At 45.5% G+C, this 473,522-nt stretch overlaps 28 protein-coding genes and 2 long non-coding RNA genes across 73 annotated transcripts; 12 read left to right on the top strand and 18 right to left on the bottom strand.

Moving 5' to 3' along the window:
* Nucleotides 1-16,226: 16,226 nt before the first annotated feature.
* Nucleotides 16,227-60,229, bottom strand: LOC134556234 (uncharacterized). The gene is made up of 4 exons (XR_010081620.1): nt 59,244-60,229; nt 42,312-42,411; nt 34,912-35,065; nt 16,227-18,413 (listed from the first exon to the last, which is right to left on the bottom strand). It is a non-coding gene; the product is annotated as an uncharacterized LOC134556234 (long non-coding RNA).
* On the top strand, nt 34,290-49,025 carry GYG1 (glycogenin 1). 2 transcript variants are annotated; one of them, XM_063408590.1, is made up of 7 exons: nt 34,290-34,466; nt 37,613-37,748; nt 39,657-39,831; nt 40,157-40,319; nt 43,838-43,964; nt 47,062-47,281; nt 48,228-49,025. In XM_063408590.1, exons 1-7 carry the CDS (start codon nt 34,460-34,462, stop codon nt 48,387-48,389), a joined length of 990 nt encoding a protein of 329 aa, XP_063264660.1. In that variant the 5' UTR covers nt 34,290-34,459; the 3' UTR covers nt 48,390-49,025. The 2 variants fall into 2 exon arrangements, with proteins under 2 accessions (XP_063264660.1, XP_063264661.1); XM_063408591.1 differs by lacking the exons at nt 34,290-34,466; nt 37,613-37,748 and adding an exon at nt 38,206-38,384.
* Nucleotides 50,679-68,597, top strand: LOC134556232 (tubulin alpha-3 chain-like). 5 transcript variants are annotated; one of them, XM_063408588.1, is made up of 5 exons: nt 50,679-57,138; nt 65,986-66,208; nt 66,735-66,883; nt 67,218-67,898; nt 68,129-68,565. In XM_063408588.1, the coding sequence occupies exons 2-5, from the start codon at nt 66,106-66,108 to the stop codon at nt 68,423-68,425; spliced, it is 1,230 nt and encodes a 409-aa protein (XP_063264658.1). In that variant the 5' UTR covers nt 50,679-57,138; nt 65,986-66,105; the 3' UTR covers nt 68,426-68,565. The 5 variants fall into 5 exon arrangements, with proteins under 5 accessions (XP_063264658.1, XP_063264655.1, XP_063264657.1 ...); XM_063408585.1 differs by lacking the exon at nt 50,679-57,138 and adding an exon at nt 63,275-64,471 and having other exon boundaries at nt 68,129-68,597; XM_063408587.1 differs by lacking the exon at nt 50,679-57,138 and adding an exon at nt 65,018-65,077 and having other exon boundaries at nt 68,129-68,564.
* Nucleotides 68,598-69,099: 502 nt separating this feature from the next.
* Nucleotides 69,100-90,762, top strand: HPS3 (HPS3 biogenesis of lysosomal organelles complex 2 subunit 1). 3 transcript variants are annotated; one of them, XM_063408578.1, is made up of 17 exons: nt 69,100-69,690; nt 70,573-71,064; nt 72,305-72,491; nt 73,451-73,536; nt 75,251-75,443; nt 75,717-75,798; nt 77,611-77,765; nt 79,135-79,243; nt 79,454-79,635; nt 80,003-80,180; nt 80,829-81,059; nt 82,717-82,902; nt 84,099-84,287; nt 84,832-84,939; nt 85,299-85,505; nt 86,810-86,900; nt 88,030-90,762. In XM_063408578.1, the coding sequence occupies exons 1-17, from the start codon at nt 69,243-69,245 to the stop codon at nt 88,149-88,151; spliced, it is 3,246 nt and encodes a 1,081-aa protein (XP_063264648.1). In that variant the 5' UTR covers nt 69,100-69,242; the 3' UTR covers nt 88,152-90,762. The 3 variants fall into 3 exon arrangements, with proteins under 3 accessions (XP_063264648.1, XP_063264647.1, XP_063264649.1); XM_063408577.1 differs by having other exon boundaries at nt 70,570-71,064; XM_063408579.1 differs by lacking the exons at nt 70,573-71,064; nt 72,305-72,491; nt 73,451-73,536.
* On the bottom strand, nt 89,175-109,620 carry CP (ceruloplasmin). Of its 5 annotated transcripts, XM_063408581.1 has the most exons (21): nt 109,510-109,576; nt 108,294-108,353; nt 107,234-107,403; nt 105,390-105,634; nt 104,247-104,459; nt 103,565-103,738; nt 102,738-102,992; nt 101,367-101,532; nt 100,188-100,327; nt 99,511-99,651; nt 99,178-99,389; nt 98,521-98,671; nt 96,680-96,892; nt 96,168-96,375; nt 94,884-95,023; nt 94,272-94,400; nt 93,716-93,822; nt 92,793-93,009; nt 91,940-92,079; nt 91,369-91,531; nt 89,175-90,290 (listed from the first exon to the last, which is right to left on the bottom strand). In XM_063408581.1, exons 3-21 carry the CDS (start codon nt 107,386-107,388, stop codon nt 90,229-90,231), a joined length of 3,231 nt encoding a protein of 1,076 aa, XP_063264651.1. In that variant the 5' UTR covers nt 107,389-107,403; nt 108,294-108,353; nt 109,510-109,576; the 3' UTR covers nt 89,175-90,228. The 5 variants fall into 5 exon arrangements, with proteins under 5 accessions (XP_063264651.1, XP_063264650.1, XP_063264653.1 ...); XM_063408580.1 differs by lacking the exon at nt 108,294-108,353 and having other exon boundaries at nt 109,510-109,620; XM_063408583.1 differs by lacking the exon at nt 108,294-108,353 and having other exon boundaries at nt 100,188-100,300; nt 109,510-109,620.
* Nucleotides 109,621-112,336: 2,716 nt separating this feature from the next.
* TM4SF18 (transmembrane 4 L six family member 18) lies at nt 112,337-116,216 on the bottom strand. The gene is made up of 5 exons (XM_063408632.1): nt 115,795-116,216; nt 114,144-114,233; nt 113,356-113,498; nt 113,079-113,259; nt 112,337-112,675 (listed from the first exon to the last, which is right to left on the bottom strand). Exons 1-5 carry the CDS (start codon nt 115,969-115,971, stop codon nt 112,661-112,663), a joined length of 606 nt encoding a protein of 201 aa, XP_063264702.1. The 5' UTR covers nt 115,972-116,216; the 3' UTR covers nt 112,337-112,660.
* Nucleotides 116,217-119,596: 3,380 nt separating this feature from the next.
* On the bottom strand, nt 119,597-130,103 carry TM4SF1 (transmembrane 4 L six family member 1). 2 transcript variants are annotated; one of them, XM_063408641.1, is made up of 6 exons: nt 128,451-130,103; nt 124,645-128,353; nt 122,819-122,908; nt 122,581-122,729; nt 121,051-121,231; nt 119,597-120,124 (listed from the first exon to the last, which is right to left on the bottom strand). In XM_063408641.1, the coding sequence occupies exons 2-6, from the start codon at nt 124,819-124,821 to the stop codon at nt 120,110-120,112; spliced, it is 612 nt and encodes a 203-aa protein (XP_063264711.1). In that variant the 5' UTR covers nt 124,822-128,353; nt 128,451-130,103; the 3' UTR covers nt 119,597-120,109. The 2 variants fall into 2 exon arrangements, with proteins under 2 accessions (XP_063264711.1, XP_063264710.1); XM_063408640.1 differs by having other exon boundaries at nt 124,645-130,103.
* A 13,391-nt stretch (nt 130,104-143,494) lies between these two features.
* On the top strand, nt 143,495-149,472 carry TM4SF4 (transmembrane 4 L six family member 4). The gene is made up of 5 exons (XM_063408571.1): nt 143,495-143,764; nt 144,008-144,097; nt 146,215-146,348; nt 148,873-149,062; nt 149,287-149,472. Exons 1-5 carry the CDS (start codon nt 143,591-143,593, stop codon nt 149,302-149,304), a joined length of 606 nt encoding a protein of 201 aa, XP_063264641.1. The 5' UTR covers nt 143,495-143,590; the 3' UTR covers nt 149,305-149,472.
* Nucleotides 149,473-152,022: 2,550 nt separating this feature from the next.
* WWTR1 (WW domain containing transcription regulator 1) lies at nt 152,023-194,041 on the bottom strand. Its single transcript, XM_063408570.1, has 6 exons — nt 193,514-194,041; nt 171,505-171,641; nt 162,209-162,393; nt 157,462-157,595; nt 156,797-156,909; nt 152,023-155,752 (listed from the first exon to the last, which is right to left on the bottom strand). The coding sequence occupies exons 1-6, from the start codon at nt 193,906-193,908 to the stop codon at nt 155,568-155,570; spliced, it is 1,149 nt and encodes a 382-aa protein (XP_063264640.1). The 5' UTR covers nt 193,909-194,041; the 3' UTR covers nt 152,023-155,567.
* Nucleotides 194,042-196,354: 2,313 nt separating this feature from the next.
* Nucleotides 196,355-199,702, bottom strand: COMMD2 (COMM domain containing 2). Its single transcript, XM_063408572.1, has 5 exons — nt 199,555-199,702; nt 199,382-199,459; nt 198,704-198,786; nt 197,298-197,471; nt 196,355-196,809 (listed from the first exon to the last, which is right to left on the bottom strand). The coding sequence occupies exons 1-5, from the start codon at nt 199,619-199,621 to the stop codon at nt 196,612-196,614; spliced, it is 600 nt and encodes a 199-aa protein (XP_063264642.1). The 5' UTR covers nt 199,622-199,702; the 3' UTR covers nt 196,355-196,611.
* Nucleotides 199,703-201,609: 1,907 nt separating this feature from the next.
* On the top strand, nt 201,610-222,551 carry RNF13 (ring finger protein 13). Of its 3 annotated transcripts, none has more exons than XM_063408566.1 (10): nt 201,610-201,745; nt 205,002-205,129; nt 207,922-208,002; nt 212,164-212,289; nt 214,767-214,854; nt 216,573-216,663; nt 217,161-217,266; nt 219,310-219,403; nt 219,752-219,832; nt 221,086-222,551. In XM_063408566.1, exons 2-10 carry the CDS (start codon nt 205,016-205,018, stop codon nt 221,448-221,450), a joined length of 1,146 nt encoding a protein of 381 aa, XP_063264636.1. In that variant the 5' UTR covers nt 201,610-201,745; nt 205,002-205,015; the 3' UTR covers nt 221,451-222,551. The 3 variants fall into 3 exon arrangements, with proteins under 3 accessions (XP_063264636.1, XP_063264635.1, XP_063264637.1); XM_063408565.1 differs by having other exon boundaries at nt 201,621-201,776; XM_063408567.1 differs by lacking the exon at nt 201,610-201,745 and adding an exon at nt 201,815-202,042.
* A 1,977-nt stretch (nt 222,552-224,528) lies between these two features.
* Nucleotides 224,529-229,835, bottom strand: PFN2 (profilin 2). 2 transcript variants are annotated; one of them, XM_063408569.1, is made up of 3 exons: nt 229,560-229,835; nt 228,392-228,584; nt 224,529-226,254 (listed from the first exon to the last, which is right to left on the bottom strand). In XM_063408569.1, the coding sequence occupies exons 1-3, from the start codon at nt 229,689-229,691 to the stop codon at nt 226,157-226,159; spliced, it is 423 nt and encodes a 140-aa protein (XP_063264639.1). In that variant the 5' UTR covers nt 229,692-229,835; the 3' UTR covers nt 224,529-226,156. The 2 variants fall into 2 exon arrangements, with proteins under 2 accessions (XP_063264639.1, XP_063264638.1); XM_063408568.1 differs by having other exon boundaries at nt 224,529-226,567; nt 229,560-229,828.
* Nucleotides 229,836-229,876: 41 nt separating this feature from the next.
* Nucleotides 229,877-309,120, top strand: TSC22D2 (TSC22 domain family member 2). Of its 18 annotated transcripts, none has more exons than XR_010081606.1 (5): nt 229,877-230,328; nt 248,804-248,887; nt 262,883-262,981; nt 306,724-306,775; nt 307,514-307,599. XR_010081606.1 is itself a non-coding variant. In XM_063408551.1 (4 exons), exons 1-4 carry the CDS (start codon nt 282,861-282,863, stop codon nt 307,727-307,729), a joined length of 2,292 nt encoding a protein of 763 aa, XP_063264621.1. In that variant the 5' UTR covers nt 282,857-282,860; the 3' UTR covers nt 307,730-309,120. The 18 variants fall into 18 exon arrangements, 3 of the variants coding, with proteins under 3 accessions (XP_063264621.1, XP_063264623.1, XP_063264622.1); XR_010081612.1 differs by lacking the exons at nt 306,724-306,775; nt 307,514-307,599 and adding exons at nt 251,002-251,101; nt 264,030-267,717; XR_010081605.1 differs by lacking the exons at nt 306,724-306,775; nt 307,514-307,599 and adding exons at nt 263,120-263,174; nt 264,030-267,709.
* A 3,108-nt stretch (nt 309,121-312,228) lies between these two features.
* On the bottom strand, nt 312,229-314,195 carry SERP1 (stress associated endoplasmic reticulum protein 1). Of its 3 annotated transcripts, none has more exons than XM_063408564.1 (3): nt 314,014-314,195; nt 313,804-313,925; nt 312,229-313,703 (listed from the first exon to the last, which is right to left on the bottom strand). In XM_063408564.1, the coding sequence occupies exons 1-3, from the start codon at nt 314,095-314,097 to the stop codon at nt 313,412-313,414; spliced, it is 498 nt and encodes a 165-aa protein (XP_063264634.1). In that variant the 5' UTR covers nt 314,098-314,195; the 3' UTR covers nt 312,229-313,411. The 3 variants fall into 3 exon arrangements, with proteins under 3 accessions (XP_063264634.1, XP_063264632.1, XP_063264633.1); XM_063408562.1 differs by having other exon boundaries at nt 312,229-313,723; nt 314,014-314,192; XM_063408563.1 differs by having other exon boundaries at nt 312,229-313,619; nt 313,850-313,925; nt 314,014-314,183.
* Nucleotides 314,196-314,248: 53 nt separating this feature from the next.
* Nucleotides 314,249-326,811, top strand: EIF2A (eukaryotic translation initiation factor 2A). Of its 5 annotated transcripts, none has more exons than XM_063408556.1 (14): nt 314,249-314,334; nt 315,327-315,396; nt 315,670-315,744; nt 316,418-316,536; nt 317,568-317,667; nt 318,039-318,121; nt 319,321-319,394; nt 319,530-319,674; nt 320,681-320,797; nt 322,934-323,505; nt 324,256-324,372; nt 325,228-325,356; nt 326,228-326,293; nt 326,377-326,811. In XM_063408556.1, exons 1-14 carry the CDS (start codon nt 314,307-314,309, stop codon nt 326,440-326,442), a joined length of 1,761 nt encoding a protein of 586 aa, XP_063264626.1. In that variant the 5' UTR covers nt 314,249-314,306; the 3' UTR covers nt 326,443-326,811. The 5 variants fall into 5 exon arrangements, with proteins under 5 accessions (XP_063264626.1, XP_063264629.1, XP_063264628.1 ...); XM_063408559.1 differs by lacking the exon at nt 314,249-314,334 and adding an exon at nt 314,339-314,392; XM_063408558.1 differs by lacking the exon at nt 314,249-314,334 and adding an exon at nt 314,344-314,452.
* A 70-nt stretch (nt 326,812-326,881) lies between these two features.
* Nucleotides 326,882-333,153, top strand: SELENOT (selenoprotein T). The gene is made up of 6 exons (XM_063408561.1): nt 326,882-327,104; nt 328,289-328,399; nt 329,460-329,586; nt 330,806-330,893; nt 331,612-331,763; nt 332,433-333,153. Exons 1-5 carry the CDS (start codon nt 326,944-326,946, stop codon nt 331,734-331,736), a joined length of 612 nt encoding a protein of 203 aa, XP_063264631.1. The 5' UTR covers nt 326,882-326,943; the 3' UTR covers nt 331,737-331,763; nt 332,433-333,153.
* Nucleotides 332,791-338,722, bottom strand: ERICH6 (glutamate rich 6). Its single transcript, XM_063408555.1, has 8 exons — nt 338,311-338,722; nt 337,722-337,802; nt 337,498-337,640; nt 335,899-336,538; nt 335,677-335,762; nt 335,198-335,350; nt 334,702-334,927; nt 332,791-334,303 (listed from the first exon to the last, which is right to left on the bottom strand). The coding sequence occupies exons 1-8, from the start codon at nt 338,599-338,601 to the stop codon at nt 334,037-334,039; spliced, it is 1,887 nt and encodes a 628-aa protein (XP_063264625.1). The 5' UTR covers nt 338,602-338,722; the 3' UTR covers nt 332,791-334,036.
* A 126-nt stretch (nt 338,723-338,848) lies between these two features.
* Nucleotides 338,849-343,031, top strand: LOC134556215 (uncharacterized). Its single transcript, XM_063408550.1, has 3 exons — nt 338,849-339,032; nt 339,160-339,525; nt 342,895-343,031. Exons 1-3 carry the CDS (start codon nt 339,003-339,005, stop codon nt 342,934-342,936), a joined length of 438 nt encoding a protein of 145 aa, XP_063264620.1. The 5' UTR covers nt 338,849-339,002; the 3' UTR covers nt 342,937-343,031.
* SIAH2 (siah E3 ubiquitin protein ligase 2) lies at nt 341,188-344,713 on the bottom strand. Its single transcript, XM_063408547.1, has 2 exons — nt 344,229-344,713; nt 341,188-343,581 (listed from the first exon to the last, which is right to left on the bottom strand). The coding sequence occupies exons 1-2, from the start codon at nt 344,589-344,591 to the stop codon at nt 343,024-343,026; spliced, it is 921 nt and encodes a 306-aa protein (XP_063264617.1). The 5' UTR covers nt 344,592-344,713; the 3' UTR covers nt 341,188-343,023.
* A 1,116-nt stretch (nt 344,714-345,829) lies between these two features.
* Nucleotides 345,830-352,008, bottom strand: MINDY4B (MINDY family member 4B). Its single transcript, XM_063407941.1, has 8 exons — nt 351,441-352,008; nt 350,042-350,133; nt 349,630-349,795; nt 349,193-349,258; nt 347,936-348,052; nt 347,398-347,865; nt 345,945-346,142; nt 345,830-345,844 (listed from the first exon to the last, which is right to left on the bottom strand). Exons 1-8 carry the CDS (start codon nt 351,594-351,596, stop codon nt 345,830-345,832), a joined length of 1,278 nt encoding a protein of 425 aa, XP_063264011.1. The 5' UTR covers nt 351,597-352,008.
* A 4,055-nt stretch (nt 352,009-356,063) lies between these two features.
* Nucleotides 356,064-363,178, bottom strand: CLRN1 (clarin 1). 2 transcript variants are annotated; one of them, XM_063408548.1, is made up of 4 exons: nt 361,319-363,178; nt 357,651-357,830; nt 357,199-357,217; nt 356,064-356,349 (listed from the first exon to the last, which is right to left on the bottom strand). In XM_063408548.1, exons 1-4 carry the CDS (start codon nt 361,569-361,571, stop codon nt 356,064-356,066), a joined length of 738 nt encoding a protein of 245 aa, XP_063264618.1. In that variant the 5' UTR covers nt 361,572-363,178. The 2 variants fall into 2 exon arrangements, with proteins under 2 accessions (XP_063264618.1, XP_063264619.1); XM_063408549.1 differs by lacking the exon at nt 357,199-357,217 and having other exon boundaries at nt 356,064-356,329.
* Nucleotides 363,179-369,684: 6,506 nt separating this feature from the next.
* GPR171 (G protein-coupled receptor 171) lies at nt 369,685-373,885 on the bottom strand. The gene is made up of 2 exons (XM_063408544.1): nt 373,676-373,885; nt 369,685-371,781 (listed from the first exon to the last, which is right to left on the bottom strand). Exon 2 carries the CDS (start codon nt 371,641-371,643, stop codon nt 370,636-370,638), a length of 1,008 nt encoding a protein of 335 aa, XP_063264614.1. The 5' UTR covers nt 371,644-371,781; nt 373,676-373,885; the 3' UTR covers nt 369,685-370,635.
* Nucleotides 373,886-374,242: 357 nt separating this feature from the next.
* Nucleotides 374,243-380,450, bottom strand: P2RY14 (purinergic receptor P2Y14). The gene is made up of 2 exons (XM_063408543.1): nt 380,010-380,450; nt 374,243-376,687 (listed from the first exon to the last, which is right to left on the bottom strand). Exon 2 carries the CDS (start codon nt 376,667-376,669, stop codon nt 375,656-375,658), a length of 1,014 nt encoding a protein of 337 aa, XP_063264613.1. The 5' UTR covers nt 376,670-376,687; nt 380,010-380,450; the 3' UTR covers nt 374,243-375,655.
* A 6,200-nt stretch (nt 380,451-386,650) lies between these two features.
* GPR87 (G protein-coupled receptor 87) lies at nt 386,651-388,520 on the bottom strand. Its single transcript, XM_063408539.1, has 2 exons — nt 388,487-388,520; nt 386,651-387,681 (listed from the first exon to the last, which is right to left on the bottom strand). Exons 1-2 carry the CDS (start codon nt 388,518-388,520, stop codon nt 386,651-386,653), a joined length of 1,065 nt encoding a protein of 354 aa, XP_063264609.1.
* A 14,629-nt stretch (nt 388,521-403,149) lies between these two features.
* P2RY13 (purinergic receptor P2Y13) lies at nt 403,150-404,926 on the bottom strand. 2 transcript variants are annotated; one of them, XM_063408538.1, is made up of 2 exons: nt 404,833-404,926; nt 403,150-404,307 (listed from the first exon to the last, which is right to left on the bottom strand). In XM_063408538.1, the coding sequence occupies exon 2, from the start codon at nt 404,296-404,298 to the stop codon at nt 403,267-403,269; it is 1,032 nt and encodes a 343-aa protein (XP_063264608.1). In that variant the 5' UTR covers nt 404,299-404,307; nt 404,833-404,926; the 3' UTR covers nt 403,150-403,266. The 2 variants fall into 2 exon arrangements, with proteins under 2 accessions (XP_063264608.1, XP_063264607.1); XM_063408537.1 differs by having other exon boundaries at nt 404,843-404,907.
* Nucleotides 404,927-406,633: 1,707 nt separating this feature from the next.
* P2RY12 (purinergic receptor P2Y12) lies at nt 406,634-413,978 on the bottom strand. Of its 3 annotated transcripts, XM_063408542.1 has the most exons (4): nt 413,877-413,978; nt 408,997-409,225; nt 408,435-408,594; nt 406,634-408,326 (listed from the first exon to the last, which is right to left on the bottom strand). In XM_063408542.1, the coding sequence occupies exons 3-4, from the start codon at nt 408,575-408,577 to the stop codon at nt 407,552-407,554; spliced, it is 918 nt and encodes a 305-aa protein (XP_063264612.1). In that variant the 5' UTR covers nt 408,578-408,594; nt 408,997-409,225; nt 413,877-413,978; the 3' UTR covers nt 406,634-407,551. The 3 variants fall into 3 exon arrangements, with proteins under 3 accessions (XP_063264612.1, XP_063264611.1, XP_063264610.1); XM_063408541.1 differs by having other exon boundaries at nt 406,635-408,594; nt 409,056-409,225; XM_063408540.1 differs by having other exon boundaries at nt 406,636-408,594.
* A 3,108-nt stretch (nt 413,979-417,086) lies between these two features.
* LOC134556216 (uncharacterized) lies at nt 417,087-418,611 on the top strand. Its single transcript, XR_010081601.1, has 3 exons — nt 417,087-417,154; nt 418,205-418,398; nt 418,527-418,611. It is a non-coding gene; the product is annotated as an uncharacterized LOC134556216 (long non-coding RNA).
* Nucleotides 418,612-422,798: 4,187 nt separating this feature from the next.
* On the bottom strand, nt 422,799-434,050 carry IGSF10 (immunoglobulin superfamily member 10). 2 transcript variants are annotated; one of them, XM_063408516.1, is made up of 7 exons: nt 433,832-434,050; nt 433,496-433,741; nt 432,330-432,459; nt 431,319-431,709; nt 426,924-430,784; nt 425,346-426,243; nt 422,799-424,701 (listed from the first exon to the last, which is right to left on the bottom strand). In XM_063408516.1, exons 2-7 carry the CDS (start codon nt 433,687-433,689, stop codon nt 422,799-422,801), a joined length of 7,377 nt encoding a protein of 2,458 aa, XP_063264586.1. In that variant the 5' UTR covers nt 433,690-433,741; nt 433,832-434,050. The 2 variants fall into 2 exon arrangements, with proteins under 2 accessions (XP_063264586.1, XP_063264589.1); XM_063408519.1 differs by having other exon boundaries at nt 433,938-434,042.
* Nucleotides 434,051-452,562: 18,512 nt separating this feature from the next.
* On the top strand, nt 452,563-460,234 carry AADAC (arylacetamide deacetylase). Its single transcript, XM_063408520.1, has 5 exons — nt 452,563-452,788; nt 456,127-456,349; nt 456,870-456,939; nt 457,272-457,443; nt 458,498-460,234. The coding sequence occupies exons 1-5, from the start codon at nt 452,651-452,653 to the stop codon at nt 459,104-459,106; spliced, it is 1,212 nt and encodes a 403-aa protein (XP_063264590.1). The 5' UTR covers nt 452,563-452,650; the 3' UTR covers nt 459,107-460,234.
* Nucleotides 460,235-460,338: 104 nt separating this feature from the next.
* Nucleotides 460,339-466,392, top strand: SUCNR1 (succinate receptor 1). Its single transcript, XM_063408546.1, has 2 exons — nt 460,339-463,249; nt 464,535-466,392. Exons 1-2 carry the CDS (start codon nt 463,247-463,249, stop codon nt 465,483-465,485), a joined length of 954 nt encoding a protein of 317 aa, XP_063264616.1. The 5' UTR covers nt 460,339-463,246; the 3' UTR covers nt 465,486-466,392.
* Nucleotides 466,393-473,522: the final 7,130 nt, after the last annotated feature.

The following is a 473,522-nucleotide window of genomic DNA, read 5'->3' as shown; positions in this document are numbered from 1 at the left end:
GACACCCGGCCACCGCTTAAAAGAGAATCCCTGCCACCAAGCAAATTCAAACCAAAAAACCCCCTCTGTTTTAAGCTCTATTCCATTATTTCTTTACATTTATTATTTTAATATTGATCATTACCATGTCTTTTTTCTAGTCATATCTATGGATATAATATATAAACTACTGTATATAATATAAGTAATGAGAAATATTATAGATTGTATTTACTTACGATATTATTTTTCATATTTATATTTCTGTTTTTATTATATATATTCATATTTTTGTACTTAGTTTTTAAAATTCGTGTCTATTGCTGTATGTTTTAAACTCTATTAATTCAGTAACCTAAACACGACAGCACCCCAATTAAGCAGAATTACATTAGCCTGGTTTTCTAAGGGGGAAAGTGGTTTTAAATTAAAATAATATTGGTATAATTTCTCTTTCTCTGTTCTTTTGTGGGGTTGGTGGATTTTTTTTTTTTTTTAATGTTGTTTGTTTTGGATTTCTTTGTTACTAAACAATGAGAGTTACAAGATCAAGTCTACTTTGTTTTCTCGCTACCTGTGAAATACACCTCGACTTCAAGGTAATGTTCCTGATCCTGTAAATGGCTACAATGAGAATTGTTTGGGGGAAAAAGGAAAAAGAAAAAAGAAGGCCCCTTGGTCTTTAGAGCTTTCTCTGTTCAGGATTTCTAATTTAGCAGAAAATACAGAGATTTCTCTAGCTGCACTCTCAATTCTATCCGGACGTGGAGTGGACATGGATTTCATTTGTCACCTCCTCTGTTCCCACCAGCCAAACTTCCACATACTTGGGCTATAAAAAAGTAGATAAAAGAGTAGAGAGAGAGGAAAAAAAACAAAACAAAACAAAACAAAACAAAACAAAACACACCAACACAAAGAAAACATGAAGAAAAAAAAAAGTTTTCAAATAAAATTTCAAGTAAAACACAGAAAAAAATAAAATTAAAAAGTTAAAAAGGAAAAATTAGAAAGAAAGAAAATAAAAAGCAAAAATTAAAAGGAAAAAAATAAAAAGGAAAAAATTAAAAAGGAAAAAATTAAAAAGAAAAAAATTTAAAAGGAAAAAATTTAAAAGGAAAAAATTTAAAAGGAAAAAATTAAAAAGGAAAAAAATAAAAAGGAAAAAATAAAAAGGAAAAAGTTAAAGAGAGAAAAAAAAGAGGAAAAAATAAAAAGGAAAAAAATAAAAAGGAAAAAATAAAAAGAAAAAAATAAAAAGGAAAAAAATAAAAAGGAAAAAAATAAAATAGGAAAATTACAAAGGAAAAATTACAAAGGAAAAATTACAAAGGAAAAATTAAAATAGAAAATTTTTGAAAGAAAAAATTTAAAAATACAAAAAGACCTCACTTATTAAAAAAACCTCCTACATAAAAAATTCAAAGTAATTACAAATAAAGAAAAAAGTATAATCAACTTTACAAAGAGATTCATTATGGCAATTCAACACTTAGCAAGTTTCCCTGGGAATTTACAGACTTGTGGGCATATGGTGCTGAACAATGCCTGATTTACCAACATGAAATTGGTACATTTCCTTGGCAATGTGCCCTGAGCAGTACAAAAATTCCAATCAGCATGGAAAATATGAAAAAAAAAAAATCCTTTACTAAAATGAGAGAGAGGAAAACCAGCAAATCCAAGAAACAAAGAACATCTAAATCCCAGCTTGCCTGGAAAACAAGCTCAGGAATTTCTAACAAGGAAAACTTTTGCAGCTTTGGAGGAATTTGGTGCAAGTTCATGGAATGATGATTTCAAATCTGCTTCCCCTGCTCTGATTTTAAAGGGAAGCGGCATTAAACACGTCAAGTTACTCCTGTCCAAGAAGGATCCCTATTTTGTGTGAGTAACAATCCCAAGAAACTCCAGTCTTACTTGTATTTGACATCTCAAAGTCTCAGCAGTGTTGGGAAGTTTCAATGAAACAAAAGAGCCACAATGCCTGGAACAACAAAATTCTACTTGGCTAAAATCAGGACATTTATTTACAAATCCAGGGAGGAGGAGGAGGAGGATGACACCAGGAACACACTCCAGCTGAAAGTCACCATTTATTGGAAAAGGCAGGAAATGAAATGGACACTCTCTGGTTCTGCTCCAGCAATTCCCCGGGAGTCGGAGAGAAAAGTGGGAACCTCAGACCGGGACAGGGCATTCCAGGGGCTCTGTCTCGCAGGGGCTCTCTCCTCTTTTGCCAGCTGCCTGCAAGAGGAAAAACAACGGGAGTCAAGTGTCAAACCTGGGCAGAATGTCCTTGGTTCAGGCAGATGGAACAGGCCCCCCCACAGAGCGAGTCCAGGCCGGGCGCCGGGGAGCTCCGGCAATCGGGGACTGCCTGTGGCACCAAAGGGCTGGAAAAGCAGCCCCGGCTGCCCGGGTTTGGTGCCGGCACACGGCAAGGTCTGGCCACAGGGGCAGCACTCAGAGCTGGGACCGCAGGAGAACGGCCCAAAGCCGGGTCCAACATCCAGCAGTGCAGGCAGCACACCCCGGGAGAAACTCAGGGGGGAGAAGCCCCCCGGATGCTCCCTGCACACTCCACGTTCCCGGCCTTCGGCAGCTGTGCCAGGGCCTCCCTCAGAACACCGACCTCACCGTGCAGCTCCTGCTAAATAGGAGAACCTGGGGAAACCACACAGAAATCCAGGCATTTCCAGTTCTTGAGAGCCAAAGCGGCAGCAAAATGCGTGCAAACTTCGTGCTGCTGCACGAAGGGAAAACAAACCCAGTGCCTCCCACAAATTCAGGTTTATTAAAATAATCCCGGTATATTTTCTCTTTCTTTGTTCTTTTAGGCAATGGGTTTTGGGGCTTTTTAGTGGTTTTTTTGGTTGTTTTGTTTTGTTTTGTTTTCAGACCCTGAGTCTGAAGGTACTGGTTCTGCTCAGAACAGTTCATTTCCAAAAAGCAGTGAAACTAGGAAAGGTGCTTCCAAGAAAAACGTGACCTAGGAGACACATGCAGCTGGGTTCCACAGTCCCAGTCCCCCTCCCAAAGGCTCAAGACATTTCTGTACTTGCAGCACAGGACTAGGAATCAGGGTGAACGCAAACTGGTTTGCTGGCTTTTCTTCTGCCAGAGACACAGAGCGGAGTTTTCCTGTTCCTCGGTTTCTTTTGTGTGGTAGCAGGGGTAATTGCAAGTGCTAAGAAAGTGATCAAAAATATCCATAAGCCTTCTTATAGTGACTAAAAATATCCATAAGCCTTACCATAAGGTTAACTCAAGACAATTGCTGCTGCCTCTATTTATCTGTCTTTTGAGTTGCTCACAAGGTGATCCTTCGCAAATGCTGGCGCTGACAAATCCAGCAGATACATACAGCAGCCCCAGAAGTATGTGTGGGCATTTGTGAGGATTGATGTGGGCACTTGCCTCCCAGATTCTAATCTGCATGGGAAATAGATGGTTTGACAGGAACAGATCCTGTCTCAGCTTGGCCAGTCCCAGCTGTCTCTTACTAAAGAGTCACAGAGACCAGGAATGCTCAGGCAAGAGGTAATTCCTCAGATTTGCTGGATGTAAATTTGGAGAAACACGGTAACTCACAGCTTGTACTGCTGGAACTCCCTCAAGATCCAAACCACATGCTCTGTTCTCCTGTGTGCTGCTACCAGTGGGGCAGAGTGGGGAAATTCATTCTGAGTTTTTGGAGAAAACTTCAAATCTCACAGTAAGTAAGTAAGTAAGTGCTAGGTAGTGTTAGGTAACAAAAAAACCACTAACAAATCCCAAACCCAAAGAAAGGGCTCAAACCTGATCTCAGCAGTTCTTTCCATTCGATTCTCTCCTCGCTCCTTTCATCCTGTGAAAGCTCACCCGGCTCTAACATTCTCTGTCCACACAGTAACTCTTTCCAGCCTTGGTCAGTGTCAGAGCCACACACTCAGCTTTGCCTGGACAACCTTCAGCTTCCACAGTCCACTTCCTCAGACTGTTCGCTCCCAACTCTTCCTACCTGCAGTCACAAGATTTTAGTAGAGCAAAACATCAACCTGATTTACCATGATTCATTTATGATTAATATTTCAAGATAAAGTTACAGCAAAAGCATTAAGTCCATTTCCACAGGAGGCAGAAGAAACATGGCTAAAAGTTAAATGAAGATCTGGAGAAGTGAATCAGAATGATCTAGAAACAACTGATCCAATTTCTGAGACAGCAATAGGAACTTAATGCTGTGCTTGATAAACAGAAAATGCTAATTACCATGAAAATTGAAGGAAAAGTTGCTAAAAGTCTTGCAGAGCACAAGACAGCAATTACAGGAAGCAGTCCAGTACGTGTTACAATGCACTGAATTGCTCTGGGTGGAATAAGCTGTTCTGCAGAAACCATTGAAGCATATTAAGATTTCTCAGAGGTGATTTCAACAAAGAATGATGTAAGGTTAAAACTCACCCTGTGCGGCACCTCTTGCAAGACAGCTGGACTTTCAAGAGGAAGCGGCTCCTCATGAATGAGAGCTTGCTTTTCCAGGGTTCCTGGCCTATAGCTGAGATGCCACAGGTTACATCATGCAATTCCCACTCTGAAGCCAAAAATCCAAACACAGCACTCCTTCAGAACCCTGAGAGACAGCCGTGGATTCTGGGGATACGGGATACAGTGAAAAATGGCACCAAGACACCGAGAACAGTGCAGTGCTGGCTGGCAGAAGCAGCATCCCTTTGCCAGAAAATGCCATTCTGCAGCCAAGTTAGTGCTTTAGAGAATTTTACTGCCATGCAATAAAAAAAGTACTCTAGCGGTGGAATGAAGAAAAAAATCTCCAAACCCTGTCCAGAGTACCAGGGGGAATATCCACAGCAATACAGCAAAATAAATGGGAACTTCAGAAAAAAACAGAGACATTAATACCAGCCCAGATGAACAACCACTGTCTATTAGGACAATGCCTGCACAAAAGGACTCTGGTGCGGAGCCTTAATTGAGGATACAGTTTTTAATAACCACTTTGAAGTGCTATAAACCGACTAAACCCAAGCACACTTTCATTTTCTAGACAGATTTTAAGACAGCTGAGTGAGAGTCTCAAGCACGTACTCAGTTGTCAGAGTTGCCTTTGCCCATCTTAGCAAGGACAGAGCAGATGTGGCCAGCACAGGTCAGAGCCACCCCAAGTCCTGCCCGAGCCCCTCTGGCCACACTCCCTGCTGATAATGCTGACCCCTAACAGGCTCCAGCCAGGCCTCTTTGGTGCTTGGTTTGTGAACTCTTCTGATCAAATGGGAAGGAACCCTCCAGTGCCCTGGACCTGGTGATATTTTCTGGGCTGGAATGCAACTTCCCACACAAAAGGCAGGCCAGGTTGTTTTGTTTTGGTTCTTTTTCTAGGCTGTGCCTTACACAGGTGATAGGTGATATTCCCTACAACTGAGCACTGGGATGCCAACAGCAGCAATACAGACAAGCACCGTGGGACAGAGCAGCAGAAGAAGCTCCCTCCAGCCTTGCCAGAGATGTAACAGGAGCACCCTCAGTGCCATGCCTGGTGAGTGCAGTGGAGCTGGCAGGCTGACCCATAAACAGTCTGCACTTACCTTTCAACAGAGTCAGTACGGACACAGAACAAATCCCTCTTGCAGTCGAGATGCCTTGAGGTGTGCCTGTATCTGCTGCCAAGGGTCCTGGAGCAGCCAGAGCAGAGTAGGGTTTCTACCACGCTGCAAGTAAGGGATAACATTTATTCAGAAGAAAATAAAAGGAAGCACCTCTCCCCATCCCTTTTCTTAAAAAAAAAAATTAAAAAATCATGCAGTAGATTTTTTTTAACCTTTCATTCATGCTTTACACAGTATAAATGATGAGCACTCATCTTTTAGCCTGAATTTGCATCAGCTCCTCAGGCTGGCTAACCTCAGCAAGACCAAGACCATCAGAATCGCTGAATTGTGGAAGGGGCCTTCAAGCTCACCCCATTCCACCCCTGGCCCTGGGCAGGGACAGCTTCCACTATCCCAGGGTGTTCCAAGCCCCGTCCAACCTGGCCTTGGGCACTTCCAGGGACACAGAGGCAGCCACAGCTTCTCTGGGGAACCTGTGCCACGGCCTCACCACCCTCGCAGGGAAAAATTTCTTCCTGACATTTAATCTAAAGCTGCCTCCCTTGTCCATCACTACATGTCCTTGTGAGAAATCCCTCTCCCTTAGGCCATACGCGGCTTGTACAGCCCATCCCAGATAAGTGCTCCAGGGGCTCTCGGGCCACACGAGCGCTCCGGGCCCTTTGCCGGGCTTGTCCCCAGCACCGGCAACCCCCGACTCCCCCGGGACTGTGTCCAGCCAGGCCCGGCCCTCACCATCCGCACTCTCCGGGGAGCTCGGAGCCCTTCCGCCCCGGGTCCGTGGCGACGCTGGCGGCCGCAGCTGCGGCGGGAGGCAGGGAAGGAGGCATGGCGGCAGTGACCGCGGCGGCGCGGGGGTGGCAGCGCTGGTACTCACTGCGCAGCAGGATGGGACCGCTGTCCTCGACACTGAACCCCAGGTGCAGGTGTTGCCCACGGGGCGCCCGCAGCCGGCGCACATGAACACCATGGGCGTGGGGGCCGCGTCCGCCCGCCGCTCCTGCTGCTGCTGGGGCCGGCCGGCGCCCGGCTGCAGCAGCGACAGCGAGCGCTCCAGCTCCGGGCACAGCACCATCGCGTCCCGGCTGCCCGCCCGCCGACGGGCCGGCAGCGAGCCCGACAGCGCCTTGGAATCGCCCGCCGAGAAGGCGGCAGTGACGGCGGACACCGCCCCGGGACCGCCCCGGAACTGCTCCTGTTTTTTCTTCTTCTTTTTATTTTTTTCCTCTTCCTTCTGTCAAAGAGGAAAGATGTCTCAAATACACCTGCAGCAGAGCCTTGGTTCAGCCACAGTCATAGGGTCATAACCAGGCGACCTCGGCGTGGTTCGGCAGAGCTTGTTCGGTTCGATCCCATTACAGTCGGCTAAACGCAGCTGGGTTCGGCTGTTATCGGCTGCACTCGGCCATTTTCGGCCGTTCGGCTAAACTCGGCTGTTATCGGCAATACTCTGCTATTATCGGCTGTTCGGAAATCCTCGGGTGTTTTCGGCTCTTCGGCTACACTCGGATCTAATCGGCACAGCTCGGCTATTACTGGATGCAGTCGCTTAGATTCCACTCTTCGGGCCAGCTCGGCACAGTCGAACCGCACTCGGTGCCGCTCCCCGCGCTCCCGGAGCTCCGCTCGGCTCCCTGAGGGCGGCGCCGGCCGGGCCGAGGCGCCGCAAGGGCAAGCGGGCCGGCTCCCGTTAAACACGCAGTGCTCGGTGTTTTCCTGCTGCCGAGTCCCGCGGGCGGCCCGGCCATCGCGCGGACACGGCCGGGAGCGCGGAATCGAACAGGAGCTCCCGGGCAGTGACCGCACTCGGGCACTAAGACCCCGCTCCCAGCCCGGGGCTCCTCGGGGCCGGGCAGGGGGCAGAGCTGCAGCACCGCGCTGTGTCCACAGGGCGGCAGCACTGGGGACCTAAAATGTAAAAATAAATTTAAAAAATTATTTTTAAAATAAAAACAAATCCCACTGCACTCTTTTCGCTAACAACTCCTCTCCTAAAAATGAAACAAAAATTAAAAACAACCATAGAGAACCCCACATAACCAATCATAAAAATAGTAAAAAACATGAACCAACTTACTAAACTCAAAACTCTACAACTGACCCTAAACGTGACTAAAAAACCCCTCTATCCCTACACTTACTGAAAAAATAATAACCAATACTCTATAAAATTAGCCAAACTAATGAACAACATGAAAAAATCTAGACTACTAAAAAAGAAGCATCACTGCCCCCCAAAAAATACCTAAAAATCCATCAATACCCACCTTCCCAAAAATAAAAGTAATATAAACCACCAAAACAACAAACAAATCAAACTACAAAAATAGAAAGATCAGAAATAAACCTAAAATAACAACACAAAAAAACCCCAACATAACAACAACAACCACCCAAAAAAACCCAACAAACAAACAAACAAACAAACAAAACCCAAAACAAAACAAACCCACCAAAAACAAAACAAAAAAACCCACCAAACTCAATCAAAAAAAAAACCCACAAAAAAACCCAAAACCCATCTCAATAACCCCATAATGCCTCAAACCATCCAAACAAAAATGCCACCTCTTATTACACACAAAACAAAAAGATCAGTGGAACCATAAACAATACCTCCCACATTAGCTGCAACTATAGAACATACTGCAATCAAACAAGCCAAAGAAATAAAGCCCTAATAATACAAGAAATCAAAATCCAATTCAAATATTAATATACCCTAACAAATGAACTACATCTGACTACCTGAGACCCACCAAAACCAGCACTACCTACTCACCATAATAAAAGCCACAAGCACCACGAAATCAATAAAAACCTGCCCTATACCTCAGGCTACAGCCCATGACACCAATGTAAATCTTAGAAAACATTTCTTTGAAATACAGAACAGCCCACCAAAAAAAAAAAATCAACAAAACTCCAATCAAACACAACCTGATCAACACCTCCATTAAGAAGCATAACATGAAATCAATAGACCACATCCCTTGTCAAATCTCATGTCCAGAGTAAAAACTACAAAATAAATTATTAAAAACCAGCTTAAAATCACTAAACAGAAAAAACTTTTTGAAATGAAAAACGGCATTTAACAAAACACCCTAAGCTCCACCAGGCAAGCTGGCCTTACCAATATGAACCCTTACATACAATAAACAAAAACAAAACCCCAATAATACGTTTCAGAGGTTTATTTTAAAAAGCTATTTAAATTAATTCTACCTCAAATACAAACACATCCATCCATTAAGTTATCTTCACTCCAAACCCAAATGACACAAAATAAATACCAAGAAATAAATCAAGACCCCATATAGCACCAAAGAATGTAATATTGTATAAAACCCACATACACAACGCGACATTCCCGTTCCAGCTGGGCAATTCCAGGGAATGAATGTGCTGGGAGCGCTCCCCGCGAGGCGTTCGGGGCCGGGGCAGAGGCGCCTCAAACACAGCAGCACAGCCCGATTTAAACCCTTCAAATGCTGCCAAAGCTGAGCTTTCCTTCAGTTTAAGCCCTAAAACTGAGGCAACAGCGAGTGCTCACCTCACCCTAAACCAATACCACGGCCAATAAATGTATTATCCTCCTCAATTTAATCCCCGACAAGAACAGAAAAGGAGCTTGTTTCCTCACATTAAATCTCTCCAGTGATGGGAAAAGGGAGATTTTTGCCTCAATTCAAACCCTTTAAAAAGAGCAACAACGGGGCTTCGCAGCCACTTTAAACCTTAACATGATAAAAACGGGGTGTGTGTGTGTGTGTGTGTGTGTGTTTACCCTCAGTTCAAACCCCGAATACAGCAACAATAGTTTTTCGCTTCTATTTAAAATAGGACACAGGGATTCCCTGTCAACTGATACCCTTAACACCCTGGATAAGCCAAGTTTTCCTTCAATCAATACCCTTAAGATTCCAGGTGAGTGAGGTTGCCCCCCAGTTTAAACACATAATACCAGAAGAGGAGTTTCTTCTCTCCATTTAAACTCCTTTGGTTCTCATAAGTCCCCATTTTTTTCTGGGGACACCAGAAAGGGATTGGCAACATGAAATTGAAAATGAGAAGATCCCCCTCTCATCGCAAACCCACTCTGGCTCAGCTGCTGCTGCCCCGTCTAGCACAAAGGTTTGCCCCCAGCACCTCCTTCAAGCAATGCCCCACACCCAAGTGCAATCAGCTGCTCCCCCAGACCCAATGAGAGGCTCTCACCATCACTCCATGAGACACTCCCGGGAGCCCACCATAAGCCTCTCTCTTCCAGCAGCTCCATGCCAAACTAAGCTGAGGGAAACCCCTCTTAAAGCAGCTTCAGCAGGAGCCGCCCCCTCATCACCATCACTGTTGGGGCTGCTCTGAGCCTTCATCATCCTCACAGCTCTCACTGGGGCTGCTGCCACTCTGAGTGTGAGGGCGGGGGGGACTTGCTGCTCCTTCCCTGGACAGTTCACTGTCAGCACTTGACACACTGGGGCACCAGACTTTCCTTGTTATGGATAAGGATCCCTCTTCTCTTGCAGGTGCCCAGGGCTGAAATTGGGATTCTACCTCCAAAACTCTGTGTGTGAGGTTCATCATTCCTAAGGAAGTTCCTAAGGAAATTCCCCAGCAATCATTAGCCTTCATTTACAATTTTTCCTTCGGAATCATTACTAGCTTGTCTTTCTGTGGAAGTGTTTCATTGAGAGTTCAGGAGCTGGGTTGGTTTGTTTATGATCTAGCTGACAAGCCCAGGCAAAATCCAAACACCCAGAATGACTGGGAAATATGGAGATGGTTTAAATATTCCCCTCCCCTGCAACTTTGTTCTTCATTGCACATCCCCAGAGCAGATTTACTCCATCCTTTCTTCCCAACAGCGCCTCTCCATCACAAATCCCACTTCTCAGACACAAACCAAACAGAAATCTACTACAGGTGTTGGCCTGGAAAGTGAAATTCTTGGTACACCAGGCTACATGATTAAAACACACCCATGCATTGACGGTCATTGAGGGAAAGCTTTTCAGTGGAGAAAATTGTCTTTTTGGTAGCCCACTTTCATAGACCTTCAGAAAAAGCAGAATTAGCACCAACTCCTAAAGCCCCTGCTGAGGAATCCAGCCCTCCTTGGGACACCCAATACAGCAGGCATCAAAAAAGGAGGGGAAAAGTCAAGCTTGGAGTTGAAAAAGACAATGTAAATACACCAGTGTGTAAAAACACTTCAAATTGCAATAGTGGGAACCAATCATATTTATTCTTTCCTTGATTTTGTGATAACACAAATATGAAGTAAAACACATTAAACACATTAAACCCATTAAACACAAGGCAGAGCTAGGATTTTACAGGTCTTCATTTTGGCAATCTGGATGACAAATGTCTCTTCCAGGGCTGCGATGCGCTTTGGTGGCAGGCAGAGAACAGAGGCAAAAGTTGCCAGAGAGCCTTTCTATTCCCTTCAGCCCCATCATCTGTTCTTATGGTTCCAGGCACGTGATTGTTTCACCCCTAGATAAAAACGTTATGGCATTACTGTCAAAACTACTGCCTGCCTCTGGTCAGCTCTTCTTACATTCTGGTATCCAATAGAGTGGATAGAGAGAGGGTTTCTTTCCAAATCATTTTAGAGATTAATTCTATTCCTATTCTTTGGCAATACCTATAAAAAGAAAAAACTTGACAAGTTTTAGTATTCTACATCCACTCCTCCCTGTGAATTTTCTGGCAGCTTCGGGATGCTCTGGGGGAAGGGATCCAGCATGACCCCTCATTCCCCCCTCACCTGCTCCTCCAGGACAGCATGGCTCCCTCTCCTAGAGAGCCCCAAATGGTGACCAAATGACATCAGAGCCCCCGAGTCTCCAACCCCTCCCCCTCAGCCTTTTTTCCTCACCCCCAAAGAAGGCACAGAACGAGTCCAACTGCCCTGGACAGCAGCACGGCACTTTATTCCAGCCCTTTCCAAGTGTAGATCCCCCCAAAAAGGGACTCTGCTGCAATAAGAAAGGGGGAAGCCCCCAGAAGGGTTATAGTTCCTCCACAGCCCTGCTGTCACAGGGGCAGAAAGAGGTAGTGACAGCAGAGAAGACACAAGAAGAAGAGGAAGAACAGGATGCAGGATGAAATAGAAAAGAAGAAAAAGAAAAACAAGCAAACAAACAAACAAAAAACAAACAAACAAAAAACCAACTAAAACTTGGGATAGGCAGCATGACAGAGAGGAATTTAAAAAGAACAGGGACAGCAAACAGGACACAAGGATCCTATGAGAAACAATGCCACATCAGCGCACCACAGAGCCACAGAGAGTAAAAAAGGAACACGAGTGGGCATGGAGAAGGATGGAGAAAAAGAGTGCCAAACACATGGAAAGGACAAATGGATACAGTACCAAAGAGGGAAACAAGGAACCAGAGAGGAAACAACCACAGCACCTGCCTGTGAGGGGAAGACGGGCGAGGTGCTGCACAGGCTGGAAGGACGGAGGCTCACCGAGAGAAGGGTACGATAAGTGCGAAGGACTGGGTGGCGACTGCAGACAGGTACGGACAAAAGGATGATGAGAGGGACAAAGAAATAGAGTCACAGTGCAGCACAAAGGGAAGAAAAGAGGAAGGAAGAAGGAAAGATAAAGGTATGGGCAGGGAGGGAGGGAGCCAAAAAGCAGGACAGACCAGGGAGAACGACTGAGCAACATTTATTAAATAAATATTGAGAGTTTATTCCTTAAAAGAAAAAGAAGAATGAGAGAGTAAAGTAGTGAAAGGGAATGGGAGGGGGAGCACACAGGACAAGAAAGGAACACAAGATGCACCTATATATGCCAGTCTGGCTTGACCTTTGCATGCGTTGCTATCATTGCCTAAGAGGTGATGAATAGGCATTTTTTTTATAACATCCAGGGATTACATCCACTTTCTGAAAGCATCCAGACACAAATACTAATCTCTGAGTATGACTCCCACAGCAGAGAAGCCTGATTATAAAAGCCTATTATATTTGACGAGGATACTCAACCCATTTCCTTGACAGTCAAACACCAGTAAGCAAGGCCTTCTGTACCTAAAAGGAGCCTACATGAAAGATTAGGAGGGACTGTAAGGGCCTGGAGAGACAGTGACCCACAAAGACTGTGCTGTACCTAGGCCCATCTATGTTCCTGGCACTTTTCCTGCATTTAGATTTTCTGTTCAGAAGTTACCATGTGGCCAAATCTCTGAGTCTGGCAAAACAGTGTTTAGTGCTGAACTGATGTGACAGTCACTCAGAATCGCCCAGAGCATGAGCCAGCTTACAACCCTGGTGAAACTCAAGTGACACCAGCTGATGCATATGCTCCAGCTAACACACTGTGGCTGGGCTGTAGGTTTGCCTAGGTCAGGAGCAAATAGTCAGAGCTTATCTTCTCCTGGTTTGAGGCCTGGTTTGGCAATACCACAACCCTCTGGTAAAGGGTCAGTGCCCCAGGGAAGATTGTCCTGAGCCCCAGCTTCTGTGTTAGCAGCGGTGGGCAGGTGGAACTCACCTATTTCCGGATTCCAATCCCTTTGTTTGTCATTCCTGCTTGTTTCTAGGCACTGAAAGTTCATTTCAGCTATTCTGAGAGAGCACTAATTGGTCCATGGATTTAAGGAAGCAGCCAGTCTTTGGGAGTGTGTGTTGCCATTCGAGCCTTGTCCAGCACGGGGGCACAGGGGGAGAGGAGTAGGACAGGGAGTTTTTACCAGGCCTGTGCTCATGGGCTGCAGTGGACACCTGAGCTGGTGGAAATGGAAATGGGATAGTGTGAAATACAAAGTTATGTTTCGTGTCAGGGAAGTGAAGAAAATCTGGGTAGTTGTAGTTGTGGAACACGGCCATGGGACAGTTATAAACATGAGTTCTAACAAACAACCAAGGAAAGCATGGAAGGAGTTTTTGAATAAATCTTTTGCTTGCAATTACCTATTATAAATCTCAAGCTATTCTGTAATAAGTGTCTTTTAATTAAAACTTTAGAAGCTTGCTTTATATTAAAGAATTTTAAACTGTAGTTTTAGAATGTAAAAAGGCTTTTTAGACAAAAGAAGGAAGTAAGAATGGTCTCTGGCCTTCTCACAGAAGGCTGGAAAACATTCTGGATACGAAAGAAGGATTTCAGCTTGCTGATTTATGGTTCTTCAAAAGGGAAACTGGACATCACTATCGAAGGTTGACAGACCTGGAAAATAGAAACTGGACCCCACATCTGGAAGCTGGACCCCACCACCTGGGATGCATATCCTGGATGTATATCCTGGAATATTGAAATCTGAAATAGATCACAACAGAGTATAGAATTTGAACAGGAACCAAACATTACCACCATAGATTTATGATTGTTAGGAACTGAATAGTGACGTTAAAAATTAGAAATGGAAACTGCTAAGAAAAGCTCATGAATCTGTATGAATACAGCCAATAAAATACCAGCAAGTCCAGCAAATCAGTGTGCAGTGGGAAGAGAAAACCCCTACCACTGTACCCAGTGCTGCATTTGCTCATACTTTACCGTGCTAATTATTCATTTATTAAATTGAATTGCTGCTTGACATATTGGCCTTGTCAAGCATTTCATTTCTAACAATTGAGGGAAAAACAACTTGATGGGACACAGCTCTGGCACCACATCTCCTCTTGCTCCTGCAGTCATGGAAAGCCACAGGTAGAAGTACCTCAGACCGTGCATCCCTGAACACCGGGACAGCTGGAGTTTTACCCAGATCACAGCGTCCTGCCCAACTGCTCAGACACAAGCACAAGCCAATCACTTTGCCCAGCACTATCCCTCATTTTCCTCCCATTGCTCCCAAATCCTCCCAAACCCCACCCATGTCTGTGCTGGGGCCAGTGCCTGCCCCAGGGCCAGTGCCTGCCCCAAGCCCAGTCAGAGTCTGTCACCCAGCCCTGCACCAGCTGCCACCCCCGAGAGAGCTGGAATACACTGAGGGCTCAGCTCCCCAGGCTCTCGAACTCCCAAACCAGTCCTTAGATGCACAAATAACACCCAACCTCCCCGTCACAGCAAACAGCAGCACTTCATCATCCCCAAGGAACTCCAGCATTCACCTCTTCACCTTTTCCAGCAGACACGGGTAGGACTGGGCTGTCAGAAATGGCATTCCCATGGCAGTTAATCCCAGCAGAAAGGAAAAAAGAAACCCTGCATCCCTCTCACCCCACACAGTGGGTAGGACCAGGGGCTCTCCAGTGCAGAACCCCAGGGCCAGAGCCTCTTGGCTTTGGCTGCTCATACACCAAAGCTTCTGGCATCACTGGGCCCACTTAAATGTTTTTTTCTGTCCTGGAGAAGGAAAAAAAAAAAAAAAAAGAAAAAAGAAAAGAAAAGGAAAAAAAAAAAAAGTAACCCACTGTGGAAGTCAAAGGATCCCAGCTTTCACACCTCCCTTTTGACTGCTAACTACAGTTTCTGGTATAGAAACCACTTAACTGCACATCCCTGAGCTGCAACCCGAAGCTGCTCACAAGCAGGCTAAGGCAAGCAGTGCACACAGCACCAAGAAGCAGCACTGGGCTTTGGGGAACACAACTTTATCAAGTTCTGAAGGGGATGTCATTTGGGAACAATCCTTGCTGACTGGAGGCAATTCAGGCCGCAGGAGCAATAGGAGACCACGAATGCCTGGAGGCAGCAGCGCCACAACTGCGTGATTTGCGCTTTGGCCACCGTGGCCCCACAAGGGCAGGACAAGCCTGAGGCGGTGGCGCCCGGGGAGCGGTGAGGTCCTGGCCGCGGACCGGGACCTTTCAGCCGGAGGCGGTGCCACCCACCCCTCCCGAGGCACTGCGCGTGCGCAGCTGCGGCCGCTCCCTGAGCAGCGCAGCTTTTCCGGAATAACGTCATCCGGGCACTGCGCACGTGCAGCCTCGCGCCGGGCGCTGCAGCCCCGCCTGTCCGCCAGCAGGGGGAGGCAGCGAGCAGCCCCACAAGCAGCTTTCCCCCTTGCTGCGCACGCGCAGCTTCCCACCGTACTGCGCGTGTGCCGCTCTCCAAGTCGTTGCGTAGTGCTTTGCTTTTTTGAGTCCTGTCGCTTATGTGCACGCATTTTTGCTGGGTTTATGTTTGAGGAGCTTTGTTGCTTTTTAATGGCGTATGCACGGCGCTGCAGAGTTGTGTGCACGGGTGGTATCCTTATTTGCAGTGCTAACTAGCAGAAGAGCCCAGCCCATGCTTGGGTTTGGGAGGAGTGCAGCAATGCACAAGATGGAGATTCTAAACAAGGCAGGTCGATGCTGTGCCACCTGGCAGATGAGTGTGGCACAGAACAAAAGACTACTACACACACAGTAGCAGAAGTCAGAATTGTGACGGGAAAAAATCCTCTCCTCCTCACCTCCCACACAGCAGCCCGGGATGGACACTTGGAGCACATCCAGCAGAGCACTAAGACCTCTGCAGGAGCCATAGCCCTAAAGACTCACGATGGAACTGAACACCGTTGCATCTTTGTCAGCCTCACAGCTCTTAACTGGCCCCAGGACAGGATGAGGCACTCAGTTCTGCAGCTTGTTCCCATTCACACCTGCATCTGTCATCAGTGGCCTCATTAAGGAGATCTGGGCCCACCACTGACGATCAGGTATGCCTGAACTGCTAGAACAAGCCAGAGTTACTCCTTATGTCTTGAAGCCCAGTGAACAAACAGGGCGCATGCATGTGTGGAGAAGACAAAAAGCATATTTGCACAGCTACCTGCATAGATACACATGCCGTGTGCTGAGAAAAATCCACTTGGATGTACCCACAAGAGCTTGCACAGATAGGTGACAGAGATCTCACAGCACAGCTACACAGAGGACAACTAATCTGGCTGGTCCCAGGCTCTACCCGTCTATAGCTGTAGGGCATCAGGGTTGCAAGACAGCTCTCCTCTGAGAAGGCAGCTTGGTGGGTTTGGTGGCAGCTTTCTTCCCAACTGGTGCATTCAGACACTCTACTCCTCACCAGTTCCACTGTGGTATTCCCCCACATCATTCTTCCATTTGCACTGAAGCTCAACAAGGCTGTAGGACACCAAACGTGCGTATCATTTCAACCACATTTGTACATGGAGCTCCTTACCTTGCTTACCTTCGTGGAATGGTGTTTGTTACAAAGACTGAAGAAAAAAATTTTAAAATGTCCTTCAAGTCATCAATTTATTGGGGTATCAGAACCCATGCTTGTAACCCTAAATGTACTGAGTGCATATGAAATACTGACTGCTTCACTGTATGACATTTTATTAAGCTGTACCATCTAACTCAGCAAGGATTGAACATTTATTATAAATTTCAATTCACCTTCTTCAGAAATGAGTTAGAAACATCTTCACATATGCCTGAACTTTCACTTTTCAGATGAATGTCCCAGAGGTGTATTTCAATTAATTACTGAATAATACTTGTAAGTGTTGGCACCAAATGCCTAAAGTTACCAGAATAGGCATAGAAATACGCCATTTCCTTAGCATTTCATTTTCTCTCAAGTCTTACAGATGACAGGCCAACTCATGTCATGCTAGCAAAGTTAACTCTAAAAATCACTGAGTTCATTTCAGCTGGTAAGGCACATCCTTTCATCTGCACAAGTTAGTTTTACATACCATAACAATAAACTAAACTCAAGGCATTTCAACATGTTGCACTCTTTGCAGATACATTGTTACCATGGTAATTACAAAAGTAACACATATCTGTAGGAAATACAATTCTAGGACATGTATAAGAATTTATTGTACCACCAGTTATAGAAAGCATTTCAATCCAAAATGGTCAGAACAATCTTAAATATCTGGGTAAGAATTTATAAACATTAGTAACAATATACCACAGAATACAGCTTTCTATGTTTTCAAGTGTAAGTTCTGGTAGATATCCACATTTAAATAAAATGGACCAGTGAAGATGCATACCTCTTTTGTCTTTATTTATAAAGAAGTGACAGCACTAGAAAACACAAAGCAACCAGTGCTTTGAACAGTGAAAGTGGGATCTAAAAAAAGTCTGATTAAACTAAACAACCTTAGGTCTTTGTCAAGTTGCATATCTGCTAGGAATGCTGAAATGCAAGAGTTTACACCTGCAATATTCCATAATGGAACAGCCACACGATATCAAATATAATCTCAGATTTCCAAACTGGTACATAAAAAAGCCATCACCAAGTATTAAAAGACCACTAAAAGTTCTTATTGCTTTTTCAGTTAAATAATCTTCAAATGAGCCAAAACCCAAACAATCTCTACAGTATCTTGGTTATCTTCCCGTTCATTCATTAACAATGGAAGCCATCAGTTATATGATGCAGCAAAAGAGGCATTTAAGAACACCCAAACAAAATCTATTTAAGTACAGGGGCCTCCCCCACCCTCCCCCTGAAACCCACTATAACCACTTAGTGCCAGTACAGGAGCAAAACTCAGTAAGACAAAACCCGAAGTCTGACTATAGTAAGAAGAAAACACAAAGGGAGATAGAGCTTCCTTAAATATTCAGAATCTGATCTCTTCCAAAACAAAACACAACATCCTCATAATTTAAAAAGGGAGGTTGCTTTCTGTGTATCTAATCCTCACACATGCTGAGTAGTTCTCAAGTCCACTGAGCTCTGCTGTGCAGCAGTTGATTTTGAATTCAACAATGCTTCAAAAACTACAGTAATATTCAATGCACATTTTACTAAGGAGAGAAATAAAATAAATGCATGTTGATGTTGTTCTTGCCAGTTCAGCATTTCTGCAGCAATTCGTTTCTTGCAGTATGAAAGTTCTACCAGCATCAGTCTTCATTCAGAATCACCTTCAGAAGCTGTTGGAACAACACAGTGTATTCAGAAGCCTTGACAAAAATGTGTGAAATTATAGCACTTTAGGATGAGTAGAAGAAATAAAGGTGACTTTATATTATTAAATAGCGACTGTAATACCGAGCCAAACCTTATGTAATCACATAGCTTAATTCTTAAATGCATCTCATGTCGAAAAATACAGCATTTTCAAATCAAAACTCAACAGAACATACAAAATGCAGTGTCCCCCTACTCTTCGTCCTCAAAATAAGAGGAAGAAAACTTAATTACACCAGAGATTCAACTTTTATGTAGTGCTTAGAGTGGCTAATTCCAGCAGTAGTTAGATGAGGACATACTCAATATATGACAGCAGCACCCAACATAAGGGAAAGAAATTACTCACTCAGTTAACAATCTGGATCCTAAAATACCTTGAAAGATTCACCAGTCTAACCAAAGTCTTAAATTTATATCTGTATCTGTATCTGTATCTGTATCTGTATCTGTATCTGTATCTGTATCTATCTGTAATATCTCTATCTCTATCTCTATCTCTATCTCTATCTATCTATCTCTATCTCTATCTCTATCTCTATCTCTATCTCTATCTCTATCTCTATCTCTATCTCTATCTCTATCTCTATCTATCTCTATCTCTATCTCTATCTCTATCTCTATCTCTATCTCTATCGCTACGGCTATCGCTATCGTTATCTCTATCTCGTCTGTCTCTGTCTCTGTCTCTGTCTCTGTCGTCTCTGTCTCTATCTGTATCTGTTGCTTAATGCAACCTGGGCCTACTTGGAAGCAAACCCTCTTTCCATTCCTGTCCTTTCAGCATATGCAAGATGAACACAAAGCCCACAGTATGCACAGGATTTTGTCATTGCAAGGTGAGTTAAAAGACAAATACACACTTGTGAACTATGATAGAAAAGTCAGTACACACATCTACATTACGTTTGTAAAATGTTAGCTTGTCTGTAACAGGAATTTAGTGTGTCCTCTTAAGCGAGGTCTGCAGGCAAGGAAGTACTTATACTGGAGTAACTTGTTCCATCTCTGAACACAGAAAGAAGAAAAGTCTGACTCCTTACTTCTTCAGCTCTTAAAACAGAAATGTAACTGAAGCGCATCAATAATAAACCTAGAACTCCGTATTCCTCACCTGCAAGTTAAAGGTTAAATCAAATACAGATTGAATTAAGGAATAAAATGACATTCATTCATTTTTCCTCTAGTAAGGATGCACATAATTTAGGAATGAATTCAGAACTCGGGTCCATCTTTGTCTGCTCTGATTGCAGAAATAATCACCTTGAACCAGAACTCCCTCTTACACACATACACACATACACACACACACACACACACACACACACACACATATACATACACACAAACACTCCCATTCTTTATAGTATTCCAAATGCATCCTGTGTACTGAAAACCCATATACAGTTGACAGACACTCACGTGCACACTAGGAAAAAAAAGGTAGACCAGCTAGCCTTCTACTGCCTATTCAGCATGCCCAGAAATAGATCTAGGGTATATTTACCAGAATATATTTAGATGTGTCAGCATATAGTTTTGCATTTAAACACACTAAAAAGAGCCATTAGATGAAAAGTAGGCTACTTCTTTGCCAAAATTGGCAATCTTTAGCCTTCGTTTATGAGGTCTGATAGGTCTGGTCAAGGAACCCACACAACCAAATTGCATGTGAATGGAAAAAACAAAGGGGAACAGAGGGCAAGAAAAAGAAAGGGAAGAAAAATGGCAATACAAGTGTCTAATTTAAATGCAGTGAAATTCAGTTCTCAATGTTTCTTTTCTACTAAGACTCTTGTAAAAGGCAACAACCTGAAGGTCACCACTTATTCTGTAATTATGAATTACCAGAACTACAATAACCAAACTGTAACTAGTAAGGAATTTTGTTATCAATTGCAGATAACACTTCTGTGGTCTAAACAACTCTGTGTTTTTGGGGAATTAATCATGGAGAATTAAAATCGGATCTCCCTCAGAATAATTCTACTGATGATGAAAAAAGCACTGCTGAGTAAGGTTTTCAGTAATTATGTTCAGTATTATAAATCTTGGCAAGGAGGATTGTACTCATTAGCGTTGAGTTGATCTAATGGGAGGGGAGAAAAAGGGGAAGCACCTACTTTCAATATCTCCTGTATGAGTCTGAAAAGTTCCTGCAAGGTTAATAAACTAGAAACAAGGCAGAGAGAAAGTTGTTTAAAAGTTGCAAAGTTACCTGCAGAAATTTGCAACAAGTTAGCAAAGTGTTCTTCAACTTTAACATCCCAAAACCTCATGACAGATCTTCATTATCCTAACCCATTTTCCCAACTTACAAAAACCAATGCAAAATTTAATATAAATCCCCATACATTAGACTTCAAATTGCTATGGCGCAGTTATTTCAGCTGTCAAATGTTTTTGGTAGCAGCTTGTGACATCATGTTCTACAATCTGTAAAACACATCAATTTTGAAAGCAGCAAACATAAACAAGTGTCAGGTTAATGAAAACCATTCTTAAAAACGGTAATGCAGAAAACATAATCATGGTAAGGACTTGCATTAGTTAAATCCATCCATTTAATTCACAACTAATATGACAAAACAGAGCCCTCTGACTGAATGTGGTTCACGAAAAATGCGTAAATACACCTAAAGTTTTTGTTTACAATTAAAATCTTAAGACCAGGATTACTATTAGGCTATGGTGGTGGTTTAATGTCAGAAGCTTGTGGTATCAAAACCCAAAGCCAAAACTCTAGGAGTAAAAAGTCTCAACCAAGTGGTTTTCTTTTGTTGCTGCCAGTCTGCATCACTGCTCCAGTTAAAAGTCCAGATCTTGAGACACAGCAGATAAAATGAGTTTCCACAGCTTACTCATATGTGTGGTACCAAACACCAGCATTGGTGCTCTCACTGGTTCATCACTGTGATGCTCTCACAGCATCACAACACAAAGGTATGTAATGCCTGCTCTGATGGGAAACCAGCAAAAACATCTTCAATACACTCAAGCTAATAACCTGTGCTGGATGCTGGCTATGACTAGATCATGTGTCTTTTATATGTCTACACTTGTAGCACAGAGACTGGACCGTGGAATATAAGCCCTACATTAGATGTGTACAGAAAAGAGGAGTACTGTTCTAATACATTAACAGATCAGATAGACCGCAGTCCTGTCTCTTCCCCAAAGACCTAGTACCTAGCATTCAACCATTCCCATACGCATTGAATAAGCTTAATACTATCACTTCTTTGTGTGTAAGCTAAAAACCTAAAAATAATCAGCTTTTCAGGAGCTCAGTTGACTAAGAGCACTGATTAATTACCTAGTATCAAATAAGCATGCAGAATACTGGATTTATGAGTGAATCACTATGCAGAAAGAACTCTGTATGCTGACCTCTTACTGGTTAAAGGTGTACTTACTACATTTCTAAGCCAGTCCTTTCAAATGACAAGAAAGGAGTCAAATGCAACTAATAAGAGTTTAGACTTATGCCTGAGAAATCATACTACAGCTATAGGCTGTAGCAGAATGTTAATATTCAAGTACACGTTTAGGTGTGCTCCGGCAGACAAGCACTGCAAGTTCTAGACCTTTGCAATATAGACTTGCATAATGAGAAAAATTAAACAAATCAGGTAGTCACACATTCCTAACTGCATGTTTACACAGAGAGATGTTAACCTTCCAGTTTTGCACAAACACGCGCTGACATCCTGCTCCAGAGACTGCCTTCTGCTGCACACCTCCTGGCCATCCATGTCCACAGGGCGAACTGCACAGCCTGGCTGGGCTGCTCCTGGGAGGAACCAGGACCCTAAAGTCAGGACAAGGGGTGGGAAAGTCAGGTCTCAAGAGACTCCGCTCTGCACACCCCTGCAGTGAGCGGGCTACGTCAAGACCCTGCCCAGAGCCCACACCTCCACCTCAGGCAGCCACAGCCATAGCAAGCAGGAGTGACTTTGCTTGCCTGATTAGTGTCCCTGACCCTTATCTGTCCCTTCATAGGGAAAGGGGCCCTGCACTCTGCCATGCTTCTCTCAGGCACTGCACATGCACTTGGCACTGTCACAACCCATCAGCAGGGGACATGATGTTTATTATAAATTCTCATCAGGCTGAACAAAGACAGAAGACACGTCAAGGAATCCTTATGCTTTTATTGTACAGTAACCAAAACACTGCCAACCAGTTCACTGCTTAGACTCAAAAGATGTAGCTAACAAACTCTTGAATTTGTGCAATTTACTTCAACTCCCACAACAAACTCCACAAAGATGCTGGCTCAAAAGCCACACCACTAATACCCAAAGGTGCTGACTAACAAGCCACAACACACCATTAAGCAAAGGTACGGTCTCACAAACCAAACACGCTTGCACAAGCTCCCCACTTGAACAGAGTTCAGTACAGCATAGAATATGATAGCTGTGCTTTGCTCAAGCAAAGCATGGGAACAAAACAAAGAATTTCATCAGTCCTTAGATCCTATGGTGCTCCTGCTGTGTGAATAGAAGCTGGGATTGCAAGATGAAGGAAGTGAAAGCGAAAGAGAAAAGAAAGAGACAAGAGGAGCAAGCAGGCCTGAAACACTCCCTTTTATAGTTAACATGGTGCACGCCTCTTAGGCAAACTAGATTTTTCATGTGATTCTCACATGCCCAGCCAGCCCTTTGAGCCCTCCAGGGAGTGAGTTGGGTGGAGGGACGGGACTGACCATGAGTCTCAAGTGGGAGCAGGAAGTTGGCTTAAAACACACTGCCCCACCTCTGCAGGACCTTCTCCTCTGATAACCTTTACTGCAGCAATACTCAGAATGTTTGAAACAAAATATGCTTATGTCTGGTCCTCTACAGCCATAAATCAAGGAGGACAGTATGGTTCCCTCCTTGAAATCAAGTTCCTGGGCATGGTGAGGCAAATTGAGACCTGAGTCCTCTTTTTTTTCCCTCTATCATACAAGATTTCTTTAGGATTAAGGCAGCCTCCTCTGTCTTCTACTTGTCAGTCTGAATACAGCACATGCAACTTAATTGCATAAACCATGAAGTTTAAGAAATGCATTACTATGAATTGAGTTACATTTTTTCCCCAAATCTTAATAGTATGCACAGAAAGCCAAGAACTGAAAATACAGAACAGCATATGGTTTAAGCACAGTTCCTCTTCTGTGCAATATTTTAACCAAATCTAGCATTTTTAAGTTGTATCAAATACTTTAACCATATCTTGCACAATAAGCAAATGACAGTGGTCAGTATTTAAAAGAAAAGCAAGAACAGTTGCATGCTTTTCAAGGCAAAAGGAGAATCTTTTCCCGACAAAAAAATCACACAACAACATAGCAAGAAGGATTACAAAGATAATTCATCTCCATTAACAGTGCTTTCTCCATCCATTCTTAAACATAGTTGCACTCAAATCTTTGGTGATTGAAATGAGATTTATGAGGATAGATTGACAGCCCAGCATGAAAATCTTGCATGGACTTCAACACAAATGAAGCTTTGACAACCCATGGTCATCTGAACCCAGCCAATGGAATCTGTCAACATTTCACACCAAATCCAATACACAAGGAATAAAGTTGAAGAAAAGAGTCAAATTCCAAATTTCTCAAAGCACACGTTTCAATTCTTACAAGGTGCGATGGCTGGGGAAGTTCTGGAGTGGTCAAATGTGCTGTCCAGTTTTGGATCACCTCCTTTGCCTCCACACGAATGGACAGAAGTTACTCCTCTGTATGGATTACATTTTATATTGTGTATGTAACTACAAAGTGGCTTGAAAACCCTTTTTTCCACAATTCTTACAGGTCTGCAGGCAGAACAGTTATTGATACAGGTAAAGACTCAGTCCTCAGTAAAAGTACGATTTAAAAAGTGACTATGTCTCTGCACGTCAGTTTTCAGATCTATAGCTTGACTGAGCAAATGAACACTTAGGAAAATCAAAGAAGAATTTTCAGACGTTTAAAAATTTATTTAGAGATGGGTAAGAGGCATACTTATTTCTTGTTATTTCAGCCATTAGCACAAGAAAGATAATGTTATCTAAGTACTGAGGGTTTTTAGAATCATCCTAAAAGCAAGTGCAATGTAAGACGTGCTGCATATAGACCCACCAATAATTGTTTCAGCTAATTCCATTCCTTTACTGGAAAATGAGAAGTACCTCTATTAAGGAAACAAGGAACAGAAAAATCTAATTGAAGCAAAGTGGGATGTAAAGTATTGTGCAGCATTAGTAGCTGTATGCCAGTCCAAGTGAAACTACTGATTGTAACTCCCTCTTACATATTGCATTTCAACGGGCTCCTAGCGAGGTCTTGCTATAAAGACGCTCAGCTAGTGCCCTTCTTATTTTCCACAAGTCTTTCAGGGCAGGTTTCAAAAAATACTACCAAATATCCATACCTAAGGAAGCACTCTAACATGTCTTCAGACTTCTCTCTCAAATAATTCTTTTGCTTTCTTATTCTCCTAGTCTCAAGCACTGAAGCCTTTTAAAAATTTATCTCACTGTCTCTGATTTTCAGCCAAATCATCTGTACAAATATTGAGAGCCTGCCTGGTCAAACGGGATAAAGGTTTGTTGTTTTACAGGAGGTTTACTCCTATAAATAGGGTAATTGAATAAACAGTACTTAGCTTTAGAGAACCTGGGATGGTCAGTAACCTTGTTGCTACAAAGGAGAGAAACAAAGCTGTAGAAATTGGACTAATTACTCCTCTTATATCCCAGTACACTTCAGAACACTGCATGATGGAAGGCAAAAAATACAAGTTTCTGTCCCACTAAGTTCACCAGCATACAGCCAAAGGTCTAAGTATCAATGAATATGCGTAGAGAGACAACAAAAGGGTGAGAAACGCACTTGCATCAGAAAGTGATACCAAGACCTGTTGCAAAAGCTACATGGCTCTGGAAATGTTTCTGCCTCTACAATGTGCAGAGTAAGACATTCCCATATTAGGGGTTATGAAGATCAGCATTTCTGGCCTGCTTCCTTATATGGCAAGGAATTGTAAGGCTTTGAAGATAAATGTAAAATATAATAGCTCTTAAATCAGTAAAACTTATGTCATTGGTCTTTTCAGTGTTGTGGATGCAGTATGCATTCCAGTTTTTCTCATTCATGTTCTCATCTCTCAAAAATTAATCATTAGATTTGTGGATAATCATAGAATGGCTTGAGTAGAAGGGATCTGAAAGATCATCTGGTTTCAACCCCTGCCTCATTCCACCATGGGGAGATATGTCAACCATTAGAACAGGTTCCTTAGGGGCCCATCCAGCCTGGCCTGGATCTTTTACGGGGCTGGGGCAAGAGGTATTATGCTGCATCAAAACAGTAGCTGGGAAAAAAAAAAAAAAAAAAAAAAAAAAAAAAAAAAAAAAAAAAAAAAAAAAAAAGGACAAGCTTTTAAAAACATTTACAGATTTTCACTGGGTCCAAAAATGATGTGACAGACCTAAATAAAATTAGCTGACCTATATACAACTTGAAGGCAATTGCTCAGAGTTTAGCTAGGTATATATCAGCTAGATCATCTCTGAAAGAAAAGAGTGTGAACAGTTTTGAAGTAAAAGAGAAGTTAGTAAGGGGATGATCCTGGAGACAGTGTTAAGGAAGAGAAAGAGGTAGTTTGCCTCATTAACAGAAAAGATAAGGAGAAGGTTTATTGTGATATGCCATAAAATGAGTAAGGCTACTACTCAGTCCTCAGTTTTATTTGAGACTAAAGAATGGCTCATGTCCAAAAGCTTGTCTACCTTCTACTAAATCAGCTGATCTAGTAAAGACCTGTGATTTCTGTTTCTTATGTCCTGATGTATTGTCCACGGTCACATTTCAATGTCACAGACATCATATTGAAGTAAGGGGAATTCCACAGCTTGCTTCCCTGTACACTGTAACTAAAACTCTCTTTGTACCAGCCATGATTAACTGTGAAGATACACTTGGACAAGGATGTAACGAGCAGTTACAAAACAAGAATTATAGAGATTTCCCTATCAGAGTTGTATAATATAAGCAGCTCATAAAAGACTAGATTAAAAATTGGAAGACTCCTACTTCAATATATAGTTTATGTTCCTGTCCATCTCTGTTTATCATCTTTATAGTTTAATGGCCACATTCTCCAGCATGACTCTGCAGTGCATAAGAGCAGTCTTACTGATTTTCTGACATCTCCCAATCCTTTCACCTTTCACCTATCAATATCAAATTGCTACTTCTGCTGCTGCTGCATTTCTTGTTCTTGTTTTACTAATAAATAGTAATTATCAGGAAAATGTAGTGCTCTTCCCTTCATTTCTATTACTTCAGAACAAAACAACAAAACTCTGTCATCTCTAATACTAGTAATCACAAAAGGGTGTCATTACAAGTTTCCATATAATACTTGAAGACTACCAGTGGCTCTACATATACCTAAGATGCTAGAAAGAAGAAAGACATTATTTTAAGTGAAGTTATAGACATTAAATGTGCCAGGGATGAAGAAGACAATGGAACCAAAACATTTTCTACTATGCTATTTGTAATTGTTACTAGCTACATAAAGAGAAGTTTACTCTTGCTGTATCTTTTTCTCAATTAAAACACATTTCCTCAACATATATTGACATAAATGATTCTGTGCTTTATCCAAATGGGCTTCTTGAACATAACCTTTATTGATGTTAATAACTTAATAACTACAAGCTGAATGCACTGGTCTCTCAGCTGGACCATTATACCCATTAAACCTTTAAATAAAACAATTTGGAACTTATGTACAAAGTGGGATGTTTGTAGTCTTTTTTTTTTTTTTTCTAAAGCAAGAATCACGCCACAAATAATTCTGTACTATAGCTTTTTTTAAAAGCTAAAAAAAAATTTAAAAGACAAATACTGGCTGAGAATTTCTACCTACAAAATTTTTATTTCTTTTATAATAGAGAATACAGGAATATAATCCAGAAACTTCATAGCAGTCACCCTTATGGGATCTAAAATATTCAGAACATCCCTTGATAATGGTTATTAGAATTAGAATTAGAATTAGAATTAGAATTAGAATTAGAATTAGAATTAGAATTAGAATTAGAATTAGAATTAGAATTAGAATATATGGGATCCCTTAAATAACAACAACAAAAAAGAAGCCTTAAACATTTCCTGAAACACTAAAACTTTCACTTTATGCAGGGCTTCTCCAGAAGATACTGGGGAATACAGAATGAGAAAGCTCTGTAGCCTTGATTTAGTGCTGACAAAATGTTAAAGTTAACTAGTGAGGTTCACTTCATACCTAAGATGTTATAGTCAGAAGCATTGCAGGGCTTCTAAAAATTTAAATAATCATGGAAAATATAAATTCAGACACAAAAATAGTACTGTAAAATTCTAAGGTTCAAAATGCACTCAAATCCACCTGCTTCATATCTTAAGTGTCACCCACAAGGGCTATATTGGTGTAAACTGCTATACCAAACTGATTTTCATAGGCATTAGGCTGCATCAAAATATAAACAGTCACTAGCAAAGTGTCAGAAAAAAGCAAACAGAGCTTAGGCCTTCTTACTGTGTCAGTTGCAGATTTTAAAACAATCAATGAAGTGTCCTTCCATCCCCAGTTAGTACTAGCTATTAAATTTATCTTCCTATGAGCAACTAATGTAAAGAATGCAGAGCATGGGTAATGTGATTGCTGTTGCCCAGCCCAGCGAACAGAACTGCTGCATCTGCATTGTGAACAATCTGGAACCTGTGGGGAAACATTGATGAAAATCTGATAAAAGACAATGAAAAAATAACCAGGCTGTACAGTGAGAAAAGCATGAGTGTTGTTTCAACATTTGCACAGGATAAATACTGCTATGGCCTGTATGAACTATGCAGCTGGAAAATCATCATTGACTCAAACCTGATACACATGGACCAATTAATAAGAGAAGGCATTGTCAAGCTACTTACCTCCAGCTTCCTAATATAGTCCCAAAATATTTTTAAGAAACCCATTTCATACAGCATATACTGCAAGGCAGCTATTTGACAGCTATTGTAACTATGAGAGAGTGTAAAATTAAGGATTAACCTTTTAACATGTGGACATTTTCTTGGATGAAATATGTGAGATAGCAAACGTACCCAGCACAGACAACATGACAGAGAAAGAAGTTTTCTTCAGACTTTCAACAGAAAAACAATTCTTTATCTCTTAAGTGAAATTTACAGCCTCAGCAACCAGTGTGATTGAGGCACTCATAAGACTGACTCAGCACTACTTTAACAGTTTACCAGACACATTTTTAATGCCCAGTCCAAGTATTTTTTAGTCCTGTGACAAGACCTCTGTCTTCAGCACTTTTGACATCAGATTTAGCAGAGAAATGGGGTTTCATGCTTACAGACCATTTTGTGCTATGATGGTTCTGACAACAAGGACTTCTGATCATCCTCTTATAACCTGGTTTAATGGCCTTTTACTAATGCAAACCTGCATATCCTAAGATTAAACTCTACTTAAAGAAGACCTTACTGATTAGCCCTTGAGCACACTGGCACACTTCTGTCAAGAACCCAGGAATGTGTACCTCTAGGTTCACATCATTCAGCCCTGAGGTCAGGTGTGGAACTTGTCACACCACAGATCTATACTGCTGATGTTCTGTGGAGTCCTGAGGAAATAGTGCAAGAAAGACCAGTGTGGCCCAAACTGATGGGGTCATGCTGAAACAACTTTTTTGAGGTCAATTAAAATGACGTCCAAGCAGTGCTGCTGTTGCTTCATGACAGCAGAAACTGCAAACTATCTGCCCATTTAATCTAAATGAGTCCTATGGTCACTTCAGTAAAAAATGAATGTAGTATGGGTTAAATGCTCAGAGATGGGGAATTAATGCTTATGTAGATTTTTGACAACTATAATTGATGAGCATTATTGCTAGTGCATCATCTCTATAGTAATAGTCTAGTCCTACACAAAAACTCTAGTTTTGTCTAGTTCTAAGAGGAAGCTGAGGGGCAACCTCATTGCTCCCTGCAGGTTCCTGAGGAGGAGGTGTGGAGGGGAAGGTGCTGGGCTTTTCTCCCTGGGAGCCAGGGACAGAATGCCTGAAAATGGCTCAAAGTTCTTCCAGGGGAGATTCAGACTAGACATTATTAGGAAGCATTTCTTTACCAAGAGAATGGTGAAACACTGGAACCAGCTTCCTAAAAGATGGTTGATGCCCCAGGTATGTTGGTGTTCAGAGGCATTTGGATTCTGTCCCTAATAATATGCTTTAACAATGTTTCAGCCCTGAAGTGGTCAGGCAACTGAACTAGATGATCAGTGTTGATCCTTTCCAAATTAACTATTCTATTCTATTCTATTCTATTCTATTCTATTCTATTCTATTCTATTCTATTCTATTCTATTCTATTCTATTCCATTCCATTCCATTCCATTCCATTCCATTCCATTCCATTCCATTCCATTCCATTCCATTCCATTCCATTCCTGATGCTATTACACTTCTTTAGCTAGGGAAGAGGTTAAAGCATCTCAACTTGGTCATAGTAAGGCTCTTCCAAATGGAGTAATTGTATTCACTTAATCATAAATCATAAATGCCATTCCAAGTATATCACTCTGATTTTTTTTTTAATGTGACTAACCCTAAAGTTAATTACTTGGCCTAGCCTCGAGGAAGTACTAAATTCAACAACTAAATTCAACTAAATTCAACTGAAGCTTGAAATTCAACAAAAATCTAGCATGGAACAGAAGCATTGCTGTAAGTCCAAGTAGCTTGGTGGAAGTATTGCCACTGCTTCTTCTCAAATCCCTCCTAATATTTCTCGAGAACTTTGCATCTCCAGGAATTTTATCATCTGCTAGTTTTTCAAGCATTAAGAATTTTAGCACTTCCTGTAGTAAGGAAGAACATGCATGTTCAGGTGAGATACTACAATTTTTCTGTTTTAAAAGAAAGTTTAAAACGCTGGTCTATGGAGGTAAGAAATTATAAGAGTTATTGTTATTGTTACCTACTGAGTTAGAATACAACTAGAATTTGGATATGTGACTGGGGCTCCCCTGTACAAATAAAGACCAAGAGAGTGTTTTACTGTTTCAAGTCAGGTAGTGAAGAGAGGAAAAATTCAAGAGAAATACATCGCTGTCCTGCCTGTACTTATCACCATAACAAATGATGAGTGGAACTGGTAACAAACCCCTGCTTTCTACTCTCAGCCACATGTCCTGATCAATAGGTCTTGTGGCCTCCCATCCCAAAAGAATCACTAGAAAAGGGGAGCAGGCAAAGATGAAGCAGAGGGCAAGTTAGGAAAAAAATCACACACACATCCTGCCTTGTTTAGCCTATTTGCCAAAGGAAAGGAGGCTTATAAATCAGTTGTATGTGGTTCTGTGTTCTTCAGTGATAATTAAACCTTTTCATTAAGTGTAAGAAAGTGGCAGGAGGTCTCAGCATTAGAACTTTTTAAGAGTCTTGTAAAGACTGGTGAGAGAGGTAACTACTTCTCCAATGAGAAATAAAAGTTCACCACCAATTTTCTTCTTAATAGATGCCAAGTTAATCATGCAACCATGCTTCTGCTGTAGATTGCTTGCATTGCAGATCACTGAAATCAACCCAAAAGACAATACAAGAGAAACTGAGACCTACTCACTGCCCTGCTTATAGGAATGTTTATCATGCTAGCTAGAAGAAATTATAAGAATTCCTCAATCCACTAAACATCTGCTCAGTGCAATGTGTTAAGTAACATGAACCAAGCCAATTATAGAGCCTAGCTTTTTCAAAGACTATCACATTTATGTAGCAGATGGATTTTTTTTTTTAAGAAAACAAGGCCAGAACTATAATTGGCTCTGGGATGGACAAAGAGAGTATCCATTAGGAAAGGAGAATGTGAAATGCTGAAATAAGTTGGAGTGACAACATATTATTTTGATTATTCAAATAGAAACATGAAAGCCTTTTCAGTCCTATTGGAGTAAGTTACATTACACTGAAATCCTAGCACTAAGAAAAATTTGTGCCAAATTTTTAAATTCCATGCAGGCTACTCTAAGTATTCAATAACTGTTCAGTCTAGGTTCACAGTAAGGTCAAGGTGAGAAGGGCTTCAAAAAGTGGAGGGGATGACTCAGAACAGTTTTTGTCATCAGGGAAGTTTGTGACAACTTCAGGGCAGGACAGAGATGGCTGGACAAAAATGAAATCAAATCTCTCAATACAGTCTTGAATTGGGCTACATTCTTTTCATCCATCTATGCACTTCACAGCATAGAAGCCTCTTTCCTAACCAGACAGATTACCATTTTGGTGTTGTAAAACCTGAATTCCAGTACTTTACTGGATACATCAAATTGACTCTTCTGGGTTGCTTTTTAAAATCTTTTTCCCCTGGATTTTGCAGAGGCAGAAATAATATTTAATTCTGAAACCTTCTGTACAATGTTTTATTAACTTAATGGTTGGACTCACTGTGCACATTTATAAAATTATTAAGTGTAATTAATTTAAGTGTCTAATTATGTACTTTAGAAATTTACTCTAAACAGTCGTGTTACAGGAATGGCAGTTTCTGTTACTGCTATGAAAATCCTAACTATATTTCAAAGCTACTCCTTAGTACTTGGTGTTTTGAAATGCCTTTTTAATTACATTATAAACAAGTTCCTACTAAAATAACAGTATTAGTCATTAAAAATAGGACATTCTATAAAGTACAAGGGTAATTGGACTTCTGTGACATGCATGGTGATGGAATTTTTTTCAATTGCATGATGACAGATAATTTTCCACAGGACTTGCACCTTTTTCAGTGTGCCAGTATTCACCTAATGAGCTGCTATGTGGCACTTTGTCCATTCTTTCTGAATGCTGTCTCTTTATTCAGCAAAATCTATTCCTTCTCCCTCCTCATTAGGTTTTTATCAAGTCTTATTGTGTGCTGACAAGTAACAGTTTCCCTGGTTAGTTCCCATCCTCATATCTTACTTATCTTTTACCTAGTCTTAAATTTATTCCCTTCCATAAAAACTGAGGCCTAGCTCGTTTTTTTTTTTGCTCAGCCTATCCTAGGCTTAGATGCTTTCCTATCCTAGTCCTCATTTCACGAGAGCTTTTCCTGATCATTCAAGAGTTTTTCCTGAGCATTAGTCTCTTTTCTGTGGGCTTTTTTCCTTCTGTCCTCATGTCATGTCTTTTCTTCCATTTGTACTGGAAGCCAATGGGATACCTGTTTCTCAGGTTCTTCCTGTGACTTTTCCCTTCAGGTTATGGAGAAAGACATGTAAACAGTCAGCACAAAGGCACAGATGTACATGCAATTGAGTCACACAAGGGAACCATAAAATTTACAGGCTGTTCAACCACAAGTGTTAGCATAGGGTTGGATGCGGCAGTTCTCTGTCACTTTCAAGCTGAATACTGGCAATCGTAGGGTGTTTTTTTTCCTGACTGTTTAATGTGGAAACCAGAAGGAATTACCCTCTTTTGCTCCACTCTAACATAACACAAAGGAAGCAAGGGAAGGGGGGAGGGCAGTCACCAACAGCAGCTATTCTATTGTTTTCTCTCAAAAACTTGGCAAAGCAACAAGCTAGACACAGCTGAAATGTGCTGGCTAAAAATTTCTCAAAACTTTCATCTGAGACAGACACAAACCATGCCTAATACCATCACAGAGAAAGTTTGTCAAAGCCACAGATACCTGAAAAAACGGTTGCATACCAAAAAATATTAGTAATCCCTATATATGTACAACATTACTAGCATTGCCTACAATTCTGATTCACATACTTTTATGCATATGATTCATGAATTATAAATTAATGATATGCTCTAAATGCATAGTTTGGTTTGGGGTTATTTTGTAGTTAGTCAAGGAACACTTCCTTGATTTTGGTATTTTTAGAAGTAATTAATTTGATTTCAAAGCAGATCTACAAAAATTGTCTCAGGTCAAACATGATCTCCCATACTGGGGAAATTAGGAGTCGGAGTGTTCTTTGTTCATGAGTTTGCCTTTGAGATTTTATTTTTTAAAGCCTTTCATGGCTCATTTGACATTTCCACTCAGAAAGAAATCCCCTTCCTAACAGACTTCTCTCAGTTTATTGTGATCAAAAGGCAGTTATATTGCATTGTGTTAAGGAAGGCAACGGAGCACAGGAAAGGATCTGGGCATCCTGGGAGACACAAAATTGAACACGAGCCAAAAACGTGCCCTTGCTGAAAAGGTGAATACTATCCTGGGTTGCACGAGGCAGATCGAGGGAGGGGAGATCCCTACCCTCTGCTCAGCACTGCTGAGGTCTCATCTGCAGAGCTGTGCTGAGTTCTGGGCTCCCCAGCAGTACGGAAGACATGAAGACACTGGAGAGAGGGCAACAAAGGGCCACAAGGATGATGAAGGGACAAGAAAGCATCTCTCCACGGAGGAAAGGCTGAGAGAGCTGGGACCGTTCAGCCTTGGAGAATAGGCATCTCGGCGGATCTCATCCACCTGTACTAACACCTGCAGGGACAGTGCCAAGAGGACGTAGCCAGGCTCTTCCCAATGGTTTTAGTCCTTCTTCCCGCAGGGCTTAGAGGCCACAGGAGCAACGCTCTTCATATGTACCACCGCCACTCCCAGCCTAAGCGACAGCACCCTGACACAGTCCTACCCTCTATTCGCGCAGCAGAGTATTTTGAACCTTTTTCATCTCCGCTTTACCCGGGAGACACAGGAATGGGTGGGCGGGCGGGGTTGAGGCCTCTCGGAGAGGGCGCGGTGCCGGCCCCGGAAGGAGCGGGGGGGGGGGGGGGGGTGACGTGCCGCCGCCGCACGAGGCCATGGCGGGGGCTCCGCCCGCGGCGCCGCGGGGATTCCTCGGGGAGGGGCCTCCTCCCGCTGCCGCCGACGTGCAACTTCTGGCCCCGCCCCTATATAAGGGGCGGCCTCAGCGCGGTCCTGACCGCGGCCGTCGCGTCTCCCGCAGCCGACCTGCGTTCGGACACCATGGCAGGTCAGTGTGCGTCCGCCTGGCTCGCGCCGCCTGGCTCACCCTTCGCGGGGCCGCGCTCGCGGAGTCCCTACGCGCTCCCGGCCTCGGGATCGCGGCGGCCGCGACTGCGCCCATTTTTAGGCAGCCGTCCCGGCGGCGAGCGGGCTCCGGCTGGTGAGGGCAGGGGCTGCCCGCGGTGGGGTCGGAGCCGTCCCGCGGGGCACCGCGGTTCGGTTTGAGAGGACGCGCACAGTGCCGGCTCTCTCCGCGCCTACCTCGATGCTCTGCCCCAGGCTCCGTCCCCTAACGGGAGGAATGTAGCTGGCGTGGTGGGGAGCAGGATGGGCCGGAGAGGCCACTGCAGGGCTACAGCGGCTCACAGGGGAAAACCCAGCCCTCTCCTCTGACGCCGGAGAGGGTTTGTGATTTCTATGATTTTGATACTTTGCAGTGAGTAGGTCCTTACCGGCGTATGTTTCGCTTCTTTCTTCCCCCAACTTTTTCCCCTCCGATTGTCACCTGAAGTTGTCAGCAGAGTCAGTTTCATTTTCAGGTGTGGAAGCCTGCAGGAAGTCTGCCCCAGGATGCATGTCTTGATAGGATGCTCTAGGAATCCCGTACTTAAAACAAACAAACAAACAAAAAAACCCAGATATACTAGCACCTCAGAGAATAGGAGGAAAGGCAAGCACCTGTAAACTCTGGCTATGCCTACAAAACATCTTCCAGGGGAATTTTTAAATGATCTGGGGCAAGCACTCCAGTAACCTCCTGTTTGCTATCAAATGAAAGATTGCTTGTAGATCAGAGTTCCAGGATGCTTGTGGCTGTGTAAAGGCTGGCATAAAAACTCTTGCAAAGAGATATTATACCCTGTGAACTTGGGCAGCCAAAGAGGTCTCTGAAGTAGCATGGGTTTGTCTGGGTAAGTCAAGTAGGAAGCTGTGCAGCTGCCTCTCATTCTGTGTGGTTTTGAAGATATACAGTCACACATACTGTGATTTCATTGTGTTTCAGGCCATAGTGGCTGCTATGTAAACATAAGATTCCGTGGAGAAAGTGTTTACAGAGGAGGGGAAAAGGATGAGAGGGGAGACCCACACGGCTGAAAAAATACCTGTTGTTTAGGTAGACTGGACTAGTCTTTTGCAGCTATAACTTCCATAATAAGCATCCAGTGGTGTTGCCCAAATTATAGCATGGGCTCATGTACTTAGGATATAGAATAGAACATAGTTTATTCAAAACCTTGGAAAGTTATGCCGACTTAGATGGTCTCCAAGTTGGCAGTATTCACCTCCTGTCAAGCAGTTGTAAAGTTTCCTCCTAGAGTTGGGATGCAGTAGGGGGCTTCTTAGCTTTTATTCCATCATTAATTTGACTTTATTACTCTAAAGACCTTTGTGAGTGAATATTCAGTTTCAAGAAGAACTGATGGGGTAGAACTATACCTGCCTAACAGGTCAATGAAGAAAAGACCTGTCTTTCAGTGGCAAGGTCACTTTAAGAATTAGCCTTACACTGCTAGGGGAAAAAAAAGGCAACATTCAGATGAATGTTGGGCACAATCCCACTTTGTCTGCACTGGATTTTTAGCGAGCTGTCTGAGAGCATAGTGTCAGACTTCCATGTATTGAACAGTAACATGCAGATTACCTAGTGAAAAACCCTGTCCTGTTAGGAGGATGTTTATACAACCTAAAATGTTACACACTTGCCCTTTCAAAGAAACATAAAGTTGTTCTGCAGACTTCCTGAATATGAACTGGTACAAATAAGCAGCTAAAAGTGAATTGAAACAAAATATCTTTATTCCTGGCATTATAGAAGCTTTTTTGATCTTTGTGATTGACCACTATAATCTAAATCCCTTGGGACTAGTTGGTTTTGCTGCTAAGCAAAATAGAAAGTTTTGTAGCTGGTCTATAGATCTTGCAGACCAGGTTTGCAGAGCTTATAGGCAATTATGGTGCATGATTGTCTGTCATCAGCTGTTAAGAGGGTAATAAGTTAAAAAGATATGGATGACGACTGCCTCATGAACTTAGAAGTTGTGCCAAACTACAATTTTTCTGAAAGGAGTTAGTATTTTAATCTTACTACTAGGCTTGATAGTAAGCCTTTAAGAGCCCAGAACTCTCACTCTGATCTATCCTTGTTAACACCTTCTGTAAAGAAAAGAAATCAAAGTTGCTAAAATAAATTTGACTCTTGAAATTCTTTGGAAGAAACTGTTTGGCTGATAGAGTGATAGAGTGAAAAATGGATTGGTAGAAAAGAGCATGCTTTATAAAGTGATATAACTTTGAAAGAAGGTCTACATGAAAATAGTTAACATTGAACTGAAGAACTTTTATAAGTTACTTGTTTGCTTTTCTTAGTCTAACTCTGGCAGTTTAAAACAGTATGAAAGAGTGCAAAGCTTTATAATATGGCTTCAATAAGTACTATATGGCAAAACAATCTGCCTTAAGGTATATTTAAGATACAGCTGGAGCAGAAGATTATAGTACCTCTTTTCGCTCAAAGAGTAAAAATTCTTCCTGCAAGTTTTAAATTGCTTTTTGTACTACTAGTTACTTCCCTTTTAAATCTTGCACTCTTGTGACAGAGCTGCAAGCATGGGTTGCAGAACAACTCATCTGCAAAATCCTGAGCTAGCAAAACTTAAAACTGTTGTCTAAGATATAATTCAATGCTTACTTTCATTTAAAAATTAAATGGAAGTTTTACACTTTAGCTTCAGGGCTGAGAGCTGAACATAAAGAAAATCTACAAAACTCTACTAACTTTAGGCCATAAGCAAGCCCACAGGCTTCAAAAACTTTTTGCATCATAGCATATAAGTGGCCAAAGTAGGGCTCTTTAGAATTTTGGATTGTCTCTACATTTGGCATGACTTATTTAACCCATGGGCAAACTTGAACTGTTGTTCTCTTGCAACAGTCTTGATTTTGTGGGTCATTTTACTGCATTTTGCCGTGTGTCAAGTTACCAATAGCAAGTAATCTGCTTCATTGAGTCACGTAGGAAGGCCCTACACACAGAATTAATGGGCACATTTAGAGGTCTCACAGCACAATTACCTAACAATACTAGGTTTCTAATGTATCTGTCTCAGAATAAAGTAGTGGATAATGTAACTTGACCAAGTTCATTTCTTCCAGACCAGTCTTTTGTGACTCTAGCCACAAATGACTCCTATGTGAAAGGAGCACTGGTACTTGGTTCATCCTTGCAACAGTACAGAACAACAAGGAAGCTGACTGTACTTATAACTCCTCAGGTCTCAGATCTTATGAGGTAAGGTCACTTACATACTTCAGACTGCAACAGTTCCTGATGATGTGCAGGTTGAAAAATGGAAGTTAAATTCCTTAATAGTAACCTTTCAAAACTCTGGAAGCTAAACAGCTAATTTCAGCAGAACTCATCTGTACTATCTGGAGTTCTGTAAGTTCTTCAAACATGAAACTCTTTATGTTTTGGTGTGTTTTTTTTTTCTTCCTGACAATGAATTAAACAAGTAGTCTGCATTTAGAGCTCTAAACCATGACTTGATACTGATATTTCTGCTGGATCTTTGCTCTTTTGTAGTCATACTTAGAACTGTCCAACAATGTGATATTGCCTGTGCATTTGTTAGTGCTGTGTGTATGCATGTGAAGGTGGGAGCGGGGAATTGGTATTTATTTGTTTTGCAGAAGTATTCCTGATCGAGATAATATACCACAAGTTCTCTTGAAACCTAGCAGACACTTCAAATTTTATCATGAGAGAAGAAAGCGGGCAGAACTAAAGTAGCACCTGAATCAGCAGCTGAAGAGAGGCATCTAACAAGGTCACCACAGTACATCAAATGAAATTAATAGGCAACTGCTTCCTACAGCCTCCTTAGAATAGTCTCACTATGAAGCGGATTGGATTCTCTTTCCACATGTAAGAGGGTAAAAAAAAAAAAGACAAACAGTGCAACAGTTAATAACTATGTGAACTGTAGATGATAGGTCAAGATTCTCTGCATAGGGAAGTAATTCTGAAAAGAGTTATCGATATGTAGACACAATAGAGAGGTGACTCAATAAAAAGATGCAGTGACTCTCCCTGGAGTCTCCTGGCAGCTGAACGATCATATCAATATTAAGATGTTGCATATAGGAATATCCATTCCAGCCTACTAGGTGAGCGTGCTCTTCTAAGATGAACCCTATGCATCTAATGCATCTATGTGCAAGCCAGCTAGTACTATGCCCTTAGACCAGTAGTGATACCTATGTACCTAGTGGTGTAATTGGAACTTGCATTTCTCACCCTGTCTCTGATAACAAAATATGCCTGAAGTCCAGAAGTACTGCCCACACCAAACTGTCAGTATAAAGACTGCCTTGCAAGGATGAGTTCCAAAACTCATTTACAAGCTCTGTGGCTCAAATTGTACTGGTAACTGCTGAGCATTCAAGATATGCTGTAGAACAGTAAGACTTTACTGATGTTTCCTGTTTTAAGCAGCATGAACACCTTAATCTCTTGAACTAATGGTAATGCTCTATTGATGGTAAAGCAAAGGTTGGATATCTGCCACAAAATTTCACTACACTGCCTGAAAGTTTGTCACTCTTTAGCGACTGTGATACTGGCTCAAAGCATTTCTGTACCCACAGCCATGACTAAGTCAGTCTTGAAAAGACTTTATGGGATAAAGAAAGTTTTAGCAACTGCATCTAGTCAGATGTCTCAAAAGTCCCAGATGTCACAAATCCAGAACAGTGTAAGTATTGCATAAAATTGTGTCTCAGCTGTTTGGGATTCAGCTACTGTCCTGCTCAAGCTAGTCTAACAGCTTCTCATTTCTTAACTGCCTGCGCAGAGTAGACTGTTATGTTGCCAGAAATCAGAGTCTGGACTAAAAAAAAGCTTTGTGTAAAGTTTGTACTATGTAGCTATGACTTACTGGACTTGATAGCAATGCCAACTAAAACTCTGTGGGAAGAAAAAAAAAACCCTTCTCTGTTCCCCAAGATGTGCACATTACAAACTTTGTGGCAGACAGGTGTACTTGTGCGTTCCAACATACATAGTCAACTCTTACTCCTTTTCAACAAGGAATGTTGCTAGGTTCCCTGTCATTCCACTTCTCTTTACAGAATCTGTCACGTGGTCTGTTGTTGGAGTAACACTAGAACTAAATCTTGCCAATTGACTCTTCCCCAGGAGAGTGCTGGAAAAAGTCTTTGATGAAGTCATACTGGTAAATGTCTTGGATAGTGGGGATTCAGCACACTTGGCACTAATGAAAAGACCTGAGCTGGGCGTCACACTAACAAAGCTTCATTGCTGGGAACTGACACAGTTTTCAAAATGTGTTTTCATGGATGCAGACACAATGGTAAGTGGCTGTGTCTCATGGTACCTCTTGAAGACTTAGTATCAGGTTGTTGGATTTTTTTCTGGGGTTTTTTTTTTTTTTTAAGGGTAGGGGTAATAGAAGCCTTTTACTAGATGGATTAGTAACAGTAAGAATGTGTGCCTTTTAAACTAAATTAACTGTAATGAAGTCTGTGGGGACTATTTCTGCAAAGTATTGTCTTCCATAAGATGAACACTGATACAACAACTGTCTTTCATGTCCTAATGTTGATGCCAAAATCCATTAAAACATGATACCACAATACCTAACCTAAAAGCATTTTTTTAAACTCCTTTACAATTAGGTTTTGTCAAATATAGATGAGCTTTTTGAGAGAGAAGAGCTGTCCGCAGCACCAGATCCAGGGTGGCCTGACTGTTTTAATTCAGGAGTTTTTGTTTACCGACCTTCCATTGAAACATACAATCAGCTGTTACAGTTTGCGACAGAGACAGGCAGCTTTGATGGTATGTATTAATTTGTATTTCAGTGTAAGTCAGACCAAAATGGTGACAGTAGTTGGGATGGCTCAGTAACTACATGCATCTCATGGGGACTCTGTATGATAGAATTCTCAACCTAACTATGCAAAAATTGTATCCTTCTCAGAAACAGAGGCTATCCTTATAACATGTAGTAAAACTACTTTTTTTAGACTTCATGAAATAAAAACTGAGTTTGGCCTCTAAACTAACAAGTGCTGAATCATATAACAAGAAATGAAACTCCATTACTATGCTTCAGACATTCCTAACACTCAAGGCTTGAATGTTCTATACTAACTCAAGCCACTGTAGAAAAAATACAGTACTGGCCAACTTGAGCACAGCTTAAGAGAATCAAACATTTGAAGATACAGCTCTCTCTTCATGTGCTATGGGGATGGCTTCCTGTCATAGAGTGGTGACTGTCTCTTTCCCAGTATCAAGTGCATGTAGAAGCCTTGGCTGCTTCCCACTTGGGATTGGCCACTGTACCAGGTTTAAGCTTGAGAAGCCAAGTTCTGCTATTCTGTAAGTCTACTAAATCTGTTACTATTGCAGTAAAAGTGTGTGTCGCTTGGAGATGGCTATAGTTAAAGGCTTCTGAGTATCACTGTCTCCTGTCACTTAATTTAATTATGTAACTACTGTGGTACAAAAAAAAGTTTAACTTACAAAACTACTGAAAACTATGTAAATAAGACCATAAAATGGAACTCTCAGATAGAAGGTAATGAGCTAGCCTGTTGACTTACTTCTCAGTGCTTTGTGAATAGTAAAATACCCAGATATCACTCAAAATCTGCAGAATCATCCTTGTTACTGTTGGGACTCTTGTGTGTGGCCTTCTAAAGAACATTAGTCACAGCTGCATGCTCAGCACTACCCAATGAAGATTAGTATTGCCATGTAATAAAGGCCTGTACTTTGCTGTGCAAATTGATCACCAGCTATGGCAAAATCTATAGCATAATTCTGAATTGTTGCATTAAAACAAACAACGCCCCCCCCCCCAAACCAACCAACCAAAGGAACAAAATAACCCCATCCTACCGCCCACAAAGAAACCCCCTACCCCCACAAAAGGCAAGCAAGGAAAAAAAAAAAAAAACCAAATGAATAGACCTGCTTTTACAATATGCTTTCTGACTTGAAAGCTAAAGCCAGGCAATGGTGAAACTTCCTCTCTCCTAAACGCAAAACAATTGTTGCAGCACTTAATTATTGCAGCAAAAATAGTGGGTTGTTTAGGTATCAAATTTCTAGAACTGTAATTTGTACTTCAGCTTCAAAATTTACTTAGTTCTTATTAAATGGTAGCATGATCTGAGTAATGAGACCGTGGAGACCTAGACCATCTGTAAAAGCTACTGCTGAGCTCAGGAACTCGGTAGGCATAAAAGGAATTGAAAATTAAATTGACCTAGAGAGTAATAAAAGGGTCCAGGAAAGTTAATAAGAGAAACCTGTGAAGGGTCACTGCTTTATAGGACACAGGGATGCAAACTTAACAACCTGCCAAACTATGTGTAGTTGAAGTCAAGCTTCAAGTACGTTGTCCGCAGTAGGAGTAACTAGGGAATGGAAGACCATCCAGAGTATTTCTTGCATGTAACAGCAGGCAGGTGTCTCCTATGTAGTGCTGTTGTCCAGAAATGGCAGAATGATAGCTAATTATGTAGACATCTACTCTGTCTCTGTCTGAACTTCAGAACTTATGAAATAACTTTCTAGGTAATAAAGAACACATCATGCAACTACTCTAGATACCATCTAAAAGTAGTGGATGGGAAAGAAAAGTTTGGTTTTAGAAGAAATCTGGTAGTACTGCTACCTTAAGAATGTTGCTATTGCTTAGACAATCCTCTGGCTCTTTAGCCTGGGATTCAAAGTAGTTGCTTTTACAGTCTTGCTGTATTGTACCTTCATATGTATCTGTAAATATGTAGTTAATTTAAGTACTACCTGGTTTTTTACCTTATGTCGAGATCCTGTTTATACAACACTCCTGCTGAAGTCTGAATTAGGACAGCTAGATGCCACTTTCATTGTCTTCTTTGGCACAAATGCATGCAATCTGAAAAAAAGCCCAGTACATAAAACATTCTGAGGAAAAAAAAGTCCTGTAGAGTAAGTTAAATACACTGTTGCTGCCCGTTCAGTTCTCTTATGATGGATACAAGTTCTTCAAAAGTGCTTTCTTCCTTTATGGATTGAGAGGCAAGTCAGAGGTTTGAAATTACTGGACTCAGTCTCCAGGCTGTTTCTCACTCTGCAATCTGCATGTATGCTGACAGCTGTAACAGGATACCTAGAATTTATATTTGTCAGTGTACTGTCTGTACATCTAAGTTTATGCCCAGTGTCTAGATACTTCAGCTGCAAAAAGCAAATCCTGCTCAAACAGCACTGATGGTATAAACCTTAATACTGCCCTAAATAAAATCATAGGCCAATAAAAGCCTTTTCCTGAGTCAGCAGAGACTGCATGCTTGAGAAAACAAAAGATTAAAATGAAACATTGTCTACTAACTAAGCTATCCATTTACCTACTCTTTAGTAATGCTCCTTGTGAATGCAGTGATAGGTGAAAGAATACAGCAAGTGAAAGTTGGAGGACTCCCTTCAGTCTCCTCAACAAGAGGAATTATTACCATTTAAAGACTAATCATATTCATTGTGGTAAAGAATGAATAGATCTAGGTAAATAGTTTTCTGCTTCTCAGTCACTGCTTATAAGCTAGTCTGCTCTGGCCTGAAGGCTATATTTATTTATTTTTTTAGCTAATTTACTACTGAGATACCAAACAACTTCAGACTCACTTAACCTTGTAACAACCTCTACTTGCAAACTAAGAGGTGACCTCTCTAAACACAGATTATTATCCTCATTTAGTGGTTAGTCAGGAGCTTTTTAGTACAGAACTAGGAACACCTATTGTCTGCTGAGGAATTTGATGGAGTTTTACTGGAGCTGTCACCAAGATTACATGTGCTTTTCTTATCAGATCAGTGTGGACGTAGATGCATCTGGAACTGCAGGTCTAACAAGCCACTGATACCCTAACTCTGTCAGTGAGATGATGTTGGTCATGCATCTGTAAACATAAGTAATAAAACTAATTGTTGCTTTTTGATCTTCTGAGCTACAGTTTTCCTGAAGCTGAACAGTGCTCAGTTGTACTGTCTTATTGTGGGTTTTTATTGCTGCCTTATACAGATTGAACTTTAGGTGTAAAAGAAGCTGAATGTCAGAGTTTGTTACCAGCTTCCTATCTTCTAACAAAAGTAACCCCATACATACTATTTCATTCTCTGCATTTTTGGAATATTCAAAGGCTGCAAAGTTTACAGGGTTGTTCACAAATAGAACTGTAGTGCTCTGTGCCAGACTTCTACAAGACATGATAACTGCATTACCAAGTGTTACTTAGTAAGGTGACCAAAAAAGATCCTTGAACAGCTGTCTGATGCTCGTAGCCTATTAATGCTTTCTCTTTTAGGTGCAGATCAGGGGCTATTAAACACCTTCTTCAGCAGCTGGGCAACAACAGACATAAGCAAACATCTACCGTTTATTTATAATTTGAGCAGCACTTCTGTATATTCCTACCTTCCAGCATTTAAAGCGTAAGTTGAAAACTTCAAGACGACTTTCAGAGCTTACATATTCTTAATTTCTTGTAACAGAATGAGCAAGCATGATGGGAACTTACACAGGTTTTCTAGAAGGAGACTGTTCCTGTCACTCAAAATATCATAATTTCTTCTCTTACAAAAAAAAAGGTTGAATTGATGAAAGTCAAATTAATCATGTCAAGATAAATGCAGAGAGATAGCTGTATCTGTAGTTTAAACCACTCATCGCTGGTGATAACACTGAAATTGATTTAGAGTAAGCACATTTGACAGGTCACTTGCAAAAGGAAAAACCACTCCTCCAGTTTAGGATAGTCTAGTAGAGTTCTAACCAATGGCAGAAGGCTCTTGAATCAACTTGAGCTGAACTTCATCATGCCACTGGTAGTATCCTTCCCACTTAGATAACCTGCCCTTTCGTCACTCCAATTATTTAGGGTATTTAACAACCAGTAGTTACAGTTTCATCTAATCAACCCAATTCAAATAAGTGTGGTGAACAAAAATTTGTATCAAACTAGAATTCTCTCCTAACAGTCTTTCTAGACCTCTGTCAGTTCCTTAAGTAACAGCAAGATGGAACAAAGAATACAGCCAACCACATATCCTTGCATGTTTCCTCTGTGACAAAACCTGTATCCTCCCTAGCTTAACAGCATTAGTTTGGCATGTGAGTAAACTGCATGTCAGAGGCAGGGTTGCTCAAAGTGTTATAACAATCCAGGAGAAAGGGGGCGGGGGGGAAAGAAGGGAAACTGAAGTGTTACACAGAAACTCTTTTTCTAATATGAGCTACAGAAGTTGGAGGCAAGGGAGAGGGAAAGTGCCAAGTGCATAAAAACAGTCTGATCTCTGAATGACATCAGGTTACTAGCGTCTAAAACAGCAGCTGGCGTAAGCAGGGCTTGCTGGCTCAAGATCAAACTATGTCTTGTGATCAGAATACTATTTGGGATCTTGTCATGCTAAATATGGAACACTTATTTAAAGAAATATATACAGGCCTCAGAATGACTAAGTAGCTGGATAGCATTTGGTAAACCAACATCTGTTGTAAAGTATGGCTGGCTGTTAGTCACATGGCCTTAATTTTACAAATTACCTTGTTGCCACAGAAGACTAATTGGATCTGGGAGCTCCTGACAAAAATTCTCTTTAACCAAATTAGTTGCTTAACTGAATTCATCAGACCTTCAAAAATAGAATGCTGGAAGTGCAGCCCTTGTAAGTAACATCCCCTGCTCAATAGGTGGAATAAGTTCCGTTGGTTAGATCAGCAGCTACACTCCTGATAATCAGCAGTTGGAATATAGTGAAATTTAAAACTACTGACAGCAATAGCTAAGTTTTTGCAGCTTTGTAGAGCGAGACTAGATTTCACAGCAGTCTCAGTAATCCTTTTTCCAAAGGAAAATGCCAATTCATGACAAACGCTCTCTAACTTCAAAACATTGATGAAGGACTTTTCTGGGAGATGTGGAAAGACAGATTAGTTGCTGAGGCCAGTGTGGACATAAAGCTTCTGAACAGTTGAGTTTAAATGTCAAAATAAAGTATTGGAGGTCCAGAAAGTATCTAGAAAGCAGATACTGAAAACATTATAGAAGTTTGGCATCTGTTGCTCTGACTGTAAGTGGACAGGATACTGAGAGTGCACTTCTCCATTTGCAACAACAAATGTCACTTATGCATTCTCTTCTCTAGCTTAACTTCCCTTGATTTTTGAACAATAAGTTTCTTCAGAACACCAGCAGCCTAAGATGAAGAAAACTCAGGTTGTTTAGTTACTGTAACAGCTAATAAAACCAAGGTAGTCCCCTTATGGTAAATCTTGACTTTTGGGATTTAAAGGTAAAGCCCAGTAACTGACCCCTTGAAGACACCTTTTTTCATGCAGCTAATGCTAATACTCGGCCTTTCACGCACACATAAGTCTTCATTCTGCAATAAGATCAGTTGTATTCAAAACATTGAACGTGAACATTGAAATATAGTCAAAGACCTTAAAATAGTATGAAACCCACAACCCCATCCAAATTCTTGAATATTCTATGGCTTTTGAAACACACCTACATAAAACTCTTTAATGTCTGAGTCCCGGTCAAAATGACCAGCATCTGCTTAATAAAATGTTAGACAAGCTACTTGATGTTACTCTCCATTACAGTCATATTATGTTGACAAGAAAGCCTAATGTGATACAAATTCAACTAGGTGAGATAGTCACTGTTAGCAGAGAGACTAGTATTGCTTGTTCACAAAACTGAATCAAGCTGAAACCTAGTTCTGGAACTGTAGGAGAATGACATTAACGTTGCCTCTTTCAGCATTAAGTTCTTTACTTGAGAAGAGGTGCATCTCTTCTACACTTTTAATACAGAAGAACATACTGATAACAAGTGGGACAAAGCTAGAAGTCCGTATTGAAAACGGAGTTTTAATGGTTTCAAAAGGAAACAAAAACAACCCGCCACCAAACCCATGCATGACTGCCCTAAGGTTATTTAGGAAGTAAGGATTGTCTAGCAAGACCTTGCTGCACCGAGATCAGGAGTCTTCTGAAATGCCTTGGTTATACAAAGTTATTATTTGCAAGGACATGGTCTGCTTGAAGCAGAGCCAACCAATGATCCATTTCTAAAGAGCTATAAATGGAAAGGGTAACTCTTAACACTGACCCTTCTCCACATAATACTTGTAATGCTTAACTCTCTGGCTTGCTGACTTTGGAGTAGAATTTTTTCACTTTTAAAACCAGTTCTGATTGCAACGGCTGCTTGAGACTGCTCTGTCCTGAGCTATGGATATCACCCTAAAGATTTGAGGTATCTGTAAGTATTTAAATAGCACAGACCACTAGGTTTTGGCTGTATTCTGACTAGTGTAATGTAGAATTCAGTTTGCATTGCAGTGCTTTCAGTCCCAATAGGCATTGGCAGTTTGATAGTTTAGCATTTAGCCTCCTAAATATATTCATATTTCTGGACAAATATAGAAATAGCAGGTTAAAAAAGGTTATGTTTGCCAGTCAAAACTCATTTTCTAGACACATGTACAAACTGACTTGTAAATTTTTTTTGCCCAACAGGTTTGGTGCAAATACTAAGGTGGTGCATTTCCTGGGAAGCACAAAGCCGTGGAACTATACATATGACTCCAGAACAAAAAGCATAAAGGGCAACATGGATGACCCTAAAATAGTTCACCCAGAATTCCTCAACATGTGGTGGGATACTTACATAGCTGATATTTTACCATTACTAGAACAGCATGGAATTGTTGAAGAAATTACTACAGGGGTAAATATGGTACGTGCTCTAATAATCTTGGATATCCATACCTAAGTATGGATGACAGGTTATTTACCATTGCAACAATTTCCCTTCCTTCCATCCATCTCAAAGCATGGATGTGGTTTAGTTTGTGGGATACAGGGTATTTTTGTTTTGTCCTTTTAAGCTTGGAATAAATAATACTACAAAAGAGAAGCATGCTAGACAGGTCTTGGACATAGCTGTATGCTTGCCTAAAACAAACTATGTATGTAGTTAATATTGCACCAGGTTTTATATTGTAATAACTTCTTTGATGTAGTAACTTCTTTAATGTACACAGAGAAGGGCCTAACTCTTAATGTGTTGCAGCTAATAAGGTTCTCAAGCAGAAGAACCCCAGTTCAGCATGCAAATATGTACGTACAGATCTTGCATGGTGAATCACATTTAGGTAAGCCTAGGACACCTTGAGAATCAATACTTACATCAACAGGCAGTGATGAATGCCAATACTGATTAAAACCAAAGTAATGCTCTAGTTCTCATTCACGAAGTTTAGTAGTCTGCATCTGACTGCAGACTTCTTAATCTCAGCTTAGTACATGGACCAGTTTAAGTTCTCAGCCTTTCTAAGACCAAAGTAACTGATCTCTTAAGATGTGCTTCTCTTGGTAATCTTGCATCTTTCTAACAAACTATTTGCAGCTATCGGGCTTGGTCTATTCTCTGGCTTTCTCTTGTGGCTTCTGTAGAGAGGTATGAAGAACTTAAACTTTACTTTTTTTCTTTTTTTTTTTTCCCTTGCTAAATTCTATAACTTTGCTTTGCTATTTTGCTAGGAAAGCTGCACAGTCCCTACCCACTGGCAGTGCTTGCTACTGCGCATAATAACATCTACACTGTTGTCCCAGTCTATGGCCTGTTGTTTGCTTTAGCTGTACAAAGTATTTCTATATTTTTACTCTGCCTTTCCTTTTAGGCAGAAGTTACAGAGGCAATGTCCCATGTATCAGTATCACCACTATTACCAACTGAATCTTCAGAAGAACGCAAGGAACGGTGGGAACAGGGCCAAGCTGACTATATGGGAGTGGATTCCTTTGACAACATCAAGAAGAAACTTGATACTTACCTTCAGTAGAAGTGCCTGTCTCAAACAGTGGTGATGCAAGGACTTGTTCCAGAACTAACAGCTAGAAAGGTATAGATGGTGGTCAGTTACACTTGCTAGTAGCTTGAGGAAAAACAACTTGGCTGAAGGCCTCTGCAGTGCTACAGATGAAGACTGAGCAAAAGCTTGGAAGCAGAATCCTTGAGCCACCTATTACTGCCCAATTTCCAAGTCTCCCTACTAGATAAAACCAGGTATTTTCAGCCTAAAATTTCTTCTGTTTTGATCAATTGGCTCAACATATTCTTTAAACTGGGTTTGTTACCTCACCTCATTAAGGTGATTAGCATTGATTCCTTTGCTTGCTATTTTAGATGTAAAATCTAATTCAAGGGATTGCTCATACACTGGAGTGGTAGCCATTCTGCTTTACCATATGTACCAAATGTATTAATGACACTGGGATACATACAGTTGTAACAGTAATAGCACTGCTTTGCTCTTCCAGTCACAATTGCACTGAATTTTTGACCAGGTTCTTACGCACAGTGCCTGCAGCATGGCAGAATGCATTTTTCAGTTCTGTATACTATGGGACTAGTAAACTGAGTTTTATCTGTTCCTTGCAATGTTGCACTTGATACAAAAATAAAAAGTTGTCATGCATTTCTGTCTTCCCATAACTCTTGGGCAATAAAAAAAAAAGGAGCTCCAAAGCAGTCTGACTTAAAATATTCAACAGGTATAAATACCCCTTAAGCTTTGCTGATGCTACTCAAGATCTCATTAGCAAATGTCCAGCTTTTAGTTCGTAATTATTTAGAAGTATAGGGAGCTGTTTAGGGCCAATCTCTGTATTAGCTTGCTATAAATGTAGGACAGGGCTGCTGAAGCTGCTTACATTAGGAACTTGAAGTTTGGGAAGAAGGCACCTTTCTTTCAAGTGACTAAAGAAACATCATCCCTGTATGCTGAATTTAGTCTTAAACACAACCGTGATACTACTTTGGCAATAAAGATTACATAGTACTTAAGTAACTGTACTGGTAAGACCCTGGTAAGGAAAACTACTCTTTCCATGTGTAAAGACAGTAAAAGAAAGGACTTTTTTTGATACACTCAGGCTAACACATACTCCAAGACACATGGAAAAGCAGTAAAAGCAAAGCATGCTGATGACAGAGAGAGATTAGCTGTCACCTGTACTAAGGTTTAGATCTATTCTTTAACCAAAAGTCTAAACAGAACAAAATTAGTATTCTTTGACAGCTGTACCTTGTACTAATCCAGAAACACTAAGAAAATATTACTTCATTATTTCCTAGTCAAGGAGGATTTTGGCTGGAATCTAACGATGGTGCTAAACCTTTAGCCGAGAGATAAAATAAACAACAAGCTCTCGCTGTTCGCTGGTAAAGCAGAAGACATAATGCAAGTAAAAGGGTTGGTCTATTTTAATATGTTTTCACTACTTAATTGCTCTATGATTTGGTTACCATTTAGGAAAAGTGCTAAAAGATAAGGTCCAAACCAAAGTAGCTTGTAGCTACTTAAAAGAACATAGTATCTGAACTCCCAGTTGTAACTAGCCCTTTCCTGTAGGGATTTTTCTTTTGTTGTTTGTTTGGGGGGTTCGTTTGTTTGTTGTTTGTTTGTTTGGTTGGTTTTGTTTTATTATTTTTTTAACAGATAAATCTGAAGTTGTGTGAAAGCAGGAGGGATTACTAGTTACAGTCTGTAACGATGAAGGTATGCTTTATCAAACAAATATTGGAGAGTTCTGCATACTCAGAGTATTCTATGGGAAGTGGTGAAATACTCTTTTTACGCTAAACAGTCTAAATTTTCCTCCCCTTGTCTTTATTCATACTTGAGAATAGGCATATTATTTCTTTTTAAGCTTAGTTGGAGAGAGCCAAAAAAGTATAAAAGTATGATACTTATTAACTGCCTGAAGATTTGGTTTAGCATGTAAGTCTTGTTACGTTAGTACAGTAAGATAAAGAGAGATGCTGAATAAGATGAAAACCACCATGTTTTGGGTTAACAAATATGGTTAGTGACGAAAGTAATTCTGCTGTAGCCTCTGTAATTTTATGATACTATGATCAAGTGTTTACCTCAGGAAAGGTATGACAGCTATACTAAATTCTATGCAGCTTATTTTCAATAAAATTACCTGTATGTCATTATTTGCCACTATTTCCTTCACAATTGCTGCAGGCAGCTTTTGCAGAAAAGCAGAGATCCCTTTTTATCCCTTGCAATAGTATCACTTGATACATCAAGCAGTTTTCTGCTCTACTCTGAAGGTACTCAAAACAGCACTATACTCTAAACATCATTATTTTGAAGAATCACAGCGCTGCTTAGATTGCAACACAAATATTAGAACTTCATTTGCCATTATGAAGCCTATCATCTAAGATGTTCCTTAAATGGTGACAACTCAGAGCAACTCTTAAAAGCTTAAGAAGCATTTTTCCCATATACATCTTTATGTATAGAGAAAAAAAAAAAAGAACCAAACACGCAAACAAAACCCAACTAAGACCAGAATGATAGCATACTAACTCAGTCTTTGGAATTAAAATTAATTCCAAAAGCTCACTTCTAAAACATACTGTTCAAACTTCACAAAAGGGAATGCCAAAAGCCAAAGACTACTTACATATCATGAAAAGCAGAAAAAAAAAGCCCAAACAGCCCCAACACCAAGGTTTTTAACCACATGCTTACTGAACAGCTCTATCAAATCAGACAGGACTTTTCTGTGCTCAGGTTTTACCTCTTTTATCTCAGATACATTAGTGGCTTTCTTGGGAGAGACTATAAAGCTCAGTACTACTTTCAGTAAGTTACTTTGGCTTTGGAACATGGAAATCATAATCTAATAGACAAAAAAATTGCTAGTAATTGTTATCAGTTGTTTTCATAATCATACTAAGCCATTTTGCAAAATGTCAACATATTTTCACATAAGTAATAATGTAGCTTGACTGGCCATAGAAATGGTTCTCTTGCCTGTGAAATTTTTAATTGAACATAACAAAAAAAAGGCCAAACCCCCCCTTCATAATTGCAAATTATTTTTCCAGCTTATCTCTAAATATCAAAATCTGAACCAGAAAAACCCAAAGAAAGTTTAACTTACATAAGCTTTATTATCCGCACCCCCCAAAAAACCGAAACCACGAAAAAGAAAACAAAACAAAAAAGCCCCAGTCAAAACCCAACTTCAATCATATTTAGTTCTGTTTTCTTGTTCTTTTTCAGCTTTCCAGTGACAGTCAGATACTGGGTTTCATGCTGTCTTCCATTGTTTGTGTCCTTGTAATTCTTTCTCTAACAGACTTAAAGTATGCCTCTTTCCATAGCTAAGGTGCTGGCTCTCAAAAAACTGCATCACTTGGTTAGTTTGCTTGTTTTTAATTCCTTTCTCAGTCCTTTCATTAGCTCACTTGCTCTAAATAGTAGACATTTTCCCTTAATTTCTCAGTCCTTTTCCATTTCCTATGTTTGCAATTCATCTTATAATCAGCAGGCTGATATTCTCAGACATGGGAGGTGAAAGGCTTTACAAGCTTTACAAACTCCATTTCTCTGCTGCCTAATACACTTCCCGAATCTAAACAGGACCTAGATATAGCAACCTCTGCCTCCAGTTCAAATTCTGTGCATAACAGTGAAGAGAGCAGAATGTTAGGTAAACACATATCAGAAGATGAGAATGAAATGGAAAGAAAGGAACAGACATAAATATTCAACTAATACTCAACGGAGATTCTTCAGTGCTATTTTTTACTCTGTGGTATATAAATAGGTGTTTACCAAATTCTTCCTGTACAAGTCAAGGGGTATGGAAATCAGCATTCTATTAAGACATATGTACAGAAGTGAAAAACATCATTTTTCCAGTACAGGAAGAAAAGCAGTACAGGAAAACTGTTAGAAAGTTGGCAGCTGTAAAATAATTAGTTTGTTTTAATTTATTTTGCAAGGACTAACTCATTCACTGACAGATGAGTGGATTAGATTCTACTTTGTATATTATATGTATACAAAGTATTATTTGTATATACTTTGTATATGTATATCTACATGGTCCTATTGTTCAAAGTGTCTATTGAAATTACTAGATAGCATGCTGTCAATACATGCCTATGATTCTTTTCATAGTTTCAAAGAAACTTTGCTTTTACAAAAATCAGTAGAGTTCTGTTAAGTAAAATATTAAAAGAAAGTGTTTTACAAATTTAAGCACTTCCTTTTTACTAACTTCTGGGAAGTAATCAGCAGAGGAACTCCCTCCTTCACCTGTGTATTATTCAGAACTAGTAAAAAATACTTCAAAATTTTGAATTAAATACCATCTTTGGACATAGCCTGCAAAAGTAAGAATTCCTTACCAAGTGTCACTGACCACCTTTCTCAGGGTTGAGATTCTCCTCAGGGTTGCTGTTCTCTGAGGTATATAGGGCTTTCGAGCTTCTCGTGCCCGAAAGGTCCCATGCCAGAGGCAGAGAAGACGAGCTGAGTCCGCCAGTGCATGTTTCCAAGGTTGTTTATTCTTTCATTATGTCTTAGTTCTTTCCCAGCTCTGCAGGGCGTCCCCAGCAGAGCAGGACACGCAGCAGACTGAGGGCGGATCAGAGGGTCCCGGACTTTATGTACGATCTCCCTGACCCAACCATCGTCCACAACGAACTTTTTATTTACAAAATTTTGCCAGTACTTGCTATCTATGTTAACATGTCATTTCTACTCTAAACCAATCCTTGAAATCAAACTCAGCAAAAGATGGGGGATGAGAACAAGAACAAGGAGGGCAGGGCCACTCCCCAATTCCTCCATCTTGTCTCTTCAAACCCATATGCTAAAAATCCTAGATTCTACATTTACACTCTGTGATTAACTACTTACTACTTATTTCAAATTCTTTCAGCTTGTGATTCTTCATACAATGTGGGTATTCACTCCCATGGCCAGGGATCAAGAGCAATGTCCCCCTGGGCTCTGTGTGAGGCTGGCTGAGCCCCTTGTACAGATCCCAGACCCCCTGTCCGGTCTCCAAACCCTTCAGGGCAGCCAGAGGGATGTCCTGGACTCCGAGACACCTTTTCTGAAACAATCGATCCAGATGATCTGTTTGTTTATCAGGCAATACTAATACAGAAACATAAAACAAATTCATTTATAGATGGTTTTTATCTGAAGGAGAAGACATTATTTACCTTTTATTACCTTTTCACCTCTAAAATGAGATGAAACGCTTGCAGGTTAGAATGCTTGAATACGCATTTTGGCTTTGAGTGGTTTTTTTTGCTCTTAACCACTGTACTAACAAGCGACTTTTTGAAGAAATGAACACTGGAAAAATTTCAGGCATTTGTGTGCTTCTAAATTAATATTTGGGAGCAAATTATTTTTTATAATTTATCTGAACCATTTATATTTTAAGCACAAAGATAGCAAAAGTGATAATTAGCATGGGACATGTAACTTGAAGAGAAGTATTATCCAAAATATTAAATATGTTATTTATGCAAAACACCACAGGACCAAGCTATAAATCAATCAGAGCCTTAATTTAGTTCAGTATTTTTTGTTTCACTTGCTGAAGGTTTTTTGGTAGCAAAGGCTCCTGCTGCAAGTTCCCTCTTCTTGTTCTGAATTTTCAGGATATTTTCTTCTACTGAATCCTTCACATTGAACCAAAATACAAAGAAAGAAAGAAAGAAAGAAAGAAAACAAAACAAAAACAAACAAAAAACCAAAACAAAAAACCCAACCAAAAACCCCACCCAAAACTCTGAAATGAAGATGTTATTTTTCTCTAAATAAAAGTTTAGGATGAGAAGTTTAGGTATTCTGGAAGAAAATGCTAGGGAGCTGATCATCCGAAGTACAGTTACATTATTAGTGTTTACTGTGTAAACACACAGAAAAGAGCTGTAAAGCAGTTGGAGGAAAAGGTGAGGTATTTTAATTTTTTTTGTGCTTTTTTTGTTTTAAACATTTATTGGAAGGATATCTATCTCTTCTTTGCTACTTTTATTAGAAGAGAACCTGGCTTCAATTTTCCAAGGAATATTTTTGTGATGGAATATTAACGAGGCAGGCTAGCTGCTCTTCCACAGCTAAACAAGCTGCTATGAAAATGACAAAAGCTTTCTACATACCTTCAAGATAATGAACTATAATAGCCAGGCTAACCAACAGCTATACTATCCCATTTGAGTCACTCCATATAGCTCAACAGAGACATTGAATTTCTAATATTAAAATCTTACAATCCAAAGCACATTTCAAGAGTCACTCCACAATTTAGTTTTACTTGTGAGACTGTGATAGCACAATTATTTTTAAAATACCGTAAAGCTTCTTGGAAAATAATTACTTATTCATAACCAGAAAACTGTTGGGATCATCTTTCAACTCACCTTAGTAATAACAGCATTACACTTCTGACCCAGCATGTGACACCTGTCACAACACTGGTCTTCTGCAGTGGGATTCCAAGCTATTAGTAGCAGCAAGTTAAATAACCTCCCTTCAAAACACAGTGTATGCACATGGCATCACAAAGTAGATACTGTGCCATCACCTCTTGAACAAATATTGCCTGCAGATGAATTAGTCCCTGCCTGATGTCTTACTCTTTAAGTATCCTTCTACAAAGAAAGCTTTGAGAACTTCTGGTTATATGTTCATATCAAGCAGGAACTTCAGTAAATGCTTTAAAAACAGAGTTTGTCAGGAGTCTAGGAGACATCAAAACAATCCTGTTATTTTAATTCTGAAACAAACACTGCATGAACTAACTGACTCCGTACCTGATGGCAAAATCTAAATCAGCTGGACACAGGCAGTTAACAGTAAGCTAGACTGTTAAGAAAGCCCATGGATGCTTTTATTAGTATATACAATAATCACCATGTTAGGTAAATAAGAAATGTTGCTGGACACAAAACAATAGTGTAGCTGTTACTGCTTATACTTTGGATGTAACATTAAATGTAAGGATCTGTGAAAGGCCAAGTCTGTGCTCTGCATTTTCCCAGCATGATTTATCTATCTAGAGGTACTAGTTCTACTAGTTCTCATAAAATAGATTCTTAAATCTACATTAACTGTAATAATGTTCTGTCTCTGGTAAGCAAGTCTTGTGCAATGAGCTCGCCCTTGTCATGTCATCCATATTCTGCAAGTTGTCTAAGAATTGTTCTTAATGACTGGTTTTAGATTTTAAAAACCTCTGATGCCTACACACACTCAGAGACATCAAGCTGCAAGATAAAAGCCAAACAAGTCTTGTTTCTCCAATCTATGGTAGTAAGCAAAAGAGCAACAAATTATGTATTTGTCACTGCAAGATGAACATTCCTGGCAAGCTACATATGGCAAACTGTTCCATTATTAATCTCACTGTATAAGAACAACATGATGTCTGGAGGAAAGACCTAGCTCAAACATGCAGATGTTTCATTCTATTTTTGCTGTAGTCAAGAAAGACTGAAGTACACTACTTTCACTCTTCTCTCATCAGTCCAGCACAGGAAAAGTGAATTGCAGTACTTCTATACCTTTCTGCAGTATCTCCTACAAAGGATACTGTGTTTACATTGGAAAATATTTTAAAATCTGAGCCTTAGAGAAACATCTGTATACTTGTGATACTCTCATATTAAAAGTTTGTATTTCTTCCTAAAGGTGAGAATTCTGCATCTATGATTGTATTTAAACAAACAAACAATCTTAAAGGTGAGGGGGTGGTGGGGAGGGAGAAAGTAATCTATGGTTGGATGAATATTCCTCCCTTGCACTGTGGTAGTACACCTCTCAGAGAAGGAATGCAGATCTCCAAGCTACATTTCTACAGTAAGTCCAGAGAACTTGAAAAACTGGTTACTCCACTGTTATTTCTGCTTCCTAAATTCTATTATTGCTGCTAGTGCACTTCAAGGAATGCTAATGCATGAATGAATCTCATTTGGCACTGATTATTCAAAAATGAGATCATAAAGGATCATGTGAGCCCACTGCTCCTCCATCAAACACAAGCAGTCAACCACTGCCACTTGGGATGGTTACTATCATGGGACAGTTATCAGCAGTATGAGAAGCTGCTGTTCAGTGGTGTGTAAAGGCAGCAATTATATTTGGCCCTGGGTTGTTAGGTATACCTACAGACTGTAGATGACTCAGTGTTAGCAATGCTTAACTTATTTTCTTACAACTGCTTGCCACAATACGATGAATTCATTATACCTCATTCGTTGTCTTCACAGAAGATTAAAATTCTCTTGCGGTTTCCACAAGTATTCAGAGAATTGTTGAAAAAAAAAAGCAGCAGACTTGATGGCATTATGGTAGTGTAGGTCCCTTCCAACTGAACGTATCACTGCAGTCCATACACAGATAATATTTGTGAAGATGCATTGCGATTCATGAAAAAATTCTTTCATGGCAACTTCTCCATACTCATACTATTTTCTTTCATTTATTAAATAAATAGCTTTTGTCTTCATACTGTTACTGTCACTGACCTCATGTCCAAGCTAGTAATTTTTCTTTACTATTGGCAGTGACAGATGCCCAAGCCCAAAGCTAAACTATTGTTTTAATTTACTCTGTTTCTTTCAAGTGCAGATTTTGTTTCAGTTTCCAACTGCCAAAAAACTTGGGAATAACAGCAGAGGAGTGAACAGGGGGAAGGCAGGAAGTGAATAGAAAACCCTTAATCTGGTACAATGACACAACACACGAACCAATTTTGGTAAGAATACCATTTTGCTGTCAATAAAGGTAATTTACATTTCTATTCCTTACAAATAATTTTGCATTTCTGGGTGCTTTAATGAATGGGAAAAAAACTTCCTAAATGTGGCTATTACCAGTATCCCATGACCACAAAAGGTAACTGCAGACTGATGTCCTAATATATAAGTAAATTCTCAGTAATAACAGAAGAGACTAGAGCAGAGAAGCACTACATTAAATATATACTGTTCCTCAAATTCCACTTTATGGGTTTTGAAGTTCCTAAACAACAAATAGTAAAACTCATTCAAAAGTATCAGAGAGAAAGAGAGATACGAAGAACAAACAGATAACATATGCTACACTGTAACGTCACACCGCTCTGTTAGTAGTACTACTGGCATTCTTTCTACTTACAGTAAATAAATGGACAGCACAAAAATACAGTGTTAAAACAAGAAGATGCTAGGGTAACAAATGAAGAAAAGTCCTATTTGTTTTTTAAGCAGATACTCATCAGTCATTCTTTCTCAGACAGGCTTTTCTTCTGCCTCTTAGGAAAACACCAAAGAAGCTTCACCTAGATTAGGCCATATCATTATGAACAAGGATCCATTAAAAACACTAGGAAAGCTGCTGTCACATTTAATCCAACTCCACCCACTTTCAGAGACAAAAGCATTATAGTTCAGGACCCTGCTCGGTTGCTTTGGAAACAACAAATTGCTTCAGTTCTTTTATTCTGTGCCACTGACCCATCCAAATGAGTAAAGGCAAACCCTGGTTCTCTAAAGAGAAAGTAAAAATGTTCAATTTAACAATCCATTTTCAGTGACAACAGAAAATAAATTCACAAAATCCTGACCTCTGCTTTGAAATTCATATTTAAAATTCTGTTTTCTTTGAAAGATCTTTCAAAAACATCATAAAAGCACATGTTTATTAAAAAAAGTTCATCAGTTCTACTGACTTCAGACGGTTTTCTATCAGTGACAACAAAGTTGTGAACTGAGAAACAACCAGACATTTAGCAGTGGGACTTATCCCTCCGTACTTCTACTAAAGTATGCATAAGAGCATTTATCTGAAATCAAATAAATTATTTATCTGAAATGAAAGGAACTTGCTCTGACTTGGCTAGAGTCCATTCCTACAGATGGCTTTGATAAAGTTCACATCAGTTGAGAGAAATCACTGTTCAGTAATACCTTTTAAATGAACTACTCTTGAATTCTATGGGTAGGCTTTCTTCTAATTTCCATAGGAAACTAAGCATTCAGCATTTTTAATAGTCACAAACTACAGGGTGATTGAGAGTGCTTTGGGAAGGAGGATTCACAACCCATTTTTCAGACACACTTCACATTGTCAAAAGTCTGCAAGTCCCCTATATCCAGGGTATATGGAAAATCGGAATGAAGCAGTGGAACATCAGAGAATGAGGCTTAAGCAAGGGACAGCCCCAAGGCAAGTGATCTACCATAGCAAGACTCAAGAAGTGAGAAAGGCTTCCCTCAGAAATGCCGAGGCAAATAAGGTATGCAAGACCCTTGGCTAGGTATGAATGGGATAAGGAGGCATCAGAAGCTCTCTTGGAACCAACATGAGAACAAAAGGAACAGGGAATTGGATTTGAGGCAGAACACTGCTAGTTTTCTCAGTAAGGTTTAGCTGTTATAAAGAACCACTAACCAGAGAATGAAAGTAACTGCTCCAGCTAAAAAAAAAAAAGAGTAAAAATCTTGATTTATTCCAGAGCATAATGTGTGAAATTAGTTCTTAGGTCTCCACAAGAAAAGATTTTTAGGGAATACAGTTGTAACCAGCATTTGAAAGAACAATTCCTTCATTAAAATTTAAAAACTTAATGTTTCAGAAAAGCAATCTCAATATGAAAAGGTCAAAGTACCAGCAGAAAGATACAAATTCTGGCAGCAAATGAGAGTGGGGCAAAGAAAAATGACGTGGCAGACCTTGAGAAACAAGTCTACAAAGTAAAATAACAATATTGGAATGCTTTTTCTGACAAGTGTTGCATTGAACATATGTCCATTAAGTTTTCCCCTCTACCACAGAATACATATTGCTTAAATAAGATTTAAGAAAGAAGGATTTACTTACATTTTGTTTCCAAAAGTAAATGAAAATTTGAGTAAGTTTCAGTAGTTACAAAACTGCTCTATCCTCCGAAACGGAAACAAAAGGCAAAGCTATTTACCAGAAGTTTTATTCAATTAATGCACATCTATGTACCAAACAATGACCAGCATCAAATTACAACTGATGTTCCTTTTGTTTTGTTTCCCTGCTGTGAAATTTGTTTGTGGTGTGATTTTAGTATGCATTTTCTTCTGTGCTGGCTAAACATGCTGGACAGACTTTAAATAATAACTTGAAATATGTTATCCATATGTATAATATGTTCAGTATATTTACATAATTATAAAGTATGCTCTTTATAATTATGCTCTTATGACAAAAGCATAATGAAAGCTAAATAAAACACAATACAATGTACCTTTGAGCTAGATATCCACTCCTGATCAGGCTTCTTTCCATTACTGGAGTCTATTTCTTCTTCTAGGGGACCATTCCACGAAGTTGTCTACTTGAAGCTTATTCCTACAGCGAGGGCATTTGGCTGTGCAAAAGCCCAAACAACATTAAAAGAAATGTATTAAATCTAGTTATTTATAGTGACTGTATTTTTACAATGCACCTTTTATGCACTTATTAATGTTCATGTTAAAAAATCCTCAAGGATTCATTCTTGTAACACACTTTGTCATTTCTGACGTGACAGTCAAAATATTTTATTTGCAAGAACATTAACATGCAAGAACATAAACACTGCACATTTTATAAATACTCAGCCTTTCTTAAAAGTAAAGCGTTTTCTTTCTGAGCATATTTATATTGAAATAAGTAGCTCAAGGTTTTAAAGCAAGGATATATCTGGGCTATGAGAATAAGATTATTTAAAATATGAGAAAAATAAACCATCTTTCAAAGGCAATATCTTTCTTAGTTACAAACAAAAGAATGACCTTTTACCCTTTTTCTTCAAAGCTTGCACAGAAATAATAGCAGTCTGATGAAATACGCTTTGTCAGGACCAGACACGGGGTATCTTCTCTTTTTCCCCAACAGAGACATGAAATGAGACATAATTTAACACCAAAAGCCTTTTTCTCTGAAGTGCATTCAAAAATACATGTTTTACAAAACACATGTGCACAGTGTGTTATCACAGGAAGAGTCAGTGACTCCCAGCAAAATTTATACAATCGCACTTTCATAGGACTACTCAGAAAATTTAATAATAGACTGTGTGCACTGTACAGATGGACAACTTTGTGAAGCAAAAATGACAGACACGAAAAGCTTCTGCCTAATGGAGCAACACTTTAAAATTAGCTAACTCTGTTTATATAGAAATCTGGCCACAGAACCAAGGCATCTTTAGAGAGGCTACAAAGCGAACCTCACAAAGTACATGAATACTGGGGGTTACTAATCTGGAATGAATTGCTAGCCAATTAAAGAGACTGGCAGTCATAGTCTGATACATTAATTTATTGCAGCAATAAACATATCCTTTCAAGAGACAGACTCTTTAACACAAACAATTTTGAAATAACAATTTTTCAAACATAGTGAATGAATGAGCCATTCCTGATTTGGGAGCAAACCAAAATCCTCCAGTGACAAGAAAAAATAAATGAGTTCTATTAAATCTGAAAAAAAGGTTTATGGAAAAAAAAATCCTACTAACAGTGCTCATAAAGACTTTTTTTTTTTTTTTTAATAAAAAGCTCACATCTTTCTGCATTCCTTCTCCACTTCAGTACTGTAATTATAAACAAAAGTCAGCTGAACATTGCCAACACAGTTATTGAAGACTTATGGTAAAAGCATATGCAAATGACAAAAAACCCCAAGTCTCACAATGAACAGCTAGAAGAAGAAAAAGTGTTATAAGAATGATACAGTTGATACACCATTACATTCAATTACTATAGAGATATTAAAGCCTTATTGTGGCTTCTGCATAGGATCTTTACTTACTTGCACAACTCTAAATTTAGTCTCAACAGAAGACTGAAATGAAGGTAGTATTAACTCTCAAGCTGTTAACTACCAAGAAGTTTTTCCAATTTCAGAAAAGCTTTTGGGTTAACATTAGAAAGATAAAACTATTTCCAAGTTTGTAATACCATAACAGACCAAACTTTTCACTCAGCAGTTTTGTGTTTGCAGCTTCACATCTCATTTCTCACTGATATTTTAATGCTGTCATTTGTATTACTAATGGAAACCATTACTTTGCCTGGAAGAATCCTGCTTGAACCCAAGCTGCGCTGGGGAGAGGGTATGCAGTTTGTTGGTTTCCTTTGTTTTCAAGGTGATATCTAAAGTGCTTTCCCATGTTATTTACTATGAGAGAATTGCATTGTAACCATTCAGGCACAGAAACTACCCAGCTCAGATGCAGTACTAGTACAAATATAACATGGAAACAGTGAATTCCCTACCTTGGGATTCAGATGCATATCAGAGTTTTGGCTAAAAGCTGCAAAAACTTCCTCAGCAATTGATTGAAATCAGGAATCACTTTGAAGGTAAAAAAGCTTATTCACTCACTGAAAGGTGAGTGAAAAAGCTTATTCATTCACAACTGTTGTAAGTTTTACAAACTTACGACAGTTCAAAAGAGCATATCCCACACCCACCCCTATGAACGCAATGCAGTTTATTGCTCTGCATGTTAAAAGCACCGGAAGGTTCAGAAGCAGCACTGACTGCTACAGATACTTTAAGAACCTCTGCACTGGGAAAAGGCCTCTGCAAGTGCTCTTTCCTTCACTAGTTTCCCTCAAATTTCTCAGAAACTCTATAGAATAGGATAGCTGCATCAGAATTTTGTGTATCTGGCAAATGAACAATGTCAGTCCAGAGGCCAGACAGACCACACTTCCCACCTCTGTCTTCTTAGGCTGACTGACTGTGCACAAGCAGGGACTAACCTGTCCCTGCTTGATCCTAATAAAGAACACTACCCAGGTTTGTGCTAACATTTGCAGCTCTATTCTGGCTGAGGGGGAGTCAGAACAACTCTGCAGCACTGGATACAGATGGAGAGACTACCATGCCATTACATTGCCCTAAAAAGAAAAGGGCAAACAAAAAGGAAAAGTATTTCTTAGAAACACACAAGAAAAATGAATACTATGTTTTCATAATATAAAAGAGCAATCCAAGTATACTCATCCACAATCTTTTTCTGGCTAGGGCTCAAAGATGGGACATAAAGATGGCCCTTTAGCAAGACAGCTATTTCACTGTCAAAGTTTATCAGCTTGGAAAAAGGAGTGTAGACATGATTTTAATTCAACAGTCAACTTCCAGTAGACAGCTTTGGTCACTTTTAAGCACAATAATATATACGTGCATCACACACAAGCAGTGAAGAGGCACCCAGCCATATGGAGGCATGCAGTGCTGCACACTTTTACTCCAGGGAAAAAGTAAGGTAAGAACTACAGAGCAAGCTTTTAAAAATACTGAAGGACCTTACCACTGTTCAGCTTGACAGCTACTCTGCATAGATTGACTTCAGGCCAAAAGCTTTTACAAGCCAGACAACTAGGTTTACACTCTTCACAGTTTAAACGAACAATAGCTAGACAGCCTTCTGGTGATAGCAGTTAATTGCTTTTGAATAGCTATCACAATTACTTTTAACTTTAGAACAACCAACCCGTTCATTTCTGAGGACTTCAAAAATACATGTTTTACAAAACACATGTGCATAGTGTGTTATCACAGGAAGAGTCAGTGATTCCCTGTGTCAGTGATTCAAACTGTGCATTCGTGCTCTGAACCAGAGTTCAGAACCAACTTAATTTTACTCAGTAATGTCTAACGCAATTGTTCAGGAGTTCTATCATTTGCAAATATAGAAACATACTTAAACCCAGAGATTTCCATACAGGAAACATTCTGATCTCTCATGCTTCAAAATGGCTCCATAGATCAAAATGCAATCAGAAGACTTGATACACAATGAGGATATACCCTACAGTACATAAAAACAAGAGCTGCCCCATACTACAGAAAATTCTGGCCTACCATTTCAAAATATATTAAGATAATCCTACTTGCAAAAATGGTCATTAGAACTTCAAGTACCTCAACTGTATGGTCAGTGATTAGTTAAGTATGAAACACAATGCCTAATGGGAATATGCAATTTTCATGTGGCAGCTGTTCAAGTAGCAACAATACTATGGATGTGACACTATTTTTAGTTAAGATTGCTTTATATTTTAAGTAAAGAAATTCAAGGCATACTTAGTTGATAATTAAGCTCTAAATAATTACTGAACAATATTCAAATAATTTTTCCATGCTGTTTTCTTCAGGAAAACAAACAACAACATTCTAAAAAAGCTTCTGACCATATCTCATTGGTCTTCCAGTATCCTGAAAAATCAACAAGGGTGTCCTCCTTGTTGTCTTACAAAAACTGTAAATAACACTAATGTTCAAAACAGTGAAGATGTTACATTTTCACCTATTTCCTTGGAATACCCTAGTATTCTTATATTTCAAGAGCAATACATTTCTTTATTTGGCACTTTATTTGACATTCTCAGTAATATTTCATTCTGAGCATGAAAGCAAGAAGGCACCTGTCTCTTCCCCCTCCCTCGGCTAGTTTGAAGAGTCAAGCACACCATTTCCAGAAGTGCCAAAGTGAATCTGCCGAGTCAAAAGCAGGGAATGGAAAGTATGCTCACTACTCATAGAGTAGCACTGTAATTACAGTACCACTCCAGTTTTGTATTTCTACCAAATAAATCTCCCTGGGGAAAGCAGATCTGTATCCTTTTACTATCAGAAGAGACTACAGGAAGTAGTACTTCTGTATCACCATACCCAGTATAGATCACACTGACATATGAAGACAGCTTAGCACTACGGCACCACTCCACTTTTACTGCAGGCCTCGGCAGCGAACCCCCCCTAGGCCCGGGGCCGTTTCCCGCCTGGAGCGGACAGCACGCGCACGCGCACGCCCCGCCCCGCCCCGCCCCGGACCACTCAAGCCCCGCCTCCGGACACACCCTTGCCTTTTGACAGTTCCCCTTCGCCGGGAGAAGAGCGCCCTCGGCCAATCAGAGGCCTTCCCTTGCGCCCAGTCCGCGCGGATAATGGCCAATGGGGAGCCAGCACCTGAGGCGAGGGGTTCGAGACGGTTAACGGTCGGCAGTTAGTGCTGGTCGGTCGCGGTGGCGGACATATTGTAGCGCAGTCGGAGTTCGTCACCTTAGCGAGGCACCATGGTGGGAGACGCGATCCTTGCAGAGGGGGGAGAGAGGGCGTTTGGGAGATGGGATCGCTGTGGCTGTGGGGGGGGGAAAGAGCGTTTGGGACCTCTTCTGTTGCGGCACTTCAGGGAAGTTCATGACTGCACATCCTGCGGCAGGACTGGCAGGCAGTCTCTGCTTGAAGTCCCCGTAGCAGCTCTAAGGCAGAAGGGTTGGGGAGAAGGAGAGAAATTAGTGTGAAAGCTTATTAACTTTAAGAGAGGAGAGGCATAGAAACCGGCCGATAGCTAGCAAGACGAGATATGTGAAAGGGAAGTCAGTTCGGAGCAGGCACTTCCCGTGCGAAGAGGCGAGGGCCTAACTGAAACCTCAGTCCAGGCGGCGGGGAGGTAGTGGGACAGAGCGTGGTAGCCGCCGGCCAGATCTATATGCCAGTTTTGGGCCGCCTTGGCGCGTGAAGCTGTGAGGGCGCAGCGCGTGCTCGAAGGACGGCGGCGGCCAGGGACGGGGCGGCCGGCGCGCGCCGTAAGCCGCTCCCTGGGTGTAGCCAATCAGGGGAGGGGGTGTGGCAGGCGGCGGTGAGGGTCGGGGCGGGCGGTGCTTGCCGTGGGTCGCTTGCTGGTGAGAGCCAATCAGAGGAGGGGGTGCGGCCAGCGGCGGTGAGGGGCCCGGCGGGCGGCGCGAGACTCGTGGCGGGTCTGCGGGGGTGAAGTGCGGAGACTGAGGAATTTGATGAAGCTACCAAGGAAACGGGAAAGAGCAGCCCATACACCTTGCTTTTTCTTTTCCAGCTCTGCTTTTTTCTAGACTCACTCTAACAGTAAAATAGAATAGCAGATTATTTCCACCTCAGGTGTAAGGCAGTTGAGGTATTGGGAGATTAAACATACATGGCACAGTTACTTAGAATCGAAGGATCTAGCGTAAAGGAGGCAGATTACATTTGATTGGGACTCTTAAGGCGATGTCACATAGGAATATGTATGGTAATGTAATATATATGGTATGTAATGTAATGTAATATGATAGGAATATGTATGAAAAGAATATGTACAAATTGCTAGGACCTAAATACTGGTATGTTTAGTGTAAAGAAAAATGTACTGAATGGTCCTGTGCAGCAAAGATTCTTGCAACAGTTATCCAGTATGTCGTCTGGTAACAAGTCAAGGAAATTGGTGGGATATTATATAAAGAGGTCTTCCAAAAACTAAAAGAAGGTGAAAAAGAGACTGGAAAAAAGGCTGAATATTAAAGATGGAATGCATATGCTGCATTGTAAGGGATAACAAATTTGTATTCACCCATATGTTCATACAGACTATGTTGTCTTTAGGATCTTGCAATATTCACAAAGTCAGTACAGGTCAGCAAAGGTGAATAGTGTCTTGCCAGCAGCAGACAACTTGTTCTCTTAAATTGTCACTTAAGAGCAACCAGGGAGTACTGCAACAGAGAAAGATCATGGAAAGTACAACCCACGGGCAGATAGCTCCATGTCTCATTATCATTCTCTTTTTACTTTGCAGCGTGAATGCATATCCATCCACGTTGGCCAGGCTGGTGTTCAGATTGGCAATGCATGTTGGGAATTGTATTGTCTTGAACACGGGATCCAGCCTGATGGTCAAGTGCCTAGTGATAATACTATGGGACGTGGAGATGATTCATTTAACACTTTCTTCAGTGAGACGGGAGCTGGTAAACATGTTCCGAGAGCAGTGTTTGTAGACCTAGAGCCAACCGTAGTTGGTATGTACCCAACATTAAAGGTCTTAAGTGAAAAAGTGAGGATCCTTTGTGGATTCCCTACTGTCTTTTTTTGTTTATTTAGAACACTGTAGGTTTTAAAATGTATGTCTGGATGCTGTTTTGACATTTGCAGTTATTGTTATCTGAAAAAAATTAAATAATGATCTACAGGTAACAATCTCTGGAAAGCAAGAGAACTTTTTACTGTCTGGATCATCTTTCCAGACTGCTGCACTCCATACAGAATTTTGTTTGAATGCTGTCCAATATTCATGTCTGTACCTGTAGTTTTCTGAACAATCTGTGTTCCTTGAGTACAAATACTGCTTTGTGTGTGCTTGATGTTTACCATGAAACAAAGGAGCAGAAGTTGTGCCAACTTTTTAGACCAGTCAGGCAAGCTGCATGTAGTCAGAGATGCTGTCTACACTCTTTTGACACGTATGCTTCGTGTGTAGTCACTAGGCAGCACACACAGAACTGAACAGATCAAATTTATGATGTGGTATTTTGGGGTTTTTTGTAGATGAAGTACGTACAGGCACATATAGGCAGTTATTCCATCCTGAGCAGCTCATTACTGGGAAAGAAGATGCGGCCAATAATTACGCCAGAGGCCATTATACCATTGGAAAAGAGATTGTTGATCTGGTGCTAGACCGCATTCGCAAACTGGTAAGGATTCATGCTGCAAGTTAGTATTTAAAATAATTGATAACAGCTCTATCGCTAGCTAAATTGATGGTTTGCTGTTTTTTCATTAAGAATTTTGTGCATAGTTAATTGTTCAAAACTAAATAAACCTTTTATTTCCTGGCCTGGTCCATCCCCCCTTTAAATAAAAATTCAATCAGGTAAACCAAGACCTTTCAAGAACGCTTTTTTAAAATAATAACAATGTAAAACTAGCAAACTTATGACAGAAATGCTTTTGAATGATTATTTTAATACTTATTTCTCCAAAACCGTCCATAACTTTTTTCTCCCGTTTTTTTCCACCTTGTTATAGGCTGATCTGTGCACAGGGCTGCAAGGCTTCCTCATCTTTCATAGTTTTGGAGGAGGCACTGGTTCAGGGTTTGCATCACTGCTTATGGAAAGGCTGTCTGTTGATTATGGCAAGAAATCTAAACTGGAGTTTGCAATTTATCCAGCACCACAAGTTTCCACTGCTGTAGTGGAACCCTACAACTCAATTCTAACTACCCACACAACATTAGAGCATTCAGACTGTGCCTTTATGGTAGATAATGAAGCCATTTATGATATATGTCGTCGTAACCTGGACATTGGCCGTCCTACTTACACCAATTTAAACAGATTAATTGGGCAAATTGTTTCATCCATCACAGCCTCACTGCGTTTTGATGGAGCCCTCAATGTAGATCTGACAGAATTTCAAACTAACCTGGTTCCATACCCACGAATTCATTTTCCCTTGGTAACATATGCCCCTATCATCTCTGCTGAAAAAGCGTATCATGAGCAGTTATCTGTGGCTGAAATTACACATGCTTGCTTTGAACCAGCCAACCAGATGGTCAAATGCGACCCTCGCCATGGCAAGTACATGGCCTGCTGCATGTTATATAGAGGTGATGTTGTGCCCAAAGATGTCAATGCAGCCATTGCCACTATCAAGACTAAACGAACCATTCAGTTTGTGGATTGGTGTCCAACTGGATTCAAGGTATGTAGCCTTTTAAGTGCTCAGTATCTAAATGATTAGGAATTGTGTAGTCTTCAGAGGCGACAGATATACTACTATGTTGTAATGTCCCTTTTAAATATTTTGATAAAGGGCAAAATAACTCTAAGCTATTTTATTTATTTCTAATAATAGTGATTTTTGATTGTTAACAGAAATTAGAGTTTTAGCCTTAGCATTCCTAAGGAAAGTTCTCATTTGTTTTCTTTAAGGTGGGCATTAACTACCAGCCTCCAACTGTGGTGCCAGGTGCTGATCTTGCCAAGGTGCAGCGGGCTGTGTGTATGCTGAGTAACACAACTGCTATTGCAGAAGCATGGGCTCGGCTTGACCACAAATTTGATCTCATGTATACTAAGCGTGCCTTTGTGCATTGGTATGTTGGGGAGGGGATGGAGGAAGGAGAATTTTCTGAAGCCCGGGAAGACCTGGCTGCCCTTGAGAAAGATTATGAAGAAGTTGGCCTAGACTCAGTAGAAGCAGAGGCTGAAGAAGGAGATGAATACTGAGAAAACAAAAGCCTGGAAAAATGTATTTACCAAAAAAAAAAAACCAAAACAAACCAACCTGCAGAACCGTGTTTGTTTTCAAATGTGCTTCCAAATAAAGTTCCAAAGATTATACTGCTGCTTTTTTTTCTTCTTCTTCACTATTAGTGTGTGCATTCATGAAGGAAGAACAATCTGAGATTGCAGGTGTTGGTAGGAGATCTGTTACCTGCTTTAAAAGTGCACAGTAATTTCTACCTTCCTACAATAGCATAGTAAAAACCAAAAAAATCTAATCTCCTTTAGTGGTACGATCACATGAATAGAGCTTTACAGACAAATGGAATCAGCTCTGTCATAGGGCACTTGGCTTGTGTAAAAAAGTGCTGACCCCGCTGGTTAGAGCATGGTACTAAAAACACCAAGGTTGTGGTTTCAATCCCCATATAGGCCATTCAGCTCAGAGTTGGACTCAAGTGATCTTTGTGGGGCCCTTCCAACTGGGAATATTTGTGAAATAACTAGGCTTTTGTTTGGGGGGTTTGTTGGTTTGGGTGTGATTTTTTTTTTTTTTTTTTGGTGGTTATTAAGAAAGAATAGCTGTATTTAAATACAAAAAAGTCTCAGTTTTTGACGCTGGGAGACTGGAAGAACCCAGGTTTCAGTAGCCTAATTCATCAGGCATGCTTCTGCCGGCGGCAGCGGCTCCAAGCCGTGCCCAAGTGGAAGCTGCTCCGCACACGAGCCACCGTTCCCAGTCCGTCTCACACTCCCCAAGGATTACTTCCAGTTTCTCTTCCCATTCGAGAGCTCCACCAGTGTACGACGCTGCTCTGCCATGACGGAGGATTCCAGGGGGTGCTCACCCAGCAAAGGAGTGACGCCAAGGCCACACGGAACCTCGTACGAAGGTACTCGTCCCGGGGCAGCCGCACACTGCCGGCCAAGCTCACCCCCGCACAGCGCCGCGCGGAGGCGGCTCTGCCCACCGCGGAAGTGCAGGGCGCCGCCCCGGGAGGCTCCGTGTGCTCTATCCGCTGCTGCAGCGGAACTTTTCGCGACCATGGTGCAGCTTTACAACCTGCATCCGTTCGGGTCGCAGCGAGTAGTGCCCTGCAAGCAAGAACCGGCGCACTTCTGCTGCGGCCAAGACGTGCTGTTCGTGGCCGGCACGGCGGCCAGCTGCAGGGTGGAGGTGTTCGCCGTGCGCGAACAGGGCCGCTGCGAGGCCCTGGGCTCCTTCGCCACGCTGGGTGCGGTGCTGCGCATGGCGCACAGCTCGGCAGGTCAGTGCCGGCGATCGCTGGGTCCGTGAGTGCTCGGCTGGGGAGGCCGGGACGAGCGTCAGGCTCGAGTGCGTAGAGCGGCCCTGGGGCTCCGCCAGACGGGAACGGAGGGCCGGCCGGCCCGGGGGCGGGGGAGCCGAACAAAGCCGCTCGGGTTCCGCCGTGGGAGGGTCTGGCCGTCCCACCCGACTCTCCTTCAGCTTCTTTCTCGGGCTACTTCGGAGCCGGAGGTGGGGCGCCCCTGCTGGAGCGGGCTGGCCAGCGGGCCGGGCAGGGGGCCGCGGGCCGGTCCCAGGGCCGGCAGCGCTGGGGCCTGCAGGGAGGGTCTGAGCCGCATCTCCCTTCATCGTCTATCTCCGCTTCGGTTGCAGTCTGCGCTCCCGCCTCTGCATTTTTGTTGTTGTTTGTTTGGCTTGGGAGGTTTTTGTTTGTGTGTTTGTTTTTAGAGCACAGAGTGGGTGGTCTTTCCAGCCCATTCCACAGCTCTTCATTACTCTATTGGTCTGTTGCTTTCCATGGACTGTAGAGAACAAAACATTTCCTCATTAATGGATATGAGAAGGCGGGTGGTTGGTGAACCTTATATGCAATCACAACTTATAAAGAGGAGTTTACACTCCTGAGTTTACTCACATAGGAGTTACTCTGGACCTACATCTGTAAGTCCTTGCTTTTAATAGTGTGTGAAGTGTGTGCCACCCAGCAAAGAAACCTGCACTTTGTATTTAATTAGAGAAAAATTGGTGAAAACTGTTTTTGGAATTTTTTGTATGAGTTGATACTTGAAGTTGTTCTTTGTAGTGTACTACAGCAGGTAAAGAGCTCAGAAACTGTCATCTGTTTTAAAATGATGTATCAGTATGACTGCTTTCTTTTAAGGAGATTATCTGGTGACAATCGAAGAAAAAAGCAAAGCAACTTTCCTAAGAGCATATATGAACTGGAGATGCATGTCCACAGGGAGTTCTCGTGTGTGTGTTCGGATGGTGGGTCACAAGATGGAAGAGTCATACAGTGAAACCTTAAAAGAACAGATGTCGGTTGTTGAAATGCCACTTTCAGATCCTCCACTGTGCATTTCATGTTGTCCTGTGAATGGAGATCTTCTTGTGGGCTGCAAGAATAAACTAGTCATGTTCTGTTTGAAATACCGGGTCATAAACCAGAATTTGACTGTGTTAGATTTTGAACGCTCCTTAATTTTGCACATTGATAACCTCATTCCTGCCGAAGTTGCATTTTGTGCCAGACATATAGCCATAACAACGGAGCTGGATGTTCTGATCCTGAAACTGGAACTGGTCCAGCAAAGTGCAGACAGGACAGAGCAATGTACTCAGGGAGTCAGTGCACCAGAAAAGGCTGTGGATAGAGGTAGGTGCTGAAATAATTTGTTTTTTTTAATCTCCAAGAATCTGGTAATTGATTCCCATTGTTCTGAGAGTAGCCTCAAGCAAGGTCTTTGCCCTTCAGAAAATATTTCCAGATTGTCCTATCACTGACTGTCATTTGAATGTTCTAGAGCATGAAAAGTTGTACCAACCTGCAGTTGGAGGTAACATTTCAAGCAATTATGCCATCATGCTGCACACTTAGAGGATAGTACAGCCTCTGCAAACACAGAAATAGGTCCCTGTTTAAGGGTGCCACAATGGGCCAAGTTAAAGTGGTAGTAGTTCAGTGTGCTGCGTTCCGAAAAATTATTCTGTCAGTGTCACTGCTTAAGTAAGTGGCTTACACAATGAAGAATGTTCCTGTTTTGTTGCCTGTGTACTTCTGTACCTGCTAGGCTCAGAATCTGCCATAATCAAGCAAAGTCTCCTTTTTCAGTCCTTTATCTTATGCAGGGGCTTGCCTTAGAATTTTAGAAATCCCAGAAATAGATGTACTCAGGAGGTTTCATTCCTGTGTATTGCAAGATATCAATCTATATGTAATCAGTTATGAATTCCCACTTTTCCAAACGTGTATGTATCATATCAACACCAACAAACCTTAGGAAGATCCTTTCTTTATAATAGAAGAAACTTAAAAGGATGGTTGTTTAGAAATGGAAACTGTACCTAGAAAAAATTAAAAGGTAAATAAGACTTTTCAGAAGGGACAATATAAATGCAATGCTCTTCACTGAGTGAAGATGGGCCTTTTCTCAGATAATGGCGTCCTGCCCCTAGGTTTTTTATTACTGAAAACTGCATGGAAAAGTTCCAGTTATTTTCTCAGTGTTATTAGGATTTCCTTTCCAGGACTTAAGTGAGTTAAAGATAACACAACTTCCTGTGATAGCTGCCTTTACCTTCTCTAAACCTTTTCAGCCAAAAGTCAACATTTTTTGAGGACCAGCCATTTGCAACACCGGTTGCCTTTGACTCACCTTCTAATGAACAGTTTACCTGTTTGGGGTGTTTTTTCCAGAAATCTTGACTCTCGAGTATTCACACTGTGGAGGCTGAGACAGGAATTGTTCCCATCTTCTAGTATGGGCTGTTTTCAAAATCTTGTGGTTTGAGGAAGCCAGTACTAGCAAGATAGCAGTAATTGGAGTATTTAATTGATATTGTCATACCATACGTGGAATGGTTTGAACAATTAAGATAGCATTTTCATTGCTCAGGTGTGAAAGATGAAAGTCCTTCAACACATCCTTTACAACTTGAATTAGATGAGTTCATCATATGTCAGAAGCCAGTGGAACTGCTTGGGGAAGAAAGTAAGCTATGTGAGATACCCGTCACACTGGAATCCACAGAGTTACCTACAGAAGACACAAAGCACTTCCAAGTGCAGTATTTGCTTTTCAGGTATTACAGAAGTGTTTTCCCTTTTATGGGTTAATTTATTATGAGAAACAAACTAAGTTGTGTGTTTTGTCTTTTTGAAAGGAAACTCCTGATACTTTTACTTCTGGGGTTTTTTTAAGGTTTATTGTTTCTTTTGAACTGAGGAAATTATGGGATACCAAAGAAAACCCATTTTTTAGTATCTTGGAATAGTTCACTTGGAAGGGATCTGCAGCAATCATCTAATGGAACTGCCTGACGACTTCTGGGAAGAGCCACTGTTAAAGCGTATTAAGGGCACAGTCCACACGCCTCTTAAACAGTGACAGGTCTAGGGCATCAACCACCTCTCTAGGAAACCTGTTCAGTTTTCACCATTCTTGGTAAGAAAATGCTTCCTCACGTCAAGTCTGAACCTCCCTGGCACAGCTTTGAGCCTTTCTCAAGTGTCTCGTCCCAGGATCCCAGGGAGAAAAGTTCAGCACCTGCCTCTCCAGGTCCTCACCTCAGGAAGCTGATTTAAATTCATCAAAATTTCTGTCAAAAGCTGAGGAAGAATGGATGTCGGGGTCCAACAGTGAGTTCCAAAGCAAAGCAGGGAAAAGGATGACGCATAATAGGAAAAAAATAGTATTGGAGATGGCATGATGTTCCATATAGCTCAGTGGACTAAAAGCAAAGAAAAAAAAAAAGGTCAAAATCAATAGCGAGATTTCTTCAGTGATATCAAACTTTGACATGCATTTTGCAGACAAGCAAAGGGAAAGGATTTTGGTTACAGGAACACGTTAGAGGTCTATCTAGCTGTGCCATGTGCTTCTTGGCATTGATGTGCTAATAGCACTGATAGTAGGAGTGTGCATTGTTGTTGAGTGTTAGAACATGAGCTGTGCCTCTTGTAGCCAGTGCTGTTTACTTGTCCTAACTATATCATCATAATTTCTCACTGCAGTCCCATGTTGTTTTGGACTTTTTCATAGACGTTTTGCACCTGACCAGTCACCTTTTGGGTTTTGTGAAGAGACAAAGTTGCACTCTGTTCAACTGCTTCCTGTATACCAAACAGGTATATGGATATACATGAACGCACAATGGACTGTGTCATAGAAGACTTGTGAAAGGAAAGAGCTTCTTTGAGTGTCCTGTTTCGTACACTGTGTGATTTCTATATGGTTTGTTTTTAAATTGAGATCTTCTCCCTTTTCAATGACTTAAACTGAGCTTCTGTTAACAAAAGTAATTTAATTTCTTCGAGTTCTACATAAACCTTGAACTAAAATACCAATTCAACACACCAGAAGTGTGACTAGATCAGCTTTTAATCAGTTCTTTACCCATAAATTTTGTGTTGCAAAACAGTCACTCTTTACATTACGTTAATAAAATTCTCCGTAGTATTACAAGATACCGCCACTCAGCCAGCCAAGGAAATCAGAGTAGTAAACCTTGATCATCACTTAGATACTGGTTGCCTTTCTGAAGGGCCTTAATTAAAACTGGAAGGAATTAATGCAGATTTTAAGGGTTCACTAGCTCAAACCCCAAAAGACCCATGGGAGAATTTAAGGCTGTATGTTAGCAATCACATTTCATAGAATCGTAGAATGTCCTGAGTTGGAAGGGACTTACAAGGATCGTTGAATCCAGCTCCTGGCCCTGTGCAGGAGAACCCCAAGATTCCCACCAAGTGCCTGAGAACATTTTCCGAATGCTCCTTGAGCTCTGGCAGGCTTAGGCCATGACTACTGCCCTGGGCAGCCTGTTCCAGTGCCCAGCTACCCTCTGGGGGAAGAACCTTTTCCTAATACCCAGCCTAAACCTCCCCTGACATAGCTTCATGCCATTCCCTCAGGAACTACATGCAGAATGCTCTCGGTTCTCTCCTTAGTATCCTCCCGGCTGAACAAACCAAGTGCCCTCAGCCACTCCTCCTATGGCCTCCCCTCCAGACTATTCACCGTCTTTGTAGCCCTCCCTTAGTCTCTTCTCTAATAGCTTTATATCCTTCTTGTATTGTGGTGCCCCAGACTGCCCCCAGGACTCAAGATAATGCTGTCCCAGTGCAGAGCAGGGTGGGACAATCCAATCCCTGCCCCCTCAACAGTGCTGTGCCTGATGCATCCCAGAATATGATTGGCCCTTGACGTTTACTGACTGCATACTCAGATTGAGATGGTTTACTGTCTGCTAAGTAGCAATGCCTCATTTAACTTGCAGCTGACTGAAAAGAATAAGCTACTTGCCATTTAACTCCAGCTGTCTTATGCTCTTGTGTGATTTACAGACTTTGACAAGAGGGTCTGTAGAATATGAACACAGCTGTTACCTGCTAAAGTGGCATCCTAAAAAATTCTGCCATTTCCAGCTTTTCCTCCCCTTAAGTAATTAAGTATTAAGTAATGACCTATTTTTTTGTGAGCTGCACCTCTGGATGAGCATTCATTCCAGCTTAAAAGTAATTTTCTAAGATCAGGCTTTCAATCCATGGATGTATAGTTGTGGTGAATTTAGGACTCTATAATGCTGTTACATCTATAGAATTTCTTCACTAGGTGTTACGTGCATATTTTTGTGAAAATGCCTCCAAATGAGATAACATGTCAGAAGTTTTTGACATGTGCACTGAGCTTCATATAAAACTTCTTTTTACTAGCTACTAAGAAAACTAATCTGCAACTTGGGACGGTTTGATTGTATCTTTTAGGCATCAGGCTTGGAATGGAATTGCCAGGTTTTTATTTATGAAGTACATAAAATGCCATTCTCATTGTCACATCTAGGAATTTCTGCAGCAGCCTATGAGGAAACTGAGAACAAGAGAAAACTGCTGAGTCTCTTCTGCTTTTTTTCTTTACCTCATATTGGATATCTCTACTCTCTTGGGAAGTTAGTAGAACTAATTTCTACTTACCAATATTCTGAGAAGTCAGAGCAGGCAGTCCTCACTCCACAGTTCTTACATGTCATTACAAGGTACTGTGTTTATGGTTTTACTGATAGTATTACTATATTTCTCTATGCTGCTGTCCTTTTTTTTTTTTTTTTTTTTTCCCTCCAATATGTCCTTTATAGTCTTCTGGAAATCACTGGGCAGGTTTATGTGCTAGTTTAGCATACCCTCTTGCTTGGGCTATTAAGCCCATTTCTTCAAAGGAAAAAGAGCTGATTCGCTGTAGTCTTGGCTACTTGATTTTTGCAAATGCTAATTTCTTTCCTTCATTGCTGTGTTTTCTTCTTTTCCTCTAGTCAGAACCTGCAGTGCTTCACAGTGCGATGCAGTGCAGCAGCGGCTCGTGGTGAGGATCCGTATATTGACACGACCGTGAAGGTACACTTCTCATTATCTCACTAATAGAATGGGGGTCGTGGTGTGGCACTTAGTTGACTTATGTTTTGAAATCTTGTTAGTTTCTGGTGGCTGAACCAATATAATAACATCCAAAATGAATGGTATGTTGTATTTTGGTGGTCTACAGATATCTCAATGAAACAATCTGTTGTTGCCATATAAAATTCTAGACCAGTAGCAGAATGTTTTCAAAAACATGAAAAGCAATAAAATCACTTTTTGAAACTAAATTCGATGCTTTTCTGTATAAAACTGCACAAAGGGTGCAGAGTTTTCTTTTATTGTATGATGTTTCTCTCTCTTAAGTGTCCTTGAAAACCCAGTTTTTCTAAGAGGCATGTAGGCAATTGAACAAGTCTGCTACCAGATACGTAGGACATGTTTTTTTGGAGGAGGGCTTTTCATCCTTGGAGGTCTAAACTTTTCCCTTCCTTAAATTGCTTATCAGAAAAAAAAATCTATTGAATGTAAAGATTGTGATACACGTTAATAAAAGTAGTAGGAAACATAGATGGAGGTGTATTTTAAGATAACATTTAAGGATTTCTTCTAACTATGTAGACAGCAGATATAAAGAAACCGTAGGAGTTTTATAAAACTTTTAAGAGCCAAATGTGTATTCTCTGCTCTGGATAGCTAATACCAGGATGTTACACAATCTCTCCTGTCCATTCTCCAGTCTTGGCTTTCTGTGTTTTCACTGTGGGTTACATTGAAATCCATCACAGTTCCTCCAGTCAGTCAACAGTCTGCCTCCCGTGTCTGTAGGAGTTTTAGAGAGATGTGAAGGCTGCAGTTCTACACAGATTTCCATGCTGCAGCTTGCCATCAACAGTGTGCCCACCCACTCTGGCATGGATCCCTTCATGGGCTACAGTCCCTCAGGGCCCTCCCTGCACTGCTGTGAGTCCTTCATGGGCCAGTTCCTTCATGGGCCAGTTCCTTCATGGGCCAGTTCCTTCATGGGTGACCCTGCCCCAATATGGAGTCTGAAGTGTTACGGTGGTTATTTTTATTACTTGCTGTTACTCTTTTTTCTGCTGTTTTTTTAAACCAGTTTTAGAGCTGCCTCATTCTGGGTCTCATTAGCCCAGGGCAGTCTAGAGCCTCCAGATCACCACTGTAGGTCTGCAGCTCTTTCAAGAAATATTGAGGTGTCTTCAAAATTATTACACGTATAATGCTGTGTTGTCTTGTTTCACTGTGTGTGTTAATTTGTAAGTATAGTATTTTATCTTTTTAAAGCTGTAAATTTAGAATATTTCTATACAAATGAAGTTGCATTTTTCAATTTTTAGTCCAGTATAGATAATAGCATATGTTTTACATGAAAAGTGCACATAGAACAAGTCGGGGAAATAATACTGGCTATGTAAGGTTACAGTATGCAAGCAAATGTAATACTTCCATCTGTAATTGCTTTTTATAAGCAACTGAAATCAAAGCTTTTATAACCTGGCAGTCTTTTAAAACTTGGCCAAATTCAAACTATTTGGAATAAAGCTTTCCCCATTAGGCATCTAGCTCAGGTTCAATTACTTTAAGAAACCTAGCTGAAACTGTGCAGTTGCTTTGAAGAGTGAAATAATTTTTTTCCACTCATTAAATAATTCTTATTAGGCATTTATGAGTATTTTTATTCTTGCTTAAATGAAGCACTCAAAGTTAGGAAAGCCAGTGAATGTTTTTAATGTCAGATCATTGTACAAAGGTTATTTTTTTTTTCTGATTTATTTAAAAACTCAATGTATATACCAAGTGAAATTACAAAACAGTCTCTTTCCTTTATAGGCTTGCCCACCTGTCACACTGGATGTCTGTACATTAAGAATGCAGCTTTTTATAGGACCAAGAGCTATCTGTCATTTCAAAAACCATATAATTCTTTTGACTAAGGCAGACACAGAAGATATTACCGAAAGAAGAAAGCCTACAAGAAGGATTCTGTAAGGATTTGTGTCTTTTAGGGAGATGGTACCTATAGCTTAGTGTACATTGCTAAACTTGTGGATATTGCAATTTAAGAGTGGTTCCTCTGTTGAAAATCTCTTTAGAAATAATTGCAATCAAGCTTTTTTTTTTTCCCAATTCTTGTATTTACTGGCGTAGAATAAATGAGCATAAAGTCACAAATGCCAAAGCTACAGGTTACAAGATATGTTGCAGCACAAAATTAAATGTCTTACCTTTGACTAAGGATTCTTTCCAAGAAAGCTGTGAACATCACTGTAGTTAATCCATGACAGAATTTGGATTGGACTTTGCCCCAAGTTACTGTTGTAGCATGTATGTAGCCAGAGGCATATGTGACTTTTTACAAGTCTCCATGGAAACTGCTATTCTCTTTCCATTTCCGAAGGCTTTCCATAAAACAGTTAAGCAGCTATTCTAAACAGCTATTCAGAAACCACATTTAAAGTCAGTTTAAGTTAATTAACAAGAGTGGGACAGCTTTAGTTGATTGAGGAGTTATTTGAACCAGTATTTCTTAAAGTCTAGAGCAGACATTATTCAGAAAAAGTTAAGGAGAAGGCTGTCAGGAGCAATGACTGTTCAAAATACTGTAGTTTTCTTGTATAAAGCACATTTTCTGCCAGCTGTGTTGTTTCAAATATTCTAATTGGCAGTTGAAGAAGATATACTTTTGGCTTCTGTAAAGAAAGTAAGTTGGACAATACTAAGCTACGTAGCAGCATAATTTGAAAATAAAGAAGTAAACATCTTTACATCTGTATAGTTAAAATAAAATTAAAAACCAGAACAAAACTGTTTTCCTACAGTATTTTTAACCTAGGGCTTTATTGGCTGAGCCAACATTTTAGAATGAAAGCATTCTGATACCTCTTTATGCATGTATTGGCAAACACTGATAGAACTGCACGGGCAAACATGCACTAAGTCCTTACAGGAAATTAAACAGCTAATTTAAATTACTTAACTGTTCAAGGTCTGGTTGGATAAGGCCCTGGGTAGTCTGACCTGCTCAGTGGGTGGCATCCCATGCCTATGACAGGGGGGTTAGAACTGGATGATCTTTAAGGTCCAAGCCACGTCATTTGATGATGCTATGATTCCTGATACTACCTGGTGTTAAGCACAGGAGAAGATGTAGTGGACAGTTCTGATGATGACTCTTATGTATGAACATGCCTATCCCTGTTCTGTTATTAGCCAGTATGACTTAAATTCACTGCTTACCTCTCCAGCACTTACTGGTCTGCAAACATACCTATTTCTGCATTTGAATTACAAAATGAGTGGAGGTTTTTTTGGTTGCATGGTGTTTATTTCAACACTGACACCTGTCTTCTCTAGTTCCAGAAAGGCTGACAGCATCAAATCCAGACCAAATTCTGAGTCAGAGCCTGGTTGGAATTTATATATTATAAACACTGTTTCAACAATTCAGCTCTACAGAGAAATGGTATTGCCCAACTCCTGCTTTTGTTGTTTGCTAACTAAAAATAAGTACTGTTAATTAATTTCTGATGCATGTCACTGCTGAATATAGTGTAATGTATTTCTTGTGAATAGCCCATAATCCCGTTTCAAATGGCTGCTGTCCTCATTAGAACTTTTTCTGTACATTCTTAATTTTTGTCAGCAGCCTAAGTATATCCTGTGTCTGTTCTAGGTAGAATATAGTAGAACTTATGAAAATGTTAAAACTGAGAGCTGCATCCATCTTCTAAGTGAGGCTCACTTATTGGTCAGAGGAGCTATAATGGACCCTTATTTCCTTAAATCAGATGAGAAGGAAGATCTTCTAAAAGCATTCAGAGAAAGTTGTGCCTTCTTAGGGGACTGCTACAGCAGGTATGTTTTAGATGTCAAAGTGGCATAGGTGAGCTGTGTTTCCAGCAGTGTAACTTTAAAATGAAAATCCATAATTCTTTGCTGTTTTACATTGGTATTGCATATGTAATACAAACTTTTCTGTTTTACAAAACCAGCTTAATCTAGTCCTGCCTTCAGTATCTGGTTGTCTTTATTGTCATTGAACAGAATTCAGTTATTCAGAATTATGTTGAATTCAACAGGAGTATGCTGAATATGAACAATATATGCAGATGACTGATGTGCCTGCAACTTTGTTTGATGTAGTTTTAGTTCTTACAGTGATGGCAAAAGCATTGCCCTTAGTTGTTTTGTTATATTTTTCCTTCCTCTCTATTTCCTTCAGGTTTGACACAAAGGATTACCACCTTGCTTTGCCATACTACAGAATGTCAGGTTTATCCATGACCGAAGTTTTGAAGAGACTAGTTTCAGAAGGTGATGAAATACAGACATACGAGAGAGGATTTATATTTTACTTAACTCATTCTCTTAATGAAGACTCAAATGAAGAATTAAGTAAGGTAGAAATAAGTTTGTTTATTGCTAATCTGCTAATTTAGTTCTGATTTTCAGAATTGTGTATCAAATATTCATCACTTTCCCTTTGAAAATGCAGAGCTGCTTTTTTAGTTTTGCAGTTATTCTTTTTCTCATTATTTTTATTTTCCCATTATTTTTATTTTCCCATTTTTGTTGACCAGCAAACAGCACCTGTGATACTTTGGACTGCCTTTGATCTTACAGGTTTGGCTGTCATGATGCACGTTGCTACAATCTGGTTCCCACTTGCACAGAGACACTTCTTTTTAGGAAAGCTCTGCCTCAAATTTCTGTCACCTCTCATTTCTGTAGTAAAACAAACTTGTTTCTTTGATTATTGCTGAATTGTACAGATTGCTAAAAACAATTCATTTTGGTGGTAGATGTTCTCCTAGCATGCCAGAATGTGGGTTGAATCACTACCAGAAATCCTTTACTTTTATGAGTAGGAAGAAGAGAGGCAGGAAAGGCGCTGTGATTTGATAGCTAAGCTGAACTTGTCTGTTTTAAAAAAATGCAAACAAACCAGCCACATAAAACAAAACAACAGAACTGCACTACTTTCATTTGCCATAGAAGAATGTATATCTGAAAAGGTCTAAATTGTCAAATGGCTTTTGCTTCAATAGGAATCAGGAAATAAGGTTCTCCAGATATTCTATCTCATGGACCCTGTGCAGCTGCCTCATATCCTTTGTAGTCCCAGCATGAGAAACATATGTCCTTTGACAGCTGTGAAGTATCTTCAGAAAGTAGAAAAGATGATGCCATCAGTGGTCCTGACACTCACTAAGGCTTTCTTGGCTTTGAAAATGGGAGACCTGACAATGTATGAACATGAAATGGACTCCTATAAAGAGGTAAAGTATGCCAAGAGCATTAGCTGTTCATACTTTACATGTCCAAATCAGTAGTTTGACTTGTAGTTGCACTTTACAGTAAAAGAAACTTCCAATCACTCCTCTTGCCCCTGATATGCTGTGTAGGCTACACGGAATGTCTGCAGTAACAGTAGAATGGAGGATTGACATTCAGTGGGACTGTACAGTTTACCCTGCAGGTAGGGTAGTCTTGTCTTGGCGAAGACTTAAAAAATAAGCAAGTTTTGAAGCTCGTAATTCTTGATCAATTAGATGTTATTTTACTGGGATGTAACCAATCCTGCCAGTGCTCTTCAGCTGCACAAGAGGATTGTATAGTAGCATTTCTACACCTCTCCACCTGAAATTAATACGTGATATGCCCATCAAAACAACATCTGTATGCAATCAGCTATTATGAAATTGCTCTTGAACAGAATATTTGTCCATTGTGCTCACAAACTGAAGTTTCTGTATACAATTTCACGTCTTATGTGGAATTAAGCACTTAACTCTTATTAAGAACAGATCAGAACCTACTTCAGAGCTATCAAAGTAAGAATTCCTCATCATTGAGGGCAAAAATGTTAGTGGAGCTGTCTCTGCCACAGATGTTCACAGATGTGTGAGACCAGTCTGTAAATTCTCGTTGAGTTTGACCAAGATTGTGGAATATTCAAAGCTGATAGAGTTTGAAACAGAGGCTTTTTCTTATAGTGGGATATTGGGAGTCTAAACACTTCTGAAATAAATGAATAGCTATTTCAAGGTTAGATAGCATGCTTTGGTGGAAGAAGTCCTGCAGAGTTTTTAAAGTTATCTGGTTTTGAGTTGCAAGATGGGAACTGTGGGGAGCTGTTTCAAAAATTGTATTCAGCACCACCTGCTCTTGCAGCACAATCAAGTGAAATTGCCATGTTGTCAGCAAACATACACTGCACGGATGTTATTTTGAGAATAAGGTGGCTTAGACTTGAGTGGTTTTGGTTGGATTTTCTTCCTTTCTAATCTAACATTAAATATGTTCTATTGCACTTCACCTTTAAAAAAGCATTTTATTTCAAAGTAGGAAAAAAACACTTTTAGAAAGCTAATCAGAATTTTTCTTCTAGGTCTGCCTTGTATTTCTTGTGTAGGTCATTTAATTTACTTAGGCATAATTTTTCCACTGTCTTTAAAATGGCAATAATTTGTTGTTATACTTACCTTCAAAAGCACTCACATTACTCAAAGTAGCTTCTTGTGCAGCACATTTTTATCATTGTTTCAGGGGTATTTTCAAAATAAAAATCACACTTTAGCAAAGTAGTCTACTGAAATTTAGCAAAGTCAGCCAGTGATTTTTCAAACCACCCTGTATATCAAATGTCTTGGATTTCTTAGTGAAAAATCCATTTTATGTGTGGAGTAACTCCATCTTTCAACAGCATATTGCTTTCAGTGTTTAGGCACAAGGCCTGTTTTTCAGGGGTCACTGCTCCCGAATACAGTTTGGATCTCTCTCTGGAGAGCTACACTCTGAATTGCAGAAAGGATTTACTTTCTTCCCTGACTACTTCCATCTAGATTTCACTGTCTGAGGAAATACTGAGTTTACTGAGTAGAATCCTCTATATATTTAATTCTTTACCTGATTTATGTCTGATTATGTTTGTAGACAACACTGGCTTGTGGCTTCATTGGGCAACCACGACTCCTGCAGCAGCGTAAAGAAGGAATCGTTATGCCAACTGAGTTTGCTGTTCACCTGAAGGAGATGCAGCCTGGTTTACTGGTGGCTGCCACTGTGGCTTTACATGAGAATAGTAAAATTGAACTAGAAGAAGCAGAAAACTTTTTCAAGGTTGGCCTGTGATGATATTTTTGCTTCTATTTTTTTCATAGTGACATTGTTGTGGGAAAGAAAAGCAGCCTCAGTTGCTCCTTCACTCACATTTCAGCATGTCTTCAGAAAGAGTGAGATGAGGGTTGGAGATATTCTAGTCATGATAGATGGTTACAGAGTCAGAAACTGGACTGTCTGGAATGAAATACTGGCTAAATAAAGAAAAAAACAAAACATCCATTAAGTTCTTTGCTTTTACCCTATAATTTGAATGGAAAATACCCTGATCTCAGAGCCCTTTCAGTGGCTTCAGTCGCCAGTGACTGAACTTCCTAAGGCCACCGAAATGTAACAGAATTTAGGTAAATTAATTCCATAGGCTCCTTTTAAAGAAATCTTTAGAATTAAAACATACTTCTAAAAAATAGAAATATGAAATATTAAAGGTGAAGGTATAAATACCTTAAATATGAAGGTATGTAATGTTCTGATGATTTGTATAAATTGGTGAAAGAAAAAAAACTGTGTCTGCAGTTTATATGAAGAAATGCTAACAGTTTTTCTAGTGGCCCTAAAGTTTTCTTTCTTTCAGCTGGGAATAGACAAACCTTTTTTTTTTTTTATCTGCAATGAATAGCAACACTTGGGTTAAAACATGTTTGCCAATGTATGTGTGTACTGTATCTGTTACTGTGAAAGACCTGTATCAAAAAGAGCAAGTCATGAAGTTCCAATTAGAACAAGTGTTGTTCAAAACCATTTGGAAACCAAGTAAAAATACTTTTTGCTGGCACAGGAGATCTTAAAACATCTTCCTTGCGGGTCCTATCATGATACCCAGCTGAGCTACACAGCAGGTATTATCATGGATTATGGAGACTTCTTTTGAAGACACCTACTTGTCTATTGGCGTATGTAAAAATCCTCCTCATTAGCAGTCTGTAAATACTTGCTGACAGTTGTACTGGTATTTCTGGCAGTGGAGTAAATCTTAAAGAAGAAATCAAATCTCTTAGTCAGAATTGATTACCTTAAAATCATTTAATGAACTTTTTACTTTACATAGCAGTGTATTACATGGAATCGCAGGACAAAAAAGGAATCAAAATTCTGCTTCTAGTAAAAGTGAAAAACCGTTGCTCCTGTCTTTTCTAACTTTGCTGCTTATAATCACCATAGTCTAACTTGCTGTTGTCTTTCATGTTTGTTCTTAGCTGTTGTGTAATAGCAGTGAAAATGCTATTCCCCAGCTCCTGGTGGACTTCTGGGAAGCTCTTCTTTTAGTGTCCTCTCAGGAAGAAATACTTCAGGAGGTCCTATTGAGGGTTACTTCTCAGTATGTGTGGAGAATATCAAGCAAGCAACTTCCTGAGACTAAGCCATTGAAAACAACAGAGGATCTAGTAAGTTGTAAACCACACAGAGGAAGTTTTAAGACTGCAGTGTTCTTCCAAAATCTATCCAAGTACCACTCTTAATATTCTAATTCTAGACAGTTTATTTCTTAAAAGAAGCAAGACTGAAATCAAATAACATGGTGTGGCATTAAAAATTAGTGTTTCTGTCTTTGACCAGTCCTGCTCCTTGGGGACATTTGCAAATATGCTTCCAACAGGAATCTCAGCCCTGGATAGAAATAAGGGTTAAAATGAAACAATGAGAATTTTTCAGATGGAATATTAACAATTTTACAAAGCTAAGTGAATAAGAAAATCGTGTGAATGATGAATTCTAAAGAATTATGAACAGGAAAGCTGAAATACAGAATTAAATAGAAGTTTCCAGTTTATTTGTTATTAAATTGCATGGACTAGGAAAGGAAGGGTAGGTGCTCCCCTAAATTATGCTATTTGAGATCAAAATTTTCTTTACTCGCAGTTAGTTTCATATGGAAATGTCACTAACAGAAATGTTTCTTTTATTGCAACTTGATTCTGTCTTGTATAGATAAACTCCTGTAGTCATTTTGGGTTGATTGTCCCATGGGTAACTTCCATAATGTCTGTGGGATGCTCGTCTGACAAAGATTACCATGAAGACATCTCACGACTACAGGTATGAAACAGGTATTACATCTTAGTGCTTTATATCTTAGATCCATTCTGCAAATGTTTATGTTTGTATGAACAACTTTCTCCAGCAGACTCTCCTCCTTCTTTCCCCCTAAGTTATCTAAGTCAAAAGAAAAGGTTGGCTGAAGTGATGGAAGAAAAAAATACTGAACCGTTCTGTTGATAACAATATTTACATTTGCATTTATTCTTAAACTTGCCTTCTCAGTTTTCAACAATATTTAATAAAGGAAGTATTATTTCAGGATTATTCCAGCAAGTAAGGGCTTCTGTTCTAAGGTTATGGTTAGCATTTTTTGCAAAATTTGTCTTAATCCAAACAATACTTTTTCTGGTCTTCAGTCTCTTTTATGTAGTCAGTCAATCAATATAGCTTCAGCTCTGCCTGTTTTGGAGCCTCTGACAGAGACTGACAATGTCGGCCTCACCATCCGTGTTCTCTGCAATACCCGTCTGGGCAAGTATGAGGAAGCCATTGACCAACTTCTCAGAAAGTGTCCTGATGCAGCTGTGTTCTATGCTCAGCATGAGCTGAAAGGTGACAATCAGGTGGGCTGCTTTCAATACAGGTTTTCACTATCATTTGGGATTTTTTTCCCCTAACTGAAATGCTCTATGTACAGATGGATTCTGGATGGATCACATAGCCTAGCTTTCAGACAAAGTAAGTTGCTTAGCTTGTGTTCAGCCTCTTTCCTGGCATTTTAATTCCTTAACTCAGTCCCCAGTAATTGTAATGGAATATTTTTTCCTCCATTTTGTTTTGTCACTTACTCTATTCATTATAGTAAACTTAAAACATAGTATTTTCAGATGGCAGAGTGCCTCAGAAAAGTGAGTGATATGTTCTTTTTCTACTGTAAATAGAAAGCTAACTAGTTTCTCACTAACTATGTTCTAAATTGTTTGTCAGTGTTTATAATGTGAAATCTTAGTAATAAGCTAACTGATAAGAGGACACGGTCCTTCGAATAAAATTGCATTTAAATATGTTCTTCCTGTGTTCTAGTGACATCTTCTAACCTTCCAGCAATCAGAATGGTACCAGTACACTAGTGGAAAAATTATGTCCTTGTGTCCCATTTTCCCATTAGGCCTCTATACAGTTTTAGTGCTGGAATTGATTTTATTTTAGTGTTCCAGGAATACAGGAGTTTATTTCCATTTCCCAGCACAGCGACTCAATTAATTGTATGCAGCTTTGCTGACCAGAGTCAGCAAAGGTGATCTCTACCAGATGGATATACTAGAACTCTATTCAGAACCAGATTTGAGCTTTTTATTCAGCTCTGAAAATGGTTTCTGTGATTGTTTCCATGTTAGAGTAGAATGTGAGGTTGCAGTACTAAACCTGAACACAAGGGAAAGAAAATAGTTGCCAGGTTTTAAAAGAGGAAAGAAATCTCTTTCATTCTCTCCATTCTTATCTACAAAATTGTGCACAAAACCTAATGTACTTCTACAGCTGTTGGAATGAGGCAGATCAGGTCAGGAGACAGAGCAATGCTATTCACCACTTTCCAGGGAGCTATTTTAAGAGAAAAAAATTCTCTGACTGCATTGGTATTGCTAATTATGTGACTTTTTTTGTCTTCTAAACTTTTTTCTATAGAGGTATGAGGGACACTGTGTAAAGATTTTTGAGCAGAAAAAAGTTGCACTGAAGACTGAAAACCGCAACATATGCAAAATCACTGCATTTCAAAGCATTATATAAACTAATTATTGAGTTCATAATAACTGATGTGTATTTGTACACATGTGAGCTTAGTTCAGGGTATTTTTAGCAGGTCTTTCATACTCTTAATTGCACTTACTGATTTACACTTTTGCTGTGGGGTTTTGTGGATTAGGCTCTGTGGTGGAACAAGCTGCTTCCTGAACTTTGCAAGAGAACTAGACTTACTGGAAATGACGTCCCTGTTCTTATTTCATCTCTCAAAGGTAAATCAATTGGCTGTAAGTCAACTCCAGAAGGCTTTGTACATCAGCTAATAATCTTAATAACTGTTCAGACTAAGGACTACTAATAGGATAATTTGGAAAAAAGGGGAGTCTTTTTCTTCAGTTAAAGCTAATGCAGTTTAGCAGCCTTTCTGATCATTAGCACAGAATTCTGCAACGTAGGCAGTATAGCCTCGTAAAAATCACGGCATTCATTTTGTATTGAAAACAGGTAAATTGTTGTAATCATATTCTTTATAGGTCAGGAATAGACGCCATTGGAAAACCTACTAAACAACTAATTGTGACTGGGTTTTTTCTAGGCTCAATGACTATATGGTTCTTAGGTAATAGGCTGCTATTGATAACACAGGGGTGGCTTAAGTGTGTATTGATGTTTAGGTCATAGACTGAAAAAGCAGTCTGTAATACTAAAGTCAAGAAATCCACTCTAGTAGTTCTGTAGTCCTATCGTTACATGTTCTTAAGAAGTTAATAATACTGTGTGTAGCTGAGGGGCCAGTGTGACTGCTCTGACAAATTACAAATATTAAATAAATCACATATATTGTTAAGAGTATGCCATTGGAATGCCTGAGGAAAACATTATGGGGTTGCATTGTGCAGCACAGGTTGCCATGCTCTATCATAAAGTTGTAGTTTCTGGTGCCAGCAGTTTTTCTTTGGATTTATTTTCATGCAGTAACTGTGCTGTAATTGCTTAAGAACATAACATTACACAGCTTGGTCTGAGAAGCTTCTTGCAAAGCATCCAGTTTTACAGTTAGTGTTGAGTTAGGGTGCTGAGAAGATTTCTGGGGTTTGCTTTACATTGCATATAAAACATGTGGAATATTAGATCAGGTTTGATTAGTGTTAGTGCTATGTGTAGACCCGATGAGTCAAGATAGACGTATGGCTTTGATGGAAGTCATAATTTCAGTTTACTTTTTAGATTTCCCATAGTTGTGTTGCGCCCAAATGGCTATGTCTCAAATTTCCTTCCAGCTGCAATATTTAAATAATCTGATTACTTTAATTAATAATTACATTATTAATGCTTTGAGGTTTTTTTCTTTATTCTAAACTCAAAATACCTAAACAATATTTTCTCCCCTGCTCTAAGCAGAAACTTTATCAATTGTTGCAATGGAACTGGAGCTAAGGGATTTCCTCAGTCTTCTACCAGAGGATGGAACTGCAGCATTCTTTCTGCCATTTCTTCTTCAGTGCTGCCAGAAGAAGTGCTGACCAAAAACAATGACCTGTGGACCTGCTATCCACTCAGCTACAAAGAATGTGCTGTAATAAAAAAGTAAATGAAACAAGCAGTAGAACTCATAAGGTACTGTGGGACTCCCTTCACATACATCTTATGTCAACTACTGAAGGACAGCTGTTTCCTGAGGCAAAATGTCTGTTTTGAAGCTAATTCTGGTGCCAAAGAGCTAGGAAATACAGACTCTACAGTACAACTGAACATACAGTGTTCACTGAAAATAAAGTAGAAAGTCAGTCTTAAATCTTTGTTAGTTGGATCACTGACCTACGGAGGAATTCACGCTCAGGCATGTGTCTACCTGTACAAGTAAAAGTGAGTGCCTTACTTGTCGAAGTGGAATTGGGCCCAACTGACTTGCTACTGCAACACAGACATTTCCTTGAATTCTAGCTGGCAAAATCAGGCTGCTGCTCTGTCATCTTAGTTACATACCCAGGCAAGTGTTATACTGAAAATGTTTTAATTTAGCAATTCGCAAGAAAAGGCCATTAATCAAAGAGAAAAAGAAGTGGAAGATACAGACTGTGGTTGGCTTGCTGGTCTTTGTTTTCTTTCTTCTGTTGTGCTCAGTGAGTGGACAGTATTTGAACTATCACTAGTCCATAAATCCAGCCAAAGACGCATACCTCTTTTAGGGTTTTTGGTAAGCATCTCACCTGCTTGTGCATGTGTATACTGATGTTTGTCTGTCTTGTAAGCACAAAGCATCTTTCTGTTCCTTTGGAGCTGGAATTCAGTCATAATAAGCTGTTACAATGTTTATAACTTTCTTATGAATGTACTTTGGGGTTTTTGACAATTACCAAAAATACAATGATTCCCATGATCCCATAACCATCTAAACCATCTAAAGGCCTAATTAGCTGACAATGACTCTATAAAAATGTTTTCACTGGAGCTGCAATGTTATTTAAACCTGTATAAGTCAGCCAGAAGAGATATCATATATATTTCAGTTAAAACACATTAACAACAACAAAAAAAATAAATCAAAAGTAGTTTAACTAACTCACGTAGCATTCCTGATACCAGTAAAATGAATTATCTAATTTACTGGTAGGTGTTATGCTGGTTTCAGTATAATCTTTAAAAAAGACCAAAGCAATTTCGGCTTATAACAGAGAAGCAATTTCATTTTTACCGGTATGAAGCCCAGATATTGTGCTTTCCCTGCTTGTCTCATACATCTTTCCTTCTCATTTGGCACAGATCTAACGTGAGGAGTTACTGAAACTTCTGTTTCATAACAAAAATGTGGTTATTGAAACACAACCATATCGCTCCTACTGTTTTAATTTTTGACTAGCTTTAGCTATGCTCTAATACTGCTGCTTCCATCATGCAGGAAACACTTCCCTTTGCCAAGGGCTGCAACAGCAAAATTATTTCACTTAAGAGTTGTCAGAGCAAAGCTCTTCAGTACCATAGTCACCAAACTTTGGCCTTCACTATCTGCACTTCATCAGGCTTATTTCAGCCTAATTTTGCCTTGGAATTATTTTCATAACAGAAAGCCAAATATTTTAAATGCACATTCTTGAAAGATGCTACTGAATAAAATTGTAAGGTAATTCAACAGAAATAGCAGAATTATTTTGTTAACTGCTCAATTATACATTATTATATATCTTTTCAGTGTGAACCTATGGATAAAGTGATAACCAAATTCCTGTTTTCTAAGCAGTTACTACAGACATACCTATCTAGTAAAATGTGACAGTATGATGACAGATACCCCAAGTTTTGCTGTTGCAAATTTTAAAAAAAAGTACATTTGATTAGCTCTTCCATGTTCCTCAACTGCTAAATAACATGCACTGGCCATCACCTAGAATATGTTTCACTTGCAAGACACTATTTTCATTTATAGAAACATATATTTATAAGCTGTTAGTTCCATTCAGCTGTCTTAGTCTGTGGTTCTTTTCTTAGCCATGGCCACTATGTGAAATCTTCTAAAATATGTAGAGATGAGTGGTCCAGAAGAGAGAGTTTTCCAAGAAATGAAGGTAGACCTTTGAGGATCACTGTGTTAAAATGCTTTCATCATTCTTGAGTGCCTGGTTTGGCTTTACACTTGACTGAATAATCTTGGGAACAGAGACTGTCTAGAAAGGGAAAAATAGCTTTTTGTTACATTTCATCAAAAGAATAGTCTGTGCATGCAGCCAACAGAGTCCAAAATCAGCACAGGGGATCCAAGTACCTTCTGGACATTAAGAATTAGATTTAAAAACAACTTTAAGATGCACTGAAGGGTACATTTTAAAGCTGTCTAGATGGCTAATAATAAGAAATCCCACATACTGCCAATCCAAGTTGAAAGTGTGTTTTTACTTGTTTTTCTGTGTACTCTTAAATTAGCCTTGTTATTGTTTGGAGGTCTGGCATAACATATTCTGTAAATCAGTTTTAGTGTTTATAAAATAGAATTAGGTTGTTTCACATTCCAGTGGTTTATCAAATGGAATTGGATTTTCTGATTAAGATTGCATTCTGTATTTTTACTATAGCTATAAATGTAAATCATGTGGATGTATATATATCTGTACATACATCACATATTTTGAATTATTTCTACTGGTCTCTTTCTGTCAATACCTGTTATGCTTTGTCTTTTGAGTACTGGAAAATGTTGGTTTTAAAATGGTATTAACTTTTTAGAAACAAGAACTTTCAAATTTCTTCAAAATTCAAGATTTTTCACTGGTATTATTGCTAGAGCAAGGTAATAGTGTCTGTAAAGCTACAACATGCCCTTGAGAAAGTAAACACTATTTTAGTTTTTCAGTACTTCAGCTGTATGGAGATGATGAATTCAGCTGTATTTATCAGCTGTGCTTGTTTTGAACAAAGATCGAGATGAAGTCTGACACTGCTGGCACTTCTTAGGTACAGAAATACTCTGTCTTATAAAGAATTCTTTTTAAATTAAAAAAAAAATCTGTCACTTAGATTTCATGGATGGTAAGTTGAAGTAATAGTCACTTACCATGCAGTCCTTTAGCTATTTCATTTTCCTCAGCAGCATTGAGGGAAGTCTGACCAGGTGGCCTGGGACATCTTGGCTTCTAGACATGGAATATTGCTGGGTGCCAGAACTGGTTCTAAGGATGCTGGCCTGTCTGTGAGCCCCATTGTGCATCTTAAAACATAACAAACATTACTAAGATAGATGGCTCTTACCTTCCTTTGGGAGCACAGTGTAGGTCGCTTCCATGCCTGCATGGATGTGGTCAGTAACATGACAGTGTAACAGCCAGGTTCCAGGGTTCTGTGGGGTCATTTCCACAGTTTGAGATGTCCCAGGGAACAGATCAAAGACATCTGCCCGGTAAACCCCTGTTTGCTTCAAGACAAAAAGAAGCATCAGTTAAACTGTGTTAAACACACTTTCTGCATGTCATTTCTACTGAAGCATCACTGTACATCCACCTCATGCTCCAAAGCTTAATAAACTAGCAACTAAGTGGAAATGAAGGAAAACCATAGCTTTTGTCTTACCACAGCCATGAAAAATTCACAGCTATCTTGTTGAAGTAACTTTTGAGGTTACCAGTGAGCAAATGCTACGGGCAAATATTCTCTGGCTCTTCTATGTTGATCAAATACAGGTTTGAGGCATAAAGCCTTATGGTCAAAGCACAAGCCCTGCTTAATATTATAATATGACTTTTCACCATAGATAACAGTCCGTGGTATTTGACTTACCTCTCATTCTTGACACAGCAAGAAATAAGTGAAAAAGACCTGATACCTTGAAGTTAAAGCTGTGGCCATGGAAGTGTACTGTGTGAATGTCTATTTCATTGCCCATTCCCATCAGATACCAGCTGACATTATCTCCAACGTGCATAGTCAGGCCGTGCAAATTTCCAAACACCTTTCCATTAATGGCTAAAAAGAAGGAAAGTAAGACAGAGAAAAAAAGTAAGATTTTGTTTATTGTGTACTGTGTATTGTTGATCTCTAATGTAATACAGATTGAAAGATTTGGAAGCCAATGCCAGACAAAAGTAATGGCTTTGGATAGCACGTTATGAATGGTTGTGTTTATTTTCCACATTAAACTAGAAAGAAAGATATAATAAAGAAAATTTCTTTGCTATACGCCATTGCTAATATTGCAGTTTTTAAAGAGCTGTGGGACTTGCAGATCTTTAAAAAAAGATCTGCAATTCCTATAGATCTTTTTAAAGGAGCTTTACAAAGACGCTTTCAGGATGCATATAGTCTTTCCAACATATCTGGAGCAGTTGTTTATGGACATCAAATCAGAACTTCAAATTTAATTTTTATACTTTCTCTACTCAAAACTTCATATACGAGAATATATATATTATATATTATATATTAGAATATATATTGAGAATATACGGGGCGGGGGGGTTGTGGCTGTTGTTGTTTCATTGTTTTGTTTTCTTAACTTATGAAAAAAATAATTCACTGGCATTAGCAGAGTTTTTAAACAGTTTGAGTAAAAACTTCAGGCCTTCTGTCCTGGAGTTGGAAATTCAGGGGTCTGAGGAGTTTGAATTTATATGCAGTACTTTCAAATACATAATTTTACAGAATTTGCAGAACTAAATGAATTAAATTGGGAAACATACCATGCATTTTATTACTTTCAAGGAATTCCTCATCCTCTTTGTCGACAAGGCGTGTGTTGGTAGAATAGGTTTTAATGTTTTCATCCAGGTACCATGACTCATTTTCATCAAAAACCAAAAAGAGAAGAGCAAATTGAACTTTCTTTTTAGTATAAAATGATGGCAAGTAATGTCTATGACACACAACAAGTGTGCCAATTAATCCGCTGTAAGTGTCCTGAAATGAGAAATGAAAACCCACATAATTGCAAGATGTAACTAAGCAGAAGTACTTTTAATGACTTGTATGAATCCTTTTACTATCTTCACAGCTGTCAGTATCTGGGAATAATGGCAGCCAGTGTCAGATGAAGTTTGTGCTACCCAGGAATCAATTTCAGTAAAGACTAACTAATTTTCATCTCTTGCTATAAATAAATATTTATTCCATATTAATTTGTTGTTACTTTTTCAAACTATTTGTATAATTCTGAGCTTGATTTTCATTCAAAATATACTTCTTGACACTTCATTTGTATTTGTGGAGACAAAGGCAAGAATGCATTCATTTCCATTAAAAATACTATGTTAAGCTAATTCATGCTTGGTAAAAAATGGCAGAGTTGTGTTTCACAGTTGCATCTTAGTTTTCCCATAAATGGTTGATTAGATACTGAGCAAGCTATAAAGTGTTAGTTTTAAGAAGGGAATGTGAGATGATCTATACCAACAGCAGAACAACCAGGAAGCTAAGCCATGAATGTCTGTAGCATTGAATTTCTGCCCTGACTTTCTTGCAATTTGCCTTCAAGAAACATTTAAATTCAAAGGAATGATAATAGGGGAAATAACCTGGCAGAGAAAACAGAATTTTCAAACTCCTTCAATCTCCTTTGGCTATATCTGTGTTGGAGACATGAACAAAACTGGTACTAATAATATACCTTAACAATGTCCACTGTTGAATAGTATGCCCATGCAATACAAGGTGAATCTCCTCTTTCAGGACCAGATCTCTCTGGGATTTTCCAGACATATATTTTTGTTTCACCTGAATTAAATAAGTATCAATTAATTTTTGAAGTTTTCAGATCCCTGATTCTTCTTGACAATGGTTTTGTGTATGTGTGTGTGAGCGTGTCTACATGTGTCCAGTTCACCATACTTAATAGAGTCAAGTGTATCTTTTGTGAAGATCACAGGGGAACTCCAGAAGTAATAGCATAAACTATGCTTTCCCTATGGAGCCAAATCTGTTTGCTTTCATGAAAGGTGCAGCCACATTGTGTCAAAAAATTAGTGATCAGTCAAGGACTAGGATACATAGCAATAGTTAGCAAGGGCATTTGAACTGTAGAAGTATTTGTCATAATCAGCATACAAAATTTAAGAACTTGAGGCAAGAGAAACAAAAATTATGTCTTTCCGGCTATCTGGAAGCTTGCTAAGACCAGAAGTCTTGATGTTACCTGCTCTAAACAAAAAAGGGTGGCTTGATACCTGGGTTAGTTACAGCAACAACAGAACTGTCTGTTTTCACTCCATGGGCATGGATAGAATAAGGTCTTGATGCTAAGTTCTTAAAAACTATTATAATTTTATCCCCAGTATTTGACACAAGCAGCGGTCCTGTTGGATTGAAAAGAAAGATTACTTGGTTTTACAGAATATCAGAGCAGACAGCCAGCTTGTTGTGTTCAAATTCAAAACACTGGCTTATAATTCAGCTGAAAACTGTATAATGTTCACTATGACATGCCTTGAGATGTTAAACAACTTGAGATGTTAAAGATACGCCTCTGAGTCTCAAGTTCTGAGGACCTACTGTGTACCTGAAGTCAGTTTGGATGTTGCTGCCCAGTTATATGCTGACTTAGGAAAAACTGACCTCTGATAAGGCAGCAAACCAAAAGGGTTTTTTTTCTTTGTAGAGCAAGCAATGTTATCTTGCAGAGAAAGCACCACAATAAAAGTAGCAATTCCAAGTAGGTTTTCCATTTAGACTGCAGCAATTTTTGTGGGTAGAACTGTAGTCAATATTATTGAAATAGTATCTTTTGATTTGTGTCACGGCATTGTTTGCATTTTCAAAACTGAACATGATGACTTTACCTTGAATTTCCAGGTGCTGCTGCTCCTTTGTTCTGTTTTTGAGAGTACTGAATGTCTGATCAGTGTACTCGCGATATACTACCTTTTTGTACTTTGAGCCAATGAATTTGTCATCTTTATTTAAAAATGGATTGCCAGGGCTGCCAAAAGAAGAAAGAAATGCATTCCTTTATGTATTTTAAAACATCTTTTGCAGGTATGTCAATTAACTGTCAGGCAAGAATCTGGCTCAATGAAGGAGTAATCTCACAAACTGCTGGTGTCTTCAACATGAAAACATTCTTGTTCAGCTGGGAAGTTCCTCTTTAGAAGATTAAAATCCCCACTATAAATAGATGAAGTCTCTGTAGTACTTGAAACAATGCTAAGTGCTTGGCCTGGCAATGGCTTCAAATTGCAAGAAGACACACAGCAACTTGCATACTGAAAACTAGAACCTTCAGTGACTTGTGTACATCTGATATGACGCCTAGAACTCGTAAAGCTTGAATGCCTTGCTGACATTTGAATGGAAGGGATTCTCTGCTGAGATCATGGGGGCTGGACATAATACAGGGGGGAAAAGTCTGGTAACAGCATAGTCCATATTACTTGTGCTTGGATTTATGTCAGAGTCCACTGGTATACAGGGCAAGGAAATGTACAATCAAACTGAGGAAAAAGAAGAAAATACAATTAATAAAAAAATACAGTTATAATCTGCTACTCAAGTTATTGAGGTGGAACACAAATTCATCATTCTTGTTTAGCCTTTTCTGCTAATTGGCATGAATTATTTGATCCAATCAGTTCTCTCTCATTGAGATTCAAATACTGTAAATAAAACAGCAAGACAACAGGCTTCATGGTGCGTGGATTCAGTCATGGGTCTATCTTGTGTAAGTTCATGAAACCTGAGAGGGGTCAAAAAGAACCTTACTCAGACTACAAATAAACATGAGACCAAGACCTTATTTATCACGACATAGTCATCATAGATAAGATGACGATGAACATTTTAAGCTTTCTCTGGCAAGGACTACCAACATCAGTAAGTAATAAATGCACATGCCTTATACACAGAAGGTCTGTGCTGGACTGTTTCTCAAACATTGTGCTGTCTGGCTCAGTTATGTGACAAGACTGCTGGGGAAGGACAAATTCAAGTGAGCCCAAAAAATATATGTGAAAAGAAAGTGTGTCTAGAAATGTCTGGAAGAGGAAAAGGTTCAGAGGAGAAGGGAGTTGCTCGTTTGCTTTTTTTTTTTTTTTGCATTTTTTTCCCCTGTATATATTCTAAAGTACCTTTCCTCGTGGTATTGGTGCCGCTCAAATTCCCATGTCCTGTTAGGAGAGTAGTCCCATTCAACTTCCACTGCAGCAATGTAGTAAATCTTTTCATGCAAATACATAGATGAATCTACATTCCACCAGTGACATTTTTTCACTTTGTACTTCTGTTTCATGCCCCCAGTGTAGTGGTCTGTTGTCAGGCAGGACACTTCAAAAACTCCTAGAGGTCATATAAGAAACAAAGTCTTGAGGAGGCTGAGACACAGGTTATTGTTCATATAAGGTCCAAAATCATTGTACAATGTGGCTACTTGTAGTAATAAAATTCAGCATGCAGAGGAACTAGAAAAATCAAGGCTTTGGCATTAAGAACATATGTCCTTATAGTTTGCCCTTCAAACACAGCTGTACAGTTTTAGCACCAGGCTCAACATACCAGCTACTTAAGTCTTGTCTCTATGCACAAAATATTCATAGGTAACAGCTTCTGCATTAGTAACAGGATTTTTAATTAAGATATTTACCTTCAGAATCAGGCTTCATAATAGCTGTAAGAACTGTATGTGGAAACAGATTTGCTGTGTCCCTTCTTGTTCCTTTAGTTACAAATGTGTTTTCTGAGAAGTATATCCCATGGACATCAACTTCTGAACCCAAGCCCATCAAATGCCAGGAAACAACACTTCCTTTACACATCTCAAGACCAGGCTGATTTCCATACATATAACCATTAATAGCTATAGAAGATTTGAGAAAGCAAATGCCACCTTGATTAATATATTACTTAATTCTGTAATAGAGATTAATTAATAAACACTTCAGATGTAATGTCATGCCTTAGACTGACAGAAATATCAGTAATGATCAGTTTGTCACATCAACAGAACTAAAGAATCAATTCAAGCAAAACAACTTTTAAATCCCAGTGTTTAAAAATAATTTCTAACTGTTTCCCTTTTCAATGTCTGCAGCACATATTGCTGCCTGGGCCAACTGGAAATTTCCCTGCTTTCTACTCGTCAGATGTACAGGATGCATAAAGGATCCCATTTTATACCCTGCAACACCCTCCAGCCATTCAGTGGAGGCAATCAGAAGGGTCTTTTAGTTTGAGTTACTAACCCTTTCTAGATAGTCCTTTGCAAAACCTTCAAATCCTGGACTTCTCAAGTACCACTGAATGCTCAGCACCAGCAGTCTGTAAACAGGAATGGCCCTGAGGGGAAAACTTTTCAAAATGCACTAACAAATAGGCTTAAAGGTTAGGACTTACTGGCAGGGCTAGGGTCTGAGGGTAAAATCGTCTTTTTCACGTGAAACTTGAAAAACATTTCTGCAATACTAAATCACAATCAGTGTGAAGCTCAGTTCTGCCTTATTAAAGAAGCAAAGAGCCATTCTGAGATGAAGTCCAGCTGGCAGGTCAAGGGAGGGGGATCCCTGCCCTCTGCTCAGCACAGCTGAGGTCACACCTGTAGAGCTGTGCTGAGTTTCTGGGCTCCCCAGTATGGGTGACATGAACACACCGGAGAGAGGGCAACAAAGGGCCACAAGGATGATAGAGGGACAAGAAAGCATCTCTCCACAGAGGAAAGGCTGACGGAGCTGTGATGACCCTACAGCCTGAAGAAGAGGCAGCCTGGGGAATCTCACCCACCTGTGCTAACACCTTTAGGGAGAGTCCCAAGAGGATGGAGCCAGGCTCTTCCCAGTGGTACCCAGCAATAGGGACAGAAGCCCAACTGGCACTTACAGACACCAACTGACACAGGAGAATCCCACCAAACATCAGGAAACACTGTTACTGTGAGGCTGATCAAGCACTGGCAGAGGCTGCCCAGAGAGATGGTGGAGTTTTGATCCTTGAAGGCTTTCAGAAGGCTTTCAGAAGTCATCAGGACATGGTCTTGGACAAGTGGCTCTGGGTGGCCCTGCCTGAGCAGGGGATTGGACCAGGTGATCTCCAGAGGTCCCATCCAACCTCAACTTCTCTGTAACTCTGTGAAAAACCTCCTTTCAGCTACATCATCTGCAAAGCAGATGTCAGTTTTGTCTTGCTGCCTGGTTGCACTCGTAGTGGTTGCACACAGGCTGAAGATCCTATTCCTCCTCCTATCTGCTCAAAGTGGTACATAACCATGCAAAGTTCTCAACTGCCATGAGAGACACTGAATAGCTGGTGTTATACTTTGAACTACCACATTTAGTTGAAACTGAATTGCACTGAAATGTTTTAGGTTTTTTTTCCACTGGAAAGGAATGAAAGGTCTCTGCACTATACAGCTTTCCTGCCTCAAACATAAAACCATAAAAATAAAAACCTTGTTGTAGAAATTAATATTTGGCTAACTAATAATTTTCTTACAGTGCATTTTGTTAGACTCTTGGAAGTCTTCATCATCTTTGTCAATTTTATCAGGACTTAGTGTAAACATCAAAATATTATCATCCAAATACCAGCTCAGATTCTCATCAAATACTGTGGCAAGTAGAAAAAACTCCATGTTCACATTTTTCTGTTGAGAATAAAATAGAAGAAAGGAAAATAGAAATGAGTGAACAGAAAACGTCAGGGGGAAAATTCTATATTCATAATAATTTATGGCTATGAGTTACAAAATAGAGTAAATGCATACATTGATACTTCATTCTGATAATCTCAAAGCTCTGTAATTGCTGTATCTGGTAACTAAGTATCTACTGTTAATGCTCTTTCTACCAGCAGGGATCACCTCTGGAAGTGAGTTTGTATTTGGTCTTTAAAATCTCTACTTTTTCCTAGAGATTCTCATCATAGCTGAGACTTGAATGCCAGCAGCTGCTCATGACAAGGATGTTTTCACATTGCAGTGACTGTTTGTCTGGAGCCAGACTGAAAACCAACCCCACTTTCTTCTTGTTGTTTATTCCCCTTAGGACATGGGTGAAACTGTGATGAGGAGAGCAGGTGTTGCAGTCGGGGAGGAGAAAGCAGATTCAGCTATGACGATGGAAATGTTTCCATTTTTCTTCTTTGACTAACCTGTTTCCCAGAAGAAAGTAGAGCTCCTTTCCTACACACTAGGAGAGGACCCACAAGGCCAGAACTGGTGTCTCTGACTGCATCCACTGATGAGTAATAAAGCCAGGTTAAACAGTCTGGGTCTTGCTCTGTGGGACCCACATCTTCCGGCACATCCCATTCATATGTAAATGTGGTGTCGGGACTCACATGAGAGGCTGGATATTCGGTACCTATTATGGAAATCAGCATTGCGAATTATGGCAAGTGCACATTCTTTCTTCTCTCACCTTTAACACACGGGCAGGTAAGACGGTGGGTGCTGAGGTGCTGCAGCACCCGTCCGTGGCTCACCCCCGGGGGCGGCGCCGTAGCGCGCCCCCGCCTCGCTGCGGCGGTAGCGCACGCCGTGGGGCTGGATGCTGAACGGGCGCCTGGCGTTGTTCCGGAAGGTCACCCTGATGCGCTCACCCACTTCGGCCCTGATCACAGGTCCTGGAAAAATGTACACGAACTAATTACAGGATCTTTCTATCAAATGGTGTACTTACGGCATTCAGTGGCTGGCTGCTTTTCCCCTTGCACCAGGAATGCCCCTGGGCCTCTGTGGCCACAGACACATGGCCTGAATCACACAACAGCCCAGCAGCAACCAATCCCAGTTCCTGTGGAGGCCCAGTGACTTTCAATACAGCTTCTCCCTTTGGAATGGGATTTACAGACATTAGCACCAACTCCTGCCAGGAGCAGCAAGGTTATCAATAGGACTAGATCTGCCTAGCCCAGCCTTGTAATTAAGAGCCCGACCTTTGGAAACCACGGGATGCTCCTAGAGGGCAGCTGGGTACTCTGACAGTGTTGCTCTCAAGAGCTCCTTTACATCTTGGGGAAAAACACAGGCACTAGCGACTGCTGGAGGCAGAGAGAGCCAAGGGTTTCTCCTTGGAGGTGGGGGCACTGCTCACTAACTAGTGGAAGTGAGTGTTTACTCTCATAAATCTTTGACATGAAAAAATTTTAGATTCTCTTACCTAGGAGTCCAAGATGCGCTTCCTCTGCAAGCCGCTTTTTATGTTCAGTGAAAGAACCATCTGTGTATTCTCTGTAAATTGCTTTTTTGTAGGAACCACCAATTCTTGTCTCACTTTGCTCAAAAAAGATGTGAGATTCACTGTGTGAAAGAAGTTGCAATAGATGCAAATACTTCAAGTCAAAATGCTCAGATGTATAAAGGCGGTAGAACCTCAACCCTGTTTTCTGAGGTATGACAAGGTGAGTGTGTCTTTTGGGTTTCTTTTCAGTGGTATGGTCACACACTTATATGCAGTCCCATAGAAGATGTGCAGGAATCCATTATCTTTCACTAATTTCTCATTAAGAAAAAGCCACTGTGCTGTGCTGCCCTTACAAAGCCAATACGCTTAGGGGCTCATCAACAAAATTTTCTAGTCAACATTTCATAACCTTGAGTTTACTCTTCTTTTAATTAGAAGTTACAAAAATTCAACAGGAGCAGACACGAACCCCAAGAATATGTAACATCTCTATACAAAATAAGAAGATTCCGTCTATACTTCTACTCTTTAAGAAAGGACCTTTCAGTGTTTTCCAAGCACTATTCAAACAATGAACTGTGCCTTGTTGCTTGTGGAAAAGGTAAGTATGCTTTAAGTCACAGACAAAAAACTTGAGGAATCAATGTATTCAGTGAATTGATCCAGGTCTTAAATATGTAAACACAGTGCAAAGGGCAAAGCTATCTCATGCAAGCTGTTTCCTAGATGGGCCTAGATGAGATACTGTTAGCTTGAGTTCATCAATGATCATGAACTCCTACTTTGTTCCCTAACTCAGAATAATCAACCATCTGGAATAATCAGAAGTAATGACCTATGTTGCTTTTTTTTATTTTCTGCCAGAGTCCGGAACAACAAAGGTTCCAACAAGCCTATATGTTATAATAATTAATTTTAATTCCAGTGAAATGACTAACATAGCAGCAAAATTTAAGGTAAGATTTAAGGTAAGATTATAAGGAAACAAATTACCTAATTTGGTCAAGTATTTATTCTAGCATTAATATTTAAGCACAGATGAGGACAATAAGCAATTCTGCTTGAAAGTCAGTTCTACCATATGGCTTACCTTATTTAGCATGCTTAAATCAATTCTGCTTGGAAAATAAAAATTCTTTAATTAGAGGCATTTACCTGTCAATGATTAATTCTTGTCCTGTAAAATGGTTCACTGCAGATGGGCCATAATTCCAGATGATCTCTTCAGCAGCAATGAAGTACTGTCTTATCTTTGTACTCTCATTGTGACCTGGTGTGGATTTCTTACAGTCTTCTACTTTAAAAAGGGCCTGCATACCACCTGGGAAAAAAAGAGGTAGAGAAACCTAGGGAGAAGGAACTGCATTTTGTTTTCTCTTTCCCTGCATCCAACAGCTCTTCTGTTCCCTGGACAATTCCCACACCATTGATGGATATACAAATTGCAAAGTGAAAGAGGAATGGTGTAAAAGAAGGCATGGCAGCTGAGCTAGGATACAGAAACACAGCCGCAGTTATCTCCAGCAGGCAGACAGGTGTGGTAAAGGGCGTTCTGCTTGTAAAGCTACCACTGGCATGGCAGAGAAGATCAAGGTAGAGTGGACACACTGCTGTCAGTGAGCAATTCAGCCAAGGTCAGATGATACCAGAGTGACCGTCCTCTATCTAAATATAATCAACAGCTTACTAGTGGAACTCCCAAGTCTGCATCCTAAGGGAAGCAGTTAGCAAATCTGCTTGCTGGAGATAAAAATAATGTAGTGAAGAGAGCCCTTTTACAGCTTAAATCAGGCCAATTTGAAGGATTTGAGTCTTGGCCAGGATGTCTCAGCCATATCAGGATCTTGCTTGATCTGATAAAGCTTGGAACCTCTGTTTAGTTGAATCTATAGATTACATACTTCTTTTTATTTTGGAGATTTCAATTCTTGGAGAATTATTTTCAGTTCTGTGTTCTTTCCCACTTCTGTGACAAATTACTTCTCTCACTTACAGGAATATGGATCATTCAAATGCATAGAATTAGCTTCTAAGTATTTCATACAGCTATTGAAACTGAAAGTACAGGATAATACAGGGAAGAGAAAGTAACATCTCTGCTTATTCATGAATGCATTTTCCAGAACACATATTTGTCTGGACAAATTAGCCTGCCTGTCCTGTGCCCTTGTCAAACGTGGAATGAGCCCCAACTTTTTTGTTGGCAAACAGAAAATTGTGGTTAGTTATCTCCAGCAGGAGGAAAGTATCATGCTGTTTTTTTGCCCAAAGGTGAGGTTTGCAAAAATGCAGCTGTGCTAATTGCTGCCAGCTGATGATGATGTCCATTAGAGAAAATAATTCCTTGATTCCCATGGCTACAGGCTCAAACCCATCTAATGCTTTTGTAGGCATTTCAAATAGAGTTTTGTTACCTAGAGGAGAATATTGCCTGGCATATCACCAGCTCAAGAGCCCTGCAAAAGTGACTCAGTAAACTCTTAGCTCAAGCTAAAAAAATTCTAATCACTGAAACTTGTACTGTACCTTCAATATGGTCATTCACTTGGCAGCTGAGCAGCCATTCCCCAGAGCTCCTTGGTACCATGACAGCATCAATGAATGTGGCTGGGAAGAGGCTGATGGTGTCAACTCGATGATGCCTTTCTATTAAGGTCTGTCCATGAAAGTAGGCTGAATGGATATCAGCTTCATTACCCATGCCAAACAGGTGCCATTTTATCTTATCTTCCACACACATTGTGAGATTTGGGAGGTATCCATACATGTACCCATTGATTGCTAAAACAAATGTCATTTCTTACTGTTAACTTCACAGACCTTACGATTTTTTCTTCAAATGCAGGTATCATCCAACCATTGCTCTATTCTTTAAAATAGAAAGAGCTTCAAAAGAAAGCTCCACACCTTTGAAAATCACTGCCAGTATCAGACACCTGCTTCCTCCATATAGCTATCATTCTGGAATACATGCCAGAGCCAGAGGTATCTTATTTGTTTACACGAACAGTAAAAACTGTTTTTCTAAACTGTGAGATTATAGTACAGAGCTCAGGACTAAGAAACAGAACAAAGTAACACAACACTGTCTAGAGTGCCTGGGAAAATGACACTGGCAAAGAGCTTCTTGGTCCCTAAGAATTTTATATCACAACTCCAAAGGTTTGATTGTACAATACTTGCCATCACTTTTAAATTTTTTTTATTTTTATTTAAAATAATCTGTCTTAATCCTCTAAGAAAAATCCCTGATTTTAAAAAAACTCTACAATTCATCTTTGAAAGAGACAAGACAGAAAAATATTACTTTACGCTATCAGTGACCAGCAACATTCAATGTAATGTTCTCTCACAGTGCATTTTATTGCTTTCCTGGAAGTCTTCATCATCTTTGTCCACTTTGGAAGGCTCAAAACAGTATGTTCTGATATTGTCCTCTAGATACCAACTGAGATTTTCATCCATCACAGAAAACATAAGGATAAATTCAGCATCAAAGTGTTGATCACTGTCCCTATTCATTGTATCTGAAAAATAAAGCGGTATATTCAAAATCTTTGGTAACTGACCTCTTTTTGGTAAGTTTTAACTGTAGTTTCAGTAGGGACAGACTCTGTTTACTTCATGTTTTGCGCATGACTGTATACATAAACTTACACACACTTAGGAAACAAAGACACACTTAGGGATCAAAAATTCCTTTTGACAGGTTCTGTAAAATTACTGAGAATAAATATTGCATGTTAATCTCTTTCTTATATTAGTATTTACAATTCCTTGCACATTGCCAGCATAGCACATCTCACTCATATGGATTTGTGAACAAAGTATTCTGCAAATTATATTCACTCATACACAGAATCAAACTACTTCCTACACTACTGAAGGCAGCTGATTGAGAAGACCAAAAGCAGTTATTTCAAAATCAATTGTAATCTTCTCTTCCAGGAAGTTATTTCACTGATATTTATCAATGATAATTATCAATCACCTTGCATATGCATTCATTTACTCACTTCTTTATTTATGGTTTACCTTTCTTGCAAATTATTAAAGGCCCAACAAGCCCCGAGGCAACATCTCTTGGAGCATCTATGTGCGAGTGATAAGCCCTGGTTATGCAGTCTGCATCTGCTTTAGCTGGACCTTGATCTTCTGTCACATCCCATGTGTAAGTGTACTGGCCTCCAGGCTCGACAGCATCATCTTGCTTTTGCAAATCTTTGGTGTTGTCAGGATAAAAAGCACCTGAAGGATTCCACAGAGCTACCATTAGCACAACACATTCACAACAGGGTGTCAGGATAGCACCTGCCATGCTGGAACTCAACTACATGCTACAGTAAAAGGGGGTGAACATCTGAATACAGGTTAAAAGTCCACAACTTTTAAATCAGATGAATAGATGTTTTCTTTCTCTTTAGGAATCTTTTCATTTGCCTTTGAAGTCCACAGGAGTACTTTGATTATTGGCCCATTAAAGTCAGTCCTTAATTTATTCAGAGGGGACTATGTACTTCTTGTAAAAAGATAACAATTCAAATATTTGTAAAACATTTGTTAAATATTAATCTTGGAAACTGTTCTAAAAAATTGCATATGCCCTGAAAGAATATAGGTGTTGCTGGAATGATAGCAACAGAAAAACACTCTGAAAAGTGTACATACTACTACACAAGGCACTGTTTTGATCCCAGAGTGTGTCTCTATCAAGGCATACACTACTCGTAATGAAAAGAAATTACTAAGTAGTATCTGTTTCTCCATTTTAAGAAACTGTTGTATATCTTATATACCATAAACACAAATTTAGTGTTCAGAATTTGGAACAGTACATTATTACTGTTAACAATGCCTTCCTCATAGCATCAAATTTTTATGTATCCTCCATACCTGAATCTCTTATATACCTTTATACCCTTATTTTGGTTGAAAAACAAATACTCTTATTTCAGGTAAAATGTAGATCTAAAATTGCCTTCTTCACAAATTCCACTTTTGGCTTTGTATTTCACTCTTGAAAAATTATCAAACTTGGCTCCTATTTTAAATTGATCATGTCCTAATTTAAATTTCTTTTTACTTGACCAGTCTTCTCTCTGATGGAAGAATACCACTTACACTCGGAGGGATGATTAAATTTTGATAAATTCTAGCACAGAATAGAATCAAGCTTACCTTCATTTTCTTTTGTGTATCTTACACCATGTGGATGCAGCGTGTAGTTTCTGGAAGCAAAGTTTTTCAAGTGAATAGTAATGGAATCTCCAACCTCCCCCTTAATTATAGGGCCTAAAAAACCCAGCCAGGAAGGTTTGTCAACCATCACATCATACAAATGATTGGTATACTGAATGTAGATAGCCTTCTTATAAGTGCTTCCTATCCTGTGTGGTCCTCTCTTGAGAAAGACTTCAGCCTGCCTGTAAAGAAAATAGACAAATGCATCTGTAGTGTGGTTTTTAATTAACAGTCTCAAATAAAGACCAGGCCTCTGCAGTGCTGTGCACAACTACATGCAAGCCTTGTAGTGAAATGAGTTAATACTGCCCAAAAATGCAAAGCATTTTCTACAAGGTGGAGTATTGTTTGAGTACATGGGGAAGGAATTGTAGGTACCTTGGCAAGTACAGGTCTGAAGTGTAATTAAAACGCCAGTCCAGAGATCCCCTTGGGGAGCAAAGGCTCACTTACTATAATTCTGAGTACATGAGGCTTTTGAGCTGCAACCTAAATGAAATATATATAGTATGGCTCTTCTTGGACCATTTAAGCAGCTACCATTTAGTTGTAGAGTATTCCTTCTGCACTGTGCTTTTCTCTGCCCCTATAAACATCAATCTCTGCACGAGCACAGCCTCATAAAGCATCCAGGAGGAGTAGGTGAATCAGAAAAGCTGAAACTGAAAAGTACAATACAAGGGACTGGCTCCATTTCAGGCATACAACCACTGAAAACCTGAAATTAATGTAGCCTGCTGCAGGTCACCATAGACTAGAGAAAGGCAGTGGAAGAGCAGTGAACAGCAGTGGTTTGTTTTATAACAACACAGCTCTGGAATTCTCAGACAAGATGCCCTGTTTCCACCCCCAATCAGAATTACTAGTCTGCTGAATCCCTGGCAGTGTCTTACACCTCATAAAGTTTGTGAGTGGAAAAAATAAAAAAAGCTGACTGCTTCATCTCACACTTGATTGAGTGGCACGTTATGGCTGAAGCTCTCACTACAGAAAACAAGCCAAGGAAATCCTGTAATCTGTCATCCACAGACTAAACGTGAACTGCATTTTTGAGATTTTTCTAATTTATGATTTCTCTCATGATTGTTTTTGCTTTGATATAGTCCTATTTGATTTTATAGGCACTGAAAAAAGAGAAGAAAGGACCAGTTTTCCTCTCACAAATATTTTTCTGATGCCTTGTATATCTGGGGGTTTTTATTGATTATTCAGACCTCCAGGTGCTTTCCTCCTCCTCACCCTACAGATCTTCAGCCTACTTGCTGCTCTCACTCTGCATAGGACCTTCTTTGCCTTGTTACAAGCAATGCGGCTCCTCCACTGTAGGTGGAAGTACCTAGCTGTGCTTCTGCACTAGTGAAAACCATCCCTGCCAATAATGAATAACTAGAAAAGAAACCTGTGCTCAGTAGGAAAGTTTTAAATTTGTCAAAGTTCTGCCTTTAAAAACAAAAATCATCTCTTCAGCACTAGCACCTTAGACATTTAAAATTAAACATCAATGGACACCTAGGGTCTTTTTTCTAGTCTCTACCTAGTAAATATTTCATTACAACAAATTCACATTCTACTGCATATTCCAATGCTCTGAATTAGCAGAACATTGGCATGCCATTCTCAAGCAAGCCAGGGAAAAAAAAAATCCCTTATATGTCTGACAGAAAATCCACTGACACCTACACGTCTCATTTCACTGCCTTCACCAGGTTTTCAGTACAGCCCTGGTCTAAACCAGATGAAGTTGTAAAATAAAATTCAACCAGTGACACTGCTTTACTTACTCTTCCTCTGCAAAAAGCTGCCCAGAGATGGCACTGGCATTGCCCGGTGCATAGTTCCAGGCAGTCTCGACAATGCCAATATAATACTCCCGGTTCACCGCCCCGACTGGGCAACAGCAAGAAACCAGCAAGCAGCTTAGGAGGAGTAGCTTCATGTTGCATTCATGGACCTTATGGAAAACATGAAATAAAAACACAGGACGGGCATGTGCAATTTCCTTTTATATGTTCCTGTCTCTCCTACTCCCCACATCCTTACCTCCCCCTCCCTGCTCCTGTTTACTTTTGTGAACACAATAAAAGCAATTGCATAATGTCTCTGTGTGTCAAGAGCAAACAAAAGATTCTGGTAACCTTGTCAGCTCAGAAAGTCAAAGAAATTTTTCCTATTTCTGTCACCCTACAGTCACACAAATTAGCATTCAGATTGTCTTAAAATGTAAATCTTGCCACTGAATTGAAAACAGATTTAAATGGATTTACAGACAAACTTCATTACACTCTTCACTGTCTTCATCACTCTCTCTACAGTTTGTATACTACTGAGAAAATAATCCTATGATATGTGGCACAAGAACACAATTTCTCAAGCACACTGGGAAAAGTTCTAAGTGGCACTTTTTCCCTGTGTGTCTGCTCTGCATTGACACAAGGAGCTGAAGCTGTGCCTGCTCCTGCCTGCTCCTACCACCAAACTGATGTGGCACAAACGGAAACGGGAGGATTGAGATTAGTGGGACTAGTGTGCCCACCAGGGCATGCCTGGGTTAGCTCTGCTACCCACCACAGTTTCCTTAGAAATGTAATTTTAGCACAAAGTGTGACACATATTGCTAGAGATGGAAAGTATCAGCTATTCGTGAATGGAGGTGGGGAAGTTTGCATCCCCTTTCCAAGCAGTTTTAGAATTGCAGAAATGAGGCTCGGAAATTCCACAAAATGACCCTGTTATGTTAGCTTCCTCCTAGTCTGCTGCCAAACAGGATAAGCTACATTCTTCAATGATTAAAAACATAAGATCCAGATAATCTTAACTGTTAACATTATCTAAATGCACTACCCAGTGCTGAAGGCTTCTTTTTCTTTATTCAAGTTCTGTAAAGATTTTGTATCAGTTTCACTGAAAAATAAGAAAAAAATTGGACCTTAAAAATGGAACACTTAAACACCACCAAGCTAAAGTTTGACATTACACTTTTGTTGAGTATATATCCATTACAATGTGGCTGTGTCTGAAACTTTAGGCATACAAATCCACCTGCAAACTTTTATTTAAAAAATCTGTGTTTTCAGTCACTTGGGAATTCTTTAAAAATGTCATCTGTGCTCTAAGCACTGAAACAATTACACTAATTCTAAATTACAATTATAATTTACCATTGTATGGCAACTTAAAATTATCTGTAATAAGCAAGATGTCCTTTACAACTATTTTAATACTGATCAGAAAAATTATGATTATTTTGGACAGAAGACTAAGGTTCAAAAATAACTAAAGTATAGCAGTTTTCCTTTAATGACATAAAAATCTAAGTCTTATTCACCAGGACTATGTATAAGATAATTCACCAATTTTAATCACTATTCCTAGCAGGCACTGCCAGAATATTTAATTTCTTCACATTTCTAAACATCTGGATTAAATGGAGGACTCTACTTCTCTCTAAATGACAAAGCCAAAGCTGAGATTTTTAAATCTGCCTGAATCTATGATGAAATTCTGGAGTTTGAAAGGTTGATATCACATGTTCAAAATTATTTCTGTAGGGATTTCTTTTCCTTTGCCATGGATGAAGATAGGTAGTGCAGTGGAAAGATCGGCTTATCTGGGTTGTCTATGCCCTATTTGTAAATTAAGTGAGGTAAAAATGAGAAAAATTTACCTCCTGTTAAAATACTTAAATTCAAAGTCATTCCTTAATATATTTCTTAATAAATAAGTTGTTCATACATATTTAGGGTTTTGATTTATTTTTGTTCAGATTTCCATTTGTTTGAGGAAGAGAAAAAACCATACAGGCAATACCCTTGAAATCTCCACATTTATTTGAGGGTAAAAATATAAGCTTTACTTTGTGTTACACCCCTGAATACTCTAAATTACTCTTCCGTGAATTGCAAAAGAACTGAATGTTTTTCTTACGAAAAATACAACAAAAACTTCTGACAGGCAATATTTTCCACTCCCACTTTTAATCACCACCCCCTCAAACTTTCAGATTATCTGTATGCCTAGGCACACTCCTGTCTTTTTCTTAAGGACGTCAAAAACTCACCAAAGTACCTCAGCTTCTCAAGTCTGTATTATCTTCAGAGAGTGTCTGAAAAGCAGGAACTTCTCTCAGGACCTAAATAAAAAGACCCTATTTAATTGGGTAAATCATGAGTCTGCAGTTTGGTGTCATGAATATCCCTTTATTATTTTAAACCACAGTAACTCATTTCTCATATCGAGGATGCTGAAATACTGTTTTTAAAATCCCCAAAATTACATTGAAAATATAAAGTCAATATTTTATTTCAAAAATTTTCCTTGGAAGGAAAGAAGGAACAACCCCCCAAATGGTATATTCTGATGGAAGGTCTCAACAAGATCACACAGGGAGGCTGAATTGAACCCCCACCATTTCACAATTCCCCCGTTTGAATTATGTGTGTCTATTGCTTGCTGCCCATGCTGCGGCTCTGGCTGCCTGCAAACCTCTGCAGTTAAACACCCTTTAAAGAGCTGGCACAGCTTCATCTGTCCTCTGCCTCCATATGTGGAAAACCCCTCGACCCATAATGGGAACAACCAGGAAATTATCGTTTAGCAAGGGTCACTTTTACCTACACAAGTATTAATATACCAAAAAATGCAAAGGTGTAGATGGGGCTCCACAGTATTTTACTGCAAAACTGAATGTCTACAGTGATTTCCAGCTGCAGTCTTTTAAATGAATGGCATTACTGTTCCAGACAGAGAGTGCTGGAACTCTGGCAAAACTCACTGGCTGTGGGGGACAAATAATGCTGAAACTCTTACTGCAGATTCAGCACTAACTCCTCCCTGCCAGGAGTTTCGAAACTCAAATCGGCAGCTTTTTTCCTCTTGTGCCCGGAACGTTTTATGTGGGGATTTCAGCAGACAAGACATGCATTTCATGTCCAGGAACTCTTGCGCAAAGAAGGGTGTCTCACATTCCAACACGGCGCAAGCCTTGTCCTCCCCCGAGGGCCACCTCTCCCTGCTGTTGCTGGGTGAGGTCTGTGTTCTGCAGCTGGATGGTCACATTGCCTCAAACACCACCATCAGGATCATTAGATGTCTAGATTTCTACCCAGTTAATTAAAATTCCTTACAAGAAACTTGGTTCTGCTACCAGGCACAGCTCGTAGCACCTCTTTTTAAAGACAAAATACTTTGTATTGAATCAGGACTTAAATTGATTAGATCAAGGTTAACTTTGCCTTCCATCCAAAAGCCCTGCATGAAACTGGCTGTTAAATTTGGAAATACAACCCACTGTTAGTTTTTAGTATTCTAAACAACAATTTCAAGTTAATAAGCTGCCCCTTTAAAAGCTGAATCACCAGGTTGCAGTTGAACCTGGCTCTGGCAATGGATATGGCAGATTCTGGATTATGGGTAAAAAAGGTTGCAGGATCAGGAATTTCAATAAGAACTAAATTACATGTCTCTTTATGTAGTTTAAGCCCCAAAATTAAGAGGCGTCTGTGACAGAGTGGAACTGTAAATTCACCAGACACAATCAAACAAAAAATGATAAATTAAATATAGATCCAGAGTGTACAGATAAGAAATCAGCAAAATTCTCACAGATATTGGGTAGGAGTACAGGTTGATTTTTAAGTTTTCTTTCTTTTCCTTCTGTCCACAAACAACATCCACAAATCCATAAAAAAAATGCAGGACAATCATTTAAGATAAATGATATGTCACATATTTAAATCTAGAGAAAAACAAGTGTGCAATGACATACTCCTGATTTTATCGTTATGTTTTTGTATCATGCACCTCTGACAATCCATGTCACCCTGAGCCATCTCCCAAAAGACTAGCCCCATTATTAAATATCATTAATTACTTTATTACTTCTTACAACTTAAAAGGAACCAAGCAATTGAAATTTTAGATGCATTCTTGAAATCCTACAGGAAGAAATCAGTTCTTCAAAACAATCTGATAAAATAATATGGAGGCAAAATCTCAATATTGTCTTGAAACAGAATTAAATGACTGATGTATTCTATTTTTTTCTAAATAATTTAGCCAAAGCTGACACTTATTGTATGGTTTGCATTTCTAACAGTGTTTTAGTACTAGGCAACAGTGTACCTGAATCCCACTAGTTCTGATATAATAGGGATACGTGCATTACTGCTCATCTGAAGTACATATTTCTCTTTCCTCTGGGGGTTCATTATCTAAAAACTGGAGTGCTAAATACAGCCAAATGCTGCCCATGCAACTGCAAATGAGCCAGATGTCTACATCATTGTGAACTCCTGAATTTTCACTGCAATGACAAAATAATTCTCTGGGAAAGTAAAAATACCTTCTAGCTGCAAATTTAAAACTGATTATTCTTTTTAATCTGATCATTATTATTCATTATTGTCAAGAATGCCAGCCTTCCATTGTAGCAAGGTCAGGATACTTGGAAAAATATTAATAACCTAGTATTGGGTGCTCGCAAAGTTCCCTCACGTGTTCTCTCAAGTCACATCATACTTGACTAAAAGAAAAAAGTTTGCCTCTAATTCTAACATGAAAAGAAACCTAGTACAGCTATTAACATGTGCCAATTAGCACAGTTGAGTTCAGACCTGTGTATCTAATATGTCAATCAGGCCCAGATGCCTTTTTTACTATAGGAAGACTTGATGGACTTTTTTTTGCAGTTAAGAACAACTAAGATGGAAGGAGCAGGGTAGGCTCTGTCCTCCATCGCCATCATGGTCGGTCTGTTAGGAGAATTCATTCATTTAGAAATCATGGCTTCACTCAGTGCACTAACAACACCCCACTGGGCTTTCAATTAGGCCCTTTCAAACAACAAATAGTCATATGGTCTAAGCAATGAAAAGGGAGTACAAAAGTGGTTCTACAACAGTTTATTTTTTTTTAAAGGTTATTTGAATACAAAAGCAGTTCCATTGTATTCAAGCATCCCTATCGTTACAACAAGTTGCAGGATAAAAAAGAAAGAAGTGTCCCTGCCAGGCAGAACAGGACAGGAGAAGAAAAACGTAGATGTCAGACAGTTCAAACTTCTCTATCCAAAATAGAGAAGTTTGACAGATTCAAGACAAGGCTTTCATTTTTCTCTGTAGCACTGAAATCTACTGGTATGGGTTAAGGAGAGGCCGTTTCTCTCTTTTTCTGGAAGTGAGGGAGAAGCAGCAATAGTTTCCTTGCCATTTTCAGAGAATCCCAGCCTGCAAGTAAAAAACAAAGTGCTAATCTTTCTCATCATTGCTGTGAAAGCCACACATTAGTAAGAATGTCTGTAAATTGAGTGTTAGAACAAAGCTGTTCAGCAACCTCTGCTGACATAAAAGTAATAGACTTGGCATCAGTGGTAATTTCCTAACCACTTTTTTTCCTTCTCAGTCCTAGTCCTAAAGGTCAGAGTGAGCAGCCACCAACCTCTGTATACCACAACAAATTAGTGGATTAATCAAAACAAACAAATGTGTTATCAGTACTTATCCTCTGGAAAAAGTATGCTCTAGCATAGAGAGTGCATAGACCAAAAGGGTAGGTCTCCAACTGAGAGAAATTGCTGGAGCTACAATGACAAGGAGATGCTGAAGGAATTAACCTCAGATGTTTTGTTACCTGCACAAAAACAGAGTAGGTCCCACAGAGTGTTCGCTTCAACTCAGCGGCTACTTTGAGAATGCAGATGATCAACTGCAATCCACTGAGAGCTATTAAAATCGAGAGTAAAATGATGTTCCACTCCACTATGTTAGCAGGTTCTGTGCACTTAGACCAGGCAGGGTAATCTGTGAGGTACCTGTTAGAGAAACACCAGACTGAAATAAGAAGAATGTTTCTGACTACTGATTTGATAAACAATTTCTTCCAGAAGAGTTACACCAATGTTTCTTACCCCCCAGCAGTGTCTTTGAAAATATAATTCCATCCACTTGATGAATTGCAGAAAGGGCCTTGAATCAAATGCAGGGAAAAAATGATGCAACTGTATCCTGAGAAAGCAATTCCAAGCAGGGCTAGCACAATAGAGATAAAACTCTGAAGTAAAGAGAGAGAGAAGTATTACCTTGTGGGGATAGTGTCAACAGCAAATATGATCATTCAGTCTGTCTAGCTACTTCATAGGGGCTAAATTCACCTTTGATTTTCCCAGTCTTCAAAATTCAGAAAGAAAATAGCAGATAAAGAATAGTAAGGATACACATACAAAATAAAGATTAATGCAGAGTTTAAGACAGTTCTACAACTGTAAGCTATATATTATTTGTGTGGGGTTTTTAAACTTGCATTTTTGTAAAATTGTTTCTCAAAACACCAGAGGGACAAAACCAGGTATTAAATATGTCTGTATCCCAGATTGTGTGTATTGATGAATTTCTGAAAAAACCCTCTTCCAAATAATACAGGCAAAGGGATGAAGCTATTTAGCTGGTGTGCTTCATTCTATGTTCTTATTTTATTTTACAAGGATTTGGGGGAAGTGTGTGTCTAATTTTCTTTCACCTTGCTTATGCTTCAGAAGAAACTACACTTTCTGTGACCTTGCAATCCAATTTAGAATCCCGTGTGAAAGGAAGTGAAAACAGCAGTGGAGAGGGCAGCAGGATGTACTGGAAGCAGAGGAGCATGAAGGCATTTGAAACAAAAGCCAAAGAGATGCACAGAAATGAAACACAGACTCACCCTGTAGGTTTTGTTACAGCTCTCACTCTGGCAGCACCGATAGAACACACTACATTCCAGTGTTAGTAGAATTGCTGCCAAAAGAAGGATCTGTAAGAGGACATCCTAAGGTCAGTGAGATAACTGCAGATACTAAGCCAAAGTCTCCTTCACCTTTGGAAGGCAGGGACTGCATCTCTTCTGCTGTCTTGGTATTTTAAAGCTGATCCACAGGACAGCACAATTACTCAAGGCACACATGGAACTGGAGTGGTTTTAGTAGGCTGCTGCTGTACTTGTGTCTTGTACTTGAAAGACAAGAGTACAGCATCTCCCATCACAGTAAAGTGCTATGAGCCTGGGCACGGCTACATCAGTGAAGCTGAGACAACAAAACCAAGTTCACAAGCAAAAGAATCCATACCAGTGAGAAGAAGGGTATTTTATTGATACAAGCACATCAGTTCAACACCTTGCTGACACAGGCAAACAAATCAGGCAATTGCCTTCCGTACCATCACGCTTATGCTAGAAAAAGTCAGTAATGCAAACTTTTGATTAAATTCACCTGGACTTTTGTTTGCTTGTCAAGTATCCATACTGTTTTTTTCAGACTATTGGATTATTTAAGCCTGATCCTAGAATAATTTTGATAAATGGGATCTGGGCTCCAGAATCACAAACTGCCATTTAGAGAGGCACAAGTTTGAAAAGGGAAGTGTGAGAAGAGAATAGTCCTGAATCACAACATTATCCTCTCACATGCTGGATTTGTAACAGAATGATACATGCGTTTTTAATAAATTAGTAATAATCTTAAAGCTAAAAATGCTTCAAAATATCAGTATCACTCTTGCAGTTAACTTTTTCAAACATTTGCAACTGTTTTTCCATTTGAATCCTCTGTCTTGTAGTTTTTTTCTTCTGCTAGAACAGAAGGTTTTTCTTTTGCTTTAAAGAGAATACACAATTTCAAAAGAATGTCTAATGTTTTAATAACAGTTCAGCACCTTCATTAAAAACCTCACTTATGCAGATAAACCCTTTTTAAGCACTGTATACAATGCATTTTGATCACATAACCGCTTTCTGTTCACCAACTCTTTATGAACATGGTGAATCACATGAACAGTGGGCCACTCCATGGTAGTTTATTACTGAAGATGAGCATATCACAAATGTAACAGGCAAAATACTACTATGCTAATCACAGTGACACAATTCTCTGTATTTAGTCAACAGTACTACCTGATGTATTGTGAACTCCGTTCAGTCTTCTTAAATAGTGGATTGCATACAGCTCTGAAAAACATCTGAACCATCATGACAAACTTTTTTTTTTCATTTGGGTAAAAGAGCTCTAATTCAACCTCCACAGGGGATTAAATCAACATAGTGTTTTCCTCCATAATACAAGCATAAATTGCATGTAAGCAAAAAGACAGCAGGAAAAAACCCTCCAACACACCCTGCAAAGTTATTTGCACTTAATAACATACATAACTTGTCATTCAGTATACTAACTTTTTTCCAGTTTGAGTTTTTCTGCCTGCAGGGATTTTTGTTGAAGTAATCCATATGCTCTTTTTTTTTAAAGCAATTGCTGAAGAGTTATTCAATATTCTTTGCAGTAGAATGCAATTCATTAAAAATCCATAGACTGCACACTTACCATCACACCTGAGAAACAGATTCCTTCGAAATACCACTCATGGTTGGGAAGCTGGTAACTGGCAGCATGCAGAGCTTTCCCGTTAGGAAAGTACAGGAGGATATTCACAACAATACTCCAAAGTGCAAGAGGTACCAGCAGACAACTCAAACAGCTTCCACATGTCTCCAAAGCCATCTCTCAAGAACTCTGGAAGTTTTGTTCTTCTAAGCTAACAAAAGTTTACAAGACTTTCAATATAAGAAGCGTTTTGACCTCCGCAACTTGATTCAGTCATTTCATATTCACAGGAACCAGTGACTGGAGTGATTCCAAGGACAGAAGTGCTTAACAGTTAGAACAGATGGCTATCACTGTGTAAACTCACTGTCCTGTGTTAAGCACGTCTTTAAGTAGCCATTTCCCTTCTAAAAGATCCTCCTTTGTGATCTTCCAAATAAAATATGTCTAGGAGTCAGACTCAGGAAGGAACTTCAAAGCTCTCATTTCCTAGTGACTGCTCAAAAATGTCCTCTCTACACATGATCTGCAACACAGTTTGTGACAGAAGCAAGGTTTTTCAACCTTATTGCAGCATAGGGAAGGGAGCTGTAAGAAGATAAATATGCCAGTCTCTGTACAGAAGGCGACATTTTGCCTAATACTACAGAGATTTATTAAGAGAACACCTTAAGGGGGAACCAGTGTATTACTGACTTGCAACAGCAGGCTGATCCTGGGCCATCTTGCAGAGAGAAGAGAGAAGCCCAAGAAACACTGGTTAGAAAACTGCAAGGTAGACTTATATTCATACTTTTAATTATTTACTCTTTCCCACAGCATTATGTGGCTCCAGTGCTTTGCAAATTAAATCCTATTATTTCTTCAGTTGTTTCATTCTGTGCTTACAGCTGAGCTTGCACAGCTATAGACCTGACCTATGTACACGTGACTTCTTGTGCAGGACAAAAGGTCTGGCTGTTGTTTTGAAATGCCTGCTGTTTGCACTGTGCAAAGCCAAAGTCAGACAGCTTTCCTATTGTCACATGTCATCATTCCCCAACCCCTGAGCACCTAAACACTATCCCTGTAACCCAGAGCCAGGGCAGTTTGAACACTTGCAGCACAACCCAAACCTTGAGTCTATGCCCCTGTGAGTCATCAGAAAAGTAACTCAAGAATGACCTTCAGTTTTACTAAATAGGAAAATTGTAGTCAGAGGGAGAAAAAAAAAAAAAAAAAAGGAGGTCTATCAAAAGCAGGAAGACAGGAAGACTGATTTTAGAAGCAGTGACATCACAACATTTTTTCCTTGTGTTTCCTCATGAGCTGTTTCAGGCTCTTCACACAGGAGGCTTCTCTCATCCTCTCATAAAAGCTGTTTGGATTGCATGTTGTAACTAATTTCATACTATCACTTAACATGAGATCACACAAGGAAACAGTCATGGTGGTACTCACACGATTACACCCTTTTTGTACCTGTTCTCTGCTGTGACTCTCCTCTTTTCCTAGGAGGTTTCATTTTGAAGTCCTCATTCTAGATCTTCCCATATTTTCTGTTTTACTCTCTCATCACTATGGACACCTTTTTTCAGGTCTCTCTCCAATCAGAATTAGTTGCGAACCTGCCTTTGCAGACTCATAGGCAGAGACAAAACTCATGTCATCAACACTACGCCACAGAGAGCAGAGAAAACAGCTGCATTAAAACCACGCACATCCAATCTCCGTGACTGATTTTTTAGTACAAAACTCAAAGATCATATAATTGGCTGAAATATTTTCTTAAAAGCAAAGGCCAAAATTAATAGCAAGTATTTTATAATCAAATTTGATGCTATTTCCATTATAACCTGTTCTGATTAGAAGAAGCTAATTTGGGAAATGATGACTGAAGCAGCGTTTGTTCTGCAGTACAGCAGTCTGCTTCATGACTTTGTTTTTAAATTGAGCTCTGCAAATACCAACTCACAGCACGGTTATTTTTCTGGCACACAATGCCACTAGAACAGCAAACAACTATTTTATACTAAGAATAAAGCAAACTTGTAAGCCAGTTTCTCAAAAATCTTGCCAAGTGTTGCAAGCACTGCTTTTCCATTGCTGTCATTATTCATGAGCTGATTCCAAGCTTGTTACCGAAAAGTCATGTTTACTCTGTGAGTGACTTCTCTGCCAGCTGAAATGAATACAACCTAAACCAATCACTTCTTCACAATGTAACGGATAAATTTCTCAAAACATCGTCTTATGTACCAGGCAACAAAATAATCCAGCTGGCCATTTTTACACGACAATATAAATAGTGAGGAGTAATGCTGTGCATTGGGACTACAGGAATCTATTGGTGCTGCATGCATTTGTGCTGAGGTTTCAAGTCTGAACCCTAGCCTAATCACTCTGTGTATTGGAATTCATAAAATTGTTTCAGTTCTTTAATTAATTGTGTACCAGAAAAACAACCATTATGCAAGAATAAAGGCAAAAATCTTTAAGTTGCATGGTAATATACATTATTCCATTAAGGACTCTCTTTTCTACTCTCTCCTTCCACACCCCATTGAAACTTGTTTTTTCAAACACTGTATTATCACACACAAAGACACTGTACCACACAGGTGCAAGGAGTTTTGTGTGTATACATATGTGTATGCACATATTCTCCTTCTGCCCTCTCATAGCAGGGCAGGACAGGGATAGACACTACAAAGAAATGGCATTAAAGTCTCTCAACTACTTCTGTGTATGTAGTTATAAATAAATACTCTTGCGAAATTCAAGTATCCTGAGATTCTAGACACAAACTCTTTTCATCTGAGAATTCTTTTGCTGGTGTAGATATAAGTGGACAAATTTGTTTTCACAATTCACATTTTTCAGGTATATATTTGTGCAGGGCAGACTTAACAGCAGACAGCCTGAGATACACCTGAAGTTTCTGGCTATTTTTAAAGGCCACCCTCCTGGTTAGAAACAGCCTAAGGATGCACTGATACCCATGGAAACTTCTTTTTCTCCCGTGAATAGAAATTAATTTGTTTGTTTTCAAAGACAATGTGAAAAACTAAATTCCAAAACTGAGCCTCATTCCTTTGAAATAAAGAGCATGTCACATTTTGGTTTTCACTTGAAAAATGCCATTGCCAGCAGCAATGCTGCCATGCTGGCTTTGCCAGCAATGCTCTTGGCAGCACATTATTCAGATGTATTTGTGATGAAACGTTCACTCTAAATGCAACAAGCTACACTTCAGAGGGTCTTACCCAGGACCTTACAGTAATGCCTTCAGGCTGGTAACAGGGGAAGTCAGGTATTTCAGATTAATCTGTCTTTGCTGACCTGAATTTGGACTGTATTCCTGGAATGCTGTGAGGCCTGAGGGTCTGCTGAGCAAGATAAAAACCCAGAGTCATGCCCAGATCTTGTTTTATCTCAGAGCCTGTAATGGAGCAAGTCTGAGATGATTCCCCTTGGCAGGGGCAGGAGGGGCTCAGAAAGGCTCAGCTGCGCAGGGACACCCTCGGCTCCCTGGTGGGGAACTGCCAGCCCTGACCCAGGACTGAGACTCCACGGGTGCTGTTGTATCTGTCCCAGAGCTGCTGTTGAAGCCTTATTGATGAACAAACACCTGTTTCAGTTAAATGAGCCAAACCAAGCAAAGAAGCAGTTCCCACTCTGGCAGACCCTGCTGGAGAGGAAAAACAGGTAATAACCTGACTTCATTAAATCCACATTCTTATGCCACCACTGCCCTTTACTCCAAAACCATGCAAGCAGTGTTTCAGCATGGGCAAGGAAGGAATCACTGACACCTCCTGGGTATTTTTAATACAAATCTTTATTTGTGAAATACAGGGGAAGTTCAGAAAAATCCTGACAAGCCCTCAATCATCCACATTTTACTGTTGCTTTGGTTTTGGTCCAGCTGATCAAAACCATTTATCCAAGCCAGGCTGGATTTGGTTTGTGCTCATTCCAAGATCAGAATGGAAGAGCAACTTTATTGGGAAAACAGGACAAAGTACAGAGCTTTTGTTCCAGTAGAAAGAGATAAAAAATAAATAAACCCACTTTAGTGATATGTTAAGGCAGTTGCCTGTACCAAGGTGAAATGAACCAAAGATATTCAGGATACATTTTGCCTTTCAGTTCAGGCAGGTTAGTGAAAACCTGCATATGATTCCATCAACAAAGGCCCCAAGTCAGTTAAACTCATGGCAACAGCACAGTTTGACAACAACGTGTATTTCAGTATCCATGGAATGTTTAAAAAAATCCATAGTATACTCATTACAGCACACACATGCACCGATGTCAATGCATTGTCAGGTTTCTAGCAAACGTATGTCTGGGGGGAGGAACAAAAAGAAAGAAACATATTAATGGAAAGAATGCTAATATTGTGTCCAATTAAAAATGTAAAAATTAACCTGACCACATTTAGAAAACCATAGCATAGCTCTTCTATACTGCAGTTAGAGCAAGGAAGACAGAGGAAGAAGGAAGAAAAGAGTAATAGTTTTGAAAGAGTCCCAACACTCAACTACGTCAATTAAAAATGTGAAACGCATGCTTATCTATAGTGTGTGATATAAATTAGATCTGGTTCATACTTTAAGTCATGATGATTCCAATACTAGCGCTCTAACACTGATTTTGGAATATGTCAAAACTATTTAACAAGGCTTTAAAGAAATTTGGAGAAAATTTCCTTTCCTCAGTCAAAAAAAGAATCTACCTTCAAAAACCCCCCAGATATGTCTGCAGATTTTGTTAGCTATGTGCAAATATTTCTGTTATCTTGCTTCCACTAAGCAAGGCCAGGATGCTGCAGTTTTCATTATAGGCAGCATAATGTCAGTAGCTTATGAGCTGCTGTGGACAAAATGCAAGGCTAACACAATATAGTTAGAACAAGCACCACACTATGCAACAATGGTTTAGGCAAAGACCAAAACCACCGGGGGATCTGTATCTCAGTTATGTCACCTATACAGTGCTGATGATCACATGTGTCATTGGACAGACAAAAACCCTCTAGCGCCTAGCTCTCAGGAAGATTAAAGTCACTGTGACAGTTGAGGAATCAGCTGAAAGCATCTGATCAAACACTAAATGAAAATTCTAATCACAACAGGGCTATAGAGACAGTTGTACAGCGAATTGTTGCTTAAGAATACCTATAAAATAACTGCTGAGTAAAACTTCATAGTAGTGTAAGTAACTGGTTTCATATTCATCTGAGAAGCATGGGTATATCTGCAAGTTTCTTACCTCCTCATGACTGCAGCACAACCCACACAGTCCTCCAAGAATGCCATTGATTATCTGTATGAAGCACAGAATGAATTCTATTCCTCCCAATATAAGGAGGATGGAAAAGAGGGTGACATTCCACTGCACGATGTTTTGAGGTTCCTGACATTCAGACCACTTGTTATACTCAAACAAGTACCTGTACACAGCAATTAAAATCATATTAACACTGTGTCAGAGTGGGATACTTACTATATATTAGAATCAAATTATGTCTAGTCTGTAACTGCATTGAGGATATTCACTCTATAGCGTCCTAATAGGCTAGATTCCCTTAGGACTAGATTCCTAAAGGAATAGAAAAAGCAGTGGTTTACTCCATGCAAGGTTGGTTTGGCTAAGGAACATGTTGAAATATCAACCACACATTTTTGCTAAGCCTTAATTTCTTTTAAAAAATTATCTAATCTATAAAGGCAGAATTTCCTATTGCTGATTAAAGTGAGGCACAAACTCAAGAAAGCTGAAAGAGCAAAGTTTTTTCTCAAAACAGTCACAAAGCTTTGCAGGACTGGGCCTTTTTTCTAAAGATAGCAGTCACTGAGGCAAATGTATCCCTTCTCTCCTGTGTTGCAGTCTTTGGGCCCTCACATGCTTACTTGGATGAGCCAAACAGAACAAATTTGGTGGGATTCTGCAGTATTTCAGCTGTCACTGCTCACTCACATCTTGAGAACATTAGCACTTGCCTTCAGCAAGGACTTGACCTAGTTCTTCTACATTCAGTCATGGTCAGGAGGATGGAGAAGGAGGAATGACTCCTCTTGTGAGAGATACAAGTGAAATATAAAACTTGAACTCTATTGCAAAGAGCTTTATGTGGCCTCAGTACTCGAACTGCCTCTAGTCTAGTATCAGCCATAAGCTGTTGCTAGATACAGCCTTGAGGTTGCCAGCCATACAGACACTTTAAAAGTATGCCATGATATGAATCACAACAGGATTTATGTGCATTAATGGAAAATAGTACACTGAGACTTCTTTTGCAGGAGAATCTTAATTAGGGATAATTAGGAGCTTCTTGCCTCTCTGTCCTGCAGTGGGCAAAGATTCTTATAAACCTTCTCAAGTTTCATTTATGAGACTCTATACCATTGTCACTAATGTGGGCATTGTGCCACTTTATGCTGTGGCAAAGCAGCTTCAGAAGGAAGCCAGACAAAACATACACAAATGATAAGACAAATATCTTAACCACTATTCCTAGTCTGCAAATCCTTCAAAGTCCTAAAACTTTATACTTTGTTAGAGAAGTTCATGGACATGAACAGGCTATGATGTATAGATTTAATCACATATATATTTCTGTGGCTTTAGTTTTACACTGTAGCAGCGAGGGTAACTGATTCCATTTGTTCTTACCAAGTGGGAAGGACAAAGCTACGAATAGATCTTGGTATATGGTTACTGGACAATACTGAAAGGTACTGGAATAAAGCCTGTGTGTACATTGGGAAGAGATAACAACCTCATGAACAGACAACTTACCCTCCAGAAGAGTCAGTGAAAGGATAGATCCAGTTTCTCTCTGGACGGGTAAAACAATACGGTCCTTGAGACAACCCCAGTGCTGAAATGGTTATACAGTATCCAGAGCCAAGGATCCCAACAAAGGCTGCCAGAACTGAGGCCAGCATCTGCACAGCAGACATAAACATGAACTTTCATCACAGCCATCGCCTTGTCTTTGGCATTACCTGGGACTGGGATATACAGGCTCACTTACCACACAGCTCTTTCCACAGCTCTCATGGCCAAAGCACCCACAGCAGTTGTCATTATGAAGCCCAATGAACACTGCAGCTGGAATGAGTACCTGGGTTTGGAGCAAACAAACCACACTGTTCCTTTTGGCTGCACAGAGAGGGCAAATAAAACACAGTCTTCAAATGTCATTCATTTATGTTGCTTCTTGGCAGTCAGCCCTACAGGTGATTCAGCTTTACTCCTGTTTAACACAGTAGGCATCTCTCTACTGACATCACTAACTCCGGGACAGATATATTTCTATTGCCACTTTGTGGCAATATTGCACTTAGGCACAGAAAGAGACTGTTGGGGTATTGCTACATCTGAAGTATTGCAGCTTTAAAAGTTTCTGTCCACATTAAAGGCTGTATTTGCAAATAAAATGCTTTGTAAAAAACAAAAGGGCATTAACTTTATTCCAATGAGGACTACAAAATAAAGATTTTTGAAAAACATTTACTGCCAGTACACTTGTTACTTAAGAGCAATCATCATTGCCTGTGTAACAAACCAGTCTGACTAGAGTAGAAAATCTAGTAAAATTTTGCACAATTCAGACAAACATCTCATTACAGACATCTACTTTTTTCCAAGATTTCACAACCAGTTTCCACTGACAGAAATACAAAGTAACAAAGCAGAAGCTATCCATGTGAAACAGAAACCATCCATACTCCAGAGTTTTTAGCATAAAATCAAGGATGAATGGAGCTGATTAAACAGAGGATCCTCCCACCAGCAATAATAGCATTTAACATTGTCCACTTATAAAGACTCTACACCCAAGAGTATTCTGGAAAACCATAAAGAAAGGGTAGAGAGTTGTTTGCAAGCTGCGGACTTACTTAATGTGAAACTAAAATAAGAACTATCCTGTTGAATAGACACATACTTGTCAGTCCTTACTCAAACCCGTTGCTGAGCCCCAATGCTTCAAGTCCAGAAGAGGTTCTACTCTTCTGTGTGCTGTAGAAGTTCCACTGATTTCACTTGTATTATTCTGTGTGTAAAGCCCAGTCTTTGCAAATCCCACTCTAGATCCCAATGGGACTGTAACACAGCTGTAAAACACCTCTCACATCACAAAGCACCTTAGCATGCAATTGTTTTCAACCTGTGATTTGCAGACACCTTGAGATCATAGAATTATAGAGTGTTAAGAATTGGAAGGGACCTATAACCTATTTCTAAGAGGACTTCTAAAAGCAGACGAAAAAGGAAGCCTGGAGTTAAGGGTCTTAAATATGCTGCAGTGTGGCCCACAAAACTGAAAATGTAGAAAATAAAAGCTTTGGATTAGTGACATCCTATAAAGAACACACTCAGTCCTTGCATCCTGTTATTCAAATGCAAAGCTTTGACAACTACTATTCAATGCCTCTGAATAAACAACTAAAGCAGAGCATCGGTCAGCATGTCAGATAATAGAAATTAAGGAATTGTATCTAAATGTTCATTAGTCAGAGACATTTAAAAGGAGACTGGTTCAATAATATAATAAAAATTTAAGTTTTAACCCTTTATGCAAACTGTGATTTGCTGAGAGGCTTGGTTTCACTTTTGCATTTGGATTCTATGCCCTAGATCCTGATTTTTTCAGCTTTAAAGTGACATAATGTTGTAGATAAGATAATCAATAGTAACTAATAATAGCTATGGGATAGTATAGCTTTTTTCTAATACAACTCCAGAGACACATGTTGACAAGTTATTTGATGAATAAACTCAGGTAGCAAGTAGAGAAAGAGCAGTACCAAGTACCTCCAAAAAAAACTTGAAAGAAGACACTAGGTTGTTACTTACCAGAAAGCCTCCACCCAGAATGCCGTGAAGGCACTCCACGTACTTGCTGAGGTGATGCTCTGAAGCAAATCTTGTTTCGCCATTGGGAAAATAAAGTAGAGTGTTGGCCACAATGCAGAGGAGGGCAAGGATGAGCAACTTATAACCAACACATCTAGCACACCTTCCAAAACACATATTCTCAGCTTTAAAAATCTCCCTTCAGCTTGTCTAATTCAAACTATCTCACACCTGTCCACAGCTAAAAGAAGATCAGTGTTTATTCCCATGTCCTTAAATACCAGGGGTTACCTAATTACCTGGATGACGTTTACAACCCTTCCTAACCACCATTCCCAATTGCAGAGTGAGAGAGCAGGGATGGCAGAATGCCACCACCCTTTTTAAATGCAATAATTGTAGATGCACCAAATGCAATGAAGGGAATATTGAATACTAGGTGATTTCATACTAATGTATGATGCTTGGAATAATCACTGGTGAACATGATTAGATGTGAACAACAGGCTTAAACCACAACACAAGTTCTGTTAGGAACTGAAGGAAAATGTTTTGTTTTCTTTGTTAGAAGCAGCTTTGAAATTTAGGTTTATAGACTGATTCAGAACAACCTGAAGCCGGGGAAAGACTTGGCTGACTTCAAGAGCACTGAGTCAGAGTTCTGGATATAAACAGAATAAGGTCTACAGGAATGGCAAATATGTAGAGCAACTTCTCTCTTTACTATCCTGTTGATGGAACAACAGAAAACCTCACCATGAGGTTGGAAAACAAGTAAAATGAACAGGTAGGCTTCTTAGGAGTGTCCTTGTTCTTTCTATAATAAGATGAGCTGAATTTAGATTAACAGTCAATTAGTAAATGGTTTGGTAACAGCTAAACCAAGCAAACACTTGTGAAAAATATTGCTTGAAAAAAAGCAGGATTATAAAAGAGTCCTTGCACTAAAATATCATGTATAGAAACACACACAAAAAGAAAAATGCCAAGAAAGAAACAGATTGTATCCAAGGTTTCCTAATGGTGTTTCATATACCACTAACAATAATTTCCACAGTAAATGGAGACACAAAGTGAGCTATAAAAATTAAGATCTAGCCTTTTCTCTTTTCCCTCATGCAATTTTTTTTTAAATAGCCCAAAGCCTTTTCCTTCACATACAGTTCAACATAGAGGTGTGAGCTGCGATGCCCACTGCCATCACATGACAGGAGGTAACTAAAATGCACAAGCCCAGACTAGATCCAGGTGATGCTGCTGCTGCCATCATCACAGTACAATGTAATTCTCATTGCAATACCAGAAACTTGACAAATGGAGTTTGGGAATGTACAGGATATTAGAAGACTATAATGAAACTTAAAAAAAAAAAGTTTCTTTTTTTGAAGGTGAGGTGAGGTGTGTTTAATAGCTAAATAACAGAGTAGACACAAGCCCAAGTCAAAACCATGGTATTCTTGCAAGAGATGTGAGCAACATTTATGCTGAGAAAGAGTGTGCAAAACTAAAAGGTGGGGGGTGAAGCAGGGGAAGAGAGCAGGCTGGTGCAGCTGTGGCTTTGTGATGCAACTTCTCCGGGTATTGTAGCTGCTGACCTTGGAGACTTCCTTCATTATGAGAAATATCCTTCAATTGTACAAACATAGGCTGGCCATTATTGTGTGCTTCACCTCTAATGACTAAAACAACCCTAAATATTATCCTGCAAGTTTCCTCTGCAGAAGACGGACTGAAAACTTCCTTTATTTTGTTGGGCTAAAAATCCCAAACCACTCCTTCCCCAAAACCCACCACCCAATACTCTTCCGCCCAGCTGAACAACCACACCAACATATTGCCTGTGCTAAATGGATTTAAAACCCTAGCCTTAACCATTTATTTGGAAACTATTCTATTTACAACTTAAATAAATGTTTTTCTAAATGCTTCATTGAAAAAAAAATTACATCATCAAGAACTACCTATATTTAAAATCAACTCTGTGTTCAAAATGTCTTCCAATTACCTTGAAAACAGTGTGAAGAAAGAATGAAAGAAACAAAACAAACATTGTATTTGATGCAAATACTATTTTTTTACATTAAAAGACATGGTCAGGTGTGAATCAAGGGGGCTTCACTAATGCCACTGCCATTTGGATACCCTATGGTACATCTTCTACCAGAAAGACTCAATATAACTTTTCTTTGCAGAATTTCTGGTGGTCCCACCCACCATCCTAAAAAGGCTAATGGAGGAAAGTGCCTCAGCTGGAAGCACTGGCCAGATGTGGTGACTCTATGACACACCATAGGAAATAATGGCATGGGCTTCACTGATTCGTTTGGAAGGACTGGGCATCACAGCATATGTATTTACACAGGTTATTAATTCCCACTTGCATTCATTTGTAAGATGTTCTCATTTAGTCTTTTATTTTTTACTAGGTTGCTGCTCATGGAGGCCAGCGCTAGCTCAGAAAATTGTTGGGAATATTGTGGGAATGTGTGGTCACCTGTTGGCTAAACTAAGGGCAGGCTCTTGGCCAGCTGTGCAGACAGGGCTCCTGGTGACCTTAGGAGAGCTCCAACTCCCTTTGACCCATCCATGCTGCCATCCATTTCTCAATGTCCAAATGATGCATTACCCATGGTTTCCAGTAATCCACAAAAGCACTGTGATACATCTGTAACTGCCCTCACCACCTCTCAAGTGCACATTGGTTGACAAACTTGACCTGGACAGTCACAAGAGAAAGCTGCTCATCATGAAGCCCTTGGTGCCTATGGTCTCCTGGCCACAGACAGAACAAATTCTCCAGATTACTTTTATTAATTAGATCACAGCTCCTCAGATGAACCAATGAGCTACTTATGAGCACAAGAAACTATCTGCTGTCATGAGAGCAATTGCTCCTGACACAGGTGTAACACACATGCATGTGCTTGCTTGCTATCTCTGCTACCACTTTGAGACAGTAAACTGATCTGAACCATAGAAGTCAGCTTGGAATGAGAGCTCACACTTCTACATAACAACACCCACACATACAGAGAACATTTCATTAGTAATAATGCTGACCTAAGAAGGAGTCAGTAACAATGCAACAAAAGGAGTTTTGCCATTTGACCAACCAGTTTGGAGGCTGAAAATCTTACAATCACGGCAGAGCTACCACTAAATGAGTGTAGAGAAATCCCTCTCTTTAAAGAAGAACCCATAAACCTTACTTAAGAACAACTATTACTGACCCTGGACTTGCAATCCCCCAATCAAATAAACCACTTCAAACACAGTTTTCTGGTGACATGCAAAAACCATGCTGTAGCCTGCATTCATTAATTCTTCCAACAATGTTATTAAGATAAAAGTAGGACATAGGACAAACAAATCCTTTTTCTATTTCTGCAACAGCCTGTAGGTGAAACCTCGGCCTTGCAAAATGGTCAGCAAATATTTGTTTCCCTTGGACTGTACTATTTACACATTTGCATTTGTTTGCATTTTAGATTTCTAGTCTATCCCTAAAAGTGTGACATTCTTGCAAAAGTTAAACAAGCATAAGGCATTACCATCACTGTACTATGAGCATCCTCTCCTCTACACTGTGTTTGTAATGGCTGTATGGATCAGAAAGCTGCCATCAGCTTAGCGTACAAAGTCTGCATCGCACAGCACCAGGAACAGATGGTCTTCTGGCTTGTGGTGTGTCACTGATGTCTCCCCTCCCCTGCAGCAACCACAGAAAACAGACATTGAAAATGTGGGAAAAAATTACCAGTGTTGTGGCTTTGGGTCTTGTGGTGCAAAAGTCACACATTAATTACCTTTGTATTTTTCATAAAGTGATACTGTTGGTAGTGAATTTCTAATCCAGAAAAAAAAAATGAAACCCAAACAACAGGACTATCATAGTGTGTACTTTAGGTCTCTAAGCTAAAAACAAAACAAAACAAAACAAAACAAACAAACCACAAAAAACCACAAAAAAACCCAAAAACAAACAAAAAAACCCCCACCCCACAACCAACCAACAACAACAACAACAACAACAACCACCACCACCAAAAAAACCGAAAAAACCCCCCAAAACCCACAAAAAACCAAAACAAACAACTGAAGCACCAAATCCTTTGGCTGTTCTTTTTCCTTAGCATATGCTTCATACATTGCTCATGCAATCTTGCCTCTGGAATTGGCCATTAGTAAACTCAATTAAATGTTTCAATTATACTTGCTGAACAATCCCACAACTGTTGCATGGCTGGGAGGAGCCTACATATTGATTCCATAGCAGCAGGGTGGGAAATGAATGTTTAAATTTAACATTTCTTTCACATTAGCATGACTGACACTGCAGCATATTGTCTTTACTTGCATGTCTTTCAGCACCGGTAGCAATTGAATCAGATATCACAATCAGAAAAGCAAATCAGACATGACCACAAGACTCTTAAAATATGATTTCCTAAACTGCAACTGCACCCTTCCATCAATCTTTGCTATCATCATTTAAATTGGAATTCTGAAATCCATTTAACAATATACATTCAGTGCACAGAATCTTTGCTACAAGATGTTCCTTAAAATGGCTGTCAAAGATAAACCCAACTATTTCACTGTCATGTTCCTCCCAGGGGTACCTCAAGACCTCAAATATACAGGTAGAACATATTTTTAGTAGGATGGAATTTTTAGGAAAACTAAACATTATTTTAAAAAGTATTTAAAAAAAACAATTAAAGAGAACCAATTAAAAACCATGATTAAAGAATAAGTTAGTCTACAGAGGATCCTTTTTCATCTAAGCAACATTTAACAAAGAGAAGCAGAAGAAAATAACATTTCATGCTGATTATGATTTAATTAATTCTTAGTCTTTTTTTAAGGTAACATACTGGAACAACACAACTGAGACTGTATTCTCTGTAAATCTACAAAACATGTCTACCGTGTGGTACTAGATACAGCCCTCTACTGCAGCTGCTCTTTTCACAAGGTTTTTAAAACTTGCAGATATGGTGCCATTCTAATGAACTGTAGTTGGTTTGGAGGATGGGGAAATACTGATTTCCTGAATTAGGACTTTTCGATTCCTTTGTACTATAATTAAAGCTAAAAATAGCTGTAAAAGATCTGACTACCAGGGGTCAGGTCCTGCCCATGGGACCTTCTGCAGTGCTCAGAAGGTGGAGTACCCCACGAATTCCTCCAGCTCCCTCTAGTGATAATCATGCTGTGACCAAACAGGTTGTGCCGGGCCCATTTATGGGTCTCTGCCTCCAGTGACCCATAGCTCTCAAGTCTTCCACAATAGCACCTGAAATACCATCTTCAGGTAAGAGGCATCTGCCTTTGTGGAAGACAACAATGCTCAGTAACAGCTCCTTGTGGCACAGGAGCCAGGAACAAGGCACTCTTACAGGAAGAGGAACTAAACTAAGGCATCATGCCCCCTAAGTCAGACCTTGAGGCTTAGACAGGACAGGTGGGATTTGGTTCAGATGCTAGTTCCAAAATAGAGTTCTTCCAAGAACAGATTTATAAATGCTAAGTTAAAAAAGAAAATAAACCAAATTTCTTCTTTTACAGAAAAATTGTCCTGTTCTCTGCTCTCCATAAGCACAAAGACAAAGGAAATAAAGCAAACTGGAAGTTTCCTCTAAAGGTGAGGAGAAAAAACCCTCAAAAAATCAAAATATCAGAGTCCTTCCCTAGCATCTGCACTGAATCAGATGGAATTTCTCTCCAAATAGGCAGACACTGACTTTGAGGAAACTGCAGGCATGTCAACAATAGTACTTGCCTGTGAGGCAAAACATCAGGGGCTTTTATGTGTTACACTCCACTGACCCTCAGGATTTTGATAAATTATACTCTGCTCTAAGATGAAGACATAGGGCTTACTAAAGGAGCACTACTTAGAGGCATACAAAGGGTTCAAAGAAAATTAAGGAATTGTGTCCTGTAAAACCATTACAATTACAAAGCCATTACAGCATTCTTCATACGCAGACTTTTAAAGTAGGTTGCTGATTAATCCAGCCTATGAATAATGTGCAATGAATAAAAATATTGTCACAACAGAAATTAGTTTCCAGTCAATTTTCATTACCATTTATTATTATTATTTTAATTATTAAACTTTTCTTCTCTCAATCCATCAGTTTTCTCTCTATTAACCCTCCAACTGTCTCCCCACCCCATCAAGGGCAGAGTCAGCAAGCAGCTCTGTGGGGCTGAGCTGCTGGCTGAGTTAAACCATAACAAGTGTCTAAACAGTGTGTTGCTAAGTAACATTAACAACAAGGTTCTGTTGAAGTTTACTGCTAGTAACTCAGTCCTAATAACGCTAGGCGAATGAATGAATGAATGAATGAATGAATGAATGTTGCCAAGACAGAATCTGGATTGTGTTTTTAATTATTTAAGATTATAAAACAGTGATCTGAAAAAGAGAAGACATTTCTACTTTTCTGTCAAAATAAAATGAAGACCTAAAATTGACAAGCTCATCTTGCAAAGAACTCAAAGATCATCCTTATCATTGTAAATTATACTTACAAAGAGCAAAAAGAAAAGTAATCACCATTGGTTAGAGGCTACGGAGTTGTCAGGGCTATATAACTTTGCACTGCTAATGGAGTCACTTTATTTTAATGATAAGGAGTCTCAGTACCTTAGAAGTCATGAGAGACACTTCTTTCCTTGCCTTAAAGAAAAAAGGCTCAGCTATGGCCACAGCACAAGAGTAACTTCATCAACACTGTATTTGCATAGTTCTGCATGGAACTATGGCACGAGGCTGAACTTAGACAGTGAACTATAGACAAAAGGCTGACCTGCTGAGGCAATGAAGGTGTGCAACACCCTCAGCTCCTGAACCTGGCCAACACACATCTGACAGTCTATCCTCTCCTGGAATCTCACATCTGCTCTGCAGAACAAGAAAGCAGGCAGAAGAGGCTGGAACTCCACTCCTGTTTCTCCCTTTGCATTAAGAAGGCTTTGTGTGAAACAAAAATGTGTTACTTTAGTCAGGCAGAGCTTAACATATACAGAAAATACATATTTTTAAAAATCTGAAAATTAACTATCCTCTTGTGTAACAGCAGTATAGTTTGGGCTCTGATCATCTTCTCAAATAGTCTTCACAGACACTAGAATATGTTTTATTCTTAAGTACTTTCTCACTTGTCTAAGTCCTTAGCTATCTGGTACCAGTGCTGTTCCAAAGACCGCAGTTGCATTTGAGTAGAGAGCAGGCCTCAAGGCATTAGCTCAAGGATCCACCACAGTAAAGTAATTCATCTCAGTTCTAATGGCAATACCTTTTCAAAGCTAGATTTCCTACTGCTTGAAAGGCAGAAAATAAAACTTAGCACCCGTAAAAGTTCTGTCTCAGTTAAAAATTAACTACCATATACCTATAAGACAAAACTTACCCTTGCATTGTGAACTGTCCTGCTGGAACCAGAGGATATATTCATACAGGCAAATGACAAAAATAGGATCCTAATCCATACTCACTTTCTTAAAGCAAAGGACTGTATTAAGCTAGATGCCTCATACTAGCACTGGAGAAATTTAAGGAGAGCAATTCCGAATTGGCAGTGTAAGTCTTAAGAAAGCAGCCTCAAGTTGCGGCAAAGGAGGTTTAGAGGAGATATTTGGGGAAAATTCTTAACCAAAAGGTTTGTCCAGCCCTATGGTGGAGGCCCCATCCCCAGAGGGATTTAAAAGCTGTGTAGATGTGGCACTTGGGTACAAGGGTTATGGTGGCCTTGGCAGTGCTGGGAGATTCATTGGACTCAAGGTTCCTGGGGGGCTTTAATAAACTGATTCCATACTTCTATGATAATCTGAAACAATTGAGACACACCAAGGTTTAGATAGACACTTGGAAATTATAGGTGTTATCATACGAAAGACAAAATACTACATGAAGCCAAGGTCCTCTAACAGCTATATGGAGCCAAAGTCCTCTAATAGCTGTATAATGCCTATACCCTTAAGATAGTTCAACTTTATAACTAATAATTAGTTAGGTTCAAACAAAATCCTGTCAATAAATTAAAATAAACACATCTATCTAAAGTACACAAACCCAGACTAACAGCCTGGTACTTACACACGTGGGAATTTCTACCTCTGCATAAGTAATCACTGTGCTGCTGCTCTGCTGTACTGGCTGCCTCTCAAAATCTTTTGCTACTTGAGATGGCACATAAGGAGGCAGCACAGCCAGCATGACCTGCCTACTGATAAGGTGTAGTTTAGTAAGTCCTCAGGCTGAGGAAGGCCTGTGTCTTTCCTGATGTTGAGGAGGCATGTTAATGATCTGTTGTCAAGAACTGGGCACCCCCACTTTTTCTGCGTAAAAAGCATTGTATTCCAAAAGCAGTGATGTTTGCTCCACTTTTAAAATGTGCCTCTGCACACACTGATTTCCCTCAGCCTCCAAAATCTCTTTTCTTTGATAGGATCAAGTCATGACCCACTCCTCCTGGCCAACAACATACTCAAGCAACCACCTAAATCCATCCCAATAGAAGGAATTCCCTCTCCCTGTCCCAAGTCTCTGGCACAGGTATCCCCACACCTTCTGGAAATTAGTGTCAGTTGTGTCAGTTCCAAGGTGCCTTTGCAAGTGTCACTATAAACCATGTCAAGACAGATTAAGCACTTTCATCCCTCTTCCATCTTACTTGATCCTGACCTCAAGCTAACCCAAATTATCTTGCTAAGTCTACAAAAATCCTGTGAGGTTTTATGTCTACTTTCAAAGATGTTATGTACCCGGATGTTTTGGGTTTAGTACTGCTCAGCACATGAATGTTCCCTCTTTGAAAATAGTCAATTTGCTTGCCCAACAGGTAGCCCATTATGTTTACGAGTCTGTCCTCTATTGCTCAACTTGGACACAACTCCCATGGATGTAATTAAAAAGCTCCCTCAAATAAAGGCTACAAGCATGGGTGTGGATGTAGCCAGGTATTTCAAAATAGTCTCTGTGACTATTGCTTGCCACTATGCTGTGGACCTCTGCTTCTTTCTAAAAGTACCACTTAATAGGCAATGGGTGTGCCACTGAACTAATGACTAAGAACTTTTTCCTTCAAGCCCTGGATTAGATGGAATGCTCGCCTTTGGTGTTACAAGGTACTGCATCTAAGAGGTGGGTGTCAGAGTATGCTGACCTGCCTGCTGGGAAATGCAACTCGTAACTTCTAATAAAAGCCTTCCTTTTTCCTACACATTTTACAACCCAACTATCATCATACAGCCTCACTATAAAACAGAACTGCACAGGTTTTCAGAAATATAAGGAATATTAGGAAGTATAAGTAGGCAAAACTGAAATATCGAATCAGAAATAAATGTCTAATAAAAAACTAAAAATGGAAATCTGCTTCTCTAAGCGTAGTACTTATGGGGCATATCTAGACATTGAATCGTATCCACACCTTTTGGGTAGAAGCATTCAAACTGAAAAATAACTTGGGAACAAACCCTCTGTGTATTAAATGACCTAGAATATTATGTAGAACTAAACATATTGGTCTTTATTTTTTGTGGGCTTATTTCTGATATTCTTACTACATTTTAACTCTTGCTATGCCTTTAGCAGAAACATGTGTTATCAGGGATAATGATTGGAACAGTCAAGAAAGCAGAGATCACTTTTTAAAATGCCTTTGTCTTAAAACTCCCATATTTCTTACTCTTTAAAGACTATCAGAAGTTCTGAAAACACCTGTTTCCACATCATTACAGATATGACCTAAACACAGCACTGCTAAGGAAGTATTATTTCTACAGTCTATCAGCACTATTTAGAATATCTCTTGTTTTAAGTGGAACAGGAGGAAGATAACCACTCAGTAGAGACCATCAAGTCCAGCAGCAGATTTCTCATCATTTAAATCTAAAAAGCACAGTGCATTCTTAGTGACTGCTTCCAGCATAACATGGCTGAACAGGCATGGGGATTCTTCAGTGATTTCCACAGGCTCCACAAGGGAGAAGGCAGAGCAGATACATCTGCCATCTGTCAAGTCAGAACTTTAGACAGAAAGTCACCACCTGAGCTTCTCCCAAAGAGCATCAGGCAAAAAGGGCATTGTTTCCAGAGAGGAAACAGAATGCTCCTGTGTGAGAAGCACAGCACAGGAACTGCACGGAAGCAGTGAAGGAACACAGAGCCAGGCTAAGCACCAAGAAGTTACAGGCCAGCTTCAAAAGGCTCAGCATATTTTTCACAACGAGATACAGACAACTAACTAGAATGATCTCTGTTTTTTAAAAAAAATCAGATTTGTTTCTGATTTTTTGCTAATCATTGTAAGACCAGAATTAGGCTCTTGGAATCTGAATGTTTGCACTGTTAGGATCCATGGCAGCCCTTACATAAAGATAAACGCAGCAGAAACACTGCACCTTTGAGATCATACAGCAGACTTCACCCCAGATCCCTGGTATAAATGCAGGAGATGCGTTATCTGTCAAAACAGATGGGAGTGTTCTGAAAGGAACAGGGTACAGACTAGTACCGTACCATTAAATATTAACAAAAGTGATAACTAATCTACTCAAGGTGAGTCAACACTGACCACAGTTTTAACCATTTACCAAAAAAAAAAGTTTAATAGATCAAGACTAAGCACATAAATTGTTGTAAAATATGCTACTTTACAGGTCTGTGAGAAAACATATATGTGAAAAAGATCCAAATTTTATTTTGCTGTTTGAAAAAAATGAAAAGAAAAAAATGTATAACCAACCCTTAGCTTGCAGTTCTAACAGTTTCACAAAATCCAGTGTTTTGCATTCAAACTGGATTACTTCCATGTCTTTAGAAAACAAAATAAGCCACTAACCTGTACATGATATATCTCCAAAATAAACTGCATTCTGGTATATGTCTCTGGGTTTTCCAACTGCATGGTAGCCAATATTAAATTTGAAGTAGAAACAGAAGCAAGAGGATTTTTTTCAGAGTAGATTAATAGTTACCTGGCTCTACCACACTCCTAAACACAATAAAAATTCAAGACAGGACAAAAGAAAGAATGAAAGAACGAACGAAAGACCATTGCATTATGTTTCCTGCAGCTGAGATCCTGTATGAGGTTTTAGCCTGGATGAACCTGCATTATCAACAGGCTCACTCTTAATTACCTGTTTATTTTTGCTGACATTTGGTTCTCAGCAACCTGTAACATTACATTCCCTACACAACAATCTGTTCATGATATGGAAATTTATTGTAGTTGCCCACTTACAACTGCAGAGAAATGCCTATCTTCCACTCAGTTCAGCCTTACTGACACAAAGTTGTCTGTGAAGCAGAAGGAGCTGCCATGGAAACAAAACCAATTCAACAGAGACTGCTGAAAGGTCCCCATGATTTAACCTATTATGGTAAAGCAATTTTTTCTCTCAGTAAGTGTAGTTGGTATTATTTCAGTGATGAAACAAAAAAAAAACAAATAAATAAATAAATAAACCTCCTCTTCTGTAGATTTCCTGCTTTAAGAAGAAAGGCATCAGTACTTTAAACTGTAGTTTAAACAAAAGTCTTGCACTTTTTTATAGTTTATGGTGGAGTTTAAACTGAAGTGATGAAAAGGAATTCATGATTTGTGTCAACTTTGAGAACCCAAGTGAAGGTCCAGCTATAAAACCAAATATAATTTGTTCCTGACAATAAAGGGTTTTTACTTGTTTTGAAAATGATCTGATTTAAAATACAGGTTTAAAGTTTGTTTTCGCTTCTGAAATCAAGACTGTCAAATTCTTTTGGAAACACATATCATGCCTGTCTTCACTATGTTGACAAAATAAAATGGTCCATGTCAATCTCAGAAAATAAAAAAAAAAATAGAGTATAATAAAAGACATTTGTGAAACAGTTAACACATTCCAACTCTGTGTATGACATACTACACCTAAAAGCCTTATGGGTTTTCAATGAGGGAGTAACAGCTAATTTGGATTCAAGATGGGACAAACTTTGAAAAAAAAATAGGAAGGTGTAATTAAATGAAGGGAGAGCTAGAATGTCATTTTGTTTAATAATAACTCAGCAACAGAACCCTGTCTAAAAAGATACTCCATAGTGACAATGACAAGAATTATGGTGTAAGAGGGGACAGGGCATACCCAGAGGCAACATTTCCACTGCTAAGGTTCATTTGAAGCTTAATGTGGATACTGTAACCAGCAGTGTAATTCTACGCCTAGCCTAGTAAATTTAATAGCAACTAATCCATAATCACCAGGCACAAACAGTTGCCTTAGACCATCTGGATGTCTATTTACAGAGCAATCACTTTGTTGCTGTACCTAATGTAGATTTCATGATTGCAAAGCGATGTAGTGGAGGGTGAGAGTGCATGGAAAATGCACCCCTCTGCTGTGGATTCTCCAGACAAGGAGCAAGGCAAGCTTCTCAAAGCTGCAGCAGCACAGAAAGAACTGAAGGGGCAAAGAGGCTGGGAGAAGGTGTAGAAGTTGTCCTCTTGCCTCCGAAACACTAAGAAATTCAAGTTAAAAAAAGGCACTAATGGTCTGATAACAGGAATAGCATGGCATGTCCTTTCTCCACGGGCTTTTCTTTGGATAGTGGGGCTGTCAGTAAACAGCACACAATTCACAAAACCCCAAAGATTTCACACATTTTCAACAGGTTTATAAAAAGAAAACAAACTTTCACTAAATTTGTTGGAAATAAGACTTAATGTTGCATGATCTCAGTTTTTAAATTTATTTGTTGACTGAGAAATCAATGAACTACTGCAACAGTGCAAAAGTGAATGCTCAGCCTCAGATCTCCGCTACCACGATGAACAGTGAATAAATCCACTGCAGGCAAGGCCACAAACGTGTAGTCTCACATTGCCCTCCACGAGCCTGTGGAGTCTGTTGCTCATAATAGGAATACAGGAACTCCAAGGTCAAGCCACCAGCAATTTGAGCATATTGGGCAAAACAATAGCATGTAAATTGTGGATGAAGAAGAATTTGGGTGGAAAATTCCTAATTTCTTCTACAACAAAGTTTCCCACAGTAGTTTGCGGGAGCAGTGGGTACAGCCAAGGTATGCAACTAGATTCATAATGTATTAAATAAAAATTAAATGTTTTATTTATTTTGGAAAAATAAAGTCACAGCTGTGAGTTCTAGGCATTCCACAGCTAAAACCCCAGCCAGTTTCTTCCTTTAGAATTTCTTGATTCTTGCTATCAGAGGAGATCAGCATAGAGAAAAATATTATTCAGTCTCTAAAATCTCTTTCTGTAGTAGAATTACAGCATGGGGATAATAAAGAAAACAACTGAAGAGGAAATAAATTGTAAACATGGACTCTGATCGCACTCTTAACAAATGTCCGGCTGAAATCAGCACAGGAGGTGGACTAGCCAGCTGGAGGCCTGTTTGTAGCTATGAAGATAAATATGCATTATTTATCCCAGGCATTATGCATCCCAGTCTCTCACCACATGGATTAAAGAGAATGGTGTATATAATATTCTTACTATCAGTCAAAAGCTGTACAGAACTGCAGCTAAATACATGAGACAGCTTGGAATGACCCACTGCAACCCTTAAATACGAACACATTCGAAACTGTAATAGTCTTTCAGATTTGACCCCAAATGGAAACAGTTCTACTTCCACAGAGAAGACAGCCTGCCTTACTTCCTTCTGTTCTTCGTTCTGCCTCCCTACACAAGCCTTAAGGCAGACATATCTCTTACAGAATTCTGGAGATGCAAGAGAAGCAAAAGAGCCAATCGGCCACAATCATGTCATTTCCATGGAGCATATGAACAACTCAGCTGAACAACACAAGTGGAGAATATGAAGCAAAGCAGCAGGGATGAAACGGGACAGAGGGACTGGGTTTGACAGATGTACAGCTTGCATCTTCTCATTACCACAGGAACCGGCATATGGGGAAAGCTGTTTATCTGCAACACAAACGAGCTGCAGAAAGAAAGAGATGGTTCTCTTCCACTCCCATTTCCTCCAAGTCTAGAAAGAAAGATGAGAGGTAAGTATTTTCTTCCAGGGTTAAAGCAAAGCAACTCCATGTAAGTTTGGAGCACTATTCCTGTTTTACATTCAGGGCCACATAAGGTTCCTAGCTATGGTGAGTTAATGAATTCACAAAAGGATTTTCATCTCAGTTACACTGGTATCTAGCAAGGGGTAAGAATGCACAGGCTTTGTCTCTGGCACCTACCTTCCCTTAAGTCTATGTGTGCACTTGATGTTTGCACCTCAGTAAAGACAGAAGCAATCTCCACCTGCACCAGCACTGATAGTTTGGAGACAGGGAAGGCAGCAAGCAAAACCACAGTAGCCACAGCAGCACTCCTGCATTATATCAGGTATTTGCACCAGAAAGGCTGGTAAAACCCTGGGCTGCCTGTAAGACCCCTTGAAAGGAGAGTGGGAGAGAAAAACCAGCTGAATTGCCCTGTCACATACTGAATGCTGAGAATCTGAGTGCATATAAAAGCAAAGAAGGAAATTCCAGGTCCAGGCATGGGATGTAAAAACTTAAAAATGTTTGTTGTTGCAAAAGACACAGAGACAGGATAATTTCAAAATACAGACATAAAAAGCCTGTCAAAACCAACAATATAAGGATTAAAATCTGCCCTCACTGAACATGATGGGAACTTGTATCCAAGATTTCACTCAAGCAACAGTAATTTCAATTTCTCATATTTTCAAAGATTTAGAGTCCTTGTATAAATATTACTTACAATTGAAATTTTCTTGTGAAACATCAAGTATAATGACTGCTAGAAAATGAAATTAGAAGCAGACCAAAGCATGAAAAGCACTGGGTTTTCATGAGGATAATACACATGGTGACACACTGTATATTGCTGCACTCTTCAGAAACGCACTGAATCAGGATGAACATTGGGCTCTGAAGACATATAAGTCAGTGACAAATGGTCACTGAGAAAGAAGTTACAGAAAACCAAGCCCAGTGATAGCATCCTGTGACACTTGTCTGCAAAGCATCTGGTAAAAATAGGAAGAAGATGACTCTGTTTCTAAAATGTGAAACAACTGGCATAGTTTCCTAGGAATCTCCTGCTTGTTTGCCTGCTTTTGTAAAGTCAAGAGGAAGAAGAAAAATTAAATTTTATCAGCAAGAGGATGATTGCACCCGATGGACAGTTGTGCATTTCAGCATGCAGAGTGACAGGAAGGATATGTAACTTCAAATGCTGTATAACCACTGAAAATAATGATTTGTGTGACTTGGCAAAAACTCATTAAAAGATAATAAAGAGCACACATCCCCAAAGAGAAATAAATAACAGGTAACCCTAAACAAAACAATTTCTTTGTTCTCTCATATTAAAAAAATATCTTAGGTAGAATTTTTGTCCTCATTATTAAAAGTACTTCAGTGGTGCTTAGATGGTCCAAAGCAGTTCTGAAGTTCCCTTATTTTCTCCTACAGACATTGTGGATTATAAAAAAGGCAATTTCATTAATACATAACAACATACCTTTCATATAAATAAACAAAACCAAATATTGCAAGACTCAAGAAATGTAACAGTAGGAAAAAAGAAGTGTTACATACACATGGTCATGTAATTTTTGCTTACTTAAAAGTCATATAAATTAGAGAAGCATCAGAGATTGCTTAGAGCCCACATGCCCATTTGCTACTGGTTGACAGCTACTCATATTCAGAGTATGCCTTGAGGAGAATGAAGGAATGGAACTTTACTAAAACTCTTATAGAAGATGTTCCGTGTCAAAAAGGGATTTTGTGGGAAAGCTGGTGAACAGGCAGTGGAGGCATGTAAAACATAGACATGTAAAACAGCACACGACTACAGAAGAGTAGAACAGCAAAGAAGTACAAAGTTAAGTTACAGTACAGTTGAATACAGTAGGTCTAATGTGCCTTCCAGCCTACTTCTACTAGACACTTGTCATCAGCATACCTGGATTTTTTGTATTCATGGTGATGTGATGTCCATGTGTCACTGAGGACACCACCCAGTCCAAGCTACATTTGCCATAAGCCCTTATCTGAGCTTTGACAAAGGTCAAAAAGATACGAGGGAAATGCCATGTACATCAGCAGTCTCTCCTCATAGCTTGGGAGAGCCCAGCAGCTGGGGCTGGGACAGGAAAGCTGTCATGAGGAAGCCCATGACACCTAGCTTTTCCTTAGGCACCTTCCCCTCTCTGCTCTCAGGTGCCTCACACACAGCCAGCCCCCAGGTCTGACAGAGGAGTCTGGGAATAGGAACGGAAATTGATTTGTCCCATCCAAAGTTGTATATAGGGTGCAATGATGGCTTTTACTTTTGTGCAATTTCAGCTCCATTCTTTCAGCTTTCACTGACATGCATTCCATATCCATGCATTTCACAGGGAGTGGCTGAATCTCTGGCAAGAGGAACAGGATCTGTCCCCTCAGTACATCCCACTGGATGTACCCCTTTACTACAACAGCTGTCAGAGCTGGAGGGCTTTTTGGAGTTATCCAAAGAACAGCTTGTGCTAATGTAATCCCTCACTGCAGTGAAAATTTGGGTCACATGAAGGGAGACATTTTTCAGCTCATTCTCCTTTGTACTCTCTTCAAAGAAAGGAACTTGGTGCACAGTCTACCAGCCTCTCTCCAGCCCTCAATGGAACCGCACAACACCAAGTGACTACCACACTGTGTTACGTGTGTCACATCAATGTGTCACCTTATATATTTTATAAATTTTTATACATATATAAATATAAAAAACACATACACACAAGTTTACTAGTACCAGCAGAGGCTTGAACAGATCTGTTCTCTACTAGGCTACTGTAAATCCCATCCTACCTTTAAATCTGTACCATCCCTGTCCCTCCTGGCTCAGTTTAAGGGAGGGTCAGTACTTGCCACTTGTCACAAGCTCATCAAGCTCCAGATATCCCAACTACCTTTAGAATATGGAAGCAGTTACAAAAATCACAAGAGCAAGAACTCATGACCTCAGGTCATAACTGTCTAATGAGTTCAGTAATTGACACAAAAAACTGATCAAGACAAACCTATCTACAATTCCAATTTACTAGATACATCAAAATACAAAATTTGAAAGGTATCAGCACTGCTTACATCCTCCTGAAACTACCAAAACTGAGTGGCCTGATATTTATATAACTTTCCACAGTAAATATGTCATTTCACCTTTCTGCACAGCATGGACTTTGTATGGCTCAGGAGATGAGGAGTGAAGGAAACATATTCACACCAGAAAAGAATGCCTTCCATTATGATAGCACAGTTCCTAGAAACATGCTGATCAAAAGGACAGGATGACATGCCACTCAAAGACTGGCTCCACCCCAGTTATCAGCCCTTAGAGTCTCCAAGATGAAGCATTTATTCCAGGACAAGAATTGTGCCTAATGTTTGACAATGGGTCACTCCTCCCAGATAGATGGCCAGAGCTGGCAAACATGAGCAGGAAAGGAAGAGCCGCTTTCAGAGCGGCCAAGTGTGCAAGCCACTCAGTTTTTCCCTGGGGAAAATACTTGACTCAATCCAAGTGCTGCTTTCCAGCTCAGCTTGGATGCTACTTCCCTGCTGAGAACAATGTGTAGCTTAAGCCCTCATATCAAACCTGACAATTGTTCAAAAACTCCATGCATATATGAGTATAGTCAAAAGAGGGGTCTGGCCAGACTTCAGTGGCACTGGCAATGTTAGTGAGTGGAGGAAGGGAAAGTGCAGGAGTGAGCACCTGGCAACGACCCGGTGGAAGCATCTGCCTTTGAACCACTTGCTGTGAATTAGGATGGCAGAGTGCTGGATGTAACAGAACTTAAAACTTTTCCTCTTTACTGCAAGCCAGGATTCACAACTGCAAAAAAAGCCACACTCTAGTCAGATAAAAAAGGGGAAGAAAGTCACTATATTCTGGCTACAGCAAACATTTTCCCTGTGCCAGTAAGTGGGAGCCAAATTACAAATCCTCTCTACCAACTGGGAATGTAGTGAAAGTCTATTTAATGTATCAGGTGATGTATGAAGAGTTTTCAGGTTCTGAATCTTTGCCACAGAATCAATAACTGGCTATTCAAAGCCATGGAAACAGCTTACACTGGCCCAAATGACATCCTACTGAATATACCACAGATATATTAGAGCATTTCTAACTTGGCCTTTCCTGCAAACACTCTTCCATCACGTAGAGCATGAGATCACAAAATAAATATAAAACCAACTTTTTAATCCCAAAAATGGAGAAGAAAGAAATGTCCTGAGGCATAGTTCAACTGCCTAACATCAATAAATAAGCGTTTCTCATCCTGCTGCAACCCAAGAACTTTCTTGGGTTTGTGGATGTGTATCTTTATTGGTCTGTGATGGCTCATCTTTGTATTATCAAGTTTCTCTATTTCAATTACAGAACTGTCTCATTACATGTAAAACTTGGACTAAGAATATATTATTCATATCAGCTGACTCATTACGCATTTTTTTGTCAGTCCTTGCAAAAGAAGCGTTTTCTAATATGAAGAAAGATCTTGTGTTGTAAAAATGATGATCCAGAGCTAAGAGAGATATCTACCCATGACCTGAGCCCAGATTATGAGGTGTGTCAGCCACCATAGTAAAATATTAACAGAGCTTGTGGGTTGTCATAGTAAAATGAGAGGCGGCCCTGAACGTAATTTCATTTACGGACATTCAGAAAATTGACATCACGGCTGCAAGGACATATAAAAAACCAGCACAGTGCATTTTGGATTGACTGCAGGAACACTGACAGAAGCATTCCACAGACTCAGCTCCTCTAACAGCACAACAGAAACCTGAATTTTGCAAAGTACACCGAGAAGCTTCTTTTTATAAATCAGTTCTGAGAACATCTGAGAGATTTTATTTTGTCTTCAATTGTGTTTGCAATTCCTTTAAAGAAGCATGTGCACAGGAGGCTGTGCCAAATGCCTGGGAAGCACTCTTATCCCCCTGGCCGTGCTCTGCACCCTTGCTAACATTTTGTTGTTTTTCCCTGGAGGAAAAGTGGTTGATGACAGTGCACACATTACAAATGAAGTTTGGTACTTTGGAGGGATCTTGGGATCGGGTGTATTGGTAAGTACCTAAATTCAGGCATTCCTACCTTCCCCCTACCCACAGCCATGACTTACATTGTTGAATTTTCTCCCAACTGCAAATTCCTCTTTGATAAACAAATAAGTTTTAAGCCATCCAAAGGCTTGGCAATAAGTAACTTAACCTAATTGTAAGGAAAAAAAACCCCATGGAATTATTATATTTAAAAGAAAATGTAACTTGAATTCATCCCAATTCAAACCGTATTTCTATTATTTGTAGATGATTTTCCCTTCCCTGGTGTTTTTGGGCCTTCAGAATAATGATTGCTGTGGATGCTGTGGTAATCGGAGCTGTGGAAAGAGGTTTGCGGTAAGTGAAAGGAAACGTGGCAAAAAAAGTAAAAGCCAGATTGTTACTGATATATGAATTTTCCTCTCACAGTCATTGTGAGTCTAGACAGAGGCTGTCTTGAGTGTAGGGCACACAGCACTGCCATTTGTTTGAGTGCTGAGAAGAGGAAAGAGCAGGATGTAAAAATTGTATTATACCTCTGATACTTTACCACAGGTACCACAATAGTATGGCCTTATTGGATTTCGGCAGCACAAGATACTTATAATTACTCTCACAATTAAAATTTGTAGCTGAAAGATCTGCACTTTGTTTTGCAGATTACAACAGTTCTCTCCTTAGCCATTTTTTGTTGGCAGCTTTTAAAATTACCCTGGCAGTCAGACACTACATTCCCAATTCATTGCAGGCCCACAAAATGAGTCTGTATCTCATTAGATTCACAGGAAATTTCAGGAAGAAACAGACCTCGGGAGGTCACCTAATCCAACCTCCTATTTTAAGTAGTGTGGATGAGGCTCTACTTTGAATTTATAGCTTCCTTTCACACTAGAAAAGTTTCCAAAAGATACTTTCAGACACTAATAAGTATCTCAAGCATTTTAGTTAAAAAATTAAATAGAAAAAAAATATTTCTAGTAGGAAAATATGTCCTTTCAAAATAGATTCTTTGGATCAAATAGATCATTACAGTTTTTGAATAAAGGAACAGATTTTCAAGTGAAAAAAAAAAAGAGAGATAAAAACAAATAGGGAAAGATTCATGCCTACAAGGTTGACCAAAGAGCTTTCCCTAAATTCTGTCTTTGATGCTGTCTTCATGCAATACCAACAAAACGGGTTCAACTTTGAGAAGGAGGAAATTGAGCCATCTGTTTCTCTTTACAACACTGCATGATCCATTTTCTGCAAGCAGTGCAGAGAAACTAGTTGAGTTTTAGAGAGCACATACCACTCCACAAGTACCCAAGTGCCGTAGTTTTGCTGCTGCTCAGCCAGGTGGTGACCAGGGGCATGGTCACACACAGTGACCACAGCGAGCCCTGAGGAGGGGGAGCCAACCTGCACGTGTGTGGTGCTGCCTGCAAAGCAGCCTTTGCTGGCAGGCATGTTAGAGTGCAGCTGACAGGGAGTATTAATACAGTCAAGAGTACCAAGTACACTGTACTACAAGAGTCAAACAAGCCTTATTAACATCAGCATGACTGAGAACCAAATTTGGTCTTGTATGTTAGCTGAAATACATTATTATGATGTTTGCTGCAAAAGCATAATTTTTGAGTTTGCCCTGTGAAATACATCAACATATAAATCCATGCCAGAACTCAAGACAAGAGTCTTGTGATGAGGTCTGAACAAAACTCACATTGGACTTGATGGTATTAGAGGTTGTTTCCAACTTAAATGATTCTATGACTTGAAAGTAATGGGGGGTTTTTTCTTCACCTGTATCACTTTATTCCAGTAACGGACACTACCTCTACCTACAAACTGTTATGGCTACAAGTATTTCAGAATTCAAGCAGGGCATTAGTTCTTGCATGATTTACTTGCATATTAGTATATATGGAAAATTCTGTAATAATTAAAAAAAAGTGTACTTTCCCATCCAGTCCAATTTCACTACTAGAGTTTACATTAATAAGCACCTATGAGGAGATAAAATATATCAATATGAAACCTAAAGGGAGATTTGGGAAGGAGAACTACAATTATTTGGTCCAAATATAACCAAGATACCAACGATAACCTGTAAAGGATATTGTAGATTTTTTTAAAAAATGCCTTAAGTGGTCCAAGACTTCAGTCTTGCTTGCAGTCTCCTGAGAAAACCATCTGGCTGGAGGGGAACAAGAGCCCGGAACAGGAGGCCCCAGAGGGGAGCAGTGCCATCTGCTGTCAGCCTCTGCCTTCCCCTCTTCAGGCACATGGGGCCCATGCTCGTAAAGCTTTAAAATACCAGTACAGGTATGCATCACACGTTTACTATTGCAATGAAAACTAATAAACTCCAGCTATTTAGGTGCTGATTATTTGACTATTAACAGCTGAATTTAGGGAACGTTAACTGACATTAAAGGTGCATTTAATTGTTTGAATGAGAACCAAAATAACCTTATTTTTCTCTTCATCAGATGTTCTCTTCTATAATATTTGCTGCCATTGGAGTTCTGGGAGCTGGATACTGTTTTATTTTGTCAGCAGTAGCCATAAACAAAGGCCCTAAATGTAACAATGGCGAAAACTGGACCTACCCTTTCCAGGATGGGTAAGACAAGGCACTCAGAAAAAAAGATAGACATGTTTTAAATTTGTGAGATGATTCAAATTCTGAATCCATTGTATGAAAATGGGAATGATACCATTTGTCTAAATTATAGAAGTGCCTACAGCACACAGCAGTAATTCATAAGGTCCAGAGCAGGGATATAAAGAATAGCAAGTACAATCAAAACTACTGAGTTTTGGAGGGGCCAATAAAGAGAAATGCACAGCCTCTTCCTAGGTTATTCTTGGGATGATAAGTAACATATGGGGATAAATTCAATTTAGATGAATAGCAATGACACATTGAGACACTTCTCAGAGTCCTGAAGGAACTGGCTGATGTAATTGCCAAGCCACTCTCCGTATTTGAAAAGTCCTGGCAGCCAGGTGGAGCCCCAGGTGGCTGGAAAAGATGAAACAATAGACCCATCTTTAAAAAGGGTAGAAAGGAGGACCCTGGGAACCATCAACCTGTCAGTCTCACCTCTGTGCCTGAAAAGATCATGGAACAGTTCCTCCTAGAAGGTCTGATGATGCACACTGAGGACAGGGAAGTGATTTGGCAAACCCTGCCTGACCAACTCAGTGGCCTTCTATGATGGGGTGATTCCATCAGTGGATAATGGAAGGACTACAGAAGTCATTTATCTGGACACAATCCCACACAGTGTCCTGCTCTCTAAATTGGAGAGAGATAGGTTTAATGGGTGAACTGTTAGATGGAGAAGAAAGTGGTTTGATGGTGGCATCCAGAGCGTGGTGGTCAGTGGCTCAGGATCCTTATGGACATCAGTGACAAGAGGTGTCCCTAAGGGATCCCTGCTGGGACTGGTGTTATTTCATAGCTTCATTAATGACATAGATGGAGGAAGTTACCAAGATGATCAGAGGGATGAAACACTTCTTCTATAAGGAAAAGCTGTGAGAACTGAGATTGTTCAGCCTGAAGAAGAGCAGCTTCAGGATGACCAGATTGTGGCTTTCCAGTACCTGATGGGAGCCTACAAGAAATATGGAGAGGGACTTTTTATAAGAGCATGTAGTGATAGGACAAGATAATGGCTTTCAGTGAAGAGTAGGTTTAGATCAAATATTAGGGAAAAAATCTTCCTTGTGAGGGTGGTGAGGCACTGGCACAGGCTGCCCAAAGAAGCTGTGGATGGCCCATCCCTGGAAGTGTCCAAGGCCAGGTTGGACAGGGTGTGAAGCAACCTGGGACAGTGGAAGGGCTCCCTGACCATGGCAGGGGCACTGGAAAGAGATGATCTTTCAGGCTCCTTCCTACCCAAACCATTCTGTGATTCGATGATTATATTAAAATTTAACGGTATTCAAATAATTATTACTACTATAATATATATAATATAATATTAATAAATATGATCTATGTATAATTTTATTTTGGCCGTGGCATTTGGAAGCTCCTTGTTCCTCATGCTCTGCAACTCAAACATGTTTGCTGCATGTATATTTATCACTTAACCCCAGCAACCCCACTGCTCTGGCTGAAGTCAAGACAAGTTCAACAAACAACAGGGCACAATGTGCTACTGAGGAGAGCAGGTGTGATCAGAACAGAATGGCAAGGGCTACAGTATACTCCTCATTACCTCAGAACTTTTAATGCAGCCTACCTCAGTCAAGAGTGACCTGGCAGCATTTCTTACATAATATACAGAAAAAAATTATACTTCAGGTTCAAAATAAAAAAAAAAAAGAAAACAAGAAGTATACAGGTAGAGGATTATTTGTTCATGGGTCAGTGAGGGCCAGAAACCAACTGCCTTGGTCTCATTCTGAGCGTCTTTGGAAATGCTGTTTCAAACAGTTTTGGTTGCAGTCCAGAAATCACTTGACAAGAACACAAACAAGTCAGCACTAAGAATATGCAGATGAAGTATAGCCAGTGGTTAAGCAGTTTACAATTTAACTAAAATGTGAAGGCAAAAATTATGGAATTTATTACCTTTACTTTAGATGAGGCATTTAGAACAACAAAAGGTGTTATTTTCAGCTCAGTGGGCAAGAAGTGACTTGCATAATTTCATTATTTGTTTTGATTACAATGTATTTCCTTGTTCCCAACTGTACTTTGGAATACTGGAATACATGCCCTGATCACAGCTGTCGTCGTGTCCTGTCCGCCCCCCCAAATACTGTAATCAAGTAAAAGCAGCAAAAATGCCCCTGACAAAACACTGAAACAGATAAAACTCATTTCGCACATGCTTGGCTAAGATCTTTTCTTTCCAAAACACTAAAAATAGTTCAGTTGTATCACACTTGTCTCCCATTGCTCCCTTCTGATGTCTTTTTTTTTTTTTTCAAATCACTTGCTACAACTTACCTAGAAACTAAACTGAAGCCTGTTTCTAGATGAGTAGCACCAGTGTGACAATGGAAATTTTTACCCAAGTGAGAACATAACCTCGGCCATATCACAGCAGTAACAACCTCTCAGTGGTGAGAGACCTCCTTTTGTGAGCTGATAGGGTTTTCTTCTTAACGATTTTGTTTTCTTGTAGTGATTACCTTGCTGACCATGCATTGTGGGACCTGTGTAATTCACCTGAGAATATTGTGCCGTGGCACCTGACCCTCTTCTCCTTGCTGCTGGTCATGAGCGGGATCCAGGGAGTGCTCTGTGGCATTCAGATGGTGAATGGCCTGTTTGGAACCCTCTGTGGGGACTGCAAAGGCTGCGGATGTTGTGGGGTGAGCAACTGATGACTCTGCTTTGTTACTTTGTGTACTGATGAGTTACATGCACACCTCTAGCTGACAGCTGGAGAAACTAAACTGGCCTTCCTTCAGCTCCATGATCATGTTTTTAACATACCGCCAAAACCTTACACTATTGCCATTAGGAAATAATACAGACCTTTGAAAATCACAGCAACCATAGCCAGGAAATTACCTCCATGTTCTTATTCCTCCAGGGAGATGGAACTGTCTAATGAACAGGAATATTGCAGACAACTCTCCTCACCCTGGGAGGATCCCCTCTGCAGCCACTCCACAAAGCAGCCCTCAGATGCACTGGCTCTGGCTAAGAAGGTGAGAATGAAGGGCTTTTCCTCCCACCAGTGTTATAAAGCCCTGACTCCCTTTCCAGCCTTCCTGAAATCCCTCATCATGGAATAAAATAAGTGAAATACAATTCTCAAGTTCATATTTATTTTTGTAGAACAGCTTCCATTTAAAAAAAAGGATATTCTCAAGCAAAACATAAATTGGGGTTACAATTTTTATTCAGGTCAATTAGGTAGCTTCGAACTCCTCAAAGCTTCTAATCTATACATGAGTGCAAATGCTGTTTATTAATCTTTTTGCAGAAGTTCAATTTAGCTGTATTTAGCACAGTGCTATGAAAGAGATAGGGAAGACAATAGAGAGGTAGCTCAAAGGCAAAAATACCTTTTAGAATGAACTTTCAAAACTTTAAAAGAAAAATCTACTTTCCAAAGGAATCAAGGAGAAAATAAGAGGGGTTGGAGACATTTGAGGGATTCAAATCAACCAATATGCTTCTTTTAAAAAACTGTGAAACAAATTTTCACAAACTAGCTTGCCAGGTTGGATGTCTCAACACTTCTTAATATTGGCCATATCTGTTCCTTAAAATTTTCCTCCTGAGATAATATTTCTGTGGTCTGTGCTTTCAGAAAATGTATTTCATGTACTGTGTATTTACACTAGGAGATACCTGAAGAATCTAGACATACTTAAAAGCACTGAAAGCTCTTAAGCAACATGCAGAAATGTTAAACAGTTTGATACAGGTACTGAGAATCATGTTGTACAAGATGATAAATGGAAAAAAAAACCTCTTCAGAAACAGCTGTCTGTCCCACCTGTTCTACTGGATTGCCCAGGAATTTGAGAGTACCCTTTATTTCTACACACACTGTGCACTGTCTCACATCTATCCTTTCATCTGTGGTGAGCAGCTGTCCTGCACCTCATCTTGCATTTTTCTTGTTTGATTTATATGAAGCCTTTGGGAACAAGGAATGTTTCTCATCAGTGGCCAGCAAAGGGATGGGTAACTGTATAGCATACAGCTTTGATATATCAATAAACAGAGTACATTAATCTTTGGGGGAGATGGGATAAGAAATAACAGGCAGCGAGCTGTGATAACTAAAGCCAAAATCAATGACCTACTGCTTCTAACAGACACCCAGCTACATGATGGCTTTCTAACATGAGCTAATAAATAGCAGATACTGACACAAGGTGCACACATTTCATCTTGTGATCCAGGCTGCATTCACACCTTGGCCTTCAGCTGTACTGAAAATGGGTAAAAGAGCCAGAACCAGTAGCCCAGCTGAACTCACACTTTGAAGTGCCAACAATGGTGTTCCCAAATCTATTCAGTTAAAGCTCACATCTGAGGCTCTCCCCTAGCATTTAATTTCAAGCTAATCACACACCTGTAGTGTCAATTCTGCAGTAACTGGAGATTGTTCTGTGTTTTTACTCAGTAAGGGACTAATCGTAGATCCTTGTAACAGAGAACGATGTAAAAAGCCAGTGTTAATTCTGGAAAAGAAGGCACAGATAAAGAGAGTGCAGGGCTAGGAAGGGATGGAAAGATGACGGTAAGAAAGAAGACACAAACAGAGATAACTGAAAATGTTGACAGACCTCAGGAACCCTGACCAAGTGAAAGACCACACTGTGTTAGAGTGTGTAGAAATATCATCATACACGAATACAGATGCAAAAATAATAGTAGCCAAAAGAAAGAATATTAGTATTTGTAACTAAGTATTGTAAGTATTTGTAACTCAGAAATACCCATGCTGGCTGAAGCTTCATTATTCACCCATAAATATTGGCTGCTGGGTAACCAGAGTACTGAGAGCACAGCAACTTTGACATTGCATGGCACTGTTTTAGCTGAGAGCCATGATAAAAGGATATACATTGGTTATTTAACAGCTCAGATTACAATATGTGGAGTGTGCACATGTGATTTTGAGCCCATGCACTCCAGTGGGACAAAACTGGTTCAGCCCCTGCACAGCTGAACTATATACAGTTAGTTCTCTTTTTTGACTGTCTTCAATAAATAGACTGCAGAAAAAGCTATGTTAGCCACAGAACAGTGTCATCTTTCAGGGAACTATGCATTAACTGGAGACTCTTTGCAAAAGGTTCATCTCTAAAGGAAGGAAGTAACATATACAATGTTGAAAAAAAATTTGCTCGGCCCAGAACAAGGGATGTTTTCTCACATCATTCCAGACTTGAATGTTCATCACCTGTCTCCAGTTCAACTTTAGCTTCCCTCTTCATGGATTGTACATTACTCATAGTGTAACCAGCTACAAGGAAAACGTCAAACTCTGGAGCCATTCCAGCTGTCAGAGGGTGGGAAGGCTGACTTCTTCCATTACACTGATACGGGTAGGGTCTTTGCCCCATATTTTAATTCAAACGAATATTGAATTGAATATACATGTTGAATATGTAAATACATATATGAATAATTGTATATATAAATTAAATATAAAACTGAGTATTTTAATTCAAAATGTATGCCTTTTTCACGGAATAGTGTGTCCACACCTTTCTTCTAAGCAGTTTTACAGTTCCTGGGAAGCCCATGCTAAAACCCTCAAACCCACTCCCTCCCCTAAAGAAATTATTTTAAACAACCAATATGCATCCAAGAGCTTTCAAGTTCATTTATATTCTTCATGTAAAAGATCAAAGAAATAATTTTTAAAAAAACCAAAACAGAATCAAACTCAGGATACAACAGTTTGATCTCATTGCCTCTAATACAATCTATTGCAAGGTACTAAAAATTAAAAACAAATGCTCAGACAAGCCATATAAAAAATTTTAAAAAGTAAATAAAATCATTAAAGAACTAGCATGTACATGGAAGTGTGTATTAGGAAACAAGTTTATTTGGACAACCACCCACATTTTTCTGTAATTAAAATATAGATTTAAATCCTTCCCTTCCCCCAAACAGCATTTGTTGACAAAACGTCAAACCCAATCCCTTCCCAAGTTACATTCTAACGGTATTACCAGAATACAAACTGTAATTAATCACATCCCATTACTTCTGGATCACCAAGGCTTACATATGCCCCCTCAGGGATGGTCACAGCAAAATTGTCCCCCTTGCACATTGGTTATACTTATACTGCAAGTAGGTAGTGTACAATTTAGTACATAAATGCTAAAAACCTGAAATGGTACAGTGAAATATTGTCAACAATAAATTTATTTTCATATTACATATGCTTTGAATGCTGAAAAGTTCTGCCATAAGTCTTTAAAGCCAGAAACTTTTTTAAAAAGTTAACTTTGAAAAACAGATTTTATTGTCATCGCACTTCATCAGACACATCATCTCCGTTACAAAAATTAAAAGATGATGGTGTAAAGAATCACTTTTAATTCAACTGAGATTTGTTTCATGACTAAGTAAAGATCTAACCCAAGATTCTGGCAGCTATTTCAACCTGAAGTACTGCTCCACACAGCACCCTCCTGTTTCAGATCTGCTGCTGGTTTACTACAGAAGTAACACAGAAACACAGTTTTTGATTGCTTTACCCTTTTAAGCTTTGCACCAAGACACTCAACCATCAGAAACACAAATAAAAAAGGAATCAAACTTGCAGCTTCACAATTCTGATAAATACCTGATGTGATGTCACTAGAAAGTTGCATTAGTTTTCCTTGTACAAAGAACCAGCCTTGGCTGACAACAATGCACGTAGCTGGGCAGGAATCAGCACCAGCCAACTCAGAGCTGCTGTGAGCCCGACCTGCTCAGAATATCTTCTGTTATGACAAACTTAGATGTTCAATGGTGCAGAGTTACTAGCAAAGAAACAAACTGCATTCTCTAAACACAACCTGTTGATGGGCACTATCACCTGGATCACACCAGCAGTCAGGTCCACAGCTGCTGTGGGTCATTCCAGCTCCAATGGCTGTTGGCTCCTTATGCCAGCTGAGCAGTGCTGGTGATATGGCCTTGAAGGTCGGCCAGAAATCAGTCATGGCACTAAAGAACAAAGCCTTAGGACCATCTGTTTTTCATTTAGGCTGACAAGCAGAAGAAATCCTTAAAAGAGAGAGATTAAAACTAATTACAGTAATATTGGTCAGCCTGCACGGTCCCCTGTTCATTGAAAAGAAATTTATGCTATCTCAACAGTTAGCAAAACTAGCAAAAATAAAAAAACCCAACTAATAATCCCTCAAAAGAATAAAAGAAATACAATGCCCATTCAGCGATTAAATTCTGTGCAGACACAACTCTGCTGTTACATTTCTTTTTCCATTAAAAAAACTCCCAAATTTAAAAAAGCTACTTTTTACTATGTAATAAAACTTCACAATTGTAGGTCTTTGCCTGACATCTCTTTTTCCAAAATTTCAGTGTGTGTGCTTTTTATTTGCCATCCTGTGACACCATGTACACTTAGCAGTTCATCATGGACACGGTCATTTACTGTATTGAGTGCTTCTGTTATGTTTTTCACTGAACACTGGAGATTCATTTGCTCTGTATCCCTGTCTGCAGCCATCCTTCCCAGCAAGGATCTACATTTATTACCTCATCATTTGTCTTCCAAATCTACTTTGTATTCCCACCACTTCATCACTGACCTTTTCACCTACCTTCACCCAACCAGATGGAAAAAAGTCTTTAGGGGTCAATATTCCATCGCATCAGTAAGATCTTGTTAAGTGTTATCAGACCTGGCAAACACACATTTACACTTAATGCTACATCTCTTCTTCTCTTTACATAGACTGGATTAAGCTTAAAGGAAAGTTGTACCCCGTTCATAAAATTACCTACTTTTCAATACAAAATGCTTAAATCCATTAATTATAAATAAGATAATTTCAAAACATTTAAGAATATTCAGAACTTCATTTGCATTTCAGGGGAACTGCAGGCTTAATGTTCTTGACGTCTTTACAGAGGTTCCCAAACCTCTGATAAGGAAGTTTTATAGGATATGTGACAGGTAAAAACACACAGCACATGCCTTGTATCCTGTGCACCAGTTATGGTAAGTGAAAGACATAAAAACTAAGCAGCTTTACCAGGTGAGTCCCAATGCTGCTTTGGCAGTGCCCTAATAAAGTTCCTGGGTTTTTTTCATGTATACAACTACATGTATTTTAACATTGTCAGTTAAAAACATCACTGAAAACAGTATGAGGAAGGTTCCACTCCCCCTATGTATGACATTAACATATTGTGCCACGTTTTCCAGAACTGATTTTAAAATAATATTTTTGCACTTAAGATACTTGCCACAGATTTTATATATATAAAAAATTGCTTGTTCGTTTGTTAAGTTACAAAACTGTAGTGCTTAATATAATAAACTAAAAAAATCTAAAATTTTTTAAAAAATGCTTGTTTATAACACGTCTTTGTTTTTAAAAGGCAACAGTCAGTACCAGCCTGGTTTATTTTGTAACAGTATTGTAGTTGAAAAATGTTGCTAAACAATTCTGGTACTTTGAGGTTGGAAGTAATTATTTTCTGAAAACTATACAGTAATTTACTGAAAAAACCTGATATAGTATTGTTTGTGCCTTCACAAATATATAATGGGAATTATTATGCTTGATATGGATCAGATTTGAACTTATTCCATACAGAACAGTTAGTTACTAAGAACTAAAAAAGATTTTTAAGGCTTAAGTAAGTTGATTTTAAAAAAGCTTCTGATACTATTGTCATAAACATAATAATAAAACTGCTCTCATGTGCTTTGCACTTTTTCTGAACCAAGTGACCTAGGAGTTAGCTTTTCTGATTCACAAAGGGTCTGTGATGTCAATCAGTACCCAGGAGATCAGTCAGGGATATGCACAAGCATCAGCCACTTTCTGTCCTAAAAGTGAAGCATTTCTGCCTGGTTTGAAAAGATAAAAAAGTACACAGATGTGTAAAGTGGTGTGTTTTTTTTTTTTTTTAAGAAATATATATCAATGTATGTATTATATATGTATATATACTTAAAATATGTATTTTATACTTAAATTTGTATCAATAATGTCCAGGCAGATATTAAACTGACCATAAAGATGATGTAACAAAAGTCAATAAGGCAGTATGTTGTGTCTCTTGAGGATATTCAGATATTCTATGCCTACCTCAAGAGGAAAAATAAATCTGAATTGCACTGTAGGCCCAATAAGCATTGCTTGATTACAGCCAGGTAAGGAAGGGCTCATTTTTGTTAAGCACTGACTCCACGTCGTTGAGAATAGGGATCAAGTCTTCTGACTCGAGTGTCCCAAGATCAACGTTTGTCCCTGGAAGACAGTCGAGGAAGTCAGGGAAACGTGTTTGTTGTGGATTTATGTTCATTGTTGTCTGTGCTACAGTTTCTCCTAGAAAAAGTAAAGAAGAACTTTTGAAGTACCAAATTCTTATTGTGGGTAATTTAAAACTACAGAACAGACATAAAAATTGATCCCCCCTTTCCCACAAGCACTTGTGAGCACTCCTATTCAACACAGATGTTATTTCAAAACTGAATTTAGGTGCAGAGTACCTTTTCTTCTAAGAATACATTTCACATCCTTGCTTTGATCTCAAAAGCATGAAAGGTCCTTTCTAGCAGTGCTCAAAGCATCCAGCTTTGGCCTTCCACTTGGGAAGCAGGACAGTTTCGAGTTTGTTTCCTGGTCTGGTGTACCTCATGTACACCTCCATCCTGATCACTGCATCAGAGGCAATGTTCTCCATAGGAAATAACTGAAAAGAGTGCTTTACAGCAATTTACTTCTGTAATATTACTCTCTTTTTTCATAAATTAATAAGAACAAGCATGAAAACCTTTAACTGATAAATCTCTCATTTTCTGCATAACACTGAATTTCTGATGACTTCAAAAGGAAGTGCTGAGAATTTCATTCTCTGAAAAAAACCTCAATTTCCTAGTAAATTATTTCAGTATTTTAAACACCATGAGGACACTAACATAAAATGAATACATACCAAAATGTAAGCTAGCTAAATACATTCTGTTTGAAGGCAAATCTAACTTTGCCAATATAAGAGACTTAGAAGCAAGACTGATTTCCCAGAGTTATAAAATGTATTGATTTATACATGTAATGCAAAACAAGCTTTTTACTCCCCCTACTGTGGAAAATGGTATGAAAACAGAAATTAAGGCTGGCATTTTCCAGGTTTTATTTATTCTGTTTAATATCAGACTGAAGTAAAAGGGCAGAATCTGAATCTAAGTTAAAGCTCAGAACCTTCTGGGCACTAAGCATCTTCTAAGTATTTTCTCCCACAATCTCATTCTGCTCTCTTGGATAGGAAAGGCAGAGATTATCATTCAGTCATGCAATTATAAAACATTATTAGTCATAATACAAAGTTATTAATTGGACTATACTTTAAATGAAATCCCAGTATTCTACCTGTATCCATCTCATCTACGTTGCTGAGGAAATCTTCAGGTGTTGTTGGTATACTGTAGCATCCTAATCCCAAGCCACTGTCTGTACTCTGTTCCCTGGAGTGGTATGGCCCGCTGCAAATTGAAACATGAAAAAGACTCAGTAAAGTGCTCTGATAGACACACGCTCCTGAGCACAGTGTTGGAAGAGATCACAGTAGGTTACATATTAGAAATAGATACTGAGTCATTAAGCCTCATCTTCAACTAATGGCCACTGATTAGCCAAAATCATATTTGGGGTCACACCAGCCCAAATAACAAAGTAATTGAAGTGAGGCCACTCTTAAATTTTGAAACACACACATGTATATATAACTCCATAGCTGAAATCAGTTCTGTCAGCCTAAAAAGTTGTGTGTACTTATACTTAGGTAATGTACCTGTTCTACCTAGTCTTCTACATACACTAACAACAGAATTAAAACCACCTGTTACAATTTATTGCTTTTTCTAAGATTCCTTTTTGAAGCATAAACGGAAAGATTTCAGATCAGATGCTCAGCCACACCCTGTTTACAGTAAGTAAACAAAAGAAGACAATATAGAGACTCTTTTAGAGAGACAGCTGTAACAGTCTGGCAAAAGCAACAGAAGCAATTGCCTAATGAAGAAGAATGAACTTGCCTGTTCAAGAAAGGATCAGATCCATTATTTGCAATAGGCCTCATGTCCTGTGTCATGGCAGGGGTGCTCACAGCTGTCTGAACTGCGACCATGTTTTCTGAGTCCATAGGAAGTTGTCTGCAAAGAGCAGCTTCCTGAAAAGACAAATAAATACATGGGAAGGGTTATTCCAACAGCTCTGAAATACTATAGTCTTGTAACAAGTGAACACGTAACATATACACAGAAGGAAAGTAATTCTGAGTGATGTCACTGATGAGTATTAGTTTACACTGATATGAAGAAAATCTTGATGTAGACAGACAGTGTCTCTCATACCCACCTGTGCTGGCTTAAAGCACCACAGAATCTAGCTGTCAGTTCTACCATGTCTGGAAGCCAGGCCTGTAATTCAGCAACTATGAAGTACTTAACATGTTACAAGAAAACCACGGGAACCAAGACTGTGATCCAATAATCTTTAGAATGAATACTCTGCCTAATAATAAGCATTTGCCTAATGACCTGTCTCATGTCTGCTATCTGCAGGATGACAAACAAGCAATCAGAGCCAAAGGGACTTATTTTGCAACTCTTCCTGAAGGATAAATTCTTCCAGCATTATTTCTGTGAAACACCCATGACATCTAGTGGTACAGAGTTCTATATAGAGGTTGTCTGATTCCATTGGGATGTTCTCAACAAAAATCCTAAGACTTAAAAATAATATAGCTGTATCTGTTTTTACCATAATTTACTCAATTTATTTTTTTTAATGAAACAAAGTAAATATTTCATTTAAACCAGTAGTTTAGAAAGTAGAAAACTAGTAGAAAACTTCTAGTAGAAAACTTCTCTCCTCTGAATCAATCATTCAGTCTTCCAAGTACAGAAAGGATTAACAAGTTTTCAAGGGTAGAATATGATGTTTTACTATGTTTTCGATTATTTTTTTCATTGAGGAAGAGTGGTCTGGGCTCTTTCTGAATAATGTAACACATATTGGTGCCCATTAATACGATGTTTCCTTCATAACAAAACTATCAATATATTATTGATAAATTATGATTTAGATGATGTTGGTATTTAGCAAGTGTTAAGAACATTCTTATGATTCTTAATAGCTTATGTATGATAGGTTATGTTTATGATTAAATTTGTCAAGTGACAATTTTAACGGTGACATTTCTATTAGAGTTTAATCAGCTGGAGTCTGTGAAAATGTACAAACCTCAGAGAAGGCGAAGTTGTCTTTTTTAGCTGTCTACATGCAGATATTTTCAGTACTTTTTTAAAATATAAGAATGACATTTATAGCCACACGAGATTTAGACAGGCCTTCCAAAACAAATCATTTCTAAGCTGAAAAGCCTGCAGCACCCTAAAGAAAAACTCCGCCTATCAGTTACATAATCTAACTTCCTGTCTCTTCTTCGTTACAAGAAACACCATATTTATTAAAGAGTTACTTGATCTACTCTCCCTTAGGGAATGGCTCACCTCCCCATGTCTTTATTTCAACATACTGCATGTTGCTTGTAATATTAACTCCATGTGTACTTCTAAAATGTGGAACAGTAGACTCTTGCATACTGGAGTCAGATTTGGCTGGGGAAGCAGACAGAGCACTGGCTCTGCCATACATGACATATTCTGCTGAAGGTCATTTGTTCAGAAGTCACATTGCAATTTTAGTACTGCTACAGATGTCAGATTCCTTTGCTCCTTTGACATTATTACAGCTATGGTCAGTAGTAATGGATCAACTACACAATGTCCAAAGTTGTATGGTATTGTCCTGTTCTTATTGTCCTGTTCTCTATTCTAAGCATGACTAAAAGGTTTTTAAGAAGAATATTTGTAAATCTCCTACCCTAGGATAAAAGTCTGGCAAAAATTAGCAGAGATGTCCCACAGCCCTGTAAGCAGCAATATTAGAGTCTCAGCCATGGCAGGGAGCTCTCAGTCTTTGAATGCAGGAGGGTCCTTCCACTCTGGCCAGCAGAGACCATTTCTGGCATTCAGCTAAGAAAGGACCAAATGCCCTTAATGATCTGCTTGGCATGATGACATATATAAACCCAAAGAAGACTTTCAAAATAAGTAACAAAATAAAATAAACCAAAAAAACCCCACAGTATTCTGATATTACAAAGTCATGTCAAAAACTTCACGAGTGGTTACCTTCAAAACACTTTAAAAGCTTCACAGAATTACAGTGAGTTGAATGATTCACTGCCTCAGAACACAGTTCTAATGTAAACCGTTTTTTAGCTGCATGCCAGACAAGCCCAGAAATTTCTTGTCACGTTTCCTAGAACTCTCCTTGGCAGAACTGACCTGAGTTCCATCCTTAGTTGCCAAACCCTCATTTCCAGCTGCGGGAGATGAGTGAGAGCATTTTTATAGTGGGTTTACATTGCTGGTAGATGCAATTCCTCTTCTGCCAGTCCTCATACTTAGGGTGCAAAGCAAGAGATGTAGCCATTGCCTGTGCCACCAGTAAATCACACCCTTGTCAGGTCTGTGCAGTGGAAGGAGCACAGCAGCAAATTTTTCTCTTCAGGTTGTAGCAAGGCCTACTCCATGAGGACAAGACAGTGATAGATGTGCCTCTGCATATTCCTCCACTGCTTCTTCAGCCTCTTCCAAGCCCCTATAACCTTCTGTGGAGAATTCATGCAATAGGAGCCCCTGGACCAGAAAGAAACCTCAAAGAAGTGTTGCCTTTTGGGGACTATTTGTACCTTTCCACATACAGTGCATAATGGCCCCGGTGCACACAAAGAAGTGCTGGGGCACCTTCTCAGCAGGACCTTTCAGAGATTTCTGACTGACATTACCTCTATGGACTTCCATTTCCAAGAAGCTCTTAAGCAGCAAGCAGATTCTCTCTTTTCCTTTGGGAAGCTGGCAAAACCAAATTAGTATGAAAGAAAATTAACTCCTTATAGAATGACAAAACCGAGTAAGGAAACCTTTAAATAGATGCTATCATACTGGTTTTCTGAAATGCTGCCCGTCTTGCATGTACCCAATCTAGGGTTCTAGCAACTATATGAAGAGGAGGACAAAGAAGGAAAGAAATTCCCCAAGCCAAGAGCTTCCAGAGCTATGACCTCTTCCCAGCTGGGCATGCTGCTCCACCCCAGCAGCTGCTGCCAGGAATGGCTGTGGGGAGCCAGCAGCTGCTACTGGGCTGAAAGGTTTGTGACCCTCCAAAGAATCTTTACCCTCTCACTCAGACACTCTGCACCTCCTCACAGCTGCTAGCAGCAGCATACACACTCAGCATTTTCCCCTTAGACAGATTACGCTAGAAAAGCAAAAACAGCAAGGGAGGGTCAGGTCAGGAGTAACTGTACTTGAGCACTGATGACCCGAGGGGTTCATTGTGCCCTCAGCTGCCAGGGTTCAGCATACTGAGGTTCCTGGAAGGAAGTGCACAACATTCTGTTAGGAAGAAGAGATTTTGCATCTTGCTTTCCTCCCTAAGAGTTACACCAGTTGCAAAAACTTTAGTAATGCAAAGGGATGCTGTACTGCTTCATGCAATGTGGAGCTTCAGCAAACCCCACAGGGGCAGGGTGATCCTGGGCACAGTAAAAGGGAGTCTTGACTGAGTATGGCACAGCTGCAGAGTGCTGTGAATGTATCGGTTTCAAAGTCAGCAAAGCAGCAAAACTCCCTTGTGTTAATGGCACAACTGTTTTGAAGCCTAATTTGCTCGTCTTGAATCAAAAATAGGGCCAAAGAGAGTAAAAATAGCTAAACTTGTTGTTAGCTCGATGACAATCATGACTAAGGTCGTACCAGATATCCTCACTCTCTTCTCACATCCATCTCTATCATGAGCTCTTGATGGGAAAGGAGAAGCTAAACAAAAGACTTGAGACCCCTGCCCATGTCAGAGACCACCACCTTAATCATGTGAAAGCTGTCATTTTTAAAGGTACTTAGAACTGTTAAGTGCAGCATTTGCAAGGCAACAAATAATGATATTTTTTTGATAAAGTGTACTTCTTTCATGCTGTTTCTAAGAGAAACAGGTCATTTTTTATCCACTAAGGAATCTGATTAATATGCCATGCAAACACAACACCAGTAGTGGACTTGTCTGTAACAGATGAAACACAATTCTTAAAACTTTATTTTCTCAAGGCACTATAAAGAAAGTTACATATCTATTTTGTATAATATGACATTGTACATTCATTACATAGAGCTGAAATTTAAGACATAGAACAATAAGCAAATCATCCACAAATAACCAACTCGGAAAGTCTTCAGATCAGAAGTATTCATGTAAGATGTGAATGTGATTTTATTTTAACTAAATGGCAAAGGGTGTAGATTAAGAGAATAGGTACTGGTGTCAAGAACAATTCCATATGATCTTCTTTTACCTTCAGTGAAGTATGAACACAGTCTCCTATGCAAACCAAGTTAAACTGCACATGAATCAGTGTTGCTCTTGATGCTTACGGACAGACAGAGAACAGAATTTGGCCCTTACATGACTATTAAAAAAAGGTGGTAAGAAAGACACCAGGTCTGTAACTTCTGACTGATGGCCATTCCATGTTCTGTTCAGTGCTACTTTTGAGAAAAAAAAAATGCAATGATCTGCCTATATTAGCTTTTTGGTTACCCTACTGTAAAACCATAGCTAGTCTTGACAGTAACAGAGCTACTAACTGAGCTTGTTAAAAATTTAGATGCACTGAACTAAAGCTCTTGAAGAAAGTAAGAGTATCTTTGGTGTTACCTGTCGCAGTAACTCCTCCTGACGCATCCGAATTCGCTCTCTCTCCATCTGGATTCTCTGGAGCCTCAGCTTCTGCTGCTGCTGCTGCGTGCTGAGCGCGCCAGGCAGGGCCAGCAGCGGCTGCGGGGGGCGGCTCTGCTGCGCCAGGGCTGCGCTGGGCGGCAGCTGGGGCTGGGCGTTCATCACTGTGGAAAGACAAGACCTCATGGCACCCGGGGAACAACTGTATTTTCAGGTAACACAGGGCCCAGGAAGCGTGCTGCTTACAGGAATGCATTATTAGAATTTCTACACTTCAAGTGACTGAGAGAACTACTCCATCTGGCAAGATCTGCACTAACAATGGCTTAATAAATGCTTTTTAATGTTCTGAGCGTATCAAACAAGAACACTTACAATAAAACAAGTATTTATCCTGGCATGTTCAAATATTTACCTAATAAACTAGTAAATAACATGAAAGGTTTTCTTAATGGAAAATTCCTAAAAATGTGTGCCTGTAATAGGCAGTAAGCTAGTAGAAATATTTCATCTAAACATTTTCTTTATTGACGGATTTAAATCAATTATTGTTTTGGCCACTACTACAAAAAAGTTAAAATACTCTTAACCTTTTAAAACCCTAAACCCATAAATAGCTCAACAAATTATTGTTATTACCAGAAGTACTTGCCAATTAACAACTGAAATCTTTACTGTTAGGACATGGCTCATCAATCCCTCGCCTTTGGTAGGATATCCACAAAGTCGACAGGGGAAGAACATCATGGATGGCAGGGTTAGAAGCAGGACCTTTAGTAAGCCAACCTGAGTTATACCCAGCTAAATCCCTTCACTTGCTGACAGAAGGAAGTTGCTGAGCTAGTTAATGCCACTTAGATTGTTAATGTTTCTCAAATCAGCATCATCTTTTCTGATCAAATTCAGAAAATACAAATCAGAGCCGAATTCTCTGTGAGATGGACATTTTTAGTCATAGAACTGCTATGAAAGAAATTGCAAGTCTGTGTAGTTCTCTGTATGTCACTGGTGCCAACATGTCACAAAGCTAATAGAATGCTCTGTCACCTCAGATAGCAGGTATCACTCCTGACTTACCAAGACACCTTTTTTCCTGTCTATGGTGCTTAGAATAGCATCCAGCACTGACATCCTCCAGACAAGCCAGGAGTGAAACATGGTGAATTTTCAACATTTTAACTCTGTGGTTTGTTCAGGACCCAGGTTAGATTTACCACTCGTGCAGATCAGGCCTAGCTCCATGGACCAGGTGTGAACTAGCCCTGGGCCATCTCCAGGGTCAGTCTGGATCTAAGGGCGGCTTTATCACCTGTAGGTGGTGCAAAGCCCACACTAATAAATCCTTCTGGGCTGTGGAAAGCATGCAGGCACATCCAAACTGTCTTTGCAACTCGTTTCCAGAACCAGGTGTTCTGGAGAGTACTGCACAGATTGATGCCAGTGTGTCATCCCACCGGGAGGTTTAGATTGGAGATTAGGAAAAATTTCTTTGCCAAAAGGTTTGTCCAGCTCTGGCACAGGCTGCTCAGGACAGTGGTAGGGTCCCATCCCTTGAGGGATTTAAAGCTGTATGGTTGTAGCACTTGAGGACATGGGTCAGTGGTGGCCTTGGCAGTGCTGGGTTAATGGTTAGACTCAATTATCTTTGAGGGCTTTTCCAACCTAAATGGTTTGATGATTCTGATTCTATCAGACCTGTGCTAGATCTTCATACAATTTCATATGCAACACTATAGGTAATGTCAGGCAGGCTTTGTCCTGCAACCCCACCTACTTGGGCAAACCCCAGCACCCAGGCAGAACACCAGTCTCTTCAAAAGAGGTGTGGCCAAGTGTGATACAATTGTTTCAGGGCTAAGACTTCTTACTGATTTACTAATTTTCACTGTGTCCGTTTTTCAAACAACAAGGAAAAAAAACCAGAATAAACGAAGTTGCTTGTCTTAAGGGAAGAGTTACAATGCATAAGAAAACAGAAAAATATTGTATCTGGAACACTTTTATGCATGCTTGATAGATCTGATATTGTCTAGGCTTCAAATTAATAGTGAATCTTTAAATACACCGGTAGAATAAAAAGAATCCCAACAATGGACAAATTACCCTTGTGGTATATACTTGAGCTTAGTTTGTGAAAAATATTTTACCTAAGTGCTTTTCCTGGAACTGCTCAACTGAACCAGAACTGAACACAGGCAGTAAAAGTGAGTTGGTATCAGCTGATAACTCTTTGTCACTAATAGTCCAAACAAGCCTAGTGAAAGGAAAGTCTCCTGTCAGACCCAGTGAGCAACTTAACAAATAATGACATTCTACAAATCTCTGTTCCTTGTGATATAATCATATGGCACATCTGTTGTGCTATTTATGATGTTTTAGTAATGCCTGCTTTAATTTATATTTCAGTTCTGAATTTGTATTTGAATGGTATGAGTAACATAATGGAGTTTGGATTTAAAAAAGAAAAACCCACAGTTCACATTCCAGCTAGACTGCCCAACACAGACCCCACTCCCAGTACACTGACACCATCAGACACACCAGGGGCCCTTGACAGCTCCTCTCAGCCAGAGCTCTGCGGAGCCTTGGGACCATCACGCTGCTTTTGAGAGGTCAAAAAGTTACTGAAGACAAACAAATGGTCTTCAGTAAGCTTCAATTCACTAGGCAGGGTCTGGGACTCCAGTGCAACATTTCTAAAGTTGGGCAAAGAAAAGAAATATTCGAAAGTTCAAATCTACCACCCTGCAGTAAAGGAGACTGGGTCTAACATAAGAGAGGAAAAGTATTCATCATTACAGCAGACAGACTCAGGGAGGTCTTGAATTCAGTTCTCTTGAGGAAAACCAAATTTATTTTGCAAAATGAAGTAAGTCTTTTAATAAGCAGCCATTAGACAAATATCCAGCCCAAATGAAAGCAAGAAAAAATATGGAGCTAAGTTCCAAACCTGAACTATGCAACCACAGTTTTCATTGCAGTCCACTGAATTACAACTATTTGGTTTACATCAAATTAGACCTATGTAGTTTTCTTTTTCCAGTTAGATGAAAAATGAAAATAATCTTTTATTGCTTTTGTTTGCTTTTAAATTAATATTTATATCCTAGTGAATTAGGTTTTCTGACATTGTAGGAGACCTTTCTGTTGATGACTTTGCTGGATATATACTAGGCAAGGATTATTTTGTGGACAAGAGACGCTTCTAGTTGCAGAAGCCAAAACATGCAAGTGTCAATAATTTTTGACATTTGCATTGAACTGATTGCACCAACTTTTATTATGTAAGTGTCAGAAGTGTCTGGATGCAACTGTGGATCTTTTTGCTCTGTTTATTGGCAGCCCAGACCCAAACTCAGATGAATTAGCCAGTGCCAGGTCTCATACAACACAGTCTGATGAAAAGCAAATGTCTACACAGGTTAAAAAAAAAAATTAACCCAGCCATACTACAGTTCTGACTTAGTCATGACACTGTAAAGAAAAAAAGACCGGGCTCCCCTCCTTTTCTCACTCCACTTCAGTCAACAAAGAGCTGTTTGTTTCATTTATTTCCCAGAAAGAAGCATTAGCCTTCTAACAAGGTCAGCAAAAAATGCTGCTTTTCAGTTCTGGTGCATTTTGTTCCAAAAATCTGTGAAGTATTAAAGCAAAAAGTTGCACTATCCCAGTGCACAGAGACTCCTTTATTCAGATTTCTGAGCTGAAAATAGCTATATAGAGATTTCTCAACAGTTTCAACTGTTAAGGTCTGGGATATTCACATTTAACTAATCTTTCCTGTCTTCAATGATTTAAGATTAAAATAAACAATACAAACAACCTGCAGGTGCAACATCAAAGCTATGATTTAGCAGGAAGTTATTTAAAAGATTAGAGATTTACTCTGCAAGCACTTTTAACAATAAATCAGTAACCAAAAGTGATGATGGGGGCTGCTTGAGTGGAGAGACAGCTTTAATGCTAATAATTAATTACTGATGACTGTTAGATTTAAAATATTTAATAAATTATTTTTACTCTTGCTTCATGCAATCTTCAGCTTTTACATTTCATTCACTTTCAAACTATGGAAACGACCCTCCACTCTTGCACTGGCACATGTTTGGATTACTACCCTTGAGGGGAAATGCTTACACCAACAGGAACTTCTTTGTGTCAAAATTAAAAATTACTAGAATCTGAAAAAATGCCAACATCTCTCTTGAACACATCAACCTTTAACACGTCAAATTTACTAGATGGCCAGTTGTTGGTTTAAAGGTGTGTGTCTTTTGATTTAATTTACATGATACTGAAGTAGATTCCTATTACATTCTGGACCTATTAACCATTATCCTTAAACATAAATAAATTACTCCATTTGAAATCTGCCTGATAAATCACTTGTTAGAGGTTTTTATTGCAAATAACCAAAACTCCCTCATTCTTTTGAGAGCTGCAACACAAAACTCTCATTCCCACAGAACGTGCAAATCCTCTATAATGCTTTCAGCTCTCCTGTAAGTAATCATCAGAAGTAGGTGCCAAGATTATTCACACTGACCACAAATGAATTGTGTTTGCTTCTTTCAGGATATCCAGTAATTAAAAATGACCTGGAACAGGAAGCCTTTCCACCATGCAGGTGGTATGAGGGTATGGACTACAGAGAGGCAAAAAGAAGTTCCTCTCAGTTTCACACATTTCTAGCCAAATTTCCAGCCAATGCAAACCAAGACTTGAAAAATCCTGGACATTAGTGAACACTAAAATACGTATCATCTATTTTTGAACACTTTGGGAGTTTCTGTGTTCTCCAGAGACTAGCTTTGACATAGTTACCAAAACTGCCTTTTATCATCCTTAAACAATAGTAGCTAACACCTCTTTTATCATGGCAGGATACGGAAACTTTGGTTCATAAGTTTATTGTTCCTAGATAGGATTTTGGCATTGTTTTATTGATTGGATTTCCTGGCTGGTTAAAAAAAATGAAAGCAGAGGTAAAGTGCTATAACTCCAGTTGTCCAGACCCCTTTGAAAAACCGCTAGTAATACAGCTGAAAGCTAAACTTCTTAGATTCATGGATGATTTTGTATTAAACAACAACCACCAGAGGCTCTTCACAATAAAAAATTCTAATCTCTAATACCCAATGTCCTTCATCTTAGAGAACCAGTGAAGTAATAGTGAAAGCCATCCTGCTTGTACCACTTGGGTCATGCTTGCTTGTGGCTCTTGACAGAGCACCTTCTGAGGTAAGGTTCTCTTCTTCAGAAGGAAAAACAAAAACAGAACAACCAAATAGTTCTTCACCTGGAGTTTGATACAAGAAGTAAATGTGGTTGAACTCCTAGGATCAGTGCATACACTGACCCAAATGAAGTAACATCAGGTTTTCCATTGTTTTCTGCCTGAACTGGTTGATTCATAAAATGGAGACAAATATTACCAGCTTCCACCAGAGATGAGCCATTTTTTTTTTTATAGTCAGTATTTACATGTAATCTGATCAGGTGAAAGTGGACATGTCAAGAGCAAACTAAAGTACATGTGGCACTACAAAACGAGTAGCATTTAATTTAAAAAATCTTACAAAAGGAACTCCTGTAAAGACCCAATTTTTCCTCCAAGTCTTGCTACACATAGCTCAAAATCATCCTCCACAATCTTTTTACATCAGGGAATGCCATGAAGGCAGAAGGGCATGTGTAGCTCAGATTCAGGCAGCAGAGTGACCCTTGGCTTGGTGCACTGCAACTGCTCTTGCCTTCCTCTCAGGCACAGGGGATCCCTGGGGGTTGGGCTCCTTGTTCAGGGACCTAGGCCTGACAACTGAAACAAAGATTTAGAGTTATCCCTCCTTCCACAAATGACCCTCGATTCTACTGCAATAATTGATTGGCAAGAGATAGTTAATACCTTATCAATCAAGCTGGAAAAGACTCTGTTTTAGAATGGGCAGAAAAATAGGATCTCTGCAGAATCACATCACAGTAAATGAAGTTTCTGATGTCCTTATGAAGATGCAAGAAGTACACTATTTCTTCTTGTCTTCAGTCTGAGGCTGATCACTTTCCCTTTTGCTTCCAACAACAAAATATACACTGAAAACATTCCTATTAATGCAGTGCTTTCCTTAGTATATACATCTACAAATCATAGAAGAATAACAATTGTAAAATGTTAAGAAAAAACAAATTGAACAAGTGTGAATATAGGCTAACCTGCAAGAACATGCTTTCAATCTATGTGATGAATCTTCCTTTTCATTCATGAAACGTCATTGCATTTAGTGGTGGTGTGTAAATGAGCACAGAAACTTGCCTAGCACATAAAACTTTTCTGTAAATTTAACAAGATACAGCAAAGGAAAAAACACCTAATGCGTTCATTCTATAACATTTAAAAGGCAGTACTTCAAATATTAGTGTGAAAACTAACACTAATGAAGTGTTCACTTATAGCTCATAAATAGGCAACATAAAACCATAGTAAGAGAAAAAGCAGAAAAATACAGCAGATTTTTAAAAGTATGACTACTAACTTCAACCAACTCTCACTATATGGTTTTGTTTGCCTCCAACACAGGCATACTATGATTTGGTATCGCTTAGTCACACTCTGTGCTTTGATACAATGTTTGTAACTGCCTTTGTACAATTCCCAGCAAATATTGCTGAAAGGAGTTTATAAACCAAAGCATCAAGCTGTACAAAACAAACCATATTTTCCTCCTTTTCATAAGAAGTACAAGGAAAACTCATATGTTAGTAATTGGAAATGCAGACAAGTGTGCAGACCTGAAATACTTAATCCTTTTAAATGGCACATCTTCAGAAGAAAAACTTTTTGTAGTTCCTACAGGACAAAAAAAACCCAACAAAAAACCAACCAAACAAAACCCCAAGACAACAAACAAACAAAACAAAACACCACAAAGCTAAGGCAAAAGACAGATGGACAGACTTCATTTGCTGCAAAGTCACAAAATTAGGGCCAGAAGAGTGGTATTGCTGGGTATCCAGCTCCCACTGCTCCTCTCATGCTTGTGAGATGTTGGCACAATCCCTGCTGGCCCTGGGGTCTGGCGGCCAGGCCAGCACTGGCCGCTGCAGGGGGGAGCAGACCCAGGAACGCTGAGCAGTTACACTGCTGCCAGCACAGAGGAAAGAAAGGCCCTTCCTTTTGGCTACAGCAATTTAAAAATAGAGACATTCTACTTCAGCACTGGAAACGACAGTCACATGTATTTTAAACTGCCACGTGAAGTATTCAGAGGCTGCAGTGTTCTGTGCAGATAACTTCAACCTTTCTATGCAATTTCTCTATGCGTATACATATGCATATACACACAGTTTCTAGATTAAATCTTATAAGATACACTTTTAAATAAAACAGTGTCACATTTAATGTGCCTTTGAAAGCCATCACAATGAGAAAAAGTTCACCAATACATATTGATGGAATGTTTTCTGGATTAAATAAATATGGACACTGTGTAGAGCTTGATATTATTTCTAGTGGGAAATTCAATCAGAGGTCTGAATGACTATGCCAAGAACTGCATATGTACCTACACAAAAAGTAGACACTCATCATACATACATATATATATATTTATATATGAAGGGTACTGAATGACAGACTGCATTTAAGGGGACAGATTTTGAAGTCTGTGGAAATACCTTTATTGGGCATCTGAAATACCTTCAAGAACAGACTTTTCATTTGGTATAGACTTTTATTTCTAATCCTTTGAATCTCAAGCAAGATCCTCCCCTAAAATTCAGTATACATGTGTTTTAGTCCAGATTTGGCTTTCATTCACTTCCACTAATAAACTGAGGGCAGAAATGTTCTGTACACTGTCCTGATTTATGGCACTGCTGAATTTAACTAGGGACAATGTAACAGATGTTAACATAAGCGGAGGAGTTGGTATGAACAAAACCCCTGCTGTCCTATTCTTACCTCTTGGCCATTTCAGCAGTGCTATAAACAGACTGACCCACATGCAGCTGTGGTTTGAAGCCACAGCAGAGCAATTGTTAGTTGTATCATGTGCTCTGACACTCCGCAGATAACCCAACCTTTCAGATTTTATTCAGGTTTCTTCTGCAGATATCCATTCTCACACTATGGTTCGCAACTGCCCACTAAACCTTGTAACATAACCAACAATCTTACTGCATATATGCAAGCAAGGCAGTTGATGCAACAAAGGTAGGAAAAAAGAACTGAAGATTATTACCTCAGAGGTCAGATTAGGTGTTTCTTATAAATTTAAGACAAAAGTAAATATTGCACTACTTCTATTGGTTATCATTAGCAGACAAATGTTCAGCATTTTCTTGGCATGTGAAGAGACAGCATTCATGAACCAACTGCAAGTGGACAATCAAAAAATCATGAGATCAACTTATCAAAAATTAACCAGAACAAGAATCTGCCATGTGTTTTTAAGTCTGCCTTTTTGACATAGTTTTGTGATCTTGAGCATGTAAGCTCACCTGTTCTCATCTTCTTGAGCAGTAGAAAAGTTTAAGCTTCAGAAGTTAAATGTTAGGGACTATTTGTAATTCTCAATTATACGTGAAAATGTTTTCTTCCATTTTCAGATTTTCCTTAAAATTTTAGAGTTTTCATGGCTTTATTTTCACTAAGGCTTAAATCTGGCAATATCAGACTGATGTAAGTTGATAATTAAATTTACACTTGAAGTGTTAAACAGAAACAGCAAGGGAACCATACCATTTATAAGAATTTTAAAATTCATATTGCAAAGCCAACTTTTAGTAGTTTGCAAGTTGCTTCCAGTGCAGAACCTCACTATGCAAAAGCTCCACCACCATAAACTAACACACAAACAAGCTACACTTTCTGACCTGAAGAAACACAGTGGACAGGTTACTGTTACTGAAGAAACTGTGGACAGGTTACTCAACAGCTTGGACATAATATGGGAGGCTTGTGGGGGTTTTTATACCACCTCAGAACAGAAAAGCACAGACAGAACTTATTTTTCTATGTGTAACACTACATCAAAAAGCCAGGGAGGCTCTCAAACAGAACATGAGATGTTAGAACTTCACCCAAACAGTACAAACTCACTTGCTGCCAAATCAACAGAGCGGAATATTAAGTAAATGAAGGGGAGAACATACTGTTAGGTCTGATAGCAGAATCAGAGCTGCCTTCTTGAACCAAAAATTACTTTGACAAACAAATCAGGAGGCGTCTCTCCTACGTCTTTTGTGTTTTCACCAGAGAGATGCCATCCAGTACTCACTGAGATTTGGCTGGGACATTGCCATGGACCTCTGTGGCGCCGGTGTGGACGTGGCTGCAGGATGGTGGCTAACATGATTCAGTGGCTGGTTCATAGGTTTTCGAGGATCTTGCCATGTTGTAATTTTTTCTATGTGACTGAGAAAGAAAAGATACAAGCTTAACATAAAATACCTGGTATATTATATAAACAGTTAAGCAAAATGAAAGTCCTACTTGGTTTTCTTATTCCACGTCTGCCCTTGTCATCTCACCATCACCCAAGGGAAATTATCTATCATCGGGTTGTTTACTTTTTCTTCTTATCTTCTGCCCCTGCTGTTCTAATTCCTTTTGCTCTACTGTTGAATAATTACTTTTACTTGAACAATCGGTAAATTCTGTTGTCATACTGCAAATATGTAATACACACTCACCTTCAGATTATTTAATTGTCCAAAAGTTGTTTACACTTGTCCTACCAGTCTTTTTCTATATACTCAGTCTCACCTGTGATGCAGAAACAGAAGCAGAAGCTAAAATGGACATCTCTCCTGTTCTGTTTGTTTATGAATTAAGACCTTGTTGAGAAATGGCCTGCTCTGATATTAGGACAGAGAACATACTGCCATAACTGCTTCTCCAACCTGCTCAGATCATGGAATTCCCACCCATAAGGTCCTGCAGTGCTCCAATTCAGCAAGCGGCAAATTATATCCCAACAGGGGACCCTAATTAAAGAAAAATTAAACCAAAGCTGAGTTTGGTTTGAGTTTTCAGATCTAAACAGCTGAGTATTTTACTTGGATTTCAGGATTCTGTTCCACCTGTTGCACCTTAGGCTTTTGTTAAATGCCTCCTGTTTGGTGTCAGCTTCTTGCTTTGAAATGTCACCATTCCTCTGAATTTGTGCTGCTGCTTTGTCCTGTATTTTGTAACTGCAAAGCTCTAATCCCTGACTTCCACTGCAGCCACGCCGAGACATCCCAATGAGTTTAAATCAGCAAGCAGCAGCATGAGGGATGCCAGTTCTCTTTCTGCTTGTATTCACCCCAACAGCCAATGCATCTCAGTGGGTTCTATTTTCAGACTTTTTTTTTTCTTTTTTTTGGGGGAGGAGGGGAGGAGTATTAGGAAATTCTGAGCAACTCTTCTAAAAAGGTTGTAGGAGAACTGAGAAAGACAAACTGATTATTCTGTAAGTGCGCTATCACCTGAAATAACACAAACACAGAGTTTGACTAACAGCGTAAAGCTTTTTGGGGATACTTTTATCCAGGCTTGAACACAGAGACTGAGTGTGGGTTTTTTGACTGAGCCACATCAAAGTGAAGCTGCTGCTGAGTGGGAAGCTGGTGACTCAGCACACGCACAGCCTTCACCTCTGACTCATAAGCCCCGCCGAGGGAGCCACACTCACACTGCCTTGGAGCACCTCCAGCCAGCCAAAGCCAAACATTGGGAAATCTGTTTACATGTCCTGGAGCAGAGCCAAAGCATTGCCCAACCTTCTCTCTGTCCCTCTGTTCCCTGTAAACAAAAACAGCACAAAAAGTGTATTGGAAGTCAGAGGCCATTCACACTGCTCTGACATTGTGTGATGTGGCAGATACGCCTTTATACAGATGGGAAGATTTTTAAATTTAAGAAAATTACCTCAGGGACACAAGAGTTGAGTCTATTGTCTGAGCTTGCTCAGGGTACTGCACTGCAATTTCTGGCAAAACTACAGCCAGAGCCAAGCCCCACACTATTCCAGTAACCACCACCAAGCAGGATGCAGCAGCAAAAGGCTAACTGTGTACAAACTGACAGAGTATTGGGCATCTGTAAAAGTCTAGTATCATCTACTTCTTAAAAACCTCAGCTCTAGTATTCCTTTTTATGTGATCTTTATGTCTTACAACCACAGATGAGGAAAATGCAAGATATGAATGGGAGTGATTTTTAGCTTTAGAAACAATTGCCCTATGTGCACAATTCTCCAATTCTCACAGAAACTAATGGAATTGGTGTGTATATATGACACTGCACTATCAAACTGGGCTACGTGCTTACCAATAGTAGTTACATTTATAGGGACATTTAGAGTCCTCCAAACCCACTGCTCACCAAGGGAACACCACCTCCTCCCTAAAGATGGCAGCAGCAGTGGTACCACTGTCATAGCTCCATGAGTGCTTTGCCTTTAGGTGGTGAGTTTGGCCAAGGGTAGGGCCAGGAATCTCTGAAGGGCATCAAGAGGATCAAGAAAATGCTATAATTAGGTGGTACTCCACAGCAGCTTATGGCAGCTGTTGGAACTGGTGGGAGGACTAGCTGGGGGTGCCACAAAAACGAGCAACTGTTGCCAGACCAAATGCAGCCTGTCCCCCTCAGCACTGCCCCCACGCCTGTCCCACCAAGGTCACCTTGTGCCAACACCTGCTGGCTCTGCAGACCTGGGGATGCACTCCTGTTACTGTCAACCTTCTAATCCAAAAGCAGGAAGAATTTATTGTTCACTAGAAAACAGTAGGTGAGAAACATTTTAGATTACCTCTCATAAAAAACCCCTGTACATACGCTATTGGTTTTACTGGATATTGAAAGAGAAGCTGTGAATGCTTCTTGCTGGGAAAGGCAGGACATGGTCCAACAACTGCATGAGGATACAGTGTTCTGTCCTTAGATGCAGTTGGATGTCTTTTTTTGCCATGCTGCTTTTCCCCTTTTCTCATCATAGACTGGGAAATTTCAAGAGCCAAGTTCTGCTCTCATCATAACGTGAAAAGACTTTACAGCAAGTACAGCACCATGTCCTAATGCCATTCATTCACCTGTGCATTTGATAACTGTAACTCTTTAAGTAGACTGCAGCAGTCCTCATGATGTAGGAACTACCTTCAAAGTTGTGAGACAGTCACTTCCCTTACAAGTGCTTGAAAGTCCTGCAATTTCAGTAGGACAGCCCCATTTTTATGGCTTGTCACTCGTTTACAGCTCTGTTAAATTCAAACTTAAGTGGAAATGAGACTGAGTTAAATTATGATCTGAATCATATCCTGCTAAACACAATGAGTTTCATGCCGGCACGAACCCACACAGAAAATGTTTGCAAAAAATTCTTCATTGGCATCAACAGTTTACATGCCAGACTGTGCAGACAGCAAAGCATCAATGTCATTAGGCCAGCAGTTGCCTCAAGACTGTTTTTCAGTTTATGTTCACATTACCCAAAAAAAAAAAGGAATGTGGGAAGTTTAACACAATGAACACAGATAACTCAGTGCTAGCTTCTCTTCACTCCCTTGTGGTCACACACTGTGATACCACAGTTAATTATCTAAGAACACCTGTCTTACCCACAAAGTGCATTTCACTGTTCAAAGGCACTGTTTCTGATGTGCTATGAAGTATTTTCTTTAACTAACATGCAGCTTTATCTCATACCTACTGCAAAATTTTCAAAATCTGTTCTACTAAAAAGTGTAATAAACTATCTTTAAAAGATAACGAGAAAACCGTCACAGTGCAACTTCAGACATCTCCATTTGGTTTTGCAAGGCTATTGTACAGACCAGGGATACAAGATATGTAGCAATATTCAGTGTTTTCAGGGAGAATTTTGAAACATCTAGCCCCAGCATCTACAAAATATGTATTGCTTTTGTGTTCAAAACACAGCATCTTGTGATTTCAGCTACTACTGAAAGTATTTGCATATTATGAGTCACAGAGAGGCATGGGGGGGGGTGTTAGTATAGACTGGAGGGGGTTTCTTACTTTCAAATACATCCTTTCAAGCAATTATATGGAGATAAAAAATCTACTTTTTTTTTCCAGCAAGCACTAAAACAGATGAAAAGAAGATGAAGGACTAGGGCCTTTCTTTAAGCTACCTTGCGAAGATAAAACTTGACAAGTGGGTAAGATGCTCCTTTCATGGGACAATACTTTGAAATAGAAAAATCAGATAGCTACAGCATATTTTCTGCTATTTAGCACAGGTGCCTCAACATGCTGAGGTTTCTTGATGTTTCCAAAGGTCTGGGGCAGACCAAAGGGCACTTGGGCTGTTACAAATAAAATCAGGTTTGAAGTCTCTTCCATTTTTCTGCATTCTAAATGACAAATGATGCATGAGGTAGCTGAAGGTCGCAGCTGGATCCTGCTGGAGGAACCACAGCCCACGAGCAGGCAGCCTGCTCGTGGCTCCACGGCAGTGCCACAGGGCAGCTGCTCCTGCCAGCAGCCTGTGCTGCCAAGATGATAAGGATGGACACTTGAACTTGCTGAACTTGCAAAAACAAAACTAGCTGCTTGTTTCATCTAGATTAACAGACTGATCTGCCTGAGCCTGCAGCCCCATGTGAAGAAAATGGAGAAAAAGATTGGGAAAGAGGAGGACAGAGCCAGGCCATTGCTCCCAACAGTGCCCTGCGGCCAGGACAGCATCAGCTGTGAAATGGCTGGGACGGTGTTAAACAGTTGGAAAGAATGAGACTATATCATTCCTTACATCACTAAAAGCACACAAATATAAAATCCAGTATTTCTCAACCACTTTTCTTTAGAGTGCAGAAATTAATAACATTCGGCCACTTTTTGGTGTGGGAGTTCAAGTGATGCTCTGCAGTACTCCAGCTCACAAGTTTTAGCTCATCAAGTTCATGGCACTTGCTTTTTCAGATGCCGATAATGTTTCATGAAAATTACATGAAGCTTTAGCAAGCGGCCACAATGTAATTATTAAACTGATTGAACCATGGACTTTGTTCTCCTGCTGCATGTTCATCATCATCTCTGATCTTGAAGCTGGAACATTACATCTATATTTGAATATTTATTACTCAGTGCTAAGTAACTCCTTCAGTGAAGAGAATTGCTCTTTTCCTAAATAAGTTTTAGCATAATTTGCTGTGAAGAGAACTTTGAGAATGTCCTGCTAAGCTCCCCTGTAACTGACTGATTCTATTGTTGGTGTACATGGAGGTCTTAAAAAACGTTAAACTAGTTATACAGAAGGATACAAAACACCCTTTGAGTTCTATTGACAATTTAACCTTTAGAATTTGGATGGAATCCCAATTCTTGAGAGAAAGAAAAAAAGGTACTGAATGAAGCTATTATATAGAGCATTCTTAGGGTTTTTTAACATATACAATATATAATAGCATTAATGCATTTGTTTACTTGATGAGTGCCTGTAGCATTCATATTTAAAGCGACATTAATGTTTTTATTAAAACCATGTTTATTTTATTTAGGGGAAAATGTACCAATTTGAAGACAATGCATTCTTTTGTGAGAGATGCGTGACATTTTCTGATGCGTGCAGTTTCTGAAATTGTTGAACAGGTAATAGAATGAAAGGTAACTGTCCTCTACTTGAGCTAGAGGGCTATCACCAGGTCTTGTTGTGAATGCCTCACTTTACCAACACAAAAGTCATGTCAAAAGGGACCATATTTAGGAACAATCACGGCTTGCATACATAAAATGTAAATTGGTGCTGTCTTGTAACAATGGGAGAACTGGCCCAACCTCATGAACACTCTTTGACTACCAAGGTGGCATTTCTAGACAAGCTGTTATTACTTTAACATATTCTGCATTCTGGTAGAAATTAATACATAACAAGAACTCCCCCTTAACTATAAAGAGTTCCCTTATACGGACACATTGAACAGATGCTAGGACAGAAAAACAACCCAGAGCAAAGCAGGATACAAAATACTTTTGAACTTATAGAAAAAACACCTAACATTATATTTTACTGCACTGGCTGGAGGCAGAGAAATGTATGACTCCACAGAATTTAGTCCCCAAATTCTCCTCTGTAATCTAGATTTTTATTTCATGTTTTGCTTTCTGAGTCTGTCAGAAAATCACCTTTAATGTTTCCAGGGCATCGTGCATTTTGGCTTGTTCATAACAAAAAACAAAAAAGGGAATTTTTTTTCTACTACTGGTGCCTTTTTAATCAGAGAATTTAGAGGATTGAATCAATTCTTATAATACCAATAAGAGATTATTTTACTATTTAACTAACAATTATGCACTGTTTTTGCTTTGTAATTTGAAGAATAACTTGTCAAGAGCTCAGATCATTACAATATATTCAAGTACATTTCTGTAAAAGGTTTTTGTTGAGGAAATAAAAACTATTTTCTACTCTGTAAGTAGGCCCATCTGCAATCCTGCCTGCCTTCTGATTTTGAAATCACACAGAGAACAGCATTTCTTCAAAAGACAACAAAATATTGTTACCACAATCTCTAGAATTTCTTTCCACAAATGCAGAGCATTTGTTTTAACTTTTTTCTGTGACAAGCTTTTGAACTGCTTGGTCAGGTTTTCCAAACAATAACACAGATTGGTTTGAGGAATAGCTTTCCCAAACAGACAATCCTCCTCCATCAGAAACTGAACACTGGCTCAAAATACACACATTTGTACAAAGCAGTTCCTGGTACTGCAGCTCGCAGTCAGAGTTCATTCTCACAACCTCAGCTTTCAGGTCAGTACATTTATTAAGCTCCAAAAAGGTCAAAGTAACTTCTGTTCTCTGAACTTCTCAGACAGCAATATTTACATTTTATTATGTATGCCAGTAGCTACAGCACAATAGACATGCAGAGCCATACTAGATACTAATTTTTTTTCCCTCCATGACCCAAATTCCTAACCAAGATTTACATCTTGTAAGACTTTAGTCTGCCAAAGAGCAAATGCAAAAGCATTTTCTCCTATGATTTAGTTACAACATAACCAACTAAAAATAATGTTTAGGCAACAAATTTCATGAAATATATCACAGACATAACTATTTAGATAAATAAAATTACTTCGGGTCTATATTTATGTACCTCAATAGTGGTTATGAGGTAGATAGAATTATTTAAAATATCAAGCCACTCAAATCTCTCAGTATTTTAGAAAATAATTTGTTATTGAGATATCATCAGGAACAACTTTGTGACTGGTACCTGTAAACACTGAAGTTTTATTCACTTGCCCATGATTCAGTGCATCACACTCCTATTTTTATCCAACCACAAATTCTAGGTTTTGGTCCCTGCTATCTGTCCAAGAGCTATATGATGCAGATTAATTACAGAATGATAAGAACCATTGTTTCAGACTTATGTGTTTAAAGTTAAATAAACACTACAAATTTCTTTTATCATGTGCAGTATGTACATAAGGACATGAACACATGATTACTTGATGAAGTTGTACTGCCCAAGCATTTCTGCAAGGTCTAAAAAACCTCCCACACGTCTCTATTGACCCACCTGCAAGTCAGTGGCACTGGTGACACTCTTGCAGACACCAGAGGGGTTGAGAATCCTATCTAAAGAATAACCAACAAAGCTGCTTGTCGTTCCCCTCCAGCCCCAACCCTACAAATCCAAAACTTGCAGATCTCATTCATATAGCACAAAAAAGACTCCAGACACCACCGGCGGAGAAAGAAGCTATCAGGGTGTCTTTGGCATTTCCTCTGTAAAATAAATTCAATAGGAGAAAATCTGCTTCATTTAAATGAATGCTGAGACAACCATGACCTTGAATGCATCAGGACTTATCTTACTTCCTCCATTTGGACCATTTAATTACTACTGAGAATACGGTAAGGAAAACAGACAATTCAGGAGATACATAATTCTTAAACAGACAAAAAGTGGAACAGAATGTTGCCCTCTTTGTAAGTCCTCAGAAGGTGAGGAAAAGGAAAGTAATCAACCAAACTCAACTGCTGGAGCTAAGGGATGTGGAACATGACTCTTTCCTCTTTCCTATAAGATTAAGAAATCTATTAGGACTTCTGATACTCAAACACATCCCTCACTTTCAGGGCCTGAAGAAATATCTGATGGATTCTATGCAAATAATGACAAAACCCTGTCTTTCACCAACATCAGCATCTTCTCTACCATTCTCTACTACTGATTTAGAGGATTCCTTCACAACATGGAAAAATTTTCATGGCTTTAATCTCTTACACGGCATATGCATGTGAGAAAAATCCCATCACTTCTTCCAGTGGAGTCACGAGAAACAAATTAAAATTGGCCAAATTTCTATAAACATCTGGTTTACCTGTTTCTATTACCCTCTTAATTTTGAAGGTCATCTTAGAATACCAAAAAGAAGGTCTAAAATAAATGGTTCTTTTCACAGTCAGCACTACTTATCCACTGCCCTCTGTTCACACAACTTCAACTTATGAGTTATGTGCTGCAAGGGCCTCAGTACCTCACTCTAATAGACAAGAATGGGATCAGGTTATGAATAACTTTTTCAGAAGCTTCTTACAAAACTGTGACTCAAAACATATTGTTTCCAGCTGTTCAGAACATTTTAGTACACAAAGGTCAGGAGATGTCCTACTTGGATTATTTTTTTCTTTATGATTCATGGTGGAGGTGATTAGCTAGCAGATGAATTTTTCTTGGATGCTATTTCTACCTTCCATATGAGCTGATTAGTTCCCATGGAAGAAAAGGCAGGACAAATAACCACACTAATCGCTAGAGTTCAGAAAGTTGACCTTTTACAATCTCAAAACTAATGTGTATCCAGGAAATCCTGCCAGACAGTCACTGTTTGCAAATGGTTGGGAAATGTGATCATTTGCCATGAAAAACAGATGAAAAGCAGGAGCTCGCTAAAAGACGAAGTCTTTTCTCAAACAAAACATTTCTAAAATTAAGAAATGATATCTCAAAGCTGACAGTTGACCTGAGCTTACAAAGGGTGACAGTTCTGCACTGGTGCTGTCTGTACATGAGAATTTTAAAATGAGACCAGAATTTCCAGTAAGATCTAGCTGAACATAAGGAATTTCTGTCATTTCTGATGCTGCAGTAATATATCCAATCAAACACAGTCTATTTGAAATCTTTTTAAGATTGAAGTACAAATGCAGACCAGCAAGGCTTCCCTTAAGCTCAGAATAATGTATAAAAATACCATGATGTTTAGCAATGTAGGTGCATCTTACTGATTTCTAATGGGGTGCAAGGAACACGTGTCTGAGGATGACTGGTATGAGAAGATGGGTACATATCACAGAAATACACTGTGCCATATTCAAAAGGAATAATGCTGTAAAATCGAGGCAGCACAAATTACACATATTATTAGCAAGTCAGATGCAGTCCCTAAATCTGTTTATTTAGTAATGCAAGAGAGTGACTGATCAGGCAATGTTTAGCCTAGACATTTAACCTGGCTAACAAATACAGTTTTGACTGGGGAGTGGTGTGGGGGATGTGTGTGTGTATAAGGAGGGGATGGAGAAAGACATTAGCTACCCTCAGAAAAGGTGTGACTTCTTTTAATACTAAAATGTTGTATCATAGCTACAAAAAATGCTGACACTCACTGAAAAATATCATTTAAAAGCCAGCATCCTAAGTACCGTAAAATTTTCTAATAAAACATTTTAAGTCTGGTACCTAAAATCTGTTGGTTTTTTTAAAATCTAGTAAGAATGAAATATTTCTTATTAAATCAATGCAGAGTTATTTAACATATAATATCCTGAGCTGGAAGGGACCCATGAAGATTATCCAGTCCAACTCCTAACTCCACACAGGGCAACCTAAAAGTTAAACCAGCTATCTGAGAGTCATCCAAACGCTTTTTGCCAACAATGGGCTTGGGGCCACTTCCCTGGGGAGCTTGTTTTAGTGTCTGACCGTCCTCTCAGTGAAGAGCTTTAGCCTGATGTCCAGTTTGAGCTTCCCCAACACAGCCAGGGGATGGGGAGAAGCGCCCAGCACCTCTGCCTGCTCCCCTATGAAGAACTCACAGACAGCACAAGGTCACCCCTCAGTCTCCTCCTCTCCAAGCTGCACAAATGCAGTATGTCTGCCCTCCTTTACAATTTCACATCATAAATATTTTGCTGGACTGTATTTTAGTATTATTCAAAGCTTTAAAATAATTTATGGTTTTTCAAGACACGCCAAAGACTTTGTAACACCCTAAGTCAAACAGGAAGTGAAAATGAACCTCTTGCCAAAAATAAACCACTAGGAGGCAAAAGAAACTCCGTGAGAATGCAAATTAAGATATGACCTGCAAGGTGTTCTCTCATTTTAATGAGTATCTGTGATGTTTTATTTGTATACTGAGTTCAGGAGAGAGTAATAAAGCAGTCCTATTAAAAAATTTAGCTTGTAAAATTTAACGATATGTTGACAGTTGCATAATTCACAATAATGAAAGTAATTGGATTATTACCTGAGTAGTAAGAGCAATCATCCTCTATTTTCATTTTCAGTTCAGCTTACATCAGCCAAAACAAAATCAGTCTTTATTTTTGAATACAACTGAATTGGAACTCAAGCTACACATCAGATTGGTGCCCTAAAGCCACAACTCCCGCCCAGATGAAGTCAGAGGGTGCTGGCGTTGCTGCTGTGACAGAGCTTTGTGCAGCCCTCTTTGTTCTCACACACTGAAGCCAGGACAGAGACCCGGGTGGAGCTGCTTCCCTGTCTCACTGACAGGGCCAGAGGACACTTTCCAGCCCCTTCTCCCCACCACTGGCACCAGGAGCAGGAACGGAGACCAGGCAGGAGAGCAGCTCTGCTCCTGCGAGTGAGAGCCAGACCATCAGGAACCTGAGTGCAGCCTGCGGGCCCTGCAAGTCAACCCAAAGAGGAGGGGGGAAATTACCTTCTACATTTCCCTTAAAATCTACTCTCATCTTACTCATCCACTGGGTTCAACCACTGTATCCGGGTTGGTTTTATTTATTCCCAATGTCACAGTATTTTCCAGTATCTAATATATTGTTTACCTGTTATTTTCATGGAAGGCTCTGTCTGTCAGTGCTTACACTAAGTCCTGTCAAAATAAAAACAGGTCAAAATAAAGGTTGCATAGGGAACTAAAAACTGGACCAAATCAAGCAGCAGGAGGTATGTCATTTATCAGCCCCAGATTTAAAATTGTAGCCCTTTTCATGGCACCATTAACCCTGATATCTGAGGTTTGGCCTCATACAGAGAAGAAAGGCCAAACCTGCTGCATGAACTGAAGAACAACTATGTATGCCTCATCTATGTTTAAAGTGATCATCCTCTTGCTTTAGATAACTTTAAATAATAATCATGAAGCGAAAATTACAATTATCTTAATAAGAGACTAAATGACTAAGACACAATCTAGTCATTCCACCAATTACAAATGTCATGTCAACAAAAAAAGCTACTATTTTGATCATTGTGACATGTGATACAAAGGAATGGATCTGTTAAAGGTGACTCCCAGAAATACAAAGGAAAAATAATGGCTTATATCCACCAATTTCAGTAACAGTTCTATAAAGGTCCTATAAGTCTCTTATAATGATAAATAATACTCCACTCACTTAGTACCTCCCAGTTAGATACCTCTGGGACCCAGCCAGATTCAATCAGCTCCAGATCACAGTTAGTATTAAAAGTTCCTGACTTACCAAGAGCAAAAATTAAGCATGTTGTACTCCATCATCACACAAAGGACTGGAATGCAATGCTGATCAGCTGCCTACAGTTCTATTGAACCACTGGAAATCAATATGCTAAAATATAGACCAAATATTTTTGCATTGGACTAACAATCCATTACAAAATATATTAAAAACCTGTGTTGTCATCAACTGCTTATACTTCTTTAAAATGTTTACTATTGATCTTCATTACAGCCCACTTTTCAAAAAATACATTCCAAACATATGTATTAAACACAAAACTCTTCATATCCAAGTGTGAAAAATTGCCTATTTTGTGCATGCAGACTGCATTAAAACACGGAGGCACTTTTTTCATAACTTTTTTGCAAAAGAACTTCAAGCATGTGATCTTCCTTTCAAATCAAATCACCATATAATTTAACAGTTCTACATTTGGTTTGCACTGTACATTTACTCTTTAATATTCATGAAAGGAAAAAACTTTTCCCTGTAAAATCCAAAATGCCTTAGAATTAAAAATTACAAATCAGTAAACTTTGTATCTGGATTTTGAAATACTTGTACTTAAATGCTTTACAATAAGGTAAATGCTTTACAATTAGGATTTTAAATTGAAATAAAAATTTTTTAAGTAAGAATTCAGTAAAGAATTCAGCAAAGGGAAGAATTTGTAAGATTTATTTAGGCCTAGCAGAGATGATCTGGCAGGTCAAGATTCTTGCATATGCCATCTGGAATTACACTATCAAAGAATAGTTATTCAAATGTCTCAAAGAAATAATTCGATTGTAAATTGCAAACTCTCAGGAGCTAACATTAAATACTTTTTTAAAAAGCTGTGGTTTATGTAAAATGTCACATATAAATCAAATTTTAAAAACTGACATAGCTTTGTCTCAAAGACCCTATGGTGAAACACCTTTGCAACTTTTCTTTTTGATAAAATGCTGGAAACTGAACAATTTCCCTTCTGCCAGTATGTAAAACACAAGCTGCAACAGGCACCTGCACAACACAGTCAGGAAAAATTTGGGTCCATATCAGGTGGAATTCTTGCAGTGATATGTTCTTCCCATATGGCCCCAAGAGGAAATTTAGTTCAGGCTTTTATTCTTCTCTGCTGTTCCCAGTACAGTCATCAAGAAAAAAACACCAAATAAGACAGGGGCATTGCTCATGGTTCTGCACTTTGCAGGTGCTTTATAAATACAGTCAAGACAATCTTTCCACACAGTATTTTACTTATCTGCAGAAGCCAAAACTGAACTTCACATATTTTCAACAGAGCTATTTCATTACAGTTCTGAGCAAGTTCATCTCTTACCTGTCAGTGTACAGAAGTGCAAGAATAACAGAAGTCTTTTAGCTTGACTTTTCCTTAGGATGCATCCCTCTTTCAAGGATATTAAAACATGAAGGATGAATCTTTAAGTTTTCACAATGCTTATGCTAAGGGAATAATTTTTCAATAATTTCTAATTTTTGTATTTTCTGCAACAATAAAAACTACAGCCCCCAGGGAGAAAAGAACAGTAACAAAGGTACTGGCATGCAGAACCAGATTATTCACAGCAAGGTCAAGACTAGCACCAGTGATACAGCACAGCATCAACACCTCGCCACTGAGTTATTACTTGGGATTCCATGTACTTAGAATCATAATCCTACTGCAGTGATTACTGTGGTATGGGATTTTAATGCTCCACTTCCCTTTCAACATGTGGTCATTCTGCTTTTTACAGGTGCAATATGTCTGTGGATGCTTCCAGCACCCAAGAAGGTCATAATAACAGATCTGCATGCAAAACTGAGAATAATCTACCTCTAGGATCAATAATTTCTATAGAGAAAAAACCCCACAAACCGTGCTTAGTGACCTGATTATGAATACGCAGGGCTTTTCAGTTTATTAAAATTACCTGGAACATTTTATCCATTAATCATGTCATTCCATTTTAAAAAACACCTCAACCTCCTACATGCCAGAAAGGATTGCCAACTTCAATCTCCCCATTTGGCCTTTTCTTTTGTTTTGAATAGTACTTAGTTGTGGTCAAAATCTGTATCAGACCCAGTGCAGCAATACTGAACATCACTCACAAAGATGCAGAGGCTGCATGCTTTCAAGATACCTGCTGCTGTGCTGAAGCTGCTTTCATCTGAAGTTTTCAAATAAGTAAGTGTTTTTTGGTTTTTTTAAACAAGATTGTCCTAAACTGTTCTTCACATGAGGTTCAGATAATAGGAGAAAAACAGTAAAACTGTAATATCCCCTAAGAATCTAACAAAGAGTTACTTCCAGTTTGCTTTATATCTTTAGAAATTACATTTTAAGTAACAGTATGCATTTCTTTTCCAGTCTGTCTACTTCACAGCTTCCTGTTTTTCTAGAAAAATGAATCACACATTTGTTTCTCCAAGATAAAAAAAGACCACTGAAAATATTGTTCTAGTAGAAGCCATCCTGACAGAAAAAGGAAATGTTCATGAGACAATATCCTCAGTAGAAGGCATGCTTTTAGTAAAGCAAACCAGGCAGTACCACAAAATGGCCCAAATAAATGCAAACATATGTCTGTATATGCAGGAAAAGTAGCACAAAATGGAAACTGACAGTGCTCCTGTGTCTTAACTGCATCCCAGTTTGTTTTATCTGCAAACTTATGCTTCTCTTTCACCCCTTATTGTCCAACTCTTTGTTACAAGATCTGTCATAATTGCTAAAAAAAGACCCCAAAATGTGAAAAACCTCAAAAATTAATGAATGTTTTGAGCAGTATTTGACCATAAAGATACAGCAGGAACACCAGGATCATTCCAATGCCTAAGTTTTGGCAATTATTTGACAAGAGCATCAACAGAGGAGTTGCTTTCTGGAATATACAGCACCTGAAACCACTTCTGTTGCCACAGATTGCTCACTCATTTCCATGCTGCAACACAAACCAGGGACCTGCCATGGCAGCACGACACTTCATCCAGATGTTTGGCAATGGAACATCATGGCAAATTTGCCAAACAATTCCCAAGATATATAACTACACAGAGTTTGTGGAATCAAAGTTAGATCTTCCCTCTGTCCTCAAAGAAAGGCTATCACAGAAGGAAAATAAACGTAATAATGTGAATTATCCAGTCAGTGTAGATGACTGCTTAAAATAATATTTCTTCATATATTTGGATGAGCATTAGCATGGTTAATACCAAGAGCTATTTTTTCATTTGCGACCTATAGACTAAAATTGCTAAGGTTTTTATTAAGTTACAAATCTCAAACCAGGATCTCTACTAGCTTTGAAAAAGTATGTCTTACAACATACATACCTTTACTGACTAGTCTCACTGCTGAATGTTTAACAAAACCTTAATTTCTTTTAGGTATCAGTGATTTACTGTTGTGCCATCAGTAAGTTGTAAATAGTCTCACTAGAAATCTCATTTACTCCAGTTATTAAGTTTTGCTTTGTTTCATCTCTTGCAATAGCACAATTTCATTGATTCTCCATTTCCATAAAGTCTTCCAGTGACAGACAAAAATCAAAATGCCAACTATAAAACATGAATAAAGAAGTAGAGCCTTCCACCACCTCTAATAAAAATTAAGCTTTATCTAATATTATAACCTACTATTGGTAATGTCAGGGCTAAGAGACAGTGATGGTAGCATCTGTGAAAATACCATCCCATGACATGTGGTCCACAATTTTCACATTAACTTCACTCACATCAAACCTTCCGTTTTGACATGTGCTGATACAATTCAGCTGGTTTTACACCTTTAGAAATTACATTTTAAGTAACAGTAGGCATTTCTTTTTTTCATCTTTTCTTCATCATTCATTTTGCTTCATCTGCAAAAAATATTTTTCCCAATCTCTGAAGAAAAAGCACTTACATTTCTGTTTAAACATATACCATAGAATGAAAAAAACATGAAATTGAAACGCAGTATCAAAACCAAATGTAAAATGAAAAAGCCTTTTGTGAAGAATTCCCACACTAAATTCTGCCTGTCAGCTCCAAAAGGCTGACCTTTTCTACATTCCCCACAGAGCTGCACGATGATGCCCACACAGCACAGGCTGCACTGATTTACTGATGCAAAGCCTGCTTGTTTGAGTCCAGAGACACCTAACGTAGGTGAGGGCACTGGCAGGAGGCTGCAAACTTGGGCATCCACTCGACAGAACTGCCTGTGTGCTCCAAGATAAACCATATGGAGCACACGTCAAAACTAGAAAACAGCTTTTGCCCAAAATAGTCTGACTAAGCAGACAATCTAAAGCCTTTTTTTTTCAAATTGCAATCATTTTTATTCCTGAAGCATTTGAAAATACAGGATTTTAAGAAACTTCTGAAAGCAACTTTGGCATTTCTACCTTAAGATTACAAAAGGCTACTTAGGCAAACAAACAACACCCAGAAGTTCCGTTTTGTTCTTTTTTTCTTTCATTCTTTTTGAAAAAAGGCAACTTACAACGCACATAGGCCAGACGATTTTATCAGGTGAAGAGACCTTTGGAAATATGGTCTGAAAATCTAACAGACTCCACCTGGGTAAGGTGTCTTCCTTGTTTATTCCTCTGTGTGTTCTGTCTCCAAAAGTGTTTGGGGAGTTGCTGCAGCTTGTACAAATTGTAGCTAGCTCTTGTAAAACCACAGCAGAAGTATATTGAAAGAGCAATCTGTATTCTTTTCAGGGATTTTGAACTCCTGTTGCTGTCAGCAATCAATCAGGAATCACCAGCAACTGCCTATGATATTTTGGTGATTAAAGTCTGAGCTGATCCATGGGATCACAAAAGGGTGTAAGCTTGCATTGTAAGAAACAAGTTCCATGAAGCAATATTTAAGGTTTATTACTGTCCTCTGCCTGTTTCAATACACAGAAGGTTCTTCATGGACAAGAACAGATGCTGAAATGAAGCCCAGAAAAGAAGGCACAGAGAAATTACGTGATTTCCGAAGGGACACACTCGGCAGCACAACAGGAACCACGCTGCTGCTTCCTGCAGCCTAGGTCAGCTTCCCAAAGATTCGTGCTTCCTTCTGTTCAGATGCTGCTGTACTCAGGGAAAACCGCAGGTCAGTGCAGCGTTCCCAAGTTTTCTGTTCTTAAAGAGTTCTCTAGGTCTGGACTTTGAGTTAATCAAAGAAAAGAAAAAGATCCACAAACAAACAAACCAACCCCAAATACCTCCACCCTACATCATGCTGACCCTCTCTCTCTCTCTCTCTCTCTCTCTCTCTCTCCCTAAATGAAGAGGGAAAATGCCACAAGTCTGTATGTTGAAATTCAGCCCACATGACATTTCCTTTGGATTTAATTGCTTTGATACAATTTGTATCTGCCAGTCAAGCAAAGCCCCTGAGCACCAAACACTCTGTTACAAAGAAGCTCTTGTCCTGTAATAGGCCCCGACATCAAAAAGACAGGATTTTCAACTTCAGCCAAAGCATCCAAAAGGAAACAAGCCAAAGCCCAACCACTGACTCTTCCAACATTATTTGAAAGAGTGAACAGCAAAAAGGTGGACACTAAGACTTTGCAGATTCTATATTGTCAAGTCTGTTCAAAATTGAGCACATTCATAACCTTCAGAAGCAGACAGCTCTCCACACTGCCATTTACTAACTATGGAGTAAAGATGGTCAAGCAGACCAGCTTTTAGATGTTTGCTATAGCACCTCACAAACATGATAAAAATAAACCTACTATTATTTTCTTTCTTTGTGCAATCCAAACCATAAGTAAAGACAAAACCCTTTCAGATGGTTTCAGAAAAAATGCCTAGTTTTCATGGTAGAATTCTTAATTAATACCTGTATCAATTCTATAGATGTCTCTCTAAGAATATGCTAATTGATACTATTTCCTAATCATTAATGCAGAAAGCAATTGTATTTTCAGCTCATCTAATGAGATGAATGTATGACAGTCATCATCCATTAATGCACAAATACTCCAGGACTTTGGGTTTAACACTATGACTAAAGGACTAACTTAAGATAAATTTCATTAAACCAATAATTCCACCTGCATGTTATTAATTTGTTATCTTAAAAGTATACATAAGTCCAATATATCAAATTTGACATCAACACAGTAGTTTTTACAGGACAGTTACCACTGATTTCTTAAATAATTTAGAAATGCATACACTAAAATTCAAATTCTGCTTCTAGACAGCCCTTTACCAAAAGTTTCTTAAATATTTCCTCAGAGGAAACCCTTCTTGTAAACACTTTCAGGGTCACTACAGTCTTGCTTGAAGCTTTCTTCGCTGGTGCTTTATGGTCCAATCTAAAATGTAGCTTGTATCCTAACTCAGAAAACTCAATAGGAGAGGGAACTGGATCACATCCTGCAAATCGAATGTGTCCCTGAAGCAATTTTATTCCATATTTGCTTCTGTCCTCAGATTTTATTAAGCTCCACATTAACCACCAAATTCTCTTAAGCAGCACTGATGATAGGATTTTTAGATTCTGAAAAACACCAGTCTGTTTATCATGGAAAGACACCATCTTGAACCAGAAAATGAACAAATATCAGCCTTCATCAGAAACTCTGTAGCTTTTTCTACTGCTGAATTCTGAGAAGAAAGAGTAGCTCATGGATCCTTGGTAGGTTTTTAAGTGAAACTCCAACACCATCATCATTAAATCAGCTTTTGAGGAGAAATCAGACAGACCCCTAATGCTGTCAATTACAGCTTGAAAATTTAGTTTTGATGTGTGCATTCCAATCAGAACCTCCTAAGTATCTCTAAAATGAGTTGTAAATGTGAGCTATAGTTGAATTTCTGGCAATCACACTTCAGTGGTGTATCACAGCTTTCCTGCCTTTTAAGAACTCTTTAATGCACCCAACAATTTCAGATAGAAGCCACTGGCAGTAATACATCTTGGAACTGTCTAGCACATTATAATTTATTTTTAATAAAGTGATGCTGGCAAGGGGAACAGTTCAGGCTCCAAGTCCCACAGGAATAACCACTGGAAACAAGGAACAAAAAAAATCCCTTAAGGTGTGGACTCAAGGCTCCAAAAGCCACACGAATCTGTGAAATGTCTCTCTCTACTGCCCGACACTAAAGCCAGCAGGGATGCACGGCCTCTTGCCTTGCACCACTCTCTACAAGCACCAAGGAAAGCCAAAGCCATAAGAGCCCCCACTGCAGGACATCCATCGCAGCCACGTGTGACTGTGGCCATACCTGTGGGACAGCAGTGCAGACAGGTAGTGCTAAGCTGTTAGTGCCTTCCACATTCTTACCAGAACTCAACTGAGTTACCTCCTCAAGCACTGTCCATCTCCTCCCCCCCTTCCAGCTGGAAGATGGAAAAAGATGGAACATTCATCACAGGGAAACTTTTCCCAAGATGGAAAAGTTTCCCTGTGATGAATGCTGTACAGCACCAAGCAAAACACCAATGTAAAATAACAACAGTCTCTACAGAATTAACAGAAATGCTTTTCAAGGGAAGACCATATTAGAAAATCACTTCAACAGTTCAGCTGTCTTTGTGCTATTTGTTTCGTCATTCTCAGGAAAAAAGTTTTTCATTGTATTTGTATTACTTGTATAGTATTTATATTATTTATATTACTCATCTGCTGTCCTGATGAACACAGTTATATAAAACTGATCATGTGTTAAATCAAGCTCTATTCCAATAGAAACCAGTAAGAAAAAAATCTGAACATTTTGACTAAATGAAATATTGTAAGTAATTAGCCTCCTTATCCCCGACCAGAACTTACTAGCAAATATGTCCTGGTATGGCAAATGATTACTGTAACATTTTAAAAATAACAGTAATAAAGATAACAGTGGCAAAAGTTTCACAGATCTGTTTATAAGAGTTTGAGCAAGAAGCTCTCTAGACACACTGAGAAAATATGAAACCCTCAGTCTTCATTTGAAATATGAGGCTGGACCACCTAAACCCAAACTGGTATAAAGTAATACTTGAAACATTCCTTTTACAGAATATGTATACACAGCCCACCGTGTAGATCAATATGCAACTGACATTCCCCACTCACAGGCATAAGAGCAGGCAGGCAGACTGTCTCTACAGAAATGCTTTTTATCAGAAATAAATCACACTTACATTTTTTTCCACACATGCTCACACAGAAAAATGCTTTAGATAACATTGCTGCAAGTGTGTGTTCATTAGCCTGTTTTCCAGCCCCCACTTGTGCAGTTTGGTATTTAATTACAGGGTGGAGTGGTCCCCAGGCTACTTATGTTTCTTCCAGTCACAGCCAGAAAATTTCTGCAGGAACTGACATGCAGGAGTTCAACTGCTTCAAGTTGTAGCTGTTTCCCTGTCAGCAAGGTTAGCTCACTGTTCATTGAAACTCATACTAGTGCTTCTGTTCAATAATTATTGAAAATGTGCTTTAATACAACAAATTGCATTCTAAACTTTAACAGATAATAAAGGCTTTAATAGGACCTAATTTGTTATTTACTTGTAATTGGTTTCTCAACTTTTTTTTGCTAATGCCAGGAAACGAATGTTTATTGTTATGTTGTTATGCTGGAAAGCACTAGCTTTTTTTTTTCCCCTTAAATATAGGAAAATATAACCTTGTATACCTAGTTTGATCAAATATGATTTTTAGCGCATCACCTGACTCAAATCCTCTGGTATTTTGTAGCACACAGCTTTAAACTCTGCTTTCCAGAATCAAGCCTAAATTGTATTTTCACCTGAAGAATATTACACTATTTGTAAAATACCGTAAGTCATATGTGAGAATTTTATAGTTAAATATTACTCCCAAAAGCGTTGGGGTATAACAAAATACATTAAAGGTATAAAGAAATGCATTATTCTAATTAATTTTTATATAAATGAGAGAAGTTCTATTGGACAGATAAAACTAGGGAAACAAAACAAATACTAATTTAGGTAACAAATTACATGCACAATGAATATTTTATATTAAAAAGGATGCTGTTAATCAGAGTATTACTGCTGACAGGATTTGGAAAAAAAATTAAAGCCACTTTGAGTTTTTACCTATGCTTTTTATTTACTAAAGGCCTTGTATTTTTGGCCTAAGCAACAAGAATCCATCGACTTGGAAAACTCTGTCTCTAGGTCAGAAATGCATGACAGGAAGGTGAAACCACATGAGTTCATTTTGGTACTAGTCAAAAAATACAGACCAGACAAAGATTCTATTATGCAATTTTTAGCCAGAGGTATCTGAAAACACTCCCTGACCAAACCCTAGCAAGAATTTATATTGAATAATTATTTATCAATGGTCTGTTACAGTGCCCCTGTCAGTCAGCTACTTCTCTGCAGCTTGTTCTATTGAGAAAAATACATGCTAAGTGCAGAGACACAAGATCTTCTCATTTAGGTGATAAACCAGATAAATAACAAACTTCTACGTTTGGACCCTGGGACATATGCACACAGTATCACAAACAATATATAGTGACATACAGAAAGGTATTTACATGCTCTGCTGGTAGCTCAAGGCGTGACAAAAGACACACACACAAAAAAAAATCTAAACTTTGCAGAGCCATTTGGAGACTGGGCTCTTGAATAATCCATTAGAGATTCCAAACCTACAAGGCAAAGAAATCAATACACGAAAAAGTAAATTATTACTTTTTTCACTTTTCTAAACAGTTTTTTCTCTTTTTCTCCCTCACACATTGTCTATATGACATTTATGATGGCTGAATACCCACACATACCTTAATGCGAACTGAAGATTTTACTCTTCTGACCAGTAATGAGCAAGTAAATGACATCCAGGAGCACACTGGCAGTTTAACTCCCTCAATATCTTCAGCTAGATGCTTCATCAGTAAATGTCTTATTAGCAAGCATTTTATCGTATTTACCAAGTTAATGCAGTACGACTTAGTTTGCAGCGAATCCGTGGCTGACTTACAGACTACCAAAATAAGGCACTATTGCCTTAGCACTTATTGCAGCTATTACGTATTTTCAGGCCTATTAAACGGCTTCCAATCGAATGCGAATTGTCATAAATAAAACACTCTGGCTAAAATGAGTGGCCAGAAGGGATATCGGCAGTTGTGGTACCCCGCTTCTCAAAATCTGCCACTAGAACAAGGCGGCCTCCCGCCGTCTCCATCCCCGCAGACGGGGATGCTCCAGACACCCGCGGCCGGAGCCGGGCCGGGCAGCTCCCGCCCATCCACAGTCCCTTCTACCGCCGACAGGTCACGGACATGCAGAGCTCGGCTCCCACGTTCCAGAAACTCCCTGGAATAACTGTTACTGAACTTATTTTCAAAAAAAATAAGTTTCAGAATCTTGGACGTGTGGCCAAGCAGAAAAGAAATGCATTATCAACAAGTACGGCAGGACTTTCCGCCGGCTCCGGGAGCGCCCCAGGCTCTTCCTCGTCTCTCTCTCCCCACCGGGAAGAGATTTCCCCCCCACAAATGTCGCATACACCCCGGACCCGGAGGCCACCCCGCCGCCTCGAGGGGCAGCTCCCACCCGGCGAACGCCCCGCGAACCCTTGCGGGGCCCCGGCCGGTTCCCCCGCAGCACTCACTTGAGGAAGTAGCGCTGCCCGGTCTGCGTGAGCGCCATCTCCCAGCCCGGCGGCAGCGGCCGCTCGTCCGTGACATCGCAGGAGCGCTGCCGGAGGTGGCCGTGCTGCGGCGCCGCGCCCGCGCCCGCGCCGGGCAGCGAGGCGGGCGAGGAGTGCGAGCGGACGTGCACGGGCGCCAGGCGCGGCGGGGGCCCGCCCGAGTCCGTGCTCGACTGCCGCGAGTGCGAGCCCGAGTCGGGCTCCCTGAAGAAAGACTCGGGCAGGATCTTCTTCCGCCAGGAGCTGGGCCTGGGGTTCATCACCGCGTTGAAGAGCGCCTCCAACTCCGTGTCCAGGTCCTGCGCGACGTGGATTACCTGCTGCCCCGGCGGCGGGGCCGCGGCCGCGGGGTTCATTGTCCGCCCCTCTGGCCCGACGGCGGGCGCAGCTGTCCCGGGGCGGGCGGTGGCCGGGGCCGGCCCCGCTGCTGGGCCACCTCCGAGGACGTGCCCTCTGGAGCGAGCGGGCTCTCCGGGAGCAGAGCAGGCGAGGCGGGCGGACGGTGCCTCTGCGCCCCCGCCAGCCGCGCCGGTGTCCCGGGCGGGCGGGGCGGCCCCGGGCAGCGCGGCGCCCTCCCCGCGGCCGGGCAGCGGCGGGACGGGGGCAGCGGCGGGACGGGGGCAGTGCCGGCGACTCCAGGCCGGCCCCGGCAGCTGCAGCCCGGCCCCCGCGCCGCCCCGCCCGCAGTTATGCAACTGCCGCGGAAACTTTGGGCCCGGGACGGCCCTGGAGGCCGGGGCCGGGCGGCCGGCGGGGCCCGCCCCGCCCTCGCCCCCTCTCGCGTCGCCCTCGCTGTGCCGCCCTCAGCCGGGGACAGCGGCTGGTCTCTGCGCCGCCGGGACCCCGCGCGGAGCCGCTGCCCCCGTCCAGCCTCAGCTCGTGGTGCCCGGGGAACCTGCGGAGCGCTTTGTCTCTGCCAAGCTAATGAGCTTTGCTCTAAAACAGTTGTTCAGAAAGTTAATGGGTGATACTAATTTCTGGAAGCAAAATGATGCTCAAATTAGTTCACGTACAAGTTTAATTAGATGATTTAGTGATGCTATGGCGATGGGCAGGAATGAAGCATTTGTAGTGACATAGACAGCAACCACTTCGCTGTGGTTTGGATAAGGTTTGGCCCTTTGCTGAAAAGTACGAGTCCTGTGCCGAGCTGTATCATGAGTCCTTCCTGCTCACTGTCCATAGGGGTAGTTTCAAATGCAGGCACGATGCTTTGTGAATCTCTGCTGATTGCCCGTTCAGTCACTTATCTTCGGTTTAGCCTATACTAAAAACCAGAGTTGTCATCAAAATGCGTTCGAGGTTTTCTACAATTAATAAATACAATTGCTGTTTTAATCTTGTCTCATTTTTGGTGCACTTGGAATAACTTTTGAATGGCAACGTGACCAAAAGTTGTTTAAATTCAGTAGCTGTGTCAATAAAGAATAATACTGTTCACTTTCCAACTTAAGTGTTGGGTTTTATGGAGAGAAGCATCCAGTGTTTTAATGACTACACACATAGAGATATCACATATTGGCTAAACAAATACAATGTTATTTTAGAAACGCATTTTGTTATTTTCTGGGTTTTGGACAGACTCCAGGCTATGTTGATTGGTAAGAATACACCCTCCTCAGTAATCAGTGTACACTAGAAAAGTCTTAAGTAAGTAATTTTTTTCTGAACTGTATTCCTTATGTCTTTAAAAGTAGCGTGAATTTCTCAAAATTGCATTTGGCTTTTCTAGTGGAGAATGTGGGCCTGACTGAGCCATCTTTGTCCCTCAAATCACTGTTACATATAACGTTGGTTATGCAGATTGATCTCAGAGTTGCAGTTTCAGCCTGTACACAAACTACAGCTAGCTCTGTGAAACACATCCTGTGCACTTCCTGATGGCTTTGCTTCAACAAATATTCCTTGTCAGTTACGTTTAATCACATTTCCTGTTCATAGTTCCATTGGCTTGGCAGATCTCCTCCCTGAGGTTTGTTTGGTTGTTCTTTATTTTTGTGAGGGTTTGGAGGTTTTGTTGTTATTGTTTTGAGGGGGTTTGGGTTTTCTTTAATTTTTATTTTTCCTGACATCTGATGTATTTCTGTTCAGGAAACCCAGTACTCATGAGACTTGTTTATGTTTCCCTTTCCAAAGAATCTTCATACCAGTCTTTTGCTGCTTCGTACTGGGTACCTAGCTGCAACAAGCTCAAAGAGCAGTGCTAATCACAGCACCTGCTCCAGGGCTATGCAGACATTACATATCTTTTTTTTCTTTCCTGCAATATCCTTATTTAAATCCTTTGCATATGAAATTCTGAGTGTGTGTGCATGTGGTTATTGCACAATGACCTGATCATGAGTGATTTTCCATACAGCCTTTAAAAGGGCTTTTTTTGTTTTCAGGGCTCTGTCTCTTTGAGAAAAGACAAACCACACACTCTCTTACCTGTTCCTTTCCAGGTGACATGTCCACTCTAGGAAAGGCTCTGACAGTCTCATGCATGGGGCCATCTCATCTATGTTAATTAGACCACTTTCATAAGCATGGGATCTTATGGGTGAGTATGTACACATCTGTGCTAAACCTAAGCCACATTTATTACAATTAGAACTGTCTTCTCCAATGAGATGTATTTCAGCTGCACTTTTTACTGAGTAATACAAAAAGTTTCTAGGATTTGTATCTAAAACTCCTGTTCTGCTGCCCTGAGTTGCAGAATATGGCTGTAGTGAGGAGAGCTGGAATGAGGGAAACCACTCACCTACGTATTGGCTAATCTTGTGTTTCACCTGAAACAGATATCAATTACACAAAAAATACTAATCAAAAATCCCAAGTAGTTATATTTAATCACATTTAATTACCATGTACTATATATGAAGATGATTCTTTGAAAAAGGTCACCAAATATAGATGTGCAAAGCTGGCAGCCAAGGACATTTGGCCAGTAAATATTGGCTCAAGATCCTGGCACAGGAAAGCAGTTCATCTGATCCAGATGTTTATTTTTCCTCAAAATCTATTTGTGAGCAGTGTTTTGAGCTGTTTAGTAAGAGAGCAGAGAGGAATTAAGGTTATTTCATGTTGCGCACAATTCTTCTGCAGTGGTTCATCTTCATCTCCCCCAACGCCTGCTCCAGTTGCTGGATAAGGTGGAGAAGGGTAGAAGGGTCAGTTTGTAACACCTGGGCAGTTTGATCTTCATTTTGGTTAAGATGCAGCTTCATAGTCACAACAGGCTTGATCTGTTGTCTCAAACTTCTGCTTGCAAGCTGTAGGAGGGGTTCAGTGGGACAAGAACAGGAAAACAATTGATGGTTATCAATGTTTGTTCTGAGCAGTTCTCATCAGGTTTGTAGAACCTGCCTGGATGACTGTTCAGAAACCCTTTTCATCCATATTAAAGATACACACAAGCTACTACTGTGTTTTATGATTAAGGAATACTAACCCACTTTAATCAATGCTTTCATAATATTTCTGAAAATAATAATCAACACCAAATATGATTAGTATATGTTAATATTTTAAAAACACCAATAGAGCCATGAATTCAATTTTCATAAGGCAAGTACTTTGCATCACTGCATATCCTGTTTGTCTCATAACTGGCTGGCTGTGGGACACTAACAATGTCATGTCAGTTTTAAATACATGAAGTATTGCTGCCTCAATTATTTTTACATTGCTTACCAGGTTTTTATTATATTAAAAAAATGTGAAGGAAAGGATGGAATGCTAAAAACATCAGGGAAGTCACCTGCACATCCAACCTCCACTCCAGACTGTGGTAGCTGGGAAGCTTTGGTGCCAGCTCTCCAAGAATGCTCCTGATCTCTTTCCTGTTGTCAAGGTACAGCTGGAGCAAGGATTTGTTCAATTCATCTGAGAATCCCAAAACGTGAATGGAATCTTGGAAATCAACCTCAGAAATCTAGAAATAACAATTTTGGCCAGGTAATTATCATTATTTCTTGAAAACTAAGTAAAACTGTAACTAAATATCACATATGCTATGGTGCAGTTATTTTCCTGCAGGAATGACCAGGTATAATTCTACACCTCAGACAAAACAAATATCCAAGATATTTGTTTTAAAGGATCTACAGATGTTGATGTATTACTGCAGATTTGTATGAGATTCAGGAACAGTTTTTTTAAAGAACATTTGAACCCCTCACATGTGAGCCTTCACATCAAAGACCAAAACACAGCATGAGGGAGCGCCTCAGTTGTGTCACAAGGCACGGCATGCTGTGTGAATCCATTTGTCAGGGTGCTGCTGTGCCACTGATAACCAGACTACAAACACTGAGCAGCGACCTGCACATGAGCAGCACAAGGCACAATGCTCAGGCTCCTGTCCCAAGGGCAGGAGAAGCTTCACAGGCCTTTGTGTTTACTGCAGCACTGGGGAAGCTGTTACTGACTCTGCAGAAAATGCCATTGTACCTCTCCAGTGCACCACCCCAACACAGTCCGTAACCAACCACATTCTACCACAGTGCACCGTAACCTGCCAGTCAAGACCCCTTCTTTCAAGGAAAGGCTCTGCACCATTTCCATCCCCTCCTATTCTTGGGACCAACACTTGCCTGCGTTTAAGCTGGCATTCCTTGTCTCTGTGTCCCTTCTCCATGTGGTCATTGCTCAAATATTCTACTATATCAATAATTATCAGTCTTACCGATGGAAACAGTAATTGTCCAACTACTAATCTTTTAGTATCTGCTTATACCCACTCAAACTTTTGATGTCAAGAGCTGAAAAAGCTCTCAAACCCACCACATTGGATAAAGACAAGGATGCTGAACAGGGGGCTAGTCTAGCCCACATCCTGTACAGTAGCTGAACAACAAACTCTTCACTTAAGTTTTATTATTTAAAGCTTAATCCTGAATTAAGCTTCTCTATATGTAATAACTTACACTATTAAAACATTGTCAAGTTTTAGCTTCAGACACTGAATACAATTTCCAGTCATACACACAGACACAGTGTTTCAGTAAGACAACAGCATGAGACACCTTTTTCTGAAACTAAAACAATATGTCATTAAAATTTTGAGCTGTGTTTTCCCCATTCACAAATATTTATAGAGGTCCAAGTGTGCAGAAGACATCTCTCGAGTGTATGCCCAAATTTCTTATGAAAAAGTATACTTGCCATAAGCTTGGAACTCTCAGTAAGAAGATACATCAGTCCTTCTACCCCGTGCTGAATGGTGTCAATGCCAATGTTCAGCTTTCCTTTAAAGAACACATAAAGTGCTTTTTACTTGCTGACTGCCACAGCAGTGAGATTTAAAGCTGCAAATTTATGCAATGCTTAACATGCAAAATATGCTTAGAAAGAAAAAGAAAAAGAGAGGATTTCACATCCTTTAAATAAAAATGTACAGCATATCAGAGACCCCCTTAAACCAAACCAAACCATCAAAAGCAAAAAACTAAGAAAAACACAAGCCAATTTCTTATGGCATGGTACAGAGAAGGGTTTCTGTCGGAACAGAGATGTCTGTAGCCCTCCCCACACTGAGCACGAAGCACCGACCCCGCGGTGCTGGAGCTCCGTGCCGCCAGCCCGTCCCCTCGGCCCCGCACCGCGGCGCACCGGGAACTCGGGGCTCCTTGGGGCGGGCGCAGAGCGCACCGCGTTCCCGCCCTCCTGCCGCGAAATCACCACGGCCCGGCCCGGCCCGGTTCCCCCGCTCCCCGGCCCGGCTCCCCCGCTCCCCGCGGCCCGGCCCGGTTCCCCCGCGGCCCGGCCCGGTTCCCCCGCGGCCCGGCCCGGTTCCCCCGCGGCCCGGCCCGGTTCCCCCGCTCCCTGCGGCCCGGCTCTCACTGGCGGCGGTCTCGCAGGCCCGCGGGGCCGCTCCTCGCCGCAGCTGCTCCAGCGCCAGGCGCCCCAGCTCGCCAACGGCTGCAAGGACAGAGAGAGAAGAGACCCCGCTGCAGCCCCGGCCCGGCTCGGCCCGGCTCGGTTCCCCCCACCCGCGGACCCGTCGCGGGCCCGACCTGCGCCGCCGGCGCGCGGCAAACAGCCCAGATGCGCCCTGTGCTCCGCCGACAGCACCAGCAGCATCGCCGCGGCTCCGCCACCACCGCCCGGGAAGGGGCGGCGCCCCGCAGGCGCCTGCGCGGGGCCGGGGCCGCGGGAACACCGCGGGACAGCCGGGACAGCGGGGACAGCGGGGGACAGCGGGGACACCCGGGACAGCGGGGGACAGTCGGGACAGCGGGGGACACCGCGGGACAGCGGGGGACAGCCGGGACACCGCGGGACACCCGGGACACCCGGGACACCGTAGGGGCAGCAGCTCCGAACCGTGTCCCGGGACAGCGAGGTGGGACCTGCTCGCGCAGCTACCGGGAGGCGCCCCAGGGGCTGCTCGGGGGACGGACGCAGTGACGGGTCTCCTCAAATCCAGGCCGCTGCAACGAAAGCGTCTTCTGTCTTACAGTCCTGTGCGGAAAGTGAGGCAACAGATTATTCTGTGTTTCCTTTCCGTCTTGATTATTCTGTTATTCCACCTTGAAGCAGCAGTTCAAGCCCGCTTCCATGTACAGTCCCAGCAACGTGGAGATCTCGCTGTGCTGTGTCACCCAGACGCTGATGCCACTACCCTGGTGTGTTGAAAGCATAGAAAAATGCGTGTTCCTTGTTAAATAAAGTCAGCAACAACAACCAACCGAACAAAACTCCCCAGGCTTCTGAGTTATTAAAATTAAAACCTCATTAAAAGTATAGCAACTTCTCATAACTGTTTTTCCTTTAAGAGATAGATCCTTTTGTCAAACACAAAGGCTGGACAACTTTTGAAGTTTTTATTTTAATAACAGAATGTCTGGAAACTGTGAGTGGAAAAAATGCTACTGCATTTTGTCACCACCTGGAAGCACTAGCTTTTGCTGAGACTATGCTGCACTTTTCTGCAAGACTGGCAGTCACAGACATCCCTGTGACAGAAGAAAGCTTCTTTATATGGAGTAAATTACACGGTTAAAACATTGTCAAGTTTAAGCTTCAGACTCTGAATACAAGTTCCAGAATCATACATGCAGATGCAGTGTTTCAATGAGACTTCTGAGTGAAATGCTTTGCATTTCAGCATCTTTTTTTTTTTCAGTTTACAAACTTATAAATTGCCATAGATTTATTTAAATGGAAATATTTGCAATCTTATGGCTGGCAAATACACACAAGTTCCTGTGAAGCCGGTGGGAGTCCTTACCCACAGGTTGTCTTCTCTCCTGACCAAGAGTTTGGCTTTGCTGTTTAGGATGAGACATCCTCCAGCCATAGGAATTCCACATACACATCCATACGTCAGTGAAATTACAGACACGCACTGCCTCCTGCCCTCGCAGGACCTGTGGCCCAGCCGTGCCCCAGATGTGCCCGAGCCGTGCCCCAGCCGTGCTCCAGATGTGCCCCAGCCGTGCCCCAGCCGTGCCCCAGATGTGCCCCAGATGTGCCCCAGCCATGCCCCAGATGTGGCCCAGCCGTGCCCCAGCCGTGCCCCAGATGTGGCCCAGCCGTGCCCCAGCCGTGCCCCAGATGTGGCCCAGCCGTGCCCCAGCCGTGCCCCAGATGTGGCCCAGCCGTGCCCCAGCCGTGCCCCAGATGTGCCCCAGCCGTGCCCCAGATGTGCCCCAGATGTGCCCCAGCCGTGCCCCAGATGTGGCCCCAGCCGTGCCCCAGCCGTGCCCCAGCCGTGCCCCAGATGTGCCCCAGATGTGCCCCAGCCATGCCCCAGATGTGCCCCAGCCGTGCCCCAGCCGTGCCCCAGATGTGGCCCAGCCGTGCCCCAGATGTGCCCCAGATGTGGCCCAGCCGTGCCCCAGATGTGGCCCAGCCGTACCCCAGATGTGCCCCAGCCGTGCCCCAGATGTGCCCCAGATGTGGCCCAGCCGTGCCCCAGCCGTGCCCCAGCCACGCGAGGCGCTCTCGGGGGCTCCTCTTTGGCCGCTGGGGCGCCGCGCGCCCCCTGGCGGAGGGGCGGGGGCCACTGCCGAGCCACGCCCCCGGCGGAGTCGGGCCCGCCCCGCCGAGCTGAGTGACAGCCCGTGTGTCCAATGGACTGTCCCGGGCCACCGCCCGCCACCGCGCGGCGGCAGGCGGGACTTCCGGCGCGGGCGCCGATCGCAGGCAACTCGCCATGGCGTCGGCCTAGGCCGCCCGGGGACCGCGGGGCCGCGGCCGCAGGTGAGCGCGGGGCAGGTCCCCCGGGCCGCAGGTGAGCATTGGGGGGCGGCCGCTAGGCTCTCCGGGCGCTCCGGCCGTGCGGCGGCTGAGTACTTACGGGCCTGGCGCTCCATTGCGCAGTACTTATTCGCCTCCACCCTTGGAGTAGCGAGGCGGGGCCCGGTTCCGTGGGCGGCTTAGGCCCAGCCAAGGCTGAGCCCGGCTGGAGCGGCCGGGTAGTCCCGGGACCGCGGGAGGGAGATGAGCAAAGCGGAGCAGAGGCCTCTGGAGCCCTCCCCGAGCATCGCTGTTGGCCCGGTGAGAGCTCTACCCCGAGTCGCGCTTTTCGTCTGTGCTGGGTGGATGGTTCTTGAGCTGTGCTCCGAAGTGCTGGTTGAACTTGCAGCATAATGAGTAGCGTGGAGTCTCACTGGCTGAAAGTAAAGTTCTTAGTAAAAACGTTGAAATTAATTGAGAGGAAGTGTTCTTTCAATGTTAATAGGTGTGAATGCTGATCTTACTTCGCGTGCGGCAGTGTCCAGGACGTTTTGTGATAGGTCTGAGATGGAGATTTGTGTCAGTAATGATACGATGGTATCAAAATGCAAGAATTCAGATATGAGGGGATAAGAGGATGTGAATGAGAATTGTTATTAGCAGTCTAGTTTTTATTCATCCTCTGCTTATGACATTTTGGAAGGTACAGCCCAATCTGCCAAAATATTTGGAATTTGTTACAGTTTCTGTATGTTCTTTTTTTGTGTGTGTGATTGCTGTAAGATTTATAATTTCATTTGGCTTTAAAATAGTAGAATTTAAAATTGTTTCGTACAGATGTACAAGGGGTTTTTTTCAGCAGTGGCAGGGAAAAGCTGTTTTATTGAGTGTAAACATAACCACGTGAACATGGAATTGCTTTGTGTTGTATTATGCTCTGGAACACATTTTGAGTTGATTGAGATACAAATATCTGAAAATTTCGTATTTAGGTGTAGTTTATGAAGCCTGATCTGTGAATATTTGCCAAAAGCTGTGGAAGTTCTCGTCTGTGTCTCGAGCTGTGTAACGCCTTTGTGACCTCTATCTCAAATGTGCATAGTGTGTTTGCTCCAGGGGTGTCTCACTGCTCAAAGCTAGGCTGGTCCAGCACACCCCACATTTTCCCCTCCTCACTTCTGTCCTGTTCAGTCCCATGACAGAGGGATGCAGCACCTCAGGCACAGTTCAGTTTGTGAGTTCTAGCATGGAGAGGGGGAAGAAATACTCAAAGTTATTTACAGACAACTTTGTCTGTACACGCTGGTAAATCAGGTGGAAAGTGCAGAAGGTTACTGCAGAGTCAGGTTTAACTTGTTTTGTTTGGTTTATAGTATAGCCCATTTGCGCACACCTACATTTGTGTGTGCTCTGAGCTGCCTCTCTCAGCTGAGAGGGGCTTGCTTTCCAAAGAGCCACGAAATTTCAGAAATTGTAAGGCTTTTTGGCTTGCATTTGAGGCATCAGACCCTGAGCACAGAAGAATTTGGGAGTTTGTATCTTTGACAGGGAAGAGTGCACTGTGTATGTATTTTGTTTGCAAGGACTACTTTAATTCTTGTTTTCTAACCTTGCTTAGTGCTCTTTTAGTGCTTTTCTGTGTGCTGAATTTACTGTGTTGGTTAAAGTGCTGTGATAGCTTCAAGTGTATTGTTGTTTCTGTCATACTAAAAATGGCTGTGTTTTTGAAACAATGGTTCTTTTATCCTTCCAGTTGCACTGATGTCCTCTTTTTTAGGACAAGCTGATGAGAGAAGGTGATAAATCTTAATTTAGTAAGAAAAGTTCATTAGTTTTGTAACTCACTACCATTTCTTTCCTGTGAATATAACTTCATTTCTGTGAACCAGTTGAAAGTTTCACAAAGCATTATATGTCTGATTCTGACCAAGTTAGAATCATGAGAACTATTTTTGAAAGTATCGGCTGTTTCCTTCAAATAGTAATAATAAATTCTAATTATCTTCATGTTACCTTAAATCAAGTCTATCTCTCTGGCATTTGCTTTAAAAAACATTGAGAACCTCACATCATGGAACAATGCCTTTTGTGTGAGAAACATATGAAGGGTAGGTCAGAAGGACGGGAGTTCTTGGGTGTTTGCTGGTTCTGAAAAAGAAAGTAGTACCATTGGCTGTGATTTCTTACTTAAGTCAACAGACAGTTTTCAGAAGAAATATCTACAGTCAAATGAAAACAAATTCTTATGAAACCATTTATATCAGCCACAGTTTGAAGGCTTTTGACAAACAATTGTTTCAATAAACATTTTGGATGTTCTAATTGAGTTTTTTAATGGAGTTACTTCTAATTACTCCAGTAAAAGAAGCTAGAGGAGATCCAGATGTTCAGATAATTATATTATTAAGTGCATACTGTCCATTTTTAAAACTTACCTTTAATTATTTAATTCTTATAGCTATGTTGGACCCAGAAATGGACCCATTTCTATTGTTTTATGTTGTGCCTATTTTATGTAATTTCCAGTAATTTCTAACTTTGAGACTGGAAGAATCTCTAGAGAGACTTAGACATCTGTGGACCATACAATTCTCTTACATTTAGGAGTGAAAGTGGTTAGATTTCCTGTTGAACGTAGTACTTCACTGGTGCTTGTTTTTATGTACTCGATCCCATATATTTAAATTCTGAGTGTTGGGGTTTCTAATTTGATCATGTTTAGGTGTGAACTTTTATAAAGTAAATATGATACTTTATGCTTTCTGTGTTTTTAAGAGGTTTCCTGCCCACACTCATGTTGTAGGTAAGCCTGAGAGAAATCTGAAGTTCCTCCAAGTTGGTATCACATTGCTCTTGCAAGTGTATTTTTGGAGTACATACTTTTAGTGGAATTATTTGAGGTACATCAAGTATTTTTCTGATTTGGATTTATGATAGAAGGGAAGTTTAAAATGAAGTGTCTGAGGATGATTAATGTAATATGAATGATCATCCCTTGGTACCCCTTTCATTGCTTTGTGGTGCCTAAAGCTTTTTGGAGTCTTGCTCTTACAATTTTTGTAATTTATGCGTGCTGTTGCTCCCATGGAGGGACATACTTCTAGCAAAGGGAACCTCTCAAATAATCATGTAACTTTAAGATTAGTTGTTTTTCAAAGGTAAACATTGAAAAATATTTTGCATGCTTCCTTAGCAGGAAAGCTTTAAGTGACTAAGATTCCTGTAAAATGACACAGGAAAGTATTTGCTGTGTGCCTTGACTCTGATTCTTTTCTCGCAGGTATTGAATAAAATATGCTGTTGTCAATAGGAATGCTGATGTTGTCTGCCACTCAGATATACACTATTGTGACTGTGCAGTTATTTGCTTTCCTGAATCTTTTACCTGTGGAGGCAGATATTTTAGCAGTAAGTATACTAATATTTTTCTACATGGATAAAATACCTATAAAATTGAATAATCTCTTCAACCGTTTTATTAATGGATCGGTTAATACACTAAATGCTATAGCAGATTTCTTGGAATGGAACTGTCCTAACAGTTTACTTCAATAAACAATAAATTGTACATTTTCAAATGAGTTTGCTGGTGGTATGTGCTCAGTACCATGGCAGTGAAAGCACCTGATTCCCTTAGTCATTTACAAAGTTCAGTCTGTCCAGATGTCCTGTAGCATGTTATAACCCTTTTAATTCCATTCTTTGGTTTGGACAGCAGTTGAAGTTGTGGTGATGGGTGCCATTTTGTAGGGTCACTGGTTTTAAATAATCTTCTGTGGCTAGAATTGTATGGGCTGGAGGCTTTGTCAGTAATGGGTTTTGTGTATCTTACACCTAGATACAATTTTTAAAATAGCTGAAAATATCTGTTATCTTTAAAGAAAATAAGAAACAGTATAATGAACATAGATCAGTGGTAAAAGCTGATGCTGTGCTGTTTATTACCAATTCAATGTATTGTGGCAATTTAAGGAGGAAGTTATGAATGTCTTTGTAGGATCGAGCTTAAGCTACTGAAATAATTAAACCTAATTACTGTAGTCTCCTGCTTGTTCCAGTGATATGCAGAAGAATTGTTAATGTCATATCAGTTTTGGAGAACAGAGTGACAAACTCTCGGAGACAAATTTTAAAATGAAAATACGTAAGAGTTTGTGGTAGTGGGGTTGATGAATCCTAATGTATTTGGATTTTCAGCTTGCTACTGTTCTATAAATACTTTTTGTAGAAAAAAATGTAAAGAAACAATGCATATACATAATGCTTCATTATGGCACTGACATCAGCATTTTATTGTGAAATTTTAAACTTTTTACAGTAAACATGATTTCCCTCTCCCTCCTTTTCTTTGTCACCAAGCCTGTGCTTCCTCTTTTCATAAAAACCTAACTCATTCTTGCTTCTTCCTCTTGTAGAAAAGTTACTTAAAACAAAACAAAACAAAAAAAAACCAAACTCAAAAAAGAAAAATAGGGCACTTTGGAAGTTTAGTTGGATTTTTTTCTATTTAAGCTTTGTGTGTAGTATTCTAAAATAATTCCATATAAAAATGAAACATCTTTCATTCTTGGATATTTGGAAGTTGCAGATTTATTCTGAGACTATCTAGAAGTAAGAAATGAAGTGATGAACTAGATACTAAACAGCTATGCAAAGAAGCCAGTAGAATGCTTAAAAGATGCTCAGAAGAGGGAATGTTTGTGTCACAGGGAATTGCTGGTGTATAGGTCACTTACAGTCTTGAGAGATTTCACCATTTAGTGATTACCCACTCGTTAGCAAAACTCTGGCCAAAGTTTTGGGTTTACCGGGGAAAGAAGTTTTTTTCCCTTGTAATTTAGGAGTGGTTTTATGCTTCTGTGTTCTCATATAGTTGCAGCCTCAAAGGATCATGTCTGTGTAAAGTGCTGTTATGTGCACGTGAGACAGGATTGGGTTTTCTTTTTAAAAGAAGTAAAAAGAAATAGGTTTGTGTTGAACTCCTGGCTTAAGCTGGGGCTTGTCAAGGGATTCAAGGGCAAACTGACAGTAGCCCAAGCTCAGGATGTTTTGAAGAAGGTGGTGCACTGGGGCTCTCTGTGGTGGAAGGTCAGGAGGAGAGACTGTGTGGGGCACATTGGTTACACAGAACAAAGACGCTCCCGTGAAATTTGGCTCCATTCCTACCTCTTTCCCCTCAAAGTCTGTGGGAAGAAAGATCCTTCCAAACATTGCCCCTTTAGAAGGCTTCAGATAAATCATGGCAGTGTTTTTCTCTGAACTATAGTTTGGACTCCCCTATCTAAGCCTGGCAGGTAGGAAACATCCCTCTGAAGCAATCCTTACTTGGCTGTTCTGTGTGACAGTTGGATTATATGATGAATAGACAAACATTTCTGACTCACTAAACCATTTAATAAAACAACCGATGCACGTTCAAGTCCGTTAACTGTAGAGTTCATAACTTCTGCAGGAAACACTTTATTTTTAAATGAAAAAAATACGCCATATGTACACAGCACTTTTTCTGTATGAATTAGTGTTGGTCAGGCATATTATACAGCCAGAGATGAACAGAGAAAGGGGAAACAAAGCTTGCACAGATTTAGGGTCTTTTCTAGTATTCCTCTGTTTTAAAATGAAAGCTCATAGTCATTTTAAAACAAAGCTGTGGAGATATTTTTCAGGTACTCATCTGAATGTAGGGAATTGGGCAGGCAATTGGGAAGGGATGGCATATGGAGGCTATTCTTTGTCTACGGTAAAGCACTCCTAAAAGCTATTTTTCCCTGTACACAAATGGACTCAGGGCAAATCACCCACCACTGCCATCCAATGAAAACTCCACATCCAAGTGTCCCACCTCCTCAGATTTTTGCTTGCTCGGTTTGTTCATAACTTCTGTTCTGCATGTATAATGGTATTTGCATTTTAGACAGTAGAAAGAAAATTTACCATATAAATAGTTCCACAAAATATCTATTACTTACTTTCTTCTTTTGACAACTAGATAAGAAAAGTGTAGAGTAGAAGAAAAATGTGAGTAGAAGACAGGTGGAATAAGCAATTTTGTGATTTCATTGACATGGTCATGAGATATCCTGTGTCTGATAAATATTTTAATCTAAAAAAATACACAGTGATGTTTGGTTTTGTTTATATTTGTTAACTATTTCTGGTTTTTTGCAAAATTAATTTTTTAAAAAATGTATTTCTCTTAGTATAACCTTGAAAATGGAACCCGGACTTTTGATGATCTACCTGCTAGATTTGGCTACAGACTGCCAGCAGAAGGCTTGAAGGTAAAAAAAATATATATGTTTTATGCTGGTTTAAGCTGGACTAGAGTTTATTTTCTTCCCATTGTGTGGTATAGAGCTCTGTTTTGAATTTGTGTTAAACACAGGGTTGATTATATAGAGGGGATTTTGTTATTGCTGGGCAGTGCCAGCATAGCCAAGGCCTTTTCCTCCTGCTGCCACGCTGGTGAGGAGGTTGGGAGTGTCCAGCAGGCTGGGAGAAGACACAGCCAGGACAGCGACCCAAAATGATCAAAGGGATATTCCAGACCGTATGACATCATGCTCAGTGTATAAAGCAGGGGAAGGAAGAGAAAGGGAGGGGGACTTTTGAGTGTGGTGTTTGTCTTCCCAAGTCACTGCTGTGTGTGATGGGGCCCTGCTCTCCTGGAGGTGGCTGAACACCTGCCTGCCTATGGAGGAAGTGAATGAATTCTTTGTTTTCCTTGGTTTGTGTGTGTGGCTTTTGCTTTTCTTATGAACCTGTCTTTATCTCAATCCACAAGTTCTTTAGCTTCTGCCCTTCCAGCTCCCTCCCTGGTCCTACTGGTGGGGAGTGAGTGAGTGGCTGGATGGCATAGAACCCCCACAGTCATTTTTGGCACTCAGTATGGGGCACAAAGTGTTCAAGATAACGACATACTTGATTGGGAAGTCCTAGGTTGAATTTGAATGTTGAATATCGTTAAAGAGAACTGTATCTGCTGAACATTTCCTCTGTAAGCTAAAAAAGATGAAAATTAAAGGAATGTAGTACCTGGGGAGAATAAAGACAGAAATTATTTATCAACTGCTCAAACAAAACAAATGTGCAAAGGATCTGATATTGCCTGTGAATAGGCAGATTCTTCTCTTAAGAAGAGAATTTTGGGAATCTTTGTCTACTTAAGGAGAATTTGCTGAATTTTGTAACAAATAAATTAAAAATAGGTAAATAATGGAAATCTTGGAGAAGTTTGGTAGGCCACTGTTTTCTGTATTTTGAAGGCAGTGCTGATACATGATGTCAGTTACCTTGCACTGGAATCAGCAGATGCCAGACAATTTTGTGCTGATAATTTTTTTTTGAAAAATGTATTTGGAAGATTCATTGTCTCCTTACAGTCCTACACTGGGAAGCCCTTTCAACACTGTGCAGGGTGGCCTGGCCAGAGAGGTTATTTCCTTGCCTGTGGCCCAGGTTAAGTATGCTGTGTAAAGCAACTGTAGCTCAGTTTTTTGGGAAGTTAGGGCTGGTGTCTGTTTGCTACTCTTGTTGCACTGCTCAAGCAGCCCAATGGAGAAGCTCAGGATTGCAGCTCTGCTGTGATGCCTGAGTGCTGTGCCCCGTGCTGGGGTCAAGGGCAGGAGTTGTAATTGATCGTGCACCCTTTCCTTACATGGTTTCATTTCAATTGCAATCCACAGCCCACGTTCTCCCTTAAAGCGTGAGTTGAACTCCTGCTCTTTTATTTTACTCTGTATTAATAAGTGGGGAAGAAGCAGATGCACATAAACATTTTTGTTACTTATCTGTTAGAGTGTTTTTACTTCTTGAAATAGCATCATGTTGGGGTAGGGATGCTAGGCCGTGACTTGAAAACTGGTCATCATAATATCAAGAGAGGGCACTAGGAAGGGCTGATCTATTGAATTAGCAGAAAATATGTGTGTGGCTTTTAATTTTTTTTTTATTTTCTTAATCCCATTTTCATTGACATGAAAAATCATATAAATATACCATATGAAATCGTAAAATTCACCTAGTATTAGAGAAGACAGAAGTAAGATGTAAAGGTTTGCAAATGTTAATGGAACTGGAAAGGGATAAACTGTATTGATGTCATGCAAAATGATTAATATGCAAAAACTGTCCAAGATGGATATGGCCATGGGACTACAGGTTAGGGTTTATCACTATTTTGTGGTGTATTATAAATTCTGAAGACCTGATGTCTTCTGAAATACAGCAGCAAGAATGTTTTGTACAACAGGACAATTGCTTTTCATATCTTTAGTGTAGTAGTTAGTACGCTCACTTGAACCACAGAAAGATGTGTAGGTGGGCTGAGTGAAATTAACTGAAGAGAGATTAAGTTGAAAGTAAAACAGGAAGGAACTGTGAGAGGTTAAGTAAATGCATCTTCCTTAGACAGCAGTGATAAAGCACATTCTGCTCTTTTTGGCTTCTGCTGAGGTAGTAGCTGCCCAGACATACTGGTGGCAGTAGTAACTGGTGTGAAGGCTTTTATTCCTTTTATCTTTGTAATATAAGATAGAAGAGGTAAAAACTAAATTATTTTAAAATAAATTACATATGGTGATGTTAATGTTGTGAACTGGTGTCATAGTCCTGTTGCTTAGAAAAGTACTTAAAAGCCAGATGAATATCCAGTTCAGTTCTAGTCTTCACATTCTCTGAGGTAGTTTGTTGCTGAGATTATGCAGCTGATGTCTATTGGTGTGCTGTGCTGAGTTTAGCACCAAGGGCACGCTCCCTCTTTCTGGCTGCCTGACCCGAGGTGCTCTGCAGTGACAGGAACTATTTGTTTCCTTGAGTCACCTTCCTACAAGTCAGTGTCAGTAAGTTTGTTCATTTTGGATAAAATGTATTTTCTGTTCCGCTCCAGCAATTGAAGCACTTGTCCATGAGAAAGGAGTTCATGTCTGGCCATCCAGGCAATTTAGGGCTTGTGGGAAGTTCAGGCTTCCTTTTTTTTGACTGTGGAAGTGGCTGCATGGAATCAGTCATGTGGCAGTGATTTGTCTTGCTGTCCCCTTTGAATAGTGTGTGAGGGTTTATGACTGAGATGTGTATGCTTTTTCAGCTTAGAATTCTTATACAAAAATTTAGGCAGCCCAGCTTACAAATTCTGGAGAAGGGGAGTTTGTGTCACCCCACAGGGACCATGAATAGCCCATGTGAGCGGGGAGTTGTTTTTGTGTTACTTCTGTATGTAAGCCTGTGTGGCCCCAAAACCTGGCTCTGCAGTATTGCTAATGTTGCAGTGTTGAGAGTAACCACTACACAAAAAAAGAAGCTGGTGGTAAGGTAAAAGGGTGGATTACTCTTTAATTCCATGTTGCCCTTTTAATCCCAAAGGGTAATAAAGTACTGCAAGAATTCCTGTAACTCTCTGTAATTTCTTTGCAATTCCCCTCAAACAGGCTTCATTTCCATGCCCAGTGGGTGTTATCATGGGGAGAAGGTGTGTTAAAGCTGTGTAGTTGTTTATTGACTATATTGAGAATCAGAGGGTGCTTAAGTGATTTACTCAAGTAGTGAGCCAATTTAGTACACCAGAAATAGCTATAAAGAGCTTTGCTTCTGACCTTTTTAACTGTTAGACAGCTCTGTGTCTTAATTAAGGTGATGTCATCATGGGTAGAAATGATGGAGTTTTATACCTGAATATTATACTAAAGCTTTTTCTTTGCATTAAGATTCTAATTACTTTTTAAAAATGCTATGGTGTTTATTACAATAGGATGAAAATGGTATAATCTTTCAGTGCTTGTGATTAAGATTTGTTAGTATGCATGTTGTAAAACATAATCTGTTAGATTCTATAGTAAGTGGCTACAGACTGCTGGCAGAAGGCCACCCATCTCAGTGACCTAAAAACAACTCAATGATTGCTTCAAAGTTAATATTGCCAGAGTTTCCTACTTGTTGAAGCTTTCAGCTGTAGCGTATCGAGTGATCTTTGCTTACCATAGAAAACCATTTCGTGTGCTAGTTCAGTGCTGGGGTCATACATGGAACTTTGCTTGTGTTCTGTTGTGAATTGGTGAGTGCTGAGTTTGTGTTGGTGCTTCTTAGGCCATTGTATTTCTGGTTTCTTGATTAGTCTCCATATGTCTTAGAATAATAGTTACACTATATTAATGTAGTATATTCAATCTTTTTTTTTCCTGAATTACACTGCAGAGTCTGAGTATGATGGGATTAGAAAAACTATTTTTTAAAAAAACTTTCTATTTCTTAACAGACATAAAAATTCTGATAAATCAAAATATGTAGGCAGGGAAGCAGCAGAAAGCTTACTATGATACAGGAGTGAGCCGATAATAAGAATTTGTTTAGCCATTGTATGAAAATGTGCAGTTTTCTTTCCATATACTTGACTACCAACCCTTTTGTTAAAGAGAAATGAAGCTTCTTTTTCTGCTTCTGTTTTCTAGGGATTTCTGATAAATTCCAAGCCCGAGAATGCATGTGAGCCTATAGCTCCACCTCCACTGAGAGACAACTCCTCTGGTGCTTTTATTGTGTTAATCCGAAGGCTGGAGTGCAACTTTGATGTCAAGGTAAGATTTAATTTCCCCCCACCATCTGTTTCAAAGAGTTTACTGGTGCTTCAGAAAAATTTCTATAGCTAACAGTGGAATAGATACTGATGTGAAGGGGAGGAAGAATTTTATTGTCTCCAGACAGATAAAGCAGAGCTCACCAAGTCCAACCAATGACCTACCAATGACTAAACACCATTATGTCAAGTACACTAGGGCACTAAGTGCCGTGTCCAGTCTTTTGTTAAACACCTCCAGGGATGGAGACTCTACCACCTCCAGAGTTTTATCACCCTTTCTGTGAAGAAATTCTTCCTGATGTCCAACCTGAACTTCCCTGGCACAACTTAAGACCATGTCCCCTTGCCTTACTGATGGTTGCCTGGGACAAGAGCCCTACCCGTACCTGGCTGCACCCTCCTGTCAGAGTTGTAGAGAGTAAGAAGGTCACTCATGAACCTCCTTTTCTCCAGGCTGAGCCTCCAAGCTCCCTCAGCCAGTCCTTGTGCTTCAGACCCTTCCCCAGCTTCATTCCCTTCTCTGGACATGCTCCAGCCACTTGATCTTTAAGGTCCCTCCCAACCCTTAATGTTCCGTGATTTTAAAAATGCAAAATTAGAATGATTTGTGTTTGACTATGGTTTTCTTGAAAATTAACCTGATAAAATGGGGCAGCTAAGGGTGTCTTAAGGAAAACAGGGCACTTCAGTTTGTTGTTAAGTTTTGTGAACTAAAAGGAGATTCAATTGTATTTGCTTTTGCTGTTGTGTGGTAGGTTCAGTTATGTGGTAATTGAAACGGAAATTCTGCCTGGACTGGAGATTCCACCTGCAGAGGCAGGTTCACTGAGTGTAATCTGCCTTCACATCAGACTCAGGAACAGCACATAGTCTGTCCTGGGAATCCTGCCACCATGTGTGCATGTGGTTCAGTGGGAAAAGAAAGGGGGGCAAATGGACTGGCCTTTAATTCATGTCCACTTTGTCTGTCTAATTGTCATCCATACACTAATAGGACAGAATTGCTTCTGGAGACATGGTTTAAGGAATGGGTCTGAATTTGAGAGATTTCTACATTGCTGTTGAGGGACTTCCATAGTCAGTCCTTTAAGGATTATGTCACATTAACTCTGTATGTAAGAATTTTTGGTTGCATTTTATGTTTCGCGTAATATTGATAGAAAGAAGGGTTCCCACTCATTTCTTGTTAGACAAAGAGCAAGGTAGCAGGTGGATCAGCATTTCCAAGGTGAGCAGGGGTATCTGCATACTCTGTGCCCAGTGAATCCAAGTCTTTAGTATGTTGTTAATACTCTTGCAATATTGTGTTATATAATTGCATGCGTAGTATAGCATTTTGCCTTAAAGTTTCTGCCAGAAAGTGGCATGTGTGCTGAGATGTGAGCAAAATACCCATCAGCTGCTTGACTGACAGAATGCATATTTTAACAAAAGTTGAAAATCCTCTCTTTCCTTCTGTTTTATGTTGAAAATTACAAGTGCAGGTACACAGCTAGCACTATGGATATTTTCTGTGGTGATGCAAAATTGGCCAAACTCCCAACCATGCATGTGTAGTAACATCCCTAAGTGGATTTACCTTTTTTTTTTTTTTTAATATTGGGATTTCTCAAGGTGTCTGCATTCTGCATCTTCCAATGTCATTGTTCTGCTGTTTGACATATAGTCATTAGCAATATGGGAAGAGGATCGGTGTTGTTGAGATGAAATCCAAAAGTTTCTCAAGGTGCTCTAAGTGATTTTTGCAGCTTGGGCAGAGTTTTTTATACTGTACTAGATGCAGTAAAAGCAATATACTTAATTAACTTAAGTTAATTAATTAACTTAATTAAGTTTATGTTGGTAATAGTTGCTGCAGTAAATGCCATTTACATGGACCTTGGATTTTCCTTGTGTTAACAGAAAGTGAGAAATGTAACTGGTATGTTACACATATACTGTAATGTATATTAGAAATGTAACTGCCACACAGGATGTTAATAGTTTTGTAATTTTGCACTTTTCCATGAGAAAGCTTCTTATACCTGGGTGAGATAGCCCACATCTCTAAAAGAGATACTACTAAAAGACTCTACTACTACTACAATACTACTACTACATCTCTAAAAGAAAAGATACTACTCATCTGACTTGATGAACTATCAAGTGGTAATTTTTAGATTACCAAAGTGAGTTAGTACCTTTATTTTCAATTACAATCAAATATTTTTAACTACTTGTAGAAAATTTTAAATTCTATTTTTAATATGTATAAATAGTCTGTCTGCAGACAACATTAAAATGGCTTTCTAAAAAAATACATGACTGTAAGAATAATTATATGATTTTGCTTTGAAATGTGTCAGATGGTTTATAAGTGCAAATTACGTCCATCTTAATCACTTTGTGAAAGTGCACCTTATCTCAGAAAGCACAGACAGGCTACTGTACTTGGAAGCAATAGTCTTTTCAGTAAGTATTTTGTGTGGCTTACAGGTCTTAAATGCCCAGAGAGCTGGATACAAGGCAGCTATAGTTCACAATGTTGACTCTGATGACCTCATAAGCATGGGATCCAACGACAGTAAGTACAGGTATCACTTCTCTCCTGTTTGAATATCATTTCACCCACTGGAAACAGCAGCACCTCCAAAAACCCCTCATAACCTAAACAACAAACCACCACCACAAATGAACAAAAACCAAAACCAAACTAAACAAAAAACCCAGATAACTCCTCCTGATTTTAAGATTTAATAACAGGAGATATTTGCATAAGAACAAATATATTGATTTGTGCCTTCTCTGAACGTTTCTTTTGGGTTTCCTTCAAATTTTAATTTGAATTTTCTGGGCTAGATTTATATTACTGATGTGTAAAATAGCTGATGTGTTGTTAAGTAGAAATACGCAAAAAGTAGAAAACGTGCATTTGGAAACGAAACTTCACAATATTTTAGTTTTTACGATAATAGAACCATTTAGGTTGGAAAAGATTTTAGATCATGAAGTTCATATGTGATAGTTATTCCAGTTTGTTGTTGCACTGTTGGGTGCATCTTCCTGTTCCTCTGGACAAATGGATTCTAGCATATCACGTGCACTTATTTTCAGTTGGAAAAAGAGTATTTAGAAACCAGTGCATCATTTACAATTTGTTTCTTGTGTTAGCTGTTCCAATTTTAACCTGCATGGAGTGAATATGTTCAGAACATCTTGAAATCTAGTCAGAATGTTGGTTTTGTTCTGTGATATGTGCTTTGTGTTTTTAGTGCTGTTACTGCTTTCTTTATGGCATTTCTTTATTTTGTCCAGTTTTCAACCTGTACAATATGGAACAAGAAAATAAATAAGAGGAAAATGAATTCTTTTCCAGTGGAAGTGCCATTGAGTAAACTAGGAGTGAACTTTGACAAAACTAAATGAGATCGGAGCAGTCCAGGCAGTTATATGAAAGTGGGTTTAATGAATTCTCAACCCTTATGATTCTTATTTTCAGATTTCACTGAGTAACAAAAACATAGAACAAGTCCACAACAAACGTAGACCTCATAGTGTGAGCTGACATTCAGCCACATGTGCTTTTGCCTTGGGGAAGCTGACTGCTTTGAGGTGGACTAAACTCAGGTTACTTTGAGCCTTAAATGTGAAGTATTAGGGGGAAGATCAATATACAGTAAAGCTGAGAAGGTTTTCTAGAATATGGGATTTATCTTTTGATAAGTTTTCATTTATTTCTGCCTTCACTGGTAAACATAGAAGACCACAGTTCATCCAGTTTCTTGAGACTGAAATAAAGCTGTGGGACTTGCTAATTTTCTTCTTTCCTCTTTTTGACCTTATCTAGCCACAGTTGTTTCCAGTATGTTTATATATGTTTTGGGTGAAAAGGAGGGAAAACAGGTTAATTAAAACTTATAGAACCAGTTCACAAAATCATGTAAGTTGACAGAAATTCTGGAAATCAATGGAACTACGTGACTTTCTTGAATCTGTGAGTGAAGAATGGTGTTCTGGTTGAAATTATGATCCTCTTTTATCAACTTGTATTGACATTAGGCTCCCTTTATTCCATTAGGAATTTTGATTTTTCTACCTGCAATAAATTCCCTAGAAATTGTGTAAGAAAAATAGTAGTACTTATATGAACGAAAGCTGTAATGTGCATGTGCATTGGTCGGGATGTCACTATGTTAAAATGTCTTCCTGTTGTGATAGTCTCATAATGTTCAGGTCTTGTGTCTTGAGTACCCATAGATTGTCCGTGTAATAATAGTTTTATTTTCCTACTTTTTTATACAGTTGAGATTTTAAAGAAGATTGACATTCCTTCTGTCTTTATTGGTGAGAAGTCAGCTAATTCTCTTAAAGAGGAGTTTACTTACGAAAAAGGGTAGGTTAACTCAAATGCAGCTGTGTTACTCCTTGCATTAGATCATTTGCTCTTTTGAATATTTATGGCTTTAAAATAGGATGTTGTGATGACAGAGGTTATAGGTGTTTCAGGTGAAATCTTGTGCCTGAGAGCAACCTGTAATGCTTTAGTAAATAAGAATGATCACTGTATCTTTTGATAGTCATATTATATTTTTTTCATTCTGCTGTCAAAGCAGCTATGAGGTGGTTTTCTGGTTTCTGTAGGTTTGATTGAGATCAGTAAATAGTTTTAACTCAAAAAATGTTCTAAGAAACAGTGTTTTATCCTTTCATTTAATTAGCTTTACATTGTGTGAGTATGGACTGAATTTTCTATTTTGTTGTGCACAGATAGGGTTTCTGTAGTGTGTCTTGTGTGACAATCTTTTGTTTTATTTTTTTATTGTATTTGTTCTTCAACTTGTTCATGAAGTTCTCATTAATTTAGAAAGTGTTCTCTCTTCCTCCCGACAGTGGCCATGTTGTGTTAATCCCAGAGTTCAGTCTTCCTTTGGAGTACTACTTAATCCCTTTCCTAATAATAGTAGGGATCTGTCTTATTCTCATCGTGATATTTATGGTAAGTTTCTTCTTTTAATAATACATTTTTCTTTCAAATAATCTGGGAACTGTCACACACTGAAGTTAAGGGAAGGTTTACTGAAAGAAAGGAGGAGTGACACTGTGTGTACTGTACATACCTGTACCATGCTTACCTGTAATCATTCAGTTTCTCAATGAAACAAAGAGGTGCGGGATTTTGTCAGAGGGACATCAGGAGCCTTTTGGATCTTCTCCCTAGCGTGTAACTCTTATAGGAATTGTCCTCACTGCCACTCTTGCACTCCACAAGTGCTTGCTTTTTGACCCCATACAGAGTGACCTGTCCTTGTGCTCTTGTACACCGAAAGCGTATCCTGCCTTACAAAACTTGATAGTCATTACTCCCACCAGGTGGGAGATGATAAATAATAATCATTACTCCTAGGGTGCAGGGCTCACTGTTTTGTACTGCACTTAGGTGTAGTTAGGAGTGTGCGAGCACAGAGCATTGATCTCAGCACGTGCATTGCCTGTAGGAGTTCTCAGCTGGGACACCTTTCCTTGAAATGGTAAGGTAGCATAGCTACATATTTCAGGATTCTTAGCATCTCATTTTTCGTAATCTGTGCCAAATTTATTATTTTACCTTTTAATAAAAAGCAACTAATGCATCAACCGTTGTATAAACACTTACTTCAAATATTTTTCTGTATTAGTATTTTTTGCAGTGCGAGTTGGGTATTTCATTGACAATCCTGGGTGTGTTTGGCGCAATTGCAGCAGCTCTCTGAAAACAAAGCAGAATGATCATCTAAAGATGAAATTTTTTTAGCAGAGTTTTTGCTACTGTCTTTTACAGTGTCCTTCTGGACAAAACCACCCTGTTAAAGTTAATTGCGTACACAGGACGACTGTTGGAAGGGTCAGGCTCAGGGAGTTGCAGGGAAGGGGTAGCACCTGGCTGGAGGCTGGGCATCAGTGGTGCTCATCAGGGTTCAGCTTTACGGCCACTTCTCTGTGCTGCTGCTGTCAGCAACCCGGACAGAGGACTTGAGCTCATGCTGAGTGAATTTGCCAGGAATACAAAACTAGGAGATGCTGATTCCCTTGCATATAGAGAGGCCTTCACAGAGACAGCATAACAGACTAGAGCACTGGGCAATTAACTGGTGCAGTGAAAATGATCCCAGGGAACTTCCAGGTTAGATTTGGTCCTCATTAATTTCTGATTCTATCCCTGCTTCTTTGAAACAGTCTTATTTTTAACTAGGAGATTCATGTGAGACTCTGGTTGTCACTAAGGATCTGGATTGCAGCAGAAAAAGTGCAGTTTGAGCATACAGCTTATTGTTTAGCTGTGGTGAAAGAGCCTGAATGAACAGTTTAGACTCAAATATCCTTTGTTCATTTCTTTGCTTGTCATCGTATTTGAAAAAGAATGTCATATCACAGGTGCTAGATTTAGAAATTGAACAGAATTAGCATTACAGACTACTAAGAAAATGGAAATAGAATCTTTGTTATAGCTATTTAGAGAGCTTTGTATTACTAGTTATTAAGGGTTATTTTTTTTACTGAGTTATCTTAGTATGGCATAGTATAACATGTAACAATGACTCAAAGTAAACCCTTTACTGTACTCCCCAAACTACTATTGTAGATAATATGGAAACAGTTCTGATGAATGTGGGAATAATCCTCTAAAACAGCTCTAATAATCTAAATCTGTAAGGAAAAGTGTTCAAACTTACTGAATTGTGTTTTGCTCTGCAGTATGCTTCCTCAGGCCTCAGTACAGGATTGCAGCAATTGCCATGATTTTATTTAGTATACATACCTTTGTGTTTCTCTGTTCTCTCAAAAAAACTCTTGTGTATTATCAGTTCCAAATGCTGTGTTCATGGAGAACATCCCTTAGGCTTGTTTGGCTTCATCCTTGTGTTCAGGCAAGGGAAGAGCTTATTCTGTGTTAGCTGGTGTTCCCTTTTGACCAACTTACTGCAAAGCTTCATAAATCAAAACTATTTATTGTTCTTTTATTGGTGTAACTTCCTGTTCATGTTATCTTGTCTGTTTCCAGATAACAAAATTTGTTCAGGACAGACACAGAGCAAGAAGGAATCGGCTTAGGAAGGATCAGCTTAAGAAACTTCCCGTACATAAGTTTAAGAAAGGCAAGTGGATCATTCCTTGTCTAACTCATTGGACCTTATTGTTTTTGACACCAAAAACCTTGTAAATCAAAGGGGTATTAAGTTTCAGAGGTAATTTTGAGTACACTTGAAATAGAAGAGTTTTGAGTGAAAGCATTCGAAACGATTGGCTTGACCCTGTTCTTCCTGAAATGGAGGAGTTCTAACACTTATTTGATGGGAGCAGAGCAGACTGTGGCTGAGCATTAAATCATTGCTTAAAAAAAATCAGTACAGAAATTGCATGAAAGTTTCCAAGCCCATGTGCGTGTCAGGAGGGTCTGCTGCAAGTCCTTTAAAGTCAAACTAATTCTCAATCATATGCTGTAGGAGATGAATACGATGTGTGCGCCATCTGTCTGGATGAATATGAGGATGGAGACAAGCTCAGGATCCTTCCATGCTCTCACGGTAAGCAGCTGTATTTTAGGTTTGAATTTAGATTAGAGCAGCTTTCCAAAACACTGTCCAAAACCTACTGCACATATGTTTAGTAAGTGATTTATAAAATTCCTTTTTGCTAATATGCAAGATTGAATGTACAAAGTGGGAAAAGTGAAAGCTTGTTTTCTCTTTTTAAAAGCTAAAAAGCGAGCATTCCCACTTTGCATTTTTCCTTGGATGTAAACATGAAAGAAAATCTGGGCTTGATGCTGTCCCTCTGAAGGCCTATTGGAAAAATAGGCCTTCACTTTCCCCAAGACAAATAAACCACAAAACTTAATTGAGCTCCTGGTGACTTAGAGGTACAGCTGAAGGGATCGCTCTGTCCTGGAGTCTGCAGCCATGCACACCACTGCCTGACTGCACTTGCAAGTCAGTTAGTGAAATATTTTCCCTGTGACAGTCTTTCTCAAGTGCAGCCCACTGCAGAGGTGTTACAGCCTTCCATACACAGCCAGCACAGCAGGTGACAGGCTGAGTTTTTTAGAACCTCAGTCATAAAACCAATTTCAAGCTAGGCTGACAAACAAGGAGTTCTCAGAAGAGAAGGAACAGGTCCATAGCATCTCTCCCAGTGTGGAACTGCACAGGTAACTTAACTTGAACACCACCAACGCCCACCATCAGTTTGTGTGGAGAACATATTTCCAGTGTGCTTGACCAGGTACTAAACATGGCATTGCTGGCCTGTGTAAATACAAGCTCTTTGCCAAGTAGAAGTCTCTCTTACTAAGAAGAGCTGAATTTTTAATACTGTAAGACAAATACTTTTTTTTAAACACGGCCAGTCTAGCTGCAGTGCCAGTTGCAGACCTAATTTAAGATCCACAAAATCATGTGGCAATGTCATGTAATAATGAGGTGCTTTGATACGTGTTGGTGTGGAGGTGAGAGGCAATGTGAAGATGGTGATGGTAGGCATGCCTGCTGCAAGATGGATGGAATTGTTCAAAAAGCTTTAAAATTTGTCATCAGATGTGGCCTGTTGTCCTACTGCTCTCATTCACTCAGTAGAGAACACAGGTATTCATTGCATATACCTACATGACTGAGATCCTAAGCCTTCAGGTGTTCTGTACAGGCTGTGTGCCCACAAATTTGGAACTAAAATTCTCTGTGTGAGTTAACGTGCTAAAATTCTCCTGTGTCACTAAACAGAAACATGTTTCTCCGTCCTTTTCACTGTTATAATGATGTCCTTGTATTTTGTTTTCTAACAGCATATCACTGCAAGTGTGTGGACCCATGGCTAACAAAAACAAAAAAAACCTGTCCTGTGTGTAAGCAAAAAGTGGTCCCTTCCCAGGGGGACTCTGACTCGGAGACAGACAGCAGCCAAGAGGAGAACGAAGTGTCTGAGAACACCCCTCTGCTCAGACCTTTGGCCTCGGTCAGCACCCAGTCCTTCGGGGCTCTGTCAGAGTCGCACTCCCAGCAGAACATGACCGAGTCCTCGGAGTACGAGGAGGATGACAACGACAACGTTGACAGCAGCGATGCGGAAAACGGGATGAATGAAGAAAGTGTGGTGGTTCAGCTGCAGCCCGGCGAGGACAGGGAGTACAGAGTGGCAAACACTGTCTGAGACTACTAATGACCCATAGGTGTATGAACAAAGAGTTCTTAAGGCTATTTACAAATCTTTGCATAGGGAATCTCTTTTAATCTGTAATCCGTTTGGTTTCTTTGATAGGAGCAGCAGTTCATGTAGTAGTACTCTGGTTAAATCATTACAGGTAGATTTATTTTTGATTCAGGTATTCAGTCACACATTGTCTTCTCAAAACCAACAGTTAAACTGGACTTCACAATGCTAATGAATAATGTTAATAGTTTATATCAATAGAAATATCGCAGAGACTCTAAATGTCTCTTGTTGAAGCGGGATTTCTCTGGAAGTTCTTTTATTTCCATTTTGTAGCTACAACTGGGTCATCCTGAGAGCAATATTTATTACATGTAGATATGTGTTACCCCTTAGGCCCAACAAAAACTGTATTTGCATGTTTGTATAGTTTTCCTAAAAACTTTCACCACTGCTAAAAGGAAAATGTAGAGCAGATCAATATTCTATGTGCTGGTATGTCAAAACAAAGCAGAAGAAATTCCACTTTTATCTCAAAGCAGTGACTACAAATAATCCTTGGAGTTTGCCATGGTAGCAGAGTTTAAGCAGTTCCATTGAGCAATTCCCAGGATGAGGAAACTTAGAATATATGTTTAGTTTTGAGCAATTCACAAGGTCAGGTCCACCATAAGCACATAATTAATCCCTCCTTGCTACTACTTCATTGTCTGGTTTCCAGTGAGGAAGTGGGAGTTGGGAGACAACCGAGACAGAGGTTTTGTTCCACATAGAAAAAGAAGTTTAGGGTAAGTATTATACTGATCCTTGGCTCATATACCTCTTACTAAGAGCATTTTATGCTGCATTAGTCTGCTAAACTGTATATAAAAAAACGTTCTTTTCAAATATCCGATTGGAAAACAAGTACTTACACCTGTCTCACAGAACTCAGTACTTACCAGTGTATCACAAAAACGGTAGATACTATATAATACCTCTGTAACAATGTAGAAAGTAAAACCATGCGTATACTCAAATGGAGATTTTTTTTATATGGCCTTGACTAAGGAAAGCTTGAAAGAATGTTAATAAACATGTTTTCCACTTTAAATATCAAAAGGAGTTTATTGAACTTTTGCCTTGAGACTTTGAGTACTTGCCTCCATTACTGAGAGTGAAGTGCTTTTGAAGATGCAGAAGATGGAACTGTGGGATCCTGAGCAGATGTTTCCTGCATCATACTGTGAATCACAGTACAAGGAGTTGCACTGACCAGTGCTACTTGCAGAGATCTGAGTTATGCAGAAAACCATTTCTGTTCACCTCTGGAGTCTGTAGTTTGCCTGAGGCAGTGGGAAGGAGGACCAGGGTGCTCTGAACAATTCCTACCCAGCTGGCTGCCAGAACCCTGGGCAGGCGATGGCAGGTGAGGTGGTCCCAGATTTGATTTCTGACCTAACACCATGCAGCCACACACCCTGCAGTGCAGATCTGTTTTCTGGGCCTGGCTGAGGGCAGGGAATGTTTATTTTGCACAGTAAAAGGATAATAACGAAAGGATGATTCATCTCCAAACCACTGCTGCCAGCAGCTATGGGGTAATGACAGTCAGTGTAGCGGTAGTTTCACCAGGCAAAATTCCCCTTCAGCATGCATATGTCTAGGTGAGTCCAAATGGGAAGATGGTTTCTGAAAACGTAATTACTAAGCTGAAAGATGTTTCTTAAAATAGATCCCTGCTGTTGCTGTGAGTGCATGTGTTTATTCATTATTGTATTGTATTCCAGGCTCCCCAAAATCTGAAGAGTTCCAGAACCATGAACTGACCTAAACTTTGTAATATGCTCTTATGTAATTCTAGTGCTTGCAATCAGTTGCAGACATAGTTGTGCTAGGAAAATTCACCAACAAATGCATTTGAAAAAGTAATTTGAACAACACCTAATTCTTAACCAAACAGAAGTATACAGGTGACCTACATCTCAAGAGAGGGGAATTGGTCAGAAAGGAACGGTATCACACTAAGGAATGTGACAACAAGTACCTGGTGTGTGCTGTCAGCAGCTGCTCTGCCTCTGAGGTGCTGCTACCATCAATTCCATCCACTCTGGCCTTACCAGAGAAGCAGCTTTGGGAATATAATTCCCTCATCATCCTAACCAGGGAGAAACAAAGTTCTGCAGTCAGAAGGTGAGTGCAACTTTGCGTTCAGGCACTGAACACAGCTTCACGTGTTTTGTGGGGGAAGCAGATTTACATCCTGTATACCAGTTACTACTGAACAGGAATCTGCTCTGTGCTCTGGATGTGTTGGTCTGCTCTGACTTTGGCACGGGGAGATCCAGTTCAGACACAGAGACAGTTGCCAGTGGGAGAACATGAACACTATGTATGGGAAGGTTTTCGTAAAACGCAGGTCTAGTGCCAGCAGAGGAGCAGGTGCAGCTGACACCAATGATAAAGGCATGAGGGAAGGAGGGAGAACAGAAGTGTTTGCAGGTCCTGTCCAGAAGCACCTGACAAGTTTAAGGGCCCAGGAATGCAGAGCCTTTCTACAGATTCACCTCCCGTGATCTGGGCTTGGCTGTCGTCCCATCCCACAGGCTCCAGAGTTTACCATCACAGCCCCTTGGGTGTGTGTTTTTAGGAGGTCTTAGCAGGTGATGGAGACCTTAAATCTGCCCCTTCTCTGGGTGAGCAGAGCACACTCCCACCCTTTGTACTGGCCTGGGCAGGCCCCCACACACTCCTTTTGCAAGATGCAAAGCCAAGTTGCCTTCAGCTTGTTTCAGGAATGGTATATTGGACATTCAAGAGGGCAGGGGAACCCCACACCAGAGAGCTGGATAAATGTGGAATGAAGAGATGAGAAATCATCTCCTAATTTAGTATCTACCCCAAAGAGTGCCTGGGTTTTGACTGAAGTCACATTACCACACTACTTTTCATACTATCATATCATACTACTTATCATGCCACTGCTGTCCTGCAAAACTTAAAACTGCACTTAGACCTCCTGTTAGTGTGGCCATCCATGCGCTGAAGAGCCTTGGAGGATTTCCTGGGTGTGAGGTGGAAAAATTACCAACAGTCTGGTTTTGTTTGGTTGGAATAAATTTATTTCATCTGTCTGTAAACAAGGTGTTTTTAATAGTTATGGCATTTTTTGAAATGCATATTAAATCAGATGAGTTAGACTGTATCCCAGATGTAACAAAGTGCAGGGAAAGAAATGGACAAATCAGCAACAAGAATTTGTTTAAATCTGTACATTATCCACAAGGCCCAACAATAGAAGCAAATACTACAATGTCCCTAAGGTAGTGCCAGTCAAAAGAAACCCTCGGAGTCAGTTAAAATCCATCTCACAATAGCAACAGTTCATTTTTTTTTTTTTAACAATAGTATGGCACAGAATACATATTAAAAAATTCATCACAAGACAGCCAAGTCAGTTATTCCAACCACTACCATCTCCCATTTATTCTTTAGTATACAGAGTTCTGCAGTTCTTGCAATGGACATACAGGTCAGAACCGTGCCTGAACTGAGTTTGGTTACAGACATTTCAGATGACTCGTGCACAAGGCAGCTCACTCCATCATTTCTGCAGCAAGGGTGTGACAGGCCAGATGAAGATTTTTAAATTTGAAATGGTATTTTGACAGTTTAGCTTACAAACTACCGACCTTCATCCAAACAGTGGCTTCAGAGCAGCCAAACTCTGCACCACTGAGTGGTCTGGCAGAAAGACTGAAGCCAGTCAGAGCTCCCAGGGTGTAGCTGAAGGTGGCAGTTCTCCACAATGACATCGCAGTTTCTTATTTAAAAAAAAACCAAAACACCCCCCACCCCCCGACCCCCAAGCTGCAAATCAAAATTGGTCCTATGAGAAACTGAAACCAGACACACTCCAGCTGGTTATACCAGGCTCGCTAATGGCCACAGTGGCAGCCTTGCACAAGTCAACTACAGAACAGGAGCTGGCAAAAAAAAAAAAAAAAAAAGTGCCTGAGCTATTGTAATGATGGAATGTCTGGGGAGTCCCTAGGATGGTGGTTTAAGGTCACAGGAGGAAGTACATCTGTACCCTTTCATAGTTTTGTGATTGCACTTGTTAAGCAGTACAACCTTCAGACAACATCAAGAGAAAGTAAGAGACTTAAGCCTACAGTGAAGTGCAATGACAAAACTAATGTGACATTAATAGCTTTTGAGTGGCAAATTGGTTAAACAAACCAGGCACTATAAAAATGAGTGTAAGCAAACACATGGGTTTAAAAAACAGAAACAAAGAGAGGGACAGAAGTGAAGATATGCACGCACTTTTTTCCTCCCAACCGTGCTCTGTGAAAGGAAGACTAGTGAGCTGTGACTTGCTCAAAGTGCTGAAGAGGCATTGATCAAATTAGATTGTACAATCGGCACCTTGTTTAGTATCTCAGTTGGTTTAGTTGTCAATATCACACTAATTGCTAAGATGAAGCAGAGCCTACACTTGGCATGTTCCCCTCCCAAGTTTCAAGTTATCATGCATATCAGCATCATGGTGGTGCCAGACGGGCTCGGTTACCTACAGTGGTTACAGAGATGAACAAGGGGGAACTGGAGTTATGACAGTAGGAAATGGGTAAATAAAAAACCACAAACTACCCTCTACGGTCTGGTAGCACTGAGCACAAGCAAGTGGTGGTGCAGCTGCTAGGTGGATGGGGAGAGGCTGCTCAGACCTCAGACCTCCTCAGGTATAAAGCCAGTTCATACGCTTTCTTGTTGAGTGTCCCTCCATGGACACCTTCCTTTCCCATGACTATAACCAATGCTGGAGTACACAAGGAAACAGAACAGAAATAAAAAGAATTAAAGGAAAAAAAAAATAACACCTTTCCCCACCAACAAAGGGATACAAAGGAGACACAGGTTCATACCCCATCACCCTGCATTGCTAGTAAAGTTTCCAGAATGTAAGGTTTAAAGCTCACCGCCAGGAAAGTTTAATAGCAATCTTCCCCTAATACTTAACAGTCTGCCTAACAACTAGAACCCAGAGTCTCTCAAGTATTTTGCCATTGAGTATGCCTTCTTATTCAATCCGCCTCCATGGACCCCTTCTTTGCCCATTACAAAGACCAAGACTGAAAGAGAAAAGAAAAAAAGTTTTAAAAATAGTGTGTTAGACATGGAAATAATGCAAGTTTTCGGCAGTGCAATAAACAACATTCAAGCTTTAGTGTTTGGGTATTAAGCTAGTTTAACAATTTTATTAAAACACAGATGTAGCTAGGCCTGGGAGAAGGTACAAGCTATTCTCAGGGATTTTATTAAACTGTGGAAATTGTAAGAGTTCACTGCTAAGAAAAATGCCACCAGCTATCATAAAAGCATTACAGTGCCTCTCGCCATCAGTCATCACCCAGCAAGGAAATCCTGGCGGCAGTTTGAACACCTGTGGGGGCAGGGGTGCAGTGCGTGTGCAAGTGTGACTGGAGAGAGCAAAAGAAAATTCCCATGATCTGTGCTGCAGCAGTCACTGCAGGAATAGGAAGCAGAGGACCTGCCCTGATGCTGGTAAAAAACCCCGAAAGGCGAGTTGGGCTGAGACTTTCCATGCAATAACACAACTATAAACCACACTTTTTACATACGACAAAACACAGGGACAATTGTCATGCTGCTGTACTCCCCACTCCCCCAATTCCAGCAAAGTGTCCCTGATTGTCTGGTGAAAGAACACTGGAGGGTCACCAGTAACAGCCACTGTGAGCTGCCATCAGATGTCCTCCAGCAGGGAGGGGGCCACAATGAGCACTGGGCTGTCCCAGGCCAGGGACTGTTCGCCAAGCTGGGAATGCTGCAGCCACCTGCGTGGACACCTGCACGCGATCATACATCGGGGCATGGAAGGTTTAGGTTGTATATCAGGACAGCTTCTTCACCAAAAGGGCTGTCCAGCCCTGGCACAGCTGCCCTGGGCAGTGGTTGAGTCCCCATCCCCAGAGGGATTTAAAAGCTGTGAGGTTGTGGCACTTGAGGGCATGGGTCAGTGGTGGCCTTGGCAGCACTGGGAGAAGGATGATCTATGATCTTGGAGGGCTTTTCCAACCTTTATGACTCTATGATTCTATCTCCATTGGAATTTGCTCATAAAACCTTAAGACAGTTCTCACAAGTCAGAACACTGCTTGCTGCACTTCAGTGCTGCCAACCCTCCTCCTGCATGCCTGCCCTGGTCTTCAGCTGACAGAGAACTGCTCTGCCTTTGGTTTTACACCTATAAGGGAGAGTCCTGTCACTCATGAACCTGGCTCCACAGCGAGCTCCAAAGTGCTAGCCCAGGTGTTCCCAACATAAGGCACACCACTCCCAGACAGTATTTCATATCCCAGATGAGTGGCTGCCTCATAATAGGTTTTACTAGAAGCTAACTGAAGAGCACAAGGAGCGGGTGTGTGAGCATGAAGCACATTTCTCAGTGGTACCAAACTGGACTGGCTTTTTCTGCCCGGACAGACTTTAGAAGGCTCAGTAGGGAGTGCAAGAAGAGTTAGTGTAGAACTTTTTTAAGTAGGAGCAGTTCATAACGAGATTCACATCTTTGCAGAATAAACTTTCCATCAAGCAATTTACAACAAGAAAGCGGCAGTCACTGCCTGTCATTAAAAGACCCCTCCTGAGCTTCAGGTATCAAACGATGGAATACCAGCTAAGTCTGCTTGTAGCGGCAGCCTGCATTTTCCTGCTCGTTGGAGACCCGTTAACTATTGCACAGGCTGGTGCTGGGCTGGGATGCAGGTGGGAATGGGGGAAGGACTCAGCTAGAGCACTGCCATCCCACCCCTTCTACTGCTTCCCAAAATTAGCCATTAAATACAGGATTTTGGTTTTTGTAACAGCTGGAGCCTATGCTTAGCGTCACATTCCTAATTTAGCAATCTGAAGGTAGACAAAAGGGTGCTTACCTCGTCCAGCTCTGCCTACAGCAACATTATATGTTGGCTCACCACCTTGACTCTTTGTCCTGATGTCCATTGTGCAGTCGCCATCGACATACAGGCTATCTCTGATCACAGAGCACTTCTTCGCACCAAGGGTCAGACCATTGGTGAAGAAACCCTCTCGGTCTTTTCCTACAATCAGATCTATTTCTCCTGGCTGTCAAAGGAAAGAGTTCAGAGTTAGCACGGCAGGGTATATTGCTGTAATTTCCATTAGAACCGGTCCCGTCTCGTGCGGAGAGGCCGAGGCCGTGATTTCCCCTCGCTCCCCGCAGGAAGTGCTCCAGAACACAGGGCTTTGTTAGGCGCAGTCTGCGCTGCTCCGCGGCCGCTGCGCGCGGGGGAGCCTCTGTCTCGGCGGTTCCGGGCCCGAGCCCGTTACCCGGCGCAGGGCGTTTGGCGGAGATCGACCCCGGGCTGGCGCGGACTCTGCCCGCACCTGTCCCGGGAGATCAGCCCGGGGCCTGCCCGCACCCGCGGCATCAGCCCGGCTCCGGCCCGCCCGCGGGGCCCAGGCTGCTCCCGCCGCCGCGGCCCCTCCGCCTCCCGCTCGGGCAGGGCCCCGGGCCCGGAGGTTGGGGGGTGCGGCGCGGGCCCGGCCGCACCGCGGCGGCCGCAAAGTGCAGCGTCACGGCGGGCCCGGCCCCCCGACCGCGGCCCAGGCGGCCCCGCTCCGCCTCGGCCGGGACCGGGCCCGCCGCGCCCGGGGCGGGGCCGCGTGGGGCCGGGGGAGCCGCGCCGGCGGCCCCGCACGGCCCTTCTCTTCGGGCGGCGGGGCCGCGGAGCCGGGCGGGCCGGGGGCGCGGGCGGGCAGGGCGGGGGAGCATCAATGGCAGAGCGCCATCTTGGCGGAGAAAACATGGAGCCGGCGGCGCGGCAGCGCTCGAGCCGCCTTCCTCCGCCGCCCGCCCGACCCGCACCGGGCCCGCCGCCCGCGCCCCCCGCCCGGGGCCGGCCGCCGCCCCCGCCCGCGGGACCGGCCCCGCGCCGCTCCCGACGCGCACAAAAAGGCGGCGCGGGCGGCCGGGCCCGCGCCCCCCGCCCGCAAGGTGCCCCCGTCCCCCGGCCGCGGCCCGGCGCCCCCGCTCCCGGCCGCGCTCCCGCCGGCCGGGCTCCCGCCGGCCCCGCTCACCGTGATGCTCTGGAAGATGCCGCCGGCCGTGGCTGCCCAGACGTACTTGGCGTCGCAGTAGCCCACAATGGCGGCCTCCTGGCAGCAGCCATCGCACATCAGGTTGTCCACGTAGCTCTGCCAGCCGGCCATGATCGCGGGGCGGCGGGCGAGGGCGAGCGGGCAGCGGGCGGGCCGGGGGCGCGGGGCGGGCGGCGGTCCCGGCGGTGCGGCGGCAGAGCGGACCGAGCGCTGCGGCGGCGGCGGCGCGGCCCAGCCCAGCCCTGCGCTGCCGCGCCGGGGGCGGGGGGAGGAGGGGCGCGGCCGGCACCGCCCCCGCGGCCGGGGGGAGCGGGGCCGGGGCGGGGCCCGGCCCGGGGCCCGGTGCTCGATGCCCGGGGCCCGGTGCTCGATGCCCGGGGCCCGGTGCTCGATGCCCGGGGCCCGGTGCTCGATGCCCGGGGCCCGGTGCTCGATGCCCGGGGCCCGGTGCTCGATGCCCGGGGCCCGGTGCTCGATGCCCGGGGCCCGGTGCTCGATGCCCGGGGCCCGGTGCTCGATGCCCGGGGCCCGGTGCTCGATGCCCGGGGCCGCCCGGCCGTTGCGGGTCGGTGCGAGCAGTCCCAGGACTGCTGCAAAGGGCCGGCCCAGCCCGGCGGAATTGCGGAGCGGGCGGTGCGGGACCCTTCCCGCGCCCGGCTCGGACCGCACGGGGCAGAGGCGCGGCGGGGCCGGACATCCCTGCGGGCGCCCCGATGGCCCCGCCGGAGGCCGGGATCTGCCGGGATCGGTGAGTACCGGCGGTGGCGCCTTGCGGGCCGGCCCGAGCCGCGCTGGCCGGACGCGGCTCCCGGGGCTCAGGGAGCGGCGCCGCGCTGCCTTCCCGGCGGGCGGTCCCCGGGAAACGCGGCGGGTCCCGCGCCCCGTCCTTGCCGTGCCCCGCTCCGCCGTGCCCGTGCGGCCCCTGTGCAGCGGCTGCATTTGTGGTGTTTCTGTAATCCCACGTCTGCCTTCGCGCCCCTCAGAGACTGGCTGACCCCCTGCCTGCCCCGTGCCCTTCATCCTCCCGGACCTCACGGATGCGTCCCTGTCTCAGACACGAGCATCTGCTAAATTTTATTTCTACAAGGGGTTGTAACTGGCTGTTTTGGGGTTTATTGTTCCAGGTTCCACCAAGTCTCTGTTGCAATAATTTAGTTCCACGTTCCTTTACAATACCCGAGGCTGGTGCCATTGGTTTGCTGCACTGACACTGGGCCCTGACAGGATGGCTTGGCTGCTCCGAGGCTGTCCTAGGTCGCAGGAGTGTTCTCCAGCACCCTAAGGGCGTGTTTTGAGGCAATGGCTCTGTTTTCCGGAACACTGAAATTGATGGGAGGATCACCTTGCTTTTGACTCGGGTGGGTTTGCTGTACTGGATGACTGCTGTGATTCTTGGGGCAGTGGAGACTGCTGGGATGTGGCGTGGCTGTCTGTGTCAACAGCTTTGTGGCTGTAATTCAAGAAGTTAGATCTCATACCTGGATATGCCAAGACATAGTATACAATAAATGAATCTACCTTTTCATGACTTTACCTTTACCTTTACCTTTACCCTTCTTTTCATTTAAGTACCCAGTGTTTATAATGGATGCCCCTACAGCACAGGGTTTCATAGTTCTGTTGTCATGGGATAGAGTGTTGTTTAGTACTAATTGTTTTGATTACTAGGTACTTGGAAAAGCGATCATTTGCATCTTTTACCTTAATTCCATAGGGTTTTTTTTTTATTATTTTGTTTTCATAGTGCCCTTACCCCTCTGAATTTGGACAGCATCGTCCATGTATCCCAGAAATATTCTCATGTCACTGTATCTACCAATGAGTTACAATCTTTAAAGTTGCTTTCAGCTTTTAAAATTGCTAAAGCTTTTTATGAAGTTTGGTTTGCCTTCATCATTCTGCCTCCAGAGACTCCTTCCATGGGAAGGAGAAAAGGTTCTCTTCTGTCTGAAGGTGCCATTGAGGGTCACTTCTCTCTTTATTCCTGGCCTGTAGGAGGACCCAGTTAAACATTCTTACTGGCACAAAATGGAATGCATACATCTGAAATGAATGAGAGGCTGACGGGCCTGTCACAGTTCAACCAAAATGTGTTTGATCTTTTGTTGATTGTCTTCAAGTTGCAATAAGGATTCCAAATTGTGTTACCTTAATAAGGGGAGTTAATGGATATAGAGGCAGACATCTCGTGACCCAGGGGCAGGCCTTGAGGATTTTGGAACTGCTTATTTGCTATGCTAGCATCATTATCCTTTGATTATTAAGAATTGGGCTTCTCTTAGATAGCAGGCTGCTTGGTACAAGCACCCAGGTATCTCACACAAGAACCTGTGGGTTTCCAGGACTTTAGCCAAAGGCTATGCCCCCCTTGCCTGAAGGGATCCCACCCTCCAGCACATTTGTCCATCCCGTCTGCCCAATGCCATCTGTGCCCTCCTGAACCCTTGCAGCCCAGCATCTAGTCCTGTTTCACAGGAGGCAGAGCCCCCATGGTCACTGCCAGCCCAGGGCTGGGCCAGGGTGTGGGCAGAAGCTGCTGCTTCCCAGAATCTGGAGCCACGGTCGGTTGGTGTGTGGTGGTTCGGTGCTTTGCCTCTTTGACAAGTGTTTCACCTGTGTGTCTGAGTGCAGAGCAGGCCAGGTGATGTTGCTGCTGCCTCTTGGGGAATATTACCTTTTGTAATAGCTGCACAGAGCAGGTGATCAGTGGTGTGAGGGCTGTTTTGGTGTGCAGGCTGTGTTAGCAACAGGGAATACAGGCATCTGCTTTAAGTGATTTAAATTGGAAATAACTGCATGGAAGTCTGGGTTAAATGGTTGGATCAGAGTAGAGGATTTCACGCCTGCTTGGTAGCTCAGCTTCTAGTCATGTCATTTGTGAACTAACTCTAGTAATATATTTAGAAAGTGAAGTCTAAATTGGGTTGCTAATATTTAATGTTTCAAAGCTACCAGGTAGCTTGTATAATTTGCAGATTATACAGTCAGCAGTGGTGTTTCTGAAAATCACGATTCTTTAATTTTACTTTCACTCTTAGGTGCCTCATTTGGTTGTGTGCTATGTTATACAATCGTTACAATACTGTTTGTGTGGGCACTACTGCAGCAGCACCTGTGAGACTGCTGGACTTAAGAAAATGAGGGTGTACTCTGTATGTTAAAGATTGTAAGAGGGGAGACCTCCAGGGTTGTTGGGGTGTTTTTGCTATGAGAGTTAACTGGAATTTGAGACATTTCTGAAGCTAAATATTTATATATGTATAAAAATATCCTTGGTAAAATTGGTAGAGGTAGTAGGTCAATTTAACATCAGTGCCCAGACTCATAGATGAAATGGACTGCTTGTAAGCTATAGCCATATGGTAAGTAGTTGTGAAATCATTATTTCTTGCATTTTAGTCTCTTCTTACATTTCACCTGGTACTTGTCCTTTTCTGGTGTATCTTGCATTGTTTGGAACAATGGTTTAATTCCATGTTAACTCTTCATGATGAGAGTTTTGTCTCCTTAGAGGATTTTGGCCCAGTATGGTTTTACAAATATGATAGCTCGGCAAAACCTTTGTCTTCCTATGTAAGACAGCTATGTCAGCAGTGGTGTGTAATTCTCCATCCTCACCTGTCTGTATTGCTGACATCCTTGTGCATCAGTGGCACTTGCACCGCATCATCACTTGGTACCGGAGTGCCTGCAGCCGCCCACACGTGCGGTTTGGTCCCGGATGTTTGGAGTGGTGGAGTTCCCAGTACATGCTCAGGTTATGTGAAGACAAATGTGGGACAGATGCATCTAATACAGTTTGTCTGTACTCTGTGTCCAAGTTGGCAGAGTGCTTTTTAAAGCTTTATGACTCAGATGGGTTACATTTGACTAGGACACTGAAAGGATTCCTCCCATTTCAGTTTTCTTTGAAACTCAAATCTAAAATTCACAATGAAGACTACTTTTCTTAAATGAGGAAGCATGACTTCCACATGTAAAAAACCTTCCAACATTACTGCTTTGACTGAATCATCTGAACAGCTGTCCCCTGCTACACAAACCTCCTTGTTTTGGGTTAGAATAGTGTGTGCTTACAGGAGTTGGGACATGCAGCATGGCTTTGTTACAGAGCTAGAAACAGATGCAGTTCTAGCACTTGCCATGGAAGAAAAAAACACAGAAAAAGAGAGGGAGGGAACATTAGCACCAGCTAGATTATTTTGTGTGTTGGTGATAGACACCCATTTTCTGTGCTTCCATTAGTAAGTGTTAGTGCAGGAGACAGTGGTAACTTGCTAGCAGGTGCTCAAGCCGTGTATTAAACAGCAAGGGCATTTCAGAACCATTGATGGCATGGTTTTGGATAGAGTTTAGCAGGGTGAATTGGGGTGCACCAGCAGCATCCCAGTTCCCTGGATCCAAAGAGAGGAGCGGTGCAGAACGTGTTGGTGATGAGCAGGGTGGGGAGCGAGGTGCCAGCTGTGTGCAGGGACCCCTCTCGCCGTGCTGGGCTCACGTTTGGGGTGCTGTGCCGTGGTCTCTGCTTGGCCCAAGGTATTGCAGCTTTTAAATGAAGCCTTTATACACTGTGAGAGCAATTCCACAGTGCTCTCACCAGGTGCGACAGCTCTGGGATGCCAGGCTGGCTACTGCTCCTCCGTAGTTTTCAGAGAATGTTTGCTAGTTTTGGAGTGAAAATCTTCCAGTAACTTCCCGGCCCCTGGCACTAGATGGAGCTTCAATCTACTTGCACTTGGAAGTTTGTTAAATTCAACAAGATAAAAATAGAGAAGCATAAATGAAGATGTGCGTGCCTGCTGCTATGCTTACAGCACCTCTTTCCCTGTTTTTTAGCTAAGTGGTGTAAATCATAAGTTAAATTTAATCTAAATGAAAAGTAAAATATTGCTGCAGAATCTGCTTGATCTAGTATGTGTATTGTAATCATTAGTGCCCTTTAATGTACTCTCAGGTTCACGGTGGAAGTTGCTGTAAGTTAAGTATACTGGAAATGTGCTGCAGAAATAAGCTAATGCTTTACCTGTGCTAAATAAAGTTAATGCCATTTCTGAACAAAGCAGCTGGTTATATTTCAGGATCTGGTGGGGATGACCACCCTTTCTGTTTGCTGTGCTCATGCAAGAATACATTTGTATTTTCACTTTGTGCTACCAAAGCTAACATTTCAAAACCATCTGTTATACGTCACTTCATTTTTCCTCCATGTGTTACCCTTGAAAATATTGAACAAATGAAAATGAGCTTTGAAGATGTAGTGTTCATGCTTTTCATTTAGCAAGCACCATGTCTCACAGGCCACATACATATATCAGAAATTTAAGAGTACCTTTTCCTTCCACAGAAGTAAGTGGAAGTAGATTTAGTTTTGTTCTTGAGTACCCATCAGCAAGAGACTGGTTTAGTCAAAACTCTTGTCCAAGCACTGAAGTTGTCATAAAAGAAACTGGAGTTGGGAACCAAAGTGGTGATGCTCAGAACAGATTTTGTCATTAAAGCAGTGAATATTGTTTTGTTGCTTCACTACAAAATCTGACTTTGAATTTCAGTCCTCTTCAGAGGCTTTGTGCTGACCAGCAGGAGGGATAGGGACAAGTGGGGTGCCCAGAAGGCCTCAGCAGGGCAGTGAGTATTTGTGGGGTGCCCTGAGACATGTGCTGCAGAGATTGCACAGAAATGCTCATTGTATTCTCTTAAAGAAAGCTTTGCTTGTTTGTTTTTTGATAGTGGTTTTTTGTTTGTTTGTTTGTTTTTTAATAAGTCTGTTATTTGCCCCAGGAATGCCTGTTATGCTCTGTCTGGGACATTAGAGGAAGGTCTTTTGAAATCTCACAACTAAACTTTAGAGAGCTATTCTGTCATTTGCCATTGCACTACATCTGTCACTCTGCAGCTGTCCAGAGAAGTGGAATTTACAGAATGTTCAACCATTTTGGCTCATTTTGATTTCTTTTCAGTGAACAACGGGGAGTGTGAGCCAAAATCTTTCATCTGTATCACAGCTGAATATTAATAGGTGAGCAGGCAGTCATTTTGTCCTGTTGTGCCCCTCTGGCAGGGACAAAACCACTCCTTGAATGAGAGAGGCTTAAGCAGGACATGGGCACTGGACTGCCCTGCAGCAACAGGACAGATGTGTTTCCCAGGGTGTTCAGAAGATCTTTTTCTGGACCTCTGGAGACTGTAGTTGCAGAAACATGGGCACTTGGGAGTTCAGGCAGCTGGTAAACAGGAATACTGAAGCTCCAAATGCCTGAAGTGACCAGACCCTTCTGAAGGCAGTTGTGAGGAAGAGGACAATTGCCAGAGCAGGAGCTGGACTCAAGTGAGTCTGGTCCTGCATCCTCTGATGACTATTCTCTTTGTCTTCCCAGGTCATAAAACACTTGTGCTTGAGCTCGTTCCAGAATGACTGGCACGAGAAAACCTGCCAGGAGCATGGAAAGCCAGTGCTGTGGGTAACTTCTGACCCAGTGTTCTGCAGGGAGCTGCCCTAGGAGCTGCTTGTTGAGACCCTGGCGTGGCTGCTAGACAGGAGATCAGTGAGGGAGTGCAGCAGGTCTGCTCCACGCCCAGGAGCATGTGTTCCCCTGGGAGCAAGTGCTGGGCCTGGGTGTGAGCCATGCTTTGGGTAGAGGCTGGAGCCAGAAGTCTGATTCTGGGCACTGCTGCTTCCTGTTCCTAGCCCAGCAGAGCGTGGGTGAGTGACCCTGAGGAGACAGACACCATGCAGGAGCGGGACAGGGCCATGCCCTGTGTGTCCCTCCCATGCCCTGCAGCCACTGTCCTTCCTCTCCTCTTGGAGAGGCTCTGTGGTGGTGCTCCCGCCTGGTGAGCACACATGACAGAGCCATGGCAGCAGCAGCAGCAGCTGTGAGGTGCTGTGGCAGTGTCCTTGGAGTGCAGCAGCTCTCTCAGAATGGCAGGAACAGCCACCGTTCCATGAATAGCAAACCAAGTGACCTAATTCAGCTCTCACGGGCGGCCCGCGGCTGCTCCAGGCCGCCACGCTGGAGCTGACTCATCACTTCCAGAGTGGCAGAGATTGGAGCTTTCAGGCCCTGAGGATTTTGCTGCTTTGTTATTAATTTTAAATTGATTAAAACGAGGTTTGAAAATACCAGGAGACACTTGCCTAAAGAAATGGTTATTAAAAAAAAATAAGGAAATAGTTGGTCTGTGGGAGTTAACTGTGTGTTTAACAACCACTGGCTCCTGCAGCTGAGGACACCCGTTGCAGCTTGGAGGAGTCTTATGTCAGCTGCTCTGTCCTGCCAGATTAGCAAGAACAGGATTAATCCATCATTATTACAAAAAACTGAGAACTAGATACTGTCCTTGCTTATACCCAGCACAACCCCCTGATGTCCTTGTCCACAGCAGAGTGGTATTACAATCTCAGCTACACAGTTTTGTCCAGAACTCAAGATCTCCTGGGGAAGTGAATCCCTGCAGGAGCATCCCATTCTCTCCAGCATCTTCCAGTGCCTGACAAAGCTCCTCACATGGTCCCAAGGCTCCCTGGGGTGGCCTGTGGGCCATCTGTCCTAGGAACAGGCTGTGTGTCCCCTGCTCAGCCTCCCAGTGAGGGTGCCATAGCCAGGGTAGGCAGGACAGATGGGTGGAGAATCCTTTTTACCACTGTCAGAGGGCATTTCTAAATAAGCTTCTCCCCTGGGATGTTCTCAGCGGTGTGCCTGCCCCCGCTGTGCCAGGGGGAACTGCCTTACCCTGTGAGCAGGGAAATTGTTGTCCCCAAAGATTTCCATCTGCTGCAGTGTTACTGCACAAGTCAGGCTTATGCAGAGAGATGAAGCTTCTTCTCTTCTGCCTCTCCCCTTTCCCACTGGTGGGGCAATGGGTGCAGCCCACCAGCCAGCCAGCAGCCCAGGGTTGCCCATGGACCTGCCCAAGCACTGCCACTAAGGATCCTTCTGTGCCGTGCTGGGCTCCAGAGATGGAGGAACCCCCTTCCTGTAGGCTACAGAAACAAGGTCAGAGCTCAGACTCCATAGGGATTTCTCCCTGAGAGTTCATCCTGGGGCCACCAGCCCTCAGCATTCTTCCCAGTGCTCTGGAGGGGTATGGGGCTCTATGGTCACAACACCATGCAAGGTCTGGCCCTGGTGTGTTGGTAGGGATGGTGCTCTGTTCCAGTGAAAGTCAGGGCGAGCTCAGGCAGCATAAACAGATTAATTGATGTCATTTTTGTCCAGTAAATAAATACCAACAAATTGAAAATGAAAAAAAAATAGGCATGTGGAAGGTTCCATGGTACTTCAGAGAAGATAGAGCAGGAAGGTGAGAGGAGTGAAGGAGCAGAATATGGAATCCACCTGGAAAAAACAAAGCAGCAGATGTTGTCTGTCAGCCTCTTTTATGTCTGTCTAAAAAAAGAGATCTGTTATTGCAGTGAAATCAAATAATGAAAATTAAAAAGCAAAACAATACAGAACAATAGAAGACTTCTACAAAAACAATTTAACACTTCCTATTGATTGAAGCAATGGAGCAGCATGTTCTACCAACTTCCATAAAAGCACCTTTGGTCTGCTTTAAAAATCCCTGTAAAAGACACAGTAATGTCACTCCTGTGCTGTTCACCTGTCTATTCTCACCTCTAGATGTCAAGAGCTGAAGAGCTCTAACTTCATGTGCCAAAGCAGAACCTGTGTCTCCTGCCTCTGCCCTGCACTCAGTCGTCCTTGCCCATGGTGCTGTAGAGCAGGTCTTGCTGTGGCAGAGCCTGGCTCATGCAGGACAGAGAGGTGCTGCTCACTCACGGTGTGTCAGCTGGGTGATGGAGATGGAGAAGCCCATCTCTCCTGCATCCTCTGAGACCAGGTAGGATGAGTTCCTTCTTAGGGCTTGATGTCCCACCATTGGCAGCGGAGTTTTGTCCTGGGTGGTTCACACTTGATTTGATGTGCTTCCTTTGGCTTCACCTTGGGACCTGGGAATGATGACAAAAGAGCAGTTTATGTTGTGTGGCATGTAGACAGATATTCTAGCATAGAGTGGCTTATATGGAGGTTTTAACATGTTTCAATTTCTTTCCAACCAAGATGCTTTGCAAATTAGTAAATTATATGAGCAAATTCTTTTTTGTGCTCAGACAGAATCAGATTTAGTGTTTTACTCAAATTAGAAAATTATGAAGTCGAGTAGGAAGAACATTGGGTTACAAAATGTTCTTGCTTCATTCATTTTTCCAGTTATAATTTTAGTTTTAATTATTTATGACACTCCATAATGTACTAGTTAATTTACAGTAGCATATTTTTGCACAGTATTAAAATTAGTGACAGGAGAGTTACTGCAACAGTTGCTGTTTACCATTTGCTGAGTAATATACACATTAATTATGCATATATTAGAAGTGCTTTAAGGTATGTGTAGCCTCAACTGGAGGTTAAGGTGTTTTAGACGTGTGTTCTTCATATAGTTAAAAAGAGTGTCCTTTAAGATCTGATCCAAAAGTAATGAAATCAGTGCCTATTCATGGAAGGAAGGTTCTGGCAATGTGAAATTCAGTCTTTGTAGGGCCATCAAGCAGACATTAAAGAGCATTTCAGTGTTTTAAGGGCAATAGTCTTATATAAAGTTATTTTATTCCTATTTCTTTTTAGATGAAAGTGTCCAACAAGCATGCCTTCTCTGTCCTGCACAAGATGGTGCAGAATCTGTTTAAGCACTGCTACTGTTTATGAGAACACAGGTGTAGGGGATGGAAAAGTGCAGTCCTTGGGCACATGAAACATGACTTTGAGAAAACAAAATACTCTCAGGTTCACAAGGAAAACAGATTTGAAAATAAAGCAAATATTTTTTCACACTTAAGTTTTATCACTCAGCTGTGCTATTTCTAGTAGTTATAGACATAACATTTTGCAGAAAGAAAATTTCTGCAAAAGATCTATTCAGCTGGCAGTACTAAGTTTCCCTGTACTGATACCACATCTTGCCAACAATCCTATCCTGTGGTGGGAATTGTGTTCAAGACAAGACAACTGGCTGCCTTTATTATGCATTTCCATTTTTTTGAGCCAGAGATAAGACATACCCAACTAGACCAGGAATTAAAACAACCCAACGTGTCCATTCTTGTTGGGTGAAAATGTGGCTCATGTTCTTAGAGCAAAGCAATTATGTTCTCTGTATTGTCACAGGTTCTGCTGTTTAGTGGTAATAGCTGTCGAGCATCAAAAAACCCACAACAAACAAACCAAACCAAACCCAACGAGGATACTCTGCCTAGCAAGTGTCCTACCTTATTGCATATTTCACTTCTTTTAGCCCCAGGCCAAGGGTACTGCTTCTGAAACAAGAGTGATTCACCCCCTGGAGCTCTACCCACAGCCAAACTGAGGGTTTCGTTTTCCTGCTCACCCATAATTTGTGCCTCCTTTCTGTCCCTGGAACAGAACCTGAGGCCCTCTGCCCTCAGAATCAAGCCCCTTACCTCTGAAAGCCCAGTGCCCATCATGGGCATGGTGCTTCCCCAAGAAAACCTGAGAGAGACACAAAATGCATTTGCTTAAGTTTCCACGGAATCCATGTCCAGGGTAACATTTGGCCCATGGTTTTGTATGACACCAACTTGCAAATAATTTTGCTTCTAAGCAGAAAGGCTTGGGGAAATCAAAAATGTTCCTGTTAAGAAGAAATCTGCAACACTTACTTGAGCAAAACCTTCAACATAAACTTAGGCAGGACTTGGTCAGTCTGAGTTGGGAGATGCAGAGTCCTTCAGTGCCTGTTATTTTCTGCATTTCTTTAAGAATTTTGTGTGTGTATATATTGCAGAAAGGCAGAAAAATCACTGAAAGAATTACTCTTTTTTTTTTCTTTAATTTGCTCTTAAGGAAATTGAAAGTAAGGAGAACTCACCAGGTGGAACACCCACATGCAGGTACCAAATGTCTGCATGCACCTATATTCAATTGATACAAAGAAGCTGAATTTAAAATGTGCTACAGAACAAAGTAGGGCCAGCTGGAGGATTTCCTGCTGGAGAAAGGAAAAGCCTGCGGAGGCAGTGGGTCGGAATGCTGAGCAGTGACACATTCTTGATGGCTGTAAATAGTGTATCTGGGAGGAAGGGAATGGGAATATCTTGATTTGGTTATTTGAATTAGTGAACTCTTCCAGTTAATGATTTTTTTTCTTTTAGCATTCAAAACTTTTGTGGGGTTTATATTTTTTTATGTCTATTAAAAGTATATGTATATACATATACATATGCGTATACATGTACATGTACATACACATACATACATACACATACACATACACATACACATACACATACACATACACATGCACATACACATACACATACACATATACATATACATATACATATACATATACATATACATGTATTTGGGGTGAGGTTCAGTAATTATTCATTATAAGAGGCTCCAGAACTACCTTGTGTCTGTCTCTTGAGCACAACAAAGCAACAGAAGATACAGACAGCGGTGCCAGGGTGGCTCTGAGCCAGGTGCCCCATGGCTGTGCGAGCAGTGTCAGTGTTTGACCCAAGCAAGGCTTTGGTTGTTGAGCACCACAGCTGCTGCTGCAGGGCTGGGAGATGGGGCTGTGGCTGCCCACAGCCTCTCCTCACTGAGCTGGGAGTGGGTGCTGGGAGAGCAAGGGAGCCTTGGGGAAACCACCATGACCATTCCAGTGAACAGGCTGGAGGGGGCGAAGCGGCTGCACAGGCTTTGGGCAGGAGCCCCGTGTGTGGCACGGTGCTGCCACTCCTCTTTTTATCCCGGCCTTGCCTTGTCCTCCCATGCCAGCACTGGAGGCAGGGCACGAGTGACCCATGGCATCTGCCCCGAGCAGCTCCCACGCTCTGTCACTGCTGGCTTTCCTAAGTGGTGATGATGGCAGGGGGCATTTGCTGCATGGAACACCTTGTGGATTTGACTGTTTCACAGACTTTTAAAGTTGCTAGTATTTCATTTACCAGGGACTAATGAAAAAAGCTTGTTGGAGTCAAGTAAAAACACATTTAATTCAATACTTCTCTTGCAGTCTCAATCTCACCATAGCTCTAATTTTAACTGTAGGCTGAATCATTTTCATCCTACTGCTTTAAAAACAGGCTTGTTCTGCTATGTTTGGGAAGTACAATGCTTTTTCCTTCTCTTAGTCAGATCTGTCCTGCCAAGCTTCTATCATTCGGTGCTTTTGGATGTAAAAATAACACACAGCCAAGGATGATTTGCAGAGTTAGTTTTATTACTGTAAGCAAAACTGAAGCATAAAGGATGCCAGCATACAATATGCAGATTGATTTATAAAAATAAATTAAATGGGAAGTATTAGTCCCAGTGAAATATTTAACCTTGTTCTGACATAATTCCTCAGGGCAGAGTTTGCACTGTGTGTGCAGTACAGTCGTTCCACAGTACTTCTCTCTGGGTTTTTTCCTCTGTGGCTTGCTGGTTCCTCATCTGCCAAACCTTCTGCTGAAGCAGCAGTGGTTAATGTGTGTCTATGTTTGTCTAATTAAAGTACTATCTTATTCCCTCTTCTTAAAACTACCTGATTTGTTTTTCACAAGTCCAGATACTTCCATTTGAGATAGACTCTTGACATGACAACTACAGGTGGAATATCTGTAGCCTGTCAGTGCTATAAACCATGGAGACAGCTGTGAGGTGAAGCCCTGAAGCAGGCAGGGCTATTCCAACCACTGCATCTGCGACACCCTTGTACGTGTGGGGAGAGAGCAAAACCACAAGGGAAACAGCACGGTATGCGTGTGATTGTAGCACATCAGAAACATTGCTCCCCTGGGTCCATGGCTTAGGATGAGCATGGCAAGACTAGGAAAACACTGCAAGTGGCATGAATCCAAGATTGAGCGAACTTGGTCTGTTTATGTACAAGATCTGGTTGTGAATCTGGGTTGATCTAATTTTGAATTAGAGTTTGGCTTCTTCACATGAATTTGAATTGTAAAGCAGTGACTGATATTTATTTTTACTTGGAGTTAACTTGAATCTGCATCTCAGCAACAACTTGGAGCACAGGAGACACTGTGCACTTCTGTAGCAGAAGTGTATAGAAATGCATTACGCCAACTGATGGAGACTTGTTTCACCTCTCAGTATGGACAAAGTCCCAGTGTTGCCATTCCACCTGGAAGCAGAGCCATCCTGCCCTGCCATGGGGGCCATGCTGACAGAGAGGGCGTTGGAAGCAGTGAGAGGAGCTTCTGGAGAGGAACTCCACTGTTCCTTCCAGGCTGGCACATGTTCTACTTGCTAATGTTACATGTGGTCCATAATATCTTTCTTTGTGAAGCTTTGCTTTATTTTCATTATCAAAAAGACAGAACAGATCTCTGCTCACTCTCAAGTGTGAATCAGTTTGCACAACCCCAAACCTCCAGCTTGCCAGGCTAGTTCTGGAGAGCCTCGGCAATAGTCTCTGCTTATGGAGACAGGCCAGCTGTTGTCACCCATGGGACTGGCAACAACTGATGTTTTACATAAGAAAGGATAACCTGGTTTTAGTTAGCTTTGTCTATTTTCTACCTTTGGGTACTTTCAACTCCAGTTTACCAGTCTGCTAGGTCAAAGTAACGCACCTTTCAGTCAGCTGTTTGCCCTGATCAGCCTGACATCAGCAGGACCAACTGCGGTGATCTGTGGTGATTATGTGTGCATCCAGAGGCTGTGGGATGTCCCCAAAGATCAGCCCTGTGGGACAGAGCATGGGACAAACGCAAAACAGGCATGTGGGCAACAGGAGGTGTCTGTGCATGGGTGGTTTGTTCACTGACTGAGTGCAAGGCTGCGCTGATCAGACTTGTCCTGCAGCAGCTGCATCATTTGGTTGTGCCTTTCAGTCATCAACAAGCAGGTGTTGGCCACAGGAACCGGCTGTGCTTCATTGCCAGCTCCCTAAAAGCTGCCACCTGAAAAGCTAGGTTTGTAGCCATAGACTTATCTGCCGTTTAAAACAAAAAAGTGTACAAATGTACCGCCACCCAGCTAGGCGGACACAAGTGTCCGTGTTCATTTGTCTGCTGCCCTAGTGACTGCTGCCCTGTTGCATCCCATATTGTCCACGGAGCATTTCCAAATGCTCTTGCAAATGGAGCATAGTGCAGCGTCGACTAATGTCACTTGTCAGGTGCTTCTGAAGGACAAGGTGGGCTCAGTGTTTGGAATACACTTAAAAGGATATCTTCACCTGAATTCCTCTGTGGCTTCAGCACAACAGTAGAAACAGTCTTAGCAGAAGCACTTCTTCCTATATTGAAGATAAATTTATTATGAAAAATATTGACTAAAATGAAGGAACGCTTCAAAATATTAAAAAGCAAAGAAAAATGGATTCAGTGAATAGTGTATGTCAGAGCAGGGCTTCAAATAGGTGGTCCCTTTGTGCACCACCTCAGTGTGGGTGAGCTACACAGTTTGTTCAAATTGAGTTAATCGTGTAACTGATTTGTCAGAGAGGTTGTCCAGTAACAAGGTGTTTGGTGGCTGGTCAAGGGGTGAGATGAGAAGATCTGTGGCTGTTCAGGGGCAGAAGGGAGAGTGAGTCACTGACACGTGCTCCAGTGGGAGAGCAAACACAAGTGATTATTGGTGTTCAAAAGCAGCTAATCTGTTCACTTGGAAAGTGCCAGTTCACATCCTTACCTCCTGAACGGGTTTATTCTCCTGTCTGTAAAATGGTAATGACAGTCCCTGCTCAGCAGCCTTGCTATGCCTTGTGTTAGCAGTCATGGCTACTGTCACTGTTTGAAGTCACTTGTCACTGTTGCATTCCTTGGAATTGCAGTATTTCTGCTCAGCAAAAGTACAGCTAACCTAGAAGTAAAGGAGTGAAAACAGCAAGTGCGAGATTATGTGGTGCACAGAAGAGGAGGTAGCTCATTCCAATAAAGCATGCAGTGGCATGTTGAGGTGGAGCAGTGAATCCAGGCTGCAGGCTGCAATCTAGGATCTGCCTGGGCTTTGAAACTGTGTGGCAATCGGACAGCAGTCGTATTCTCTGCTGGCAGTATTTGGAAAAACAGCTGTGACACAGACATACCTAACTGATGACAATGGGCTTGTGAATGTAGATACAAAACAACCAATCTCAACCCCAGAAGACAGCAGGTGGTGACTGGCTTCTCCTCCGTGGAAACTCCCATTTATTGCAGTGGAGGCTGAGGCCTGTGTTCCAGGCAGAGCAGTCTTACAGACCCATGGAATTGTTTTGGTTGGAAAAAATCTCTAGGATTAAATAGGCAGTTTTCAGGTGTGATCTGTGGTGTGTTCTGATCTTGAGGTAAGGACATGGGGATAAGATGTGCAAATTGGAGCCTTCTGTTACAGAGGAATGAAATCCTGCTGTGGTGCAGCAGCAGAGCTAATGGCTTCCTGAAGTCACCCAGAGCTGGATCTTGGCTTTGGGCAGCAGCTGAAGCAATCTTGTGCAACTGGACAGAAACTGAGAGTGAGTGTGGCTGCAGGTGCCTGTAGTTAGACTGGGAGGGAGCGGGACTGGCCGCTGCAGCAGCCCAGCAGAGCCGGGGAGCCCTCGGCCACGGTTACCCTCTGGACACGGCACGGCCCGAGGACCTGTCGGCCTCCAGCACGCAGGGGCTGCTCCTGGCCGGGGCTGCTGCGCGCCCGCGGCACAGGGGACTGCGGGCGGTGCGGGGCGTGCCGGGCGCTGTCTGGCTCGGCTGCGGTGGTTTCAGTGAAACTCCCGGTGACTCGGCAGCAGCTGAGGTCCCGCCGTGCCTCTGGCTGGAGGGCCCGTGGGTAGGGATTGCAGCCCCGCAGGGCTCCCGAGGCGCTGCCCAGGTGAGCTCCCGCAGTTGTGAGCGGGGATTTCTCTGGCACTGGTGGGCTGTATCCTGTGCTGTTACCAGGCGGAGCTGCAGTAACACAGCGCTGGTGCACATCACACGTACTGCGACAGGGGCTGTCTTTGACTGTGGGAGTGTTCTTCTGTGCGCCAGCTCCAGACCAGACAGGGCTCAGCCTCCTCCTCCTCCCCTCATGCACGGGTGCGGGGAGGGTGAATCTCATAAGGTATAGCACCATCCGGACATCTCACAGGCGTTCGACTGCAGTAATATCTGCCTCGTTCAATGCTCAGAGGGATGCTGCTCCTTGTCTTAACACTATTTCTCTTTTATTACATGGGTTAGAGCCTTTGTTCCAAACACAGTCCAAGCTGCCTTTGAAATCAGCAATGTGACTGCATCCTCATGCACTGCATCGTCTCCTTTCATTTTCATACAGTCCCCTTCTGTTTGTCCCTTCCCAAAGCGAGCGCCCCGGGGCGCTGGCGGCGCCGCGCTGTGCCGCGGGCTGGGAGCGGATCCGTGCGGAGGCTCGGTCACTCTCACAAGGGCAAGCCAAGAATAGCACCCCGAGCCTCTCGGCTCTCTGAAGCCCACCCTCAACACTCCAGCCTCCTTTCCTTGGTGAGCATGATCTGATTCATAATGCAGCAGCTCTGCTGTGAGGCTGGCTACCTCTGTGATCCTGCTGCGGCTGCGGAGGAAAGCAGCCAGGCTCAGGCAGGGACAGAGATTGCACATGCCTGCAGCAAAAACTCTAAACCCCAGAAATGGTATTTAGCAGCTTATCTTATCTACATATAAGCTCATAAAATGTACTGACTGGTTAAAAATAGGTTTTAAAGTTCTTGGCAAACATCTCGGCTTTTTTATTCTCTGGGTTTTTGCTGCAGCACAAAAATACCGTTTCAATTATTCTTATTCTTATTGGCTTTTTCTGGCCCTTTTGGAAAAGGACCAAATTATTGGTGGGTGTTTTCAGCTTTTAATTGCGCCTCGAGTGCTAAACTTATTCCTGCTATTTGTTTGTAATATGTTTAGGCTATGTTTAGGCAAATGCAAGTGGTTATTCAGTGCCTTTGGCACTCTGAACAGAATGTACTGAACTCCTGGGGCTTGGTACAAAGGCTCAGCCTCCAGCACTAACAAAGCCTGTGCAGGCAACAGCTAAAATAGGAGAACTACCTAGGCTTGGCAGAGGGGGTTCAGAAGATCTGGGAAGACCATGAATCATGTGCCTAGCTTTTGTCCTATGGACTGGGTAAACTAAATAAGGGCATTTTTGCCCATGTCCTGTTAGCTGAGGGTGCTCTGGAGGTCTGGGCATGCTCAGCCTGTGGTGCTGGGGCCTGTGGAGCCTTTCCAATGTACAGTTCACCAGCAAGGCTCCTTTGGATGTACTGACAGTCAGTGTGTTCTGAAGCATAATGGAGGCTTTCCTTGGACAAACGCCACCGTGCTGGAAGGGAAGCGGCGCGGTGCTGCTGCCTGCTGTGTGGTCATTGGCAGCAGCTTGGGATTTTTACAGTTGTTTGCCTGTTACCCAATCTATTTCAAGCTGTGAAGGAATAAGGATGGCATTTGATCACAGTACTGTGCACAACTGCTTGGCTTTTATAACCCATGTTTTAAATGGGAGGTTTTTCTATGTGTGCTTTTGTCTTCAAATAACTTCAGACTCATAGGTTTAGGCTTGGTGCTCTCTGCTGGCCTCTGCTGTGGCCTGACGAGAGAACTCATGACTCTCCAGAAGGTGCTGGGTTACTGAGGTGAGAAGCCCTTGCAGAACAAAAGGGTAGTGATGACTGTGGGATAGATAGAACAGAGCCTCTGTCCTGGGTCTACGTCTCGTGGAGGAAATTAAGAATGTCTTTGTAACTCTGTCTTTTTATTGGGCTTTATTTATCATCTCTACAGGTGTGTCTATGTCTGCTGATCTTGGGTTTACTGGGCAGGTGGCATACTCTGTAAAGACTTTAATATCTGCTGCTACAGGATAAATCTCTCCCGTCATGGCAATGATCAGCTACTAATGCTGGGTCTAACACTGTTTTTCTGTGTTCACATGCTTCTAACAGTGGAATGAGTGGCCTCCATCTACCACATAACATACACCTGAAACTGGTGCTCCGTTTTACCCCAAGTTTGAGACCTCTGCAAGCAGCCTTTCATGCAAGGTTGGCCCCACACTTTTCAGTGGATTAGGTACATTTTTGGTTATAGTGAAGTTTAGGCTCCTGTCACTTGTTTCAGGGCTGTGGGGAGTGAGGCAGCGGGCTTGCTGCTTCCTGCAAGTGAGTGCAGCCCGGAGATGGATGTTTGCCATCTGGGAGGAAAACCAGGACTGGCATAGCAGATAGTCAGTCATGAGAAAAGGTAAAAAAAGCACTTAGTGGAGAGAGGAATGAAGTACAGAGAGGCAGAGAGGCAGGGTTCAGTCTTAAATGTCTTTTGTCTCCTTACATCATAACCTGAGAAACTCTGGAAAGCAAATGACCAAAGCTGCCACTTCAGGCTGTCTTTGGGTGAAAAGGAAAACCCTGGGACATTCCCCTTTTATTCTGAGTGTTTTTCAAGGCTTATGTAGAAAACTGATAGCCATGAAAAAACATGCATTGGTTGTCATTTGAAATTAGATTTCTGCCTATATATTCGTTTTCTTTCATGTTTTGATGGCCAAGTTTCTATACAAAACTTTTGATTTTATATTTCCAAGCTGCACATACAAATACCAGATTTGGGACAACTGTGTACCTCATTCATGTACATAAATTTCTGATATCTGTGACACCCCAGCACTGGAGCCCTCTCTCTGCCTTGCAAGGCAGAGCTCAGAGGCTGCTGAGCCGTTGTGCAGGCTGGTGCTGCATGTGGGAGACAATCACCTTCTGCATGAAATTACAGCTGATGAAACCTCCACCTGTGTATAACGTAGGCTAGAAGGAAATCTGGAATGGCTGGTATGTTAGACTGAACTGCAGTTTGTGCTGTTGGGGTCCCAGGGATGGCTCGTTACTGCAACCAGTATTTCCCCAGAAAACCTTCACTTGAAGTAAGGAGGTGAATTGTGGCAATTTGGCCCAATGCAAGTACACAATGCCTCAAAATCTAACTGTGCAGTCACTAAAGAGAAGGCTGTTTGAGTCAGCTTTTAGTGAGAAGTATGCGAAGAATTTGATCCTTAAAAAATCTAGCTAATTCATTGTCTAATTTTAGAGTACAGCTCCACTACTACAGATACTGTCTGAGGGACAGCTCAGAACCATTGAAGCCAAGGCTAACATCCTATCTTATCCTGGTTTTAATAAATCAGATTTAGGGCCAATAAGACCCAATGGGTCTTATTCTTATATGTACTTAATTGCTGTGTCCTTTCTGTTGATTTCAGGGTTATGAACCTTTCTGCAGCAGGATTTGAATTAGCCAGATTCCAGCTCAGATCAAAGTCTCTAGGATTCACTTGTGATTTCCGGTAAGGCTTCTTTATGGTATTCCTGATTAACATTTTGAAGTAATAAGGCTTTATTGTGTTTAAAATGCCGTAGAATTTTCTGCTGACCTTTCAAAAACTTGTTACAGTTCAGTGCCTTTTGCTTGTGATTTCCAAAACAACTTGTGTCCTGTAAAAGCAATTCCTCGCAAAGCTTTGGATGTGTTTTCCAGCAGTTCCTGGGGGTGTCCCTGATCCAAGCTCTGCTTTGGTGTGAATGCATGAGAAGCTGAGAGACTGATTGCTTTCTGCAGCTCACCTCCATTTTTTCTCTTGTGTTAAGGGCCATAAAGCAGAAAAGTAATTGAAAAATGGGAGCTGAAGACAGTGCTGTGTATGTACTTGTTGGCCTTCTTCTTCTTTGCATCTTTACTGAGTTGTTATGCATTTGGATTAAAAATGAGGGATTTTTGTCTGGCTGAGGCAGGCCAGGTGAGAGCTGGTGGCCACCACTGGCCCTAGGGCTCCTGTCCCTGGACTTGTCCTGTGGTTCTTGCAGCAGCTGGCTCTGGATGACCAGCCTGCTTTACTTAGAAGGCTGATACATCCACAGGCTGTGACATGAAAAACTGAGCAGCTGAATGCTTTGAAGCCTGCAAAGCACAACAGAGGGTGGAGTTTTGTTGCATTTTGAGCCTGTGGAAGGCAAAAGTAACACTCTGACATTCTTTATTCATGTGGTCCCAACATGGAGTAAGGTGAGTTGCACAGCGTGATGGGAGCAGACAATGTTTGTGGTGATAACAGAGGCCGAAATGTTTCCTGTCATGGAAAAGATGAACAAGCCAGTTCTACATCAGCTTTCTTTTCTGAGACTTGTGAGTACTGTCAGTGTTGCTGCTATTTCAATTCATGAGCTGCTGCCCTATGTGGTATTAACACCATGGCTATGCATGGTTCAATGTCACCTTCCCAGAAATGGATGAAGGGAGTAAGAGTGCATGAGCCTCCCAGTGCTCCCTCCTCCTGTCTCCTGCCTTTCACAATTTACTGTCTTGTGAACTGCTTGAGATATAGCAGGGGTAGGACACAAAGGTGGCAGCAGAAGAGGAGAGCATAAAGGGAACAAAGAGAGAGGAAATTGCTGAGAAAACCAATAGGTGCAGGGCCATCCCTCTGACCAGGAAGCACTGAAACATTAAATAGAAGAACCTGCAGGTTCTTTTTGAGATTTTATTTTCTTGCTACAATTGCAGGCAAAAAGGACTAGGTTTTTCTGGAACATACACCTACAGTGGAGAGCCCTGTGCACATCTGCCGTTGCTATGAGCAATCAGTCTCAGGGGTGACTGAACAGCAGCTTTTGTGGATGCACCAGGTGTATTTTTTGCACCAACTTGGAGAACAAGATATTGATTGATCCTAAGACTTTTTTTCACAGGTGTTCTGAAAGGGGCAGTTGGGGGTGAAATCTACTTTGGTGAATCTGAGACACCAGGATCTCTTTTATTGTCAAAGAGGGAAGATGGTCTAATTAACCATGCTGTAGTCGTTGTCAACACTGATGATACATCTCTTGAACCATGAAATACCCCTTGCAGTGGATGTCATGGGTACAGAACCATACTGCCAAGAAACTTCTTGGAACTTCCTTTCCTTTTGCTTCCTTGGGAGCAGGATCCTCTCCCAGCCACCCTTAGCCAGCATGAACTGCTGTTCTACAGAGTGGTGGATCCTTAAGAGGCATGGTTGCTCTGTTTCCACTTGGTTTGCCCTGTGCTATCCAGCTTGCTCAGCAGTGATACAGCTTTCTACAGCTTGGTACTTTGAAAGTCTTTTCAAGTACGAGGCAGGTACTTCAGGAAGAGAAGCAGTGGTTCAGTGCTAAAGCTGCCCATTCTTTATACTCAAGCTTGTTCCTGTGTGTGTTTGGACACTCATGCATATCTCCTCTCCAGCATTTTATGTCCCTCTTCTCTTTAGTGCTTTATCTCCCTTCTGCTCTTTAGCACTTGCTATCTCTTGTCAGCTCTCTGTGTTACAGAGGGGAGGACACAGTTTGAGGGGAGTGCTGTGAATCAGCCTCATCTGGCATGTCCAGGAGCGCTGTGCATGTGGTGATGGATGTTCATGTGAGTGTGCTTCTCCTCCCACAGCTGTGTCATACATCTGTGTTCTTGCTGCTGGCTCCTGTAGCACTTTCCATGCATCGGTCTTCCCACCCCTGCCTGGGCTCTCTTCTGCAGGCAGCTGCTGGTGAGTAGCCTGTTTGCTGTCTGGCTGCACCCACTGTCCTGGTTTTGTTTTCTCTGTCATTCATTAATGGGTGAATACCCTGTGCAAGCTCCATACCCACCTGTCTGGAAATTGTTCTCCGTCTCTGGTTGTGAGTGATATCTGCATGTTTCATTCATCCTCCAGTCTTTGGCTCTCATTCTCCTCCCATTCCTAAGCAGTGTGGCAGCAGTGAGGTTCTCTTGTGTGTGCACACAAGAAAATTGTGCCAGGGCCAGGCTGGGGTGAGCCAGGAACGGTCACCCCCAGTGCTTTACACTCCTACCTGGAGGAGCCAGTGAAAGTGGCTGGTGTCCTGAATGTGCCAATGCAGGTGTGTGACTAATGGACCAGGTGCCCATACTTTGTGAAGTGAATAAAGCAGGTGTATGCAGAGGGGCAGGGTTCTACCCAGGGACCCTCCTTTGTGCATGCAGCTGTTCCAGTTTGTTCCCAGTGCCATGTTACTGCTTGTGGGCCTCTGCCCTTGGCCTGTGGTGAGAGAAGATGAGCAGCTGGCAGGAAGGTAGCAAGAATGTGCTACTTAAACATAGGTTGCTAATGGCTGTGTTTCCAGTCTCCAGATGTGTGGCTGCTCTGGGATGCTGGGACCTCCCTCTCTGCTGTGGTAGACAATTCCATTATTAGCTTAGTGGCAGCTTTCCATATGCCAACACTTGTGACTGCAGGACTGTTTAATTTTCAATACTCTGAAGTATTTTATTTGTCAGCTGTTAGCTTCTGCTTTGTAAAGATCAAATGCCAAAGTCCTTACCTAGATTTTTACTCTGTTAAGGCTGGGGCTTGATCCTGTATGAGCAGACCATTATACCTAGTCGGGATCAGAGCATAAGGTCTTGAGTTCAGAAAGTCAGTCACTTCTCAGCTAATCAGTTTCCTTGTCTTCAGGGATGGGTGTCTAATCTCCCTTCTTCTGTTAATTTCTATTTAGAGAAATGAAAAATCAGTACAGCTAAAAACATTGCCCACTCACATTTTGCAGCTGGAGTGTGCAGATGAGGCCTGTGGTTGTGAGTGCCCGACTGAAAGTTGTGGCCCCTCTCTAGTCTGGAGAGTGTGTGAGCAAATCATCCTGCAATTCACTGCTGGGGGCCTCTCTTTAATTATTGAGTGCCAGAATAGATGTATATTGAGTTACCTTGCTGGCAAATATAATCTCCAGCTTCTCATGTAACTCTGCAATATTCTCAGTTTTCCTACCTGCCCAACATGGTCTTCTTCAAAGAATCTAAAACAAGACAAAATGTGGCTTTATATATTGTTTGTCTAGCAGTACATGTTTCCAGAGAACAACAGGTTGTACTCCAGCTTTGAGGACAGCCTTCCCTGGCAGCATGGATTGCTCTTATTTACAGTCAAGCCTGCACTTGGATGTGCCGCAGAATGAAGCAGGATGTGCATGGTGCATTTTTAAACCAAAAAACCAAAACAAAAAAACCAACCTCCAAAAAATTCAGAAAAAAGAGAGAGTGGTCTCATTCAGCACAGATTTAGAAGAGGAAAGTCCTGCTTATGAAACCTGATTTCCTTTTATGACAAAGTGACCCACCTAGCTGATCAAGGGGAGCCACTTGATGTAATCTTTTGAGATTTCAGTAAAGCTTTCAATACTGTCTCTCATAATATTGTTCTGGACAAACTGTCCATCTCACAGCTGGATAAACATGTCCTGGGATGGGTGAGCAGCTGGTCACGAGTCAGGTGCAAAGGGTGACATGAGACTGGCACCCGTCCCTTAGTGGGGTTTTGCAGGGCTCCACCCTTGGCCCTGTGCTCTTCAACACCTTTATAAATGACTGGGACGCAGGACTGGATGGGAAACTATCAAGTTTGCAGATGATACAAAACTGAGAGGAGCTGTTGACTCCCTTGAAGGCAGGGAGGCCCTGCAGAGAGACCTCAGCAAGTCAGAGGACTGGGCAATCACCAAACCTATGCAATTCAACAAGGGCAAGTGCCAGATTCTGCACCTGGGATGGGGCAACCCTGGATCTACAGACGGACTGGGGAATGAGATGCTGGAAAGCAGAGCCATGGAAAGGGTCCTGGATCCTTGTGGAAAGTTGAATGTGAGTCAGCAGTGCCCTGGCAGCCAGGAGGGCCAAATCCGGGGGGCATCAGGCACAGCATTGCCAGCTGGGCAAGGGAGGGGATTGTCCTGCTCTGCTCTGCACTGGGGTGGCCTTACCTCGAGTCCCAGGAACAGTCTTGGCCACCACAATATAAGAAAGGCATTAAGCTCTTAGAGAGTGTCAAAAGGAGGGCAACGAAGATCGTGAAGGGCCTTGGGGAAGCCAGATGAGGATTGCCTGGGGGTTCAGCCTGGAGGAGACTGAAGGGAGAGCTCATCACAGACTACGGCTTTCTCATGAGGAGAGGAGGAGGAGCAGGCAGTGAGCCCTCCTCTGTGGTGACCAGTGGCGGGACCTGAAGGAATGGCCTGAAGTTGTCAGAGGAGGTTTAGGTTAGATATTAAAAGAAGTGTGTGGTTCAGCACTGGAACAGGCTTTCCAGAGAAGTGGTCACAGCATCAAGCCTGACAGAGTTTAAGGAGCATTTGGACAATACCTTCAGGAACATTTGGACAATACCTTCAGGAATATTGTGTGACTCTACAAGACCAGGAATTGGACTTGATGATCCTTGTGGGTCCCTTCCAACTCAGCATAAACTGTGATTCTGTGGATTTTGCTCTCGCTGCACTGAAAAATTCCATTTGTCAGCTGTTGCTGTAGAAGACCTGGCTGGCATGTCTTGATGGAACTGCAGTAGTAATTCTGGCCAAGTGGTGCAGGACTCCAGAAGCTGCCTGCATCCGTGCAGGCTGTACTGGTGTCACTTGCAAGAGCACTTGGAGGTGTAGGTGGGGAAAGAAAATCAACATACACATCTATAATTTTTCCCAGCTTGCAGGGATGCAAATGGCCACCAATGTTCCCTCATCCCTTCTCTGTCACACACAGGCTGCAGGCATCAGAGCTGTGAGCAGTGCTTGAGAAATTAGCCATGGATCCCTTGACCTTTAGTTCCTGTAAAATCCTCTGGATAATGTAATCTCCAGTGCTCACAGCCACGATACACTATTACATATATTCTTTCTAGGTATGGCAAGCAAACCTTGTCATTCCTTATTTTGCAACAGAAATAAAACCGGTGAATTCCATGTAATCCTGATGACAGTTTAAATAAGAGAGAAACATTGCCCAATGCCTAAATGGAAGAAAAGGCAATACTGTGGTTAGTTGAATACTTTTGTTAGTCACAGGTTTCAGCAGATTTCAGAGTCAGGCAGGAGCTGTGAGGCCGCGGTCCCTCCTGTGTGACTCTCGAGGTCTGTCCCCTGCAGCGGTGCCGGCAGGTCCTGACAGGGTAACTGCAGCTGATCTCTGCTCCTGCTGCATCCCCGCGCTGGCGAGAGCAGGGGAGCAGGGCTCCATCTACCGCTGTGTGCGCAGAAGGCAAGAATAACCAGGAGTGCATTCCTGCGCACGGGAAACCTACTGGATACAGAGAACTACATGTGCTACTTTTTTTTTGTCTTTTTTGCCTTTTTTCTTTTTTTTTGTCTTTTTTTTTTTCCCTTTACCCTGTGGCTTCCAGACCTCTTCACTTCCAGTCCAGTTCCCTGACTGGGACTCTGTGCAGGACTGTAGCTGAGGACAGTCCCCACTTGTACATCATGTCATGTGAGTCTGGGGAAAACAGCAGGGAAACAAAGTGGCTTGTACACACACACAGAGAATTGGAAGCAGAATCTCAAACGAACCCTGATTTCCAGTCTCTTTCTCTGACAGTTTGGGGTTCATGCTCCAAAACATGTTGAATGCAGAGAGTTCTTGGAGGGCTGCAGGAGCAGGAATGGGGCCAGGATAGTGCACAGTTCTGTAGCTGCTTGCTTGATCTGCCAGTGCTCTGTTCCTGATACCTGTGCACAGGCATTTATATCAGAATGGAGCTCTGCATGAGCCATAGGTCGTCTTCTACCAAGCCTGGGGATGCAATGAGGGCTGTGAGCCCTGAACCCAGGCCTGTATGTAAGTTCTGCAAGCAAACTCTGTTCTCAATACTCTCAGCTAAAATCCTATTCTTTGCCTTGCAGACTGTAGCTGAATAGTGGACCAGGTTGTCCAGGTTGGCTGTGGCTGCCCATCCCTGGAAGTGTTCAAAGCCAGGTTGGATAGGGCTTGGGGCAACCTGGTCTAGTGGCAGGTGACCCTGCTGATGGTGGGGTTGGTGGACAAGATGGTTTTTAAAGGTCTCTTCCAACACAAACCAGTCTGTGTTCTATATTGAAAAATGAATATTTTCCCCTGTCCCTGATCATTGCAATCACCTGAGTTAATCCTGCTGTGCTGGGTGAGATACTGTTTTGTATAGCTGGTACTGCTCAGTTTGAATAACTCCTGAAGGATAATGTGTACAGTACTGTTCTAAAAAATCCCCAGATTTTAGGATTTGGAATACTAGGAAAAGGTGCTGATTTTTCTTTGCAAGTGATTTGCTGGTAGTGAGAACCCATCGTTATTCAGTGCTTGCAGGGAACATGAGAAGTGTCTGGGTTCTTAGGCTTCCACAAAAAGCTTAACTGATAGTTCTGCACTGATGGCAGGAAGAGTTTGAGCTTACATTATTTGTCTTGGAGAGCTTGTCTCAAATTATGTGAACAGATGTTTCAGATTTGAGTTCAGCCTGGCAGAAAAGGGAGATCACTCTAGTCCCCTGCATTTCCCATCTTTTGCTTGTGGAAAAAAAAATCAGAAGTGAGTTTCTTTTTTTCCTTTTAACTGGATTTTTCTTCACCATGAAACCGAAATACAAACTCCTGGAAAGGAGGACAGATTCACTTTTATCCAACCCAGTACTTTAAGCTTTTCACCTGTTTGCTCAGCTGCCTTTTATTTGTCAGCATTTTCATGTGAGGAGCTGAAATTATCTCTGAAAAACATCACAAACACTTAGACTCCCAGAACCTCCCTCTCAGAAGACATGGTCTGCTTTCCACGTTTTGGCGCATTACACAGCCAGGCAGTCCTTTGTGTAGCAGCTCGTGTGCTGCAGCAAGAGCAACGTAAAAAAATACTCCTGACACAGCTGAACAGCTGTCAACAATTAAACTGTGGGAGGCTTTGCTCACAGAGGTTATGGAGAAGCCCAGGGAAATCTGAAAAAGCTTTCAAGAGAAAGCACTGAAAATACATGCCAGAAATCAAGGAATAGATTGCAGATGACAAACACACATCTCCACGGACTATCAGGGAAGAATTTGGTTTGACAGTGGCTGTGGAGCCATGGAGCTGTGCTGGATCAGGCTGAATGTGGCGGCGAATGGAAATAATTAAACCAGATAAGCATGCCCAATATTGACTTTTATGGGAGAATTCACCCATATATTCGATGGGCACATCCCACAGACAGTTGGAAGGTGGAGGGCCCTCCACTCCTGCTGATACTGCTGTGCAGTTTTTATACCATGCCTGGTGTCTGTAAACCCTGAGGACCTGTTCTAAGGCAGAAGATGTCCCCCAGTCAGGGGCAGGACAGCAAAACGATCTGTTGGGGTTGGAGAGCAGCAGGTGGTGACAGTGGAATGACATGCTGTAACGTGTCAGTCCTTGGCATATCCCTGTAGGGGATCAGGTCATGGACAGCAGATATAGAGATCAAAAAGTGAGAGGAGCACTTGCACACATCAGCCTGGGAGCACACCGGGAGGCCATGCTGCCAGGTATGGTGGGCACAGGCTGTCCCACCTCATCCCTTGGGCAGAACCAACGCCCGTGTTTGGATTTAGCCTGTGACCCTGGTGGTGGAGCTGCTGGCTAAACGTGGCCTCGACAGCATCTCAGAGGGCACAAAATCTTTGGGACTGGAGGAAGCATAGCTGAACACCTGTATGCTCTCCTTGGAGCTACCACAGCCAGTGCAGCAGAGCTGTCCCCACACTCAGGACAGCCTGGCCTCGGGTGGGAGCTCTCCTGGCAGCATGGGGGCACAGGAGCTGGTTGATTGTAGTGCCTTGTTTGTGTGGCAGCAGAGTCAGGCTGTAGGCACGGTGCAGACCCTGGAAGTTTGCTGCTGCAGCAGCAGTGTTTGCAGCTTAGGCCCTCAGCTTCCTGGGGATTTCAGTGCTGTGTGATGTGGGAAGTAGCTCGTCCTTTCCTTGGTCATCCTTTTTTCCCACAAAGTGTCGGCTGGATTCTGCCAAATTAGTAATTTATTCAGCTCTCTCACATGGCAGCCCGTGGTGATGCATCCCATTAACAGCAGCAGGTTTGAGTAAGGCTGGGGGTTCCCTGGGTCCCAAGAGAAAACTGGAATTGTCCTGGTTGCCTGGGGAGAGCGTGAGGGTGGTGGGAGATGGGGATCTGGAGGGTACAGTGAGCGGTCTGAAGTTGCATCTAAAGAGCTGAACCGTGACATTTTCTCTTGACAGAAGTGGTGAAAGGCCACAGACGCTTCCTTTCTGTGACTCAGAAACTTGCAGATCTGCTTTGATTCACACCTTATAAGTAAAATTAGCCTGTGCCTCACTGCTGCCAAACTCTTTCAAAGCAAAAATACTTGTACAAAGGAATTCAGCAACAGAAATACAATTCACTTGTGGATCAGATTACTGTTATTTCTGACTGGAAGCAGCACCAGAAATGCTTGCAGGGATTTCCACTTTGCCTTTAAAAAGATGTGCATATTGTTGGTAGAAAATTTGGGAGGATAATTCACATCAGGGGACAGGGAGGGGAATGAGCCCCATGAGGCTGCTGCAGTGATGAGTACCAGAGTTCAGCTTTGGCTATACTGTTCAGTTATTTTGAAACATTATCAGCTGTTGTTATCGGGAATGTTGTGACATGAGCTGCAATTACTGCTGCTCAGGAGGACATTTCCAGCCCCAGGTCTGAGTTTTCACCCAGCACATGGGTCTTTATGCTGCTTGTACCTTGGCATGCCAGAGAGCCGTTGGACATATTCCTGCATGTGGGGATTCTTCAGGTGAGACTTAATGAAGGGAAAGACTTTGTTGATTCTTAAGGCAGCAATTGTGTGTGACACCGATGAATGTGATGTTACCTTGAAATACGAACTTACCATCAGCTGGGAGCATCAATCAAGAAAAGATCTGGCACTTAAAATCCATGCTGTTCACAGTCTATATTTTGCAGCCAGCTGTAAGTGAAGCCTCGGTTCCCGTGACGATGCTCCTGGGGACAGAGCCCGATGGCATCCTCAGAGTGGGGCGTGAGGCCCATGGCCCCAGGGCCACAGAGAGGGGCTCCAGCCCCTGCACCCCTGGGCCCACGGAACATCACAGACCCTCAGGGGCCAGCCTGGAGCACACGTCTCCAACAGGGTTAACTGCCTGGGACAGCCAAGGACAGCCGTGAGCTGTGGACTCCTAACGCAGAAACTCGTTCGCTCGTAATCTGTGGGGGTGAGCTCTAGAATAAAGCCAAGAGTGCTCTGACTGTAGCCTGAAACACTGATATAAATGGTGGAAGGACTGGATGTCTGTAGTATAATGCAGATGTTTATAATATCTGTAGTATAATATGTATAATACACATGCAGACATTTTTCTTCCTGGCATACCAAAAGCTTTAAAAGTGATTTACTTAAGAAAAAGTTAGGCACATTACACGGAAAATAGAACTGCTTATATTACTTTACCTGAAAATAATACACTTGATATCTTTGGTGTCAAGTGAAGCCTTTCTAAACAATGACACGTTTTTGTGGCCATCTTGGCCATGTTTGATCTTTCTACCTGATGAATTGTGCACAGAGAAGTGGATCTCCAAGGAGTGAATTTTTTGCCCTTTGGAAATATGTGTGAAAGGGACAGCAGCATATGGAATTGGCATGCCCCAGGCATGGCTGTGGGAGCCTGGGAACATTTTGTGTCTGCAGCAAGTGTAGGAAGAAGGGAGGAGAAGAGTGCAGCGACTGCAATGAGCTGTGTGGTGATGGCAGCGAGTCTGCAAGCAGCAGCAGCAGGGGGGCCCAGCCATGACCTAGTCTTCATCACAGCTGAGGTGAGGTACAGGCCTTGTGCCATGCCCCTTCCTTCCCTCATGGGTCACTGCAGAACCGGGAAATTCTCATGAAGAGCCACAGGCAACATCTGGACCAGAGAGTGCAGATAAAATTGCCAGCCACAGCAAAATCAAGCCAGGTGCTGAAGGAAGGGACAGAAGAAGGGCTGGCTTTGGAAGCTCAGACCAGTCAGCAGTCAGAGGCTTCACCTGTGTGTGGAGGCAGAAGCATGCCATGGCTTTTCCAAATGTACCACTATAAGATGCTTTTATATCAATAACTCCAAACATTGTACAGAACAACGAACTAAAAACGAGACCATAAAACTCTTGCACAAATTGCAGGTGAACGCAGGGCAGGTGAGCGTACCACAGCCAGATGGGCACACACAGCACACATGCACAGAAAGCCTGAAAGAGGCTGCAGGTGGCCATGTCCTGCACAGCAAGTCTACAGCACACTGTCTGAGGCAGGGGCAGAGCAATTGCTGCTTGCAGCTGTAATGGCAGTGCATTTGATCTCTCATTACAGATCTTGGAGAACAACCCACTCAACTTGAAAATAACATGTGCAGTTAAATAGAGTGTGGTTTTCTGTGCCCCAAATGTGTGGTGCACCCCAGGGAGGTCCAGGGAAAGGTTCATGTGCCTTTTGGTAGGTGTTATTGCCCTTCTTATGAGGGCAATCTCCTCCAGAAGATGTTCTGATTCACTTACAAGAAGTACTGATGGAGGCTGTGCCTGTGTCCCACTCTGACACTCTGAGCAGATGGTTTTAGTCCCTCACTTTTTAATGTTGGTACCTCCCTCTTTTGCTTGCAGCAGCAGCACTGGCCTGGCATCACTGCCACGCCTGCACGGAGGGTGACACCGCCGCTGCCTCTCACGGCTTCTGACAATGGCATCTTGTGTGATCACACACTGCTGATGGTTCCCATGCCCTGGCACTGAACATCACATCCCCTTTCTGTGAAATGATGCTGATGTGCAGATACACAATCTCTTCCCAGAACTATGCCTGCCCCAGTAACTGCTGGGAACCCCACAAGCCCTGGCAGAGGTGCCAGAGCTCCCCTGTGTGCAAAGTGTGCCAGGCTGCTGCAGTGCTTGCTCATGGAGCAGGGAGAAGCATGAATGGGAGCAGATTTTAGGTTTATTTTAGTCAAGAAAATTCAGAGATGTTAATTGCTGAGCTGTCATCAATTTCAGTGACTGCAAAACCCAATTAGCCTCTAATTTTAGCTTCATGCTAGTGCTATTGTCAGCTCTTTCTGTACCACAGGTGAGGCAGTTTTAGATGTGTCTCCACAGCTGCTTTGTGTAGGTGGTGGCTTCCCAGAACCCAGCAGGGAAATTGGGGCAGCATTTGGAAATGCTTTGAAAGGCCCTGGGGTTTTTATACAATTTTTTTTATTGTCTCACTGGTGCCACATACACATGGCTCACGTGGGCACCAGCCCTCGTGAAGCACAATTTTCCCTTGGCTGACACCCCACCTGGCAAAAGATAAGGCTCGACACAGTCCTGTTGGGGCTCACTCACTCACAGATCTGAAGGGAGGAGGCTGCTAATTGCAGGGTGCCATAGACATGCACCCCGTATCTGTAAGCAGCAGGGAAGGACTGGAGTGTTCCTTAGGCAGTTCCACCTGCAGCTTTCTGGAAGACACTAGGAAGGATGGTCAGCCCTGTCCACTTCTGCTGGCGTGGTCTGAGTGCAGCCATGTGCTCTCCTGGACAGGAGTGCTGTGCTCCATGCACCCCTGCAGCAGCACTGAGGTCAGCCTGCCCAGGATTCGTCAGCACTGCCAGGGGTGGGAATTGCAGCTGTGGCTGCACCTTGTGGCGTTCTTCTGCTTGCAGGTATTTCTGCACAGCTCTGGTCTCCCCTGTTACTCCTCGTGGATCTTGAGCTGGGGTCACAGGGGTGTCTGACGGAGCAGCCTGGGCTGTCTGGGAGCGCCTGGGCACGGTTGGTTTGAAGCGCAGCAGGGAGGTTGGTTCTTTCCTGGTAAATACCAAACACATAGACGGGAACAAATGGGAGATGAGTGCCAACATCTGCACCAGGAGCTCAGCACTTTTATCCAGTGGATCCATGGCAAGAGAAGAATGTCCATAGGATGTAGAAGTTTATTTAAACATGTATTTAATGTTAATGAGTGGGCCCACAGCACAGGCTTTCTGACTTGGAAGCCAGTTGCTGACATAGAGCAGCTGAGCTTTATTTGCAGAGAATTGTTGGTCTCCAGTGGATTTGCAGGTGCAACACAGTGACATGTTAACTGTTTAGGCTTCCCTGTTGTGCTCTCAGCTATCCTGGAGGAGGCACAAAGGCTGGAGAATGGCTGGAATGCCGTAACAAATTTTCCACAAAGAAACTCAGTGAAGCTTCAGAAATCTCCACTGGCTCATGCTGGTTCTGAGACATATCCAAGCTGATGGTCACATATGAGTCCTTACAGCTCCTTTTGAAGGTTTGAAGGCTTTGTTTTCCGGAAGAAGAGCTTTTCTGGGCATTATTTGTTCTGGACTGATCTTCAAATAAAATTGTTACTAAGACCTGACAACAGAATAGGTATGACAGCCCTGTCAAGGAATGGATAATCTCTGTCTTCAAATACACTTTCTATTTATGCTGGCAGTGTACAGACTTCTCAGGATTTTACCTCCTATCCCAGACTAACATTTCAAAAGTGCCACCAAGGAAACTTCTCTGCATATCTCTTTCTATTTCAGAACTTTGTAACTGAATAATGTGCATTGGCAGATACATCACTGCCTGTTGAAGCTCACAGCTGAAGAATGTTCAAAAGGAAAAGAAAATATTTGGAAAGTATTTTTTTTACTATCAAACAGACCTGGAAATTGTATCAACTGAGGGGATATACCAAGCGTTCCTTGCAGCTTAGTTTTTCGTGGTTAGTTTATTTTTCATGTTTATCAGAATGTTTCAGTTCATACCTCAGACACCTCAATCTCTGCAAGTGTCAGGGTCCCCTGGAGGGGCCAGCAGCTCTGTGTGCCCCCAGATCAGCTGGCAGACATCTGCCTTGTGTTAGGAGAAACATGATCTTCCCACTGGCTTGGACCTGTGGAAGAGGGTGGGAACACTCTGAAACTGCTGCTTAAACCAACACACAAACCAGCATTTCTGAACAAATAAGTGACATATACAATGAAATAAACTGCCTGTGTTTTCTCAGAAAAAAAGATGCACATTTTCAGGAAAAAATTTTGCTTTTCCACACCCTTTTGTAGAAGCTGCTGTGGATGCCAGGCTGGTTGTTACCCATGGGATTGGCTGCTGGGGACTGGGCCACAGAGGATGGTGGAGGCTGCCTTGGTTGTACCATCTGACTCCAGATCTGGCTTCTGGCCTTCTCTGACACTGCCAGTGCAATCAGCAGGCTTGGCTGGAGTTAATTGAATTAAATGGGACACTTGCCAGGGACACCAGTTATCTCCTGCAGTCATTAGCACAAGAAGGGTGTAAGGATTAGCTCTTGTTTGCTGTCTCAGGTGTTAGTGGTGATACCAGCTAACATGTTAAGGTCTTGTCAGCAACAGCATGTTCTGGAAGAGACAGCAGCCTCTTTATCTGATAATACCCATAAAATTTCTTTAAAATGCAGGTATTTCTCACTGGAGCAATTTTATTTTAGTCCTTGCTTTGAATAGTTTAATGAGTTTCATTTCATGTCTCATTTCAGGGGGTCAGCAAATGTATAAGACAGGTACACTCACCCTTCTGACTGACAACACTCCCAGAGAGTCACTCTCCAGCCCCGGGAGCACGGCTGTGGTGTGGGGTGAGTGATGCAGAGGAGTCACTGGTTCTGGGTGTTGCTGGTATCACATGAACTCTGCCGTGGGGGAGGAAGGACCTGGGCTTTTGATTTCTGAAAGATATTGCTCTGATAAATAAAGAAAAAATTTAACTATTGCAGGAAAGTGTGGGGATTTGCTCTTTGGCATTCTGGATGAGAACTTCTGGTACTGAAGGTCTGTACAGTTACTGAGGAAGCAATGGGCACATGCCCATGACCCATCTGCAGCTGTGCCCATGTTCCACAGGGCCATGTCCCACCCACAGTGGTGTGTGAGCTTGGTGGCTCACCTGGAAGTGAAGTGCTGCTGCTTCCTGGGGCTGGGGAGCACTAATTAATTAACCACAAAACTGGTGATGAAGTGCTTCAAGACCTGCTGAGCTCAACAGCTCTCCCATCCACAGTGTATGGGGGTGGGATTGCAGCCCCTGTACAGGGGCTCTGGGGGTGCCTGGGCAGCAGTGCAGCCATCCCTGCTCCAGTCCTGCTGGATGTTGCCACGTGAAGCCTCTGGGTGAGTCTTGCCCTGCGTGTGGCTGGTGGAGAGGTTCTGCCAGAGCCACAGGAGCTGTGGCTGATCCATGCTGGGCTGGGCCCTCGGTGGGTGAGAACAGCCAGCACAGCAAACCTCGACCTTGGCTTATTCATGGATTCATCCTCCCATGACCCCCTTGTCACAGGCAGCTCCGTGATGACACAGCCAGCCCGTGCTCCACACAGCCAGCCCGTGCTCCACACAGCCCCTCTGCACACTCTGGCTGCTGGGAAAGGCCCCTCGCTTTGGGGAGTCATTTTAAACTCTCTTTGAGGGGTGTTAAAAACTGCTGAACTTTCAAAATAAGTTCTTATGATGGAATATTTATTATTGAACTCAGCATGAAATATAAAACAAAGCCTAAAATCAGGGATGCTTTTGATTTTAGTGTAAATGCTGACAGGATTTTTAATTTATACAGTATTTTAGTAGTGAATGCTTGAAATTATTCTGGTGTTTTGTGTCCTCAGCTGTTTTTCTCTCTACTGTGGTTAGCCCTAGAGTCTGCGTTGGAATGAGTAACATGCGGAGATCTGACACTTACGACAAACTCAGCCTGGAGTGGTTTAAGACGTGTTCGTGTAGGGATTTTCTGGCAGTGCCGTGGGGTCAGAGCTGTGTTATTGTGCCCTGTTACACGTCACAAGAACGGCCAATGCCTTCCTTCATGCTCACAAGACTTAATGGGGTCAACTTTCACCTGGTTGGAGCCTGTCAAGGTCACCAAATGGAGTCCATTCTGCCATTGGAAAATTGTTCATTTTCGTGGATAGGTCAGAGTTAATGTTGTGTGGCAGTGAGAGTGTGGTTCAGTGCGGGGTCAGTGAGGTGCTGACGGGCACTCCGGGGCTGCTGGCCATGACCTTGGCACAGACTGCCTGGTGCCAAAGCACAGCTCTAATATCTCCTATACTCTGCAGCAGTATCAAGAAATACAAATATACAGGACTTGGGCAAATCCAAAAATCCACAAAATGCTTTTTGCTCTCTTTAACAGAGTCACATCAATGTTTCTTTAATGTAAAATTTCCATAGGGCTTTGCTGGTTCCACAGTGAAGTGCATTCCAAGCAGTAACTGCAATAACAAGTAAATAGAATTAGAAGGCATGGGGGCAGAGCTGGGCTCCTGCTCTCCTGCAGTAAAGGCACTGCTGGCTGTGGCTCTGGAGATTGGCACTGATGCACTTGCACTGCACAACCATCACTTTCTCAAATAGATATGTCACTTATGTTTTCCTTAATTAAAATTTCAGCTATTCCTGCCTCTTCACATGTCTCTCTGCACATAGTCTGACCGTGGTTGCTGCCATGTTTGGAGCTGTGTGGTGGCTTTTGTCAGAACCCAGGAATGCAGCCTCAGGAACAGAACCCTGCAGAGGCAAACTTGGCAGAACCTGGGCAGTGTCTGGAGCAGCAGTTAGGAATCTGGGACTGGGAGCTGACCACACTGTTATTGACTGGTCTTGCATTCCCAGGAGGGCAAATCAGGGCTTTGATTGCCAGGTTTGCAGTTTAAAAAAAGCCTTTGCTTTAATGAATGTACAGCCTAAGTGTCATTGTTCTCTTCTCCATTCTGGGTTGTTTTCCAGAAAACAAGACCAGTTTAGGAAATTTAAATCTGTCCTAAAAAAGAAATTTTATCTAGAGAAGTCCCTCTGTGCTTCCATTCTTAGAATAAACCAAATTTATTTACTTCTGTAGTTGAAATTGTATTACTAAAGAACATGAATTTTCTTTAATGTTGTTTGATGGTTTTTGTCTGGTTTTGAATGGAAGTTGAGACTATGTGACCACCTTGTAGCTGTAACACTTGTTAGTTCATTTAAATTAATATTTTAGTTCCTTATTTATTATCCCGAAGTTTATTGGTTTGTTAGGAATAATACCCAAATGTGTGATGCTGAGAAGGGTAAAGCTGCAGCGTGGAATCCTTGTCACAGGAGAAACGCACCAGGGGCAGCCACGGACGGGCAGGTTCCCCAGCACTCCAGTGGTCTGTCTGTGTGTCTATTTGTGTGTCTCATGATTTTCAGGTTATTTTTCATATCCTGATGCAACTGAAAAGCCAGCCTTTTTTTTGAAAAGTGTAGAATCTAATGAGCAGTGTGTTTGAAAACCTCAGCCCTTCCCAGGACTCAGGTGAGTGATACAAACATGGCACAAGCAGGTGACACGTGGAGATGGGCGTCTTGGAAAGAAAACATCAAAGGAATCACACAGTGATCAGGGGTGGGCAATTCACAGGGCCAGCGAGCTGGAGACTTGTGCAAAGCCACCCTGTTCTTCATTTGGTGCCAGAGAGCTTCAGTTCATGAAGAAAGTAGCTGGAAAATTTACCCAGAAATAGATGACCTTTCAAAAGGCCTCTAATATACAATTACCTGATGTTCACTGAAGTGTTTCACATGCTTCCCACCCTAAATGATTTTCTAGGTTCACCCATGTGTGAAAAGGGGTCTGATTTTATGGAGGAGGGCAATGGAGGAAAGAAACTCCAGAAAGGAGAGAAATACGCCAGGGAATTTTACTGGTTGTTTGCTTCAAGGGAAGGAAAGGGCAAATAGATGCAGCCACCTCAAAGTCACCTTTTGACTTTGAACTTTAAAAGAAAGGAACATGGAAGAATTCTGAGATATTGACAGCACTTGACAGAAGCTATTCTATGAAGATAGGTAGGAAATTTAGGATCCAGTGGAATTTGCTTTCTTAGCCAGATGACAAGTTCTTTTTTCTTTTTTGCAGTACAACAAAATTATTACAACCCCTATTTTCCTTACTGCCTTTTCTTTCCTTCTGCCCTGGGTCATCTGGTACAAGAGATCTTTTGCCTGCGTGGCCACCAGTGCTCAGACCAGGGGCTGGCCATGTTCCCTCTGCAGAGTTTCAGCTCTGATCCTGGACCAAAGGAAGCGAGTTATCTGGGGCTGCAGTCTGGTGGGCTTTAGGCAAAATACTTTCCTAAGAAAATGATTTCTATGGCTGGCACAAAAGTGCTTCTCCTGTGCACCTTTCCAGTGGCAGCTGTGCCCAGGTGCACACAGCAGCCTTCAATAGTTCAGTGTTCTCTTCACTGCCCCTGCTCTGAGCCACACGGGGAGAAGAGGGGCAGAGACCACCCCCACGTGGGAAAGCAGCAGCATTCAAAAACCCAGAGACTTTTTGAAACCAGGGAATGGGATTTCCATATATGATGAGAGAGCACTCTGGGCAATAGAAACTGTATTTGTATGGAAGAAAATTATTTTAAATAAACTTGAAATGTAAAGATTTTCATGAACAAAAGCAAGGTGACAGTCCCCTCCCCCATCTGCATTATCTGACAAAACAAAGTCCTTGAGACAGGTCAGACAGCCAAGACCATCAATGTGGCAGTTGTAGCACTGAAATACTTTTCATTTGGTCAAGTATCTAAGTATCTTTGTGGGGAAAAAACACCAAAGTTTACCTTTGGATCCAAAACATTAGACTTGTGATTCCACAGAATTTTGTGACTTTGGAAATGTTCTATTGTTTTTCAGTATGAGCTCATGAACCTCGAATAAAATTGTCCTTTGGGGACAAAAGAAAATAGAGGAAAAATAAATGCTCATGTCAGGTCTGGAGACCAAGGGGTTCCTGAGCCATGGTCTTTATTATGTTTCTTTTCCATCAAGTTCAGGAGTGACTTTGAGCGGATTTGCTGCAGTTGAGGGAGACAGAAAAAAATCGTATTAAAAATAAAAAAAAAACTGAATACGACTTTTCAAAAATCCATTTATTTTCCTGTATAAGACATACAGATCCAAAAGTGAATGGTGAGTCAGGAGTGCACATGGTTCCAGCAGCAGCTTTCAGGCTCTTCTGACTGTGGCTCTGCTGGATGGCGGGTCAGCTTGAGCTCTCAGCAGCAGAAATGTGGGATGATGCAGAGCTCCTCAGGCTCCTGCCTCCTCCTTTTGGAGGCCACACAGCATGCACATGTTGTGTTCCTGAATTCATGCCTCTTCTGGCAATTTGTTTGCCTGAGCCTTTAAGCTTCTGTGTTCACCCCCAGGGCCCAGAGCTCTGCCAAGCTGCCAGCAGCATGCTGAGACCATGGGCAGGTGCCTCAGCTTCCCACAGGGACTGCGCCCACGCCCTGCCGGCTGATCCCAAAGGAGCTGAGGAGCTGCCACGAGGGTGCCAGGAGTGCAGCCACACACAACTGCACTCCCCGTGTTCTAAGGGCAGCGTGCTGACAAACTAACCATGGCAGAAAGACTGAAAGATGTGAGAATTTCTCCTGGAGCCTGCTTTTAGCTCTGCATGGCCCTGTTTGGGAACGGGCTGTAGTCACTACATGTCTTTAGCTTGAACTTGCACTTCATCAGTCTGGGAGGAAGAATGGAAGAAATGTTCTGAGAGGAAATTCCATTTATGTCTTCTGCCACCTGCTAATGGCATATGTGAGCTGCTGCGTGCCAATAGCCGATGGCAAAGATAACATCAGTGTGGAGAAAATTGTGCAGTGCTGAAAATGAGACTCATGTTCCAGATAACCCGAAAGTTCAGTGCCTGCTGGGGCCAGGTGTGGGGCCAAGCTCTGCTCACCAACACTCACACAGACACACTTAGTATGATGGCCTTGTTGGAATCCCAGAAATCAAATTTTTTAGAGCAGGCAAAAGGACAAAAGCTGAAAAGCTTCTATTTCCATCCAGCCCAAATCAGGCTTTGCTGCATATACCTCCAGCCTAATTACTATGAGCCAGGGCAGGGGAGGCTGACAGGTGGGAACTGCTGTCCAAGTGCCCGGTAAAGCTGCTGGTCTGAAAACTGACATAATGGCAGAGTTGACATAGTGGGCAGCTCTTCAGAAGTAAACATCCATTTACAGTAGGATCATAAAAATATCTGAGGCACTCAACAGCAAAATCCTTGTTGCTTTTCACCCTCGTGCCACCTGGAGTTTTTGCTCAGTGAGGGAATTCATGGTGTTTTGTGTGAACCGAAGGTAATTGTGAGCAACTACTTAAATAGCCCTAATTATGTTTAGAGAAGGCTGGTCCCTGAAAGCAGCTAGGATCTGTGAATAAACATATTGACACTGGTGACCACCTGATCTATGCATATGGATCCAAAAAAAAGGCCCTTTGCTAAGTTTAAATACCTCAAAGTAAAGCCAAGCAGACACCAGACGCCAGCACTGGGCCTGCCCAAAGCAGCATGGCCCGGGGCTCGGCGGGGGGAGTGTGGCCACAGCACGTCCTGCCAGCCTGAGGTGTCCTCCCCAGGGGACCAGGGCCTTTAAATACCAGCCTTTAAATACCCCGTGGACAGAAGGGTAAAGGGACTGGGGCCCCTGAATGGGGGATGGACAAGCTCAGAGGCTTACCTTGCTTAATCCTTGGGCAAACACACTCAGTGTCTGCTGAGTCCTGCAGCTGATCCCACCTGCACCAGCACCGACCCCACCTGTGCCAGCACTGCCTGCACAGCTGGCCCGGGGCTCCCGGGGGACAGAGGGCACCTGCTCCTGGTCCGGAGCTGCCCAGGGATGGAGAGAGCCCGCTGTGGCCCTTAGCAGTCAGAATTTTTGGAAGTCAGTGAAAGAGAGGACAAATGTGAAGCTGTTGAACATGTTCAGCCCTTCAGCACAGGGGTTGAAGAGTTCACAGTGACAGCTGAGATAAGGCCAAGCCTGGTGATGGGCCCCAAGCTGCCCCTGCCCCACCAGCCTCCTCCTCCTGCAGTGAGCACCCAGCTGCCTCATGCCACCATGCCTAGCTTCAGCACAACTTAACAGCACAACATTATAATGTCCTATGGCATGGAAATGGGTCAGAAACAAACCCAGTATCTTTCTTTATTACTCAGGTGCCACTCCTGGCTTGGAGGGCTTCACAGCCCTGAGATCTCGCTGCTTATGACTTGAAGCAACTAGCGTCACCTCAGGCTATAGGGAGAAAAATTTCATTGAACCACATTGCCTCTCTGCTAGACAAACCACAGAAAGATAAGTCACCCCAGAATGTCAGGGTTTTCTGGACACCTTCCAAACACAATCACTGCATTTCATGCATGAATGCCTATCAGTGAATTTCCAGTACAAAATGCAAACAGAGACAACTAGAAATCAACGTCTGGTGCTTCCTTTGCACCTCCCCAGAGGGGAGGGCTGTTGGCATCATGTGTTCAGTCCCTCAGCACCAGCAGACACAGGCTGGTGACAAGACAGGTGAAAGAATAAGGCCTGAGGTAAGTAGATGCCCAGTAGAGCCACTGAAGCTCCCTGCTTCCAGGAGCTGAGGCTGCTGCTCTAAAGGAAACAAGACCTCTGCCTGGTAGTAAACATCAGTTACCACACAGAAAAATCTAAAAAGCCAAACAATCACCTTGCCAAGTGTGGAAAGATATCAAAAATCAAGGTGAGATGGACATGGCATGTTTCCTGCCTGGAATTCCTGGGAATGTTTGTTGGTGGCATGGCTGGTCACGTAGTGCTGGTTGGACACAGGGCCAGGACCGTGCAGTTCGCTCAGCAGCCTGATCCCATCCTTCCTTTGGCTGAAGGAGATGCATGTGAAGGCTGGATGGGACAACTGCCAGGTGTTAGGAAAGATCACTTATGCCTACAGGTCACTTCCCCAGCAAGGCATACCTTGTTTCAGGGGTGTTACAGCCCTCCCCAGTGGCGTGGGACCTCAAGGGGGTTGAGAAAGCCCATGGAGTAAATAAGGCGAATGGCACCAAACTTTCTGGGTGAATCAGTTTTGGTGAATGTTGCCCAACCATAATTCAGGGCCACTCTTTGCAGCAAGGCAGAGCAGTGTTCATTGGGAATGGGCTGTAGTCACTACATGTCTTTAGCTTGAACTTGCACTTCATCAGTCTGGGAGGAAGAATGGAAGAAATGTTCTGAGAGGAACAGGAGAGGTCAGGAGGGTGCAGGTCCCTTTGCTGTGCTACAGCTGAAGCCCATAACATGGAGAAAGAGAACCTCAGTTGCAGGGCTGAGCAGGCAGGTCAGATCCTGCCACAGTTTTGACTCACAACTAGACGGACTCCATACTTTTCAAGTTTCAGAATTTAAGCTTTTCGCATTTCACCTTTACAAATGCTAGTCAGTGGTTTTGCCACTTTTCATCTATTAAACTTCTTGGGTTTATCCATGCTCCATCCAGAGTTCCATCCATTAAACTATAATTTTTCTGCCTTTCCTCACTTGTGAGTGGAGGAGGTCACCCTCAGAGAGGCTGGTTCAGAGGACAGTGGTAGTAGCCATGGAGTGCCCTATCCAGTGAAGTCTCAAATGAAAGATAGGATGACTCTGAAAAGCATGATAAATTCTTTGAAAATGAAGATAATACCAGTGCAGGCCCGTACCTGCTGCTAGTGTGTGAGATTCAGAAGTGCTGCTATTGAACAGCATTTCCATGCCAGGAACCTGCAACAGCTGCTATGGATGCAGATCCATCCTTCAGCTGATCCTACAGCATGAGTTCTGAACACCTCCAGTTCTTGGACTTCTTCACCTCTGCATCACCAGGATTTCTTCAGCATGGTCATTAACAGCTCACACATACCTGCCACACCTTCCAGCACACGCCTCTGCATTCCTCCCCCTGCTCCAAGACATGCTTTGTTCATGCACTCAGCCCTCGCAGCTCTCACTCACCGTGTGATTCACACGGGATCAAGTTATGTGTAGTGCTGGCAAGTTGTGGTCATGATGAATTTCACCCTATCCTTGAAAGAAAAGATCCTGTCACCTAAGCAGTACTTTTGGGAAGTATTTTACGATTTGTATAAAGAAAAAAGGTACTGGAAATACCTTATCTGTAGTGACAATCTCTGGACCTCAGTACACACAGAAATCCTGCAATGTCCATTGTTTGACATGCTTTTGTCTGTTCTATAACCTGTGACCAGAGTTGACAAGCTTTCTCCCAGCCTGTGCTCAGCCTGTGAAGCTTTTCCTGCCCTCTATGTCATTTGCCAAGTCTCCAGTCCCTGAGTGCTCCCAGTATTTACAGCTCTCAGAGCTGTTGGGACAGTCAGCTCTGTGGCAGGGATGCAGTACCTGGGAGCTCTGCTGGAACAAGCTGAGGGCCACAGCACCTGACCTCCAGGGTGCCTGGACTTTGCTGGCACAGGCCAGATGGAAAATGATCCCATCTCCCCCTTTCTCATGGTTGTTCTTACACAGCACAGCAAATCAAAACCTCAGACCAGCACAACTCCTATTGTTGCTTGCTCTGCAGTCCAGGAAAAAAAAATAAAAAGAAACCCATCTCCTCTTTTCCACATAAGTGGAAACCAGTAGTGGCTGGCAAATTTCTAGACTGACCAAGGGAAAGATCTGAGTCATTGCTTAATATTAGAAACTTGGCTTAGGCTGATTTCATTGTCCATGTTTTTATTCTACTCTCAAATTTTATGTCCTTATTTTTTTTAATCCTTTATTTTGAAGGTTTACATCGCATTGACTGCTTCTCAAATAGCTCTGTCCTTTAACTAGACTTATGAGCTGCACTTTTAAAGTGTGATTATGACAAAAATCCCTTCTTTTGGTATTTTTGCTAGCATCAGTCCCCAAAACATGGGCCTTAACAAAGGGAACATATTCCCTACTGATGTGCCAGACAAAAGTTCATGGCTTTGTCTTGCTGAAAATGAAGTCTTGATTATTCATGCCGTTCCCAATTAGTCATTCCACACCCTTGAATTATTTCTGACAGATGTGAAATGCCTTCTGCTGAATTCCTACTCCAAGGAACCTTTTGCATGACTGGTTTATCAATGAATGCGAGCAGACTCATGATTTACAGTGCTTCATCATCATGGCATGTGAAACACTGAACACGATGACTAGGGAAACCAGACCCACCTATTTTTGATCATAGGTTCAGAGCCTCCAAAATCTGCCAGCAGCTGCACAAGAAGTGCTCGCACAGGGCCAGTGTGTGCACAGGGAAATGCAGTTTACCCCGAGGATCTCACGAATGGATCTGCTGAGGGCATACGAATTCACTCTCAGGGGTGATATGGAGACAAGTGCTAACCTGAAGGCCTATTTCTGTCACTTTTCACTTTCTTACTCTCTCCTTGCTGCCAGGAGTGCTTTTCCCATTGGCTATGTACTCAGCTGTGGTGCAAGTCAGGCGTGGTTCCTGTCCCTGAGCAAGCCGTGGAGCCCTCCCCAGCAGGGAGGGAATGCCCAGCTTGGGGCCTCAGCCCACTGCTGGAAGTGCTCTCTGCTGTGTTTCCCTGCAGGGCTGTTAGTGCACATCTCTCCCTGTATCGTCAGAGGCACACATAAACTCTCATCCACAGTCTGCAGAACATGGGGGAAGGCTGTTTCCAAAGACTCTAAGGCTTCTAAAATGAGGAGTCCCCAGGCTGGCCTGAATACATTTATTTTCTCCTACAAAGAAAAGATCTTTCAGAGAAGCTTCTCTGAACAAGAACCTCCTCCAAAGCAAGAAGGCAGCTGCAGTGAGGATGCCGTGGGGGTACAGAGAGGTCAGAGCTGCTGCTCTCAGGTGCCCCCACTGCACCACGGAGAGGAACACATCCAGGGCAGCTCACCTGGTACCTCTGGCACAGCCGTGCCCCGCGGGGCTTAGCCTGGTCAGCCAGAATCACTGCCCTGTACGTGCCATGCATGTACCTCACCTCCCTTCCTTACCAAAGGGAGCGCTGAGCTCCCCCTTGGAGAGCCCCAGCAGTGATCCCTGTTGGCACCTGCAGTGAAAGGTGCTCTTGCTCTCGCTGCTACATTTCGGCAGCATTCCCGAGCAGCTGGCCAGGCCTGGTGCCTTTAATATGAGATTAAAGACATTACCTCTGCAATGGGAGATCTTAGGCTGGGATTCCACATTTTTCTCCTGCAGAAGTCTCTGTCACTGTAAAACAAAACACTAGCACCCAAAGCCATGTTAAGTCATTGCAGTGATTCCAAAATCCATTATTCTTGTGGCTGATTAAAAAAGCTCCAAGCTCACTCTAGGTCTTACAGCTGTGAATTTTGTATTTGCAGTGGTGAAACTTTTCTCTTCTTTTTATCCACAGATGGTCATGATGATAATTTTTTGTTCAATAATTAATCATTTTTGTGTCATATTTGACTTGGTTTAGGGATTTAAATTGCATGCTTTACTGAAGGGAATCTGTAATTGAGATACAAGTCTGAGCACCTGTGAAAGACTTCAAGTTTTGTGCACATGCCTAAGTGTAAGTTTTTAAATGTATATTTTACTGCTTTAAAGGCATCTACACAGGATGTCATCATTCTGTCTTGTCAGCAGACCCACTGGGTTCTGACAGCTGAATAGAGGCCGTTAATTAAAACTGCCAGGTTTTGTCAGACCCTTGTCATGCTCCCTAGATAATTCAGTCTTATGCATTTCAAGCATTTGCAGCAGGAACAAGACTAAATCTTTCGTTTCCCTGCTCCATTCTATGCCTCTCTTTCTAAGAAAGAGGATTTATTCCTGCAGCAATAACCCTTTGCATTTTGAAGTGGCGGTGTTGGTGTAACTTGGTTCTGCATTGAGAAATGCCAGGGTTTGTGATGACTCCTCAGAGGGAAGCAGTGCAAAGGTTCTGGCAGTGGCTCCCCACCCTCAGGAAGGTTACAGGGGATAATGCCACAAGTTTTGCAGGAATAAAGAGCTTTTTCTTACTTTTCTAAGAAGGTTCTTTGCTAGAATAAGCAAATAAAAATTGGCCCTGACTTCAGGTCCCTCTGCTCCCACAGCTGTCCTCACTGGAGTTGGTAACTGCTTCTGGGAAGATATGGCTCTCAGCCAGTCATCCTTAAAGGAGAAGTGTTAGTTTTGCATGTAACTATGACCTATATTTAAAATTTTGCTATATATACAAATTTACTCTTTATAGCACTTCTATGGGCTCTCTGGAATGCATATGATGCAGAGCCAGTGGTCAACCCTTAGATTCATGTTTAGAAACCACCACCTTTGTTTGTTTTACATGTTTATAATTGCCTCTGGCTGTATTATAGTTTGTGAATTTCCACAGTGGCTTTCAAAGTAATGTTGTTTTTTCTGGACAGTAGCATTGCTAAAAAGCACTTAAAATGTCAAATGCAGTAACAGTTATTTGCTTCTTCTTGCTACTACTACCTACCACAGATGTGAATCATGAACCATATTGCTACAGCTTCTGAAATCAAAGGACATTTGATAAGGAGGATATATGATAAGAGGTTAGTGCCAACTTCTCAATTCCTTGACGGTTTTGTATGGGACAATCTGTATGCAGTTTTGTATGGGACAATCTGTTCCCTCCACGCATTGCTCAGAGGTGAATCTTATTCAGAAAACTCTTCTCTGCCTCAGTGGAACAGAGGGTTATGTCACCTTCATGTGGAACCGTGTTCAACTGGAATGTCACAGATTTGCCTCTGGGGTCAACCTGAGCTGCAACAGAACATGGAGAAGACAGGTTTCAGGTAAGACAGCACATGGGTTTGTACACCTGTGAGGTTTGCTGACAGCAGACTTCCATGTGGAAGTCACACCAGTAATGAACATGTTCCAAAGGGAATTAATGAGGCACTTTCCATGTGGGCTCCCACGCCTGCAGGGAGACAGCTGTGGAAGTGTCCGGAGCCTCAGGTGTTCAAGAGGATTTCCCCACAGCTCACCTGGACTCAGCTGCTGGGCTTGGAGGCTCTGCTGTCCATCACACTGTAGCCTCTGAGGCATTGTCTGCAGAAACAAACACAGCAGCCAGGTCCCTTCCCATGGGCCTGCCCAGGGAATGAGGGGCTCTGGGCCACCTTGGGGCCATGTCCCACCTCAGTCAGCCTACCTGAGGAATTTGCTTTTCTGCTCAATGGAATGGTGGCATCTCCTAAGACCACGTGTTGTTAGCTTGTGCACAGCACTGTGCAGTGTGAGGAGCAAGCATAATGCTGAGCTACAAGGTGGTGTGAGTAAGAGCATCTGCCAACGTCAGCAGATATATGAGGTCAGGAAGTTTACATTCCTTCAGGTCAGAGAACAGAACAAGCACGATCTTATCCCCGTGCCAGTTCCTCCACATTGCAAAGTCACCGCAGGCATGACGACACCGTTCCTGCTCTGGGAGGAGGGCATGGAGGGCTTGCTGCACTGCCTGTGAGAACAAACTGGAAGGAACAAACAGCCACCAGCAACCTCCAGGTAAGAATGCAGAGGAGAACAAGCACACTGGTTTTCCCACAGCATGAAACAGCCAGGCTCACAGTATGTACCGCCAAAAACATATAAATGTTCCCTAGGGAAAACAGACTGTGTTTATGAGGGACTGCAAGATCTCAGTGCCCGTGCTCATTTGGTGTCTGCTCACCTGGGGAGCAGAAGAGGTGTTCTGTGTAAAGTAATGGATCCAATCTGGTGTCCAACCCTGCTGGGCCACGAGGGAGAGCACAGCGTAACAGAGGAATTGCATTTTCCTTCTCCTCACTTGTTATTCTGTGTGGTCATGTATTAATTCCTAAACTAAACTATTTTAATTATTTTTATAACCCTTACTAATGTCACTTGAATATTACTGTTATCTTTATAAACATACAACCCCCTTTCTCTAGAAATTTTAGCCATCCAGCTAACATGTCCTTTGACTTTGAAATCAGTACAGAAAATTTATCAACAGAATTGAAAATAAAACTAAATTTAGGATGAAAGCCATACCTTACACCTTCAAGGCTTATAAACTTAGTCTTGTCCAAAGTATAAGTGCATGTCACCAAAATTAATATAATCCTTAAAAATTTCTTATGTGTATCAGACAGAACCAGACAATTTTAGAGGCATACATATGTGTGCAATTCAAAGTTATAGTGACAAAGGCACATCCTGGATTACAGAAAACAAATATCATATCATACAGAAACTTCCATAAAGGTGGGAATTGCTCAAGATTGTCATGGGTCAAGCATAACTTTAAATGCTATTCCTTGGGCAATATCCAAAGGATCAGACTCCATCTTGAACACCCTTGCTCACTGTAAACTACATAGGACCTGGATAAGTGCTGAATACATAATAGCCAGATTTTTATATTGATGGCCAAACCCAAACACCTACAAGTGGCTGCAGCTATTGGGTATCAAACAGAGAAGTCAATTTCTGAACATCTACTTGGTTAACACAATTATCCTTTTCCATGCATAAAGCTTGAATAGGGCTCTGGGAATTAGCAACATAAAAATAATGTCGGTGATGAATTTAAAATGTTCCCCAAACAAGGAATTATAAGGAAGTCTTGGGAGAGGTCTTGCGGTGAACTTGGATCTTCCCACAGTTTTTAATTCTGAGTATTAGATTTTTCATAATCTCTGGTGGTTTCTTGGCACTGCTGTGGGCTATTGGATAACCCATCTGGGCAGCACACAGCTCCTGCCACAGGCCAGGATCCCAAAACTGCATGTGGGGCATCTGTCATCCTGACTCTGCCTGTGCTGCTCCTGTTTAATAACTGCAGATCTCAAACAATGAACAATGCTTGATAGTCATCAACCTCATTTCAAAAATGGAGTAACTGTGATGTAATGAGATGAAGAAACTCACTCGATACCATTGAATCAACTGATGTCCATACAAGGATTAGACACATTTCCTCATTCTTGGTGCCATTTGTAACTCACCACAAAAGAACACTAAACCCACTTCTTATGGCCATTCTCTGTGCTTCAACAGACCATGGCATCAAGTGACTAGGCAATAAATCTTCACTTTTCACAGTTTCCATGTGGAGAAGGGAATCCATCAGTCCACTGTCTGCTACAAACCCCACATTTGTGCTTTTGTAGAAAAGCTAGAGCTAATCCAGACTGTAAGTTTTCTGAAGCATGTTTATGCAAAAAAGGCCAGGGAATCAGTTTTGGCTGATTGCTGTCTCAAGTCCTACATGATGTGGTAGCAATAGATCTGTCAAAAATTGCTCAGAACTTAAATATGTGCAAGTTTCCCCACACCTTTATTTATCCAGCTCTGATCTCTGCTTTTGAATTCCTGCTTCACAGTAAAAGGGGAAGAAAGGACATTGCACTTCTGGAGGTGAAATGTGAGGGGTGCAGGTACACATTGCCCTTTGAACCTGAGGAAATCAGGACTTCCTGGGAAGTCTGTTTAAAGAGGTCATCTAAATATTATTATGGAGTTGCAATGGCCTAATGTCTACTCTATAACTGCTCTCTCATCTTAAAAGACCATCTGACCATCTTTCTTCTCCACACTTCCTCTTAGTCTTCTGCCCCAAGTATTACATAAGTCCTTTAGGAACTCAGTCCTGAAAATGGATCTATAACTACAGATCAAGTTGTGCCACATAGTACTTATTTAAAGCATCTGACAAGCTCTCTGAAGTTTGTGTATGCTCCCTTTTTTGTTTAGAAAACATATTAAAAACAAATGCCCTGCCATTATTCATGCTTTTAACACTGAGAGGTAATTGATAAAGCTGGTGAAAAGTCTGAAGAATGGTTTATACACAAAGCAAAGTGATTAATTACTGTTCAAAGAAGAGGTTTCCAAGAAAATGAGCACCCTAGATTCTAGGAAATCCAGCAATGCATTATTGAAATGTCCATTAAAATAAAACTATTCCAAACAGAAAGATTTCAGACACACCAAGTTTATCAAAGAGATGTGGATTTTCTCCAATATAGATATCACACTTTACTCAATATGAGTTTGAAATATATGAGAGAATATGCTGCTGGATGCCACATGAGCTATCTGAAACCGTTCACATTTCTCTCTTTACTAGGTTAAATGAAACCTGATCTGGATTCCACTTGATCATAAGACTGGAATGCTGAAAATGCCATAATCTATTTATACATCAAATTGAAGAAACATTGCACGTCTTTAAATTTCACTGCATTCCAGTGTATTAGCTAAATAGCAACAGTTTACAAACTGTTTCACATTCAAACTGAGAAAGAAAAGACAGACCAGCTGTCTCATTTATCCTAAAACCAGGATTGATTACCTGGCTTTAAAACTATGGCCCAAACCCAGGTTTGCTCTGTGCCTTCCCTAAAAGCCTTGTTCTTGCAGCAGTAATTCATCACTAGTGACAAAACATGGTAGTTGCCTTATGATGACTTCCAAATCCACAGTTCTTTTTCAGCATCAAGAATATACTACAAACCCAAACTAGATTTGCAGCTCAGATTTTGTTCATACTTCTCTTCCCTCTGCCTCTAAACCACAAATGGCTCAAAATGCAGCAGACAGCAAGGCTGAGAACAACTGTGTAATAAAAACAGCCAAATCACACAGATGAAAACCATACAGGGGCTCATACAACCCAGAAGGTATTGGCAGTAACTCATCTACCAAGAGACCACCTCAGACCCCCCTGAAACAGCAGTCTCCCGTTCCCTCAGTTATTCACAGAAGCCTTCAGGTGTGCACAGTGGTGTTTGACACATTACTCTGTCTGGAGGAGCTGCTCCTATTCAAACATCACAACTGGGTGCAGCACAAGGCCTGCAGAAAAAGCGAAGGGGCCTGATGTGCTAAAGGCCTGTCCGCTGATCTGTACAAATGTACATCCTAGATTTTAACATCTCTTAGTAAAGTAAAACACAGCTGCCATTGACATTTGATGGGTTTTGCTATTGACCTGAAAGGGGTCAGGATCAGGCTAACAACATCTCATAACATTTATTCATTTTTACCTGCACAATCAATGTGTTTTAATGTGAAACAGTGTCCATTTTTCTCACTTGTCATTCCTATGTTTTTTTTCATTAGTTGTTGGATTTAGTGCCTATTATTCCCCATGTAGAAGACTACAAACACTACAAAGACAAAATGAGCAGTTTTTTTAGAGTTGGGGGAGGAAAATTCTGTGCTCTTTGTCACATAAAACTTTAAGAAGAGCCTGAAGCTAAATACTGCAGCTACTATTCATGGTCCTCTGGATAGTTAGTGGCCTTTATAAATGCAAAAAACCTGCTTAGATATTCAAATAACTGATTTGCCATTTTCTGTGCCCTTCTTCCCTCCAGCAGTCTATAACCTGGTATTTGTCTTCTAGGTCTTGTGTCTTACAGCCTGAAATTCAAAAGAACTTGAAATTCAAATTACAATTGCATCTCAGTCGGGTTTGAGACCATTTGGGATAATTTAGAGGAGTTTAAAAAACAAGAATAATTTGAGTAAATGTCTTACTGTCTAGAACCATGAGTTTCATAAAAAGGAAAATGTAGTTTACAGTAAAAGAAAGGAATTTCTGATGCTACTGCTTAGTTTAAAATTTATAATGTTAATGCAGGATTTGATATAAGAGTCATCAGAAACAGTGCACTCTTAGAATACCCAGGTTTTAGTAACTCCTAAATTTCTCTTCAAATTTGAAAACACCCTAGGGATAAATAAACGCCTTATCACTTGTTCATTAGTGTGCCAGTATGTTACTATAGCTAAGACAGTATCACATGGCCTGACCAGAATTTAGGTCTCGGTACTCATCACACAAAAGAATAGAAAGTAGAGCCCTCAACAGTTCTCTGTATCTGCAGATAAGGCAGATGATAGATGGGAGAGAAAAAAATGAGGATCAAAGAATGAAAAATAACTTGTACAAGGCTGTACTGCAGATCAATACCAACTGAGGAGTGAGACTGAAGCGAAGGCAAAAAAACAATCCCCTGAACTTTTCCTACTGCCTTCCCCTCAGTCTCAATCTGGACTCCTGACACTCAGGTAGATGCCCTACTTGTTAGATCAATGGCATCCCCAGGCTAGATTTTAGTCTCCAACAGTAATCACCTAATGTCATTAAAGGCTAATATATCTGAACCCATGCACTCTAGACACTAATAAACAGACTCCCCTTAATATTCCTACATTTTTCTTTTGAAAAACATTGCAATTTTAAAGTTTACATCAGGGCTTTTCAAAAGCTTAAATGTACACATACACCTATTAATATACATCTTTATCCAGCCATGCATTCATTTCTGGGTGTGAGCACGTGTGTGACTGTGTGCACTCCATAAGCATTTAGGTGTTTAGTGCAGGCTTATGACACACAGATTTCAGCCACCATCAGTAGGAACCACCACCTTTTGACCATTTAAAATTATAGAAACAAACAAACAGAACATTGTAGTGCCATTTTCACTGGATATCTACAACTATCAGACTCCAGAAGAGCTCCTTTTTCAGTCTTCTGTTACTTTGTGGGAGCATTTCTGCCCTCAGTCCGGAGGCTGAGGAATTGTGTGAGAGATACTTCTGTCACATGACTGGTGCATGATCTTTAAATGGCAAAATATGTAAAATATGTAAAGTCACCTGCAGTGAGAACCACACGGAAAACCACTAAGGGTCTCACTGCCTCTGGAAGCTCTGTGGGGATCCTCCTGGTGAAGTGTGCAATGGTGAAGCTGACAGAGAGTGGGGGAGAATTACCCACCTCTGTCAGGCACCACAGAGCTCTGAGAAGGAGCCTGCTGCCCTTCCACTGCCTGCTCCGTCTGTCCTGTCCAGGTCCTAAAGCCCAGACACACGGACACCAGGAGGGTCCCACAGCGCTGGTGCTCGCACACACAAACAGAAGGGACATGGGAATTCCTTTAATTAACTGTGGCAAATGTTTTTCTTGAAAGAAAAAAAGGAATATGTACATGCTTGACACAATATCAGTGTGTTTGTGCCCAACATACTGGAATATTGTTCAGCACTAATTCAATGTTGCAAAAATATTATCAGTGTAAAGCTGACAAGGCCATTGTGTGGTTTACTGTGTGGATCTTGGCTAACCTGGCCGTGGACTGGAGCAATTTTCATACCTGACTTTTCAGAAACCTTTCTGGTTTGTTAGTGAATCAGTTCACCTTATTCATTCTAGTTCCTTACCCTTTAACTATTTTACCTTTTATTGAGTTCCCTTTCTTCCTCGCTAGACCACGCTAATGTCACAAAGCCCCGTTCCTCACGACGCTCACTGCAGGGGTGGTGCCAGAGGAGCGACACCCCGGCGGTACCGGGGCTCTCCCGGTGCCGGGCACTGCTGAGGCACCTCCGCTGCTGCGTGGAGCTCCGGCCCCCGCCTCCGGAAGGACCTGGAGGGGCTGGAGCGTGTCCAGGAAAGGGAAAGGAGCTGGGAAGGGGCTGGAGCACCAGGAGAGGCTGAGGGAGCTGGGAAGGGGCTGAGGCTGGAGAAAAGGAGGCTCAGGGGGACCTTGTGGCTCTGCACAGCTCCTGACAGGAGGGGACAGCCGGGGGGTCGGGCTGTGCTCCAGGGACAGGGACAGGAGGAGAGGGAACGGCCTCAGGGCAGGCTCAGGTTGGACACCAGCAGCAATCTCCCCATGGAAAGGGAGCTCAGGCCTTGGCAGGGGCTGCCCAGGGAGGTTTGGAGTGCCCATCCCTGCAGGTGTCCAAGGAACGCCTGGAGGTGGCACTCAGTGCTCTGGGCTGGTGACAAGGTGGGGCACAGAGTGGTCTCCGAGGTGGGCTCCAGCCGAAATGCCGCCGGCCCGGCCCCAGCGTTCCTTCAACCGCAGCCCGGCGCTGCCCGGCCCCGCCCGAGGAGGGCGCTCTCTCGCGTTCGCCCGCGCTCCGCCGCGGCCGCGCACTCGCCTCCGGCCGGGGCTGCGTGCGGACGGGCGCAACCAACCTCCGGGAGGGAGGGGGGGGAGACTCGGCGTGCGCCGCCATATCCCAACTGTCCACCGCAGGCCGTGCTCCCCCGCCACCCCTGCGCCGCGCTGTTTTGCGCTGGGCCGTGACGTCATCCGCCGGGGGCGTGGTCACGTCGCTCCCAGGGTGCAGCGCACAAGTTGAGCCCCATCTTGGGCGAAAGGAGCCGCGGCCCTACCGCGCTCCGGGAGCTCCGGGGCCGGCGCAGCGCAGCGGGTCCGCCCGCCCGCGGCCGCTGAGCGCCGCTCCCCGGGCCGCCGCGGCGCCGGCACCCCGCCCGCGGCGGGGGTTTGCCCGTGGGGCGAGCCCGCGGGCTGGTTGCGAGCAGGATGCGCCTGGCGCTGGTCTCCAGGTAGAGCGCGGAGACAGCGGGGGGGGGACACGGGGCCGCCTGGGCCTCGCCCGGCCAGCGCGGGGCCCCTCGCGCGGGGCGGGCCGCGGGCCCGCTGCTGCGGCCCGCAGGAAGCCGCGGGGCGCTCGGAGCGGCGGCAGGGAGGAGAAGGAGGCCCGGCCGCGGGAAGAGGGCTGCGGATAGGGAGGAAGAGGAGGAGCCCCGCCGCCCCCCGCCCGCCGCAGGAAGCCGCCGGAGGATGTACGGTAGCGCCGGGGGCCCGGCCGGCACGCCGTGACAGCCCGCCCCAGCTCTCCGCTCGCCTCGCCACGGCCGGCCGAACCCCTTCCTGCGGAGGAAACATGTCCAAGATGCCGGCCAAGAAGAAGAGCTGCTTCCAGATCACCAGCGTGACCACGGCGCAGGTGGCCAGTAGCATCACGGAGGACACCGAGAGCCTGGATGACCCGGATGAGTCCCGCACCGAGGACGTGTCTTCTGAAATATTTGACGTTTCCCGAGCCACCGACTACGGCCCCGAGGACGTCTGCGAGCGGAGCTCCTCCGAAGAGACTCTCAACAACGTGGGCGAGGCCGAAACTCCCAGCAGCGTCTCTCCCAATCTCCTTTTGGACGGGCAGCTAGCTGTGGCTGCTGCTGGGGTGGCTGCAGGCCCCAACGGGGGGGCTGTGCCCAAAAGTTCGGCCGTGCCTCTGCCAGCTGGCGCTGCTGTGGGGGGAGGTGGCAGTGCTCAGGCTGCCCTGCCCTCCACAGGGCCTTCTGCCCCCGGGGCCATGTCTCAGACGGCGGCTGCCGCGTGCAGCTCACGCTTCAGGGTGATCAAGCTGGACCACGGTACTGGGGAGCCCTACAGGCGAGGCCGATGGACGTGTATGGAGTACTATGACCGGGACTCAGACGGTGGTGGTGTTCTGGGCAGGACTGGAGATTGCATTAGGCACAGCAGCACCTTCGAACAGGCTGCTCAAGAGAGGGACAGTGGCCTCGGTGCCACAGGAGGTTCTGTTGTGATCTCGGCTGTGCCAGCATCAGCCCATGGCCCCGATTCTATAGCTGACAGCTCCCTGGCTGCTGTGTCACAGCTGCTTCAGACAGAGAAAATGAACCAGCCCTCTCTACAGCAACCTAATTTTGTCATTGGGCAACAGCAGCAGCCGCAACAGCCCGTAGGTGGGGCCGTGCCTCAGAGTACTGCTCAGCCTGTGTTTTCTGGGGCTTCGGGAGCAAGTCAGCAAATGATAGTGCCACAGCAGCCACAGGTAAATCCACAGGGTGTTTCACAGGCTGGACCCAACGGGAAAGGCATGGCACCTCCAAATGTGACAGTAGGGCAGTCAAGCATTCCTGTGGCCCAGCAGCAGGTGCAGCAGGCAAACATACCAGTGACTCAGCCTCAACAATTTGCTTATTCTCAGTCCCAGATTCCACCAGTGCATCTACTGCCGACGCAGCCTCCTGGGCAGGCTGAATACATGCAGCACATGACAATTATGCAGTCTCAAGGGGCTATTCAGCAGGCTACTACAAGCTCTGCTCCAAGTACTGTGGCCTCCAGCCTTGGTGTGGGGCAGGTGACGGGCCAGAACCCCTCACCTGTGGGAGCGCCAGCGATGGGGGTGTCAGCGCAGCCCAGCGAAGCAGTCGGACAGGGGTCGGGGTTGTTGCAGAGTGGCCAGGCACAAGCCAGCCAGCCTGCCATCCCGCAGCCGGGAGCTGTGGTGCAGCCAGGCCTTGGACATACGGGGGTTGTGCAGCAGAAATCTGTGACCCAGCACCCAATGGGGGGAAGCAGTCAAGTGTCGGGAGTGCCCGGCGCTCCCCATGCGGTGGTCCCTGGAGTTCAGAGCGTGCCTGCGGTTGTGCCCGGTACAAGTGTGCCTAGTGTGACCACCACAGCTTCTGTTACTATGCCAAACGTCCCTGTTACGCTGGTCCAGTCCCAGCTGACGAGCCACCCTTCTGTCAGCAGAAGCACTGGGGTCCAGTCCCAGCACGTCGGACACTCGATGATGCAAGGTGCGCCTGCCGCACCCGCCAGTCTGCCTCAGGCAAACCTCGGACAGTTTCAGACCCAGGCCCAGTCCTTAGCAGGACAGATTGACGATACTAGAAGAAAATCGGAACCCCTACCTCAGCCACCACTTTCTCTTATAGCTGAAAATAAACCTCTTGTGAAGCCTCCCATTCCAGACACTCTAGCAAATCCTCTTCAGTTACCTGCAAGTACTCCAATGAACAGTCTTGCTAGCTCTGTTTTTGGCATATCCATTCCTGTTGATGGTGATGAAGAGAGGTATGAATTATTTCATAATGCCATAAAAAAGATCTGTATTTTTAGGGGGGAAAAGGTGCAAGTTATTGCCAAGTGTTTTTTGTAAATTCATGGTTTCAGAAGGTCATGCTGAGGTTCATCTGGACTATATTTTAAGAGGGCAAACCATGGCAAAGTATGTCGGTCAGTAGTGAATTGTACTTGTTTTTGCAGGGTGAGTGTGATTACTTTCCTCACAAAATGGGGTACAGAGTATCCTGAAAGCTTCTTAATGCACAAATAATATGACCTCTTCAAAGTCAAAGACGGAAAGCTGTCTTTCTGTAACCAGTGTCTCAGGATGTGAGGAGGGCTGTTCTCTCCTTTTCCTGAATGCATTATAAAACACTTCAATGACAGCTGGGTTAAAATGATACTGTATTGCAGTGTTAAATCTGTGTGGTGTTATCTCAGGGCTTTTAACACAGATTCTCGATTTTTATCCTGATGTGGAGTTAACACTTTACAGTGTCAGTAAGGAAAGCGCCTGTACTTGGATGTGGATTTGTGTGCAAATCCATATGCAGGAAAAGCTCTGCAGAGAATGGTCCTTTGTATTGTGAAAACAGACACTGCTCGGGCAAAATGTGGACACGGTGGGAGGTACAGCCTTACAGTGAGTTTTTTTAATTGGAAAGTAATTTGGAACTGTGAGTTGTAACAGAGGGGTGTGGTGTGAGCAGACTCCTAAGAGGGCCTGAGAGGGAGTGGGTGTGTGGCTGCTGTTCCTACAGACACGTCAGACTGCTCTGAAGGCCAAAACCACTTGATCGACTTCTTTGAGGGAGAGGAATCAAGCGGTGTTTGAGCACTGAATTTAAGTCCCAACATTTACTGTCAGTATTGCTGCAGTTTGGAGGAAGGGAATACATTTGTTTTTAAAACAGGTGTTAGGTCTTGTGGTGAATTTCTCTGTAAGTCTTCCCTCACCTTGGGATAGCACCAGACATTCAGATCATGTAGTCGATGTTGCTTTGAGCATGCTTTAGTGAAGCAGCTGTGTCTGTGGGTTGGGTGCAGTGGATGCAGAGAGCACCTCAAAGGGGATGCTTGGAGAATTCAGGCGGCAGGTTTAGTGCAGGCCTGTGCTCGCTGAGCATTGACTGACGCTGTGTCTGAGAAGGTAACTGCTGGGCTTTTCTGCAAGGAAAAGCCATGGTTTGGAAACCCGTGCTGGTTCTGATTAAAGTGGTAAAGTACTGACAAGGAAAAGTTTAAAAGCTTAAAATCTATTCGCAGTTTGCCTACCTTAAGAGGATTGCTAACCTGGCTGACAAACTGCCTTGTGCAAGTAAGGTTAGATTTCAAGCTGGTGGGTTTTTTTCATAGCTCAGTGTTTTTTGAGAAGATGATTTGTCTGGTGTTTAAGCATTCAGTTGATTCAGGAATCAAAAAGAAAGGAATGCATTTCACATTTGTTTTCCATAGCTTCTAATACTTAATATAAATTGTGGTAATGAAGATGATTATCTGTGACAAGCTAATCACTTCTGTGTAAAGATAGAGAAAAACTTGTCCTGCTTATTCAAATTAGGGGCATCTAACTTTGTGTGGCACTCCAGTGAGTCAGTTCTTGGTGCTGTTACCAGAACACTGATTTTTAAAGTTAATTTTCCATTTTTGTCCTTGAACTTGCCACCTTGCAGTGATGCTTTACATGGTGTTCAGGTCCAGAGAGACTCTTTCAGACACTTTGCCGTGAGAACTGAATGCAGTGTGCTCTTTTTGACCAGCCACGCTGTGGTGTTCAGTAGAGAAACTAATGTCTGGTTATCAGCGAAGGAGTGCCTATGTGTCATTTGTCAGCTTCTGCACTGGGTGATAAAACTGCTGTGTGCTGGGTTGCCAGAAAGCCAGGAGCACACGTATGGTGTGGGAGTCTTTCCCAGCAGGGAAGGTGATCCTGGTAAGCCATGAAAGCTCACCTTAAACGGACCTAGACCTCATACATAGCATAGGAGATAGATACAGAGACAGTAAATCAACGTTTATTCTTTGCTCCCCTCAAGCAGTAGCCTGACTTCCACTGGCTTCAGACAGAGAAAGGTGAGAATGAAAACTGAGCAGCTTGTTAAGGCTGTTTTACCTCTTGGTTTTTATTTGCTTTACACTCTGAGAAGGCTTTATTGTAAAATTGTCTCCACCTTGTCTGCTCTTCTATTCTTGCACTTGCCTTTTTCCTCTTTCCAGCTATTCAAATTGTGCCACTACTCCCATGGGCTTTGCCCAGCTGCCTTATCTACTAGAATCAGTGGTGAAATAGTTAATGAAGACCTTCAAGTGTCATTAATAGGATGGGGGTTGGCACTGATAAAGCTATTAAGGCACAAAGGGAGCTGATAAATCATGAGTCATGGTTTGTGCTGGCTGGTCCAGGAAGTTAGCGCACAGCTCAGTTCAGAGAGGTTACTTGGTGGTCATTGAAGCTATAAATCTGTGGAAAGCATTTTTCTCTTTGTCTTTCTTACTTTTAATGTGTAACATTCCCTGAAAGGGGGCTCAGTGCGTAGGCTGGTATCTGGGTTTTTTCTGGCACCTTCAGTTGTACTTCAATATTTGCACGTATTTGAAGCTTCACAGATTTGTGTAGATGATTTTCCTGTAGTCGTCTTCTAAATTTGTGACTCATCAAGGAGTAGGGTATAGCTCTCAATGTCCTGGATTTATCTGCAAAGTCACTCACCGCTCTGAATATGAAGAGGAACTGTTTTAAAGGTAAAATAGTTAAGATGGAAATTCTTTGAAAGCAGCATGTCAGCAATAAAGTAAACACAATGGAAAAAGTTGGTCAGTTAATGTATTTCTGAAAAAAAGGGGTTTTGTAATACTCCTATCTTATAGTCTGCTGTTTTAAACCAAACAACATCTAAGGTTACTAGGGGTGGAGGTGATCTAGCCTGATATATAAAGAGAACTGTTTATAGATTACTTTCTTCCAAGCTATTGCCCAAAGAATTCTAATTTCCTGTTCCCATAGCCCAGTACACTTTGACAGTAGTCTATAAAAAAGTGTGTTTTCTTGCATTGACCTGATGAATAGTGATTTTCCAGTCAATTATTGGAATATCTTGTCAGGGACGGATGGATAGTCCAGAAGAATGAAAAACAAAAAAGCCTTTGGTTTGTCACACCTTCCTTGAAAAGCAAAGCCAGTATTGTAGTTGATGTGTCTAAATTGCTAAACTCTTAAAAGGAAAAAAATAGTTGTGTGAAAGTTATAAAATATTTACATCATAACACAGTATTATTTTCTTTTTCTCTTTAAATGTGGCTGCAAATAAAATAAATTGCAGCAGTATTAAAGGATGGAGGAAATAGTACTGATACTGAGGCAAGTGTGGGTATTACTGCCTCAAATAGGGAGCCTGAAAAATACTAATTGTGTAAAAACACAATTAGGACTAGGTCTCAAAATTGCTCTGACTCTTCTTTTGTTGGACTTCAGTACTAGTACTAATTATTTTGTAGGGAGAGCAGTTAGAGCACCTGAGAGGATTTTGGTATCAGTGTCTGTCAGGTTCTCTGCTTACGCTTATGCCCATGTATACACAAATTTGTTACTGACAAGCAGAATATTTCATCTGGTTTAATAACATTATTTTGGCTCTTGGGGGGGAAAAGAAATATGTTGCTTCTGTTAAAAGAATGTTACTGAGAAAGCTTGTTCAAACCTCCTACATGTTTGGCAGACTTCTGGGGCAAAATATTACTAGGGCTGTTGGAAAAGGAGCAGAGTATAGATCATTTTCCAGAGATAACTGACCGGCTTGAACTGTTCCGGCTGTATTCCAGGAACACTAATGAATGGCTGCAATTGTGGGCTGTCAGCTATGGCGCTGAGCTGTTGAGAACCCGATTGTGCAGGGCTCTCCGCAGCGTCTCCCCGCTCAGCTGAATCACATATTTGTGTGGAGCGCTAACTGCTGGGAGAGCTGTGCTCTGGAGACCATGGTCATCATATCAGGACAAAACTGGGCATGGGATCACTTAAGTGTTGCCCTAGACACATGCTTTATTGTGCTCCTGAAGAAAATAGTATTCTGCAAATGCATACCAGTACATGATACTTAAATTGCTTTAGTACTCCGTGTTACCCCATTCTTCACCTTGCTCATAAATTTTGTAGAGGTTTGAGCTCTCCTACAGCTGCAGTCTTGTTCTCAGCTCTCCTCCTGAAGGCCTGTGTTTGTGACAGAGTGTGTGTAAGCAGGTGAGAACGAAGCCTGGACAGACACACTCCAGAGCCTGGAGAGCCTTTGGTTTGACAGTTCAAAAACGGAGCTGTGACTTGTGGGGTGACCTCTGTAGCTCATAGCAGCAAACGATGGTTAGTGCAAAGAAACTCCAGTTGGTTGCGTTCACTGCTTGCTATACTTTCTGCAACAAAAATTACCAAGGCTAACTGCGGCACTGCATGAGTTTCTGGGTGGTAGAAAGCCTGTTGGTGCTGTGCAGTTAGGTTTGGAGTGGTGGAAGATAGCTAAACAAAACCGTGGTTACTTGCTTGACAGTACTGTCTCCCAGTTTAAACATGTGAATGCCTTTGTTAAGGAGGAGTCGATACATTCTTAAAATTAATGAGGTACAAGTGTTTCAGGTGAGAAAGTTATTAAAAGGAGGAAATGGGGAAAATAGTTGAAAGAAATTCAGTGATACTGCTCAGTTTGTTTTAAAGACTGTAGTGACCATCTGTGACAGGAGAGATTCCCTGTATCTCAGACGACTCCTGAGTGTTCTGCTCAGCTGCTGAGGGTTAGTTTTTTCCTCATCTCCTATAGAGGAGTGCAAATGTTCCATAGCTGATTTCTGAATGCTGTCTGTATGGCAGAAATAACAGCATATGTTTTATGGAAGCTGTTTTAAACTTCTTGTTAAAAGCTGAATACTGAAGTATTTGTATGCTTTGAGAAGGCAGGACTATGAAACTGCTCTCAGACTCCAGAAGGGCTGAAAGTTCTCCGAGGCTGCACTTTTATGGGAGGTGCTGATAATTTTTATGACTTTAGGTGACACTATAGTAAAGAGGAGTTGCTCCCTGTTAGTGTAGTGGATATTTGAGTTATCAGCCTGTTGCATGTTGGGGCTGTATATTAATTTTCCTGCTTTAAAGCTGGCAATTAGCAGTTTCTGTTGCTCAGGAGACGTGCAAACCTTGTTTGTGTTTTATGTGTCAGCAATGATTCCTTAAGAAACTTCTATGAGATTCCTCCTGCTAAAGTACATCTGGATGGTTCTGTTCAATAAATCTAGATTGTCAGGCACAGGTGTCTGTTTTTATTCCTATATTTGACAAAGTATAAAGATAGAAGTATTTTTAGTAACTGCTGAAGCCACTGTCTTCTGAGAAGATTCTGCAGATGTAAGAGGTCACTTGAAGTGCAGAGTAAGATTGTACTTTCATTCCTCTTGCAAATTGTTCTATCTTTAAACTTCACACTTCATAAATACAAATGTGTACTAAGTGCCAGGAAATCTTTGCCTTATGGGATAATCTATTTTTAGTCAGGCAGGGCAGGTGAATTACTTGGCCACATGAAGGACGGCTGGATGCTTGTCTTAATTTTCTTTGTCAAGCAAGACAAAATTAGTCCAAGAATGTGTGTATCTGTTCTCCCTTTGAAGCTATGAAGGATTCATTTGGATTGTGACAACTTGCTTGGGTGCTTTTGTCAGTGCAGAGAGAAGGTAGAAATATTAATTAGTGCCCTGGAGAGATGTCAGCTGCCTGTCGCGCTGACAGCTGGCAGGTTTGTCTGGTACACACTGGAGGTTACAAACTGGAATGGGGATGTGGGCACAGCCCTGCAGGTGTGGTCTCAGCAGTGCTGAGGGGAGGGGAGGGGAGGGATCCCCTCCCTCCGCCTGCTGGACTTTGCCTTGTGCAGCCCAGGATACCATTCACCCCTCTGCAAGGAGGGCAGAGTCCTGACCTCTTTGGGAGGGATGAGTGTGGCAGGGTGTGAGCTTGCAGGGGAGACGTGTAGATTGGATAGGAGATGAGATACTGCTTGCAGTGAAGTGTCTGAAGCTTTTGCATCCATCTCAAGCAGATTTAATATCCAGTAGAGGATAGGGGGTCTGAAATGAGGGTTAAAAACCCCTGCTTGCTTCTCCATCAAGTTACTTTGGCTATTTTTGTAGGGGTTATAGATGAGAACTCCTGGGAATGTCTCCTATGTGGAATACTCTTTGGTGGGTGCAAGGCCTGTAAATACCTTGACCAACCCTACAAATGCATTTTTAATACTACTTTTTCTGTAAACCAAGAGGTGAGCACTCACTGACAGCATAGGCTGGCCTGAAACTTGAGTGGTAGAGACTTTGTAAATGGTGGGAAGGCAGACAGATTTATAGTACACTGTGTAAATAACCATGCCATACGTGGCCTGGGATCTAATATCTTTTTTAAAGCTGAGTGTGTAATTTGAAACGTTTGCTCACAGATGCATTCCTGACCATTATCACATGAGTAGGACAGGTGGGATTTGTCTGAGTCTTCATGAAGCTGTTTTATCTGCTCAATTTTTTCCCCCAGAGATACTGAAATACTCTGTTGTCAAAAAAACAGAATTCATTTGTGTTATTTATAGAAGACTGAAATAGCTGAAAGGGTTGTCACTGCAACCTAGTGGGAGAAAAAGGATCTTATTTTAGTGCAGTTTTATTTGAGGATGAATATTTAAGTCCTGTTCCACTATGCAGGGCCACTTTCACCAGAAGTCACGGACAGCTTTCCCTTCATCGCTGTGTTTGAGAAAATAAAGTTTTGTAGGCATCACAGGCATCAGGAGCCTGTTCATCTTCAGTAATATGTTCATACATACAAATACATGCCTTTTCTTTACCAGCCATGTTGTATAAAAGCCAGTACTTTTGAGGGGTTTTGCAGATTTATAGATCTGTAATGCAATACTAGCAAATGTGGATCTTTTTATTTCAGAAATACTGAATTTATTATTTTGCTCCCTCCTTTCTACCATCCTAACAGGATCTGCTGGGTAGGAGCACTCAGAGCTTGCTCTCTTGAATGGGATCGTGTGCAGAAGGGTATCATGGCATAGTGATTTTCTTGGGCAATACCAGTAGATGCTGAAGGTCTCCATCCCATGCGAAGGGGAGTCCAAGGTGTTTGTTGAGACCATGGGCATTATTTTCAATAAGGCTTTGTTTGCTTTTGGTTTTGTTTTTCTTTTTTTTTTTTTTTAGCTTACCTCAGTTCATTCAAACGTGGATAATATTGGTGAGTTTTTCTGTGGCTTTTCTTGAAAGCTACTTGATAGAAGCAAGAATTCCTGACTAGATCAGGCAGAGCTTCTGCATTGCTGTTATCAGCTTGTAATCTCTAAGTTTCTCTCTGAAAAATGTGATCTGCTGCAGATTTTTTTTTGCCTGGAAGCCAAGCTGTGCATCGTGTGAACTACTTTGTTCTGTATCCTCCCTCCAAGAACTGAAGGTTGACTACATCCAGTGAGAAGACAAATCATTAGTACAAGAAACCTTACATTTGTTACACATTTTGATTTAAGAACAGAAGCTTTCAGATTAGTCCTCAGACAGATTGTAAGATGATATAATTAAAGTTCAGCCTGACTGACAGCCCTGACAGCCTTCACAGAACAGCCGTGCTTCATTAGCAGGTGGTGTATTAATTAATGTGTCTGTGGCAGTGCTGTCTGGGACAGGAGGAGCATGAGAGCCTTGGGTACCTGGCTGGGACAGGAGTGCACTGAGCCTGGCTTTGGAAAGTGGGAGGACAGCATGTTGAGGGTGGAAAGGATCCTCAGTGAATCCTGGAAACCATAAAGCTGTTATGATTACAGTTGTGTGCACACTCCTGAGGCTTGGGGACCAATCTGTGGGACCCCAGAGAACTGGACTCCAGAGTTTTGAGCTGCAGCTGTCGAAATAAGGAATGAGAAGATAGTTAGAACGTTGTTGTATTCCTTCTATTATTAGTATTAAATAATCATACTGGAATTCACTATTTGAACTCGTCAGCAAAGCTCCTTCAGAAACAGAGTATGGTTATTACCCAGTACAGGTAATGAAACATTTTTATGATTTTTTTATTATTTATTAAAATCACATAGTTGCATAAAGCAAGTATTAGCATTGGTAGGGATTGAAAAATATTCCTGGTGTTGTTTTTAAATACTCAAGCTCACCGAGAGCAGGGGAAGGATGAGGCCAGTGTTTCAACAGAGCAGGCAAGTGATCAGTGAAATGCCTCTGCCACATCTCATACTCTGTGTATTTGAGACAGTTGTGTGTGTTTCCTTCTTAGAGACTTTTAGTCACTGTTGGAAATTATTTTCCAAAATCTTCTTTTGAGAGCAAGGTGAAGAAGTAAGGGCTACTGCTTTTGGGTTTTCCAGTGAAGATCAATTCTCTGCAGTGTGCTTACTCTGTGCTGTTGTAGTATTTTTATTTTGTAGTAGTCTGTGAAATCCCTTTAAATCCATTGTGGTGTTTGAGAGCCACTGTCCCTAAAACTGTCATGTGGGTTGGTCATTGAGTCAGCCTTTCCTCTTATCTGTGGCTGGAATGCACCTAAAACTGAGTGTTAAAGCTTGGAATTCTTGCTGGTCTTTTAGAGTATGTATAGCAAGTATAATGGCTTTAAGGAACTACATGAGCAGATTATGCAATTAAACACATCACTTCAGAGCTTGAGATGTTACTTTCCTTAATTTTGCATTGACTCCCCCACATTTGGTTTCTGTCAGTTTTCTCCTGCAAAGGTTTGTGCTCCAGTTACTGCTCTGTAGATTGAGTCTTATGAAAGAAAGCTCAAAGTTGCAGCTGCTTTAAATAGTAGGTGCTATAAATAAAGTGAAATATCTTTTAAAAGGAGAAGGATGGAGAAGGAATTCTGTTACTAATGTAAACATCATCTCAAAATGCCATAAACTGTGCTGCGAGTTCTCTGATAAGCTGTGATCAAATGACCATCAAATCCCTGGTCCCACATGGACCCTGCCAAGTGCTGTCATTTTGAGGGCAGCTGTAATCAGTGCCCCTTGCAGGTCACAGTCAGTACCCCAGTAAACAGCCCTTCTTGGGGGAGCACTGAGACACACAACTGGAATCTGCACAACTGGAATCTGCCTTGGGCTTGAAATACTTCTGGATGTAAGTACATCCAATCTTTTATAAACTTCAGATACCAAGGAGGGATTCATTTGCTGTCCTTCAGTGCACAAACACACCTGTGAATGGTGACAGTTCTCTTGAGCTCAGACTGCACGCTTACCTTACTGTTGGGTCTCTTACCTATTCAGTAGTAATTCTGATGTTAAAAAAGGCCGAATTTGTTAGTTTGCTGATTCCCTCTTCAGGATGTCTTTGAATCACTTACTTCTCCAAGTGTTTGATTCAGTTCTGGCTCTCTGTAGCAGCAACAGAGATGCACAAAGTTCCACTAGTGTGCTTCCTTTGATAAATGTGACCAAAGAACACTTTTTTGGGGCAAAATGCTCAGCTCCTATATCTCTGTGCACAGGATGGGAACTGGAAGATTGCTGTTGACTTCCCCATCCTACTGATCCATTAATGCATGATTAATGACCTTACTTCTAGGATCAGGGTTAGGAGAACAGGTAGGCATACATCCTTCTGGGGAGCTGGTATCCAAATATGGCCATGACATTGAAGCTAAGGGCTCAGGCTGAATAAAGCAAGATTTCAGTTACTCTCTGTGCATCCTGTGTAGAGGTTTGACATCCTTGCAATGCTTTTATTTTTAAAATTATGTTTAGATTGTTTTCTGTGGAATTGCAATCAGCTACTCATGTTTTATATTTTGCAGCTGATTATTGCTACCAGAGCTTACTGCTTCGCCCTTATCCTTATTAAATTGCACCCTTTTTATTTCAGACCATTGCTCCAATTGGGCAAGATCTTCCTGAATTCTATTCCTGCTGTCCAGAGTGCTTGCAGATCATCTGCAGGTATAGAGGTAGTCGTACTGCACTGCCCATGTAGTGGATTAAAGTACCCCATAACACACTTGGAGGAGACCCTGGCAGAGCACTGGTGAATGACCCTGGAGAGCCACATGCACAGAGTAGTTGCCAATGGTGGACTGGCTTTGTACGAGCTGAGCTCTTACCAACAAAAATGCCATGCAGGGTGGCAGTAAAAGCTCAGCTCATTTCATGACATGGTCACATGTCCTGTGGCTTTCTGTATGAGACCTGTTAATTGTTCTCAGAAATAATTTTGGCTGAAGTGAGCTTCTGTAAAGGTCACCTATGTGTGCTTGCTGCTGTCTGGGTAATAAATATATGCTTCTGTTCTTCTTTGGTTTTCCTTAGAGGTATTGAGCATGGATTGTCTGACCTGTTGTTTTCATGTTCCTCAAAGAAGACTTAGGTGTTTCGAATGTTTTGCATCATTCCTGTTCCCAAACCTAAAGAAAATAACTCGGGTTGAGAGAGAACTGTCTGAGGTGGTATGAATTTTTTATTTGGGGAAAAAGTGCTATTTTTCTGGTGTTCTTGTTGTTGCCCTCAGTTGCTGAGGTTGGTCAGTAGTTTGAAGATTGAAACTTGCTCATGAACAATGATGTTACTATTTTTTTCAAAGGAAGTAGCTGGTAAAAAGGCATCTGTGCAGCAGCCACCGTATGTTGGGCTGTTGGGCAGTCCAAAGCCAGTATCATTACTTGGACCCAAAGGCATTTGTCTGTATACTTGATGATTTAGCAGCTTTCACAGGCATGGTTTCTAGTGAGCAGAGCTCTCAGGGGTGAGGTTTGTATTTGGCATATTGTCCTGATGAATGGCAGTGGGAGGATACACTTCCAGCTGTCATGTGAGGTGTGGGGTGACGGCTAGGCTTCCCTTTTAAAGGGACAGCTTGATGTGCTGGGCGTTCAGAGAACTGAGTAAGTTCTCCTTCTTTAAACTTGGATCAAATTTTCTGTTGCATGAAAACTGTTCTTAGAAACCAGAGCATGGGAGTAAGTTGTGAATATTGGCATTCATGAGCTTTTAAAGGACATAAATGCAGTATGTATAGCAGGACTTGAGACACAGGTACAGAGGCATTTTTGGCCACTTGAGATACACTTTGAATGTTCAAGTATACTAAGCTAGTTGTCTGTCAGTCTGGGAATGAAATTCAGCCTGTGTACCCTTGGGGATACCTCGTCTCTCTGACCAGAGATGGGGGAAGAGAAGTCCTGGAGTATCTTCTGTGGAAGGGTAGGTGATTGCTTTTTCTCTGGGTCAACATCTGGGACATTCCTGTCCTGTCTGGCTCTAGGTTCCACAGTGTCAATCTGACAAGGACTGGGACTGAGTCTTGACCTCAGACCTGGCAGTCTGCCAGGGAGGAGACGGGCAATCTGCTTTTCTGGTCCAGGCTGTCCCTGCATTCCCTTAGTGCAGTGTCAGGAGCACTTGTCAGGGGCTCCAGCTGTGGCACAACAGCAGCAGGCTGGGTTTTACTGCTCCTGTAAGCTGTTTCCTCAGTTGTTTCTGCAAACAGAAAAGCATTTTAAGGCATGTTCTAACCTTTCACTGTTTCTTATGGTTCAACTAGATGCCTCAGCAGTCTGAAACTCAGTCACACTAGTTCAGATCTGTGTGTGAGGCATCATTCATGCTGCCTCTGTGGATTTGCTTTTCCTATTTAGGTACACACATCCCCATTAATTATTTTTAAAATGTGTAGCTATGGAGTAGAAAAGGTTCTCTTACTAGTCTGAAGTAATGCAAGAGCAGTTTCAACAGTAGTGGTTGCAAATGAGAATCTAATAAGGAAAGTTTTTCCGTATATTTTTGATGCTTGCTTAAGAATAGTACAAAAATATAGAGCATAGAGGGTATCAGTATAAAAATAGACTATATGGAACGCATGCTGTGTGATTATAAACCACTTTTTATACCTAACAGTAGCAACATGGCTTTATATGCTACAAGTAAATTTGTCTTGGAAGTTAAATGACTTTCTATTTACAGCCTCATTCTGAGGAAGGGACTGTACATGCTCCTGACAGCTGCATTAGAAGGAAGAGCCTGGGCCTTCCTTTGAGCAAAGGAGTGCTCTCTTGATCTGCACATGCCAATTGTTTTCCACATGTGAACTCCTATTACACAAGTGTCCTTTAGCTATTGTGTTGCTCTTCCTGTAATTACTTGTTGAGTTCTGTGCAGTGCTTCTTAGGAGAATGTGGATGTTACCAACATACAGGCATGGTGTTTATCAGTTTCGATCCAGCAGCTTCTGTAACAGGTTTTAAGCTAAATTCCAGACTCGCATGAATTTTTCTTTTTTAAAGAGTACAGTGCTGAAGGTGGGAAAATGAGTGACAGACACTTTAAACTCAGGAACTTCCTGATCATTGCTGATACACAAATACCACTATCCTTTGCAAGATTTTTGGTATACACCTGCCATGAGAATCAAATTACTTCTGATACTGTTTTGTTATGGTGCTGCTTCTGTGATGTTTTTGGGTTTTTTAATGTGATATTTACTATGCAGTAATTGTACTTCGATTGAAATAATTAAGTAACTTGAAGACAGTTGTTTTTAGAAATATTCATGCCATAAACTTAGAAAAGGGATCGATAGCTGTACTTCAATGTTGATATAAACTTCTTGTTTTAAAACTGGTTCTAGAAGGAATTTGAACTCATGCTTGCATTTCTGAAGATTTTTCAGCAAGGTTATTGCAGCTGTCTCTAAAGCTGGCGTAGCTCTGCCTACATGAGGATGAGCAGCTTGAGGAAGGGAGTTTCTAAGCTTCAGTGTGACACTGCTGCAGCCACTGGCAGCAGAGAGCTGTGTGTGTCATCCTGTATCTAGTTCACAACAAAGCTTCAGAGGAGATTTTGGAGAAGTGAGATTTTCTGACTTACACTATCAGTATAGCTGCCATCGTGGGGCTGGGGCTGGAGGGTCAGGCTGCCTCAGGGCTTTGGCACTGGTGTTAGAATGTGGCCACAGTGTAGGGTTTTCAGCAGGGTTACTGTGCTCTGGACATGTGGTTGTGAGAGCCCGCTGGTGAGTGCACAGCCAAGGCCTCCATCAGCCCTTGCCCTGCTGCACCTCGGGAAGGGGAAGTGGGAAGGTGATTGGGAAGTGCTTACACAGGGAGTTGACATTCTGTTTTTCATTTCTAGCTGGGTCTGGTTTTCAGTTGTAACAATCTGTTGTAGTTTGAATGTGGCATATTGAGCCCCAACTTCCAGGTCCCGTTGGAGGAATAATCTGTTTCCAGTATAAAGCAGGGATTAAGTAGGATGGAAACACAGGGTACTGTGCGCAGAGGTAGTTTGGGACATACCAAAAATGGGAAAGGTGTCTCTTGGGTTTAGGTGTGTTTGGCATTAGGGTAGTGGTCAGCTAAACCTATACAGCGTTGCTAGCAGGATGGGAGAGGCTCATTGTTGGCCTTACAGTCTCATCTTTGTACAGGAGCAGCTTGATACAGCCTGAAAATCCATAGGGCTGGAGAATTACTATTTTGGTTTGGATCCTTGTGTCCTTAATGCAGAGCAATAGATACAGTAGGGCCTTGAAGACATTAGTTTAACCTGTCTGGACAGCTAATTGACTTTGTAATGCTGGTTGAATTAAGAGAGTTGGTATTTTATCACGTACCCATTTTCAATATGTCTGTCTGATTCTTGGATCTCATAGGAATCCGTCAACTGCATTCTACCAAGCGTTCCATTTCAACAAGTTACACGAGTCAAAGACCACCGGGGATAGGTATGGATGCTTGAGTATGGAATGCATACATGCTGAGGTATGCATGAGCTGCTTTGCTCTGTGCGAGTTTGTGTGTGTTTGCACACATTGTTTGTGTTTGCACAGAACTGCTGTCTGTGTTCAGAACTCCATATTGGGCTTCTGCAGTTTGAAGAGGTGAAAGTGAAGTATTTGTTCTGAAACATGGAACTAAACTCTAAAATATGACGTGACTTTTTTTTTTCCTTCCTCCTTCCATTATGCATATGTCATACATGATGTGTAAGCTCTGAGTTTAATGCTAGTCAGCTCCTAGCTGACCTTTGCCAAAATATAAATATTTCCTTTTTGCAAAAGAGGAAACTTTTTGGCATTGAGTTCTGTATCAGAAAACACACCTTGAAAATACTACATTTAAACACAATTTTGACAAAGTTAAGGTATTTCTATCTTTAAACCAGGAAAATAAGCTTTCTGGCTTATTTTCATTCTGGTCAAGTATTGCTGGATGGGGAACATAGGTGAACTGCGACAAGGGCAAAGTAAATCTCCAAAGTTAGCATTGAACTCATGGTGAGAAACTGCAGTGAAGTGCAACAGTCTTATCTGGCATGGATAGGACTTGAGAGAGGTGCATTACTAATTCATCAGTAGCTGCAAACTGTTTCTTTCCTGTGCTTTAATGATTTTGAGGTGTGTGGTTTTTTTTGTCAGCATTAAGTCAAAGTCCTAGTGATGTGATTTAATGCTTTGTGCTGCTCTGGCTTGTCAAAACTTCCGCTTAACAAGCTGTGTAGAATGTAAATTTTGTTTGGCTGTTGAAGTATTGATAACCATTTCATCACTGTCCTGGCTGTATTTGACTTGAAAGGCTTCTCAACTTGCACAGCTCAACTGAACCTTTTAAAGTCTGCTTGGCAACAGTTTGTATACTGCACAATGATGGAGGTTATAAGTAATGCTAAGTGTCCTGCTCTTTTTAAAAAATTATTTTGTATTGCTGGGCTGCTGACATTAAGCTCAGTTTCAAAGCATATCTTCCTTTTTCAGCAGAAAGTTGGACAAATTTATCTTCTTGCTTTAAGCTCTGGATGATGCTACTTCTCTGTATTTATGGAACAGCGTTGGTATTTAGGTTTCAAGGACTTTGTTATTTCACTGGAACAAACTTCAGGGCTTAGAATACACGTTTGGTTTGTAGACCAAAAGGTCACTTTGTGTTCTAGCCTTTAGCTGTTTCCCTACTTTCGTGCCTCAAAATAAGTCTTAAGATGAGGAAACTAATTCAAAAAACCCTAAAATAATGAACTATTAAGATGGAGGCTTCACAAATCTGAGGTTTATGTACAATGTCTGAAGCAAATGCTGGAAATGTGGAATATAGAAGAACATTAAATTCAGGTAGAAGAATGTAAATGGTTGCCTTTAAAATAACCTTGCATCTTTGCTGGTGAACTCTTTGTGGTAAAAACAAGCATTTGTGAGAACACAGAGTGAAATTCATCAGGATTGATGCATGTTTTAAACAAAATCATTCTCATTCTAAAGCCTTTGACAGGATTTTGCAGGTTTTGCATTTGTACTGCAGTTATTGGATTTTAAGATCACATTAGGCAGCTTTCCTTTGCTGGATGACTGAAACTGAGAAGCTTTCATCTATAGACTTCCAGTAGAAGCTAGTGGGGGGAATGCCAGGGGCAGCAGTGAGCAGTGCAGCTGGTCGTGGGAGCCCTCGCAGGATGGAGCTGGGCACGACACAGCAGGGGCTGGAACAACAGCGTGGTGTGGGGCTTCCTTTTGTCCTCTCTGGTTTGGGAAAGAAAAATCACTGCTGTAAAAGCAATAAGCCCGTGTGACTTCCTCAGAATCCCTTTGTTTGCCCATCACAAAATGGGGGGGTTGACACACTGCAGAGCACCAGGACTGTGAGTCTGCTGGCAGTGAACTCTTAATTACATTTTGCAGCTCTTTCAGAAGTACTTTGTAAACTGAGGGGCTTAACGTAAGATACCTTGGTGTGAACAGAAAATCTTTTGGTGTAATTCTAGTATTTTTTCTAACAAATATGGATTATTCCCCTATCAGTAGCTGTCTCTGGGGACCTGCTGAAGTCAGCAGAGTTAGCTGCATGATACTTCAATAGAGAACAAGAGATTGCTGAATTGCTCCAGAGAATAGAAACTGTTTTATTTTTCACCAACACACTGTGGCAGGAAGAGTGCTGGTGACACTCAAACCAGTAAGTGTTAGGGAGGTGCTGGTTCTTACTGACACATTAGCAGAGATGCTTGCACAGGTCTTGCTGAAGGCACAAGTCTCGTGTTGGTCTTTTCAACTGATGTGGTTTAAGAAAGGGAATAGTGGCTTCTTGGAATATTCATGTGAGTCTGGGTGATTGCTCTTCTGGGCCTGGGCTGTCTTTGCACAGTAAAGGTGCCATACTAGACATTATTGGTAAACTTAAATTGAAAGTAGTAGGATTTATATTTCCACTGCATTTATGTGTGAAGCATTAAACCTTCACAGTACAAATTAACTCATAAAATGTGTGTGGGAACTCCTGAGATGGTGAATTCGCTGCCTCTGGTTATCACACATTCTCATATGGCTTTGACATAGAAAAATAATGAAAGTCTGCAGTACTCACACAGGTCCTCTTTCTGGGCTGGATAGGTGATTGGATTGGGATGCTATCATTATAAAATCTCTTTATGATGGAGGCTAATTAAATAGGCATTAACTCTTCCAGTAACAGAAAAGATTTCTCTGGGTAGACTGAATAGCTCAATCAGTGGTAAGACAGTAGCTAATAAATGAGTAAACAGTGTGGGGAAAGAATAAATTACCACTTTAGCTCACTTGTAAGCAAAACAAGTGGGAACACTCCAGGATATCTTAGTGGTGTTTACAGAAAGGTTGTTTCATAATTTGGTTTGAAGAAGTAACAGCAGAAGGAAGTGAGGTGATCACTTGACTTGGGGATGTCTGTCAGACTGTTGGTAACACCTTTCCCACTTAAAGTGACTTAAAAGGCTGCACATGTGGTGCTTTCCAGGGGGATTTGTCTTGCAGGGCCTGTTGGACAGAGCATTGGTGTCCTATGTGCTCTGCCATGTAGCATCACCTGTGAGATGTGATAGATTCTATGTATCTAAAAAGCAAGAAAACTCCTGCATTATGACAGTCTTGTGGGGGATAAGTTGGTGTGAAGAAATTCCTTAGGATAGTAGTATACAGATAATCATTAATACAGCTGAACACAGAACGTTTTTTGTTACTGACTGAAAAGCTTCAGAATTAGCTAACATAATCCAGTCAGTAGAATTTCGGTCTCATTTAGGTGTGAAACACTATGACTGTGCCAAAGTGGGCTCTGTACAACTCACTCCTAATGTATCCAGCATTGGCATAAAATACGCGTATGACTGAAGTCCGTGAAATATTTAAAAATTAACTGCAGTGCTTTTTTAAAGCATACAGGATGAATTAGGCGGCAAATACCTTTGAAGTTTGATTCTTAGTCTTTTTTACCTAGATTTTGAAGTGAATTTTGAAGTTCAGAGCATGTGTCTTGGAAGGATGATAGTTGTATGGGTGAAAACACCACACTGAGTGCAGTAGCACTTGTTGGATTAATAGTTGAAATGGATCTTATTACCCATGAATATGAGGTGATGTTGAAGGTTAAATTTTCCTGTGGCCATTAACAAGTTAACATTAAGACATTAACCTTTTTTGTATGAGAAGCAGAAAAGGCCTTGGTGTTGTGCAAGCAAGTGCTTCTCAGCAATAACAAGTGCCATTTTCTGTGCAAATCCGAAGCACAACCCCTTACCTCCTACAATGGAGAAATAACTCTACCCCAGCCCACAGCAGCACATTATATGCCCTTTATTCCACACTGTTTACCTCATGCTCAGGTCACACACTATCCAACACAGCCTCCTTAACCACCACCACCCCTTCCCATCCTTTGCCCTGATACATAGGTGTCATTCCTGTAGTCTGTGCACCAGGCCTGGAAATTGTCCACAGATGTCCACTGAGATGGTTTAGTCTGTGATTTTGGGCTCCATCTCTCATGGTGGTCACTCAGGACAGGAGAGGTATGTGTGGTGCATGGAGCTATTGGAGACCAAAGCTGAGTCAGGTTGGGTCCTGCAGCCTTCCTCGCTGTGGTCTTCACCACACACTGCAGGGCAGTCACACACTGTGCCCTGCTCTAGCATAAGCACCCACAGAGAGAGTCCTGATTGAACTTCTCCAGTCTGGGTCCTTCCCACAGGGTAAATCTTTCAGGAGCAGCTCCTTCAGATCCTTCCAGCACACCTGCTCCAGTGTGGACTCCTCCTTCCATCGGGCCACAGGCTGTGCCAGGAGCCTGTTGCAGTGCAGATGTCCCAGGACAGCACGGCCTCCTCCAGGGACCCTCCTGCTCCCCTGCTGGGGTTCCCATGGACTGTGGCTCGGTCTCTGCTGCCCCTGGACTCATCCACAGGTCACAATCCTTCTGCAGCTCCAGCCTGCCCGGTGTGGCAGCGCTGCCCTGGGCACCTGCCAGCCCAGGCACATGGTAGTGGCTGTTATCAGGTGTTCCAGGCACAGCAGTGAGGTGATAAGAGCAATGTGGCAGCAGTGAGAGCAAAATGTGGCCACTAACCAGCACTGGGCTCTAACAGACTCAGGCCAGCAAGCCCATGGCCGGCACAGGAGCTTCCAGGCAGTAGCTGCACAGGACGAGCAGCTATCCATTCAATCTAGAACATTCAGTCAAGTCTGTCCTTATCTCAAACCCTTCCAGCCCCATGTTGGGTGCCAAAAAGGGCTGTCTTGGTTTCATCCTGCCGGCTCTAAGCTCATGCAGCTGCTCATTCAGCTCCCCCTCCTTCCAAAAGAGGAAAAGTGAGACAACTTGTCAGTTGAGGTAAAGACAATTGAATAGGTAAAGCAAAAGCCACTGAGATTTTTTTTTTAAGCTTTTGGATTAAGGATTTCTCTGACAAAATGGAGTTTTGTCTACCTGGTGTTTAAGGTAGGAAAACGCTGGGTGTACCATCCATCTCTGGGAATGACAAACTGTGCTTGGGGGGGTCTTTGATGTTTTTTCTGACAGTAAATCTTGCTGTGTACCTTGTGAGCTTCAGTGTGATCTTGGTGTACCAATACAACATCTTTTTGGGTACAGCCTTCATTGACATGAACCTTAACTGGGAAGTCCAAGTCAAAATGAAGTGTGCCCTCTTCAGTCTGTCTGTTTGATACTTGGTGGGCTGCAGAGGCTCAGTGTGGGCTGGGGGTTTTACTGTTAAAAACAAATATTACATGCCTAATGCACCCCTTCATCTGCCCTATGGTACTTGTTGTGGATTTTTTTTCAGTTTTGACAATAATTGTAGACTTCTGTAGCTCTTGGAGCAATCAGTAATCAGTCTTTTTTTACAAGAGCTAAATGGTGTATTTCCTCTTCTGATTCCAGGATTTGCAATTTGAGGCATTGGCTCTACAGTGGATGGTGCGCTCACAGAATGTGTCAGACTCTCTCTCCATTCAGTCATCCAAAAAGGCTTATTTAAGAGACTTTTTTGGTTTCTTCCCGGCCTTTTCATAAGGACTTGCTTGTATTTATAAATGTCATTCTGCAGCCATGGGATAAAATATTCTTATGCAAACTGGAAATTGATGTCAAGCGTTTAGGATTTGAGAAAAGTACAAAATTTTAAGATCTAACAGCACATTTGGAGTTTCCCATGAGAGTAGCTGTCACTGGAGGGCTCTGCTCATGAATGTCCCACAGGAGCTGCTTAGTGTTTGGGAGCACTGTCAGATGAATAAAAACAAAATCATATGGGAATTGTGCTACCATAACATCTAATTTTCATCTGCTTTTAGAAAGTGACGTGAAGTGTAGTCAGCTTTAAGGTTTTATCGTGATGGGGAGCTGAGGCACCCTCTGTTGGTGTGGAGCTTCTCCTGGGTGTGTGTGGTCCCAGCCTCTGCCTGCTGAAGTTGGGATGGTGCTGGGATGTGTGCAGGGAGCACAGCTCGAATCCAGGCTCAGCATTTCAGTCTTGGATGAGGGCAGCAAGAACATTACAGAATAGTGTATAAGCTACTTAGAGCTTCCAGCGCTGTCCCGTGTGGGGTGTGGATGGTAAAGCAGTGGTTTCTCGAGCTCATTCCATCACACTGCAAGGAGGGACAATTCCTGCACCCACCCAGCAGGGAGAGGGGAGCTCAGAGCACAAAGTACACACGGGAAGGATGCCTCTGCAGCACGCCGTGCAGGTGCAGCTCTTTGGGAGGCTGAGGGAGGGCTGCCTGTCTTTCTCATGGAACTGCTTGAATGCCTTTACTTGGAGTGATGTAGTGGAGTTTATTTTTTTAAATAATCACACTACAGAATAGCTGAAACAGGGATGGAAGAACAAAGTCCCAATCTCAAGTTTGACTAGATGGGTATTGACAAAAATTGTGATTGTGCGGCAAAGAGGGGAAGTAGGTCCCACTGCCAAGTGTGGTGTTTGCTTTAATTGTCCTCCTCTTGTTGTTACCTCTTAGAGCCACCTCATCTGACTTGTAGAGTGGTGTCCATGAAGGACTGTGAGAGGACATGGAGTCTTGGGGTTTTGTGGTTCACGAACATGGATACTTCTGGCCATGCCAGATGAGTCTGATGCATGTTAATTCACCATGGAAAGGAATACTTCCCTTGGCATGAGTTAAAAATAGCTTATATCCTGAGGAGGTTTAGGGTTTGAGAGAGACTTAGAAGACATAAAGCAACTGGAACAGTTTTCGTCTTAAGTGGATGTTCAGCACTTTTGGTTTGGGTTTCAAGATTGGCTCCCTAGAAAGAGAGGCTGTTACTCACTCAGTCTGCAAACTTGATGCCCTCTGCTTGTGAAAGCCCAGTGCTGGCACTGACGGTTCTGTGGGAGGCCTTAAAATTAACTTCTCTGACCAGTGTCACTCTTCAGGAGCTGAGCCGTGTTTCACATCTGTGACTGGTACTGCTGAGCACATCGCCATACTCTTTGTAAAAAGCCTTGAGTGTTTTTTCCTTAAAACTTGGTTTTGGTGAGTTGCACAATTCCAGTGAGGCGAGTTTCCAGCATGACTGCAACCCTTGCATTTTCCCCATGTTAACTCTGCTAAACGTGGCTGCACACTGCTGATAGCCATGCCCGTGGCTGGCTGCGTTATCAGCAGCGCTCACTGCTGGGGCTGTCACAGCCCAGGAGCCGCGGTCTGCGCCAGGCCGGAGCTGGGTGGGAAACGGGACCCCTGAGAGCCGGCTGGGAGGGGACAGGGCTGCCCTGGGCAGAGCTGCAGCTCCTCTGGATGGAGAAACCAGTCTGTGGGAGAGCAGGGACAGCCCGGCCTGCCGGAATCCCGGCTCCAGAGCTGAAGGGAGGGACTGGCTTGTGTGCCTGTGGCATCACTTGGAAACAGACCCTAGTTGTTAAGGGCTGGATTCTGTCACACAGGATTCACAGATGCAGTTTGGGATCTTGTTGGCACAGTAAATACACATCCTTGCAGTGTACTGAGGTGTGCTGGTGGACGTTCCACACCAGTGTGGAACACGCCTGGCCCCAGCTGTGACCCACGGCCGTGTTTGTCAGCTGTCAGACAGGAGCCAGGGAGTGGCCACGGGGCTCAGGGCTCTGGTCCTGTCTTGCCCTCCTGCTGGTTGCTGCCACAGGCTGCAGGGGCAGTGCTGAGCCAGGAGTGCCTTACCTGGAAGGTGGACTTGTGTGAATCCAGAGAAAAAGTATTATAACAGGATTTTTTTCTTCATTGCTTTACAAAAACAGTTTAGAAGAAGTAAAGCTCGTGGTAGGAATCCCATGAATTCTTTTTTTCCTCAGTGAAGAAAGCTGGAAGATGAGGCCAGGAATCAAAGCAGTTGGTTTAGTGTTTATTCTAATGCATTTTTATGGTTCTGGGTGTTATAAGCTCAGTATGAGAAGGTATAAACTGAAGGAGCAGTATTTCTTGTGAGTCACAACTGTACTGGGCAGCTGGGTAGGGTGAGGGGTGGGAGGGACACGGGACACCCTCTGTGAGTGCGTACTGAATTCTTGACTCTAGGCTTCAGCCTTCCAGTGACAGAATGATCCAGGAGTCCTGTTGGTGCATATTTTTACCTGAGTGATACAATAACACTTTTCTCATTGTATTTACAGTGCGTCTGGTGCAAGCGTTGTTGCCATTGACAACAAAATAGAACAGGCAATGGTAAGTAAAATATAAGTTGTTATTTCTAGTAGGATTGATGTGGCTCATCACTGAGCATAAGTTTCCTTGTGCTGTATTGTGTTCCTGTGAGACTGTGATATCCCTCCAGGTGGGTTAGACTGAGAACATCAACTGAAAAATTTTCTTTATCAACTATGAATGACCACAAACCATTATTGCTTTTACTGTTGGCCCAGAAATGTTTTTCAGTTAATTTTCTTACAAATGACTGTGAACAAGGTCATTGAACTTGAAGGAATGCTGAAAACATAGTGCATATTTCAGTCTGTTACTCTAGCCAGGTTCATTTCTAGTTTTTCTGAAGGGTCAGGTATGCCATCCTTAACATGCTGCTCAGCTTCAGTTAGAGCAGTTGGATTTTTGCTTTTGATGATGTAAAAGCTTTCTTATTGATTTGGTTCTCACACACCTCAGTGACTGGGCCTGTGTACCAAAGATCCATAGCCCAGGTCACAGCATCAGAGCTGCTGCTTTCCTTCTGAGGAGCTGGGCTGTCATTCTCATCCTTGGCTTCCACATAACTGAGGTGCCTGGAGTCCTGGGGACAAAGCTTCACAAAAGGGCTGGGTTGTTTGTGCCCAGAGGCTGATTTATTAATAGATTTTGGTGATGAATGCTTTGTTTTTCCAGGCTTACTGCAGTGCAAGCAGTTAGTCCTGGGCTGGGGTGAGGGAAACCGTTCTTTCCCTGGTGTAACTGTCCACTTGTTGCTTGCAGGATCTAGTGAAAAGCCATTTGATGTATGCAGTGAGAGAAGAAGTGGAAGTCCTGAAGGAACAAATAAAAGAATTAGTTGAAAGAAACTCTTTACTTGAACGGGAAAATGCACTGTTGAAATCCCTTTCCAACAACGATCAGTTATCGCAGCTGTCCAGCCAGCAGGCCCCCGGCGGCGGCTCGCAGCCGCCGCAGCCCAACGTGTCCTCGGCGTGAGCCCCGTCCCGCCGCGCTCCCGCCGCCCGCAGCGCTTCTGTGTGTTTGGCCTTCTCAGTATTAGACAATCGTCCTCCCGCAGCTGCCCCGCCGCCCCGGGAGGGTCCCCACGTCCTCGCTGCACACGGGAGGTGGCGGAGGAGGCCCTGGAGCCTGGGATCCTGACTGGGCTCCAGGGGGAGCTCTGTTAGAGCTTGGGTGGCTCTCTGAGGTTCCCATTGCTCCGGGGTTGCTTTGAGCCTTGGTGTCTGGTAAGGAGCAACAATTCCTCTTCAGAGCCACTGTTCTTTTCATATAAGTAACATTTGCCTATGTTAGTTTCATTTATTTGTTTTATTTATTACAGGGCTGCTATTTTCATAATGTACGTGAACAATGTCACAGAACTTTTGAATTTTTTTTTAATAAATGTCTGTATGGGTAAAATGATAGATGGGATTGCGTTAATAGATACGATGTCTAGGCAATAATTGAACAAAGAATCCTGGCATATTTCTAACACTAATGGCAATTGACCTTTGGTATTTATTTACGGTAGTAAAGATCCAGCTTGAATGTAAATTTTGTATAGAGTGTAAGTATGAAGACCATAGTGCATCTGTACAGGTAGTCACCAGTCCTTGTGATATAATAAATAAGTGATGGGCTATTTTGATGAAGAAAACTTTGCTCATTTCTGTTTCTACTTTCTAATAGAGAGAAAGGGGCCATGATTCCTCTGCTTTTTGACATTTCGTTTTTGGTTTGGTTTTTTAGGTGGGAATAAAAAGCTGTGAAATTGTTCAACCTACTTTGTAACCAAAGAAGCAAAGCTGTGTAATTGAGTTGGTTGTTGGTTTTTTGTTTTGGTTTGGTTTTTCTTTTTTTTTTTTTTATTTTATAATGCACATTCTTTATGTATTTTTTATTTAGTGTTTTCCTCATTCACAACTTTCTTTGCTGTCTCGCATGATTGCATGACCTGTAATCTTTGAACCACTTCCGTACCTCATGTTTTTATCCAGCACTCTTAGTGTAATATGTACTAGTCTGTGAACAATGTCAATAAAGAGAAAGAACAGCTGGTGTTGGTGGAGCTAAGCTAGTGTGTTAGGCACTAGTTGTTAAAACAAATGAATGAAGTGAGCCATCTTTTGTTCATTTAAAATGGTGTTTTGAATTTCGTATGCAGAAAACGTTTTGTTACATTGCAGATTTAATGTATTTAATAAATGCAACATGCAGATTAAATGCAGTGTATACTGAGTATTTAAATTAAAAATGTACATTTCATAAATACAGTTTCAAGAAAGACCATCATTTGTGTAAACTAATGCAGTGTGTCAAATTGATGTACAAATATATATATATATTTTAACACATTTTCTGAAATTAAACCAGTTTTGTTGACATTTTTGGCTGTAGATGTTGTTGCAGTATAATTAAATTCAGAAGCTCTTTTCTGAACAAAGTGAAGAAATACAGTGTCAGTGAGGCAGTAACAGACCAGTGCAGGGTTACCACTTCTCATGCAACAGACTTGTTTCTTCTCTTGGGAGGAGAAGCAGCTTCTGATGCTGTCAGTGGCAGCCTTAGGGGTTTGGGTTTGCACTGACAGCTCTAAATAAACATCTGTGCCTGCTGAGTCACTGCTGTGAATGTGCTTCAGTACCTTAGCACATCTAACTTGAGCCCTTCGCAGTCTAACTCTGCCCAGCTTTATGTCTAAGGTAAACCAGAAGAAACACTGGGGACTGCCAAGTTTTGGTGTGTTCAGATCTCAAAGAAGTGTCCATGGCCTGGAAACTGAGAAGCATCTCCTCCTCCTGGTAAGCATCAGTTCAGCACAGTTCAAACAAACCACGAGTTGTGTGCTTATTAAAAAGTTCTTGCTGAAATAACACCAAAATAATCTTTCCATTAGGTGTGGATTGGTGTTTTCTGCCTGCTGCACCCCTGTGCTGTGAGCACAGCTGTGAGAGTTTAATGCACACAGATTAGAAAGCAAAATATTCCAGTAGCTATGTGTGTTTCCTCTCCAGTGTGATCAGTGGGGGCTCCAGCTGTACAGTGAGGATGATGCTAGTAAAGTAAGAAAAAAGCGACAAACCAGGTCTTCTGGGAACAAGAGTCCCTCAGGTGAGTAGTTGATTAAAACATCTATGGAAGTTCACTTTTGAGTGAAACAGAACAGAGCCATCTGCCCTTGACTCGGGTGGTCACTGTTTTCCTGCTGGGAGCAGAGGAGCACTGAGCTCTGCTGCCCTCGGAGTGCCTGCTCCGCTGTGAGTGAGGGGTGAGACAGGGACGGGCACATCCTTCACACCGCGGCGCTGCACAGACGCTTTCTCCAAAAAGCATTTAGTAAATCGGAAAAAGGGGTGAAACAAAGATTGAACTGATCCTGTTAGCCTTTGCTTTGCTCTGCTCCTGTCAGGTTTGCTTTTGGGGTGTTTGTGTTTAGTTTTCTCCTAGAGATAAGTTGTATTCGGCTCTGGACAGCAGCTCGGCTTGTGAGAGCACTGTGAACTGGCAGGAAGGGTCTGGGAGTGCTGCGGGTACTTCTCGAGAGGCAGCCTGAGGAAAGGAACAGCAGTTCTCTCAGTGAGACCGCCGTGGTGCTAGTAGCTGTGTGCCAGCAGGTGGCAGAGAGCCTCGGTGGCGAGCGGCTGCTGCTGCCCCGGTGCTGCCCCGGTGCTGCCCCGGTGCTGCCCCGGTGCTGCCCCGCGTGTGCCGCTCCCGCCGCTGCTCCCGGCACACGCGGCTGCCGCGGGAGCGCCGCGCTCGGGGCTGCCTGGGTGGGGCGGCCGGCGCTGGGAGCCGGCGCTCCAGACCAGCTGCGGGTGCTCTAACACGTGTCTGCCGTGTTATTCCATAGCTTTGGTATAAAGGGAAAGGATTCAGCTGCTGCACGGGCTTTAGCACGGGTTGGGAGCGGGCTGCAGTCGTGGTGTCAGGGAACGGTCTGGATGCAGTGAAGTTGCGCAGAGGTGGCTCTGAGTTAGGCCCGGCGTCTCGGAGACGAGGGGACAGAAGATGCGGGGAAAGGCTGCGGAAACAGTAGAGGATGCGGAGGAAATGCTTACTGAGGAGAGCTTCAAGGTCACGGCCCTGGCTCGGAGGGGAGCGTGTGCAGGAGGCTGGCACAGAAATGAGGCGGCTGCGGGGCAGGTGCCAGGTGAGGTGGGCACAGAGCGGCCCTTCCCCGGCTGCGGGGGGGCTGTGCCTGGAGCTGAGGCGCTTCCCCAGCCGCTCCCCCCGCTGCAGCAGCGCCCCTTGCCCAGCCCCTTCCCCGGCTGCGGCCGGCGGGTCCGGCGGGACCGGCGGTGGCGCAGCGGGACCCGTGGCGGCCGCGGGGCGGCGCTGTGGGGCGGGGCGGGGCCGCTCCCGGAGCCGCTCCCGGGCCGTCCCCGCAGCCCCGGAGCCGCCGCCGCTGCCTCGGTTCCCCGTGGCCCTGCCTGCCAGCGACGCTGCCGCCACCTGTGCCGTGCTCCCGCCTCGGCCGAGGGGGTTCTTGGAGAACGCGTGCTCCTGCCGCTGCCGGCTCCCCTCGGGAGCTGCGTGCGCGCAAATGGGCGGGACGCGGACGCAGCGCCGGGGACGTGGCTGCAGCGCTTTGTGCGGTTGCAGCAGCTGTGAAGGGCCTGGCAGGAGAGCAGGGACCTCTCGCCTTGGGAAGCAAACCCTGCGACCCTCGGGACGCGTTCCTGAAGCGCAGCCCTGCAGCCAGCCTTGGGAAGGCTTCACAGAAGAAAAGAAGAACAAACAAGTGTGTTGCAGGTGTTAATGACGTCACTCAGCGAGCTGGAGAACGCCACCGTCCGCAGCGGTGGCACGGGCACGGCCGGCGTCAGAACGGGGCAGCTGCCAGTGCCTGGAAATGAGAGGCTGCATCGCACAAGGGGAAATAAACTTGGGTGTTGCTGTTAGGTTTCAGAGAGAAACAAATGTGTGTTTTGCAGCTTTTGTACTTGGATATGTGGAGCCAGAGCCCAGCTGGGGCCAGAAGGCCCCTCCAGAGATGCCCCCACACAGCCCCAGCTCCGGCACTGCAGGGCACGGCACTGCACAGCCCTCTGTGGCCAGCTTGCACCAAAGCAAGAATGTACTGACCCCTGAAGAACCAACTCGTACACAGCACCCTGAGCGTTCCCGCAGCCCCAGAACGGCCGCTGTGTTGGCGCAGCCAATGACTCCTGCAGCAGCAGCAGCGGCGGGGCAGACCCCTGGGCCGCCTGTGGCATCCCCAGCAGGCAGAGACAAGAGGTGAGGAGAAGGCACCTGCAGAACCTATGGGGGGATGGCCGGTCCCCAGGGGGAAAGGGAGCAGTAGCTGAGGGTATCCAGAGCAGCCCCAGCTCAGGTCCTGTAGCCCCGTAGCCAGACAGCTGAGCATGGGGGTGCCCCGTGGCACAGTGGCTCCTCTCAGGGAAAAGCCAATTAATCTGTGCTTGGTGTTAACAGCCGAGTTTCAACACCCCGCAGAGCCCTGCTTTGCCCAGGTCAGAGTGAACACAACCTGCGTTTGGAAAGAACTTTATTTAAAATCAGCGATTATACAGACTTCCCCCGCCACAGCACACAAGTGTCCCAACAGAGGTCCCCGTGCCCTGGGGCGGCCCCGCGCCGGCTCACACCAGCCCCGATGATTCCATATGCAAATACAACGCATACAAAAGATCTGCTCCTTCGCAACTAACAAGCATTTCATTAACCTCAAACCATTTAGTTTTCTATTATCTCTAGTATAACCAGACTTAAAATTTGTCTTCTACTAAGAAACCTGGAAAAAAAATCTTCCTTTAGCAACTGCGTGCACCAGCAGAGCAATTCCCACCACCGTTGTCACCACGCAGAGAGCAGAGCCAGCAGGAGTCAGGGCCATCAGCAGGGAAATATGATCAATAGCAGCATTTTCCATGTGATCTCAAGTTACAGTCGTCTACAGAAGAAGGAACTGTGATCACCAGTAGGGAAGCAGTTAAGTACTGGATCCATTGTTAAAAGAAATCGAGTCGAAGGCAGGTTTTACCTTAAATAGGATTAAATATATATTGCAAGACACACCACACTCTGCAGGGGCTGCACATACAGAAGCAGAACTGTGGGCAGGGGGGCAGCATGTCCCCCCCCGCACCCAATATTCCCACATAACATCATCAAATTTAAAACTATCACCACTTGTTGAAAGTTGTCCAAGAAGTATTTACAGCACAGGCACGGCCAGGAGAGGCTTGGTGAGCCGCAGGTCTGGCCACGGTGCTCCTGCAGTCCGCGAAGCTCCCGCACCGGGTCCTGCCAGGAGCCGCTGCCGCCCGGCCGTGCCGGTTCCTCTCCACCCCACTACCCCTACACAGACAAGCATTTCGCGTGGATTAGGACAAAGCTACAGGCGGTGCCGCGGCGTGAGGACGGGCGCCAGCACTGCCACATGCTGCAGTGGGCCTGCCCTCCGCACGCACGGAGGATGCACGGCGGGGCCGCGGGGGCTCCTCGGGAACATGCTGCGCAGTCGGCTCCAGCCTCCGCAGGAATCCCGGCTCCGGCGTCAGAGAAACCATTTCCAGCTATACAGCGAGGGCGACACTGATCGGGGACCGCTGTTTACAACAGATGTCAGTTCCCATGGACCACGTATTACAGAGACCAGGCTGGATCTTCAGCGAATAAGTAGGTCCACGATTGTAGATCAACAATAGACTTTTATTGCTTTATACATGTGGTGCTGTTCAAGGCACTGTGGCACGGGCTAGAAAACTCGGAATGACTCGTGAAGGGACCTGGAATGCGACACGGCCGGTGCCGCGCGCCGCTCCTCGGCAGCTGCCGCGGCGGCCGGGGCCGGCGGGCCACGGCCCGGGACCGGCCCCTCACATGCCCATCCGGATGCTCTGGATGATCTGGAAGATGGCTGCAAGAGAGGAGAGGGGAGCGCTCGCCGGGCAGCGCCAGCAGCGAGCTCCGGAGCCCCGAGCGCCGCCGGGGCAGCGCCGGGCCCGGAGGGGCAGCGCCGGGCCCGGAGGGGCAGCGCCGGGCCCGGAGGGGCAGCGCCGGGCCCGGAGGGGCAGCGCCGGGCCCGGAGGGGCAGCGCCGGGGCCCGCAGCCGCCGCCGGACCCGGCCGCCCGCGCGCGGCCGCTCACCTGATCCGCAGACCACGAAGATGAAGAGAGCCAACAGCCAAGGCCCGACCGACGCCTTCTCCTCCGGGGCCGTTCTCTGCGGGCACAGCACCGCTGTCAGCGCAGCGCGGCCCGGCCCCGCCACCCCCGCCCGCGCCCGCCCGGCTCGGCCCGGCCCCGCGCACCGAGGTCTTGGCGACGTTCCCTCGCTGGGTGATGTTCTTGCTGTGCTTCTCGTTGGCCATGCGGATGCGCTGCTTGGCCACCATGTCCGCGCTCGGCCCGGTCCGGCCCGGCCGCCGCTGCCGCGTCAGCACCGCGCGCGCCGCACGCCGGGAGCGCGCCGGGGGCGGGGCCCGCGCGCGCCAACCCGCGCACGCGCCCCGGGCCCCGCCCCGCCCGGTAACGTGGCGCGCGCTGCGGCCGCCGCGCCGCCGCCGACCCGGAACCGGAAACGCCGCTCCGCTCGCGCCCCAAGATGGCGCCGCCCACGCCGCTGCTCGCAGGTGCGTGGGGCCCGGGCGGCGTCGAGGTCGGGGCTGGTGCGGGGGAGGCGAGTGCGAGGTTGGGCTGGAGTGGCCCGGCGCCCCTCCGGTGCCTGCCCTGTGCCCCTCGGCGTCCGCCGTGCGTCCCTTCCCCAGCGTGCGCTGCCCCGGTCGTGGAGTTGTTGAGGGTGCCGCTCCCGGCACTGGTCAGGGCTCGCCGGGCGCTGTGCTCGCTCCTCTGGGGTGCCGCTGCTCGCCCCGGCCCTTCGCCCGAGCCGCGGCCCGCGGGAGCTCCCGAGGCCCCTGTCCGGGATTCGTTCTTCACCGCGGGTGGTTTCTCGCGGGGCACCCGGGGGGCGTTCGCGGGGCCGGGGTCGGTGCGTGGGGAGCGCCGCAGGGCGCGGCGGCAGCTCCCGGCAGCTCCCGGCAGCTCCCGGCAGCTCCCGGCAGCTCCCGGCAGCTCGGAGCCCGCGGGGCATTGTGAGGGTCTTCCCGAAAGTCGCGTTCCTTTCCGGTATCTCACTGCTTAAACTGTCCGTAACGCACGGGATGTGTATTTTCCTTTTCTGTCTTTGCAAGCTGTAAACACCAGCCTGTTCCCCTCACCCGGCTCTGTGGGGCCGCAGTTGCTGAGGGCAGGTTTTGGGCCGTGTGCTGTGAGTTCGGGTCTCGGTGGGGATGTGTCGGAGGAGCCGCAGAGCTCCGGGCAGTTCGCGGGTCGCACTGAAGGAGTGTGAAAAGGCTCCCCGAGGCTCCTTGGGGAGTTGCATTTGGGCGTGAGCAGAACCATTCTACTGTGAGACGGGCGCGGGCTGGGCTGCAGGTCTCACCCCGCGGTTCCCGCAGAGGGGGTTGCTGAAGGCGGGGCGGGAGCGCCAGGGCAGTCTCGGTTATGCCGTGGAATTTCCCAACAGCAGGTGTGGGGAGGAATGCCTCAGGGTTCACAAATTAGAAAAACACCTGCTCTGGAGAATTTGCTGCGTTTGAAATTAGTTGTTTGTTTCCCTTTGCAGTGAGAGGGTCCGAAGGGCTGTACATGGTGAATGGGCCCCCCAGTTTCACCGAGAGCACGGCATTCCAAAGGTACTCAAGAAGTTGTTCTCTGAAAGGTATAGGTATGCTCTGGAATTGAAAAATGTGTGAATACAGGTGGTTTCAGAAAATTGATGGTTTGGAAGGCTTTGCGTTTGCCTGAGCTCTCTCTGCCAGGTGTCAGTCCCTGAGCAGGGGTGGCAGGGCCTGCACTGTGACAGGGCTCCTCAGGAGCACAGCAGGAAAGCTGCTGTGTTCGTTTTTGTCAGGAAAACCTTAACTGTGGCACTGTTGGATGTTCATGTGTATTTCTTATTTCTTTAGGGTTTCTGGAAAAAATTGCAAAGCTGTTGCTTTTAGCAAGGATGGCTCCCTCTTTGCGTGGTGCAATGGAGAAAAGTGGGTGCATTTCATTATCTTAATTTTTAGCTTGTACGAAATAAATGGAATCAGTTATGCCTCATTTACTCTTGTCTGTGTAAAGATGATTGCTGTTAATGCAGGTGTTTGCATGTACTCTTTAAATGGAGTTTATTGTTTCATCAGTGGCTTTGTTTGTTGACTCTCAGATGAAATATTTGCTGTTCTTCTCCTATTTGTAATACTCCCATGTGCAGTCTGGATATGCTTTCTTTCTTTGGTTGGTTTTTTTATTCAGTACCTGGTCTCTGGGATTAATCTATTAGTAGAGTCCACAGAAAATAATGAGTCTGTACACCTTGTGAATGTTACAAGGTTCCTTTTTACAGATCAGGTGCATTATAGAGTTTCCTCTGCTTTAAAGCTCGTGTGTTGCAGATGAAAGTATGTGTTATATTTTGACCAGTGGTCACCTGTCTTGATTTCTGTCATGCTTCGGTTTCTGGTTTTAAAATGTGCTCGTGGAAAAATTTAGTAAAAACAAGAGAGGGGCAAAAACAGCTCTTCTGATTTTTGGTCAATTTGGTCATTTATTTTTTTAAACTGACCAAATTTGGAGCATATCTAGAATAGTCAAATACTTGAACAATTCTCTCAGCTATTAATTAACTACTGTAAGCATGTTTTATTGAAATACCGTTTCTGATTCCAGAGTCAACGTTGTTAATGTCACCAGAGCTGAGTTACTGCATTCCTTTGATCTCCCAAAGACAGTTTGCCTTGAATTCTCACCAAAGAATAATGTTCTGGCAACGTGGCAGGCCTATGCAAGTGAGTATTGTTCCAGCTGTGGAAGCACAGGGTTTGTGCATGTCTTAATCCATGTCGGAGGCAGTAGCTGGCTGCCCCCTGCAGTGCATTTATTGGCTAAATGAGCAGTACAGAACGTGTGCAGAGAGTCCTGTGGGCAGTCAGGAGCACAGTGGAGGAGGGAGGGATGCCCTTGTCCAGGAGAGCTGGCCTTGGCCGTGCTTGCCCACGCTCTGTCAGAGTTACTGTGAGTCAGTCGTGTTTTCTGAGCTTTGGGAGGTGCTCTGCTGCACTGTGCTGTGCAGGCAGTGTGTGTTCTTGGGCAGGCAGGGCAGCTGGGACCCTGCCTTGGAGCAGTTGTGTCCTGCCCTGGGGCCCGTGGCTGGAGGGTTCTCCATGTCCAGAGCTTTGTTCCCTCCTCTGCCTCCCTGGGGGGGTTGGAGTTCCTGATCTGAGAGCTGCAGTCCTGTGAGGCACAGACAGTGTAAAGGCTGCCTTGGGAGGGAAGAGCTGGGCAAGGCTGGGCCTGGGGAGCCTGGGAGCTGGGACAGGCTGTTGGACAAGAGACTGTGAGTGAGCTGTTCTGGGTCTGCCGCAGAGCACTGACAGCAGCAGGCAGGCTGGGGTCAGGAGGAGAGTACAGACAGTTTAAAAGCAGCAGAACCATTTTGCATGGCTTGCAGAGAGAGCTGTGACTGTGGTGGAATGGACAAAATCATCTCATTCCTGTGAGAGCAAAACATTGGAGTGGAGAACATGCCTCCATTGTTTGCCGTGAGGATGGTTTTTGGTTTGGATTAAAAAGCTGTGCAGCTGTTGGTGGTTGCAGCCGTGCAGGGGGAGTAGAAACCCTGTACCTCCCAATGTGAGTTTTCTGCAGACAGACTGAGGTTAATAGGTGCAGCAGTCAACATTCATGGGTTTGGTCCCTCAGGGGCAGAAGTTCCATGCTTGCAAGAAGTTCATGCGTGTTTGGGCGCTAGCAGAACCATGAGGTGGGATGTTGGGGTGAAGCAGATTTAAGCCTCAAAAACCACTGTGCTTTTTTGCAGCTGCTAAGGATGGCACAGCAGGGGTGCCCAACCTGCAGCTCCATGATCTGAGAACTGGAAAATGCTTAAAGTCTTTTATACAGAAAAAGATGCAGAACTGGTAAATAAGCCTTCCAGATGCTAATTGTTTACAAAGAAATGTGGTTTTCAAAATCTGATCCCGGTAAATGGAGCTGTTAGTGTGGTGTTGGCTTTCAAAGCAGTGCTTGCTGCTAACTGAAAGCCAGAATCTGTGGTTGTGAGTGTCTGTGTGTGGTTCATTGTAAATTCACTCTCACCTTGCACCACAGAGGAAAGCTGGGCAGACAATAACCAAGTCCACTTGTTGACTTCTTGCTATGCAGATGTCATTTATTCACATTAAATGTATCACGTTTGAAATTACTGGATTCACAACAGAGGGGAAAAACAATCCTGGGGTGCTAATGGTGAGCATCATATCGTGTTTCTGACTTTTCCCTTAATGTGCAGGTGTCCTTGCTGGGCAGATGATGAAAGCATTTGTGCCAGGAATGTGAACAATGAAGTGCAGTTCTTTGAAAACAACAACTTCAGTATGCGAGTATATTTGTCTACATTTCATTCCTTCTGTAAATGCTGCTTCTTTTGAGAGGTGGTTTTTGTTTTCCGATTTTTGTTTCTTCCTTTGCTTGCCTTTTATTCTAAATACTGCCTACAGTCTATTTCAGTTTGGAATTCAGAATCATTATGCTTTAATGATATGTATTTTCACTTTCTTATTTATCTTTTCACTGACTGATATCTTTTCACTGATATGAAGTGCATCAGATTCTCAATTAAAGAAGCCTGATTCTATATTGTTCTCATTTAATGAGATCCAGGAAATTGTCATTTAAAAATGTGAGCTGCGATTGCTTCCTTGGGTTATGCATATTCTGTCAATAGACTGTTAAAAGTGGCTCATTAAAAATGATGGCAAAAATGAAATAGGGAAGCCTGAAGATTTTTACCAAGGAGATTTACTGTTGGTGGTAAAATATCTGGAGTCAGTAGATGTTGAAAAGGGGGAAGGAGGAAGAAAAAAGCCGAGAGATAAAACATTAGAACAAAAATGTAAAGGAATTAAAGAAAACTGAGGGGATAACAGCAGTGTGTGGTTTTGGTTTTGCATTTTTTGTTTTGTTTTAAATATAAAGTTTTTACAAGAGTTAGGGCTGTGAGAGATTCAGTTTCCTGAAACGGAAAATTAGCCCTGCTGCTGTTAAGCAAACTGTGGGAAGCATGGAATGTCAGCCTCAGCAGGCTGTCTGCTGGCAGTGCACATTCCTGGCTGCAGAGGAGCTGTGGGGTGATGCTGTTGCCATCAGTTGTTTGTGGGAAGGAGCAGTGCTGAGCCCAGGGCAGGGCTTTTGGGAGGAGATCCCGTGGAGGTGTGAGAGGAGAGCCCCTGCCTCTGTGTGATGGCACCTGAATGTGACTGAACCCAGCACAGATCAGGTGAAGAATATCTGCTTCAAACACAAGCTGTGTTCACCTTGGGTTCTCAGGCTTCCTTTGCTTTTTGATCTTCCAAGTACTAAGTGCTGGGTTTCAGACCTAGGCTTGATTTAAGTTGGTTTTGTAGGTAAAATGGGAAAATAATGATTGTTTGCCTAGAAAAAGAGATCCCTTTGTGATTGTCTTTTCTGGTTTGTGTTATCCAGGAGACAGTCCCATAGAATGTTGTGGTTAGGACATCCAGGTAACATGATTTGTCAGTAACATCACACATCTGTGGCCTTTTTCTTGGCAGATACCATTGCAAATAAGCTGCATTTGCAGAAGGTCAGTGATTTTGTGTTGTCTCCAGGAGCACAGCCAACCAAGGTACTTGTGATCCAGCTTCCAATCTTTTTCATGGTTTTCTTAAAGAAAAAAACCCACTGTGATTTTCATGCTGGTAGTAACTGTGCTCTGTGCTGCCAAGGCTTTAACCTGCAGTGAAATCTGTGGCTGTTTCAGGTTGCTGTTTATGTCCCAGGCAGCAAAGGTGCCCCGTCCTTTGTCAGGCTCTACCAGTACCCCAACTTCGGGGGCCCTCAGTCAGCACTAGCCAACAAGAGCTTCTTCAAAGCTGACAAGGTGACAATGCTGTGGAACAAAAAAGGTATAGCAGCTGTGTACTGAAACTTCTATACTGTGCTCATTTTGGATTGACTTACTTTGTTTACTGTGTGGGGTTGGTGTTTCATTTGCATAAGTGCTGATAAATCCTGAGGGCAGCCATTAGCACCTTGCTGAGGTGTATTTCTGCACACCCTGGAGTGCTCAGCACTTTCCTGTGGCTTTCATCATTTTGTATGTTGTAATTCAGAATATTCTATACATGCTGGTAAATTTTGCAGTTGAATGACAAATTCCTGTATAATTTTTTTTCTGTGTCGATCATATAATTGGATTGCAAACATAAGAACAGTTCATGCTATGATATAATCCAAATCTGTAGAATTATCTGTATGCATACCTGTGTCATAACTGGGGTGAGCTGAGAGGCCCCTGTGCTTTGCTGTTGGTTAGCAGTGAGCTGTTTCAGAATGATTTTCTGTGAATCATTTACTTTAATCCACATAGTTTGGAATGCAAGGAAGGTTTTAGACACATGTAGAAACCATGCATGAGGACTGTGAGAAACAGGAAATATTGATATCTCAAGACATTTTGGGGTGCATGTGTCTGGGCGAAGGAGCAGGTTGGCCCTTGCCCTGGTGAGACAGTGCCCTGCTCTGCACCCCCCCCCCCACAAGGACACAGCTTTGGATAACAGATACAGAATATACAGAATATGTTGAGGAAATGTTTTGTTCAAGGATTGATCAGGATGTTTGGTTTCTGCCATAAATTAATATATTTTTTATAGCTGCAAAGGATGCTTCCTTGCTTGTGGTCTAACACTGAGTGAATGGGCTGACACTTCCCATCTGAGAAAGGAAGGATTCAGTCCTTTTGTATTAGCAATTAGGAAAAACTCAATTCAGAAGAGAATGATACCAGCACTATTAGACAAGCAACCAGTGAGAGCTCCTGGGGAGCCGATGTCACTTTGTCTGTGGTGTTCTGTGCAGTGGCTGCTGTGGTTCTCAGCACTGTGCTGCCCTGTCTGTGTGTGTTTGCAGCCACGGCAGTGCTGGTGGTGGCCAGCACCGAGGTGGACAAGAGCGGCGCCTCGTACTACGGCGAGCAGACGCTGCACTACGTGGGGGCCAGTGGGGAGAGCGCCGTGGTGCAGCTGCGTGAGTACCCCGTGCTGCCCGCCAGCTTCTGCTCCAGCAGCTTCTGCTGAGCTGATCTTTAAAACAAAATCCTCTTGACAAAAGATCCCTCACCTTTTTGGGGTTTTTTTTTCACCTCTGCAGGATGATGTTACTTTTTTCTGGGTTGGTTTGGGGTTTTTTTCAGTAGCTGAATTTTCTTACCTTGGATAGACTTATCATCTTAATGTCAGTGGCAGAGAGCAAACACTTCCACTTAATACATACTGATAGTTTGCTTGGGAAGGTGTTGAAATGCACAGGGAGAGAGCTATGCTCGTTTGCTAAGGAATGGAGCCAGGTTGGTGTCTCAGAATTCATAATGGGCAGGAGTGTGTGTCACCAAACAGAACAATCCTACCTGCACTTTTACACATGCAAGATACTGTTACTCAATGAGTCAGCGCAGAGGGAGAGCCATTTTTTGAAGTCTGTTGGAAAATAGAAGTTCTTTATTTTGTATTGTAAAATTGAAAGTGTTTTAAGACATAAAAGTGATATATTGGGGAGCAGCAGATGAATGTGCTGAATTCCAGTGTCTAGCTTGAACTGGAAGTCCTTGTCTTAACTCCCCCTGTGGGGGCCTTTTTTCCTTCTCTCAAGCCCTTGCTATTGTGTGTGAACATCTGGCCTATTTGGGATTGTAGAGGCCAGTTTGTTGGGAATGCTTGGGTTAGGGTTGAACTATCTTTGCATAATTAGTGTAATTCCATAACAGTGCTGACTGGGAACATTTCCAGTTTGCCTTCTGCTGCAAAACTTGTGGAAGAGTGCTGTGCCACATTTCCCCTTGATGGTAACTCCACCGGGGAGAGAGCATTGGGGTTATGACTCAGTGTACAGAATCTCTTGGGGAGCAGTTTCCCAGCTTGAGAACAGTACTTGGTTAACTACGTACTTCCTAAAACATTCTTTATTTCTACTGCATCTGTATTTAACAGGAAGTTTATCATTACTTTTCATTTAATTTAGCTGTTCCTTTTCAAGGAAAAGCCAAAACTGCTAAAAGCAAGTGGTGGGCATTTGGAGTGAGAGGTGCCTCATTCCCTGTGGAGTTGGATCTGTTCTTAAGTGCAGTTTTGAAGCTTTTTTCCACACTGACATTTGCAGAGGTCTTTTCATTTTTGACAAAGATGTGGTGCTGCTGCAGGCTCTGGCAGAGCTCTGAAGCCTGCATGGAGCTGCCCTCATCTCTCCAGCTGCTGCTGTCACCAAGTGTCATTTTCTGTCACCTCTGTATCTGTGCCACATTGGGTCAATGGCACTGAAAAGGTTTCAAAGGGGAGCACATGGTGTGATTATACATCCTCGTTTCTAAGGATAATGAGACTTCAGAGTGACAACAGACATGAACCATTTAACTCAGTTTGAACATTTTGGGTCAACTCTGGATTTAAGGATTCAGTAATGCACTTGGCATTTATCTGAACTATGGGTAAATATACCCGGATAATGAAAAGTTACAATGGCCTGTGGTTTGTATTTACCTCTGGATATATTACCTGAGTTTTCATCACTGATTCGTCCTCCAGTATCTCCTAGTATCCCAACCCCCAGAAAAGCTTCTAACTGTACCAAGTTTTGCTCATTATGAGTAGAGCCATTTTTGTGTGCTCAGATTAAAATCCGAATTATAAAATACTGTGCATAGACATGGTCCAAAGATAACTCACTGTTATCATTGTTGCTTACCTCTACAAAGCTGAACTACACGATATTTCTTAGATTGAAAGAAGAGAAACTATTATCCAGCTGGTGTAAAACTCCTGTTTTCGCAGGTTTCCAGTGGGACAGTTTGAGAAGGTCCTGAGGTCATACTTGAGGAAAAAAGAAAGCAGATTTTTTTTTTACTTGTCAAGCTATGCTTACTGTTAAAGTGTTGGTGCTGACCCTACAGAGATAATTTGGAATGACTGCAGTTATTGTTGCAACCTGTAACTAAAGTTACCAAGATACCAGGTTGTTTTTCCCTCTGTTGTTAGTGGAATTAATTTTCACTGTCAATAATTAGAGTACAGCATTTTAGCAAAGCATGAAGAATTGCTATGGATTTTATTTTGGCTTGCTCTGAAAAAACTGCAATCTCCTGACAGCTGCGTGTTTTTCCTTTTCCTTTAGCAAAAAACGGTCCTATTTACGATGTTGCCTGGAGCCCCAATTCTGTCGAGTTCTGTGCTGTGTATGGTTTCATGCCTGCCAAAGCCACAGTTTTTAACCTGAAATGCGACCCCGTGTTTGATTTTGGCACGGGGCCTCGCAATGCTGCCTACTATAGCCCCCACGGACACATCCTGGTGCTGGCAGGGTTTGGGAACCTGAGGGGACAGATGGAGGTGTGGGACGTTAAGAACTACAGACTCATCTCCAAGCCGGTGGCCTCGGACTCCACGTACTTTGCGTGGTGTCCCGACGGGGAGCACATCGTGACGGCCACGTGCGCGCCGCGCCTGCGCGTCGGCAACGGCTACAAGGTGTGGCACTACACGGGCTCGGTGCTGCACTGCCGGGAGGTGCCGCCCGACCAGGAGATGTGGCAGGTGTCCTGGCAGCCCTTCCCGGACGGCGTGTTCCCGGAGAGAGCCGTGAGGTACCAGGCGGTTCCCAGCGAGCTGCCCGGGGCCGAGCCCAGGCCTGCGCAGGCGTACAGACCGCCTGCCCTGCGGAACAAGCCCGTGACAAGCTCCAAGCTGGTGAGTAGCCGTGTCCTGTGGGCACGGCCCGGTGTCTCACGTCTGTCTGGAGCTTGGCCTCCTATACGTGGGAGGAACTGGGTAACTGGATTGGCAGCACTGGGGGGGTTTGGATTGGAGGGGTTTTGGCTACCTTCTTTGGCAGTTTGCAAGAATATATGCTGAGAAGCTCTCATCTCTTTGGCATAAATACTGTCCTTTCACAAAGCATTTGCAAACTTGTAATACTCTTTTGCAACATGCACTGAAACGCTAAACTCCAAGTGTGGGCTGTGGTGAATTTGACTGCTCTAGTTAGGACAAAAGCCTCTGATCTGGGTGACTTGACTTGCCAGTTCTGAACCCAGCCAGCCTGGGGCTTGACTGGCCTCCCAACAGCCATTCTTTCTTGGGGTTTTTTTTTGTAGTTTTCTTTTCTTCCAGGCTTCAGTCATTTTGTGCTAGATTATTCCTCTTGGATTTTATTTCCTTCCTGAGACAGAAAACATAATGATTTTGTTATTTTATCAGAAATCTATGAAGTCATTAGGGCACACAGGGTAGTCGCATGCAAATTCAAGTGGGTGAGTTTGAAACAACCCTTTTCACCCTTCTTTGCCTGTTCCAAGGAGTGCATACTTTTTCCCTCACTTGCTTTCTTTCTTTATTCTTGTTTCTTTCTGGTTCATCTTTGCATACGTCTGAGGTAGATTTGGGGGTTTCTGTGCCAACATGGAATATGAGGTTTTAACCATTTCACATATCCTGCAGCATGAGGATGAACCACCCCAGAACATGAAACCCCAGCTGGGAGGCACTGATAAGCTACTGTCTAAAACAGCTCTCAAAAATCAGAGGAAACATGAAGCAAAGAAAGCTGCTAAGCAGGTACTGCAAAAGTCATCCTGACAAGAGTAATGTTTGTTAGTTTCCCCAAAGGGCAGAATCAGGCTCAGGGCAGTGACTTGTCCACTCAGAGCCCTCCACACGTGTTGTGGCGGGGTGGGAAGGGCTGCAGAGTTTAACCAGGGTAAAGCAGGTACAAAAGGGTGATTCAAAAGTAACAGCTCTGCTGAGTTGCTGCAGACATTAGCTAAAATCATTGTGGAGACAAAGTGATTGTGACTTTACACATTCTGCAGAGTGTGTTTTGGTTTTAGCTAGGATGTCAGAACAGGCTGGGTGCTCTGTGTTCCCAGTAGGTGCAGGCTGAGGTGTGTTTTTAGGGCAGAGCAGAGACCTCCTGTCTGTCACTTCTGAACTTATTATTCTTTGACTAGGTAGATAAAAATCAGCGTCTGGTATTAGCCTTCTAATTTCTACAAACCTCTGAAGCAGTAATTTCTTTAAATGCTATTTTTAAAAATTTCTAGCACTGGTTTCGAGCACTTTCTTTTGCTTCAGAGACAATGACCAGGTCTGCTTTGGGAAATATTTGTGTATGTGTTTGTCATATCACCCTTAATCTGATGTTTCCCTGTGCTGTGTGTGGTTGGGAGCTTGAGGAAGCAGATAGAAATTAAACAAGAAACAGCATGTGAGCTCTTCCAGATAAGCCTTTCTCCATGGAAAGCAGGCCAATAGATACTGCAGTACCTCAGAGCAAGTCATGGCCAAATTTTGGAATACACCAGCAGACTGGGGAAAGAAGAAATATTAAATGGATCCTCTTAAAGTAATTAAAGACATTTTTCATTCTCTCTGCAATCAAAGGCATTTTCTAGATTGTGTTTGTGTCTACAGGAGGCCAAAGCTGATGCACACCAAGGCCCTGCCCAGGTCAAAACCCCACAGAATGCCCTGCAGAACACTGTGCCTGCCGTGACCACGGGAGATCCTGAAGTGGACAAGAAGATAAAGAATTTGAAAAAGGTGTGAAGAGATTATTTTTCTAACAGACAGTATTTCTGCAAGGGCTGGTCTGTCAGACCCGGTGTGAGTGTAAGGTGAGCTGAGTTTAGGAGGATGCGTGTACCTTCACAGTAATGAAGTAAATTCATTACTGTACCTTCACAGTAATGTCCCAAATTCGTACCCACCTCTCTTTGCCCTCCCACCCTGTGCAGCTGTGGGGTATTCGTGTGCCAGGCTTCCTGAAGGTCCCATCAGAGGCAGCAGTACAGGAGGAGTTCTGAAACCAACCCTGAGGCTCTGGCCAGGACTCCTGTGGAGGTGCAGCCAGTCCCCAGTTGAGGTCGGGGTGCACTGGCAGTTGTTGGTGCTCAGACAGGGCTCTCTGCACTCTGTGGCTGTTGGGACCTGCACTGGAACAGAGCCTCGGGGTTTGACTCGTGGCATGAGCACAAAGTCTACTGCCAGTCTTGAGAATTCTTAAATAATTCCAGAATAGAAATTGTTACGTTCTGGCTAGAGAATCTTTCCATTTCTCTAGGCTGCCTCTTGCTGCTCATAGTCTCTGGATTCATATTCCAGGCTTTCTGAGGAAAATGTGTGGTGAAGAGGGATGGTGATGGAGCCCTTCAATGCGACAGTGCCTGGTGTTTGTTTCAGAGATGAAGAAGTACTGCTGTTTTCTAGATTCTGTCCTTGAAAGAAATGTCTGTTATGGGTGGGAAATTCTGGATGGAGCATCTGGAGATGCTTAAGGAGTTGTGCCTTCCACAGAGACCAGTCTCCAGATGCATCAGGCAATTGCAAGTGCAGCAACTTCTAAGATGTTTTTTCTATTCTTGTTTCACCAATATTTTTGTGTTGGAGTGGCTTTTTCTATTTTTTTTTTCAGAAACTAAAGGCAATTGAGCAGCTGAAAGAACAGGCAGCTGCTGGAAAACAGCTGGAGAAGAATCAGGTATTGCTGAGATCTGTACAGTTTATTCCAGGTTCATTTTATAATAAGCTATATCTATGACATTTTATGCTTTTCTGCTCTAGGTGGAGAAGATTCAGAAAGAGGCTGCTCTCCTTAAGGAACTGGAAGACCTAGAACTGGGTGTTTAAATCTTCCTTGAGCTCCAGTGTGGTGCTAACAGAAAGTTCATGCAAAATGTAGTTTGTTAAACATTTCGGGAAATGACCAAGGGTCCGAGACTCCACAGATTTGCTGCTCATTTGCCTTTAAAAAGTTTTCCTAAAGATTCGTGCACATTAAGCAAGTGATGAGTATCCATCAGCCGGTTCTGCTGCTGTTCCAACCAGAAATGCGCTCCTTTTCTGAGAAAACACTGCCTAAACCAGATTGTTTATCCTTATTTGGGTGGGAGAAGGGAAGGCGGTCGAGACATTTGATAGCTTTATTCTATTTAAAAAGAGATGCGATCTTTATGCGATTACGGGATGTAGATAAAAATAAAGAGCATTTAATACGGGCGAGCTGTCCGAGCCGTGTGTGGCCGCCAGGGGGCGCGGGGGGCGGGGCTCGGCCGTGGCCCCGCCCCCGCCGCGCGCGTGACCTTGGCGAGGCGGCGCGCGCGGTGCCTCGGCGGCGGCGGCGGCGGCGAGATGCGAGCGGCGGGGCTGCGGCGGCTGCTGCCGCTGCTGCTGCTGGCGCTGGCGGCGGCACCGGGCGGCGGCGGCGCTGCGGCGGCGGAGCAGGGCGGGCTGCCGGCGAAGAAGCTGCGCATGGCCTACGCCACCGGGCCGCTGCTCAAGTTCCAGATCTGGTGAGGGCGCCCGCCAAGATGGCGGCGGCCAAAATGGCGGCGTCCGCCGGGCCGTCGCCTCTGCCTCCCTCGTTCGTTTTTTTTTCCGTTCCTTTCCCTCAGCGCTTCGACGCTCTCGCTCGCTCTTGTCGTCCGTGGAGGGGCCACCCCCAGGGCCGGGCCGGGCCGCCCCGGGCGACCTGTCGGGACGCCCGGCCCTGTTGTAGCGTAGGAGGTGGGACGGGGCCGCGGGCGGCGGCTCTTTCAGTGGGTCCCACTCTACGGCCACCCGCCGTAGAACCGCGCTTTTCGGGCCCTTTAATGCCACGTATGGCGTTGTGCTAGTGCGGGACTAACGTTTGAGAGGAGTCGATGTCTTAGCAATGGCTGTAATTTTGTGTTTGTTTTGATTCAGTGCCCGTATTGCAGTCGGTGCGCTCGGGCACCATTGCACCATTCCGGGGGTGTTGCCGATGGTGCCAGCAGCTCCGAGCAGGGTTGAGGCGAGCCCGGCCCACGGAGCCTGTGTGCGGGAGGAAAATGCTCAACAGGCCCGGAGCACTCGTCACCCCGGTCCGGCCCTCGGCGTGGGCAGGGCCGGGGGCGGCCGGAACGGCCTGAGCCGGGCCCTGCGGCTCCACGAGGCACCGCAGAAGCACTCGGGGGAAAGTGCTGGGTTTGGGGTCTTCGACGGTTTTCCCCAGTTTTATAGAGGCGGCTGCTGAATGGCGAGGCAGAGGACAGCTCGGGAATATTTAACGCCTGCCGTTCCTGTGTCATGCAGACGTAGGGGTGGCAGGGAGCTACACTGCTGTCTGGGCAATCCCAGAGAGGGCTTCAGGCGCCTCTGTGTGAAGATTTTTTTTTAATTTTTTTTTTGGTACAGAGCAAGGGATTGCTTACATTGACTTCCTAAATTAATCCCAGTTTAACAGATTTTTCCAGGGAAAGTGAGGGATTTGATGCCCAGTGGGTGTTTCCATAGCTCTGTGTCTGCTGGGACGTGGAGCAAACTAGTGTCACACCCAGGGCTTACCTGTTGGGATTTGTGATGTGTAATTCACTGCAGATCAGGTTTTCTCTGTGCCATAAAAAATGTTAGTTCTGTATTAACTTGAGAGGGGTTATGAAGAAGGTGAGTGCTGCTCAGCAGCGGCTGTGCTGTGCAGCCCTCGAGCTGTGGTGACAATGCTGTGTGTGTTCAGTGTCTCCTGAGGCTACAGGCGGGTGTTTGAGGAGTACATGCGGGTCATCAGCCAGCGGTACCCAGACATCCGAATCGAAGGGGAGAACTACCTTCCTCAACCTATCTATAGGTGAGCGTGTCACCTCCTGCTGTGTTCTGTCTGTCTGCTTTCTGTTGGTTAAATGCATTTACACTGAAATAATACTGAAAATGTAAACTTAAGGGGATTTTCTGTTGCGATTCCATGCAGGCGTGGTGATTTTCTCCCTTCCAGGTAGCTGCCTTAGTTTTGCATACAGGTATCACTATCTGGATATCTGTATGATGAGGCCTGTCATATCCAACCTAAAATAAATTACGTAGCTGTTTTTTGAAACAGTGAATTTTCCCAGCATTTCTTCATGCTGTAACTTCAATTTGTTGCTCAGGCTTGTGCACTTAGTGACAAATCCCTGTAGCGGGCTATGGACACAGAGGAAGGGAAAGTTGAATTTTAATATCTGAATCAGGGAGAGCTCCCCTCAAGGAGGAGGCTGCCAGAGTGGCCTTTGCTGCAGCTGTAGGGGGAAAGCCCAAAGAAATTCAGAAAAAGACAAAATGGTGTTATTCCTGTTAGCTGAAGCAGCGTGCCCACGCTGGGGAGCGGTGCCATAGTTACCGGGTGGCTCCTGGAACACTCGCTGGCCCCGTTCCTGCAGGGTGGTGGTGGTGGGAGGCTGCGGGGCGCAGTGCCTCAGCGTGGGCTGGCTGTGGGGAGTTCTGCACCACGGGAAGTGCTCCACAAGGAGTGGTGCCCGTCACTTAAACATGTCTGTAATACGGAGCAGCTTCTTTAGAAACTGAATCTTTTATCCAGTTCAGGCATATGTAAGTTAGAAGCAAAGTCCCATTTGAGGTCTACTGAGGAACAAAAGAATCTGTCTATGGTTTACAGGAAGGTATTTTTCTGGGGTGCTGTGCAAAAGCAGGGCCTTATTGGGGGTGTTGCTAATGTGTGTTGCTTTTTTGTTGTGTTGGTTTGATTTGGTTTGGGGTTTTTTTACAGTGAGATAAACCTTCTTGGAAAGTTTTGTACTTCCCCTGAAACATTTGATTGTACACTGTCAGGATTCTCCTAGTGAGGTGAATTACAGTTGTGTATGGTGAAGTAGGAATGGAACTTCTCAGTGTGTGTGTGTTGTCTCCAACAGGCACATAGCATCCTTCCTGTCTGTCTTCAAACTAGTATTAATTGGCTTAATCATCGTTGGCAAGGACCCATTTGCTTTCTTTGGCATGCAAGCTCCAAGCATCTGGCAGTGGGGCCAGGAAAACAAGGTAAAGCACATGCTTCTCTTAGTCTGAAAAAGCAGCTTCAGAGTTACTTCATGAGGGTGCTCTGTGCGTCCCTCCATTCTGACTGATTTACCTTTCATATGCTACAGCCTTACAGATGAATAATTCTGACCAATTGTGCTTTATGCTTTTGACAAACCCAGGTGTGCTTCTATGATCTCTTTCCAAGCTGCTGTGGTTAACGTGCTGACAAAGATGATAAAAGCTTTTTATTTTTTAAGGCTCAAGACTAGCATTTCAGGCCAGTATTGTTGATGTTAAAATTACAGCTTCTCTTCTTTGTTGTCTCATAACTGTTTTGCAGTTGATGCTTCCATCAGACTCCTGATAGATTAGGAGCAGTTAGAAGGGCATTAGAAAAATGAAGTTGAAATTGTTGTGGGTGTTTTTGGAGAGCAGACTGGCAAGACACTGTGGGAGAATATCCCCATGAGTCAGTACTGATGATGCCAGCAGGTTGAGGGTATTGTAGTCTGATTTAGAGTAACCTTATTCCAGATTTATTCCACTAAACTAAAATATACAGACCTTCAGGCTGGGCTGCCCAGTGCCCTGGGTCTTTCTCTGCCAGTTTGCATGCCCAGAAGCTGCAATATTTGCAGCTGAATTAAACGGGCCGGCTGCGGGGCGGAGCTGCTGTCCCTGCGCCAGGTTCTGCGGTGCTGCAGTGTCACACTCGGTGTGAGTGTGCCCGTGAACAGGAAAAGGAAATTAGAGAGGCGCTGGCAGTGAGGGAGGAGCTGCACTGCTGAAGATGCTATCCTCTCCTCCTTAGTCACCCACACGCAGAGAAAATTCCAGATGAAGAGCTTGGAGGCGTGCAGGAGAGTCAGTGGTTCCTATGCACATGTGACTTGCCTTGCTCTGCTGTTTGTGGCTGGGCCCTTGGCTCTGTGATCTGGAGATTGCTGTGACAGTGACAGGCTGTGTCTGGGAACGTGTGTTCCCATGTCACACTGCCAGCCCCCCTGCAGCTGCTGTGCTGCGTCCAGAGGTGTGCAGAGGGCTGCAAGTCGAGTGGGTTTGGAGCTGGTCCGGTGCTTTTCTGGGGAGGGCATGGTCTGTGTAAAAGGAGGAAGGGGTGGGGTCTGTAGGTGGGAATGTTCCTTGACTAATCACAGAGGGAGTTCAGAGGCACCCGTGAACAACAGCGGGTGTGGCTGACACGGTGAGGTGTGTGTGGATCTTTGTCCCCTTCCAGGTGTACGCCTGCATGATGGTCTTCTTCCTGAGCAACATGATTGAGAACCAGTGTATGTCCACTGGGGCTTTTGAAATCACTTTGAATGGTAAGCTGAGACTTTGTTTGAGGGCTCTCACATATACACATGTGAGAGCTGTGGGATGAGGAAAATGAGGGATTGTGTCAGGAAATTTATGTCCCAAATGTGATGTGTGGAAGTTGCCATCCATTTGGATCTTCAGATGTTGTCTATCACAATAAATGACGAAAATCATAGAAGTCTTATAAAGCAATTTTTACAGATGTCAGATATTCTAGAATAGCTCTGTAAAAACTTACTCAGGAGGATATTTGGTCCCTTGGAATAACTGTGTTGTATTCTTTCTTTGTGTGAGATGTGCATTAAATAAGAAACCATCAGCTAGGGGCATGTACTTTCCAGTTAGATGCTTTCCCTGTCTGTTCTGCAGTGTACTTCAGCCTTGGAATCCTAAAGAATCTGTTTCTATTGTGGGACTATCAGTTCTGGTTGACAACAGTACTGATTTTTCAGGTTGGAAGAAACTGTCAGTGGATATTTTGCACCTCTCCATGAGTATGATACACTTCCAAATGGAACCATTAGACACTGCTCTCCTAGTTGGGCTGGGATTCAGCATAGCCAGAGGTTGAAAGCATTGGTGATTCAGATGTTTTCTTCAGCATAGATCAGTACCAACTCACAGCTTCCCAGAGTTTCTTAATTCCATGTCTGCACTAGCTCTGCCTGTTGCTGATGCTCCCGATGTAATGGTGCTTTTTCTCCCGTGTGTGTTCTGTGCTAGATGTCCCAGTGTGGTCTAAGCTGGAGTCTGGCCACCTCCCTTCCATGCAGCAGCTTGTACAGATCCTTGATAACGAGATGAAGCTCAATGTGCACATGGAGTCAATGCCCCATCATCGATCATAGCCCCATGGATCAGCACTGAAACTTCTCGTAAGTCTCCTCCAGTCACCAGTGCGTGCCCAGGTGGGATGGGCACACTGGAGACTGGAGTTTAGGATTGTGTGTTTGTTCAGTTAAATGTTTTTCTGGAGAATCGGCTCCCACAATGTTAAACTTCCACGTGTGGTGTCACTGAGGTTGTTTGGGTGGGAGGATTTGGGATGTGGCTCATTCTGCCTGTCTCAGAGCAGGAAGCTGGCATTCCATGAGGCAGAACGTGCTACTGCAGGCAGAAGGCCTAATATCAATGAAGTGTGTGGTGCAGAGATCAGAAACACTGTTAGGTGCCTTGGAACAGCTTCTGTGCAGGGGATTAAGGTCTCCCTGGCTTTTAACCCAGTTGAATTCCACAACCTTGGGGAAACAGGATGCTGTCCTGTTCCTTGCTTAACCCTGCAGAGCAGGACCTTGTCATGCTCCAGTTGCTGTACTGCCCTGCCCTCTGCAAAAGCTCCACAGCTTTTGGTAGCACAGGTTCCCATCCTGTAGGTGTTTCATGACAAACCACTTCCACGTTCGTGTGTCACGTGTGACTCTGAAAATGCACAGCCTACGATTCCGCGTCCTGGGGCTGGCGCGGGGCGGGCGTGGGCCGGGCTCCCTGCGGGCGCTGCTGTGGCCCAGGGCTGCTCCCGCTGTAACCCGGGTGTCTCTCCACAGGCGTTGGGTGGTGGTTCCCAGGCCGCGTGCTGCAGACCCATGAAGGCCTGCACTGAAGACAGCTGCTGTTGGTGCAGGCTGGATGCCTCTCCTGCAGCCACGTTGTGCCTCCTGGACAAACACTCAATGAGCCCTGTTTCAGTGCTGGCCGGTCCACACTGCACAGCCACGAGTGCAATAATACTGTATAGTTTTTTTAAGACTTCATTCGACCAGTTCATAGATCAGCAATGCAGGCATTACTAATGGTAACTTATTTTATATTCATGTTTCACACAATGGCAGATTGAGTTGATACCTAATTTTTCCTTGGAAAAAGAGAAGTTTGTTTAATCTGTTGTATTTTATATGAATTTATGTTCTTTTTGTAGTTTAAAATGAAGTTATAGGAGTGTCTGATAATTGTCCTAAACTGTTGAGTAATTGATAGCTGTCTATCAAATCTCTTTAATGTGGTTAAAACAGGTTTGTATATTTTTCAAAATCTATGGCAGAGTCGAACAGTGCATTATATACTGAATTATATAAGCAAAATTATATGCTGAATAGTTACATCATTTGGTGACTTTGGTGAAAATTAAGATCAGCTACTCTTTAATCATGTGGGCCAGCCTCAGCAGTTCTTCCTTGGCCATTTGAGCGATGAGCTGGGCCTTCCTGCTGTCCTAAATAGAACCCAAGAACATTAATTGAAATAAAGAGTTCCCATTTCCTGTGTGAAGTACCTTGTTTGTCACTGATGGACATTCTTGGAACTGCAATTGAAAAACTGCATAAAAAGCCAACTTTCCAAAGTTACTGACCTTGTATTTGTTGTGTATAAGCCCCTGAGAACCTCCAGTTCGGGAGGGGCACATAGGGTGTGGCCTTTTCGTTCAGGCACCTGCCACAGTTCAGGTGTGGCCTCCCTGGTGGAAGCTGCCCAGTGAACCCCCAGTTTCATTAGCAGCTCTGAAAGGCTGGGAGGTTCCTCACTGCTGCCTGCAGCACCACTGACAGCTCTGTTTGCAGTGCTTGAACCAGAACCCATCCCAGGCTGCAGCTGGTGCTCTCTGGAGTCAAGCATAGGTGATTGCTTTGGGCATGCTGAGGGCATTTGTTGCTCTGCACAAGGAATGACCTTGCCTTGTACTGCAGCCGGCTGAGCTGCCGTGGGCATGGGCACTAGGAACACTTGGGGCATTCCTCTGGTGCCACGTTCTTGTCAGGAGTGGCAGAGCAGTACCTGTGTGGGTGACCCTAGCAAACACCTGCCTGTGTACCTGTCCCAAGGCCTGGCTTGGCTGTGCTCTATCTTGTGCCTTACCCAAGGGCTGAAGTGACTACTCAGCCAGGGCTGGATGCAGAAGGGAGGCTGCTGAGGAGCAGTGCACTGCTGTGGAGCACAGCACTGCTCTCCCCAAGCAAAGCCCTCTTGTGCCTCCATGACCAAGGTGTCGTCAGTGCGGGCTGCTACAGCCTGCCCTGAGCAAAACTCACTTGGGGCTGTGTGGATCAGCCCTGGACTGCCCTTAGGAGGAGAATCCTTGCTGAGCAGACGCAGGTGCCACAGCATCGGGGACTGTCTCTGCCTCATTCTGCCTTACACTACACACACACACTGATCAGAGCTGCTGTGCATTTACTATTGTCTTGATGGAGCTGCGCAGCTCCTCACTTATGTCAGCAGCCATGCAGAGCTCCAGGATCTTCACAGCCTGGGTCACGAGGTACATGGGCGGCTGCATTTTGTTCCACTGCTCAGTGTTGGGGAAGTTGAGGCATCCACGCATCCTGTCGAAGAGCTGCAGGATCCTCACCCGGAAGGCGAGCAGCAGGAGCTCATCCTCGCCCAGCTGGGCTGGAGGAGGCAGCTGGCCGGCGGCGCTGACCTGCACAACAGAGCACACAACAGAGCACACGTGTGTCAGCACAGCCACCCGAGCCCACAGACCTGCCCCGGGACAGGAGCCTGTGGAGGACAGGAGCTGCCGTGCTCCCTGCCCACAGGGATCATAGCCCTTCTCCCTGCGGCAGAGCCAGGGTCACCCTTGGGGATGTAGCCAGGGACCTGCCTGGCGGTGGAGTTCCGCACTGTGGCCCCTCGCAGAGAGCTGGGGCTGGCAAGTGCCCCATGCCCATAGGAGTGGTAGGGATATGTGCACCTCCACGGCTTGCTTTTTGGGGAAGGAGCATGGGACAGCATATCCACCACGGGATAAGGCAGATGGGAGCTTCCCTGGCTGCCCCGCTCCTGCTGTGGGGAGTGGCTCAGCACAGGAACAGTTACCTGCACTTGGGTTCCCATGTTGAATTTTGCTTGTTGCCCCATGGCGAGGAAGGAGACGAAGATCTTGTCCTGGGCCAGGATCCTGACTCCCACGTGGCAGTTCAGGGAGATGAAAATGGGGCTCAGTGGGACGTGCGGTTCTGGTGACAAGTTCGGCCACATCCACCTTCTTACCCTGTTGCCTGCTTGGTCCAAATACTGCCCCCCCTGGATACTCATACTGATCCTAAAGAAAGGGAAATGGAAGCTCTGAACCCTGTAAGCTCCTGTGGCAGAAGGTCTTTCATTTCCCTGAGGGATGGGACAGAGGCACAGCAGGGGCAGAGTCTGTCCCCCACCTCTCAAAGCACAGCTGGGTTGCCTTGCTGCTCTGGGGGCATCTGAAGCAAGGCCCATGAGCTGCTGAATTTGTCTCTTTTTGGATGCTATTAAAAATACCCTTTCTGGCCTCTGAAATGTCGATACACAGAGGAGACGGCAAAGCTGCTGAACGCACCACTCATCTCCGTTCCGGTAATAGCATGTGCTCCTGCCATCAGACTGAAACAGTGCTCGGATTTTGGCTGTCTTCAGCTCATCTTCCTGTACTATGAGACTGTGCTGGTCTCTCTCCCGTGTAATGATGATGGCCAGGTTTCCAGATGGATAGCTGCTGCCAGGTAAGGTGTTTGTAACCCTCTGCTTTACTTGGTTGGTCTGTTGCAACACGCTAAATACTCCTGGGTATGGGGTGTAAAGCCTGATATATTACCCAGAGCACTGTGTTAAAGGTGTGCTGGGTCTTGGAAGCTAGTGCTCACTGGAGCTTCTAGCTGCTCTGAAACCTGTACCCAGGAGCTGTGTCAGGTTTCACTGCTGCTGCTCCTCAGAGTGAGTGGGAGTGATGAGCTGGGTTGTAATAAAGTGGACTGGGACACACTTAGAATTAGTAACAGCCCTGGACTAATGCAGGCAAGTGAGCCCCGTAAAGGATACAATAACTGCGAGGTTCCATCTGGGAGCATGGTAAGGAATTTCTTTCCATTTTTGTAGTACTTCTGCACCAATTTAGCTTTCCCCACCTAAGATTGGAAGGATAAAATGGATGAGAGCAGTCTGGCACAGCTGCCCTTTGAAAATGGGCACTGCCAGGCTCCAGCTGCTCGGAGCCCTGACACATCCAAGGTGCTCCCGTCACTGTTGGCTGCAGGTACTTGCCTTTTTCCCCAGAAGACTGAAATCGTAGCTGAGGACGCTGCAGGACATGGGCTTCGTGTCGTGATCGGGCTCTTGCTCGGGCTCCTCTTCGGGCTGGGACTTGGGCTTGGGTCTGGGCTCCTTCTTGGGCCTGGGCTTGGGCTCAGGCCCGGGCTCCTTCTTGAGCCTGGGCTTTGGCTCAGGCCCAGGCTCCTTCTTGGGCCTGGGCTTGGGCTCAGGCCCAGTCTCCTTCTTGGGCCTGAGCTCTGGCTCAGGCTCATCCTTGGGCCAGAGCTCCGGCTTCTCCTTGGGCCAGGGCTCTGGCTCAGGCTCCTCAAGCTGGGGCTCTGGCTCGGGCTCCTCCTCGAGCAGGGACTCTGGCTTGGGCTCCTCCTGGAGCAGAGGCTCCGGCTCGGGCTCCTCCTCGAGCAGGGGCTCCGGCTCGGGCTCCTCCTCGAGCAGGGGCTCCGGCTCGGGCTCCTCCTCGAGCAGGGGCTCTGGCTCGGGCTCCTCCAGCTCAGGCTCCTCCGGCTCAGGCTCCTCCTCGAGCCGGGGCTCCGGCTTGGGATCGGCTGCTCTCACAACAGGCACTGGTGTCCCGCCTCCACTCAGCTTTAAAGACTGGTCAGCCAACTCTGTGACCAGGTGTCTGTTCTGCTGCCTGGAAAATAAAAGTGTTGTTGACACTTCATGTATCATGTTTGGAATGCTGCAAGTAGTTGATATCCCTGCTTTAGGAACACAGTTTCTGAATCTGTTTTTCTCTCTGCTCACAGTTCCAGTTAACAGGCAGCAGAGTGTCACCAAAACACTCATACCGCAGCAGAAAGGAATTGTACCTACACACAGATTCCATTGAACAGACTGCCACTGCAGTGGCATCAGCTCTGCTGGCCGGAGAGCTGAATATTATAATAGGGTTTGGATCAGGATTTTATGTGAACGAGAAGGGCAGATGCCCACAAGATCAACAAAACAGCTCATCTCCAAAAATATTTTCACTATTCTTGTGTAGCTTGCTATGAATCTGACAGTGGGACAGTGGTTTATTGTGTGCTCTCTACATAGGAGGCACTTGCACCCTCGGACTGTGAAGGACTCTCAAGGAGACCAAACGTTTACTTCCAGGTGTACTGATTCAGTTTTCCCTGTGGCTTAGACTTTCCCTGTAGGCTTAAACTCTTGCACAAGCTTTGGGTCTCCTGCTAAATGGCTTGAGAACTTGGAGAGTTCTTGTGTGTGACTCTGGAAACTGTAATCCAAACCTAGTTTATGAAGCGAAACAGAAATACAGACTCCAGCTTAGTTTCAGTGCCAGAGGTAGAAGCTACACCCAAATACTGTCCCTTCCTACAGCTGTGGGGGGTTTTGGCACTACCTGTCTCTAGATAGTTTGTCTGTCAGCGCTGGAATTAATATTTCACTTAGCACTTGCCTTGCCACCTCCTTGTGCAGCCTGGCAATAGAGGAGCCAGGAGGGACCAGAGGTAATCTGAACTTCCGGTGCCTAAAGCAAAGGGTTTTCTTCTTTCATCCCTCTCCCTGCAGTTTCTTAACTCTCCTTTTGCCCTCAGAGCTCCCTGTTCATTACTCAGACCTGATCCCCAGTTCTCCCAGTACCTCCAGTTCTCTTGCTCCTTTGACAGCAGCAGGTTGGCTTCAGAGCCGTCGGATTCACAGGAGCTGTCAGCTCTGGGAAGGCTGCTGGCATCCTCGAGCCTCTTCCTCTCGCAGAGCTCTCGGCTGTGCCCGCAGCAGAATCTCTGGAAGGCAGGAGAGCGGAGCCGTGAGCAAGGGCCGCTCCCCAGCACACCCCTCCCTGCGCGTCCTTCCCGCCCGCTTACGCCTCCCTGGTCCTCGGGGAGCGGGAACGGCCTCTGCAGGTTGCCACAGTACTCCCGTGTCGGCTCAGAATTCTCCTCTGCCTGCAGCGATGGCGGGGAGAGTGGGAAAGAAGGACGCGGGGTACCAGCCCCCAGATCAGCACAGCGAAAGAGAGCTCTGCTCAAAATGCGACAAATGGGGCAAAGCACCTAAGGGCACTCAGGACAGATCCGTCTCTGGGATATCTTGGGACAACTTAACTCAAAACATTAGGTTCCCAAAACCACCAAAAAGAAAAGCAAACGTGTTGTAAATAAATCAATAAATGCCCCAAAAGAAAGGGAATGACTGTGGTATTTATGAGCTCTGCTCCTTCCCAGGGAAGCTGAGAGCACAGAATACTGTAGCTGATGATTTGAATGCATTACAGAGAGAAAAAGTGATATCTGCAGTTGTGGGAGTTTCTGAGGAAGCACTAGCAGAATTTGTGATACAGAACTGGTCTGTCACGAAGGGGGTCCTTTGCGGGCTCGGCAAAGGGCGTTGGTTCCATGTTTTCTACATGGATCCGTGTGAACGAAGCAGCGGGAGCGCCCAGCCCCAACTGACCTCGTGGTGAACGTTTGCCTGTGGGGACTCGAGTCTGCAGGCCAGGAGGGTGAGCAGGCCCGCGGGGTTCGGCTGCGGGCCGGCCGGAGGTGTCTCGCACCGCGGCTCTGTGGGGCGGCCTGTGTCCTCGGCGGGCTGGGGCAGGCTCGCCGCACCGCCGGCCCCATCGTCCGCCCCTCCGCTGGGCTCCGCGGCGCGGCCCGGCCCGTCCGTCCCTCCGCTGGGCTCCGCGGCGCGGCCCGGCCCGTCCGTCCCTCCGCTGGGCTCCGCGGCGCGGCCCGGCCCGTCCATGCCCGCCGGCTGCGGCGCCGTCTCCAGGGCGACGCTCCGGGCGCGGGGGACGCCGGGACCGCGCGGGCGGCTCCGCCCCCGGATCGGGCCGCCCGGTACCCGCCCCGGTACCCGCCTGGTACCCGCCCGGTACCCGCCCCGGTACCCCCTCGGTACCCGCCCGGTACCCGCCCCGGTACCCGCCCCGGTACCCGCCCCGGTACCCGCCCGGTACCCGCCCGATACCCGCCCTGGTACCCGCCCCGGCCCTGCCGCGGCTGCCCCGCGGCTCTTGCGGGCCGCAGCTCCTGTGCCCCGTTCCCGTGCCCGCCTCGGGGGGCTGCGGGCGCTGTGCTGGCCGCACTCCCCGGACCTTGGCGCTGCCGAACCTCTCCAAGGAACCTGCACATACAGCTCGCAGAATGAGAGAAAACTGTCCTGCGCAAACCCAGGCAGGTTTGGGTTCCCCTCGGGAGAGCAGGCGTGTGCTGCTTTACGTGTGCTGTCCGTGAGAACTCGCAGTGTCTCACTAGCCCGTGAGTCCCACAGCAGAGTAAGTCAGCTACGCTGATTTTTCAGACGGAAAGAGCGTGTTGGGGCGCAGCCAGCGGAGTCGGTGGCTCACCTGGTGCCGAGAACTCTCCACAGCACTGCGAGATCGCTCCATGGTTCCTGGGATCGCACAGCCCTTGGGTCTGGCTGCGGCACAACGGAGCCGAGAGCCCGTCCCGACAGAGCCGAGAGCCCGTCCCGACAGAGCCGAGGGCCCGTCCCGACAGAGCCGAGAGCCCGTCCCGACAGAGCCGAGGGCCCGTCCCGACAGAGCCGAGGGCCCGTCCCGACAGAGCCGAGGGCCCGTCCCGACAGAGCCGAGGGCCCGTCCCGACAGAGCCGAGGGCCCGTCCCGACAGAGCCGAGGGCCCGTCCCGACGGAGGGCTGGCCAGGTACGGCCGCGGGCAGAGCCCCCTCGAGTTGTGCTGTGTTCGCTCTAAACTCATCAATTCCTGGACACTTGCAGTTTAATTTGTGTTTGAAGTGGAAATAGTTTTTAGGGAGAACTTCAGTGACAGAAAAGTTGCTTCCCAGGCGTAGCTTTTGTTCCCTGGGTATCACCTTCCACAGCAGATGCTCCTGGTGGGCCGGAGAGCAGCCAAGGGGCTGCAGGGCTCCTGCCAGGTGCTGTAGGCTGCCTGCTGGTCTGCCCGGCATGCAGGTCTGCCTGCTGTGAGCTCTGTCTGGACATGCTTCACCATCCCTTTCAAGGCCGGGGGCTTGAGAGGGGTCAGTTCTGTTCCGAGAAACAGGCAGGCCTCAATAACCTCTTCTGAATGTCTTGAGAAACTGCCACACTTTAACTTGGGAAGTCATACCAGCTGCCTTGGGAAGAAAACCTGAAACCTGAGGGAATCCTGAAATTAATGTCACCTGTCTACTCGCTGACCTGAATTGGAAACACCTCCCTTCTTGGCAGTGTCAGCTGAGGTATTCCTTACCCTAAACTCAGTTTCAGTCAGAAAAGACACAAGGTGATGGGTTCGTTCTGTTTGGGGTTTTTGGAGGTGAAATCTAACAAGAGTTTGCCACTCTTTTAGAACTGTGTGGTGTGGACAGACCTAATGATAACGTGTCTTAACTTACCTAATGTGGGTTAGGTAACACTGGAGTAATTAATTATTCCTGCCATATTCAAAGACACACTTTGTAGTTGTGCTTTATGCAAAAATCTTCTTACGTCCCAATTTTCAGTAAGAAAATTACCTTCCACTGTAAGTTTTTCTGAATTACAGGAAAATTATCCAAATCATTAGAAATTCTTGCTTAAATCCTGATGAAAGCACAGGTGGTAACAGCTGTTGGAACCATGGCTTGACTTTGATCCTGCTTATGCTGGAGGCAATTAGTTCACCAGGCTGATGCTGCTGGAGTTCTGCCAGCACAGTGTAAGTGAGACCAGATGTAGAATCTTTAATTGTTGGTATTCAGTGCCTAGAGAGTAATTCCTTGGGAGGTTTTTTCCATGGTCACTTCCAAGTTCTTGCTGCCAGACTGAGCTTCCCTTCACTGAAGCCAAACTTGTTCTTGTGCAGTTTTCTGAGGGCTGCTGCCAGGTGCTGCTGCCAGCTGCTGAGGGCTCGGACATAACTCCAGAGCTCACCAGGAGGAACTGTCAGGCCTGGTTTTCCTCCTTCTGCATTGTATTTATTCAGACCACGCCTCACCTGTCCCTTTACCTGCCCTTCTCCCCTGCTGTGAGGCCTGTCCCGGCAGTGTCACCTCGTGGCTCGCTGCCTCCTCCAAAGGGTGCAGGGACGAGGTGTGGCACAGCCCCATGGGGAGCTGGCCCTGGCTGTCAGCGGTTCCAGCAGAGCGCTCCCAGGGCAGAGGGGGAGCTCCAGCAGAGGCTGTTCAGTCGCACAGGTCAGGCTGTCACCGTTGTCCCTGGGACTCACATCCCCACCCAGCTCCTCTGCTCCGGCAGCAGGGCTGGGGGGTGGCAGGGGCAAGGAGCCCTCCAGGGAGAGCCGGGCCCTGGCAGGGGATCCCAGCTGGCCCAGCACGGCCGAGCACACAGCGCAACACTCGTGTGTTAGCACAGCTCCTCAGTGTAGGTTTTACAAAATATTTATTGCAAAATAAAAGAAATATGGCAACAAAACTTAAATAGCAAATGACAAGACACTGGCCATAAAGCTTTTGCTAAATTATGAATCTTTTACAGTACTCAACAGTAGAGTGTGTCGCAGGGCAGCTGCTCGTGGACAGCCCCGTGTCACTGGCTCCAGCCACCTGCAGTCTGTGAGACTTTTGCCTCCCGCTTGCACCTGTACCTGGCCTGATCCCCCTAAAGCAGACAGGAGCCAGCAATTCCACACGCTGTGAAATGTGCCATGCCATACCCCAGCCCCTTCTCTCCTTTTTCCTGTTAAGGCCACCAGTGCCCTTCTCTTCCACAAGGTAGCAGGGAATGGGAGACATGGCTGAAGTACCTACTGCTCCCCTCACAGCTTCTCCTGTGAGAGGTTGCTTGGATTTCTTTCCTTTCTCACCTACTAGGAAAGGACAGGCAGCCAGGGAGGCGTACAGAGAGATTGTGAGCAGCCAGGGATCAGGCTAGGAATGCTAAAGCCTGAAAGAATTAAATCTGGCTAGGGGCATCAAGGGCAACAAGCAAAGCAACCTCTACAGGTACACCGGTGATAAAAGGAAGACTTGGGAGAATGGGACCCTCTGTGAAGGAAATGGGAAACCCAGTTCCCTGGGACGTGGAGAAGGCTGAGGTACTCAGCCCTCATGGCTGGCTGCTCCAGCCACACTGCCCAAGGGGCAGGAGGCAAAGCGAGAGTGGGAGAACAAAGAACTGCCTGCAGTAGGAGAGGATTGGGGTCCAGAAGGTCTAAGGGAGCTGAAGGTGCACAAGTCCATGGGACCTGACAAGATGCACCCGCAGGTTCAGAGGGACTGGTGGAGGGAGTGGCTTGGCCACGATCCATCATGTTTGAGAAGTTGTGGCAGTCCGGAGAAGCTCCCACTGACTCCAAAAGGAGAAACATAACCTTCCTTTTTTAGAAAGAGGAATAAGGAAGATCCAGAGAAGTACAGGTGGTCAGGTCTCACCTCAGTGCCTGGACAGAGCTTGGAGCAGATCCTCCTGGAAAATATGCTAAGGCACATGGAAAATAAGGAGGTGATTGACAATAGCCAACGTGGCTTCACTAAGGGCAAGTCATGAGAACTTAGAGCCCCTTCCAGTGCCTAAAGGTGCTGCAAAAGAGCTTGAAAGGGACGTGGGACAAGGGATGGAGGGACAGGACAAGGGGGACTGGCTTCCCACTGCCAGCGGACAGAGTCAGACAGGATACTGGGGAGGAATTGTTCCCTGTGAGGCTGGGGAGGCCCTGCACAGCTTGCCCAGAGGAGCTGTGGCTGCCCCTGGATCCCTGGAAGTGCCCAAGCCAGGCTGGACAGGGCTTGGAGCACCCTGGGATAGTGGAAGGTGTCCCTGCCCATGGCAGGAGGATTGGAACAGACGACAGTCTCTTCCAAACCAAACCCTCTTGTGATAGTAAAGCCTTTTATTAAAGCTCCCCAGTGACAAAGGGAGTCTGTACTGCTGCTGGAAGGGCTTTTAGGTGCGCTCCAAACAGGAGCCTCTTAAGCCACATATCTAATGGAAGCACTCTTCACATAAAATATAATTAAATCATAAAAGGTAACTCTGTGTGTGTAATCTTCCTAAGGCACCCAAGAATTTTAGAAGACCTTGTCCCGCTCATGTTACTTACAGCACACTCTTGTTCCTCTTCTGCCCAAAGTTACAACCGTTGGCTAGTCAGAAACCTCAGCACACAAGATGACACAGCTGAAGAGCGTCAAAAACGGGAACCGAAACCAAACCCCGGTGAAGCACCGCATCCAGAGAGCTGAGCCCCGCCAGCAGCGTGTCACGGGCAGCACATGGAAATGGTCACGTTGATGCCCAGGTTCCCGTTGTCAGCAAAAAGGTGTGCGGTGGCTGTGTCAAAAACGAGGCAGTTGCTGTTGCGGATGGCCACGGTCACGCCGTCGTGGATGGAGCACGGAGACGCCTCCCAGGTCAGCCGGTGGCAGCTGCTGTGCAGCTCCAGTCTGTACTGAAAGCTCTCTGCCTGCTTACGGGTGCCAATGAGCAGCACGGTGGCAAAAAACTGCTGGTGACCTTCACACTTCTCCTGTTTCTTCAGCACCAGCATGAAGTGGTGGCCAAAGCACGACTGCATCATCACCCAGTCCACTGCCCCCGGCAGGTTAATGTCTGTGGCAAGGAAAATGATGTCTTCTCCCTGAAGGGTGGTAATGCTTTTGTGGGCATGCATGAGGTGGGACATCACGGCTTCCAAGGATCCCTCCCAGTCACAGGAGGTACCGGGGCACGGGCACGAGTAGGGACGGTACTCACAGATGGCTTCATGTTTTGGCTTTTCTGTGTGGTGGAGTGTCAGGGAGCAGCCTGTTGTGGCGTACTGGAAAGAGACCAAACACAAGCTGTCAGGAAGGGCACCAGCGCTAGGATCCGCTGCTCCCACCCGTCAACTGGAAACACAGGTGATCAACCAGAGCTCTCGTGCTCACTGCAAATTTTGCATTACGTGTATGTAGCCCTGGATTCAAGCTGAGCTTAGTTTTTGTTTCCAGTTAAAATGGATTCTTCTTGTCTTTTGTGGTTGTTTTTTCCTAACGCAAGCACTCAGATAAAATGGGCTGTATGGCTGAGTTGTAGCTAGATCTGCTGTTGCAGTTAGATCTGATCCGTCCAGATCAGCTGGAGAGGTCCTGGCTTGGATTTTCCTTTTCTTTAAAAAGAACAGAGGATTGCAGTTTCAACAGCTGGGGTGGTGGGTGGGCATCCTTTGCAGGGGCATCTGGGGGGGTGGTCTCGGACAGGGATGTGGGGGTGATGGGTGGGGGGTTTCCGCAGGGGGACAGGGATGTGGGGGTGATGGGTGGGGGGTTTCCGCAGGGGGACAGGGATGTGGGGGTGATGGGTGGGGGGTTTCCGCAGGGGGACAGGGATGGGGGGGTGATGGGTGGGGGGTTTCGGCAGGGGGACAGGGATGTGGGGGTGGTCCGGGCGGCCCGCCCGCCCCCCTCCCCAGCCCCGCATCCTTACCTTGCACGGGAAGAGGACAGCCGAGGCCACCTTCTCCATGGCCAGGTTCCTGATGTTGGGGGTGAGGGAGCCCCGGCAGGTGGGGCAGAGGCTCAGCTGCTGCCGGCATTGCTTGCACACCAGGTGCCCGGCCTGGCACTGCAGGATGGGCGGCAGGACATAGTCGAAGCAGATGGGGCACTCGAAGAGCGAGGTCAGCTCCTGCTGCTGCTGCTGCTGGGGGGGAGGAAGAGGAGGAGGAGGGGGAGGCGGCGGAGAAGCCCCGCCGGTCCCCGGCAGGACGGCGGCGGGGGACGGGGCGTGCTGCTGCTGCTTTCCGCAAGGCTTGCTAGGGCCGGGGCCGGCGGAGGACGGGCGGCTCATCGCGCCTCGCCGCCGCCAGCACCATCGGGCCGCGCCGGGGAGCGGGCACAGGACGAGGAGGAGGAGGAGGAGGAGGAGGATGGAGATGGACGGGGCGGTGCCGGGCGAGCGGCGGCTGCGCGCGGCCCCCGCCCCGCTCCCGGCGTGCCGCGCGCGGCTCCGCCCGGGACCGTGTGCGGGCACCGGGACCGTGTGCGGGCACCGGGACCGTGTGCGGGCACCGGGACCGTGTGCGGGCACCGGGACCGTGTGCGGGCACCGGGACCGTGTGCGGGCACCGGGACCGTGTGCGGGCACCGGGACCGTGTGCGGGCACCGGGACCGTGTGCGGGCACCGGGACCGTGTGCGGGCACCGGGACCGTGTGCGGGCACCGGGACCGTGTCCCCTCAGCAGGACCGTGCCCCGTTCCCGGCACCGTACCGTGGCAGCCGGCCTGCCGCCCTCAGCGGGCCGTGCATCCGCCGCAGCCCGGGCCGTGTCGCGGTGTCCCCGGTGTCACCGGCGCTGGGGGTGCGGCGGGCCCAGCCTGGGCTGAGCCCCAGCTCCGCAGCCGGGACCCCCCGGGCCCGGGGCTGCCCTGACCGGAGCAGAGACGGGAGATGGGCAGCGCTGTCGGCAGCATCTCCTCATCCCGGCCAGCATAACCTCCGGCTGGACGTCACGGCTTCTTTTTATTTTAGTAAAAGTCAGTAAATTTGAACCAAGTTCCTGGATCACTTGCAGAAGGTTTACTGTTCTCAGCTGCCATTAGCAGCACACTAAGGGTGTGACTTAGGGGTCGTTTTGGAGTAATGACAATGCAGAAGGAAGCGGACAGTGGTTTCTGTGAGCCAGGAGCCCTGCCCGTGCTTGACAGGTTAACGCAGGGTGCCAGGATTTGGCAATGGCAGTAAAATCACTGAATCACAGAACCCCACAACAGTTTGGGTTGGAAAAGCCCTCTAAGACCCAACAAATCCAACCATTACCCCAGCACTGCCAAGGCCACCACTAAACCACGTTCCCAAATCCCACATGTGCACAGCTTTTAAATCCCTCCAGGGATGGAGACTCCACCACTGCCATGGACACCTGTGCCAGGGCATGACTCTCTCCTTTTCCTGCCAGCTGTTGTGGGAAGCGGGAGAACCTGCATCCTACCACCTGGAAGGTGTGCAGTGGGACAGGTTGCAGGTCGCTGTTCCTCCAGTGCACGCTTTTGCAGTGGGTGTGATGCCTTGTGGACAGGGTGTCCCTTCAATGCACCAAAGGCTGTTTGGGGAGAGAGTTTTTGTCCTCCAGACTGCAGTGACGGGTGGAGTTGGCAGTGTGTGGTAGATGCCAGTCCCCTCAGGAGCAGGGTGCATCCTGCTCGCTCCTCAGAAGAAGGGGTCGGTCCCGTTCCAGCTGACGGTCGCACCGGCCCACTTGGTCCTGATTGCCATCTCCAGGGCTGGGCGCCTCCTCCCTGGGCTGCAGGGCCCTTCTCTCTGAGCCTCTTCCCAGTGATGTGAATGAGTGTCTGAAAAGGAAATGAAAAAGAAATGTCTAAAAAAATCTTAAAAACCCAACCCCATGCACAAAGGCGTCAGTGAAGGTTGAAAGCAGAAGCTTTGCAGCCGTATTGGTGTAGATGTGCTGCCCCAGGGAGCTGGGGGAGGGCAGGCAGGGCCTCCCTGGCTGGGGACTGTCCCTGCACCATGGCCCCCTCGGGGAATTCTGCCCTAAGTGCAGCTCTGGGCTCCTTGCATGGCGTGTTTGCATATTGCTTTTCTGAGCAGATGCTCAGATAGTATCTGTGGCCACACCAGGTATCATGAGGGTTGATCTCAAATCACTCTGCTTCCCTGCAGATTTACCCTTTAGTTTCAAGGTTCTGACTTTGCTTTAAATGCTGCAGTGAAAGGAGAGGCAGGAGGCACCCAGTGAGGAGGGTAAGTGATGCACAGCGACAGATAAACAAGAACCGTGCACCCCAAACACAAAACCTGGTTCACAACAAGCGTTGCTACAGGAGCAGTTTCTCCCCCCTGGGGGGATATGAAACTTGGTGGGGAACACGAGAGCACGGTGGCACCTGGTGCTGAGCAGGAAGACAGATTCAGCCTCAGCCAGGCAGGCGGCCCCTGCTGCACCCCAGCCTTGCTGCGTTGCAGTTTTATCTGGGGTAGAATTCATTGCCTTCCCATTGTGTGGTATAGAGCTCTGTTTTGAATTTGTGCTAAACACAGGGTTGATTTTATAGAGGGGATTTTGTTATTGCTGGGCAGTGCCAGCATAGCCAAGGCCTTTTCCTCCTGCTGCCACGCTGGTGAGGAGGTTGGGAGTGCCCAGCAGGCTGGGAGAAGACACAGCCAGGACAGCGACCCAAAATGATCAAAGGGATATTCCAGACCATATGACATCATGCTCAGTGTATAAAGCAGGGGAAGGAAGAGAAAGGGAGGGGGACTTTTGAGTGTGGTGTTTGTCTTCCCAAGTCACTGCTGTGTGTGATGGGGCCCTGCTCTCCTGGAGGTGGCTGAACACCTGCCTGCCTCTGGAGGAAGTGAATGAATTCTTTGTTTTCCTTGGCTTGTGTGTGCGGCTTTTGCTTTTCTTATGAACCTGTCTGTATCTCAACTCACAAGTTCTTTAGCTTCTGCCCTTCCAGCTCCCTCCCTGGTCCTACTGGTGGGGAGTGAGTGGCTGGATGGGGCTTGAGGGCTGGATGGGGTAAAACCACGGCAGTTGGAGAGAAGGTTATTATAAATTTTGAATTAATCATGAAACAGTCCTGCTTCCTGGTGTGTTTAAACTTTGTATTGAGTATTTAACACAGGAACGTCAGTTGTCTGTGATGCCCATACCTCAGTCCCTGGCAAGCCTGGGTCCGTACCTATTGTCAGGTGGGCAGTTCGGGTCTGCTCCTGCTGCCCGCTGTGGAAGTACAGGTGGAAAATTCTCTCGGATTTCCAGTCGGAGAGCAGCCGGCTGTCGGTGCCGAAGAGCACGCTGTGCCTGCCCGAGAGGCTGCACAGCCACACGGGCAGCCGGGGCGTCCGCAGCGCGGGGCTCACCTGCGCAGGGGGACGTGTGCCAGGAACCCCGGGCCGTGCCAGGAACCCCGGGCAGTGCCAGGAACCCCGGACCGTGCCAGGAACCCCAGGCAGTGCCAGGAACCCCGGGCCGTGCCAGGAACCCCGGGCCGTGCCAGGAACCCCGGGCCGTGCCAGGAACCCCGGGCCGTGCCGGGACCCCGGGCCGTGCCAGGAACCCCGGACCGTGCCGGGACCCCGGGCAGTGCCAGGCTCCTGTGGCCCCGGGCTGGCCCTGCCTCACCTGCCGCTCCAGCGGCGCCCGCTCCCAGCGCAGGAAGCCCACGGGGCCCCGCTGGCCCCGGGGCTCGCCGTGCCCATCGCCAGCGCCGCGCTCCGGGTCCCCGGTGCCGCCGAGCGCCCGCGGGCGCGCCCGCCCCGTGAGGAGCAGGCTGAGCACGGCCTGCGGGAGGCAGCCCCGTCACACGCCGGGGACACGCAGCAAACGCCCCTGGCAGGGCGTCCTGCTGCCAGCTCTGTCACGCCTGTCACAAGCAGGGGAACGCCAGGCTGCCAGTGGCTTTTTAAAAATTGTTGTCACTATCAACATCATCATCATCATCATCATCTGTTTTTTAAGTGCACGGTCATGATTAGAATTGCAAAATATTTTTAATGAACTTATGCTTCTTTTCTCTTTGGATTAATTAAAAAGTGATATTTTTTTCCTAACTCAGACGTGGGAATTATAAAACCAGAATGCTTGAGACGTGTGGCTGATCCTACCTCTGTACAGGTGACATTTCCAGAACTGACGTTCAGCAGAGGAGCAGTGTCACCCAAATCCTCTTGGACCCTGTGTGGCCAAGCACAGATCATCACACCGGGCCTGTGCCAGAGGCAACACCTCCCTGCCTGACCAACAGAAATGGGAGGAAAGGAAAAGACTTTTCAGAAGACGAAACCAAACTACAGGGAAAGGTTTAAAAAGTGAAATATACCTTTCAAGTGTCCTAGAGAAAAGTAAACTGTATAAATATAGGATCACTCCATGGCTTCCTTTGCCTTTGAACTGGAAAAAGAAATAAGGGATTACGGGGGAGGAATTATGGCCAGTAAATCATATTTAACTAAAACAATTCCTCTGCTTCAATACAACCTTAGGTGAATGCATTGAGTTAGACAAGGAAGGTGTTATTCCAGGAAGATTTTGTAATTAATTTTGTTGAATGGGATCAGGTAGAAAAAGAAAGAAGAAGCTTCCAGTTATTGGCTAAATAACTGGTTTTTGTACAGTTTTTCTCATATTTTTGTTAAGGCTGCAAGGAATCACATCTTTGAATGATGTGGAAAATACTACCCTGTTTACCTAGTGTTTGTGGGCTGAGAACTGGAATAATGGGTAAAGTCACAGGGATTTACATGGGAGCAGGATCCCTCCCCATAGGAAAGGCTGGAAATGATCCATGAATTAATTGTACAATCACTGCGTGAAGGTTCTGATGACGATGACAATGCTGTGTCCAAAATGCTCACTTTGAATGGGAAGCAAGATGTAATTTAGCAAGAAAATAACTGGAATAAAGCAGTTATCCCCACTTACACAGTTTATGTGATCAGAGATGAACCCCTGAGCAGCAGCTTTCTCCGAGAACTCAAACAGCCGGATCTGTTGGGCATGAGCACCATGAGGGTGGCGTAAAGGAGACATGAATTATACCAAAAAGCCGGGCTTTTGAATCCTATGGTTCTGTTAATTAGGTGAAAGAACGGTGCAAGGGTTTGCTCTGCCTCTTCCCCAGCCATGGGCTGTGGGATTCAGGGGAGCAGCTTTGTGTTGACAGGATTCTCCTTTTTGCAGAAGGAGGATGGGCTTGGTGAAGGGGAGGTGGATGTATCACGGGCTGCACCAAGACCTGGCTCTGGGGTGATCCCTGTTTGCAGTGCAACGTAAGTGAGGGAGCAGCTGTGGGAGCTTCTGTGTTTCAGGCCAAAGGTATCTTTAAGGAAAATCCCATTGGCAGAGGATTCCATACTCACTCTCTCTGTGAAGCTGTTGGCTCTGCAGCCTTCACGTGGCGTCACGGTGACAGGGGCGGTGACGAGGCACACGACGGCTCTGCCCCCTCCTCCTGCTGCCCACAGGGTCTCTGCCAGGGCCGTGGCCAGTGCCTGCCCCTGCTCCCCCCGCCCGACCTGGCACAGCCTGGAACCAGGGGATGTGGCTGTGGCACCACCGAGGCGAGGGGCACACGCCACTGTCCCCAGATCAGAGGATTTGGTGGGAAGAAGCCTTGCCTGTTGGTCAGCCAAGGCTTCTCTCCCAGTTCATATCCCCACCTGTATCTGCACTCCTGAACCTGGATCTGGTTTGCCTGAACCCAGAGGCTGGCACTGACCAAGAAATGCATGGAAATAATTTTCATGTGTCCCGTGAGGCCCAGCAGCTTACCTTTCCAGGTGAGTAGATTCTGTCTCTCTTGTGAAGAGCAGGTATGTGATGATGTGTGCTTGTACAGCTGCCACAATGGCTCCCGTTCCTCCCTAGGGACAGAAAAACAACCCCTGCCATCTGAGGAGCCTGAAGGAGCACATGTCATTGCCAGCAGACCCTGGCCAGGGGGACAAGAAGAAGCCCTTACAGAGAAGAAGCTGCAGGGTAACCCTGGCCATGGGGGCAGCAGGGATCCTGTGGCTGGGTGTCCTTCCTCCCTCCATGCCAGGGAATAGCACCCAGCTCCAGGTACCATGTGTGCTTGGAAGCCCCAGGGTTTGTTTTTTGTCCCCTCCAGCCTCGCAGTAAAGGGATAAAAGTACTGAGGCAGCCAGGGGTGATGTGAGGCCATGCACAGGAGGGCTGTGCCCGCTCCCCACTGTCTGACACATGTCAGGGCTGGGGTCCCCCTGGGAGCACGGAGCTTTGGAATGCAGGGAGTGGCACCCGTGGTTGTACCCAGCATTTCAGCCTCCAGACAAGTTTAGGGCATTTACAATTTGAGTGTGTATCTTGGCCTTCTGCTTTTCAGGGTGCAGTGTTGTGATGGTAAATAAGGAAGCAGAAAACCTCCATCTGAAAAAATAATAATCTAGGTGACTTCACTTATAGAATATCTAGGTGGAGCAGGAAGAATTAGGTAAATCTAATTCTCAGAAAAGAAACAGGGTTTTTGCAACCTGCTGTGTCTCTCCTGGCCCTTCCCAGGAGCGTCTCACACCCGGGTATCACAGCCCTGCCTGCAGCCAGCTGCTGGCTCCAGGCCATGCGTCCACTGCAGCTTTGGGCCAGCAGCTCCCCTGCAGGGACAGCAGGGGAGGGGCTGCAGCTGGAGCCCTGCAGCCTGCCCGGGGCACGGGGGAAAGCTCAGCCTGCAGGTGGGCAGAGTGTGGGGTACAGGTGTGTGGGGTACAGGTGTGTGGGGTACAGGTGTGCAGTGTGCAAGAGTGTCAGTACAGGTGTGCAGAGGGCAGGTGTGTGGGTACAGGTGTGGGGTACAGGTGTGCAGTGTGCAGGTGTGTGGGTACAGGTGTGGGGTACAGGTGTGTGGGGTACAGGAGTGTCAGTACAGGTGTGCAGTGTGCGGGTGTGTGGGTACAGGTGGGGTACAGGTGTGTGGGGTACAGGTGTGTGGGGTACAGGTGTGCAGTGTGCAAGAGTGTCAGTACAGGTGTGCAGAGGGCAGGTGTGTGGGTACAGGTGTGGGGTACAGGTGTGTGGGTACAGGTGTGCAGTGTGCAAGAGTGTCAGTACAGGTGTGCAGAGGGCAGGTGTGTGGCTGCTGAGGCCCCCTGTGCTGGCTGCCACACGTGTCAGTGACAGCAGCAGCAGTACCAGCCGCTGTGGACACTTTTACCTGTCCTGCCTCCAGCGCGTAGGCCAGGTCGGAGTGTGCCTGGTGGAAGCTGAAGCGTGCTGCTGCCCACTGGCTGCTGAACAGGGGGGTGCTGTTCCTGAAGAGCAGCTTCTGCAGCCTCTGTGGAGAAGGAGGGGCCAGGGTCAGACCTCTCATCCCGGCATGAAGGGCCTGTGACACCAGGGGGGCTCGGGTGCAGGTGCCACAGGTGTGCCCTCAGAGCAGGTCACCCTGTGTGCCTAGAGCCAGGCCTCACAGCTTCAGAGCAAAGGTGATGCTTTGAGCTCAGTGCACGACTTCACTCAGCACGCAGGTGAAGCTTGGTTGTGGTGTATAATAACTTACATTTGGGTACAGTGCACATTTTGGGGAAGATTGCACTGGGGCCCATCCTGCCATTGCCGGCAGACCTGCAGAGCTGCTGGACAACTGCACCTGGCAGCAGCGCTTCTGGGGCCAGGCACTCAACAGGAGCTGAAATCCCTCACTGATGGTGTTAAAGGCAGCAATGCTTCTGGGGCCAGGCACTCAACAGGAGCTGAAATCCCTCACTGATGGTGTTAAAGGCAGCAATGCTTCTGGGGCCAGGCACTCAACAGGAGCTGAAATCCCTCACTGATGGTGTTAAGGGCGGCAATGCTTCTGGGGCCAGGCACTCAACAGGAGCTGAAATCCCTCACTGATGGTGTTAAGGGCGGCAATGCTTCTGGGGCCAGGCACTCAACACGAGCTGAAATCCCTCACTGATGGTGTTAAAGGCAGCAGCGCTTCTGGGGCCAGGTGCTCAACAGGAGCTGAAATCCCTCACTGATGGTGTTAAAGGCCCTTTCCAAGCTAAATAATTCTAAGATTCTGTTATCCTGCCTCCTGTCCCAAGGCTGTTTGTCAGGCCAGCCCCGAAGCACAGGGGCACGTTTCCTGTTGTCATTTGACTGGTTCTCTCCTGAGAATTACTGCATGTCAGCTTTAAAGGTTGCATTCCAGCTATGTTTGTTAAGGGTCTCTAAATGATCCACCCTAAATAATCCATCCCCTTCCCACACCCTGTTCAGCTGCCAGCAGGCTGAAGCCTGCAGTCAGAACACCAGGAAAGGTCCCCGGTGTCTTTCCCTTCAGGAGATTCAATTGCAGCTCATGCTTAATTCAGCAGGCAGCTCACCATTGCCGTGTCCAGGGAGATGGGGTGGCCGCCCACGCCCTGGGGCAGCAGGAGGGGCCGCGGGACGGTGGAGGGGGGCCCTGGGGACTGCCCAGCTGCGGGTGGTCCTTGGCCAGCGCTGCTCTGTCTTTGCTGCAGGGAGAGGAGCAGACCGTGCATCACCCCGGGGTGCTCCCCCGGCACTCCAGGGTGGGCACAGGCAGGCGGGGGCTGCCCTGGGACGGGGGGGCCCTGGCTCCCAGCTGCTTTCAGACATTCCCAGCACATCCCTACGAGCTGACGACTGGAGCAGGTAATAGCAGGTGTTTGTCTGAATTACAGACACCCTTCAGGGGCTCCCAACCTAAGGACACAGCAGCTTTTCCAAATACTTACATTTTGGAGATCTTAGTTTGTTTTCTAAAACTCACTGTGAAAATCGTTAGTTTTTGATGGAAACGTTAATCAAGTGTTGGACTGCTCTGTCCCTTTGATTTCAAAATATCTGAAGAAAACATCTGTTGCTCAAAGAAGCAGCATGAGAAATGAATCTCCACAGATACCTGGGCTGCAGGTATGAATGTGTGACCTCAGTGTGCCAACCAAGGACAGCCCAAAACTCACCGGACAAACAGAAAATATTGCCTTTGGTGAAGGAGTTACCTGATGAGTCGTGCTGTTGATTTCGAAACTGAAAATGTAAAATAAAGTACAAATTAAAACACCCAACAGAGGTATTGCTAGCATGTGGAGAAACCGGAGCCCAGCCAGAAGAGAACCCAGAACAAAGGACGAGCAAGAGCTGTAGAATTTATTTTACTGAGTACACAAGGACCTTTTGTCATTGTCACATAAGTTTTGTAATAAAACGTAACTTTAAAAATTACATTAAATAACCACCTGGAATTAAAACTCCGTTAAAGAAGCAGAATAAAAATCTTACCCATGGAAACTAAAGATTTCTCTCCACTTGCTCAGATCAGAGATTCTGCTGGTGATCTCCTCCAGCCCGGTGGGCGCAGCGCGCTCGGGGCCGCGCTCCCCCATGGCAGCTCCCGCGGGCGCGGTGCGGGCGCGGTGCGGGCGCGGTGCGGGGGCGGTGCGGGGGCGGTGCGGGATCTGCTCCGGGATCTGCCCCGGGCGCTGCCCTGGGCGCTGCTCCGGGATCTGCTCCGGGCTCTGCTCCGGGCGCTGCTCCGGGATCTGCTCCGGGATCTGCCCCGGGCGCTGCCCTGGGCGCTGCTCCGGGATCTGCTCCGGGCTCTGCTCCGGGCGCTGCTCCGGGATCTGCTCCGGGATCTGCCCCGCGCCGCTCTCCCCCGTTGCTGCTGAGGGCCGCCGGCCGCCCCGCCCGCACACGGCGATGGAGCTGCCGGGAGCGCCGGGCCAGCCCCGCTCCGCTGCCCGTGTCATTAGGCATTAATCAATGTTTAATGCCGCGGGAGCGGGGCGGCGGTGGCTGCCTGGGGCTGGCTGCGGATGGCAGGAGCGCGGGGCAGGAGCGGGGACACTTTCATGGATGCAAGGAGGTCCAGGGTCTGTGCTGGGGCTGCCCCGGGGTCATTTCTGGGGCTCCCTCAGGGTTTGCACTGGGCAGGCCATACCTGCTCTTTCAGCCGGTCAAACACACAAACATTGTCTTTATTTTATTTTGCTGGTAAGAAGTTGTTGTTTGCCATAGGAATAGCTGGGCTGGTGCTCAGGGAGGGGTGTGGGGGTGGGCCAGGCTCTGGGCACGGTGACCCTTGTGAGGACACCCAGACCCCAGGCTGGGGCTGCTCTTGTCTGCATGGTAAAGGAATGTTTGGGTTTGCTGTGTAGTAAACAATACCATGAGATGCAATACAAATTATGCTTTAAGAACATACATTAACGCTAGGAGGAGTATGCATATAGATTAAGAAGAAAATGATGAAAAAAGCTGGGAGTTGTGCTGACTTGCAGAAGCCCTTCCATATTGAAAAAACCCAGGGAGATGCAGAGGCAGAGCTACCTTGGGTAAGGATACAGCTGACAAACCTTTACAATAAGCAGTGCTTTGCCTTTCACAGTAAAAGTACAAAAAATGACATCCAAGTCAGTAAGGCCTCGTGGGCGGGTGGGTCCTGAAGCACAGAGGGCTCTGATACCTGACTCTGAGCAGTACCTGGGCCCCGGGTGGGCGCTGCCTGGGACTGCTCCTCACCTCCAGCTGGCAGGGTTCTCCTCAGCCACAGCTGGGCCCAGCCCCTGCAGACAAATGGGGCAGGGGCTCCCCACCCCTCTTTGCTGTGGAGGCTGCTTCTGTGTCCTGTGAGGAGCACCTCATCTCCAAGGCACCCAGGTAAGCCCACAGAGGCAGTGTTTGCTGGTGTGATGCTCTGCCTGGGGAAGCAGCTCTCGCTTTAGCTGACTTGGGGATGCTCAGGAGGCGAGGGCTGATGTGTCTGTCTCTTCTGGCTTCCCACGCCAAACCCTCCTGTGGTCATTCCCACTCCCTGCTGAGCTGCAGCCTGCACAGGAGCCTGTCTCCTGTGTTACTGCTGTCCTTTGCCAGAGCTCCTCACTCGGTTTGTTGGTATTGCTTGATAAGAACTCGCAGGGCCGTTCTCTGCAGGGGCAGCGGGAGGTGGAGGCCCCCAGGCTCAGCCCTGCTGCTGTGCCCTGGGAAATGCCCTCTGCCTGGTGAGCTCAGCCCTGCTGCTGTGCCCTGGGAAATGCCCTCTGCCTAGTGAGCTGCAGAGGTTTGTCCAGCACTGCCAAGCCCGGCTGCCTCCCCCAGGCAAGCAGCAGCACCTGGCACTTCCCCTGCCTCTGGTGTGCTGTGTCAGCTCTGTCACCAAGCTGCAGCAGCTGCTGGGGAAACGGGGGCTCCCAGGACTTTGGGTTTGGAGCACAGCTTGGCTTGTTAAAAGGAAAAAACCCAGAGTTTCATGGAGAGGAATGATGCTGTTAGCATGCACCTGAAGCCAGATCAAGGTGCAGGTGTTTGGGCTGTGTCCTCTGAGCACTGCACACGTGAGCTGGAGCCTGAGGGGTGTTGGGGCAGAGCCTGGGCGTTGTTCTGTCCCTTGCTGCGTGTCTGCAAGTCAGCTGGCTGTCCCTGGGCCCTGCTGCTCTGGCGTGGTCACGGCTGCATCCTTGCTCTCAGCAGGGCTGAAGGGCAGAGCTGCTGCTGGTGAGTGTGTGCTTCTACTGTAACCCATGGATTGGACTTTCCAGATCCAGTGCGACGCTACTGAAATTCCTATTTTTTCTTCATACTGGCCAGTTTTTAAACAGTTTACAGGAAAAAATGTCTTAATAAGATCTTACCCCAAGAAAGAGGGCTTTCCCATCCAGACATTACTATGCAGCACATCTTCTTTTGTTCTGCTTACACCATATTGACACTTATTTGAAGCTTCCTTTTTTTATCTTCTCCAGAGCTAATCATTCACAACTGGTGGTTGTTGATGTTATAGTGACAAATTTCTTTACTTGAAACATTCTTAAATCCCATAATTTTAATACATCAGGTCAACTGCTCCTGTGATTGTCCCTGAATCTTTTGGCTTTGAAAAGGGAAACTCAAATCCAGCAAATCGGATTAGCAGGGCATTGAGGAAGTGCACCAGGGAGCAAACCAGGATGGTCCAGAAGGAATTTGCAAACTGTTCACTGTGAGTCTTGAATGTAAAAGTTCCCTCCTTGAAATTAGCAATTTTCTCTGAAAGGTGGTGGATCTTCACCTCTGAGGAGAAGAGGATCATGATGAGGCAGCCACAGGAACCTGAAAGGGAGGGAGAGATGCTCATCACCTCAGCAATCCCTCAGCCACACTGTATGATGTGAGCTGCAGCCAAATACCACATGGAGAATGTTTGTATGGCCCTTGGCTTTAATGGGGATTCTTTTTGGAATCCAAGCCAATGGCTACAGAAATGGGTAAGCTTTCCTAAGTGAATGTGGCTCAGGACCAGGAGTATTTAGCACGGCTGCTTTAGTGCCCTGAGGTGGTGAAATGTCTGTGCTCCTGGTCAGCTTTAAGTTGCTCATTGTCCCACTGAGCATAAGGGAGCCCTCTGGGTGCCTGAACAGAAGCACATACTGAACTCCTTCGTTAACTGATGATTGTAAGGTGTAATGCCCTCTAAAGTCAGGGTAGCTCTGCCTGTCAGCCAAGCCAGCAGCCCGGGGAGCGGGTGTGTGGCAGAGGGATGGGACCCCTGTTATCCCTGCATGGCTGTGGCTCTCCTCAGAGCCCACGAGCTGCTGCCAGCCTCGGGGTCTCCCTCTCTCTGGCTGCTCAGCTCTTCTGTCCTTGGGAAGGCTGTGCTGCTCCAAGTGGTGACCTCACTCACACTGTCTGGAACCCTCCTGTTGTGGAAGCAGCTGCATCACTGGCACATTTGGGATGGTTTGCCCCCCTTTTTCTACTCTGGTGGGGTTCCCATGTCGGACTGTGTGTGGTGATGCCACTCCAGCCCTGGGTTCTGGGGCCCTTCTGCCAGGGCTTCCTGCAGCTGCTCGCCCCTTCCCATCCTGCCACCCACCCTCAGGAGGGATTTCCCCAGTTTGTGTCTCAGATTCAACTTGGAAAATGCAGGTTTTGATAAGGCAGCCGCCCTCCTGCCTGCCCTGCTTTTGCTGGTTTGGAGCCTGTGCAGCCACAGCTGAGCTCTCTCTGGGCTGGGCAGTGGGTGCTGGGCAGTGCTGGTGGGCAGTGGGTGCTGGACAGTGGTGCTGGGCAGTGGGTGCTGGGCAGTGGGTGCTGGTGGGCAGTGGTGCTGGGCAGTGGGTGCTGGTGGGCAGTGGGTGCTGGACAGTGGGTGCTGGTGGGCAGTGGGTGCTGGTGGGCAGTGGGTGCTGGACAGTGGTGCTGGGCAGTGGGTGCTGGGCAGTGGGTGCTGCTGGGCAGTGGGTGCTGGACAGTGGGTGCTGGACAGTGGGTGCTGGACAGTGGGTGCTGGTGGGCAGTGGGTGCTGGGCAGTGGGTGCTGTACAGTGGGTGCTGGTGGGCAGTGGGTGCTGGTGGGCAGTGGGTGCTGGGCAGTGGTGCTGGGCAGTGGGTGCTGGGCAGTGCCAGCCTGGGCGCAGCCCAGGACACTCACAGCAGATGAAGCTCCAGAGGTAGAGCCCCACGGGGCCCTGCAGTGTCTCGTAGGGGCTGCCAAAGGCGTTGAGCATGAAGAACCCTGCTCCCACCAGGGCAAAAACAATCAGCACTGTGCAGAAGAGAAGGACACTGACGTGGATACTCGCAGGGATAATTCTGAGCAAATCCGGAAAAACTGAAAACAAAACAAACACAACATCATTATACACATTAGGCAAAGTTGTCTCTGATCTCAGGCCGGGGGTTCCTGCTTGTTTGTGAGAATTGTTTTAATCCTGCTCTTCTAAATGCAACCAGACTAAATTATTAAGTAGAAATGGTTTTTATGGATGTTTGGAGGCAGAAAAATTCTGTGAAACTCAGAATCATAGACTGGCCAGGAGAGAGAGAGCAACCAGCTCCAGGGAAAGCTTCCCCTCCCCTTCCTGAGGGTGGTATTTGGTCCTTAATGTGAGAAACATCTTCTGGGGAAAAGCCAGGAAGCTGCATGTGAGGGGGCAGGGTGTCACCGAGGCCTTCCTCAGTGCTGGTGTTATGGGTCTGACCTCCCTGGCCTAAAGGCTTGGCCATCCACTCTTCTCTGGGAGTGGGACAACAAATCTTTCTTTAGACCTTGTTTTCATTTATGTTCATGAGGTTCCACAAAGGGCTGTGATGTGGGAAAGGAAATTATGCTGTGATTGTGGATGCACAAATTCAGGAATAATTTATTCTAAATATTTTTATGCAGCTTTTAGCCTACTGTTTCAAATTGTGGTCCTGTTTGTCTAGGACTCAGGGATAGTCATTCAGACACCAGGAGAAAATGATTTTTAAAAATTCCTGTTTGTTTGGCAAACCAGGTGTTTTGGAAGGAACTGTGAAGTACATTTCACTGCTCCTGATGCATGGGGGTGTGACTGAGGTGAGGTAAAAATGCCTGGTGCTGCTTTGCTGGGCTGAAATGTGTGGAGAGTAAAGCAGCCTCACATCAATTACTCCTCCTTGTGAAGTCTGTACCAGCAAACTGCTCTGCAGCTCCACAGGAACACAGAGCAGCAGGTAATGGGGTATCAAGTCCATTTATCTCCCTGACTAAATGAAAGGGAGTGAATGAAACAAATGTCTGCAAAACTCATGCAGTTCAAGGAGGCCAAGTGCACGGGTCAGGGCAGAGCCGGCAGAAGCCCAGGCTGGGTGGGAACGTGCTGGGGGCTGCCTGAGGAGAAGGATGGGGGGCTGAGGATGAGAGCTCCCCGTGCTCTGCACCCACAGCCTCCCTGCCCCGGGCTGGTCCAGCACTGGGAGCAGCAGGGGAGGGGGTTCTGCACCCCTGCCCTGCCCAGGGGGGCTCCAATGCAGAGCTGCCTCCAGCTCAGGGCCCAGCACCAAACACCACAGAGCTGCTGGGGGAGTCCAGAGGAGGCCACAGGCCAGGCTGGGAGAGCTGGGGGTGTTCAGCCTGGGGAAGGGCAGGCTCTGGGGAGATCTCAGAGCCCCTTCCAGTGCTTCCCTGTGCAGAATTCCTACAAGGAATAGCACTAGCTCCTGTGACACTATCTGATGTTTTGGGAAAACATGTAAAGCTCTGTATTTAATAATAAAATTTTGTACAGTTTGTTTTAAGAAAATAAATTACAGCATGGTATTGAATCCTCCCCTGGGCACCTGCATCTATAGCTGGTTCTGTTGTTAACATTTTATATATGATGTATTAGGAAAAATTAATTCCAGAAGCAATGTTGTCTTGAAAGGAAAACATTCCTCCATGGTCCTGAATGAGCCCATGTGTGCTATGCATGGCAGAGACCTTTAGAAAATGAACCACTGACCTAGAAACTGATGGGAATGAGTGGGAACAAATGGAGCAGAAGTTTTCCCCAGCTGAACTGGGTTTGCTGGCTGAGCAAATTCATGTTACAATTACAAGAGGTACAGTGGTCAGAGGGGAGCATTTAATGGGAACAAGCGTAGAACTAAATCATTTAGCCTGTTTTCCATGTCTGTTCTCAGACACGCTCAAGTGCAGTGAGTGCATGAAGCTATGGCTGTGTTTTATAAGTTTGTTCTGCTTTCGAAATGCTCCTGCTGAGCTTCCAAGGTCCCGAGGTGATGGGAGGGGGCTGCTGCAGCCCCAGGGAGCAGGATCAGTACCTTGTTCTCAGTGCTCTCTAGCTGGATGCCCCTGACCCCTCACAGCTGTCACTGACTGGACCTGAGTGTCAGTGCCAGAGCTGCTGGACCAGCCCTGCTCATGTCTCCCCTACAGCCCTAAACCAAACCCTTGGGACTGCATAGACCCCTCTGAAAATTCACCCAGGGTGCAATAACTGCACACTGGGGTGGCACACAAAGCAATCAAGAGGGAACTTCAGCATTATAAACAGACTAATGATGGACTTTAGAGAGAGCACATACTAATACCATATTAAATTAGCTTGATTTACCATTTTGGGAAAGTGATATATAGTAATTAATTTCTGGCACCTAGTCTGGCAACCTTCCCTTGCACTAAATCATGGGTGTGAGCAACTTGCATGTGCTGCTGCAGCAGAATGATTGTAGCCTGTGCTGTAGTAACTTCAGGAGAGGTGTTGTACACACAGCAAAGGGCTTTTACTGCCTGTTCCGCGTGCTGCTGGATACAAATGTGTCTCATTTCATAATTTTTTAATTGGTATCCTTTTCCTTGAAGATTAATAGGTTATGAATGTAAAGTGAAGCCATTACTAACACTTGGACGTTCTGTGTGTCAGGTACCAAGCCTGCCATCATTCCCCAGACAGCCTCCCCCAGTCCTTCCTCCAATTAGTGCCACAGATTGCAAACTTTTGGGCTGCTTTCTTTCTCAATAGCAGCCAGTGCCCCAGTTCTTCCCTGAGGCTCCTGCTGGTTTAGTTCATTCTTCCTGACAGCACAGAGGAAGATGGCAGGGATTAATTAAACCTCCCAAATATTCTTTTTAAAGTAATAGTAGAAATTTTTTGGAATGTGGCTATCTGTGTAACCGCATCATAGATTCTCAGAGACATTGGCCAGGCTCTATTAGTATCACAAAGTGATTGACCCCGCAGAGCAGAGCAGGGGCAGGGCAGCGCTGCTTTGGCGGATCCCGCGCTGCGGGGCCCGTCCGGCCCCGCCGGTGTCCGTGCGGGCATTCCCGCTCCCGCCGGTGTCCGTGCGGGGCATTCCCGGCCCCGCCGGTGTCCGTGCGGGCATTCCCGCTCCCGCCGGTGTCCGTGCGGGCATTCCCGCTCCCGCCGGTGTCCGTGCGGGGCATTCCCGGTCCCGCCGGTGTCGGTGCGGGCATTCCCGCTCCCGCCGGTGTCCGTGCGGGGCATTCCCGGTCCCGCCGGTGTCCGTGCGGGACATTCCCGGCCCCGCCGGTGTCCGTGCGGGCATTCCCGCTCCCGCCGGTGTCCGTGCGGGCATTCCCGGCCCCGCCGGTGTCCGTGCGGGCATTCCCGGCCCCGCCGGTGTCCGTGCGGGCATTCCCGGCCCCGCCGGTGTCCGTGCGGGCATTCCCGCTCCCGCCGGTGTCCGTGCGGGCATTCCCGGCCCCGCCGGTGTCGGTGCGGGACATTCCCGGCCCCGCCGGTGTCGGTGCGGGACATTCCCGCTCCCGCCGGTGTCCGTGCGGGCGTTCCCGGCCCCGGTGGCCGCTGCGAACACCTCGGTACTCACATGAGAAGTGCAGGGGCCGCCCGCCGAGCCCGCACTGCCGCACCCGCTGCCCGGAGAAGAGCCCGTACTGGATGTCGCCGATGAACTTGTGCAGCTCCGCGCCGCTGGCATTGACGAGCAGCGCTCCGGTGGTGCAGAGGACGGAGCCCCTCACCCAGAGCTGCGAGCCCACGGCCGCCGCCGTGCCCAGCGCGCAGGCCAAGCTCAGCACCCCGGCCGTGCAGAAGAGCAGCTTCTTCTGCTGCGCCGGCATGCTGGCACGGGGGCCGCGGCTGCCGGCGGGGAGGCGGTGCCCGGGGCCTGGGCGGCAGCAGCCCGGATGCTGGAGAGCCACAGAGCCCTGCCAGCCCTGTCCCGAGAGCCCCAGAGACCACCCAGCCCTGTCCCGAGAGCCCCAGAGCCCGGCCAGCCCTGTCCTGAGAGCCCCAGTGCCCGGCCAGCCCTGTCCCGAGAGCCCCAGAGCCCGGCCAGCCCTGTCCTGAGAGCCCCAGTGCCCGGCCAGCCCTGTCCTGAGAGCCCCAGTGCCCGGCCAGCCCTGTCCTGAGAGCCCCAGAGCCCGGCCAGCCCTGTCCTGAGAGCCCCAGAGCCCGGCCAGCCCTGGCTGGAGGATGCTGTAAATGCTCTTCCTCCCTGTGCCCTTCTGTACAGCTTCGCAGATGTTTCAGTGCATCTTCTGTCACTTGATAGCGAGGGTTTAAGGTGACAGATCTCTGTAATTTGAGGAGTGCTCTGCTCGCCCCAGCCCCCGGGGAGTGGATGACTTGGGGGTTCAGATCAGGAGCTTGGCTGCTCTATCTGATTGTCTGCTCTCCATAAAGGAAGATTTCAGAGGGTTTATTTTTGGAGGTTTTCTTCTAAAGCTAGCAATGCTGAGCCTGCTGTCTTGTGGTTTTTTGGTTGTTGTTTTCTTTTCTTGGTTTTGGGCTTTGGGTTTTTTTTTTCCCCATCTGGGTGTATTTCTTTTTTCCTGTTTTTTAAGATAATGCCCGGGTACCACACAGCACCCTGCCAAACCAGGAGGTCTCTCTTCAGTATCCAGTTGCCCTTGGGCACTTGCTGGCAGTTGCTTTCCCTGTCAGGGTGTTCCTGGCAGGGGCAGTGTGTCTGTTGTGTACAGTGTGTGTTTGGGCTGCAGCTTGCAGGATGGTCAGGCAAACATTTAAACATAGGCTCATTTGTAGAGTGCTGCTGTTAATATATTTAGGCTTGTTTGCAACCCCGTGTCTAGTCTTGCTTTTCCAAAGTGCCTCATGGTTGTAGTGTCCAGAGATGCAGCACAGGGAGAGCACGTGGCACAAATAATGGGTAGAAAGGGGAAAAGTTTTCATGCTTGCATTCTGTAACTCTGGTGGAGTTACAGCACCTGAGGAGAGGACAGCTCTGCTGGGTGAGGGGAGGGTGCTCTGCGGAGCAGGACAGGGGCCACAGGCTGTGATGGGCTGCTGCCCTGTCAGTAAGGTGGGCAGCTGTGGGATATTCCCTGGTGGAGGAAAAGGGAGCCCTGGAGATTTCCTCCTGGAGAAGCTCGTGGTGTCTGTCTGTCTTCTGCACCTCTGCTGGGGGAAGGAGTGGCTGTGCTGCCTGGGATGGCCAGGCCTTCCCTCTGGGATAGGGGATTTGCTCCCTGCATCTGCTCCTGCTCTGGACCCCCGTGAGCCTGCTGAGTGTGCCTGGGCAGTGCCAGCCCCGCTCTGACCTCTGCCAGCTCTGGCCTGCCAGAGCTCCTTGGCTCTTTCCAGCCTGTCACTGCTGCTTGGGCCACTGCAGGACACTTTGTGTTGGTTTTGTCACATTTATGAGCGGTTTATATTGCCTTACTAACTTCTACAGTTTTCAAGACTGTAAAACAGAAGAGTCTGCTTGCTTGTGTTTGTTGCTTGGCAATCACAGGAATATCAAGAGAGTAATTATTTTCTGAGGAATGATGAGCTGTGTTTGTTTGCCTTCCCGAGCCCTGATCTGGTGAGGCTTGCCCAAAGCCTCCTGCTGTTGTTTGCTCAGTGTTTCTCCCCGGGGCTGCACAGCAATGTCCTGCTGCAGGACTCTGCTGATGCTCGTGGGACCACAGCATCATGGAACAGGTCAGGGACCTCTGCAGATGATGTGATCTGTGCCCTCCCCAGGGAAGGTCACCAAAGCAGGTTCCCCAGGACTGTGAGGCGGGGTTTAACACTGCCCCAGAGCTCGGGGCAGTGTTTCACAGAGCTCTCCTGGTGGCAGCTCCCTCTCTGAGGGCTGCAGCTTTCCTGGCTGTGGCAGTGTGGGAAGTCCAGAGCCCAGGGCAGGCAGGGCTGTTCCCAGGGAGGGTGTGTTGGTGCTCTCTGAGGAAGGGAAGTGGGGGAGTATCCTCGTCCTCTCTGCTGAGGGGCCTGAGCCTGCAGGTCAGATTCCCTCTGGTTCTCAGTGTGCTGTGGCTTTTTTTCTTTTGACCATGGATTTGTTCTGGGAATGCTGGGTTTGTCTCTGTCCTGGGGGGCTGGGCTGTGCTGTGACCTCTGGCAGTGTTGCAGTGGCTCTCTACTGGTGACACAGCTGGTTCTCCTCCTGCTCAGCCTGTGCTGTTTGGGTCTGTGTGTGATGTTCTGCGCTTTTCTGTCCCATTTCCCTCGTGCTGCCACGCGGGTCTGCAGCTCAGCCTGGTTCAGACATGCTCCCCATCTTTCCAGAGGAATTTCTCTGGGCAGTGTTTGCCAAGGTGCTGCATTTAATCCAGACCTGGACTGGGGGAGCTTCCCAAGGAGCAATGCAGCAGTCTCAAAAATAAACACCTTTAGGATGAGCCAGCTTGCTCCATTTCAGGTGATGCTGAAGGTCTGACCCCAAAGAGCAGAACATTCTTCTCTGGCTCTGCTGGCTGCCAAATGCTGCGGGGTGGTGGCACCTGGGACAGGCCATGGTAACAGGAATATTTGGAAGCCTGTCAATGCAAAATGTTTCTTCTGAAGTAAATGTTAAGTTCACGGTGCATATAAATTACTCCTTTTTGCTTTAAAGTCTTGACAGAGGAGTTGATTTTAATTGATGTCTTAAATTTTCAAATTTTCATTTTTCACATGTAGGTTCTTTCTCTAAGCTGAACAACAATTTTTTTTTCTTTCTTTTTTTTTTTTTTTCTTTCTTTTTTTTATTTGTTTTGTTTTGTTTTGTTAAGCCTTTTACCATTTTGCCATGGTCAGGGAACCCACACATCCACCTTACCCGTGCAGGTTCGGGTGTCACCTGCTGGGCAGGCCGTGGTGAGCACCTGGCAGCCCTGCGGAGCCCCGGGCAGGGTGCACAGCCCCGAGCAGGGTGGCACAGTCCCGGGCAGGGTGGCACAGTCCCGGGCAGGGTCTCACGGCCCCGGGCAGGGTCTCATGGCCCCGGGCAGGGTCTCATGGCCCCGGGCAGGGTCTCACGGCCCCGGGCAGGGCGGCACAGCCCCGGGCAGGGTGGCACAGTCCCGGCCAGGGTGCACAGCCCCGGGCAGAGTCTCACGGCCCCGGGCAGGGTCTCACGGCCCTGGGCAGGGTGGCACAGCCCCGGGCAGGGTGCACAGCCCCGGGCAGGGTCTCATAGCCCCGGGCAGGGCGGCACAGCCCCGGGCAGGGTCTCACGGCCCCGGGCAGGGCGGCACAGCCCCGGGCAGGGTGCACAGCCCCGGGCAGGGTCTCACGGCCCCGGGGAGCTGCCCGGGCTGCCGAGCCGCCCCACGGCCGCTGGATGTCGGCCGCTCCCCGCTCCCGGCGCTCCGGCGCTGCAGCGGTGCCACCGCCAGCTGTGCTGTTCGTCTCCTTTTCGTCTCTTGTTTCCTTCCCCCGATAAACTTCTGCTTTTCCCTGGCAGAAGAGCCCGTAAGTCACGAGGTTGTGTACACTCTTTCCAGCCGGCAGCTCAAGTCAGCCTGTAAGGATTTTAGTTTGTACGTAGGATGTCCACAGCTAGGACATCTGCCCACTGACATTGTTATTGTTGGTAAAAATGTTCTTTGAAGGACAGCTGTCTGCTGCCTGTGTTTTGATGTGAGCCCAAGTGAAGCATGTTTGGAAGCTATTTCCTGTCAGTTTTTCCAGTTTTAGTATCTTGGTTTGAGCCTTTATTACGGATCACAAGTGTTTTAGTGGTGGGCTTGGCAGTGCTGTCCTAATGTTTGACTTGATGATCTTAAAAGCCTTTTCCAGCCTGAATGATTCTGTGATTGTCTCCCAGCTGGCTCCTGTGAGGCAGATTTCCATCCAGGCAAGGGGCTCCCCTCAGCCCAAACCCCAGCACTCAGTGTGCCTGACACAGGCTCAGCTCTTTGCTCATGAAGTTTCAAATAATAAAAGCAGTTGTTGAATGGTTTTGATGGGGGGGTCTGACGGCCCATAAAGAGGAAACAGCACAATGAATACAGAGACAGGGTTGCTGCCTGGTGAGTGTGGCCATGTGCCCTGAGCAATGAAAGGACCTCTCATTTCTGGTTCTCTTTGACTTGTGTGGGTTCCTCAGGAGATTTTCCTGAGTAGGAGGACTCAAAATCTGGAAATCTCTTCTGTGTCATAAAGCAGGACATTCACTTTCTTTTCAGATGGGATTGCAGAGAAAACTACTGACCTTATTTCTGGCCACAAGTATTTTCCATGTGACATTTCCTTGACCCAAATCACCTCTTGTGCCCAGCTCCGGAATGGTTTTCACACTGGTGATTACTGTGAAGGTGTAAATCCAGCAAACAGTCTGTACTGCTGCTGCACAGCACCAGTCCTGTCTTGGAGCATCTGTGACTCGTCTGCAGCCCCAGTCAGCCATGGAGTCCCTGTGAGGAGTTGATTTGGGCAGAAACAGAGCCCTCAGAAGGGTGAGCTGGAGAATGCAAGAGTGACTTTCTTATGTCTGTAACCACTCCTCTGTGAGTTCACCTGTCATTTTCCCAGGGCTTAAACCCACTCAAATTTCACCTAACATTTGAACTGCATGTATTTTATTATCTGCCATAGTCTGTCACAGGTGCCACCATTGAAGGGAACTGAGAAAGAGTGGCTTTTACACCTCTTAATCCTTTTAAAGAGGTTTAGAGGTTTAGAATGGTGAGGGTGAGACTCTTGAAATTGTCAGTCTCCTGTGCAGCAAAATACAGCTTGGTTAAGTAGAGCTTGAACTGGAGCTCAGCAGTGGGGGGATAGCTGGTCCATGCAGCCTGGGAGCAGGATTTTCTAGCCAGTGTGCAGCACTGAATGGAGGGCAGAAGAGAGTGATTGATTTTTAAGAACTGATGTTGAATTTCTTGAAATCACCACGTAGAATCCTGAAACTCCACGGGTTGTAGGAGTTTATTTATGCACATAGGGCCCCGCTTTTAAAGCTTAGAGCTCTGTCCTTGTATTTAGTCTTATTTAGTTATTTCTGATGTTGTCTTTGAAGTCTATCTGAATTCTTATGATGCCAAGGGATGTTTTTCACTTAAGAGTGAAAAAGTCCTGTTTTGAATTGGTTCTCACGAATGGGGCTTGTGACAAATGCAGAGAGTTGGTATTTGTCTTTCTGAGATCACTTTTCTGGAAATGAAACAGACAAACAAAACTCCCCACCCCACTGTGGGAAAGGAGCTCTGATGGGTCTTGGAGCCATGGAGCTTCAATTTAACATTTTTAACTACGTGAGAGACCCAAATCTGATTATGTTGGGCTGCTTGACAGGAAAGAGAGACAAGATGAGCAAAATAGTATCTGCAGAATCAGTTTGTTTCCCCAAGCCCTGGGAAAATAGAGCATGTTCTGAGCAGTCTTGTAATGGTTTGAATAATGCAGTTAGCATTGCTTTGGTTGCTCAAATTGCTTAGTTACCTGTGTGGGTGTTTTCATCCTTAACTATTTTAGAAAATCCAACAGCAGGTCCCTGCTCATCTAAAGGAGGTAAAGTACAAAATCTCTCTGGAATGAAAAAAAATATTCTGTGACTTTGATAACTTAAGGGGAACACACAGCTTCAAAGTAATTTTTCTTGTGACCTTAATGCTGCTCTTTGAGCAGTTTGAGCCCCCCTGAAGCGTGGTCTGCACTTGTCCAGGCTGGACCAGCTGCAGGTGCAAGACCCCAGATAAGACAAATCAGAGCCTGAATATTCTGAGAGGTTGATGCATTCGGGGTGAACGTGGTGCTGCAGGGAGGAAGCCCTGAGGTGCAGCCTTTGTGAGACAGGAAGCCCTGTGGCTCCGCATTTATTTCCAGTCAAAAGCAAAATAATGTGTTTGATGGTCAGACCCCTCAGCCTCGCTTGTCTCAGTGCTGCCAGGGCCCTGTGTTCCAAGAACCCAGTGTGTGGGAATGGCTCTGCTGGTGCCAACTTGCCCAACAAAAGCCTGCATCAGTGGAGACAGAGTCTCTTGGGTGTTCTGCACTGTCATCAGAAATCTATAGCATCTCTGGTGCTGTCAGCAGCTGACTGCATCTCACCGCAGCAGTGGTGATGTCACCACGTTGCTTTATTTGGGTAAGAGAAGCATTTCCCCTGCACCCTCCCTGCCCCGGCTGTGTGGGCACACAGCAGCCTTGTTCAGCACAAGCTTGTGTCCTGTTTTCCTGAGGAGGGAAGCTGGGGCAGCTGTGGAGCAGGAACTTTCCTGGTCTCGGGTCTGTAATTCCCAATCACTCTGAGGGAAGCGTTCACTTGCTGAGGGTGCCGTGCTTGGCTCCAGCCCTTGTGATGGTCCCTGCTCTGTGCAGCTCCCACTGATCTTGGGGAAGGAGGGGAAATCACATCTCTCAAATTTGCAGGTTGGTATTTTGAAGTCTTCAGAGATGGTGGCCAGCTTGGGAGGGATGAGTGAGATGAGCAGAGCCAGCTCAGGAGCACACAAGGAACTGGATATAAGCACATCACACCCCATTGCTGCTCTGCAAGTGCAGGGTTCTAAAGACACACGGTGTCTCTTAAAAATATCAGAAAAAAATGCAGCTTTTGGAGAGTTTTTCAACCTTGGCTATCTGACATATAATGCCCTTAGAGGTTGGGGGGTGTTTTGTTTTTTATTGTAATGTGTCAGAGTGAGGCAAGTCAGTCTGGAAAGAGGTGGAGGAGGTCTGGAAGAATGAGCGTGTAAATCTCTGGTGCTGAGTGGGCTGGGAGGCTCTGTGGGTACACTGTTCCTGCCCCTCTTGCTCACACAGCACATCACCCTTCACTGGTGTTGTGAAGCAACTTTGCCATAAAGAAAAATTTTGATCTGAGTATCAGCAAATCAGGCTCTCAGCCACCAGTGAGAAGTCAGCCTAGAGGGACGGGCTGAGAGAACAGATTTTCCTATCCAGTCATGACCTCCTGGGCACCTGCAGTGTGCCACACACTTCCCCATACCCCAGGTGGGTGACCAGTGCCACACCTTTCCCTGCTCTCTGAGTGACCAGTGCCCCTCCGCCCAAGGGGCCAGCACAGCAGGGCAGTGACCACTGGGACCAGGCACTGCAGGAACCCCCCGTGACCCAGGCACTGACAAAAGCTTGCTAAGTAGAACTTTTTGTACCTGAGCTGGGGGGGTGGATGAACACCAAAATATGAGACAGGAATGCCTCTGAATGGACGGGACAGGTTGGGGTCTCTTCCTCCTCCTGCCCACCCCACGCTGCTTCCAGCCTGGATTTCTGGCTGCTGCCAGCCTGGATTTCTGGCTGCTGCCCTGCTGGTCTCCAGCTGACGGGGACGGCAGCAGTGACATTCCAGACCCCACCACGGTGCACGGGGGGGCTCAGGCTTTCCACTGTGCTGGAAAAAGGCCCCAGATACTGAACTGGCCTCAAACTGGAATGTGCCTGCTTAGGAATTATTATTTTTTTAAAACAGCAATGGTAACTTTTTAACAACATCCTTTTATTCTTTTAAATCCTTTCTGTCCAGGGAGTGTCAGGTGAAAATATGGTGTAATATATACAGTTTTCTTTTCTTTAAATTTCTTACATCACAAAGTTTGGGTTTTGATTTGTTGCATGAGAATTGTTATGAAAATACTGAATGAGCTGTTTTGAATGCTTGCTTAACATATGATTCATATTTTGTCCATTTTGCAAGCACAAAGAAGAAAGTTAATTGATTTGGCTTTGTTTCTGAAATAATTTTCTTTTGCAGGTGGAGACAACCTAAGCATCTGGATTTTGCCAATGCAAATTGATTTTTAAGTTTCAGATATTGATTATTCTACATATGCATGAGTTTTGGAAGTAATTGTAAATGGGAATATTAACAAACTTAGTTGTTGTTTTATAAATTTATATGCAAATTGATCAAACAAAGAGAGCATGATGGATGCTTACACTTTTTATCTTCCTTTTACAATTCACTTGAATTTTCTGCAATAACATGCTGTTAGCTTTTCTCATATTCATTGAGGCAGCAGCAAGGTGAGACAATGGAACTTGGCAAGCAGAAGAAATTTATTTATGAAGACTGCAGGTGTGGTGTAAGCAGATACAGCAATTTTTAATCAGGGCAGTTTAAAATCCCTTTGTGGAGTAAATAATGCCCTCTAAAATGCTTTTTGGTTAATCTAGTCAGATCAGCTTTGCAGCTGAAGAACTGCCGTGTAATAATTTCTTCACTTGACAGCACCAGGTCCTTTAATATAGTAAATGGACAATACCTAACTTAGTAAAGGCAGGTTCAGGTGTCTGCCATAAATAGTTCTAAGGTATATTTGGGTCTGAATGTGCATTCTCGGGCGTTGCTGGTGCCTGGTGGTCACCATGGCCCTCTGAGCCGTTTGTGACGGCAGCCCCGGGGCTGTGTGGGCCCAGGGGTGCCGTGGGGGTGTCACACACGACGGGTGCAGTGGGGGTGTCACACACGACGGGTGCTCTGTGGGGGTGTCACACACGACGGGTGCAGTGGGGGTGTCACACACGACGGGTGCTCCGTGGGGGCATTTTCCTCCTGCCTGGGCTGGCAGCTGCTCAGGAGTGCTGGGGCTGCTGAGGGGTGGGGGCGACCCCAGTGATCCCAGTCCGGGTCTGGCTGTGGGGCTGCCCGTGGCCGATAAATGAGATGGGTATGGTGGAGAGCTCAGAGATGGATTTAATGCATCTGACCACAGGCAGCACCCAAAGGCGAGCAGCGTGGTTAGCCTGGCATTTTGTAGGGGTTTACCTAGGGGCAGGTGTCCAAGCTTGGTTACAGGGCTGGGCCTTGACCTTGTAAGTCTAAGGTCTTGAACCAACGGGCCTTACTCTGTTGGCATCTTCCTAGTGTGCCACCTCCCCGATCTCAGGTTTATTCCCTCGGTGTAGGGATCCCGGGCTAAGCTTTGATCTGTCCCTGGCAGTTTCCAGGCTCCCACAGCTGCAGGTGCTCCGGTGGGCACGCTCTGTGTTCTACGGGCTGGGCTCTGCCGCCGGCTGCGGCGCCTCCGCCTCCCCGGGAGCCGCAGACGCCCCCGCCAGTTTCACCCGGAAGGATCTGGAGAGGCGGTAGCAGAGAACGGGGTCGAGGCAGAGGTTGGAGATGGCCAAGAGCAGGGTGGCCTCCTTGGCCTTGAAGAGGGCGCGGCGCAGGGGGCAGGCGGCGGCGGCGCTGCCCTGGCTCAGCGTGTAGGGGATGCGCACGGCGTGGTAGGGCACGAAGCAGAGCAGGTAGGCGGCCGTCAGCAGCAGCACGTGGCGCCGCGCCCGCCGCACGCTGCCGCGCTGCTCGCCGCGCCCGTGCCGCCGCAGCTGCCGCGCCGCCAGCGCGTTGGACACCAGCATCACGGCCGAGAAGTTCAGGAATATCGCCGTGCAGATGAAGTTGGTGAACACGTGCCAGTCCCTCCCGAACTTTGTTTTGAAGTCGATGCACGACACGCCAGGCCTTTCTTCGATGTGCTGGATGGGAATGGCCATGTTGGGGACGGTGATGAGGAGGAGCATGACCCACACCACCGCGCACAGGGTCTTGGCAAAGCCGGGCTCCTGGATGCGGTACACCTTGGAGCTGTGCATCAGCTGCAGGCAGCGGTCCACGCTCACGAACCCCAAAAATACGATCGATAAATACATGTTCAGGTAGATGAAGCAGGCGGTGACTTGGCAGTGGAATATCCTCAGATTCCAGGACGCAATTCCTAGGTCAACAATAATCTTCACTGGCAGTGTCAAAGTCAGCAAGAAGTCTGCGGTGAGGAGGTTGATTAAGTAGATGTTGACACACTTCTCTTTCTGGTCCTTCTGTGTGAATGCCCACAGCGCAAAACAGCTTCCAATAATTCCCATAAGAAAAATCAAGTAGTAAAAATAGGTAAAAGGTTCCATTTCTTCGTAGAGATGACATTCAGAAATGTTGCTTGACATTGTAAACTCCTTGTGTGAGTTGGCTGTGCTGACAGAAGAGGACAGCAATGACATCAGCCTTTCCTGAGCAACAGTAATTATTCTCTTAGAATTTTGTTTGATTAATTCTAAAAAAAGAATACAGTTAGGAAGAAATATTTTTCTCTTGCTTCATGCTTCTTCCCAAATACTCAGGAGGGCTTTGTTCTCATGCTGAAAGAATTAGAAATGTATTAGGATTTGTTTCTGAAAGCACAGAGCATTCTGAGCAGCATTTCCACTACTGGAGCTTTTCTGACACTGTTTGGTTCAACACCTGGCTCCAGCCAAAATGCTAGAGAAAAAGGTTTGAATCTATTTAAACAGCTGGTAAATGATGATCATACTAAAACATGATAACCTTTGAAGGATTGAAGCTATGTCTGAAAAAAAGGTAGTATTTGTAGCATCCCTGTTCTGTAAAACTGTGTTGGGAGTTCTGAGGGCATGCACTGTCCAAGCAATATACAGACATGTCAGATGGGTGAGCAAATGGTCCTCATCAGTCCTAAGGTTTGCAAACTGCTCTTCATTACCACTTGAACAGAGAGTGAATTAACTGTGTTTCTATCAAGCCTTTAGGAAAAGCGCATTTTAAAGAAGCAGATAAAAAATAATTTTTCTCACTTTCTTTGTAGGCTTTGGTAGAAAAGGGAAGTAGAAAATTTTGGTCCTAATTTAATTAAATACCCCTTGAAGACTGAGGGGGTTTTGTTTGTTTGCTGCACTGTCAGTCTGCTACAAAGAATGGCTGTGGGAAAGGCTGCTCCTTTGAATTTCTTGGAACCAACACATTTATGTCCTGAGCAGCATCAGACTGCAACACCTCTATTTTTTCTATATTGTACAGAATATTCCATACAATATTCTGTACCATGCAGTAGTAAGAGAACTACTGCACATATTATTTAATCTGTTAAATTGTACCCAGATTTGCATCGTTCATAAGGCAAAAGAGTTGCAGGGACTCCAGTGGTTTAAAACGTTGGAGAAGGCAGTTTGTTCCTTGCAGCTGGCTCTGTGCAGGGGTCTCTTGCCCTGACAACAGGAGCTGGGCTGCAGGGGCTCTGGGAGGGCAGGGGGTTGCAGGGGGTTGCAGGGGGTTGCAGGGGCTGCAGGGGGCTGCAGGGGTGGCAGGGGTTGCAGGAGGTTGCAGGGGGCTGCAGGGGGTTGCAGGGGTTGCAGGGGGTTGCAGGGGTTGCAGGGGTGGCAGGGGTTGCAGGGGCTCAGGGAGGGCAGTGGCTCTAGGGTTGCAGGGGGTTGCAGGGGTGGCAGGGGGCTGCAGGGGGTTGCAGGTGTGGCAGGGGGCTGCAGGGGGTTGCAGGGGGTTGCAGGGGTGGCAGGGGTTGCAGGAGGCTGCAGGGGTTGCAGGAGGCTGCAGGGGGCTGCAGGGGCTCTGGGAGGGCAGTGGCTCTAGGGTTGCAGGGGGTTGCAGGGGTTGCAGGGGTGGCAGGGGTTGCAGGAGGCTGCAGGGGGTTGCAGGAGGCTGCAGGGGGTTGCAGGGGGTTGCAGGGGTGTCAGGGGGTTGCAGGGGTGTCAGGGGGTTGCAGGGGTCGCAGGGGGCTGCAGGGGGCTGCAGGGGGTTGCAGGGGTTGCAGGGGTTGCAGGGGTTGCAGGGGTTGCAGGGGTTGCAGGGGTCGCAGGGGGCTGCAGGGGGCTGCAGGGGCTCAGGGAGGGCAGTGGCTCTAGGGTTGCAGGGGGTTGCAGGGGTGGCAGGGGGCTGCAGGGGGTTGCAGGGGCTGCAGGGGGTTGCAGGGGTTGCAGGAGGCTGCAGGGGGTTGCAGGGGCTCAGGGAGGGCAGGCAGTGCTGCTGCCTGGGCTCCCTGGCTGAGGTGCTGGAGTTTCCTGCTCCGTGACAGGGACAGCCCAGCTTGTCCCCATCCCCTGTGGGCAGGGGTACCTGGCACACCCAGCCCCCAGGGGCTGTGACCTGTGGCACTGGCTACTGCCACAGCCAGGGTGGCTCGCCAAAAGCTGAGCCCAACCTCTGGAGCATTTGGCAGTTGGGTTTTGGGCTGTACATTCATGGAGATCTAACCAGACTTTAACAGAGACTGAAGCCACCTACCTGTGCTGGTGGCCTGGGGTCTTCTGAGCATTGTCTGCAAAGGTCTGATGTCCCTCAGCCACTGCTGTCCCAACCTGCTGTGTGTGACCTCCTGCCCAGGCTGCCTCTGCCAGGTCTGAAAGGGTGGCTGTGGTTTCCAGATGAGCTGATTGACGCAGTCAAGCTCAGCGTTCAAGCAGCTGGATCACGTGGAAGTTACCCAAAAAGCAGTGACAGAGAGAAATGAGTGCTCATGGAACTGCCCAGAGCCCTCTCTTTCCTGTTCCTGTGGGCTGTAACCGTGTGACATCAGGGGCTCTTCTTGGCTTTTGTTTTCCGAAGTCTGAAACTCTGTTTCCCCCTTTCCCCACGTATATCTCACATTTAAAATCCATCTAAAATCAGGATTTTGCAATGTAGCTGGTCCTCATTCATTTTAATACTCCTGCATGAAATTCTAGGTTCTGGGAATCTCATGGTGTTTGTTTGAGTGTTACACTTATTTGGCAGATTTGAAGATTCTAAATCTTTGGATATTTTCCAAGCACCATTAAACATAAAAATGACACATTAGGGAAGTCAGGGAAATCTTTATTTTTTCTTTGGTTGGCTTAGGAAACCATGAGAAAAGATCTGACACCATGCTGGGGGTGAGGTACTGAGAGCAATACTGAAACTCCAGCTGGTGGCCCTTGGTTGGAGCTGAGAATCCACAGGAATTTACAAACCCTGCACCAGAGCTTTGTGGAGGAACAGATGAAGAATGTCTGGTTTTAGGTTTAGACATAAACTGAAAGTTCAGACCATATTTGTCAAAATGTTTGCAAAGCTTCATAATCTGGAATGATCCAGTGTCCAGCTGTGAGCAAACATCGACTCATTTTATAGTGTTCTCCTCCTGCAAAGCTCATCTTCCTACACTTGCAGGGTTTTTTACACCCACACTGCAGCAGTGGCAGTTGTTTCTGTCTGTGTGTCACTGTCAGTCAGTTCCCCCTTTGCTGCAGAAAAAAAAAAAGCTCAGGGAACTTTTCCAGGTCTAAAAGGACCAAGTGATGGTTCAATAAACTTTTACTGCATAATGGTCTGCCCTTCCTGCAGAAGTGCTATGGGAAGAGAGCAGATATTGGAATGTGAGTTTCCTGAGTGTGTGAGGAGCTAGCTTGGAGTATCCGAGGACCAAATGTTTAAAAATTTTTCACCCTTAGATCTGTTTGGACTAAAATAAAATGCAGTGGTAGAAAGGGGAAGGACTTGTTATTTCTATTCCTATAGTTTCTTTGTTAAGTAGAATGAAGACATTCAGCTTCAGAGCCACTGTCTGAAAGCTTTAGTGGATATTTTAGGCCTTGGTATGTTTTCCCTTTACAATAATAAAATAAAATTTTAAAAGAGCTGCTATGAAAAATAAAGTTACAAACCAGATTATATTTGTATAGAGCAAGTTGGTGGCTTTCAGCTGTTACCTTGGTCCAGACAGAAATGCTTTACTGCTGTGTAAAAATTACAGGAAAACCAGCAAACCATTTTTTATATTCTCTCTGGATTTAAATGTACCAGAGTTTTTAGACAGCTGTTCTTGTGTGTTCCCAGATGGCTCCGTGATGTTCCTGCCTCCGTCTGCACCAGCACCGAGGGAGGTGCTGCAGTCTGGTGTGGACATATTTCTGTTCATGGGAGCCCAGAGGGGCAGACTGGGCTGGCTTTGGGTCTGCTGGACGGTTCTTTCAGAGAGCCACGGCCTGCAGCTCCAGCACGTTCCAGGTATCCTCTCCCTGTTTCTGGGATCCAGAGGGGTCGTGTCACACCCCAGTGCAACCAGGGCAGCAGCTGAGAAGCGCGGGGTGAAGGTTGGCACAGGCAGTGTCAGACAGAGGAGCAGCGCCTGCTGTTATCTGAACCCTCTCCTGTTTGCTGCTGGTTGTTGTGTGCTCTGTTTCTTTGGGACGTTTGTGTTCATGAATAGCTTCCTGAAATGTGCATTATTGCAGAGACACAAATCTACACTATGTTTATGCTTTCCCGAAGCGTATTTGATCTTCTGGATTTAGAAATTTCAACCTCATTTGAAGCTTTCAGCTTGAGATGCAGTTTTTGATACAGCTTTTCTCTAAAGGGGAGGCAGAGGAAAAAATAAATAATGGGGTCGAGGCAGACGTTTGCAGCAGAAAGCACCAGAGTGAACTCCTTGGCGTAGTACAGGGATTTTTGGGACTGGCAGGTGAACTGGGAGCTGGTCTGGCTCAAGGTGTACGGGGTCCTGCAGAGGTGGTAGGGCACAAAGCAAATGACAAACACAAACATGATGGTGAATATGTTCCGGCTGGTTTTTCTCTTGGCCATGTCTGAGCTCCTCCGGAACTTTTTGTAAGAGCTGTATATTTTTTTGGATATAGAAGTGTAAAATATGATTAGCAGAAAAAAAACAATCCAGAAAATCCCTGTGCAAATATAAGTTGTTGCTTTGTGCCACTGTCTGCCTAGCTCACTTTTAAGCCCTATACATTTTCTGGAGTAATTGTCTTTAGTGATTTCATTAGTTAAAATCATATTTGGAAATGACATAATCATTAATAACAGCCATATGATTACGGAGACCACCTTGCTGTAGTTAACTGTGTGAACAAAGGAGGTGAACAAAGGCTTCACGATTTTGTAGTACCTGTCAAACCCTATGAGGCCAAAGAAGGTGATCCCGATGTACATGTTCATGTAGAACACCACTGCAGAGTACCTGCACACAAACAGGCTGAGCTCTGCAGGTGCAATCTCTGAATCAGCAAGGATCTTGAAAGGAAACGTCAGGCTCATGAGGAGATCGGCCACAGCGATGTTCTTGAGATAGACAATAAAACTCTTTGTGCTGGAAACGTAGAGGAAGACCCAGGCTGCCCCGGCGTTGAGCGCGAGCCCTGCGAGGAAGATGAGGCAGTAGAGCAGGGGGATGATGGTCGTGGTCACCACCGTGCTGTGGCTGCAGGTGTTTCCCGAGGAGTTGGTGCTGGAGTTGAACATCTTGCAGAATCTTCATTCCTGGAAGCAGAGAAGGGAATATCTCGGTAGGACAGGGTGGTGCTGGGCTTTCTGCTACTTACTCTAAGTTTTCTACCCTCACTTCCAAACACACTCGGTGTGCCTCTCAGAAATGACCACATTCCCACACCTCAGCATTCCCAGCAGGACATGCAGAGGATTTTCTGAGTGGTGCCCTCTCACTTTCTGGCGATGTTCCAGGGCATGTTGTTGCTTTGAACACGACTTCTGTGACATGGCTGTCAAGTTTCAGAGTTCACCCTGCCTTACTGCACATAAGAATAATATTTATAAGCTGTTTTATTTATTTACCCTGAATTTACCAGAGGTTGTGTAGCTGCAAGTACACATTTTAGCTATTTATGGAAACTAATGCAGCTGTTTAATAAATATGTAATACAGTTACTGGGTCAGGAACTGGTGACAGGGGTCACTGTCTCCAGAAATCTCCTTTGAACTGCAAAATGGAGTTGATCGGGGGGGTGATCAGGCTGGATGGTACCTCTGATGTTAGGGGGAAGCTGCAGAAGGAGGAAGCACAACGCTCACCACAGCCACTGCAAGTTGTGCTGAGTGTGCTAAAAGAAGAATCTTATTTGAGATTTTCTCTCTAATGTGGCAGGGATGTGGTACTGGTGGAACCTGCGGCGCTGTCCGTGCTGGTGCAGCCTGAGGGAGAGCGGCTGTGGGTGTCCCCGGGGCAGAGGGTCTGGGGCTGTGCTGGCACTGTGGGGTGCAGACCCCAGGCTGGGGGGTGGCTGAGGGAGGCCTCCTCCCCCAAACACTGGGGCTCTTCTTGGCCTGAGCGTGGTCAGGGCTGCTCTGTCCCTTCCCTGTGTCCCCAGGGAGGAGCCCAGCCTGGCAGCCTGTGGGGTGCATGCCAGGGGAGACACTCCAGGCCCCCGGCTGGAATTGCTGCTCTCTGGAAGGCACTGCTTGCACTGGCTCTGGAGATATGTGGGTGCATTTGACTTGCTGCAAGTTTGCCAAGAAACTAAAATTTTGTTATTTACTGTTCTTATTATGACATTTGTCATAGGGCAATGTCTGGGTTTTAATACTTAAGAGATTAAAAGTATGTAAAATATACTAATGGGCTATTTTAGCCTCTGGAAGTGGCTTGTTGGCTGGTAGTTGTTCTTGTTTGTCATAGAAAATGGTGGAGGAAAATGGGATGAATGCTGGAATTAGGACGACAGAAGAAAAAAGTCACGTTCCCATTGCAGGAGGCAGTAAGGGAGGATCTGTGTGGTGAAAATGGGATGAATTAGGATGAGTAGATCACACTCCCATTGCAGTAGGGGGGTTCTGTGTGGTGAAAACGGGATGAATTAGGATGACAGAAGGAGTAGGTCACATTCCCATTGCAGTAGGGGGTTCTGCAGTGGTGAAAATGGGATGAATTAGGATGAGTAGGTCACACTCCCATTGCAGTAGGGGGTTCTGCAGTGGCACTGGCGTGGCCGTGCCCGGGGCCCCCCTCGTCCAGCAGGGCTCCAGGAAGGGGTTGGTCAGGGCAGCAGTAACCACCAGAGTGTCTCAGCCTTGCCTTCCAGCTCCTGCTTTCCAGCCCCTCAGGTGTGCTGTGCAAGGACAGAGGACACAGAAAGCCGTGTCTCTGCCCAGCTGCTCCTTGGGCTGCCTGTGAGAGAGGCTGAGAAGGGACGTGTGTCCTGTGGCTGTCACTGCAGCCCTGTGAGCGGCAGTGGCCCCCTGAGCCTGGTGACACCGGGGCAGTGCTCTGTCTGCAGCTGCAGTTAGCAGGGGGAAGGACAGGTGGGTGACTGACTCTGTCCACACTCACAGGACATCCCTCTTCTGATCCCAAAAGGCAAATCTGGGACATTGTGGTGAGGAGGTGGCAGTGGGTGACTCTGTTACATCAGAGACATCATACAGGACATTCTCCTGGCACCACCAGTGAGCTTCTGCTGCTCTGAAGGACAGAGAGGAGAGCCAACAGGCACACAGAGCAGAGGAGATAAGGCTGTGTATTTCCCATTAAAGCCAGGGGCTCCTTTGCCCGCAGTGTCAGGACACCTCAAGGGCAGAGTTGTATTTCTGTCTTGCAAAAACCACCAGTAACTGTTTCATTTCTTCTTCCTGTCCAGTAGTCTCTGTGTGCTTTTGAACCTGAAATTTGACAGCTTTGTCTTCCTGATAAGCTAAATTTTTCATTCTGTTTTTATTTCTGCTTTTTAGACAAGAGTATGCATTATTCTGAGCAACCTTTTAGCCTTAAAAGATTGTTGTCTGTGAAGTATCTGTGCAAACCCTGATACTCAGATGGAAACTTGGACAATGCTTTGAGCTCTTTGCACATAGCATAATTTTCAGATCTAACTCAAATACTCAGTTTTTAAATTAAGTCTCAGAATTCTGCCCCTGAGATCCTTCCTATCTCACATCATTATGTTGGAATTGGGGAGTAGTGGATGTGAGAGGAAATGTTAACTCAGGTAAGAGTAGTTTAAGAAGTTAATAATAATAGTAGTAATAATAATAATAACAACACCAATAATATTGCAATGAAGGAAAATAACAAGGAGAGTGATAAACCCCAAGGAAAACAAGTGGGTCAGCTTTGCTGGTGTGCCCCTCTGCCCTGGCAGGGCATGAGAAGCTGGGAAGTCCTTGACTTGGTGCAAGCCCTGCTCATCAACAGCTAAACAATCATGGTGTAATCAGCATCATTCTTATCCCAAACCCAAACACATTTCTGTACCAGACACTGGGAGAAAATTAACTCTATCCCAGCTAAACCCAGAGCCCTGGGTCAATAAAACATTTAAATGATTATTAGTCTCATCGTCCTAAAACTGGGTTTTTAAAAGTAGTAAAATGTGGCTCAAGGAAGTTTTCCCCTTTAATATTATATTTTAATAGTAGTATTTTTCGTTCAAATATTTTATTTTAAATTCTATTTTTGGATGATTTAAACTATGAGTTTAATATAGTTACATTTTCTCAGTTATAAATGATATCAAAAATAGTTGCTTAAGGAAAATATCTTTTTTAAGGCAGACGAGAAGAATAATTGCCTGTGGGTCCTCCTTCTGCTGGCACAGCTGGAGCCCGCCCCACGGCTGAAACAGTGGTTTCTCCAGCGGCTCTTAGCAGAAACGAAGTCGTTACCTGGTTAGTTAAAGCTGCTCGGTTGTGCTATTAGTTATTAGTGGTTTGCACAACGCGTGGACCCTCAGCTTATTTGCCAGTTTAAAAACTAAAATTGCGCTGGCAGTTACTCCAAAATACCCGAGGATGTTCGGGAGCGCTTGCAGGGGGCAGAGCGGGTGCGGGGAGGCGGCGGGCGGAGTCTCACCTGGCCACAGGTGTGGGCTGGGGGCGCGGTGCCTCCTCCGCGGGGCCGCGCCCGGAGCCCGGGCACGGCCGGGATGGAACCGATCCGGGATGGAACCGATCCGGGATTAAACCGATCCGGGATTGAACCGATCCGGGATGGAACAACAGCCGGGAGAGCCGATCCCGGGAGCCACTCCCGGTCCTGTCCCTGGAGAGCCGATCCCGAGGATGGTCCTGCCCCTGGAGAGCCGATCCCGGGGATGGTCCTGTCCCTGGAGAGCCGATCCCGAGGATGGTCCTGCCCCTGGAGAGCCGATCCCGGGGATGGTCCTGCCCCTGGAGAGCCGATCCCGGGGATGGTCCTGCCCCTGGAGAGCCGATCCCGGGGATGGTCCTGCCCCGGGAGCCGCTCCCGGTCCTGCCCGCCGTGCCCGAGCCCCGCCGCTGCTCCCGGCGCAGCCCTGCGGGGATTTCGGAGCAGAAAGGGGAAAGGGGAAGGGCGAGCCGGGCCGTGCCCCTGCCCAGCTGTGGCCGGGTCTCCGCCTGCAGCTGGCCCTGCAGCTCCTTGGAGACCAGGGCTGAGCAGCTTTCGGGAGAGACACAAGTGCAGCTGGCACACAGCGAGCGGTGTGAGCTGCTGGGCTGGAGTTTGCTTTTCCTAAACTGTTCCCAGGGCTGGCCGCGACCTTTGCTGTGACGCATCCTGCCCCGAGCTCTGTGCATGGGAGGGTCTGAACTGCAGCCACGGGCCTGCGTGCCCTTGCTCCCTGCTCAGGCTGGGAGATGGAGTCTGGGGATGCGTGGTGGCTCTTTGGTGTTTGGCTGTTTCCTTTCTCTTCTTTTTTGTCCCGTTCTTTTCTTTTAACCTTGAACACCTGCTTGGCTTCCTCCCTTCCTGTTCCTCCCAAAAGTTTTCTGGGAGACTCTGAAATCAAGCACAGAATTAGTGGAAATGCATGGTAATAGAAGAGCTAATATGTTCTCTGTGGGTGTAGGAAAGGAGTATATTCTGAGAGAGAGCTGAGATTCGGGGAGATAAATTGAGGTTTATGTGTTTATTTAAAAATAGTTAAATATGTACATTGTGTACCTTAGAATAAGTGAACAGTTAGTGCAGGACTTGAGCTCTGCTTGACAGTGTGTCACCTAAACTTTACAGAAAATACACAATTCCTCATGGACTTTGCTTCTGTGGGGGTTTATCTGTGTAGAAGAAGGGCCCAAAGGCACAGGGAAACACATGTGCCTTCTCCCTGTGTGGTGCTGCATCCTTCACTTGTGGCCATTGTGAGTTACCCTGAACCTCTGTCCTTTCCTTCCCCTGAATTTCATTGAATATCTCTCAGGGCAATAAGGGGGTATCTTGAGAGGCAGAATTGTCAGCACATTCTTGTCAGTACTCTTGTCCCTCTCTGGATCCTGAGACAGCCCAAAGCCGTAGTGGTCAGTCCATGGCTTTGGGGTGATGGTTTGGTGTTGGTTTCATTGGCTATTTCATTCTTCCCCTGTGGATCAGGCAGAGCCAGCAGTGCAGAGGTGTCTCAGGTGCTCCCCAGAAGACACCAGCCAGCCAAGCTTTCCTCTCTTTCTGTGCACCCTGTGGTCATTTCTTGAAGCAGGGAGGAGAGGAGTGAGTCAGACAAGGCTTTGGTTTAAAAGCCGTGGGCTCTCTGAGATAGATAGAGCATGGGAAGCCCCAAAGAAGAGGCAGTGCAGTGTTTGCCAGTGTAAGATGCCAGTCTGTGATGGATTAAATGTTGCAGCACAGATAATTTTTTGCAGTGAGAAGTAAGCAGTTGTCCAGGGCAGAGGATTAAGGGCTTAAAGAGCGGGTGGGGTGGCTGAGCAATGTGTACAGCTTCACCCCGTTGGAATTACTTTGGCCAGCAGGGCAAACCAAGGGTTGCTCTGTTATACAAACATGGGTATTTTTCCAAAATGCCAGCCAAACACAATGTTTAAGGATCTCAAGATACAGCTGCTGTTTGAAAGTAGGCACTGAGCATGGTCACTAGAAGGCCCTGCACTTTACCACGCATTTTAGGTGGCTTAAGAACAAACTGATAATATATTTTACCTTTAGACATGTATGTCTGCTCCTTCCCTCAAAATCCCAAATTCCCTGCTGCTGGTTGTTTTATTAAGAGAAGCTGTTAACGCTTGGTGTGAGCTCAGGGCCTAAGGAGGGAATCCTTTTGCAGGATCCTGCTGATGGCCTGTCCCAGACCAGACAGAGGAGAACCCTGCTGGCGTGTCCCAGCACGTCTGGGGACAGAGACTGGGGTGATCTGGTTCTCCTGTGGATGGGGACAGCCCTGCAGGGTGGGGTGGCAGCTCTGCAGCCTTTGCTGGCAGAAATGGGGCCGATGGGTCCTGGCTTGAGTTCTGACTGCAGGGTCCTGCAGCACCAAGCCACTGCCACGTGGAAGGGCTGTTTGTCACTGGGGCTCCTCCCTGTGCCCTTTGCAGACCTCTGGCACAGCTGCCAGGGCTTCCAGCCCTCCTGAACATGAAGTGATGCAGATCCAAAGCTATCAGTGCCAGCTCTGGGAATTGCTAAAAGCAGGGTGGACAAGACAAATATTTTACTAGGATAATCCCACTAGAAGGCCAGCTAATTACTGAAGTATTGCAGGACTTGTAGTTGGGTTTTTACCCTGTCCAATCTGCCAGCAAATGTTTTCTGCTCAGTTTTGTTTGGGTGAAGGGTGGATGTCTGTGCATCCTCGTTGAGCAGCCTTCTGAGGCCTTACAAGGGTTTGTCTGGAGCTCACTCCTCACGCCCATGCCCTGTCCAGGTGGCACCACTGCTGCTCCCAGGCAGAGGTTTTGCCTTACGGGGTGGCAGGAGAGGGATGCTGAGGGAGGGGACTGTGCTGCAACTTAGAAAATGCTTCATGTGGGGTTTGATTAAGTAGTTTTCCTTACTTAGTCAAAGGAGGCTTTCCTGCAGATGGTTCTCTTGTCTTCCAGCCACAGACAGCAGTTTTTCTAATTGCACATTTGTACTCAAAGATGGTCAACATAATTTTTGCAATTTCTCCTCTGTCTCTTTCTCAAAAGACAATTGTGTTTAAAGTACCTCATTTTGTGACTTCAGAATCACACATTATATATCTGTAACCTTTTCAGGAAATAGGGAGCTTCTGATTTCCTTTTGCATGCAAGATAAACTCTCCTTAAAAACTGCACAAATAACTCCATTATCTTTTCCACTTTTTTCTTTTCTTTCTCTCTCTCTCTTTTTTTTTTTTTTTTTTTTTTAACCTTTTTTCCTACTGCCTTTTTCTCATCCTTCCACTGTTTCTGGTCACAAGTCTCTTGACCACAAGCCTAATATCTGTGTCAACACTCAGCAGAGACAGGGACAAAAAAGTTACCATGTTTCTTCTGGGAGGGTGAGGAGGACAAACCCGTCTATCTGTCTCTGCAATTTGTGCTGAATCCTCATCCCCCAGCTAGATGCAAAATTGGGGTACCTTTTATGCCTTAGTAAGAAGCACTGAGTGCAAAGTTCTGTGAGTGGGGCTGTGGTCAAACCTTCCTTTGTGGGTGCATTTTACAGGACGTGTATAGGTAGGGCGCGGACGTGGTTTACAGAGCATTTCTGGTTAACACAGACCACATCACCTCCATCCATTTGGTGTCTGCACCAGGGGCTCCATCGAGGACTGAGTTTTGCATTTTCTTCACTGTTTCGTGCTTCCAGCCCTGACACAGAGCTGGGTGAGCCTGTCAGGGCCACTCTGCTGATCAGTGCTTTCCCACTGCTTAATCCATCTCGAGTGGCTGGTGGGTGCCAATGCAAAGGCAGGTTTATGGAAATTTGAGTGGGTTTTGTTTCCTTTTTTAGGATTCCTGTGAAGCTGCACTGGTGGAAAGCCACAGGAAAGGTCATTACTAGAGAAACCACAGAAGCAGAGCACAAAATAAATGTAATGACAAAAGCCTGTACCAGTAGTGATCTGGAGTTGGCTCTGAGTACAGGTTCAAATCACATTTCTCCCAAATAACGCCCTGGCATGGAGAGCTCTGCTTTGGCTATTCAATCAGTGAGACACGTTTGAGTTACAAACACTGTAATGCAAATTTTCCCGAATGTAAAAAATCCCAAATGTTAATGAATTGTTTAATTGTTCAGGAATTGCTCCTTGCATTCTTGGGTCAGATCTGCTGTTGTACTTCCATCCAGAGAACTGTGTGTCCTCTTAAAAATCCCCCCTGTGTCCCCTCTGGGACTGAAGAGCCACAGTTTATATCCGTGTCTGCCCTGAGGTGTTTCTCTGGAAGGGCAGCAATAGGTCAGGGTCTGAGACTTTCTGTGCAACTTCCTTGTAGCTTTTTCTTTCAAGATGAACTTTTAGAGACCAAAATTCCATGTCAAATCTGGATAAATTAAATATAGTTGTCTGGTATTTGGGGATTGGAAATTGTTGTATAATTCATTTTTAGCCCTGGGAAAATACTTCACAAACAGCATCTTCAAAGAGCTGTCATGTGTGTGAGTGTGTACAAGCCAGGGACCAGGATTATCACAGATACACCCTGTCAAGTAAAGTAAACTGCTCTGTGGTGACTGTACAGGGAAGTGTTGTGTGCATCCAGGGGTCAGGCTGCAGTGCAGGGCTGGTCCTGGCTGGCCTGCGTGCTGGGGGTGCATGGCTGTGTCCTCCCTTCCCAGATTTCATGTGAATGTCCCACTTCTGGGACAATTCTCAGAAACTACTGATTGCTTTATCCCTTTGGCCCCTGGACAGGGGACACAGTTCTGCAGGCTGTGCTTTCAAGGGCATCATCCCATCCCCTGAGCGTGGCAGCTTTGGGTAACAGATTGTTGGCTGGAAAGCTCTTACGAGGGATCAGCAGTAGCACCTGTCCTAGGAGGAAACACCATGAAAACCCGTCCATTTATTGAAAATACGTGGGCAGTGAGAAGGGTGGTCTGTGGGTGTCACTGAGGGAGGCAGGTGCCCACCTGGCTGTGTCTGCAGCTGCCCTGCCCTGCCCCAGCAGCTGCACCCTGTGCCAGGGCCAGCCCCAGGCCCTGGCTGCTGTCTCCTCACCTGGCTGCGGTGTCCTCTGGCTGGGACCAGCAGGGACACTGCCCCTGCAGTGGCTCTTTGGGCTTTGCTGGGCTCGTGTGGGAAATCCACTGTCCAAGGCCACTGTGAATTTAACACAGAAACTCTCAGGCACAATTTAACAGGCCATAAACCCTTGGTGATTTACTCTTGTAAAAGGGAGACCAGGAGCACTCAGTCTTGATTTGCTTTAATCGTGTAAGACCCAAGAGGACGGTCTTTGGTTAGGAATGTCTGCACACAGAACTGATCTTCCAGTCCTAAATACAATCATTCCATTTAATCTGGTGCTTGTGAGAATTCAAGCTATGCAGCCCAGACCCCAAAATGGTTCTCTTAATATGGCTTTGTATGTGCATGGATTGCTCAGGGTGCAAGATGGCAGATTTGGTCCCAGAACTGGTCTGGTGTGTGTGAACAGTTTTCTACAGAGTTGCTTGGGAAACAGGGTTTATCTGTGGTATTTTAGCCATTTAAAGTATTTTTATTTAAAGTAGGATAAATACCCAAAGTATTTTGTCTTCCTTTCCCTGATCATGTAAGTGGTTTCATAATACTTGCATTAATCCACATATTATCATACTTACATTTCAACTTCTTAATTATTCATAAACCAAAATCTAAACCTTAACTAACAGTGTTTAAAAAAAATGGGAGAAAGAGACTCATCTTTCAGTGGAAAATTTATGAAAGATCTTCTCATTCAGAATTTAATCTTGTTATTTGAGTGCTGCATTTTCAGGATTTTCTTGTCAACCTCCTTTTTTTTTGTGTGTATATTAAAAGGAAAGTCCTTCTGTGTGTGAGGCACTGGCCGACGGGCTGTTGCCACCTCCTGCCCGTGAGCTGCACTGCATCCCGGGCTGGCTGTGAGCACAGACTGCTCCGGGCCCTGCTAGCTCCTGCAGCCTGCCTTTATTAGCTGGGGTAGTTTGTGTCCAAGTGATTTTTGCTCTAAACAAATCTGATTTAATCCCCAGTGAGTGCAGGTCAAACTGATCCCCGTCAACATCACAGGGTGGAGAGGACTCAGAGCAAGCACTGGGTGAGATGTGCTGCTGGCACCAGAGCACCGTGAGGGACACGGGGTGCCCGGGCTGGTGGCACAGAGCCTGTGGCACAGAGCCCTGTGGCACAGAGCCCTGCACTGCCCCGGGCACACCGAGGGTCCCCACGGGGCCTGGGCCACCTCCTGCCCTGCCCTTCAGCTGCAGCCATCCTCCAGACCCGGGGGAGCAGGTTCCTCACGCGGATGCTGCTGCAGGGCAGAGGGTCCATCCTGGCTGCAGCCTCCTGAGCTCAGGGCTGTTTTCTGAGCTGAGGCAGCCTTGTGTTGGTTTCTAAACCCACCAGCCCAGCAGCCAACCTGCCTACCTACCAAAAGAGCCCCCAAGCCCATGGAGTGAGCCTGATCCCTGCGGGGATGGACTTTGAGGTGGATGTTGGTGGGCTGACACAGAAGAGCTGACCGTGTCTGCACATCCCTTAATGAGCTTCCATGGTCAGGTACTGAAAGAGACATTTTATTTACATGATATACAAGCCCCCTCACAAGCCAGCAAAGTCTCTGCGGGGGCCTTCAGACGTCGGTGTACTCGTGGTAGATGCGCACCTCTGATCTCCTGACGCTCTGGAGGGACCTGATGCTCTCGCTCCTGGTTCTCATGTTGGATTTCCTGAACAGCCTTCGTGAGAACGACCGACACATGAAAAAGTAAATGATGGGATCCAGACAGACATTGCACGCGGACAGGAACAGCGTCATTTCCTTACAGTAATACAAGATTTTGTGTGCAGAGTCATCTAAAATTTTGTCCAGGTGACTAAAAGTAAAGGGTATTCGGCACAAATGGTAGGGCAAAAAGCAGGTGAAGAACACAGCCACGACAACCCTTATGCTCTGGTTGTGCTTCCGCTTTCGGCTGGACGAGCTGATGAACTGTTTGCTGGATTTGTAGATGTACCTGGAAATGGCAATGTAGCACCCTATGAGCACTATCAGCACCACCACGAACATGCAGGTGTTGATGTAGATGACAGCCGAGTGCCACTTGACTCCCAGCGGAGACTTCAGCTTCAGGCAGTCATCGACGTTCCTCCGGGTGGGGTAGCCGTTGGTGAGGATCAGGTTTGGCAGCGCCAGGAACGCCATCACCACCCACACGCAGGCTGACAGGATCTTGGTGAAGGTGATGCTGTACATCCTGGAGTCTCCGAAGGGCTTCACCACCTTGAGGTAGCGGTCGATGCTGATGAGCCCCAGGAAGACGATGGTGGTGTACATGTTGGCGTAGAACAGCACCGTGGAGTAGCGGCACAGGAAGGAGTTGAAGTGCCACGGCCCCAGCTGCGAGTCCTGGATGATCTTGAAGGGGAACGTCAGCGTCATCAGCAGGTCTGCAACCACGATGTTCTTGAGGTAAAAGATGAAGCTGGTTTTGTTCCTGATGTGGAAGAAGATCCACACGGCCAGGCCGTTGAGCAGGAGGCTGGCCAGGAAGATGAGGAGGTAGAGCACGGGCAGGACGATGGTGGTGAACTCCCCGTGCGCGGGGGGCCCGCGGGCGCTGGCGTTGGGAGAGCTGCCATTGTCAGGGCTGAGGCGATTGTCTGGGGAGGGAGGGAGCACAACGGGTTAAACTCTCTGCTGTTCTACCCGGGGACAACTCAGAGCTGTCCCCTCTGGGCAGTCTGGGGACAGCTCAGAGCTGTCCTCTCCAGGCAGTCTGGGGACAACTCAGAGCTGTCCTCTCGGGGCAGTCTGGGGGCAACTCAGAGCTGTCCCCTCTGGGCAGTCTGGGGACAACTCAGAGCTGTCCTCTCCAGGCAGTCTGGGGGTGACCAGCTCAGAGCTGTCCTCTCGGGGCAGTCTGGGGACAACTCAGAGCTGTCCTCTCGGGGCAGTCTGGGGACAACTCAGAGCTGTCCTCTCAGGGCAGTCTGGGGACAACTCAGAGCTGTCCTCTCAGGGCAGTCTGGGGCTGTTCTGGTGAACCATAAATCAGAGCTGCAGGTTGTCAGCTCTTGGCTTTCTTGACAGAGTGCGACTTGTGAGCTGAGATGTTTGTCATGAGACAGGGCTCTGGAGAGACTCCCCAGGCCTATCAAAACACTCATTTAAACTTGGTTTACTTAAATGTATTTAAAAATCACAGTCTCTGGGGGGTTTTAAGATTTCATATGTAAATGTTTGTGAAAAACCTCTAAGCTCTGCCATGAAATGACAGCACACTTTGTTTCATGTTGTTTGTGCTCTGACCTTGGCTGGTGAGGCAAACCAGGCTGGTGTGGGGCAGCGCTGGGCAGTGCTCACACAGCCCGTGCTGGAATGACTTATTTCTTTCAAATGTTGGTAGGAACTGACAGTAACAAAACAAACACTTATCAATCACTTATATTTCCACTGTTATTTTACCTGGCAGTTTTCCATAGGACAAATTGTACCCCATCCTTTGCGCTGCTGTAGGTTTTCAGCTGAAAAGCTCTTCAGGAGTCCCACTGGCAGCTGTGGGTCTGGGCTGCAGCAGGGCCTGTGCCAGGATGATGTTCTGGGGGAAAAAAAATCCAACTTTAAACCAAAGCAAAATAGAAGAGCCCGCCTTCTTGTCCCCTGCATGGAGAGGAGCTTTGTGAAAGGATCTTCCTCTGGAATTCCCAGTGAAGGCCTGGCTGAGGTGGCTGAGGGCACAGTGGTTCTGTTGTCAGGTCTTTATTGCCCTCTTCTTGCTCATTTCGGTGATGGATGACCATGAGTAGATTTTTTTTTTTAAATCATCACTCACTTCTTGAAGGAAAATGTTTCATCAGTAAATATGAGCTATGTGTGTATAACTTCATAGTGTATCCCCCAAATTGGGGTGGAAGTGTTGGAAATTACAAGTTCCTGTTCCTTTTTCATAGAAAATGGCACACAAGGAACACTGAAACCTGCAGAAACTCATTTATGCCATGATGGCATCATGATATTTGACATTATTCAAAGGGATTTTGCCAATACTAGTTTGTAAGGCTGTACTCCAAATTGTTCTTTCCTCTATCAGTATACAAATGCAGAAACTTTTCTGGCATTCATTTTTTGGTTTTTTGCTTTGTTTTGATAGGAAAACTGGCAAAATAGTTCAGATCTCACCAGTTCCACTAGACCTGACTGCTCTCACGGGAATGAAGAGAGGATGGAATTCCTGCAGCCCTTTTGGAGATCAGAACCTGTTTTAGGTGCCATCCCCATAAAGGAACCATGTGGAGTGGCACTAGATGGCACCAAAGCAAGTAATGGTGTATGAAAGCATCAGTAAAATCTTTAATTTGGATATTTTAACCTTTTTAGCAGTCTGGCTTCTTGGCTGTTTGCTCTGGCAGTAACAAGACTGTCAAGGGTGTTGTAGGTATTTTGTTTTCTGTGGGTCTGAGCAGCAGTAGTCCCTCATGTTTTGTTGTTGTTGAGGATTTGCAGCTCTCTTTTCTGCCCAGGAGGCACAGAGATCAAAAGAGTATGATTTTATGAAAAGATGCATATGTAACTCCTTATGTAAATAAGATACTTATTTCCCTGCTTTTCTGAGTTTAAGTCTGCATAATTCCTGGCCCCTGGAAAATTCCTCATTCTCAGGCTCTTCAGGCAAGTGCTGTGCTAAGCCCCGAGTCCCGAGCAGTCAGTGAGGCGCTGGAAGTGCAGCCTGGGGTCCAGGCAGAGCAGGGGTGGCTCTGTGCAGAGGGCACTGCACAGTGCTGGAGTTCCCCTGCACAGCCCTGCACAGGTGATCCCACACAGCCCTGCTGGCTCTGCCCGGGGCACGGCCAGGTGAGGCCCTGCCACCTGTGCCCCTGGCAGGGAGGGTGTCACTGCCCTGGCATCGCCAGGGACACCCAGAGCCATCCTGGAAGCTGTGTGCTCTTGTGCAGGCCAGCCAGCACCCAGCCTGGGCATGGATATCTCTGTGTCTCCTTGTTCCTGATGGGTTTAATACTAAAATGTGTTCCAAAATGATCCCAACAAACTGTGGCTGGAAAGGGAAAGCAGCAAATTCTTCAGCAGTGGAACCTGTGGCAGCTGAGCTGGGGGCTCTGTGCCCTGCCAGCACACCTGAGCTCAGCAGAGGCTCTGGTGTCTGCAGGGTGGAGGAGAGAGGCAACACCTGCGACTGCTGGCCCTCCTTACACACCAAGGGCTCTCCCTGGTGCTTCTGCAGCTCAAAGCTATAAAGGCTTCACCAAACAGGTCTGTGCAGAGCTGCAGGGCAGTGCTGGTGTGATGGTCCTGCTGCACAGAGCTGGTGTGATGGAAGGTGGATGCACAGGGAGGGTCCTGCTGCACAGAGCTGGTGTTACAGAAGGTGGATGCACAGGGAGGGTCCTGCTGCACAGAGCTGGTGTTACAGAAGGTGGATGCACAGGGAGGGTCCTGCTGCACAGAGCTGGTGTTACAGAAGGTGGATGCACAAGGAGGGTCCTGCTGCACAGAGCTGGTGTTACAGAAGGCGGATGCACAGGGAGGGTCCTGCTGCACAGAGCTGGTGTTACAGAAGGTGGAAGCACAGGGATGGTCCTGCTGCACAGAGCTGGTGTTACAGAAGGTGGATGCACAGGGAGGGTCCTGCTGCACAGAGCTGGTGTGATGGAAGGTGGATGCACAGGGATGGTCCTGCTGCACAGAGCTGGTGTTACAGAAGGCGGATGCACAGGGAGGGTCCTGCTGCACAGAGCTGGTGTGATGGAAGGTGGATGCACAGGGAGGGTCCTGCTGCACAGAGCTGGTGTGATGGAAGGTGGGATGCACAGGGAGGGTCCTGCTCACACTCAGCAGTCCAAAGGGGTTTCCAGAGTTTCCTACCAAAGTCTGCCAGGCTGAGGGTGCTGTGGTGGGCAGAGCTCTGAGAGTAGTGTGGCACGTGCTGGGGTAGGTGATCAAGAGCTGGGTATCTGTACTCAGTAGCTTCATTCTTTCTGACAAAGCTCGCTGTATTGCAGACTCCAGGAGTAGGAACAAATTTCTTATATGGAGAATTCACTCTTTTTCATGTTTTTTATTGCAACAGGAGATGATGACTGTTTTATCTTTAAAGAGTAGTTTAGGGTATTTTGTAAATGCTCACTGACTGTGTCCTCTGGTTGTGGATTTTTTACTTGTCTGAATATAACATTTTTGTGCTCAGTAGGGCTGGCTTTCCTCTCCTGGTCCAGTTTTCTGGACACTTCCCTCACCAATTTCATCCTAAGCAGCTGTCTCAGTCTGCTATACAAATACATTCTGCTTGGAGGGCTTTGAGGATGCACTAGAAGCTGCTCCTTAATCCAGGCAGCTTTGTAAACCTGAATACATTTTACTTCTTGTAGCTTCTGTACTTTGTCCGTGGTTGATGAGATAATATCTTGCTGCTGATGTGGACAGACTGGTTTATGTGCATGACTGATGTAACCTCAGAGAAGAAATGAAATAACAGGCTGCATGGCAGCCTGCAGTGTCAGGTGGATAGGGAATGACTGCAGAGTTTTTCTAGTGACTAAGGCTTTAAGTTGCCTTCCTGTTTAAAGAAATTGTATATCCTCAAATCTAATCTTTTTTCATTTTATTTGAAACTTTTTAGAATTAGAAAACTCTCTTTGTGACCTAGACCAGCTATTCCAGGTCATGGGACTGCATGTGTCTTAAGTAATGGTTTTTATTTGAGCCCATAACCTGATATCTGCCTTCTTGCCAGTCCCTCTGCATTCATCACCATAAGGCTGGGTAAATGACATGGTTAATGCAGCAACAGACATGTCAGGCAGATATTAAACCTGCTGTAGGCTGGCTGCAATGCTGCTCTTTTCTGTTGCCCATCAGAACCAAATCACAGAGTTGTTTGTGAAGATTTAGGGGGAAAAAGCATTGGTGCAGGGTAAGGTCGTGTGTGTGTGGAGCTGCTGCAGGCTGACATGGAGCTGTGTCACTGCTCTGTGTCACCCCACGCCAACCCCGTGTCCCCTGGCCTGCTCCCTGAGCAAGCCCCGGTGTTCTGGCTTTCCCTGCCTGCATCTCTTCACTTGTCTCAGGGTTTTCTCTTGTTCTCTGCAAGCCCAGCCCCAGCAGCCAGGGCGCTGCCACCTTTCCCTTCCTTGGAGGCTTCTGTCAAAAATGGTGCATCTCCCTTTGGTGAAGGAATATGTTAATGTGCTGGTAATGCACAGTGGAATAACCTGAAATTCCTGTTCGAATTGCTGCCTCCATCAGTGATTTGCCCTTCTTGCTGTGCCTTGCACACTGCAGTGGTTCTGGTGTGTTTGCAGCAGTCCCGGTGCTGGCCCTGCCTGGGCTGGGAGCTCCAGGGTCACCCCGTGCTCTGAGCAGCGCTGCAGCCCCCACACCCCGTGCTCTGAGCACAGGGAGCCAGAGCCAGCCCCGGGTCCCCTCTGCAGCAGAGAGGGGACAGAGCCCTGTGCCCGCTGCTGTGGGGCCTGAGCCCAGCATGGGCTGGCTCCGGGGCAGGAACGCAGCCCTGCTCAAGAGAGCCTGAAAGGAGGGGCTGGGGCAAAACTGTCTCCAGCTGTGGATTATGGTGCCTGTCTTCTTAGTCCTGGCCAGAAATAGGAACCTGCATCTGCTCAGAAAGCTGCTCATCTGCCCCAGCATCTGGCACAAAACCTCCTCTGCATTTTCAGGTTCCTCCTTGAACTTCCCCTCATTTCCAGCCTAGCTGTCCTCTCACATGTCTCGGAGCCCCATCCTGCCCGGGGAAGCTGCCGTGCAGCTGGCCTCCCTCTCCTGGGGCTGCTGTCTCCAGGGTCCCGTCGCTGTCCTGTCCGTTTGTCCTCAGGACAGACAGGAGGGGGTCAGGGCTCACCCTGGGCTGGCACCCACGTCGGGGTGCCCACAGGAGCTCCCCTCCCTTGACTCTGTGCTGGGACACGCTGCCGGCAGCCCCCGGCGCCCTGCCCTGGCTGTGCCCCCAGGAAAAGCCCCCTGTGCCCGCAGAGCCCCCGCGGGCACTGCCGGGTCCGTGCTCCTCGGAGCCAGCCGGGAGTGCCTGGCTGTGCCGGGGACAGCCCCTGAGTGTGCTCATCCCTACCTGTGCTGCACTGAAGCTCACAGCCTGTGCACCTGTCACCTGTTGGACAGTGGCACTGGGGGCAGCAAAACCCTGGAGCAGGCATTCAATAAATACCACCTAGCATGCAAAATTCTCATTTTGGGGGAATGTGCCCTTAGGATTACAGGATTTCCACACTTTAAAAAGAAATAGTAAAAGTACTTGGACAAATCTAACTTTCTCAAAGCCACTTTTGGAATATTTTGTCCAAATGTAGCCATTAATTTTTTTTCTCATTTCAAGTGAATTATTATGAACTTTAATGGTCCCCTGTGTGAGATAGCTGACAGGAGATGTTGCCCAAGCTATCAAGTTCCTTCTTTCTTCTGTCTTTTGGGCTGCTCCTTGCTAAAAGTTCATGGATTATATTAACTTTGAATTGGATTTTCTGTGCAGAGTGTGCAAGATCTAGTAACTGTTGTTAATTCTTACAGTAAGACTGTTTTTAAGGTTATTTGCAGAAAAGAGCTGCATGAATTCTCCTTGCATAGGCACCGTGGTTCCCAGGTGATGCTGCTGGAGCTGCCCTGCTCTCTGCTGCATTAAAGACCACGCACTGTCCATGGCCAAAGGCAGGAGGGACCTGCCGTGGGCACCGTGGGCCTGCCCAGGTGTGCTCCTGTGGGGGGCTCGGGGGGGCCCAGCACCTCCCTGCCACCCCTGGAGAGGTGGGGCTGGAAAAAGGCACCTGCACAGCTCCTGTGCACTGCAGTGGTGTTTGCAGGAGAGGCTGAGAGCTCTGCCAGCACAACTGCACTGGGCAGCCCCTGGGCAGCTGCTCCTGCTGTGAGAGAAGCTGGGTAGCAACTGCTGGCTGCTGCTTTTGCGGGGATAAAAAAAGAGAGCTCAACACAGTGGTTGGCAGAGCCGGGATAACAAATGTTTCCTCAGTAAGGCAGCCTCTAATTAGCAAGGAAGAAAGGAACTCTGGAATGTTGCCTTTGCTTCTTTCTAGAAGATGCTGCTGGCTGGTTGTGGCTGCAGGAACCTGCTGGCAGTGGGAGCTGTCTGCAGCCCTGCAGAGGGGCTTTCCCTGGCCCCACCAAGGACACACCGCCCCGGGGCAGCTGAGCAGGGGGTCCTTGGTGCTGTGCAGAGCGTGGTGCCACCTGCCTGTGCCATGTCACTGGTGCCACCTGCCTGTGCCATGTCACTGGTGCCATGGCTGCCACGCTCTGCAGCCCACCAGCAGAGCCACGGCTGGGATGGCCAGGCTTGAGTCAGAGGTTCTCACTGAAAAGATCAGCTTTTAGGTTTGATTATTTGTACTGTGCAGTGAAAAACATTAAGTAAAACATTTCAAAATGACACTTTAAAAGGAATCAAGTTGTCTGGGGCATAAACACAGGAATGCAGCTGTGTAATTGGTAGCATTGCACCTTCATCTGTTGGACTTGTGTCTGTTGTGCCTCTACCACATCCCTCAGGGCCACTGGGAGAAAATATATTGGGAAATCAAAATAATTATTGGTATGTGCATGTAGCCAATGCCATTTAAGTCTTTCAGTAATTCCAGTCTAACTTTCAGGTATTTTTCTTTGTGCTGAAGCAATTTCTATTGATTTTTTTGCATGCAATCCTAATTCACATCACAGAAGCACCAAGAAACAGTCGAGTGCCTGTGTCAGCTGGTTTCTCTGTGCTCCAGTGCATCCTGCTGCCACACAGTGCTCTCTTTGCTACTTGCAACAGCATCACTGCTTGAAAGAGGAAGGAAAAGGACCCGGGGATTTTAGGGAGAAGTCCAGCCTGGTGCAACGCTGTTTTTTCATGCACAGCCCGCAGAGTTCCCTGCCGGCTCTCAGGATGGGCAGGCTGCTGGCCCTGGGCAGGGCATCAGGCACTGGCTGTGAGAGCTGCTGCTCCCTGAGCCCCCTAGCCCTGCTGCTGCTCCCCCAGCTCTGCTGCTCCCCCAGCCCTGCTGCTGCTCCCCCAGCCCTGCTGCTGCTCCCCCAGCTCTGCTCCCGCTGCCCCCAGCTCTGCTGCTCCCTGAGCCCCCCAGCTCTGCTCCCGCTGCCCCCAGCCCTGCTGCTCTGGGCTCCCTCCACAGTGGCAGTGCCTGCTGCTGCACTGAGGGGGATAGAGGCCAACCAGAGCCCAGTTTATCCTGCTCAGCCTCACTTGTCCCTTTGGTTTGCCACTGACATTTTCTTGAGGAAGAGCCAGAGGCAGTCGTTGCTGCAGGACCTCGTGTGAGGTTCATTGCTGGTCAGAAGGGGAAACCCAACTTCTGATAATGGACAGTGCAGTGTTTTAATTTATTTAAGATGTTGTGGTAATTTTTGATGTTGGAAAGGATGAAGACTGCTGAAATGTAGGAATGAATCTTGCCTCCCTCCCCTAGAGTTTTCCTGGCAGCCCTGGGGTTGGTGTCTGCTGCAGCAGCTGTGCAGAGGGTCTGCAGCTCACGGCGTGTCAGGAGTGCTTCCACCCTGCTCCAAACTGCTGATAAACACTGCACAGTCCGAGTTCGGTGCTACAGTCAGACCACAGGGGGTTTGCCCGGCTGCTTCTGGTGCTCACTGGACCAAAGGGGAGGCTCTTTCTGAGCTTTGCTTTGTGGAGGCCAGCAAGGACTGGTGATAAAATGAGATGGAGCATTCCCTGTCACTGGCTGCTGGCCTGTCCGTCCCAGGGTTCTGTGCCGAGGGGGGTGGGCAGGAGCCTGTGGCCCCTCAAGTGCTGCTCTGGAGCAGGGTGGGTGCTGCCCAGCTGAGCCCTGCCGGTGCCAGCACAGGGTGGGCCGGGGGCTGCAGGCGCTGCTCTCTGTCCCTCAGGGCGGGCCGGGGGCTGCAGGCGCTGCTCTCTGTCCCCCAAGATGAGCCGGGGGCTGCAGGCACTGCTCTCTCTCTGTCCCCCAGGGCGGGCCGGGGGCTGCAGGCGCTGCTCTGTCCCCTCAGGGTGGGCCGGGGGCTGCAGGCGCTGCTCTCTCTCTGTCCCCCAGGGCGGGCCGGGGGCTGCAGGCGCCGCTGTCCCCGCAGGGCTCCCCCAGCCCGAGGGGACCCAGGCTGGGCACGGGCCGGGCCGGGCCCGCAGCCCCGTGCAGCAGGGCGGGCAGGAGGAGGATGCTGCTGGAAATTCGCTGGGTTTCTCTCCCCCACCGATGCAGACTCGAGGTTTCTGTGAGCGAGGCCCCCTCACACCCTTCAGGATCTCTGCTCTGCCGCTGCTGCCAGCACTGCCCCTCCTGCAGCTCCTCTGTGCGGGTTTATCCCGGTGCTGCCCCATCTCCTCCCCGGGGTGGGGAGGCAGCGGAGGCTCTGTCCGCTGCCCCCGGGCTGCCGGCCCACCCGCAGGAGAGGGGGAGGCTTCTCCAGCCAGGAAAGCGCTGCTGGCTTCCCTGCTCAGGGCCAGTGCCTGCCAGTCAATCAGCTACATCAGCCAAAGTTGCCTGAGTTTCCTGGTTTCCCTTTCTAAAGAGGGTTGCAGAATTCTTTAAAAAGATGGAAAGAAGTGTGAAATGCTGCCAGTTTGCAGACGGAGCTCACAGGAGAGCGGCTGCAGGCCCTATAGTGCACAAAGAAGTGATTTTTTAACAAACCCTCTGCTGGTCCCAGTGCTCCTCAACCCAAGAACAACTTTTCAATATGAGATCTCCCTAAAAGACAGAGCTTTGCAAGCACTTCAGATGTTTCCCAAGCTGTGAGACTCATCAGATCTATGCGGTTTTTCCAGTGAACCCGACAAGTTTTAACATGACTTGAATGAAGCATGAAGGAAGAGAACATTTATTCTCTTCATATAGAGAAGAGAGCTCAAGTTTTCTTTCCTGTACTGAAAGAGGTGAAAGGGAATATAGTACAAACCCTTTTAAAGCAAATTCAGATCTTGTAGCTACTGAATCTTACTTTATATGAGTTAAGCTCTTTCAGGAAGGGAGTTACGGGAACAATGGACCCACCTGCACTTTGAGTCGTATCTTAGAAGGATGGATTAGTAGAAACTGATTTTTTTTTTTGCCACCACGAATACCAGGTATGAGTGAATCAAAGCATGGTAAAGGCATGCTATTTTGAGAACTTTTCACGCTTTGAATTGACCAGAAATTCAGTTTATGGTTCCAAGTCTGGTTTTCAGCAACTCTATGTTAATGCCTATTTTTCCACCCAAGGGTGAGAAGGTTCCAGCAGATTCACTGAACAGCCTCTCGAACGCTTTTCTGAGGTCAGAGTCACTTACCTGTCACCATGGTCGCCTCCCGCTTGTCCCGGAGCTGCATCCCGAGCGTGCCTCGGACTCCTCCAAACGCACCTTGGAACTACAGGAGGCAGGAGAGCATTTCCTGGGAGACGGCGGCTGAACCAGCCATGGTTGGCAGTAAGACTTTGGGGCTTCCGATGGCTTTTTTGGGGGGATACCCGATCAGAGAGCCAAAATTCCCCTGGCCAGGAGCAACTGGAGCAACTGGCTTTGTCATTCCCGGGAATGACTCACCTGCCGGGGCAGGTGAGCGCCCCGCGCACTTCCTGGCTGCGGAGCAGCCCGGGACGCAGACGGTGATTCACCGGGAGGCGCTGGGCGCTGGGGCAGCCTCTGCGCCGGGAGACGCTGCGGAGCCTGCAGCGCTTGGGGCTGCCCTGCCCCTGCCTCCCGGGGCTCCCCTGGATCTAACCACAGCCTCAAAAATCTGGGGCTGGATAGATGGAAATATCTGCTAATCGAGGTTATCTTGCCAATTGTTAATTTGATTATATTTAGGTTATTTTTAATGTTGTGCTTTGAACAGGTCCTCCCTTCTAAATAACGTGTAGGATGAATGGAGAACACCAAGTCTGTCCCTCGGGGTTCCAGCTAACAGCCTGAGGGTCTGTGTCCTGCCGTGGTGCTCCCTAGGACTGACTGAGCCCGCAGCCTCCCACAGCCCTGCCCCCCGTGGCCCTGGCTGTACCCACGTTTACAGTCAGACTATTTAGTGCTTTTAGAGCACTGAAATAATCATGGGATAAAATTGGCACATATTATATTGGGACAAAGTTCTGCTTATGCCAGTGGAGGATGAAGTGGGTGGTTTTCCATATCTGCTGCCTTCTTTAAGAGAAAGGAAATTCCCTTCTCTCTTGTACAAAATTCAGGAGAAAAGAAAAAGTAATCCCAATGCTCTGAGAGCAGTGGCTGCCAAGGCCATTTTCTGTCTGTTCTGCCTGGACATTTCCACAGACATTTTAAAATTTTGTTCTCAGCTGTCTGAGGGGCTGAACTCCCAGTGCCCCTCTGCTGAGACTGGACACTCCCTGCACAGGAGCCCTGTCAGCTGCAAGGGGCCAAGCCAGAGCAGGACCCACCCGCTGCCCCCGCAGTGCTGAGCAGCTTCTGCTGGCCTCTGGCAGGGACCCGTGTGCTAAATCCCACATTTCTGCTTGTGGGCAGGCTGTAAAGTTTCCTCTTGCCTCGGGACCTCTCCCTTGGATCAGGCACAGGCCCTGATCACAGGAGGCTGCTGGCACAGCCCAGCTTTTGCAAGGCAAAGCAAACCCATGCAGATGAAGCTGCAGGAACAGGGGCTCACTCTGTTGTGCTTTCAGCTTTGTTATCCCTGGCTGCCAAACTTATCCCAGCAGCTGGGTAAGGATGTCAGTAGGGGATGGTCCCTGCTGCAGGAGCATGGCACCCCTGAGGATGGAGAAGGCTTTCCCTGCAGGTAGGGAGAGGAGCCTTGATGGAGCCTTTGCCTTGCACGTGTAGGATGGTGTGTGCCAGCCTCCACTTCACCTTCTTGTGGCTGTCCTTGTGCTCCTGGGTTTGGCAGCTGCCTGTTGGAGACAGGGGAACAAAACTCAGAGGGTGTGTAGGGTTTGTACACTCCTGGAACAATCCCCTGCATCAGGCAGGGAGCTCCAGAGCCCGTGCTGTGAGGAGCACAACCCCTGCCCCTGCCCAAGGGCACAGCTGGGCTCAGGGAATGCTCTCCTGCAGCTCTCAGGCCTGCAGTCCAGGCAGGCACTACAGCACGTGTTCCCTGCCTTTGTGCTGCTGCTTTTCAGCACTGCCAGTGCAGGTGGTCTCCCAGGCTGGGGTCTGAGAACCACTGCAGCAGGATGTGCCGAGGGAAAAGAGAGAAGTTGTTGAAAATGAAAACTGAAATGTTTAAAAATGTAATTTAATTGCTTTCAGTGTTTAGGGGTTGGCACTCTGGGAGTGGTGTTTGCACACCAAAACTTGTGTGTTAGTAATTGCCAAATAATAACTAAAATCTGCACCAGAATGGTGCAGATTAGTTTGTTTAGATTTTGAATAGGGTGCAAAGGCACATGAACTTTTCTTTCAAATCTCTGTGTTTTGGTGTGCCAGTAGGACACGGTGGGTCCGAAGCCCCGAGCAGGCTCCAAGGAGGTGCTGGCTGCTCCCAGGCTGCAGCAGGTCAGGACGAGCTGACACACGAAACCCTGAAATGGGGGAGCTCCTCGTGAAAACAGCACCGAGGAAATGTGAGGGTCTGACGTGAAGAAAAGCTAAAGGTAACCTGTAACTTCATTATTGTTCACCTTATTTACAGGCTGGATGTCCCTTTTTGTGTGTTGATGATTAGAGAGCAGCTCTCAGATTTCATAAGAGCCCAAACAACGTTATTACAACAATTACTGTGTTGCCTCATTCTAAAACGTCTTCACTGCCATATTTAGCAATGTGAACTGCAAGGTTATGTTGAAGCAGATTCATCACCTGGGCAATGCACAGGCCTGGCTGTTTCTGTTTCTTAAGCAGAAAAGTGTCAGCGAGATCAGAGCGTGCAGCATGGGGAGGATTCTGCAGAGTTACAGCTGTGGAAGGTGGAGGTGCTTTTGTCAGGGGAAGAGCCTTGGAAGAGCTGACATTTCCCCTTTCCTGACATGGATCCCTCCATCACTGTGTGATGCCTGTCGCTAACAGGGAAGGAGAGAGGAAAGTATCTAATTAAGAACTGACTTTAAAAGCTCCGTTCTTTTTCCCTCAGTCCTCCAGTTCCTCACCGTGGGCTGATAGGGGACCTGTGGTCCCAGGCCTTGGCTGGCTGATCCTGTCTGTAGGCTCAGGTCTGTCCTGGTGCCTTCAGTGCTCCCTGTGCCCTACTGGCTCTGTGCTTGTGCCCATGTGGGTCAGACCTGGCTGCCTGACTCGTCTGCCCAGATCCTGTTCAGGATGCAAAACACTGGTTTGCATCTCGAATCACCTGCAGCACTGCTGGGTGTCAGGAGGGTTCTCTGAGCACTCAGGGCTGTGGGAGCCTGGATGGGGGGATGTGTGTAGCTGTGCCAAGGGTCAGGATGTCTCTGGAGAGCACTTTGTCTCTGAGCACTCAGGAAATGCCGTGCTGTCCCTCTGGGGAGAGGCAGTCCAAAGACTGGAGGGTGCATGTGTTAGGTGAGGGTATAAAATACCACCTTTTTCTGAAACACAAGTAAAATAAAATATTTGTATAAGCCTCTATGTACACAAATGAGTGATTTCCTACTAGACTCGCATGCTGAGTGCCCTGTAGTTCCCTTTTCAGGAGCCCAGTGACCTGTAGGGATGTTTAGGACAAGTGTCAGTATTTTCTGTGTGCAGCTGGCGCACGGGAGCCTGGGACCAGGGTCACTGCTGCAAAGGGGTTCAAAGTTTTGTGCCCCTTTTCAGTTTCGAGGTTGTCTGGACTGAGGAGAAGCCGTGCAAGGGAACCCCTGTCTGTGGGAAGGGAGAGCCCTGCTGCTGCCCCGTGCTGTGATGGGCTGGAGTGAGCCCAGCACGGTGGGAATGGTGCTGGAGTTTGCTGTCCTGCACGGCTGCTGGGTCAGGTCAGGGCTTTGCTCAGCACTGCCAGCACCTTCGAGGCGGGCTGGGAGACAAATCAGGTTTGGAGAAATGCTGACTGCTGTATGGAATGCGCTGGTGAACTTTGGTGAATTCCATGAATGCCTTGGCTGCACTGCAGGAATGTGGGGAGCTCCATGGCAGGGTGCTGTGCTCCCTGCCTGTGCTCGGGCATCCTGCCAGGGCAGCTCTGCTCTCCAAACACGGCTCTGTTTGACCACGTGCAAAGCAAAATACTGACTGGGGTATCTCCTTGGCCCTTAAAAAACAGACACCTAAACTTTGAGGCATTTTAACTGTTGTGATTTTTGCTCCATCTGGAGGCAGTGACCTAGAGCCTTGTAGCAAAAATGTGCAAAATCCCAAGTGCTACAATTCAGGGACTTTTTTGCCTAAGTGGACCAAGCAGGTGTTCTGTCCTTGCAATCACCTTCACTTCTTTGCTACAGAGTTTGGTAGCTTTGGCTCCCTTTTACCTGCCTAAGAAACAACAGCTGAAAAACAGATGAGTAAGACTCCTCAGAAACCTTTGGCACACCCTTTATTTAAGGACCAACTCATCCCATTTTGTGGTTACACCCACCCTACACACAGGCTCTCAGCACTGAGCTGTGTGAGCTGCCAGTGTGTGTGCACAGCATTGGATGAGCCTTGATCACAAGCAGAAATCAGAAAATAAAGAAATTTTTTCAGTATCTTCTGAGTTTCTCAGTGCCACACTGCTCTGTAAATCCAGAGCTGGATGTAGTCAGTGCTGTGAGTCCTTGGGATCTCTGTGATTCAGAAGGAAGAGGGAGGACTGAGATGGAGGGTTTTGTCCTGAATCCCTCCCCACGCTGTGTGAGATTTGGGAACACAGATTTCAGTGGGCACCTGCTTTGTGGAAGGTCACATTCTCCCAGTGTTTAGCTCAGGCCCTTCTGTTGACTGTCAGCAGGTTGAGAGGAAGGTTTCCAGCCTCCTGTATGGTCCTCAAAGCAGTTACTAAAGTGCTGACTATTTCAGCAGCTAAGAATTTATCATATTTAATTTTCCTAAAGGAGTAAAGTTAATCCTGTTAACAGTGTATGTGTGTGGGGAGACCTTTAATGCAACACCATTTAATCTAAGAGGTAGAAAATGGCTGAGATAACACTGATTTATAGGGAAATCCAGAACCAACTGAAAGCTCATTGGAGATTAGTTCAGTTTCCGGTTAGGAAGGGTGTTACAGCAGTGGAGGGTATGTCATGTGAAGAAATCCAGTGGGTAGAAGATGCTAAATAAGACATACATCTCCCTATGTGGCAGAGGCTGGGGAACCCCAGAGGGAGATGTAATTAATGCACAGCAACCTAAAAGAGCTTGGAAAAAATCAAGCTGTATGGAGCAACCTGCTGGATTAAATTAGGCTGCTGTAAACAATGAATTTCTAAAAATAGCAGTCAAGTGGTGATCAAAGTGTCTGGCACGTGTGAGAGAGGGCAAAGGTGGCAGGAGAGCTGGAGAAAAAGGGATGGTTGGGGAAAAGGGACACTGCTGTCTTGAAATAGTGACATGAATTCCAGAATTTTGGATTAAAAGGTGGTTTCTGTCCAGGCACAGTTCCTGTGGGATAGCCAGGGGAAGCTCTGTGAGGGGTCTGGTGAGCTGGGTGGAGAGGATTCTCTGGATGGGGAGGCTCAGGAAGTGTCCCCTCCTCTTTGCCTGTTGGGACTGGGAAGGTGCAGGTGCCCCCAAGGGGGCATCTCTGGGTGTTCCTCCCTGGGGAGTGGTGGGTGCGGCTCAGCACCCCACGGCTCTGGGGCCCCTTGGAGGGGTAGGCAGCCCTGGGTGCTCTGCTGGGCAGAGGAGGAGCATGTCCTGGGGAGGCTGGGCTGTTACCCCACTGTCCCCCACCAGAGTCCTGCTGGGAGCAGAGAGGAAGGGTGGTGAAACTGTGGGTGCTAGGAAAGTAATTACATGTGTGAGAGAGGCCAGGAGGGATGGGAAGGGGCCGTGTCCTTCCCTCTGCTCCTCCTCCTCCCTGCTCTTGGTGTGCAGGCTAGCTGACACTCAGGGTAGGAGTTACTGACATACAGCCAGCAGCTCCCAAACAAAGCCGAATTGCAGCTGGAGTCAGTAAGCTGCTCGGCTGTTAGCAAGTGAGTTGTTTTAGTTAAAAGCAGATAGAATGAACCTGTGGATTGCCTTAGGCAGTTTGAGCAAGAGCCTTTTGCCCATTTAGGCTATGCAGTGAATGTACATAGAAAATCCATTTTGCTGCATTTATTGAGTGTTAATATTACTTGGCAAACACCCTTTTATGTTCTTCAGCAGAAGTAAACCAAACCATTTTTCAAGTTCTCTATGAACACGCAGAGTAGAGCGTGCAGCTGCAGAATCAGGACTCAGTAGGAGACACTCGTGTGTCCAGCTCAGTTTTTGGGCTTGTCTGGACTGTTCTCTGAAGAGCCTTTACCCTCCTGAACAGCACCTTCTCCACAAAGGGCTTGCACAGGAACAGGTAGATCAGAGGGTCCATGCAGACGTTGGTGGCCGCCAGCCACAGCGTGCTCTCCTTGGCCACGAAGAGCTGGTTCTGCAGCAGGCAGTCCATGTGGGCACTCGTTTGGCTCAGGGTGTAGGGGACCCTGCTGAAGTGGAAGGGGGCGAAGCACAGGAAGAACACGGTAAAAATGATGAATACTTTCCCCTTGATCCGCTTTTCGCTTCTGTTGCCTTTCTTCTGTGTTTTTACATAAGACTCATACACCTTTTTGGCAATAATTATGTAAAATAGCAACATGAGGATGAGGACAGTCCAGAAGATGAGCTGACAGATGTAGTTGACGGCTTCATGCCACTTGAGTCCGAGGTAACCCTTCAGGGAGGCACACTTCCTCACGGACTGGGGTGTCGCTGGCTTGTTGGACAAGATCATGTTGGGCAGAGAGAGAACAAGGAAGAAGACCCAGACCAGAGCCGCCAGGATCTTTGCTGAGGTCAGATTCTGCACCCAGAACTTCCCAAAAGGTCTCACGATCTTCAGAAATCTGTCGAAAGCGATGAGCCCCAGCAGCACGATGCTGGTGTACATGGTGTCGTAGAACACCACGGCCGAGAAGCGGCACACGAAGGCTCTGAGCTGCCACGGCCCCTGGCCAGAGTCCGTCAGAATCTTCAGAGGAAGCATCAGGGTCATTATAAAATCAGAAACTAAGATGTTTTTCAAGTAGACAATGAAAGTTGATGTGCTTGGAATGTGGAGGAAAGCCCAGCAAGCCAGGCTGTTCAGCACAAGCCCCAGGAGGAAGACGAGCGTGTAGAGCGCTGGGAAGAGCAGGTGGGTGATGGTGGTGTCTCGGTGGCACTGTGCAGAGGAGGGTGCTGCACTGGTGTTACCAGCAGTGCTCATGTTTGCAGAGTCTCCCATTGCTGGAAACTGGGTTAAAAAGGGAGAGAACACAAAACACAACCTTCTGTAGGCAGTATTGCATGTTCCTTACAATGACAGCAAGCTTGCATGAATAAACACAAACCTGAGCGTGTGTTAAGCAGGCCAATTTCTCTTCTGGTCCATAGAAAATCTAGATCTTTGCCAAAATTTAAATTGTTTATAAGCTAACATCCACTGAAGAGTTAAAAATGTTCATACTTATTTTGGGGTATGGATTACCCTAGGGTAATGTCACAGCTGGAAGTAAGAGCAGAATGCCTGGAGCACTGTTGGTCTTTCCATGGAAATGTATTTTAGCATTGAATAGAAATGTTAGATATGTGGCTCAAAAGCCAGACACCCACGGGTAAGTGACTTCTGGTAATTCTTTCCAAGCACCCCCTGTTTCCCTTTCCCAGCACAGCTTTAGATAGCATTTCCAAGGTCAGATGCACACAGGTGGCTCCCAGCCCTGAGCATCAGCTGCCCGAGCACCCATCACACCCCCAAACACTCCGACTCTGCAAGTACCTGGACAAACCTGCAGCAGCTCTTGCAGAGACCTCTGTGGCTGTCCCCGTCTCATCTGCTGTTCCTCTGCCAGCAGAAGCCTCGAGCAAAGTGTTGAGAGTGGGGAAATGTGTAGAAAGATGAGACCTTTTTCTGTTGGTGTGTGGTTTCCTTCCTCATTTTCACGTGTCGCCCGAGTTAGTCATATTTGCTATTGCTTTGTCTCTTCCCTTTGCTCTGTGTGAGAAAGCAAACCATCTTCCCCTAAACTGGGAAAGGAAGCCTGACCCTGTCCTCAAGGCAGACACATCTCTGGGTTTGTGTGTGCGTGGGACAGACCTGCCACACCTGGACTGGTGGGATGAGCAAACACAGAGCGTTTCCTGACAGCATTCCAGGATAACCCTCCAGTGCAGCTCCTCGTTGCTGTTTGTGTGTGAATTCCACGTTCTGGGTGGCAGCAGTCGTTGCCAATGAGTCTGATTGATTACAGGAGTCTGCTCAGAGCCACCCTGCAGCGGGTGCTCAGCTCCAGACCTGTGCACCGACGTGCTCAGGGACTGCCCCTCTCCCTGCACCTCTGCCACCGGCACACGGACCTGAGCTTGCTTTGGGTCTCCACAGTGGATTCCTGGGTGGTTTTGGCCCAGGTAGCTGGGGATGCCCTGTGCTGCTTGCAGCCACTTTCTGGTCCTGGCAGGAGCTCCTGCTGCATGGAAGGCTGTGGGTTGATGGTGTATTTTTGGGTATAATGCTGGAACTGGCTGCATTTCTCTGTGAACAGAGCTGTTTGTGTGGGTTTGTGGCTGCCTGCTGATGTGACAGCTGCGGCTCAGGGCTCACTGCCGTGTGGGCAGTGGCTCCTGTTCAGGCACTGCCTGGGGCAGGTGAGGATTGCTCCCCGAGGTGCTCAGGCTGCAGCTGAGGCAGGGGGTTGGTGCATCAGTACCTGGGACATTTTGGTTTAGTGTGGGTGCTGGTGTCGGGTGCTGAGAGCAAACAGCCTTGGGGGTGCCTGGGACTGAGCCACCCCCAGCCCTGCCAGCACTGGGATGTGTCCCTGGCTGCCCCAGCTGCCTCCTGTTCCCCCTGGTGACCATGGCAGGGTGTCACAGTCCATTGCAACGCCAGGGCTGATGTCCACGGCAGTGCCTGCCTTTTCTCCCAGGCTGAGCTGCTGCTGCTGCTCCCAGGTGTCCGAGGCAGCAGGAACCAGGGACCCCTGCACAGCCCTTGGGGGACAGGTGGGTCTGTGTGTCTGGTGTCTGGACAGCTCTCCTGATCAGGGAAAGCAGCTCCTGGGTAATTGCCACTCTCTCTCCATGTGTAGGTGCAAAAAGTGTGTGGAATGAGTACTGGGTGGGAGTGGGGCATTTGGCATCTCTCCCTGGGCACTAATGGGAACTGACCTGGCCTGGGGCCTGTGGGCTGTGGGGGAGCATGCGTGGGGGGCTGGACACTGTTCCCAGGGAAATCCTGGTGCCCTGTGGTGGTCCCCAGTTGCTGATGGTGTCAGCTGGAGCAGGGCCCCAAGCAGTTTGTGGCAGGCTGGATTCATCCCAGAGGGGTACCAGAGATGCACGGACCCCAAGGCTGAGTGTGGCAGTGAGTGAGCAGCAAGGGAGCTGCCTTTTAACTCCTTAGGAAATGGAGTTTGGGTGTAGAAGTCCCTGGCAGGCAGGGACATGTCCCAGGAAGGGTGCACAGGCCATGGCCTTGGCAGGATGAGCTCCTGTGTGATGGGGACACTCAACTGGAGCTGTTTGCAGTGCTGATAAATGAACCACAATTTATTCCTATAGCCCACAATCTATTCCATGTGCAAGGGCTGTGATACCTCAGAATGTCATGTACTTGAAAATACTTCCCTGGTTTTTTCAGGTTTTCCAAGTGCAAAAAGGGAAGTGGTTGAGTATTTTGTATAGTGCAAAAACCTGCCCTTAATCATCAGTAAAGAGGTTACCATGAGCCTGTCTTTCCCCAGGATCTCAGTATGATGTAAATTGAGCATTTGTATGTTTTCTAATAGAATGTTCTCTGTGAAAACATAGAGTTTTGTTTATTTATGTAGTACAGGGAAGGCTTTGGGGATTGAATTCATATCAAGATAAGCCTGATTATGAAATAATTTTCTCTGACATACAACTATTAATTATTGGTCAATGGATTAGGAACTGCAAGCATAGAATGAGATAAGCAAAGTGTTATTCTGTTACCAAAAATCTGCACAAATGGGTCCTCTACATCTGGCCTAGGCTTTGGTTTGCCTGCCCATTGCATACAAGGTGACAACTCCCTGTATTGAAAAATCACATGTACTGTGGACTTGATCTGCATTTCCCACATCCTGTGTTGTTGTGGACTTTACTCTGGCCCAAGTTCAGCTATTTCTGCAAAACCTTTACAAGTTCGTGATACCATCTGTAGCATTTCATGATGCTGTTTTAAGTTTTTCCTCACAGTTCCACCTTTGAGTTCAGACTTCTCCCCAGCAGTTCTCAGTGGAGGCTGGGCTCAGGGGAGCTCCTGTTTTGGCAGGGATGGAGGTTGAGGGTCGGGGGCTCCTCTTGTTTTTTAAGCTTTCTGCTTTTGCAGGCAGTGGTTCCAGGGTGCTCCTGCTTCATCTGCAGGACTATTTCTCAGGAAGTGGGTGAAGTTCTGTGCACTCTTCATGGATCTGTGCTCCTGCCACCCTCAACAGTCGTGTGTGGCCAGGCAGGGTCGTGTGGAGCCCTGAGGTCTAGAGCGGAGTCTCATCAGTGTCATCGCCCTCGTTCTGCTCCTTTGTGTGTGCCCCGAGCCCCAGCACGGCCCTGTGCTTGCACAGCACGTCCAGCAGGGATTTCCTGAATGATTTGCAAAGGAAAAAGTATATGAAGGGGTCCAGGCAGGCGTTGAGGGACGTCAGCCACAGCGTGGTCTCCTTCAGGTAGAACAGCGTGTTCTGGGCAGAGCAGTCAAACACATCTCTCGTCTGGCTCAGGGTGTAGGGGATCCTGGTAAAGTGGAACGGCACAAAACAAATAAAGAACACGGCAATTATTATGAAAACCTTGAGATTGACAGTCTTTTTGGATGCATTGCCTGTGCATCGTGTCCTTTTGTAGGATTTGTACAGTTCCTTGCTGATGAGGATGTAACACACCACTATGACTGCTAAGTTAACCCAGAAGATGAGCTGACAAATGTAGTTTACAACTTCGTGCCAGACTAAGCCAAACTCTGATTTGAGGAGAGCACACTTCCTTACGCTCTTGGGTGTTTTCTTCTTATTATTTAAAATCATGTTGGGTAATGAGAGAGCGAACATTGACACCCAGATTGCTGTGGACAGGATCTTGGCAGCTAAAAGGCTCCGTGGAGTTGCTGTTCTGAAAGGTGAGGCAGTTTTCTGGTAGCGATCCACAGTGATCAGACCAAGGAACAGGATGCTGATGTACATGGTGAAGTAAAACACAACCTGGGTGACCTGGCACACAAACCCTCGCAGGACCCAGGATACCAGCTTTGCATCACTGAGGATTTTAAATGGAAAAGTCAAGATCATGAGGAAGTCAGAAATTACAGTGTTTTTGAGGAAGATGATGAAATTGGATTTACTGGATATTTTAAAGAAGACCCACATTGCCAGGCCATTCATAGTGATCCCCACCAGGAACAGAAATGTGTAGAGTAAAGGGAAGATGACTTGGCTGACCCTGCTGTCACTGGTGCAGTTGCTGTCGTTCCTGGAGGAGCTGAATTGGGTTGTGGCTTTCATTTGCATTGTGGTAGTCCCTCTCCCTGGAGAAACAAACAGAAAATAAAAAAAAAAGAAATTGAGAGTTTTATCTGTTATGAGGCTTCAGCCTTTTCAGTCAGCTTTGAATTGTTGTGTTGTGAACAAATGCACTCAGCTGGGGGGGCCCGGGTGGGCCAGGGCAGCTCTCAGGTGTGCAGTGGTGCAGGAGTTTATGTGACTGCGTCTGTCTGGGCTGTGCCTGTGTAAAACAGGCACTGGGGGGGCTGACGTGCTCTCAGCTGATGCCCAAACCCTGACAAAGCTGTACTTCCTCCTAGAAGGTAGGAAAAGTTGGCTTTTGCTTTGAGGGATGAAGCAGGTTCATGTGCCAGGTCCGATCCGATGGGAACAGGTCCTGGCAGAGCAGGGACAGCCCCAGGGGCCCCAGACTGAGGGCAGGGTACCAGCAGGAGTGGCTGTTCCCTGGGCTGGTCTCACTGGGGGCTCCTCGGCAGCTCTTCACCATGGGTGTGAAGCACTGCTCCTCTGGAATCCCTGGCAGCAGGCACAGCCAGAGGGGCAGCTCAGCATCCCAGGCCTGCGGCTCACACCCTCCTCTTCTGGGAGCTGGTTTCTTGGCCAGTGACAGCTGCAGATTCCAGATGATGCACTACAAGCGTCTGCTTCTGTTTTCTGTAGAAAAGAGAGAGAAATGAAATTTTAAGAAATAATTAGCAGTTTGCTTGCTGCTGTTGTCTGACTCCCAGAGGCACTATTTGTAAAGGGAGCAGGGATTTGTCAGATTGTGTAACTTTTCTGAGCACAGAGCTGCGTTCCTGTCTGCTCCTTTTGGTCCTGTGAGTCCTTAGTGTTATTTCAGTACACAGACTTGTTTCTTAAAACTTTTAAAGTGCCCCAAAGAAGCAGTGATTTATTACTTTAGGGAAGGTTATTATGAAGGAAATATTTCTTCCATATGTGACTTGCAGAGCAGTGCTTCGAGTTTTTAAGCTAGGTACAGTATGTCAACATTATATGATATATCCATGTAATTGAAAGACTAAATATAAACAGTTACAATGAAATAAGCCACACACATTTCAATTTCTCTGGGATGTGCAAGACAGGACTTCAGGAGTTGCATCTGTTTCTCAATGGATTTGTATGTAGTAAGTGTCACAGTTTCTAACCATCTGTCCTCCATTTCCTGATCTGCTGCAGAACATTGATCCAGGGGACAGTTTGGAGATTTTCCCTTCTGTGTCTTTACCCCACTCAGCAGTGATTCCCTTGGGCACTGTTTCCTCCGTGGTGGCAGCCACAGGAGATATTTTTGTGTCAGAGTTGGTTGCTTCCCCTCAGGTTTCTGCAGGTGATGACAGGGACAGACAAAGAGGCTTCCCCTGTATCTGCTCTTTCCAGGATGGATCCTCGAGCCGTGTGTGTAACCAGCACTTGATTCTCCTGTGTGGGTGGGTCAGGAGTGTGATGAAGGCATCAGCTGAAGATTGCCAGAGACACCTCAGAACCCTGAACAAGAGGAGCGCCACAGAAATGCGTGGTAGCTGCTCCAACGCTGCTGGAGCAGAGCTCACAGGAGCTGGGAGCTCAGCACGTTGTCTGGAGCCCTGCACATCAGCCCAGCACTTGGTTTCCTCCTCTTGGCAGTCACTGGGAGAGGGGCTGAGCAGAGCCCTGCCGTGGTGCCTGGGGGTGACCCCTGGCCACCACAAATCCCAGTTTTCCGCTGTAGCAACTGCCTGCAAACACTTGTGTTGGGATAAAGCCTGGAATGTGTGACCCATGTCCCTTGCCCTCCTGGTGGCACTGAGGGACTGCTTGCAGCTCTTCTGGAGGGTCACCTCTTTGCACTGGGATAACGTCTCACTAGCTTTGACAGTGGTTCATGCTCTGCTGTATCTATCCCAATTATAATGGAAAATTGGGGCAAGTAGGGTTTGTCTGGTCATGACTAAACTTACTAAAATTTTTATTGTCTTTTAAATCACTAACCATGGAAACCTGCAAGGGCTCCATTAAATATAAAATTACTGAGGTAGCCTTTTATATCTGTTCAGTTGAGGATGAAGGATGGAAGGCCAGGAAGACCAAACCAAAGGCATTTCTGACCTTGGGAACTGTGTTCACGAAATGGCAGCCGTTGTCCTGTTCTGATCAACATCAGGTGACATCTCAGGTCGTGTGGCAAGTGGTGACCCTCGCAGTGCTGCTGTCCCTGAGGAGCCCTCAGTCCCCTCTGACTGCTGATGTTCCTGCTCCCAGGTCTCCAGCAATGTCCTCCAGCAGGTCACTAGCTCTGCCTCAGGAGCACGGTGCCATCTGCCCTTGGCTCACCACATGCAGCTCATCCTCGATCCCGTGGAGCCAGCACTGGGCATCAGTGGACTTACAGACCTTGCAGTAGAGGTGAGCAGAGCTCATTTTGGGCAGTTTTGTCAGGACAAAGCTGCAGTACGTTTTTTATGAAGGCAGAAAAACCCCAAGATCTGGACTGCGAATTCCCCCGATTTGATGCCTTGTGCTTGTATCTGTTTCAGTTTCCTGTCCTCTGAAACAGAATGCCAGGCACTTCCCCATTCTCTTGTACTGTGACAGTGGTGGAGAATCAATACATGCATTTTATTTTTAAATTTTTCGGAATTAATAAAAATCTAGATTATTTTAACATAAAGGGGTTTAGGATGAGGTTTTCTGTTTTGGACCGAACCATTGTAATATTCAGTATCACATCTGATTGCCTGAAATACCATAAATTTCTGAGGAGTAGCTCTGAGGGGTGGTTTTTCTACTTTAACCATTTATTTAGCTTCCTCTTCCCCTTTTTCTGAATGAACAGTGAAACCTTATAGTTTGCCGCACAGTTTATCCTTAAGGTTTTTTGGTTTTTTCCTCCTGTTTCAGGTGCTTAACTGGGCGTTGCTTCCAGTCTGTTATTTGTGTGTGTTCCCAGCTGCTGAACGAGCTGAGCCCGGTGGAGGCCGAGCTGCAGCTGCAGGTGCCCACCCTGGCTGGGAGCTGTGTCTGCATCTGCACCTGCATGGGCCCCACGCCTGCCTCACCCTCAGCTCCGAGCACAGCTCCACGTCCTCCGGGGCTCCAGGGTGGCACCTTTGCCTTTCCAGAGTGCTCTGGGTCTCTCTTCAGCAGAAAAAGCCTTTAGGCTCGGGTAGCAGGTGCAGCAGGGCTGCTGGGGGCTGTAGGTGAGCTCAGGGCAGGGGAGGACGGGTCACCTGCACCGCCTGTGCCCCGCTTTGCAGCTTGGCCAGGGAGGGCTTGTGCCCCGCTCTGCCCTGGGCTCCCTGAGGGCTCTGCCACAGGTGACACCAAGCTGAGTGAGGCCTGTCAGCCTGGTGAGGGCCAGTCCCGTTCCCCAGCTGGCAGAGGGGGTTTGTGATCTGGGATAGCATGGACACGTTTCTCAGGTGCATTGGGATGGACTGGGGATGGCTCTGTTCGCAGCTGTGGGGGTGGTGAAGCACGTTGTGAGTCCTGGGAGTGCTCCTCTCCAGACAGGTGCATTTTAGCTCACCTGTGTGACCTGTACGTGTCCTGCAGCCACCCGAGCAGCAGGTCTGGAGACCTGTTCAGGTGGGTGCTGAAGGAGCTCCTGTCGCCCCTCTCACAGGCTGGTGTGGGCTGCCGGGGTTTCCCTTTGCTTTGCATCCCGAGGAAATCTCCGCGGCCTTTGCAGCCTTCGCTGCACGGGTGCCGCTCCCCTGCCCGTGCCGGGGCAGCGCGGGGCGGTCCCCAGGGGATGTGCGGTCCCAGGGAATTTGCAGTCTCGGAGGATGGTCGGTGCCGGGACTGTGTAATCCCGGAGGATATTCGGTCCCAGGGAATGTTCGGTCCCAGAGGATGGTCGGTGCCCGGAGGATGTGCGGTCCCGGGGGATGTTCGGTCCCGGAGGATGTTCGGTCCCAGGAGGATGTTCGATCTCCTGAGGATGGTCGGTGCCGGGGCGGGGCGGTCCCCGGAGGATGTTCGGTCCCAGGGAATGTTCGGTCCCAGAGGATGGTCGGTGCCCGGAGGATGGTCGGTGCCCGGAGGATGTTCGGTCCCGGAGGATGGTCGGTGCCCGGAGGATGTTCGGTCTCCTGAGGATGGTCGGTGCCGGGGCGGGGCGGTCCCCGGGGGATGGGCGGTCCCAGGGGATTTGCGATCCCGGAGGATGTGCGGTCCCCGGAGGATGTGCGGTCCCCGGAGGATGTGCGGTCCCCGGAGGATGTTCGGTCCCGGAGGATGTTCGGTCCCGGAGGATGTGCGGTGCCGGGGCCGTGCGGTGCCGGGGCCGCGGGGAGCAGGGGCTGAGCCCTCTCCCGTGGGTGTCGGCGCAGGGGCTGAGCTCTGCCGCAGCTCGGGACCCTCCGGTGCTGCGGGCCCCCCTCGCCCGCTGCCCTCGGGGCTGGGCGTGCCTGGGGCGGTGCTGGGGCCCCTCGGCTGCAGCACGGGCTGTGCTGGGTGGAAAACCTGCAAACCCTCAGCTGCCGCAGCTGTGGTGCTCTGTGAAGGTTTCCTCTGATGTGGGGAGAGGCACAAACGCGGTTGAGTTTGTGAGGTTTTATGCTGGAATGTTCTGTTCCTTGTTTTTTGAATTAAAAAAGAATTAGGTTCCCATGTGCCGTATTTTTGGCTTTTACTTTGTAAAGGAGGAGTGGAAACCTTTCAAATGCGATTCCACATCCTGTGGTACTCACAAACTGTCCCAGTTGCTGTTTCCCCTCCTGGTTTGTGTCCCTTGTTTGGGTCTGCAGAGTTCAGGTTTATGGTTTCATTTCATAGAGAGCAGGAAAGTATTTCTCAGTATTAATATTTTAATAGGTTTACAGACACCTGGCAGCAGTAGCATTTAATCAGAAACACTAGGAAAAAGAAATAGGAAATATAGAAGAACTACACAAGTATCTGAGCTCTGTATTAATCTCCTCTGCTTACAATCTAAAGTTCACTAACACAATAAAAATAACAAGTTTTAAAAATGTTAATCTACAATAACAAGTCAAAACAGTGTCTAGTAATAACACAAGGTATTTAATATTTTGTTTAAGAAATGATACACAGAACTTGTTTGGAAGCACCTTTTTTTTTTATCAGGTGGAGTTAGAAATTCCTGAAAAGTGTTAATAAAATTTATGTATATATTTTGAAACCCCTATACTTAAGGCAATAACACTACATTCACGTTCCTCTCCTTGCTACATTCGAAACACCCAACCCCAGTGCATGTTCACAGTAACATTTTCAGCTCCTCCCAGCCTGCTGTAAGCCCAGCAGTTTCTCTCAGTCACTTTGAAGCAATATTAAATTACAGTTCACAAATGCTCACAGTTAGAGGCTCACTCTCTGTGGGTTGGTGTGCTCTGCTCTCCTCTGCTGTGTCTTCTGAGTGTGTGTCTGTGAGGGAGGGGTATGTTTGGTTTCATGTGCCTGGAACTGTTACTTATCTTCCCTAAGCTTCCTCTTTCTAAATAATTCTTTCACTTAAAAAAAAAAATTCTGTCTCCTGACCACTCCTTCAGCATTGCTCCTGGTGCAAGGGCTGTGTCTGAGTGGAACACTCCATGGATTTCTGTTTTGCTGTTGCACTGGCTGTCAGAGCAGAGGGCTAACATCAGACATTGTCCTTCATGTAATTAATTACCCTGCTAATGGCCTTGTCCTCCTGCCCTGGGGTATCAGGGCTGGCAGTGACAGGGTGTCCCAGGGCTGCAGGACATCTTAGATGTTAACTTCAGTTCATAGATTCTTTTCAGTAGTGAGAAAGTCTTCCCAGTTGGGCTAATTGGTGAAATTTGTCCCTGTGATATAAAACCCCATGCTGGAGACAAACTCTCCCTGGAATATTTTTGGTGTGAAATTTGCATTCCTCACTAATGCCTATTTTTCTCCCTGAAGAAAACCACTTCACATATTGATGTTCCTGGCCTGGGACAGTTCTTGCCCTTTTGTCTAATCATTAATGTCAAAATATGAGCTCTAAGTATCTTTTCAGATACTTAATTCCAGATTATTCAAAAATTCATTTAGTTACCTTATTATCAAATGTAGCTTGAATTTGTATAAATGTTCTCATTTCTCCTTAAGGAATTCCCTCTGCCCTGCTGCAGCTCAGTGGGTCACAGCACCTGGAGGGGGTGGCAGTGTTGGGAAGAGAGCTGAGGATGCCTGGAGTCCCAGGAGGATGTTGGGGGGAGGATGTTGGGCCTCACCCAGCTGCTCACAATTTCAGCCCTAGAAATGTCCAAGAAGTGATTGAAATTCAAGACTTTGCAGGAAAACTTGAAGGAACTAGGTGTATCAGCCTTATTATCTGGTAGATGTTGCTTATCCAAAATGAGTTTGAAAATGTGTATGAAGTGCTAACGCAGCCAGGGTTTTGTCATGCCAGCAGCTTTCCTGCAATGTGCACTTGCAGGCAGCTCTGTTTCTGGTCCTCAGCAGTTCCAGGGTGAAGCAGATAATCAACAGCAGCACTCAGCCTTTGAGCTCCAGCTTTCTGTGGGACCCAGAGTTCACCCTGGATCTCCTGGGGAGCCCCTCAGCTCCCAGCAGTACCTGCTGGTGCCAGGGCAGCTGCTGCAGCCCGGTGTGCAGCGCCTGCTGAGCTGTGCAGGGGCTGCAGGGCTGGGCCAGCTGAGCCCACCTGGGGCTTCAGGGGCTCTGCACACATTGCCTTTCACCTCTCTGTCAGGGGTCTTCTTTTCTGCAATGGTTTTCATCCCTGTTGCTGAAATTGTATTGAGCACAGTACTCTGAGTTGCTTTTGTTAAATCAGTCTGGGTAGTTTGGCAGAAGGGAGGAGGGAGGAGCAGGCACTGCTGTCAGTCAGGAACAGTTTGGTATCAGCAGTTGTGCTGCTTCAGACTGGACAGCTCAGACAATCTTTGCTTGTTTGAAGTCTGGAAATGAGGGAAGGTTCTGCATTAGGTCACTGCCTCCTGTTATGATGGGTGTTTCATTTATTAAATGTGTAATTTATAGATTATGGATTTTGTCTACATAGATTTTTGAATAATCTGGTTTTTAAAAGTATTAAGAGGTTTTATTGGGGGAATTGGTTTAAACTGACAGAGAGTAGGTTTACATTGGATATGAGGAAGGCATTCTTCCCTGGGAGGGTGACAGGCCCTGGCACAGGGTGCCCAGAGCAGCTGTGGCTGCCCCTGGATCCCTGGCAGTGCCCAAGGCCAGGCTGGACAGGGCTTGGATCAACCTGGGACAATGGGAGGTGTCCTGCCCAGGGCTGGGGGTGGAATGGGATGACCTTTAAAGTTCCTTCCAACCCAAGCCAGTCTGTGATTCTCTGGAGTGTGGGGCATCCTTGGCAGGCCAGAGCAGCTGGGAGGAAGCAGCTTTGTAAGAGCACAAAAGGGAACATCCAAATGCAGCCAAACGAGTTTCACTCTGGAACAGGGAGAAAATAACTTGCACTGGGGTGACTCAACTCTGCTGCTTCTTTAGCTGTTACATAATCCTGAATCATGCCCCAGATCCCACACTACACCGTATGGCATCTCTGAGGAAAAATTCTTTAATGCCAGTGGATTTTGTGGCTTGTCTCCCTCGTGGTGGCAGCGCTGGCCGGGCAGAGGGAAGGGCTCTGCAGTGACCTGTCAGAGCAGCACTGAGCTCAGAAGGGCCTCCCACACCTCTGTCCCTGATGCTGCAGGAGAGCTTTTCCCAGGCACCACGGGGTATCCGTGGGGTATTGAACAGTGGCCTGATCACACTGGACAGAAACACCCACCTGAGTAAGGACCATCTGCCCTGCAGTGTGGATGTCAGCTCAGTGTCTTCTGAGTACCTGTGGTATCTGTTTCCCCCAGGTCTCCTTAGAGAGGTAGTTGGGCTCCCATTCTATACGAAATGTGGAGCACAAATGGGAATTAAACTGAAGCTCATCTCTAGCTCCAAATGTAGGGGAATTTTAATTTCTTAATTATTATTGTTTTTCCTTCAGTAAAATATTCTTCCATGATGACTGAAATGTGTTTGTACTTTCTTGTGGTTATGCTAGACATTCTACTTAATTAAGTCCATGCTGGAATTTTAGAGCAAGTCTGGCAGCTCTTGTTCTAATCAGAGCCTTTAGGGGAAACTTCCTTGGGACCTACTGCAGACCACTGGCATGGATTAGAAACTGTAGCTGCCTTATCTCCCCCAAAATGCCATCCCTGGTTAGACAAAGCAGGCTTGGAACAGGCTGCAGTCAGTTCACCTGGGTCAGCCTTCAGGTGTGTGGGCAGTTCCTGCCCCTCAGGGCCCCCTGAGCTGGGGGATCTCAGCAGCAGCTGGAGCAGCTGGGCTGGGACTGCCCTCCTGGAGAATGGTCTGCAGTGCCTGTGCCAAGAACAATTGACTAAAACAGAAACAGACACAGAGGCAGCAGTGCCACTTGAGGGGAAAAAGCGCAGACAAAACAAGGAAGGGACTGAGGATGGGAAGTATCAAAATAACTTCACTAATGAAGTGCTGTGTTTGCTTCTCCTGAAGCTGTCCCTGCTGAGCCAGCAGCCCTTCCTGTCACTGGTGCTCACTTGCCTTAAGGGGCAGGATGAGCAAAGGGAAGGGCTCCTCACATCCCTGCAGAATCAAGTTACTCAGGTAAGACAAGCACAGCACCATGGGCACCCTTTGTCAGGGGGGTGTGTGTCAGCAGTTTTATGTGTATATGATGGTGTAAACCCAGGAAAATTACAGTGCTGTGCCAAAAGGAGCAGTCCCAGGAGGGCAAAATGGGGAGGTCTTGTTTCCCCTTTTGAGTATGAATACATCTTTGCTCCTAAATTTGTTACAGAGAAACGTAATGAACTGGAGTCTGATTTCAGTTTTTTTCTGGGAAAAGCAAGAAAGATGTTAGTCCCAAGACCAAGTCCCTTGCTTGATCCTGGGAAGTTTCTTTAAGTTTAAACCTGTCTTTCTTTAGGAAAACCTGTCACCCTCTCCAGCTGGCACAGATTAAGAGTTTTGCATATTGTAAAAAGCAACATTCCTGCTCCCAGACTGGCCATGCCTGCAGCTCTCCGTTGGGTGTCTGAGCTTACTCACAGCCTCTGCTCACTGTGCTCCGAAGTTCCTGCTCCCACCCCCTCAGCAGCGCCCCAGACTGAGCATCCCCAGTGCCCACAGCAGTGGGTCATGCCTCCCTTCTCTCGGGTTAGTTCCTATCAGCTGCTGTGACAGTGAGAATTGGCACTGTGGTTATTTCCCATATCGCCCCTCAGCTCAGGTCCAGGCTTTGACACAGCTCCACATCCCAGGGAGATTCATTCCTTTGATGGTTTTCCTCCCCCTGGTTTCTGCCCCTTGGGTTTTCCTTCCACTGCCTGGGTTGGCCCCTGATGTGCAGCTGGTCCAGGTTCCCTGAGCTTCTGGTTATTTCCCATCTGGAGTCCCCACTAGATGTTGTTGGGAAACTGCACTCAGTGCAAGAGGTTTATTGACTTACCAGTTGTGAAATAGTGTGTTTCAAGCAACATTGCCAAGAAATGTATAACAAAGCTGTTTGGGATTTTTTCTGCAACAGGAAGATGCAGTCACACAAATGTCAGCTCTTTACAAATTAACTTCTTCCCATCAGTTTTCTTAGTCTGTTCTAAGCCTTAAATAGAGAGAAGGATAAAGAAGTCAATAATCTTTTATGATTCCTTATAGCTAAAAGGCCACAGAAAACAGCTTTAGTCCGATGCTTTTTGTGAGATCCTCAGTAACTGGAGGGAAGAACAGCACCAGGAGATGTCAAAGCCAGGCAGATGATGCACAAAGCCCTGCGACTGCATCTCAACCTGGAAACAAAACTTGTGGCTGTCCTGATGCTATGAAAAGATGCAGCAGCTGCATGGGAAGAGGTGGGCAGGAGCAGGGAGCTCCAGAGTTTACAGCAGTTTTATTCCTTAGTGATCCCTGTGCCAGGGAGCCCAGGGCCGTGTGCTGCTTGGGGCATGCACAGCCCTGTCACCTGTGTGCTGTTCTACAGGTGACACATTGGACACACAGCCCTGACACCTGTGTGCTGTTTACAGGTGACACATTGGACACACAGCCCTGCCACCTGTGTGCTGTTCTGCAGGTGACACATTGGACACACAGCCCTGCCACCTGTGTGCTGCTTTACAGGTGAGGACAGCTCAGGTTGCATGTATGTAATTGTTATCTTCTTACCCTGCTACTGCTTGAGTGGGGTTTAGAGGTTCTCTGCTGGCCTGGTGTGGGGGTGCCTCCACCTGGGAAAGCACTGGAGCCTTTATTCTCCCTCTTCCTCACCTGAGCATTTTCCTGAGCTGGGCACTAATTCCTCCTGGCTCTGCTGGCAGTCTGTGCTGCCCTTGGGGTCTCTGCCATGACTCACACCTCTGCACCTCCTGGCAGGCATTGTTCCCCAGGATAACTCTGGTCTTCACTCCCAGGGAATTGTTCCCCACCGTGCTGGATGTGCTGGGGGCCCTCATCAACAGGACACTCACGTGGGACCCTCAAACACCTCCCAAGGAGGGCCCGAGGAGAACAAAAGGGCACGCATGAATTTAGTGAAGAAATGAAAAGTAAGTGTCATGCATGTAATTTTCAGCATTTCCTTTGAATTGCTTTCTGTGCTCATCTTTTAATCCTGCCATTCCTATTATCTGGGGAGGCCTCTTGGAAAAAGAGGAGAGACTGAAACATTCCTAGTGATAACAAGGAGAAATAGAAGAAAATAAAAATACAGGAATGTGGCTATGGGAAGAGATTCCTAGGATTTTCTTCATATTTGATTAAAATTGGGAACCCTACAAGACAGTTAGTTTTATTCATTTTTGGGACACTAAACTTGTATTATGTACTTTCTATGTTGCATTTAAAGAAGAGATGAAAATAAAACTTTCCTTCTTCAAACAAAGAGAAAAACCCAAAAACCTTGCAAAGCCACTTGCTTAAATTTAGTAAAAGTACAAGGAAATGATTCATGCAGAAAGTGGATGTTTTCTAATAGTGAAAGCAGCGTGGTGGTGTGTCCTGTGCCCGTGTCTGTCTGGCTGATGGGGCTGTTTGCTGCCCAGCAGCTGGGGGGACCAGAGCTGTGAGAGCATCAACAGGGCCTGGCAGCTGCTGCCACTGCCCAGGCTCACCTGGGACACGGTCACCCGTGGGACATGGTCACATGTGGGACATGGTCACCAGTGGGACACGGTCACCCGTGGGACACAGTCACCCGTGGGACACGGTCACATGTGGGACACGGTCACCCGTGGGACATGGTCACATGTGGGACATGGTCACCAGTGGGACAGGGTCACCTGTGGGACACGGCCACCTCTGGGACATGGTCACCCGTGGGACAGGGTCACCTGTTGGAACCCTTCAGGCTGAGAATTTCAGGCTTTTTGTGCTGAAAGACACTGACCCTCAAGGAAGCCCTACATTATACCCAAGGGCAAGGAACAGGCTTCCAAAATTGAGTGATGGCACTGGGGCTGTGGTGTGGGGTTTGAATAGAACTGTGTGATCTCACAGGGTGAAAAGCTGCACAGCCAGCCCTGGCCCGGGGTCGGCTGGGGCACAGCCTGCGGGCTGGTGAACCTCTCCTGGTTCTCTCTGTTGGGTTGATTCCTGTGGCAGCTCTGGGCTCTCAGAGCTCCCAGCTGTAGCTCTGTCTCTGTCAAGGTGTTGCTGAACTTTGTGGGTAGATAAGGCAGTGTCAGAGAGCTGGTGGGGTTCAGCGAGGAGTGAAGGGAGAGAGCGAGGATTAAAGGAGCAGAGGCCCTTGGGGTTATTTCCTCTGTGATTCACACCCACAGCCATGGTGGCTAAGCTGCCATCTGCCAGACATAATAAATCCACAGGCTCACATCTTTCCAGCATTTCTGATACGTGCTCTATTTTGTGTAGGATTGTCTTGTTTCTTCTGGTTAGTGAATCACAGTTTTACAGCAATTAACTGGCTCCAGAGGGCAGCAGCACTTTGTGATGATTTGGGAAACATTGCTGTGACTTCTCCAAGCAGAAGTTTAAAAGTTTGGTTCCAGTTATAAATGTTAAATATTTATTTCTGAAGCTCCAAATACAATTAACCTGTATTACAACTGTGTAAAGTCTTCAGAATATACCAGAGAGTGGCTAAAAAGTTCAAGGAAATGCTTTTAAAAACAGATGTGTAAGATTACCTTTGAAGTGTGACGGAGATACATGGTTTTGATCAAATTGCAGAGAGTGCATGACCTGTTGCCATCTCATAAAATTGGCTTGACATATTAAGATGTTCATGTCATGCTTTTGATCTCACATGCAACTTTTGTTCAGCAGTAGTAGCAAGATGCTTTATGTGCCGTGGAACATACAGCAGCCCACAGGCTTTGAGCTTTTTCATTCTCATTTACAAGTGCCAGTCTTCAAAGTTCCTTTGCCCATTTCAATTTTCAGAACAGAAGTCAGGTTTAAGCTAGACTGTGCCTCTGCGGAGATGGATTTATCATCACTGTGTGGAGCTGACTGATCAGCAGTGCTCTGTACCACTAACGCTCTGGGGAAGGCAGAGGATGCATTTTTGTTTTGGGTGGTTTCAGGTGGCTCCAGGCTGGACCCAACAGGCTCCTTTGTCCCAGGCAACACCAAGCAAGCCCTGTCCAACCTGCTGCAGTGGCATGTGGGCTCGGCAGGGCAGCAAGAGCTGCAGGTGCTGCAGGTGAAGCCCCTGCAGCCTCAGCAGCATCTGCAGGCTGCATTTACCTCTGATGGGAATGACACTGTGCTTTGGGGCTGAACTTGCAGCTTTTGAGTTTAAAAGCATTAATCTTGTATAATTTTCATCATTTTAAAATATTTTTTAAATAGTTTTTCTATCTTGAACAGACTGATGGGAGAGTGTCACTGCAATGGCACTGCCTGGTGCAGACCCCTCTGCAGCACTGCACAGCAAAAGGTGCTGTGGGTTGGGTTCATGTTCCCAAAAACCAAAACCCCCGGTTAGTGCCCTTGTCTAACCTCAGCAGTTACAACAGCCTGGTAGCCAGGAGATTACACAACGTATTTTAAGTGAAGGATTTGGTTTCAGAAAGGGAAAAGATGCTGAAGTCTTGTAAAACACAGAAACTGCTTTCACTAAGCACCAGGTTTTGCTGAGCAAAGCTCGGGCGGTTTCTGTAGCACCCACGGAGTTATTAGGGTACAGGATTACTCTAGTTTTATTCAGCATGTCAGGTTTCCAGAGAATCACTTAATTAAAAGCATTAGAAGCACATGCATTTCCACTGGATTTAATGAGAAAAAAAAAATGGGGCTTTAGGAGGAGATCTGTAAGGCTGCGAGAGCAGGGATGGATGGTGGGCGCTGAGTTTGGGGTGCTGATCCCATGTTTTGGGCACTGTGGGGTTTATTCCCGCAGTGTTTTGGGCACTGTGGGGTTTATTCCCGCAGTGTTTTGGGCACTGTGGGGTTTGTTCCTGCTATGTTTTGGGCACTGTGGGGTTTGTTCTCACTGTGTTTTGGGCACTGTGGGGTTTGTTCCTGCTGTGTTTTGGGCACTGTGGGGTTTGTTCCCACTGTTTTTTGGGCACTGTGGGGTTTGTTCTCACTGTGTTTTGGGCACTGTGGGGTTTGTTCCTGCTGTGTTTTGGGCACTGTGGGGTTTGTTCTCACTGTGTTTTGGGCATTGTGGGGTTTGTTCCCTGCTCCCCAACAGTGCTGAGCAGAGCTTCCCCTCTTGTTCCAAACTGAGCTGTTCTGTATCATCTCACAGCTCTGCAGAAAAGACCGTGGCAACCACAGCTGTGCTATTAAAAATACTTCACTACTTGTCACATCACTGAATATTTATTTTAAAAACATACTAAATATTAAAACACATGAAGAAGGTAATCTGCATCCCAACAAACCTGCTCTCCAGTTCCCAGGTGTCCTTGCCCTCTCTGATCTGTGCTTGTGACAGTCACACAAGGTGGGCAGTATTGAGCTGTGTCTGTACAAGAGCGCTCTGGGCACATCTCCAGAAAGTTACCGTGTTTGATCGTCAATGTTTGCTGTTACTTTGCAGAGGAGAAGTGCCTTAATTTTGCTTTCATTTGAAGTCCCCTGAACATGGAGAGAACCAATGCTAGCGAATACTGCTAGAGCTGATTTCTCCTTCCTCTCTCCTTTTGCCCAGTCACTGCAGACCGAATGCTGTGGATGTGCTCAGGCACTCAGGTGCTTGTGGCTGCCTTCGATCAAAGCCATTGCAGGTCTGACCCGGCCCAGCTGCAGCCTGTGTTCCCCGCCGTTCCTGCTGCACTCTGGCTCAGAGGACGTGCACGTAGGTGACTGCGGTGTCGGTGCCGAGGGTGTTCCTGGCCGTGCACTTGTACGTGCCGGAGCCGGAGGGGTTCTGCAGGAGCAGAGTCCCCGTGGGGTGGAGCAGCTCACCCCCGGAGCCCCGGCCCTGGTGAGCTGTGGAGAGGATGGAGCGGTCGGGTAACTCCCAGGAGATTTCTGGTTTGGGGATGCCCAGCGTGATGCAGTGGAGCTGGACCGCTGCCCCTGGCACGGTGTGGATGGCTGGGGGCGGTCTGCCCACGATCCGCGGGGCGTAGGCTGTGACTGTCACAGGAGTGGTGAGGGAGGCGTCCCCGGCGTCGTTGTGGGCCCTGCACAGGTAATTCCCCGCGTCCTGGGCCGTGGCTGCCCGGATGAGCAGGGTGCCGTTCTCCAGCAGCAGGAACCTCCCGCTGGCCTGCGGCCGCTCCAGCACGCGGCCCCCCGGCAGCGTCCACGCCACGCGGGGCCGGGGGCTGCCCTCGGCCAGGCAGTGCAGCCACAGAGGCTCCCCGCTGACGGCCCTCACCAGCCCTGCGGGGAGGGTGAGGATGCTGGGCCTCTGGGCCAGCTCCAGGACCACCAGCTTCTCTATGTAGCCCACCTGGTTCCGGGCGGCGCAGCGGTAGCGCCCGGCGTGGTGCCTGTCAGGATTGTAGATGGTCAGGGTCCCGTTGCTTCCCGTGAAAAACTGGGGTGTCCTGATGCTGCTGGAAAACCAAGTGCCATTGGGCAGCATCCAGCTTATATCTGGGGGAGGGTTTCCATCCACAGAACAGTTCAGTGTGATCGTTTTCCCAGGTTTTGCTATTATTTTTTCGTTGAAAGGGTTTTTGAACATTGGTCTCCGTAGCATTTCTGTGACTTCCAGCTGCACCACCAGCACAGACTCTCCCCCCTTGTTACGTGCCACGCAGATAAAATCCGCCGTGTCCGAGGGCCTGATGTTCCGAATCTCCAGTGTCCCGTTCTGGTGCACCACAATCCTGCTCCCGTAATACGGGGCTGTTAGGAAAATGTTGTCAGGCATGATCCACATAATCTGAGGGGGAGGTGTCCCCTCTGCCCGGCAGTCGATGTGTTTCTTCGAGTGCCTCACTGCCGTCACCTTCATGACGGTTTTGTTCCTGTCTAACCCGTTGATGGTGGGGGGCCTGGCAGCCACATCCAGCCTGTAGAGTTTGGTGTCGTCCCCGCCGGGGTTCCGGGCCACGCACAGGTACTCCCCGGCATCCGGCAGGCCGGCGCGGCCGATGGAGAGGGAGCCATTGGCGTGCAGCCAGTGCCGGTCTGTGGAGGAGGAGAGCACCTCCCTGGAAGGCAGCACCCAGAATATCTGAGCCCTGGGCTCTCCAGCAGCCTCACAGTCCAGCAGGGCTGTGTCCCCAGCTGTCACGGTAACGTGTGTCTTGTAATTGTGCTTTATTTGAGGGGCTGCCACGATGACCGTGACGTGGATCTTCATCTCATCCCTCCCCAGAGAGTTTTGGGCGTAGCAGGTGTAATCTCCCCCTTCAGCCACCCCAGCCTTGTTGAGGTACAGCGTGCCGTTGTCGAAGAGGACGTACCTGCGAGCCCTGTGCCCGCTGTCATCCGCCAGCATCGCGTTGTTCACCACTGTCCCGTCTGGCAGGCCCCAGGATATTTCTGGTGTGGGCGACCCTGAGGCCTTGCAGTCCACTCTGAAATCCTTCCCGTACGGCACCAGTTTCTTGAACTGCTGCTTGTGGTCAATCTTGGCTGGCTTCATCGTGATGCTGACTTTCATCAGTATCAGATCATCCCCAATTCTGTTCCTTGCCACGCACAGGTAATCACCTGCATCCTTTTCTGTAACTGCCTCAATGGCCAAGGATCCGTTGGGGTAGACATGGATCCGACTTCCCATTCTGTTGTGGAGAGAGAGAGGAAAAGAATTATGGAAACAAGTGCTGGGGGTGAACACTGAGCACTGGAAGGGGCTGAATGTGTTAACAGCACGATACAACACAGAAGCCTTTTCCAAGGGCACCGTGCCCATGGCCCCTGCCCACCCCGTGTGTCCTACCCTGCTGTCACTGCCAGTTTTGGTGCTGTGGGGATGTGAGCAATGCTGACTCTGCTGGGAACACCCTGAGTTGGGGCTGTCTCTCCTTACGTGGAGGTGAAGTGTTGCTGTGGGAGGGGGTGTGGGGAGATCCCCAAAAGTAGATGTGGCAGAGATGAAAGAACCCCTCCCTCCTGAGCCCTGCTTCACAAATCTGTCACAAGTAACTTCCCCTCCTCTAAGCTGAGAGCAGTCAGCCAGTGCATCCTGACAAAGTTAGCTTAATTCAAATACGACTTGTACCTGTTTTGAGACCTCACCCACTTACTGCAACTGATGTGATCTGTTATTAGATGTAGATGCCATTAGAACAGATGCTTCACTGCTGTTAAATGTTTAAAAATTTGTTTAGTTCACAGTGTTTTAGTGCTGTAATAGGCTCTTATGCGAGCACCAGAGGAGACAGTGATCGAAGCTCCCAAGAGGTGGAGGAGAAAAGGGTCATACCTGTGCCACTGGTCCACAACAGCCTTGGAGGGCAGCCTCCAGATTATCCTGGGCTTGGGCTCCCCACTTGCCGTGCAGTTCAGGAGCAACCTCTCCCCGAAATTCAGCCGAGTCAGCTCTCGAGAGGCGACGGCTATTTTGGGCAGCGTGTCTCTGTGCTGCACCTCGAGGGTGACCACCCTCCTGTCCGAGCCCGTGGAGCTGGTGGCGATGCACTCGTAGCTGCCGCTGTCGGAGGGGGCGATGCGGCCCAGGTGCAGGGAGCCATTGGCGAACAGGAGCAGTCCCGAGCGCAGCCGCTGCAGGGGCCTCACGGCGGTGCCGTCGGGGAGCACCCAGTGCACGCTGGGCTCGGGCTGCCCCCGCACCGTGCAGGGCAGCGTCAGGCTGTCCCCCGCCGTCCCGGCCACGCTTTGTCTCTTCTCCTCCAGAACGGCGGGAGGGGCCGCCACGACCCGCAGCGTCACGGCCAGCGTGTCGGTGCCCGCGGGGCTCTCGGCGAGGCACGTGTAGAGGCCCCCGTCGTGCACGGAGACCGCCCGGATCAGCAGCGTGCCGTCCGCCCCCACGCGGGCCCTGCCGCGGCCGGCGCCGGGCGAGAGGCGGGAGCCGTCGGGCAGCAGCCAGGCGATGCGGGGCGCGGGGCTGCCCCGGGCCCGGCACGGCAGCGCCGCGGGGCCCCCGGACAGCGCCGGCGGCGGCCGCGCCCGGCCGCGGGCGATGCGCGGCGGCTGCGCCGGCACGGCCACCGTGACCAGCAGGCGATCGGCGCCCAGCGCGTTGGCCGCCGTGCACAGGTAGAGCCCGGCGTGCTGCGGGCCGGCCCCCGCGATGGACAGCGTCCCGTCGGGCAGCACCGCCCAGCCGCCCGCAGCGCCGCGCCCCGCGGCAGCGCGCCCTGCGGGGCAAGGGACAGCGTCACAGCCTGGAACCGAACACCCGCCCGCTGTCCCTGCCCGAACAACCGAGACTGCCTCTCCCTTGTCCTCGGCCCCGAATATCCCACCCGGTGTCCCTGCCCGAATAACAGAGACTGCCTCTTGCCTCTTGTTTTCCTCAGTCACAAACACCCTGTCCTGCTCTGCTCTGCCCAAATAACCGAGACAACAGCGATAGACCGGAAAGACAATCAGAGAATTTGGCATATAGAATGACAAAGCTTCAAAGCAAGAGTGAAGCTGAATCTCCAGCAGAGACAAAGTTTGGACCAAGCAGATGAGGCTTTGCAATCCAATCTGGGACAGCTGTAGCTCGATTTGAGTGGTTTTTACCACATTTTTCGCTTGTCTCACTGCTCTGGAAAAGCAGGTAATGTACAATAAATACCGAACTCCTCCCACAATAAGTAAGGAATTGTAATTGAACATGGATTTGATTTTTTAATCATTTCACTAAAGAGCTGTTCCAGAATCAGCACTGAGATGCTCCAGTGAGTCTCTGTCACTGTTTCCAAATTTACCTTTCACTAATATTTCACAGGACTCTGAAATGAAGCAACGCTTGAGTTTGGCACACAGAAGAGGTGCCAAATAACAGGGCTAATGGAAGGTAAATTCTAGAGAGGCTTATCAAGCTCACCTGATGGTATCTTGGTCCACTGTATTGTTGGAGGGGGGTTCCCAGTAGCTTCACAAGGAATAAGAGCATCAGAATTCACCAGCAGAGTGAAAGTAGCCAGTTTCCCTCCGACTATTCTGGGCTTTGAAAAATGGTTTCTGCTTGCAGCACCTAAGGTGATGGGACTGGGGATGGTGGTGGTGTCTTGATCCTGTCCCCTTTCAGACCAGGCTCTGGCAGAGCTGTCCCTTGCCCCTGGAGATGCGGTTTGTGGTGACTGCAGCGTGTTCCCCCTCCCTGTGCCCTCGGGAGGTGCCCCGGGCTGGGGCTGGCCGTGCCCCCGCGGGGCGGCTGCGGGCAGGGCTGGCCGAGGGGAGGGCGCCCGGGTGGGAGCGGTGACTGCAGCAGGGGTGCCTGGCACGGCTCCCGCCGGGAGGGTGGGCTGTGCTGCCTGGTTTTCCTGCACAGCCCCCTCCTCCACTTCCAGGTGAGGTTTCTCTCCTGCCGTGGCAGTGGCTGTGATGGGCTCGGCAGGTACCGGCCCTGACGTGGCACTGACTGCAGCAGGTGGGGCACGAGTGGCACCGGGGGACTCATCCAGCCATGGTGAGGTTTGGAGACCCATGGTGGGGGTCTGGGCAGGACTGGCAGCTGGTGACGTGGCCAGCTGGGTGTTCCCCTGTGTGACTGGTGTGGTTTGGAGTGCCCTGGTGGGGCTCAGAGCAGTCACAGTGCCAGGCAGGGACGTTGCTGTCTGGGTGTTCCTGAAGGTGCCCGGGGTTGCTGATGTCTGTGTGGCTGCCGTGGGCCTGTGCTGAGCTGCCTCAGGACTGTCAGGGATCCCCAGTGCTGCTGTGTTGGTCCTGGAGACTGCACTGACGCTCCCAGGGAGAGGTTTTGCAGGTGCGAGGCTGGGAGGCACAGCTGGTGATGGGAGAGCTGTCCCTGGGGGAGTGGCTGTGCTGGCTGCAGTGCTGCGGGCTGCAGCCACACGCTGTGGGGCAGGTGTTTTGGGAGGCCTCCTCCTCCTCTGACCTCTCCTTCCTCCCACTCTGGGTATTTTACTTTTGGTGACTCTGGTGTTGGTTTGAGGAGTATTGACAAGTGCAGCTGTTGGCTTCAAACCCACGATGCCCAATCCACTGGCTGCAGCAGTGGCAGTGTCCTTTGCAGTGACAGGTGTGACTGTGGGAGCAGCTTTTTGCCCTGCACTATTTTTCTCCCCCTCTTCCCTGAGGAATGCTGTGTTTTGATGGGTACCCACGGGGTGCTCCAATGGCACACTCATGGTGGAGGGGGAAGACTGGGGTGCTTCTGGCCTAGATGGACTCATGGAACTGCTCAAGTTATTTAAGGCTGGTACATTTGGTACATGGTTCATAGGCAGCTGAACACCTGCAGCCACAGCTGAACTTCCTCTGGCAGACCCTGGCCTCCCAAAATTGTATCGGTGCTCTTTCATGCTTTGGATATGCCCTGGCCTAACAATTCGTCTCCGACTAGAAACCTTCCTCCGTCTTCCATGGTGCTGCTGGGGCTGGGGTGGGTGAGTCGGGACGTCCTGGAGAACCCCAATTTGCTGATGAGTAGCCAAAGTCGAGGCCAGTGGTGGATTAGGGGTTCCTCCTTTTTGAGTACTATGGAAATAAATGAGGCCAGATTCAGAGCTTGGGGCACTGACTGTCACCACAGGGACCTGGTGAGCTGTTTTGGTGGAAATGTTATCAATAGGCTCAGTAATAATAGGTAACTTGTCTGCTGAGTTTTGGGGAGTTACAGCCTTGCTGGTGCCTGTAGTTTCTGTTGTGGGTGTCATGGATGCAGACTTGAGATGCTGATTATGACTTCCCCCAGAATATATTGACTTTTGCCCAGCAGGGAGGAGTGTGGATGTTCCACTTGGTACAGTTGATTGTTTTACACCATTTGCTGATACTTGACTCAAATCAGATCTTTGCCATGAGTCTGTAGGTTTTGTAAGTGTTTGTGGCCTTTTGCTGGCAGGTGCCAGGGAGTGTGGAGGAGGTGAGGGTGGGGGAGTGGATGGCTCTGTGGGCAGGGGGGAGGCGTACCAGGCAGGGGTGGGATTCACGGCCTCCTCGGGCCCTGCAGTGATCGTGAGCTCTGTTGCTCTCCCCAGAGCAGACACTGGGGATCTCTCTGTCGCTGGTATCAAGAATTCTTCTTCTGGAGATATGAGATCACCAGATGTCTCCTCCTCATCCTCGGGTACCTCTGAGAGCTTATGGACTCGAATGGGTGGTTCTGTTGCAACTTCTCCTCCTTTGTCTGTCACCGTCAAATTTCTCTTTGTTTTCTCCAGCAAGGCTGCCCAGCGCTGTGGATCAGCTCTCCTGCCTGAGGAAACAAACTGTCTCCTGTGTCCCCTGAACCGCCTGCCCGCTCTGTCTCCGTAGGGCCAGGGAGGCCTTTTCCCGTGGCCGTTCCTGTGACGTGGGCTCTGTGTGCCCTGGCTGCTGGCAGGAGGAGCCAGGGTGGCTGGGCTGGCTGAGGGATGTCTCTGTGCTGCAGCAGAGTGCAGCAGCTCATTGCCAGAGCCCTCTTCCCACTCTCCCAGAGCTCCGTGCTTTTTCTTCAGGGCAGTTCCATCCTGTCTCATTTGCACTTGGAAAACCAAAATGTCAACGCCGTACCGGTTGGCTGCGACACACTGGAAGTAGCCCACGTCTCTCTCCGTCACCCCTTGTATCCTCAAGGTGCCATTGGCAAAAATGTGTTTGTTTCCTGCAGACTGACGAAGGACTGTGTGCTCAGGTAACACCCAGGTGACAGCAGCGTCCGGAGCGGCCGTGGATGTGCAGGGAAGGTGAATTGTGCTGCCGGGAGCAGCCCAGAGCCGGGCCCCGTTCACGCCACTGTGCTCCACGTGAGGATCCACCACCGTGACTCGGAAGGCGAGCGCGTCGGCGTCCCCGTGGTTGGAGCTGGTGCAGTGGTAGAGCCCCGTGTCGAACACGTCGGCCGCCCGCAGCGCCAGCGCCCCGCTGCCGAGCACCGCCACCCTGCCGTCCTCGCTGATGTGGGGAGCCCGCAGCTTGCTGCCGTCGGGCAGCACCCACTCCACGGCAGGAGCGGGCTCCCCGGCTGCCCGGCAGCCCAGCTCCGCGGTGCCCCCGGCCAGCACCGTGTGCTCCGTGCGGGTGCTGTTGTCCCTGGCGATGAGGGCCCAGCTCTGTCTCCGGTCTCTGCCGTCGCTGGGCGCGCTGATGCGGGCGTCGGCGGCGTAGCGGACGCGGAGCGTGCTGAGCGTGGTGGCCGTCCTGTCCAGCTGCAGGGACACTCTGCTCTGCATCAGCCAGCCTGGCTCGGCTCGCAGGGCAGCCTGGACATTGGTGAAAAGCTCGTCTTTCTCACTGGAGATCTGCCTGTATTTGTAGCTGATAGAAGGTGCGTGGGTCGCGCGCTCAGTTTGCTCCAGTCTCAAAGGAGCGCTGCTGTACAGTGCCAGGATGCTCCACAGCTGCTGGATGTGTCCAGAGTCAACGCCACACACCAGGAGTGCTGAGAACGAGGTTTTGAGCACTGTGCTGGAGCCATTTTTGTCAAATGAGATGGGAGACATTTCTTCAGGTTTCTGGACATTGCAAACCAAGTGGCCTTGATTTCCTGCTTGGTCAGTCATATTCAGAACCACAGATCCCATCGGAGCTACCAAGTCCTTGGGAGACACAGAACTGAAATCCCCATCGTCTGGCACCACGAGGTCTCTGGATTTCAGGGAGTCATGGATGACTGGCTTACTGCAGGTGAAAGATGCAGAAGGAAGATCCACTAAACTTTTCCCGTTGTGATTTTTGGGACCAGCACAGACTGGGCATTGCTGGACACCAGAACTTCTTTCTTTTCTGCACTTTATAACATCTGAAGGGAAGAAAACTTCAGTAAGCTTCTGTGCTACAAGTTTTAGTATTAAAAATGACATATATCTGCTAACAAGTGGTTCTTTTGAGTAAGATAAAACCAAAGATGGAAGTGACATGTGAATGGCAGCAGCAGAGAAAGTCCTAGAGTCCCTTGAGTTCCTTATTTTCTTTTTAAAGAATCAAGTGCAATGTGGCCCTTGCTCTTGCCAGTTCCATAAATCTTAGCTTGTTCCTGTGGATTCTCCTGGTGCACAGAAACTTTGGACTGGCCAAGGAAAATTCTCAGTTAAGGAAAGCTGCACTTGGGAATGCGTTAAGGGCACTACATTCATTTAATCAGAGTGGTACTAATCTCTTTATCAGGAAATTGAGAGGTATTAATCTTTTTATCCTGATTACTCACACCTACAAAAATCCTATCTTCCAGTCTTTGCTAGGAGAATAAATAGATGAATAAAAGACAATTACCTGTATCAGGAAGAGTAAGATGCTACAGCAGGATTGAAGAGCATAAAGAAAGCCTTCAGCTCACCTGGTCTCTCCTGTGCCCACTCTGCAAACCACTGCAGGCTGCAATCACAGGACCAGGGGTTTCCGTGGAGGTAAATGCTCTCAAGCTCTGACATGTAGGAAAACATTTCTTGTGGAAGTGAAGTCAGCACATTGTCAGACAGAGAGATGTGCTTCAGGAAGGATATTCTGAATATTTGACTGTAGCGCAAGGTAACAAAAGTGTCTGGATGCAGCTGCTGAAGTAAATTTCCATCCAGGTGGACCAACCTCAAGGAAGTGAGTCCATAGAAGACATTGGGATTCACAAATTCAATTTGATTGTGGTCCATATGCAGCCGTACCAAGCTGTTCAGGCCATAAAATACATCCTGCTGAAGCCCTCTGACCTTGTTGTAACTCATTTTTAAAACCTGTTCATGAAAAAGTAACAAATGCATAATATGAAGCCATGTTGAAGTTATAGGACTCCTAATAAATGGTGCTGAAGGTTGCTCTGTGCAGTGGAAGTTCTTCACCAGATCAGGAATGCTAGGGAACCAGAGTTTCTTTAAAGAACTGAAGTGTTTATATGCAGTGTGTTAAGTTTCTGCACAGTTTGGCCTTTTTTTCACAAAGACTAAAAGGGACAGGATTGTACTGAAGGGAAATCTCAATGGAAAACAACCCCCAAAAAGCCTTTAACTGACTAACAAATGAACACTGACAGGTTTCCTTTTTCAGACAAGTAGTTGGACCTTTGCAATCTTTCTCCTCTGCAGAAAGAGAGTTTTGAGTGCAGCTGCCTGCTAAGATACAGCTGAGAGATATCTACCAGTGTGTCTGTCATGCTCTTTACCCTGCACCCGAGTGCCTACCTGGGAAGGAAAGACATTTCCCATTAGGATCCTGGATTTTGAAGGCCGTTGACTTTCATGTGGATAAGGTAAGAAACAGGAAACCGAAATGCTGAGAAGGCTGCTCTGTGCCTGCCTTCAGTATCACTGCAAGCTAAGTCACAACAAAAAGTAACACTGGCTCATTTAGCTCTTACCTGTAGTGAGCGTAAATCGCTGAACACCTTCTCAGGGATCACGCTGATCTCATTGCTGTGCAGCATCAGTAACTCCAGTTTCTCCAGGCCAGCAAAGTCCGTGGGGCTGAGCGCTCGCAGGCTGTTGTAGCTGCACAGGATGGGTTTAGTCAGCCCCAACCCACAGCTTTTAAATCCAACCAACCCAAAACTAAAGAACCACTCCTTGGGAACAGCTAAAGGTAAGCAGCACTTCCCCTGGCCAAGAGGAAACGAAGTCATTCCTTCATGTTAGCACAAAAGGTGGTCACTTTTCCAGGACAGTGTTCTGATGGCGAATTCCCAGTGGCTGGGGCGAGTGACAGCAAGCATGAAACACATCTGTCTGTGTTCACTTCAGTGAAAATTCCTTGTGTATGTTCTGCATACACATCTGTGTGGTTCAAAGATTATGTGTATCAACAGGGACACAGATCAGACAAATATTGCTGATGGGTCTCGTGATTTGATTTGAGAGAGAGGACACTTGCTGGAAGCTGCATGAAGGGGCCAGACAAGCCTGGGTGTGATCTATTCCCTGCTTCTTTAACCACACAGGGAATGGAACACCCGTGGAGACTGACATGGCCAGACAAGTGATATTTCCCTTGAGCTCGGCAGATGAAAGCAGGGCCCCTAATGCTGTGGGACATTTCAGGTGACAGAATCACAGAACAGGCTGAGTGGGAAGGGACCCAGAAGGATCATCGAGCCCAGCCCTGCAGTGAATGGCTCATGTGGGGCTCTAACGCCCACCCTGGTGTTACATCACAGCAACGTCTCTGCAGATTTTAATGCATGTGCTCCTCCTCCAGCCCACTTTCCGAGCTCTGAACTATCCTTTCCTGGAGAGAAATCTGTTTCAGACTTCTTCCAGGTTCCGTGCTACAGACACAACATGTTCAGGTAATACAAAGGAAAGCCAAATTCACGAATTTCTGAAGTTCTCATGTGCCCTGTGCTGGATCCCCAAAATTTCTCCTCACTGTGGGTGGTCCTGGGCTTTGCTGGCTGTGGCTGCAGCCACTGCCGAGCACTGCAGAACATTAAACTACAGACTCACCTATTGCTGCGGGTAATTTTTAGCCCTAAATCTGGAGGTTAACCATGGCTGTGCTCCGGGTGCTCCGAGCCCCAGTCCCACGTACCCCAGGTTGATGCGCTGCACGTCCGGCGGGATGCGCGGCGGGACGGCGCTGAAGTAGCGGAAGGTGCAGTGGAGCTCGGCGGAGCCGTGGCAGGCGCAGGGCCGGGGACAGGCGCTGATGCCCGGGAGGGTGGCCAGACAGGCGGCCAGGAGGGTCCCCAGCCAGCGGGGCCGGTCCCTGCGCGGGGCCCCCATCCTCGGGGATCCTACGCTGCCATCCCCAGAGCGGCGGCGGGCGGACGGGCTCCTGCAGGGGAAGCAGAACGCACGGGCACTCACAGCGCCAGCCGAGCTGAGCCGCTCGGGTTTAAGCCAGAAGCAAAAAAGAATTCCTAACTTGAAAGAAAAGCCCGCCCACGAACCGGCCCCCAGACTCTCGGGTTTCCCCTCAGCGCCGGATCCGTGTCACGACCTAAAGCGCTGCCATTTGACAGCTGCCCCACCGTGCCCTGTCCGGCGCGATGTGCCGGGAGCTGCCGCTCCCAGGAGGAGCTGGAATTCCGCAGGAGCAGCCGGGGGAGCTGCAGCCGGTGCCCGCCGTGTGTCCCGGCTGCGGACCTGGCCCTGCTGTGCGGAGCGTTCCCGGCTCCGCCGGCGGCTCATCCCCCGGAGGCGTCCCCACACGTCAGCTCCTTCCCCGCCAGGAACGATTCCAAGCGAAATTAACTCATTTCGCATCCCTCGCACAAACCCTCGGCCCCTCCCGGGACCGGGACCGGCCGCACGTCCCCACCTGCGCGCTCCACCTGCGGGGCCGGGCAGGGCAGGGACAGCCCGCCACCGACTCCTGCTCCCGGGGACGCTGCCGGCCCGCCCGGGCTCCCCGCAGCCTCGTCGGCCCCGCTCGCTGCCAGGCGCGGAGGGGAGAAGCGCCCGCCGCCGCCGCCTCTCCCGGGGATGCTGCGGGACCGGCACCGCCGCTCGCCCGGCACGGGAACCGACCCGGCACGGAAACCCAGCACGGGAACCCTGCAAGGGAACCCAGCACGGGAACCCAGCACGGGAACCGGCACAGGAACAGACCCGGCACGGGAACCCGGCACGGGAACACGGCACGGGAACCAACTCCGCATAGGAACCCCGCATCCCCCGGCCCGCCCGGGAACCCCGCATTCCCCGGCCCGCCAGGGAACCCCGCATCCCCCGGCCGCCCCGCCGGGGCTCGCCCGCAGACCGGGAGCGTTTGCTGTCCGGGGGCAGATCGTGCATGACCCCTCCCCAAACCGGCCGGTGACACCTTCAGTTGGGTTTTGGAGGGACAAATCTCCTCTCGCTGTAGACGCCGTCAGGCAGTGCCTCAGGTCCTTCTTTTCGGCTCAGAGGTGTCTGTAACAGCCCCAAGCTCACTGGCAGCACCTTTCTGCTGAAAGTGTCATTCTAAGGCAAACCTCCTGCTAGGAGGAGTTCGACTGGAGATGGAAAGGCAAAACAAAACTTTAAAGATAAGACAAAGCCTCAAATACATTTTTAAGGTTCTAAAATTGTTCAGACGGGTTCAAAATCAAATGTGAGCTGTGGGATTCAGGAGGGTTGGCAGGGATAGGGTGCTCTGTGTAAGCCAGACAGAACTTTACCTGTGGAATTCTCTGGCTGATGCCTGTTACCATCTCGGGGGTTGCCTCAGGGTAACAGGGATGGTCTCACCTTGACTCGGCACGGGAGCTGGGGCAGGAAACACTGACCCACTCGTGGCACTCTGGGTCTCAGAAAAGAGAACAACTGAGCCTCAAGCCCTGCACTAAATCCTGAGGTGGCATTTTGAGGTGCTACCCTGAGACCAGGGGAAATCTTGACAGCTCACGCTGAATTCTGTTCCCCTGAGTGCCAGAGAGGGTGAGAAGGCTGCTGTTGGGTGTGTTTTCTCCATCTTAATTACTGTCTCAAACGCAAAGCATCAATTTATTTTCTTTCAGTTCATCAAATTTTTTCTTCTGGATGACTGAGGTCAAGGCTTCTGGAGTGACACATTCCAACACTGTGCTTCTGTGAGTTTAAACATGAGGTAAAAGACATTTTTAAATTATTTGTACCAGTCTCCATAATTAGTAGACATGGTAGACAAGGAACTGAAGTAATTTCTGAGAACATTTCCCAAAATCATGTACCTGAAAATCTGCATTAAAATAAAAAACAATATTTTAAATGTACATGGACCTTGTCAGTATTTTAGGAGCAGGGTTTTCATCTCAGGATAAGCTGCCTCTTGTCATTAAGCTGCAGCTCTCACTTCTGAGAGGCAGAGCATTAAATTACAAGAGATACAAAGTTCTCCCTCCGGAAGGTGGCTGAGGAACATGTGGAATATTTTATTACAATGTGGCTGGGATTTCCCGGGGCGGCCTTAGGAGAACACAATGGTGCAAACCCGTGCTGAGCTCACTGCTTTGCTGGCAATTCTGGCCCATGTCTGATTTTAAGACATTAGTTTAGCTGGAATTCATTACTAGGGAGAATGAAGGGAGCTTTTTGTTAAGTGAAACTATATTTTGGCAAGAAAGAGTGACTGAGTGTGAGCTCAGGAGTGCTGGGAAGAGGAGAGCTGAGTGAAGGAAGCGTTTGTGAACTGGACCTGCATAGCAAATTGTACCAAAACAGATCAAAACTGGAGCACAATTTCAGCTTATTTCTCAGCAGTTCAGTTCCTAATGTACCTTTCTGCGGAATAACCTGGCTTTGTGCAAGCCAGGAGGGAAGGCAGAGCTGCTCCACAGCTCGTCCGTGGGGGTTTTGTGCTGCTGGGGGCTCATGCAGGTCACCGTGGGCAGGTCACCGTGGGCAGGTCACCGTGGGCAGGTCACCGTGGGCAGGTCACCGTGGGCACATCTCAGTGGGCAGGTCACCATGGGTGGTCAGGGTGGACAGGTCACTGTGGGCAGGTTGACAGGAGACCTGCACAGGAGTGCACAAATACCTGAGGTGGCACAAGGGCACAGCCCCGGCTGTTTCCCAGGCCAGCACTGCAGGTGCCTCTGTTCCTGCAACACAGCATTCCCACTCTGCCTGCTTATCCCTCCTCATGCTCTCTCTTCTCTCTACATTGTGCCAATTCTCCTTAAAGGCCCTTTGCAAAATGTTTTCATGTTGTTCTTTTCCTTCGCAGCTTCTTGCTGGCCAAATTCTTTCCATGCCTCGGTGGGCTGCTGGACGCCTTGAAAAGGATGACATGACCCTCCGAGCGCCTTGTTGGGAATTTTCAAAATAACACACTTAGGTACAACTCTCCTGCGGCTCAAGGCCACGGTCAGACATTTCATTTCCATTGTGCTGAGCTGGACACGCTCCCAGCAGAGCAACAGCCGGCTCTGGGAGCACGGTCGGCGTTCGGAGCTGCCGGTGCGTTTGTGCAAATGTTGATTTTGGGACAGCCCCTGCTGTCTGCGTGGGCGGTGAGGTGCTGAGCACAGGGCAGCGAGTGCTGTGCTCCAGGAAACGAGCAGCACATCAGAGGAATGTGTCTTGCACAGGGGACTGGGCCACAGCTGCCTTCCTGTCCCCTCCTGTCCCCAGCAGTGCCCTGCAGCTCAGTGCTCCAGAGTCCCTCTGTGCCCCCTCGGCTGGGTGGGCTGGAGGCAATCCCTCCTCTCCTGGGTGCCGTGGGAGGCAATCCCTCCTATCCTGGGAGGCGTGGGAGGCAATCCCTCCTCTCCTGGGTGCCGTGGGAGGCAATCCCTCCTCTCCTGGGTGCCGTGGGAGACAATCCATCCTCTCCTGGGTGCCGTGGGAGGCAATCCCTCCTCTCCTGGGTGCCGTGGGAGGCAATCCCTCCTCTCCTGGGTGGCGTGGGAGGCAATCCCTCCTCTCCTGGGTGCCGTGGGAGACAATCCCTCCTCTCCTGGGTGGCGTGGGAGGCAATCCCTCCTCTCCTGGGTGGCGTGGGAGGCAATCCCTCCTCTCCTGGGTGGCGTGGGAGGCAATCCCTCCTCTCCTGGGTGGCGTGGGCTGCTGTTGGTGTCCACACCAGGTGTGAAGGGGCAGGGACCCCAGGGGCTGCTGCTTTTGAACTCCATCCACACAGATGACCTGGGGCCCTGTAAATCCTGCACGGGGTGGGCAAGAGCTCCTGCTGGGGGCATCCCATCCCAACACGACCAGAGCCTGCTGAGCTGAGAAAGGCCTGTGTTTCCTTGTCTGGGAAGCTGTGACACCCTTCTCTTTCACATGGCAGTTGTTAGAGGTGGGCCTGAAGGGAGGGGTTGTCTGTCACTGCCGCTCAGAGGAAGAGCCCGTTTCACACTCTGTGCTGAGGAGGATCTGCTCTCCCCATTACGGGGCAGGTCCTCAGCCAGGCTCATTCCCCCTTTGATCAGCAGGGACACGCTCCATCAGTGGCTCCTGTGCTCCCACGGAGATCTTTAATCTCCTGTCAGGCCCCCACAGGCAGAGACAGGCACCTGCAAAGCCCCTGCAGGCACTCCTGCTAAAGCACTTCTGCAGCTGCAGGCTGCATGTTCTCAACACTCATCTTAAACCTTAGCTGCAGTGGTTTTTTCATGTTTGAATTGCAAAAGCAGCACTGAAACCCATCTTGGAGGTCTCTGTCTTGTTCTCTGGAGTTATTTTGTGAGGGTGATTAATCAGGCACGTTCCTGTTTCCTGATGGCCACTGTACATCATGGATTTACATCTGCAGGGTAAGGCACCAAGCTGACAGATCTACAGCCCCCATAACCTGTAGGTCTGATGCAGCAGTGAAAGGAAAATGTTCTGCAGTTCACTAACAAGAACCTGAACACCTCCCAGCCAACTGAGAGCAAACCAAAAGCTGATCTTTGCTGCACAATTTTTGCTTGTCCTGGAATAACAGTTTGTCACCTGCTAAAGATGGCCCTGCACACTGGCCTTTAATTCAGGTTTTAAACTGGTGAAAAAACAAACAGAAACCCCCAACAAAAAACCTAACCAACCCTCACCCAAAGAAGCCAACAGATACCTCTGGGTGAGGGAGATGAGGCATGGCTGGTTATTCCCAAGTTACAGGTCGGAGTGTGTTTCTGAATTATGTTTTATGTCCCAGTGACAACTAAATAAACCACTTCAAAGCAGAGTCCAGGTGTCAGCTGCAGCCTTTCCCCTGCCCATCTGATTGGTGCTGCTCTCAGTTTCTCAGCACTTCTGAGCAGCCAGGGAGCTGCATTATTTTCAGGTGCCAGGAGGTGAGGTGCAGGTGCCTGCTGCCAGGCACAAAAACCCCTGGGGCTATTTAAGGCAGGCACAGGGTCAGACTCTGTTTGGCTGGGGCAAGTGTTCTCTGCTGTGACTTAGTCCCTGTTTTGAGGCTCGTGACAGAAAACCAGCAATAGCAGGGTGTGAGAAGCCTCACGAATGTAGGAATTACTATGTGAGCCTTTAAAAGTCAAGGTCAAGACTCAAAAACGGGAGTTCTTCTGGGCTGAACTGTGGGGAGAAGGGGAGCAAAGATGCCTGTTGTGCCTTTCAGGTAAGGAAGCCTGAATGCTCCCCTGGGGTCTCCGTGTTGGCAACACAGGGAGTAAGGGTGCTTTTTATCTAGTAAATGTACTTTACTTGCTGGGCTTGCCATGATGGGTCACGTGGAATTGGACTTCTGTCTCCTGAGTGAGTTTAACTTGCATTAGAAGGCTTTCCTGCTAAAGCTATGCCAGCAAATAGTAAATGTGTGGGTAATGTGTGGGTTCTGGGGCTGTGTGTGCTGAATGAAGCAATGCTGGGTTTGTGGAGGGCTGGCACTGGTGAGCTGATGAAAGCACAGAGGTCACTTGCTGGGCCATTTCAAAACCTTTGGCTCTAAGTGATGGAATAATTTTTCTCTGGATTAGCAAGTGAAGAATTGTTTGGGAGGAGAAGGTGTGTGAATGTGTGATATGGATTAAAAGGTAAAAAGTGGAGAGTTCAAACTTGTAGTTTTCTCCTTTTTCTCCATTTGTATGTTCATCAGAGAAGTTCTCCACCACTTTCAAGTAGCTGTGAATATCTAATTAAAAATCCTTTAAAAATGGTAATCCCCCTAATTGAAACAATGAGGTCATAGCTGGCTAATGACCTCCCACTGTGTCTTCTGCTACTTTTGTCTTAACAATATTTTCCTATGGCTTCTTTAGTGGCTCACAGGGACTGCTGTGTGGCTGGTGGCTCTCCAAAGCTCTGCTAGTGGCTGTGTCCTATAGCAAATTAAATGCTCATGAAATGCTCTGCTTTGAGCAGGGGATGTGGAGTGGTTCAACATATAAACCACACTAAATCTGTGGTGTCACTTATTAGACTTAATAAGTTTATTTGTGTTATGGTTTACAGTGGATCACCACAGGCAAAATCAAGATCTAGTCAAAAAACCACTTCACAAACATCTCCAGATGAGGTTTCTGAAGTCTGTGTTGGCTAATTACGCTCCAGCATTGGGCAATATTGTGCAGTTTCTTTCTCTGTGTTCTGCAGACTCCTTGTCCAGGTTGTGTTTAACCTCATCCTTGTGTGGAGAAGTCTCTGAGCTGTTACACAAATGCATTTTTTAAAAAGGCTGATTTTCAGTGTAATGCTAACACTGCCTGCAGTCTGCTGCAGCGTGGGAAGGAGCTCACTGTGGCAGGTGACACAGGTGACACAGGTGACACAGGTGATTTGAAGGCCTCGTGTCCCAAGAGGGGTGACCTGGGTGATGTGAGGGGGATGAGCAGGAGCAGCACTGCTGCACTGGAATGACCCCTGTGGCACTCCCAGTAAACCCAGCAAAGGGACTGCCTAAAGCCTGGGTCACTGCCTTGCTGATCACAAGGAAAGGGGTAAATTTGAATTCATTATATCACTGAAGGTGTTTCTAGAACATTGAGCTTTACCTCGGTGTGGTAGCTCTAAGCTCTGGATGCATTGGGAATGGCCTGGATCCAGGTCCCCTGGGCCCACAGGTTCCCACAAACCTGTTTTTATCAGCGAGGTGAATTCCCCTCCATTTCCAGGAAACCAGAGTCCAGTCTGACACACCAAAGAAGTTTACAGACTCGTTTTTAGCAGCATTTATTTACCTGGGAGTGCTTTTGGTGGTTGCCTTGCAGTGCCCGGTGTGGAGCAGGGCCCTGCCTGGCACTGGCTGCCAGCTCTGCCCCTGCCCTGGGCTCTGGCTCTGGGAGTTCACTGGGATGAGGGGGAATGGGGGAAATGAGGAGATGCCATCACCCGAGCAGCCCTGCGGGCACACCCTGCTGCCCTGGCTGGGGCTGGGGGAGACAAAAGCTTTCTGTGAGGGGCACTGTAAAGCAGGAGGGGGCTGGCGAGGGGCAGAGCGTTTCCTCCCTGGTTCCTGGGGGACTGCTCTCGTGTCCCTTTTGTTTTGGAAAGTGCATTTCAGACTGCTGTGTGTTGGTTTGTGTCGGAGCTGCCGGCTGGATCGAATGTCCTTTCCATTACTGAATGTAATAAACTCTCCAGGGATGAACTCTGCAATCTATTCCAAAACACCATTTTCCTCCATGAAAGCCTCCTATGGAATATCCAGCTGCTGTGCTGAGAGTCAGGAAATCTGATGCTGTTGTACATATCAAAATACAATAAACCCCCATTTATCCACCCCTCATCTCACTCCGGTTCCTTGTCTCCTGTTGCTGTTGGCACAACTCCTCATGCAAATTCCGCCACAGGGAAGGGGCAGGGTGCTGCTGCCAGGCTGGGGGAGCTGTGCCCCCCCTGCAGCCCTGCCTGGCATTTCCAGGGCAGGAGATGCTGCAGGGTCGCTGGGACACCTGGGCAAGCAGGGATCCTCTGTGAGGAGTCGGGCCCTGGGATCTGGGATCCCCTGCATCCAGCCCAGCGTGATCTGCTTTTATTTATCCTGAGGGATGTGGGATAGAGAGCACTTGGAAGCAACTTGACAGCCACTAAAACAAATGTTCTTTTCTGTTTATTCCTTGGCTTGCATCTGGAAATTAAATGTGCTGAATTAGGAATCTCCAACTTTGACTGTCTTACCGAGCCTTTAATTGAATACAGGTCAAACCCAAAAGCATGGGTTTTTCAACTGACTTCTGTTGCTGCACTAGGAAAAATCACTGATTTTCGGGAGGCTGTGGGCATAGCACATTGCTGCTGTAGGCACAATACGTCACTGCTGTACAAAATACCTTCACTTCTGTCAGGACATGGCAACGACTCTGGTTTTGAATGGCTGAATCTAGAAACAGGAAATAATCACATCAGTAAAGACTTTAATGCTGGTCTTGGGTAAAACTACAGCGAGTTGTGAATGCAGGCTGAGAGATTTCTGTTTAAAGCTGGTAAGTCTCTGCTGAAAACTGGTAAATTTTCCACAACAGTCAGCTCAATGCATCATTTTTTTACATAAAGAAAGTTGTTGAATCAAGCTGAAAGGAATATGTCCTTAATTCTTTCAGCAGTTCTTGAGCCACACGTTCAGCAGTTCTGTTCACAAACCCCAGCAATGCCATTCTTATTCCTACACCATTTGCCTCAATTTCCTGTTTTCAGCATTTTTTGATACGAAGAGAAGATGCCTGTTCTCCTCCACGCTGTCTCAGGGCTGGAGGAGCTCGCCAGTCTCTGCAGAAATGATTCCCAGGGAGGCTCAGCCCTGCAAGGGCTCAGTGCTCAGTGCTGAGCTTTGAGCAGAGCCCTTGGCCAGAGGCTGGTCAGGACCGAAGTCCAGGGGGTTTGTCCTGCTGAATTGTCCCTGCCAGCCCTGAGCCAGCAGCGACTGGTGCAATTAAACAGTTTTAAACCTCTGCCAGCACGTTAATGCAGCCTTGTTTATGCACAAAGCACTTGGAAAACAGCTCTAAACACTGGAGTTATCTGCAGCAATGCTGTAGATAATGACAGAAGATTTTCATCCGAGTTTGCAGACGTTATGCACATTTTCTCTTTGTTTCCTAGCAGAGGCTGGGGCTCTGGTTACCTGTTGGAGGGGGGGGTGGGTGGCTCCAGAGCCCCTTCCTGCCCCCCTCCCCTGCTCTCTGTGCCTTTGCCCCTCGTGCTGTGCCAGTGGAGCAGCCCGGGGCAGATGGAGGGGTCTGATGGCAGCAGCCTCCAGGCGATCCTGACCCTCTCCTTCTTCCAGCAGAGGCCCCTCAGGGCAGCTGGGAGGGGAGGCTCCCCACTCACTGTCAATAGATGGAAGAACCCAGAGCTGTGCCTGGGCAAAGTTCTTGGTTTTCCAGCATTTGAACGAAATGTAGTCTTTCCTTTTCTAGAAAAGGACTTTAGAATCCCTTTTTGACTGTAAGAATGAAAAAGGACAGCTTGGCTTCTTTCCTTTTCTAAAAGACTCAGCTCATTTCTGAGTCCTTCCTGGAAAAACATTTTGTGGTGTTGAAATTAGCCAAGACCAGAGTGGCTGCCTGGGAGTACTTAGCTGTAAATTCACATGCTCTTGGCCCCTGGTTTGTTTTATCTCCTGTTTAGCAGAAAGCCTTTGGCTTTGTTCTGGTTTTGCTGACAATGTGAGGTCCAAAGTGTCTTCCTGAGAAGGATGTTACAGCTCTGAGGTTAACATCGTGTGTGTGTTGGGCAAAACTGGCAGCATCTGTGCCCCACTGATCACGTGATGGCATAAGCGAAAATAACATTTTATTCCAGTTTAGTCCTTGTGTCAGTCCCAGAGCAGTGCCAGGTGTCTGTGAGATTCCCACTGGGAGCTGCAATTCCTGAGGGGGGAATCAGGGACAAGGGGAGGATCTGCTGCAGACCCCAGCCCTTGGGAAGTTCATCCTGCTGGCTCAGACAGCCCTGGGGTGACAGGGGGTCCCTGCTGCCCTCAGCTGCTTTCCTGGATGGCTGCACATCCCCCCAGTGCCTAGCCAGGAACATCACTGGGCTCCTGCTGCTTTCCAAGCAGTGGGAATCGCCTCAGGGAGGTGAGTGGAGCACTGGCAGGGTGGAGGTGAGGCTGCCAGGCTGTGCCAGGCTCCGAGCTCAGCTGCCTCCAGGCAGGCAGGGTCCAAGGGGCTGCTCTGACCCAGGAGCACTCTGCTCCCTCGATCCTTCTCTGAGGTTAAAGGAACAGGAAACATCTGGCAGAGAGGCCACGTAGCTGAAGCCTTTCAAGTGCAGATGCTCTGGAGAATTGTGTACAAATAGGGAGCTTGAGTTTTCTTTGTTGTTGAAACATCTGACACTTCCCCTGTGCTGAGCTCTGCTCTACCTGGCATTCCTCTGTGGATGGTCTCCTGCTGCTTTTCCCTTTCCCCTGGTTCAAGTATAACCCAAGCTAAGAGTGCCACAGGGCTTACTCTGCTCCCGCTGGCAAGTTTTCCCTTGTGACTACGTGTAGAAAATACCTGGTTGGTTGTGTACGAGCTGGATTTAATTTCTAGGTCGTGGTGAGCAGCGATGAGGGGCCAAATTCTGATCCAGTGATGACATGGGTAAACTCCCACTGATTTCCAAAGATTGAATTGGCTGTAGAGGGCTGGGTTTTGCAAATCCAAGTGCCTCTGACAAACACATTTGGCTCACTTTCTGCCAGCACTCCATTATTTTTTCCCCAGTTCAGATGTTTATGTGAGTGCCTGCTGGCTCGAGAGGCTGAATGTGTCTGGATGTATTTGAGGGTATAAATGAAATTAAACATGTCTAGCGAATGCCATCATCACTACTCATCTGGAGGAGCCTTGCAGAGCTGCTGTACCCTTGTCTCAGAGCTCTGCTCCTCTGGTTTCTCCTGGCTGGGAGGATGCAGATTTCTTGTGAGAGTTCCCACAGCTGCCACCTCCCAGGCCTGCACGGGGGCTTGGCCCTGAAATGGCAACCAGGTTGTCACAATGGCACTGGAATTTATGCTGGGCACAAATGCTCAGAGACAAAACCCTCTTATGTCATGTGCATAAATGATTTTTTGAAGCAGGATAAGTACTGACAGTAGTGGCACATGTCTGAAATAAGCAGTGCAAAACAAATTTGGGGGCAGAACCTTTCCTGCAGGTCCTGCTGTGCAGCCCTGAGCCAGTGTGATTTGTTTAACCTGATACTGAGATAAGCAACTCTTGTGGTTTAAGCCCCAGCCAAAACCAGCACAGCAGTGTGTGTGCAACGGTTTTTACACTTTATTCCATGTATAAAAAAGACAATAAAATTTATCTACATGGCTATGAGAGGGGCAGTCACCTCAGTGCTGTCAGCAGCAGGAGTGTAGGGGTGACGTGGTGGGAAAACACAAACCCAAGCACAAACTCCTTCCCCAGAGCAGGGTGTTGGGGAGCTCCCTGCATTGCAGATCCTGAGGTGTGGTGACTGCCAGAGCAGCCTGACACAGGACTCACAGCTCAGGGGGTGGCACCAAAGCTTCACAGGTCTCCTCTGTGCTCAGCAGCTCTGGGCTGCATGGAGGGAAGGTTTTCCCTTCATTGCAGAGGGGGTGTTCAGCCTTCATTTCCTTTCTGGCCTGGCTTGACAGGGGATGTGGAGATTTTCTCTGTCCTTCTGGATGTACACACTGTTCTGTGCTATTTTCTGTTCACCAGTATTATGAGCTGTAATTTTGTGTTAAAACCAAGACACTGCATGGAAACAGCAGTCAGCAGGGAGTCGAGGAATGCTGGATGTAACACTGTCACAGTTGTTAATCCATTGCACTGAGCAGTTTGACTCATTGATGGTTCCTCCTCTCTGCTTCCTTGGATATCAAATGCTATCCTGGGTGGGTTTTTTTTGCAGTTCCCTGGGAGTTTTTGCTGTAGCTCCTTCCTGTGGTCGCTGGCACATATGCAGCATCCTGGGAATGCCAGTGAGCACCTGGTGCCCTCTGCATGGGCATCTCTTGGGGCTCTGCCCGTGCCCCGCTGCCCTCTCCGTGCACTGTGCAGCTAAAGCCCAGAATATCCCAGGAAGTTTTTCCTTCCTGAGCTGGTGGCAGTGGATGGAAGGAGGGAGCCTTTTCCACCTGCAACCACAGGTTGTGTTTAAATTGTTCATAGGTGTCATTAGGAGGCTGTGATCCATTTCCAGGTGTAGTTTTTGAAACACTTTTATTTCAAGACCAAGACAAGCCAGAGAGCCTGAATAACGTGTCTCACTCATGGGCTCATTCCCAGAGATAGCAATTTCCTTGGCTTGGACACCTGGCTGGGATCCAGCTCTCATTTCTCTCTTCTGAGGATGTGACCCAGGGAAGTGCTGGCCCTGTGAGAGTCCCACAGGTGATGAGGAGGGTCAGACACGGGGCTGGGGCTCCCGGTCTGTGCAGGGAGCTGAGCCCCTCTCCCCCTGGGCTGGGCTGGGTCCTGCCTGCTGGGAGCTGTGGCTCCTCTCCCACAGGAGCCGTCCCTGCCCGGGGCCGGGTCCCTCCTGGCACTGTGGGTGGGGAATTCAGCCACGGTTTCCTGAGGCTGCTGCCCTGAGCAGTCCCTCCAGGGGTGTCAGCGCTGCCTCGTGAACACCTCTGGGATCCACTGCCCCTGGGAGCCAAAGCCACAATTTGTTTCTAGCCAGAAAGAACACAGTCCATGGAAAAACCATAAAAGTTTCTGGTTGTGGCAGGATTACAGCAGGGCTGACAGTGAAAGTTCCTGCTTGGAGCAGAATTATAGCAGGAATTAAATTTCCCAGGAACTCAAAGTTTCCCCTCAAATACAGACATTGATAATTTTATATTTGCCTCTTTGTGGCTTGAAGTCAACCTCCTCCTGAAGTTCATCTTTCTGTTATGTAGAAGCTAAATCTTCTGTAATGCTTGTTATAATTTTAAAAAAATCTTTTTTTGTTGTAAAACTGTCACCCTTCCTTGTGTCCCACTGCCAGGGTGGGCGTGCAGCTCCTGCTCCTGCAGCATCCTGGCACCCAGGGGTGCAGACTGGGGTAACTGGGTGTTTGTGGCTCAATTAAATGCCACAAGGAGGCTGCCAAGGCCACCAGGCTGGGATGGATTGGGGCACGAAACACTGGGTTTTGATTGCTGGGATTGTTTAAAGAGTAGGGGCTGTGGGTTTTCACTCTGACACTATTCACATTCTGAGGCTGTTTCTATGAAGTTTTGATCAACTCTTTTGGCCAGTCCTTGGTCAAATCCCAGCAGAAACCTCAGTCCTATTAATATTCTAATTGTTTTCCTCAGCTGTGTTGGTTATTGGCAAAGGCTGTGGATTCTCTTGCAGCTTTTTAGTGATTTTACACAAGAAAATGGTGGGATGCACTTTCCAAAGTGCTCTTGTAAGTGATGGGGCCACAAAGGGAGACTTGCCAGGGAGGCTGCAGGCACCAGCAGCCAGGTTTGCCTTTGTCCCTCGGACTGTGCAAAGCCATGAGTCACTTTCCATCCCTGCCTTCACCTTCCCACAGGCAAAACACAGCCTTGGAGCTGATTTAATATTTGGAGAAGTGGTTTGAGAGCTATTTGCTTAGCTTGCACTATTATTATTAAAGACAGGAATGGGTTTTTAAAGGTTTTAGAGGGTTATAATTGTAGATGGTTTTCACTTCAAATCACCCAGTGGGAGCACTGGAATTGCTCTGCAAAAGGAGGAAACCTGAGCTGCAGCAGTGATGAGCCTCAGGGACTTGGTTATTTCACTGTGAATCCACTGCAGTTGCTTCAGAATCACAGAATCACTGAGGCTGGAAATAACTCTAAGATCATAAAGTGCAACCTTTGAGCAATCCCCAGCCTGTCCCGAGCTCTGAGCACTGTCAGAGCACTCAGTGACACATCCAATCTCCCCCTGGACACCTCCAGGGATGGGGACTCCAGCCCCCCTGGGCAGCCCCTGCCAAGGTTTAACAACCCGTGCAGGGGAGAAATTCTCCCTGATGTCCAACCTGAACCTCCTCAGCACGGCTTGAGGCCATTTCCCCTTGTCCTGTTTCGTTGTCGGGGAGCAGAGGCTGGCCCCAGCTGGCCACAGCCTCCTGTGGGGTAGAAATATCAGCTGCAGCTGGAGAATCTCGAGTCTTCTGCTGGAGACTGAGCAGGGTCCTGCAGCAGCACTGCGGGCGCTTCACAGCTAACGAGCCTCTGTAATGAACCTGCAGTTCATAAATGCTGGCAATCAGTTGTTGCAAAATCATGTCCTTGATGCTTATTAGAAATATTTGACATTGCAGGACTTCTCAGAGTTCTTGTGAGGCCAAACCCAGCGTGTCCATTCTGAGAGCTCACTGAGGGTGAAGAACAAACTCTGCAGTGAACACAGATGTTCCAGCTGAGGAGAGAGGGTGTGGACAGGACCCTGCTTACACAGAGGGGTTTCCCCCTGGCTGTGCGTCTACTGAAGTCAGGGATTTTCTGCTTTGGTTTGAAACAGAATTCCAGTGGGAATAGGAAGAGTTTAAATGCATCCTCCTGGCACTGCTGCAGGGATGGCTCAGGGCATGGGTACCTGGCAGCACAACCAAAGCTTAACCTTTCTCTTACAAACACACAGGCCAAGCATGTGTGGCACATTGGCCAAGCCTCCTCTTGCATAAAGAAATGACCCTGGGGTCTTTTGTGTTGGTGTTTCCAGCAGCTGGTGAGAATTACTCCTGCTTGTTTCCTTTCCCTCTCCTATTCACAAAAGGAACAAATTAAGAAAGTCAAAATTTTCTGCTTACAAAATGAAAGAAAAAGCTTTGTAGAAATGAGGTCTGGGCAGCAGTTGGGTCTTTGTTTTGTGCAGCAGGACCTGCTTATGCAAGGGAGAGGCTTTGGCAGGGCCCTGCAGGAGGTGCAGGGCGTGGGGCACCTCTCCTGCAGTGCTGGAGAAACAGGACAAGAGAGATCTGGGGAGGGGGAAATGTGAAATACACCTGAGGGGCAGGCTGTGTCCCAGGAGCTTCCCCCAGGACTGTACTCACTCTGCACAAGTCATGTCCTTACCTCCTTGTCAATGAAAGTCCCAGGACTGCTGCAGAGCTGGTTTATGAAATATCAGATCAGTGTGAATGGTTACTTTCTGCTAGTCCTGCTCACCATGGCTTTGTCTGCTTGGCAGCAATATCACAGTGTTCCAGCACGTGGCAATCCCCATCCTTGCTTTCCTCTTCTCCTGATTTTGGAGAAAGGAGTGGGGGCAGAGAGAGCAGCAGGGAGCTGTGCTGCCTTCCCCAGCAGGGTGAGGAGGAGCTGGGCTGTTCCCAGAGCCCCTGAGGAGCCCTGGCAGCACAGGCTGTGCCCCTCAGCAGTCCCACATCCAACAATCCCATCCCAGGGACTGCTCCTTAGACTGGACAGTCCCCCTGCTCCCGGGGGTCTGGGGGAGTCAGGAGCTGCCCTCCCTCAGTCTGTAGCCTGTGCTCTCAGGAGCAAACCTGCAGTCACTCCCCTGACCTCGGGTTCAGGCAGGATTACTGGGGCTGCCCTGGAGCAGTGGGGCAGAACTGTCCCCTGCACCCCAGAGCAGATGGAACTCTGTACAATCCTATAAATACTCTTCAAAAGCATCTCAAAGTGTTCATTTGGCAAGATAAACAGCAAAAGTAACTAAATCCTGGACTTCATCATGCTTTTTTCTCTTTTGCTGTTGCAATTCCATTTCAGAGCTCTGTTGCTTTAGCAGCAGCTTAATCCCCCAATGCCAGTGCAGCTCAGCTGGGGAGCTGTGACCCTCTGGTTTGGATAATGTCCCTCCTGTTCCTCGTCCTTGGCATGCCTGGTGGCTCTGCAGTTCCAAAGTGTCACTAATTTCAGAGTTCAGCCTTCAACATGTGCTGCTGCTTGTGTACACATGTGCATTCACAGAGCCAGACATGTTTGAGTAAACAAATCCAACCCTCCTCTTGCTGCAAACATTTCCCAAATGGTCTCTTTCCTCTTTGTGGACTTTCAAGTGGCCATTCCCCTTCCTAAGTTACTGCCTTGGGCTTCGATTCTATCAATTATTTTTTTTTAATTACTGCTTTAATTATGTATAAGATCCATGCTGATTGTCCCCCAGGTTCCTTCTCTGCCTTATCTGTTCCCCTAGGATGGCAAATCTAACTCCAGTGAGCTGCTGCTGGATCCAGAAATCAGGAATTGTGCTTATTTTTGTAAAAATGGGAAGCTGTATGACAACTAGAGCTAGGTGGACATTGAGAAGCTGGCAGTGGGAGGTGTGAGCTAGATGAAATCCTTGTTATGAGTTGGGGTTTCTTCAGTTACTTTGAACCACAAGCTTTAATGTGGAAGGGAAAGTCAGTGGAAGTGGTTGGGGCGTGTGTGGATGCTGGGTGTGCTCAGTGAGGGGTTTCTGTCCTGGTCTGCCTCCAGAGCAGGAGCTGGGCTGGCTCAGAGCGAGGTGCTCTCTGCACCCAGGGAGCAGCTCTGAGCCTCTTGCTTCACATGGAATAGAAAGAGTGAAAGGCAAAAGTGTTGCTGCCTTCCTGCCAAACAGTAAAAAGTTCATGTTTGAAAAACAGATTTCAGATGAAAGCATCAAAGCAAAACACTGACTTATGTGAAAACCCTGTTATCTTATCCTGATAATAATGTTCTTTTTAGACAGAGTTGGAAGGTGTTTTACTGGCTGCTTTAATGCCTTCGTGAACACAGTCTGTTTCTGGAGCTGCTGCTTTTTCTTGTGTTCAGAAATACTGCATGTGCTGTACTCCTGCTTGCTAAAGTTTAGGAATGCTGCCTTTTTCAGTTCAGGGTATGAATGTAGTCAAATAAGACATTTGTTTCCATTTATACAACTTGCAATTTGGTAATAAGCAACAGATGAAAAAGCAGTGCCCAGATTCTCTTGTATAAAATTTCTTGTGGATGCCATCCCTTCATTTCATGGGAATAGGCAAGTTACTCCTGTGAGTAACATTAAAAAGTACAGATAGTAACAATGAAGAATGTGGAAATAACTGGAGCTTAGTGAAGTGGCATGAAATCCAGCACCGGCTTCTGAATACCAACCCCAAAGCTGTTTTGGACTCCAGGGGTATTTCCAGAGCTGCTCTGGGTGTCCATCAGAGGCATCAAAGGGCAGGAGTCATTTGTGCTTCTTGCTACAAGGCTGCAGCTGAATTGTCTGGAGGCAAATGCGGGCAGCCTCCAGTGGCCCCGTGCTGTGCTGTGCCCCTTTGCCCCTGCTGGTGCCCGTCCCAGCCTGTCCCTGTCCCCCAGGAGGGAGGGACCGCCAGGACTGCCGCTCCTGCTCCTGTCGGGTTTGAGGTCCCTGGGTGGGAGCGAGGCGTCTGCAGGGCTGCACTGCCTCCCGGTGGCTTCTCCTTTCCTAAATCCCTCGGATGAAAGCCCGTCCCTTCGGTGCCAGCCGGAGCCGTGACACCTGCAGGGTTTCTGCTACATAGAAATGCAGAGGGGGGGAGCAGGGTATGCTGCATGGCCCTTGGTACACTGTGTGCAGGAAAAGCAGCAAGATGAGCTTTCATCCTTAAATAACTACAATGGTTATATATTGTAATATATATGGTTTGGGTTGGGGGGTGCCTAAACATTGTCTCATTCCACCCACGTGCCAAGGGCAGGGACACCCTCCACTAGACCAGGTGCTCCAAGCTCCATCCGACCTCACTTAATGAAATAAATAAGGAGGAAAAAGACGAAACCAAATGTCTGTTTGCTTTAGAAGGCTGTGAGCAGTGTGGAGCACGTGCTGCACAGCAAACCAGCAGTGCTGGGGGCTGGTGGGGGCTCTGCAGAGCGCTGGCAGTGCAGGGCCTGGAGCTGGGCTGAGGCATGAGGGGCGATCACTGCACGGGATTGACCTGGATTTTAACATCCACCTGCTTCATTTGGCACCTCATCCTGTCTGAGAGAGGCCTTGTGCTGACCCAACTGGTGCCTTTGACTGAAAGGGCTCTAATGAAATTGCCATATGAGCATTTCCATATTGCAGCTGATACTGTATGGTTCCTTTGGGTAAATCAGTTTATGAATTCCTTTATCTGGGAGTGCTGTGGGTTCAGGGAGATTGCTGGAGTGGTTCACTGGAGGGCAGAGGAGTGGCTCTGGCACCAGATAAGACATTGGTCTTTCAAGGTTAAGCACTGTGAGCTGCCTCCCTAAGCCAAGGGTGACCTCAGGGCAGGAACAGAGCAGAGCCCAGGCTGTGGCTGCACAGCCACACTTCCATCTGGAGACCAGCATGGAAGGAGACTGGGAAACTTCCTTAAGTACAACAAAATAAACCACCAGTTTGGTGGTGGTTCCAGGTCTGGCCTCATCTTTCTCCGTGCTGTTAGCCCATGCCAGAGCTGTCCTGGGAGCTCCTGCTGCTCCTGGGGAGGTACAGGGCAGGAGGGGGCTGTGTCCTGCACTCCCCATCACTCAGCTGTGCCTTACCTTCCCGTGCCACCTGCACTCTGTCTTCTTTACCTGCGTTTTACCTCCCAGCCCCTGACAAAAGACCTGGGCTGTGCAAAAGAGGAGATGGGTTTGCTGCTGTGTGCCCAGCCCTGCGTGCACACGTGTCACTGTGCTGGACCCAGGGCCAGGCCGCCTCACCTGTCAGAACAGGCTCACCTGTCCCCTGCCCCTGGCAGGGTCCCCCGGGCAGGTGCAGTGGCCACGGAGCTGTGTTCTCTTGGCTTTGTTGGGGTGGGATCAGGAACACCGGGCTCTCACTGGCTCTTGTGCTGCACAAGGACTGAGGAGAGAGCACAGATGGGTTTTTAAAATACTTGAATAGATTGGAAGTGTCCAGAACTTAAAGAAATGTCTGAAAGTTTGATTAAGGGCCAGTCTTCATCTGTGTTTGGGCTGGTGGCACCATGGTTCAGCTTCCAGCCTTCTGTGGTGTTTCCTGCCCTGCTCCCCCCACGGGTGCTGCAGCCCCACAGGCCGCTCGGCCGGAGGGAGCACCGGGCTGTGCCCGTTCGCTCTTGGCAGGGCTTGAGCCAAGGAAATCACCTTCCTTTTAAACTGGAAAGATAAAACCGCTGTGTCCCGGGCTCTGCTTGAGCTTGTGCCCTGCAGAGCGGCAGCTCAGTGCCCCGGGACACCGGGCCCAGCTGTCTGCACCGGCCGGGGCAGGGATGGGCGGCGGGGCCCGGTGCGGGGCTCGGTGCGGGGCTCGGGGCTGGCAGTGGGGCTGGGTCTGAGGCTCGGTGCAGGGCTGGCCGGCTCGGCTGCTCCCGGCCGCTGCACGCCCTGCTGGGGAAACCTGTTGTTTTGGAAGCTGCACAGTGGAGTAACCTCTGCCCCTCGTGATAGGACGAGAAATCACCTCCTGGCCGGGACCCAAGCAAAACACGGGATTAACTTTGCCCTGTGCGGGCTTGTCGGGAGCGGTGAGCGCTGCTCCACCGGCGCCGAGCGCAGCCCGCCACGATGGGGGCCAGGCTGCTGTGCCTGTGCCTCCTCACCGCCCTGCTCGGCTACTACATCTACAGCCCGCTCCCCGAGGAGCTGGCCCAGCCCGGGACTGTGATGCTGCTCTCGGCTGCCCTGAGGGTCGTGGGGCACCTGGTGAGGAGGGGATGGCAGGGCAGGGGGGTTCCCGCGGCTCGGGGCTCACGGGCACGGCGGGACGCGTGTGTGGAGCTGCGTGTGTCACACGGGCACGACGGGATGCGTGTGTGGAGCTGCGTGTGTCACACGGGCACGACGGGATGCCTGTGTCGGTCTGCGTGTGTCACACGGGAGCGGCGGGATGCCTGTGTCGGTCTGCGTGTGTCACACGGGAGCGGCGGGACGCGTGTGTGGAGCTGCGTGTGTCACACGGGCACGGCGGGACGCGTGTGTGGAGCTGCGTGTGTCACACGGGCACGACGGGATGCCTGTGTCGGTCTGCGTGTGTCACACGGGAGCGGCGGGACGCGTGTGTGGAGCTGCGTGTGTCACACGGGCACGACGGGATGCGTGTGTCGGGCTGCGTGTGTCACACGGGAGCGGCGGGACGCGTGTGTGGAGCTGCGTGTGTCACACGGGCACGGCGGGACGCGTGTGTCGGGCTGCGTGTGTCACACGGGCACTGCGGGACGCGTGTGTGGAGCTGCGTGTGTCACACGGGCACGGCGGGACGCGTGTGTCGGGCTGCGTGTGTCACACGGGAGCGGCGGGACGCGTGTGTCGGGCTGCGTGTGTCACACGGGCACTGCGGGACGCAGACTAGGGGACAGCGGGAGCTGAATGAAGCCCCGCACTGGCTGCGACTGTGATATAGAGCAATGCAGAAAAGATTTGGTCTCGCAGCCTTGAGAAAGGGCCGTGCAGAGCACCGGGTGAGGTGGGGGTGTGCCTGTGGACCGACAAGTGCAGACAGGGTTCTCGTGCCTTGCACACCCCTGCAGCTACAGCCCTGCTGCTCGAATCGTTCCTGGTCCCGTGTGCCCGGCTCCCCCGGCAGCGCTGGGCGCCAGGGGAGGGGACACTGGAGCACCTCGCACATTCTATCGATTCTTGTGGTTTCATGGAAACCCACGGACAAAATAGGCCTGAAAACCACACAAAACAACACCTCCGTGCGAGACAGCCCTTGTGGGCAGGGAGCACCTTTTTAGGGCTGTCCGGTCTGCAGGAGGAGGGAGGATGAGGAGGTTTCTGAGGTGTGTCAGGGACTCTGGTTTTGATTTCGGGGGCTGAGGTGCTGGAAGATGACAGTGGTGAGGAAGAAGGGAGCTGCAGTGCTGGTGCTGCCCCGCTCTCCCCTCCCCGATCCCCGGCCGGACGGAGCAGGGCAGGCACGGCAGCGCAGTGCCCGGGCACGCCCGGTGCCTGCCCGGTGGCACTGTCACCTCCGCCACCCCAGCACGGCGCTGCCGGCAGCGTCCTCTGTGCCGGGATCCTGTTCTCCCTGGAAGATGGGCTTGTTCCTCCTGTCCTGCCTGCCTGGGAGCAGCAAGGCTGTGGGCAGGTGTTTTGTAACTGGGCTCTGATCTCCTGTGAAACCATAATCCCAAGGGATGCACCCAGCCACAGCCTCCCTGGAGCTGCACTAGTGCAAATTAGATTTAGGTGGCTCCAAATTGTTCTACTGATACTCTGGGTGGCCACCCAGTTCCAGGGCAGTCACTCGTGGTCACTTAGGGCAGGGCTGTGTTTGCAGAGGGGACCCTGTTTCAGTCTGAGCGACTCCCTGGTGTTGGTTTGACAAAGGGAACAAAGTGCCACCCTCGAGCATTCCTGGGCAGTAGAACCCTCTGTGAGCTCCTCTGTGCAAGAGGAAGGAAGTGACTGGGGAAAATGCTTCCAAAGCACAAGGATCCCAAACCCCAAAGTGTCTGGCTTTCCTGTTAGTCCATAACACCCAAAAATCTCACACTGGGACAATGAGGGATTTTCAGATGAGGGCACCATTTCCTTTTATTGAGAACGGCCTGAAAACCACAGGCAGTACTCCAGTGGTTTTCTACAATGTAAATTGTCCATTGTGGAAAACACAGCTCTGAGAGCACTGGAAATCCTCAGTGCTGGGGCTCAGGGAATTCCTCCCACCATGGGGCTTTCACAGGCTCATTGGAGTCACAGCAGGACTCACTTTGACTGAGATATTTGTTTTTTCAAGATGTTAATCCTTGGGGAAAAAGCAACAACTGAGAAATGTTTATGTAAACTGTGTCAATGTTGTGGCTAAAACGGCAGTTCTGGCACTTGTATGTGTATTTGTTTGTTTTCGTGGAGCTGATGGCAAGGACCCGTGTTTCCCTTTGCAGTGTGCCAGGGCCTGCCCACTCATCTCCATCCCAATTCCAACACAGTGGGATTGGCAGGGCTCCTTCTGGCACCACCTGCTCCAAGCCTTCAGAGAGAGGTGACTCAAAAATGCAGTGACAATCACTGTCAAAGTCTGCCAGCAAGGGCTGGGCTGTGTGCTGTCCTATCTCCTGAAAAAGAAGGTTATATCACGGAATCTCAGAATCATGGACTGGTTTGGGTTGGAAAAGATCCTAAATTTCATCTCATTCCACCCTCCTGCCAAGGTCAGGGATACCTTCCACCAGACCAGGTTGCTCAAAGCCTGGTAATATGTAGATGATGATTAAACAGTTGATTTAAATACAATTTTAAGAAAAATAAATACACCTAGCAGGGTCAGACTGTATGACTGTACACTGTCACAGTCTGAGGGCTAGAGGTTACCTGTCAGCAGGGGATCAGCTACACTGGGGGGGTTCACATTCCTCCTGGGGACAGTAAAGCTTCTCTTGGAAGCCAAAATTCAGACAGGTTCTGCACCAGACTTGGCTGTTTTCTTTCTTTTAAAACACAAACCTGCTCTGAATTTCATCTGTTTTCACCTCCAGATAACATGTAAGAACTTGGCTTTATTTCTTATTGTTTCAATTGTGATGTGATGAGGCTGGGGTGGGAAAAGGGTCACGTCCCATTGCTGGGGGTGGTGATGGAGGAGCCATGGTGCTGGTGCCAGCAGCAGGCCAGGAGCCATGGGTGGCTGTCCCTGGGCTGTCTCCTGGGCTGTCCCCATGCCATGCTGGTGCCAGCAGCAGGCCAGGAGCCATGGGTGGTTGTTGGTGGCTCTGTGGCACGATGCCCGTGCTGATGCTGTGGTCACTGGGCTGTGGAGGTGACCCCATAAACACCAAGCACGAGTGTGAGTGTGGGCACAAAGCAGCAGCCGTGGCTCTGGGCTGGGCTCTGGCCTTGCTGGCAGCTGGTGGCAGTGTGAGTGCGTGTCACAGAGCGCTCCTTGCTCTGCCAGGCTCTGGTGGATGCACTCTGCCCTGCTGTACTGACTCCTGCAGCAACTTCACACGTTTGTGCAGGGCATCAAACAGCTCCACGCAATCCAACCTGACCGTGAACAGGGCTGCACTTGAACCAGTTTCCCCTGTCTTGTGCTGCAGTCGGAGGCGGCGGAGATGCTGGGGCTGATGCACTACATGGAGGGCTTGAGGCTGATCACGGCTGTGGAGCTGGTCGGGCCCACGTCGGATGAAAACGTCACCGTGACAGACACGGAGCTCAGCAAGGTCCCCGTGCGCCTGTTCCTGCCCCGGAGGGCACCCGGTGGGCTCAGGAGCGCTGTGCTCTTCTTCCACGGCGGGGGCTGGTGCCTGGGAGATGCAGGTGAGCTCTGCTGCAAGGCTGTCTGCTGCATGGCTGCCGTGGGTCTGTGGGAAGGATCTCAACAGACCCGACAAGAGCTGCCTTTTGTTTTGTGCGAGTTGCCACAGGGAGGGGCAGGGGACTGGTGTGTCACCAGCTGCAAGCAGGGGGAGGAGTGGGAAAGTCACCCGAAAGCTGCTGCCAAGAGGAACAGGGAGCTCTGAGTGTGAGTGTCCATTCCAGGAGGAACAGGCAGCTGAGTGTGAGTGTCCATTCCAGGAGGAACAGGCAGCTGAGTGTGAGTGTCCATTCCAGGAGGAACAGGCAGCTCTCAGGGTGTGAGTGTCCATTCCCAGGAGGAACAGGCAGCTCTCAGGGTGTGAGTGTCCATTCCCAGGAGGAACAGGCAGCTCTCAGGGTGTGAGTGTCCATTCCCAGGAGGAACAGGCAGCTCTCAGGGTGTGAGTGTCCATTCCAGGAGGAACAGGCAGCTCTCAGGGTGTGAGTGTCCTTTCCCACATGCACTGGGCTTTCCTTTCAGGCATGCACGGCTACGACCTCGTGTCACGGCGGATTTCAAACGAGCTAAATGCTGTCGTGGTGTCAGTCAAGTAAGAGATATTCTCCTTCCAATGGGGTTGACGGCTTGGAGTAAATTAGTCTGTTTCAATTAATCTGATTTTTCAATGATTCTGTATTTGGTGATGTGCTTTCCTGCTGACTTATAAACATTTGTGAACAGAGGCTGCCAGGGTGGCAGTGGTGAGTTGTGGTTGGTGGCTATTTTGGCTTTATGGAGAAGGGTGGGTAATAAATGGCTCCTCTGGGAGAGACAGTTCCCACTTCTCTGGGCACAGAAATGAACAGCCCTCAACAGGGATTCACGAGCAAGCCCTTCTCTTTATTAACAGCAGGCACCAACACCCTTCTCTTGCCTCCACAGCTACAGGCTGGCCCCCGCTCACCGTTTCCCCGCGCAGTTTGAGGACGTGTACGCGGTGACAAAGTTCTTCCTGCAGAGCGAGGAGCTGGCCCGGTACCGGGTGGACCCCGCGCGCGTCTGCGTGGCCGGAGACAGCGCCGGCGGCAACCTGGCCGCGGCCGTGGCACAGCAGGTACAGGAGAGCTGGATTGCAGGCCCAAAATCTGCATTTCTGAGCTTTCACGACCACTAAGAACAGCTCAGCTTGCAGACCCTGTGCACACAGCGTGTCACGGCCTGTGGGATTGTCACAGGGCTCCAGGGACTGGGCAGTGACTCTGCCTGAGCCACTCGGTGGCATCAGAGGAGCTTCAGTGCCATCCAGACGTCTGCCCCCCAAAAGAGGCTCTCTGCCCTCTAGCTTGGGCACACATCACCCAAGCTCATGTGGACTGGTTTAGGTACGATGTTTGAAAAGAGAATTTTAACTACGTGACTCATAAAGATGTAAACAGCAGGGAAAACAAGCAAACGAAAACCCCTCACTAAATGTTGCAGTGATCATACAGTTTGGTGCCTTTTGCACATCTCCTTCAGCTTTATTAAAGAAAGTCAGCACGATGTTGTTGCTCTCTTGAGAAGTTGTTTGGACTGTAATGAAACACGGGGAATGGTGGTGAATTTGCTGTGGATGCTGAAGGCAGAAGATGAGGGAGAAAACAAAAATTTTATTAGTGAAGAGAGGAAAAGGTTGACATATAAGAAATGTCAATGTTCAATTCATTACATTTTATTTGTTAAGTCTGTAAAACACACAGAATTGCAATTGCTTCGGTTGTAACATCTCAGGGTTAAAAAAAAATGAATATGCTGTAAAATTGTGTGGAATAAGGAGACCCAGGAACCTGAAAGTTTCATGACATAAGAACAGAAATTTTCTGTAGCCATAGAAAATCTTCTGTCAATATTTCAGAAAGCATCAAAATTTCAAAAAGAGTATTTCCCAAAAATCATTATCCTTCAATATAAGAAATTATATTTGATGTTTGAGAATTTTTCTTACGGCATGCTGTTTTAGATGAGCTGCCTATGGATTCAGTATTTCTTTATCCTGGTTTTATTGATAATCTTATTTTGCTCAGGTTGCAAAATGCGTGTCGTAGTTCTTTACTACAGATGATCCGTCTGCGTGGGAGAATCGACACCTTTACTGATTCTTTGCTATGGTTTCTGGTTTTTTTCCACAGCTGTTGGAGGACCCTGAAGTGAAAACCAGGCTGAAAGCTCAGGTTCTGATCTACCCCGCCCTGCAGGCCCTGGACCTGGACCTGCCGTCGTACCGGGCCAACGCGGACAAGCCTCTGCTGAGCCGGGCGCTGATGGTCAGGTTCTGGAGCGAGTACCTGTCGGGGGAGCCGGCGCTGTGGGAGGCCATGGCCTCCAACCGGCACGTCCCCGCCGAGGCCGGGCCGCTGCTGCCGCGGGTGGACTGGCGGCGCTGGCTGCCCGCGCCCATGCGGGCGGGCCACGGGCACGGCGGCCCCGCCGCGGGCGCCGCGGGCCCGGCCCGGCCGTGGCCCGGCCTGCTGGACCCCCGCTTCGCCCCGCTGCTGGCCGGCGAGGCCCGGCTGCGCCGCCTGCCCCCGGCCTTCATCCTCACCTGCGAGCACGACGTGCTGCGCGACGACGGCGCCATGTACGCGGCCCGGCTGCGCGCCGCCGGCGTGCCCGTCACCCACCACCACGCCAAGGACGCCTTCCACGGCGCCGTCACCTTCGTGTCGTGGCCGCTGGAGCTGGCCCTGGGCCACCGCCTGCTCAACACGTGCCTGGCCTGGCTCAGGGACAACCTGTGAGCGGCCTCTGCTCGCCCTCCTCGGCCGCCGGCCGGGGCTGGGGCCGGGGCCGTGCTGGATTTTGGCCATGATTGAGCCTTCCCTGTGATTCCCGCAGTGCTGGGGCTGGAGCACTTGCACTTCCCTCCTTCTCTGCCAGGAAATCAGTCTGATCCCAACCCACGCGTCCCCCCAGTGCTGCCATCGGAACCTCAAACCCCCACGCTGCCTGGGGTTCCCCCTCTGGCCCTGCAGCCTCCCACATTCGGTGTCTTGTCCCCGTGTGTGCTCCTTTGTCCCTGTCACAGCCTGTCCGGGCCGGGCCGTGTGCCCCAGGGCGCGGCGGGCACACGGGCGGGCTCGGGGCTGCTCCTTGCCCTGCGGGCTGTGGCAGCAGGGCCCTGTGCTCCAGCGGTGATGGGGGAACAGAACCCCTGCAGGCTGCGCTGGGGCTGCTCTTCCTGCCCTGCACAGCTTGGGGGAAACACTTGGAAACCCAGTGGGATGGCTGAAAAATTTTGGGGTTTGTTTGTTTTGGGGGTTTTGTTTATTTGGGGTTTTTTGTTCTGTTGTGGGTTTTTTTTAAAAACACGTATCTTACTCCTACTTCCTTTCTTTCATCCTTGAACTAGCAGGAAATAGTGAAACCAACCAGCACTGGATATTCACTGGAAAAAGGAAGCTGTGAAGGTCCCAGCCTTACGATAACACTGCTGCATGGTCTGTGCTCTACTTATCTCTTAAGTCACGTACTAGGTGTTCTAATTGTCCTTAAAATTGTTTATCAGATTTTACATATGATTTCTTAAAAGTAGAATTTGCTTAGAGGCTTGAAAAAGAAATGTGGTTCAGCTGGGTGTGTGGGACAATAACCTCTGAGTAAATGTTTTGTGTGTTAAATATAAACCCTAAAACTTTTGACTGAAGCATGAATGCAGGGGTTGGCTGTTGGTTTAAGCAAATCAAACACTGATCAGGTACTTCATGTATCCTGCTCTTCTTTTGCATAAAAGGCACTGAATCTTCAACAATTCTGGGTTATTTTTCCTGAGTGTGTGTGGCCTGTTCAGGTGGAATCTGTACAGGATGATCGCTGTTTTCCATCTTTATTAAGCTGAATATAAACATTAAATTTGTTTTTGATTCCAGTGCCATGTGTTTTGTCACTCAGTGTCCCATTCATGGGGAGCAGTGGCAGGGGCTGGAGCCAGAGCTGTGTCAGCTCTGCTCTCATGGTTGGTGTGGAGGGGAAGTGCTGGGCTGGGGCTCTCGAGGAGGGAAGCAGCAGTGGCTGAGCAGGGCTCTCTTTGCACCTTTGCCCTCCCTCTGGAGGCACATCTGGCTCCTGTGCTCCATCCCAGAGTGTCTGGGGGTTACCCCTGGGGTCTCCAGCACCCCAGCACTCACCCACGGACTGGGCCTGTCTGCTGCCAGAGGCAGTTCCCCTGCAGTTCTATTCCTCCCACATTTGGAATTCAGTAACAGCCTCTTAGTGTTCCTGAGGAAGTTGGGCTTTGGGGTTTTGCTCAGTAACGCCTTTGGTCTGATTTTTCTATACAGTTTTAGGGTCATGTCCACAAGAATGTTCCCTGGGATGGGCATTCCTGGGTTGTAAATGCTGATGGAATGAGCCCAGTTGGGGTTTCCAGGAAGACAACCTTGCTTAAGAGACTGCTCAGGGGCAGGATGGCTGTGGTTTTGACTTGGGGCCCTGCCCACATCCCTCAGCAGTGCCCTGCTGTCACCCAGGCTGGCTGTGGTCGTTCTCTGCCCTGCAGCACTGGGGTGTTGCTGCCAGCAGCTCTGGGTGAAGTGTTGGGCTCAGGTGGCTCTGCCTCCCCTCAGGGGTGCTGGAGGTGCCTGTCCAGCCCAGCTGGGGTGAACCTGGATCCTCCCTGTCCCCGCTGCCACCAGTGTTGTGTTTCCTCCATTGTGGCTCAGGCATCAGCTGTGTCAGGCACTGAATGCCTGCCTGTAAGGCAGAAGAAAAATTTATGTTCTAAGAAACAATGCCAGCCAAAATTTGCCAACCTTTCCTTATGTGTTTTTATAGGACTCTCTTGGAACCAGAAGTAAACGGCTTTTAAGCACCAGCACCTAAATATAGGCTCATGATTGATTGGGCTGTGTTTTTTTGTTTAGGTTCCTAAAATAGACTTTTGGGATTGGAAATGCCTGGTGAGGCACAAAATGAGACAGTGAAAGTTGCACTATTGATGTTGCTGGCAGGAGAGGCTGGAGCTGCAGTAAGCAACCCATTTATCCAGAAAACAAGACAAACCACCACAAGGGAAGGCTTTGGTACATCTCCAAAAGCCTTCCCTTGAAGGGAGGATGGGGTTTGGTGGTTGACAGTCAAGGACAAAGCTCAGGCTCACAACCCTGTTTGGAGCCAGCTCTGGGTGCAGAGATCAGACCCTCCTGGGATGCCCAAGCACGGGGAGACTGATCACAGACTCTCCTGCCACAGTGGCAGGTGTATGAAGAGAATTTTTCATGCTTGCAAGTGAGTCAAGGAGGAAACAAAGCATCCTCGAAGTATCCCCCCCATTTCCCATTTCCTAAGACTCCTTAACTTCTTCTTGAGGTACTACACCAGTTAAAAAAACCAAAAAAATCCCCAACAAACCCCCCAAACCCCAGAACCTGACAATACCCCTGTGTGTCTGGTGTTGTTGGAAGTGTTGGCTGGGTTGTTCCCGTGAAGGGCTGGGGAGGGTCCAGCTGCCAGCACAGCTCACCCCACCCACCCTGGGGCGTGCTGCTGCTGCCCCAGGCTGCCCTCGGCTGCAGCCCGGGGTGAGCTCCCCAGCAGGGCCAGCACGGCTCCAGCTGCCCTGCCAGGAGCTGCTGGGCACGCCAGGGGTGCCAGGCACCAAACGAGAGCCCAGCTCAGGTGCTCCTTATGGATGGGGATGCTAAAAGGCAATGGAATTACAGGTGCCAGCATGTGTGACTGGGACAGCCTCAAAATAACTAAGGGTTAGAAAACTGCTTAGCAGTACACTCAAGTGATGCAATAGTCACAGAGCTGTAAAGCAGGGACCAATCTAAACCTATTGAAATTACATCAAGGAGCAGTTCTTGCTCCCTCACCAGTTTTCTGAGGAGTTAGTGCAGCAGGAAGGAAGAAATGCTCCATTTGTTCAGCCCTATTTTATCCTTCAGTGCAACAGCAGTTGCCTGAATGAACAAAATAAAAGCTGGTAAATGAGAAGCCAGCGTTGGTTATTAGCCATGGGGGAAATTTTAAATCAGCTTCTGTATTGCCTAAATATGAGCTGATTTATTGGCCTTGTCCACATTGAAAGGCTACAATAGCTTTTTATACATACTAATAGGGTTAATATTTGCTAACTGTGAAGCACATCACAATAAAGGGGAGGTGGGGGAAAGGTAGAGAAGCTGTGGCTGCCCCATCCCTGAGGATGCTCAGGGCTGGGTTGGATGGGGCTTGAAGCAGCCTGGTCTAGTGGAAGAGCCCCTGCCCATGGCAGGGGGCTGGAATTAGCCACTGTGGGGTTTGGTCATTCTGCATTAGCAGCATTCATTCTCTTTCTATCTTTGCCAATAATTTATGTAGCAATGATGAGTAAGCATTGGAGCGGTGATGTGCTGCTGCATGAGAACCGAGGGTTCCCCTTTCCACCAGCCCTGCCTGCCCCCGGGGCGTGGGATGGGAGCAGGGGGTGTCCTGTCCCCCCGTGGGGCCGCCTGGTTTCCCGGTGGGTTCCCATGAAGGGGAAGTGTTGTTTGCATCTCGGCAGCTCAGCCCAGCAGATCCCGCCTCAACTCGTTAATGATTGAATCCTGCGCAAACGCGGCGTGGCGACAGCAGGACTGCACCCCGGGACCCCACAGCTCTGCCAGGACCCCACAGCTCTGCCAGGACCCCACAGCTCTGCTGGGACCCCACAGCTCTGCCAGGACCCCACAGCACTGCCGGGATTCCACAGCACTGCTGGGACCCCACAGCTCTGCCGGGACCCCACAGCACTGCCGGGACCCCACAGCTCTGCCGGGACCCCACAGCTCTGCCAGGACCCCACAGCTCTGCCAGGACCCCACAGCTCTGCCGGGATCTCACACCACTGCCGGGACCCCACAGCTCTGCCGGGACCCCACAGCTCTGCCGGGACCCGCAGCACCACAGCCCCGGGCATGGTAAGGGGTCCAGTACTGGGCAGCCTCTCCAGTTCCTGTTCCAAGCCCATTTCTGAGTGGGCTTCTAACTGCTTTGCCTCCTTACCTTAAAAGTGATCCATCAGCCTTTTCCTGACTATTTGCTGAATGGCTGTGTCTGTCCGTACTGAGCTTTCATTGCTGTCGCTGTTTGAAGTGCTGATGGCTGTGATGCGCTTTCGGGATTGAGAGTCTCGCTAAGGTGTTGGGTTTCTCCTCAGGAGCCGAGCAGACAGGGCTCGGCAGGTGCAGCAGGCGAGGTCTGAGCAGAGCGAGCGCTCTCTGTAGCATTTCTGTCTCCTGGGGGCACAGTCAATGTAGAGACTTGATGGAAACAGCTTTATGAAGTTTTTGTTCTGCCTCGTGATCTCCCTTCAAAATGAAACACAGTGCTTTGGGGACAGAGACCTGTGAACGAGTTCTTGACACCAAAACACCTTTGGCAATGCTTAACCTCAGCTTGGGTTCAGTTCTGATCTATATCCCACTTTCTGCCATTTGGTTTTCCCTGCTTTCCAGTTGTTTGCTGACACTTTATCCAGGGCTCTCACCAAAAGCTGTCTGCGTCCTGCAGGGGCAGGTGGCTTTGCTGGGGAGGAGTGAACACTTGGGATCCTGCTCTCTTTCCTTCCCTGTACCTGAAAGGATTTTTTAAACCAGCCCTTAGGCAGAAAGCAAGCTCATGTGTGATGCAGCTTGGAAGAAAGCTCTGGCAGGATGCACAGGGGATGTGCTCCATGCTCTGTGCAGTGCTGGTGCCCAGTTACCAGCACGGTGCACAAGGTGCTCGATGCGGGCTGGGTGATTTAACAGGCGCCTCTCTCCCGGCTCCCTGACGAGCTCCGAGCAGCCGCTGATGCCCCCGGCCCTCGCCAGCCGTGTCAGCAAACCTCTGCCTCAGTGACGAGGGAGCACCCATGGGACCAGAATTGGGTAACAGGGGCACGTGGCTCCACGAGGCGCTGACAGGGCACCCACGGGCTGGTTTCACTTTCCTGGCCCGGGCACTGCCCTGGGCTTGGCCCCACTTCAAGTTCCTCACACAGGTCTTTGCTCAGGCGAGTTTTCACCTTGTTCTGTAGCTCTGATCAGTGTCTGCAAGTACCAGTCCCATATGTGAGAGACATTGAGGTCACATATCTACTTACCCTGTAGGCTGGAAGGAAATATCAGGCTGCAGTCACTGATTACAGCAATGATACAACAATAACTGCGCCATGACCTTTTACTTGGGTTTGATGATTATTTTTTCCTTTTGATTTTCTAGGCTGTGAATGAGACCAGTGACTGTCTTCTGACAAAAAGAGTACTAGAAAAGTATTATCTCCCCACCATGTACAGCTTTGAGTTCATTTTAGGTGGCATTGGAAACACCATTGTGGTGTTTGGCTATATTTTCTGCCTGAAAAAATGGAAAAGTGGCAACATTTACCTGTTCAATTTATCCGTATCAGATTTGTTATTTCTGTGCACTCTGCCAATACTGGTGAACAGCTACTCCCAAGATCAGTGGGCAAGGGAGGGTATCCTGTGCCACAGCAACAGATTCCTGCTGCATGCCAACCTGTACAGCAGCATCCTCTTCCTCACCGCTATCAGCGTTGACCGGTACATGCTCATCAGACACCCTTTCAGGGACCACGTCCTGCAGAAGAGGAGAACGGCTGTCATGGTGTCTGCTGCCATCTGGATCGGGGTGATCCTGGAGCTGCTGCCACTGGTGCATTTCCTGGAGCCTCTAACACCCAAAAATAAATACAAGTGTCTTGATTACGCGAGCTCGGGAGACCCCACGACAAACCTCATCTACAGCATGTTCCTGACTGTCTTTGGTTTCCTGATTCCTCTCCTGATCATGTGCTGCTTCTACGTGAAAATGGTTCGTTTCCTTAAAAACAGGAGCGAGCAAATCAGCTCTGCCCTGACCCTGGAGAAGCCCCTGGCCCTGGTGGTCCTCACGGTGGTGATCTTCTCCCTGCTCTTCACTCCCTACCACGTCATGCGCAACGTGCGCCTCGCGTCCCGAATCCCGGCCTTGGGCCTCTCCGAGTGCACGCAGGGAATCATCAGCACCATTTACGTCATCACCAGGCCCTTTGCCTTTCTCAACAGTGTCATTAATCCTGTGTTTTACTTCCTAATGGGCGACCACTTCAGAGAAATGCTGATGGCCAAAACAAGGCAGCTCTTGGGCAGGCTGACAGCCACTGGGAAGTGAAGGAGTAAGGAGACCACTCGTAATGGGAGCGGTCTGGGAGGAAACTCTCTTAGGGAGAGCATTCAGCAATGTGCCATTTTTTCCAGATAACTTTATTTATTCAGTAGAATAGGTATGAGCTGATTGTGTTCCTCTAAATGCACCTGCTACCTTATTGTACAGGAGGCTGCTGCTGAGCTGCCTGCAGCAAACCAGGAGGGATGCTCTGCTGGCCCTCAGCCGGACAGCAGGACCCTGCTCTCGGACTGGGACACCCCACAGCCCGTCAATACTGCAGCCAAAAGTCCATCAGGTCAGCTCCTGGAGGGAAAACGCTGCTCTCAGACAGCTGACATACCATGTGAGCCACGCCGTGGGCCTGGGCTGGGACAAAACGTGCCTCCATACATCACCAGGACAGCCAGGCACGCTCACGGGGGCACTCACAGCCTCTCCTCAGCGTGTGGAGGTACCTGTCCTCAATATAACTGTCTGTAAGTGCCCGTGGAATCTATAGCCTGAGGCAGAATTTAGACCTCGGAGTTCAACTTCATTAGCAGTTCTGCTAATGAACCAGGAGCTACTGAGGAGCTAGTCCCTGCCTGATCCCTGCAGGATCGATCAGCAGCACAAGTTACTCTGCAATGGACTGACCTGACTTCAAACAGACGGGGAGGGATCGATGGAGCAGCGAGTGCTGCGAGCCTGGGCTGCCCGGGGTTGCCGGGAGGCAGGGAGGGCGGGCAGGGAGGGTGGGCAGCCCCCTCCTGCAGGCACCCAGGGGCCCAGCCCTGCCCCGGGCCTCCCTGCTGGCACAGGAAGGGCAGAGCTGTCGGGTCCCACCCAGCTCGGGCTGGGTTCTGCTCTCGGAGGTGCCAGCCACCTGCAACGTGCTTCGCTTTGCTTTGGGTGCTCAGGTGGCACCGGATAATAAACTGCTTAAAAAACAGAGACAGGCCCCTCTGTGTTATTTCACTTTATTTGCTGATCTCTGGAGAATCCTCAGCATCTGCCTTGGTGCCTGTCACACGGTCCTGTGCCTTGGCACAGCCCCGTGACAGCGTTATCATAACAGGGTCTGCTTCCCAGCCCCACACAGCAGCAGCACTTCTGGGCCCGCCAGGGAGGGGACCCTGTGCTCTTTGCAGAAATGCAGAAGAAACTTACTTGCTTTGGGGTTTTTTAGCACACAAACAGCCACACAGAAGTACAAGGTGCTTTGTCAATTTAGATTTCCTCCTTGAGGTGGATTCCCTGGAAGAGGAGGCACTGCCAGCCTGACAGCATCCAGGTGTCACTGCCCTGGTCTTGCCTGGGTGCTTCTCCTCTGTCCTGCCCCGTGAGACCAGTCCAAGCCCCGAGGCAGGGCTGGAGCCACAGGCACTGCCCTCTCCAGAGAGGGGTCTGCACAGCACGTGGCATCCCATGCCCATGTGTTGATGGCCAGGAGCTGGATTCTCCCTGTAAACAATGGGTAGTGACAGTTTTTATGGATTAATGTGCTTAAGTGTTTGTTTTGCTGTGTCCACTGAGGTGAGCAGAGTCACCTGCTCCTTCTCAGTGTCTGAGTCACTAAGGATTCCTGCCTGAGCCCAGAGTGACATGGCATTTACCCACAGGTGACCATCAGCCTCAAATGCAGGCTCTTTCTGCCAGTACAGACCACAGATCCAGCACCAGAGAGGTGCAAAGGCAGAACCAGTGCCTGTGTCCTGGGCTCCCAGTGCTGAGCAGAGCTCCCAACATTCTGTCACCTGGGCTCATCACAGTGGTGCTGCTTTTGCCCCAGCACCTACCTGGTCACCTGTGACCTGCAGTGTCACGGCAGCCTCTCTTCAGCTGGGGAGTCCAGACAGGACCCAGGCACCTCAAAGGGACTCAGAGACCTGCTGGGCTCTGGTCCTTCCCCTTCCAAGATAGCCCTGGTTTGTACCTTTGATTTAGTGGCAATCTTCAAAGTCTCCATGACCTCCATTTCCCTAAATTAATGAGAGAAACTTCTGATCATTACACAGTTTACTATGATACTGCAGGTCTTGCCATTTAAAATGTAATAAAAAATAAAAAGAGAATAAAAACCACCATGTTCAAGCTTCACATACATATTCCTTGCTGCTTATTTCTTCCTGAGTAGTACATGTAAAAAATTAAATTAATAAAGCTCCAAAGCACTACCTGGTGCACCTGATCTGGGCTAAGCAGGGCTAAGGTGGGTGCAGGTGTGGGCACAGGTGATGGGCAGTGGGTTGTGGGTGCAGGTTCCCCCAGGCAGAGCCAAACTTGGGCTGCAGGCACCGGCAGCAGCACGGCTGGACACGGGCTTTGGTTCTGATTCACGAGGGTTTTTAGTTTCATTTTGTTTTGTCTTCCCTTATTTTGGGCGTGGGCTGAAAATGCCTCCAGAACAGGAATTCAGCTGTGAGTCAGCCTGAAAACAGTCCAAGTATGTTTTAGTGTCGGTAAGTGACCTAAAAATAGCCGTGTCCTGGGAAGGGTGGGGAGGGCAGGCCAGGGGCTGCCCCGGCCCTGCCAGCCCGGCTGCCTGCCCCCAGCCCAGCAGGAACTTTCCAGAAAACACCGGCCAGGCCGTGGGGCTGCACTCAGCCCCTCTGCAGGTGTGAGCGGCAGGAACCTGTCTTGGAGGGAATTCGCAGCCAGCTCCACACCCACGGGGAAACTCGTGGATCTGTTTCTTATTCACTCCAAACCCAACCAAACCTCAGGTCCTCTGCAGCTCGGAGTGTGTAAAATGTCCTGCAATGTTCTTCCTGACATTCAGCAGGAATTTCCCGGGTTTGCCTTTGTTCCCATCACCTCTTGCCCCGCCACTGCCCAGGCAGGGCTGCCCTGGGGTCAGGTGCCTCTGCTCCTTGCCCCCAGCTCTCTGCAGTGCCACAGCAGCTCCTGCTCTGCATTATTTGAACAGTGGCTTACAAGGACGTGTCTCCAGAAGAGCAGGGCTGCCCGCACACCCTGCCCAGGGCCGTGGGCTCAGTGCTGTGCTGAGGGGTGCCTGCCTGGCCAGCCCTGGACACGGGGGTGGGCTGACACCCTCTGCGTGGCTTCCACAGCCTGTCCTGACCATGTCCTGCCCCTCTGGCAACTCAGGGTTCAACTGCTCATCGTGGCGTAATGGAGATACTAATTCAGCTGACTTCTGCTTGGTTTCAATTTGGTTTTCACTTTCTAAAAATATTTAGGCTAATAATAGTCTTCCTGGAGCCCAGGAGGATCCTTGCCCTTTGGGCAGCCTGCACAGCAGCCCAGCGCTCTCCTTAGGCTGGTGAGGTGTGTTCTCCTCTCCGGGCAGCATCCCAGGTGTGCAGCAGCACTCGTGGGAGCACGCACAGCTTCCCCTGTTTGCTCACAGCAGCTTTTGGGCCAGCAGCATCGGGCTCTGCCCTGAGCACACAAACACCTGGGGGCAGAGCACTGCAGGGATCTGCCGTCACAGCAAAGGGCCCGCAGGACTCATCTTCCTTTCGGTTTTCTGTGTCTTAGCGGGATTTTGACCCACATAAGTGAAGTGGAACATTTAGCTGCTGCTTTGTTCATTCTTGCACTCTTGCCTCACTTCCTGACACAGCCACATAAGAGTCACAGGATGGAAGGCCTCATAAATAACCATCCAGACAAAATAATTAAATTATTTGATAAATAAAGCAATCCAGCAGCTTGCCTGCTGCCTTTTGAAATAAATCCTGTGCTCTCAGCTGCTCCAAGGCTCGGTCTTAGGAATTCTTGTTCCTTCAGAGGCCTGCTCTGTTTGGTGAATGCTGGGCAGACACAGCCCACTCGCTGTTGGTCTGATTCCTTCTTTCTATGGGAAAGGTGAGGTCTAAGCCTGCCCCAGCCTAGCTGTCCAAGCACCCTGGGGAATCCTGAGGGAGCTGTGAGCCCGCCCAGGCAGGGGCTGGGCAGGGGCTGGGCAGGGGCTGGGAGGGTTCCCTGCCCAGCTGAGGGGCAGGAGCAGCAGGCAGTGCTGATGAGCCAGAGGAGGGGATGGACCCCCCTGCCCCAGGAGCTCCATCTGCCAGGATGGACCCGAAGGGGTTAAAGAGGGGTCCTGGTGCTGCTTCCCTGCCTGCACAAGGATCCTGGGCTGCGCTGGTGGGAGCCAAGGTGCACAAGGAGCAGGCTGAACAGGTAAGAATGAGGTGACAGTTCTCAAAGGTCTCTTTTATACCCAAATAAGTTACAGCAGAAAAAGTGACTGCTGCATGTGGCACTTCCTGGGGAAGCCTGGCTAAGTGATCTGCTGGAGAGAGAGCGTGTGTGTGTGCATTGTGGTGTTGGGCTGTGGTGGGACAGTCAGATGAAATCAGGAATTGCTGCGGAGAAAGAAAGTGACCCAGTTTGGTTTATCTAGCAGCGGAAATGTGTGTTCAGTGTTGGTGCAGCAACGTGAGGGGGAGCTGCTCTGTGGGAGGCAGGGGGTGCTGAAGTGTGGCCCGAGCCTTCTGCACCTGCAGTAACTGAGAGGCAACGTGCAAAACGCCGTCCTTAGAGCTGGGTTACAAGTGAAACCACCCAGCAGCATCCCCTGTGCATGCAAGTAAACGAGCAGCTGTAAGGCCGGGCAGCAGCCTGGAGCTGCCCCAGCTCTGGGGGATGCACTTCTGTCCCCAGCTCACCTGGAATGGCTCGGGATGGGGGAACCATTCCAAGGGGCTCCCCCCATCCTTGGAATGCTAGCTTTGAAAGTAATTTGGACATTCTCTCTCTTTAAACTGTCCCAGTGTCTCCTTTCCCCTATGGAGAGTCTAAAAACAAACATGATGTACCTGGTGGACCTGGGGCTGCTCACATCTCCTTTGTTATTGAACAGCTCCTGGCACTGGAGGGGTTTTCCATTCTCCTGAAGAAGTTCAGCTCCTGGGATGCCTGGTTGTGTTCCCCTGGCAGGTTTACTAGCGGAAATCCTCCTCCTGCAGGAGCACAATGGCTGGGGGCTCTCCAGGGTGAGCAGCAGCCAGGGAAAACAAACATCATCCTGTTAGAGCACATTTCTACAGAGGCCCAAATGTCAAAACCTCATGTATGAGGTTCAATTGCCATGATTCTATATCTAGCAATAAATTTTTGACAGGAGAGGAAGTACTTTATCACTCTAATGTTTATTTTTCTTTATGGTGTATGGGGATATCCCAGTTTCTTTGTATTTCAACCCTACATTTTTGCAGGGAATGCTTTAGCTATCGACTGCCCTAAGAAATGCTGGCTTCTCTGAGGTTTATGTCTATAGCTCTGTCAGAAAAATAAGAAATATTCAGAGAAATAAACTTTCCCTGATCTGGGAGCAAATTATTTTCAGTACCCATTTGTCTTTCAGGGTGTTTTTCCTTATTTCCTTTTAATCAGTGGTTGTGCATTTCAGGGCAATCGTTACCAAATGGTGCTGCTCCGTGCTGCTCATTTTGCTTCGTGTAGTGTCACAGGATGCTTTAGATGGCTCGATTTCCATAAACCCCTTTGAATTCAGGGTTTGGTGTGTTTCAGGAGGAGGGCTGTGACCCAGGTGCCTGTGCCAGCCTCATCCCTGCCTTCCCTCAGGACCAGTGCACGTCCTTCACCCTCATCCTGTGCCTGGAGCTGGAGCTGATGAGCAGTTGCTCTCTGCTCTGCTTTGGTTTCTGTCATTTCCTAGAAGGATTTCAGTAGTAACCCCAGAGGATCCCCAAATGGCTTTTCCTGTTCCCATCAGAGATTAATTCAGTCTTTGTTTTCTCCTGCCTGCAACACCTTTGGGCAGTGTTTGGTATAACTTGGCAAGGGAAGAAATAACATCAGAACTGACCTTGTACCAAAATAAATAGAGAGGAATTAATGTTTATTTACAATTATCCTGTTCTCATTAACAGTTCCTCTGCTTACTGTGACATACAAAGTTCCAAGGGGTTTGGTGTGACTTTTGCTATATTTATGAAAGCAGCTTAAGGCAGGTTTCTGCTTCATGCCTGTAACATGCAGACTGTAAATCTGTTGAATGGACTCACTGTCTGCATGTGCCACTTCTTATTTATTTTTCTCTCCTTCTGTAATAGTATCTTTCATATTTTTCTTTATATCCCCTTCAAAAGCACAAGAGACAAAGGATGCCTTTTTCAAAAAAAAAAAAAAAATTAAAATGTGACCTAATGATTAGTTACTTGCAATCTGATTTTTATGACATGTAGCTATAGTCAGTACTTAATTGGAAAGAGTACAGCTTTAAATACTGAGTTAGAGAATGCAGCTGGTGTTTACAGAAGGAGCTGATCATTAACCCAGCTCTGGGGATGTCCCAGTATGCCCACTGCACCATCTGGTCTGTACTGGGCAAGCACTGCTCCGGGTTTGTGTCCATGGCACGGCAAGTTGTGGGAGGGCTGTGCCCCGCTGGAAAAGGGCCTGGAGCCTGGGCACGGACAGATGGGACGGTTCTGTGAGCAGTGGTGTCAGAGCAGCAGGTCGTGGGAGCTGCTGCTGTGTGTCCGACTGAAGTGGGTGTGTGTCCTGTCTGTCCTGTGTCTGTGGGTCTGGGCACCCTGCTCTGGTTAACTGGGGGTCCATCACCCTGTTTGCAGTTTTGAGCAATGCGTGATTACAGAAGAAAACTGAAATTGTCTTTTTTGACAGGCCTTGATGAGAGCAAGACAGAAACAACACTCTTGTCATCTTCCTGTACTTTTGTTCTGATTATTTTGCTTTGGGCATGAGAGGATGGGGCTGGTGCATCCAGACGAGGGCTGTCAGCCAGAGAAGTTGTTCAGCAAAGTAAAGTGGCCTCTTGTATGCTGTGAGCCCAATACTCTCCCTAAAATACTTTATCTGTGTTGGTTATTCCTCAGGCTGGGCAAACACGTGCTGTAAAATGCTTGTCTGGAGAGTGTCCCATAGGAGATGATGTGTCTGAAAGTGGGTCTCAGCTAGACCCGTGTGAATTAGCAGAGTCTTCTGAAGAAATTGAGGACTGTGGTTTCCTGAGGAGACAGAAAGATGGATTGATTAGAGCGTTTGCAAGGCTGGAGGAAACCCTTAGGCATCCCTAAAGTGACAGAAGAGAAGGCAACGCCTTCTCCCAGGCAGGGCCGTGAAGGGTCTCGGCTGTCCGGCCCGCCTGAGCATCCTCCTGCTCCCCAGCACCCCCGAGCCGCCTGCCGGGGCTGGCTGCGCTCCGTCCTGCCGGGGTTTGAGCACATCCCGGGCCTGCCCGGGGCCAGGGCGGTCCTGCCGCCGCTCCCCAGCCCGCCCCAGCGGCGGCAGCCCCGAGCCCCGCTCGCCGGGACCCTTGGGCTGAGTGTCGGTGCCTGGCCCTGAGCAGAGCCCCGACCCCAGAGCCCCGGTGGTGCAGGGGCTGCCCGGTGCTGCAGGGACTGCCCGGCGCTGCAGGGACTGCCCGGCACTGCAGGGACTGCCCGGTGCTGCAGGGACTGCCCGGTGCTGCAGGGACTGCCCGGTGCTGCGGGACTCAGCCGGGCACAGGCACGGACCGCCGGGACACGCCGGACACGCGGCCCGGGGCCGGGCAGGGCAGGGCCGGGCAGGGCAGGGCCGGGCAGGGCAGGGCCGGGCAGGGCGCTCCCCGGCACTCGGCTGTCTGCGGGCAGGTTTATGGCACGATGTCTCTGGTAGGTGCCGGAGAGGCTGCGCGGCGCTCCCGCAGAGCCGCCGGCTGTGTTTGCCGCCCTGCCGCGGTCCCAGTGCCCTCCCGGGCCCGGTCCGGGGCCTCAGCAGCTCCGGCAAGGCCGAATCCGTTCCGCTCCCTCCCAGAACGCCGGGCTCGAGTGCCAGGAGGGAAACGCAGTTCCGAGGGGCAGTGCCAGGAGCGCCTCAGCATCAGAGGCAGTGCCAGGAGTGCCTCAGATCAGAGACACGGCAGTGCCAGGAGTGCCTCAGCACCACGGGCACGGCAGTACCAGGAGCGCCTCAGCATCACGGGCACTGCGCTGCAGCCCGGGAGCCTCACCCCGGTGATCCGAGAGGGAGATGGGGAACATTTCCAGGAGTTAATATTTAATTTGGCTGCGTCGGTGCAGGCAGGAATGTGCCATTGCTCTGGAAGCCCAGGGAGCTGTG

This window comes from Prinia subflava, chromosome 11, assembly GCF_021018805.1.
Source record: "Prinia subflava isolate CZ2003 ecotype Zambia chromosome 11, Cam_Psub_1.2, whole genome shotgun sequence".
Classification (NCBI taxonomy): Eukaryota; Metazoa; Chordata; class Aves; order Passeriformes; family Cisticolidae; genus Prinia; species Prinia subflava.
Note: the sequence above shows the minus strand (reverse complement) of the source record. Positions and strands in the feature narration are given on the sequence as shown.

Bases quoted from the DNA above. Each gene is read 5' to 3' on its own strand.
- GYG1 (XM_063408590.1), top strand. The intron at 37,749-39,656 runs GTAAGGTCACTT...ACTCTTCCCCAG, and splicing joins CAGGTCTCAGATCTTATGAG to GAGAGTGCTGGAAAAAGTCT. The intron at 40,320-43,837 runs GTATGTATTAAT...TTTCTCTTTTAG, and splicing joins AGAGACAGGCAGCTTTGATG to GTGCAGATCAGGGGCTATTA.
- LOC134556232 (XM_063408585.1), top strand. The intron at 66,209-66,734 runs GTATGTACCCAA...GGTTTTTTGTAG, and splicing joins CCTAGAGCCAACCGTAGTTG to ATGAAGTACGTACAGGCACA. The intron at 66,884-67,217 runs GTAAGGATTCAT...ACCTTGTTATAG, and splicing joins TAGACCGCATTCGCAAACTG to GCTGATCTGTGCACAGGGCT.
- HPS3 (XM_063408577.1), top strand. From the start codon at position 69,243: ATGACGGAGGATTCCAGGGGGTGCTCACCCAGCAAAGGAGTGACGCCA. The intron at 75,444-75,716 runs GTACTGTGTTTA...CTTTTCCTCTAG, and splicing joins TTCTTACATGTCATTACAAG to TCAGAACCTGCAGTGCTTCA. The intron at 84,288-84,831 runs GTAAGTTGTAAA...TGTCTTGTATAG, and splicing joins TGAAAACAACAGAGGATCTA to ATAAACTCCTGTAGTCATTT.
- CP (XM_063408580.1), bottom strand. From the start codon at position 107,388: ATGAAGCTACTCCTCCTAAGCTGCTTGCTGGTTTCTTGCTGTTGCCCA. The intron at 94,401-94,883 runs GTAAAGTCATCA...TCAATCCAACAG, and splicing joins GCAGCACCTGGAAATTCAAG to GACCGCTGCTTGTGTCAAAT. The intron at 93,823-94,271 runs GTATCAAGCCAC...TATTTAATTCAG, and splicing joins TGTTGCTGTAACTAACCCAG to GTGAAACAAAAATATATGTC.
- TM4SF18 (XM_063408632.1), bottom strand. From the start codon at position 115,971: ATGGCTTTGGAGACATGTGGAAGCTGTTTGAGTTGTCTGCTGGTACCT. The intron at 113,499-114,143 runs GTGAGTCTGTGT...TCTTTACTTCAG, and splicing joins GCTGTAACAAAACCTACAGG to AGTTTTATCTCTATTGTGCT. The intron at 113,260-113,355 runs GTAAGAAACATT...TTTCTCTAACAG, and splicing joins TTCAAAGACACTGCTGGGGG to GTACCTCACAGATTACCCTG.
- TM4SF1 (XM_063408640.1), bottom strand. From the start codon at position 124,821: ATGTGTTTTGGAAGGTGTGCTAGATGTGTTGGTTATAAGTTGCTCATC. The intron at 122,909-124,644 runs GTAAGTAACAAC...CTCCAAACCCAG, and splicing joins TTCTGGGTGGAGGCTTTCTG to GTACTCATTCCAGCTGCAGT. The intron at 121,232-122,580 runs GTAAGTTGTCTG...TGCTGTGTACAG, and splicing joins TTCACTGACTCTTCTGGAGG to GTACTTGTTTGAGTATAACA.
- TM4SF4 (XM_063408571.1), top strand. From the start codon at position 143,591: ATGTGCACAGGAGGCTGTGCCAAATGCCTGGGAAGCACTCTTATCCCC. The intron at 143,765-144,007 runs GTAAGTACCTAA...TATTATTTGTAG, and splicing joins TCTTGGGATCGGGTGTATTG to ATGATTTTCCCTTCCCTGGT. The intron at 146,349-148,872 runs GTAAGACAAGGC...GTTTTCTTGTAG, and splicing joins ACCTACCCTTTCCAGGATGG to TGATTACCTTGCTGACCATG.
- WWTR1 (XM_063408570.1), bottom strand. From the start codon at position 193,908: ATGAACCCCGCGGCCGCGGCCCCGCCGCCGGGGCAGCAGGTAATCCAC. The intron at 157,596-162,208 runs GTAACACCAAAG...TTGTCTTTTCAG, and splicing joins AGGAGGAGTTACTGCGACAG to GAAGCTGCTCTTTGCAGACA. The intron at 156,910-157,461 runs GCAAGTTCATTC...TTCAATTTGCAG, and splicing joins TCTGATCCTTTCTTGAACAG to CGGGCCATACCACTCCAGGG.
- COMMD2 (XM_063408572.1), bottom strand. From the start codon at position 199,621: ATGCTGCTGGTGCTGTCGGCGGAGCACAGGGCGCATCTGGGCTGTTTG. The intron at 199,460-199,554 runs GTCGGGCCCGCG...CTGTCCTTGCAG, and splicing joins GCCGCGCGCCGGCGGCGCAG to CCGTTGGCGAGCTGGGGCGC. The intron at 197,472-198,703 runs GCAAGTATACTT...TGTTATTTCTAG, and splicing joins CTGAGAGTTCCAAGCTTATG to ATTTCTGAGGTTGATTTCCA.
- RNF13 (XM_063408566.1), top strand. From the start codon at position 205,016: ATGCTGTTGTCAATAGGAATGCTGATGTTGTCTGCCACTCAGATATAC. The intron at 205,130-207,921 runs GTAAGTATACTA...TATTTCTCTTAG, and splicing joins TGGAGGCAGATATTTTAGCA to TATAACCTTGAAAATGGAAC. The intron at 214,855-216,572 runs GTAAGTACAGGT...TTTTTTATACAG, and splicing joins AAGCATGGGATCCAACGACA to TTGAGATTTTAAAGAAGATT.
- PFN2 (XM_063408569.1), bottom strand. From the start codon at position 229,691: ATGGCCGGCTGGCAGAGCTACGTGGACAACCTGATGTGCGATGGCTGC. The intron at 228,585-229,559 runs GTGAGCGGGGCC...TTCCTTTGACAG, and splicing joins GCATCTTCCAGAGCATCACG to CCAGGAGAAATAGATCTGAT. The intron at 226,255-228,391 runs GTAAGCACCCTT...TGTGTACTCCAG, and splicing joins TGTAGGCAGAGCTGGACGAG to CATTGGTTATAGTCATGGGA.
- TSC22D2 (XM_063408551.1), top strand. From the start codon at position 282,861: ATGTCCAAGATGCCGGCCAAGAAGAAGAGCTGCTTCCAGATCACCAGC. The intron at 284,813-298,483 runs GTATGAATTATT...TGGATCTCATAG, and splicing joins GTTGATGGTGATGAAGAGAG to GAATCCGTCAACTGCATTCT. The intron at 306,776-307,513 runs GTAAGTAAAATA...TGTTGCTTGCAG, and splicing joins ACAAAATAGAACAGGCAATG to GATCTAGTGAAAAGCCATTT.
- SERP1 (XM_063408564.1), bottom strand. From the start codon at position 314,097: ATGGTGGCCAAGCAGCGCATCCGCATGGCCAACGAGAAGCACAGCAAG. The intron at 313,926-314,013 runs GTGCGCGGGGCC...CTGTGCCCGCAG, and splicing joins GGAACGTCGCCAAGACCTCG to AGAACGGCCCCGGAGGAGAA. The intron at 313,704-313,803 runs CCCGGCGCTGCC...TGCCCCTCCGGG, and splicing joins GTCCGGCGGCGGCTGCGGGC to CCCGGCGCTGCCCCGGCGGC.
- EIF2A (XM_063408556.1), top strand. From the start codon at position 314,307: ATGGCGCCGCCCACGCCGCTGCTCGCAG. The intron at 317,668-318,038 runs GTAAATAAGCCT...CTTAATGTGCAG, and splicing joins CAGAAAAAGATGCAGAACTG to GTGTCCTTGCTGGGCAGATG. The intron at 320,798-322,933 runs GTGAGTACCCCG...CTTTTCCTTTAG, and splicing joins GAGCGCCGTGGTGCAGCTGC to CAAAAAACGGTCCTATTTAC.
- ERICH6 (XM_063408555.1), bottom strand. From the start codon at position 338,601: ATGGACGGGCCGGGCCGCGCCGCGGAGCCCAGCGGAGGGACGGACGGG. The intron at 335,351-335,676 runs GTATCCTTTACG...ACCTGGCAGCAG, and splicing joins GATGGAACCTCGCAGTTATT to CTATCCATCTGGAAACCTGG. The intron at 334,928-335,197 runs GTGCGTTCAGCA...CCCTTTCTTTAG, and splicing joins TACCGGAACGGAGATGAGTG to GATCAGTATGAGTATCCAGG.
- LOC134556215 (XM_063408550.1), top strand. From the start codon at position 339,003: ATGAGAGAAAACTGTCCTGCGCAAACCCAG. The intron at 339,033-339,159 runs GCAGGTTTGGGT...CTGATTTTTCAG, and splicing joins ACTGTCCTGCGCAAACCCAG to ACGGAAAGAGCGTGTTGGGG. The intron at 339,526-342,894 runs GTACGGCCGCGG...TTCTGCCCAAAG, and splicing joins CCCGACGGAGGGCTGGCCAG to TTACAACCGTTGGCTAGTCA.
- SIAH2 (XM_063408547.1), bottom strand. From the start codon at position 344,591: ATGAGCCGCCCGTCCTCCGCCGGCCCCGGCCCTAGCAAGCCTTGCGGA. The intron at 343,582-344,228 runs GTAAGGATGCGG...GTCTCTTTCCAG, and splicing joins CTGTCCTCTTCCCGTGCAAG to TACGCCACAACAGGCTGCTC.
- MINDY4B (XM_063407941.1), bottom strand. From the start codon at position 351,596: ATGAGAGGTCTGACCCTGGCCCCTCCTTCTCCACAGAGGCTGCAGAAG. The intron at 349,796-350,041 runs GTAAGCTGCTGG...CCCTGGTTCCAG, and splicing joins GAATCTACTCACCTGGAAAG to GCTGTGCCAGGTCGGGCGGG. The intron at 349,259-349,629 runs GTGAGTATGGAA...CATGCCCAACAG, and splicing joins CCAACAGCTTCACAGAGAGA to ATCCGGCTGTTTGAGTTCTC.
- CLRN1 (XM_063408548.1), bottom strand. From the start codon at position 361,571: ATGCCGGCGCAGCAGAAGAAGCTGCTCTTCTGCACGGCCGGGGTGCTG. The intron at 357,831-361,318 runs GTGAGTACCGAG...TTTTGTTTTCAG, and splicing joins GCGGCCCCTGCACTTCTCAT to TTTTTCCGGATTTGCTCAGA.
- GPR171 (XM_063408544.1), bottom strand. From the start codon at position 371,643: ATGTCATTGCTGTCCTCTTCTGTCAGCACAGCCAACTCACACAAGGAG.
- P2RY14 (XM_063408543.1), bottom strand. From the start codon at position 376,669: ATGTTCAACTCCAGCACCAACTCCTCGGGAAACACCTGCAGCCACAGC.
- GPR87 (XM_063408539.1), bottom strand. From the start codon at position 388,520: ATGGGGTACAATTTGTCCTATGGAAAACTGCCAG. The intron at 387,682-388,486 runs GTAAAATAACAG...CTCCCTCCCCAG, and splicing joins GTCCTATGGAAAACTGCCAG to ACAATCGCCTCAGCCCTGAC.
- P2RY13 (XM_063408537.1), bottom strand. From the start codon at position 404,887: ATGAGACGGGGACAGCCACAGAGGTCTCTGCAAGAGCTGCTGCAG. The intron at 404,308-404,842 runs GTTTGTCCAGGT...TTTTTAACCCAG, and splicing joins CTCTGCAAGAGCTGCTGCAG to TTTCCAGCAATGGGAGACTC.
- P2RY12 (XM_063408541.1), bottom strand. From the start codon at position 408,577: ATGCAAATGAAAGCCACAACCCAATTCAGCTCCTCCAGGAACGACAGC.
- IGSF10 (XM_063408516.1), bottom strand. From the start codon at position 433,689: ATGGGGGCCCCGCGCAGGGACCGGCCCCGCTGGCTGGGGACCCTCCTG. The intron at 426,244-426,923 runs GTGAGCTTGATA...CTTGCCCCGCAG, and splicing joins GTGGACCAAGATACCATCAG to GGCGCGCTGCCGCGGGGCGC. The intron at 424,702-425,345 runs GTATGACCCTTT...TCTCCACAACAG, and splicing joins GTTGTGGACCAGTGGCACAG to AATGGGAAGTCGGATCCATG.
- AADAC (XM_063408520.1), top strand. From the start codon at position 452,651: ATGGGGGCCAGGCTGCTGTGCCTGTGCCTCCTCACCGCCCTGCTCGGC. The intron at 456,350-456,869 runs GTGAGCTCTGCT...CTTTCCTTTCAG, and splicing joins CTGGTGCCTGGGAGATGCAG to GCATGCACGGCTACGACCTC. The intron at 456,940-457,271 runs GTAAGAGATATT...TTGCCTCCACAG, and splicing joins GCTGTCGTGGTGTCAGTCAA to CTACAGGCTGGCCCCCGCTC.